At 35.7% G+C, this 448,431-nt stretch overlaps 25 protein-coding genes, 3 long non-coding RNA genes, 3 other non-coding genes and 1 pseudogene across 44 annotated transcripts; 15 read left to right on the top strand and 17 right to left on the bottom strand.

The window, feature by feature from the left end:
- Positions 1-731: 731 nt before the first annotated feature.
- On the bottom strand, positions 732-13,437 carry TER94 (Transitional endoplasmic reticulum 94). Its single transcript, XM_053759190.1, has 15 exons — positions 13,286-13,437; positions 12,881-12,986; positions 11,303-11,556; positions 10,665-10,857; positions 10,070-10,280; positions 9,099-9,311; positions 8,156-8,349; positions 7,317-7,481; positions 6,758-6,965; positions 5,788-5,915; positions 4,872-5,037; positions 3,894-4,063; positions 3,270-3,407; positions 2,571-2,725; positions 732-1,940 (listed from the first exon to the last, which is right to left on the bottom strand). The coding sequence occupies exons 1-15, from the start codon at positions 13,300-13,302 to the stop codon at positions 1,841-1,843; spliced, it is 2,418 nt and encodes an 805-aa protein (XP_053615165.1). The 5' UTR covers positions 13,303-13,437; the 3' UTR covers positions 732-1,840.
- Positions 9,193-11,914, top strand: LOC128677982 (uncharacterized). The gene is made up of 2 exons (XR_008405590.1): positions 9,193-9,319; positions 11,367-11,914. It is a non-coding gene; the product is annotated as an uncharacterized LOC128677982 (long non-coding RNA).
- Positions 13,438-17,996: 4,559 nt separating the features above from the next.
- Positions 17,997-32,637, bottom strand: LOC128677980 (meckelin-like). 3 transcript variants are annotated; one of them, XM_053759187.1, is made up of 20 exons: positions 32,304-32,637; positions 32,048-32,218; positions 29,109-29,350; positions 28,817-28,934; positions 27,411-27,481; positions 26,712-26,836; positions 25,321-25,456; positions 24,709-24,824; positions 23,548-23,698; positions 22,601-22,735; positions 22,139-22,264; positions 21,682-21,772; positions 21,305-21,432; positions 20,775-20,998; positions 20,164-20,241; positions 19,893-19,927; positions 19,743-19,813; positions 19,082-19,230; positions 18,446-18,557; positions 17,997-18,141 (listed from the first exon to the last, which is right to left on the bottom strand). In XM_053759187.1, exons 1-20 carry the CDS (start codon positions 32,467-32,469, stop codon positions 18,061-18,063), a joined length of 2,526 nt encoding a protein of 841 aa, XP_053615162.1. In that variant the 5' UTR covers positions 32,470-32,637; the 3' UTR covers positions 17,997-18,060. The 3 variants fall into 3 exon arrangements, with proteins under 3 accessions (XP_053615162.1, XP_053615163.1, XP_053615164.1); XM_053759188.1 differs by having other exon boundaries at positions 32,310-32,637; XM_053759189.1 differs by having other exon boundaries at positions 32,419-32,637.
- On the top strand, positions 18,047-20,317 carry LOC135309902 (uncharacterized). Its single transcript, XR_010370160.1, has 2 exons — positions 18,047-18,164; positions 18,462-20,317. It is a non-coding gene; the product is annotated as an uncharacterized LOC135309902 (long non-coding RNA).
- A 976-nt stretch (positions 32,638-33,613) lies between the features above and the next one.
- LOC128677885 (uncharacterized) lies at positions 33,614-35,428 on the top strand (annotated as a pseudogene).
- A 178-nt stretch (positions 35,429-35,606) lies between these two features.
- Positions 35,607-82,743, bottom strand: LOC128677826 (uncharacterized protein). Its single transcript, XM_053758948.1, has 22 exons — positions 82,191-82,743; positions 79,930-80,095; positions 71,158-71,241; positions 70,716-70,878; positions 69,589-69,708; positions 64,650-64,759; positions 61,577-61,765; positions 58,766-58,901; positions 58,429-58,520; positions 56,887-57,028; positions 56,019-56,103; positions 54,626-54,752; positions 52,155-52,328; positions 51,190-51,366; positions 49,589-49,745; positions 46,913-47,071; positions 44,648-44,834; positions 43,927-44,073; positions 39,304-39,496; positions 38,517-38,669; positions 37,764-37,884; positions 35,607-37,433 (listed from the first exon to the last, which is right to left on the bottom strand). Exons 1-22 carry the CDS (start codon positions 82,409-82,411, stop codon positions 37,168-37,170), a joined length of 3,369 nt encoding a protein of 1,122 aa, XP_053614923.1. The 5' UTR covers positions 82,412-82,743; the 3' UTR covers positions 35,607-37,167.
- LOC128677995 (small nucleolar RNA U3) lies at positions 36,168-36,360 on the bottom strand. The gene has a single exon (XR_008405597.1). It is a non-coding gene; the product is annotated as a small nucleolar RNA U3 (small nucleolar RNA).
- A 2,659-nt stretch (positions 82,744-85,402) lies between the features above and the next one.
- On the bottom strand, positions 85,403-96,157 carry Ric (Ras-related protein interacting with calmodulin). Its single transcript, XM_053759138.2, has 5 exons — positions 95,663-96,157; positions 94,440-94,513; positions 93,942-94,136; positions 93,241-93,381; positions 85,403-92,825 (listed from the first exon to the last, which is right to left on the bottom strand). The coding sequence occupies exons 1-5, from the start codon at positions 95,802-95,804 to the stop codon at positions 92,715-92,717; spliced, it is 663 nt and encodes a 220-aa protein (XP_053615113.1). The 5' UTR covers positions 95,805-96,157; the 3' UTR covers positions 85,403-92,714.
- Positions 96,158-96,312: 155 nt separating this feature from the next.
- On the top strand, positions 96,313-99,362 carry LOC128677954 (uncharacterized protein). 2 transcript variants are annotated; one of them, XM_053759137.2, is made up of 5 exons: positions 96,330-96,684; positions 96,968-97,117; positions 97,453-97,658; positions 98,345-98,599; positions 98,861-99,362. In XM_053759137.2, the coding sequence occupies exons 1-4, from the start codon at positions 96,441-96,443 to the stop codon at positions 98,573-98,575; spliced, it is 831 nt and encodes a 276-aa protein (XP_053615112.1). In that variant the 5' UTR covers positions 96,330-96,440; the 3' UTR covers positions 98,576-98,599; positions 98,861-99,362. The 2 variants fall into 2 exon arrangements, with proteins under 2 accessions (XP_053615111.1, XP_053615112.1); XM_053759136.2 differs by having other exon boundaries at positions 96,313-96,684; positions 98,345-99,362.
- On the top strand, positions 97,975-98,047 carry TRNAR-ACG (transfer RNA arginine (anticodon ACG)). Its single transcript has one exon. It is a non-coding gene; the product is annotated as a tRNA-Arg (tRNA).
- A 1,903-nt stretch (positions 99,363-101,265) lies between the features above and the next one.
- Positions 101,266-104,218, top strand: LOC128677957 (uncharacterized). Its single transcript, XM_053759139.2, has 3 exons — positions 101,266-101,663; positions 102,655-102,839; positions 103,976-104,218. The coding sequence occupies exons 1-3, from the start codon at positions 101,508-101,510 to the stop codon at positions 104,184-104,186; spliced, it is 552 nt and encodes a 183-aa protein (XP_053615114.1). The 5' UTR covers positions 101,266-101,507; the 3' UTR covers positions 104,187-104,218.
- A 720-nt stretch (positions 104,219-104,938) lies between these two features.
- Mau2 (Mau2 sister chromatid cohesion factor) lies at positions 104,939-118,447 on the bottom strand. The gene is made up of 12 exons (XM_053759135.2): positions 118,204-118,447; positions 117,853-118,032; positions 116,950-117,072; positions 116,342-116,470; positions 115,290-115,398; positions 114,607-114,771; positions 113,989-114,192; positions 113,056-113,165; positions 112,680-112,781; positions 111,925-112,028; positions 111,241-111,443; positions 104,939-110,827 (listed from the first exon to the last, which is right to left on the bottom strand). Exons 1-12 carry the CDS (start codon positions 118,426-118,428, stop codon positions 110,640-110,642), a joined length of 1,842 nt encoding a protein of 613 aa, XP_053615110.1. The 5' UTR covers positions 118,429-118,447; the 3' UTR covers positions 104,939-110,639.
- A 1,087-nt stretch (positions 118,448-119,534) lies between these two features.
- Positions 119,535-121,325, bottom strand: RpL12 (Ribosomal protein L12). The gene is made up of 4 exons (XM_053758931.2): positions 121,153-121,325; positions 120,993-121,066; positions 120,270-120,450; positions 119,535-119,755 (listed from the first exon to the last, which is right to left on the bottom strand). Exons 1-4 carry the CDS (start codon positions 121,187-121,189, stop codon positions 119,553-119,555), a joined length of 495 nt encoding a protein of 164 aa, XP_053614906.1. The 5' UTR covers positions 121,190-121,325; the 3' UTR covers positions 119,535-119,552.
- A 1,540-nt stretch (positions 121,326-122,865) lies between these two features.
- Positions 122,866-125,837, top strand: TSG101 (Tumor susceptibility gene 101). The gene has a single exon (XM_053758732.2). It carries the CDS (start codon positions 123,036-123,038, stop codon positions 124,227-124,229), a length of 1,194 nt encoding a protein of 397 aa, XP_053614707.1. The 5' UTR covers positions 122,866-123,035; the 3' UTR covers positions 124,230-125,837.
- A 501-nt stretch (positions 125,838-126,338) lies between these two features.
- SerRS (Seryl-tRNA synthetase) lies at positions 126,339-133,289 on the bottom strand. The gene is made up of 8 exons (XM_053759134.1): positions 132,680-133,289; positions 132,191-132,407; positions 131,056-131,216; positions 129,959-130,140; positions 129,612-129,702; positions 128,500-128,756; positions 126,921-127,047; positions 126,339-126,556 (listed from the first exon to the last, which is right to left on the bottom strand). The coding sequence occupies exons 1-8, from the start codon at positions 132,998-133,000 to the stop codon at positions 126,428-126,430; spliced, it is 1,485 nt and encodes a 494-aa protein (XP_053615109.1). The 5' UTR covers positions 133,001-133,289; the 3' UTR covers positions 126,339-126,427.
- A 296-nt stretch (positions 133,290-133,585) lies between these two features.
- Rme-8 (Receptor mediated endocytosis 8) lies at positions 133,586-163,725 on the top strand. Of its 2 annotated transcripts, XM_053759128.2 has the most exons (39): positions 133,586-133,805; positions 134,140-134,489; positions 134,763-135,109; positions 135,955-136,090; positions 136,678-136,796; positions 137,346-137,492; positions 138,335-138,434; positions 139,765-139,803; positions 141,245-141,417; positions 141,930-142,137; positions 142,556-142,711; positions 143,201-143,443; positions 143,555-143,731; positions 143,911-144,126; positions 144,378-144,586; positions 144,961-145,120; positions 145,494-145,594; positions 145,825-146,008; positions 146,768-146,970; positions 147,484-147,604; positions 148,028-148,192; positions 148,643-148,813; positions 149,850-150,032; positions 150,527-150,718; positions 152,377-152,512; positions 153,510-153,697; positions 154,121-154,300; positions 154,702-154,881; positions 155,517-155,678; positions 156,324-156,542; positions 156,883-157,015; positions 157,352-157,615; positions 158,106-158,218; positions 159,258-159,430; positions 159,914-160,151; positions 160,695-160,862; positions 162,518-162,664; positions 162,922-163,144; positions 163,277-163,725. In XM_053759128.2, exons 2-39 carry the CDS (start codon positions 134,151-134,153, stop codon positions 163,348-163,350), a joined length of 6,687 nt encoding a protein of 2,228 aa, XP_053615103.1. In that variant the 5' UTR covers positions 133,586-133,805; positions 134,140-134,150; the 3' UTR covers positions 163,351-163,725. The 2 variants fall into 2 exon arrangements, with proteins under 2 accessions (XP_053615103.1, XP_053615104.1); XM_053759129.2 differs by lacking the exon at positions 139,765-139,803 and having other exon boundaries at positions 133,587-133,805.
- A 2,684-nt stretch (positions 163,726-166,409) lies between these two features.
- On the bottom strand, positions 166,410-179,618 carry LOC128677951 (tyrosine-protein kinase receptor torso-like). Of its 3 annotated transcripts, none has more exons than XM_053759132.1 (15): positions 179,088-179,618; positions 175,118-175,163; positions 174,517-174,656; positions 173,281-173,521; positions 172,727-172,794; positions 172,519-172,657; positions 171,923-172,374; positions 171,243-171,354; positions 170,007-170,131; positions 169,417-169,603; positions 168,835-169,009; positions 168,206-168,637; positions 167,779-167,916; positions 167,274-167,450; positions 166,410-166,917 (listed from the first exon to the last, which is right to left on the bottom strand). In XM_053759132.1, exons 1-15 carry the CDS (start codon positions 179,268-179,270, stop codon positions 166,893-166,895), a joined length of 2,640 nt encoding a protein of 879 aa, XP_053615107.1. In that variant the 5' UTR covers positions 179,271-179,618; the 3' UTR covers positions 166,410-166,892. The 3 variants fall into 3 exon arrangements, with proteins under 3 accessions (XP_053615107.1, XP_053615106.1, XP_053615108.1); XM_053759131.1 differs by having other exon boundaries at positions 166,410-166,903; XM_053759133.1 differs by having other exon boundaries at positions 166,410-166,903; positions 179,257-179,618.
- A 10,302-nt stretch (positions 179,619-189,920) lies between these two features.
- Positions 189,921-191,451, bottom strand: ND-15 (NADH dehydrogenase (ubiquinone) 15 kDa subunit). Its single transcript, XM_053758337.1, has 3 exons — positions 191,308-191,451; positions 190,948-191,166; positions 189,921-190,076 (listed from the first exon to the last, which is right to left on the bottom strand). The coding sequence occupies exons 2-3, from the start codon at positions 191,158-191,160 to the stop codon at positions 189,987-189,989; spliced, it is 303 nt and encodes a 100-aa protein (XP_053614312.1). The 5' UTR covers positions 191,161-191,166; positions 191,308-191,451; the 3' UTR covers positions 189,921-189,986.
- Positions 191,452-191,578: 127 nt separating this feature from the next.
- On the top strand, positions 191,579-200,566 carry LOC128677462 (uncharacterized protein). 2 transcript variants are annotated; one of them, XM_053758335.1, is made up of 12 exons: positions 191,579-191,706; positions 192,195-192,319; positions 192,946-193,101; positions 193,327-193,445; positions 193,906-194,039; positions 194,609-194,772; positions 195,230-195,408; positions 195,783-195,943; positions 198,389-198,510; positions 198,874-198,970; positions 199,723-199,820; positions 200,409-200,566. In XM_053758335.1, the coding sequence occupies exons 2-12, from the start codon at positions 192,238-192,240 to the stop codon at positions 200,498-200,500; spliced, it is 1,404 nt and encodes a 467-aa protein (XP_053614310.1). In that variant the 5' UTR covers positions 191,579-191,706; positions 192,195-192,237; the 3' UTR covers positions 200,501-200,566. The 2 variants fall into 2 exon arrangements, with proteins under 2 accessions (XP_053614310.1, XP_053614309.1); XM_053758334.2 differs by lacking the exon at positions 191,579-191,706 and adding an exon at positions 191,762-192,008.
- LOC128677992 (small nucleolar RNA U3) lies at positions 197,078-197,275 on the top strand. Its single transcript, XR_008405594.1, has one exon. It is a non-coding gene; the product is annotated as a small nucleolar RNA U3 (small nucleolar RNA).
- LOC128677461 (mucin-2-like) lies at positions 200,551-227,423 on the bottom strand. Its single transcript, XM_053758333.1, has 4 exons — positions 227,266-227,423; positions 205,491-205,597; positions 204,091-204,799; positions 200,551-203,555 (listed from the first exon to the last, which is right to left on the bottom strand). Exons 1-4 carry the CDS (start codon positions 227,294-227,296, stop codon positions 201,001-201,003), a joined length of 3,402 nt encoding a protein of 1,133 aa, XP_053614308.1. The 5' UTR covers positions 227,297-227,423; the 3' UTR covers positions 200,551-201,000.
- Positions 227,424-228,891: 1,468 nt separating this feature from the next.
- Positions 228,892-238,754, bottom strand: LOC128677769 (uncharacterized). Of its 4 annotated transcripts, none has more exons than XM_053758852.1 (14): positions 238,540-238,754; positions 237,688-237,858; positions 237,014-237,340; positions 236,423-236,573; positions 235,932-236,092; positions 235,373-235,496; positions 234,573-234,694; positions 233,792-233,906; positions 232,848-233,030; positions 231,396-231,645; positions 230,851-231,066; positions 230,365-230,504; positions 229,895-230,125; positions 228,892-229,532 (listed from the first exon to the last, which is right to left on the bottom strand). In XM_053758852.1, exons 1-14 carry the CDS (start codon positions 238,608-238,610, stop codon positions 229,149-229,151), a joined length of 2,646 nt encoding a protein of 881 aa, XP_053614827.1. In that variant the 5' UTR covers positions 238,611-238,754; the 3' UTR covers positions 228,892-229,148. The 4 variants fall into 4 exon arrangements, with proteins under 4 accessions (XP_053614827.1, XP_053614825.1, XP_053614826.1 ...); XM_053758850.1 differs by lacking the exon at positions 238,540-238,754 and adding an exon at positions 238,155-238,521; XM_053758851.1 differs by lacking the exon at positions 238,540-238,754 and adding an exon at positions 238,155-238,521 and having other exon boundaries at positions 228,892-229,385.
- A 21-nt stretch (positions 238,755-238,775) lies between these two features.
- On the top strand, positions 238,776-240,045 carry LOC128677770 (uncharacterized protein). The gene is made up of 4 exons (XM_053758855.2): positions 238,776-238,929; positions 239,048-239,186; positions 239,542-239,603; positions 239,907-240,045. Exons 1-4 carry the CDS (start codon positions 238,927-238,929, stop codon positions 240,006-240,008), a joined length of 306 nt encoding a protein of 101 aa, XP_053614830.1. The 5' UTR covers positions 238,776-238,926; the 3' UTR covers positions 240,009-240,045.
- Positions 240,046-241,657: 1,612 nt separating this feature from the next.
- Positions 241,658-246,026, top strand: LOC128677914 (uncharacterized). 3 transcript variants are annotated; one of them, XR_008405582.2, is made up of 5 exons: positions 241,658-242,094; positions 242,387-242,543; positions 242,781-242,855; positions 242,969-243,118; positions 243,428-246,026. It is a non-coding gene; the product is annotated as an uncharacterized LOC128677914 (long non-coding RNA). The 3 variants fall into 3 exon arrangements; XR_008405581.2 differs by having other exon boundaries at positions 241,658-241,893; positions 242,969-246,026; XR_008405580.2 differs by having other exon boundaries at positions 242,969-246,026.
- A 900-nt stretch (positions 246,027-246,926) lies between these two features.
- Positions 246,927-248,819, bottom strand: Sps1 (Selenophosphate synthetase 1). The gene has a single exon (XM_053759078.1). It carries the CDS (start codon positions 248,559-248,561, stop codon positions 247,353-247,355), a length of 1,209 nt encoding a protein of 402 aa, XP_053615053.1. The 5' UTR covers positions 248,562-248,819; the 3' UTR covers positions 246,927-247,352.
- Positions 248,820-249,072: 253 nt separating this feature from the next.
- On the top strand, positions 249,073-258,379 carry LOC128677913 (dystrophin-like). The gene is made up of 11 exons (XM_053759079.1): positions 249,073-249,297; positions 249,374-249,510; positions 249,689-249,890; positions 250,007-250,238; positions 250,410-250,568; positions 252,943-253,074; positions 253,627-253,880; positions 254,565-254,694; positions 255,101-255,419; positions 255,716-255,910; positions 256,247-258,379. Exons 1-11 carry the CDS (start codon positions 249,239-249,241, stop codon positions 256,363-256,365), a joined length of 1,938 nt encoding a protein of 645 aa, XP_053615054.1. The 5' UTR covers positions 249,073-249,238; the 3' UTR covers positions 256,366-258,379.
- On the bottom strand, positions 258,321-309,450 carry Hil (Hillarin). The gene is made up of 15 exons (XM_053759076.2): positions 309,200-309,450; positions 299,573-299,960; positions 292,445-292,634; positions 287,694-287,884; positions 267,459-267,575; positions 266,883-267,082; positions 265,545-265,767; positions 264,884-265,110; positions 264,374-264,592; positions 263,645-263,853; positions 262,752-262,882; positions 261,942-262,085; positions 260,924-261,037; positions 259,970-260,147; positions 258,321-259,701 (listed from the first exon to the last, which is right to left on the bottom strand). Exons 2-15 carry the CDS (start codon positions 299,720-299,722, stop codon positions 259,565-259,567), a joined length of 2,430 nt encoding a protein of 809 aa, XP_053615051.1. The 5' UTR covers positions 299,723-299,960; positions 309,200-309,450; the 3' UTR covers positions 258,321-259,564.
- Positions 269,851-271,869, top strand: Mccc2 (Methylcrotonoyl-CoA carboxylase 2). The gene has a single exon (XM_053759077.2). The coding sequence runs from the start codon at positions 269,922-269,924 to the stop codon at positions 271,593-271,595; it is 1,674 nt and encodes a 557-aa protein (XP_053615052.1). The 5' UTR covers positions 269,851-269,921; the 3' UTR covers positions 271,596-271,869.
- Positions 309,451-312,217: 2,767 nt separating the features above from the next.
- On the bottom strand, positions 312,218-322,478 carry LOC128677714 (putative phosphatidate phosphatase). Its single transcript, XM_053758745.1, has 6 exons — positions 322,320-322,478; positions 320,203-320,354; positions 318,176-318,367; positions 317,322-317,489; positions 315,974-316,150; positions 312,218-313,805 (listed from the first exon to the last, which is right to left on the bottom strand). Exons 1-6 carry the CDS (start codon positions 322,387-322,389, stop codon positions 313,707-313,709), a joined length of 858 nt encoding a protein of 285 aa, XP_053614720.1. The 5' UTR covers positions 322,390-322,478; the 3' UTR covers positions 312,218-313,706.
- A 10,529-nt stretch (positions 322,479-333,007) lies between these two features.
- On the bottom strand, positions 333,008-339,040 carry LOC128677730 (putative phosphatidate phosphatase). Of its 2 annotated transcripts, none has more exons than XM_053758776.2 (6): positions 338,886-339,040; positions 337,072-337,223; positions 336,260-336,457; positions 335,691-335,849; positions 335,238-335,414; positions 333,008-334,817 (listed from the first exon to the last, which is right to left on the bottom strand). In XM_053758776.2, exons 1-6 carry the CDS (start codon positions 338,941-338,943, stop codon positions 334,725-334,727), a joined length of 837 nt encoding a protein of 278 aa, XP_053614751.1. In that variant the 5' UTR covers positions 338,944-339,040; the 3' UTR covers positions 333,008-334,724. The 2 variants fall into 2 exon arrangements, with proteins under 2 accessions (XP_053614751.1, XP_053614752.1); XM_053758777.2 differs by having other exon boundaries at positions 335,713-335,849.
- Positions 339,041-343,282: 4,242 nt separating this feature from the next.
- LOC128677541 (putative phosphatidate phosphatase) lies at positions 343,283-393,692 on the bottom strand. The gene is made up of 6 exons (XM_053758467.2): positions 393,558-393,692; positions 376,637-376,788; positions 364,058-364,252; positions 345,047-345,208; positions 344,484-344,660; positions 343,283-344,034 (listed from the first exon to the last, which is right to left on the bottom strand). The coding sequence occupies exons 1-6, from the start codon at positions 393,655-393,657 to the stop codon at positions 343,927-343,929; spliced, it is 894 nt and encodes a 297-aa protein (XP_053614442.1). The 5' UTR covers positions 393,658-393,692; the 3' UTR covers positions 343,283-343,926.
- Positions 393,693-393,823: 131 nt separating this feature from the next.
- LOC128677540 (forkhead box protein D3-like) lies at positions 393,824-400,438 on the top strand. Its single transcript, XM_053758466.1, has one exon. The coding sequence runs from the start codon at positions 398,780-398,782 to the stop codon at positions 399,674-399,676; it is 897 nt and encodes a 298-aa protein (XP_053614441.1). The 5' UTR covers positions 393,824-398,779; the 3' UTR covers positions 399,677-400,438.
- Positions 400,439-448,431: the final 47,993 nt, after the last annotated feature.

Here is a 448,431-nt window from a genome sequence, read left to right as displayed (position 1 = left end):
AATTTTTCCGTTCATAGTATTCGTCGCTTAGCTTTGACACGGGCATGTTCATAAAGTTAAAAAAGTAAAATAAATATCTATAAAAAACCATGTAAATCAAAAATACAATATTTAAAAATATCGAAATATCAAAAATTATTTAATGTCAAAATTGATAAATCAAGTGTACATTTTTAATTTAGAGTTTGGCTAGAACAGTTAAGGTGCGATCGATGTTGATCGTAATTATTCGAATGAAAATTGTCTCATTTAAAAAAAATCTCAAGTATCGAAATCATAGGTCAACCAAAAGGAAAAAAGTTCCACCAGTACAGGATCATTTGAACTCATGGAATTATAGATAGGTACTCCGTACAACGAAGTACTTACTAAATCCCCATCGAAATAGTTATCCTTACGGAGGGTAAGGCTATCAGCCAGCACCAAAGTATAGGCACTAAAGTATTAGTGTAGACAAAATGTGGCCTTACATACATGTAAACCGATTTCTGATTGTAATATGTACATTATAATTTATTCACATTTATGTGCGGCCATAAGAGCGGTGGGGTCAGTCCTTATTATACCTATGCTAAACATCAAAGTTCTTTATAGGACAAAGGATTTTATCAGAAAGTACCTATTTATAGGTTCCCATTATACAATGTTGTCACAGTTTACCAAATTGAATTTATGACTTCTCTCAGAAGATAGGGAATTTATAAATATTAGTCAAGAAATAAAACAACTCATTACTCTATAAAAATCTTTTATTAGAAAATCACTGCAATAATGTGTAACGTCGGCTATCCGACCTCGCCTACTCACAGGATTGGGCAATTAACAATAAAATTATCCTATATCATAATGATCTTACCGCCCGCGGGCGTTCCACAAACATTACTCGATTACAACTAAATAAAGCGAATCGGAACAGAAACAAATGCTATCGAATGATTCAATTATAAAATAAATACATTTACATTATATTTGTAGACATAGATCGGTGAAAATTTCGCGCGTTTGACTCGCATGTATAAATTTCGACGCATACGTCTCCGATACACCCTTACTAAACCAATAATCCTTAAGTAGTAATGTCAGTCCGAAGGCTGGACATCGGGCACCGCTGTCACCCACGACAATAGGCCGCCTCAGAACGAACACATATGCAGAACGTATGTAAGCGTGCACGCGTACGTTACGTAGCTGGAGTGACACGTTCAGTTTCATAGAACGGCACTGGTACGTGCACGGTTACGTGCTGTATACGCATTCGTTCTGGCTTGGCCTTGAATCAGATCGGGAATGCTCAAAATGCAGTTGTATGAGAGCCATCGCACACTTGATCGCTTGGTTATTTTAGCTACTCGATTGTGGTTTGTATTTTCCATGCGGCGTCAAAGTTATTAGACGAACCTGCGTCTTAAATAAGTAATATCATCTAGAAAACTCTAAAATTACTAAATAAGCATTCGTAAAGAGATTGTCAAAATTAATGTTTTTCGATTCGTTCACATTAATTTATTCTTATTTTTAGATAAAAATATCGTAATTATTAATAAGACCCGACAATACATAATACAATCGGTCTCGGTTACAATCTTGCACCAATAACCACGATCAAGTGCGTTAGGGTGAAAAGGGGCCGCTTAAACTGTCAAATTATATTACGCAATACAAATGAAAGACAAGGTTACTCGACCAAATTGAAAAGTTGTAATTTTTTTGACAACATAGCAGCCGCGACTCACGGGCCAGATAACCTTTGTGTTCATTGATATAGTGCAAATATAATTGATGGTCTAAGGGCCGCCAATGAGCGGAGTAGTGTGGTGGTGCGGGGTGGACAGAGCCCCGTTTAGCTGTAGAGGTCGTCGTCGCCGGCCTCCTCCTGGAAGGTGGGCTGGTCTCCCCCCGAAGTGCCCGTGCCGCCCGCCGCTCCGCCTGAACTTGGGAACCTGCCCACACAAAGTTTTTTTTACAAAAAATGCCATTTGTGACACATGCTTTTATTGTAGTCTTATTGCATTCAACACAAAAACCGTTATTAACCGTTGAGGAGACATCGTTGGGAGTTGATCTTTGTTGCAATACTAGGTCATCATGCATATCATAATGCATTGTCATGCAAAATGAACGTGTATACAAAATTTCAGCACATTCGGTTGAAGATATCAACTTCAAAATTTAGTTGCAAGAATCCACCCGGACAAACATACATTGAAAGTTAAATATAAGCTTGTAAAAAACATTGTTTCAGGAAACCTATAAGGCTCATCTAATCCTGCGAGAATAGGTCACGGTGTGAAATTTCATTTTCAGATAATTGAATAACGCCAGTCCAGTAAATGCGCCGCAAAAAAAAGTTTACTGAAACAGGTTAGAGATCCACCACACACCACCAATTAGTACAGTATTGACAGAAGTGTGGGGATATGCTAAACAAACTAGAGAAAGAGCCACGGTTCTTTTGCGGCTTCTGCGCGAACATCTTTGTATCTATCGCTTCCTCAAGTAAGACTGTAGTCTTGACAGTGGAGCGAGGATATGCTAAACAAACGAGGAAAAGAGACAGCAGCAATTCCCACCTGAAGTTGGTGCCGAAGCCGCGGCTCTGCTGCAGCGTCTGCGCGAACATCTCGTACTTGCGGATGTCGTTGTCCGAGACGGAGCGCCGCGCGAACTTCATCGCCTCCTCGAAGTGCGCTCGGCTGATCTCCGGCACGGGGTCTTCCTCGTCCATCTGTGATGAAGGCCATATTGTAGATACTTGTTTACATCAAATTCGAAAAGACATTTTAGGGCAATTTGTCGCTGTTTCCGTTGCTACCGTGAGGGATAAAGGACTGTTACTGCTGTTCAGCGACAAGCTGTACCTGTTTGTTCATATCACGATACTAGATAGTTTCTTAATCAATCTAATCAAGTAAAAGCATAAAATACAGTACATAGTGGACATAAAATGTAAAAATCGTAGTATTTTGTAGCTTGGAACGATTGCGATTTTATTATAATATGGGTGTAATATGCTTATAGTATTATATAACGTATGTAAAGATCAATTCTGTATTGCAACATTTACGGAAAATAGATAAGTGTAGCACAGTAAATTTGAGGTGTACAGATTCAAAAGCACTTATATACCTAGAAAAAGTTTTTTGTTATTACTAATAACATGATAGAATCTACTAAGATTCTATCTTGTTGAATAGGATTCTTCGTGAGCTTCTTGAGATTTATGAAGTTTGGCAGAGATCTCTGGTCTGGCGGATGGTAGTTATACTCACGTCCATGACGCCCTGAGCCCCCTGCTGCTGCCGCGCGCGCTCGCGCGTGATCTCAGCCTCGATGGCCTGGCGGATGGCCAGCTTGCACGCGCGCTGCGATATCTCGTTCAGATCGGCGCCGCTGAACCCTTGCGTCACCTGAACACATACAAACATTATTTCTATTCCTATTCAATTTTTTCGTTACAAATAAATTCGTCACTGTCACATAAATATAAGTAAATAAAATACACATTAAAAGTTAGGTTTCTGCCGCAAAGGTCCGTGACGTTGCCATGTTGGATGATAATAATAATATCAATCCTTACACCAATAAAGAAGAGGAGCGAGAAAAGTTAGTAGTCAGAATATATTAAATTTGTAATTTATTACTATGGCCCATCGTTTCCACAGCAAAGGGTGAAAAAATTGTATCCCATGACGGACGAATTTGTCAGCTTCTCTTATATTCTTTAGATAATTTTAATTTTGTAATGGTGTTCTCGGAAGACCAGCGTTGTGGCTCTCACCGCTACATTATGCTGAGAGAAGGCCTTTTTGGTATACACAAATACACCCAGGTTGGTAATTCCTGTTTGTTGATATGACAAACTATAAACAATTTTTCTTTATTTATTATATCACCTTGGCGATGTAGTTGAGGTCCACGTCTTTGGCGATGGGGGACTTGCGCAGGTTGGCCCTGAGGATGGCCTCGCGCGACTTCTCGTCCGGAAGCGGGATGTAGATCAGCTGGTCCAGCCGCCCCGGACGCAGTATGGCCGGGTCTATTATGTCCGGACGGTTTGTTGCACCTGGACAATTTCAATTTTAATCGTGTTAAATCGAGACTTTAGCAAGTGGACACAGTTTGCACCTGGACAATTCAGTTTTAATCATGTTAAATGGAGACTTTAGCAAGCAGACACAGTAAGGTTGCTTTCGGATGTTCCAGTATTTTGGATGTATTTTCGAATGTTTAAATTAGAAATAAATAATTTATTATTATTTTGTCCTTACTATTACTGCATTATATTAAAAAAACTGTTTGTATTGAATAAAATTAAATTGATAAAACTTTTTTATTTTTTTTTTCAAAAACCTTTAGGAGTACTATAGGCTAGTTTATATTGTGGTTTTACCCAAGTAAAGCCGGGACGAACCTCTTTTTTATTATAATAATGTTTGACATAATTCTTCTCTATCTTTGTATGTTCCTGGTTGCGTTTGGGGCTGTGACGCCGAAGCGCGGAGTCAAAGTAAAAAATTTCGAGATTCGAATGTTATTTTAGAACACCCAAAGCCTCCTTCGGAATGTTATTCTTGCCTATCAGCAACTTAAGCTGTGTCTCTTGGTCGCCTCGTACGACATCCACGGTGTTGATTATCTCCTATTCTATGGTGGTTCCTACTACACACCACAAAGGATACATAAGGAACAGAACAAGATTTGGTCCTTCGAACCAGATATTTGTCGCTTCTACTTCTCAAAAATTGCAAATCAAAATGTCAAATGTCCTAAAATAAAAAATAAAAGCCAATAGTTTTCATATGGAAATAAATGAAATGACAAAACCTAACAAGCTGCAACAGTAAAAAAAAAAACAAAACAACATAGCTCACCAATGATGAACACGTTCTTCTTGGCGCCCATGCCGTCCATCTCAGTGAGGATCTGGTTGATGACCCTGTCCGCGGCTCCGCCCGCGTCCGACACGCTGCCGCCGCGCGACTTCGCGATCGAGTCCAGCTCGTCGAAGAACAACACGCACGGGGACGCTGATCGGGCCTATCAATAGCATAAGATCGAGCTAATATAATACATGAGGGACGAGTGTAACCAAAAGAATGCTAGTAGTTTGTAGCTTTGGTAAATATTATAAAACAAAGTCCTCTGCCGCGTCTATCGCGATAAACTCAAAAACTAAATCAATAGAATTTTATGAGTTTTCAAAAATGGATAGTGGTAATGGATAGTGATTTCTGAGGTAGGTTTAAATTCTTTAAATGTATAATGTTTTACCCGAGCGAAACCGGGACCGGCTGCTAGTATTAATTTAGAACATGACGCGAAAATGCCTGTGAAGGTCTGATTTCTAAAATTTGATTTGAGATAGAGGATTTTCATAAAAGTTTCCGACCCAATACGGCAATATCGTACAATGTGGCAGATTGGGCCGAGCACGTGATGAGAGACAAAAGTTGTCAGCGTTCTCTCTCTTGTGACAAACTAAACAAATATAATCAGTTAGAATTATTAAAGTCGTCCATTTCGGCGGAGTGGTACAAAAATGGCCAAATTATTTTGTGCTAACATATAAGCATATAAGTAGTACTAATAATTTATCAATCACTGTTCATTAAATTAAAAAAAAATCAATATTCATCTTAGTATGATATACATCACTTAGTGACATCAAAAATTTACTTAAAACTGAGTGTACCTCCGACATCCAAAGCGCGTCACAAACTTCACCGCAGCCTTTTCTCCAAGGAGGTCAATTAAAATACTTTAATTAGTAGATCTTATATATTTTACCTTGTCGAAGATGTCCCGCACATTGGCCTCAGACTCTCCGAACCACATGGTGAGCAGCTCGGGGCCCTTCACCGAGATGAAGTTGGACTGGCATTCGTTAGCGATCGCCTTGGCCAACATGGTTTTACCTGAACAAGTAGTAATATTTTATTAGTCTGGTCCACCACAGGTTATCACAGTTATATTTGTTTTGACATTTTATATATCGCGCTGATCGATCAAGCTGTGTCACTACTCAACACTTTGGTTGCTCAACTATCTAATGTTGATTTTTTTTATAATAGGTTAAATAGTTTCATTATTGTAGGTGTTACGGTTCTGTCTAGTATGTACGCGTGCATTTGCATGTCTTTGGCAATTGTTAGTGCGGTGTTTAGCGTTTCTATCAAAAATTCTTTCATCATTAGAAAGGTACATCCATGATTGCTATAGGCTATTTTTTATTTCAAAATTCCCACGGGAGCGAAGCCCCGGCAACATCTAATGAATAAATAAATAACCTTACTCAAACCGACATAACACATATGCTATCTCAAAATAATTCTAGATTGTGTCCTCGCGTCTTAGGTTACACCACGCCTCCAATGTCGCGATATACAAACACTTGCTGCCCGCAGTAAAAAGTATCTAGAAAAACTGACATTCATCTTCAAATTTGATCACCCCAAAATTGGTAATAAATATAAAATGTAAGAACTTTAAACATAATCACAATTTTTATTTGCTCAAAAACATGGTACGTACAGGTATAGTAGGGTAAACATGTTACAAGTGTGTGACGTATGTAGAATAAGTCAGCATAGAAATCGCTCACGACTGTAATAACTTGTCGTAGATGTCCCATGATAATGGCGCATTGTTATTGGTTAGCTGCGACTCACTGTAAATCGACTCGATAGTGAGGTGTACATAACAAAGTCGCACTACGCACACAGTTAATATTAGTGAGCAGAGCACACAGAATACTCACCACAACCCGGAGGTCCATAGAACAGCACTCCCCGAGAGGGCTGCATGCCAAACTTGAGGAACTTGTCCGGGTGCTCCACGGGGTACTGCACCAGCTCCTGCAGCTCACGCTTGACGTTCTGCAGCCCTCCGATGTCTGTCCAGGTGACGTTGGGGACCTCAACAACTGTCTCCCGGAGCGCTGATGGAGACGATTTGGTCATCGCGTACTGTATTGGGGTTTAGAATTGGTTAATTGAAATTTATATCAAGTACTTAATATTATAAAAACTAAATATATATAGGAAAAATGCACATTTTTCCTTGCAAATGAAGATAGATTAGATAGATGTTCAGGAGGTACTTAAAATAACTTTTATGTAACGCTGATGAAGTCACGGCAACTACTAAGAAATATGATAATTTTTATTACGACACTAGCGACTGATCGTGGCTTCATTCGATACTTAATTTAATAGATAGCTATGTAGTATAAACAAACTAAAACTTGAAAATTTACAAATCATAATCAGGGCGTGCACGATTTAAATTTTAAATCCTTCCATAAAAAAAATACTCACTCTAAAGTTGTCCATAGTGACGGCGAGCGAGTTGAGCACTTCGGCGTCAATCTGGTCGTCTTCCAGATCGATGAGGTCCATCTTCTCTCGGATCTGCTGCAGCGCCGCTTCGGAGCAGAGAGACGCCAGATCCGCCCCGACGTGGCCGTGAGATTCTGCAGCGATCTGAAATAGGCATTTTAATTATTTCTCTGTGTTGGCTATATACGGGATAGTAAAATTGCGAAGGTTTAAAAAAAAAAATCCTAAAATTTTGATGATCCGACTGTGATTTTATAACCGCCTGCCTGATGTCAATCCTCCTTGGAAATGCTATTGTTGTGTATTACCTGCCAAGGCTCTGTGTCCTTTAGCAGCATCGTTGGACTTCCAGGGGAGGATATGGAGTGGACCCACTTTAGGGCGGAACCACACGCCACTATAACACAGAGTTACTGTTACAGTATCACGTCTTTATATCTCAAGGTAGACAGAGCCGAGAGTTGCGAAATTCAAACTTAATTTAAACTCTGAATCTGAAAATTTAAACTCTGCGCAGGAGAAGAAACAATTTGCACAATGTTTTGACCCATGGACCTACATAGTAAATCATTATCTTATATATCATATTATATGTGGCTTGGATTATGAAATGGAAAAGGTTGGAAAACCTTTTAACAAATAGAGAACTATAAGGATAGTTTATGAGAGTTCTTAAGTCCAAAGATAATAATTTTAGGTGACTATTGCAGTTAGATTATGGCAGTCAAATAATCATGTCATGTGAAGAAAAAGTATAGCGGGGCCCTAGACTCACACCTATATGAGTGTGAGAGAGAGAAAACATCAAAATCACCTACCTGTTCCAGATCAACATCGTCTCCCAGCTTCATGTTCTTGGTGTGAATGCGCAATATCTCCAAACGACCAGTCGCGTCGGGGATTCCGATGTCGATCTCCCTGTCGAAGCGACCGAACCGACGAAGGGCGGGGTCAATCGAGTTCGGCCGGTTGGTGGCGGCCATTACGATCACGTGGGAAGACTTCTTCATGCCTGTATTCGAAATGTTGGGTTAGAATATGCTCACTCTAAGCACCTGTCGCACCGCGATATTTCACCGCGCGGAATTTATTCTCGCGAATCATATTCCGCACTCGTATCGTACTTCCTACGAGAATCGCTTGTAGGATACGGAAGATTCAATGTGTCACAGAATTGCGAAATAAACCGCGCGGTGAAATATAGCAATGCTGATAAGGCCCAAGTATAGATTATATATACCAATTTTTGGTTATATTCATAGTTGAATGGAAAACATGCAAGCGGGCCTTTGACTCAAGGTGGCCATTAAGTGACACACACAACTTCTTGTCATTGGCATGGCACACTAGCTGATAAATCATCAATTAGAATGCAGGTTTCCTCACAATGTTTTCTTACAATATATGATGGTTGATGAAAAAATAATATTTGAATCAGACTAGTATACAAACTCATGTGGCAGGTGTCTTAACCACAAGCCCATCACTACTTCCAAGAAAATGTTAGTAAATTGATATTTTGTGCTAAATGATAGAACAATAAACTTTATTATTCGAATTTTGACCATTATTAATGGCCAGTTCTTATCAAAAACAATTATATTTCTGTACAACAAAAACAAAGTTATTCATATTGCGAAAGGAAACAATCATTCATAATACATAACAATGTAACAACAATGGTATTTTGATGGTTGGCCTTTGAATGTTTTTGAATAATAGTTTTGGATAAAGGATAAACATACAAAGACATAAACTCACCGTCCATAAGGGTCAGCAGCTGAGACACGATACGCCTCTCGACCTCACCATGCGTCTTCTCTCTCTTCGGAGCGATAGCATCCAACTCATCAATGAAGATAATAGCGGGGGAATTCTTGTCGGCCTCTTCGAACGCTTTGCGCAGGTTGGATTCAGACTCTCCGGCCAGTTTGGACATGATCTCGGGCCCGTTGATCAGGAAGAAGAAAGCGCCTGAGGGGGTAAATATTAATTTTCAATCAATCTATGTATATCTTATCTACATAATAGGAACAATAAGCTCCATTAATAGTGTGAAAACATTTATTATTTCATGGTCGGGACACCGATGCAAGGTCAGGCAGATTATTCAATTTCACACAGTTCCCCAAGACCCCTCTTTTGAAGCAACCCATTAAATCAACCTGTACCTTTGTAGAACCTAAGTAACTGTCTTAGTGTCATGTATTCTCTGATTCTGATTCTATTTATCTTTATCTAATCCTCAAATAAAACGTGTGTGCTCATGATCGTTATTCTGGCTGCACCATATGCTACGGACAAAAGAGTAGCTGTGCACTGATCGGTCTCATTAGCTACAGTGTCCACTATACAACTACAGTGATAATTGCTATTTGCAATTTCTATTAAGAACATTTCATCATGTGTTGTGATTAACCAATTTGTCCTAAACCAGCTTTACTTCAGGAACGAAAGCTGTTGATTGTATGAGGAAAAGGCTAAAAATTATTTTTGTCAATTAAGCCTTACTTAAGGAAGCAACAAACTCTGTAAATGCTGTGGGGAAAACAGTAATTGTCCACTCACAGTCTCATTAGTCACGGCGCAGGATGATCAGGGTCTTGTCTCTTGAAACTCCCATCAAGAACATTTTGTCATGGGTTGAGGCGGACTATTTGTTTTCGATGAGCCTTTCTTCAGATACGAATATCTCTGTGCTGTGGGGAAAAAGAGAGTAGTTCTCGACTCACCAGTCTCGTTAGCCACAGCTCGAGCGATGAGAGTTTTGCCAGTGCCGGGCGGGCCGTACATGAGGATGCCGCGCGGAGGCTTCACGCCGATAGCCTTGAACAGCGATGGGTGCCGCAGCGGCAGCTCCACCATCTCCTTGATCTGCGCCAGCTGCTTGCGACAGCCGCCGATGTCGTCGTAGCCGACGGCGTTCAGCGCCTCTTCTTCTTCCTGTTATTTCATTTCATAAATTTGCGTATTTGAAAAAGCTGCAGAACAAGTTGCGCTCTCTGACAAAAAGTAGGATGTAGATGCCAAAACCACTAGGTTGAAATGGGAATAAGCGAGAAAACTAAGACACATGCGACCTGTTTATAACATTAGTATGGAGGGTAGACCGCTTCCCGCCACAATTTGCTACTTTTTCGGTACCTAAAGGACATAGTGATAGAAGCAGCAGACCAAGGAGTAGATGGCGGGATGACTTTATTAACAAATTTAGGAAACCAGAATTTGCCATGGACCAGACAGGTGAAAAAGTAAAGGGAGACCTTTTCAATGGAACACAATTAAAAAACTAAAAAAATTACGAAATTTATAATTTATTCTACTAACCTCACGTTTGATAGGGTCTCCCTCGCAATGTATGACGGTGTCGGGAGCCACAATGCAGTACGGCGAGGGGTCAGTCTCCACCACTTTAAACTCGACCGCGCGCATGCCCCCGCGCACCATGAATGTATCGTCGCGGTGGATCGGTCGGTACGCCTCCATGAAGTACGGCTTTAGGTAAACTTCGAACAGGTTTCTGTGTGACAATGTTTTCCTTATAAATATAAATTTTAAAATTCTGCAAGCTTGGAATCAAGCAAATGTTGTTTGGTTAAAGTAATTGAAAATCTATTTCTTTGATGAGTTGTGAGAAGACTGTTACATTTAGAAATTGTAAAAGTACATATTCTAAACTAACGGCCAGTCCCAGCTTCGCTTGGGTAAAACCATGATAATTATATACCTAATTTTTCCTCAAGAATTAGATTCAAACAGAAAGACGCGACCCTGTCGCGTTTTTATAATACATAAGATTAATAAATTGCTAAGTAGTAAGCTAATGAGGCCCAAAAGTACATAAATGCCTAATACAAGATTCTTGAACTAGGTAAAAATGTATTTACTAGGTATATGATACACTATATAACGCAAATTAAGTTGATACATGTGTCTCAAGCTTAGAGAAGAAAAAAATTACATACCCGGTCAAACCTTCAACAGAGTCATCAATAGGCAGTATATGAACCCGCTTGCCATATTTGACAGACGGGCACGGCGCGATGGAGACCACGTCGGAAAGTCGCACGCGCAGGTTGTTGCGCACCACTCGGTTCATGCGGATCTTCTCGTCCGGACAGTTGTCGTCCGAGAGCACGATACACACGGTCTCCTTGCGCCGCTTGCCCTTGAGCAGCACTGTGTCACCACGGAACAACTGCAGTTGCTCCATTTTGGCCTGTGATTGATTTTTTTATATAAACGCTCTGTTTTCTCATGCATTTTCTCTTTTTTTTTACTTTTAAAGTGATAAGAAACGTTTAGTCTATTACTCATTAAAGATATGTGCTGCCCAGAATACAGCTGTAATCACAGGAGCATTGCCGGCCTATCATGATATCATGAATTTGGCACTCATTTCTTTATGGGAGATTTGTAATTATTTAAATACGGTTTGTAGATGGTACCTTATAAATGACAGTTTGAGATAATTTTATTCAAAATGAGAATTTATTATTGAAATACCTATGTTAATTACCTATTTTAAATTCAATCTATTGTTAAAGAACTGAGAATATAATTTTTCTTAAAATCAACTTTTATTATTATTTATAAGTAAACAATTTTATGGTGTATCAACATGCAAAAAATATTATCTACCTACTAGCTGTAGCCCGTGGCTTCGCCCACGTAAATGATGAAAACTATCTTATGTCCTTCTCCATACTATAAAACATCTATGCAAAATTTCAAGAAGATTGGTTGCGTAGATTGAGTGTGAAAAGGTAACAAACAAACAAACACTTTCACATTTATAATATTAGTTAGGATTACTAGCCTGCCCCAGCTTCGCTTGAGTAAAACCATAATAAATTATACACCAAAGCCTTCCCCGGGAATCACACTATGTATTAAAAACCCCTCCAATCCTATGGATGATATAGGGATGTACATACAGACAGTGTACTTTGCTTGGGCAAATGCATCTTGTAATGTACATTTTTTGGAAATGCACAATGCATTTCCAAAAAATGTACATGGGAAACTAGCTATTTTGAGCATAAGCCATATTTTTAGGAGACATATATGATAAGCTCTTGAGCATGTAATGTTAAATTTATTTATAAGTTAATCAAATAGCAATGTAACTGATTTCATCAAATGAAACCTCAGCATTAAGTAGTTTAAACAATACTTATGCAAACATAGCTTTTGCTGTGTAAGTGTGTACATAAACTTTTAGGTTAGAATGACTTGACACAATAGAAAATTCAAAATTCAAGTTGTTTAATAGCTGATCAACTTATGGGTGATCTATCAAAGGATAATTTTATAGATTAGCCATAACCAAAAATTTGTAGAAGTAACATGGGTACTATCAGCAAATAAGTCATTAAAACCACTATTTTTCATCCAGTGCTTGTAAACTGTGTCTTATCTTGATGACCCAGTTTAATCATAAATTTAAGATTAGATGATTCTGTTCACCGTGCATGAAGAGTAAATTGTTTTTGCTGATGTTACTATGACGCCCAAATCATATGCTGTCAGAGTCCACTGACCTGTGAAAGGGCCACCACGGAGTTGTCATCGCTGACGGCTTCCTCCACAATGAGACGGTTAGGCCTGTCCTTGCGGCGGAGGATCGCGGTCGAGAGATCATCGGGGCTGCACAAAATGATACCAAACCTCCATTATACGATAAAAAAAACTAAACTGGCATAGAACGCTTTTTGTTCCAAGGAGTGATGTTAAAATCTTATTAGGAATTTTCTTTCATATTTGCGCGAATATATGTCTTTATTTACAAAAATATGGAGTAAAAAATATATTTCTGAGATTATTCTTGAATCAGACATGATGACAAGCCAAAATTTGAAGATTCCAGTTTAGCACGGCCCAGTTTTATAACAATGCAATATAACATGAATTAAAATTATAGTTATTATAATGTTATTATAACTCACCTCTTATTATCTGCCATTTTTACTAGAAATTGAAAATATTATTTGTAAATTCAACAATTTTATAAAAAGCCGAATGAACAATCACTTTACCACTTCAGTCAGAGACGTGCGTGACGTTGCCGTATTTCATTTGTTCATCGATGTTTATTAATGTTGCCATTATATTAATGTTGTCTATGGATTATTAGTTTGTTTTCAATGAAAGACTGTAATGTACTTTGATTGTATTTTTGTCTTAATACTTACAAACATAATTGTTTATCACAGTAGATCAAAATTTGTGTGGGCTATTTAATGTTGTCCATTATGTCACAGATATAAGAACATATTCTTATCTGTGTATTAATTACTAAAATTAATTTTATTGAATTCCTACCTAGCTAGAAAATTAAAAACTCTTCATTATGAAAGACCTTATAATTTCTCTATATAGATGACCTTATATTTTTTCTACATTTGATAATAACGTCTTGTGAATGTGGCTATAACAGTTTCAGATGTTTCTACGCAAAGCTCTGCGCAGATGGCGATACTCTGGTACCACTAAGGTACACAAACATTGCCAATGGAGGTAAAAAGCGTCAATATTGTTGCAGATTTATGATCAAAAATACCTACTACGCAATCGTGGTGCGAGTTTAAAGAAAAGGGAAGGGTTTAATGGATTATCCTCAAAATAATAACACTATTTTAGGTTATGTTCTGCATTATTTGGTCAACTGTGGTCATAAATAAAAGCTTGAAGTGTGAAGTTTAAATGTGTGAAGACTCGAAACGATTTTTCCCAATATTGCCGCACCCGAATAGCTACATTGTTATATATTTTTACAAACGAATGCTTACATAATGAAAGGATTAATAAAGTACTCTAAAATAAATAAAAGGCGGCAAAGCTTTTGTGTACCTAACATACAGTGCTGTACTCTGGCAAGATAAATGTGCAATTCAAGCGCGGCCGCAGCGGTCGAAACGCTCTAAAAACCACCCGACAAGCGTTATGATACTATACATATCACACGTAGCTTATGAGATTTTATTACTATGGAAGTATTATTATAATCTGTGACTTTTTAATTATTTAAAATATTAGACATTTCTTAGTTTTTTTTTTAATTCTGTAGGGTACAACAAAGGACAACTACCTATGTTAGAGCAAACGTACTGTGCCATGTTTATTTAGATTGAAAGTATAAAATATGACTTATCTACCAACGTTTCTCACAGCTAAATGGTCTGTGACATATCTACACAAAATTTTATTTACTAAATCATTGGCTCTACATGAGAAGGAGGTAGGTACCTAACTCATCCGATTTATTACTATAATATGTCATTCGTAACTTCATGTAACATGAAAGGGTCAATATTATTAGAGAAAGTTTAGGTACCTCCCTTAACGAGCATCAAGTAGTTTTCTGTGAAGTCAAGTAAGACATTTTCTTTTAAATTTTATTTTTCCCAATTCGTCATCACATACAATCATCATACAATTTAAACAGTGGATTCACACAAGTACATTATTTACAATATGTTCAACAAATAAAATGCAAAAATATTTGAGATAAAAAATACTGTGAAAAATAATATAAGTACAATTTGTATGGGAGAATATTTGACGATCCCCGTGGCCTAATGATTATCATGCCGGACAGCTACACTGAAGGTCCCAGGTTTGAATCCCGGTCAGCAAGATGGAAAATTATCTTTTTCAGATTGACCTGGGTCTTTAATGTTTATCTATATTATGATAGAATATAGTATTGGTAAGTTAGTATCCCATAGGTAACATAAATCTCGAACTTCTTTTGGGGCTAACTCAATCTGTGTGATTTGTCCCTATATATTAATGTAGGTACCTAATAATAATTTTTGCTAACATTCACATTTATTACAATAATTACCTTATGAATTAAAAAAAAAACATCTTCAATTTACATTGTTAAAAGCAATAAATGATTACATATTTTTTGCTATAGGTACATTTCTTCAGTGGTGTTTAAAAAGCCACCCTACCCTAGTACTTATATGACATTAACAATTCTAGTTTAATACCTACGTAGGTAAGTACCTACCTAAATTAGTTTGTATAAATGCCACTGTTTCTCCAAGTGGAGAACGAACATAAAAATAATCAGTCATCATAAAAACGATATCTATGTCGACAAGAATAAATAAAATACCGGGTTAGTTAAATAAAAACAACAAAAATTTATATAGCACTTTGTTGAAGTCTTCTTAGAGTGCCTCACTAGTGGTCGGCGCCTCTTCCAGTGTCATTTTATGTGTTATCCTCCTTTTTATGTTCCCGCCACACGCTCCATAACCACTCCCAATCTACGTTTTCATTTTCGTACTCGTCTATAGCTCTTGTTAATTTCTTTTCCAACTCCTTCCGATCTCTTCTCCCCAATTGGAGCACTCTCTCCTCTACAGCCCACAGCACCTTTGCAGTTTCTGTTGCAATGCCTAACTTGTAACCATTTCCATAATTTAAAAGGTCGTTAATATAATCTTTAAACATTCTATCTTCTCTATAAGTTAATATTTCATTCATGGCATTTATAAAAGCTCTTCTATGTTTCAAAGGCTTATCTAAATCGGTCAAGTACGTAGCAAATTCGGACTTTATCTCCCCTCCGTCCTCTTTAGACAGACTCTTGAAGGTTTTAGCTAATTTTCTTGTGTAATTATAACTCATATTTTCAAAGCTCTTGCTCAATATTTTGCAGTATACCTGCATCTTCTCTTCATCGAAAACAGACAGCATACCGAATAGATCTCTCAAAAACGTGTCAAAAATCCCAGCGAATATGTTATTGTTGATTTCACCGTCAGTAATAACAAATGAAAATATGAGGAACATACTTGTAAAAAATACGGTTTTCGTGTACTTGGTCATCTTGCTCGAGTAATTGAAATTGTATTCCGTCACATAGTTTACCTACTTACCTAGATACTTAAATCTTCAGAAAATTAATCCGATAACAATCTCAGAGGAAATCAATTCGTTCTTTAATGGAAAATTAAACTTGCATTTTTGCATAGTATTACATATCTACTCATATCGCTTCTACTGGATGTGATACAATGAGCGATGCAGTCGTTCATGATTTTTTTCTTTATTTAGTGAGACAATGGAGTAGGTATGTTGCTGATCAAATGATCCGCAAAATAACAAAAAGTACATGTGAAAACCACATCATTGTAAGTGAATCCTTATCGCCAGACAATTCCCAGGTGCTAACATAACCAGCAGGTGTGTGGTTGTAAGTAAAAAAAAAGTCAAGTCTATTGGACGCTACGTGTAATGAACGTGTACTTTTCATGAAGTAATTAGAGTATTGCGTGATGTAGCTAAGTAGGTATGGTATTATACTTACCAATCTCGGTTCATATTGTTTCTTGTTTTTAATGTTTATAATGGCTTCACCTTTCACCTTTTCCTCAAAGTCTTCTCGCATCCAATGTAAGTAGGTAAATACACTTTTCAATCATTATTTTATTGTCGATATTTTCTTTATCTAAGTATATTTTTTTATCATTACGTATCGTATCAAAACACGTCATCAATGTAATTATTGAAAAAAAAGTTAAATTTGTTCATCCTAAGAAGAAAATTCAAATATTTACTATTTAGCCAGCTTTTTGGTTTTGTCTTCTCAACAAACTTTCTAAATAATAATACATTATCTTTCAATAGGTTTCCCAAAAATGTGTCAAATATCACTACTATATTTAATATTCCTGCACGTTTCTTTCATTATGATTATTAATTGCTAAGGAAAGAAATTAATTATATACCCACCTAGTTACCCATTTGGCGCGTGCCAAATGGTACAAATACGAAATAAAATGGTGGATTTTACCGTTTAAATCCGATAAATTGTTAACGTAAAATATCAATTAGCTAGTAACTAGTTTTGTTAATGTATTCGACCAAGGCTTCTGTAAACTTGTTTTTTATGTCTCCTCTTATTTCATCGTTTTGCTTATTGATCCTATAAAAAATAAGGGTTGTAAACAGATGTCTAGTTTTATCGCCGATATGTTTTGATTTCTTCTGTCCAAATTTCGTCATGTTAAAAATGTACTGATCCATTTTAATATCGTCATATGTGGTGTAAATTGCGTTCATTGCCATAAAAAAGCCGTTTAGCTTCGGTTTCCCTGACGTTATAATTCTCAGGAATGCCTTAACTACCGGTCTCAGTTTGCCACCGTTGAAATCTGACAACTTTTTTAATGAAGAAGAAAATTCTTCGATCTTCTTTTTCATAACGACACCTGGGCCTAAACCTCTCAAGCTTTTACCGAGTACGTTAAAAAATGGCGGTATTCTGTCTAATGAAAATTTTTTGATTAAAGTTCTACAGATGTTTACACAAAAATTAAAGAAAGGTCCGTAGGGTAATATCACAGGTTTTATAGTTGTAGGACGTGTTATTTTTCTAGTTGTGGGGATTGTCTCGTCGGACTCACAACTGGTATCTTGAGGTCTATTGTCTGGGCTCCAGCATCTTTTTATATGTTTCGTTGTATGTTCTTTGCTTGTTGGATCAATTTCTCCCACAAGCAGTTCTCTCTTCAAGTTTACCAAACCGTACAAACTACAGAAAGCTAAATAAAATTCCAAGAATGAATATTGATTCCTACGTTGTAATAGCATTGTGGAATTATGGTGATTGGTATTTTTCAATTAAACAAAAGTGGCATTAATATTTCTAGTGCTTTATTTCAATAATAATCTGCAATAAATGGAAGATGTGGATGACGCTTTATTGAAATAAGGGAATATCAACTTTAGTCTTTAGCCGTAAATTTCTATTTCCAAATATAGTCCTTAGATGTTTTAGAATCTGAAAAAAATGCAGAAAATTATGTAAGTAGGTAAGGTAATAATATAATAGAAATATAAGCTATAATTAGCTTGGAAAATAAGAAAGATCATCAAAATCTGACCAACCGAGCTGTGTCACTGTCCTACTCAAAGTCCTTGCTTCATTTCCCTAACGCTGATATTATTATTAGTTGTTTTGTCAGTGTTTCTATGAATTATTGTTATGTTTAGTACTTAGGCACATGCACCTTGACCCACAGAATTTGGACAGCTGATATTATTGTAATATATTTTTATTATAAATAAATAATATGTCAACGTACTTTCCATACTGCTAAGGTTACCACAGCAGCCGTCAAGGTTTCGTCTGCAGCCATGACGATAGCACCAAACAGCATGGCGTCGAACGTTCCCAATGCCCACTCTTCTCCCCACCTGTAAGGATAAATTGTGATCTTCTTCTTTTCGTGTGGTTGGCAAATCAACGCTCCATTGGGTGCTACCTAAATATATTCTTGATAGAATCGAGCCACTTCGATGGCTTCATCATCAAGTCAGCCAGAGTACAGGTATTTGGACACTCGGGACAGGCGAGGAGATGAGCCATCGATTGTGGGGAGAAGCAAAACATGTTGTGTATCACCAGACGTCGTGATATTTCCGTATAAGGAATCCATACTATCCTCTGTATCTCTCGCTCACCTGAGCAAATTATAGCAGCTTCCTAGACGTAAAGATGCACAGTGGTAGACATAAAGATGCCTATGACGTCAACTAGGTTTCGACAACCAAGGAGTTGGCAAACTATTTGAATCCACACTTATAAGTGTTAAAGAATTTCACGTAAAATAGGAGCAATGGATTGAGACTATACATTTTTGTTCTGGAGAGTTAGAGCCAACTTAACTGTACATATTGATGAGGCAGGCAGGCCTTAGAATGAATACTCTACAGCATACCAGGTAACAGCAAAGCAGGACGCAGCATTATCATCTGGGTCGTACAGCAAGCAGCTAGTGCTTCCCGACTCACGCGCATTCATCTCCACGTCCAGTAATCGTTCTAGCACCGACCGCTCGCTAGCCACCCAGTTCAGACCATCAAGGGCCTAAAATATGAGAAGAATCTGAGAAGTCTAAAGGCCTATCACGAAACATACAAACTCGTAACACGTTTCTAACGTCCACATCTTTTTTTACCGCATCGTGTAACATAAGAGAGAAAGTGTTGTGAGTCCAGTAGCTTAGTTTTAAAAAAATCAAATGAATCTTTTAAAAGTTTATTTTTCTTCAAATAAGACACATAGTAAATATATACCTAGAGGAATCGTTACTTATTGTACAAGATACCTAATTAACCTGTATTGTAAGAGAATGGTGTTTGAAATTAAAAAATCTGTAATACAGAACATCACGTATACCTACTACGGGCTAAACGTCTAAAATTACAATTTACACTTCATTGATAAGTTGGCTACAGTTGAGCTATAACATATCTATAAATAAATAGGTTACATACCTAATAATACGGTATTATGTCTCTTTATCTTAGGTATTAGACAGAGCCAAGAGTTTTCGATTTTGGTTGTGGAATTGAGAAACCTATAAAAAGAAGACTTACCCTTTCAAAAAACGCAGCCAAAAATTGTGTTAAAAGAGAATGAGCTGGTTCATTTACGCCAAGCGTTATCGCTGGAAACGAATTTAATTAATTATCAAATTTATTTATTGGTCAAATAAATTAATAATTAATCAACATAAATATACGGACCTGCTTCTGGACCCGATAGTTGCTTGTATACTGCCCTGTAATCAATTAATAAAATGTAATGTTCAATAAATAAGGATGATTGGCATCAAAAGCATTCGCAAAGAAGACTTAATTGAGACTGACTTGAGTAGAGAGGGTTAACATCAGGCAAACGGCCGGTCGGAAAAACAGAGTCGAATCTTACTCTTTAGGATACAATAAGCGTTGATGACAGAGAGTACTTAATTCGGTAAACAAAGAGTAGTTAACTAGGTACAAAGGTACTACCTACCTTAATTGTGGGGCAACAACCACTCGACATGTAGCAAGGGGGCCTGTCATAGCCCTCATTTCTTTGGACTCCTCGTTCCTAAAAATAAACCGATTTCTTTGTAACTAAAATTTAAAAGCTTATGTATTAAAAATAAATTGCCATTAATGTTTTATTTTTATGTTGTATTGTCAGAGGTAGGCTAAATTTTTATTCTATAATCTATACCCAAGATTTCCCTCAGGAACTGACATTAACTTTTCCAGGTAGATGGAAACGGGTTTCTTGCAATCAATATCTGAGAGGAGTACATTGATATGGAAACATATGATTGTGAGTGAGTGCTGATGGGAGAGGCCTATGTCCAGCAGTGAACTACAGGCTGATGATGAGTGCTGATGATGAAAAAATAGATATATAATTGACCAATCGAAATACTCATAATAATCGAATCGAGATATCGAGCTGACCTGAGTCCCCCCCGGCAGCACCCGTTCACGAGTTGACGAGTGTGGTACTAGTAGTGCGAACCTTTCGATCTCGGATGTCTTAACCACTGGACCATCACCGCTTCATAGCATAGTGCTTTGAAATGAAATAGATGATGATAAAACAAAACAGTCAATCCTCACCTTCCATGCACGTAATGAGCATAAAAATCTTCCTGAAATACTATTAGAGATACTCCCAACCCTGAACACACTTTAGGCAGAGTCTTTGCTGGCGATCCAAAGGTCTTGTCTGCCACAAACATAACTAGAAGAACGCTGGTGTAAGAAGTCCACCAGGCTATGGTGGCAAGAGTCCATTGATAACCCTTGCTTTTGGGTAAATAGGTCTGCCAAGGTGACATGAACTGATGACAAAAGAAGGATTTTCAAAATGTTTTTAGAAGAAAAGATTTATTACAATTGTTTGGCTAAAATCCTGGCTGTCAATCTGTCTGTTTAAATAAAAAATATATTATTATTTTTTCTTATCGAGTGTGTTACTCTGTTGTCAGATATTATTCAAGTCGCCTAAAAGGCAGACATGACTTTTACGGCTTCCTACCGCCATCTAGTGACAAGTAGTCTCATATACACAAGAGTGCAGGTTTCCTTACGATGTTTTCCTCCATCGGAAGCAAGTGATCTATGAAAAGTAAAGACTGAAAACTAACGTAAAGGATAGCTAATGCCAGGGTTACAGTGTATCCAGGATGTGCTCTTCTCTTTGTCTGCACGCTGCTCCACTCTCTGGCTAGTGTGCCCACTTTCCATAAATTTGATTGCTCGATTGTAACGCCATCTGGAAGTGAATACCACGCAATGAAAACAACGTTGTGATAAGTTCTATTGTCGTTGCGATTCGTATACAATCGGCGAATACAGACAGATGTTGATGCGAATTAACATCACAAAGCGTAGTGTGAATGTAGAGTTTTTTTATTATCGCAATCAAAAACTAGCAATATACTTCGGACTAAGAATCGAGTATTAGTAAAATGTTTGCAGCTAGACATCGAAATAAAAATAAAATTTTCTGTACAATAATTACCTTTACCAAAAGGCGAGTTGTATTCCGACCAATCTAATAAGAACACGTCACAACGACATTGATTCCAATTCATCCACGTAACCCGTAGAAACTGTAATTAAGAATTTTCAGTATTCAGATGTGTAAATAAAAATAAGTACTTATGTACAATCTTATAGTGTTGCAAAAATCGATAGTTGGTCAACTATCGATATCAAAAACATCTAAACTATCGATAGCTTTGGGTTCTTCGATAGTTAACTATCGATAGTAATCGTAGTATCGAAGAATAGATAATCGAAACTGTTGATAGTTGGAAGGCACCCGAATCCAACCAATATTCTAGAACAATCTACAATAGTCGATATAAAAGCCTATCGATCGGCAACACTGCAATCGAAAAAAAAAACATTACGTCTAGTGCGAATACTTATGACATGGACTTACGAAATGGAGCGGGAATTAAAATTACACGTACCTTAAGAGATACTGCTGAAAATACGAAAGATTTTATAATATGCTCTTCATATCGCGAGAGGGGGAGGGTCATCCCCAAAGTGCCAGTTTCTGCCGCCAGTGCGTGCAGGGAAGAAAACCAGACCGCCTGAAAAACATTACTTTTTATATAACAAGAGTACCTAATCTATAAAAAAAATTTTGCTAAGTAAAAAAAATATGCATTGTAAATTCCATTCTTAGCCGTTGACCGAGCCAGCTGATGATTCTCTCAGATAGGAGAGAGAGAAAATAAGTTGCTCACTGAATATTTGGAATTTATCATTTTTATAATCCATATTTTCACATGTATTTTATTAATGTGAAAGTATATTTGTCATTGTTTTTCTTTTGAGTTAGTTGGAAGGGTGGAGAGGGGCATAGGCTACCTTTTACCGCAGGCGCAGCAGCGGTTAACAGCTAGTTTCAAATCAATTATACTTACAAAATACAAGGCGTCAGCGACTGTCCCTCCCAGTAAAGGGACTAATGAGAATAGGAAGCCGCCCCGGCGCACGTTGCCGCGCCATTGGACCAGGGCGTACAGGGTCGACAGAACACCCAGGATGCCTCCCCAAATCTGGGAAATAATTACTTTATATGTAGTTCTAGTAGTCTAGTTGCGCCCTTTTTTTATTCTAATTATAATTCTAATTACAGGTTTTATTCATGGATTTAGTAAGTACTTACCTACTAATTCCATGGTTAAATTCTATCCGTATACCAAATGTCAAAACAATCCGTCCAGTAGATTTTGCGTGAAAGAAAGCAAACATACATACACACACATATTCACAAACTTTCGGATTTTATAATATTAGTAGGATAAATTTTATCATTAAATAAATCATCACACATATTCTAGCATCTGTATTTTTCCGGTTCCTTCATCAACCAGAGCGTCGAAGCCCTGGGTTCACTTTCCTACTTTTTCTCCTCCATGTCACGGTCTTCGGCATCCTAATTATCAGATATTGGCACGCAGATCATCCTTGTCGGCACTTCTTGTATCTGCTCCATGGAGACCATGCGAAATGGAGAAGAAAAATTACAACACTTAACGGCTAAAGAAGAAACAAAGAAAACGCAGTTCCGACGAACTGTCGTGCTGTATTAAAGAGGTTTTATCCGTACTAATATTATAAAAAGGTAAGCGTTTATGAGTTAATATGTTTGAGGCGGGTAATCTCCAAAGCTACCAGACCGATTTCAATAATTCTTTCACCATTAGAAAGCTACATTATCCGAGAATGCTATAGGCACAGATTACATAATACCCCAGGTAGGCTATATTTTATCTCAAAATTTCCACGGGAGCGAAACCCGGGGCAAAATCTAGTAACTTATATATTAAGGTTTTCTAATAATTATCTGAAAAAATATCTCTCAAACCTCTAGTCCTCTTATAATCCCAGCTGTGGGCAAATCATGTTCGACTCTGAAGACAGTGGTCACAGTATCCGATATAGATTTAGTGGCGTACTGGACCTCGGCTGAAATTTGACCTCGGAGTGAACTGGATAAGCTTTTATCTCTCTGTATCCTAAAATTCAATGTTATTATTTCATCTAAGTAGTCAATCATCTCATTTCATCCCACTGCTGGGCAAATATAAAAAATATTTTTCATACAAATAATGTAAATACATTTAATTACGCAAATTTACCAAATATATAAATAAACGTAAGTAATATTAAAGGATAATAAATAAATACACTTAAAAGTGTTAGAATAATGCTAGAAATTTTACATCGGTAAGTATACTATGGACCGCCTAGCCGAAGCCAAAACTTCAGATGTTTCGTTCATCGAAATTATATTTTATCTATGTACAAAGATGTCTCCTTCCTTTAGTAAAGCAAAGTTATAAAGAAAATTTAATTCATGGCCTCTTTTTTATTAAGTACTTAAATTCTATAGTACTTCGAATTTTAAATCACTGCCAAGAAAATATGCCAAAGGAAACTCATTGTTACTGAATGGACGAGGAGATAAAAGATGAAGTTTTTACAAAATTTGAATAACGAAGTTAGTTTTGTTTTCTTAAAAAAATACCTGCCAGAACCGTTTGTTTTATAGAAATAGAAAATGTTATATTTATTTTATTATTAATTGATGTAGTGAAATGTAACTATTTCACTACATAAATACGTATTATATAAAATAAATTCGCTTCCTGTCTGTCCTTTGGTCCTTATGTATGCTTAGATCTTTAAAACTCCGCAACAGTCTGTCCGCAGATGTCAGTCTATCTATTGTGATTAATTTTGATAATATGTAGTTAAAGAACCCCGTTCAAACATAGGCAACTTTTTTTAAATCAACCCCAAAATGTCTATAATGAGTAAATGGGTTGAATGAGAGAATGGGTTGAAACTTTGTGTGAAAATCACGTCTGATCAGCTTTTGCGATTATAATAAAATATGTTTAGGAGTCACTATACTCGACACGACAAATCTAATGAAATACAGATTTATCTCTATAAGTTTACGACATGTTATAACAAAAAAGTATATATGTTTCAAGATAATCATAGATAAATAGATACTTACATGATTTTTATAATCAGTGTACGTAAATAAACAGTAGTACTGACATTAACTGTCGTGGATAACGACTTATCGAATAGAAAATAACGTCTGAATTTACTTGTGGTCCATGTGTCTCTCTGAAAAAAAAAAACCTTATAAGCATTGCTTTAAAGTTTTTCTTACAGACAACCAATGCATCGATTGTCTAGATAAGTGTATGTAGAAATTTTGCATGGTAACAAAAATGCTACGATTTTCTTCATACGGTTATGTGCTACTATTATGACATAGCTACGAAGCAAACAGCGTAGCTTACAGCAATGTGTACCCACAAAATGTTACAAAATGCTACGATAGCGCTACAAGCTACAAATATTATCAAAATTACTACTATTACTACTATTAAATTACAAGCTACTGTTTTGTGACATTTTCCTTAGATCAACTTACTTCTTTTAATAGTTACGTGAATTTGTCTGAGTACTTATACGTTCTGTTAATGGCTCATTTCAAATGATCACGCTGTGTACACTAACTTTGGGCATTTTACTAGTTCAGTAATGTAAGAGAAGTATAAAAATGCAAAATTGTAATTTGTCTGTATAAATGAATATAAAAAAAATGAAATCTTACTTTTATGTAATATCCATTCGGTTTTCGCACAACAATCGGTATTGGATTAAAATCACCGTTCGAAGATAAAAATAGTCCAAATGTGCTTTCCTTTTCAAAACGAGATAGATTTGAAATATTCATATTACACTCTTTGCTAAAATAAATAAAACGGGTCAATATGAAAAGTACCATTATCCATTTTGGCCCGACCAGGGATTAATGCCGGGAACTCCATTGTAGCATGATGACTATTAGGCTACAGAGGTCATTAAAAACTTTAATGTTGTGTAAGTTGCCCACTGGTGGACTTAACCTACATTCTTAAAATTGTAACTATGATATAAAATAAATATAATGCTTAAATAGTAATAAAAATTTAATATTCAATATTATGTAACGATAATTAAATTGCAACGCCCTTCCAGGGCTCATTTGTGCACTTAAAATGTTACTTACAATAAGACCTAATGTACACCAAATGAAAGCAATAAAGAACTATGAACTAAATAATTATAAATACCTATAAAGTTATTATATTATATATTATATTATATTAGAACAAATCACACAGATTGAGCTAGCCCCAAAGTAAGTTCGAGACTTGTGTTATGGGATACTAACTCAACGATACTATATTTTATAACATATACATATATAGATAAACATCCAAGACCCGGGCCAATCAGAAAAAGATCATTTTCCATCATGACCCGACCGGGGATCGAACCCGGGACCTCTCGATTCAGTGGCAAGAACTTTACCACTGCGCCACCGAGGTCGTCAAATAACACAGATTGAGTTAGCCCCAAGGTAAGTTTTAGGCTTTGTTCTGGGATACTAACTCCATAATTCTATACCACATATAGACCAGTATATAGACATCCAAGGACCAGGTCAAACTCAAAAAAATATTTTCCATGTTGACCTACCGGGGATCGAACTCGAGACCTCCAGTGTCTGAGAGAGGTCTTCAAATTCCCAATGACAGAAATCCGAACCGATTAATTGCACTAGTATTTTTTTCTAAAACATGACTGTAATGCATTAAGATAAAATCAAAAGAATCACCTGGCGATGTAAAACGTTTGACCGAACAAGCAAAGCGAGCGAGATCTACAAATCAACTTGAGCGAAAACAAATTTTTTGTATGCATGTATGTTTGTAACGCGATAACTTTCGAACCGTTAGTCTGATTTGATGAAATTTAAAAGGTATGTAGGCTATGTCAATAGAATTTTTATGTTCGTGAGGCATCAAAATCGGTTAAGTCGTTTTTGAAATATTCACAATTTTGTAAAAACTCATCAAAAATTTAATGTGTTCATGAGGTCTAAGTTCGCGAAAAACTAGTTTTAATTATTTAGCAATACTACTGGAACTATTGTATAATCTGTGGCAATATACTTACTAGAAATCATTTCCAACACGTATCCGACTTGGTGTAAAACACGAAAAAATTTTACCCTCAGTATTATCTTCGAATTGAAAGCCACCCTCAGCTGTGTACGCTGCGATGGCTATCATTATGAATTCCTGTGAAATAATTTAGTAAATTCAAATTTTATTTTTGGGAAAAAAATATGGGACAAAACCATTTTTTTAGAAGTTTTGTCTGTCTGTCTGTTCGCGCGGTTTTTACACTTAAATTCTGGTATAAGTTTCAACGCGATACCTTGTTAAGAATCCGAAATATTCACAAGAATGAGTCATGAGCAAATAAACGCGAGCGATGCCGCGGGCAAAAGCTAGTATTATATAATCTTTATGTAACATCTTGTCTCATCTGACTTTATGCAAATTAATAATTTGTGTTTGAGTTCAATTAGTTGTTAGTCGAAAAATCAACATAGCTTAAGCAATTATTCGACCATTTTACATATAATAATATCATGAATTCGTTATCTAGCTAAACATGGCTTTTGAGTCTCGTAACTCATAGTTCAGTCTACTGAGTAGATAGGGATGAAATGGTACAGACAACAGCACATCAACCTATGCTATTACCGCACCATAGAGGTTCATGCAGGGTAACTTGATGTACTGTTCACTGTACCTTAGATGTGAAACTTAAAATCGCGTCCGTAAGTGAAAAATATACAATACTCACATTTTCTCTTGAAATCTTTATCTCCCCCGAGAATTTGTCTTCAGATGTCTCTATTGTTAGGGGAGGTAATTCTAGAAGGACAAGACACGAATACTTTACGTAACTGAATTTGTGAAAGTAACATATCTAAAAGTAAATATACCTGAACTTAGGTCAGGTTTCATCTAAACTTATGTGATATGTAAGAGAATCCCCGATTCTCCCTATTGTCTGCGACATTCGAGCTTGCAAATGCAAATAAAAATTATTTCGGCCTTTCTATTCGCCATACATTGTGAACTCGTAACTGGGTATCAATTCTCTGCGTCTCACAAGTCGTTCTTTATCGTAATGTTTTAACATCTATTATAAAACTATTTCGAGAATCAACACCTTGGTAACGGAACCTGAGTAAATATCCGTCAACATTATAATTGACATTTACTACAATAGCCAACCTGAGAAGTTTACCTCCATTTATCGTGTCCCTATCGTCTTAATTTCGGCTATCCATCGTGCCAAATATAATCCCTTGATCTTGCTGAACCTCATCAAATTTAAAGCGATAGATGGTGATTATCACATCCCCTCAATTATAAAAGATAGGAGTAGGTACTTAGGGAAGTTTGAACTAATTTGTTCGAAAAACAATAACAATCTATAGGTAATGTTACGTGTCTTATTAATGTTATTTTACGTGAAATTAAATGGATAGCAATGACAATGTACAAATTTTTTATAACTTGAAATATTTAAATAATATTAGACATCGTTAAACAATAAGCTACTAAGCAAACAGTAACTCCGTTTATTTTTTTCAGTCTCTATAAAACACGCTTCGTAATGAACTCAGCTGCGATCAACTTACAACCCTGTTTTAGGTTTTAATGATCCACAATTTTTGAGTAAATCCAGATATTTGATATCTCCGATACACTAGAGCTAATGTGGTTTAAAACGGTGATGACGCCCGCCTGCGTATTGAAATGTCCCAGGTTTGAATACTTCTAAAGCCACATGAGTTTGTATACCAATCCGACTCATGTATAGTTGTTTTCATAGACTACCACCTGTTGGCGTTGAAGGAAAATATCGTAAGGAAACCAGCACACTGGTTGAATATTAACTTGTGTTTGAAATGAAGAAGACACAATAAAATGGCAAACCACTCCATTAATAGTGACAAGAAAGCTGTTTATGTGTTGAAACGCATAATGAACACGACACGCCATGAGGAAATACGACTACGAAGAAAAATATACTAGAGATTCTTCTCGTAGGTGATTTTCAATTCCACGAATAAACCAATTATAAAGCTATAAGTGGCCTTAAAGTTTCACAACTTTTGGTTGTGTCTACGTCGTAAGGGATGAAGACGTGACACTGAAGTATTGATGTAGGTATGGTATTGATGTAGGTATGGTTACCTTTAGGAGTTTGAAGCTTAGGCTGTATCCACAACCGACAAGGCCCAGCCAAATCTGTAGTGTACAAATTCCTAACGCAGTAGCTTGTAAGAGTTCTACAGGACAGTGCGTCATTTTGCTGAAAAAAGGCGAATCAGATGATCATATTTAAATAAAGTCTTAACTAAATTTTGTGGTGATAGGAATAGAATATAGCTATATCTGTCTAATTTATAACATCAGTCAATTTCACGTTTTTCTTTGAAGATTATTTTATTTTGGAAGTTATTATATATACCTTTTTATATCTTACCATGCATAGATATTCATGCTTCATAAACTCCAAAACAGTGGACGGGTGCACCCTAGTCTCCTCATATTTCGGCCTCTCAGCCAAATATTTTTTGGTCACACACACATCTTTGATCACAATGTGGTTTTTTGTACACGTACAGGCTTCGCAACGCACACATACGTTGTTCTGTGCCTTATAACCTCGGGAACACTTCACGCATAACACTTCTTTCATAGGAGATCCATCGTTGTTTTGAGTCACTGAATAGATAGAAAATATAACTTTTCTAGCTCTTTGAAGGAATATATCAATGAAAATATCAACGTATTTGTGTATTGGGCATGGAATTAGTAGGTACCTACTCGTACAACATTAATTCCATAGTATTGGGTAATTATAAATTCGAAAGTTTATGTACTGTATAATCTGTGGTTTGGGTGTGAAGGTGTGAGGATTATTTTTACTCAATTACGCAAAATCTACTGACAGATTTCTATGAAGTCTGGTACAGGGGTAGAACATTTTTTATCACATCATACCTCTATCGTATTGTATCGTATCATCATACCTCTACGTATATCATAGTACGAGAGCGAAGTGCTGGGTGGTATGACCCATTTATTAAGTGTGTAAAAACATCTAACAAACTTAGCTGCGACTTTCCCACAAGAAACTAAAATGTAGTTTACTAGTTTTAAGAAAATCAGTAGTGAAAAATAATTCAGGCTTCGGTTGTTTCCCTCTTCGAGGATACATTACCAAAAAATCTTACTTCGTCTTAAATAAATGACGAAATTCCGAGAATTTTAATGGATTCCCTAACTTCGTCAGCATTTTCGTTTCCCGACATAAACATAGATACAGGATGATTTTAGGAGATTTTACTTAAACTGTCTGAACTACGTGGATTTTAATAAATAAATGAAATAAATTATATACCAAAACCTTCCTTAGGAATCACAGTGTCTATTGATGAAAAACGGATGAAAATCCATGCATACGTTTTTGAGTTTATCGTCAACAGACAGATATACAAACAGCGGCAGAGGACTTGGTTTTATAATATATATGTCTCTATGTATGTTATGAGAGTAGGTCACAAAGACGCGCGCATAAGTAGTTATTCGCCCGCCGTCATTGTGCATGCATTGACATTTTAAATGCAATGTATGAAGTGACTTTTCAAAAGTATGTTAGTATAATAATGATATTATACACAAAGCTACTGCGGATATGAATATTTAAGTATTCATAACCGGCCCGTATATACAGGTACGCAAACAGCTGCAGATTAGAGAAATATCTAAAGTGTTCTTGCTGTGTTGTCTAAAACATTTTGTCTGAGCTAGGCTTAGCCCTGGATTTAGAAGTACTTACAGATCAATTGTTATGTTAACGCAATTCTTGGTTGGTATCTTGGAAATAATCTCAAGCAAAATTCCTTAGAAGATTGTATTGTAACTGGGGCGATCGCTCGATATTTTTTTTAAATTGATGAACCATAAAAAACTGTATTTAGTTTTTCCAATACATGAACATAAAAAATAACGATATAGTTAAGGAAATCGAACCCCAGAATAACCGATATCTTTATAGTCTAACACGTTAACCACTAGACCACCAAGTCGTATCATACGATCTATTGCTATCGTATGCGAAAATAGCATGAGCTTAAAGGTAAGTCCCTACGTGGAAAAAACATTAGTCTTAGTATTATAATTTTGATATAATACACATTCCTAGATAAATCGATATTATTTATGTAAACTTTATATAAGTAAACTTGTAGTAAAATTAATATATATGTTTATTATTGAACCGTTATAAGTTTAAGGCAAGCATTAGACATTTACGTATTGTCGCCAAAATATGTGCATAATAACTAACATTATATCAAAACAAGCACTGTTTATCTTAAAGTGAGTATCAATACAGTGAGAATAAAGTACCGTCTCAATGTACCGTCCCGTCACCTCATTCGATCCCTTGTCTGAGTTACATCCGCTATTTGTATTCCTGTGTATTCATTTGTTTACGGCACAACAAAGAGTTGTATTATTATTATTATACCCCAGTACTACACTTCCTCCATAGTACGAGTATGATGCTTTCCTTCTGCCTTAGTTTATCATATCTACTCTAGTTTATATATCATTCTATACATTTTGCGTGATAATATCATATTTTACTTAGTTACTTATCCACCTTAGTAACTTTTAATATACCCATATTAAAAGTTTTACATTTATAAATGTTCAGTAAAAGTAAATAAAGGCGTCCTAACTAATATTATAAATGCGAAAGTAAATTTATTTATTTGTCACCTCTTTATCAGCTTCATCATTCATTCAATCTTCAATCATTCGTTCATTCATTCTTCAATCATTCGTCTTCATATTTTGCATATAAGTATTGAGTACGCACAAGGACATAAGACACTTTTCATCTCGGAAAAATAAATGTTCCGTGGGAAATTCACGCGGACGAAGCCGTGGGCAAAAGCTAGTACTACATATTGCAATGAACCAACGTACATACTATCGATGGTTAATTTTCCAAAGCCTATAGTAAAAAATATGGATTTATTGCACACAATTGAACACGACGACTGACTACCAACTAAGGACCAACACAGTTCTAATAAGTTTCTTTCAGCATTTCTTCTCAGCATTAGTCGTTCCGAAATGTCAGTAGTTATACTAGTAGCTTTTTGAGAAATGACTATTTGTATAATATAAAATTTGATGTGAAAAAGTGCCTGTGAAGGTCCAATTTATGACTAAATTATTTGAGTTGACGACAAATTTTTATAAGTGTTTATGAAACTTCAAATTTCGTATAATATATTATCTACACATGGTATTTTAACACACCATATGTATAAATGTAGGTATTTTGTAACAGCCAGTAGAATTTCTTAAAATAATTAATATTATTTGGAGCACAGCATCTCTTACCAGTAATATAATCGCTAGGGCATTTTCTGCAAACGAATTTTCCAGAAGTATTCTGGCACCGTCTCGGAACGCAGGCAGATCCGTCGGAGGAGACCAGTTCAGTCGCATTGCAGGACCTGCATTTTGCTGGTCCGTTCGGGACACTATGATCGTCGCAAACGCAAGAGAAGCCTGGAAATTTTGTTTTATTATAAGGAGCCGATATTTTATGTTGAAGTTGTTTTGAGTAATACATAGTTAATTATAAAATAAATACTCTTGCCATTTGCAGCCCGAATCATCGACGTATTAGCAGGACAAGATTGACAACTCATTAAGTTAGGATCATAATACTGAGTTAAGTTACAACTTGGAAGATGAAAGGCACTCACTCCAAATGTAACAATGAAAAACACGCAAACACACTCTTTGATTAATATCATTTCAAAAGACTTTATATCGGTTATTTACTGAGATTCGATTATAATTGAATACTGGCACTAAACAATAAAAATAAAATGTAATTTGAATTTAGAACGTCAAGTTTTAATTTCTGGTTTGTTATGATACTGGCCTCTAAGAAGAAAAAACTAAGCGGCCCTTTTGTTTACAAACTGTTTGCTAGTTGTGTAATACGCGTTGCTTAGCAACAGATAGAGTTGACAAGTGGTACTTCGGAGAAATCGATATGTACCGAAACTTTTTATCATAATGATTTTTTGTGTATGTTTTTTATACTAAACTTCTTTATTGTATTATATCAATGTTTGTTTTGGATATGTAAATTAAAAATACTTATCATAACTGTGTTGAATTTAATATTTCTTCTAATAGTATCATACTGTATGAGCTCTACTAGAAAAAGGGTGATTATTTTTTACTTCAAATGCAGCAATTTACCTACTGGGTAGAGTTAAATTGTTGACAAATTAGAATAATAACTGTTAAACCTCTATCATGAGAATTTTAGGTCAAAACTTCAAATATAAATCTACTGATATGTTATAGTAAACCCATTTTAGAAACATTGCGACTTGGTTCCGGAGCTATAATCGCCGTGGAATGTTCATAATTTCATATAAGTACATTAATAATTTTTTTATAGGGTCGCCAGATCTTTTTTGTACCAAGGCTCATTGTTATATAGCTACGCCACTAGCTAATATTGCTGTTTTCCATCTGCAGACGCATCAATCAACTGACCGACGACGTAATGCATAACGCATTTAGAACGTGTTTCTGAGAACAAAGTCTGATTTATGGCTGTGCATTAGGCTCTGTCAGCCCCGTGACTAATGCAGTTAGACGTGATAACGTTAGTACAGTCTAGAAAACTTATTCTCGTGGCTCGTGGATATGATTTTAATTTACACTTGGCTCATTTTAATGATTCTTTCTTTCTTTTTGAAATTGAGGTAGATAAGTTTTAAATATTAAAAAATCACTATGTTAAATTAGTATGATTATTAAATTCAGATTATTTTTCTAACTGTGTCTATAAATCATCACCAATATTGAACGCTTGTATCATTTGTAAACCAGAATCTTTGAGTTCCAATATATGACGAGTAATACCACTTATCCACAATGAGGTTATCAGTTACATTAGCTGTGATGTTCTTTCCTTATATACTTGCTGGAATAATAATAAAGCCATATAGCAATATCCCCAAAAGACAAGAAGAAATAATCATGTGCGGAATAGAAATTGCGAATCAACGATTCGACTATCGCAAGCATACAGCCGTATACTTCCACGATGTTGATATACAACTGGTGAACATATTTTTGATGTCGTATAAAGGCACCGTTATTATCGAAAGCAAAAAGAATACAGCGCCGCCAAAACAAGTGATTGTAATAGTTCAATCTTTCCATTCATTCATGAAAATATTGTACAGATTGAAACCAGATCTCCGAGGGAAGACATTATTAAGTAGTGGAGCTAAATTTATCATCTTTCTTTTGTCTACTCCGCAGAAAATTGACAAGATTTTCAGCATTTTATGGGGCTACCATGTAACGAATGTTGTGACTATCACAAGCAATGACAAAAGTAATATCTCATTGCACACGTATTTTCCATATCAGAATCATCTTAATTGTCAAAATACAGCACCGAAATTGGTTGGTTTTTGGGATAAAAATAGGATAAATAAAAATGTGTTTCCGAATAAGATGATGCAAGGATGCCCACTGTACATATCGACCGACAAACTGTACCATCCTCAATTGGAGCAAAAGGTTTCTCTGCAGATAATAAAGAAAGTCATTGTGAAGCTATTAAAACACAAGATGAATTTCACGCCAATTACGTCCATAAGAGATTTCGTCAGCCTCGACTTGCACAGAGCTCGGAACTGGTCTGACTCGCTGAATGACGTGGTTTCGGGAAGAGACAATATCTCAACGTGCAGTATTCCTCTAGGAGTGGACAAATCAGGACTTCTAGACTATTCCACGCCATATTTCCGCATTCGCCACGGATGGTTGGCTCCACCGATATCAGCAGGGCCAGTTTTGTGGCGGCTACTTTCACCACTGAACGGATACCTTTGGCTTGTTATTTTAATTGTAGTCATATTTGTGAACTCAATTCCTATAATCTGGAAAATCCAATCGGTAAAAAAATTTGGCATGAAACACTTCAAACATTTCAATAGTTTGCAAGGAATTATTTTCAGAAATTGGGGCGTGATGGTGGGTCAGCCGGTGCGCATGGCGCCGAAACGGTTTCGAGATTTTTACATCATTGGCTTGTGGATACTGTTCACGTTTGTCGTCAGGAGCGCCTATCAAAGTGTGCTCATAGTGGCATTAAAAACTGACACAATTGACGGTTCCTTTAATAGTTTAAATTAAACGATCGAGAGTGGCTACGAATTCGGCGGTCGAGCCACATTCATTACTCACTTCGAATACGACGACGCTATCAGGGACATGTTTATCATTATCCCAGATTCAGAATTTGACAACTTATTTTGGGATGTTGTTGAAGGCAGAAAGAAGTTCGTGTTGGCGATTTCATTGGAGTATGCGTGGGCATTTTGTCTATCTCGGGGAAGGAAAGAAAACGAATGCGGTTTGATCCTTTTAGACTCCATTATGACTGTTCCTTTGGTGATATGGATGAGGCACCAGTCGCCTTTTGTTGGGTTAATATCGTTCTGGCTGCAAAGGTTTATTGAGACTGGGTTGTTGGAGAAGGAGTGGATAAAGGCTCCCACTGTTACCTCTTTGGTAACGTCAGACGCTACTCCCTTGACTTTGAAACAAATTATGAGTTGTATGCTATGTTACTTATTAGGTGTGTCCATCTCGACTATTGTTTTTCTATTAGAATTTGTTCAGTATAAACTTAGCATGCTAATGAAAAAGAGAAGAGTTGCATTCAGTTTATAATTTAGTATATTATACATAAAAGTGTGGACTAAACTTAAAAACTTACTTTTAGTATCAGAAAGTAGAACACCCATAAGTTGTATGTAAAATGTTGAATTGTAAAAAAGTCGAATTCCCATGAGGACTTTGTGTTTAGATGAAATAAAACATCATAATTTGAAATCTATAAATATACATTTTATTCAACAATTGACACTGACATCTATAAATAAGATACTTACAAGTATCTCACATCTAGGAAGCAATGTTCGTATAAAAATAGACACTGATTTTGAAACATTTCTTCGTGGACATATAAAAGTAGGAACAATAGACTTTTCATTCAATGTACTAGATACCTATTATAATAATTTTCAATAATCTAAACATCAATTCTCTACTTAAAGCTATATAAAATATCAAAGATAGCATGATATTTATTTTGTAACTACAACATAAAGAGTAGGTGTACACAATATTAATATTGAATAGGTACATACCTATCAACCTATTTTTAAAACCTAGGTAGGTTTTTAAAACATTGTGAATTATTATAAAAATTGACGTCTTGACCGATTGATTAGTAAAATTCAATATTTCAAGAATTTTCATCCACTTTTCCAAGTTAGTTATAGATTAAGTTACATTTTGGTTATTATAAAAAAACTCATATCTATATACTTACCTAGCCAAGATTATATAATCTACATGGAAATAGGATGTTGTATATTATATATCATCATATACTTATTAAAAAATAACCACTCAGAAAGCGACAGTATCGCATCCCCGAGGGGAGCGAACGATCATCGAGGGCTGATGGCAAGCTGCCACCGCCCGCCTCACGCTCAGGACACCGCGCCACGTCTCCTCGTCATGGTTAGTGAGGCCCCGCATATTGCGATCGTCTATGCGAAGGGCTTCCTATAGAAAGGATCCTAATAACATCCCACGAGAAACTATTTTTAAACGGTTTTATTTATCTCAGCCCGTTTCTTTTATTCTTAATAAGTGAGTTTAGAATGAGCAGGACAAATGTTATTGTTTTTTTCAAATTTCGCTGCTTATTTTCAATATTTCGCAAGTATTTATTATATGTATTAATTTCAGTATGCTTAGTACTGAACAATTTGCACACTTTTAAATTAGGGGTGATCAGCCTCTGAAATCGCTTTTCACAGATGTTTTTACAACTCTATTGCTTATGAGTCGTATAATCCTTTGTCCGTGCTCACGTGTCAGCGCCGGCACGTCATTTGCAAACAAATCCCTTTATGCAGCCCTGTCTTATTAAATGTAAATCCTGTCCGGTCGTTAAGATTAAAAACGGACCATAAAATACGCATAATCTCCGTCTACAATGTTGACGACGTGAAACGTAAATATAGGTTAACTTTTATGGTGATATAGATCGTTGAGTTTGAACTTTTTAACTGTTCGATTCTCATATAAATAAAGTCATTGGTCATTTCTTCTCGGCAGTGGTCGTTCCGAAATGCTAGTAGTTTGCAGCTTTATGAGAAAAACGAAATATTTTTATTACAGTGTAAATTTGACGTCTGTAAAGTGCTAATTTCTGAAAATAGTGCTAGAACTTTAACTACTTAAACAAAATCAAGGATAGTTCACCAATATCCAACTCCGACTAAAAATTACCAAATAATAGGGTTATTTGGATTTTAACATCTTAATCATAATTTTGGCCTTTACGAGATCACAAAGCAACTTCAGCTTTCGTCATCACCGTCGTCATCCTTTGATCATGTAGCCAGCGACGGTGGCTCCACGACTAAATACGGTACCTGCAAAACTGGTTGGGGTAGTGTGGGGAACAGTATAGGGTATTGTGGGGGAGGTTGGGGACTTTGAGAGACGAGCCTCGCTTCAGGTTCGGAGCATTGCAGTAGCCAGTGGGTGAGCATGCGGCCGCGGCCTTTCAGTTCCACCTCGCCTCTTCTCTCGACCTCGAACGTGCCCCATTGCTCGAGTAATACTCGTGTGCTTTCACTCAGGTGAATTCGGAGTGCTTGAAATTGAAATTTTCAATTTCACTTTAATTTACTGTTATCATATTGTGAAACAATTGCAGATCATCTAGGTAAGTTCTTTCACTAACATAAATTATTGTTCATTTACCTATAACGAAGTTCATTAGACCTATTACGAATTCCAAATTATCAATATTTTGAAATCAAATCATGGATAACTTCACTAAGTTCACAACACGCGATCAGCGTCTTTATGTTCTGATTTCATTTCTCCGCATGGGAAATATTTTTCGTTATTTTTAGGCTAATTTATATACGTATATCAAAAAATATACTTTATTAAGTAAGTAATATCTGTAAATTCTCACGTTGCCCGGTAGATTCCATCCTACTAGCTGTGTTGACGGTGTCACCGAACAGGCAATAGTGCGGCATCTTCACTCCCACGACTCCTGCGCACACTGGACCCGAGTGGACCCCTACCCGCACCTACACATTTACAAGTCTAAGGGCCTGTTTCACTACTTTCTGTTAAATATAATATTGTAATGTGACAGATAAAATAAAAGCTAATAAATCTGCATTATATGATTGACTAGTTAGACCATAGATAAATGAAAAGTTAGACCTATCCAACACTTTTGGAGCACAATTATAACGCTATCTGTTTGATGTGTTACTTTAAGGCTAGGCTGTCTTTGACTATACTTTGGTACTTCATCGCATGCTGATTACAGGCTGTTAAACAGGCCCTTACCTAAAAAAACGTTTATTCAAAAATTAGGCTTTCACAGGCACGTTTTTCAAATCTTCAATTATATAATATTTCAAAAAAGCTACAAAGTCATTCATTTCATATCGGAGTTCTCTATATCATCAACATCAACTAAGCTTCTTGACGATTTGACGAACACTAGCTTATTAAACATGTTACTTACATGAACAGTTTTAATCGAAATAAATGGAAAATGGCAAGTGCCTTTATGTTATCACTTCCACATACTGTAAGCCCAAACTTACCAATAGCAAATTTACAAAATATCTCGTAAATATATAAATTAAAAATGTTTTAAAGCATGTCATGTTTAGCATGGAAGAAATAGAAGTAAAACATAATATACCTCAAGTCTGTGTGTAGGCCGATGTCGCACCACGAAGCTCCTCACAGCCTCCACCACAGCCAACGCCATGAGACAAATTTCCCGCGCATGCAGGTCGCCATTGCGCTCTGGCAAGCCCGACACTACCATGTAGGCGTCCCCTATTGTTTCTACCTATACAGCCAATGTTATTGTTTTTTATCAAGTCCTTCCTAACTAGGATAATGGGAAAGTTTGTGAGTATGTTTGTTACTTCTTCACGCTCAAACGGCTACTACTATGGATTAATAAATAGGGTTTTTATCCCGAAAGTATGCGATTCCCGTAGGATTTGGTCAAAAAGTCTAATAGTCAATGGCGCTTTATAAAGTAGATGACGCGGTTCTACTAACTGTGCATAAAAACTAATATAAATATTATGTATTTAAAAAATTATACGGGTGACACCGCGAGCTGCAGCTAAGTACTTATTAATTTATAAATCGGATTTGTGGCAGAAACTTTATTTAAAACAAAATATTTTGGCATAAATTGTGCTCTAAGTAGTAATAATTAAATGCAAAAAAAAAACTTAAACAGGTAAATATGTAACCACGCATTATTAGTTTTATAATTTTTACTTATTTTGTGATTAGCAGCCTTATTAGTCCCGTCGAGAAATTCTCTGTTCTCAGAAATGTGTACCCTCGGAAGTTCCCGGAAATTTTATTAAAAAATTCTCATCAGAAATTTTCTAAATAAATTTCCGAGAACGCTTTTCTATGCATTCTCGAGTTTCGTGAACACAACATATCGCTATTAGACTCGCCTTATAGACGTCGTAAAATCCGATGATCCTGTCGAAGGTGCTGTAGAGATCGTTGAGCAGATCGACCACCTGTATGGGGGTGGATGCGGCGCACAACTCCGTGAAGCCCACGATGTCACTGAAGTACACAGTGACGCATTCGAAGCCTTCTGGTTGCACCATCTCGCCAGCCATCAGCTGTTGAGCTACCGGCCTGTGACGCAATAGAAATATACAGGATTTATTACAACACAAGTGATATACTAGTACAGTACTACATAATTACATGCATATTATATTGATGGTTACCTCACATGTCCGCATTGCTCTAGAACATTTAGGGCCAAAATAGGATATTTCAGCCATTTTAAGGCACATCAACGAAGCCTTACACAACGCCGAAACAGTAGTCACCATAGCCGAAAACCGACCAGAGATATATATATATATACATGATTACATACATACATACATACAAGATTACATAGCTGACGTCATAAACAACGACGTTTGTTCAACGAGTTTTAATAATTACTTTCTTACAAAACTAAATCTTTGTATAATTTTCCGTTCCAATTCTGGGAGGCTCTTGTTTTACTAATAACCCTGTTTAATAATAAGTAATATTAAAATACAGGATAGAAAAGGTAGAATATAAAAATTTTATTAAGGAACATATGCGTGGCAATAATGGTCTAAAGATGCCGAACACCGTGCGAAGTGGACAAGAAATAGTAGGAAAGTGACTTCTGGGCTCCGACGCCCTACAGCTGCGAAAATAACCTAGAAAACGCTCATAACGAGAGATAGAGAAGAAAAAAAACTGTCTAAAGTTTGTAATTCCGTATGTAAATCGCCTTACTGTATAGAACAAATCTGACAAAATGAACCCAAATTACAAGCTAGGAAATGAGTTCTTCACTCGAAATCATGTCCCATTCAAGATTGTTGACATGGCACATCATATTCCTTATAATAAATAACATTCAAAATGAGCATCGCATATAGAAAATCGCCGATAGTGAATCAAGAGTGAAACAATTTACTCAAACATACGTGTTCCACTTTTCATTATTAATTTAATAAATACCTTTTCTTTCTTTCAAACGTAATAATACAGGTAATATAATTACTTCTTAGAATATAGTGAACTTAGTAATGGGATAAAAATGTATGTACTTACAATTGAAGCGGTGGTGGTGTAATAGTAGACGCCCGCCTGTGGATCAAAAGGTCCCAGGTACGAATCCTACTCGTGCCACATGAGTTTGTATACCAATCTGACTCATGTTTTCATCGACCACCACTTGCTTCCGGTGAAGGAAAACATCGTGAGGAAACCTGCACACTGGTTGATTATTAACTTGTGTGTGAAATGTAGAAGGCAATGGCAAACCACTCCATTAATAATGCCAAAATGACCACGACCCTCAGCCATGAGGAATACGACTATGAAGAACTTACAATTATTGAAAAAAAAAAAAACAGACCAAATATTAAAAATAGACCATACGGGGAAGATCGTTCCGGAGGGGGTACCTTTTTAACCCCCGACGCAAAAAGAGGTAAGTTATAAGTTTAACGTTTCTATCTGTCTGTGTCATCGTAGCTCCAAAACGGATGAACCGATTTTCGTTTCGTTTTTTTTTGTGTCATAGATAATTTTATCCCGAGTGTTCTTAGCCATGTTTCATGAAAATCGGTTCATCTGTTCAAAGGTTGTAGCGAAATGAATATTGAAAGTCGGGGTTTTTTTTAATTTGTCTAACAAATAAACTTGTAACTTATTATTTTACGTGAATATAAAATGATGATCAAATGAAAAAATATTTACTTAAATTCTTATTCACCGACTGGCTTGAATATGAATAAATGATCAAAATGTTTTTTTCTTCAATGAAGCGTTATTTTCAGGCATCAAAAGGAAAAAAAGAAAAGGTAAAGGTAACAGCCCGTTATGAAGACATTCGAGGCTTTGCAAATAATCTCTTAAAAAGCGTTTATATGCAAAATATGTGAAGAATTTTCCTTGATGTTCGTATTAGGTACTGTACTTCGCTCGGGTAAAACATAATAAATTATTCTTCAAAAACTATTCTCCGCGTCACTTTCGTGGCGAATTTTATTTTTAAGTAACGTTAGCTTAAATAATAATATTATAAAAATGTTGTAATAACATTACGTAAAATATAAATTATAAATAAATAAGAGCATAAATAACAAATATATTGTATTTTGAAATTTTCATGTCCACGAAAGTTGCGAAAGATATCACGAAAGTGATGTACTAATTTTTCACAAGCAGGATTTGTATCAATCTTTTTTTTTCTAAATTTTTATCTAAATTATATTTATTAAGTAAAAGACTTTTATTAGCAATCATTTTCTATTAAAATCTGCATTTTAATCAGTATATTATTAAATATAACTTGTCTAAACTTTCTCCTCCCATTCCCGGTCTCTGGGATAGAAATTTGATAAGAAAAGTATTATTACCCCGAAATAGTGAAAAAATTACCAGCTATTCCATACAAATTAAATACCAAACGTGAGGAAAATATATGGCTCAGCTTTTATTTTCTCTTTCTCAATTTCGCGGTTTCTCCCATACGAAAAGTTGTTCAGTATCGTGACTGAACTGAGCATGTAGACAAAATATTGCCAATAAATACAATCTTAGGTACCATTTATGTGTATTAGGATTAGAGTTACGATAAACTAGTATAGAAAAGAATATATAACCTTGCCTACTTAACATAATTTTTAATCATATTTTCAGAAGATTATAAACATTTTTTGTGCTTTGCTATAGTCGAGTAGAGTTACTATGGTTTTAAGTAGATCGATTTAATATGGTTTTAAGTAAATATACATATATCATACATATTACATATATGTATTATTTTAAGGGCTAGATAACTTTCGTGGGCAAATCGCCACGAAAACTCTGCCACGAAAGTTATGAAAACAACAAGTTTAAAAAAAATACGAACTAACATATGTGTTGTTTTTCAAATAATAAACTAGATAATAGTCTCGAAGTCCTTCTCTCTCCGTAGTTTAAAGTTAAAAATTATAAACATTTCACCTCCAAAATATGTTCACGAAAGTTACTAGAAAACAGCAAAAAATTTTTTTTCAAAGAGTAACTTCCTCGTATTTTTTTTGTTTTGAAGCAACGAGAGTACGTGTCTTCCCCACCGATATCAGGATAGTAGCGTCTGCGCAGCTATCGTATGTAAGGAAGTTAGATCTTCTTAGAAGCGAGACGAGCGATTTTGTTGCGCGCTCACGAAATAGCAAAATCGTGTAATATTTTTTCATTAAATGGTAAATAATTTATCGTATTTATTGCTAATTTTATATACATATATAAGTGAGGCATCATACGTATTTGGTTCTGAGACCGTAGGTTTAGTAGTTTGGAAATGATGACTGTGTGACCGCGTTTTTTAGGGTCTCGAAGAATTACTCACACCTCAACCAACTCTGAAATAAAACTCATATATTATTTTGTACACTTAATGTAATAATATTTGTACAGCGAAGTAAAATGAGAAAGAATTCCACATACGAGGTCTAGCACCGCCACTGTAAATATGCAGAAACATTGTGATACAAAAAGGGTTATAGTACATGTATACTTCATCATGAACCCTGAAAACATAACCCTAAACAGCAGCATTTACCGACAATAGCTGTTAATCGCCGAATAAACAGGCAGTTGAACATATTCGTCTTCACGAACTGTAAAACGGTTTATAACAGCGACACACGACGCGAATGAATAAAAGATTATTCTCCTATTGGATATATTTTCATATTATTTGATTAGTTACTCGCCCCGGAGTCACTCGGTTGCGAGCTACAATATTATGCATGTTGTATACATATCTTCATCAAAACATCTATTTTTACAAAAACCGGCATCAAAATTCGTTACGTACTTTTAAAGATTTTTAATAGGGATTGACAGACAGCGGGAAGCGACTTTGTTTTATACTATGTAGAGTAGTGATAAGTTGTTTGCTTGAGAAGATTAATGGTTGGCCACTTGATACAACACGATGGCTTATTTGTGAACAGTCTTGAAGGAAGTCCAGCGATACTATGAAATAGTTTAATTTACTAATTTTCGGTTTCATTAAAGTACATTAGAAATTTGCGACTCCAAAATCCTTGACATCATAATAAGTACATTACTGGTATGCAAACTCCATATAAAATTTGTTTTTGACAATAGATATAAGTATATGATTTGTCGTGTTTTGGATAGTTAGCCGATTCAATATACATGCATAGTACACCCTAACCAGACTGGAAACGACGTAACGCTGAAGTCAGCTTACCGTGCCGCCATGAAAGTCACATCTACAACTTCCGGGCCATAAGTCCAATATCCAGACCACTGATCCACAGAATCACTTAATAAACCCTATTTATTCGACATCATAATTTAAGAACTAGGTTTTTGTCGGTGGAGTATTTTCAATTTTACTCTGCTTCCTGTCATCGATAATAATTTAATATTGTGGACTTTTTATTGACTAAGATAATAAATTATACACTTCGTAGTAGTAAACTGATCATAATGTCAAATTTTACGAGCACGAGAAGTGAAATTTTTATTTTTCGTTTCCATACCTTGGCAAAACCTGGTAGAGTAGTTCTTCCGACCTCCTCTTCTCCAGCGATAACTGTTCCGTCTTCTCCTCTACCAGCGACTCGAGGTTGTTGGCGTACTGCTCCATGCGTCGCAGCAGGTCATCCATCAGGTTGTCGCAGTAGCCCCTGCGATAATGCTACATTTTACTATAAGCGTATAATAGGCTGCAGTGACCACTTTCCATCAGACAGACCGTATAGTTGTAGTTTAAAAAAAATTTGGTTGTTAATATTTTAAGGTATTTATTAAAAAAACAGTACATAAAAGATTTACATCGTCTGTCAAATAGTTCATCGGTAGAGGTGGAAGTCTCGCGCAAGCCAAAACCGCTAAAATAAGGCAAAGTATATATAGTTATCGTCACACGTATGAAGTATCCCACCGCTGCCACCAATAAGATGAAGTGATAAAGCTAAGTCAATCGTCGTACCAAGTTCATTATTGTCACCACGACCTGATAATTTTCGCGTATTTAAATTTGACACTTTATATTGTCTTTCGTACACCGAAGAGAAAATTCAGAAATCCTCTGTCATGTTACCACTGGTATCCGCAGAATATCAGCTTCCTGATGAGATACCTCAAGGTAAATGCCGAGCGAAAGCCTTAAGAAATCATTAGAACTAATTTTTTGGTTATAACATAAAGTGGCAAATAAACTATTGTTACATTTTTAAATAAACTCATGGACACACTTACTTGATGTAGATAACATTAATAGTGTCAAAGCTGGGTCTATCATCTGGTATCTCGTTCCAGCACTTGGCCGCCAGCTCGAGCAGCTCTGCCGCTGCTCCCGCACCCCCTCCCCCCGCCGTCACATCACTCGTGCAGACCACCGGCCGGAACGGGGGAGATTCCCGTGCGCACACGCGTGTAACTATTTCTTTGAACAGAATTACAATTGCTTAAACAAAGTATCTATTAAGAAAGCGCATAAGGACTCTTATTCACAAGTGAAATAATCTCTCGACGTTTGACGCTTTTAAAATGCTATCGACTTAAGAGACTATGAAATTGAATGTAAGAAGCTTTGCGCGTTACAGCAGTTAAAGCATAAGGCTTTCTTCTTCACAAGAGATGCGCTGTGCGTAAGCTGTGTTTCGAAAAACGCTTCCAAACCGATATTCATTATGTATATAAAGTACATATTTCCAAACATTAAAAGCAAAATCAAATACCTATCTTATTTAGAGTTTTATTTCTTTGTCAAAGTCAATATTTATCCTTTAAAGAAATTTTAAAGGAGACCCAATATGTGGTCCTCCAAATATAAAGGGTTCAGTGCCCGTATTTTATTTGCGAAGACAGTATTATTCGAATTGCAGTTTTACTTTTGTAGGCTTTTTTTTTTTTGTTTACAAAATGTAGACATCGAATTCATATACGCAGAGTCACGGAATCGAAAGAGCTAAAAGTAACAATATTCGACGAAAATAGCTAGTCTTTAATTCAACTTCTATTAATATCAATTAATTTAAGGAAACAATCAGGGAATACAACCCTAAAAGACTAAAATAAAATAGGAGTGAGCGAAAAAAACTGATGTTAGGATTACACCGAGGTTTAGACAAATGACGTACTTCGCGTCTTTCTGCGCACGTTAAAGTTGACGTCGAAGTTGACATTGCAACCCACCCTTAAAGTATCTGTAATAGTAGAAAAGAGTTGGGAAATAAATAAATAAATAATAATTAGTAAAACGTCAGTTACAAACGTAGGTATAATGTCAGCATAACTTTGTCCCAAAATTCCCACGGGAGTGAAGCCTCGGGGAGCCGCTAGTTCTAAATATACGATGGACAAAACTGAATGGTCCGATGGAAAGGTTATATTTTACCCGTGTATCAAATTTCATAACAATCTGTCCAGTAGATTTTGCGTGAAAGATTCGAGTAACAAACATACACAGACAACCTTACAAACTTTCGCATTTATAATATTAATAGGATGATATTCACACACATTCACACACGACATTCACACTTTTTTTTCACATTTATTTAAATTATATTTCTCATCAAAAAAATCACTTTATTAAATAATGTTGTAAGCAAACAAATAGGTAGGTAACTCCAGTTCCTTATATATTCCTAGTAAGTTTATTACCGTCTAAAAGACTTTAATTAAATGCCTTAGTTCTGTGAGCTACCTGTCGTTAAAACGGTTACACCTACCATTACTTTAGATTAGATAAAGTAGGTAACTACCTTATTTTTACGGTAAAATAATGTATTTTAATTATCTAAATTTAACGACAGCGCAGCATATATGTATTTGTACTTAATTAAGATCACAAATATTTCTCTGTCTGTGTGCCCGTTTCTGTGTTTGTGTCCATCGAATGCGTACGCGTCCGTTCTTAACTTATTATTGTCAATATCTCGGTTCTAAGCAACGTAATGGAATGAAAAGATAATTAAACTTATACCAGATTTTAAGTTAAACCTTCTGCTATACTACTTTGAAAACCGCATCCAATTTCAGTAGTTGTTACGGACAGACAAACAAAAATGTAATAAATTATTTGAGCTTCTATAAGTCCCATAAAGACCTATAATTATTGTTCCTTATTATCTCCTATACAGACATAGCCCACTTACAGTTTTATTATATGTATTGTATAGATTTTAATTTTTCATGTTTCAAAAAACGTAATTTGCAAATATTTTTTATAATGGACATGAAATTTGATATTCGAGGAGCGGCGGCGGCAAATAGGATTAAATTTACAATTTTAATTTTGAATACTGGCTTTTTGCTTTGTTTATTTTGACCAACGTAAGTAATTAATAAATATTTGACTTTACAAACCTAAAATTTAATGAAACTTAGGTAGACTAAAAACAATACGTACATGAACATGCACTTATTTATTGACAACTAGATTTGTGCCCGCGGTTTCGCCTACGTGAATTTCCCAAAATCACTTTTCTCAAAAAAGGTTAGAGGTTAAGTGGTTACCTTTATTGGACATGGTATTGTTGCAGTGATGGAAAGGCCCGGCCCTAAGGACGATCTCCTCGAGAATAATCCCGAAGCTATAGACGTCACCCTTCAGCGAGGCCGCGGCTCCAGGGTACAGGCTCGCTGCCACCAACTCAGGTGCTGTCCACAACAGCTCTGTAGGACACCCCAATCAGTTAAATTTAAAACGTTTAATTCAGACAAAGACTATATCATGCTCTCTTTTCATAGTCGTATTTCCTTAACGATCATGGCTGAGGTTCGTGGTCGTTACGTGGAATGAATCACACACAACTTTCTTGGCACTATTAATGGAGTGTTTTGTCATTGTCTTCTCCATTTCACAAAAATGTGAATGATCAACCAGTGTGCAGGTTTCCTCACGATGTTGTCCTTCACCGGAACCAAGAAGTATTCGATAAAAACTACTATACATAAGTCAGATTTGTAAACAAAATAAATCATGAGGCACGAGCACGATTCGAACTTGGGACCTTTCGATCCACAGGCTGGCATCTTCACACCAACACCGTCATGCTCATCGTGCTAGTAACAATATTTACTTATGCAACTATAATTAGTAAACAAGAGAATTTTCATAATCATCAATTAATAAAATCATCAATTACAATATTTAAGAACCTCCTAAGGAGGAAAAATTTTATCTAGAAGTTTCATTAAACGTTGAAGCACAAAATATACTTTTCCTGGTTTTGTCACTTCAATTAATTTCAATTAACGTATTTTTCCGCCAACAGCGCTTAAAGGGTCTTGTACCTACTTCACCTCTACTATTCGACCTCTTGTTGTTTATAGTACTAAGTTATATAGTACGTTAGTGTAGATCTTTTAAAATGACTCTTTTTACCCACATAAGGCTTAATCTAGAATGTCGAATGAATACTAGGCTAATTTTTAATTAGGTTTTTTTTACAAAATGTCATTGTTAACACAAGCTTTTATTGTGCATTCAACGGGTGACACTATCAGGTCAAATTTATTATAATTCATTGCAATTGAAACTGACTTAATGTGTACATTATATAGATTTCATATTTTGACAAGCGGAAGTATGTATGTTTTATTAAAAGACTACCAATTTTTCGTAAAGATTCAAAATTATTAGAAAAAATTACTGTACAGACAAAGCGTAACGATACTTATACAGAAGATGCTTATCAGACTGAAAAACGTGTGTTAATTCTATATTTCCTATAATAGACAGCGGGACAGGTGAAACTATTACTTTCAAAAGCGGTCTAACGTGGAATCATTATTTGCAAATTTTCTAGGAAGGTCTAACGAGTTTTGTAAATTGAAATGATAATAATTTAAGTGGAATGAAAGCCCAATGTGCACTTTTGTATTTTGGGTCGAATCTCAAAGGTCCAATGGGTATCACATCGTTACCAAAGCCATGTTAACGAATGGTCTGAAAATTCTCTTTATCACAATGATCTTTGTTTGCGTCTGTTGACATTTAGAACAACCTAAATTTGTTGAAGTCCGGATTTTATCACTGTTAATATCATTAATAATACATTGGTCTTTAATTAATTTTAGCAATTCTGCTTCTATCTCTGAAAATAGTCTAATAATACTATTTATTAACGTTAACCTTCTAAAAGACTGTTTAAATCACCCTAAAATGTTGATGATATTACTAATACCATTACTAAATTGTATGGCTTGGTCACACATTACCATCAATATTTAAAAACATTAAATGATATCTATTATTTAATAAATTAATCATATTTTTCCGATTCAAACGAAAAAGATAAAAATATTCGCTATTTAATGAATCGAATAAAAGGGAATTAATTTCCTCAATCTCTACAATTTACTTAAAATTGAACTGCTTAAGTACTTAGATGAATTCATTCGAACGAATTACGAACTCTAAATCGATTGGGTGATAATGTACAAGCTTTTAGATAAATTTGATTTATTTTTCTATTGATCTGAGTTAATTTATGAATGAATGATAAAACTTGAAAAAAAAATTTTCATTTTGTAATAACTAACAGCCCGTCCCGGCTTCGGGTAAAATCACAATAAATTAGACACCTCACCCTTATCAGTAATCACTCTATCTATTGGTGTAAATCATACAAATAAAGCCGACCGAAAACCGTTTTTGAGTTTATCACATTCACACAGACAGATAGACAGACGCGACAGAGGACTTATTTTCATAGTAAGAAAGAAATTGTAGGTTCACATTCAGTTTCTTGTCACCTAAACCAATTTGTAAGAGAAAAGGACGTTGGTTCTATATTATTATTACAGTTCGAAGCGCTGTGCTACGAGCGTAGCACATGCTATAGCACAGTGCTACATAAATTAATATTTTGTCTGATATTCTGATTTCTATTAATCCACATGTTGACTTGATGTCGTATACGAGCAGAATGCAAATAAAAGTACAGTAATAATACCACAAAAATAATATAGGGAGATTTATTATTTCACCCAACATTCTAGGGAACGGAAAGTTCCGAGAATCGGCGTCAAAACAAGAAATATGTAAAATAAACTAATAATATATATGAGTAAATATCTGATCTTTTCATGGTCGATTCTAAAAATGTTATGACTCCGGGCTTCGAGGTGTTACAGCCCCGAAAGCAACTAGAAACACTCAAGGATGAGCGATATATAATAACTCACTGTAGTAGTAGGTGTCATCTTTGATCAAGTCTGTGGGCGTGCAGAGCGTGTTGAGGCCGAAGTCCGAGATCTTGAGCACGAAGCGTCCATCGATGAGGCAGTTGGAGGAGCGCAGCTTGCCGTGCGCGCCCAGCCCGCCATGGAGATAGCACATGCCCTGAGATACGACGGCATTTCAATGATCGTAGTTCATAATATCTTTTCTACGAGTATACACCTTCCGAAAACTCAAGAGGTAAAAGTAGGGCCCAAGGTAATATATTTCGAATAGTAAAAACCTCACTCGCCGAAATCGAGTACGTAGTCATCTTCAACGTACACTCGGTACCGTCCAGCGCCACCAGGACACTTCTCTCAATAGGTCCTCCAGCCATTTTGATCATATGATGCTCTGACCATTTTTGCAGCCCTTTGTGCTGTTACTGTTTTGGCTGCAAGGTCCTGGAGACTGTCGCCATATTTCCTCTGGTTAAGTAGTAAAGATCGATGTAGCAATCAAATGTACTCGTAAGTAGGCTTCGAGAAAGAAAAATAAACGAGTATACTTTTTCTTTCATTTGAGCGTCGCTACAAAGATTGACGTTCAGAAAGTGCCGTATACATAGGTCAACGAAGGGCTCTGCCCAGACACGTGCGGCCATGGATAAACTCAATTACCGGAAAATTACCATCTTCCGATTAAAATTGAATCTAAACTGACAACACGTACTTTATTGTCCATAAATTATTAGAAAATAGCTTCAATGTAGCTTATATTGTAAACAATTTATAAACTTCTTCTGTTTGATCGTAAAGTTTCCGAGTTAATTGTATAGTTCAGAAGGCCGCTCTTTCTATGCAGCCATAAACTTGTGACGTCATAAAGTTGGAGTGCAAATTGTTTACGACAGTGTTGATAGCGTGAAATAATACCAGTATTTACATAAACGGGTGATATAAATGAAAGGATTTCAAATGTTACGACGTATGTTCAATCACAACAATTTTATTGACATTTCTCATGGAAGATCGTAACTTTGGTGCATATTTCTGTGTAGTTAGATGCATTTCAATATTAAAATGAGTTGATGGCTTCGACTCTAGGTAGGTATTTTTAATGGAAAGAGCTATGATCGGGATCTCACTGAGGAATCGTATACGGAATGAGGTCATCCGACAGAGAACGAAAGTCTTCGACATAGCCGAAATTACAAAGTCAAGCTGAATAGACAACAGGCAGGCCATGTGGCCACATTTGAAGAGCAGATAAGTGCCTCAGCACACGTGTTCTCGAGTGGAGATCGCACCCGGGTAAGCGAAGCATGGGACTGGCTAGATGGCGCGATATCTGCGAAAGATTTCAGGTTACAGCTGGATGCTTAAAGCCCAAAACCGGTGGCAGTAGCGTACCTTGGGAGTGGCCAATGTCCAGCAATAGACTGCAATAGGCTATGATAATGATGATCATTAGATGTTATAGTCTACAGGGATCAAAGTCCCTAGAGCAGTTTTACTAAATTAACCAGTAAATCTATTAAAAAGAAAATTTAGCGGCCATAGCGAAAAAGATATAACCGTCGCTATCCTCTGTCGTAAAATAGCCTTCTGTAAGTATACTCCACCTGCACTATATCATGGACCAGTGATGTCCTGAAGTTCCAGTCTAGTTGAAGCTCGTCGTTGGCCAGTACATCTTTCAGGGAACCCTTAGGGCAGTACTCCGTGAGGATGAATACTAAAGGGCAGTCCACGCATGCACCGATGAATCTCACAGTGTTCTCGTGGGATACGTTGCGGGCCTAAGGGAAAATATAAGTAAGTATAATAAGGGAAAATATAAGTATATATAATAGTTGATTGTTTATTAGAAAATATTTTTTACGGTCGGTTCAAGATTCAGTCTAACACTGGGTCACGTACTCTCAGCAGCGAATAGCGCACGCACTATATTCTGATATCTATGGGTGGACGTATTCAGAGAGTCGGAAATTATGTCTATCACATTTTATTTTGATTGGAAAGTAACAAATTTTTACATTATATGTATTATGGGATCAGGGTAGGCTGATTCTCGACATCCGGAAGGGAGTGCACAAATTAGAAACGATAAAGATAAGACAATACGGATTTATATCAATACAATTCTGGAAAACATTATTTTATTTCTTCTCACAATATTTCTATAACACACACTGATATTTTTTTGCTGCCAAATTACATTTATATATCAAGCGCTGTACTTAAACGTTATGGCAGCTTGGTATTTCATTTTCACTTATTTCCATAAATTAAATATTTCCTCGCACCTTTTCCTGGTGATATACATAAATATTTATAACATTTAAATATCTGAGCTCTCTACGTATTTGGATAGATAATTTAGATAGATTTTGGCAGTTGATAATTATATAGACACAAAAATATGTTAGGAAACCTCTAGCATAATTTGCGGTAAGGATGCTCTCACCCGCAAATATTTTTTTGCTATCGGCTATTAGTGATTCTCAGAGCGTTTCGACCTCTGCGGCCGCGCTGTCATGTCATTCATTAATTCAAATACTTTCACTATGTAAAAATATTTATTTACCTGTTTAATCTCCCAAAGCAGCTTCTTGTTCAAGTCCAGCTTCTTTCTGTGAATTTTCTTGACAGCCACTCGGTTGCCCTTGTACAGCCCTATGGTGAAGGATGTCAGCGTGATGGAAGGACTGTTGCCGACAGATGTCGCTGTGCTGCCGCGGGTGCTCCAGCCCAGGGATAACTGGGATAAAACGTATTTTATACCAGCTTTACCTTTTAATGTTTGACATTCCCGAACGAACCTTCTCTTAAATAATCCATAGGTATACCTATGCGAAAGTATTTGCAGAAAATTGAAAGAAAGTTGCTTTCTCATTTTGGCCTGAGCTGGACAGGACCTCTGCTGTGTCCGCATTTTATATTATATTACCTGATGCTGTCTGAGCGATTATACACATGAATATGCAAATATGCTTACTACTTCGAAACTTGCAAACAAAATGGAAAATACTGGAAAATAAACTGAATACATTCACAATATAAATTGACTGTAACACGTCCATTCTTTTTTATTTAATAATATTTTCTGAACAGTCTCACGTCTCTCTTCGTTATCAAATAGAAATAATATTATAAGAATAAGTAAATAATTCATAATAGAGGTATAAAAACAAAATTATATACGAAAATTGGTATTTGTCATAATATAATGTAATGCGAAGTTAAAATTAACTTGTATTCAATAAAATATCAACATTGGAAAGCTTTCAACATTCTAAAGAGGTAGTAGTTCTTTGTGAATAATTTACTATGGATGCGCCGGTTCAATGACGATATATGTAGGACTGTATATTTATGCTTTGCAAGTTGCTAATTAGAAAAATAAAGGACGAACTGCCTGGAGGCTATATGGACAAAAGGAGCAGGCAGCTCGTGGATAAGGAACCACCAACCTTTGCTGAGATGCCTTCACAAATAGGTCGGCCGGCAGCGTGCTATCGGGCTTGGTCCGCTGAAGATCCAATTTGCTCTCCAGGCCGATGCTGGAAGTAAACTACAACGCACAAAGTCCACGGTGGTTGTATGGAAGAGTTTATGCACATTCACAGGGTGGTACAAGTGTAATTTCATTATTAGCGGGACCGCGCGCGCGACAAACCGAATTTTTTTGCACAACAATGAAGCGCATGACTATCGGCGATGATTTGCGAATTGCTTGGTATTGTCTTCTCGCTCACACATGCGTTGGCGCGTTGGTGTGGGAAGGAGACAACTAATAGGAACAGGAAATGTGGGAGCCAATCAGCAACTTACAATTCAAACAAGACCGAGACGTATGGCGCCAAATTCAAAGTACCATATTGGCGCAACCATACTATATGTAATTTGCAAAAATACATTTCAAAAGAGGTGCAGAATTTCAACTTAAGAAAAGGAAAATAAAATAAATATATATATTGTATAAATAATCCGTAGTTACTAATATTATATTGTACATTATATCCTTTTAATAATAATAATGTGGTGAATACTACTTTTATTGTACTAAATTTATAGCTCGGGGGATAAGCTCCGGAGCGCAACTAATAAAACAAACTGATATAATTTTAGATAATGAACCACTTATTCTGTAAAACCATGCACGCTCTAGTGGATTCTGATTAGTATTTTGTATAATTTTATTTATGTTTTTTGTTATCTGCTTTTTATTGCATGCCTCAAGAATAAAATAATATATTTAATGACAATACAAATGAAACCAAATCCCTGACTTCGTCGACGTGCACATAACAGAGTTGCATTCATTAATAGCTCCCCGGCTCTCAGCGTAATTGACAATTGACGTGACTACGAGGCTTTACGTCGCTGCCAATTAGAGAGATTACCGGTTAATTGGTAATTAAATTGATTCTGTTTGTTCTATCACAATTAGTTGTAGAGGAAATAAAATTATCTTTTACTATAGTGAGAGGACAATTTAATAAATTAATAATTTATTATTTTAGAGGTTCCGTACCTCAAAAGGTAAAAATGGAACCCTTATGGAATCTGTAAATTTTACGCTTATTTTATATTTCTTCTATTTGTATTGCCTGTAATCGAATACATAATAATTTCGTTAATTTCGTCTCATGGTTAGCTTTTTCATGTAAGTAGCTATATGTAGCTAAACAAATATAATAAAAAGGTCCATGTTTTTTATCATTCCAATGCTTTTTCATCAATCAAGCCCCAGACAATTTTCACACCGCTTTGCATCGCAATATCTTCAAAGACTCGTTAGCGGAAAATGTTAAACATTTTGCAGTTATTTTCAGATTTCTTATTTTATGTTGGTCTTGATTGGGTTGTCTGGGACAGGTCAACAAGGCTTCGGTGTTGGTGTGAATCAAAAATAAAAAGATAGTCCCTTTGCGGATAAAAAACGAGGCAAACTTGTACAACGTTAAAATGCTTTTTACTATTTTGCAACGATGTCGATGTCTGCCAGTGTCCTCCACGAACACTTCTCCAGGTAGGACTCAATTTGTGACCTACCTTAACAGCCTCATTGATGTTGTGCAGCGCTGGGCTGGCTCCGAGGCCAGTCCCCACCTCCACTAGCACTTCTTCGGGGCGGACCCTCCACGCCATGTTGTTAAGCTCGGCGTCGATTCGCGCTTGCCTAAAACAATAGTTAAATTTAGCTTGCAAGTAGTTTGACCACTTGCAAGCTAAATTTTTAACTGGACTAGACCAGGCGTTCCTAGCCTCGGCCAAGCGCAATCTCTGCATCATCTCATATTTTTAGCTCACATTAGACTATATCTAGACATAAGCCTCAGTTTTTCTATAGTCCTATGCTAGTCAGCGCCAGATTTGGACTTCGGCGGCTCATACTCATACATATTAAGGTTTAATTGATATATTTAAAAATGGTGGCTCCACCGCAGAACACGACATAAACTTAACTTATAACTTGGTTAAATGTTGAAAGTTACTATTAATATCAAATTAAACAAGATAGCAACTGAACACGTTTGCTTTCATAAAACGTATTCAAAATTTATCTAGAGGCACCAAGGTATAAGTAAAGGCGCCATTTATGTGTTCATATTTCGTTCTGCTTCCAACTCTAAGAAAAAAAATTCGTCTATTTTTAACAATAAATCCTACTGAGCCGTTAGGTATTATAAAACATATAACACAACCATTTACAGCAAGGCTTTGGACAGCAAATTTCTGTTTGTATGGAGCTCGATATGACCTATCCATAAATTGATATCTCGTTTATCAATATCTACTCGGGGGCGCAGCCCTGAGATGTTTTTCATCGCACGCCTATTTATATTCAAACTTCGACTTAGAAGTTAACTTCGAAGATAAGTACTCTTTATATGAACAGCGCCTATAAATCAAAGTTATATTTTCATTCAATTGTTATCTTGAGTCATAAAAAACACATTTTAAGGTGATCTACATTGTCACAATGTTCTTTAAAAATTTATTGTTATCTATTCAAAATTATGATTGAAGTTGCAGACATGGAAGTCACTACAACAACAAGAACAATATATGAATTCAAATAAAGTCACATAAAGAAATCTTATTTGTTTCAGAAACCTTACGGCTGATCAAAATGAAAATCTTGTAATTCATCACATTTTAATAAGTTAGTTTTCCTTTTTTTCACTGACTTGGTAAACAGAAATAAAAATCCGTAAAAAATATGGCCACTACGAGTATGTTAAACATGTATTTGTTTATGAATTTTGGTAAACACTATAGCATCATTAATCTTCCTAAATGAATAAAATGAAGAGAAGTCTTAGGAAATTGATGAAAATCCGACACAGGATGGCATTTATCGGCGTCTACCTACGCAAGATTATAGTCGACCGTTTTGTTCCGAACTTCATAAAAAGTTAATAGAATCCCGATAAGTACTTACTTGTAAGCGACGCAGGCGGCCGTTACTGCGAACGTCAGGAATATCGCCAGACCGATAAAACAATAAATTATAACGGTCTGGGCCTCTACGCAGCGTGAAAAGGAACGGATATATATGTATATTTTAATTGTTTTTATAAATACATATACACATTGCATCACTTTTTTAGTTACGCATCTATTTACGAAATAAATTAATAAAGTCTTTCATTTTTTTTTTCTTTATATTTTTAATTATTTTTTTCTTATTCTAAATTTCGCATCACTGATGTTGGGAGTATTTATAAGGCCACATAGATTATTAAATCGATTGATGAATTTGTCAACTTGGAGTCATAAAACGGGTATTTCTTGAAAACTTTACAAAACATTCGAGTAACCAGAAGTAACCCTAAATGAAAATTATCACTTTGCACCACAAGTTTTACGAGCAATCTAAACTTTGTGGACGGAAATTAATGAAAAAGAATTAAGGATTAGATAGTCATTGAATTGGAAAATATAGTGAAGTGCTTCGACCGGTAAAGTTTTGATTAAAAAGTTTCTTACAACTTAAGACTTAGACAGGAGAAACAGAAATCATTGTAATCTAGTTGAAATTGAAAATGAATCAGATAAACTTAATGACAGGTTATGCCTGACAGTTATACGAATTTACGAATATTGTCAACTTGATTACATTACTTGTAAAACATTAGGTATTGCATGCATAATTATTTTGTTCTATTAACAAAGTTATAATATTTTATTTAAAAAAAGTTTTTTGAATAACATACACCTTGAGTTTGTTATATATTTTATCGAAAGATGTTGTTTGTGTAGAAATAAATAAGTAGTTGCATGCAACGGGTTTGTTACCCATACTATACCTCCTTGGCACTTGGGGTCTGTGCCCAGGAACCCGCACCGCGGGGTGTCAGGGGGCGGGCCTCGCTTTCCCCCGGGCCAGTGGATGGCCTTGCCTGGCACTGGCTTGTAGCTGCTGTTCAGGCCGTGGTAGAACGCCACCACCTGCCAAGAATTATGTTTACAGTACTCAACGTTGACTGCTAAAAGACGATTCGATAGTCAACATCATAATGATTTGACATCATTTCGGATATTGTGAGGAATTTAATAAACCAATCTTTGTTACATTGAATCGAAAATTTACACACAGAAAGCTATAAACTCTAGTTGTTCATATATGTATGTTATGTAGATAAGTTTAGGACATCTTTGCTCGCAAAATAATAACATTCTTTGAATGTTTTAGTGACTTTAAGCTAAACTTATTGACAGTATTACAGTATTACGTATTATATGAAATATTTCTCGCGAAAAACTTATTTCTTCGAAGCAAAATTGGCTTTTATTACTTACTTTTCCTCAACATATAACAGTTTCTGAACGGAACAATATTTCAAGCTCGACCTGCGTCCCTTCAATCATTTTTCGGTGGATATTTAATTTAGACATTAGAAAATGTTAACAATATAATTATTTACAAGAACGACTACTTAATTAAAATATTAAATAATAATTATCACCGTGCCTTGCCTTCTTTACATATTTTTAATTTATAAGTATTTATAAGTTATTTTTACATAGTTTTAGTTTAATTTGTTTGTATCGTTAATTCTATTTTGGATAAATAATAATAATTATTATCTCATATTTCTATAGTGCAATAATATTAATAATATTATATCAATAACAATGATCGTAATATAACATACCCAGTAAAAATAAATTTCGGGAATAAACATACTGGATATAAAAAAATAAACTTCGCTTGACCTTAATACTGCTTTTAAAAATCTTAATTATGGTAAGTACATTTAAGTTATTACCAGTCCGCATATTATTTATTCTGTTTAAAACTCATGAAAGGAAAATGGCGAGAAACGTTCACTCAGTTTCAGAGAGTACTTTGAAGAGATATATGCTCCTTTGTTCAAAATTAACTTGTGTTGCTTTCATTGTTTTTCAAACATATTGGACTCGACCCGAGGTATCTAAATATATACCCATTTACGCTTATTGAGACAGTTTTGTTTGGAATAATAATGTCGACCTCGTAATTTCGGCGTGAGAGAGACCATAAAGTCTCATACAAATAATTATAGGACATTTATTTATAGCGGGATACTTATCTGCATTCATAAATTATTAGGTACCTAATTTCTAATTAATTTGAATCACTTCAGAGCTAACTAACCCTTAGATCACTTTCTCATGTCTCATGCATCACCTCTGTATCTATATAAAATTAGGTACAATACAGAAATCTCTGGGTCATTGCCCGTTTTTGTGCTGATCTAATAAACATTGATATCAAATTTCTCACTGTATTTCTACCCCTTAGGCCTTAAATAAACGAAGTTAAGGCGGAAGCACTCGAAGTAGAAACAAACTTTTAATTTACTTGCCTCAAATTTCCCAGTGACAGGGTCCAGGTCCAAGATGGCGTAGTCTGCGTCCCTGTCACCCACGGCGTCGATGCGGACGTGCCCTGTTATGCCTATACACAAATTTAGAAATAACTTAATGTAGGCACCACACTAACGCCGTAAGGTACAGGAATGTACATTTAGTACATACCTACATTTCACAACAGTAACAGTAGTTGAACATTCCAAAACAATATTTTTAAATGTTCAAATTTTCAAGTATATCGTTTGGAGCATTGTAGAATTTTTTTTTTATATCACAATTATTTTTTTGTGTAAATTACCTAATTTGTATGTAAGTTCGTAAGCGAGTTACCATGGAAGTCTCTGCCCCACATTTTGGCGGTGATGTTCCTGCCGTCCCGGATGTCATCGCCCCGGGAGAGCGTCTCGTTCAGAGCCATGCCTAAGAGGTACACGCCATCGTAGAACGCACCGATGAAGAAGTTTACCTGATGGAATGAGTTTTATAAAAAATCCTGAAGACTACGAATTCAAAATTTGAGCACTTGAGTCATACGATACATCATTCACTCGACTTGGGTGGGGATCGTACACACATTTCTGTAATTTTAATTACCAAGGCAGCGGTACTTCCTATAGCATGTGCTATGGAGCATATAAAGAAACTCCATTGCTAACTACAGAACTACGAGAAATAGGTACTTAACTGTTTATAATAAAAGCAACATCTTGTTGATCCCATAGGTTCAACCAATGACGATGCAGTAACGTAAGTACATAACATTTCCTTACCAATGGTACTACCGACATAAAAATGTCTTCCTAAATACATGGAAAGATTTATTTTTAGAGACAAAAGGAAGAGAAATGTCTCCATTCCCGCGGTGTCGCTCAGGTCATTATGTATTCTGTCACATAATGGCGCAAAAGTGCCAGTTCCACCACAAACATTACTTACTTTTTCTTTTCAGCAAAAGTGTATTAGGAAGGTGTCAGACGCATATTTCTTTTTCTTATTCAAGTTTCCCATATTATCTGTTTCGGTCAGAATGCGGAATGTATTTCAGCCCACACGGACTGAGGCATCACATCAATAAATATTGAGTGAGTCATTTTATTTTTACAAAATAAAATTTTTGTTATAAATTTATTTGTAATGCGTATATAATAATGCGTATGCGTGTAATGCGCCAAATGGGCGTAGACCCAGTACCAGGTCTACAAAAGAATACACAAAGAATAAAATTCGTGTTTATATCTAGTCACGTGTAAAATTTCTCAGAAAAACTGAAGCCTGAAGAAGAATAAATTTACGATAGCGATAACGAGCTTGAATAAAACAAACACCTTCTTAGCCTCCAACGCAACTTATAGTGTCGTGAACTAGGGTTCCGTCCGCACAGGTTAAAAACAGAACACTTATAGGAATTACTTGTAGGAGATTTCGCTCTCCGTGTGTTCGTCAGTCTATCTATATATTTTCAATAACAATTTTTTATGAAATGCTACGCCGACGATCTATGATCTCTCCAGCTGTCAAAAAATCAAACTTGTAAGTAAACGCGATAAAAATATATGACTATTTATGTATAATAAGTTTAGTAAAGACACAAGCTTTTATTTTGTCAAAAAGATCTTATTGCATTGAATTTGTTACTGAAACTTGAAATAATCGCGCCCGTCCACTAAATTAGTAGTTATGTTACAGGGGAATCAAAACTTCCCGTTAACCCAACTAGAATCATGAAACTTAACAAGAAGCATTATCTTACACACGCTAACAAATAAATCTTGAAACCGTAGATAAATATGTACATACGAGCAAATAAAAAAGCTATTCTGACGGAACCCTCAGTGCGCATATCAAATTCTGACTTGACATATTTTGTTGCGATATAAAATAAAGATGTCGTCTCAACTGAGTTTATGAACTTGTAAGATCAAACCTCGATGTAATTTACTATAATAGGATGTAGTTTAAAAATAATTTTCTTGCTCGAGAAGAGCAGCTTGAGAGTTAACATTAAGGATTATGTATAAAATAATAAGCCTTTTTAAAAATAATCATATTCAAACAACTTAAAATGTTTGTTTAGAACTATAGATACCTCATAATATACCTAAACGTAGATTTTTACCCCGTAGAAGTATCTACTTGGCAACTTGCTTTGCATTATTTTTTCTAAAAATCTCTGCCGAAATAATTGAATTTTATCTCCATCCAAAATACTCGAAACAGAATACACCTTCGCTAATCCAAAAATGAAGAATTGTTAACAGCATAGGCGTATGCTGTAAAAGGCGACAAAGGAAAAAATAGAATCGTAAATAGAATCTCTTTGCAACTGTAATGAAATACGTATACATCTCCATAGTAATCACTTAAGGGGTAGACAGAGCCCCGTAGTGACACTCGAAGGCCACATCAAGCTGTACATTTAATAAACTGTTTAATTAAAAATCCTTTATTTCAGTTTCGTCAGATCCATCTTAGACTTTGGCTGCTGCATATGGAACCCAAATTACCACAATCACATAAATACAATTGAGAGGGTTCAAAGGAAATTTGTCAATATGCTAAACTACCGGAACGGCATCGCAGACCGACCTTACCTTGACTCTCTTAATTGTTATCAACTTCTTTCACTCCAAAATCGACGGTCTCAATGCGACATAACCTTTCTTTATAAAATTATCAATAATTTTGTTGACTCCCCTTTGCTCCTATCTAAAATTAACTTTTTAACTAAAGTCAGGCTCCCAGTTCGTTCTTCCCGTCGTCTAAATATATTAGTGCCGCCTCCTCTTCACAAGAATTATACCAGAAATATTTTTTTCCATAGATGTTTAGTAAAATACAATTGTGATTTCTCCGACTTAGACCTATTTTCGAATTCTTTAGCAACCACTAAAAACTTTCTCCACAAAAAATTGTTAGCGATACAATAGTTATACTCTTTGATTGTACGTATCTCTCGCCTTTTATTCTTAGTTTCTATAAATTTGGTAATGTTTGTCAACACTGTGTTAACGTAATTATACTATGTATAACTTAAATAAGATTCGGCACTGTTTTTGTCTAGTACTTAAAATTTGTTTTTGTTGAATGTAAATATGTGTATAATGACTGTTATGTGCCAAAATAAATGGAAAAAAAACTTACCTCTTCGCCATCAGAGAAGGTATAATTGTAATGCTGTCTAGCCCTGGCGCGGACGGCGTCTGCGAAGTCGTCAAAGCGGTCTCCAGTGGGCAGCTTCAGGGAGACCCGCAGTAGGGCTTCGTAGGCGGCCCGCGCGGCTGCGTCCCGCTCGTCCCCGGCCGCCCAGCCCGTCTCACCCCAGTAGCCTCCCTGATAAACAGTCACTTCTCATAGAAAATATGTTAACGTGCAACTAAGCTAACAAGATTTTATTTTCTTTTTGTTATTAAAACGTAAGCTTCTACATTTAAAGAAAATCTAAAATCAGTTTGTATTCTTGTCTACTTAACTTTGGGACCAATCACCTAATGGTAATAGGTTTAAGTTAACGTCAAAAAAGTTAACTGGTACAACACACCCTAAGTAGGTATACTTCGATTGCAAGGGCATCAACCCTGAAAGCTTCGAATTTATCAGTTGACTAACAGCCATATCGCTAGGATACTCCAAAACATGTAAATTACATTTACGCACAATCAGATAATATTTTGAGAAATGTCCAATTAAGATTAGAAACAATAGCTCTGTCCAATTTTCGCAAGACTGCTCCAAAAAAAGGTATTTGTAAGATTATTTATTCCACCGTAACTCATATTCGCCTTATCACATTAGATTCCTTACATTACCCTGGTGAAATATGGTGGATTACCTTCATAAATAAATTACAACCTAAAATATTAAAATTTGACCAATATACTCTAATCGTGTAGGCTAAACAGGTGGTCACAAGTATATTTGAAATGAGCACGGCAGTCGTATGATATCTGTCATTGTTATTTTCTTTATTGACCGCCAATTAGGGTTGTCCAAAGCAAATAAATTAAATTTAAACAAGCTAAGTACGAACGACAGTTTTGACGCGAGGCGAGCTCGTGAATTAATAGCCAGGCTTAGCATTCTGCCAGCATCGTTCATAGTTCAATGCCTGCAGCCAACAGCCAACAAGGGCTATGTACTGCGACTATGCAAATGATCAATTTACCTAATCTTAATCCTAACTAATATTATAAATGCGAAAGTAACATTGTTTGTTACCTCTAAATTTTGCATACATATAGTATGAAGTATAGAGAAGGACATAGGATTTCATCCCGGAAAAATAACTGTTCCCGTGGGTATTATACCCGATTCCAAAAGCTAGTCTTAGAATATAAACATCACTAGGGATACGCTTAATCCTACTAATATTATACGAGTATATGCGAAAGTTAGTGAGGATGTATGTGTATAGGTGTATGTAAGTTTGTTAATCTTTCATGCGAAACCTTCAGGACGGATTTTTATGAAATTTGGTATACGGATAGAATATAACCTGCAATAACACATACGCTTTTTATCCCGAAATTCCCACGGGAGCGAAGCCCCGGGGTGCAGCTAGTAATATGTATATCTACCTTGATCTAGATGAGTTGACCTGGCCCCAGCAGGAGGTAATATAATGAACACAATTTTTAGAAGTCCGTATTTATTTTTGCACTTAAAAACAGAAGTTCAGCCATTTACATTTGTTTGTTTACTTGTATTATTAGTAGAATTTTTAAGTCTAAGGGATAAATTTTGAACTTTCAAAACAAATTCATATGGCTTCAGCACCTATGTAGATACTTTCAGCAGACTTTTCAAGAATAAAGTTAAAATAAAATAATATTATCATCCAATCTCTTTTAGAATTTTATTTAAACCCTTTTCGTAATTTAATTTTGTGAACAATCTTATCTAAATTCTGAATATGCTGAGGGTTATTTAGATTGTAATCTTAATCAAACCCGAAATGTATTTTGGGCGAGTTTTCTTAAATTTTTTAGGTAAAATATTTTCAGTAATGATTGAACGTCAATATCTAGTAACTGTACCTTCAATCGAACTTTCAAAAATGATATAGACTAACTGAGAAAAAAGAAAGAATCACCCTTTTATTTAAATTTTGCTCATAAAGTGCTGCTGTTTTGACAATATGGACGTATTTATAAAAAGAGTCGCCCATCGTGTCTGTCAGTGCGCGATATACTCAAAAACTATCGGACGGACATTTGTACGCTTTCACCAAACCTTAGATACCTAGTATTATTCCTGAGGATGGTTTAGTTTTACCCGAGCGAAGCCGGGACGGATCTTTAGTTAGAACTAAATGGGACTCCAAAAGTATTATTTTGTAGATTACCTACATGTAGATGACGTGGCCCACAACACAAGGCTTCCCCCTTTTTCACCCGTCTCCATTAACGGCAAGGCCATTCTTTTGAAAATTAGTCATCTTTTGGGTTCCCGCGGCCGCAGACGTAGAGACAGACACAGATAAAGCGGGACGACCTCAACGAATTTTATTTATAGTTTTTTATTTCCTTGTAAACTAAAACGACCGTAGATTTATTTTAAGTTTCAACTTGAGAATCGCCATTGAGAAAATGGGTATTACCATATATTTTTTGAGGTTGAAAACTATTTTAGAGCTATTTTCGTTATTTTTTTCTATAGAATCAAAATAGTGCTATTATGTTTTGAGAACTGTACTTTACTAGCCCATATATTTTTTTGGATAGTTTTACACATCATAAAACATGTTTAGCTATTGTAGTCGTCTTAACAGACGGATGACGAAATAATCTGTTTTTACCTTCTGAGATACGCAACTCTGAAATGCTGAAATTCTTACGGAAGCAGAAACTGAAGGCGGTAGTTATAACTTTGAAGTTTTCTTTTATGTAACTCTGCAGTATCATTTGGAGGGCCATTCCGCAAAGTGGCAAGGTCGACTGTTTATACCCGCTCTAGTTTTGTCCAGTTTCACTCAAGTTTTACCTTATGTTTAGTATTACGTCTTCTCAAGTGTTTTCATTAGTACACGCAAGTACATTTCGTAAAGCCACGGATTAGCCACTAGGTTGTGTTGTTATCCCGAAAATCCAACGGGAGCGAAGCCCCGGGACACAGCTAGTAGAATATAAGTATCGTCTAATAGGTATATAGGTATTGTCGTGTTCCACAAGTCTCAAACTTACATTAGTTAAATCACTGTATGTGACTTATTTATTACCTGAAATATCTCGACGTCCAGGAAGGCCCAGTCTCCTCTCGTCATGCCTAGGGCATGGGCTGCCAGCAGGAACTCCCTGACTAGGGGCCCACGTACACTCAGGATTACCACTAAACAAACACATAAATTTAGCGAAGCAATATGTTTGTAGTTTCCATAGACCACCAATTGCCAGACTCAAGTAAAAAATTCCAACGCGTTAATTACTCAACTTAAAGCACCTAGCTAAATCACCCCGTTGTCTTAAGTCTACTCTAACCTTTACTTAAAGCACCTGAGGCCTTATTCAAATTATTTTACTTAAAGCACCCACATATTAACGTAGGTAGGTGCATTGAATCCACTGCTCATTTTATTTAGACTGCGTCGTGAATCTTGAGGCGAGAAGTTACCAAAATTACCAGTACCGGTCCAACCCACACAGGTGCTTAAGATTGTAGATCAAAAGGATGATGAAAAATGATGGAAAATGATCCTTTTCTAATTGGCCCGGGTCTTGGATGTTTATCTATATATGTAATTGAATTTGATATAAAATATAGTATCGTTGAGTTAGTATCCAATAACACGATGTGTGATTTGTCCTAATATATTTATTTATCAATTAGATATTTTGATAATATTTATCAATTAGATATTAATGTACTTTAACATCCATAATTTTTGATATTAATAATTTAAAGATAAAACTTGACAAAACCAATATAATGCATTTTAGTCAAAGACCGCTTGATACGGAAAATTATAAAATACAATATCAAGGCCATTTGTTGAAAGAAGTTGATTCAACAAAATTTCTAGGGCTAACTATAGATTCTAAATTAAACTGGAAACCCCATATAGATGGTCTTAGTAAAAGACTTAGTAGTTCGGCGTTTGTATTATTTAAACTCTCAAATGAATTAAACAAAAAAGCGCTTCTTACAGCTTATCATGGTTTAGTGGAATCAATACTTTCATATGGAATAATTTTTTGGGGCAATTCGACGGATAAGGATATAGCTTTTAAAATGCATAAACGCTGTATTCGCGTAATGTTTAGACTCCAAAGCACTGATAGTTGTCAGCCGTTTTTTAATGAACACAAAATTCTTACACTTCCGTCACTTTACATACTTGAGGTAGCAACATTTGTGAAAACCAATGCTCATTTATTCCCTCGTCTAGCTGATGTTGTATTGAGGAATTATCGAGATATCTATCGATTATGCATGCACCCATCAAAAACTGCTTTACTCGGTAATAGCATAGTATGTATGGCACCGAAAATTTACAACAAAATTCCAAATCAATATAAAAGCTTAAATTTAAATCTATTCAAAAAGTACCTCAAGTCTTTATTAACTGATAAATGTTATTATACTCTAAATGATTTCTTTAATGATAGACTCGGATAAAATTTAGGGCTAGTATACATTATAATTCTTTTTTTTGTTTTGGATTTGTAGTGGATAGCATGCTCCTCTTTATTTGTTTATATTTGCATACCTATATTCGGTAAAACATGTAGGTTTAATTCATTTTGACATCAATTAGTCTATTTGTACTCATGTATTTGGCAAATAAATGTTTTCTTTCTTTCTTTATTTGAAAGCTTCAAAAACCTTAGGTAACTTTTTATTAAACAAGTTCAACCTTGCCCTTTGGAGCTAATATCATGCCGAGAGAATAGCATGTAATTATTTAAAACAGAATATTTTTATAGACTAATTTTTTGAGTCTCGCAATCCTTTTCATGCATAAGCATTGCGTATTATCCCCTCTCTAAAATATTTCATACAAAAACCCTTGTACTTATTGCTCCTTTCTAAAATTAAAGAAATCTAATTAAAAAATTATGTTAGCCGCCAAAAAAAGACTGCCCAAAAAAAGAAGTATTATGTTTTCAGGGCTCATGTCTGTGTGTAAATTTCTTTATTCGCCTATCATTTGATTACTACGTGAATGGTACTATTGAATTCCTCATTACATTGCCTCGGGCGATAGGCTTGTAACCTCCTTATTAAATAAATATATAGGAAATAATAAGTCCATAAATTAGAAGCTGAAAAACTAAAATTCTGACCAATATAATTAAGCGGGGTGTCAAAATAAATGAAAATCTTTAAATGGTTATAATAAAAAAATGAGCAACTTATATGTTTAACCATATGTTAAGTAGTTATGTATAGATAACAATTATGGATTTTTTCTACGTTGTGAAAGCGATAGCACAAAAATGACGCACGGCAGACTCGGCTAATTATGCAGAAATCTATGGACAACGCCTTCGTATCATATTACCTTTCTGCTCGTCATTATCCAGCTAGACATTAACCGAAACAGTTGGTGGAAATGTGACGGATTCTATTGCAAGTTCATTGCGGTAAAAGCTCTCATACAAATTACGCAATATTCGTGTATTCGCGTCGGCATCTGTATTAGTTCGACGATAGTGTGTAGCCGGCATCTGATTATATATAGTCATGTCTTGTCTAATTTTATTATTATTTGCCTGACCTTGACTTGGAATTCTATTGGAGTATATTTTAAACTGAATCAAGGTCACCAATGAGCCCTCTATGAAGCTAAATGAGAGATCTGTATTTTTTATTAATTTCAGTGAGTTTGACCTCAATCTAGCTTGATGAATAACAGAGATGAGGACTAGGGTGTTACACACAAACTCAAAAAATTTAAATTTATCTGCATCAATATTAAACGGAGAGCATCCCATTTGAAATTTATTATTTTTTCATGGCTTAATAACCGAAATATGTGATGAAAATAATATTTCTCGTTCAACAAAAAAATATATTTAATTATATAATAGAAGAAATTATAACTAGCGGTGTCGCCAACTCAACTGCCCATTCGTCATGTGTTACCCTAAAAATATTATCTCCATTTGGAATGTGTACTTGAAAGATAAAAGCTTTTTGACGCTTCATTGCACTAATGACAGTATGACAAAAGCTGTTCAAGTACCCATACCAAAAATAGCTTAATATTATTGTACGAAAATATCGATATTATGAAAACACAGACATTGGTTTTGTTGGGATAATAGTATATGGCGATCACCTGTTTGAATGATAAGACATTAAATTGACATGACCAAAGCTGTGATAAACATCGACGAAAGAAGAATATTTAAGTTTTTTTACAAAAATGTCATTTTTGACACAAGCTTATATTGTTATCAGAGAGATCTTATTGTATCCAACGTGTGACAAAAAAAAACATATCCGTGCAGTAAACCGTTGAGGTGGTCCCACGTCCCAACAAGACCACCAAATGTGGAAAATTACACTTATTTAGTCTAATGATGATGATATAGCTTACCTATATGACGCCTGTATGACTGTTTGTATATTACGGTTACATACGTTTTATTACGTTTGAATATTTTAATACTTACTCATTGTTATGCAATATGCAATACGAGCCATTTTTAGTCTAAACTAGTATTTTATGTAAAAATACACACATATCACATGAAAGTTGCTATGTTACGTTTCAAAACATTGTGATAACCGAAACTAACCTCTATTTTTGCACCATTAAAGGCTAAATTGCTTTGAAACAGGGCAGCTGAATATGTTGCCTGTACAAATATTTTCATAATACACGAACTTACACGAGTATAATACATTATGCGAGTCTCTCCTTAATTTTAATCTATGAATCCCAGATTACATTTGGACAAATTCATTTTCATTCTAGGGAGACAAAGGTGAATGAACTTCGTAGAAAATTAAACATTTTTACATAACAAAGTGCTCGAAGCTTTTGTTTTATTTTATCACTTTTAGGGAGTCTGTCTGATGCAATGTAACTATGTCTAACACCTAATATTAACATGCACAATTTAAATATCAACACATAAATACTACAAACACGTAAAACGTATTCTTTTTATTTTGAAACTGTTTTCTAAATGGGTGAATTATCAATCACATTCCATTTCAGCAGCTGATACGTATAATCGTGACCTTCATGTGTTTTATTTAACCTTACATTATCTGTGATGTAACCAACAAAAGAAAACTGGAGAAAATAAGGATTTTTCCCGCCAGTTGAGTGAAGTATAACTGACGTATCGGAAAGCTCGAAGCCACTGCTCAGTGCTCACTGCCGCGGATCAGCGGGTCACCGATTGGTTTGCGAACCACCAATATATTTTCCCAGTTTACTTACTTCCAGTTAAAAGTTAGGGGAAAACCATAGATTACCAAAAAAATGGGCGAAAGCCTATCCATTACTTAGTTATAAGCTGGACTTTTTGGCAATAAATTGTAAAAATATTGAGCGTAAAACATCCCAAGAGGAAATCTCAGTTAAACTATACGAGTACGATCACGATTGGTATATAGTGAAAATGGGTTAAACCACTAATTAACGTGTTCCATATTGTCAATAACGAGTTAACAACCTAATTAGTGATGCTCATATTATACATATGTAATACAATTGACACAATTAGGCACTGCATTACTTACAGAAAAACCTGGATGATATCTGGATGAATAAATTTGCTTTCCTTAGACTTATCCCGTAGACATGCAAGCGTGTCTTAATACAAAATGCGATGAGAATTATAAGAGTAGTGCAAGATTTTTACAAGCTCTTATTTAGCTTCGTATAGCTATGTTTGTCTATAGGTAATCAAATCTTGCAAGATAAATTTCACCCACTTCCACTTGTCCTACGACATTTTTAACGTCAGTTCAGTTTGTATGACACACATTATTAGCATGATCTGATGGTGCACCCAGGCTCGGCTCCGTGTGTGGTAACTTCTCATCGATTTATTGCATGAACACGATTTATTGTGTCGATTGTTGATGATGGTGTGTGATTTATTATGTCACGCGTTCAAAAGCTATATCTCACTAAACATAATAATAGTTTGTGGCAAAAACGTCATTTAAATAAAACTTATTGCAATGATAGTCACCTCTCGCGTACATACTGACATCCTTTAACAGGGCTTCGCAGGACTCCCGCTCGTTTCCGTCCAGCTCCCGGACAGCCTTCAATATACCCTCTTTCCTAAGACCCCACTCTAAACTTTTACCTGTACACAAAAACATAAGTATTATAAATACGATGTGAAAAGCGTAGTTCATTTTTTACGTTGTTTTGGAAGATATGTGAAGAGGTCATTGAATGTTAACCTTAACGTAAAACGTTTATTAATGTTTGGTGTGTAATTTATCCGATGGAAAGCGTCTATATATTGTAAAGTAACTTCGTACATATATAAAAATGTATTTTTTGCATCACATTAGTGTGCCAGGCAATAGTAATGTATACAATATAAATGTTACCTCTACATAGATAGAAAATATATTTTAGTTTTTTATGTAAGTATAAAAACATAGGTAGTTAGGTTTCCAATAATCCAAATTTATTTTTAAATAAATAAATTTTACACGTTTCGAATTTCACGCATTTAAAAATAATTTTCCTAAGAGTAAGTATTCGTGTTGGAATGTTCCAAAGAATGTTCTGCGAACGACATGCGGTCGGGTGCTATTGGAAATGGAAATATTAATTTCTTTTAAATAAATATTCATTCATTCATTCATTCAAATAGCATTTGCACTGCGACAAACAATTTCTGGAAACACCGAACAGTAGACTATAGTAGTTGTAACTACGGACTTAGGGAGCAAAATCTAACAAAGCATATTTGAAATCTTGCCATTGTCGACAATCCTCTCCTTTGAACCGCAAAACAGGTCCATATTTGCGGAATAATTATATGAATTTCACTTTACATTTTTCGGAAAATTTGACGCTTTCAGCACTTTAACAGATTTTATTACTACAGTCACCCGTCTTGTTGCTGCTAGTTTCCAGTGTGATGCAACTATGGCTTGATTTCTTTCATTCTCGCGTTTTCCATGTTGCATTCTGGGTTGTAATACCACGATGTTAACGGGAAAAAATAAGAATGTTGATGATTCGCGGACCTCCTGCTTGATGGCTGCCTTCTTTGGTATTGATATACTAGTAGACACTCAGAAACAAAAAAGCCAGTGGAATTTATTAACCGTAAAAAGGAAATAGAAAACTCACCAACAGTCAGTGAAAACAGATCAGACTTGTCAAGTAGCAGCGCCACGTGCGTCCAGCCGAACCTCTCGAACACGCTGGTGAAGACGTGAGGCAGGCGACACTGACAGTACGACATCCGAGTCAGGGTTGGGTACTTCCCTTTATCGTTGAATAGAGTTTGAGGCTGCACAGAGAACACAAAACAAACAAATAGTACAAATAATCTAATATTGTATTTGATAAAATAAATATGAATAGGAAAACTAGTTGAGGAAAACGAAACGCATATAATATTGCAATATTGTAATGCAGGCACATCAAATACCTACACAACTATATTTAAAACCCAGACTTCCAATGCGAATCAAATATGCAATTTATTTATTTTATGCGATTTTTGCGACGGAAGGAGAGCTTCGTCCAGCAGTGGGTCCTGGACGGCTGCAAATACGGACATAGTTACCTTGATTCCTTTCCTCAGGTTCCTAAGCCTGTGCATCCGACTGACCACGCTGGCTGGAGCGGCCAGCTCTCCTTCTGACGGCGGCTGCAACAACAGTAAAGTACCAGTTCAGTTAAGCAACTTATTAGTTGCACAAGTTAAGTAATATTTGGCTTACGTGGCTTTATATATTTTCAGATATAATATACCTCTTCGCTCTTAGATCATAGACCTAGCTTTAGAGTGTTGCGTGTGGTTCCGCCCTAGAATAGAAATAGACCACTCCATATCCTACCATGGACGTCATATGAGGCAACTGATGGCCAACAATAGCTTTCCCAAAGTGAGGAAATGAGAGAGAGAGAAAGATCATTATTATTTATTTAAATATGTTTTCTTTTCATGTAAGTTTATTTGTGTTATATAAATATGGTTAGGTAAATATGTTTCATAATACTAAATGTTTAAGTAGTCCCTTCTCTTTGTTTGCGTTGTTTGCGCTTCCATCAAAAATCTCTGCATCATCAACTGATTAATTGATAGAAAAAGCCTCAGCCTCAGCCTACATGTTTTTGTAATGAAGTTAAATAAATAAACATCCAAGACCCAGGTCAATCTGAAAATGATCATTTTCTATCTTGACCTGACCGGGGTTCAAACTCGGGACCTCCGATGTAGCAGTCCAGCAACAAACCAAGTTGATTTTATAACTTTCGAATAATTAGGCCCTGTTTGACATTTCGCCCTCTTCATTGTATTAACTTGAAAGGATCACTTCCTACTTCCTTAACAGTAATTAATACTCGTCAGGTGGACGTTGATCAAAACAGCTTCTAATTGTTTTGCTACTTACCAGATGACAGTTTAACAAATTAAACAAAAGTTTCTGTTTAGGAAAATAAGAATAAATAATAAGTTTAACTTTAAAAAACAATAATGTAAATAACAATTTATTTAAAGTTACGGACACAAAATCATAACCATTGATTTAATGAAAAAAAATTACAAGTATTTTTTGTTTTCAAAATAAAAATAATAACTCGCCGTCAAAATTTCGACTTTCTCAACATTTTCAAAAATTCATTTCTGTTATTAGCTCGTATAATACGCTACCCCAACTCCTCCAGCAACTCGAGATTGGTTTTAAATATTAAATAGAGCGCCCATGGGCCAAACTGCACTAGAATAAAACTCATTATTTACTTAGTACCTAACTCTTAATCATATTATCTTATACATATGTACAACTGCTCATGTTTGGAACAATATGACAAAATGTCATATTGAAGCCTTTTGAGGAACTTTTGGGACAATATGACAAAATGTCATATTGAAGACTTGTTAGTAGTAGACAAAATGTCTTAAATACTAAACATTTTATTTAATTATTTTTATGGACGGTGATACTGAAAATAGTACGCTTAAGTTCAGTGTGTAGTGAAGGAAACTTCCTTGGACCTTTTGTCCGCCTATGTTAGTTATAGAGGCGATTTTTGTAATGTTTAGACGAACATTAAAGTACTGGTGGGATTATCATAGGTATGTATTTTAATAAAACAGAAATGGAATACACGGCACCCTCTTTATTACCGGGCTTATAAGCTTATATTAACACTCTGAAAGCTGGAATATCCTCATTATCGTCAACCAAAATAAGGATAATACTCCATCCTGTCCGATACATCACGTAATTACATTAGCTCCGATATGTTTTATAAGGAAAGTGTAGTAGGAATAGTTCTATTATTTTTACGTCTATTTATATGTGACTAGATCCTACACGCAGGAAATTGCTTTTCCATTCGATTACAATCTTATTTATGGATAGTTTTGTTTAATTATATGTACATACTATAGCGACCTGTCTCATCTTCGAAGGTTGGTGTGTATTTTATAATGGTTTTATGGTTTTACTTTAGTAAAGTCGGGAGGGCAGATGACGCTGAACACAACAGGTGGCACATTTACATTAGTTAACATTATAACAGTTAACATTTTTATTGTTAATATTTTAAAAAATAATACAATCATGACATATAAATGATAACAATGTACATATACATACAACGTAACGATACAACGTAAATGATTAACAATGATAATATAGTTCCATTTGTTTTAGATGATCAAAATTGTCGTGAAGGCCCAAAAGTACCGCGGGTGCTCTCCGCATTGAAAATCGCTGCCTAATGTTTAAACTGTACAAATGGAAATGTAATATTTTCCTAAATCTGGCATGGCAACAGAATCTTTTGAACTTAGAGCTCCGAGACTACAATCCAGACATAATCCCACAACCCCGGCCAACCACAGACATTTGACGCGGTATTCGGGGTGATTCGTGTAACGCTTGATCTTCTATTTATTTATTTCAAATTTCCATAAATACAGCAATGACTTTCTTTTTAACTGACTAGCGAGCCATCCCGGCTTCGCTCGGATAAAACTAAAAAAGCCTATCTTACTCGTCTATAAGCCTATCTATCTATCTTTTTCGTCTACCTCTGTGCCAAATTTCATCAAAATCGGTCCAGTCATTTTGGAGTTTATTCATTACAATATAAGTTTTTGAAGTAAAGGTAACAACATAATGTGAAACCAGTAACCAGTGAAATAGTTGCATTATTACTCTCAAAAGTTTCAAACTGTTTCAGTTAAAATTTTATGAGAGAGTTTTGTCACAGTAGTAATTCATTTCATATTATATTCATAGATATTTCATTTTCAATGTTTTTAGTAGTTTTTATAAATAAGACACCTAACTGTTAATTCTAACATGGCAACACCATCCTTTGAATTACAGTAGACAGGCTGTTAATCTCCAATCCCAGTCAACCACAGCTATCAGACACGGTAATCTGGTACGAGTACGGCCATACGACCACAGAATGTTCTAGACAAAATGTAGTGTTTAAAGTATCACATTGAAAGTTCCATTCAATCTGCCTTGCCATAGCATACATTCACTATGTTGTTCAATAGACTTGCATATTATGGTTTCTTCGGGTTAATGAAAACAACATGAAAATACACAATACGCTAGTTCATTTGACGACCTCGGTGGCGAAGTGGTAAAGTGCTTCCCTCTGAACCGAGAAGTCCCGGGTTCGATCCCCGGTCGGGTCATGATGGAAAATTATCTTTTTCTGATTGGCCCGGGTCTTGGATGTTTATCTATATATGTATTTGTTATAAAATAACACAAGTCTCGAACTTACTTTGGGGCTAGCTCAATCTGTGTGATTTATCCTAATATTTTTATTTATTTATTTATTAGTTCTATAGATGGTGACAGCATGGATTTCATAAGTACTTCGAGTATTCCATAGGCGATAGTCTTAACGTCTGAAAATGTGTATGTCGACAAAGGCGTCATATCGATCATATAATCGATAATAATATCGAATTTTATGTATACTTGAACTTTTTTCGATTGCATGAGAATCACGCCCAAGTCCATTAAGTTGTTTGCTCTATTTCTGTTCTGTCGATTTCAGAATCCACAAGTTCCACAATACACAGGAATCATAAAGGTTGGTACAGACAGACGGCTCATCACATTCCGATCCAATCCCATTACCCTTCAATGCCAAGTTCGAGCAATCTGCATTCACATGCTTTCATTCTGATTTGTTTGTACCCTTGACCAGGAGCAAAATAAAAATGTTCAGATGTGACACTTCGTACAGTACAGGTCAAGTTTGTGTTTTATTTGATCAGAGACACTCACACACGTGCAAGTTAAATAGGCAAGTAGCTACATGCAGAACCTACTATGACTTTGCCAGGCAAGCTACTGGTATTACATTTATCGCCAACCTAAAGAAATAATATCATCCTAGTTTTGTAGCAGCACAGTTAATTTTTCTTTTCCATTATTACCATTTTATCAGCCAAATTTTGTTACCAACAATCATCATGATATCGAGTGTGCTATTGCTAACACTGGTGTCAGATTTTATTCAAATCGCTTAAAGGCATCTGACATGACTTTTACGACTTCTTACCTCCATCTAGTGGCAGGTTACCAGCAATTTTAAAATTGTTATTTTCTGAATATATCAGTATATATTATTATATAGTGTATAAATACCAGTGTATTTATGTAATTAGCGTAAGACCTCCTTGATGAAATTGGTAGTGACCGCGTCAATAATTTAGTACTTACTTTAAAAAAAAATTTTAGAACTCACTTGTGTGCTGTAGAAAAATAAAAAGGCACATTTGAGCACAACATGCAAATTCCGTTATAATAAACAGAATTAGGTGTACCTAATACTGATACAAATCATATTTCTGGTCTATTTCAATCTAAGTTACAGTAATTTAAAATGTAGAAGCAATATATAATTCTGTACACTATATATTGTGTGTATTGTTAAACGCTCGAGCGCGCAGGTGACGGAGGGAGATTGTTTGCGGATTTGATTGAAATCGCATATTTTAGGAGCTGGAAATAGCACAAGAATAAACAAGTGTTCAGGCCGATCATTTACACGACAATTAATGGAAGGTAAATACGTCATTTCATTTTTGGTTCAAGAATACCGTAGGTATATTCGATCGATTTCTTGGCACCAGATAGCTTGCGAAATTTCATATTAAAAAGGTGCTTTGAATAAACAAAACAAATATTCTAACTCAGTAAATACAATTGGGTGAAATCTCTCTCTTTCTCCCGCGTAACGGTTGTCCAAAGTAAATAACAAAAGTTTTCGAAAATATTATGGAAATCTAGTCCAACCTTTAGACTTAACCTAAAATCATAAAAAAATAAGTATCATTATATTTCTTTTATCTATGCTAAGTATTTATGAGACTTAAATTACTTAAATTGGGCAGTGGTTAAGGGAATAAAATTAAATATATGTTGTAAGAATTCTCAAAAGATCACTTTTATTATTGGTTGCTAAGCACCGATGCCATAGTCTTTTTAAATTTATTTTTTAATAATCAATAATGAGTTTATCTTCACATGGTTTTCATTCAATATTTTAGCAACTGTTATATGAACATATAATATTTTAATGCAATGGATTCTGAATAAAACACGACTTCATATTTGGATAATTTAACTTACAAACATAATTTATCTACTTCTCATCTAATCCTGCTCACAGCTTCATCCCCAGTTGGGACGCCATGCACCCCAAAATAATCATTCAAATATTCGGCTTTAATTTTATGACCAGCCGCTTACCTAGCGTCAACTCTCTTAGGGAATGCTGTCGTTGCCTATAATCTATCAACGGTTATGCCTTAGTAACCCCGTACGATATCCATAAGATAATATGGTATGAAGTGGTCTGTTATGGAGCGGGAACCACACGCCTTGTCTTGAAATAGAATGAGTACAGATGTTTTAAAACAACAGGCTTTCGCTACCCATTGTTTTCCGCTAAAAATACTCTCTTTAATAAATGGTATCGCCAGGTGCTATTGTGTACAGCGGCTTGTGATCACATTACATTACTAATAAGTAATTTAGGAGAAACCTCTGTGATTACAATAGAATTACACGGTCCCCAGACGAACTATTCCTCCTATTATCTAGCTTAGATTGTCAAATAACTCTCTATACAGTATGTAGGTAGGTAGGTAGTTTATGGCTTAAATCAAAGTGTTTTCTGTTAATAGGAAATAGGATCATGGATTTAGTAAGTACTCGGAGTACCAGCTAATTCCATGGGCAGGATATTTTTAAAAACAAGACATGGATTTCCATTAAAATGTGTAATGAAAAGCACCTACATCGACAATGAAAAGCCCGATCAGCTGATGAAAAAATAACAATTTATCATTTTTGCTCCAGGATTTTTTTGTACTTATACCTACTTATTCCGTCATGAAAGCCAACTGACAAATTTGGGCTGTTTGTATTAATAACAAAAATTAAACTCATAAATTAGCAATAAGATATTAAATATTTATTTATTACGAAAATTAATCGAAGTAAGCATTTTCTCAAACAACATCTCAACTCGAAGTGATAATGGCCTCCAGCCCCTTTTAGGGTGAGTTCCACCAGTCATCTTAGACGTTGACTTTAACCTTCGCGCTGCTGATGTTCAGACCAGGCCTCACCAGGCGTACTTTGCGTTTTACGTTAAAGTTAACGTCAAAATTTTTTGGTGCAACCCACTCTTAAACTTATGGTATATATGGAAAGAGCGTTATTTAGATAAAAGGTAAAGTAAGTATTTTCAATGAACTCACTGAGTATTGTTTTCGGTTGATTAAAAAAATATGAATATTGAAGCTTCAGTGGTCTTCTTAGTTGATTGAGTTGATTTCATTCGTTTAAGTAACACTTTTTAAGAAAATAAAATGATTTATCGAAATATTCTATTTTTGATTTAAGTATATAAGAAATTATAAAAAGGCTAATTGGCCTATCTACTCAAAACAATTGCTTGAATCTCAAAGAGATTCTGTACTTCGAAGTAAACGAATGTTCTTTGGAGAAAAGAGGTTATTTACTTAATGAAAAGTGCTTATTTTACTTCTGTATAATGATGATTACTATAATCATCATTATACCGAAGTAAACTGTGGAGTAACTGAATTGATTGAACTTGTGAAGACCACGCCGCGCGAAAGGTCAATGTATCGAAAGAACAAAAAATGTAAGGGTCTTAGTTTCCGTACACTTAAAAGATGTAGGATGATCGTGATTAATCGTAATGCACTGTTAGACAGACTCGGGTTGCGGAGATGATAAGTAACACGACGTATGGATTTTCCGAGTTCCGAGTTTTTATTAAACTCAAGTAGAACTGTGCAAGAAGGTCCTAAAAGGTAGGTTGCACGTAGTGCGATGTAAGTAAAAAAATATTAACTATGCCAAATAAAAAGAATGCTTTGCCTGACCAAATCACACTTCGATAAAGATGGTTTTTTTTTCAGTATTTAAATACTGATGATCAAGTACTTCGAAAATATTAATTCAGAAATTAGATCTTCACGGCCCTTTTTCTAGTTAAATTTTAATCATATAGTACCTCTCAAAATCTAGAAACTACTACAATTTCGGAACGACCACAGTTAAGAAGAAATTCCGAAAAAGATCATTTAATCAGTGCTGGAGTCTATCATGCCAGAAATGCGTACCTTTATTGGTTTTTATATTTTTTAAATAGCATTTGGTATATGATAAAAAAGCACATGCTCAAAAAGTATACAAAAACCATACTTAAGCCTAATAACTCTTTTCTTTTTTGTTATTATTACTAGAGAGACTAGGTAAATATCTGCCAAAAACTAGGTTAGTCCACACACGTAGTGTATGTATCGCATTAATGAAGCACAAATTCTGTGAGCCAGTTCAGCCAAAGAACATGAGAGTAACTATGTTTAATCCGGTGCCCCGGCTAGACAGGGGCGTGGGTTCAATTCCCGCTCGATTCCAAATTTTTTTTTTCATCTCATGATTATTTTCAAAATTAGTAACAATTTAGTTTATGTATAACATAAATAAGTTGTATTAATTAAAATATATAATGAAAATGAACCATATGTAAATCGTTTATGATGTTCTACGAAATAGCTACGAATATGAGCGAAGTAGTAGCGTAGCATTATCGTAGCGGTGTCGTGGATGTCATTGTATTTTTAATATTAAAAAAAAAAATACATTTCACTTTTTTGTTACATACTTTTATATAGGTAACAGGTAACTGTCCTTTACAATAATCAAATGTATCAAGCTAATTTCACTTACTTTCGCTAGTGTTACGGAGTCGAAATTATCCACGTCGCTTAAATTTTTTTTCAGTGATTGCGAAAGTCAAGTATAAAATGCAAAGTCAGTGCATTTTTATAATAAGCATCATTTGATGGTGCACCCAAGAGCGGCACCCAAGGAGAGAACTCCTCATATAGGTTTACAGCATAGACATGTTATTTTTATCACGACTTCTTAACGATAGATAATACAAGCTTGAGGCAAAAATATATTTTTTAATCTATCTTTGTGAATTTAAAAATATCGCAAAAAAGTTTCGATTTGTTTTAGAAGAATTTCCAACTTGTATTTGTTTAGTTTTAAGAGTCACGCACTTGGTACATAATAAAATTACGCTAGTTAGTGTGCTAGTCACGAATTTGTGAAAATTGCCGTCAAGAATGTTCAGTAGCGAGGATCCAATTTCAGGCTATAGTGGACCTAGGGGACACCAATATTTTTAGAATTACTTTCTTTTTCTTCAAAACAGAATAGGTACCTACTTAAAATTAAGAAACGCCGGTACGTGTAGGTTTAATTTAGAATGTACAATTTTCACTTCAGTTTTCCAGTGGACTCTGCATGCTTGTATCGCAGTATACTTTCCTACTTCAAGCCACGAATACACCAGGAAACATTTGACGCGTAATTTATCATTACTTATCATCATTAATTCCTTTCATAACAATTTACATGAGCGAGATTATTACTCGAATCAATGAAAATATGGTCGGGACATGATGGAAAATGATCTTTTTCTGATTGGCCCGTGTCTTGGATGTTTATCTATACATATATGTATTTGTTGTAAATATAGTATCGTTGAGTTAGTATCCCATAACACAAGTCTCGAACTTACTTTGGGGCTAACTCAATCAGTGTGATTTGTCCTAATATATTTATTTATATATTTTTTTAAAGTGAGAAAGCGCTACTTATATGTTGCGTCAAATACCCTTCATCCACCGTCGAAACTATTTTTCGTAATCAGATGTTTTCTTGCAAATAACTTTAATCAGTTCGTAAAGAGTTATGTTCCCTAGTCGAAACTTCGTCCTCCCCTCACTGACCTGGTCTCCCATGCCGGTGATGATGGGGGTGTTCCAGTAGGCGGCCAGGCGCGCCACGGGCTCCAGGGCGAAGGCGCAAGCCGGACCCACAAAGGCGATGACGTCATCCTTGAAGTGCATGTCAGCTGCCAAGCCTGGTGCTACGGCTCCGGAGCACGATGGGTAGCTGTGGGCGACAATCGAGGAATATGAAATGTGTTTGGTTTATTCTTAACAACATTAATTAATTATTATAAAATACTAAACTTCAAAAATATATAAACAAAGAACAACTAAATTAACCTGAAATTAAAACTAAAGTATAAATATGAAATTAATTTAAATAAAAAATTGATCCTAAATTTGTTGTTTGCGCACGTCCACCCTGCATGCATGGTTCTTTATGCCGCGGTAATGGGGAGGAGTTTTCAATGAATTTGGGTAGGTTGATGTACTATCGACTGTGTATATACGGCGAATGCCTAATAAGATATTACATTACCGTTCTTAAAGTTTTCGTATATATTCAATACAACGTTGTTTTTTTTTATACTACTGGCATGCAAATGCGGTCCACCTGATGAGAAGCGGTCACCGCTATCTATATAGTGTCGGCAATAAGAGTTAATTTATTTAACAAGAAGTCTACAATTCATTTTATAATATTTATTTATCTCCTTATTTGGCGTCTGTGAAGAATCTTTAGGTCATACGGCATAGGCATACGGCATTCGGGACTGTGAAGTCGCGCCGCCGCGAAAGTCACAACGTCAACCCTCCATGAAAATGCTATTGTTGCCTTCGCCAAGACTGCGTATCCCTTAGTCGCCTCGTATGGAATGTACAGGAGGATAAGGACCACTATAATCCTCCCGTGTGTATTCTAGGGCGGAACCACACGCCAAACAATACACGAACCTTTTCCTACATCCGTGTAAAATAGGAATTCTCTCAATTTTCGCCTTTGTTACCGTCTTTACACATTTTCTGCCATTCAACGTAAATACTGAATGAACGGAATCTTAGACCATTGGGAAATGTTCGTGTACCGTAGGTTATTTATATTGTATACTCAGGATACAGTATTAAATTTATATGTAGGAGTACTTACAAGGGAATAGGTATTCGGTAGAGTAGTAAAAGCAATACCCGGTCTGCATATCAACGAGATGGTAGATTTGTGGATAAAAAGGGTGCTAACATCAATTTTATTGTCGTCTTGTTAGGTTTATCATGAGCTGTTGTGTGGGTTTATTTTTTACCCTTTTACAATTCAAATTCAATATATTCAGTTAATCAAATAGACAGAGTCCATATGTTATTAGTAACCATATTACTTAGGAAAAACAAATGTACATTATACGAAATAGTATGACAGAGAAGCAACTGTCGACCTATTGTTGTAACCTAAAACCTATATTATGGACCAAGTGATTAATTGGACGCTATCAAAAATTATATTATTTAAAGCCGATATTTTTATTATTTCGCCTGAAATTAAAGTTATAATTCTATTTCGGATGACGATTGTCAGAAAACGGACCCACAGAAAAGTTATCAACAAAAACACTCCCGACGACAATATGGGTTCTGTCATTGTTTCCCCCTGAATATATAAACGTGGCACATTTGACATGGGTTTGGCCGTCGCATATCATTTACTCCGGATGTTTTAATAGCCATATATAGTGCTACCATCTAAAGCAGAAATGAGGTTCTATAAATATATAAAATGTTATTGTTATAAAACGAATTAATACCTTCTTGTGATTAATTTTCGGGCACAAGATTTAGGTAGGTAATAAAAATGGAAAATATGTATATTTTGATGTTTTTGCGAAATACCTATGATGACGAGGAGCCATGAGATATTTCACTATTAATTTTTCTTTTCTGCTTCTGTGTGTAGTGGTTACACCTGCCCACTGTGACGGTTATGGCCAAATCCGCTCATATTTCGGTAGAAGCTTTTAGTGTTACTTGGGACATTTAGAGGCGGTAAAAAGATTTGAAGTTCTTTACGTGATAAATATGTCTTTGGAGACCGATCTGTTCCGTATAGTGGACTTAACGTGTCCCTGAGGTCACTTAATTATAGAGAACAAGTGAAACAGACGTTATCGTTTTTAAGGATCCGTATTTCCTTATCCGTCACGTAGGTTTCAGAAATCCATTGGCTGCGGTGACCACTTCCTATCAGGCGGGCCGCGTGCATGTTTGCTTGCTCGGTAGTGTATAAAAAAATGCAAACAAAAAAAATATAATATAGATAAAAAACTGACCTGCCCTGCACTTTCTGCAACTCAACTCCATGATGAGCAAGAAACTTCTCGTTGACTTTATCCAGCGCCAGGTCCACTGCTGGGCCACACCGCTCCAGGTCAAAGGGGGAGTCCAGACGAGACGCCATCAGAACCCCCACTTTATACACCTTTTTGGGGGACATCTCGGAAGAGGATAACACAGGTATGGAGAATAGGAATAATACGTTTAACATCAGCATTTTGGCTGATAAAAGTTTAATGGTGTTTTGTGTTTTAGTAAAAAAATTGAATTCTCAAAAAATTGTCAAAATACTTTTATATTTAGATATTAAGAATGCATTCGAACAGTTAATTTGTTATGGTGGATTTATATTTGTTTGTCATTCAATCTGACGGACGTTCACAAATATTTTAAACAAATTTCCAAACCAAGGCTTGAAATGCACATCAATATACATACTATCGAAAATAAATTTCCAATATCAATTTCAGAAAAATGTCTTACGAAAGTCAAAACGCGTGAAAAATGGCGCGAACCCTGCATTCCCGGGCACGTGCGTCCCGTCGCGGCGTTCGGTTGACACTGACCGTTAAATCAGGATCCAGATGAGGAGGCTGGGTGGTGATATTTGGGGGTGGGTGCAACAAGTCGGCAGTCACCCACAAACCCCTTTTAACCCTTGATGAGGCAGCATCGCAAAATTAACAGAGCGACCTTTGAATCTCAACGATATTGATTTTCAAATCCTCGATTGTATCAGTTTTATCAGAATGTTAGATTGTTTAGGATTTGAGACGGTGCTGTTAACTATATACTGACTTCCATACCTAATATTATAAATGCGAAAGTCGACCTGTCAAGCTTTAACGGCTTAACTGCTGGGCCGAAATTTGGAATAGATATGGTAATGATCCATGGTCAAACATAGGCTACCGCGGCGCAGGTAAAGCTGCAATCAAAAGCTAAGAAAAAACATTTTTACCTATGTAGGTACTTGATTTAACTGAACAAAAATAATCCTTTTATCCACATGATAATTAACTTTTCCTTTTCGGCTAAGATCCTGAATATGAGCGTCCAAAAATGTGACTATGCTAATGAACCTAACTTAATTCTATGCTTATTATATTATACTGCCGTTATAGAAGTTTGGTGAATCTTCTATTCTAGCTATTCCACCGCAACACGCCAACATTTTACAAATTTTAACAAAGACACGAATCATAATAACACTTGAATTTATAAAGATACTAGCTTCACCGCGGGGTATTATCCACGAAATCGCATCTTCTGGGATAAAAAGTGTTAATCCAAAGTATCAGATGACATAAAAATTATCTCAGCGGACTCAGCCATTTGGGCGTAAAGAAGTAACATACTCACAAACTTTGGCCTTCGTAATATTAATGGGATGATCGGTGCAATTTCAATTATTATATTTTGAAAGATAATAACGATAAGGAAACAATCGGTAAATTCATCAAGTTACACAACTTCTTTCACATTACGAACCAGATTTCTGTTTAATTTTTATTAATGGCCCTTTAACGAACACGATCGTTCGATTGACAACAAACACCAAACAGCGAATGAATTCCTAATGGTCATAATATAAAGAAAGCCGTTTGTGTAAGAGTTACTGCCGAACACTAAACCCTCGCAAGGGCAAGGTCCGTCAAAAACTAGGGTTTTTTAATCAGCCCTCTTTTTCATTCTCTCGAATTCATTCGCGGCTGTAACGCTATGAAGCCAAATGCTCGGTTAAAAAATAAACCCCCTAAAGAAAATTCACCTGTGATTTTTCTATTGGCCTCCAGCCTGACCTCGCAACCATCTTTATATGAAAGCTGTAGAAACCTTCATAGCTGATAGGCATAACAGCATTTACAAAGAGGTTTGATTTTAGACAGCCGGCCAATCATGAAATCACAAGACAAATCTTTCAAAAATCGTATAATTTTTACGCGGACACTGGGCTCCGAGGCTTAACAAATAAATATATTAGGACAAATCACACAGATTGAGCGAACCCCAAAGTAAGTTCGAGACTTGTATTATGGAAAACTAACTCAACGATACACAGCAGATAACAGCGAATGCGACCACACGCAAGGATGTCGTCGTCACGGAGGAATGTGGAGTGGTCCTATTCCAGGACGGGAACCACACTAAGCACCATTTCAATCTGTCCTACTAAAATATTTGGGCTATAACTGGGCGTTTAAAACAGGCCCTTGCCCCCAACCTTTATTGCTGGCTATTACGACCGCAACAGTGGGTGCCACCGACATTAATGGCCTACACTTAGAAAGACAATATTACATGGTACAGATTTCGGTTGTAATAGATACTTTTATCTTTATATCATCGGCAAGGTAACCTAAAGAAATAATTATTTTCAAGAAATTTCCATTTTGATGTGGAACAGACAGATATTTAGAATTATAGAATGGATAGATTTCTTTTAGTTAGTAAAAACTAGTTTTTCTCTAGTCACGGCGACACGCACAAATGAAATCATTGAGCCTAAACTCTATTTTAGCTTCAGTACCTCTTACCAAATGCCAAAGTTATCTCGGCTGTAGTTAAGTAACCACACGCTCTTATCTAGATCTAATCAAAGGCTAAACTTAGCACTGGGCCTACCAGAGATTTAGCAGTCATATGAACGTTGCTTTTAGGTATGTTATATTCGTCAAAGATCATAAATTCGAACGCATTTTCTGTCTTCTGTAAGTTATTTTGTTCACAAGATTTTTTCTTTAGTAGGTACATAAATTCTGAAGAACTGAGTATTATGCCGGTTACAGATTATCGCCGAACTAAGGACAGATACCGACACGAATGCATGGACATTGCCTAGTTTGTACGAGTGGTTTTATTTACCGCAATGAATAACCAGAAATGTATGCCAAAGTTCGGCAAGTGTGGAGCCGGCATTGACTGTAACGATACTTTCCTTGTCCTTTTCTTATAATAAAACTATTGATTGGCGGAGCAGACAATGGCCTGCTGTTATCAAGTCGTAAACATCATTTTCATTACTTGTGTATGACCATAAAATTATTAATACTTATAACATAACATATAGGAATTTGCAAAAATAACATCCTAGATCACATATTTCACATATTTTTTCAATGAATGTTTTGATGAATGAAATGATGAAACCTTTTTTCTAATTAGAAGATATATAATCGCTTTTTAAAAGTTAATTAAATAAAAGAAATTATTTCGAAACATGACATTTATTCAACAAAACATCTACACACGGCTTACAATTTTCGCATAAAATATAATTATACAAACATGAAAGGTACTATTTGGTGTTATAAATTATTACACATAACAAAATAGGTACATATCTATATATTATATGGACCAATAAACCAAATTACAACAATCAACATACACAATTTTATACATAAAATACGTAATATTTTTTTTACTATTATTGTTCAAATCACCTACATAAGGTAATAATATACTCTCTTAAAAACTCTAATCTATGGAATATATTAATGTATTTAAATACATTTTTGTAAGCGTCAATTTCATAATGACTACGGGTAGGTATAGGTATGTCCGGATAAAAATGTAGACACTACTTTAAGAATAAAAATGTACACACAACTTTAAATAAATTATTAATTGTAAAGTTGTCCTTAGTATTTCGATTCTTTATCACCAATTAATTGGCATTGGTGGGTATACTAGTCGTAGTCGATATTCTTCTTTGGGCTCTAATATCGAATCTTGTGAGACGCAGACGAAACTAACCAATCATTGTGCAGCGTTAACCACATGCGGTGTGGTTGTCGCAATATGATTGGTTGACGGCGTTTCACTGCGAGCGGTCTCATTTCAATAGTGAAATGTAAATTGCGACCCAACACTAACCCCTCGGATGTATGGGTTTATATAACCAACTTGTACTAAATATTATGCGGAAACCAGATAGTGTAAATGTAATTTACTGCGGCTTGTTGATCAAAACGTGCAATAAATGTACCGTATCTCCTTTTGAAAATGCTTTAAGTCATAAAATCGGTTAAAAGTTGAGGCTTTTCGATCACAATGCCGTAGAGAATTCTTTACAACGGGTATTTGAAGTTGTCTACATTTTTATCTATCTATAAAGTCCTATGAAACGAACCGACATTACAATTCTAAAATCAATGTAGATGCAATCCGTGAAGTATTCCGTAAAAAGTCAACATAACTCTACACTAAACATATTTTAAAATATATCTTTAAAAACAATATCAATATTTCAGATCAACAGTCATTTCTGAAAAGAATATTCTCTTTTTCAGGTAACTGGCTTGAACAGTCAGTAAATAAGTGGTATGTGCACAATTTGGCCTACCTTTATAAGGAATAGTATGGATTGCAAATATTAAACATTCATATTACGATAAATCTGAATACCTCGACAATTTATTCGGTTATACCTGGCTGGTATGCGAGTGCGATACCGAATTAAAAAAAAAATTGAAAGAATACACGGAATGGTTACAATTAGTTTGCTATTATAATATTTGTATATAGTTTTACAAATAATAATTATAATGGTTTATCTTTTCGCCAAACAATTTAGATCATTTTTTTGTCTTAATATTACGGTTACTGCTATTGTGTTTAATGTATTTTAAATTAAAATATAACAACAAATACGTTCGCAAACCTTACACTTATCGAAAATTACATTATGAAAAGTATTAAGTAATAAATAAAATTGTTAGATCAATAAAACAAAAAAATAAAATAAGAATTGACATAGCATTGCTAATTGTCAAAAGAAATATCTAGAAAATAAAATCAAAATTTTATCTCAACTACTTTCCCCATCGTGGATCGCACTCTTTAACACACAAATGACATCTAATAACTTAGGCCAAAATGAGGGCACTCGAACTGGTCACTAGAACGACGAGGATTGGTTCCGATAACGCTAATACTACACACAATATTTAAATGAGCCGGTTAACCGAACTGGCTGGAAATGTAGCGACGACAACAACGCCGCAATGCAATTTGTTGGCTGTGTCTTTGACAAGTAAACTTCAAAGTTGGAATCGAAAACTCGCATTAAGATCACACACGAGATGTAAAACCAGCGAAGGTTGAAAGCCCGCTGCGTGACGTGTGCTCGTAGCACGTATACAATCTATCTCAGTCACACACTTTGCGTGCGTAAAAGTTCCACAGACTTTATCATTTGGATTTATTTAGACTTTATAATCCATTGATTATGTAAAATTTATAAACCGAATTCAGTTGACCGGCTCCACATACAAAGTTAGGCCGAAAATCTACATTAACAACTATAACAAATTATAATGACTAGAATTAGAACTTATTGATGATAGAAGGCTAATCTACCACCAGAGGTTTTTGTCAACTTTTATCGATATAAAATGTTAAAATAGAATAATCTTTCAAATGTATATTTTCACCCCAAGTGGTGCCCTCTGGTATCAGAAAACGAACCACTACAGGTAGATTAAAATTATGAAAATTTTACGATATACAAATCTGGCATTATAATGACCCAAAACTAAAGTACAATTTTACCATTCAACTGGTAGTTTTTAGCACAATAAAAAAATAAACCATCAATAAAATACAATACGGATGTTTTGTTATCACTAATCTGTGATAATTCCTGGTTACAATATTGTACTTTACGACCTTAAGTTAAGGTTAGTATTAGATCGCCGCCCCCAGGGCCGTATATCGGCGTCAAACGCCGCACGCGGCAAGCTCAAGTTGCTTAACAATACTTTAAATAATGAATACCCTAGTTTGACACCGTCTTATTCCACTGAATGTTAGTTACGAAACACGATCCATATTATTTCGAAGATTTGCTTTTAAGTTGCCGAAACTATGACATGCGAAACCTTGCACAGTTGACAATCTAATGGCTGAAACCACAACAATATGAATCGTGTTGAACATAACCAACAGTGATATAGATACAAATTATTTCATTACGTCAGGAACGACTATTTAATCTTTCCAGTTACTTTATAATTAACATCTAGTACAACTACCAAAATTCACTACAAAATCTATTTTACATTTACCTTAGTTTTATCCCAATACTGTCATTTGATATTGACTGTCAAACTGGCTACAAAAATGTCACTTTGCATTGGTTAATTATAGCAACACTGACGCGAAACATATCGCCATCTCTATCTAACTTAAATGAATTCATCTTCTCTCATCTCCGTCATGCAAATTGCACAGAGCGAGAAAGGACATGCATGTTAGGTGTCAATTGTTGCCTAATACTAAGCTAGACTATAAATGTATTCGTTAGTAATATTGCTAAAAATATCGTCGTTTTAAGGTAGATCCCAATGCTCGTTTTAAGCCATTTTATTTCATTTATTACCACCATTTTTATAAAATTTTAATACCCGCACAGGATACCCATTCGAGACAAATTTCTATATTTATTCTAAATTTACACAGAGTGGGCAACAATCACGCCAATTTTTTGCTGGAAACGTTGTTGCCACGCGACCTGTACAGAAGGTGTCTATCCTATACGCTCACGATACGCCCTCATGACTAATTACATGGAATGAAAACACACAACGCGTTTTTTGGCAATATTAATGGAGTGGTATGGCATTTCTTTCCCCATTTCACACACAAGTTAATAAATATCAACTAGAGTGCGGGTTTCCTCACGACGTTTTACTTCACCGGATAGACTTAAGATGATCATTTATTGATGAATTGGGATCTAAAGTTTAACATCTGTATAAGAGTGTCTATTGTAATGTAGTATTGCTAAAACATCATTTTTCTTAAAGAGTTATGGTAGGTATGTGTCAATTATTGCTAGTTTGTGCGAGACGCTCAAAAAGATTAAACTTCCGTTCCTGAGACGCAAACACACAAACATACAAACCACTGTATCCACTACACTAAAATTTGTGCGTATCAAACTATGATTACGTTACAACATCCAACCGACACCTCGACGAATAAAATACGTACACATGGATATATTACTATATAAATATTAAATATACTATAGTTATTGCTGTTTTTGTCTCTGTCACACAGACACAAGGTGTTCGCACATCACATCGGCTGAGCACTGTCGTTTATTTACTAACCCGAATTGCTTTTTTGTCATAATTTGGAAATATTATCCAGTTAATTTATAAAACCTAACAAGATATTGCCAAAAATTTTGATCAAATATGTCTTTCATCTCTCTTCAATATTGAAATGAGAAAATACATATTCTAAAATACCTAAAGGCCTATACTATAGCGTTTGTTAGATTTTATGAATTATGTTTTTAAGGTCTATTTCTCACATAATATGGAATACTATGCAAGGTTCTACAGATGGCAGCACCAGCAAAAACCACGCTTTGCCGTGATACATAACAAAGACAAAGAAAAGAAAGACAGTGAGCTAGTGTGGCCAAATGAAATAGAACATTTCTTACAACTTTCCGGACCATCTCTACAAAGGGCCAGATTGGACGTTGTAAAATCGGCCACACGATGACGAACAGAAGATATTAGCGCTCTTCGCTATTCTTGTATAATTCGAATTAGCGACCCGCCCCGTTTTCGCACAGGTACAATATTTTGCACATTATTTACATATCAACCTTCCTCTTGAATCTTAAAAAACGCGTCAAAACCCGTTGCGTAGTTTTAAATATCTATGCATACATAGGGACAGGTAGAAAGATAGATTTGCGTCAAGATTGTTTGTTGCGTCACAACGGCGCACTGTGATTGGTTAGCTGCGTCTCACTGCGAATCGCCTCGGTGAGATGTAACTAGCAAAGTCGCACTACGCACACAGTGCACAAGTGTCATTTGTTATACTTTGGAGGCTGTAATTATAGCTATAGCATAGTGCTGCCCTCTGGCGTCATAACTTACCAATAATATTATATTCTGAGCCGATGTAACATGCGAAACCTTTAAAGAGCTCGTTACACTTACATTACTTAAATTGTACTCGCAAGGTTAATATAACATGGTCGATTAAAACTTCAATCACTCTGGTAACTTAATCAAAAAATATACTTTGGTTATTGGATTTTATGGCCGTTTTTATGGAGCTGGTTCACTTGTCTGATAAAACGTCAAAATTTTGAGCGACGTATGGGACGTATGCGTTGCGAAAAGTAAACTCAATCGAATTTTTAAAACTCACACTACACATATATTTTTTACACTGCAGGCATTAGGCCCATCTGATGGTAAGTAGTCACCACAATGGTGTGGTGACTACTTACCATCAATCAACGCCTTCAACACCAGCGGTATCACACGCGTGTTGCCTTCTTTATGGCATATCACTGCTACTTTGTACTTGCGTATTGCAGATGCGGCACAGATTGTGTAGAATTGTACGCAATGTTGAGGTTAAAGCACTAAGGTGATAACCTCCATAAAGAAATCAAAAATGTAAAAAGAAAATAACATTGGACATTGTCAGTTCTCATGCGAAAATTAAACTCTGCAATACGCAATACACCGACCTCAAGATCTTTACAAGTGAACAAGCGCCATGCGATATACTCTCACAGAATGATGGTTTGCGTAATTTTTATTGCATTATTATTTTATTGTTAAATCTCCAAAAATCAATGATGTATCGTCAATTACTTTAATCAAATTAACCATCATTCTTTTTCGCAGTAATATTTATAGGATTCAAATCCCCTACTCGGTCCTCTATGACATACTATATCTGGTATACAAGCTAACATTTAAACTCTTAAAGAAATCAATGGCTGAACTTAATATACAATAAATATATGGATTCGACACGTAATTACTTCTAATTTATTGCTTCGTCGGATTGGAACCCGACCCCCTAGAGGAGAGGAATATAGAGGTAAAGCTTTATACAATTACGACACTGTACACTCTCAAAAATATGGTTATTGACCGAAATATATTATTTGTTAAATAATTAAAATATCGAAAAATGATTAAGAAAAAAGTATGTTCTTTATTTATCTGAAACTATGATAATTTTATCATTTCAGATACAGAAAGTATACATATACAATACATACACTTTTTGCTCCTGATCGAATGAAATGATGATATAACTTTAAAACATAAGATAAGAATCCATCTTTATGATCGGAATGTATTATATTAATTCGGGTATACATTACTTTTATAATGGTCACAGGTCTTCAGATCCAGATATGTATTTCGAGAGGCGAATAAACCAGCCTACCAGCTTATGATAGAACTCCAATTTCATATTTCATACAAAATTACATGTAGTTCTTCTGTGTTGCACTAGTATGACAAAATGGTGTGACTGCGTATCCGCATGAGAATGTAAAAAGCTACGTCTCTATATTTGTCTACTCTGTAAATATGCTGAGGCCAGAGCTATCCTATGCTTGTTATTACTATAGGGCAGTAAAACATACATAAGATGACTAAACAACATATAAAATACTATATTTTTTTCCAATTTGCACCAACTTATGCACCATTCTAATCTAATTCAGGGGTTTTCTAAGGAACTTTGCAATTTCCCATTATCAGCAAGTTTCATCCTACTGAAGTTTAAAAGAAAATTAAGTTATCTAGTAAAGAAAATTCTTTTTTAATTATATATATTTATATATAATATGAATAGAAGACCATAATTATCAAGTGTCTAGGCCACTTCGACCTTAAACTTTATTCCATTGCAATAGTCTGTTTTAGCGAGTTTTATAGATTTAAAAATAACACGGGCAATGATCGTTGGTGCAATAAGGGCTTGATATTGTGCTGTAACTGATTTAAATCAAAAGAGATCGATTTAAATGGACAGATTAAAATCAAGTTTTCACTAAAATTATTGGAAGGCAAAGATAGGCCTTGCATTTTTATTATAGTTGTCTAAATTATTCTATATCAAAAACAATACTGTTTTTATTAGAACCACAAATACAAGGGATTCTAGAGGACCAATACAACAAAAAGATTGCCATTGAACTAAACTACTAAACAATGATCAATATGGCTATTAATAAAAGTAATATTGCCATTATCAAGATGGCAAAATGGTAGATTTGGTAGAAAGTTTTAAAAAGTTACATCAATGAGGTAGAGGAGGGTAGGACGCACCTGTCTACTTAAATTTAAGGTTGGACCAATTATAAACCATATATAGGCGAAAACTGCAATATATATGCAATTTAAGTAATTCAAATACGACTATGTGGTCCAACCATTGCATAGCGCAGATTTATCTCACTTTTTTTTAATTATATTTAAACATACATATTCCCTTGTGAGCCGATAACTTTAATAACTAGTTATTTTCAATGATTTACACTACAAATGACAGTTTCTAATCTTTAATACTTTATATTCAACCATTTCGTTGGAATATTGCCTTGTTTAGATTAAGACGGACGATTATATTGCGGTTAGTACATAAAGGGCTAATTGCATGAATTTTAAAATAGATATAATAAGGGCTATTGGGGCTTACTGCAAAGATGTGGATGTATTATAGATATACAGTTAGGGCTGATGCCGGCGCCGGCGTCGGAACACTAGCGCAAAGATGCTGCGTAGTCTGCGCCAGCGCCGCCGACCTCCGCCTGACGATATACCCGTGCCCAGCAGTGATGACTGACGAAGAAACAAAAACGTCATTATAATCATATATCCTAGTTTATTCAGAAATTTGACAGGCACTTTTTCACGTGACTTTTCGTATGTTTTCTAACACGATTATAACTATTCATTTCGGAACGACCCAAAGCCTCTGATCGTCTATCTAACTACCCCTAAATCTATACTATTATTATAAAGAGGTAAGCGTTTGTGAGTATGTATGTTTGAGGCGGATAATATCCGAAACTACCAAACCGTTTTCAAAAATTCTTGGAGAATGAAACGTTCCAATGGTGAACCATTCGAAAGTTACATTCTCCAAGAATTTTTAGCTACAGGCTATATTTTATCTCAAAATTCCCACAGGAGCGAGGCCCCGGGCAACATCTAATACCACGAGCTAAATGTTGCTAGATGTATGGCGTGTTACCTGTCTCTGTCGTTCCAATCGTCGTATCTCTCTTACAAGCGCGTGGAAGGCGTCGTCAACGAAATGTCTCAAAGCCGCTGAAGTTTCGAAGAAGGGGCATCCTAATTGTGTCGCCAGGGCTTTGCCTTCCTCTGTGCTCACCTACAAAGATAACATTGTTAAACCAGCTTTACCATGTTTTACAACATATACATTAGTTACATAGGTAATCAGACAGATAAATATAATTTTCTGTCTTGACCTGACCGGGGATCGAACCGGCCCCAGTGGTCGTTAAAACTCTCTCGGTTTATTCCTCAGTAATCGACCATCGGAGCCCAGAGTCCGCTTTCCTACTTTTTCATCTCCACTTCGCACTGTCGGCATCCCCAGTTTTAGACCACTGTCAAGCATATAAGCATCTGTGACGACATCAAGCCAGCATTTCTTAGTTGCCCTTCGCCAGGGGCCGGGCGGGAACGACACAGTCGAACTGTTCCCAACCTTCTTAATTTGCCGGTCTACGTAAGACGTGGCCGTAGCAGCGCAGGCGGCGCTCCTCGAGTCTGTCAGCTATGTCATGAATGCGCGAGTTCAAAACAAAAACAAAGCAACTGGCTTGACTTGAGGTGACGATTGGCGTGAGCTGGCGCGGGACCGGAGACGGTCAACAAAGACTCATTTTGGGTCCCTGAGCCCGAATACTAAGTAAAGCAACTGACTTGTCTACAGCTGGGCGCCAGGTCCAGCTTGTTGCCGACCAGCACGAGCGGCAGCCGCTCGGACGGCCGCGCCTGCGCCAGCAGCCGCCGGTACTCGGCCGCCGCGCGGAACGAGCGCCGGTCCGTCACGGAGTAGCACAGCACGAAGCCCTCCCCGCACCGCATGTACTGCTCACGCATCGCTGTGAACTCCACCTGTTACAAATATTATAATAAGCGTCATACGAAACAAGACGCATCCGAAATTTTATTTCTAACATCTTTTCTAGTTTTATCCCAATCCGAATAGGTGGCGCATAGTTTCGCCTAGTATAGGGATATTCTATGGTGGATATTTTACAAAGCGACTGTTTGTAGGTCACTAGCCTATTGGCTGTAAAGAAACAGAAGTACCTAGACGTCAGACAGGCATATGGTTGTAAAATCCTACCAAAATCTTTTAAGGTTAATTTTTTATGGTAACCCTTCATTGTCTTCACAGTGTAGCAGATAACTCACCTGGCCAGCTGTATCCAATATATCCAAAAGGGCTGGCTCCCCGTCAATCACTGCTTGCTGTTGATATGAGTCTTCTGGAATTTTACAAAATTACTAAACTTGATATGGACAAGATATATTTTCCGATGTATAATGTACCAAGAGAATTTTAATCAATTCCAATAGCCCGTGAAGGGCTCTGTAGCAGCAAGCACAGATTAGGGATATATTGAGAGAAGCAATAACCAATTTTTGCTAGCAAAACATTATATTTCTAAGTGTTAGGGTTGTTTTTTTTTCAATTTGAGTATGGTACCCTTAAATGTAACATAGTATTGAGAATGCTAGTCAGTACAAGGATTAAACTCAAATATAAATAAAACAATCAAGGATTCTCAACAGGCTAAATTTATATTAATACAAAATAGAATTTGGAATAGTAATGAGATAAAGAAGAGAAGAAAAAACAGAGCACTGATATTGTTCATAAGAAACACAATCTTTTTCCATAAATAATGAGTAACAATAATTTTTCTTATAAATGATTCAATTCAATTATTGTTAATCCAATTATAGTTAAAAATAGGCACTTTGTTTTTGCCATTCTCAGATTAAATATTGATTGTAATATGATAAAGTCTTTAAAAAAGTGGAAATTTTAGGGATTATACTAGAATGTATGGAAATAATTGAATACTTGTCAAATATGATAAATCAAAAGTAATGATAAGACCAGGTCCAGGAAAAATTCAGAAACTGAAATATCATTTCAGAATGTGAGTGAATGAAATATTTTCATAACTTGCGAGTTGTGATATAGATAACTTCAGAGAACACAATTTCGGGCACTCCAAACAATGCATAATCATCTAAATACTTATTCAACCTATTTGTTTTTGGCTGGTGGGAAAACAAAGACTATGTACTTAAGAATCATCTCTTTCAATGAACATAGAATGATAAGCAGATAAATGCAGTAAGAATAAAGTATATAAAGTATAAAGTCAGAATCTGTGAAAATGTATTATGTTTGTTTGCGTTTATTGCAAGCAGTTTCTTAGATCTGTGTCAGAATTGTAGGACTCCCCAATTCACGAAATCACTTTGTATGTCCAAATTTTAAAGGTTTTAATTCAACAACACTGGCTTACTTCAGTTTTTATTTCAATTTTTATTTATTTAGTTTATTTTTTGGACTAAGTAATTTCTTGAATTTGACCATTCTAAATGAAAAACGCAAGTACCTATAGTAGGGTCATGGTAGTCCAGGAAACTGTGGCTTACGAACTGCAGCGTGACCGCGGACTTGCCCACCCCGCCGTCGCCGAGCACCACGATCTTGTAGACTCGGAGGCCGCGCGACGTGCCCGCAGCCTCGCCCGCCATACCGCCGCATGCCTGCGTGCCACCTTCAGACCCTTCCGTACCCTCACTTCCACTTCCAGCCCACCATCGCCCAACGCACAAACCGCCTCCCAACGCTAACACCACCGTGCTAGTAATTTTAACCGCACAATAAACGCCACACCTTTCATTTAACAACGCACATTATATTGGCAAATAACAATTCAATAAATTATATCTTCAATAAAAAATCGACAGCTGATTGAAAGCGATTGACATTTTGCATTTCGGAAATCGCTTTCGAAATCTTGGTCAAGCAAGTCAAGGTAAGCTGATGTGATGAATGATGTTGATATAGTAATATAAACAATGTTGCTTTTGATCTTGGCAGATATTAATATTTTATTAACATATTGCAATTATGTTGATTTGCGTATTATAGTCGTTCTTTGATCTAATACAAAACAATAATTTAGTTGGCTGTGTATAGCAATCTTCAGCAACAAGAGTAAAAAAATGTAAATATGTCAAAATCAAAATAAGACAACATGACAGCAGCCGTCAATCGGATAACTCGTTCGATTCTTATCTCTATGCAAAATATAAAGAGTAGGTAAAGGGGGGCAAAATATCTCAAATTTAAGATCCAAGTAAAGGTATCCATTCAAATAAATAATTATGGCTCATATACAATTTGTTGACGAATTAGTGCGTGAATATTTACTGTTCAGAGGGTTCACAGCTGCGGTCAAAGCTTTCGACAGTGATTTAAAAGCAGATAAAGACAAAGGTTTTAGAGTGGATAAAATAATTGATCAAATATCACATTATATTAATGTATCAGACCTTGCTGGCTTCAAAGAGTACTGGTCTCATCTCGATGCATTAGTATTCTCTAAATTAGAGATTCATGTACAACCAGGTAAGCTCAAAATCTGTTTACATTCATTTACAATTTTATTTAGGACTGCAACAGATGTTTACTTACTTTGAATGAAGCAATCAATCCATATACATGTTTGTTGGATTTTAAAACGCAAACGATAGAGCATAATTACTTTATCATATCATAATACAATATAAATAAAAAATAGGAAAAATAATTATGTGCAAGTTTTTGTTTAAAATATGTCAACTAGTTAACTTAGTTCCCATCACGAATACCATTTAAATTTTAATTAATATTGGAAATAATTTGTTTTCAGCTGTCCGAAAATTGGAGTATAGCCTATACAAGTTGTACTTAGTGACTGCCACTCAGAGTGGGGGTGGGGTGCGCAATGAGAAGGTTGCAGAGTTCTTCTCCAAGATGCTGCCGGAACTACAAGGGCAGAGTGAATGGAGGGAGTGGTTCAGTGAGTCAGCATTTTAAATAAGTTGAAACATTGACAATGTCCACAAATAAAAAAAATATATTCTTGAAAACAAGACTACCTTTGATATTGTATGTTATGTAAATACAGGCGTATTTTCAAGATAATATTTTTCTCTAGAATCAGTATATAATAGATAAACAATTGTTTGACCTGTGCATTTGCATCAGTTCGTAAGGTAGATGTTAAACTAAATACTAACATCAAATTAAAAAAATATATGTAAATAAATATGCTTATGATATTAAATATATACCATAAGCATATTTATGACTCATAACATTAAGAGCAGTTCAAAATGCAATTTAACGTTACAGTGTTGCCATACATCCAAAAGCCGGAAGAGAATGTATCCTTCAGCCTGTACTTCACACGAGTGTGGCAGGACAGTGTGTGGGTCTCCCTACATAACCTGCTTGCGACCGTGTTCCAGTGCATGCCACAGCCCACACTCACCAGCTATGAGAGTGACGCTGCTATGGTTAAGAGGCTGCAAGATGAAGTTACCGCTTTCAGGGGCAAGGTTTGTCAATTATTGTATTTGTGAGTTTCTTTAATATCAGATTACAATGTATGAGATATCATTAGCTGATTCTCTGACTCTGATAATAATAATAAATAGCACAATAATCTGAAGTTGATGTGTCAATTCAATGATTTTGTTGAATAAGGTGTTATACAGTTTGTGAGTGACCCCACGACCCAACTGACCCAACCCCAAAGACACCTACATTATTTAATTTTGATAGAAATATGTACCTACATTATTAAATTTTGATAGAAATTCACTGAATTTATACTGTGGAGTGTATTGTCTAATTTCAGATGTAACTATAACAGGCCCTGTGGCGCAACGGATAACGCGTCTGACTACGGATCAGAAGATTCCAGGTTCGAATCCTGGCAGGGTCGCATCGATTTTTTTGCAACTAAGCTTATTTTTATTTAATTTTTTTAATCATCCAAGAATAATTTATTTTTATTTTTGGAAATATGCCGAATAAATTTTATCTTTTTTTTCATTGTGTTAACTCACAAGTTTGTGATTATACATAAACATTAACTTGATACACATTCCTGAGAAAAAGAGTTCTTACCTTTTGTGGCACAGAATCTTAAAAATATCCCATTTCCTGCGAACTAAAAGCTAAGTAATAATAAAAACGTTTATTTTCTATATTTTTTCAAGAGTGTTTTTTTTTTCCATAGACACAACAATCAACTGAGAAAACGTCACCCATCGGCCACCAGTCTCGCCTCTCCCAATACTCAGAAAGACTAAGCGGGCCTATGGCCCTCGTCGACGACTTCTGTGCGGTGCCATCCGAGCAACTGGACAGCGGAGTCCGAGAGGCGAAGGGGCTCCGCGGCCTCTTGCGACAGATGGGCGGCAGTCCTGTCATGGGACGAAAGTCTGGAAGATCTCAAAGTCAAAACTGATTTTAATATGTGATAATATAAATGGTATCTTTTTATATATGGGCATTATTTTGTCTACATGCTCAGTCTAACAATTTTATTATGGGAGCAACCCCGAAATCAGAAAGTAATAAAAAGTCCATCCATACATCCATCATACATATTTGATTTTATATGTTACAGCTGATACTTTTTTCGCAAATCCCACGCGAAAAAATGGTTCAGTGTCATGGACTGAGCATGTAGACCAACTAATGCAAATGTATAAATTTACATTGTATAGATATAGTTAATGAGTGTTTTTAGGGAGAGGCGTGTGTTCCCGCCCTAAAAAGGACCACTCCATATGCTCCTATAGTCGTACGACGCGACTATAAAGGGAGTCTTGGCAGATGACAGGCAACAATAGAATTCCCAAGAAGGTTGACGTCAGGCAAGCGGGAAAATTCCGCTCGAATCTTTTAAATTGTAATTTTTATTTTGTACGCTGACCCCGGGTTTCGCGGCGTCACAGCCCCAAATGCAAGCGGAACATGCGAAGATGAGGTAGAGTATATAAGTTATTACGCGGCTTTAGAGTATATAGCCAATGTTGATCTTAATAGGTAATTTAATTTGTAAATATGTAACATTCCTATGTGTTCGAATCGGTTTGTGATTGAGTGTTATAAATATAAATGTTGATTTTGAATAAATTGTATGATGTGATTTTGGGTTTGTTAATAATTTCCAAAACAAAGTCGTGTTTGGAAGCTCTTGTGATCCTGGATCACAGAAAAATACCCATAAATAGAGGAAATCCATATTACCACCTCGTTTTATTTTCAGTTTTCACAATAAAATTTTAACACGTCTGTTAGTGGGTTCGACAGAGGAGACATCCGACAAAAATATATTATAGTGAAACCACTTTATTATATTTCGGTCGGTTCATTAACTTCATCGTCAAATTACAAATTCCTTCTAAATCTGCGCAGTAGTTATTTCAACGGCGTTGAAACATTTGTATACCTATTTTTATGGATTTCTCCAAAGACACTTCACAAAATATTGCCATAAAAATATTTGTCATTGATTTAAGTCTAAATTATATTCATGATTGAATTATTGTAATCAACAGAGATAGGGTATACGGGCCCTTCTAAATCTATGGTACTTAATCAATCCAATCAATCATGAGTGACATTTAGGTATCCAACAAAAATAATCTCAAATTTGTCTAAATTCTCCGTTACGAAAATCCCGTTTTGTTTAAAATTCGAAAATTTCTTTGAAAAATTCTTGAAATTTTGAAAGTATGAACTAGTTAGCTGGGTGTTAAATGCCAATAGTGTTTACCTGGACTTCTATCGACTTTGCGTCTTGTGTCCGAGTATCTAAGGTCTAATTTAAAAGCCAAGATGTCGCACGGATTCTACGCTGACGCCGAGAACAGGTCCAAGCGCCGTATCAGGCGCTGGTACCAGGAGAACCTGATGAAGGCTTTGTTGGACAATAAAGAGAAACAAGCACGAGAAGTCGACGCTTCCATTGCACTCACTGAGGAGATGTTGGCTGTAAGATATTTTAACACCAAATGACTCCATTTGGTGAAACATAAACACCTTCGTTTTTATTTTACTTATTTCTTTCATTAATTTAACAAAAATAATTTTAAACACTAACACCTAAAACCATGAAATGGTATGTCTATGCGCTGTACATCCATCATACATATTTGATTTTATATGTTAAAGCTGATACTTTTTTCGCAATTCCCACACGAAAAAATGGTTCAGTATCATGGACTGAGCATGTAGACCAACTAATGCAAATGTATAAATTTACATTGTATAGATATAGTTAATGAGTGTTTTTAGGGAGAGGCGTGTGTTCCCGCCCTAAAAAGGACCACTCCATATGCTCCTATAGTCGTACGACGCGACTATAAAGGGAGTCTTGGCAGATGACAGGCAACAATAGAATTCCCAAGAAGGTTGACGTCAGGCAAGCGGGAAAATTCCGCTCGAATCTTTTAAATTGTAATTTTTATTTTGTACGCTGACCCCGGGTTTCGCGGCGTCACAGCCCCAAATGCAAGCGGAACATGCGAAGATGAGATAGAGTATATAAGTTATTACGCGGCTTTAGAGTATATAGCCAATGTTGATCTTAATAGGTAATTTAATTTGTAAATATGTAACATTCCTATGTGTTCGAATCGGTTTGTGATTGAGTGTTATAAATATAAATGTTGATTTTGAATAAATTGTATGATGTGATTTTGGGTTTGTTAATAATTTCCAAAACAAAGTCGTGTTTGGAAGCTCTTGTGATCCTGGATCACAGAAAAATACCCATAAATAGAGGAAATCCATATTACCACCTCGTTTTATTTTCAGTTTTCACAATAAAATTTTAACACGTCTGTTAGTGGGTTCGACAGAGGAGACATCCGACAAAAATATATTATAGTGAAACCACTTTATTATATTTCGGTCGGTTCATTAACTTCATCGTCAAATTACAAATTCCTTCTAAATCTGCGCAGTAGTTATTTCAACGGCGTTGAAACATTTGTATACCTATTTTTATGGATTTCTCCAAAGACACTTCACAAAATATTGCCATAAAAATATTTGTCATTGATTTAAGTCTAAATTATATTCATGATTGAATTATTGTAATCAACAGAGATAGGGTATACGGGCCCTTCTAAATCTATGGTACTTAATCAATCCAATCAATCATGAGTGACATTTAGGTATCCAACAAAAATAATCTCAAATTTGTCTAAATTCTCCGTTACGAAAATCCCGTTTTGTTTAAAATTCGAAAATTTCTTTGAAAAATTCTTGAAATTTTGAAAGTATGAACTAGTTAGCTGGGTGTTAAATGCCAATAGTGTTTACCTGGACTTCTATCGACTTTGCGTCTTGTGTCCGAGTATCTAAGGTCTAATTTAAAAGCCAAGATGTCGCACGGATTCTACGCTGACGCCGAGAACAGGTCCAAGCGCCGTATCAGGCGCTGGTACCAGGAGAACCTGATGAAGGCTTTGTTGGACAATAAAGAGAAACAAGCACGAGAAGTCGACGCTTCCATTGCACTCACTGAGGAGATGTTGGCTGTAAGATATTTTAACACCAAATGACTCCATTTGGTGAAACATAAACACCTTCGTTTTTATTTTACTTATTTCTTTCATTAATTTAACAAAAATAATTTTAAACACTAACACCTAAAACCATGAAATGGTATGTCTATGCGCTGTACATCCATCATACATATTTGATTTTATATGTTAAAGCTGATACTTTTTTCGCAATTCCCACACGAAAAAATGGTTCAGTATCATGGACTGAGCATGTAGACCAACTAATGCAAATGTATAAATTTACATTGTATAGATATAGTTAATGAGTGTTTTTAGGGAGAGGCGTGTGTTCCCGCCCTAAAAAGGACCACTCCATATGCTCCTATAGTCGTACGACGCGACTATAAAGGGAGTCTTGGCATCTGCCAAGACTCCCTTTTGCCTATTGTTGCCTGTCATCTGACAGGCAACAATAGAATTCCCAAGAAGGTTGACGTCAGGCAAGCGGGAAAATTCCGCTCGAATCTTTTAAATTGTATAGTTATTTTATTTATTTCTTTCATTAATTTAACAAAAATAATTTTAAACACTAACACCTAAAACCATGTAATGGTATGTCTATGCGCTGGACATTAATGAAACTTAAGGTAAAAAATAATCATTGTTCAAATCTCATCTGTGTATATTTTCAACTATCCAACTCAACAATGGCCACTTTAAAACAATCTAATTGTCTTTACTAACGTAGTTTATTAGCATTGGCTACTAAAAACAAATGTAAGTCCTGTTACTTGCCAACAAACATTCATTCATTTATTCATTCAACAAACAAAGACACTCAAATACCCGTTATAATAAAGGAATATAAAAACTTTATAATTTCGGAAAAACTGAAGATGATTTTATTTTAAAACTCAGCATATTCTTCATCAAATCATCTATAGGTACATCAATTTAAGGCTACTAAAAGTCGTAAGCTTTCAACACTCGTGACATATCTTTGCAACGGGGATGAAAATTACAGATATTAGATGAAAAAGCAGCGGTTCCGAAAGTGATCCCGTCGCATGACATCGAATCACGAGGTGATGACGACAGTTTGATGACTCCCATAGAGCCTGAGATCCTGGACTTGCTGTACAACAGCACGGAGAAGGGCGCGGCTGAGAAATACCTCAAGGCGAGGAACAAGAAGGCGCCAGATGACAAGTAAGCACAATTAATTTCAACATACAAACTTTCGTACAAAATTAGGACAAATCACACAGATTGAGCTTGCCCCAAAGTAAGTTCGAGACTTGTGTTATGGGATACTAACTCAACGTTACTATATTTTATAACATATACATAGATATATATATATATATATATATAGATAAACATCCAAAGCCCGGACCAATCAGAAAAAGATCATTTTCCATCATGACCCGACCGGGGATCGAACCCGGGACCTCTCGGTTCAGAGGCAAGCACCGAGCTCCATCGAGGTCGTCAAAAGCGGTCGATCCTAGTGTCATAGGTCGTTCCCCAGTCCCTTGGGGAACGCCATAGATTTATGTATTTGAAGTATTTTGATGATAGTACTACATAATGAAAAGGCAGATGAGATCCTTGACTTGACTCAAGTTCTAAATATAAAACTTATTTGACCCCCGGGATAAAAATTTTCTACTGCTGTAGCTTACTAATGGTGAAAGTATTTTTGGAAAGTGGTCAGTAGTTTCGAAGACCTATACATTAATTTACCCTTCATCTTGTATATTTTTTTATTATTTTTTCTAATTGACCGAGCGAGCGAAGCGAGGGTCTCACATTCTACTTGGGGCAAAAATACATTTTTGTATGTATGTTTGTATAACTTTCGAACCGTTGGTCCGATTATGATGAAATTTAAAAGGTATGTAGGATCTGTCAATTGAATTTTTAAGTTCGTGGGGCAACAAAATCGCTAAGCCGTTTTTGAAATATTCACAATTTTGTAAAAAAATATTGTGTTCGCGAGGTCTACGTTCGCGACGAACGACTATTATTTATTATAGTAGACGGGTTAACATGTCGTTATTCAGTAAAACGTAGCCTTCAATTCATGCTCTGTCTACCACACTGTGCAATCAATATCCATACTACTTAATACTTAGTTCTAAACTCTCATTATAAAGAAAAGAGTAAAGATTTGTGTTTTTGTTTATAATGAATAAACTCAAAAATTGCTGGGCCGATTTGGATTAAATTTGCCACATAGATAGACGAAATCGTCAGAACTAACATATACTTTTTTTTTAAGCTAGCGAAGCCGTGACGGCCTTTGTTTATGTGATAAAGAGGTAATGCTGTATAATTTCCAGATTCTACTTCCGTATAGTGACAAGTTGGGACTACGGCTGGCAGCAGAAGCAGTCGCGGCTGCGCGCGCGCGACGTCAACCGCGGCCGCTGCGCCATCTTGCGGGACACGTTCTACAGGAAGAACAACCTGGCGCCCGACCCCAAACACTACTCCGTGCCGTCCGGGGGAGAGTTTTCCGTTTGCAGCGAATATTCTTGCAACTTTAATTAAGTGGAATATCTTATTAAACGAGAAACACACTATGATGTTATCTTACTTATGTACTTAGTTACTGTTTGAAAATTTACAATATCTACTAACTGATATAGCATAATGTGATGTCCGCATAATGAAAGTCTCACAGACGTGGCACAGCTTTAAGTGGTTCGATTCTGACAAGGAGTGGTAGTGTAGCGTTTATCGATTTGTTATCGACTCCCAAAACCGTGATTAGGCCTACTTGAACATACAAGATACCCTCCTTGCTTTGTGCTGTCGGTAAAATTAAAAACTACCTCTTTTTCCTTTCTCCGTGTAGGCTACAAGGCAGGAAGGCAACGTTTTATTCAACGTAATGTTTTTATATCTGTGCGTTTTATGCAAATGATCTTTCGTATTTTATACTGGAACTTTTTTCTGTGTAAATCATGTGTTACACTTGGCATTAAAACTAGCGTCAAAGTCAAAATCCTGTGTGCTTGAATAGGTCCTTTAATTTACTTTATATAAATAATATAAAACCAAGACAGGAGCAGATAAATACGCGATGGAAACCGAAGAAATGGATATTGGTGTAATATGCAACTTGAGGAAGCAAATGATACTGTACTATACTACAGTACATCAAACAGTGTTCGTAAAGATCCCGCTTTTCATTGCAGATATCCTAAGCAATCTCAAGTATTACTTCATGCGATTGGCTGCAACGGAAATAGTGAACGTTTTAAACACTGAAGTACGTTTCTATTTCTAAATAAAAATACTTTGTTAGCAAAAAACATATATTTTATAATTTTTATTATTTACAATAATTCAACTTTTATTTACATATTAACAACAGCAAATGTACCCCTATTAAGGCCACACCTAACTGTTAGTAAGGGAATTATTCAAAATAAAAAATATATATGTAATAAAACCGCCGAATCGCATGCCTGGTGTGTGGTCACATTAAATATAATGAATCGAATGTGTTTAAATCATGAACAGAGGTAGCGATCCTCTCGTATGCTATTTTACAAAAATAATATATGGACATGGCTATATTCGACGACGGTATTGTGACCATTGAAAATTAAATAATGAAACAAAACAGACGAGGCGCGGCAGACACTTGACGCACTTTACATCTTTCGCAAAAAGCCAATCTAAAAAAGTTGATCACTTTGGAATAAATTAATTTTCTCAAATCGCAATTCATAACTTTTTATCATCATTACTATAGAATACGTATTATTTTATATTAGTTAAACATAACGAAATTACTTTTTCGATCCTGTAGCGTTGAGCGCAAAATGTCATTATTTTCCCAAAAGACCAAATGTCTCTTGAGAAAATAAAATTTTGCGACAGTGACCAAAATCCACGATGACATTTTGCGAGGTTCTGCGTCAAGCTCTCATAACATTAGAATTAATTAACTAGTATCGTCAACAACATTCGCTCGCACAAGATGATAACACTACGAAAAATATTAATAATAAATACGAGACGATTTGTTCTTTCTCAAGTTCGTTATTTAACACATTATGTACAATAGTATTATCAGTCCGTCAGAATGTAATTCCTTGAATTCTGAACCTCCGAATTCCGCTTATCGCATCTTCGATTCAACTACTTGCCTTTACAGCATCGTTCTCTTACAATTAAATTATAATCTAGCGGAGGTTTAAAATCCCATGACCATACGAAAATCAGAGTATTTTGACGTGTTATTCTATGAACCGAACAAAATGTTTTTGATTAGCGACGTGCCGCTGAGATATTCTCTGCTCTCGGGAATTTCCCCCCTTGAGAAATCTCGCAGATATTCAAGAAAAATCTCATCGGAAATTTCATTGGAACGATATAAAGAAAATTTAGAATTACCAATAATTAGTTGTGATTATTTTCAAAGACGCTCTCGACGAATTATGCTCTCTATTGCGTACTATTCTTGGCCTTTCAGATACAAGTAGACTCAATAAGCAAAACATCTTGAAGCCGATATCTATTTATAATATTTATGGTCACTTTATTTACTCGCATTTAATTAAATATATTTGTCATTATTATATAATGATATTTCAAATTTTGCAACCTAGTGTCGATACATAATTATATTTTGAGTAAATAAATGTAGTGTGCACACGGCAAAAAAGATAAGTTAAACTGCTAGTATAATATTATTAAGCTTGGCCATAGACCATGAAAATCCAGCAGTATATAAACCCAGTATGACTATATATAAGCTCTAGCCGTATGCACAAAGGCCGTAGTCACGCGAGAGAGTCACTTAATTTTTAATAATGCTACTGCTACATCACTGAAATACACTGTTTCGATAGATGGTATTAATACCGACCAAAAAAATAAGTTAACCATAAATAATCTTCAATTAAAAAGTATACTAAAAATAAGTTAGATAAACTACTTAATTATCGTAATCCAATCAAAATTGTACTATGCCTTATATAATTTAATAACGAAGATATTCAAAATTTCAAAGACCATCTATAGAAACAAATTATTAATGTGATACATAGATCTAGAACCTACTTTTTATGATAAAAAGCATTTTCACATCGTGTTTAAACGGGCTAGACTCGTGGCGCGAACATTCAATTCGCGAAGTTCGAGTATTCATTATATTAATTTATTTGCCAGCTAAGTGTACAACTGAAGATCTTAAAATATTTATAAGTATGTCTGTGGATGGTATCGCGGCTTTCGTAGTTTCTATATCTCTTTCAACACTCAAGCGCTCTCTCCCGATTTCCCGGTTTCTTCCCATGCCTTAGAGCGTTTTTCTACATTTTCTTCTCCAAGGTCCTCGGCACCCTTAGTTGCCATACAATCTACATCGACCTCTCGCTCTGTCGATTCGCGCCATAAGTCTTAATACCTCATTATAAAATGAATGAATGAGATCTGACTAATTTTACGGGACCCACTCAAAATATCTAAAAGCTTACATTTTCAATTCATTGAATCAATATGATTTACAAATAAAGGTATGGTTGATAAGTATGATTGTACAAATACACGCATATGTTCTGAACATTGTATTACACCTGCTATAATAAAACCTTGCAAGTTTGCTTATCTTTCATTCGATAATAAAGTTGAAAATTAAATTTACAAAAAAATTATAACATCAATGGGTGGGTCGAGGATGATTTTATACAATAACACTAAAAAACACAGAAACAACCTATAAATACAGACGAGAGTCTGATATGAATTTATTGTCATAAAGTAAAATGAAAGGGACGATATGACTATTTTGCCTTTCTGATATCACAAAATATTTTAATGTCGTACTTTTCTGGAGGCATGAATTTGCCGCTAGGGGCGCTGGTATAGTTAAAGGTCGATTTTCAAAGAAAATTTGACGTTTGTGTTGCGCACGGGACCTCATAGTGTCAAAACGTTAAACTGATATTACCGACAATATTTTTACGTAAATTTCAGTAAGTGACCATGGTTATATGAATTCGTTATATCTAACACATTGCAACCTTATAAAAATTATAAATAAATAACTATATTTAGAGAGTATGTTAGATTCGACCCAAAACTTATCAATCGGACCAATCGGTATCGATAATTGAAGAACTTGTCCAGGTATGGAGTGTGGAATTTGAAGAGTTTCTCTGAACAAATTCTGAACAGTAAACTGTGTGTGTAGTGCGTCTTTGCTATTGAAATCTCACCATCGAGTCGACTCGCAGTAAGACGCAGTGACGCAACGACAACCACACCGAAATGTGATTGGTTCGCTGCATCTCACTTCGAATCGATTCGATAGTGAGAAGTGAAATGCAAACCCGCACTTCGCCCTCTCGTCAACTTGAAATCGAAAAAATACCAAGCATTACACTTAGAATGTTAAAATAACACCTATTATGTTTCAATTATATTAATGGCTTGTCCCCAGCATTAAACTTAAATACCTAATAAAAAAAGATTGATAAATGTCTACTAAATACTTATTTGTGCAAAAGAAAAATGAAGGACCCTCCTTTTAAGTAGGCTTTGAAAATGGTATTATATGAAAACCCCCTTTTAAAACTGCACATTAAATGCTATTTATATGAGTGTCTAATGGAGAGGGCAATGGCAAACCACTACATTAATAGTTTAGAAAGTTGTTTTGTGTGTTTAATTCCACGTAATGATCACGACCCTCAACCATGCCAAGTCAGGAATATGACTGCGAAGTCGAGTGTCTAAGTTCATAAGAAATCATTTTATATAATAGCAACTATAAGAACAAGAAATATCGGTTTCTTGTTCTTAAAGACTCTAATACCACAGTTTAATAATTCATGTAGTCTCAGCTTGATATTGACTCCACTGACATAATTTCAAAATAGTATGGATCTCGTCCCCGCCCCTCACCTCGCAGACCCCACGTTTGCCCAAAGTACAAGTGTGTGATAAACAACCGTGTAAACCGTGTAGATCTTGACTGTAGCTTTGATTTAATACACTTTTATCATGAAGGACTGGATGGTTCTCCGAGCGTTCCGAACGCTGCGGCCGCGCGTCATTGGCAATTTTCCAAATTTTTTATTCTTTCCAATTCAAATTTTTCAAAGACAAGAATCGGACTTCAAAATCATTCATCTGTACTTTTGTCAATGTCAATTTTATGAATGATTGATTTTGGAAATGATTCCTCAAGAAAACTGAGATCATTTGACGGATCATAATGATGGCGCGGCCGCAGCGGTCGAAACGCTCGGAGATTCACCGACTACTTTGTTATATGGTCCATTTCTGAGCCATCTGAGTAAATGAGCATTCTATCATTTATAGACGTCCAACATACTGACAAAGTACCATGTAAGATGTCAGTATTTTTTCATAGCTCAGAAACGTAGTATATATATAAAACGAAAACAGTTTTGAACATACTGACAATTGTTACTTACATTTACATAGATTTTACTTAACATGTACAAAATCTACAAGCTTGAAAAGGCAATATGCAGATTGAGCAATGATATTTACAACTGGCAAAGTGTACAAGATATTTTACATTAGTTGGGTAAGATGTGCGCCTGTAATTTAATTTATGGAACAAAGCAAGTAGCGGCTGGACAGTCTTCATTGCATGATTAGTACTCAGTTGATACTAAAACAAGAACAAATTGCACCAGTGCAAAATTACCCTCACATAGATATAAAAAAGCTCTTGACTCTTGACATTCGTAACAACTGAAAATCCAAGGCACAGTGCACAAAATAAGACAATAAATATTCGCCATAAAAGTGTTTCTATTTAAATGCATTTTTATACGTTGAAAAAGCGCCTGTGTGAACGAGGCCTTATTGCACGTTATATTCGACTGTCGGCTGATGCCGCTAATCATGCCATTTACCTCAAAACCTCACTTTTAGGGTATTCATAGTTTTGATGGTCTAGGAAAGTAAAATATGTTAATTAAATAGACACTTAAAACAGACTGCTGATTATGTATCAAATTAACTTCTCTAAAATTTTCAGTGCAATTAATCTAATAGTTCTACCACTACATAAACCAATGGAAGGCAACTTACACAAATTTACAACCATTCGGTTATCATACGCACATTTACACAAGTCACTAATCAGATCATGGACACTCATCCACTAAGTTATTAAGTCACTGTGAAATATCACTTATTTTGGTCTGTGTTTTTAGGCCACACTGTCAACTTCCAAAAGTCACTTCCGATGTACTTTGAATTGTCATTTGCACACTTCACACCACTGGTCTTTAAGGCTTTAGATTTATTGAATACACCTATATATATGAATGCTAAAATGTCTTATGGAATATGGAATTGCCAGTGCCAGATAATTCTATTTTTTAATTCTCTTGTTCCAAATGGTCTTGACTGTTCTTGTTCTCTAGATAAATATGTACTTTAGTATCCTTACTTCTTATGTAGACGACCAATAAGACATTTGGAGCAGCTCATACAAAATGGATAATGAAATGACATCTTCTTTTGAATGCAATTTCTTTTAGATAAGGCAGTGTATAGAGCTCGTTTTATAAAAGTATACATCTACTAGTCGAATCTTCAAGCAAAAAATCGATCTAAGATCATCTTTCGTAAGCAATGCCACGTCATTGAGGGAGGTCCACTTTATTCCGTTTTTTATCAATGCCCAATATATTTTGAAATGAAGGATAAAAGTTATCCTACATCTTATCTTGCGAATTCCAACGTCGCGATTCAGACTTATGGCAGAATATGCCATTAGCGCCATCTATGGAATCTCTTGCAGTGTGTCGCGACGGCGTGCCATCACTTGTGGCTAGACAGATGTCGCCATAGTTCTACAGCCGCCATGGTATCGTTCTGTCATTAGGCTTTTGCTCACCCCAAACTCATCACTCTGTATTTGAGTCTCATATGGTTGGGGCTTATACATTCTAAACCCTATGATGTATTTCTTGTATGAATATTTTAACTACATCCATGTTTTTATGTGTTATGCGTGACGTTGGGCGGTGGCGGTAAGGCGGGTGGGGGTCCAGTGGTCCACTGTATGAGCTGGTGCTGTGGCATTTGAGTGGCGGTATAATGGTCCTTTAGTAGCGCTTCGGAGAAGTTGCAGTGCATCTGGTACGCTTCGTTTTCGCGCTCCGAGTCGCCCGCTAGCCGGTACAAGTCTGTAAGGAAACAATAGGATATAAAAACAAGATATTAGATTTTTTTCCAAATTATTTTTATTTGTGGATATCATACGAGACAACTAAGAAATAGCTGATACAGGCAGGGGAGTAGACCAATGAAAAATTCACTCAATGTCCCTGGACTGGATTGTCCTGGCTGCCAACAGTATCCCGTGTGTCGAGCCACGGGTGCAGACGACAGAAGACACCAATAGAGAGGACAATGACCCTGATTCTTATGCTGCCCTACGTTACCCACTGGCATTTCGGAAAGAACATTGCTGAAAAGAAATTCCGAAACACATTTAAACAGTATATCGGCATAATAGGAACCACCTTGAATCATGCTAGACGGGCTTACCATTTCTTTTCCATATTTTTGTCTCTCTCGAACAACAAAGCAAGTGTACCTTTAAGTATAGCAGAAGCCCAAAGCTGCACGTGGACATCTGGTATCTTGCTGGCCAGCTGCATGGCGGGGGTGACCATGTTCATGCTCTCGCGGCTGTTGCTGATGGACAGGAAGATGTGGCCCAGCAGCACCAGCGAACACGACGTCAACCGGTTCAAGTCTTCCGCGTTAGCCATTTTTAACGTTTCTCGGAGGTACCGCCTGGAATTACACATTTTAAATTAACTAACCAAATACATTTTAATTCATTCTTATCCACAAAAAATATAATAATTTTAATATTAACAAGATTAATAATATTGTAGCGTAACTAATATTATAAATGCGAAAATAAGTTTGTTATCTCTTCACACTTTATCTAACAATCTTCCTTAAATTTTGCATACATCTAGTTTGAAATATAGAGAAGGACATGGGGACACATACATATATTTATTACGGAAAAATAAATGTTCCCGTAGTAAAATCTCGCGGGCGAAGCCGCAGGTAAGGCATTAAATATTGAACGACGGGGATGCCTATGCATTCTAAGTTCGTCATGATTGATTCATCATGTTGCAACATGCCAAATATTTTTTTCCCATCTTTCTTTCGTGAGTATACTAGACCTTTTTGGGAATAAACTAGAAAAATATTGGGCCTAAACGTTAAAGGTTTCTTCCAGCATGCTTGTTGCACATACTTGGCCTCGTTGTATCGCGCCTGGAAGAAGGCCTGCAGCCCCAGCACGTAGTACGAGGCCGCACGCAGTCCGTGCGCGTACGCCGGCAGCGACTCCGGACGCACCTGACACAAACATGATATTTTAATTCATATAATTACTTTATTGCATAAGAAAACACAAGAGACAGAATAGGATTTGGCAAAAAAAAATACATCTTTGACACAAGCTTTTAGCTGTTATCAGAGATCTTATGCGTGACAAAAAAAGCACGTCCGTGCATAAACGCGAAAGTTTGTATGTGTGTATGTTTGTTACTCTTTCACGCAAAACCTGCTGGACCGATTGTTATGAAATTTGGTACATGGGTAGAATATAACCTGGAATAACACATAGGGTGCTTTTTATCCCGAAATTCCCAAAGCGAAGCCCTGGAGCGCAGATAGTACTACATAATTAGAATTATAATATAAATGAATAAGTAAACAAATATAATGTCATTTATTTAGACAACTTAGTCTACAAGTGACATTTACTAGTAGTTAAATTGAATCAAAATGACAACGTGAAAATTAATTAAATTAATCACATGGGTAAATTGATTACACAAAGATAATTTACCCAGGAGTAAATAAAGAGACTGAAAAAGTCGACTCAATTCACCTGTGAATTCACGAGTTCGAGGGGAAATAAGTACACCTGGTATTTCACCTCACCCCCCACCTAGGGTGATCACTCAGGTGAACAAAGTGGAATAATACGAATACCCAACATACCTGCTCCATGAGCTGCGTGAGTTCGTTGTCTCTCCTCGCGCGGAGGTACACGATAGCCAAATTCAGTTTCGCGAACATCCACAGGTCACGCTCTTGTGACATCTGAAATGGTTTATTATTTACTAGCTGTTACTTGCAACTTCGCTCGCTGTAGCCTATATTTGACTTCGGGTCATTTAGACTGTATATTCCAACATTAAAATTGGCTCTGTGGTTTAGCCGTGAAAACGCATTAAGCCGAGAACGCGTTTAGACGTGAAGACAGACTTTCGCATTTGTAATATCACTCGCATTATTCATAAAAAAGTTAAAGTTGCGCCGACGACGGAGCGCGACTGAGCAATGGTGTATGGCTCTATTAGTTTATGTTACTCACATTGATAGCTGTGTGGAATTGCGCCTCAGCAGCCTCCATACAGTTCATGGACATCGCATACAGCCCCAGCAGACAATGCAGCTGCGGCGTGTGGGCCGCCGCGCTGCTGGCTGAGGAAACATAATGTTCTATTTATTATATGACTAGATGTTGCCCGGGGCTACACTCCCGTTTGAATTATGAGATAAAATATAACCTATAGCAATCTTGGATAATGTACCTTTTTAATGGTGAAAGAATTTTTGAAATCGGTTCGGTAGTTTCGGAGTTTGAATTTTATATAATTCACCTGTTGTACCACATTTAAATCAATAAAATCATTCATTCAAGGCCAGCTCTCTCTCACTCTAATATTATCTGCATGTTCCCAATTGTAAGTCCCTTTTGTCACCTAGTATGATATCCACGGAAGTATTTAGTTGGTCCTGTTCTAGGGCGAAACCACATCTTCGTCCCAAAAGCCAGCGACCGTCTACACTTCCAACTCTCAATTTTTTAACGTTGAACAGTTATGACCGGCCGTCTGCTTGATATCAACTCCAAATGCTGTTACAACCTGTAAGCTCGAGAAGGAAGGCATAGTTTGCGAAACACTCACGCCGCAAGAAAGAGCGTTCAATCTAAGTTTAAAGTCCACAAAATCTATTATCACCTATTTTCAATCGGAAAACTTGTTAGTGGGATATTGTTTCTAATCTATACTATTATTATAAAAAGGTAAGTGTTTGTGAGTTTGTATGTTTGAGGTGGGTAAACTCTGAAACTACCGAACCGATTTCAAAAATTGTTTCACCATTAGAAAGGTACATTATCCAAGATTGCTACAGGCTATATTTTATCTCCACGGGAGCGAAGCATCGGGCAAGATTTAGTATTCAATATTGAAATATATTTTTTGTATATTAGTTGGGGCCGCCACTGGCGACAACTCACGTTCGGGAGCGACGGCGAGCAGCTGCGCGGCGCGCGCGATCTCGTGCAGCGCCAGCGCCTTCCCGCCCGCCACCAGCCGGCACAGCGCCGCGTGCTCCACCACGGCCATGCGCAGTCGCCACGCCAGCGACGCCGCGCTGCGCGGCCCGCTTGTGGTCGCTGTCTGCGTTGTCTGCGTTGTCTGCGCGCCCTCGCCCTCGCTACCTACGGTACGTCGGCCCGAGTCAAGCGACAGTGGAGAACGCAATTTGGTTTTTTTTGGACGCCAATGAAAAATTGTAATTTTGTAGTGTTCATTTTACATAACATTTTTTCGCTATATGATTTTTAGCACACTTTGAAAATTTTAGTGTTCATTTTACATAACATGTTTTTTGTTTGCTTTTTTAAAGATACTGTGACAAGGGATACCTCGGATGTTGCTGACGTCCTGATGGGCGGCGATTTCCCATGAGATGGACCACAAGCCTACTTGGTAGTATAAAAAAATTGAAAATTTACTTCGATACTGTAACACCTCTGCCGTGTTACTGGCATTAGTCTATGGGCTATGGTTACGATTCACCATTTGGTGTCACGGTGTCACTGATAACCACACTCACTGTCTCACTCACTCACCAGCCAGCTTGTCTATCTGCGCCAGCGCCTTCTCCGTGTACTTGTGCGCCTTGTCCATGTATCCGGCCTGCGCGGAGTGCATCACGGTCACCAGATACACCAGCACGTACAGCTGCTGCCGCGACAGCCACACGAACGACTCCCCCGCCGCGCTGCCGCACACGGCTGGTAAACATATATCGTCTTATTCATCTTTACATATTATAAAACAAAGTCTACTGACGCGTCTGTCTGGCTGTCTGTTCGCGATAAACTCAAAAACTACTGCACGGATTTTCATGTGGTTTTCACAATTAGATAGAGTGCTTCCTGAAGGAGGTTTAGGGGAATATTTAATTAATGTTTTTTCCCGAGCGAAGCCGATGAGCTGCTTGTATGTAACAAGACCCAATAAGACTCAATTGTGGAGTTTTCGCCAGTCAACAGAAACTCTTTAAAAAATATATGTATTAGGATAGGATGTTTCACTGCTTTATGTTAAAGTATAGTTTGTTATGTTACAATATAGTCTACTAGCTGTTGCCTGTATTTTCTCACGCGGTATCATATTGTATAAGTTCTAAATGAAACTCTTCATAAATAAATAAATATTAAATAAAGGAGGAATCGAGGGAGCTTTTGCTCACAGCAGTATACTGGAAGCTGAGAAAAATTGGGATAAATATGAATAAAATTATGGTCACCATCATCATCAGGCCACGTGGGTGCCATGATCGTCTGTATACTCTGCTGTAGTTGCTTCAGACACGGCTTCACACTTTTCACCTGCCCAGCCATAAGGTAGTGACATACCTGTCAAATTATTGTACCTTTTGTAATGTAATGTACCATGTTTAACACAATAAAGATCATTCATTAATTATTCCGGCTGTACACAAAAATCAGTAAACACTTTGGCGGATTCGTCATACAATGCTGGTTTTTGTCTTGTGGTAAATAAAAGCTCTAACAATTTTAATCTCTAACAAAAAAAGAGTTTTTCTGTATATCCATAAATAGGACAAGATTATGCCAATTAAGTTTGTATAACGATTAAACACAATGCAAATAGTAGCAATACAAAATTACTTAATGAGCCTATTGTTTTCATTGGGATCAAGGAGTTCTAAGAAACTTATTTATCAATGAGTTATTGAGCATTGCAAATTCAGCAGATTGTGTATTTTTAGAATATTATGAATATGAACTCCCTGCCATAGTCTTACAATATAGTTCTTTAAATAAATTGTTTTGTTGGTTCTATTCATGATAAAGAATTATATATATGTGGTGAGTGGTTCTGCAATTGAATACAGTTTATCCTAGGGACACAGTGTTGTGAGCTGATATAATGGCATTATCAAGGGGTTTGAGGTCAGCCATGAGGCCAGTAGTAAAATCACAGTTTAAATCTTCGACACTTTAAGGTTTATTTTTTACACAGACCCCGAGCTTCATGGCGTCACAGCTCCGTTTGCAACTGGGAACACATAGATAAGGGTAGAGTATTTGGAGCCCAAGATAATTTTGAGTTGCCTATTATGCCTCTATATAATTTTGGAATTTAAAAAAACCCGCACAGCTCAATGACATGCTAAATGGTGACAATTTTAATGCTTGTGTGTGAGTATATAAATTTAATTCAAAATGATCAAATTATTTGTGTGTTCACAAACTATTTTATTCATTCATGAACTCTCTCAAATATTCAGAGCATTCTGGAATCATATGTTAATCATTACTGTATCGAGCTCACCTGCAACACAAGGAAGAAAACCTTCAAATATTCCTTCTGGTGAGGACTGCCCGTCCATGAGTCAACAAGGTGTCCTGCCTGGTTCAACAATGGTAGAACCTCTTGGATCTTTTTATCTATAAGTAGTAACTGAAAGAAAAAAAAACAATGTTAATTTTTTGAATAAATTCCTACTGCAAGACTAGTATTATCTTTTAAAAGCCTATTAATGTACCGCACTGCTGGGCAAAGGCCTAACCTTTTGTTATCTATTGTCTTAGGCCATGTATGTATGCCAACCATACTGACCTTGAACTTTTCTAAGTTCTCTCACCATCTTGTTTGAGATCCACCCCACACCCTTCTGGTTTTGAGCAGATATCTTGGGTGCAAGTTAATAAACAATGGAAATAACTTTTTCTTATTTTTTGAAGTCAAGCTGAGTTGTTTGATTTCCACTCACATTGGAAAATTTTTACCATTTTCACTTCATGTCACATACATGCAAATTCATTAGGAATAACAAGTCAACAAAAAAATAAGTTTCTGCAAAAAGTTTATATTCTGCTATTGTAACATATTTGCAATGATGATCAGTGTAAGATAATAAAATGTATAGAATGCCTTACCATAACCCTACTAAGTAAAAACAGCACTCTGGTATATGCAGCATTGGAAATTTGTGCATAATCTACACCCACTGCTAGCAGACTGCTAGCCACTTCATATTCTCGCTCTGTGGCATGAATTTGCTGAAAGAAATCTTTACTTAATTACCTAATACTAGTTGTTCACTGTGAATTTAGACCTTGCAAACACAATAATTTTTGATGAGTTTTTTTGTGAATATTTCAAAACTTTACTGATTTTGATGCCCCACAAACTTAAAAATTATATTGACAGTTCCTACATACTTTTTAAATTTCATCAAAATCAGACCAATGATTTGAAAGTTATCAGATTACCAACAAACATACATACAAAAAACTATTTTTGCCTACAAAACAAAACTATATTATATTTATTATGCAAAACTATATTATATAAATATTTTTTAACTTGTAGACTGTAATGAATATATTTTTTTATATTATTGTCACTTTTAGTACTGATCATAACATTGTCTGTGGGAGTAAATTAATATCAGATTGTTCATAAAAAAATTAAATCTCTCTTGTTGGATAGACTATTTTTGTTATGAAATAGAAATAAAACATTTAATAATTGGAGGTATCTAAGAAAATCATAAAATATATATATATATATATATATACTTGAATATACAACCTCCTCTTTTTTTTTGGGAAGTTAGGTTAATATACATATCACTTTTCACAATTTATATGACCCTAGTCTAATGACCTAGACATGATTAAAAATCAATAGACTGAAAGACAGTTTACATCTCGGAGAAACAAGACAAGGTCACTTTTCAACAGCAAATCTCTAAATAAATAATTAAAAACTTTATACAATATTTAATAGACAGGTAAGCATTTCTTTTATTCTTTTTTAAAATATATAATACTTACTGCCAATTGGAATATTAGCCTGCAGTGCCAGTAAACACTGTGTTGAGATAACTCAATAGCTTTCCGTAGAATGGGTTTGGAGTGAGTTGGCTGGCCCTGTTGCTCGAACAGCTCAGCCAACACGCTCGCTGCCTCGAACTTGACATCATCAAACCCATTGATGGTCTGAGAAAGACACCACTGCAACCAAAACACCAAAGTGACCCACTTCACTATTATTGTTTACATTTTAACACAATTCCACTCAACCTTAACACTTCGAACTCTTCAAAAACACAACCACATTAACTAAAATTATTTGACAATGAACCACTTTCTCCATAACACGTAAATAACAACAAAAAAACTTACACTCTGCTCTAAATGCGTCCTCGCCAAGTCGATGTTTTTGGTGTGTGTCAAAAGAATATTTCCGAGTTGTAAATGAGTCCTGGCTTCGACCCTTTGCGGCGGTTTGAAATTAAACACGGCCTGTAGGCACTGGATACAACTTTTTATGTCAGGAGGATTTGATGTACGGAAATGTTCTGCTAAACCAAGTAAAGAAATATACCAAGCGTCCTGCGTTGACGCCATTTTGACATTTCTACTTGGAGGGAACAGTGTTCTCCACTGTTATCAAAAAATATCTACCAAGCTACTAACTGTCAATTATTATTTTTCTACAATATTTTTATATAGTATTCCCATACCTATTAAAAGTCCCTTTAAGGAAATTTACTGTGGTGTGGGGTTTCTATATTTTAAAGGTGACTGAGAGCAAATACAAAGTTTATAATGTCAATTTATTCTTCGACACGTAAGTTACAAAATAATTACATGTGTGTTCTACGGTCATATATAGACTACAAATTACCGCTAAAGAATTTTTAAAATAAATATTAATTAATTAATTCTACTTTATGAGGACATAAATAAGAAAACTATTAATTTACATTGACGTAACGCACGTTTTCGATTGTCATTTTGAACATGTTGTTCGAGCGTTCAAAGCAAAGGTTTTGGATAAGGTTATCCAAAATCTTTGGTTCAGTGTGTAATATCTTTAAAGCTAGAAATTCTACTACTTACTTAAAATATTCTAATGGCAATTCTATTCTTTTTGAAAAGTTGGTAGAATAATCTTTTTATTTTCTTTGAACCTGGCACCCTGTCATTATACAAAAAAGAAGTTTTTAAAATCTAAAATTTATCAGACCTACCATTCTCTCATAGCGTTTTTACAATTTCTACCGCGATTACAGACTTTAAGACCTTGGTCTTTGCTTATAGATGAAGAAAGCTACGATTCTGCGACTGGCCGCCTACCTGACATCAACACTAGTTGGAAATGTTATTGTTGCACATCAGCAACGAAAGGATGTAGTAAACACTATAGTTGTATGTTTTAGGTGTACAAACACATACCTACACAAATATCTATGTATTTTTTAAAGTTTATTTTTACTAAATAATTTTCGAACAAATGAGAATACGGAAAACGTTTACGGAAACATTTTAACTTCGACAGAGTGTAAGGCAACTAACGATAACACTGTCGCCTGAGAAGACACGAGAGGACTTTCCAGCACGGAATCACATTCATCCAATAGTTTGTTTTGTATTTTCAGTATTCATAGGATGTAGGTAGTATGAACAGATAGTAAAAAGTAGGGCAGGAGAAAGTATAATAAATAGCCAAATAATCTTATCACCAATATTTATTCGTCAATAGTAAGAGCACCACTGTTGATATCATCAATGACGTCATGTGGAGCTCTGCCATCGATCGTGCATCCCACAGACTGCGATGTGCCGAGGATCTCCTTGACTGTGCCAGACAGGTCTCGGGCCATCGAACGGGGCCTCATGATTTTGGCAATACCAATGACATCTTCAAGTGTGATGTTGCCATTGTGTTTGACTGAAATTTAAAAATAAGCAAATTAAACTGTGTAATTAGCAAAAAATAATATAAATGTACTTATTTACTGTATAAGTAACACATCAGCTTAATGAGCTGCTAGTGTGTTATAAATATGAATAAATAAATTAAAGAAGTTAAAACTTCTTAAATTTATTTATTTATATTATTTATAAAATATTATTGTCAGTTAGGCAGTCTACATGAGGCAATTATCTTGTACCATTATTTTTACCTGCTTTTTTGATTAATCATTTGGTTCCATATAGTGTAGTCTACTTAATCTGTTGCTGTTAGAGGTCAGCTTTGGAACATTAATAAGTATAATACAAGTCACAAGAGTTGGTACTTGGCACATCTTAGGTTTACCTGTGCAATGGCAAAATGGCCTATACATTGTCTACTGCACAGACACAAACCTGTTCTTAACTTTTATGGTGAGCATATTAGAAACATAAAATTTGCACAGGATGAGTTTTATTCTTGTTTGTCATATATTTTTGAATATACTCACTGTTCTTTTGCTTCTTGCGGTCCCGTGGGGGCTCTTTTAGCGCTCTGATGATAAGGGCAGCAGCAGATGGCACCACTGAGATCTGTGCTTGTCTGTTCTGGACAATCAGCTGCACTGTGATCTTCAATCCCTTCCAGTCACTGGTTGCCTTGGCAATGTCATCACCAACCTTTTTGGGGGACTGCAGTGCAAGTATAAAGTTAGTTCACTTGATACATAAAAAGGGCACATTGTTTAATATGTACTTATGTTTCTAAACAGGTCTTACAAAACTTGCAAAATTATTGTATCATATAACATGAAATAAGTAATAAATATCTTTATACAATTATATACTAGGTACAATAACAACTGAATTAACAATTTACCGTAACTCCTTGAAAGGCATGTTACTCCATTTATTTCCTTATTATTGTGTCCTAGAAAAAATAGCGTGGCAGTCACATAGCCTGGTCCGCGACCCCTTCAACATCGGAGTAGCCGCGACAGGGAACCTGGTGAGGGATCCTGAGTCGCGGGTTCCTTCCATCCGCCAACCGGAAGGACGCGCCTGGTAGGGAGGCACCCCCCAGGATGATAAAATTTAAATAAATATTTACCACTAGACCTTAAGAAGTCCCGTGATAGCATTGTATCAACATTAAGTTGAAATGTTTAGGACTGCCACGCGCGTATAAGAGGTTAGAAAAACCAAAATTGAAGATTCCCGAGTTTTATACTTACGAGACCCAAAGGACCAATTTTAGGAGCCAGAGATGATGTTGCACTGACTTCTCCACCGACGCATCTCAAGTTAACTGTAAAATAAATGAAGAAAACATTTCACTGTATGTAATTTTAGCACTTCTTCACCGAGAGGAACATTACACGACTACTAGCTTACCGATTTTAATTTCGTTAGGATCGAACTTGGGCGGCATTGTGTTAAGTAATTATAGTGAAAACTTCACAAAATAAAACAAATCCAAGCAGATGAACTCGGATTAAAAGGCGAATCGTCCTAAAGACGTTCTCGCAACTTTGCAGTTCGCCAAGAAAAGAATGTAAATTGAACGTCACTTTGATTCTACGTACTTTCGTGACATTGACATTAACTGACAGGCTATTTACACGAGGCGATTTTTCGAGCCATTCCACATAGGCAATCCAATAAGCCAATCCAATGGATAGCTCAAAATTTATGTTGTTCATTTTCACATAAGCTAATCTAAGCTAATTTAGTAAGCCGATTCAGGTTATGCTTATAACCAGAACATAAAAGAAAGAAAAGAAATATATATATATATATATATATATATATATATATATATATATATATATATATATATATATATATATATATATTTGCCATAATTATACGTTGAATTTTAAGTAAAATCACAAATATTGTCGTACACTACACATTATTACTATTAACACATACATTGTTCTTTAGTTCTATACTAAGTCTATCTGTCACTAACCACGAAAACAGCAGTTTATCAGTGCGCGCACGCATCTATCCAAGCTCGCCTTGAATGGTGACTGAAGCTTTCCTGTTTCATCGCGTCGTCGACTACACCGATACTCTGCTAAGCAACACGTATCTTTAGCTATACGTATTACTTGCGTTTTGTAGCGTCCATATGATTATCACTCCGACATATATATATATATATATATATATGTGTGTGTGTGTGTGCCTAGTACCATATACTTGGATTTATTTGGTTTAAGTGGAGGAAATTCAGTTTAGATCATTGGTTCAACCGGTCAAGATCATTGTTTAATTTTGAAACGGCTGAATTATCACTATATGGTTTGCATGATATATATAATTGAAGATCGTCATCATACATATGAAATTTAGCATGTTTGATAGAGTAAGATATGTCTGACATGTAAAGAATGAACAACAAAGGTCCAAGGATGGAGCCTTGCGGGACTCCTCTTTTTACTGGGGATGAAGACGAAACCATGGGAGATCCGTTACTTTTGTAGATTTTGACAAATTGAGAACGGTCACACAGGTAGCTTCGAAATCACTCGAGAGTAGACGCTTCGAAACTATAAGAAGATAGCTTGTGAAGTAAGAGAGGTATATCAATACTATCAAAGGCACGAGAAAAGTCAGAGAACAAGAAAAGTTCCCATTCCATTATCTTGGGCATCTAAGATATTACTCGTAACGTCAAGCAAGGCTGTGGCTGTACTGTGTTTCTTTCTGAATCCTGACTGTGCTTCTGGGAAAAGAACACGTGTATTCAAAACAAAACTAGTGGAATGGCTTACTGTCTTGGACGGGGACACGCGTTTACACGAAGCCAATTCACTGCGCGAGTGGTGGGGGGGAACACTAGGATAAGAAGAATGAAAAGAAACCAGACAGATTGCGAAGCCAGTTAATCTGCTACTTTGTATATGAGTACCTGGCTGAATAAGGGCTGGATGGATTGGGCCGGGAAGTTCTATCCTGAAAACGTCATCAGGAATCCTGGTCCAGAAACTGAAAATATGCGGCCGCGCTGACTTGACCTGATTCAATGTTTTTTTTTACTAGTAACAGTTGCAACAGTGATTTTAATATGTCAAACAAATGTCTGTAAGCTTCTGTCAAGCAGGATGACAAGATCTGTCTGAGATTTTATTGATGAAATAAGTGTTTGTGAGACGTGATATTCTCTCCTGTTTTTCTGTAAAATATTTCAAACGTCTATCTATTGTGTCACAAAGAAGTTATTATATTAATAACATTTCATTTATTCTCTCACATCCAGTGTTTTAACAATGACAAACGACGAATCCGTTTTGAAACAGTATCTATCAAAGTATAAACATCGAGATTACACCATTCGAGAGGTACTCAATGTGATTCAAGTATACAAAAGTTTGGTTTATCGCTTGGAAGCTTTTGTTTTTAACAATGGATCAAGAAAAGACTTACTACACTTGGATGGGACTATACCCGTGAATTACAAAGGCGCATATTACAATATTCCTATTTGTATTTGGCTTATGGACACGCATCCTCTAAATGCGCCTTTGTGTTTCGTAAAACCTACTCCGGACATGTCTATTAAAGTCTCGATATATGTCGATAACAATGGCAAGATCTATTTGCCATATCTTCATGAATGGTCTCAAAATGGATCCACTTTATTACAACTAATCCAAGCTATGATTAGTGCTTTTGGAGAAATCCCACCAGTGTATTCCAAACCGCGGAACGAAGCGAGACCTTATCCAGTTTCCCCATTTATGCCATTACCAGGTAGTGGTTATCCTTATCCTCAGGGAGCCCCACAGCCTGGCTATCCTACAACAACTCCATATCCAACAACTTCAAATTTGCCATACCCAGGTTATGGTTCTCCTTATCCAGGTGCCAATGGCACTCCTTACCCACCAGCAGCATCTGCAACTCCATATCCCCCAGCCACTAACTATACTCCTGGGACTGATGCAGCTGGTGGAACTATCACAGAGGAGCACATTAAAGCTTCACTGTTGTCAGCTGTTGAAGATAAACTAAGAAGAAGGCTCAAGGAACAGTCCCAGCAGTCTCAGGCAGAGTTGGAGACTTTACGCAGAACTGAGCAAGAGCTGCAACAAGGCAAGACTCGACTAGAGGACATACTAGCCCGGTTGCAGAGAGAAAGAGCAGATCTCGACAAAAATGTGACAACTTTACAGGAAAAAGAAAAGGAGTTACAGGCAGCTGTAGAGAGATTGGGAGAACAGGAGGGTATTGATGTTGACGAGGCTGTCGTGACTACTGCTCCTCTATACTCCCAGCTGTTAAATGCCTTTGCAGAGGAGGCTACATTGGAGGATGCCATTTATTACATGGGTGAAGCATTACGGAAAGAGGTTATTGATTTGGATACATTTTTGAAGCAAGTTCGCACACTGGCACGTAAGCAGTTTACTTTAAGAGCTCTGATGCACAAATGCAGACAAAAGGCACAGCTTGCGTGTTAGTGACATTCAAGATCCCGATTTACCTGGAATTATACTGATCTTCTGACAAACGAAATGAAATTATTGTTACAAACATGGATATAATCAGATGACACACTAAAAATGTTATGGTCAAATCAAATCATTTATTCAGAAATTAGACCTTCACAGGAACTTTTTCAGGTCTAATTTTATATTAGAGTATTTATATTTATTTTATAGTAATTTCTTAATTTCTTGGGAACAACCGCTGCTGAAAAGAAATACTACAAATAACTCATTAAACAGTGTTGGTCCCTATCATGGCAGAAGGGTCACTTGCATAGTCTGTCATGTAACAAACTATGTTTGGCAAAATTAACTGAGCATTATAGTAACATATTGTATTATGTTAACATATAAATCATAAAATAAAATTGTCAAAACAAAGTTAAATGTATGTACAATATGAAAGGAGAGATATTTTTTACTGAACATACAGTAAATAATGTAATTTTTAATTGATGTCTATGTTAAAAACATTTGTATTAAATGTTATAATGGTATTTAATGTACAAGTCATGAAAATTTTTCAGCTGAATTGTATTCATTATTTTTGTGATATTTTAAGTAATCAATATCATCATTTGTACGTAAAATTTGTTGTTAGTCATCACTCTGGTGAAATGGTAATCTTATAGTTCTTAAATTATATCACTATTATGTAGTTGTATCACATATGTTACAATTAGATCTGTTAGCCACAATATGCAGTCGTTTTATATGTGGTTGTGAAAGTAATTCATGTGGATGTTATATTTGGTATCACTGATATTGATTGAATACTTTTAAAAATAGTTTGTGGCCACTTTAACATTTTCGTTTATCTCAATCCAAACTGCAATTAATGGGAAAGAAAATATGTACGTCATTGTATCTGATTTCTCCATATAATTTAATTTACTTCCTTCAAACAACTCAAAAAACCCTGGCATATATTATCATTAGTATTATTGGGAAATTAGACAATAAGACGAACATATATTAGTGATTTGACAGAATCTACATGTAAAGAGCCTGTTTAAAGTACTTTTAAGCAAGTGCCATTTAACATGTGTATGTGAATGTAATGCAATGTGATTATAATATTTTTTTTATAAATATTCTTTACTATTAAGTCTGTATTTTATATTATTGCTTCATTGATAAATATTTTAAAGAATTAAAAATATAAAAAAAGTGTTGTATTTAATGGAAGATAAGTCTTTTTTATTTTGCTTGTATTATGCTAGATTACTTGAAGTCCAAAACTGCCCTACATTTTATTAAATGATATCAGCTGTGAATTATGCAAATCCACATCATGCCATTGTGGGGTATTGAGTAGTTATGTTTGTCCCTTTCCTTTGTATGATTTCAATTATGCTAAAATAGAGAGAAACACATTTGTTGGTTTGGTGTGGAAATAGCATTACACTGTATGATGATAAGAATATTACTCTTATTTAAATTAGTGTTATCAATGTTACATTCTGAAAGATAGTTGTTAATCAGTTTTATGTCTTGACGAATGCGAATAGGGTAAGTTTTGCATTGCATGTCTTTGTGGACTGATTAAATTTGTCACAATAAATATGAAATTGTATCAAAGAGCATTGTTTTATTTATACATTTATATCTATTTACCTTTGCATTAGTACTGTCAAGTGTTCTATAATCTTTTAAGTCATAGATCTTAAAAGATTATAGAACACTTGACATAAGTTAAAGTTACATAAGTTCATGGAATTAGTAGGTACTCCGTCGAAGTACTTACTAAATCCATGGTATTCCCTTTAGTCTTCCTCATCAATTTGAATATCGAACGCAGACTTTTTCAATTTACTGTCTGGATACACCGCGCGCGGGGCCCTTCTAAATCTATGCGATATAGTAACCATGGCATTAGTAGGTACTCCGTACAAGTACTTACTAAATCCATTTTATAATCCAAGTTAAATTAGTATAACTTTGGTACATATAGACAAGAAAAATTTGCAAAATACATAAAATAAATATATGAGACACAAACTTTTCTATCCATACAGCTCACAGATATAAGAACATTACATCCAGCTTCCATCATATATTTATTGAAATGAAACAAATTAATTAAAGTCATTCATATAATGAAATATAAAATTTAAGCTTAGCGTGAGAAAATAAATAACAATGCTAGCGGGAATGACGTCATTGAAGCTTCACTTCTTCTCTTGCTTCTTCCCCTTCTTAGCGGCTGCGGCCGCTTCGAGGTCGATCGGCGCTGGCTTCACGAACGGTATGATGTCCTGGTACTCCTCAGGCATCCAGGGCTTCAATACTTCAGGCACCTGACACATAAATATAGTATTCAAAAAACAAATATTGATTAAAACTAACGATATAGAATGGCTGATAAAGTGGAAAGTGCTAGACTGAAACTATGGTGACTTTTTGTGTCTGTTCCCCTGGCAAAATGTATTATATATTAAAACGTGAGGTTACTAGATAGTTCTTAACGTCGTTGATGTTTGGAATTTGTTCCACAATTAATATTGATACGGTTCTGCTAGGATGACGTCCAAAACGTTCTCAGCAAAAACGTTTCTCGGATTCGAATGATGTTGCATGTTGGAAGGCCTTAAAATATATAGGATAAGGAAGAAGAAAAAAAAATAAAGCTAATTTGCTCGTTTAGTGTAAATCAGCCTTTACCTTGATCCCGTCATCGGTCTGGTGCACCTCGAGTATGGCGCAGATGACGCGCGTGGTCGCGCACATGGTCGCGTTCAGCATGTGGACGTATTCCGTCGCTGCATTCATCTTCTTCGTCTGCCCGTATCTGAAGTTTTTTGACAAGATTTTTGACTACATATTGCAGTTGGACAGACATATTTCATTGGCAACAAATGTCTGACTAAGCCGTTCCCGCCTGGCCCTGGCATTAGGTGCAAACCCAATAAGTGCTTGCTTATTGTCGTCAAAGTTGTGTTGATGCGTGCCAATGGTCTGTATAACTATGCATGCCGACGACTGTGCTAATTGGAGGCGAAAATATTGGACAATGGACCCTAGGCTCCAACGCTCACCGGCAGAGGAAATAACAGAAAAAATGCTGAGATAAAAAAAGAGAGCTGTTTAGTATGTGTATATAGGGAAGAAAACTGTTTTTGACGAACTAATGTTTTTTGACGTTGCAATACCAAATGGAATAGTCAAGACTGGTTGATAAACACCCGGTGATGCAAGACAAGCTCAGCGCCCTCATTTACTTTCTTCACTTTGTAGTCAGTTTCGGCATCCTTGTTTGTCAGACCAAAATATATAGTGTACTCCATGTCCGAGTGTACATTAAATGAACCTCTTTAATAGCCCGTTAGATAAAATAATCATTAGTCATATAATTTAATATTTGATACTAATTTCGCGTAATCCTTATCCTTATTCGTCGTATTATAAAATATAGTTCGCTGCCGCGTCTGTCTCTCTGTTCGCGATAAACTCAAAAACTAATGCACGGATTTTCTTGCGGTTTTCACGCATTTTCAACGGATAGTGTGATTCCCGAGGAAGGTTTAGGTGTATGATGATTTTGTTTTTACCGCCGCTAGTAAATTAAAAAAGTGAACAAAGAAAATGAAATACAAAAGTAAATTGAAAATAAAATGTGAAAAAGGGCTACAAACATTACCTCACGCAAGATTAGTATCGCGCCCTTGAACTACACGATTAAATTCGTCGATAGCGTGTTTAGATTTTTCATAATTAGTTTGTACACTCTAATGGTATACTTAACTGTAAAGTAGAAACTACTAAAATACTCAATTGCCAATATACTCGTAACATAACTATACCACGTTTATTTAGGTATAAAAAAAATGAAACAATCTTGATATGTCTATTGATTATAAAAATAATCAAAATCTTGGCACATTTGAAATAATAATGTTATAAATCAGTAATTACATATTTAATTCACAATAGGCCAATAATAAATTGATTTTTAAAGTGTTAAATAAAAAGATATTCTTCCAGAATACTATTCTACCCACTTCCAAACAACATCACAAATCCGCCCATCATACTATAAATTATGCCTAAATGTGAAATGTTCCGTAATCCTCTCACTATGCTATATAAGAGCCGGTATACGCTATATAGTCCACTTTAGTCCGTTTTAAGTGGACTTAAATGTCTTTAAGTATTTAAGTAATTACTAATATGAGTATTGAGTATGGATCTTTGTTATATATTTGTTATCTGAAAATAAAGGATTTTAATTTTTTAATATTACCTGACAAGCAGCCTCCTGGCCTGGTACTCCAGACAGTTGCTACACGACACCAGTTCCCTGAAGGCTCCAGAGCCCGGGAACCAGGCCTCCAAGTCCAGTTTCTTGGCAGCCGCATGGTTCAGGGCTCCGGACACGATGTTGACCACACGGTACGGGACGCCGAGCACTTGGTAGAACTGCTCCGCGTTGGTGATCATCTCGTCCATCATCTTCCATGACGCGTTGTCGTGGGGCGAAGTCAGCACGAACTGTTCTACCTGGTTGTTACGATTTTAAATGAAAACATATATATTATACGTAGTAATGAAAATTAATTAATGTTTACTTTTTATTTCCCGATTTTCCTTTTTTATCCTAATTCTAACTATAATATATATAATATAAATGCGAAAGTAAGTTACCTCTTCACGCTCTATTTACTCAAACAATCTTGAAATTGGAGAAGGAATAAAATATAAATATAAATAAATATATTAAGACAAATCACACAGATTGAGCTAGCCCCAAAGTAAGTTCGAGACTTGTGTTATGGGATACTAACTCAACGATACTATATTTTATAACAAGTACATATATAGATAAACATCCAAGACCCGGGTCAATCAGAAAAAGGTCATTTCCCATCATGACCCGACTGGGGATCGAACCCGGGACCTCTCGGTTCAGTGGCAAGAACTTTACCAATGCGCCACCGAGGTCGTCAATATAGGATATAGGCTACTTTTCGTCCCGGAAAAATATCTGTTCCCGTGGGGAATTAACGCGGTCGAAGCTAGTATTATTTATTATATATATTTTTTCTACTTATTAAAACTAGCATTGCTTCGCAGCTTTGCATCCGTACGGATTTTCCATAGCCTTCCGTCATGAGGCGTCTGGTTCCCGCCACTCTATATATAACCTGCCATAAACTGACGGATGTCGTACGAAACTACAAGGGGATACATAGCCTTGACAGTTAATAGGCTACAACAGCATCAAAAAGAGGGTTGACGTCTAGCAGATGGCCGGTCACAAAATCAGAACCTCATCTTTAAAATTTAAAGGTAATTCGTTTACGCGGATCCCGAGCTTCAAAAGACATAGCTGAGCATGCAACCATTCAATATTACCTTTTCAAATTGATGTACCCTGAAGATGCCACGCGTGTCGCGTCCGTGCGAGCCGACCTCTTGCCGAAAACAAGTGGACAGACCTGCATACCTATATTCATATAATACATAATTAGCTGTCTGTCCCAACTTCGCTCGTGTTAAATTAAACAAATTATACATCTACAGGAATGCTCAGGAAATTACACTGACTATTGGTGAAAACCGTACAAAAATCCGTCTGATCTCTGATGCCCTTAGGCGATTTGAATAAAATCTAACACCACCAATGAACGCACTTGATAAGAAAAGAAGATTTTAGACAAACGGGGCAGATGAAACTAAATAAAATCTTGTAAAAAATATACCTTATAGGTAAAGAAGCTTCCGGCAGCCACTCGTCTCTGTGGTAAGCAGCTATGGGCTGTTCGGACGTGGCGATCAAGTACTTCTCCTCGACAGCACTGTCGCCCTTGTTTTCAGATCCCTTGCCCACTACTTTGTACAATTCCTCGTCGAATTGAGCCAGTTGTGCTACTTCTTGCATCACCTGTGAGGAAATATTGCATGTTTTTCTTTTCGTTGCTCTACGGTTTAAAAAAGATATCTTTTTAATTTTACCCTATTGGCCAGTACATCATTAATTAAGATGCAAACATTTCCTTACTATTCACATTAGTATATATTATACATTTAGAATTTAATTCACAATCATGATTATATGATCTTCAAACATAGTTTCTCGAGTTTCAAATAGCAGAAACCGCAATCGCCGGAATCGAGTACGAGCTAATAGGATATCTTCAGCGTACACTCGGTACCGCCGGGCGGTACAAGGACGCTTCTTTCAATAGGCCATTCAGCCAGTGACCAATGTGCCGCCATTTTCCCCAAAGCCGAGGTTCGGTCCCATTTGGGAGCTTTTGCGCTGTTACTTTTTCGGCTGTACGGTCCTAGAGACGTCGCCATATTTCATCTGGTTAAGCAGTAAACGTCAACATATCGACCAACTGCAAGTAGGCTTCAATAAAAATATGACTCATAGTTTATGAGTCCTTAGATGGTGTAACAGATTGTATGACACACAGATAAAATAACCAAATAAAATCAGCGTTTATCTTTTGGAAACCAAATTATAACAAACAGATAAAAAATATTTTGATGATTCTACTAAAGTTGAGTCATAATAGTGTCTCAATGGCTTTAGTACTTCATATACTTCTGCACGTAAATATTGTAAAACTATTGAGATATTTTTTTTACTTTAGGCCAGCAGGATTCGAGAATCCAGGAGTAACCCAACTTGTGAGTTTTCACACTGATTCTACTTTCCTATGGTAAGCTACTATGAGTAGACCTAGTAGGAACAAATCAGATTGTGTGAACAATCCATGATTTGCCAACATGCCAACTAGGCCCTACTGTTCAGTAGAACTAGTGGGAGCAAACCCAAATCATGACTTACATCTTTCCTCATGAAGAAAGGTGTGTATAGTGGAGTGTAGCCCTTCTTCAGCAGCATCCTTAAGGACAGTTGCACAAGTGCCTGCTCCAGGAACACGGCCGGGCCCTTCAGGTAGTAGCCGCGACCACCGGCCACCGCGGTGCCTCGGTCGCCGTCCATTCCTTTATAATAGAAAAATGATTTTTTTTATCAAGATTTCATTCAATGTCAACATCAATATTTCAGAAAAACTCCAGAACAAATTGAATTATTAAAACGGAATATGCTTTAAAAATAAGATATATTTATGCTTGTATGTACAGTATCACTTCTTTATCCCTTACAGAGCAAAGAGTTGTTAAACTCAAAAATTGTAAATATCTATATTTTATTAACTAAACAAACTAGTTATATAATATTTAACTGAAGTTTGTTGTTAGCTTCATAATAAGTGTTATGGTTGTGAATGAGAATGTGTATTTATTTCTTCATTCAAAAGTAATTTCTAGTACCTTGTATTAATTAAAATAAACCCATTATATATAAATTGAAAAACACAACAACAATTTCAATTTGGCTCATTTAAAATGGTCTAAAATAGGAGCATGTTTTTCAGGCAAAATTTACATCTGGTAATTAGTCTCTATTTACCCAAGTGTCCATTATTATTTTTAAACAATAAGATACTCATATTCTTGCCGTATATTAAATGTTTTTCAAGTTGAAAATATTTAGGCTTCCTTTTGATGTAACTTATTATTACTACTAATGCCTGTTCTAACACTAATTATTTTTATATTACAGATGTTTTTTTTAATACATTCTTATTATTTTAATATTTTAAAAGTAAATTAAAATACATAAAGTATTATTTGACACAAGTATTCAAAGATTTGACTCAAAAATATTTATTAATTTGTCTACCTACACTATTTTAAAAAGCCAAAAAAATAGACTTTTAATGTTTCAGAGTGTTTTACATCTTTTGGCTCCAGAATGGAATGGGTGAAATAATCCAGAATGGAAGGACTAATCTGTCACAGATCAGAATGAAATGTCATTCTGACCTGTCTGGTGCTTGCACTGGCATCCCCAACTAGTAAATAATTTGTAATGGATGAAGATAGTGTGGCTGTGCATCTTAACAATAATTTACCATCAATCATGCAAATAAGGTCCACATGAGAGTATTTATTTCTGAGAGTGCAGTCTCCGTGCGTCCTCTCCACCAAGTTGTGGTCCTCATCATCATCCACCGGCACGGAGGGATGCAAGTGGTTGCCAACTTCTCTCAGTGCTGCTGAACGTGTTTTCTCAGCTGTGAGGAGTGCCTGCTCGTTTTTTGTTATGGCTTCATCTATGAGAACTCTGACCTATAAAATTGGAAAAAAAAACAATATTTGTTTGGTTGGTATTCTATGTTATTTCATACATAATTTACAAGTTAAGCATAATTACTATTTACAATGTAATAACGCACACATATGATGTAATAAATTGTATCATTATTATATACCACCATATGGAAACCTTATTGCACAGTTGATTTCTGAATAAAAACTTATTTGCTTTCAATCTCTTTATTAGTACAAAAGTTTAAAGAAAGTAAATTGAAAAAAATATTATATACATAGATCTCTTTTACCTTTTTGATTTGGTTTACTGTGAGAGGTTTCAACTGGTCGCCCGTCAATGAGGCGAGGTTGCCGGCTACCTCTGAGGGCACTTCCTGGTCTTCTGCTCCGACGGGCTCCTTGCTCTTCATCTTCAGACCAATCTCTTTGCTACACACATTCTTCAGCTTATTCAAGTTGTCCGCATCGTGGCGCAATCTCCTCCAGAGAGTGTCCTGCTCAACAACTGTGTTTACTAACCCCACGTCTTTGTACCTTTTGCGTTGGTTTTCCCGGATTTTGTCTGGGTCACCATCTTTATCAGCACGAAACAAATCTAAATCGAGGACCATTATGCCAAGGAACACACAGAATTTTCAAATAACTTTTAGAAAAACTGAGACAACACTGTTCACGTCAGCTGCATGTGCCACTAGTTGTCAAAAAAGAATGGAAACGTTTAGAAATATCTAGTTTCTATGTTTATATAATGTTATTCAATTTATTTTCACATTTCCATTGAAACTCATAAAAATTATTATAATAGCAACATAAAATTAATACAAACACCTAATTAAAATAAAAAAATATTTTTTATTGTACAAACGCTCTTAACTGTTCATAAAATTTCTAAACGAAAAGATGTCATCTCTTCTTTGACAGATGACAGTGACAGCCAAAATGGCGACCACAAACAGTTGCCATTATAAAAAAATATAAACACGTACCTACCTAGGTATATGTATGTAGTGAGTGGTAGAACTACGTTGTTCGCCGCGAATTTAGGCCTCGCGAACAAAATAAATTTTGTTGTATTTCAAAAACGACTGAACTGATTTTGATGCCGCACGAACTTAAAAATTCTATTAACGAAAATTATCTTGTTACAAATACCTAAAAAAAAATAGGAAAAATCACTCACGCCAATATATTTTTATTTTGCTTTGTATAACAATAGGGAAATGGTCTACTAATAACACAAAAAAAAACTTGATGTGAGTGCGCGGTGAGAGAAAAAAAAAACTGTCAAATGAATAATTGGTCGGCCCATTCTTTCTCCGTCTTCTCTTGCTCAGATTTTCGGATATTTTATAAACTATGTGGCTTTTATCGAAGAACAGTTGAAAATAATAAAGCTTGAACTGTTTCAGATACATTGTGAGTACTGTGTTATAACCTGGTGTTGTATAATTTTCGGAAAAGGGTTCCCTTAGCCCTTGTTTACACGTCCCCATCGCAGGACTTTGTATTTACAAAGGGGAGGTTCGCATAGATAAAACAACTGCAGTTACTCGCATAGGATTCGTGCATTTTTTTGTGTCTACTTAATTTGAAATTCTTATCACTCTTAAACTGCTAGAGCATATGCCAATAATATACGTAATTAATGTTGTTCTGTAACCCAATTGCTCACAGTTCGTGGAAATATTGTTTTCCGGTCACTCAAGCCCTTGCTGAATAGAAATATGTTAACTAAATTGTAATATTGCAGGAAATGTGAAGATGATTCCCCTGAAAGACAATCAGGATGTGGCATCCTTTCTTGTCACAAAACACTCATGGAAGGGCAAGTACAAGAGAGTTTTCTCTATTGGCACCCACGGCATCACCACATATAACCCAGATCGCCTGGAAGTCACAAATAAGTGGTTGTATGCGGATGTCATTACTGTGGCTTCGGCAAAGCACTCCAATTCCACAGCTAATCATGACTTTACACTGGTTATGAAGAAGGAGAAAAAAATTGATTCTATGAAGTTCTCGTCCGAACATAAATGTCTGATATTAACTGAAGCATTCAAGTACAGACACTTGTTTGCTGAGAAACCTAAGGATATATTTGTGAGTAGTTTTATTAATTGATGTTGTAATTATCTTAATTAGTAGGAAAAAAATCAAGGCAATAATTGAATAGACATTTATAGTACTCTTCTCAATAGTCTGTTTCTTATGAAAATGATTTTAGTGCAATCTGAATTTTAATGTAGATCAATATTATATCAATATTAATTTATGTAATATGAAATTATATATTACAGTTGATAGGAAATTAATAGAATTTTTTTTCATATTGTCATTATATATTTAAGAATACATGATTCATTTCTCCCACAGAGATTCCAAGCATACAAACACCATTGGAGTGGTACAAGATTGCCAGTTGTCCTTGAGGTGGGTCCATGTGCCCTGGACCAATTGGACCCGTCTACGCACACATTACTGGCCAGTTACCCCTATTGTGATATCCAGGGGATTCTTCAGGTTCGTGATGTCCCCGGCGGGTTTGTCCTGGCTGTAGGTGGCTACAGCCGCCTCCACTTGTTCTCCAACGCTATGGAGCACCAGATGGTGATCAACAAGATGCTGGAAATGGCCAATCTGATGCTGAGTATCAGCATCAAAGTGTTGTCAACAACAATAACTTTGGACGACTATCATGATCAGAGATTTGGAAAATTTAGGTAAGAGATGGGCAGGATTTAGTTTAGTTTATTTATTTTTTTAATTTTATTTATATTTTAGATAATAAACAATATCATGTGATGGCATGGAATGTTGATTGAAGTTTGATCTTTTAGAAGATTTATTTTCTGTATTTTAAATTTATATCTGACCTAAAGTTTTAATCAAATTAATTTAGTGTCTCTTTGTTCTAATAGTTGGCATGACAAGTACCTCTAATAAAAGTGTTGGTAAATTAATTCACTATGATTCAATAATCATAGTGAATTAATTTACCAATTAATTTACAAAGCCACTAATTTGTAAATTTTCATTCACTGCTATTTCTTTATGTAATTTATGAATTATTTATTTACAACAGTGGGACTTAAATAGCTGAAAAAAAATATTTACAGGAATTTATATAGATTTCATGGAAATGATACTGCCTGTCACGGTAACATATATGTAATGATGACAATTATAATTTCTCTACTAAATTGACCAATTCACTGCAGTGTCAATGCACTCTTATTTGGCTATGTGTTTATACTTTCTGATATTAAATAGTGATTCATGTAACCTTGTATTGAGCTTATCTGCTGTGTCTGTGTGGTCATATGTTAGGATTGTATGAGATAATAATTCAAGTGTTGTTATTGCATTTACAATCATGTTTTTAGGGGTTAGTGGGGGGGGGGGGGGGTAAACTATATCAAATTGATATGATTTATCAAGCATGACATGACAAAGAATGAACCTAAAATTAAAAACGGCTCATAATATAATCCTACGCTTTTGAAAAATAAGTTTTGATTACTTATTGAAATGCTAAAGAAATGAGTACCAACATCCTTTATTTCAGTGGAGATCAGCATCAGACTTCCCTGAGCGAGTTCCTAGTCCACAAAGTGAATCCTGCGCGCCACATGGAGCCGATGCGACGGACGTTATGCCTCTCTGACACCTGCATTTTGGAAAGAGATCCACAAACTTATTCTGTTAGTATCTCAATAGTAAATGCTTATCTTCTTTCCAAGTTGTTATGGCTATTTGTATAATGTGAGCCAAGCAGGCCTATATTCAACTTTTACAGAACGATTCAAATACAGCACAGTACAATTTAGGAACCTGAAATGAATTATTGAGTCAACAAAAAAGTATGTAATTTGAGTGTACATTTGATAGAAATACTGAGAATTTTGTTGAAAAGGAAACATTACATTAAAAAGTTATTATCTTTCGGCCATCTGTATTTTGTAACTGTTTACAAAGAGGGAAATTCTTAATCTTCTTTCATTGCGCTCCTAACAGTTAATGCTTTTGCGTTGATAGGAAATACATTTTCAATTATTACACAAAGTATAAATTGTACATAAATATGGTCATTCAGTTCTGCAACTGTTGGCTTTGTCAAGTAATTAATAAAGACGTGATACTGTGATTGATTTCATTGTTTTTATTTTGATTTGTGACTGTGAATATATAAGTAGGTATGAATTGTAAGAAGCAAAATTCCTAATTTATCACTCATATAAGTTGACTGAAAGAAATGCAATGAATATAATCAGTTAGTGTTATATTTCAGGTGGTGTGTCTTCGGCCATTGAGTGACGTGTTCGCGTTGATCAGGGATCCTGATCACCCGCAGCGGTTCTCCATTGAATATCTCAATGGACAGACCAGAACTTATCTCGCTGGTGAAAGGTAAACGCTAGTCGTTTGTTGTTATAAGAGAAATATTACTAGTATAATTTTAATTTGATGTGAAAACGAAACTGCTAAAGCGTAAATTTTGACATATACAATATATATATGATATTGTTTAACTATTTAAATTTAAAAAATGTCTCGTTGTATGATGACTGTTACAGCATTAAAATTCCCTTTTTATTATTTGTGCAATATATTGGCAATGTATGAACAGCGACGCGTAAATGATTTGTTTTATTTGTCCTATACTATTATTATAAAGAGGTGAGCGTTTGTGTGTTTGTATGTTTGAGGCGGGTATTCTCCAAAGCTAATGAACCAATTTCAAAAATTATTTCACCATAAGAACTGTACATTTTCTAAGATTGTTAAAGTATGATATGTTTGTTTGTTACCTTTTCACGTATTATCTACTGGAGCAATTGTTATGAATATATAATGTTAGGTTAGTTTTATTCCGAAATTCCCGCGGGCGCGGCTAGTGGAGTGGAGTGGAGTGGAGTGGAGTGGGCTATGCAATAATGAGTGCGTGTGGACGAGCAGAGACGCGCTGCTGGCGTCGCTGCTGGACGGCGTGCGGGCGGGCGGGCAGCGCGACGTGCACGTGCGGTGTTGTGTGAGTGTGCGCGGGCTGCGGCTCGGGCCCAGGCTGCTGTCCGTCGGCGAGGACACCGAGGCCAGTCTGCTCAGGTTACGATACGATACAACGATACTATATTTTATAACGAATACATATATAGATGAACATCCGAGACCCGGGACAATCAGAAAAAGATCATTTTTCATCATGATCCGACCGGGGATCGAACCCGGGTTCTCTCAGTTCAGGGTACTCGGTACCAGGTCAAAAATCAAGTAATTATCTAATTTATAGTACTACTATTTACCTTGTCTTATTTTACTTGTTACTATTGATACAATCACAATTTTTTGACAATGAGATATAAATAAATTTTAATGAGAATATATTATGTATCTATACATATAATAACATTGTAGAAACGTACCTTATTGAATATGTTTTACAAAAAAATAAATGATTGATTTGATTGGGTGGTCAGCAGTTCTCATCGCTATCGTGTACCTGAAACGTCCCTAACATTCTCTTTATTTAATAAAATTTCTCAGTTATAAACTAATTAAATGAAGATACACTTTTCTACTTGAAAGTATTTTACTCAAGTATACAATTTTATTCTATGCTAAATTATTAGACATAAATTTTACTAAAACTTGATATCTAATGTTTTATGACCTACATCCAATCATAATGTTAAACTTTACAAGCATAAGAATTTAATAAAAATACCTATAAGACCCACATTTGTTAGTTCACATCTTTGAAGAAAATGGTGCGATGAAATTTGTTGCGCCGCTTCTTGTTTACACTGGAAGTAGACAGTAGACTTCGTTTCAAGTGAATTTTTGATATCAGTTGATGTATATCATCCTAAATTTAATCAAGAATTTAGATTTGTATCCGAAAACACGCTCCAATAAGAGACATATTATAACTTTTGTTGTCTGTGCAGGTTATTCCAAAACCCAGTTGGCATGAGCCGCGCCGAAGTCATCGAGCGATTCAACGCCAATGTCGGCTACAGCGGCCTCATCTACTCCGTCAGCCAAGACGTAAGATTTGCATAAAATTTATCTATTTATAGTCTAAATATAGGGTCCAATCAAATGAGACGTCGGCTTCATATTTAATTATATTGCCTTCCAGTGTTAAACAAAGAAAAAAGATAATTACATTGACAGGTAATATAAGTTACACCGATCATAGACATAAATAATATGTTGTTTTTATTCGGTTTGAGTCGGTGTAGGATATGTTATTCTGCGCCATAGAACATTACTGAGTTGATTTATATAACCATTTATATAAATCAACTCATACTTTCTAGTTAGCATTTCTCATAAATTAAGTCATCGAAGAAAAAAATTAATGTTATTGGACCATATATTCAGTAGTATTATTTCGTTCCGCATTGCTCTGTACATTTGTTAACATTTCCACTCAAATTAACATCATTTTTCGAATGGTAGACTAGGATTTTTATTTTAACATATTTTTATCAACATGTACGCATATTTGAATGCATATGAACATAGAAACACAATCAGCGTTAAAAGTGATATAGAAGTAATTATTTTTATCGTTCGATAAAAGTCATTGTGAGATTGATAAAAGTCGTTCGATAAAAGTTATGTGTATGTACGCTTGATTAAATTGCATTGTTGTGTGCATGTTTTTATAGAGCATGTACTTTAATTATTAGTTTCAATCAGAATATTGAGTTAGAAATATTATTGATTATATGTAAAGTAAAATTAAAAAAACCAGATGAAATTGGTTCATCCGTTTGAGGCCTACTGTTGCGGATAGACATACACATAAACAGGCGTGTCAAAATTAAATTCCTCTGTTTATCAAAACTTATCTAAATAATGACTAATAACACAAATTATTGAATATAATCATGGAATGTAATATTACATCACATCGTATACACCTGTCTCTTAATCGCGTAAATAAATCCTTGAATCAATAAAGATAGTTATATATGATAAATATAGATAAATATGTACTTAGATTACTATTTGTAAGTTTTATATTTACACGTTATGTTGTGTACATAAAGAAATAAACAACTTTTTTTTCTTATAATTTTATTTCTTAATCTTTTTTTAACTATACATTATACATAATATGTGTATATTTAATATAATAATGTTCACAACGTCATGAAAATTCAAATCAATAAAACGTACATTTCAATAGAAGGCATAATAAAATAAAAAACTTGTCAGTAAATATTTTAAAACAATTTTTTTTTAATATTTACCCATTCAAATTTGCGGTATGCATGGTAGGTACACTACTCTTTGTATACTTGCTATGTTGCTACAATGTTTTGTTGCGTCACGTTTGCGTTACGTTTTCGTTTCTGCCTCGTAGGCCCGCCCCCTGTTGTGGCAGTTTCTAACGTGGGATTTCGTAAGTCCCTATTATTATTTAAACGCTAAGGCCCTGACCACACTCGCTGCTTTTATGTGTAAAATAAGTGACGCAGTCGATACGCCTACCGACTACGCCATTTTATTTCTTTCATACCTGGTTAACAACTTTATTTAAATGTATTTGTTATACATGTCACACATGCTTTTAACTTCATTTTGAAAATAATAAAGAGATGAAAAAATCTGAAAACGTGCGGGATTTTTTTAAAATTCTTTAGTAAATTAAAATGTGTTTTTTGGATTACTATATATTTCTTTTTCGAAAAAGGCCAACGAGGGGAACAATAAAGAATGTTTTAGAATTGTAGTTGCTAGGATTAAATTTATTATTCGCCAAATACGGGCGAGTGTGTTCAGAGCCTTGTTTATTTATCTACTACTCATATCATGGTGTGGGCTCATCGCATCATTGTATATTTCATAGCTAGCTTGCTCAATATAAATTGCATATTTCAAGGCTTTTTCTGTGTAATACGATTTGTGTTTAGTTTGATAGGAAAGCGATAGCATGTTTCGAAATTGCATGCAAACATTGTGTCGTGCACTAGTTCTATGCACAACACAAAAGTGAATTTTTCTTTCTACTCCAGCGCCCCTAGCGGCGATTTCACTCGGGAGTTCTAGTGAGGGCGAAGTGCGGGTGCATTTCATTTCTCACTATCGAATCAATTCGAAATGAGACTTAGCGAACCAATCACATTGCCGTGTGGTTGTCGTTACGTCATAATGGCCCACAGCTGGGTCTCACTTCAAATCGACTCGATGGTGATATGTAAATAGCAAAGTGCACTACTCACGGTCTTTGGAATACAGATATTGTTATATCGACCGTTGAAACTTTTCACAATGAAACGCAATCCAATCATAGAATGGCATTGTGTGACCACATCGCAATGTGATTGGTTCTCCTTGTCCACTGCCAAAAATTTCGACATTCGATATCCAATTGCAAACACACTTCCTCCTCCGGTGATAGAAAATGATTCTTGCCAAAGCATTTATTCAGAAATTCGATATTCACAGCATTATATCATGTCAATTTTTAAGTTATAAATTATCAATAAGCTACAAACTACTAGTATTTCGGAACGATCACTGCTGTGAAGATATACCGAAAGAAACTCATTTAAATAGCTGATCCCTATCATACTAGAAGAACTTAAATTTGTTTATTTATTAATTATTTATTTATTTATTTATTTATTTATTTATTTATTTATTTTATTATTTCAGAGTAATATAAATAAAAATAGACTTTTTAGATTACTTTCATGGTTAATAACTGTTTTACTTTAGGTAAATTTTACTTTAGGTACACAAAATTCAATAATAAAGTACAGTGAATGAACTACATGTTAGGACATTTATTTAAAATGGAGTGCATCATTATTGTCTTTTTATTTGTTTCGTCCGTTCAGCGTCTGTTCGCGGAGAACAAAGAGAAGCTGATCACTGGAGCGCTGTCAGCGCTTATCAGCAGCGCCCCGGCGGGCAGCAATCTGTCGCCGCGGGAGCTTGAAGCGCAGTTCCATGCGCTGCGCAGACTATGCGCCAGTAAAGTTGGTTTTGCTGCGTTCACTGCGCTACCGGGGTGAGTGTATTTATTTATTAGGTGTTGCCCGTGACTCCACCCTCGGTCCTCTATGTTTGACTTTGGGTAATTAACTGTATCTTTTCAAAATTTTATCGACATCGGCCCAACGGATTAACCTTGAAAGCGTAACATTTTTGGCATATTTATTATTAGCATGGATTTAATTTTTGTGGTTAAGATGCTTGCATATGCCTTACCGAAAAGCGCGCAAGTTTTAATCATTCTCATGCCGCAGGATTTTGTATAACAATCTGCTACCAATCACTTGTTTTTGGTGAGGTTATGCTCATCTAACCTGAGCAAATCTGAACCAATTAACGAAAATAAGGATTGGGTACGATCAGCTCAGATAAAAGAGATTGAGTATGGGAGTGACTTCAAATCGGGTGACAATAACACCTACCATATAACAAGAACAACCTTATTTTGTTCCTTAGCTTTTTTATTGTGGCATTCGCTGTCTCTTTAAAGAGTGAATTAAAATTGTCTGTCTCTTTCCCAACCCTTAGTTTTCGCGAATGGATCGGCCTGGCCGTAGTATCGGCGCTCCGCCGCGGCTCCCCAGCTTGTTCGCACGCCGCTCTGGATGTGGTTTGTGCCCTCATGCAGCCCATGCACCAGGACCCGGACTTGAGACAGGAACAGCTGAACAAGGCCAGCATGTTATCTTCTGCACCGTTCTTGGAAGGGCTGCTTTCGATGTGGGCTGATCACGTGGTAAGTGCATGTAAAGTATAAAGGATCTTTGTCTCTTTTCCACTCTTGCGACAGGCACACTATGCGACCAGGGGACATTTTGCGACGAAGCGAACGACTGCTTTCCATGTGGGCAGATCACGTAAACATTCATATATCACGTCTTTACCATTACTAAGACAGTGCCAAGAGTTGCGAAACTGTGTAATAAACTGTAAAATCATGTTTACCAGTGAAGTAAATTCTCTATAAAGAGTAGTCAATCATTGGTCAAAATTGGTTGATAGACACCAACTGTTGCCAGCCAAGAGGACACAGCGATCTTATTTATTTTCTGATCTTTATAGATAAACTGTATATCTCTGTCTCTCTTTCTCCTATGTTAACGGTTGCATTCTCGGATGAATCAAACATTAATTGTACTGCTATACTTTCGCAGTCTAGTGGCAGTGGTGCCCTAGTAGTGGCGGCCATGTTGGATTTCCTGACGTTTGCATTATGCGTGCCGTACAGCGAAACGACTGATGGGAAGCAGTTTGATCAGCTGTTGGAAATGGTCTCCAATAAGGGACGTATTCTGTTCAAATTATTTGAGGTAAGATGTAATAAAAAAATGTCTTTCTCGACGTATTCTATATCCAGTTCATTCATATTTTTCGAATTAATAATAATGTTTCTCGCGGCATAGTTTTATGGCGATAGATGATTTTGCATGATCCACCAAGCCTTACATAACAAAGATGTTCTATTATTTCTACAAATAGACAGACACGGGGTAAACCAAGAACCATATGGCGAGATGACTTAGACTGGTACCGCAAAAAGTAGAAAACATTAACACAGGACCAGACCAAATGCATAGAATGGAGGGAGATCTTTGCCAAACACCTATGACTCTAAATAATGATTATAAATTGTGTCCTAAGTAAATACCATGATATATATTGCTATGTATGAAATACTTCGTGTTTCTCTAGTAAAGAAGTTATATGTCTCTTCTACTTATATTTTTCTACTAAAAACTATCTTTGTTCAAAACTGGCCACTTTTAAGTTTCTCCACAAAAAACAAATATTTCCTTCAGCACCCGTCAATGGCGATCAACAAAGGCGCAGGTCTAGTGATGCGAGCGTTAATAGAAGAAGGCAGCAGTACCGTGGGGCCGCGGATGCAGGCGCTGGCGTTGGCCGAAGCAGCCTTGCCTCGCCATCTGCTGTCGGCCTTGTTCGCGCCGGCGAGGCAACACCAGCGGCACCTGGCGAGGCATTTGGTGGCGTTGTGGCTGGTGGAGCATGCCCCGGCTCATGCGCTTTTACGGCGTATTATGGTCCGTATTTTCTCTAAACACTATATTTTATTTGTTCGTTTAGTTACTTTACTTATTTAATATATAAAAGCTGGAAATAAAAGGTTAACAATCGATGTTTGTTTCTTACAGCCGTCAGGCCTTTTAGCATTCCTAGAATCAACCGAAGCCCCCCCAGCGGAAGCGTTAGCGGAACAACGCGAGGAGCAGAGAGACAATTTGCAACTTGTGCAGGCGACGGTGAAGCAACGAGCGCCGCACTGGGAGGCGCTCGAGAGACAAGTCAGATACTACGAAAAACATATTGAGGTATGTTATATATTACGAGAAGTATGAAACAATCGAGAAAACAGCTGAACTAAAACATAAACAGTTATGTAAAAAATGGTTTTGAATTATTTACAAGATTTAATGAGAAACACTAGGTAAATTTCTTGATCCAAGCAATTTAAAGAATTTAATTAATTAATTAACCTTTTATTTTACAGCACTACGCAGCCCTAGCGCTCCAGCACTGGGCCCAGCGGATGGGGCGGAATTCAAACTCGGGCCCCGGGGGCGGGGCTGCGGCGGCGGCCATTCGGGAGCGGCCCGTAGTGTTGAGGAGACGAAGGGAGAGGATCAAATCTACAGCAAATTGGCCACTATTTTATTACCAGTTCCATAGGGATCATGCGTTGCCTAATCTAATATGGAATCATACTGTAAGTATTGTTATTATGACTTTTTTAAAATACATTGATTAATAGTGATAGCAAATTTACGTACCTTATTGTGAGTTTTTCACATGTTTCTCAGCTTTATATAAAGTTATTTAGTATAAACAATTCCACTTATTGTATATTTTATTGCATGTATTGATTTCTCGCTTGTTTTTCGGTTTATATAAATTTGTTTAGTATTTTTCTCAAGAATTTTTCTTTACATATATTTAACTGACAATATTTTCTCTTAGACGCGTGAAGAACTACGAAACGCATTAGAAAATGAACTTCGCGCTTTCACAAGCGACAGAGAAGCGGCGGGAGGGATACTAACGTCTTGGAACCACGCGGAGTTGGAAGTTCAATATCAATGTTTACAGAATGAAGTCAAAATTGGGGATTATTATCTTAGAATACTCTTGGAACAGAAGGACAGTGATGACAGCCCTATTAGAAAGTCGTAAGTATTTTTGCCCGAAATATACGAAACGTTTGTCTGAAGCATGCAACAAGAAATTGTGCTTATGTGTAAAGTGTTTACAAGCAAGCATACTTGTAATTTTACATAAGAATGAACTATTCGAACTGCTCGCTTGTGGCTTTAGTATAGTACTCCATATGCTCTCATGGATTTTGACTAAGGAATAAAAAACCTTGACATCTGATAGCAACAATAGTATTCCCAAAGAAATTTAACGTCAGTCTTGCCACTAGTTGTTAAATCACAACTGAATCTTAAAAACTTAATGATTTATTTGAACGGCTTCCTTGCTTCTCGGCCGCAGATGAAACGTAGAAGAGATGTGCGAGAACTATTAAAACATTTTGTTCCAGTTACGAATTCTTCAACGACCTCTACCACCGCTTCCTGTCGACCCCGAAAGTAGAAATGAAATGTATGTGTCTGCAAGCGATGACCATCGTGTACGGCAGGTATTACGAGGACATTGGACCCTTCGCGGATACCAAATACATCGTGCAGATGTTAGATAGGGTGAGGTATAATTTATATAGTCTTTGGTTGGTCTGAGAGATGTTATTTTTCCATGATTTCATACAAAAATAAATTTTATTTAATCTTTTCCTCAAGATTTGAAATTTTTCATTCAGTGTTCCATTTTTGTGAACTTACATGAATAGAGAGTATAGAAACCAGAAAACACAGACGGTGGCGCTACTGTTGCTAAAACAACAACGTGGCCCATAGATAATTGATAGTACAATAGGCCGCGGGCATTTTTCGCGGGCAGTTGTCAAATTTCTCAAGTTTTAAAATGTCTTCATAAGCTTGTATGGGATTTGTTACGAAGATTTCAAAATCAAGTTGTTCGGTAATTGTTGATATTAAAATAAAAATTTAATTTCAGACATGTGACCGAATGGAGAGAGATAGATTTGTACAGTTCTTAGCGAAGTTAATATTACATAGGAGAAACGTTAGTGAGATATTAGAATGGAATGGTATTAGGTGAGTTTGTTCTTCATTAATTTTTATGAAACCGGTTGAGAAATTAAATAATTGTGTTGCGAGAAACCTTTGAAAAAGTATTCTGCAAACGACAAACAATCTGATTCGACGATTATTTCACAACAACTAAATTAATCATCAATCTATTTTTTTGATAATTCGTGCATTTCTCTTAATCCCATTGGACAGTAAAGGGGTAGAATTTATGTTTAAATTTTCCTTACTTTCAGAATCCTAGTAGAACTAATGACATTAGCGCATCTACATACGTCGAGGGCGACGGTGCCTACACAGAGCAATGTTATAGAAGGTCCGGCTCAGAGTGCGGACTCTAAAGGGGTAGACAGAGAGTGGTACTACAATGTGGAGCAAGGGGACAAGGTGCAGAGGGTGGGCCCTGTTAGTTTCCAGCAGGTTAGTGTTACATCTGATTATGACTTTATTTACACAGAGTAACATTATAGATCTGGCTTAGAAATCAAAATAAAATCATTTATTCAGCAATTAGGCCTTCACAGACACTTTTTCACGTCATATTCTAAATTAAATTATGTTTACCAAAGCTACAAACTACTAGCATTTCGGAACGACTGCTGAAAATAAATGCCGAAAGAAACTCATTCAAACAGTGTTGGTCCCTATTATGCCAGAAGGGCTTACCATTTTTTAAATTTATGTATAATATAATGAATGCCGAGCCTAAAGGGGTACATATAGAGTGATGACGTTAGCGACATTGTCTACACAGAGTAACGTTATAGACGATCTAGCTCAGAATACCGATACTAAAGTGATAAGAGAGTGCTGTTCGTGTGCAACAACTCAGTTTGTAATGAGCCGAGTGTCTACTTTTCTGCTTGGTTTCTTACTTATTCTCATCTAGATAAAGCATTTATATGCTTTATCTAGATAGAATAAGTGATCTAGATGAGAATCTGATTGGTCATTTAGTAATGAATTTGCCAATTTCGACTGTCACTTCCTTTTGGTATACTCGCAACAAAGTCTTAACGGTATATTTACGAAAGCACTGTTTTTACAACTCTTCAAATACATTGAGAATATATTGTATCATTTTTTATTCCAACCGACAAAATAAATAATGTTTTTATCGCCTCATTGAATGCATACAAATATAGTCTCAATTCGCTTATATGATAGTAATCTTTACAGCTAAAAGACCTGTACAAATCGGGCGAAATCAACAACAAAACGAAATGCTGGGCGAACAGTATGGAGGGGTGGCGGGCGGTGGGCAGCGTGCCGCAGCTCAAGTGGACGCTGGCGGCGAGAGGGACCGCTGTCATGGACGAGAGTGCGCTGGCCGCTACTGTGCTGGACCTGTTGATCACCTGCGCTAGATATTACCCCAGCAGGTATATGATTATACTGAGTAAACAACGTAAGAACAAGGGTTTATTCAGAAAATTTTCAGACCGTCAGTCATGCACTTTTTCACGTTAGACTCTATATCAGTGGCGTGGGTTGAAAAAAAAAAGAAAGGTAAAGCCGGACCAAAAAACGGCTAACGCGTATTTTAAACCGATTTATTTCAGACTCTCTCTCCTAAGCGTTTTCTCGGTTTCTCAGCCGTTGAACGTCGGAGCGATTGTTATTGTGAAACCCCTCTCCGACTGTGAATCCTACTAGTATTATATATGCTAAAGATGTATGTATGTATGTTTGTTTGTTACTTTTTCACGCAAAATCTAGTGGACAGTTGTTTGATTGTTATAAAATTACCTGGTATTATTAATTATAGTATTATTAATATAACCTGGTATAACACATAAGGTACTTTTTATGCCTAAATTACCACGGAGGCGAAGCCTCAGGGCTAGTTAAATTATATAAAAGAACTAGCTTTCCTAAAATGGTTGTTGTTGCAGGGACGAAGAAGAAGCAGTGATAAGGCCATTGCCTAAAATAAAGAGGTTGATATCGGAGCCCGCGTGTTTGGCGCATGTCGTTCAGCTGTTGCTTACCTTCGATCCTATACTCGTTGAAAAGGTGAGTTGATGCAAAGAAATGATGATTATCTATGGTACTGGCTTGTGAAACTCTTTTATTTTGTATGGTTAATGGTGTCTTATATCATTTTTCATTTATTTTATCAGCACCCGAGTGTAGGTATGTGAATCTAAAGTATGAACCTATTAGATAATTTGCGGTCGTGAAAGTAAGAAACAAGTTACACATTTTTGCAAGCGTAATAATACATAAAGATGACAATGTAAGTTTGCAAGCGAGAAATCAATCGAATAAATTCTTAACTTTAGAAAATCGGCATTTTCTACTTGTTATAATTTCTTATTTATTATCTGGCAATCGATAAAGTGAGAATTCATTAAATTTATATAACGTGCTACAATGCCTGTCGATTACAATCAACTGAGAAATAAACCGAGAAAAAAAATCTCATTGTTTTTGTAGGTGGCAACATTGTTATACGAGGTGATGCAAGACAACCCGGAGATTTCAAAGTTGTACCTGACAGGCGTGTTCTACTTCATGCTGTTGTACACGGGATCGAATCTGCTACCGATCGCTAGGTTCCTGCGACTGACGCACATGAAGCAGGCTTTCAGAGCCGATCAGGTTTGTATTAATAGGCGTGGTGTTCGGCAAGGTTCGTGCCCCTTATCCTCATGTAACTGTTCATCACAACCACACTTTTGTTCCACCGTATTAACTAACTAGTGATGACTCACTGGATTGAACAAGTGACAGTTACTTAGACGTGCGCGGTAGTTACTTAAACTATGTATGAACTGAACTAGAAATAATTAAATATTATCATAATCTGTCATGTCACCGCTGGGGCATTGGCTATCCTTATAGATGGATAAGGTATGTGTAATGCCCACCACGCGGGTCCAATACGGATTGGTTGGTTTTAACGACTGCAAATGCAGCCAGGACCAAAGGCTTAACGTGCCTTCTGATGCACGGAGAAGTTTGTGTTAATCGAGTTAAAGATTTTAACTGAATTCATTGTTTTTGTAATCAAATTTATTTCGTAATTCCCTACAATTTTCCCATTTTCAGTCGACATCGGACATAATGCAGCGGTCAATCCTCGGCCAGTTGTTGCCAGAAGCCATGGTGTGTTACCTGGAGAACCACGGCGCGGAGAAGTTTGCGCAGATCTTCCTCGGCGAGTGGGACACGCCCGAGGCGATATGGAGCTCCGAAATGAGGAGGTTACTTATGATGAAGGTGACCAAATTCACATTTGTAATGTATTAATTTAATCTTGTCGTGTTTTCCAATCAATAGTAATAAATAACTTATATGCACTTACTTCTATTTTGTTGATGGTATAGAAGTGTAATGACATGCAACATGATTCAAAAGATTGTGTTTATACTCTGGACTAAATATAGAAGTACCCGTGCTGTATAAACTTGTGCACAGCTACAATGAAAGGTGCACACATCTCATAGAATTTAATCGTCATTAAGTACACTAGTGTGTTTAAATATTAATACCTTGACCTAAATAGTTTTTCAATGTAAACACACATTTTCCGTTCAGGTGGTGGTTAACCTCTCGCCTATTCATATATTCTAGTTCCAGTGACACTACCTTAATAGTTTCTTTGTGTCTCTCTCTTCGCTATCTCCGCATGTTCCCGATTGTGTTCGGGGCTGTGACGCCACTAATAATTTTGGGGCCCATGTAAAAAATAACACACATAACAATAGTTATATAATAAAGTTATACAATAGTAGACAGTTGACAAGGTCAGAGAATTGTAAACAGTAAGGATAATCTAGGTAAAATAGATAAATTTAAGATCATTATTATAATTCGTAGACTGTAACAATGCAGCTGGATCATTATACGAAGATTTAAACTTGGTTGGAAAGTCCATTTTCAAATAGGATGAAATTATAAAAGTAAACTTGACTATCATAAAAAACAAAAATTTTGTAACAACTTTTATCACCATAAAAGTAATATTTAATGTAGCTGTCGAACAAACAAATCTCTGTTCGTGAACATTTTAGCACGTTGTGACGTCACTTGTTCATGTCATTTAGTATGGAGCGTTTGGACGAGTCCAAAAATGGATGATTTTATTTTTGTCATATTTGTGAAAGTATTGTCATTATCGCAGGATATTTTTTCACTGGTGTTTCTAATAATATGCCTTTGAATAGTCATCAAAACAAAAATTTGTCAACTAGCCTATTAATGTAGATAATGTATCTAGTAAGTTTCTCAATATAAAGAAAGGATTCCCGGTTAGGTGGCGGCGCACATCGGCGAGTTCACGCCGCGACTGCGTGCACACATCGCAGCGCGGTACCCGTACCTGGCCATCCCGGCCGTGCGCTACCCGCAGCTGCAGCACGAGCTGTTCTGCAACATGTTCTACCTGCGACATCTGTGCGACACGCTGCGCTTCCCGGACTGGCCCATACCGCACCCGGTTTGTATTCAACCTATTGCCAGCTTCATACTGTCCCAAACAGTTCGCCTAACTTTGGTGGATTCGGTATACATTGCTGGTTTTTATTGCGGTAAATAAAAACACTCATACTAACTACGCAATGTTCGCGCATTCGCATCGGCATGTTGTCATGAGTTCGGCGACAGTGTAGAGCCAGCATATCATTAAATTCTAACATTTTTTTTTAATAACCATTTTAATTGTGTTTGAAATTCCTGTAAATAGAGTACGAATTATAAATAAATAATATATATTACTAATCACTGTAATAATAATGATGAATTAGTTAATTAGATGATGAATTTAAAATAATTACTGTATAATTGAAATTCAAAATTCTTTTTGTTACATAGGTGGGTATCAAAATCATTCTTTCAACAACAAATTTAAATGTCACAATTTCAATAAAAGTTCATTTGAAAACAGATTGTGTGAACCATTGGATTTTATTAATGATCAATTATTTTTTCCAGGTGGATCTTCTAAAAGACGTGCTAGAAGCTTGGCGTAAAGAAGTGGAGAAGAAGCCGCCGTCTATGACGGTGAACGAGGCTTACTCCGCATTGGGGCTGGCGGGGAGCGGGCCTCACGATGAGGCGGCCGTGAGGAAGGCATACTACCGCCTCGCCCAGCAGTTCCATCCCGATAAGAACCCTGAGGGAAGAGTGAGTGTTTATTTCGCAAATGTCTTTTTTTAACTTAACTTGTGTTACACATGTTCCACTGGCCGTCGTGGCGCAAAATGTCCTTTTCTCACAATGTCCTTTCTCATGTCCTTTTCTCGAAATGTCCTTGTGTGTTTTTGATGATAATTTAGATAAGCAACTGGTTAAAACAGTTCCATTTATGAAAAGGACATTTTGAGAAAAGGACATTATGAGAAAGGACATTGTAAGAAAAGGACATTTTGCGACAAGACGCCACTGGCGGGCAAAAGCCAGAATTGACAAAATCTTTTTTTAGCTTAATGTAGTCCCACAGGTTCAAATGGCGGGGAAATGCCTTAACTTAAAAAATATATTGACAAATCCTACATACCTTTTAAATTTCAACAAAATCAGACCAACGGCTCGAAAGTTATCGCGTTACAAACATACAAAAAAAAATTCCCCAAGTTGATTTGTAGACTACGCTCGCTTCGCTCGCTTGGTCAATAATGTAGCTGTTTGTTGTTCAAATAAATAAATATAAAAAGTATCTTATTTGACTAGTTGGAAAGTAGTCAATTTATTATAGACGAAATGTTTTTTATTTTTTTATATGGGCAATGTCCCCTTTTCCATTATGCGGTATAAAAGTTAATCTATACTATTATTATAAAGAGGTTTGTGAATTTGTATGTTTGAGGCGGGTAATCTCTTAAACTACCGAACCGATTTCAAAAATGATTTCACCATTAGAAAGGTACATTATCCAAGATTGCTATAGGCTATATTTTATTTCGGGTGTCGGTTGTTCGGTGGATGGCTGTTTTATTAACAACATTAGTTACGCGGATGACATGGTGCTGCTGGGTCCCTCCGTCAGCTCATTGAGAACGCTGTTGAGTATTTGTGAAAAGTATGCCCTGACCCATGGGCTCAGGTACAACGTGAGTAAAAGCGAGGTAGTAGTTTTTAAATCAGGTAGTAAAACGTACCAAATTCCTCCAATCACTCTGAATGGAGCTGTCTTACAGCAAGTCCCTAAATTCAAGTACTTGGGTCACTGGGTCACCGAGAATTTATCTGACGACATGGACATTGATAGGGAACGCAGAGCATTGTCGGTAAGGGGCAATATGCTGTCCCGTAGGTTAGTACGCTGCTCACGAGAAGTCAAGGTTACGCTTTTTAAAAGTTACTGCCAAACATTATACACGTGCAACCTATGGTGCAATTATACCAAAAAATCCTACAATGCTTTGCGGGTCCAGTACAACAACAGCTTCAGGGGTCTGTTGGGGCTGCACTGGCGCTGCAGTGCCTCAGGAATGTTTGCCGAGCACAGCACAGACAGCTTCCAAGCGGTGCTTCGTAAAAGAGTTGCCTCCCTGTGGTCACGGGTAAGGTGCAGTAACAACACGCTCCTGAGGGTGGTGTCAGAGAGGGTAGATAGCCCAATACTCAAGTCCTGGGCATCGTTACATGTCCAAAACGATAACCCCCATTTTAAATTCTACTAACATAGTTGTCTAAGTTTCTTACTAATATAATATGGACTTGTATTGTATAGGTGCATAGTCTGAAATAAAATTTTTCATTTCATTTCATTTATTTCAAAATTCCCACGGGAAGCCCCGGCCAACATCTAGTAGTCTAATATATTGATGATTTGCCCTCAGGATCGCTTCGAAGCAGTGAACCAAGCGTACGAGTTCCTCTGCAGTCGGAATGTATGGACTGGTGACGGACCCAACGCGAACAACATAGTACTCATACTGCGCACACAGACTATCCTGTTCCAGAGGTATTCCGAGGGTAAGAGCTTTACATATTTTTGCTTTGTACGAACCTGATTAACGAAATGATTTGCCTTTTCCTAGAGACTTTTGACAAAAAATACAGATCTGTATACAATGCCAAAATAATATTTCTAATATATAAAGATTTCAATCTTTTTTCCTCCTGTGTTATGGTTTCATCGTTCACCGAAACAGCGACATTATTTTTCATTACTGCCGACGAATACAGTTGGTCTATTAAGTAAGAGTAAAAAACGGATTTTCAACGAACTAGGTAGATATTTGCCATTGCAATACTAAATGGTCAAGAGTAGTTATTAAGTTTCCAGTGTTATAGGAAAGTGTATACGTTGACCTTATTTATTCTTTTTTGCCACACTAAAAGTCGCGAACTGCAGTTTTTTTTTTCTCACAGGCCAGTATGACGGTTAATATTATTTAATTATTTATTTACCACTGAAGAGTTTTATTGATAACTTAATACTTTGTATAAAATATACAATATAGTACAATAGAATATTATAACGTTAATATTAAAAAAACAGTCGCGTTGAGTACGTCAGTCAAAGAACCGCCTCCAATCGTACCTGATGCAAATGTGCCCATGACGCACGCGGCATTTCCCCGCTGTATTGCTAGCGATATAAATAAATATAAATATATTTAGGATAAATCACACAGATTGAGCTAGCCCTAAAGTAAGTTCGAGACTTGTGTTATGGGATACTAACTCAACGATACTATATTTTATAACAAATACACATATATTACACATATAAACATCCAAGACCTGGGCCAATCAGAAAAAGATCATTTTCCATCATGACTCTGCGCGGAGGTCATTACCATTATTTTTAATCGCCTCCCCAGCTCCCTCACAAACCCCTTGGCACACCATACACCGCTTAATTCAACAGTGAATGGGTTTACAACATACATTTATTATTACAGGGCTAATCCAATTCGATAGTGTAGTTTACAGAAAAACCTTTAGCAATATTGTGTGTTGTCAGTGTTGGCGCCGTACAAGTACGCGGGCTACCCGCAGCTGCTGCGCACGGCGCGGCTGGAGGCGGAGGCGGAGGCGCTGTTTGCGGCGCAGTCGGCCGCGCTGCTGCCGCCCGCCGTCGAGCTGGCGCTGGCCACCGTGCGCTGCTCCAAGCTCAATGCTGAGGAGCTGCGGCGGGAGGGGGGGCTGCAGGTAACTGGCTGCAGGAGCTGCTGTAACAAGTGACAGCCCAAATTACAATATATAATGACGTTCCATTAGAAAATGTACCTTATGGAGGGCAGTCGCCTATCACGTGTAATGCGTGTTTAAGCGACTCCTACTTAAGATCTTGCGTCTTAAGACCCTCTTATTGTATCTTTTCTTATGGAGCATCATATTTTACATTCAAACATAGCCTGTTATAAATGTTACAAAGTATAAATATGTAAAATAAAAGTAAAAACACATAGAATGAAATGAAAATGTCGCGCAAAGAAAAGAAATAAATGCAAGGAACTCCACCGATAACCCTCCTAACTCGGAAATTCTGATGAAATATGTATTGATAAAATCTCTTTTAAAAAAGGACGTTTATAGAAATGTAATGATGAGGAACCGATCGAATTCCCTTAGGTGCTACACGAAGCGCTGTCGCGCTGCGTGCCGATGGTGTCGGCGTCGGCGCTGAGCGCGGCCGTGTGCGCGCACGCAGCGCGCTGCTTCGCCGTGGCGGCCGCCTTCCCCGCCTGCCGCGCCGTCTGCGCCCGGCTGCCGCTGCTGGCCGCCGACCTCGTGCCGCTGCTGAGGAAACCGGTCTGTGCTTTGTTATTATTTACAGGGGTGGCAGCTACTCCGCGGTGTTATGGGCCCGGGTAATTAAAAAAAAAATGCGTTTTTATGCACAGTTTCGCCACCCCTCCTCCAATCCTTCGAGATCACGTACTTTCGGAATAAAAAGTACACGTATTTTTCCCTCATCCCGAAAGTACGTGGTATGGCATTAAGAACTATTGGAATGAAGAAACCATAGCTAAGCTTATCTCTGCTAAAACAAAAGCATAACACAAGCTTGCACGGATAAAAAAACTATATGGACTCAGATTTCTAGCCAGATCAAGTCGACCGCGCGAGTGAACAAGTAGCCGCACTGTCATGCTGCGTTCTTCAGTTTTCTGCAGTAGTTGGCATGCTTGTTTCATTAAATATGATTGCAGGATTTGGGCGACACGGCGTGCGCCGGCGCAGAAGCAGTAGCGGCGTTGGCCGCCGACCCCACATGCAGAAGTTCGTTGGCCCGCGCAGGCGCAATACACGCGTTGTTGCCACCCATACTACAGTATGATTATACTCTCACCGAGTCTGGAGTCGACACTGAAAATAAGACCAACAAACAGGTATACATTTTTTACTGCTAAATTACTACTTACTTGATTTCTTGAGAGATCTTATGTAAGGTACAAAAAATGCGTTGGCCGTGACAGAATTCTATTCCAAAAAAAAATAAGCTAGCAACAGATATAATGTTATAATTAGAACGGTCAACTCGACAAAGAAGAAGACTGTTAAATTGGGTATGTCAGTTAAAAACCTCTAATTTAAAATTAGAAAATAAATATATAGATTGTTTTGACAGCTGTCAAAGAAAGAAGAGATGAGTAAGATGACTGCTTTTAAAGAATTTATCACTTTAGAACGAAGACAAAAACTAAACGTTATAGAACGTTTGTATACAACTTTTCGGCCTATCTCATACAGGCGTTGCCAAACCGTGCTTCAGATGAGTGACAATAGATATTAGCGCTCCGTCCCTTGTGTGTTTTTAATACGGTCTTCTCTTTCTTGTATGAGCGAAACCAAAAGTTATGACGATGTTTATAGTTGTCTTTGTTTACACTTTAAAATGTATACGTTTGATATATTTGACATACTAATATGATAGAAGTGCTTTTCATGAGATTTTTTATTTTAAATCAAGTCACAATGTTTCAATCAACACACACAATCCTAAAATGTATAATATTTTTGTCAGGAAGTTGCAAACCAACTAGCGAAGCAGTGTGTCTCAGCTCTAGCGGCGCTATACGGCCCTCACGACTCCCCATCAGCGAACGACGCACACATCACACACGCTCTGCACACACTGCTCACACAGCACTTGTGTGCGACGCTGTGTGACGACGACCACCACGAGGTAAATATATCGACTGTTAATTCACCTATTTATTTTATTTACTACAATAAAAATAAAGAACCAAAATGGCTACAGAGATCGGCTCTAGTGTTGCCCGGGCGAATAATCGCAGATTTTGAGCTTAATACCTTTGAGAAGGTAAAATGCTAAAGCACTGGGGGAATGTTGATTTTTTTCTCTTTCTTTATCATCCCGTGTGTAGTTGATAAAACTGGTGTCAGATTTTAAGTCTGCTAAAGGTATCTAATATGACATTTACGATCTACCGACATCAAATGGCTAGTATTCGCATACACACTATTGAACTAAACTGTCAGCCGGTTTCCTCACGATGTTTTCAATTATGAACTGCAATTGAAACAACATATTCAAATAATTTGTTCTTTAGATTGTGGAGCAACATATTCAATAAATTTGTACCTTTAATTATGGAGTACTATTTATTATTACTATATAACGAGAATTGATGAAAAAACTGTGACGTTTTGGTGTTCAAATTTTGACAGCTTGTGGTGTCCTTGTCGCTAAATTCCATATGCTATTTAACTCTTATGTTTTGTTTGTGAACTAAACCACGACTCTGAACACACACTGATGTACGCCGAAAGAGAAAAAAGAAACTACATCTTTCCTTTTCTTTTTCAGTTGCTAAAAACGATAACATCCAACTGGCGTACACCGTACCTAGTGTGGGACAACAGCACACGAGGGGAGCTACGCGAGTTACTTCGGAACATCAAATTGGATGTGACTGAAGACGGTCCTCTAATACCAGAGTTCCATTACACAGCGCACGAGAATCTAGTTCCTGTCGGCGGCGTGTACATTGATATTTGTAACGATCAGCCCGACTTTCCCATTAAGGTAATCTTAAAATGTTTCTATTTTATTATTTATTAATTGTTAATATATTTCTTTCTTTATTATGATAAAAAATATATAATAAAAAAACTATTTTATTTATTTATATCAAAAATTCAACTATCATAAATAATAAATATATTGTTACATAGTCTAAGGTGTCCCGTATTGGTCGTGATACTCTCTCTCTCTCTCCCGAAACCCGCGGTTAGAATAAAAAATAAACTTGTATTGCGCCTTAAAGATCTGCGGGTGTGTCTCTTAGTCGCCTCGTACGATATTCACGATATGGAATGGCCCTATTCAAAAAATAAAATAAGTAAACGGAAATGTTTTCTTGCAGAATCCTCAACAATTTATCTTGGACCTACTAAAGTACCTCCAAACAGAAACTCAATGTGATATGACGAACGATAGAGTCCATCACCTTACGTTAGCTCTCACCGCTGTGGCTAATGTTATTATTAAGAATCCAGGTAAACAGTTGTCTTAAAATCGATGTGGATCTTTACTCAAGGGGCCGGTCTTAATGCTCCGACGTCCTGCGTTGTTTTGACGTCCGTCGCAGAACAACACAGAAATTCCAATTCCATTGTGGGGTTCCAACGTCAAAAACTATAGCAATTGAGCAGCAACATCTTCCCAAAGACAATAAAGAAAAAATGGTTATCACGCCTGTTATCTAGAGTCCTGGGTTAGATTTTCATTATAAATGTTTGTACTTATCATTGCACATATTTGTATGTGCCAAAACAAATACAGAAAAAAAGCATTTCATCCTTCAGAAGGGGTAACAGAAGTATTATTTTCAGGTGTAGAAATCCAATGCATCGGCCAGTTCGGGTTAATATTCGGTCTATTATCTGCGCGTGCGCACCCTCCCTTACAAGACGCCGCATTACGCACTGTGCTAGCCGTGGCCGGAAGTCGCGAATGCGTTGAGGACATCGCCGCTTCCGGCGTGCTGGGCCATCTGCTGGCCTTGCTGGGCCTCAGGCCGCCCAAAGCTGAGGCTTTGGCTGCGCTGGCAGCTCTGCTGGCTAATACTGCGCTTGTCAAGGAGGCGTTGGCTAAAGGTTTGCTAATATATACATAAATACAAGTCGTAACAAAAGTCTCGAACATAGTTTGGGGCTAAATCAATCTGTGTCATTTAATATGTATGTGTCACAGTAATAAGTCACAGTTGTCAAGACGCGTTCTTCAGTTTTCTGTCGTAAAAAGGTATCGAGGACATCAAAACTTCCCAAAAAGACGTTTCACAAATGATTTTTTACATGTGTGTGGTGTCACAGTTCACATTTATTTTTATGTATGCACGCTATAGTGCCGCAAAACTGGTTGAAAATTTTAAATAGAAAATAATGTCAACGCCCAATTCTTCGGGGTATTTTTCTCTTTTTGTTGATCCATGGATACAGTGTGAAGTAGAGTCGAAAAAGTAAGAAATCCAACCCTGGACGCCGACGATCAATGGCTGGCTGAAACAAATGGGAAACCGCTTATAGATAAGATAGAGAGAGAGAGAATTAATATTTAGGAAAATAATGAGTTGATGATGTGTAGGTGCCGTGATATACCTGCTGGACCTGTTCTGCAACAGCAAGCTGTCTGAGATCCGCGAGGCGGCCGCGGAGCTGATGGCACGCATGATGGCAGACAAGTTACATGGGCCCAAGGTATTTATTCTGCACTTAGTTACTTATTCGGTAAGTGCCCGGTTATAGTTCTAACGTAATGTGACGAAACAATTCGGTTTTGAATTATAATGAGTTATAATGCATTACTAAAGTCTCGGAGCGCGATCAGAGAAGTACAATACAAGTATTCATGGTTAAATTGCCTTGTGTGAATACTAAGTTTGCCCAACGGTTTAGCCCGTTCATTTCTAACTATATATATATAACAAAATAGCGCGTCAAACGGACATCAGAAGTTCGAGTCTTGGAAAATGTAAGCACCTAATCACATCGCTCATAATGAAATAGGATTACATTGATACTGAACAGTTTCTACAGATTCCAGTCTAATTTACTGTCAGATCCAGTGAAGCATCTCCACATGTAATATGACGATAAAGCATTTTCTTTTTTTTTTCCTATCTTTTTATATTAGTAGTATCCTTGACCTTGGAATTGTATAGCATGTAATTACTACTATAAACCTATTGTCGGCTACTGTTAACGTTATATTTATGGTCCATAACATTGGTTACCATAGGACAGGCATGTTGCCTAGTGTGGGACCAATTGTATAAGCAATGTAGCAAAGTGTTATTTATTTAATAAATTTCATTTCAATAATGTCATTTGAATGTGACGTTTGCTGTGGGCGTGCGAGGAAGGGGGTCCGCGTTTGCGGTCTGTAGTCAATGTTCCGCCGAGTTGCCATTAATTAATTTTAAAAGATGACTTTTTTGTTCTCCTAATCAAGATTATTCCTTATCCAGATAAGTATATGATCATTTAATATAAATCAAAATTGGCCTTTGTCTTATTTAAATGAATAGGTACTTTATCACAGATTTATTTATTTTTTAATGAATAGGCGTAGTGACAAACACCTAAAAAACTATATATAGAGGATGGACGAGTGTAACCAAACGAGATAGAAGATTTCCATATAAGTTTTCGGCTCGCTCGTTTTTCTTATGTATTTTTGTGTACCCTGTACCTAGTTTGAATAGTGAGATGTGAATATCGAGCCGGTCGTGTGCAGGTGCAGCTGACGATATCGCGCTACGTGCCGGCGGTGTTCGCGGAGGCGATGCGCGCGGCGGGCGCGGCCGGTGCGCTGCACATGTTCGAGCGCCAGCACGAGCACCCCGAGCTCGTGTGGACCGACGCTGCGCGCGCGGCCTTCGCGCACAGGATCGCCGCTCTGCGTGACAGGTTTCATTCATATATATATTAGGACAAATCACACAGATTGAGCTAGCCCCAAAGTAAGTTCGACACTTGTGGGATACTAACTCAATGATATTATATATTATATAATAATATATAGATAAAAATCCAAGACCCGGACCAATCAGAAAGAGATCATTTTCCATCATGACCCGATCGGGGATCGAACCCGAGGGACCTCTTGGTTCAGAGGCAAGCACTTTACCACGCTTACCTCGATTTACAACTTTATTGATTAAAAAATACCCTTGACCAGACAAAGAAGGATGCCATACTCTAAGAGAGACCTACGCTCAACAAAGAAAACTTGAAGATTAAATTTGGCTGATAATTATGAAAGATCGTGGCGTTGACATAAATCTCATTAGAATCAAGAAACGAAAAATTTCTTTTTCTTCAATAAAGAACAGAAAATCGTCGAGAAAGAAGAAAAGTCTATATTCAAATTTCATTAATCTTAATCCACAGCCACCAATCAAACCAACTCCGCGACGCCAACGCCACGTTCGAAGACAGAGAAGCTCTGGAGCGCGCCGCGAGTGGAGCCAACGAGGAGGCGTGGGCTCCTCCGGGAGAAGTGGTGGTGGCCGGCGTCTACCTCAAGCTGTACCTTCAAACCCCCCACTGGAACTTGAGAAGTCCCAAAAGGTTCTTGCAAGAATTATTGACGGAAACGTTCAATTCATTGAATAAGGATTCTTCAGAGGTGTGTTTGATTTGAATTTTGATATGGCATAATTTATTTAGGGAACTGGAGCTTGAGAAATTCTTATAGGTTACTGAAAATATTGTTCAGAGATATGATTAGGTTTTTTAAGTTTGGAAGACTTGGGTTCTTCCAGGAGAATTAATTTGTTGCTATCTGCTTTAATTTATACTTTAAAATTTGCCTGCAACTTGTGAATTCAGCAAAGATTTTGCAAGAATTGCCGACTGAAACTTTTGTGTCATTAAATAAGGATTCTAAGATTCGAATTAAATAAATTTATATTTTCTATTAATAAATAAGTTTGTTTCGAATTGTGATGTAGTATATTTAATTTAGGAAACCAGATCGAGTAGTCATAGTGCTATTATGTTTATTTAAATAAATATAATAGCACTATGAGTTTAAATCAATATGATTATTAAATAAATATATTTTTATTATACCTTCAAATATCCAATCGGAGCTTGAGAAATCACTACAATCTATATCGAAAATTGTTAAGGTGGTTTGTTAAGTTATAAAATGTGAATATATTTGTAGGGCAGCCGCGGCGACGTGTGCGCGCGCGCCCTGGCCGTGCTGCTGCGCTCCAAGCCGGCGCTGGGCGAGGCGTGCGCGCAGCTGGGCGAGCTGCCGCGGCTGGCGCGCTTGCTCGTCTCCAGTCCGCGACATGCCGTTCCCGTGCTGACGGCACTCGCTGACACACAGGTAATCATTTCCAGGCTTTTCTCGACCATTTTTTCTAATTGCCATAGGGCTTAGTGCGAGTTTGCTTTTCACTTATTACCATCGAATCGATTCGAAGTGAGACGCAGCGAACCAATTGCAGTGTGGTCGTCGTTGCGTCACAATGGCGCCATGTGATTGGTTCGCTGCGTCACACTTCGAATCGACTCGATAGTGAGATGTAAATAGCATCCCATTTTTTCAATAAGCTAAAACTTACATGAGTTTATTTAGGCACTTAAATAAATATACTTGTGTTCGGAGAGTGAGGTGTTGTTGGATGTTGATGTTGAGAGTAAAGGCCGGTGTAAAGCACTTCACTTTATTTACACGAAACAATTATAATAATTAAAGAATTCACCCGCTCCGTGGAGTTGCAAATATACACTAAAAGTAAGTAAAATTGAGTAATAGAGCGTCGACCGATCGGCCGACGTCATAGGTGTTCGGTTACACCGAACATGTTCCCGAGGGGCAAGGATACCGAAGGATGGGGTGCATCCCGTACACAGCAAAAAATAAAGTTAAACAAGTAAGAATTAAGTTAAGTAAATTAAACCGAATCTTCATCGAAAACGATTTTGTTGAACACTGTTGAGGCTCCAGCTCCACGACGGCCGGCGCGGGCGCCTCCGCGAGCGGTATACTCCAACTTCTACCGTCTTCTAATTACTATGAATATAGCTGTTGATGTTATTATTCCCACAATTAAATAAATGAGAATATAGTCGTGTATGTGGTGTATATCTTGCGATGAGAGAGTTGTTTCTTTCATGTTTCTAAATTGCTCTTCTAAATCTTCATGTAATCGTTTACTTTCTAAATCTGTTTCATTGGGGTCGCTGTTTTTCTCTCGATCGATGGCAATATTAATAATGTGGTTGATAGACGCCACTACTGGATTCTCAATGTTATTTACAACGCTCAGCTGACTTTGATGACGTTTGTGTCCATGGATTGTAAAGTCATTCGCCTTGATGACGCAGTCGTCTTCCAGGGAAATAATGTTGGCATTCGCGAGCTCGTGTGCGGTAACTTGAGCCCCGCATATTGTTCGGACTTGACACCTCGTACAGCAAAAATATAAATATAATATGTATTTTTGTTAATCCAATCCACACATTTTTGCATTCTGCTTTGCTCGTCCTGCATTCATTATTTTTATTCATTAAACATAGATCTCTATCTGTCTTCATTTTATAGATTGGATCATGTTGAACGCACATGAATGTGTAACTATCTCGGGATATGCATCTTTCCAGACTTTCTCGTGTAAATGGCACATAACTATCCTTTTGTAAGTTGATAGCTACATACTCGGATAATGGCGTAATAACTACGATGTTATTTTCTTGCATTTTCGGAACTGGTATAATGTTGTATATATGGACAAATCACTATCAAATTAACCAATTTTTGATCTTTTTTTTTACAATTCTCAGTCTAGCAATAAGAAGAAGAAAATTGGTTACAGCGACAAGGCCGTCTATTGCACAATATATTGAATAATGCTTTGTGTGTTTTGTAAATGTCTTAAATGTAATGTAAGTATATTTACTTACATTATATTTAAGTACAAAATGTTAAGTACATAATTATTATTGTGTTGTTAGTTTAAATGTATTTTATATTCGCAGGCGTGCGTGGTGGCGTTGAGTCAGACGGAAGTGATGTCGGGCGTGAAGTGCGCCATCAAGTCGTGTCGCGGGGTGGTGGGCGGCGCCTGCGAGGCGCTCGCCGCCATCTTCAGCAGCGCCGCCAACACCGACCGCCTCGTGCTGCAGGTAGGTGAGAGGAGAGGGGGGGGGGGAGGTTCAAGAAGGTTTGAGTGAAAATTACTGAATATCACAAGTCAGCGTGACGTTTTTGGCCGGGCATTGAAAAATAATTGAGTAAAATTGGCATAATCTCAATAGCTCAGTGGTTAAGAGCTCTGGTTCAATTCCCGATTTTTTCATCTCGTTATTATTTTTTAAGAATCGAGTAAAGCTGTAATCGAATGGTAGCTAGAATTTAATAACAATTGAATATTTTTCCCCAGGCATTAGAATGCGACCTGATAGGCGAACTTCTGTCGTTACTAGAAACAAGACTGGACGGACAGACAGCCGCTCATTTAGTGCGAGCATTGAAAGCGATGTCGAGATCGGTGCCGCACGGGGACAGGGTGAAGGCGGCGTTGGCTAAAAGCGCAATCTGGGATCAATACGCTGCGCAGAAGCACGATTTGTTTATTACCGCTGCGCCGCAACACGCTCTTACTGGTAAGCCTTCATTTTTTGTATATTATACATTGATTTAGCATAAGTAGAAATATATATGACCTCGCCGGGAATCGAAACGGACCACCACGTTACGAAGGTAGTCAGGAATTTATATTTATCTTGGTATCATAGGTGTGCCGCAGTCTGCAGGCTACCTCACAGCGCCGGTGAGCGACATTCCCGCGCAGCCGCCGCCCATCGACTGACCGCCCCACTTCTCGCTCACACGCTGACATGACGTCATCAGACTCAAAACTACCCGCATCTCGATTAAACACAGATCCGCTTCGACAACTTGGGTAATATTTTATCATCACTTGTTCTCGTTATGTTGTTTGCCATCGTGATTATAAGGGCATTCGGCAACCGGTTTGTTTTTTGATTCCCAGAAATCTGTGTGGATTTAGGATCACGTACGCGAATAACATCACTGTTGAAGCTCGTAATATTTTTCGAATGTTTAGTTTTCGATTCCAACTATCTCATTTACTTATTGCAGTGTTGTAACCAACCAATCAGTGTGGCATTGTAATGTGATTATACTACAACGTCGCAGTCTTATTGGATGGCTGCATCTAACTGCGAAAAATTAACGAGCTCGAGTTTGAATTGGAAACTCGCATTACGCATACCGAAATCCGTGAATGAGACTTGAAAATCCAATTGGCGGATTTGAAAAAGGATTTCAAAATTTAACCCTTTATAACATTAACCAGATCTCTTTTGGCGAATAAATAATACAAAGGAATCTCATGCATCAGAGGACTTTGTTCTATTATTTTGTTTAAAATATTAAAACAAACAAAAATATGTCATATATAGAGTCTGTATAAAGTATATTCTTAGTCCTCTATTCTATCTATTCATGTTTTTTTTTCCACATTTTGTTTGATAAAAAGTTTTTTGAAAATATATTCGGAACTTTCGCTTTGACTTGAAACTGATTTCCTTATACAAAAGCATAATCGGTTAATTGTATAAATAATGTTTTTAATCGAAACTTTACCACTTTTTCTTTAAAAACATTTTTGGTGGGTGTAGGAAATGCCCAAATTAAATTAACCTTTTCTCAGTTTGAATACCTAACAACATCCTTTATGCACTGATTTTAATTCAAACTTTATATGTACAATTTATCTGCATTTGAGCAAAAATAGGAAACACATCAAAATCTGCGGACGTATTGGGTCGTATTGTATTTATGTAAAATAATATCCAGTCATTATGTCTTGAAGCGTTATATTGTGCTTTTGTATAAAATTATGTAAGCCCGAGACGATAACTCTTTTCTTCATAAAAAAAAATTCTTGGCAAGTCTTTTTAGTTATGTTTATGGTATTTGAATGTCAAGATAATGAAATTACATATTTACAGAACAGAGTATAACTAAAATAGGCCTTTTTATGAATAATTGTGTCTTTTACTTTGTAAATTATTAGAATCATTGGACGACGCAACTGATCGCATGACACGATAAGTATTATCATCCAAAGCTCGTCATAACACGTGTATTGTATGTAGTTACATGATCTCTCCTAGAATGGGCGGTACGGTCAGCAAAATAAATAGCTTACAGATGACAACTTTTTGTATAGCAAATTAGGTAACGTAACAATATAGAAATAGTGTTAGGACAAATTATAGTCCTTATATGAAATTTAAGATTAAATCTGATGGGAAGCTTGATTATTACTAATATATACCCAATTATATTATTTCTAAGTGTGACATAAAAATCGTCGCCACTTTTAGATATATTTAAATTTGAATTTTACGTCATTATAATTTCATTTGAAAATTGAGAAAATGGTAAAAACATCACTAATAATCCTATCACTGAATGCTATTTGTTCTGTGGGCTGTACAAATGATTTCAATATTCCTATATTGTTAGAATATGTTTTATATCAACGTGAGCATAGAATTCGCACTTTTGTAAGTATATACGATAGAAGATAAGTCGAAAATTAGGGTAAATACTCACAGATTATATTGTATGATCACAATTTTATTTGATTCCGTTTGAAAATCATACTTTTGTATAGAATCTTGCCATTCCTCTACATTGGGTCTGAAATCTGATATACTCGTATAGCATATGTGTTATTGGATTGACAGTTTATGATTCAAAATTTTGTCTATAGTCAATACAGTAGATGAAATCATATTTTTTATGCATGTTTGTATGTTTTATTATTATCTTGTGTTATTAAATTATTTTGCAAAACGAAAATTTTCAAAAGTGAAATTGTCTTTTTTTAAGTGCAACATTATGATTTTTATTTCAAAGAGATAAAGAATTTTAAATAAAATAATATTATATTCAACTAATATATAGAGCAAAATTATTATTATCTAAATTATATTATCGATAAATGTTTCGTTTTAATGAAATTTTTAGAAAACAAGAATATGTTTTGTAAAAACACAGCAATCATACTAGTATTCTTCAATAGATATTTGCTGAACTGTTGATTTTATTCATATCATAATTAAGCCGTATGTATGTATGTATGTATGATACTTTACGAAAAGCTATTGTGTTTGCTCATATGAGTACGTCCTAAGCATCGGGAACGATATGGTTTTTAGATTGTGTGTCCCAGCGTTTGTACAATAAGATTAGGTTTCGGTTCCAAGTGATATGTAGACATTATGTATAAGTATGTATAACTGCTGGAACACACGATCTGAAAAATTGAATAGAATAGTACGGAATCGACCTAGTGAAGGTTTGAATATGGATATTTTTGTATTTAGTACTAAGCGTCGTTGTAAAATATATGAAATTGATATGATTACTAATCTTGTTTTATTTAATCCTTGGAAGTTTTGGAACCGGTTCGTGAAATAAAAAAGGTTTTTTTTTAAAATATAATGAAGGTACTTCAAACGAGCATGTCCTCCTTAAATCTAGGTTTTCTATCACAATTTACAGTAAAACTATAAAAACAGTGTACTTGAAATAACACAGATATAGCAGATCTAGCTTCTTATGAGTACCTACCTAATTTGTATACGTTACACAGCCATTTAGTACAAAATTAGGCAATGGAGTTACTTACAGTAATTCCGTTGTTAAAATTAACTTAAGTACCTACCTACTTAGATGTTTTTTTTTACCTATTGATAATGCCAAAATGTGAAGCTCAAATACAGCATAGAAGGAATTTGCAAGAATATTATCAGAATTATAATACAAAATGTAGTCTTGAGGCCGTGGGACGGAATAAACAACACATAAAAGAAAAGACACAAGACAGAATAAAAATTATTCACATGGCAGCTGTAATTCGCATATTTAAAGGGGGTATATTTCCCTCATCCAATTTGTACAACATTGCTAGGGCAAAGAATTATGGAGTCGCAATTAAAAATTAAAATAAAATTACTTATAGGATGAATTTCTATGTTATACCGCACATTATTTACGAATAAAAATCATTTTTCTTATACATAGTCGTGAAATTCTTTTTCTTAATAATACAACACTTAAACTAGCTATGCGCCGGGCTTCGACTACATGAGAATTTCAAAGATAAAAAACAAGTCAATTTAAACACGATTTATGTTTAAATTGACTTGTTTAAGACAACACACTCAACTCAAATTTCAGTTCAGAACCAATAAGTTGATGTTTGGAGTTGTGTTCAGGCGACGGCAGAGGGCGCGGCGGGCGGCGACGAGTAGTGGTTGTGGACTGGCACCGCCCGGCACGGCTGCGAGTAGCATTCAGTACGGGACCAGCCTAATTTCTCTCTGAAATGGTGACACTATCATTTATGGTAAAAACGTACTTTTTTTATTCAATGGGAATGGCGTACGATTCTAACTATGTTTATCGAGCTGCCTTCGAGGATTGAAGTTACACAACAAAGTTATTTTAAAATTAAATTAACTTAAAATTTTGGAAGACTTTAATCCTCTTTGGGAATGTTATTGCTCCCTATCAGATATTAAGGCGATGTGTCTCTTAGACGTTGTACAACATATGTGGTAGGGTATCATCTCAGAAGTTTACTGCAGGACATGGGGCTGTCCCAATTGAAAGCAGTTTAGACTAGCGGCCACGTACAGGAAAGTGGGAGGATATGGAGTGGTGTTATTCTGTTACGACGTCAATACTCACTTGATCATTCTAACGTATCTGTTGCGGAGCGTGACAGGCCTGTCCTCGATCATCTCCAGAGATAGATAGTCGCTTGCGCACGCGCAGTTGAGCAGCTCGTCCAGTCGCCGGTGGAGGGCGCTGAAGGACGGCCGCGCGCTCGGCTGCACGTGCCAGCACGACAGCATTAGCTCGTATCTGGGTGTATAGTGGTTGTTAGGGCCTGTTTCACCACTTTTTGGAATATGTCAGTTAGACCTATAAAACCATTGTGAAACACAATTTTAACGTTATCTGACAGCTAAGTTACCCGTACATATATGCTATCAGATACTTTATCAGCAAGTGGTGAAACATGCTAAAACATTTTCGAATTTCTTTCCTTCCGCCATGCTTGTGTTTTAATGATTTATCTTTCACGTTATAGTAATGTCAAATAACAAAATAATACTTCTCAATTTGTACTCTGATAAAAGTTAGTCTCATAGTGTAGTCTCGATGAATAATTAAATATATTTAGACTCACAGTTCCCTACTGCAGTTGTTAGGCCTCTGCATGCGGTACCCCTCGCGGAGGAACCTCAGCAGCCTGGCGGGGGGCACGTCGGGGTACGGGGAGCCCCCTACAGTTACGATCTCCCACACTACCACGCCGAACGACCATCTGGTAGAGAAGAACTTACTGTTATAATTACTATTAGACAATCTCCAAGATTCGGTAAGTGCACTTATTTATTTACTTTGTTGTTATCAATGAAATTATTTAAAAAATCATTCAACGGAACATAATCCTATCTCTGATTTTCCTAATTGTTAGCTAGGATTTCTGCTACATGCTTTTAACATTAAATTCAGCATTTGTATAAAAGTAGTTACGTCTTACTTGAACAATAAAATCTAATTTCGGACAGGTATTTCATTACGATATTGATAACCATATTAATCTGACTTACATATCGCTCTTAGTGGTGTATATCTTCCGTTCTAGAGACTCCAACGCCATCCATTTTACAGGTATCTTTCCGTTCCCTTTCTGCTTGTACTGGTTCTCCTCATACACGTCTCTGGAGAGACCGAAATCAGCAATTTTCAGCGTTCTATCCCTTGCTACAAGAATATTCCTTGCAGCCAGATCTCTGTGAACCACTTTGTTTGACGCTAAAAAGTCCATTCCCATAGCTATTTGGCGACAGAAGGAAAGCAAATCTCTTGAAGTCAACTCAGTGTCGCAGATTCCTTGGAGGTCGTACAACTTGTTGATGACCAGTTTGGAGTGTTGCCTTTCGAATTTGCACTTGAATAAGTCGTTCCTGTACTCGCAAGATTCAATGTTGTTGTTGTAATATTTCGCTTTTCGTTTGGACACCATGACGTCCCATATACATCTGTGAAAAGTGTACTAAATATTTAGAAATGAAGAGCACTATAGATTTCCTTACTCAACTTGCATCCATCTGGTTGAGGATCTAAGTAATCACTGGGAGTGCCGTCAATGTAAGGTATGGATCTATTTCTTATATGCGTGAATTTATACGTAAATAGACGCCAAATCGCAATGGTACTTCTAACATTAAGGTCCTACCTGAGGTAGCTGAGCAGATCCCCGCCGCTGCAGTACTCGGTGAGTATGAGCGGGCGGCGGCCCGCGCTGCACTCCACCAGGTTGAGCACGTGCGCGTGTCTGCCCACCGTCTTCATCAGCCGCATCAGGTCTATCTCCGCGTGGAAGGAACGGATCTCGTCCTGCGTTGGAAAATCTGGAGCGATAAATTCGTTTTTTTATCCGAGAGATTTAACTGTGCTACATAATGATTTATACAGAACTGCTAGGTGTAAAAGGCACTCTCAAAATGTATAATTTTTTACACATTTAATTTTGCACAATATTTTTTACAATTTATTTTTCTATTGTGATGTGATGAGATTTCGTATTTCAAGGGTTCATTTTCCGGCAAAAAATGTACTTATAATCAGTTAACTTCTCTGTGGTTATGGGTGTGTAGCGCTCGTTTTTGACTTTGTCCATCGAACTCGAGATACAAGTATGTGTGCTATTGAGTGTTATCCATTTATAGTAGGAAACGCAATGTCAATAAGAAGAGAATTTTGCCATACATAACATAACGCTACTGTCAAAGTGGGAAAATTTGAAACTATCACCAACCTTTGAGCATCTTGACGGCAACTTCCTCGCCAGCCAGCGTGCCGCGCCGGACCACTCCGAAGGCCCCCTCCCCCACCACCTCATGCAGCAACAGCCGTCGGGACCCCACCTCCCAGTACTCCTCTGTTCTGGAAGATTCTACGTCGAATGTCTCCAGAGTGTCCTTTGAAGGCTTCTCGTCTAAATCCTGCAATGAATTTTATTTAAATTCTAGCTATAAGGGGCTCCTATAGGATTTTTGGAAATATATTTATGTGATATTTATATACTCGTATCAGTTATAGAACTCGTGAATTTCTATTGAAACCTGTTTAGTGAAACTTACTTGATTGAGAAACCATAACCAAACATAACCTAAAATTTCACACATCAATTAATAGGATTAGAACTTTCTCAGATTAATTTCAAAGTCTTTGATTGTAGATTGTAGACTAAGTTCTTAAGAATATACAGCATATACTCGTATAGGTAAATACAAATTCCGTCAGCTGTTACCTTTATTTTTCGCTGGACTTAACCGTTGTGATCGTTGTGACTACGGATTACTATCTTTGTTTACTTTTATAAAAGAGCTTTAAAAAGTAACGTACCAGGAAATGTGATCGTTTCTGCTTGTCAGCTCGTCGCTTCCTCAGGAACATGACACATCCCACAAGGAATATAATCGCGGACAGCACAGCCACGCTCGTTATCAAGCCGGTCAAGTTTGATCGCTCTGCAACAATAGAAAATCTCCTAAATGTTAGGTCGAAAGGAAATATTTCGATAATATAATATTGCTGACGACTATGGGATGCAGTGATTGCCTGCCAACTGGCAACCCGCATACTCGTTTGCCCACTATGCTATATATATAAAAATATCCATTTATATTGGTGCGAGTTTTTGTTAAGCTCCTACATAACGCCGAATTCAGATGAAAATGTACAGTACAGTACTCCGTAACGATGAACGTACAATGCAAAGTTTTTACCGTAAAGAAAAACCAGTAATGTTCTTCAAAAAGCCGAAGTTTGGCGAACTGTGCCTAGCAAACATAGTTTAGTGACATACATCTTGTATTATTATTGCTTGTAAAAAAAAACGTAAATCTCGGTGAATTAAATGAATACTTCTGTTACTAAAAGTTGCTATAGGTAGTATTTCGTATTATGATCAGAATATACAAATATACATAGACGATATTTTTTACGGGAAAGGAGGCAAGTTCCCATAAAACGAGACATGGAAATCACTAGACGTTGAATAAATATTCCCTTATTGCATAGAAATACGAATTATTCATTGTGTTTTTATACCTTAGCCTTGTGTGTGAATTATTTTTGAATAAGTATGTAATGTATGTAATGTCTAACATTTATCACGGAAGTAAAAGCACAAGACTTACAGCTTATATATCTCGCAAATAAGTTTTGGTTTATCTATGACGGAGGGTTTTACTCTATGTCTGTGCTAAATCTTTCATCCGAGTGTTTTTCCGGTTACTTCCTATGCGTTTAAGCATCGGGAGCCCAGAATCCGGTTTCCTACAACGTTTTCGGCATTCTTAATTATCAAACCGTTGGCACGTACCTACCTCTATATGTTCCTTGACATTGTCGATATGTTTGTGTCAAATTCAAATAACCTACTAAATGGCTACTGCTTGACTCTGTCTACCCCGTGCAGGATAAAGACGTAATACTCAATATGTGAATTGTCTGTATCTGCGCCAAACACTCACTATTTTTTCGCCAAAGACAGGTCTCTAAAACATGCATCGTCGTAAAATGTTAGGTTTACATTCTTTCCGTTATTTGGAAAACAGAATGAACTGTGGCACTCACCTGGAAAAACGGCGTTCCTGCTCGTGCGACTGCTATTTTTGCCGATTACATCAATTATGACGTAGTAGAAGCCTTCGTCTTCTATGTTTCTTATGATAGCTTCTTTTACATTCTATAAAAAGAAATAAATTTCAAAAAGAAATACTTTTCAGTCAAACACCTATTACCGTTGGTAACATGAAAATATACTTGTTTCCGCTTTAAATAAAATTATTCGAAGTTGGCAGGTAATTTCTAGAAGAAATTCCGAGAATAAAATCTAAATATTATGAAACTCGATAGCAACACAACGACTAAGTACGTCCAAACATTTAGCTACGATGAATAATTTCAGAATGCTTTATTAAATTTGGACTACGTAGGTCAATTTAGACTAAATCTAAATTCCATGGATTTAGCAAGTACTTGTTGTACGGAGTACCTACTAATTCATGGCTATGACTATAATTTACCTATGACAGCTTTATACATGGAGACTAACGTAAGGAGACATAAGTACGTAACTATACCAGTCGGTCGATTCATACTTTTTCTAATCTGTAAGCAACGCTGCGATATACTATTTTTAATTTCTAGATAAATCTTTTACTAGTCTTAAAAAAAAATAAAAGTTTTATCTAATCTTTCTCGCTGTAATATTTCCCAACATATCTACGTAAAAAATCTATATCATAACTCACCCCTGGAACCTTCACACTCTTCCTGACATGACGGCCCACCAACGTCACATTGTATCTATCAGGTATGATCTTTGGGGGCACCCAGCCCACTGTCACGTCCCAACCGTTACCAGACTCTGTGGCCATCAGGGTAACGTTTTGAGGTTCAATATCAAGAATATTTACTTCCCGAGCGATTGTAGCCGTTGCAGTAACTATTCGATAAGCTTCAATCGCTGAATGATGAAAATTTTCTTGACCTGATGCAGTTTGTGCGTTTTCTTGGCCAGTGGCTATTGCAGTACCGGTATGAACACTTTCTTGTTCAGTAGCTATTATAGTATCTGTACGTTCATTTTCTTGAACTATAGCTAATGCAGCACCGATTCGAGCATTTTCTTCTCCAGTCGTCATTAGAGTAACGATTTGAGAATTTGTTTCGTCATTTGCTTTGATTTGCTCTGCAGATTTATCTATAAAGTGGTGTTTATTTTTAAAACACAGTTTAACATTCACCTGATAAGTGGTGGTAATATGAAATTTAACTTTTTAGATATTTCTTAGACTATATATTTCGATAAATTTAAGAAAAATGTTAATCTGAAAATAAATTGTACCTGAGCATGTTGCTTCTTGGCAATCAGTTTTGTACCCGATGATATTGATTCCTCGCCAGTCGGACAAACGAAATTCACACTGTACTTTTACGGGGAGATTTCTCACCACCCAGGAACCTCTCTCGTTCTTTACGTTTGGCTGAAATTAAATTTGGCTGCATTATAAGATTCAAAGAAGAAAATAAAGAGATTCAAGAGTCAATCTTACCCATACGGTCTTGTCAATGATCTCTCGATTTTCACAAGAAAATATTACATTATAACACGCAGTGCTAGCTGGAACAAACAAATAGTTTTATTTATTTCGGTGGTAGGTATTTTCATTGATTGAATTAAGGGTAATTTATAGGCTGATTAATAACTAGATTATAATTCTGATATGTTGTATTTGAATGAAAATAAAATGGATGAAATGTTTTTCACTTAAAACAGTACAAATAGATGTTATGTATAAATAGATTGTGTGATTAATGTTAATACATATGTCTAACACAATTGAATTGAATAGGCGTTAATTTATTTTAAAAAAATATTATACAATTGCAGGAATCTAAATATTAGTTATATTAATTATACACATATTAGCTACATATAATGTTGCTGTGGTTCTGGGTGTATTCTGCAGGTTTTTGTGTTTGGACAAACACGTAGTTGTTGTTGTTCATTATTAATGTACTTATTAAAAGTAATTTCGTGCACTAATTATAGTGAAATGAATATCAATCATATCTATCTGTATCATAATCGCTTCAATCAACTTACCATCATTTCTGTCCCATTGAAACTTAGCTCTGACGGTAGACCTCGAACTATCTTCAAATTGCAACTCCTTGCTTATCGAATACTCATTGGTAGATTTCCAAGGCAAGACCTCAGGACCTCGCAGCCAGGGTGAATGCTCCCCTTGGCTGTTGAGGGTGGTTGTCCAAACGGTATAGCTTCCACCTGGCACGGTAACCATTGAACCATAGGATTCGTCTTTCTCCTTTAGACTGTAGTTAGTCTAGAATTATTAAATTACATTTTATGCGTGTATTTATCTTAAATAGTAATTATACTTATGGCATAAGGTGAAATGTGTATAGTATTAAATATAAATAATTTATTGATAAAATAAAATAAATTGTGTAAAGGACCCAATATAGCACCCCGAGGAACACCCGCAAAAAAAATAAGCATCCAACTGCAAACGAAATCAAACTGCATTCTGTTATGCAGTTATGTATAGTATCTGTTTTGCATATCTTCTTACAATTAATTTCATACTTCTGCGGGTATTTAACGTTATGCGTCATAAGCTATGACGCATATATAATGCAAAAGTAAAAGTTTTGTAAAATGATCGCCGTTATGTATGTAAATGTTTATAACGTCACTTTCGCAAATTGAATATTGTGACACAAAGAATGAGAAGAAATATTATATAATGTGTTCACAAAACCAATATATTTGTATAGAAATATTTTAAATTTATAAATTGATAATAAATATTTTTATGACACTTGAGTTACGTAATAGATAGCAATATTTTACCTAAATTATAGGTACTCTTCATTATTCTGTGCTTGAGTCATCAAAAAAATATTTTATATATCTATACTATTATTATAGAGTTAAGCGTTTGTGAGTTTGTATGTTTGAGGCGGGTAATCTCCGAAACTTCCGAACCGATTTCAAAAATTCTTTCACCATTAGAAAGGTACATAATCCAAGATTGCTATGGGCTATATTTTATCTCAAAATTCCCACGGGAGCGAAGCCCCGGGCAACATCTAGTTTTTTTATAAACAAAATATAGGTTTATCTGTCAAACATAAAGATGTTTGCCATTTGCAAAATCTTGCAAAAATTTCGGGCCTGTTTATTCAAGGACAGAAATAATGAAGTCGTGTCAAATATAACTTGAGATTTTGTAATCAGGTGGGCCGCATGTCTGTTTGCTTGCTCAGTAGGATAAAAATACGGGATATGAAAACCTAATTAAAACGTCATACTTACGATATCAGTGACGTTCTCATTGTTAGGCACTAAGATCACCAAACGCCAGGGGTCCTCAGTCGGTGACAATCTAAACGGTACTACATCTTCCAGTCTACACAGTTGTATGTGTGGTGGGTTTAATGGTAGTACTGCTTCGTCTAAAAAATGGAAGATAAAAATTATGTAAGATTACGATTTCTTGCTAAAACCTATTTATGTGAAAATATTTTTTTATTTTTTACTAGCGGCCCGTCCCGGCTTTGCTCGCGTAAAAACATAATAAATTATACACCTAAACCTTCCTCCGGAATCACACTATCTATTGGTGAATACCTCATGAGAATTCCTGCAGTAGTTTCTGAGTTTATTGCGAACAGACAGACAGACGCCGAAAAGGACTTCAATTCATAATATATAAGGATTACACACTTATGTGTAATAAGGATAAAAATATGTGCCATTGATATTTGCAATCACCGCAGCTTATTTATTTATTTATTTTATTTTATTTATCTTATGCTTAAGCTTTGTGAATGGCAAGGATTACACTTTTTTACGTAATTGTATACCTACCTATATAGAAAAAAAAGCGCAATACTTATGTACCTACTATACTTACTCGAGAAGTTTTCTTTGCATTTGTGTAACCAGACGTCAACATTTTCCTGTAACAATGGAAATATTTCTTAGTACTTGGATATAAAGAAGTTCCTATAGGAATGGAGATTTGCGGTAGCTATGTAAAATTTTTGAAAATGTTTTTAATTGGAACTATTTAAACCTAATATATTCTTACACTACCTACTATATTATTATTTTTTTAAATTTCATTTATTAAAACTTTATATAACACTAGCTGATGCCCGCGACTTCGTTCGCGTAGCCGAACCTTTTTTGGTAACGAGTCAAAATTATTTGAGATATTAAAAAAAAATCTTTATCTATACAAAATAAAACTGTATGAGGGGCCAATAGTGTACATTGAATGTAAATACAAAAAAATACTTCTAGGGGTCTTCATACAAGTAAGATGCCAAAAATATGATTGGCGAAATGACGTGGTCCGTATCACAAAGCACAGAGCAGATGGCCGTCATGTCCAGTTGTCCACCACGGTACGTACCGGTACAGTCAATAGCACATCAATCTACCCAAATTCATTGCAAACTCGCCGCTATTACCGCGCCATAGAGGTTCATGGAGGGTAACTTGATGTGCTGTTGACTGTACCTACGTAGTCGTAGGCATTACATAACAAATATTTTTGTGTTATGGCAAACAGCTATTTGTTAGGTCTAGTCTATAGATTTTAGTTTTGTTCATAGTTATCTAGTCTAAAGATTTAGTTAGATATTTGTTTGGACGTAGCATCTATATGTACATTCTGCTGTGATTCCAAATGCTGAATAATAAGGTATCTGCAGAATTCATTGTGACTTACGTCAATATCGACGGTTTCCGGAGCGTATATAATTATTATATTCGGTATAGGATTTTTACTGCGTGTGCTACAATTTGACCTACGATATTTGTCACATTTCAGTCTCTTTCTCTCATCCTTTTGTGTTCCTGGACCAATAGTAGCCCACTTATGGGCATTTAGATCTTGAAGATTCGTCTCTGATTTTATCATTCCTACCTGACTTCAACTCTCTTTGTGGAAGCTCTTGCTGCTTGTCACCTGTCAAGACATTTCATTCCTTGGTCACCTGAAGCTGAAACCTGACTGAACAAAACCATGTTTCCAGTCGTTTTGGTTAATATATGGTATACAGTGACACCCATCCATAGGAAAAGCTTGTGCCCCAGCAGTGGGACGTTTTAATGGCTGTTGATGATGATGAAAATGCAGTGAGAGCGCGCATTGTGTTTTCGTTGTTTGGCGTGGTTCGTACAACACGCCAGGTATGTTACTACATTGCCCACAGCTTACACATGGGCCATCCTGAAATGCAATCTGCGTATTTAGAGCCGCCAGTCTGTTAGTCAGGCCACGTGATTGAATCATTCCCGCGGGCGGGTGTTTGTCAACAACCAACTGAAATACCTTTGCTTCTCTGTTAATTGATTTTCATTTATATCCATTTGATTCGTTGATGCGTGTAAAATGCTACATTAAATAAGTCATAAGGTTTTTTTTTTTATTTCAAATGGCAGGATTTTGAAAGCAGTTTGAAGTTTTTTGGAAAACACCCCATCTACTTATAATTTTACAATTGTACGTAAAAACTGCATGTGAAGGTCCAATTTTTGATTAACTGCTTTGTCTTTGAAGATAGCTACTGAAATAGCTATTTATTATCCATCATATGCTAACACTGGTGTCAGATTTTATTCAAGTCGTCTAAAGGCAGATAGTCGCATATACACTAGGGAGCTAAACTGTCAACCAGTGTGCAGGTTTCCTCACGATGTTTTATTTACTTCACCGGAAGCAAGTGGTGGTCTATAAAAACTACTATATAGAGTTAGATATACAAACTCATATGTGGCACGAGTAGGACACGAACTTGAACTTTCGATCCACAGGCGGGCGTCTTAACCATTATACCATTACCGCTTCAAATAGCCATTTAGAAATAACGATATTTCTGCATGCCACCTTTTCTAAAGCAAGGAACTCAGTTGGCGAATGGTATCGGAATTATTATTATTCTTTGTGTCTGTTTTCAGTTGCTTGCGTACAAAAAAAGTATTTATTTTTTTCACCCATTTATGTAGTTAGTAGACTCAACCGTAATATTTATTGGTTCCAACTTCTAGCGTTGTTTTTTCACTCTATCCTATTGTGATATCTGGATTCATGACGTGAATACAACGTCACTCTTAAAAACCTAAAGTCCGATAGATATTTGATCACGGGCAATTGTGCTGTTTTTTTTTTAATGTGACGCATTGTTTTTATTTGATAACTCGTCTACGTCAGAAGTAACCCAGTGCACTGCTTTTAAGTGTGTGTTTATCCTATGATTCTAACTTCCATATATGTAAATTATTTATTATACGTTAGCTATACCATCTCGCATAGAGTTGAAAATAGTAACTTTCTTTAGATAAATGTAAAGTTGCGTGCCCTAAAAATTATATAGAAAGATTTATTTATACAGATGATTCATTCAATAATTAAAGTGGGATTGATGCCTAGAACTGAAAAACCATTGAAACTCCACCACGATACACAGTTGGCGCTCTCTCGTTTCGGAAGCCTAGAGCCACTTCCACGTTTGACGTTGAATTTTCATTAGCATTGATGCAATGTACTGTACTGTTGTGCTGTTTACTTGCAATTCTGATCAGCCTGAAAATTATATATTGAATAAAACATTTTATAAAAATCCAAATATCCCGAAATACTGTATCAATTACCTATGTGTGTGTGTGTGTACAGAGAGTAACAAATACCTATAGTCCGGTAAGAACTTGTCGCTGCTTCACTGTTGAAAAAGTTCAAGAAAAAGACTTTTCAAACAAGTTTATAAATGTCGGTCCGTACATCCATACCTTGTCATTATGTATATCTTGGTACCGTATTTAGGTTGATTTTTTACGCGGACCCTGGGCTTCGGGGTTTCATAGTCCCGAATATAATCGTGAACATGGGGGGATGAAAGATAGGTACCGTTTTAGTAGGTATTCACCTTTTCTTTGGTTTTTGTTTTATTTTTATGATTACCTACTTATTCCTATGGCTTTTTTGTCTAAATTAAGCTATTACAATATGCGTGTACGCATTTTACAGTCATGTACCTACTAGGTACCTAATATTATGTAAAACAATATTTCTAACTAGTGATATCTGATAATGATAAGCTTTATGATTTTCAATATGTGTAATCTCACGCCTCCCTAAGTGCATGTGTATTATTGATAAATATTTAGTGTATAAAAATTCTTCATATTTAATAAAAATAATTTATTTATATAAAAATCGTACACTCGATAACATGATACGGTTTTTGTACCACTGAATCCTAATGTTCAATGCAACTACATAGGTACGTTTTTAAAATAAAAGTACACTACAATTTTATGTCCTAGGACTTGATTACTTAAATTAATTCTACTAATATTATAAATGTGAACGTTTGTGAGGATGTATGTGTATATGTATGTTTGTTACTCTCACGCAAAATCCACTGCAGTAGAAAATTTTACATAAAAAAGGAACAAACGTACATCCTCACCTCACAAACTTTCACATGGACCGATGATGAAATTTGGTGTGTACCTGTGTGTGTAATTTCATAATCGGTCCATGTAAAAGTTACAAATACCTGGAATACCTAACACATAGGATACTTTTTATTCAAAAATTCCCACGGGGGCGGAGCCCCGGGCGCAGCTAGTAGTACCTACCTAAATAAAATAATTTCGAATTCTAGTCTTATATGATAGTTGTTCTTTTCCCAAGTATTATCAAACTTAAAATTAAATGTTACTAACTAAATACTTACAAGTACCTAATAGCTACTATCTGTATCTTTATATATATACATATATTTATTTTATCAAAGTAACAATTAAAGGTTTTAATAGCATCTGTATGTAAATAAAGGCAATGGTAAGTAGATTAGACCGCTGAAGCTTACAACAGACTCTTCGTCCAAATAAATCAACAGGTCCCTGCACACGTCTTCCGCGATGATCACCATGTCGTTAGATATTACAGAAGTGGCTGCAACCATAATGTCAGATGGCTCCATTTCAGCCATCACAGAAATGTTTATTTCACATAAAATATTCACTAAAATTACGTACTTAAAGGGCGTCATAATTGCACTTTTCGGTTTTTAAAAGCTTTGTTACTTTTAAACGTTAGTAAGGTCACATATTTTATAAATAGTCACTTTAACTAATTATGTAAACACAACTAGGTACTTATGAAAAAAGTTACGATTTTTATATTTCACTTTAGTTGAACAAAATTGAAATATGTATTTAAAAAATACAAAATTAAAATAAAAGAAAAATAATGTGTCGATGTTGCAAAACGAAAATAAAATATTCGAATTCGGAACAGTTTTTCCAGTGCTGGAAAACGCGCGCGTCGCGGAAGCGTGCGTTGAACTTTGGCGCGAAGTCGAGCGCGCGGCTCTCGCTTCTGGGGGCTACTGGGGCGTATTTATGCAACCTCCACCTGAGTATGAGCATTTGAGCTTTGCGTTTCAGGGGCGGGCGGCAACAACCCTACACAAGCTTGCAAAGTTGGACCAAATGTGTAATTGCACCAAATTAGTCTCGCACATGTCTCGCACCTCTACTTGGTGTTTTGCTTTGTGGTACCAACTTCCAAGTCGTTCTATCCGATGCTAAATCAGCGCTTCTTTGGCCTGCAATTGAATTCCACAGCATAATAAAATACGTAGTTTTATTTGGCTTGTTTTTGTAGTCGAGTATGCACTGAACGTGCCATAAACAAAATATTTACTAAGAAACAGTATACAACCATTCTACTTCTTTAGTTAATTTGGATTGTGATGGCATATATTAATAAAAATTGTGTCATTCACAAAAGTTTACGTCGTTATTACGCAAATTACCTAACAATTTCACAGGTTACGCCGTGATTCACCGACTAACAACTCATATAGTGCGTCAATTAATGCGTGCGATCGAATGATCGGCGAGCGACGAATATTGATATGTAAGTAGGTAGGTACTTTCGTCTCTTCTCCGCTTCTACAACGATGTACGACATTAAATCTTTTGATAATAAAAATAAATAGGCCGCGTATAATATACCATATCAAAGCAACTGTCCGGGTTTTGGTGATAGAAATTATGAGATCTCAATTCTGATGAATAAAGAGCGAAGATCTTGGCGCAAGCTGATGTGGGGTTAAGAATAAAGTACTATGTACCTACTTAAAGCGATAAGTACCTAATCTTTATAGCTCCTACACACAAGCCGCATCATATCGGCGATTGCGGCGAACTCAAGACAGATGCCGACCGCGAATGTACGTTACATTGCCTAGTAGTTTGTATGTTAGCTTTTTTAACACAATGAAAATATAGTAATAAACCGTTACCTATTTATGACAAATATGGCAAGCATTAGATACTGTAAGTAATTTTGTCATACTTACCTACTTTTTTAAAGTATGTTATTTTGAAGATAGTTTTAGCAGTTATTTGTTTTTGTGTTTGCTAGATTTTTTGTCTATTTTTTAAAATTATTTATTCATCAAAAAATACCGCATCCATCTCTGACTAACGAAAATTATTCGTACATCCATCGGTGAAGGGTTCGTAATCCGTGGCAGTGAACTCTATCGACTACCGAGGTCAGAATATATTTGCACATGTCAAGTGACGATGATACGCCTATCAAATGTGTAGGACCCAGGGGGGTGAAGCCACGAAGGGCGAATTGAGAACGTGTTACTATATGCTTTACTTCCGGTAAGCGATGTAAATCGAACCATTAAATGTTGTTCTTAATAAAACTAATAAGGTATATTTATAGGGCTCAATTCTGGTTAGTTGTTTCTACCACAACAAAACTCCCACCCTTTATATAGTAAGCAGTTGAATTTCAGCCGCGAACTGAAGTCCTATTGAAAATAGAGTTACTAGGTCGAAATAGTAGTCAAAGTTTATTCAGAAATTAGATCTTTACAGGAACTGTTGCTGCTGTCACACTTGAACAGGTTAAATTTTAAATTATATAGGTACTTAATATTTTTTGAAAAGCTATAAACTACTGGAATTTCGGAACGAGCATTGCCGAGAAGAAATGCCAAAAGAAACTCTGAGTTTCTTTTGTAACAGTGTTGGTCATCTTATAGTGCTGGGTTAGTTAGTCAAACAGAAATGGGAACCAAAGAAAGTGGAGTGTCGTCCCAGACGGCCGAAGGTGACCGGCTACCAGGTGTGAAGGGGACTGCCTGCGACCTCCGTCACACTCGGACTAGGGTTGCCACACTGGCGATGAAAAAAGGTTGCACCACTTTTATTTTACTACTTTGTTAAGTCACTAGTATATGATATGCCAGCTCGTTGAAAAGATTGCCAAACTTTGGCGGATTCGGTATACATTGGTGATTTTTCATTGCAGTAAATAAAAGCACTCATACTAATTACTCAATGTTCACGAATTCGCATCGGCATATGTCTGAGTTAGGCGACATAGTGTGAAGCTAGCAATAGCTATATGTACTAGAATCTAATGTGACTAGAGAACAAAACATCTTTCATCCAATATTGATTGATAGATTCTTATCTCACTTTATATGGGGGTAACTAAATATTGAGAATCAAAACATGTGCTAAACGTGGCCCTCAAGTTTCACAACTCCTGAGTCTATCTATCCCGTGGGAGGTAAAGACGTGATACTGTATCTGTTCTGATAAATCATCTGCTGCTGATGAAGTTGAGATGACTGAAATTTCATTTCGTTACAAAATATTTTTTTCAGTCGCTTATTTGTTTTAAAGTAAAAATATGAACTATTTTCAATGGCTTTTTTTGCTTTTTATGGGTAGTTACCTAGTACACTAACATAGTTATGTCCGGTCAAAACGCGATTTTCTTAAATTTTCTATAAACGTGCCTCAATTTGCTTCAGAGTGTGTGTGTGTACGCTAGGTCCGATGTGTTTTGTTGGAACTGGCAGTTGCCAGTATCTGGTTAAGGTTGCCAGTTGGCAACCCTATTCGGAGGCGGCTCGTTTACAACTCATTATAGTATCGATTGTTATCTCAGATTCCGCGATACTTGACCTTATGCATGTGATGCTTGAATGAGACCGTATTCTCATTTTATTCGTTTTTGGAAGAGTTAAGGTCAATGTTTATTAATCTGTAAGCCAAGTGTAAATCCGGTGGATGGATTGGAAATGGATTTCTGCGCAGGAAAAACCAAGATGTAAAAATTCTACATAATAAGTACTTATAAAAATAATATGGAACACATCCTTACTATAAAGATTTACATTAAGTATCTAAGTAGGTAATGCTGTAATTTTTTTTTAAGGTAGGTGTTGCGGGAATAATTTATTGATAGTTAAATATTTTTAACTACTACTTAATAATGTATTCTAAACCCACACGAGCCTTCATTAATATTTTTTATTTTCAATGGTATTTTTTGTTCCAGAACTTAATTTTATCAATACGATATTGATGCATCCAATAATAGAAAACCTTGATGTGCGTAGGTTTTTTCAAAGTGATATGAATATGCCATCAATGACATACTGTGTAGATATACCCACTTATCCCGTCTGCCTATCTATATTTACTCGTAAAATGGCTAGATATAGTCCAACTATCCCAATCCCAACTAATATCATAAATATACGAAAGTAACAGTATTTGTTTTTTACCTCTTCACGCTTTATCTGCGTAACGAATCTTCTTGATATTTTGCACACATGTAGTTTTCAGTACGGTGAAGGAAAATCAGTCGAAGGCGCGTGCTAAAGTTAGTGCTCTTTTTTCATGGCTTGTTATGGCTGGTCCGGCTCTCGCATAATTTGCAATATATACTTTAAAAAAACATTATCAAACAATAAAATGGACTGTTTCTGTGATGGATTATAACCTACTGACTGTGGTCAGTGGTTGTGATGGTAAACCGCTACGGGTAAATTTAATGAGGAATATTAATTGATATGACGTGGCGCGTGGTTCCAGCTCAAGAATACGACCACTCCAGGATGTTTTACCAAAGGGACATAAACAAGGGGTGAAAAGATAGGCAACAGCATTCCCAAAGAGGGTTCATGTCACGCCGGTCGTATTAATCTTTTAAAATTTTAAGGTGTATTTTTAAAGCGAATCCCCGATCTTGGCAACTTCGTAGGTAATCAAAAGGAGTGCAATTGAAGATTAATAAAAGTGAAGTATAAACTATAATAATAATAATAATAGGTAATAAATATCGTAGTTATAACTTCATTTAACTTTGTGTTTCCTCTCAACATGGTCAGTCGGAGATCGTATTTTATGTATGTACATATTTTATAGGCGCCGCCGCCGGCGCACGCTTACAAAAACACTAGATTTTGAAATTATAATGCTAGGGTAGACGTCCTGAACAATGGCTCCTTATTTATATACTTATCATTGAAATAATTACTGGCTCTACTACTATACTACATAGTTTAGAGTCAGTCTGAATAAAATAATGGAGGGTTTGGGCAACATGGAGGGCGGGACAAGGAAGGCTATACCTACCATCCTTACATATTATAAAACAAAGTCTAAGATTTTCATGCGGTCTTTACCAATAGATAGAGTGATTTCTGAGGAAGATTTAGGGGTATAAATTATTATGTTTTTAAGCGAGCGAAGCCGGGACGGGCCTCTAGTGTTCTGATAAAATATAAATTTTGACTACGATGTCCTAAAATGCCGTTGACCCGGACGTTGACCTCAGTCGACGTTATAAGTATTACGTATAATTACTTATGTAATGAGAAAGTTTTGACGACCACAAATTAAAACCTGAATTAGCAAGGATATTGCCGTTTTCTCCCAAAAAACGAACGTAGCTAGACGGAAAATAAAAATGCAACTCATTAAATCTATTACACCAGCTGAGTGGGAAAATCAATATATCTAAGTTTATGTACGAATAATAAAGCACCTGTCGGTAATATTATATTGCAATATATTCTATAGTCATAAGTTATAGGAATCACACGAAATAAACATTTTCAATTTTATTAAATGTTAACTACCGTTCCGCCTCGGTTTCGCACGGGTGCAATATTATGTAAGTATGTTATATGCATAAACCTTCCTCTTTAGGTAGGTTATTTAAAAAAATCCGCATTTAAATCCACTGCGTAGTCAAAGATCTAAGTTTACATAACGACATACATAAAAAAAAAATAACGCTGACTATATATGGAACACTTACCCTAAGTCTTACGTCCGTAATGTCCGCCCGCGGTCGACTGATGAAAAAATGACTTCGATATGTCTTTGCGAATATTTAATACATATCTACCACACGTTTACACTTCCCTGCCTTCCGAGAGGCAGAGAGGCAGTTAGGCACCTATTTCCAAGCCTATGAATGCCAAATAGGCACACACAAATACAGTGGCCTATTTCTCAACAGGCCTATGAAATTGATTAATTTTAAAGTTAAATCGATTGGTGTTTGGACATGGCGGCGGTTACACAAAAAAGCTTTCAGTGTTTTTTTTTTGTATGATTCCCCACTAGAATGGGACCACTCCACCACTCCATATCATTTATTCACATACCTAATATTAGATTCTCAAAATAACATTATTAATATAGCCAAAGAACATTTTATGATGAAACTTTAAAATTGTAATCCTAAATAAAGTATTAACTATAAAGGATATTTACATATTTGATACCTTCAACTAACTCTCTACATATTTAATCTTCTAGAAATTAAAGTATAGTTACCTATTTGAATTCATTTATTTGAATAAGTAGTTATACTTAGTTCGTGGTAATTGGAAAATTCACGCGGCGGGTAAACAAACAGGAGATCGGCATTGAAATAATAAAACGCAGAAAATTTGTCGTGTTGTTCAGGCGTGCGCGCATGCATGATTAATCTTTTCATCCTTGATCGCTGAAGGTCCGCGCAGCTCACTGTCAATATATGTAGTTTATTTTAAACTTTTCTTGAAGTGTTCTCTGCGCAGTTTTATAAGTACTCTTGCTACTGATAGGTGACATGAAAAGGCGAGGAAATTGTTGTGACCGAGTCGCAAAATAACTTGAGAGCTGACAACTCCTTATTTATACTTAAGTTACGAAAGGAACGTAGTAGACGTTACTTATGTAACTTTTCCCCTTTCCGTTTTGTAATTTTTTTTAAAATAAAATTATTCATTCATTCACCTCTCAACGAATTAACTATTTGGATAATATTTATTATAGTGACTTGAACAAAGTTGTTTAATTTCAGATCGTTTCGTCGTAGTCGAACACCATCTATCTAAGTAACTTTTTGCACGCGTTTCCAAACTCCGCGCCCCGGCGCATCGTTAATTATGTACTGGGAAGTTATTTAATTATGACATGTCTCATGTATCTGTATGTCTGTTTGTGTCATCATGGCTCTCGAATGAACAGATTTTGGATATGGACTAGCGGAAAACCTCGTTTTCTTTTGTTTAAAATAAGCAACAAAAATTGTTGCTTATGTATAGTTGGTATATAATTATGGTTGGCTAAAGTTATTGTCCTTGTCAGTTGGTAGTGGTGTCCTGTGGTAGACACCATCTAAAGGCCATCGAACCTCTATAAATTTGAACAAATTTATTATAAGTAGGTCTGCGCCTTGATGACTCAACCTAAATATTTAAATCAATTAGGTACTTTGTGTATTTTTATTACCTGATTAATTTTAAATCTGTTCAAATTCCACAGAGTTCGTGGCGCGAGGTTGTCGCACGCTAAATATTCTAACCCTTTGGGTTTTGACCTGCCTTCAGTCTACCCTGGGTAAAAAATGGTCCATGATCCGATCATTGACCAGGAGTAACCAGAATATTTGTTGTAGACTCAATGATTCCGATCACTGCCCTTTGCAGGGAACCTTTATCAACTACAAAACAGCTGGCCCAATTCCGGGCGGGTCATTTATTTCCCTTCACACTATAGCACTACCAAGACTTCGACTGATTGTAGTACTTATGGACCAATAGTTTAAACATGCCTGGTCAGGCAGTTGGGATGTCAATAATTGAACATAGTCTAGGAACGGATTATGTACCTAAGAAACTGACCAGCGTGAAACCAGATACTTTAGGATAATGGCCTAATTAAAATTAAAATCAACCGACCTTTATATAAATACGTACCTATAGCTACTTCGAATTTCAGGTCGCCGACCTTCATCAGTTCCGTAAGACAATAAAAATTGTTTTATTTTTTTCTAATGCTGAGGCAAAGATATCGTTACCTTGGTGTGATCGAACAACCTTCGGACATATTTCATACCCACGGTCGATGAACTTTAATTCCTTGTCGGCTCATAGAAATGTCGTTTGTATTTGATTAATTTATTTTAAAACTTGATTGAACCAGATATTATTCCATTGCTTGTGTTTTTTGGTAGATTTTATTTATGACATACCTTTTAACGTAGTAGTAATATGTACCTAATGAACATTGAAAAATTAAAAAGATCGACCGTTAGTTTTAGTCTATAAATGAACGCAGGCCTAACGCCTATTTAATAAAACCGACCTGTCCCAAACCTTAGCCTTAGATTACTGAATTCTGTCAACTGTCAACCATACCATTTCATTCCTGTGAATCTTGAGATTCCGTTACATACCCGCCTATCCTGGCCCCTCATAAATAAACCAATTTCAAGAATACGAAATAGACGCCCAAATCGATCATCTTAAATATCAACAAGTCACGTAACGAGTCACCTGCGCAGATAAGTATAATTATACACTTATTAATATCGACATGAGCACAATAAAATGATTGATTGTAATATACTTTGGCGCCAAAATTCCGTGCAAAAAACATGGGCGACCGGCCGTGACTCCGGTGAGAAAAACTAAAGTCATGAATAGATGATGGGCAAAGTAATACCATAAAGCGGATATTAAAAATGAGATAAGTAAGAGGTAACTATCACAAGTGTAATCAAGTGTAATTATAAGTACTTACCTATTAGAACGGTTAAAAGCCATGATATTAAAATTATCAATTTTGGATGCTTCGACGTGTGCCAGACAAGGCCAGCGATTCTTCACTCTATACGGACGAGTAAAGGATAAGTATAATTAGACTTTAAAATCTCTTTCTATAAGGCTTGCGTAGAGAAAATTGTTAGAATTTATTTATTGAATGTGTATACAATGCATGCAATGGTATGTAAAAAAATTGTTAGTTTTTCACACTGCCTGCCTTAACCATAATTATTGTGTCGTGTGCTCTAGCCTTTATAACTGCCATTGCGACGGACAAACTCAGTATCCTTAACTAAGTGCTCGTTTTTTGTACTCAAATATAAAACTTACTTATTTTGAAGCAATCTGACGTAAGAATGTGTGTTTGGATATCAGCTAATTCCTCGTAAGTACATGTTCTCTAAGTAGACATGGTAAGTTTCTAGAAATTTGTACTTAGTACTTGAATTTTTCTAAAGCATAGGTAAGATAGATGTATAGAGTACCTACCGCTCCAATGTTAGTGAGTTTGGAAATGGCGGCAAGTAGTCGGAAGTCAAGATCATATCACATGAGCATTTGTGTTGGCAATAATACATTCGATTAGAAAGAAGACTATTGAAGAAAAGTTCTAGTCCTAATTCCATTTGGTACGGGATCGATTTTTTTAAATTATCTAACATATGAACCATAAAAGAAATATCAGGTTCCACAGACCTGGGTAGTCCACCTACATCGCTATTAATGGAATTTATATTGAAGATTTGATTGACATTCAGCCAATGTTAAAACATTAACCTTTCGTCTTCTATTAGTCCACTAGCGAATCTATCAAATTACCTTTATCAAATTGGGCCCAGAAGGTGACCGTTTTGAAGGTGGAAAGTATAAATAAGTTTTTTTAATTATACATACAGATACTTAAATCTTGTTAAGTTTATGGAACGATACCTAACAAAATTGTATTTGTAGAATGCCTAGGTATAAGTAGGTACCTTTGTAGGGAGCTGGTGTTATGGATTGACCATCGATTCAATCGGTGCTAAAAAAATAATTGCTGTCTGGCACGGGCTGTCCTCCATGTTGGTATAGGAACGAAAGAAAAACAAAAATTATGCCCGCTGCTTTTCCACCCGCGCAGATTGTAAAAGTCAATCAAGGGAAAGGACTATAGGAAATTTAATAGTTAGCAACCTATCCTATTCTGGGCGGAAACCAAACACTAGTAAGTTAGTAGTAATAGCCAAACCCGGAACATGCGCACTGACCCGCAAGGAATACTTATCATAGTTAATATTCTAGGACATTTTCATATTAACAGAGCGGGAACCACACGCTAGCAAAGTTAATGTCAGTAGGCAAACCCGGAACATGCGCACTGACCGCTGCACACTGAAGGTCAATAGAGTTGTTGAACTTTGTTGTTATTACGTAACGATTATAGTTTTTTATTACTATATCTACATAAAGACGATAGATACCTAATATCTATAGTAGCTTAATGGAAACGTTTTTGTCTAATCTTAAAAAAACGTTCCTAACTAGATCTACATTTTGATAAATAAAACCTAGGTAAATAACTAAAAGGAAACAAATATATTTATTTCACCATTGTAATGTCTTGTAATGTTTAATGTGACTAATAACTGTCGATCCTCGGGCTGCAATACTTATCTTCGCCGCACAATCTCCCGCAAGCGATCTGGCGGTCACGCTCCTTACGCATAGCCTGGAGGACAAATCAACTTATGGTTACCACTTACGCATAGCCTGGAGGACAAATCAACTTATGGTTACCATATACGCATAGTCTGTAACTAGCTCCCATGCCATGGCTTTCCCTATAGGCTAAATAAAGTCGTTCAAAAATGGTGTAAAGGATTATTTTAGGGTCAGCAACGCGCGCGTAACAGACTTACCAAGAATCTCTTATATGATTTGCAATGAGTCTGGCACTCGTGAAAGTCCTCCACCAAATGTTTGCACTTCTGCAAGCCTCGGTCAAGACCATAGGCCTCCAAGCAGTCCATTACGGCCATTTCCTGCAGAGCACACCGATCTAGCAGCTGATGCGATATCATCCCGCCCGTGATATCAGTGAATGGCGAACGGAAGAAAGGAGAAAGGGTTTGCGCCATTTTTCCTGGTAATAACACGTAATCATACGTAATGTCAGTTTGATTAGTCATTATCTAACATTTTTTTGAATTTGGAAAAGTTTGTAATGTTGCAAAGGGATGATCTAATTTTATAGTAACTGGTATTTAAATTAACAAAAAAATACTTGTTATTATTTATAATCTATTACATAGGCTAGTCTGCACATAGATGGGGTTATTTTTGGGACTAAACAATTTTTTGAGAATTTTTGTTTGTCAGTCTGTATGTTTGTTCGCTGATCACGTAAAAGTACTAGATGGAATTTGATGAAAACCGTTTCATGGTTATATAGCGGATGATCTAACTTAAAATCTGGTATTGGTTTCATCGCGATGCATTGCCGAGGTATAGACAATATTCATAGGACTACAAGAAAACGAAATAAACGCGGGTGGAACCGCGGGCCAAAAGTTAGTAGTTACTAAATATCAAAGTTCATCAGGTAAAGATTTAAAAATTAGAGTCAAATAAATTCCACCTATCATATAAGTTTACCATTGATTTTTAATAAAATTATTATCTTTTATTGACTTACACAGACCATTTTCAAATTGTACTGTCATACAATATTTTATCTACTCAGTTAAAAATAAATTGATGTTAACATCTGTAGAGAAATTAAAAGCAGAGTTATTAATAACCGATTTACTTAAAACAACTATGTATCATTTCATTTATGTGTATAGCTACAGCAATTTAGTAACTGTCCACTCTGGGTGAGACATATTTCTGGTCTCCCTTCAGCTTGCCCTCAGCTATCTGTTTGTCTCTCTCACTTCGCATGGCCTGGAACAATGAGGTAAAATAAATAAAAATTTAGGCATTCTTACAATTTTAGGATTTGTTGCAAAAAATACTTGTGTTACAATATGTCACCCTTTATTTTTATTTATTAAGGTTTCCCAATATTTGTTTACACCTGTACTTACAATAACAATTTCATTATCAAATTAAAATTTGAATCTTTGTCAGCATTGTGCACAGCAGTGACCAGTGGAAATCTCTAATCTGTGCCTAGCCCAATGGGAAATAGGTGTGATAATATGTATGTAAATTTGGATCAAACTCAGTGACTTTATAGTATGAATCTATCTCCTAATTTTTATCTAATTGTGTTATACCAAAAAATATGTCAGATGATCTAGTTTCCTATAATATTATAACAACTTGAGCATTTTCCTAGTTTCTTACTCAGTCATTGAAAATCGCAGCACAGTTTCTGCTTTTCTACTTTGCTTGGCATGGTTTTATTTACCAACTATGTCTGACAGTACAGCAAAAATATCACACACAAAGACTCAAACCTGTATATTGGGTTAGCCCAATATATAGGTTTGGCTAGCCTGAGATTAGTGCCACTTGTCCCAGTCACTGGAATGAATCATCTCAGATGTGTTTGAAGAGGTGGTGGTCAAGTGGTCACTGCTATCCTTATTTATGTGATAACTTAATGAGACTAGTGGGATAGATGGCAATATTAAGCCTGTATCTTTTTGCAGCACTTCCATACATAATAACCATTTCGTTGGTAAGTGACAAAGTTAAAAGCGGTCTGATTACTATTGAAATGAAAAATTAATACTGACTAAAACAGAATACATCGATAACTGTGTAGGTAGTTTAGTTACAAAACATAAAATTATATTAGACTAATTACCAAAAATCTCTTGTATTGTTTTGTCAAAGTCTGACATTCATGGTAATCACTGTATAGATGTTGGCACTTCTTAATGCCTCGGTCTAAACCATAGGCTTCCAAGCATTCAAAGTAACGACCTTCCTGCACCATGCAACGATCAAGCAATTGATGGGAGACCAATCCACCTGTAAGGTCGGTGAAAGGACTACGCAAAAACGGAGAAATGGACATTGTGATCTGTAATACAAATGTTTTCGTGTTATTATTACGATTGTAAATAGTTTTTAGGTTATATAATTACGTAAACAAAACAATCACTGAAAATTATTATTGAATGAGGGGTAATTGCTAAGATTATTTCTAATTATCTTTACGTACATATATCTTTTAATATATTTATCAATGACAACAATTAGTTAGATTAATATAAATTAGGACTCGATTTCCTTTACTTATTTTGTTCTACACTGACACTCATGACAGAAGTTATTGACAGCCCAAAAAATCAACAAGATGACAATTGAACGAAGCCGTTGACGTTGATTTGACACAAACAAAACAACTAGTATTCTTGTTGTCCAAGTCCTATGGACTTGGACATTGAACACCTTAGTTGAAACACAACCCATAAGGGTTCCGTCCGTTTTTAATTATATAGGATGCTTTAATCATACCACTTACACCTTTGGGGCTAGAAAAAAATAAAAATACAAGCGGTGAGAAGAGAGTTCACAAAAGTACAGTCGGTCGGTACCGTGGTCATATCATAAGTAACAGGTATTTTTGTTCGTGATTTTTCAAACTCTTGAACGTGCCTGCTCCCTACTGACTGAACTTACCCTGACAGACAGACAGCTGATTGTCTTGTCTTGTCAAATCCTTGATCCTATTCCCACCACAGAGTATATATTTTTTACTTATTTGTATTGCTATGATAATACTACAATTATCACAAATTGTGAAATCTGTTTGAAACTACTGAATAAACTTCTGTATAAAGACCTGAAAACAATGGACGAGTGGTTAACTGAGGGTTTATCCAAAATATTTGATTTTCAAGTTCCTGAAGACTTGATTGGGTAAGTTGTGTTAACTTTATAACTTCCTAATGTTCCTTCTCGGCATATGTTACTTAAACTTCTGTAAAATATACCTTATAACCATTTATGTAGGCGCTGTATTTGAAAAAAATATTTAAATGTACTAAACACGAAATTACGAAGATAAATTTACTTTTATTCATATTATTTTTGTTGTTATTTTAGATACATTCTGTCCATAGAAAATGAGAATGATTTGGAAGAATACATGAAAACTTTGCTGGACTTTGATAATCCTCATCACAAAACTTTCTTTCTGGAGTTGACTAAGAGGAAATTTCCTGGACGAGGTATGATTTTACACAGTTTTAAAATACATTTATAAGTAATGCTCAGCCTAAGTTTTACATCATAGTAAATAGTTAAATACTAATAACTCTAAACTGTTATTGCAAGGCTTGAAACTTGATGTTTTTTTCCAACTGGTTAAATAATGGGCTGATTTGTGATTTCTACATTCTCAAGAGGAACTTTTTATGAGTATTGATTCTGCTGGAAATTACTTGGTTGAATCAAACAAATGCAAGACAATGATGGCACTACTTTTTTTCTTTCTTACCCTTTGTCAAGATATGTTCAGTTTAGTTGGTGGGAGGAACAACCTAAATCATTTAAACAGCAACCTCAACCTACATCATTCGACCTAAACCACAAAATATGGGTTCTCTAAGTTGAATTGTAATGAAAGTGCACATCAAAAAATATACAGAGATTACCACAAACCTATTTCAAAAATTAACCACCATAATTATTATTTCAAGTGTCCCATCATACTTTGAGTTTTCATATAAGAATCTTATTAGATTGTATTAAAACTAATTTTATAGGCATTATACAATTTAAAACTAAGCATCTCTGTTTATTGTTTATATTTACAAAAAAGTTAAGTATTTTATTTTATGTTTTGCTATTCCAGTCAGCACAAAACAGCAGAAGAAGAAGAAAGGCAAACAGCCAGAGGCAGTGGAAGTGGCGGCACCTATTGAAGCTGAGAGCAAAACTAAAAAGAAGACCAAGTTTGTGAACCTGTACTCGCAGGAAGGCAAGAATGCTCAGGTTATCTTGCTGAAAGGTATGATATGGATTTTGTCTTATTTATTCTATAAATATCTTCTTTTTTTTCCATACCTCAAAAGTTAATAGAATTAACAATTAGTAGGTAAGTAGGTATAGAAGTTCTTTATTTATCAATTTATGTATGCAAGAGACTTATAGTAGGTATATGTTATAAAGACTGTTCTTAATGATATATTTTACCTTTGTAAGGTTGAATTTTTTATTGTCGGCATGCTTGCAGGCCGACACCGCTGTGACTGCCAGGCGGCCAAGCACGAGTTGGTCAACAACTGCCTCAACTGCGGCCGCGTCGTCTGCAAGCAGGAGGGCTCGGGCCCCTGCCTCTTCTGCGGACATTTGGTTAGTATTTACAAGCTTCCTTAGTTAACTTCTATCTCTGTTAGTTCTTCTGTTTCATAGTTAGCTTGAATGCTGATTGTGAAAATACATACTTTAGCTTATAGTGTACTTTTAACTTTTTTATTAGTAACAGGGTGTATTTCGTAATTGTTCTACCTGCATTAGATTTTTTTTCTAACTACCTTTTGCCCGCTGCTTCGCCTGCTTGATTTCCCACGGGAACAGTTATTTTTCCGGGATGAAAGGCACCCTATGTATTTAAAGAAGATTGTTTGAGTAGATAGAGCGTGAAGATACAAACAAACTTTCGCATTTATAATATTAGTCAGGATTAGGATGTTGTATTTGCTCTGATAAGTAAGGAGGCTTCAAGGGGTTAGTAATTTAACTGTAGGAAACAAGTAGGTCGCTCGAGGCCTAAGCCAAGGAGAAGTTTAGAAGAGACAGGTCTTCCTTGCAGGTGTGCACCCCGCAGCAGCAGAAGGAGCTGAACGGCAAGACGGCGGCCAGCGCCAAGCTGCTGCAGTCGCTGCTGGCGGGCGGCGAGGCGGCGCGGCGGCACCGCGACAAGCTGCTGGAGTACGACCGCACCAGGTGAGTACCGGACTTTTCTTTTAAACTTTCGTATTCTGCAGATGGCGCCAGGTGACACAAAGACTTAACACGGCAACCTAAAGTCAAACTTTTGCATTTCATTAATATACATTTTCAGATTGCTGGAGTCCTCAATCTTAGATGAAAAATGTTGTATGAGGGACGCGTTGAATGAAGCAAGATTTCTCTGATTATAATATAATAAAAACTTATGCCAAAAATGTAAATTAGGTAAAAATGTATATTACAATATACATCATTTTTCTATGTCCAGTGTAATCTCTCTTATCTTCACCTGTTCTCAGAGCTGTGACGTCGTGAAGTTCAGAGTCGGCATAAAAATAACCTAAACATTTTGAGGATTCGGTTTCGATTTTACAATTTCAACCGGCCGCCTGTCTGACGTCAATCTTCCTTAGGAATGATTTTGTTGCCTATCAGCTGCCTAGGCTATGTGCATTTGACTATGTTGTCCCTAAGTCGCCTTGTACGACATTCTCACGCCTGTGTGGACACAGGGTTGGTCCTATTCCACCTGTATTCGTATAATATCAATCAATGTTCCCCAGCGAGCGCCGCACGCGGGTCACAGATGACGATAGCGACTACTTCAACACCAACAGCGTGTGGCTCAACTCCACGGAGCGGCAGGACCTGCAGCGATACCAGCAGGACCTGCATGACAAGAAACATGCCTCCAGGCTGAGCAAGAAGATGACCTTCGATTTTGCTGGTAGGTTCCTAAAACGTATTGCAAGTTGCCAGTAGTTTGTAGCTTTTTGAGAAAGTAGAAAGTACTATATAATATACTATATATATACAATATACAATACAATATTTGACGTGAAGAAGTACCTGTGAAGCTATAATTTCTGAAGAAATGATTTGAATTTGCAATCCGGACCGCGCCCCGCCGGAATTTTATCAGAGATCCGGTGATTATTTTTCTTTTCATGAACAAATTATTTTTGTAAATATTTTTTATGTGTCTATTCATTGCTAATGTTGGCTGGCAGCCATTAAATTTAGTTTTATCCAACGCTATTGTTAATGCAAATGTGTGTTACGCTTTCAAGGTTAAACTGTTGGGCTGATTTTGATGAAAGATATTAAGATATAATAGATAAGTTTGTCACCTGAGGCCAAACAGGCTACCAAGAGCAGAGATTATATATTTTACCGGCATACAGGTCGTCAAATAATAGAAGACACTAGTATCGAGCACGAAGTGGACCAGGAAGAGATCCGTCGTATGACTAGCAGTGGGCAAACATCCCATGATTTCGCCTCCGAGTTCACTGCAGTTGGTGGCTTCAGCGGAGACCACGACAGGGATGTGGCGCCAGGGGTCAATGCCCCATTGTTACAGGTATGAATTTTTTAATTAATTTTGGTCTAAAAGTTCATAGATAAGTCATTTATTGGGTGAATAAATCTTTAAAACTAGTTGTTTGTTAGCCAAGGTTTGAATTGAATCAATTCCCATCTCGGGTATATCCGAATTGGAATTAACGATTTTCAACCACGGCAAACACACAATTTTTCAATAATATGGAAAAATAGATAATAAAAGATATATATAATCACATACATATTATATAATCGTAGCATTTATAATTAAATCGTATTAGTAGGATTATAGATCTGACTTTTTTTATACCTCCAAATTCATATTTTCTCAGTAGAAACTTAAATGGTAAATGATAATTATTAAAAAAGTAATGTTACAAAACTGTATCCCAGTTCGCGCCATCCATCCAGCCGCGGTCGTACGCGTCCAGCACGCGCGCGGCAGGCCCTGCCCCGCGCGTGCAGGACGTGGAGCTGCAGGAGATGAGCGACGCGGGCCGCTGTCTGTCCATGCACCAGCCCTGGGCCTCTCTGCTCGTCGACGGCATCAAGATGTAAGTCTTTCTCTTCTGCTCGATAGATGCTGAGGCTCGTGGACGTGGTCATTGTGTGGAATGAAACATACACGACGTGTTAACCATTTTATCAAAAGGTACCGCAAAATCGGAAGTGTTTTTACGACTTTATAAAAGCAAATTTTGTATTCACACACTAATATGGGAATTTCGAGTCTGAAACAGTTCTCTGACAATTGCTTCGTCTACGAACGTTTCGTCGACTGAATGTTTCGACATCGGGCGTTTGATCGACAGAACCCTTTATCTACGAACGATTCGCCGACAGAATGGGACCCTCTAATCTGACGATAAAAGAAAATATAATTACTTACAAAAAAATATTTTTAATTGTCCCACAGTTGTGCCTAGGGTTAGAAAATAATAAATCTCGCAGCTTTATTATCATTTATTGGTGTACACCAGTTTTTCTAAATAAATATGAAACTTATATATCAAAAGGGCCAGTGTCCTTTTGTTTATTTTTCTTGAAATTCCATGTAACACAAAACTTTTTAAATGTAGTAATGCCTATTTTCTGTACATATGATTTAGATTTATTTTTATGTCATAAACGTATTTATAAAATTTCATTTTATATGTCATAGAACATTTAACTGATATCGATTTACCAAATTCATTCATCTTATCTATAAAAGTTAACATTAAATAAAAATAGTACAGTTTTTATTACGATCATATTGCTATAGGACTATCATATTGCTATAGGACTATCATTTTTCCAAAAAGGCCCTTCTAAATTGCCCTAATTACCTGGATTTTTTGTGAGTATTGTTATTTGAATTATTCTTCAACCTTCAAGATATAAAATTGCTTGCTGAATGAACTTATAGATTTGTTTTTGTAAAACTGCTTAGCAATTACAAACAATATAGATACCTGATATTTGGCTTGACGGGCCAGAGATGATGGGCAAAGTACAACTTTTGTAACAGGTATTACGCCACGTGATAGTTACACGTGGTGTCAAGGTTGCTTAACCCCATCATGACCTCATCGTTGTACGATTTCTTTCTCTCACTAGATGGCGCTGTTTTGTTTACGCGGAATCTGAATCGCGCGGTAGAGATTTTTTCGCTCAGAAAGACCTCTCCGGCGAGGTTAGACAACGGCAAGACCTTACTTCATAGGATCATTTCTATAGTAAGCTCTTCGCATAGACGCTCGCAATATGCGGGGCCTCACTAACCATGATGAGGAGACGTGGCGCGGTGTCCTGAGCGTGAGGCGGGCGGTGGCAGCTTGCCATCAGCCCTCGATGATCGTTCTCTCCCTTCGGGGAGGGTGGGATACTGTCGCTTTCTGAGTGGTTATTTTTGAAACTTTTTAAACCTTGTAAATAGAAATAAACATAGAAGTGCTACTATTTAGCATCACATAATTAAAATGAGTACCTATGATGCAAAAAGTAAGGGAGAAAGGACTCATTTTGGAGACATTATGCACAAATATTGTTCATTATTGTCAGCTTAAAATGTAGATAGTGTAGACAGTTGAGCCAAGTCATTATGGTAAAATAGCTGATCAAAATTAAACTGGGTAAATTTAAATTATAACTAATGTTACTTTTTTTTTCAATTAAAATCATATTGCATTTTTTTAAATAGTTTAAGTGACATTGATTGTATTATTTAAACCGAAAATATGTAGATCAAACAAAATTAAGATAGATAACTCAGAGTGGAAACATTTGGTTTTGGCCTCCTGATTTTTTTAATAGCAAAACTGCAACAAGTACACAATAATTTTAAGTCACCACATCAGGCGCTAATTTACCAATGTGGGAAGGAAAATGAATAAATATTAAAATATTTTTTGATAAAGGTCCAAATATGCCTCGAAATTGGTACATTGCTCTGGCAGGCTATAATATAACTTTGATTTATGTGTCTTGGGTATTGCTTACGATACGAATGAAGTATTTAATTAGGTACTCTGTTTATTTTTACGCACAAATCACTAAGTATATAATTAATCACTAAGTATTTAATTAAAGTAAAATACATGTAATTTTGAATACGATCCACAAAAATGATTATTTAGTCTAAATGCTAGGTACATAGTTAGGCGTTGGAACTCAGTGTCCGCTTTCCTCTCCATTTCGTACGTACATTATCTCTCGTCTGAACGTTTTCCCGGCTTCTTCCTCAGCCATTAAACGGGGTTTGACATCCTACTTTTTGTCCTCCACTTATTTTATTCATGCTAGTTAGCATAATAGTGCAATTATCTTATTTATTTAATCATTTTATCAATCTTTTGAAACCTAGGTGTTTTTTTATTCTTACATAAACAACACACGAGGAATTAAAAAAACTGATGTACCTAGCCACGGCACAACGAATCCTGTACGAATCCTGTAACGAATACTGTGCTTGTAACAATATATATATTCCAGTACGATATAAATATTTGTTATACCAGACATGAAGGGCGCACATGGTACACAAGTCACCGCGGCCGGCTGTGGATCGCGTCCACCGCCAAACCGCCCGACCATGACGTCATCAGAGCCATAGAGAATCAGTACAGGGTGCTGAATCCAGGTAACCTGTATTAGATATTATCTATTACATTTTTGTCTTTGATATGATATGTAAAAAATGCTACAGCACTGGTAGCATTTTTTGTGGATTAAATAGGTAAAAGCTCCTTAAAAATTATTTGAAATAGATATGCAAACTTGTTCGTATTTAATTAGATGAGTGTATAGTGAGTCAGATTTTATTAGTTGCCTAAATCGTTGCCTATCAGCTGTCTAGGCTCTGTGTCCCTTTGTTGCCTCTTACGACATCCACGGGATATGGAATGGTTTCAAATTCCAACGATTGTCCTGTGTGAAGGCGTTCGTTATTCGACTGCAGGAATCAAGTAGGTCGTTTGTGATTCGTTTCGTCGTTTTTTTACAGACATGCAACTGGAATTCCCCACATTCTACCCCACCGGCTGCCTGCTGGGCTGTGTCAACGTCGATGATTGTTTGAATCAGGAGGAGTACCAGAAAAAGTATGAAAGTTATATTTTAATAATAGTTCTATATGTTTTGTACGATTCTCGCGCTGTACACCCTAAGGTCACGTACGCACTCATCTCTGTGTTTAAAAAAAATAATTTCACATTGTGATGTTATAGTAAACTGTCTTAAACTCTTTCTTTATCGCGTATTTCCTGCAAACTGGGCTGTGAAGCCCTGGGTTAGCATAATTATACCAATTTTTTTTTGATTTGGTGATTCGGTCTGTGATTTTACAGCTGGCCGCATGCCTGACGTCAACCCCCTTTGTGAATGCTATTGTCGCCTATCAACAACAACTATCAAGGCTGTATGTCTTATTGTGGCCTTGTATGACATTTACTGGGGGATATCGAGTGGTTCTATTCTAGGGCGGGACCACACGCCACATAAACTGTGATAAACTTTTATAAGAATACTAGCTTTTGCCCAAAACTTCGTATGTGAGTAAAAATCAGTTTCCCGTGGGAATTTCAGGAAATCCCTTCTTAGTGCTCCCCTACACTGACCTAGGAACCTACACACCAAATTTCAGCTTTCTACATCCAGTAGTTTCGTCTGTGCGTTGTCTGTCAGTAGTCAGTCACTCAGTAATGCAAGAGTTTTATATATATTGATTTGCAAGAAACTAGACAATCATAATACTTGAGCTGAAACCTCAATTCGTGTTTGTTTATCTTCTGATGTTTAAATGTTATATTTTTCTCCATAATTTGTTATTTTAATATATTTTTTAATCATAAAGGTATCCGGAGGGGGAAAGTGACAGCCCCTACGTGTTCATATGCTCGAACCCCATCAGTTTGAGGCTGCGTTTCCCGATACAAGGGCAACACAAGATTTGTAAGTACCTACTTATTTAGTAGCTCAATATTTTTGGTGTTGTGTTAGTGCCAACGTTGGGCAGCGCGTGGGGCTAAACTGTGTAATGGTCACACGGACCCATCTGTGTGTGAGACCATTTTAAAAATAAGTTTATAATTTAAATATGTATAACGCAATATCCCAATATTAAGAAAAACATTGGGTGTAAACACATCTATCACACAGCTTTTAAGGATTGGTGTTCCTTAAAAGCTGTGTGGGTAATGGGACTTCGTACCTAATAAACTTGTGTAATATATATATATATATATGTACAATTTTATTCAATCTTAATTTAGTGTACTAATACATAGGATAATACAAGTCGCCCTACGTTTCTGTCTGTTTCTAAGTTTTCTCCTCTTAAACCACGCAAGGGAGTTTGACGCAATTTTCACTGTTATTTAGACTATTTATTCGACTATTTATCCCGTTTCTACATCAAAAATTTCTTACGGGAGCAAAACCACGTGACGCAGCTAGTAACACTAATCTGTGGTGAATCTTGTCCCAAACTGGAAAACTTCAAGATGCGATATACGACTGACTTTATGTCCTTGTGTGCAGATACTTTGGACAAAACCATTCACCAAGCAGCCACCAAATGTATCCAGAAAATGTCTAAGGTCATATCTAATGAAGAGGTCAGCGCGGGGTAATACTAATTGAAAGAATGTATAAAGTTTAATAAATTCGGTTAAAAATACAATTGTGTTTTGTTAAGAAATTGTTTATTTACAAATCTATCAACTAATTTAAATATAAATATCTCTCCATCCCACTGACACACAAAGCTAAGCAGCACACACACAAACACACAACAATATATAATGTTAAACAACGTGTACGCCACAAACATATTTCTCCTGACATTTACATTATTTCACAGGAAAATTTGGTATATTTTATGTCTTAGAAATATACATAGCGCAATGAGATTAGTTAGTGAAATATTTTGTATCAATAAATAAAATATTAGGTCTGATTCATCACATTCATTATTTGGTATGTAAATGCAAAATAATTTCAAATTTGAGAAAATAAAAAGTGACGAATCCAGACCGTTTTAGATTTGTGCAGTCGTAAAGTACAAACTTAAGATGAAGTACTTTGGCAGTCCGAAAGAATTTGGTTTGGAAACTTAATTAATATGGGAATGTTACGTGTCCTTCTTCTGGTTCAACTGTGGGAAGAACGCCTCGATTGGAAGGATTGGGTCGTCTGTAGCTATCGTGAAGTAGTTTGGTATCCGCCTGCTGCTGGAAGACACAGTTTTAAACATGCCAGGCGTGTTGTAGTCCTTACTCGCCGCTAACGTCAGGTCGGACACCCGCTTAGAATGCTCAAATACGTGCTCCAAATGATGATCTTGGTGCTTTTTATCAGCTATTTTCATTATAGCGCTCTCAGACCTTGTCCTTTCTGACGTGTATGCGTTCTTGTCGTAATGTACTGTGGTTTCTGTGACAGGTATATCTTGTGTTTCTTCAGCGCTGGAGTCCTTTATCTTCTTCCTCAGAGGCCGCTTGCTGTGGACAGTGGTAGGGCTCGTTTCTGTATACTCTTCGGTAGGTTTAGGACGACGCTGGCCGTTTCTTATACGCGCTGATATTTTTTGTGTAGATGCCTCGGTAGCTTCCACTGGTGGCCTAGTTCTCTGTGGCCTGATCGAGTGTATCTCTTTCTCCGTTTGTTCATTGTTATCAGAATTATTACCGGATTTGTGTCGCGGATCTTTTGGCATGAATTTCTTTCTCTCTGTAGTTACCTCAACGTCAGTGTTGAAATAGTTATCAGTGCCGGGCACCCTTCGTTGCGGGAATCTTACTTTTGACTCTGTTTTCTCAGTTGTACTTGTGGTAGAATTCAGACGATTTCTGTAATCTTTGACACTAAATTTTGGTCGGTTGAATTTATTCTTGAGTCTAGGTCTTTGTACTCTTCCTGGTGTTTCTCCGAGGCTGGCAGTGGTCGCTTCGCTTGGAGCTTCGGTACCTTTAGCTGATTCTGTTGTGGTTTCTAACTTAGCTTCAATAGGTTTGACATCTTTGTGGAAGGCAAACGCAGGCGCTTGGTCCGCTTCATGTCGGATTGTCGTCTCGCTCAGGTTTACTGCGATATCGCTTGTTGGCGTATCCTTCTCGTCTTGCTTGTGAGAGTAATCTGGTGTTTCGCTTGATCTGTACTCGTATGATTGCGATAGCTTAGAATACGAGGGACGATTGGCTATTTTCATTATTTGTGAATCATTGCTGGTTTCAGAATCTCTGTATACTTGAGTTGTAGTTTCGAGTCTTTCTGTAGTAGTGGTGAAAGGGCGACGAACGAGTTTCTTTTTGATTAGTGTGGGTATCGTCGGTGAGATCGTCGGCAAGGCGCTGGTCGTCAGGTCGGTCGTGATGCTTGGTGTTGTCAGGTTGGGTTGACCTTTTAGTTTGAAAGGCCTGACTCGGGGTTTGATTGTGTGAATTTCTACGGGCTCAGTGGTTTGTAGCAGCGAGGTTTCTGTGGTCGTTTGGTAATATTTCCGCGTTGTAGAACTAGTATTGTTGCTGATATTGGCTAGCGGAGGACGACGCCTTCTATTCTTGTTCCTCTTCCGAATCTTGTCTTTATCCAGCGGATCTTGAGGGCTAGGTCGTTTGAAATGTCTATTCGGGGGCAGCGTGGGCAGTGCTTCCGTTGGCTTTTCATTGTTTCTATCGTTGGTAATGTCGAAGTGTGTTGTAGTTACTTCAATGTCTGGTGCGTCGGTGGGGTTTTTCGTTCGTCTTGTTGTTATGTCATCTGTGTCGTATGACGTTGTGGACACCTTATAGTAGTAATCTTTCAGCTTGTGCTTACCGATGGGTTCGAAACCATTACTCAGAGGTAGGCTGCTTTGAGATTCGACGTGGCCGTCGTAGGTCAAAGAGTTCTGATAGCCTTTCTCTCCCTCGGTCACGATGGCATACTCGTCGGGGAGGTCGGGCGCTGAGGTCGGATTGCCATAGATGCTGTCCAAATATTGCTTGGTCACCGACGGCTCTGTCGACTTTGGATTGTCATAAGATTGATAGGTCCAGGCTGGTGGTGAAGAGTGAGTTATAATGTCGTGTCCAGAGTCTGTGGTTTCAATGACTTCGTATGTTGGTCTGCTGCTGACAGAGTTGATGTCTAGTTTGGGGGGGCTGGTGTAGTGCTGCGGGACCTGGCTGACCACCTGGTTGCCGCCAGCGGTGAAGCTGTCGTGGATCTTCTGTTTCTTCGTGTCGTAGTTATTGAAGTTTTGGGTTTGAATGGGTGTATGTTGCGAGGGGAAACCGAAGTCGAAGAAGTTACTAGATAACGTGGTGGTCTGAATCGGGTTGTATGTTGTAACGACAACTTTGTTGTAATCTTTGATCAGGTGTTTGTTGATGAATGGATCTTGAGGGCTGGGCTTGAAAGATACCTTTGTCTGAGCGTTGGGGTCGATTTTCACTGGAACTGATACTTTGGTTTGTTGAGTCGGTGTTTTGTAGTCGTTGAAACCAAAGTTGAGCTGGTTGAGAGTTGTCTGTAGCTTGGGAGTGGTGGAGCTGAAGACGGCGGGGGTCTTGTAGGAGGGGGAGAAACTGAAGGAGTTGAAGATGGTCTGCTTAGTAGGCTGCGGGGGCAGATACGTGGTCTTGGCGGGGGGGAACACCGGGTCTCTCGCTTTCACTGATTGGACGCCAAACGAGCCAAATGTTCCTGAAATGATAAAATAATCGATGAGGGAAGATGATTTCGTACTGTAGGTAAGCCTTTCCATTCAATTAATATTTATAAGTGTTTTTATAATTATTGTGCACATTTTTTACATCGTAAATACTCTGCAAATAAAATATGGCATTAACTTTAATGCTGTGCTTTAATGTTAATTTTATTACTTTCGTTCAAATGAAAATTAATTTTATGTTCTCAAATTATATTGTAATAATACGAAATAGGTATGTAGTAAACTATTTAATATAAACTAAAAAGGGACTTTCGCTGTCGTAAGACAATTAAATTTGGACTTTCCACTTGTAAAATGACGAGTATCTACCATGAGTACTATATGATCGTGTCGTGAAACGGAGACGAACTGCAGATAAATATCTGTGAAAGCAAATATTTGCCCGCACTGGGGGATCCAACCTTATGTGTTATTAAATGAAACTATATATATCTTGTTATAACTGTACTCCTTTGTAAATGGTGCAATAAAGAGTTTATCTATCTATCTATCTATCTATATTCTTACCTAAAATGCTCGGTGGAAAAGCATCTTGGTACGTATAGTGTGAGTAGGCCGGTGTCTTCGGGGTCGCCGTGAATGTCTGCTGGGCTGTCTTCACTTGCTGGCTTATAGATTGAGAGGCTGTGTCGCTGTCAGACAGTTTGTAGACCTCAGGCTTGAAAACCTCCGTACCATGCGACTGCTTGCTCCCCTCCGGCCGCGCGTAACCCTCCACCGGTTTCGCGAACTCTAAAGGCTTATTCCCAGGATACGGCCCAAAATGGATCGGTTGTATATTCGTTAGTTGCTGCAACATGGTGTTGTGGTACGATGGCTTGATCTTTGGAGGATATTTGAAGACTGGTCGAGCGGCGAACGGATGTTGAGGGTTTCGAATCAGGACGCTGTCTAAAGGAATGTTTTGGATGTACTTATAGGTGTATCCGTTGGGTACGGCAAATGGGTTGTGGTAGGAATTAATTGGTTGGTTCGCGGGGGGAGCGGGGGGCGCGGCGGAAACTGTCCTCAGTGTGGTAGGTCTATAGCTTTGGGCTATGGATGTCAGTTTAGTCGCGTCTCTAGCGACTAGCGGGCGCGAGGATGAAGGATATAAATCTAGGACAGGAACTGGTATTTTGTATGCGGGGCTCTGATGCGCGCCCGCGAAAGTTCCGTACAAAACGCCCCCTGAACTGAGCACGGGTCTCCAGCCGCTTTTGGATACTGGCATTGTCTGAAATCGAAATGTTTAATGTTAGTTTTGTTACGTAACAGCTGCCTATTGTTGTTTAAGTTACATCATCTATGAAAATCATCGTACACTTTTGAACAATAGGATATTATAAGAATAAAACGATTTACATAAATGTTTATAGTTTTATAATGCAATGTTTACAAAAAAACGTGATACTTCCCTAATTTCAATTCTTTCTTAATGAGTGTATTATTACTAATACTATTCAAATTGTTTAAGTAAATGTAGTAAAAGTAATGTTGCTTGACTTTAGGACTACATTTAAAATGTCAGTTTAAATTTAAATAAAAATTTGTTTCAATCTAAAACCTAACGTCACCAATCATCCATATGTTTTGTTGGCAACTATAGGTTAAAAATTGTGGATCTACCCCATTGTTTGTTACTTGTGCTCCTTTGTGACGACGCAGCACATTGTGGCTCCGTTGTTTTCTTTAGGTTTTGACATTCAAGTGTGATGACGTACGTCGAAACTTTATACAATATCTACGTTGTTATCTACGACGTCAACCTGACGAAACTCAACAGAGCAATGGAGCATGACTCGTAAAGTGTAGATTTTGGGGTTGACGTCATGCAGCGAATCGCAGACGAAACACAATTTTAAGATTCGTCTTTTACGGGCTTCGTGGCATCAGATCCGCGAATGTAACAGGATAGGATAACTGACCGCCTGTGTTGGCATGGACCGACGGTGATGGTGGTGTTTACCGCTTCTTCCGCTGCTGGCCGTCAGCAGCAGGCTCTGCAGCACCAGCGCGAGCCACCAACGCGAACCTGGCAATAAAAACTACGATTAACATTCACTTTACGTGCTGCTACTATGTATTAGCGTAGCGTGTGGTTCTCGCCCTAAAATAGGATCGAGGTCATGAAGTGATATTAACGATAGTTATATAATATAGGTACTTATCATATAACATATACCGTATAAGTTCTAATAAAATAAAGGTGCTTCAATTATATGAAGCTCTGTCGTAAAAAAAAGTTTGAACGAAAACGAAGAACTTAAAATTTAAGGATGTGAAAATTACCCTCTCATTTCATTCAATGTGGGGTATTGCCAAACGAATGAGTGACACTTTCCCAGAAAGCCGTAATCTTTTCCGACAATGGCCCCAAATTACTGTCTATTACAGCCTTATTTTAGATTAATAATGCTTATTTTGGCCACGCGGCACACTTTACTTGATGTGTCACTTTCTATGTTTTACTGCTGGCCATATGTGGTTATCTAATACAATGGAAAAATTCGGACATAGTCGAATATGATTTCAGTTGTGGAAATTTGATTACACGTAGGTATTTTACATTGCACCAGAATCAGTCATAAACAAACTTTGGTTAATTATTTATTTCAGACTGAAAGTCCATACGTGTGTATCATTGTGCATTATCCTTGATAATTCATTTTATTTGTACTCAGAATATTTATCCATCCGTAAAAAGGGTAATATGGTAACCCTAATAATACTATAACTATTGATCGACATGAGTCAGCTATTTGCCGTGAGAAAATTTACTTTTTGTTTTCAGAAAATGAAATTAATGGAACTAAAAGAAAATATCTCATTGGTTACTCGATTTGATTCTAGAATAAGGAATCTATTCATACTTCTTATAGAACTAGCTTTTGCACGCGGCTTCGCCCGCGCTAATTTCGTACGTCCGCTAATGACTTCCTAATTATTGTCAATATGTTGGGTCCTAAGCAACGCAAATTTTAATGCAATCTGCTAATTTCAACTAATTTCTGAATTGAGACCTGGATGGCCATGAAACATAAAACACGTACCACGTCATTGCATCCATATCTGTGATCCACATGTTCTCACTTTTTTTTACACGATGCGTACACGATGTGACAAAAAGGGACATCATGTGGACGTGTTTGTATGTTTCGTGGTAGGCCTTCTGAATGCTACTAGCTTTTAGTACGTGTTGTAGTTTTTAGAAAATATTATTAGGCGTGTTTTATAATCACAGTGCCGTGGGAACAGCTATCTCGACCGCAGTTCTGCTCTATAAGGCTCCTAACTTTTACCGTAAAATTTTTCGCATTTTCTACACTACTTGTTTACTACTTTTAATAAACGTGTGAAAGATTCTCAAACTTTGCGGACTTACACCCATATAATGTTAATCTAAATTTGTTGTTCTGTTTTATCCTTTACTCAGTCTATGTGTTTGATTACCTATTTACTTTTTAACTATCGTCCCGGCCCAGTTTCGGTCAGGTAAAAACATAAATTATACAACTAAACCTTCCTCAGGATTCACAATGTCTATTGGTGGAAACTGCATGAAATTCTGTGCAGCAGTTTTTGAGTTTATCGCGAACAGATAGATACAATTATTATTTTAGGTCACTTTTTAACCGTGGGTGGATTCGCGGGCAATCGCTAGTTTACTATACCTAACCGCCGCGCTTTCCTTCTGGCAATCTTATAATCATCACAAGCGACAAATGTCTACCAACCCAAGGAACCGGCCGACATAGGAACTGTTCAGTCTAACGCCATATCATTTTACATAATGAGCGACTGTAATTACACGGGGAAGTAAACTTTCTTTCCCGTCAAAGACTGTGACGATGTATTGCCATCGTGATTCAACCTGGTTATTATTTTACCCTATTATTAGAACCAAACAAATGATCGTACGAAATGTTCATCTTATGCCCAATGCAGATACATGCCGACGCGAATGCGTGAACATTGCGTGGTTAGTATGAGTTCTTTCATTTACCGCAATGAAAAACCAGCAATTGAATCCGCCATACTTTGGCAAACTGTTCGATGACGGTGTGGATGTTGATGAAATGACGACCTCGGTGACGCAGTGGTAAAGTGCTTGCCTCTGAACCGAGAGGTCCGGGTTCGATCCCGGGTCGGGTCATGATGGAAAATGTTTTTTTTCTAATTGGCCCGGGTCTTGGATGTTTATCTATATATGTATTTGTTATAAAATATAGTATCTTTGAGTTAGTATCCTATGGGATACTAACTCACACAACACACACTACTAACTAACACAAGTTTCGAACTTATTTTGGGGCTAGCTTAATCTGTGTGATTTGTCCTAATATATTTATTTTATTTATTTATCTATTGCAATGCGCACACACAGTAAGTTTTATTTATGTTTGTGTGTGTACTCATAACGCGTTGGCTAACTAAAGATGTTTATGAAGACTAGGTCTATTCCAGTCTATTCTGTAAATTTGGTACACGAGTAAAATATAACCAAGAACTTAGGGTGTACTTTAACTCAAAATTTCTACTGGGGCGAAGCTGTGACGCAGTTAGTGTTCACACACTGTGGTTTACACAGAAAATAGGAATATAGTTAAAAAGCAAGAGATCGCCAACGGCCGCAATTAGATGATTACATAGCTTTACATTATGTAGTATTACGTGAAACGCGTCTGTTTGTGCAATTGTTTGAGTTTACCCACGATGGAAACTCTTTTATCTCGCAATACATAGTTACAGGTACATATACCTCTGTGGGCAATTTGTTGCAACATTTACAATAGTGGAAATGATACACGTGTTTGTATACATTCGATTTGAATACATACGATCCCAGAGTAAATTTGTAATACTTACTAGCCAGCCTGCCCCGGCTTCGCTTGTGTAAAAACATAATAAATTATACTATACGTCTAAACCGTCCTCAGGAATTACATTATGTATTGGTGAAGACCGCGTGATCCGTGCATTAGTTTTTGAGTTCATCGCAAACAGACAGACGCGCCAGTGGACTTTGTATTATAATGCAAGGAAAGATTATATAATTGGTTCGGGTGACTCCACACATTTTGAAAAAAATATATTTCTCCCGCACAACAGCTTTTTTGTGTGGGCGAGATATATGGTACCCAAACTTTCATTCCAAGAGAACGGAAAAGAGAAAATTACACACAGGGGTAATTTTTTAACCAATAAAATCACGGCTGGTTTGGATGACAAAAAAATAGAGCAGACATCAAAAAAAATCTATAGCAAAAATGCTACTGTTTATGAGTTCTCTATACTACCACACTAAAATTATAAGGAGTAAAGATCTGTAAAGTTCTGTATTTTTACCTTTTTGTATAACTCAAACTGCAGGAGAGATTTTGATGAAATTTAGCACAGTTATAGCCTTAACCTTCAACATTAGTTTAAACCATCTTTGTACTCGAAAAATCGCGGACGAAGTTTTGGACAGCCACTTTTATATTCCGATTACGTTCCGCCCTTGGCCACCGTATGAAAAGCACGTGCCATACGCAACGCACACACTATAGAAAGTGATCGCTCATTTTGTTTGTGGCTGTGGCCTTTCTACGAGTTTTCCATGCGATTTGAATTTCAAAGTATAATATCTCTGTTATGATTTATATAGACAATTGTTTTTACTGGTTGTTGGGTAATCGTGTTATGTCTTTGTGACTTGCGACGTTTAATAGCGTTATTTATATTGTAGTAGCTGCGCCCCGAGGCTTGGCTCTCGTGGGAATTTCCGTATAAAAAGTTTGTGCTATTCCAGGTTATATCATTGTACTAAACAATTGTTTATCAAAAGTTTGGTTTTACCCGAGCGAAGCCGGGGTGAGACGCTAGTAGTCTCGTAGCTAAAATTATGCGTTGCGCTATTACATGCGTTTAATTAAATTCTCTGTCGCTCCGTAGCGCCGCCTGCTTTTAATGTTTCTGCTTGCATTTATCTCTATTTTTAGTTAAATTATCTATGCTCGCGATCTGTTTTCACTATTAAAGTGTAGTTTTGGTTGTTTGTTTGTTTTTTTTTTAGGAAAGAGTTGTCATTTACTGTTTTTATTAGAGAGATTATGAGATTAAATTTATTTTCTTGTCTTATTCGAGTTTTTAATAAAAGTGACAATTTAACAACAATTTCACTTTGGCCTGCGTGAAAAAACGCAAAGTACGCCATTTGAACTAATCCATCCATCAGGCATATAAACGACGGCGGCGCGCAGGTTAAAGTTAACATCTAAGTTGACTGGTGCAATCAACTCTTAAGTTTGTAAGAATGGATATTTAACATCATTCGTCAAACATCTACGCAAAATAGATTTTACTAATCATATTGTGTTAATATTTGTTGCCCCGTACCGTTTTTCAACCTACCAATTAAGGTTATTAAAAATAACATATAGAGAACATTTTCCTTTTATTATCCCCGTATATATAGTCTGGGGCGCTCTGAGCCGAGGGTCACACAACAGTGCACAAAACATATGTAATTTCTATAAAGACTCGTTGATGTATTTTGTATGGAACGTATTTTAGCAAAACGCCCTCAACTGATGTTATCAGTCAAACATTTTTTAATGTTTTCAAATTATATATTATATGTATTCTTTATATATATATGAAGTTTAAAATAATGAAGTCATTTTTGAACAAATGTCTATACTACTGGCATCACGGCCGAATATTCAAAATTTTAAATGTTTTGTTTTTTTCGTTGACACCGGGCTTCGCGGGTTCACAGCCCCTAACGCAACCAGGAACACGCACAGATGTGACAGAGAAGTAAACAGTTCTATTTTACTTCAATTGTTTATAATTTGGTTCAATTAAATGCTGCTTAAAGATATATTTTTTAAATTGTTTCTCATTAAAAGGTAAAACTTGACGTAACGTCATAATGCGACACTAAATTATGTATAGTGAAAGTCTTTCTGGGTTTGTTACGTATAAAAAACATATTATAAAACAAAGTCCTCTGCCGCGTCTGTCTGTCTGTCTGTTCGCGATAAACTAATAAACTACTGCACGGATTTTCATGCGGTTTTCATCAATATTGTGGTTCCTTAATAAGGTTGGGTGCATATAATTTTTTTACCCCAGCGAAGCCAGGACGGGCTGTTAATTAAAAATAATTATAATCATAATATTTTTTAATATAATAAAGGCGAATCATTTTTTTCTTTTTTGTTGATGCGTTTTTAGGTATGAAAAATTATTATTACCATAATCATTTTAATATGAAAAGACGTAAAGCTATTTTAAGTGAAATTAAACGCAGATTTCAATGACTCCTCGGAAAGTATCTGAAACAAATATTGCAGTTGCCATCAACTCAAATCAGGTTTCATCCAGTTCAATCTAAAAATATCATATTCCATCTTGACTTGATTGGGGATCGAACCCGGACCTCCGGAGTAGTATGACGACCATTAAGCCTCTTATGGCCGACTGAATACAAATATCAGTAAATCGATATTTTGCATCCTTTACGCACTTTAACCTACAAAATCAATCAGTAACAATTGAGATGCATCTTCTGTTGAATAGAATGATGCAGGATATGCAAGCATTGTGTGGCTGGTGCCAGCGCTTGCGCATGCGCAGTGGACACGTAGGAAAATAAGTAATGAACTAACCTACAATAGGGGTGGGCAAAATGTTATCGTGATTAATGCGTGATCAGCCGAAAATTAATTAATCAACTTTTAATGCAGGTTTGGGCTAGACGTAATCATGATTAATGTTTATATATTGTTGTTATAATTTCTCGGTCTTATCTTACGTGTTTCTGGTTTCATTGTCGGCTGTGACGCATAAAAATTAGACCTTTAATTTTTAAGATTAGACTGTGATTGCGTTTATCTTTAGTTATTTCTTCACTCGATTTATTAGATTACAGTTTTTTAGGTGACGGTACTATTCATAGACGTATATAAAGTCTGTGGTATTTATTACTATTTTATTAATATGTCACACACACTTGACTAAACGTAAAATTTACGATATTATTTATATCGAATAAATTAATCATCGCATAACATTATCATAACTTAAACATGATTTATATGTTACCAATTTTGTTATTGATTATGTATGATGTGAATTACACTTTTTTAGTTTGTGAATATAGCGCACACCTCGCTCGGCCATGGCCACAAGAAATAAATCACTAAAACGGCGTAAAACGTTATGGGCGTATCTAGAGTTATTTTGGGGGCCTAAAGCCGGAGCTTTTCGAATGAATTCACTTTTTCCAAGTTTTTTTCACGATTTCAAAAATTATTTCAATATCAGAAAGGTATATTATTCAAGATTGTTATATGCTATATTTTATCTCAAAGTTCCTACGGAAGCGAAGCCCCGGGCAAGATCTAGTCTTTTATAAAACTTTTGATTTTTCTTAGTGTGGTAATCAAATTCTCAAATCAAGACAGTTTTTTTTATTTGTGCCAACGAACTTAAGCAAATGGATACATCTCCAAACAGCCTGCGATGTGTTGGTAACGTTCGTGTGTCGTGCGTGCTCACGTAGCGTTAACGTTTCACTCCAGCTATTCGCCGAGAAAACACCACATTTTTATACTTATCTCGCTTCAGAGAACACATACACTATGTCGTGAGACTACACGCGACTATCGACTTTAGTTGTTTGAAAAGAAAAGTGAATTTTCTTTGGCCATTTCCCCCCCAGAACCAAAAGCAAAGCGGACTAATCATGACTTGACGTGTTAATTGAATTTCAATGTTTTCCGTGGTCTGTGAAGCTACAATATTTTAGGAATTATAACGAATATATTGTTTACTCCTACACTCAATTTATCATACTAGGGGGCGACCTGGTGATCTGGTTTTCAGGTTTTATGACACCTGGTGCAGACCTCCACTACTATAATCACTGTCCCAAGGTATTAATAATAATAATAATAACACAACATCATAACTCTCCAACGTGTTGGCACCATATCCCCACGCAAGCCTCTCAAAGGGCCGGACTATGTGCCGTGAATTTTTAAAAGGAGATACATAATAATAATAAATGAACTTTATTGCCCATAAACACATTAGGTACACAAAGAATAGAGTTTAGGTACATATGGAGCAAAGGCGGACTTATTGCTCAGCAATCTCTTCCAGCCAACCTTTGGGTAGAGGAACGAATTAGCAGGGGGTGGGCACAGCAACCAGCAAGTACAATAAACATGATGAGAAATATACATACATTTACTTACATAAATATATACATAAACAAATAAATACAATATAAATAAACATACATAAACACTTATACAAACAGAAATATGAAGATTTGAACAAATGAACAAGACAATAATACTTAATGATAAATTTAATGTACCTGCTACCGAAGCTGAGTGGCACTCGGCTTGTGCCGCAAGGAGGAGCCAGGACACTAATTTTCAGTTCAAATATTAATTATTTAAATGTAAATCGCACTTTTACACATATCAACACTTTGCCAAGGGGTTTATATCGTAATGAAATTTCAGCGAATTATCGCACACGAATACAGCGGTACATTGTTAAATAATTAATGAATATTGGCGCTGTCAACCTATTTGAATTAGAGTCCGGCTGTTGCTCTGTAATTGTCTTAATATCGTGTTTACACGCGTATGCTATGTCTCTGGTGGCGTGCTACGCAAATCTGCTGTTATTAAAATTCATAGACTAGTATCTAAACACGATCCATTCGATACAACTTTCCAACTAATGTATCTGAAGTATGGTAAGTATAGACTATTTTTGTTTGATATTAGGGCTTAACTCGCCTAAAAGAATAGAATAATATAGTGTTTCATTTTTACTTATTCATAAAAAAAGATAAACATATTGTTTACAACTAGCTTTCAAGTAAGTAGTATAGTTTGAAGTTACTCTTTGTTTGATCGTTCTGTTGTCTCGTCTATTTACTTCACAAATGTACATAAATCAATATTTAATTTTTGAATAAAGATTATTCATCTAAATCCATTGTAAAAGTGTCGGACATGCTCTACATATCGCTTTAAATGTCAAACGATAAAAGAAAATACTCGAAGAATACAAAGTAGTAAAGTATTTAATAAAAATGCTTTTAGTTAATATGAACTATGCTATGTTACTATGAAATGAAATGTTAAGTATGTACCTATCTCATGTGTTTAATTGCTTTTTGGCTCTATGAGCAAGAAAAAGTGTAAAAGAGAAACTTTAAATATAAAATTTAAATAATATTCATTCCTAACCTCGGAGTGTGTGTGTGTGTGTACATAATTTGCACTAGTTTCGATAATGTTATTATAATATGAAGGAATTACGACAAAAATAGTTTGGCAATATGTAAATTGCTTGCTATGTTAATTAATAATAATAAGATCCTTAAAATTTATCTGTTTGTAAAATCTGTCTGATGTTGAGACCTGAGAATGAGAGACACGCGAATGAGAGAGAGAGAGAGAGAGGTGTTAAATACAGCTATGATGCCTTCTTTATTTGTTAGTTTTTAAATCAATACTAGTTAAAGAAAGGAAATAAATTATCGTAACGGTTCTAGTCCAGTCGATCCGGCAGCAGTTTAACCTACTAAGGTTGTGAAAAGAAATCGAGTAGATACCTATACCCTAGGTACTGTCAACAATTTCACTTTCAATTACGCATTGTAACAGTGAGTAGTGTTTGTTTGGCAAATGTTTAGAAATCGGAAGCCACAGTTTATATTTATGGGAAGTTTTGATCGACAGTATATCAATCAGTTCCGGAAGACTGTGACACTCGGTTTCTTCGCTTTATTACACGGTCTCTTGGAGCTGATGTCTTTGAAATGAAGCCTATTTATTTTCAGACTAGGTAAATGAAAAGTAGTCAAAATTGTGTATACATTTTTCTTCTGCCTCTATCAACGTACCTTCTTAGTCAACATTTAAAATAAATATAAAAAATAAATATATTAGGACAAATCACACAGGTTGAGCGATACAATTTAAAATTTTGGAATCTTGTTCCGTTTGGAATCTTGGATCGCGTTTAGCTGAACTGTAAACCTTTTTGTGCAATGTGCCACAGAAATGCATGCTCAGTTTTTTTCAAGTTCAAGTTAAATTTGTTTTTTTTTTTTTGTACTGTCATACCTATGTTTATCACATCATCATCAAAAAACCTAGATTGTAAACCTAGATAATGTATTTATAAAAAGAATTTCGCACACCCACCACCACATTTCGCAAGCTACCAGAAGTTGCGTAACATCTCCTGCCCGGTTAGGCTGCACAATGGTTCATTTTCCCAGAACCAAACACAGAAATCGCTATTTTTCTTCCCACAAGAGCATCCACTCGCGCCACAAACTTTTTGTCGTTTTAATGAAAGTGCGCGGATTGATGAACAATCGATCTCATTGAGTGGCTGCAAACCGGCGCGGCGTGGGAATTATGCGGGTCAACGACCCGGCTTGTTAAATAAATAATTAAATATAAATGTATTAGGACAAATAACACAGACTGAGCAGGTCCTAAAGTAAGTTCGAGACTTGTGTTATGGGATACTAACTCAACGATATTATATTTTATAACAAATACATATGTAGGAAAACATCTAAGACCCGGGCCAATCAGAATATTATCATGACCCGACCAGGGATCGAATCCGGGACCTCTCGGTTCAGAGACAAACACTTTACCATTGCGCCACCGAGGTCGTCAAATTGTTGTTATTTGCTTGGCTTTATTATTAAGATTTACCGTCTTATCTATTAAAACTAATCACACTATTACGCCTTCTTGCAACTAACAATCAATGATTGATTAGGATTAATAGTAGTTTTCTTAAAATAAGTAGGTATTCTACTGCCCTTGCTGAGTGAACTGTGGATATGACTTTTATGGTCTTTGTGAGACATAATTTCTTATGAGACATTGTCCACATTATCCATAACATGCGCGCACTAGAGAACGATTACTTTGAAGAAAAAAAAAGAACTATTAACTTTCGTTAAAATATAAGTACTTACAGAAATGACCATATTCCAAAAATGCGTTTAAAAAAATCTAAAACAAAATAAATAAATAAATAAATAATAAATAAATAAACCATTTATTTTTCTCTCAACTTATTAGTACTGGGTATACATAGTTTAGCTTATGGCAATATCTAAATTAAGTGGAGAGAACTGGTGCCTGAGATAGGTGGGTCTGACCCTCCTGTGTTACAGGTCACCAGGCTCAACTCCTTCCTTATGCTAGATAGTATAATAGACGCCGCTAAGGTTGGATGAGGAAAAAGTAAAAATACACATATAGGAATAAGCGTGGTACGCTATCAATAAAGAGACAAGACTAATCTAAGACATGAAGTAGGGACCGAAGATGGAAGAATGGAAGTTTCCTATGTCTCTGACTAAGTAATACAAAAAGAAAATATGAATTATACTCAGTAGAACTGCCGACGCAAGTAGGGCGTGAAGCTCCAGTCATGGCGATCATACAGCCGCGGAAAGTAAAATATGACTATAGGTAATATACTTACTCCAAAACGGTGACCTTGATCTTTATATTTTCAAGAGTAGTAATGAATATTACTGCTCATGCGCTCATTGATAAATTAAGCTAAATAAAATTGTAGGTTATATATCCAACGCGTAAAAATACAAAACTTTTTTTCCGGGAAATTCTTTTATTTATCACTAACTAGCGGGCCGTCCCTGCTTCGCTCGGGTAAAAACATATTAAATTATTCACCCAAACCTTCCTCAGCAGTCCACTATCTATTGATGAAAACCGTATGAAATACCGTGCAGTAGTTTTTGAGTTTGTCGCGAACAGACAGACGCGGCAGAGGGCTTTGTTTTATGATATGTAAGGACATATCATCAAACAAACAATAACAAATGCTGAGGAATAATGTTGTATTATGTTTATAGTAAATAATATGTTTATAGTAACATACGTTCTTACGTATGTTACTACATGTATATATTCATGCAAGCTTGCACAGGTAATAAAACTACAAGGAATCAGATTCCTAGCAAGATCAAGTCGACCGCGTGAGCGAATGAGTAACGGCTATCATGCCGCGGTCGGTCAGTTTTCTGCCGTAAAAAGGAATCAGACCCATCAAATTTCCAAAAAGACAATCTGTTGGATGCAAAATCCAAAATCAGTCAAACATTAATGTTTTTTTATGAAAACTATCGAGGTTATATAAGGAAAAAGCTATATTTATGACATCTCTGTTAAGATTTATCAATGATTTGTATTTTTTTACAAGTGTACATTGTTACAGATTTATTATTTTTTTGTGTGCACATGCGTGTAAACCTTCTTCCGTAAAAATTGCTTGAAAGATTTTAGCCATGAGGAAATATGACTATTTCCATATCAAATGTTTGGAACCAATGAAGCTTGTTATCAATTTTAGCAAGTCACGTGAAATCCATCAGTCATAATCATGACTTAACCGTTATTGTAGTTTATCTTTTCTATGCTTCTACCAGTTAACTATTGCTTACAATTAAGTCGCGAAGCACAGCCCAATTCATTCCTTATCATTATTTCAGTTCGTAAACTTCATTGTCATTCACCGCCCGTGACCTTCGTGACGTCACCACTTTCCTCCCAGCCGGAATTACGAGCATCACTTTCGATAGACGATACCGACATTTGATATGCTAAGGTTGATCTAACACTTGTTTGGTTACCTGTCAGCTGTAAGGGTGAGTTGCACCGTTAAAATTGACGTTGATTTTAACCGCGCCGTTGACGTTTGGATAAAATGGCGTACTTTGCGTTTTACTGCGCACGTTAAAGTCAACTTTAAAGATGACGGTGCAACCCACCCTTAGTTTGTACGGTCAACGGACAAATTCTTAGCGAGATCACTAAATATGACAGTTGTTTCCACAACGTGATCTTATCGTTACATCTTGATATAATAAGTATAGTATACGGGAATCGCTTACTAAATACAAAACAAAAAAAAATATATAAAAATCTTTTCATGTTCCGCCTTACATTAGATTTATTTATTTATTTATTTATTTATTTATTTAGTTCACCAACAATCGAAACAACATATTATACAAAGATGATACATGTATAAAAGAATTAGTTCTAATTGATCGACCAATTAAAGGTAAACCCAGCATGCAATGGGTAACAATCCATATTTTTAATGTGTGTGTAGGTAGTATTACAAGATATGAGAAATGAAGAAGAAAATAATAAAATTTTTTTTTTTTAAAAACAACATAACTAGGTACTTTTACTTACGTTAATTAGGTACTCAAGCAACTCAAAATTGAAGTGCGGAATTTTTTTAAAGATAAATTGTGAATATCTGCCAATCCACTGATCCCGTTGTATAATCTGCAAATTCTGGTTATAGTTGAGTTTCTTCCTAACTTTGTTCTGCGGAAGGGGGGTACAAAAGATTGGATTGGTCTACGAGGTGGTCGTCGTGGTACTCTAAAATTAAATTTACTTAATATTTGGGGGCATTTTATATAATTATTAATAACTTTATAAAGAAACAACAGATCAAGGATATCTCTGCGCTTATCAAGGGTAGTAAGATTAAATATTGCCAAACGATTGTCGTATGGATCCTCTTTTGTTGCATTGCTAGATATGAACGCCAGATGACGTGTAAACCTTCTTTGTACCCGTTCAATCCGCAATGCATGAGTCGCGAAATGGGGGCGCCAAACTACACTGCCGTAATCTAAAATTGGGCGTACTAAGGATTTGTAGAGAGTACATTTAGTTGCCGGTTTGCGAAAAACTTTGCCATTTCTAATTACGAAGCCCAGCATTTGGGAAGCTCGTTTTATCACAGAATTAATATGGGGAACGTAAGTAAGTTTTTTGTCTAGTAATATTCCCAAGTCTCTGACAACTTCGACTTCCTGTATTTTATTTCCGTTGATATGATATTCCGTCTTATGGATGTTCTGTTTACGTGTAAACTTAATCAAACAGCATTTACTGGCATTCAAGTGCATTCCATTTTTAGAACACCATTGACATAGGGCGTCTATGTCTTTTTGAAAGAGTGAGCTGTCGTCGACGGAGTTTATCTCTTTGGCAAGTTTTAGGTCATCAGCAAACATAAACGATGAACAATTTAGAAACTGGGATGGAAGATCGTTAACGAATATTGTGAAGATAATGGGACCTAAAATAGACCCTTGAGGAACACCTGAAGAAGAGATGTACTGTGATGAGACAAATCCGTTTACTACAACATAAAATGACCTGTTAGACAGATACGCTTCAAAAAATTTGAGTACATTTCCGCTGAATCCATACATGCTTAACTTTTCTAGTACGACGTTATGTGGGACTTTGTCGAAGGCTTTGCTAAAATCTGTATAGACTACATCTGTTTCCTTTTGATTATCAATAGATTTAGTTAGCTCATCAGTAAATTCAACAAGATTAGTACAGGTAGATCTGCCCTTAACAAAGCCGTGCTGTCTCTCGGTTAAGTACTTGTCAAAGTGCCGTTGAATGTGCGGACGTACTAAGTGTTCCAGAATTTTTGCCAAGCAAGATAGTATTGCAATAGGTCGGTAATTATTGACAAGATGTTTTTCGTCAGCTTTATGAATAGGAACGACTTTAGCCAATTTCCATACCTCTGGAAATACTCCCTGGGTGAGACATTTATTAAAGATAAATTGAACTGGATCAGCTAGGCTGGTTGCACAACGTCTAAGAAAAATTGGAGGAATTGCGTCTGCTCCAGCGCCTTTTGAGCAATCTAAATTTTTTAACTGACTCAAAATTTCCTGTCTCGTGATTGTTATAGATGACAGGTTATCACCATGGGCCTCGAAGGAGCCGAGCGAGTTGTCACTTTGGCATTATTAGACGTACTCGTACTCTGCCCTTCGTTATATACTGATGAAAAATATGAGGCGAAGAGATCGCAAATTTCTGTGCCGTCTGAAGTTGTTATAGTACCATTAGACATAGTTCCTGGGTAAGACCCTGCACCACCGCGCTTACGCTTTACAAAACTCCAAAAAGATTTTGGATTTTTGGCAATATCTTCTTCTAGTCGTGTTATGTATGATTTATAGCATTCATTCGCGAGAGTCTTGCAACGTTTTGACAGTAATTTAAAAGAAAATAAATCGCGGGGGTTTTTGTATTTAGCGTAGTTTTGTCTATATTTATTTTTTTCCCGCAGCCTATTGATCAATTCTCGACTAAACCAGGGTGGGAATTTGTTGTTACGCTTTTTAGTTTTTGGAACGAACTTTTGTATAGCATCTTGTAGTTGCTGATAGAAAATATCGACAATTTGATTTATATCCGAGATATTTGAAAAAAGTTTCACCCAATCGACAGACGCTAGGTGTTGATTAATTGCATTATAGTTAGCTTTATAGAAGTTTGGCCTGCTATTGCCATTGTAATTTAAGGTATTTTCAACGGAGGTTGGAATCTTGATTAGAAGAGGAGGATGCAGTGGACTAACGTTACACAAAGAATCAGCAGATTCACTAACATCACAAGAACACATGTCAGTTACAACAAGATCCAGAATTCTTCCCATTGAGTTTTTCACCGAATTATACTGAGACAAATTATTGATGTTCATAAAATCTAAAAATGTTTGATACAAAACTGGTGGTTGATAGTTGTCATTGTCACTTTCCACTAGAGACCAATTTAATTTACTAAAGTTAAAGTCACCAATATAGAAAGTGTGCAAATTATTGACCTCATTAATGCGATTACAGTTATTGATAAAGTGTTCGAGCGTAGATAACGCAGTTGCAGGTGGAAGGTAGACCGCGCAAAAAGCCAGTTGGGTGAAGGATTTTGATCGTGGAATGTCGACTAATACCCATAAGTCCTCACATTCACTCTCCCACTCTGCTACTCGTCGAGACGGGAGCTTATTAGAAACGGCAATAATAACACCGCCACCATCCACCTTGTTTTGGTGATTTTTTAAAATATTTCTGTCCCTCCTGTGTACAGTGTACCTTCCACCAAACAACTCCGAATCAAACACACTGTCGTTTGCCCAACTCTCAGTTATGATTATAATATCGTAATTAGTGCAAGCTACATTATTAGAAAAAATATGTGTTTTACTCCGTAGGCCACCAACATTTTGGTAATATATTGATAGTGAGGAATCGAATTTTAAAAATGTACATACCAGACAAAAGAAAATCAAGAACTAAGAAGGATCCGTCACTTGAGATTATCAATAGAGTCCATATCCTTTACCAGTATATAGTCCGAGTTGTCCGTTTTCCTCAAATATATTCTCCCGTTGCGCACCCAGACATGTTTGTAGCCTTTCTTTTTCGCCGCCAGTCTCGCAGCAGCATGCAAAGCCTTGTTGGCTGGGGAAAGATGCTCCATCACGAATATTGGTAGTTTCTGGTCATTCAGTCCAACAACAGTGGAATTCAACTTGTCATGAATTGGTTTAGATTTGTTGTAATTTACGACGGCAGCCAAGAAATCGTCGCGCTTTTTAGGACTGCAGAACTGAACGACTATAGACCGAGGTCGAGGAGAGTTCCGATTAATTTTTGCTATTCTGGTGCATTGGACTATACTTTCCGGTGGAGTGTTACACTTTATTATGCTTCCTAGTTTCGTCACTATTGTGATAAGATTTTCATCCTTCTTTTCCGGGACACACTGAATTTCTATGTTACAGGAACGCGCATTTTGCTCTTGATTGTTCAAACGGGTTGACAAGTCTCTTATTTTGGATTTCATACCATCGCACTCGGACTGCAAATCAGTGATGATCTCGAGATTTCTTTTATTTTGCTTAATTATTTCATCATATTGCCCACTCATGAAAGTGACTGATTCTTTCACATCCGTCAGCTGGTCGCGTAATGGTTTCATTTGGGTCTCGAGCATAGTGGAAAAAAGCGCCCGGAATTGCGACACAAGACCCTCCATTTGCTGTTGTGAAACTTCCTCAATAATCGCACGTACATCTTCTTTAGTTATTGCCGCTTCCTCTGTGGAGGAATTTGGGGGCGATTGAAGCGCTTGTCGCTTGGTAGGACGTACAGTTACATTCGGGTTGAAGCGGACAGGTGTGCTGTCATTATTGTGGTTTGTTACACAAGTCATTTTGCAGATGGGACAGATCCACTTCTCGTTTTCTTGAGGTATGTAGTCAGACGTCATACCAAGACATTCTGCATGATATTGTTTTACACATATGTCGCATACTATGTAACTTTCTTCATTTGCTTTAGCCGAACAGCAACCCCAAGATGCATGAATATTAGCCATGTTATTTACTCGTACTGACACGACACTGACGTACACTTCAGCTGTCACCGTCACCTTCAGCTGTCACCTGACACTGACAGATATAATTTGTTGTGATGCTGATGTTGTTGTCACTGACGTTTCGCCGCTATCTTCACTTCGATCTGTGATTTTGCACTTTTGAGGTTATGTCTCGAACTGATATTGTTGTAAAATTTCCTTTTGAAACGACGATTCGCACTTTACTTTGTTCTTGAAAGTGTTTGTTTAACGCTTATTTCGTTATTTGAGCAACAAAAACTATTCGATGACAACTTTTTGCACTGAATATTCGTATTTTTACACGGAGCTAATTCACACACGTCTTACCAGTTTGACAGTTTTCAATATTTCCAATATTTAATGAAAGTCTTAATATACATCTATTATATTACATATGTATGTTCTCACTGGCACATATTTTAGTGATGCCACAACAATGCACGATGACTATAGAAATTGGATACCATTTCATATATCCCGTAACAAGTGAAATTGATACTACCAGTACAATCTCCTCCTGTACAGAGAAATCTGTTTGATTGACATTGACGATGCGTATTGTAGTTGTAAAATTACTTTAATATTTATATGTCCTATTTAGTTATATTTCTTTAGATGCATGTTAATTAATTGTATGCATGATTGGGACCAATATTGTTAAAATTAGTTTTTTTCGGCGTTTCTTCTCAGCAGTGGTCTTTCCGAAATGCTAGTAGTTTGTAGCTTGAGATAAATTTCTATCACTAGTTTTGTGTCGGCAATTTTTATTTATCTCATTTTTTCTTTAACTTGTCTTCTGTAGTTGTACTACATACATATTACGCATAATATTTTGATTTATTAGTAAAGAATTAAAAGAAGGAAAATATAACTATTTCTAAAATCTGGTTTAGGTTCCATCAAGAGTGAAGAGTATGTAAAGTACTTGTCGTGAATAGCTCAGATGGGCACCCGAGCTTCATCTTTAACTATAATATTAAACAATTATTTAATAAGAGACTTCCCGTTAATAACTTGAAAGATGACAGCTCTCCAGTGAAAAACGTGAAACTATCGTCGCTTCTGTTCCGTGGAAGATCACGCCGTCATTTGAAACCGCAATATCGGTCATTGCTCTCCGCCTAATTAATTTTATGAAGTATATACTCGTACTTAGCACTTCGCTATTTATGGATTGCATTTAAATTCTAGGTACTCGGGTTCTTTTGAGATTTTCTCTAGATATAAAAACACCAATGAATAGTTCTCAATGTTGGCTAAAATTTGAAGATGATATTTGTACAAAACAAAATCATACATGAACAGAATTTCCAATATAGGTACAAAACGTTCCATAGACATCCTTTTGGATGTTTTGTTATTAGTTAACACCAAACTAGTTTACGATAGGCGTGATAATGTTTATGAGTAACTCATAATCAACATAATAAAACAAAATTACGAAACACCCGTAACATCTTCCTGTATGTGACGAAACCCGTCCAATTTTAGCCCTAGAGAAAGTTGATTAGTGACCGACAAAGGAGCGCACTACATTTAGCAGGTGATTATCATCAACAAAGTGAGATTGTAAGATACCACGTGTTGTACCGTGAAATGAGCTTCTGTTCTTGTAAAGTCAACGTCACATCAACCTATATAAATTCCTTGGAAATTCGTCTTAATTACCCCTGCAATGACGTCTATAAAGGGCGACTTGATTGACGTACATTCGACTGTACTCTACGTGATTAGTTTGCATTGAGTATCCAAAGAGAGGAAATAAGAGAAGCATTTCCTACGGACGTAGGTTGGACATTTCGAAATTTTATTAAATATAATTATAAATAAGTATAAATATATTAATTACTGGCGGCCCTGCTTCGCTCGGGTATAAACATAAAAAATTATAACCCTAAACCTTCCTCAGGAATCACTCAATTGGTGAAACCGCATGAAAATCCATGCAGTAGTTTTTGAGTTTATCGCGAACAGACAGACGCGATAGAGGACTTTGTTTTTTAATATGTAAGGATAACTAACTTATTTCGCTATATATTATTTCTTTGGATATTTTTGCACTGAATGCAAGTAAACATTTTTGTGAAAATTTGTTTAGTGATTAATTGTAAGTTTTGTATGCCTTATGGCGGGACATAGAGAAAACCGCTCTTGTATACCATCTACTGTACTACCTATGTTCACGAAATAATGAATTTGAATTTGTATACAGTGATACAACGTTACTATCTCACGTTTTACTTCAAAATCGCGTGATACACATAAAGCTAATGTACTCACATGATGCAGTGCACATAATATTACTTTGAAAATTGCTTCTGACAATTTCTGTAAAAGTTATAATGCCATTTTGCCAACTTTCCTTTTATGGACGTGCGCGTAATATTTCACATGTAACATTACTAATGTAATGTAGAATGTAACCCATTTCTGTGCGTAAGCGGTTTACATGGATATTACCTATAAGTATGTATATAACATGCCCATTTTAAACGACTGCCCTAAATAGAAGTGTTATGCTTTTAGGAATCATGTCTGTAGTGAATTTCATTATGCCTTGCCCTGTTAGATGTGTGAGTTGTTCTAATATTTTTTTACAAATGATGGTCCGCGGAACCTTGAAGGTATGGCTACTATGTATTTGGAGTTTCGTCGGTTTGGTTTTGTATTTATTAAAAACAGATCTCATAAATTATTTAATTTTCGTGAACTAATTTTTGAAAGTACTAAATTTGTCAAATGTATTTTCGCAGTTTGTTAAGGGATGCTTGAAATTGTGCCTTTTCTAGGGGTTCGTTGGCTAAAAATGGATATGAGTCGCTGGTGTATGTTTAAACTTGTGTTGTCTAGGTCTGCCATGTTCTTTATTTTGTTAAACTTACAATGATTATTGTTGGGCCCAAACTCCTTATCCATATCCGTAAGGAAGGCCAGTGCCCCAGCAGTGGTTGATAATGATGATGATTATTCTTCTAAACCTTTCTACCTGACTGACGTTTACCAGCTCATCTACCTATCACGTATATTTATTGCAATTTCGACGCTATCACCACCTCACAAGTGTCATCGGATCATGTGGAACTTGCAGCTAATTGTTCTCACAGAACAAGGACTGGTTGTAAGTATGTTGGTTATATTGAAGTAGGTGAACTTGTCAGGTGGACCACTGACCGGTAGGTACGAGTATTTACTGAGTCGTAAAGTCGGAGCCTGATTTGTACAGAATCATTTATAAAATTAATAAATAAATATATTAGGACAAATCACACAGATTGAGCTAGCCCAAAAGTAAGTTCAAGACTTGTGTTATGGGATACTAACTCAACGATACTATATTTTATAACAAATACATATATAGATAAACATCCAAAACCCGGGCCAATCAGAAAAAGATCATTTTCCATCATGACCCGACCGGGGATCGAACCCGGTACCTCTCGGTTCAGTGGCGAGAACCTTACCACTGCGCCACTGAAGTCGTCAAGTCGATTATACATGAAGGTACATATAATTTTATAAGATACGAAACATACAGTACCTAATACTTAAACCGCATGTCAGGTTAGAGTGCAGAGAACTCTATGCAACGATTATTTGGGTAGGTTGATGTGATGTCGACTGTACTTAGGTAAAGCGGCTGTGATATTACTTTTTCAGTAACAGCTACGTTACTTAAAAGTATGTCATCATCGCATCTTTCTCTCACGTAAGTTAAGTGTATTGTCCGAAATCGTAGGTTTCGAGAACCAGTGACGCGGAGGCGAAATTCAAAACCGCAACACGAAAGAGGTCAGTCGAGAGATACGATGAATTGGAATACCTACCATACAAAGATATAAGGAAACCCTGACTAGTGTCATTCGAAACGGTATTTTCGAGCTCGCCTTTTTCGCCATGCCTCTGCTTGTTGTGTCTTTATTGTGGTCAAATTAGTAAACATTACCAGCAATGGGTAACTAACTAGTAACAGAGTAACGTTGCTCCAGCAGAGCGAAGAGATCGCATCTAATTTGTGAGGTTAGGAACAATAAAAGTGAAACTGGGTAATCGATCACGCTTTACTTTCCATTTTTCTTTGCAAATATTGTAAACTGAATCATAGAAATGGATACTACAAAAAACAAAACATGCTTCCGGATTTTATTAATTTCATTATTTTCAGCAATGCTACATAGACCTATCAGGAAAGGACACGATTTAACAACTTATCTGCTATACTATTGTTAGATAATTTAATATTTTAAAAAATATCACATATCACAAATCAACTCCTCCTCAACGCAGAATACGATGTCACGACATTGAAATTGCAGTCGCGTTATCTAGCGCGCATAGTTCTTAGCTAAAAACTAAATTTAATTAATAACGCCAATATTGAGAATAGCACGGTATAGTAAAATACGGTGTAGATATACAGATATATGAACATTACATTGAAATATTCATATATCTGTGAGTAAAAAGGACGTAACTAAAATATTGTCAATACTGTAACACGATTGTCATCTTATGCAGGACGTTCAGTGTGTACTAACTTAATATTGTTATTTCTCATGTAGCTTACATATTTTTAACCCACTACGCAAACAATTTTGATTTGTACATACAAATCAAAATTGTTTGCGTAGTGGGTTACCGTAGCTCCCAAACTGTGCATATCGTAGCTCCCAAATGTAGCAACTTTTTTTGTTGGAAAGATGAATTAATCAAGATAAGTCATAAATTGAGTATGGAACTGACTAAGTTGAAGAAGAATTCGCAACCATACAAATATTAAAAATAAGTAGACCTATAAAATTGAAAATCTCTATTTTACGGCCCTGTTAATGTCATGAAACAAAAAAAATATGATCACTTCCCGAGGATTCACCGAACAGTTATAAAATAAAGACTATAAGAAATCAATAACGGAACCTATTATGAATTTAATTTATTGACAGACAGATCTAGACCGGTCCTAGCGTTGCAAGATGAATGGATGCAGCGCTCTGATGCACATCTAACGGTGCATCGGTTGCAGGTGCATTGTATTCCGCTCCATCGAGCAATGTATCTGATCCCGTAGGACTTACAAACACGAATAATTTTATTCGTCGATGTAATGACTGAATCCTATGTAGCTGGAGACAATTTGGGACTAACAGAGCCAACCATAACTTTTAAGAAACTGAAGTATTCCAAAATATATAATATAATATCACTTTGTTTCTCAACATTACTCTTTACTTCGGTTTCATACAATTTACAAGAAAAATGTAACAATAACAATCTCTATGTTTTTACGTATTTTTTCTGTCCATCCCTTAACCGCAGGTACTTAATTGCTCCACAAAATTATTTCATTAAAATTAATTATAATCAAATTAAAAAATCTATCACTTACCGTTCATCTTAACACCCATAACAGTCCGCATAAAGTTTATCACAAATTATAGACAAGCACACATCACGGACACAACACTTCACTTCGAGGCGGCGCGCGAGTAGCAATGGAAAGTGTGACTGCACTGCGCCTGCGCTGCGCCTGGGCAGATCAACTGGTGGCAGGGAGAAGTGGTGGTGTCATCACAGGGTGTCATCCTAACATCGCCAAAATATGCTATACTATGCTTTCACACATTCGTTATTTCATTTCGTAATGCCGTAAGGGCATATTACTATTCAGCGTACTCTCAACAAACGTATTGATCTAAAATTCATTTTAAAGTTTTTAATGGTAAGATTTAAATTAAAACATTATATATGTTAGAGATTCAGAATGAGATTATGATTGTTTTTTATATAATACATTATCCTTTTCATATTCCTATCATTATCCTTTTTTTATCCCTAAATTCGTTCTAATAGATCTTTGATGCCTGAATATTTATTCAATTTTCTTTACATTATTTCAACACAGAATTCAGACAGACAGGAAAGAATCGGTGGTCATTGGTTTTATAATTAGTAACAAAAACTAATTAGTATTGGCATCTAATTCACTGCATTAGCCTCTAATACTAGATAAAGAATATCTTCCAACTTATTATAAGATCTGTATTATTAATAAATACTAGTATTCCATTCCATTAATGGTATCTAACTATGATCTTAGTTTTACAGATTTTCAGCACGCATCGCATAACATGAACATTCTTTTAATAAGTGCTTCAGTCTCGCGTGACGGCATAACCCGTCCTGTTTATAATTTCCAAGTAAGATGATGCGTATCATCATCACATTACTGAGCAAATACAATTTCTACATATTTTTTTTATAAATGGCTTCATGACCAACGAATGACATTTTAACCAACAGCCAAATTTTCACAATTTCGTTCAGAATACGTAACGTCTATAATACAGCTATATAGTGAAAAACCAACATATTTTTTTTAATTAATAGAACAGCTGATCAGCCAATTTATATAGGAGAGGTAAACAATTGCCCTTTTGTTGCTATGGATTTCTTTGGGCACCTGTTCTAGGCAGTCATCTATATAAATAAATCTGCTATAAAAACTGCTATTGGCTGGTGTTTAAAAAGAAACCCTTGTCCCATGTTTCCAATTGTTTACAAAACATTGGTACTATAAAAGACTTAAATTTCCATAGATATGGAGAAATTGCGTCGCAGTATTCGCCAAGACCTAACTTCTATATAAGCAGACCAATTTAGTATCTATACTGGATTTAGTAAGTACTTCGTCGTAGTACTTACTAATTCCATGGCAATGTTGTCACGACTTTTCAGAATTCTGTCAACTAGCCAAATCGCTGAGAAAGCACCTAAAAACATCAAATTCAGATATGCCATGAAATGCCCTTCGTAAGGACCGCGCATATCAATGACGCAAACTACATCGTGCATCGATAAATAAATTAATATCTATTGTTGCTTTCATCCTGATTTACATTCTGCGCGCGCAGGAGCGTGCCTATGGACCTCTGCGATTAATTTCTCTGGTCCTTTGGAAAGCGTCGAAAGTGTATGCGGAATATTTTGGGCAATCGATAAAATAGAAAGTCAATTAAAACTTTTATAGGGAATGTATTGCGAAGGAGACATTTTGTAATCAATTTGTACCAGTTGCAATGTTGTTATTACTATTTATTTACATAAATAATTATTTCCGAAAATGTTAAGATAATTATCGAAAATAAATTAAGCAAATGATTGGATAATGTCGAGGCAATCTTGAAGGAACTTCCAAATGCTTTAATTAAAGTAAAGATGATTACGAAAATACGAAATTCTCAAAATGAAGTTGTTGTTATTGTAATGAGTTCAATTAAATCTCACGCCATTTTCTTCTAATATTTCCTTAACAATGGCTGTAACTTTTTGCTTAGATTCCATCATTTCCCCTTCTACAGGGACACTTTTCCTTACCAATTGCATAGTCTTCACCACCAAGCTATGTTTACTCATGAACCTTTTAGAATTTTCTTGACTTTTCCTTATAGTGATCTTCAGTAATGTTAACCAGTTCTGCATAAATGTAAGGAACTCCTCGAAAATGTTCTGTGTCAATTGAAATTGTATGAGAATGTGTGTCCATGGCTGGGAGGTGAGTGTGGCCACCAGTTTTGGGTCGTTTTTGAAAACTATCGCATGTTTGAATAGGGAGCTGAGGGTTTTCCAACCGGCCGACGATTGGGTTTCACATTCCTGACGATCGATGACAAAAAAAATTGTGACTCTTAAAATTACGAAATAGTATTCTGTTTCAGTTATATTTATAAACTGTCATGTAATAAAGCTCCAAAACCTCTTCATGCTTCAGATTTCCGAATCTGAACAAGGCACGTTAGCCGTTGGTCCCAGCTGTTTTTGCGGTGGTTAAAACCCACCAATCCACACTGGGGTGACACTGGGCCAGTGTGGCCATCCATCAATAAGGAGAGCCAGTGTCCCAGTAGTGATGACGGTTAAATGGCTGATGTCGATAATATTTTATGAAGTATGTGAGGAATATTATACATTCTAACTTGACGAAAGACAAAGAAAAAGTATATCTTATTTCCACTCACCCTACAACACAGAATCATCTGTATCCTAAACATGAGAGCTCTCAGTGCGTTACATTGCTGCGCCGAAGAGGTTTGCAGCTCTACGTTACAAGTCAGAACCATCGGTGTATTTGCACCAGAGCTCAGCACCATATACACCAGCTGAAGCAGCGACGCTCCGCGCTCGTTCGAACTGTCTCTTCTAAGAGCCTTTATTATCAGATGCGTTTGAATCTCCAGGACCGATTTTGGCTGAAAATTTCACTTTGTTTTTATGAACAAAAATTAAAGAAATTTTCGGGAAGCACAGAATCTTAATATGAAACTTACGTACGTGGTTGCTCTTACGAATGTAGAAATGACAAGGATATATTGCTCTTTCAATCTATTAGCTCATTACATAATTTATTGGAATGTAAAGACTCTACAAGAAATAAATACCTATAAAATTATAACAAAAATTAATATGAAAAATAATGTATATGTCAAACCTGATAGTTGTTCTTAGCGTAATAATGGACGACATAGGATAGCAGCTGGAGAGCAGCACATGAAACCTTGTCATCGGAGCTGTTGGTGGCTGCCAGCACGCTGGGCAGGTATCCGGCCCGGTTGATGTAAGTTAGGAGAACTTCAATAAAGGCAATGTGAATTCATCAAGTGAGATTCTTGTCCTTTTTCAGAGGAATATTTACGCAAATGCATCATAATTTGTGGGAGATCGTTGGTGAAGCTTTCTAGACTACAATACCTTCAAAGATTTACTTTAACATAAATGACAGGGATTAGAGTCAGAGAAGGAGATACTGAGTGAGAAAAATATCAAAAAGAAGAATTGCACAAAATATGACACCACCAATTTTATTTAACTAAGTCTTTTTTTTTATTCTAAAAATAATTTTTCTTTACCTGAAGAAAAAAAATAAAAAGTAGCAGTATTATATCACAAGCAAATTAATAGGTAATTGTCCACCAACCTCTATTATCGTTCTGGTTATAGGACAGCCCCAGCAGGTACAAACTGAGTTTCAAGCAGACGTACTCGTGCCGTATCCTGGCTTCCTCACCAACCTCCGGCGAACTCTTGGAGAATATTATAGTGATGAGGATTGCTATCTTCAGGCATATAATTTGATCTAACTCAGGAGGGACTAAGGAGGTAGCTAGCTCTAGCAAGTAGTAGATGTTTATTTCTGAAATGAATTGTTACATATCCTAACTAAATGCGAAAGTAAATTTTCCACGCTCTATCTACTCAACCAATCATAAAATACGTAAGTCATAAAGTAAATACAGAAAAGAAGTATGAAATAACTAGCACCTTGGTAAAAAGAGTTTTATTATGTTTTAATGGAATAATATTCCCCAAATTGCCTAAATGCCAACAATACAACTTTATCTACTCAATAAATCTGTTTGCTGGCGTTACTTTTGGCAAATATTCATATTCACAGAAAGATTTAATTTTTAAATTTATACAATTTCATTACAATTCAATTTGGTGACCATTGAATCAACTAACCGAAAGCTGATTCTTCATAAATGATGGCTTTAGACAGGACCTCAGGCAGCATGGCCCATACGGAACAAGCAAACTCCTGCCTGCCCACATCATCACCGTCTTCCAGACAGACGAACAACGCCTTCAAGCAGTTCGCTACTATAGTGCTGTCCTTGCATTGTATTAGGACGTTTAACAGTAGTTCCCAGACTACAGGCTCGCTTGACAGCTCTGTAGGCAGGCAATCTTCCAGTTTTAGCCACTGGGATAGCTAAAAACAGGAATTATGGATATACTTAGGTACTTATCCTACTAATACTTACCATATTTGCGATAGTTGCATCTGTGGATATGAAAGATACTATATTACCCTATTGTACGGACTTTGATGTCATTTGATATTAGTTGCGTAGATGAATAGTCTGCACATGCGTTACATCCATATAATACAACTACATCTATTTAATAAGACTCATACGCAATATGCATTAGATTTACACCAGTGCACCAGCCCTCAAGCTCGCCTTACCGTCAAGTCGTAAAAGTTCGTTGGAAAAACTCAAAGAACAGAAAAATCACAGCTGAGGTTTTTCTGGTCGGCATTCTGCTATAACGTTAAGTCAATATCGTGTCTCAATAGTCGTTCACATTACCTGTGAATGAGAACTAGTATGAGACCACGTGATATTGACTCAACCATAGCAGTAACTTCACCCTTGTAGTTAAATGGTCACCTATAGGCGGTCGTTCCCCCCTCATCGCCCCGGTTCCTGGTTCGACGGGATGTCTGGACAGGACTAAACTGGACTTCGCAATTTGTTCCAACGCAAAAAGACATGCAAGCAGTTAAGTGACATTTTATAAAATCCTAAGCTGGTACACACCTTTAAAATAGTATATATAACTTCAATTAGTTATCAGTAATATTTGTTTCAATAGTTGACAAGAGTTCAGTTTATCAATAAATTATGTTTTGCCTCTATGTACGTACATACATATTGCGTCACTAAAAAATATGTATTCTTCAATACATGTAAGTATATATAAATTAGGCACCCACTTATTTAATTTTGTCTATCACTTTAAATACAATAATATAAGTAATGTGCTGATAACGTGAGTTATAAATTAATAATCACGACATTTATTTTACATCCATTCTGAGTGGAGTGACTCCACTGAGTTAGGTGTTATCTGTAAATGTCTAGCGCCACCGTCACATTTTTATTAATTTCTTTTATTCATAGCGAAAAATAAAACATTAAGTAGGTATCTTGACAGAACATCATTATATACTACATAAAAAATATTAGAAAGTACCATAGTTTTTTTTATTATATGAAGATACGGCTATGATTTTACAACCTATTTTACGCCTTGACTGGCGTCTGGTCTGGAGGGAAACACTAGAGGATATGGAGTGGCCGTATTTTAGGGCGGAACCACGCGACATAGAATGATATGCTATCTTACCACTTGAAGTCTAACGTAGTTCGGGATCCTTTGAGAAGAGAACGCCCACAACAGTATGGCTGGGTTGTGAGTGTAGAACATTGAAGGGTCTGGATACAACATATTTACTAAGCGATGGGTTGCTTTCTCCAGGTATACACCCTGGTCTAGGGAGTTGATGGAGCCATTGGATATTGCTGACATCTGTGACGATATTAAAATAACTAAATATCAACAGGGGGCTTATCATCATCTCTTAAGGCGATCCAGTTCAGGATCTAAACTGATCTGCATCGTAAATTCGTACCGTCGAGCTACTTTTTAATACTAATGCAATTTAGTTTAATTCTGCATTAGAAACGTAAAAGTTGATGGTAGGCCTGCAGGACCTGTTTCACACGTTGCTAATTGATGTCTATAGTGCACAGGGGGGGTTTTAAACACCAACCAAATTATCGCAGCAGGTTTGGATGACGATATAGAGAAAATAAATCTTTAGCAAAGTATGATCATTATTTTTACTTACCGAATTGTACTAATTGATCGATCAACAGCTGATCCAAATTAGTATGAGTTGAATTTTTTTTTAATTCTAAATTTTTTTTTTGGTAGTTATAGGAAGTGCACATTTGTTTATGTTTATAAAGCCACCCCACGATAAAAATAATGTCTTTGTAGGAGAAGCCATAACATATTTTATTATATAAAACTAGCGGCCCGTCCCTGCTTCGCTCGAGTAAAAATATAATAAATTATACTCCTAAACCTTCCGTAGGAATCATTCTATCTATTGTTGAAAACCGCATTAAAATCCGCGCAGTAGTTTGTTTAGTTTATCGCGAACAGACAGACAGAAGCAGTAGAGGACTTTGTTTTATAATATGTATAAGGAAAATTTGTATTGTGTAATTGATCAGACAATCGACTGCCAGTGAAAGGACGTGTATAAGAAAGTATAACATTACAGCAAATACAAGCCACAAAGCTTTTACGATATAAGCGGGGGGCGTCACAGACAGCGGAGTGCGCAGTATGTGCTCCACTAAGTATGGCAAGAGCGGGGCCGTTGCTTCTTCTGGACTGAAACATAAAATTAATATTTTACAATATAATGTCATTATTATTTTCAAAAATAAATTAAAAAGCTTGTGTGACAAACCATTTAAATAACAATAACAATTTATTCAGATAACTTCCATCCTAAAAGTTAGTAACAATTTCACTTAAAATTGTGTCAGTAATTTTAATAGTAGTTAGTAAATTTACATTGAAGTATTTTGTACATTTTTTTATTTATTTCAAATAGAAACACACGAGAAGAAACGGGACGGAACGCTTAATATATTATTATTCTGTACTTCACCGCCGGCTTTTACCCTTGTAAAAGTCTTGTCCAGCCTAAATGAATAGTTTTATTTGTGTCCTATGTTTCCTACTATGTTTTGGAAGACGTGTGAATGTACACGTATGTATTTTTGTTACTCTTTCACGCAAAATCTACTGGAGGATTATTATGAAATTTGGTACACGTGTAGAATATGGTACCTGGAATGCTACATAGGGTACTTTTTATCCCGAAATTCCCACGGGAGCGAAGCCCCGGGGCGCAGCTAGTATCTCATATGGCTTCGTCCACTTCTTGTCTACAGTTTCTAGGTCTACGAGTTCGTAGACAACTAAGTAAATAAGTATAGTTAGTGTAGGTGTGTATGGAATTATATTATTTAGTGTAAGAAGAACTGGTACTTCTCCGATGACTGGCAGTAGAAGTAGATGTAAATGAGCAGGCTGTAGGGCTGCGACTTCTGCAGCTGGCAGCCGATGGCTTGCGGGTGTTCCATGCCGTTCTGCAGCTCCGCCAACCCTGTCTGTCCACGAGGAATAACATTTCCTTTTTGGTTTATTTCCAACACATCTACTATGTCAATAACTAGTGTTTTTTTAATAGTAGGTGTAGTGTATTAGCCTACTTAAGTATCTACCTCGTTGTTTCTATTTATATTATCTTGACAAATAATTTTAATATAAAAGCCATGCACGATCGACGGGTATTGGATGAATACAAAACCGCGTTCTCATTGAGCGCAAAATTGGTTCGTGGCTTGTTGTTTCTTTATTTAAAAAAAACAAGGTAAAAAATGCTTTATGCGAATAATGTTTGGTTCACTATTCGATCAACATGAAGCCGCAAACAAAGCTCGTATGTAAATCACCGGTTTAAAAGATAAGCTAACCTCGCTTAAGCTTACGTTAACGGCTTAAGTTAGCTTAAAAGCTATAGCATGTTTTGTCACTGTCGCACTTTATAATATGTGACTATTTATACTTTAGCTTCTATAGAAGCTAAAGTATGGTTCTTCTATCTGTCAATGTTGAATAATGCTTCAACTTTTTTATGAATAATAAAGTATTTTTTTAACAACTTGCGACTTCTGCAATGCCAACTGCATCCGCAATGACTTTTTGCTACCTTTCGCCATCTAGTGGCAATTAGTCGCACACACAACACACTAGTGAACTGAACTGTCCACCAATGATAGACTTACATGAATAACTCTATCATGGCTCCCATTGTGATCCACATCATCGACACTGAGGTACTTGTTAGCCAGTAGTTTCAACATCTCTCCTAATATCAGAGTGCTCACTTTGCGCACTATCATGTCACGCCTGAAAGAACTTAGAAGCTGAAAATTTAGCCCTAGTTTTACAATATTCTTCCTCTTCATCATTGAAGTGTCATTTGATATTTTGCCATCGAGTAGGTACCTACTTCGAATTTATAAATTTCCGAACTTGTGATATCTGGGGGCACGGCAGCGCCCCCGCAAGTCGAGCAAAAAAAAAAAGGCACGGCCGCACCATTCTTTTCTCGAAGCAATTAATTTGTTGTTCTCGTGTCAAAATGTCCTTATGTGAAAAGAATCAAGGATTTTAATTATATTTTTAAACTCAGTCTTGGCACTTTCACGGATTTTGATAATATTGTAGGAAATGTTAGAACAATACAAGATTCCGCTTTTTGCTATCCAAATCCGACGAAGTCATGATATCGCATCCGGTTACGAAAGATAGTTTCGACGGCGGCTGAAGGAAAATGTTTACCTCACTATCTGAACCTGTGGCAGCATGGTCAGGTAACCTTTGGCATACATCATGTCGCAGAAATTAGTCAGCTGTTCGCCTTTGGTGCTATCATAGAAATACGTTAGAAGGAATTTGAGGAACACTATGTATTCTACAGTGGAGATCTGATTTTGATTTTCCTGCGAAGAAAAGAAATATTTTGGCACTAACCCTAGAAAATGAGCGTAAAAAGCAATATTATGTAAACAAATAATTAAGTTAAAGGTATTTTATATACTTGCGCTCGCGTATTCGTCTGTGTTTTTTCGCGACTTGATTATCTACTCTGTCTCTGTGCTAAACGTTTCACAAAAATCGATCACGTAGTTTTTAATTTATTAATTATAAACAAAAATACAAAATCTTTCCTCTATAATATTATTTAGTTGGTAGATAGATTAATAGACTAAACTATAAAAGCCTGTATGAAGTCGCTTTTCAAACAGCAATGATTAGGTAAATCTAGGTACCTTTGTAAAAGTGACGAGCTCAGATATGAGAGCTTGTATGGAGTTTTTCATTCTCTGAGCGCATTGATCCAGAACAGCTGCTTCCCTGTCGTCGGCTAAGATGGTTTGTATGAAGTCGCCTTTGTTCTCGATACGGAGGAATTTAGTCAGCCTACAGTACAAATTGTTTTCAACTAATATCTACTAAATGTAACTACCAATACAATTATGTCGGTCTACATCAAAGAATTCATGATTGAAAATGTGTGTAGGTATGTCGTGTAAATTTCTCATTAATTGACCGAGCAAGCGAAGCGAGGGAGGTCTACATATTCTACTTGGGGCAAAAATACATTTTTGGTATGTATGTAATGTATGTTTGTAGCACGATAACTTTCGAACCGTAGGTCAGATTTTGATGAAATCTAAAAGGTATGTAGGGATCTGTCAAAAGAATGTTTAAGTTCATGGGGCATCATAATCGGTTCAGTCGTTTTTGAAATATTCACAATTTTATAAAAAACTAATCAAAATTTATTGTGTTCGCGAGGTATAAATTCGTGGCGAACAACTAGTAAAGTTAATATTAGTAGAATATGTATTCAATCTTACCTAAACACATCCATCCCCAGCTGACAGGTCACCACGAAGAACATCCCAAAGCCTTCGCTCCCAACCAACATAGCATGATTCAAGGCTTCCATCATCAACGGGATCCATTTATCTAAGACCTCTACCAAGCAACTCGCTGTGCTAGCCCGGAGAGCTAAGTTATCTGGTTGATAAGAAACTAACGCGTGCAGTACTAAAGCGCTTGATAGAATGCCGTTCGGGTTGCTGTTGATTCGAGAAGCGAGGCTGTCCAAGCAAGCCAGGAGTTGTTCAGCGCTGTAAGCGCTTTGGCTGGAAAGGGCGGGTGTTGTTTTGTGGGCGTTGATCCTGTAATTGTTTTCACTTTTGAAGTTGTTTTTTCATGAATATATTTAAATTTTAAACTTACACCAGCTGGCCTGTCTATGGAATTTTACTTAAATTTCGATCACATTCTTTTTGAGAAATTGGTATTGCAGATATTTTCTAAAGTGCTTAAAATATTGTTCACTATTAGGTTCTCTTGCATATGCAAGAAACTAGCCGCGGCCTGGGGCTTTGCTCCTTTAGGAATTTCCGAATGCTATTCCAAATATTCTACTCGTGTACCTAATTACATCGTGATCCGTCCAGTAAATATGACTAGCTGGATTGAGAAACAAACATCTTCACATTTACATTTTGTTCTAACTTACCCATTAAGCAAGTCACAGAGGAAATGCAGACAGGCATCGACGGCAGTGTTAGAATTGGTGGCAACGTAGTGCGCCAGGGCTCTCAGCACGGCCGCGCCGGCGTGGCTCGCGTGCTCCTCCGCGAAGAAGCGCCGCTTGCGCCACAGCAAGCGGAAACATAACAAGATTGACCTACAAACAGTTTGTTTTCATAACAGCCCGGCTTATTACACAGTCTCGAAAATTTTAATCTGGCACTTGGAAAAAGCTTATACCAAGATTTCACGAAATATAGATCACGATCCTGGTGGATCGGGATCGAATTTTATAAGTGGTGTATATGGTTTTATAAGTGTCCAGTATAATGATTCCATAATCATTGGAAGATTCCATAATCTTCCAGACAACTATGGAAACCAATGCTATAAGCAGTGGTTTACAATTATTTTACAGTGGTAAAATAAAATAATAAAAGCCGCGGTACTTACCGAAAAAGTGAAAAATCTAGGTTGGCTGTGGCTTCGCAAAGAAATACTGTGATGTCATTATCTAGCAAATACTCTATCATACAAACTTTTTCAATAGAATTTCGACTAATTACTTCTATTAGATAGCCACAGGCTTTATTTTGAGCAACCGTGTCTCGAGAGGTCAGCAATCGTTTTATATCTGAAAGCGCATTTTGTCGTCCACTGGGGTTATACGTCTTGCTGAATCGAGTATTTACTAAACTGAACATTGTAATAATTTATTTTCCACTAAATTTTCATTATTTGTGTGGGTAGTAGGTACTGGTTATTCTTAAAAACCCGCCATAATTTTATATGCCGGAAGCAGAAAACTTAGATATTTTTAAATTCCGAAATACTTTACTCCTTGCTTCTTAGGTTTTTACCAACATTATTAATAATAAATAGATTAGATAGATATTCCTGCCATCCCATCAAAAGTGACCCATAGCCAGAGTGTGTGAAATCGCACCACAACACATCACGTCACACAAATACCTTAATTTAAATCATATTTCTATTTTAAATAACAAAATAGATTGTAAGAAGACTGTTTCATTACCTGTCTGCATGCTGTGTTGTCAAGGTTGTCAACGTGACACTTGTCTATGGCAAATGTCATTCTCATCTGGCTTGCAGTGTTGAAGCTGTATTTTCAAGATTATTTTAGATTTATTCTTCTTGGTTGTTTAATTTGAAACTATCTAGGACCTATTACGGTCTGTCTCAAATATATTAAAATACATAAACAATGGTAAGTAGTATAATAACGAGTAGATATTTCAATAAATACTGGTGAATTGCGCACCATGTTTGGTCCTTGATTACTACCTTCTGTTTTACATACAAATAATCCTTGCTTTCTTTTACAGTCCGTTATAGAATTTTTGAAAGATCTTCCGTCTTACGACGAACACAACTTTACACTTTTCAATACCGACCACGGCATCAGAAATTGTTCTAAAAGACCGTCTATATACCTGCCTACTAAGGACATACCTTCCGAACAAAGTTGAGTATACGCTTTCATATAATAATCGCCACATACAATGTGTAATATGTAAATACACATATAGTAGAGACATAGAATTATAATGTACAAAAATGCCAAGACCATACAAATGGGAATATGAATCCCTAATATTTTGATTTTCTTATTGGGAAATAAGAAAATCATAATATTATGAATTCTTTAGCCAATGAAACTTACTAGAATCTTATCAACACTATTTTATGCTTATAAATTAATATTGTTTGATCATATATAGGAATTAAGTTTGTTAAAGAAATAATTAAAAAACAATTGCCCAGTATTCATTGAAAGTATAATTAAGTCGTCTATAAAATTTATTGTTTTCTTTTCCAGTTATTGTAACAGAAAAAACAAATATTTTGTTAAGATATCTACATCAGCAATGGGAGAAAAAGGTAAACTGTTTTATATGATGACTATCATCCACCTAAATTATCAGTTTTTTTAAGTTTGTTTTAAAAACCTAACCTAACCACCAGTTTAGTGTGCAAAGCAAAAAAGATATAGGATTACTAAAACATGAGAGACCTCCCTCAGCCCTCCCTCCTTAAACCATATTTTAGCTTGGCAGAAGAAGTAAAGCTTCTGCATTTTCAAAGTAAATTCAAAAAAACATGCTACTGTGTTAAATGTTTCAAACATCTAAAGTTTCTATTTGCGATGTTACAAAATGTTTAATTAATTATTAATCTTTACAGAACAACAACTCACCGAAAAAACGTGACCAGAGCCATATTGAACAAAACGGAGATGATAGCAGACCACGCAAAAGGCCGTGTCTCAACTCCCCTCTCAACTGAAACCAATCCACTTCATCAGTTAGTTTGTGCTTCAGTTCTCATAGACTCTTCAGAGTGTACGGCATTTTTATATCAACATTTGTATTCCGAGTAATTAGGTCAAATTACACACTGATTCTCGAAACACACTGGTTTCATGTATTTTGGGAAATCTCTTCAATTTTCTGAAGTGCCATTTCTTCAAGCTAAGTAACTTACAAGTTATGTTTCAGGGTGTTGAAATAAAAGTATGAATCATATTCATTCCATTTACCTAAATATTAAGATTTATTTTGTAAATCTCTTTGGAGGTATAATTTCAGATCTTCAGTCACAAGCACCTGATAGTATAAAGTAAGTTATCAAACTACGTTTTGCATACTTTTAAATTTATAGTAAGGATGTGTTCAATAATTTAAGTGCTTTTTGTGCAACACTTCAGAGCCAGAGCACACAGGTTTTTTTTTTTCATGCAGATGTTATAGACATTTGTCTTGGGATAATGTACTTTTATCCCATAATAATGTACAAATACTTATATTAAACATATTGTACTCGATTTGTACAACTGCATAGTTGAAAATAATTTTTGTTGTGATAAATACCTAATTTTTAAAATTATTCTTGAAATTTGGAAAACATACCACAGTGGTATTTTCATGGGATATTTTTTTTTTAATAGAAATTAGTGATCAATAAAAGCAATTTTATTACATGTAAGCATGACAAAAGTGATAAGTGCTATTAAAGGTAACCTGATACTAAAAATCTGTACCAGTCCTAACTTGCTATGGTGATGATTATCTTGTGTTGTCAATGCATCATTGATTTGTTTTAATGAATAAATTGTAAATTGTATTAAGTTGTTTTCTTAATTTGATTTTGGTGTATTCATGTATTATGTATTCATGTATTTGACGACCTCGGTGGCGCAGTGGTAAAGTGCTCGCCACTGAACCGAGAGCTCCCGGGTTCGATCCTCGGTCGGGTCATGATGGAAATTGATCTTTTTCTGATTCCGGGTCTTGGATGTTTATCTATATATTATAAAATGTAGTATCGTTGAGCTAGTATCCCATGACACAAGTCTCGAACTTACTTTGTCCTAAAATATTTATTTATGTGGTGCATGTGGGTGCATACATGTATACATTGGAATGGGACATAATAAATATACTTTCAATTTCTACAATGTCCAATTTTTCGTGCCCAAAAAATTGTATAGTCTAAACACAGCTTTACTTTTACTAATGCCGGCTACATACATATTCTCTCGAAACAGCTGAAAAATGGATTTGAGATACAGTGCTGGTTATACATTGCAGTAAATAAAAGCTCTCTGACCACCTCTACCACGCAATGTTCTTGCATTCGGCATCTGTCTGAGGTCGGCCATAGTGTGTAGCCAACATAATATAAATATACTAGTGGTTTGTCCCGGCTAAAAACATACGCTCGGGTAAAACCAATAAATTATACACTAAACGATGGACGTATAAAAAAGGATCTTTTTTTATACGTCCATGACCATGACCTAAATCTTCCTCTGGGGAATCAAAAACACATCTGTAAACCGCGCCATCTATTTACTACCGGAAGGCAAGACTACCCTATACAAACAATATTAATCTATGGGCAAGACCAAGAACTCCTGCGGAAGTGCAACATTTTGACATTTGATTGATGTCAGTTTCCGGTTTCACATCAGCATCACAAGTGCCTGTTTATTTAATATTTAGATAAATTATATTATTCTTGCCAAAGAAAGAGTATAAAATTCACTATGTTGTAATTATTTCATTGAATGAAAACCAATAAACGAGTGCGTGCGTGTATTGGCGCATGTGCAATTCGCATGCAAGTGCATTGTGTAGCACCGCACAGCCGGAAAATTGTGCAGTACGAGGTGATCGATCAATAATGCTATTAGTTAGCTTGGTAGTATTATTTTTATTTGGTAAAAATTGAAAATGCAAGATCTTGCAGAGTTGATTGATTTTGTGAAACATCAAGAAAGATACAAGATGAAATCCGTTCCCCCCGGAACTTGTATAATGGTTTTAATGATATTACGATTCTATACGACTAAGCTACCGGCAGTGTTCAGGTGAGATTGTACATCAAATAAAGGGATCATTAAGCGGGGCGTGTGGTTCCCGCCCTAGATTAGCATCACTCTATAACCTTTCACCTTTTTATGTGGACCCTGAGCTTAAACATGCAAGAAAAGGAAGGAAAAGTAGGAATTCATATCACGGTCTCTAAAGCGCCCAATGGAGGAAGCAATTAGCAAAAGCACTTAAAATGAGAAAATAAATAAATGAATGAAACTAATAAATTAATTTTTTTTTACATATTGTGTAGTGTAGCAATGCACAGACTTGTCCTTTCTTTTCCAGGTTCTCATCAAACAATGGCATACGTAGATTGCCCTAAAATTTGTAATCTGGATACAAATGTAATTTATGTGCAGGCTAGCACCTAAATGTGACCTCACAATGTGAAGGAGCAGGTCTTGTTCTGTATCTACCATCTTTAAGATAATATGAAAGGCTGGTATGTTGCAACACTGCTTTTCAATATGTAATGCCAACTACATACTATCACCAAACTCAGACAGATCATGACATAAAATAATGAACATTGCATAGTTGGTTGAGTAATGGAACCACAATGGATAGCAATATATGCCAAATCTGCCAAAGTTTGGTGAACTGTTAAGTGATAGTGTGTAGCTGGCATAAATGAGATATGTTTTATGCAAATTGTAGGGTACATTATATTTTCTTTCAGAAAAAAAATACAGATCAGGATCACATGTTGAAGCCGGGGAACAGTTTCAACTAGAATATCACATAATATGTTGAAGTAAGTATATATAAATTTAATATTTATATTAAAACCAAGAAATGTTATTTTTTTAGCCTTGAAATTACAAATTTGTTGAATATGTAGCTAAAAAAAAATATTTTATGTTTCAGACAAAATTTTAAAGAAAATAGCACATTTCCTAATTGTGATTGACTGCATCAGCTATACACATGTAAAATTTAAAAATCCTGGTGGTGATTAGTCCGAGCAATACAAGAGCCCAATGGGAGGGCACTTTTTCAATGTTCAAGCAGTCACAGGTCCTACATCTTAGATACTTTTTGTGAAAATTCAGAAATCATAGTACACTGATTTAATTTTTAATACCAAGTACACAACTGTTAATAGGTTGTATAGAATGGTGGTAAAACAGATTAAAAAACGGAAACCCATAAAAATATGGAATGGAAAGAAGGCTAAAAAGGAAGGGGTGACAGAACAACATAAACATGCACTCTTTCTCAATTGGGATTCCCTAATTCCAATTAAAGTTATTTTATGAACAAAATTTTAAAAAATCATTATTTGATTTTTTAAATTTTGTTTTAGTTTTGATTTTATTAACACAGCTAGAGTCCGGGCCGCGAAAATACCGCCGACGCGGCGCAGCAGTCGATGACGATAGTGTAAGTAATATATAATATATACTATTACGACGACAACAACGTGCCCGATAGATTGACAGTTTACATTTTGCCGCGGGCTTTCTTTCGTGGCGCGGACTTGACATAAAAAAATTTAAATGTGCTTTGTTTGTTCTTTTTTTATACATTTGTATCAAATGCGTCTACATCATGTTGTGGAAATTATCCAAATGTTATATGTTCGGAACGTCCGCTGTACAGTTGACATCAGATCTATTTCAGGAAAGTTTTCTGGTAAAACTACTATTTTGTTGAGCGTGGTTAAATTATGCATCGCGTCTACGCGATCTTCTTATTAGTCTCATAAATTCTCCAATGAGAGAGCCATATGAAGTTGTCTAAAAGCGCATATGAACGGCAAATCATGCGAGCTTGTCGATCGACCATGAGATTCGTGAGTTGGCCCCTTTATATCGAGGATGGCTTCCGAATAAAGATCGACAATAATAATAAATCTTTATGGGCGTACCTAAATTGTACTACTTGGGAAAGTATAACAAAATGCTCCATGTCACGTTGTGGAAATTATCCCTATGTATATGTACATTTAATTGTAAAATGACAGGCTGAGGGCAGCCTTTCAACGCAAACAAAAATGTAAGTTTGATCGTAATAATCAAGCGCCCTTTTTTGTCCGACGCCCTGGGCAGTCACTAAACTGGCCCCTAACTAACGCCGGAACCCTACTGAGAATGCAAACAATGGATTCTCCGCTGATTTTGATCATGGGAGTCATTACTGGTAAATTCAGGAGTCATCATTAGTAAAGTCATTACATCAGCGCTCAGTGCAAGAAAGGAGTTTTCCCGTGTGATGTATCGAATCCTGGGAACCGATTGGTGGACGTGGACGGTCTAGTCGGTAATGCAGATAATCAGATCTTTCCACAACGAAATGTCAACAAAAAAAAAATAAACCGCTCTTAGAGTCCACTCAAAACAAAAGGATGTTTTCAGCGCCACAAAACCAATTTCACCTCACACCTCTACTAGCCTAGCCAGTACCTAGTCCCTAGTCTAGCCCTTACTACCATCTCTAATAACATAGCAGCATGCCTTTATCAACAAACCAGGTGCTTTGGTTTGGTTTGCAATGAAAGCCATGTGCAATTCAGCCGCAAATAAATATTTATCTATTGCTATCTAAATTTATTCCTATGTTATATGGGAGAATATGATTCACGCCTTTTTGAAAAAAAAAGCCTAAGTATAGCTCTGTACACTGTAATGAGTTTGGACTTTGAAGATGACTTGTTTCCAGTGCAGGTTTTTAACATTCATTTCCTAATTCTCTCATACCTATTGAGAGCCTTGTGTTTCAAATGTAGATATTAATAGCAAAACAGGGGAGTTTATTGATATCGATCGAATAATCGAATGGTTTTGGTGATAAATAGGTAATACAAATTTGAAATCCTAAGGTACTTGTCGACGTTGGAAATTGTACTTTGGTGTATTAAAATGTTCCACGTCACGATATGAATATTATCCCTATGTAACTAATGTGGCAGAGGGTATAGAAAGTTGAAGTCTGCCGTTGCCATTTATACCGAAGCGTATATAGCGTATACGTGCGAGCGTATGTTGAAGGGTTTTATCGTTAATAAATAAGAAGGGTAACACCCAAATCTTGTTTTGCGTTTCCTTTAGTACTTACCTGTCTTGGGTGACAAGAGATCGGATATGCTTGCGGCGCCCCTTTGCATCTGAAACCCTGGGGGTTCGCCCAATTCGATGCGGATTTGTTTGCAAGTCAGGCAGTCATTTATCAAACAAATCCAAGTACCTATACCTTGCTGTAGAAATTATCCCTATGTGATATGGTAAAAAATTACCGCACGCAACCCTCACGAGATTTGTTTGACTGAATACAACAGTTTTGTCTGTCAATTGCGTTTTTAGCAAGTTAAAAGGTGTACGAGACTCGTTTCCCGTCGAAAAATGTATTAGTTACATGTCGCTTTGTGGAAATTGTTCCTATATGATGTTCTAGAGGGCACACATGATACAAGCTGAAATTAACAAGCTGCCTTTGTGTTAATATACATATAGGTATCTAATCTACATAAGTAGGCGCGTACGGTCCCGACTGAGTTACGTTCCCAAAGAAAATTTGTACCTACAACAAAATGCTCCATGTCACGTTGTGGAAATTATCCATATGTACTTAAATACGCTGCACTTATGTATCCGATACAGCAGAACTGTCACACTATGTCTAATGTTGATTAGAGCATTATCTTGCCAAAGTCGACAATCGTTGAGCAGAATTTTGATTCTGAATAAGAGACACAAACGCACCTAGTTTGTGTCTCTTGAATAACCACGCTCAACAAACTTATACACTGTAGGTAGATTCGCTCATTCGGTACCTAAGTAAGTACATAAATCTTGTCCGGCCACTATGCCAATTTCTTTTGTCTATGCAAAATATGCAATGGAATACAGCGGACGGCCTGAAGAGGTTTAACGGACTTTGTAACATTATTTATAAGACTATAATTAGAATAAAACAAAATATATCACTTACTTATTTTATTTACTGGCGACCCGCCTGTATAAACCTTCGTCTGGAATCATCTATCTATTAAAAAAACCCACAACAAAATCCGTTGCGTAGGTAGTTTTAACGATCTAAGCATACAGCAGGGACTTTGTTTTATACTATGTAGTGATACATCTTACAAAAGTAAAACTGGTATTACTTTACACTGCCCAGAAACAAAATAAAGGCAAAGGCGCGGTCCCACTCAAATTACAATCCGATGAGTTTGTTTCTGAATTTACACGTGTTTTACACCAATATTTTGAGAGTATTGATTTTTAAAGTTTTAACTTTAGAAATCAGACACATTCAAAATATTGAGTTTCAATTTTGTAATAGAAGAGTAGAATTCATACCAACTTCTTGTACCAAATCTACTCATCTTCTTGAAATTTCGCATATATAATTGTAGAGTAAGGAGGACATAGGGTAGGTAAATACCTTTCAACCCGGAAAAAACTATTGTTTTTGTGGGATCTGCGAAAATCCTGTATTCTGTTATAGGTAGGTAATATTGCAATAAAAACACTGGATGACACTGTGTATTTTAAATGCGCTATGGAAGTTTACAACTATCCCATTCCTATTTTAATATGAAAAAACAAAATTAAAAATCCTGAAATAACGCTATATAAAGCATTCTCTAAATATCCTATTTCAGGAATTTTTGTCCAATTATCCCTTTCCCTTACACAAGTTTGTTCCAGAAACTACCTAACGTAATTTTTGATTTGGCTTTTTTGGACAAAAATCTAATTCACAAAATTTTCCCAAAATAATTAACTAAACATAATATGTACCTATATTAATTTTTAAAATACTTTTGATTTAAATATTGGTTAGGTACCTATTAATTTTAACTATAAATAAAAACACATCGGACTGAAAAATAAATTTATTCTAATAGTTATATGTACCTTATCTCACAATTTGCAGAAACGGGTCCACAAGCTGCAAACAAATGTTAAATTATTCATTTTATGTTGGGACTGTACCTAATGGAATTGTTCTTAATTTTAATATGATATCTTAACTATTTTATTGTAAACACCAATAGATACCTACTAGATCAAGTTTTCTAAAAGCTTCCTTACAACTAGTCCACAATAAAATCCTTTAGCTGTTGTCACAATAACAGCATGTACAAGAAATAGAAACAACTTATGTCAAATATTGAGAAACAACATTCAAATTACACAAATTGTATAAGATTTTTAAATAAAAAAATCAAGATTTTAAGGTCCATAGAAATTAAAATAAAAAATTGCAATATTTTCAACTCTGAAATGTCTCAAACTGATGCAGTTTAATCTTTAGCGGGCACTTCGATCACTCGGGGCTTGTCAATGATGCGGGCGGTGCGGTTGCCCTTCTCCACAATGCCTATGATCCAAGCCTGGTATCCCTCCTGCTTTTCAATGTCTTTGCAGTATGCAGCAGCCTGCTCTCGGGGCAGGCAGATCAACAGCCCTCCGGAGGTCTCAGGGGCATGCCCCTGGAGCAACTGGAACATATTTCCACATGCTTTTGCCACTGCTGCCATCTTAGCAATGACTGGTAGATTGTGGATTACAAATGATACTTCATTCTTCTGGTGTGATGCTAAGTTTTGTGCGTGACCAAGCAATCCAAATCCTGTGACATCAGTAGAGCCATGAGCATTATATTTATGCATCAGCCGAGCAGCAATGCGATTTAGTCGGCTCATTGAGTCCATTGCACGATGGTATGCTTTGCGAACATCTTCTTCGGACACCACCAGCTTGATACGGTTCCAGCGCTCGGGCTGGTCCAACCACTGGTGGGCATTTACAGCTACTTGGGTACCTAGAGGTTTGGTAAGGACCAACACATCTCCCATTACAGCATTATCTGGGACAATATACTCATTGGGCTGGCAGATTGTTGTAGCAACCCCCCCAATAGTGCACCATGGGTTGATTACAGTCTGACCTCCAGTCACAGATGTTCCTGCTTCTAGAGCAGAGTCTTTGAAACCTCGCATGATAAGGGGAATAACTACATCTCGTTCCTTCTCAGTCATCTTTGTTGATACCCCAAGCAACATCAACATGTTGTCACATTCAGTCACTCCCATTGCATACAAGTCGCTCAAAACGTTCGCACATGCGATTTTACCCATCATGTATGGGTCGTCAACTAGAGGATAGAAAAAGTCAGTAGTTTGAACCAAACAGAGCCCACCGTGTCGTAGCGGCGTCACCGAGCAATCCAAACCGATGCCGATGCGCGGTATTGCCACATGCATGAACTGATCCTGCTCTTGTTGTGAATAGTCCTGTTGCAAGGACTCCACCAATTTTCCCAATACATCTTGAGGTACTTTACAACTTCTTCCTTTGAGATCAGCAAATCGTGTCAGGCGAAAACTCGCTTCCAAGTCGTGCGCTACGGGGTCGAATGGCCGACGCAAAGCCAGGGCATTGGGGTTACCGGCCATCTCTAATTGAGCCGCAGCTAATGTATCCTGGGCTACGCTGGACTGGTAAGACATATTACACGAAAACAAAACAATAACACTGTTTTCTTGGAGGTATTTCTGGTTAAAATGCCCAAACGCGACACGCCGCCAAGTGACGCTTGCAAAATGGCGTCTTCTTTACGCGAGTAAAATCTACAAAAACTTGAAGTAATTTTATGTCAACGGGATTGGCTAATATAATTTGTAAACAACACAAACTCAATTCTGATTGGCTGCTATGTAGCTCGTTTACAACTTCACACAACGTGTAAAGTAGAAAACATACTTGCTAACCCGCAGAACCCGCAAAACCATTCCTATTGACGTTAGCAGAATGTGTTATGTGTTGACAAAAATATTAAATCAAATAAATTGTAACTGAATTAATATTACTAAATATACATATTCGAATATTGTTTCAAGTGTGCAAAAACCATACAAATACAAATTATATTATCTGTTGCATGTTACATATTACATTTAAATTTTGTCAAACATTATATGAAATGAAATGCATTGGTTTCCATATTGAAATTGACTGAAGTTGACACTGACATCGAATTTTGCTTCTTGAATTTGGGCCAATTTTTTAGTTCAAAATTTTTTTGAATAATCGTGGCGGTTGAATGAAATATTTTTACAAATGAAAATAAAATTAAAAACTTACATGATTAAACAATGACCTCTAAAACCTGCTAATAAGAAAAGCAATGGCTCTAAATAACTGGAAAAAGCTTGAAAACGAGGCCGGGTATCCATATTATGTAGAGTGAGTAAACTTTCACTAATCAACTTTTCCTTTGTTTGTGTTTTATTTTATATGTATTTGCATTTATCTTTTTTAGTGAAACAACTGGTAAGCAGCAATATGATCATCCACAATTCGAGAAGATTATGGAATCTCTGACGGAATATGATGATATTAAGTACAGTGCTTACAGGATTGCTTTCAAGATTTATGCTTTGCAAACACAACTAGAAGGTGAGCCAAATATTTAAAAAACAACATTAATATACTTTTGACTAATATACTTTTGACTAATATACTTTTGACTCACCTTAGTAAATATATAAACATAGGGTGAAACCTTGGTTCCACTACAATATTTAATTATTTGTCTTATGTGTTAAAATTATCAAATTTTCGAAATATTTTGTAGTGCCACCACTACGAATCAGCTCCGGAGTGTTTGCTCGCCATCAGCTCAGCTTATCTGAAAGCAGTCTGTCCTTGGACACCACGGAACTGGAAGCAGTTCTTGCCGACATCTATTTTGCTGCTGAGAAAGAAGGAGTGTTCACTGGGGATGTGGATTTAGCTGTGGATTTGTTGATCAATTTGTTGCTCAATGTATATGATAAGTGAGTCTGGTTTTTATGTAAGTTTTAAAAAGATTCCATTTGAAATAAAAATTTCAAAATCAATAAAAACATATGTATAAATGCAACTAGCTAGCAATTTCTTATATTTATCACAGGGAAAGAAAAGAGCCAGTGAGAGTTCTCTCTGTGAAGACGCTGCTGATAATTCTCAGCAAAGAGTCCACTGCTGACAAGTGGTCAGCTTTAGCTAACTCCTGTGCTGACCACAATGGTTGTGTGTCTCCAAGGAGGCTGTCAGTTCTCATGTCGCAAGTGTCAGCCCTGCCACAGTATCTAGGAGTGCCTTGTGATGTAACTCAGCTAGATATTGATTCATGTTTTGACAAGGTAATCCCACTTTGTATTTTGTTATGTTTATTTGCTCAATTCTTTTTTAAGGTCATTCTCATTCTATTAGAAAATTTTAAAATTAATTAGAATAATAAATAGTGAATGGAAGTGGTAGTAGAGAAAAATAATGACGATGATGATGTCTCTAATTGTGAAAAATGTGCGCAGAGCGCGGGCATGCTAGGCGTGTCGTCCGCCGCTTGCGCGGAGTGGGGTCTGTCGGCGCGCGCGCCGCGCTGGCCGGCGCTGCTGCAGCGCGTGCTGGCCAGCAGGAACTGCGCGCACATCACGCAGCACTGCTCTCTCTGTCTGCAGCCGCTCATACAGGTATCATGCTGGGCGTGCCATCAGCTGCTGCGCGCCGCTGGCCGGCGCTGCTGCAGCGCGTGCTGGCCAGCAGGAACTGCGCGCACATCACGCAGCACTGCTCTCTCTGTCTGCAGCCGCTCATACAGGTATCATGCTGGGCGTGCCATCAGCTGCTGCGCGCCGCTGGCCGGCGCTGCTGCAGCGCGTGCTGGCCAGCAGGAACTGCGCGCACATCACGCAGCACTGCTCTCTCTGTCTGCAGCCGCTCATACAGGTATCATGCTGGGCGTGCCATCAGCTGCTGCGCGCCGCTGGCCGGCGCTGCTGCAGCGCGTGCTGGCCAGCAGGAACTGCGCGCACATCACGCAGCACTGCTCTCTCTGTCTGCAGCCGCTCATACAGGTATCATGCTGGGCGTGCCATCAGCTGCTGCGCGCCGCTGGCCGGCGCTGCTGCAGCGCGTGCTGGCCAGCACGCGCTGCTGCAGCGCGTGCTGGCCAGCAGGAACTGCGCGCACATCACGCAGCACTGCTCTCTCTGTCTGCAGCCGCTCATACAGGTATCATGCTGGGCGTGCCATCAGCTGCTGCGCGCCGCTGGCCGGCGCTGCTGCAGCGCGTGCTGGCCAGCAGGAACTGCGCGCACATCACGCAGCACTGCTCTCTCTGTCTGCAGCCGCTCATACAGGTATCATGCTGGGCGTGCCATCAGCTGCTGCGCGCCGCTGGCCGGCGCTGCTGCAGCGCGTGCTGGCCAGCAGGAACTGCGCGCACATCACGCAGCACTGCTCTCTCTGTCTGCAGCCGCTCATACAGGTATCATGCTGGGCGTGCCATCAGCTGCTGCGCGCCGCTGGCCGGCGCTGCTGCAGCGCGTGCTGGCCAGCAGGAACTGCGCGCACATCACGCAGCACTGCTCTCTCTGTCTGCAGCCGCTCATACAGGTATCATGCTGGGCGTGCCATCAGCTGCTGCGCGCCGCTGGCCGCCGCTGCTGCAGCGCGTGCTGGCCAGCAGGAACTGCGCGCACATCACGCAGCACTGCTCTCTCTGTCTGCAGCCGCTCATACAGGTATCATGCTGGGCGTGCCATCAGCTGCTGCGCGCCGCTGGCCGGCGCTGCTGCAGCGCGTGCTGGCCAGCAGGAACTGCGCGCACATCACGCAGCACTGCTCTCTCTGTCTGCAGCCGCTCATACAGGTATCATGCTGGGCGTGCCATCAGCTGCTGCGCGCCGCTGGCCGGCGCTGCTGCAGCGCGTGCTGGCCAGCAGGAACTGCGCGCACATCACGCAGCACTGCTCTCTCTGTCTGCAGCCGCTCATACAGGTATCATGCTGGGCGTGCCATCAGCTGCTGCGCGCCGCTGGCCGGCGCTGCTGCAGCGCGTGCTGGCCAGCAGGAACTGCGCGCACATCACGCAGCACTGCTCTCTCTGTCTGCAGCCGCTCATACAGGTATCATGCTGGGCGTGCCATCAGCTGCTGCGCGCCGCTGGCCGGCGCTGCTGCAGCGCGTGCTGGCCAGCAGGAACTGCGCGCACATCACGCAGCACTGCTCTCTCTGTCTGCAGCCGCTCATACAGGTATCATGCTGGGCGTGCCATCAGCTGCTGCGCGCCGCTGGCCGGCGCTGCTGCAGCGCGTGCTGGCCAGCAGGAACTGCGCGCACATCACGCAGCACTGCTCTCTCTGTCTGCAGCCGCTCATACAGGTATCATGCTGGGCGTGCCATCAGCTGCTGCGCGCCGCTGGCCGGCGCTGCTGCAGCGCGTGCTGGCCAGCAGGAACTGCGCGCACATCACGCAGCACTGCTCTCTCTGTCTGCAGCCGCTCATACAGGTATCATGCTAGGCGTGCCATCAGCTGCTGCGCGCCGCTGGCCGGCGCTGCTGCAGCGCGTGCTGGCCAGCAGGAACTGCGCGCACATCACGCAGCACTGCTCTCTCTGTCTGCAGCCGCTCATACAGGTATCATGCTAGGCGTGCCATCAGCTGCTGCGCGCCGCTGGCCGGCGCTGCAGAACCAAAAATAGCTCGTCAAAATCGGAGCAATGTTAAGATAATGTTGAATATTGTGTTTGGTTGTGAAGGTGTTGTGTACTCGTACCACGAATATGCACCAACAGGTCAGACTATCTATGTAGAAAGTTTAAATATTGAACCTTTGCGAGAAGCAGTGAGAAGAATCCATCATGATAACGCGACAGCGCAGTCTGTTATTTCTTTTGTGTCTGTGGCAAATCAAATAAACGAATTATCTATCTATCTATAAAGTCATGTCACGTCACAATAGAATTCGAACCTGGAATGTTTCGATCGTCGGCGGATTAACCACTGGTCCTCCACAGTTTCATGCTATACTTTACTGACTTCTGTTGTGTTGACATTTTCAGGTACTCAAGTTTAAATGCTCGAAATGCAACGAGGTGTACTTTTGTGAGAAATGCTATTTGTACAACAAGGACTTGTCTCCAGTCAGCGGACATAAGAAGTCTCATGTGGTACATGAGATTGTTGACGGAGAGGTGAGATATTTTTATTATTATCTAAATACTAGCTGGGCACCGGGGCTTCGCTCCCGTGGGAATTTCGTGGTAAAAAGTACCCTGTGTTATTCCAGGTTATTTTTTACCCGTGTACCAAATATCATAACAATCGGTCTGGTAGATAATGGGTAAAGAGACAACAAACAAACTTACTTTCGCATTTATAATATTAGTCGGGTTATACACCAGCTGTTAAAAACTATCATGTGTCACTATACAGATCTCTGACTAACTCCACATCAAAAATCACATCATCATTCAATCCTAGAATAGCCAGTCGATATCTTCATGTTGATGTCGTACGGGGCAACTAAAAGGCGTCGACAGGCAGGCGGGCGGTCATGAAATCGGAGCCAAATGTTCAAATTGTTTATTTTTCAAGGAATTCGGGCTTTGGGTGCCACAGCCGTTAATTTAACCGCGATGATGACAGACTTGATATATACAGTTTAGTTAAGTATTTAACATAGGATTTTCGTAACTATTTCGTAAGTTATTGGAAGTTGGAAATAAATAAATTATTGATTTCAGATAAAACCGCCGGAATGTCTAAGTTTCATCCGCGGTATGAAGCGATTCTTCTTCTGCACGCGGACGAAAAAGAAGAAGCTGTCGAAAAAGAGCTCTAAGAAGAGTGTGGATAAGGTTGAGAATCCCGTGAAGCGGCGGCGGGACGGCCGGCCTGCCATGGTGACCTCCACAGTGGGCAAGGCATCAGGAAATAATGCCAGTAACCCCACGTCTATGCTACAGGATATTATAACGCAATTGGAAGTTCAGAACAAGTAAGTTTTTGAAAAAAAATCTTAACAAGTTCGTAGACAGCTAGAATGGAATATATTCTGTAACTGTAAACGGTAGAATGATTTCAAAACAATTATGGTTAATCAATTAACAGATACTGTCATACTACAAGTTCAACTCTGCGAAATCGTTGAACATCACCGTCATGGCACGTGTGTTACCTTTTCTAGCGTAGAAACAATAACAAAAAAGAAAAAAAAAATGTAGCATACTCAATATATAGAACATGTTAGGATGGATTATGTTAGGATATAGAACATGTTGTCCATTACCTGTAAAGCCTGGTCCGCAGCGCCAATTTTCTAACAAAACATGGTATCAAAATATGTTATAAAAACAAGTTAGGAAAATCGCCCGTCTGCTGCGCCTATGGTTGTTATGTTTGTTTACTCCATATTTCTCTCAGGCTCCTGCCCTACGTCTTTCTTTAGTGAGCGCTAACACAAAATGAGTGAAAACATGTTTTTGTTATTTTTCTAACTGTTAGGCTACGCCCCTAATCTGTTAGTAAACAATGTTTTTGTGTTAGCTAGCACGAAACGGCAGTGCGGACCCGGCTTAATAAGTCCTTATTTCATGCTACGAATAAATATATTTCTAAATTAGGTATATTGAGGTTTCACCATGGTTCTACTTCCATTACGTCTGGATTTTGTTATTTTCAGAGCTTTGGAGGAGCTGTCAACTCAGCTACAGAGTATAAAGAAAGAGTCGGTGGATGATGAGCTCAAGATGAAGGTGGAAGCGCACTGGCACCAGATATCCATGCAGATCAACAGGCTCAAGATATTGAAAGTAAATAAATTATTATAGTCATATTCCTGGGTTTCCAATGCTCTACGGCTAAGGACGAAACCGGGAAATGTTCAGATGAAAGAGTCATATTCTTCATGGCTGAGGGTCATTATGTGGAATGTATGTAACACGCAATGTCATTTTGGGCAAAACTAATAGAGTAGGTTGCAATTGCTTTCTCCATATTAATATATGTACCTGTGTAAGATTGGTATACAAAAGCATGTGGTACAAATAGTTAAACCTGTGACCATTCGTTTGACAGCGACTTCTTGACCACTGGCCTATAATCACTTCAAATTGATAACAAATAAAATAAAGTGTTGTATTTTGATATGAACATTCACATATTTTTTGGGTTTGAATATATGTAGTGACGAGTTGAATAGTCTGTTACATTTTTCAGGAAAACTTGTCAACCAGTCCACAAAACCAGCCGTCAGAAACTCAAAAATCAGAAAAGAATGATCGTCCCCAAGCCTTTGATCTCTTCAGTCCGATCCCAGTTCTAGACGACAAGCAGTCCAAAGTATCAGATACAATGAAGAACCAACCAAGGGTACTCAGCATGGATTCTGGAAACTTTTCAGTTGTATCCAAACATACGGACAGCCAGAATTTGATGACCATGTCCGGAGATGCCTTGAAACCCGTTGTGGTACATGCAACGTCTGATAGCATATCCACCGTGTCTATGAATGATATTAGCAATTGGTATAATAATGGTAAGATATATGTATTATTGTTTATACTCCTAGTATACTGAGTGCTAACGACATCTAATGTGTGAAATGTCCATGCAACACACAACAAAAACTTATGGATATGCTTGTCATCAATGCTGATTGTTGTACCCAGGATCGGCTCCCAACGATGGAACACCTCAGAGGTTTACTGCAAGATTGACACGACAAGATTTTTTATTACGCCGAATGCAACAAGATCTCTGTGACGACAAAAGCATGTGGCAAAAATGTTTTTTTTTTTTACTTGTTAATTTGAATTTTTATGATTGTTACAGAAACAGAATCTACGGCTATCGACAAAAGTCGTTGTAAAGTGAGGAACCAATCGATATCGGCCACGGAGCGCAAGTACGCGGCCGACATCAGGAGCGTGGAGACCAGCAACGACAAGATGAAGGAGCTCAACGCCGACCTGGACACCGTCCTCGACCGCCTGCAGCAGATATTGACCAGTAACTTTACTATGGATGGTAAGTTGTTTCACGTTTTGGTTAGTATCGGACGTTTTCGACGAAATGTGTGAAATGTTGGATGGAAATTTATAAAAAAATAAAAACGCCAATAAAAGATAATATTATGAAGTAAACTCCAGTAAAAAAATTAGTGAAAGTGAATAAGCAGAGTGATGTGCTGTGCATTCGGGAACGTATGAGTGGCTTGCGCAGGTTGCAGACTGACAGGGTGGCCGTACTTTGTCCAATGTTTTTTTTTTTATACCATGGCAAAAACGAATGCCAAAATGTTAATTCGTATTTGGAAACCAAAAATTTGTAATTTGTATTTGCAAAATTTAAAATGTATTTCAGACTCGTGTTTCGACAACACGCAACTGCGCGAGACCGCAAACGAAATGGAGGGTCTGCTGGGGTCCCTCATCCGCGGCGTGGAGCAGCGCGCCACGCTGGGCGCACACGGGCTGGTGTAGCTTTACGTTACTACTTAAAGCCTCGCGCACACGGCCGTTTTTTCAACGCGCGTTTAAAAACGTTGATGTCGTCGTCAGTCTGGAATGGAATATTGTCAATTCAAGGTCTATAAAGAGTAGATAACGGATGTTTAACGATTACATTTTGTAGGTCGAGATTAGTTGATCACAATGTTGTTAGGCAAGAAGTCATATATTCTCTACTTTATAGACGAGCGAATATATAAGCGAATATTGTCGCATTTTAAGCGTTGTGCATTGGACTGGACGATAGGTTTATGTTCGAAATGCGCCTATCTCGGTAGCTTGTGTACGCCCGTGCGAATGTGGTGTTAGTTTTACAACGATCATAATAAAAAAAAAGATGAGGTTGCCAACCTATTGAGCTTAGGTGTTTAGTATTGTTATTCTATTGTGGCGAAGTTAGTACATTTTTTTACCGCGCTCAATTATACTGAAGAGTTCACACGACTTCAGTTGATAGTGAAATAAATAAAAATATTAAATTTTAAAATAGAAAGGTCCGAAGATATTGCTCGAATCTATGAACAAAATTTTACTCAAGAAAAATCATAACCACTGTTTTTTTTTATCGTCTTTAAATTGTAATTTTAGTTATATATTTCTGATAGGATATTGAATATACCTACGTCTATTTAAAAAGCCATTACAGAATCTAAATATGGTACTTAAATATGTGTAAAAAAATAATTTGAACATAAGTATTTTCAGATTGTTTAGTATATTTATGACTACACTTATACCACCGAAAAAAGGGATATTATCCATATAGAACAAAACCAACATGAAAATAATCGAAATGGTTGTGAATACATATGGTTAGTGACATTGTCTTTATGTACTTTTGTTTACAGGGGATCCTGATGAACAGAGGAGTTCACGAGGATCCCCCGGGGGATCGAGTTAGGGGGACTGACGAAATGTGTAAAAATGTGTTTTCCTTGAACTTATTAGAGAATAAACTATTTTAGTCTATATTTTAAACGGTTTTTAACTAACTTTGAAAATAATAATAATTATTTTCATCTCATTTTTATTTTCAAAACTTTGAAATGAACCGTTCCGTCCTTGTAGAAGTAAGTAGTGTAGTAAACTGGTTCTATAATGAGACATGTAGGGCTATCTTGAATGTTTGCGCGAGAATGTAGTATCGACGATGTCAAAATTTATAGGGAAAAATAGATTCCTTTTACGCACAATATAATAAGCACAAAAATAAACTCGGTTTTTTCTTACAAGTCTTATTATTTAAACTTTAAACAATCTTACCATGTCTGTTTTTTATTTTACTAACAAAATAAATTTAGGAAATTACTTTCGTGGTTGTTACATTTTACTTTAGAATGTACTAGCGGCCCGTCCCGGCTTCGCTCGTGTAAAAACATAATAAATTATACACCTAAACCTTTCTCTGGAAACACACTATCTCTTGGTGAAAACAGCATGAAAACCCATGCATCAGTTTTTGAGGTTATTGCGGACAGACAGACAGACGCGGCAGTGGACTTTGTTTTATAATATGTAAGGATACGTTTGACCTAATACTTGACTTGTTTTCAACATAATAATTAGTGTGAAGATTGTTTACATGTTAGGACACGTAAGAAAAAATCGGACTGTAGTTGCGCTGTTAATTTTTTTCCATATACATTTTGTCAATGTCGATATACACGTGCTGGCTTCACTGAATATGATACATAGGTTAAGACAAGTTATAAAGTTTTGTTAACGTTATACTGTTATCCAGATACTAAATTTTTATATTACTTATAGAGATTGTAAGATCTGAATATAGATTTAAGGAAAGTGTTCGTATTGCACCGAAAAATTCGGTGCTTTATTTAGAAAATAAGTATGATGCTTCAATCGTGAGTCTAACCATAATACGTATGGGATCAGGAACCTTAATAGATCTGACGCAAAAAAAAAACATATTTAGAAAAATAACATGCCATATATTTTATAAAATTTACAATATATCGCCGTGCTTAAACATAAAAGTACGTTTTAATTAGATATAAACTGTCCCTATAATACTATGCTATCCGAAAAAATTGCTATATTTCATAAAACGTTACTTAAAATAGAGCAATTTATTTTGCATTGGGTTATTGTGCCTGTTATGATACCATAAAGTAACTTGTCTATAACCTTATATATTGTAATATTTATACATTAAAATTCTGCAATTTGATTGCATATGCACAACCTATTAGAGTGAATAACTTTTTTTACTTTAAATATCATAATTTACAGTTGACATAGAATTGTATAAAATATAATATAACCTACAATAAAATGTTTTTATATTAATGGACGGATTTTATTTTACTTAATCGTAATATTATATCTACATTTGGGTACATTCGTCGTATTAAAATTATTAATATAATATACTAGCATTTACTTGACAAAATAATAAAATTTTCTATTCTATTGTTGCTTTGACAATTGCAAATTCCTTACTCCATATGTACTCAATATTATTATTCTTGGTATATTAGAACAGCACGAAATATGATTAGTATATGAATATAATTTTCAATCTTATTTCAATATCTTCAGAGTTCATTTTATTCAACAATAAACACAACTAATTCATCTATTATTGTAAATATGAATATATTATTATAAATGAGAGGATTCGTGCCATAGTTTAAGCTCGTATTTGACTCCATATAGCATTTTTTAACAAATCGGTAAAGCTTAAAATTACATTTTACTGGAAAATTTTGAGGTTATTAAGGTTTTGCAGAGTATTTTCCACACAACATTGTCGATTTAGTGAACATATTCAAGATGAACTATCTATACTATTTAGAAGGGTTGATCTCAATCTAGGTAATAAGCAACGTCTTTAACACGACAGTGATGGTGAGCGAATAGGATCGACCAATTCAGGGTCATCGTCCGGTTTTCCGCGTAGCTCAAAAACTTAGTAAAGCATTTTCCTTATTAGCATTTTTAACACCTTGAGCGGTATTGTTTGTGTATCATAACTATATATCTCAAAATGGCGCTAAAGGTGTTAAAGATAAAAAACAGGGTCAACGTCCGATTTCCCCCCTAACACAGAAACGGACTATAGTAAAAACATATTCAGGAGTCATTGTCCGATTTTCCTTTTAACACAGAAATGGACTATAGTGAAAACAATTTCCTTATCAGCTATTAAGGATCAATTCCTCTTGCTGCTGTTGATGAGGTACTTGCAGCAGTGCGTGAGGAGATGCTTTTCCTTCTCCGCGGAGCCGTTCTGGTGGATCGCGGTCGGGCCGTTGCGCTCGCGCGTGTAGATGTCTAGGCCGTATTGACCTGAAAAAATGCATGTTTAATTAATGGAAAAATCAGCTCGGTAAGCCTAAAATCCAATGTAAAAAATCTGTTTCACCGTTTCATTAAGGTATCTGATAGCCTATATGTAACTTATCAAACATATTGTGTTAAAATTGTGTGTTACAAGTGTTGGCTGGCAGATAGGCAAATTTATTATCCTAGTCTACAAAAGGGTACTTTAGAGGTATATTCATGATGATTAAGTATAATATGTGTAAGAGACTGTAGCTTAAATTATCACAGTTACCTTCCTCAGGGAATGTGATGTAGAATGTAACGATGTCCGTTGCAACGCTCTGTTGAACATATTTGGAGAGCCGCTTCTCGTCCACGCCGTTTTTGTGCAGGGTCGCCATGAAGTCCGCTAGAGGGCGTGACATGCGGAACTGGATCTCGAGCTCGCGGCCCGCGAACACTAGCGCCTCCTGGAATGATTGGTTAGTGTTTGTAACTACACTAGGTATGGTGAATGCTAAGTTTTTACAACTTTGCAGTAACTTTCCTGATAGACGTTAAATTTTTATTTAAATAAAAACTCCACGAATGAATGAACAAACTAAACAACTTCCTTAAAGACTATTATTTACAGTCTGTAATGATTTTATTACTATTTATTCACATCACTGTGACACAGAATAAGGTAGAAGGTTGTGGTTCCGCCCTAAAATAGTACCACTCAATATGCATGAATGTCGTACGAGGCGACTAAGGTACTTATAGCATAGCCATATGATGGACTGCATTCCCAAAGAGTGTTGACGTTAGGCAGGCGATTCGGTCGCATAATCATAGCCGAGTCGTAAAAATTTTGAAGGTTGTTTTTTATGTTGCCCCCATAATTGCGCATTATTCAAATTGCGCGGTCATTTTTGAGAGTGTCCAATCAATCACTTGGTCCATAATATATGTTGTAGGTATTTTAGGTTGAATTTCACGACCGTTTTGTACTCCGCCGCGGGCTATCATTAGTGTTTATAAATAAGTAAAGTACTGGTACAATGTTAATTTTATAAATGTTAAATAAAAAAAAAAAGATTCTTTATTCAAAAAATATCGGACACTAATGAAACTCCACTCGTTGCGTTCAAGCGCTTGTAAAATTCACCCTTTATTTGTACTGGCGTATTTTATGGCCAATCTAATTAATAACGTGGAAATTTTGTATTGTGTTGAGCGGGGTGGGGTGAGGTGGGGGGGGCACCTGGTGAGTGATGGGCACGAGCCCGAACAGCCGGGTGGCCTTGGTGGGGCCCCACTCGCCGCTCGCGCAGTCCGGCAGCGGGACCATCACGGTCTGCAGCTCCGCGCAGCAGATCTGGGTATACAACATATCATGTTTCAGGAGATAGCCTTTTGTGGGATGCGACATGTTGACACATATTATTGAATGCCTGTAAGGGTAAACTGTTGAAGCTGTTGTACCTATTGTATGTGCCATCTATACTTTGTACTACACAGTTACCGCAATAAATATTTTCGAATTTGAGTGAGTTTGTCTGTCGGTACGCGTCTTGTCTCACTAATACTGTAGGTACATTCACCTGGAATGGCTGCGAGGGCTGCGGTATTTGTTAGACAAATTAAAAAAGGATTTTGAATGGCTGAACCGATTTTGATCAAACATATGTTTGATTTTTTTCTTTAATTTTTATGCTGTAGTTCTTAGATAACTAAGCTATCAAATAAATAATATAAAAAAAACAGAGTCGAAATCGGTTCACCCGTTGATGAGCTACGATACCACGTACACAGACAAACACACTTAGTGGTAAAACACCGAGGGGTGTTGTTCTTGCGTCTAGGAGTTAAAAAGTAAAAATTTTTACATTTTGTCCAATAATTATGTTTGTACCGATTGCCATAGAAACAGCTGCTGGGCTAGTGAGGTATGTCGTTGTTCGAGAGACTGAGCTTTTGACTACCGCTCTGGGAGGTAGCTGGTTGGTTCAAAGAATGTCCATTGCAAAATGCAGCGAGCGTTAATGGGCACATGTCCTCCGAACGCAATGGTACAGTCAACAGCACATAAAGTTACCCTGCATGAACTCTATGGCGCTGTAATAGCGGCGAGTTTGTAATGAATTTGGGTAGGTTGATGTGTTGTTGACTGTAAATTCGGAATGGCATTTTGTAGTATTAAATTTATTTATTTTCTAGGATAGTAATTTGTGACTGTGGGTGTGTGGTTTTTTTTATTGGTAAAACCCTACACAGCTGACCTTGAATTTGCAAACGCTCTTGAACTTCATGGGCTCCCCGGTGAGGTACTCGCGCGGCGTCACGGCGTTCGCGAAGATGTCCAGCAGGAAGGCGCCGCTGCAGGGCGCGTGCACGCGCAGCGACACCACGTTGCCCACCACCGACTGGCAAACGGTTACGTTCACAATACACGGGTTGGCAATGAGGCGATGAGATCACAGAACAACATACTGATATTCCATCGAATATTTAGAAAATAAGTATTTAAGTACCTATTGGCATAATGAGCTCACAAAACTGTATCATAGCGGAGGCTGAATGAGATCCATATAGTACCTTATTAGTTGTTCGACGGCCTTGCTAAAGTCGAAACAGCCACCAGTGGACAATGCAGTCAGGATTATCACAAAATATGAAAGACATTGAAATTGTATCTGTATTAATTTTTTCTTGCCCTTGATTTAGCTCCCAACAAGACAGGCATCTTTGTTGTAAGAAGAGTAATGGATTTTAAATAGAATAGGAAAAGACGTAGGAGAGAGAGCGAGGAAGAGATGGATGGAGTGCATTAGGCTGAATATGTTATAGGCCAATAGTTTGTAACTTGTAAGAAATTACTATTTAATATTAAATTTGACGTGAAAAAGTCATGTGAAGGTCTAATTTCTGAATAAATGATTTGATTTGATATGGCGGTAAACATCAGACAAGGAGAAAAGGAGGAGACTGACATGCTATACCGATCCCACTTAAAATGGGATAAGGGTAGTCTGAGACGGTCATCTTCGAACTGTGCAGTTCCCTTTCAACTCATCAATGTAATTAGGTACCTGCATGACGAATCTCTTGAGGCTGACGCCGTCGAAGCCGTCGCCCTCGGTGTCGTAGAACTTGAGGTTGTAGTGGAAGATGAGCGAGCTCTGCATGTGTGCCGGCATGGCTATACGCATAGTCGCCGCACCTGCAATCGAATACATATTTCCTATATGTGAAAGTTCTATAATATTCACTATCACTACATAGTATAAAACAAAGTCGCTTTCTCTGTCCCTACATCCCATGTATGCTTAAATCTTTTAAACTACGCAACGGATTTTGATGCACGGTTTTATTTATATATAGTTTGATTCCTAAGGAAGTTTTAGTTGTATAATTTATTATGTTTTACCCGAGCGAAGTCGGGACGGGCGGCTAGTTATATATAAAACAAAGTCCTCTGCCGCGTCTGTCTGTTGACGATAAACTTAAAACTACTCCACGGATTTTAATACAGTGTTCTGTTCAGCAATAGATTGTATGATTCCTGAGGAAGATTTGAGTGTATAATTGTGGTGCGTCCAAATCAAAAGGGACCTTATGGTGGCCAGGGGCTTACCATCATCTCTTAACGCGATCCACTTTACAACCTAAACTGACCTGCATCGTAAATTCGTACCATCGACTTATTTTTATGGTAGGCCTGCTGCACTTAAATCTTCATTACAGTTGTTTTGTATTGGAACAACGGACGACACAATTTATTATGTTTTTACCCGAGCGAAGCAGACGGGCTGATAGTAATATTATGAATGTGAAAGCATTTTTGTTTTTCTTTCACGTCAAAACGGAGCATTGGATTATTGGAGAGCTGCAGAGTGAAATTTCTTATATTTCTATAATTTTCATAATAAAGAAAAAGTGTCTGTAAGTGTCTAATTTCTTCTTAAATGGTATTGACTCTCACCTGTGGAGTCTGTATACATAACAGCCTTAGTATTGGGATCGCTGAAGTACAGCCCGTATCTGAAGAACAGTGAACGCACGAAGGGCAGCTCCTCGAAGTCGTGGAGTGTGATGGGAGTTTTGAGGAGCTGCCAGTCGGGCTGCAGCGGGAAGAACTCGTAGATGAACTCCCGAGGGTCCGTCAGGAAGTAGTGGTCGTCGTATTCGTATCTGAAATTCGATTTTGGCAATATTTAGGTAGGTATTATATTTTGGGTTCTGTAGTCTTACAGACAAAAAACCTTTTGTTAAGCTATGTCAGTTTGTCAGTCCGTCCGTCCGCGGTCGAGCTAAAAATAATTAGTACTAGAGTGATGTAATTTGGTATGTATACATTAATCACGCCGACAAAGTGGTCAAATAAAATCTTGAAAATACCAAATTTTTAGGGACAACCGGTCAAGTGCTAGCCCGATACGCACTTGGCTAGTTATTTTAGTTTCTCTGACATGAAGTTGGGCTATTTCAAATTGAACACATCACAATTTAGTCCCATCTTCCACAGTCCACATGCTCCCGTTGATGTCATACGAGACGCCTAAGGGACATATTCTTTGGCAGGCGGCGGCGGCCCGTTGTAAATCACAGCCAAAGATTTGTTTTTTACTTTGCGTCACAGCCCTGAATGCAACCGAGCACACTAGAAGATAAATGCGACTCCTAACTTTAAGATACAAAGAAGCCAACAAACCTCAGACTGTCGCTCTTCCCCCTGTTACCAGGCTTGGGGGCGTCCTTAGCGTTGACCAGATGCCGCGCCCCCCAGTTGCACTGCACGAAGCGCCAGGCCCCCGCTACGTATACCGCGTTCCAGGAGTTCCTGAACCGGTTGTCTTCGAACCTCACGCCCGGCTGGTAGCCCGCTGACTTGCTGTAGCCTTTAATCACCACGCAGTGGAGGCCAGCGTAGCTGTAACGATAAAGTCAAAGGCTAAAATGGAACTGACGCTGACGAAGCAAGAATGGAGCTCTTGATTCAATTCCAACCTGATGACCTAAAAATTAAACAAGTTAAGCTGCTTATTGAATTCAGAATCAGATGAGAAAAACACGGCTTTTTTCTCGTTTTTAGTGAACAGGTTGATCGTTCCCACTCCTAATTAATCATCAGTCCGATTTGAACTAGATTCAATTGAGTTTTCAGAACGATAAGCTAAATCAGAATGTTGGTTAAACCATGGTTGTTTAAACCCATCCTCACCTGCACAATCTCTTAAACAATACATGGTAACTTTCCGTGCCGTGCTTGATGCCCCTCAACAGTCCCAAGGGAGAGTCCCCCCTCAGGTTGTCATCAAACTGTATGTTATTCAGGTTCTTTACAGTGATCCAGCGGAATATCGTGCGCGCCTTCTCCACGTCTGTCGCGCACCGCCCCACTAGCTGGCGGACCAGGTCTGTGAACGTTTTTTGGTCTTCTTGTGCCACCTAGAATGTAAATAATGAAATAACAATTGAACTAAAGTTTGCTTTCTTCGGGATGTCGAGTGAAATATCCTATCCTATCAATATTACTTGTACAGTTTATAGTATATTAAGCTGCGCTAAGTCATTTCAAATTATCCCCATACAAGATCCACACAGCGTAACTTCAAATGAAGTATACAATGAAGGACCATATAAGAGTGGTATAACTTGCATACCAACTGCTCATAACGAAACAAAGGATCTTGTCCAGGGCCATAGCTCTTACACCATCTGCATTACACTTACATTATCATTATGCCCTGCGTGCCCAACCTCCTGTATACTGAAGGACCTGAATAGAGTCACAGGTAATGCTATGTGAGTGGCATCGTTTTGGTAAGTTGTCTCACAAACTTAGTCCAGTGCACACCCTAAGAAGAAGAGTGTTATCATACCGAAATAGCAATTTTGTCGACATCAGCGAACTCCACCGGATCTGTGTAAATGTGGAATTTGGAGACGAGGGGCGGTTGAGGGGGCGGCGCGCGCGCTGGATAAGGGGGTGCCTCTTCCCCATCGAGGTATAGAGATGACGCCGCCATGTACTCCGATCGTCGCTCCTGGATCAACTCCATCATTTCGTGACTCTGTTTCTCTACTAGTGCCGCCGTGGCTGCCCTGAAAATTTTAATGATTTTACGTCTAAACATTGAGTCATAAATTAACCTTACCAAATTTTACGGCATGGCTGAAATATTGCAATCGCCTCGAGGCTTCGCCCGTGTAAGTTTCCCACGGGCACAGTTACATATAATTTATTCCGGAACGAAAGGTACCCTAAGTCCTTCCCCGTACTTCAAACTACGTGTAAAAGTTCCAGAAGATTGGTTGAGTAGATAAAGCGTGAAGAGGGTAACAAACAAACTTACTTTCGCATTTATAATATTAGTTTAAAAAAATATTCTAGAGCTATGTTCGATCGAACATATCAACAGTGGTGTGCCTCCCGTGGATCTGTGAGTCCCAGCTCCAATAGAATCTAGTCCAGATTTTGAGTCTCGTGAGAACCTAGCCTCATCTAAACAGAGTTTATTGTAAAAATATTTCCATCTCGTGAAGAAAGATAAAGCCGAAACCGTAAGTTGCTCCAAATTCATAAAACCAATATAATTTTATTCATATGATATATCATGTATAAAACAAATGATGCAATAATGTTGTATTGTATTCTATTGTATTGAAAGATTGGTTAGTACTCGCTTCTACCGTTATCGGACTTAATTGTGCTACGGCAGGGCAATGTCTTATTAAACGTCAATAAGTGATGTAAATATGTCATTGTCGAATAAGAATTTAAATAGTCTAATCAAATCAAATCAAATCATTCGAAACATGCCTCGTTGATAACATGGCTATTCTTATTAAATTTTTTGTTTGTCTGTATGTTGTTTTCGCATCACGTAAAAACTACTGGATAGAATTGATCTGGTACAGTTTTCATCGCGAACCGTTATTTAGAACTCGAGATATTGACTATTTAAAGAAAAACTGATAATTAATTAAGTTTAGTTTATTAGTGATAATAGAACCAGCACATTACAGACAGAGCAGCGCGGGAAGAGAGACGCAGAAGGCGGGAAAAAAATACACGACTTGACGTTTATCTATTGTCAGAATAGGGTGCGTTCTATATTTCAACACTATTAATAGTAAGTTATCAGGGCACATACGAAAAAAACGCGCGACGAAACGAGAAAACAAAACTAGCATAATGATTAATATAATAAGTTTACCTTTCATGCTCCAACATTTTCCTTGTAAGACTCTCTTTTTTCTTGTCTCTTCTCAACGTCATATTCTTCTCTAAGTCCGCCCGTTCCTGTTGATGTCTCAAGGTCAACGCCCCGATCTCCGCATCCGGCCTTCTCTTTTTGACCTGCATCTCTTGCTGGAACCTACTGGTAAGTCTCTCCAGTTCTCTTTCCCACTCATCCTGCAAATATCTCTCGCTAATAAGTCTACTTTCTAGAAATCTGTGCATCGCAACACGTATGAATGGCACAGATAATAAAAGGAAATGTGAGCGAACCTACACTGCGGAATACATTAAAATTATCATAGCCAATAATAAATTGAATCAATCAATATTTTATTTGCATAAATGTAGGCTGAGTTTAGTAGTCATATTACTTGTTCCAAACTGGATATAGGTATTTTTCATCACATAGCCCAGTTTACATCAATGTTAAAGCAGAGTAATTTCTTAACCGGCTTTCATACCATCATCATTTTTTCAAAATTTTACCCGTGTCATAATTCTGAAGAATGTTAAAGAACTTCACACTTATCAATGTTGTCTTGTCAGTTACCTGAATTTCATCTCGTATTCTTCTATTTTCTTCTTCTCGATGTTTCGAGAACTTTCTGTATAAATCGTCCTCTTCTTGCCGGTGTTTCATTTCTAGCTTGGTTTGTTCATCTCGGTCCTGTAACAAAATTTATAAATAATTTGGTATTATATAAACGTGACTTGCGGTTTCACTCCCGTGGGAAATTATATAGCCTTAACGTTGCAGCATTGCTTACTAATGAAGCTATCATTATAATACCGAAATTATTTGTTGTCATGTACAAATTTTAAGAAATACTTGAAATAGCACTGATTAGAATAAAATACAGGCATTTTAACAACTTGAATGGTACTCGCATTTAACACAAATCAAAATGCGAATCGGGCCAAAGAGTATGTAATTCACTACGTTTTATTCAAATCAGACTAGTAAGGGCGGTATTTCCAGAGATTGCGTGCTCAAACAAGCTCGCTGTTATTACATTAGGAATAACCAGATGTGTTCTTCTCTGGTGAATGGTGATCTAAATGGACCTAAATCTCGAGTTCCTGTTTCATTATTTTTAAACTTTTTTTTAAATAGAAAGAAAGAAAATATGTTTATTCGACAAAAAATATATTTTACCTAATAAGGTACTAAAAATACTAATAAGATAAGGTAATTTCTCGTTGAAAAGGCGACCACATCAGCATGTTGCTGTAGCAGTAGCCACAAAGCTTTTCAGAAGGCACCACTACATAGGAACTTCAGTAGATCTCAGCTATATTGAAGTAAGGTTTACATTTTTAACGTCAAATAAAAAAAATGATATTCGAAAAATAAATCATGACAGACTGTATACGACAATATACAGTGAGAGTCGTTATCTACAATCTTAGTTTTCTATCGGCTATATCAGGTTTTAACGGCTTCGTCATCAGTAAACATACCAGTTTTAATTTGATCATTGTCATAAACTTTGAAACCGGTACATTTTTGTACAGTATGGTATGGTTTTTCTGTACAGTACAACTAGCTGCGCCATTATTATTCCCATAGGAATTTCTGGAAGTATTGTAGGTATGTGCTTTTCTAGATCATACTTAAACTTTGTACACAATTTGATACAAAAGATTTTAATTATTAGAATGAAAAAAGACAGTTGAAGGAATTAATGTGCCTAATGTCATACAAAATAATATTATTAGAGTGTGAAAACTTGCAATGAAATTAAAACTAATTGAGATTAAATAATTTCAACTTGTAACGTAATTTTTGAGGGAAGTATTACAGTAATTTGGTCAATTATTAATATTCGCACTGCTTAAATCTATGCAGGCTAATGAGGTTTAGGTACAGTAGACATTCGTTATCAGCTTGATGTTTTAATTATTGGAAGTGTACTAGGTCCTCCATAAAAATCGAACAATTTATATTCGTTGTCAATAAAGCAAAGGCAAGTCATGGCACCTGTCGGTTTGTTACACAGGAAAGTGTCGCCATCTGGTGGCAAATCTTCTTCGAAAGTGAAACGGTGTCGTTCACCCATCTCCGGCCGGCGCGGGGCCTCTTAGATTTGATACCTATACCTAGTGGTACAGTAGACCGTATGTCCAGTTAGCCTGCATAGACCGCGGTAATAGGGGAGAATTTGCAATGAATTTAGGTAGGTTTATATGTTTGTCTATTGTACTCGGCCCAGTTAGCTAGCTCCATCTCAGCGACGACGACGTGTTGGTTTTCCCTTGTAATAAATTATTCGCAAATTAATCGTATCTACATAATAAAGTCGTACGAAGGCCTTACTAGATCAATGGAACCGGAATGATCTAGAGGACATCACCTATTTGTATCTAATTAATTTTAATGTAATGAACGAATCATAAAATTTAAATGGGTGCCTTGACTTATCTAATATTAAATTAAATGAAATAAGCGAGGTTTAAGTGATAAGGTAATCATTTTGGCCTCTATTTACTTTTTTGCCTTTCGATTATTTCTGCGCTTCTTTACCTTTGGATTCAACTGCTTATTTGATGTAAACTTTTTTGATATTTATATGTCTTTCTGTGGATACATCTATTCAAGTCCATTCGTTTCACACTATTCATAACATAACTACATAAGTTTGAACTTACGTTGGCGACTTAACTGGGTCATGTCACAATCATTGAATATCCATTCACGTGGATGGCAAAGTAAGAAATCGTGTTGTGAATATTGCCAGATTGTCATTTATTATAGTGGGTTGAATGGGAGCATGTCGCAGTGTACCTTTAGCTACGTAACTGTGTCAATATTGCATAAACTAATAGCCGGCAATCGTCACAATGGGTCGACATTATTATGTAAATAATGATAAATAAATGCGTGGCTTTATCAGGCCTGCGCGAAGAATTTGTTTTTGTGCGGCTTAATTGTATAGATAACGGTACATTATCGTCAGTGCCGCGGGAGCGACTCGCCGACCGGTCGTGTTCCAACGTTATTTACAATATAAAAATGCTCAAACTGGTCAGCGGGATACGGCGGCTCAGCGCGCAATGCCGGCACCACAGCCAAGTGGCCGTAATCGGTACAGAGCCGAATCGAAGCGATCCTTATTACCAAGACAATAAGATCAAAATGGACGAACTCGTCGATGAACTGCGCCTGAAAACAGGCGAAGCCATCAAAGGTGGCCCAGAAGATGCTGTTAAGAGACACATTTCTAGAGGGAAATTACTCGTAAGAGACAGGATTAACCGGTTGGTGGATGAGGGCAGCGACGTTTTGGAATTGAGCACATTAGCCGCCACAGACTTGTATAAAGGCCAAGTGCCGAGCGCAGGCATAGTCACCGCCATCGGGAAAGTTCACGGTCGCGATTGCATGATAGTAGCAAATGACGCAACTGTTAAAGGAGGAACATACTTTCCTGTCACCGTGAAGAAACACTTACGCGCACAAGCAATTGCCCAAGAATGTCGGCTTCCGTGCATTTATCTCGTAGACTCCGGCGGTGCCCACTTACCCGATCAAGCTGATGTGTTCCCGGACAGAGAACACTTCGGAAGGATATTCTATAATCAAGCTAATATGTCTGCGGAAGGAATTCCGCAGATATCAGTTGTAATGGGATCATGTACTGCAGGTGGCGCTTATATTCCTAGTATGTCAGATGAGAGTATTATTATTAAAAATCAGGGTACTATATTCTTAGCTGGCCCACCTCTAGTCAAAGCTGCTACGGGAGAATCCGTCTCTGCGGAAGATTTAGGCGGCGCAGATTTACATTGCCGTCAATCTGGTGTCACCGATCATTATGCTCAGGATGACGAGCATGCGCTCCACTTAGCTAGGAATGTAGTTGCCAATTTGAATTGGAATAATGAACAGAAGTCTAGGATTTATACTGCAAAAGTTGATGAACCTGTTCATGATATAAACGATTTACATGGCATTGTCGGAGCTAACATACAAAGGCCTTTTGATATACGAGAAGTCATTTCCAGAGTTGTCGACGGAAGCAGATTCCACGAATTCAAAGAATTGTACGGTGATACTTTGGTATGCGGATTTGCAACGCTTTACGGCCACGCTGTGGGAATTATCGGAAATAATGGTGTATTGCAATCGGAAGCAGCATTGAAGGGATCACATTTTATTCAGCTTTGTGCAACTCGGAAAATACCTTTAGTGTTTTTACAGAATATTACTGGATTCATGGTAGGAAGAGAAGCTGAAGCTGGTGGTATTGCAAAGAATGGAGCTAAAATGGTGACAGCAGTCAGTTGTTTCAAAGGTCCCAAAATAACAGTCGTAGTTGGTGGTAGCTTTGGAGCTGGAAACTATGGTATGTGCGGCCGTGCCTATTCTCCGAGTTTTATGTATATGTGGCCAAATGCGAGGATATCTGTTATGGGTGGCCCTCAGGCCGCAACGGTGTTATCTCTAGTTGCTAAGGAAAAAGCTTTGAGAGATGGTAAACAGTGGACTGACGAACATGAAAAGAAAGTAAGAGCTCCTTTAGAAGCACAGTTTGAGAGAGAAGGAATACCTTACTACAGTACTGCTAGATTATGGGACGATGGCATCATTGCTCCTAAAGACACTAGAAAAGTAATTGGACTGAGTTTATCAGCTGCCTTGAATGCTCCGTTTAGAGACAGTAAGTTCGGTGTTTTCAGAATGTGATATATTTTGTTATCATTGCGTAGGTGTGTTCTGTGAGTGATAATGACATTTGCTTATCGTGGCATATTATGTATTCTGAATGTTGCTTGGCTGCCGATCGTTACTTGATGTGTTGTTGTTATCTATTTCAGATAGATTTGTGGATTTATTTTATAAGATCTTTGATTTTTATTTACTTTTATATTGAGGATGAAGAAGCACAAATAAATCGCATTTCATACTCGTGACATATTGACAATTAGCTCAATTTATTGTCAGTATATTGATAATGACATATTGTTTTTCATTTCTTATCTACTCACTATGAGTCGTATTAAGTAAGTATAAGAATTGTCGCTATGTGCTAAATATTTGTTATTCATATCATCATCGTTTGTTATTTAGTTTTATACAAATTTAGAAAAATATTTTTAATAATTGAATATTAAGTATTTTTTATGAAGAAATATATATCTATTATTATATCCACTTATTTCCTTCGTTTTTATGATTTCCGAAATAAAACACCATTTTGGTTCCACATTTCACGGGGATACCAAGTAGATACCTAGTTATCTTAAAAGGTTAATTTTATTTTCCAACGAACGTGTCTGCACTTGTGAGAGGTTTAATAATGAGTTGGAAGCCTCAGTTAGAATTTAATTACACAATAAAACAATAGCGTGAACCGTTGTGTGAGATGTCATGCAAATTAGATACAATGACCCGCGCATTACAAGAGTTCAAGTTTAACCAATGAATTTAACAGTAAGGATAGCACTGGTAAATAAATGGCAAAACGAGAAATTAGTTGACTTTTTAAAAATTTAATAATAATAATAACATGAATGCGTTTGATATTAATTAAACCTGATGCAAGCAAAGATGTTGTCTACGGCACACACGCAAGCTCACGGGAGAGAATTACAAATCTATATAAGCAGTTTGCAGTAGGAATGAGGATTCAAATGGAGATGTACGATGAGGTGGAATGTCAATCACATAAGGGATTTGACCATGGCGCATTTAAAATAGCTAAAATACAGAAATATATTTCGCTTTCTGTGGTTCAGGCTCAGTGTGAAGGTAAAGTCATAGGTTAAAAACCGCTAGTAAATTGCGTCTCAAAGAAATAGTGCGATGAATTTTATGTACTATATTATGTCAAATAAGTCGTTTGATATGTTCGGCTACCAGCTATTAGTGCTATCATAGTATTGTTTTTTTTTTTACATATTTTTCGTGGTCTTAAGCCGGTTTATTCCTCTCCTATGGGAGAGTCTGGACATGTTCGATTGGTAGCATCATGAATATGGTTATCAATCGAGCATCATATTATATAGGTATGTAGGTGAAACTATGTAAATTTTAAATATTAGTGATTAAACGAAGAGTAAAAATAAGTTTGAGTAACGACACAAGTTTACAGTCATAAACGTTACCAAACCTCAAATTACACGTTCATTACCAAGAACAACATATTGCATAAAGTACCTACATTTCGTGTTTTGCGTGTTACCTATTTATTAAATATTTCTACATATTTGTTAATACTAAAGTAGGCAATAAGACATTTAGGACTGGAACTTTTGCAAAACAGTCTTTTGTTGGAGTACAAAATCATAAGTTCCATTAGGTATATACCTATAAATAGTAATAGCAACACAACAAAGCACACTTTTTTAAAAATAAAATTTCAAATCACGGGTTCTCTTTTCTTTTTTTTAAATTTTATATCTGAAGTGCCATAAAGAAGCAGAAAAAGAAGTAAACTCAATGCACTAAACTAAATAAATTCTTCATTTTTTAGAATAAAAATACCTAATTGGTCTTTTTGATTTTTGAATAATCGTTGACAAAATGGTTCACCCTATTCGCCATTTTTAGGTATATTGTAATTTCCAGTTTTGTCGACGAATATTATTTCTGCATTTTGACACATTTTACGATGCTCTTGTAAACCAATAAAATTGCTAACGAATTAGAATATTTTCCTTCATCACACGTCTTTTGATCAATATGATATGACTCAATCTCACATGTTCACAGTAAAGATACCGTTTCGTTTTACGCTTTCCACCCGCCACGGTGGCCGCGTGCTACTGTTTTTCTAACTGGAATTCTTCACAAGAAAATATGAGCACCGTCTATTAAGATAGTTAATTGCCGATTTCTGTGTCCATTGCTCGCGATGACCTGCTTTTGTTATTAGCTGTGTATTATAATATGTTTTGTCTAGCGGGAGACGGATGCTAGGCAAGTAGGTTTTATATTCATTTAAGCAGATTATATTCATTTAGTCAAATTTCAAACACATATCTTCATTTACGTACTCAAGTACCGAAACTTAGTAAAATAGGCCAAAAATTGAATAAATCTAAATAAATAAATAATAAATATATTAGGACGAATCACACAGATTGAGCTAGTCCCAAAGTAAGTTCGAGACTTGTGTCATGGGATACTAACTCAACGATACTATATTTTATAACAAATACATATATAGATAAACAGCCAAGACCCGGGCCAATCAGAAAAAGATCATTTTCCATCGTGACCCGACCGGGAATCGAACCCGGGTCGTATTATTCTCAGACATTTCAAAAGTAGTTATGATTTGCAAAAGTACAGTTCCTTCCCTCAACCCAATTAAATCAAAGATAACATTTTTGCGTTGCACAAATGCGTTGCATATTTGATCTGGTTTGAAAGTAACAATTTCAATTACTTATTCAAGGCTGTTTTATTTTTTAACCTTAATATTTATTATGTATATTCGAAGCAATCACCGTTCAATGAAATTTAATTCTGCTTTCTGTTTTGCCATCTTTATGTGATAGTGGTACACAGAGGACAAAAATGGACAGAGGATCATCAACTATAAATATGTATAAATTAAGATAATTCGTGTTTATATAATGTGTAGCACAGAAGTATTCTAGATACATATTCTTGTAAGTATGTAAGTGATATGTAACAATTAGAGTATCAATTGCGGAAATAAAAATTGCAAAGGAGTTAGATTTAAAATGACAAGTTTTGTTGTATATTTATTGCACTCGACAATTGCATAATTGGATATCCTTCAGATTATATTCTGCACCATCAGAATTAATTACATTCAGTAATCCAGGAGGTACTTAGGTAGGTAGGTACTAATCAATTAAAATATTTCCATTTTGGTTTAATTCTCGCTGCGTGGTCTTATCAATAAATCAGTGAATGAGCCCACACAAGTACCGTGTGACGACCGACTTCTTCATTGTTAATTAATTCAAATATACTTTAATACTTAATCTGTAGTTTGAATAGGCGCTAAAAGAGAATGTCACCGAGCGAAAATTACGTAAACACCGTACAGTCGTACTATCCGATTACGTTTGACAATTATTTAATTTCCAGTCGTATCGAAATCCATTGTTTACGGAGCATCAAATCGCGCCTTTTCTCTTAACGTTTCCAGTGATGCGTACTTCTTACGTCAGCAAGGCAAAGGTATTTCCCTGTGCAGCCAAATGGTCTATCTGTTGCGTTCCATTACACAATCGAGCGCCAATCACCCGTCTTAATTATCAACTTTCTCTCAAGTCAACGAACGGCGCGGTAGGCCGCGTGCCTCAGCATCAATACTCTCGCGATTAAAAAAATAATAATTAAAAAGTTGATTGCGCGGTCGTACGTGCCCGCGGCGGGATTCGGCTATTGTTATTTTTCATATTGTTTTCAATGTGCGGTTTTGTTGTAAAGTAGATCGAGATCTATTTGAAATTACATTGGATGTGAAACAAAAAAACTTGTTAAAATACTGTTACACAAGTATTTGAAAAATTTCCGTACCTATATCAGAGTTGATTAATGCAAAGTTAAAGTTTTTGAATAAAAATTGTAAAAAACCATAGTATTAGAAGGTACTCCGTATAACATAGTACCTACTAATTCCATGAAAAAAACACCTTTCAAGTCAGTTGCCATTTTGTGCCTAATTCTATAATTTAGAAAAACAAGTGATCTTAAAACTAACTAATAATAGGGCAAGTTAAATACAGGACACAACACTACGGTCAATCAGCTCTTTTTGTTTTGAACAACTGTGCAATGTTAACAGAAAAAAAAACTAATCATCATGGTATTTCCGTGGTTAAATAACTCGCTTTTATACAGCTAAAGAGCTTGCTGATTCAATACAAGGCATACATTGACGACCTCGGTGGCGCAGTGGTAAATTGCTTGCCTATGAACCGAGAGGTCCCGGGTTCGATCCCCGGTCGGGTCATGATGGAAAAAGATCTTTTTCTGATTGGCCCGGGTCTTGATGTTTACCTATATATGTATTTGTTATAAAAATATTGTACCGTTGAGTTAGTATCCCATAACACAAGTCTCGAACTCACTTTGGGGTTAGCTCAATCTGTGTGATTTGTCCTAATATATTTATATTTAAATATATTTATATATATATATATGTATATTATTACCAAATTCAACACGTCTACTCCCAAATATGTCGTGCGTGATTAGGGTTGTCACAATTTCTAACTTTTAGAATAATAAGTTTTGGACTTCTGAAGAAAGAGTTAAGAATTTCTTTTATTATTTTATAATAAACTTATGGTTTAGACATATTGTTTACCTCCTCCGTCAATAATATGTCGATGTAACAACATTGATGGTAACAGTATTACGAACTATAGTAAAGCACACTTAAAACCGAGTCACTATAGGAAACCGCACCTTAACCGACTTACCACAAGTGAAGTGCCGACTTCATAACTGGACTTTTACTTTCCTGGCTCATTATGTTTGTAGTCAGTGACGATTTTCCGTTCAGAGACTTCATACATTAAATATTTTTATTAAGTTATAAAAAAGCTAGCGACTCGGAACGCACGGGTGAAAGGTAAAATAAAATTTATATTCTCGAGACTATGAAGATCTATGGGTGAAAACAGCCTCAAAATCCGTTGCATGGTTTTTTAATACTCTTTTGTCTGCCATAATTTTCTATCTACGGATTTTTTTCTGCAAATCACGTTGATTTTTTTCTAGATCATGCCGCCATATTTTGCCAGGTCTGCCTTGAAGCCCGCGCCCTTAGGGAACCAAAGTTATTTTCAAAGTAAAAAACTAAACTTTTTGCTTTTTAAATTGTAAAATAAAAGATGCTGAATCGTAGTGCGAGAGTTATGAGTTTGTGATTCTATTACGTTTCAATCACTAGACTAATTTTGATAAAATCATAATAAAATCTTACTACTACGCGTTCGCCACTGGTGATAGTCAAATTTTTATTAAAGTCACCTAAAGGCATATGTTTTTGCTTTTATGTGAACGTCATCTATGCCTTGTCTATGTACAATAAGTTAGTAAACTGAGGTGACGCGAGTAGAATTCAAACCTAGGACCACTCGATCACAGTTAAACTTAACCACTGGAACATCGCTTCCTAGTATAACTAGATAACTCTCTAATTTGATCTTACGTAGTTCATTGTAAAATCCCGGAAAAACTTAGAAAACCAGAGATTAGCTAATACACCAAAGCCATTCTAATCTTTCTCTTTCACTCTTACGCCAGTCAACAAAGATGGCTGTTAATAATATGTTCTCTAAGGAAGAGTAGAACAATGACGTATTGTATAACTAGTACTTCGATCATCTCGCTCGATGAGACAATTGCTGTTTTAATGACGTGGTTTGATCATTTAGTTACGGTCATAGACGTTATCTGTCTGGCTATGATGTGATGTGACTGTCTATAACGGGTCACTGGTATTGGTATAAAAACGGTTGATGTCAGGCAGGCGACTGTTCATCTAATCAGAACCTAATCTTCAAAATTTAAAGGTTGTTTTACGGCTCTGGGAGTCACCGAGCGGACCCTGGGCTCCAACGCTCAACAGCTACGGAAGAAACCGGGAATGCGCTCATACGTTGTATGGCTTCGGGAGTCATAGAATGAACCCGCCACCCGTGTGTGAAGTGAACTGGAGGTGTGTGCGAGAGAGAGCTTTTAAACTCGCGATTTTTTTTTTAAATTGACAACACTCAACGACACAAACATAGAACGGACACAACACACCCAGAACCGCAGACAAATATTTGTGATAACAGGTACAAATATTTGAGCGCGCTGGGAATCGAACCCAGGACCTCCAGTCCAGTTAGCGGGCGGGCGTGGTGACCACGACACCACGGAGGTCGTATTTAAACCAAGTTAGCACTGAAATAATTTGAAGACACAATTTAATATTAAGTTTCCGTTTTAATGGCCCAAACAAGACGACCTGCTGACCCCGCTCACACGTACCATTCTAATACCGCAATGTTATTTAACAATACGCTTTTAGGTTTTGGCCAAACGACCGGTCCAGCTGGGAACATTTTAATTTCGGCGTAACTGTGTGCAGATAAAGTTTGAAGAAATCAAACGAATAACTCCATTGTTTACGTTTACTTGCAAAGTTGAAGTTGAGGTCGAAACTGGCTGAACACAATAACATGTTTAACATTAATTATAATTAGAGGATAACCTAGTAAGTCTCTAAAACTGTAAAACTGATTTAAATGGGAGATAATAATATGAACACTCGACCTGAATTCGATGAAAGCTACTTTTCTAACCTTTTGGTTTATGAGCTTCGATGGCATAGAACACAGTCAGATACGATTGTTTGTAATTTTTTTATTGTACAAAGAATACACCTTAAAAGTACATATACATGACAAAAAGGTAAGTAAAAATATGCAATGGCGGACTTATCCCATGCAGGGATCTATCTACTATAGCTGGTCGACCAGTCGACCAGCGATAGTTTGAGAGGATATATTTACTCAATATTAAGTCGTATGTCAAACTAAGGTATAACCCCTTCGTTTACACCGGGGCGGTTCTTCTACAAAAATCTTAAAAATTTGAATGTAGAATATTACAGCCTACTACAGCTTACGAACAGCTAGCAATATTTACGATGGGCGAGCGGTATAGGAAGTTCAAAGGCTAGAATAAATCATTGGGCCCTATCAACAATGGCTGCTCCAGTGTGAATGCACTTGACTGCACAGCCGTGGGAATAACGGGTTGCTGAGTGCATGAGTGAATACTTAAGAGGACGTTATCATAGGCCTGGGATAAAAGTAAAATCCTCGTTTCGACAGAAGGAGCAAACCCAAACTCTGGGCTTCAACCATCCGTGGCTGAAGAAGAAACCGGGAAAGAACTCTGATAAAAAAAGAGATCCAAAAATAATTCATATGCTTTGACTTTGTTTCAGTGTAGAAAAATAATTCTGATCTTTGGTCTTTCTAAAGCTGACAAGTTGACTTGACGCATTCGCCAAAAAAGTTTCAGTATCAAAAGGTTAAAATTAATCTAAAGAACTAGGCTCTATTTTCCTCTCTTTCTTCTTTTTCTTAGATTTCAAAAGTACCTAGACATACAAATAGAAATATACACGTGCTTGCGTAGATATTTGTCAACGGTTTTGATTGTCCAATGTTTGCTTATTTGTATTCGTGGTCATTGAACCCACCAAAGAACTGTGCTGTATTTTTTTTACTATTTTCCAACGATTTTTTATTGACAGGTGCTGTCAAAATGTGACAGATTTCACTTGACGATTGGAGCGATTTCTTTTCAGCTTTAATTCAGAGTTGTTCGTATTTATTCATGCCTGCCTGCTCAGGTCTAGGCATAAATCATGTATTTGTGCAACGGTTAGATTGTTTTATGCGGTTATATTATGCGATGCATCTGCGAGTTTATGCATTTTATGAAACTAAACGACATTGAGACGTAATTACTATTGAGTGGAGTAAAGAGCATTGCTTTTGAATTATCAAAATTTATAAATATATTAACTAACACTACAATACTACAAATTATTAAAATAATTTGGTGCACAAAATAAATAGCTAACATTTAAATATTCACATGTCGCCAGTTACGATTACATTGTACATTTAAAAAAAGAATGTCAAGCTTAGAACGAGTTTAAAAAAATAGACCTAGTATAGTTGTTTAACACTATCTTCATATCTTCGTTAGCAATTTAACACCTCTTCCATTTGATCGTAAATCAGCAGTAATGTTAGGCCGTCCTACGTGTAGCCCACACGTGAAGTTTAACATAAACGTTAAAACACCGTATAAGAAACAGAAAACCTTTCGTTAATTCTCATCTACATAGATGTGGGCTTGTTTACTTTATTGCTTTAGAATAAAATAAACATAATGAAAACGATTCTTGTAAGAATATCGTTATATAAGTATATTTTATTGCAGCCACATCAATCTTACTATTAAATAAGATAAAAAATCTCTCACTGTTGGTACATATAAATAAATAAATAGCTAAAAAAGAGGAAATAAGGCGGGTTAGATAGGAGCTGGATTTGACCAAGAGTAAGAACGATGTAAATTTTATGTTTCCAAGAGTTGATAATCAATAAAGATAAAAATTGAATAAACAATGAAACTTTCGAGCAACATGGGCTTGCTCCTATGTGATAAAATAATGATTAATTAACTATCAATTATTGCATCATTGATTAACTCAGCTCTAGCATAATATGATAGTTCGCGTAGTGGTCCAAAGGCGTTAAAATTAAGATAGCCTCTCTGTCCGCAAACTGATACCATTCCAAAATAAATTTGTATGAAATATTGGGAATTCGGGATTGACCCTACCGCTCCTCATCTTTCTGACCCCCTCGGTGCCTGGTATAGAGACTGTATGAAAGGAACCTAGTTGGTCGGCTGTGGCTCCAGTAACAACGGGACGTAACTCGCTTTACTTCACGCCAGAATGATGCATTGGATTGAGGTGACTTTTGTGTGGTGATAGTTGGAGAACTGGATGGGATATTTTTTGCCATCGGCGGAGCAACGGGCAATAGTTAGTTAGTATATTATAATAGATTTTTCCATATCATAAATTAATTTTATAACTAGTTTCTTGGTGGAGTATAATTTCAATTTTACTCTGTTTCTTTTTTTTCGTTCCATCGTTTTTACTTTCATTTCATATCTCAGCTTCGATTTTTGTGGCTGGCAACATATAACACTAATATGGTAACAACCTATAACGTACAATATGTGAAATCGCACGCGCAGTTAATGACAGTGGTGCAAGCGTGTCAGTGAACAGTAACGGCGAACGATGCGCTTCGGTGCAGCTCATACTGCGCCAGCAATGCAGCGGGAATACAGAAAATATAATAAAATATTATAAGTCTGCATTAGCAAACTGCATCAGACACATTTTTTGCACTGCAAAGGAAACACAGCATATCACATTAACGGTATAAAAAACGACAGAGTAGAGAAAATATCAGAAAATCCGTTTTAATAAAACTGCATTCATGTCTCTGAAGTTAGGCCTGTGTATAGAATAATTGTTTATGTTAATTATATAATCCCAACATCTTCAGAACTAGTTCCACCAGTATCATTTGGCTGCGTAGGCGCAAGGTCGCAGCCTACTAATTCACAAGCGGAATGCACTTGGTGCAGTCGACGTGACATGGTTCTGTTTAGTCTGTGACGGGTCCATTGTTTCTATGTAGCTTGGATTACAGGTACTTTAGGGCTTTGTGAATCATATGTCACAGTTGGTACTTTAATGTTGGTACTTATACGGTTAGTGGTACTTGAGCTGAACGAAAATTATATTGGGAATGTTTATCTATATTATTCTATTTTTCTCTTTTTGTAACTTTGTAATAGTACAATTTAGTAGACTTTGGTTCTCAGGTTATTTTTGACCGAGCGAGCGAAGTGAACGAGGTCTACAATCAATTTGGGGCAAAAATATTTTTTTTGTATGTATGTTTGTAACGCGATAACTTTCGAACTATTGGTCCGATTTTGATGAAATTTAAAAAGTGTTTAGGATCTGCCAATAGAATTTTTTAGTTCATGGGGCAACAAAATCAGTTAAGCTGTTTTTGAAATATTAACAATTTTGTAAAAATGTATTGTATTCGTGAGGTCTAAGTTCGCGGCGAAAAACTATCTAGTTTTTCGCCGCGATTTTTTTAGCATTATCTCATCATAATAAAATAAGACTGTTTTAACGAATTTATGGACACTAATCTTGGCGGAATCTCAACTAGTTGAATAGTCCATATTTCTACGTCTGCCCAGAGCTATACATAAATATTTTCTTGTATGCCACTTTTCTCCGTTGGTAGGTAATATACAGTCGACAGCACTATGAAACTGTCGGGTAGTTTCATGGTTCGTATTCGGGTAGTATCGCCGTTTACAGATCTAGGCAGGGTGACTGGATATGCGGTTGACTATACTCCATTTCAACCTCAATAATATCATGTAACTCCAGAGCAGACGTTGGTGGAATGTAATCACAATCTGCGAACATTCCTAATGGAAGCCATTCCGGATTTCACCAATATGTGTCGGCCTCAACCCAGTCTGCGCATACACCACATGTATAATTCAGCACGTATTGTCCACATGTCGACCGATCAAGCCATAGTCTGTAATGATAATCCGTCCATACTAATATTATAATGTGAAAGTGTGCTTGGTAGTCCTTTCTCGCCAGAATTGGAAGCCAGAGGATTGGAATGGAGTGTTTTAGTGTGGTTAGATAGTTTAAGAAATGGCAAGTGATTGCCTACTTTTTAGCTTCTATATAGCAAATTGTTCCAACTTCCAACTTTTTGTCCACATATTTGACACAATTGGCATATCGCCAAGAGACCAGGAAACTCTTTAGAACTTTATCTATCGAATTTGGGACCACTTCGTGTAAATACAAAACCATGGCAGCAAGAAAACACGCTGTTTTAAGTCCTTTTTAAAACTTTGCCACTTATCTCTAAACGTATAACTAAGTACAAACTTACTCTCTAATGTCATATAGTTGTTCTATAAGTACACAAACATGTAGTTTGCACTGTTATATAGTACTACCTCCATTCTCAGCTGAGTCACTTATCGCGATCTGACAAAAACAGGTCGCTTTTACTTGCATACTTTGATGATGCGGCGGAAATGTGATAAATACTTCACATCTTTGAACATTCTGTTACTTTATAGTTGGTGATATGTATAATATATATTTTATATTATGTGTTATTAAGTATGCTGTAACGTGCACGTAATTATTAATTTTATTTCGATAAGTGAATTATTCTTATTAACTCTTAAAATTTTTGTAAGTATTCAATGGAACAAGTCGTGTGTATAAAAAAATTTTCTTTGTATTTCCCGTATGTACTATTCTGAAAAAATAACCGATTAGGCTTAGAATGTAATTCTATATACCAGCTTTATATACGCCGCCACCGTAGTAAATTCATATATATGTTCTAGGCCTTTTAATTTTCCACATATTATTAAAACCACCAAAACAGATTATTATTTTTACGAGTTGTATCCCATTGCTGGACAAATGTCTCCATTCTTTCTATTTAGTCCGGTCTTGTATTAAGTCTTACCACTTATCTAAATCGCCTCAATGTCAATTTTTTTGTTTTCCAGGTTAAATAACCTGTTTGTTTAACCGTTTGTTAACTCAGATAAATAAATATTTATCTGAGTGAACAAACGGTTAATCAAATATCTTAAAACTAGTAAGAAAGAGTATATAAACTTAAGTATAACCATCAACGTTATCCAATAAACGCGTGTGTCTATATCTGTATATCGATTGAAGTTAAAGAAATTAGAAATTTTTAGTTATGTCTTCAATGGTTTATTAAACGCTGCTTACGAAAAATAATTTAAAAGCGAAGGGACGGGACCGGTTACCAAAACATAGAGACATATATAAAAACAACTGTAGGAACTGTAATATTATGTCAGGAATTTGGTTCTTATATAACTTCTGATACGATATCTTCACCACTGCCAATCTAAGGACATAGAAGCCATACCAGGAAGATATTACCGAATGACACAAAAAGCACTGGACTGACCATATTCATCTGAAGTATTTCCTTGGCTAGGGCGGTTAGGTAACACCTATTTACCATAATAGTAAAGCCTTCCTGCTTGACGCAATAGTTGCATAACGAAAGGGATTATTTTTATTTGGAATTCTACTTTTGGAATGTGGTGGAACTGGGCTGGACGTGTTTATTGCTTGTCACGAAATAGTTAATCAAATTTTCTTATGGGAGCGAAAGAAAATATATAATGTATCAGCGACACTGAGGATGAGAGGAGGAAATGGGAACACGCGAGAATGAGAGAGAGAGATGCTTTTGCCGGGCACAATTAATCTTGTGTATACTTTTTACGTAATTAATTGTTTCATTTTATTTGTTTTATTAATTTAGTTATGTCATTTTATAAATTGTAATTTTGTATGCCAAATGAAACTGCATAGTTTTTAATCTACATTTTCTGATAAGTACATAATTTACTACAAATGTCTGACGAGATAAATAATTAATTGACAGGGAGAAGAAATGACGAACTGAATGATTTATTCCAATCTGCTGGAATCCAATATTAAGGGCCTGCTCCAATGTTCACTGATAAAGAATCTGATATGTAACATGTCGAACAGTTATAGAGTTGAATTAGAAAGTAGAATTTTTAGTACGAATGCGATTCAGTTTAGGTTCCTAGATTGAACTTAGTTGCATTGGAATCGTTCCGTAAAAGATGATGATAGGTCTGCTGGCCAGTCACTACCGGCAGCGAGCAGTTTGTTTATCTGTTAGATTACATTATTATATTTTACAGATGTGGTGAAACAAGCCCTAAACCTTATTAAAATCCTCATAGCTTAGCCCATGAATTCTGATAATACATTTTACAGTAAAGGTTTTCGAGAAACGACCCTCACTCTGCCACAAATGGACGGACAGCTCAATCCGTCCGTCGCCATATTAGTCCTGGATGAAAGCTGCTCTAGAATAAGCTCGCGCCGTATTAGGGCTTTACATAGAGTCTGTTGAGATACACCTACGAGATAAAAGCTTTTAAGGAAATATGACTGATCTGATGATTGTGTGCTATATTAAGAATTTGTTGTAGTCATCATACTTCACAAGTTTATAACCACATTATAAGAAAGAACCTGATATTATAAGAAAGTTCAAATTCAAATTAAAACAATTTATTCAGAAATTAGACCTTCACAGGCACTTTTCACGTCAATTTTTACATTAAATAGTTATTTCTCACAAGCTACAAACTACTGACATTTAAGAACGACCACTGCTGAGAAGAAATGCCGTTCCGAAAACATTTGAACAGTGTTTGTCCCTGTCATGCCAGAAGGGCTTAACATTATTGTACTCTTACATTTTTTTTCTAATAATATATAAAAGTACATCATGTACATAGTCATAAAGTATATCAAGTTTGTAAAGACGGATGTATCATAGATCCTACCTAATATTATAAATATTATATATATGCGGAACTATGTTTGTTATAAAAATATCGACAAATAATGATGTTGTGTCTTTGTGGCTTGCAACATGAAAATATTTGATTTTATTAATCCATAGAAATAGTAGTCTATAGTAATTATATATATTTATATATAATTACTTATATATATAAATATATATAATTACTACAGACAACAGAGTTTATAAAAGGCAGCGTTGTTTTAACGAGTCACGAAAGATTTCGCGGGATTTATCAAGATTCTCGATAATTTTATCGTTTGGTCCAAGTTTAGGTTTTAGTCTAAACGTTGACAGGTTCTGCTTGTTTTCCTAAAAATAATTTTAGATTAATGAAAAATATATTTCGCTATCTAGTTATCTCGCTCGAGTGAAACCTACAGTTAGTATTTCTTTTAACGGGCTATAAAACTTCAGTTTCCACACAATATTCTCTGTCAATCACGAATGTGATCCATAAATTTCACGCATGAGACAGTTTTATGATATGAAATTGTTGTAGACATGTAACTACGTTGTTGGAATAAATTAATATTTAAGTGTTTTGTCTTCTTGTTTGTACTTGCATGCTTCATGGTTTATTAGATTATGTTTTAATCCTAAGAAAACACATATTTTGTATGTGTTTTCTTAGAATTTAAAAATGTGTAACTCACTTTTTCTCCACAGTCTTCTCACCCATGAATAAATTAATAAATTGGCAATAAGCAAAATAAGAAAATATACTTTTAATTTGCTACAGAAATTCGATACCAAAAGGGTCTGTTATCCCAAACCGCTCACATCGCATACCACCGTTAAAAGCTCATACGTGATAATTTCCAGCCAAAAGTACAGTTGAATACCAAGATAAGATGTTGTCAGAATATTCGCAACCCTCCTCCGCTTGTGATTCGCGCCGCCGTTGTAGAAGCTCACCACACGCGATCAGTTCCACCAGAGGGCACAGGAATGCGAGTTAGATGTAAAGATTATTGCACTCCATCGCTTTGATAAATAAGCCAGATATTCCACCGCTGTGGTTCGCTACTACATTTTTTTTAGTAAACTATATTGTAAATCATCGTACTTTCAAGTACAGGGTTGTAAACAACTTTTACTTCGACTTGACCTGATTAAATTTTCTCTTGAGGCTAAGTAGGTAAGATAATTGTCATAGTTATTGTTTATGGATGACATTTCATAAATTTCTAAGATATTCGATTTTATTATGCTCGTAGATATTATATGATAAGTTAAAGATTTTGTTTGAACATACCTTTGGCACGTCGGATTTGAAATTATTTCTGCATATGATTATGAGGAAGGTCAAATGTCCGACCTTCCATGGGATGCTGGGGCGAAACCGCACGACTTAGCCAGAATTAACATAATATGACCAACACTGTTCAGAAAATTGAGCTGTATAAGTGTTTCATTCGAAATTTCATTCCATATATGACATCGATCAGTGAAGTTTGTTGCGCCGCTTCTTCACCTGTGCTTTCGGAAGTCGGCAGTAGACTTGTAATTTTTTGACGTCAATAAGTGATGTATATCATCCTAAATTGAATAAAGAATTTTGAATTTGAATATAACTCGTAAAAAGGATAATACCTAAGCTACTATAACATAAATATATAAACAGGTTATCTAAGTCGGCGGTCGTCAGGTTTGGTATGGTCCTGATATTTCACCGCGCTGCTTATTTCTCGTAATTCTGTGACACATTGAATCATACTAGAGTATTTTTGAAAATCATAATGAGATGAAAAATTCTGGAAACGAGCGGGAATTGAACCCACGCCCCTGTCTATCCGAGACAGTGCTCTTGACCACTGAGCTATCGAGACCATGCCAGTTCGGCCGAATTGTTCATCTTTTTTCGTCTTACGTCGACTCGCACGTCTTACTAGAGTAACGCACGGGCGGTAAAAATTTCGCGGAGAATGAAGGCGCGAGCGAGTGATTGTGATTTAAATTCAATTCGTTTATTTGCTCAAATGTGGGTAAACAGATATTACATGTTACAGAGTTCCGTCACATTACCTTATAAAGGGGCGTGCAAATATTTTAAAGTTAAATACAATATTTTTCGCATGCAATCTACGTTACATTCATATTTTTTTGCGGTAACGATATCCTTAGTGTCAATTTGATAACCAATAGGAAACAACCAATAATTCCGCAATAGGAAATTGCGGAAGAATATTGCAATGAACAATTTTCTTTTCAAATAGGTATAATAAAATAACGAGATGTTGTTTTTTCAAGCGTGTTTGATCGTAAAATTAATTCTAATTTCTGTATTTACTTCTTCGTAATTCTGAAACATATTTTCCAAACCATCCTTGATTCTATGTGATTTATATTTAAAAACTTTAACAGAGTAGAGTGGAAGAACAATTAGAAAGAGAAACCTGGCACTTCTTGCAGATGAAAATATAATGCTGGTATTCCATCCGTACAGTAAATTCAGCTAAAGTTTATGGACAGAGTTTCAACAGGGCTTAAAACTCTGCCAAAAGGGAAATACTTTTTAAAATTACTTTGACTAGGCAAACATATGGCTCACTAGATGGTGATCAGCGCCTATGAGCACCAGGGTTGTCATGTCACACGCGCGTTATCAACTTGCCAACCAGAACGAAAAAATTTTAGGTATGTCCAGAGTCACGTGGGTGTTTCCATGGCCGCAATCCGCATGCCTTTTGCCTACTTATTAAAAATAATGGACTACGAAACTTACCAGATAACAGTCGATAGGCTTCTCCCTCGGTCTGTGGTAGGCTTTCTGTAGCTCCGTCTGCTTTAGCGCATGCGCGATGTGCAGCGCGCTCGCGTCAAACCGCCCGTATTGGTAGTCCGGCGTGTCGCGCGACAACTCCCGCGCAGGCGATGCGTGCACGCTGTTGCCATTTGTCGCACGCGTCGGGGACACTGCGACAAATTCATATTTTTTTTAGTCGAGTGGTTAAAGTTTCTCGAGTCAAAAAGATTCGAATACTTGTGCTACATAATTTGTACCTACTAGCATGGCCTACTAGTACCTAATTTGGGTTTTATAGACCATTTTGCTACCGGTGAAAGAAAATATCGTAAAGAACCTGCGCACTGGTTGATATTTCCATATCCATATAACATAAGCGATCCATTACATCCACACAAGCGATTACTTGCCACTATAGGTACGACGGTAGTCATGAAAGTTTATCGAGAAGATGCCTTTCTACTACATCGTGTAAAACATAGTCGCTACCCGATGTATGTCTGTCCCTATGTATACTTAGATCTTTTAAACTACGCAACGGATTTTGATGCGGGTTTTTTAATAGATAGAGTGAATCAAGAGAAAGATTTAGGTGTATAATTAGTTTTACCCGACCGAATCTGGGACTGGCTCCTAGTTAAATATAAAGCGGTTTTTTGGCTGGCTGAGGATAAAATCGTTGAAACGCTCAAATGATAGAGAGAAATTAATATACTTTCAATCAAATTGCTACTCCTAATAGTTAAATTAAGTATGAACCACATTGTGATACAAGGCTGACTTGCACATTCTACTGCATGGGACAATAGTAAAGCAATGCATAATTAGTGGCCATTTATATGCGTACAGGCGCTGCGCGGGCGCCGGCTTTATTGCGATTTTAAGCCCACAATCAATGTGAAGATGAGCATGAGTAGTTGTTATATTAGATACTAGCGGTTCGGCCCGGCTTCGCTCGAAAATTCGTAATATATTATACACTTAAACCTTCCTCAGGAATCACACTATCTTTTGGTGAAAACCACATGAAAAGTAGTTTTTTAATTTATCACGAACAGAAAGACAGAAAGGCGCGGTAGAATAATATATTATTTAATAGGTATTTAATAATATATAAGGATAAGGAAGAGAGAGAGGTTGAGGAAAAAAATAATAATTATTTGCTCTTTATTGCACCAAAGAAATACATAAAATAATAGTTATATCCCACAATACAAGTGCAAGGTATAAAGGCGGATTTATCGCTAAAGCGAGCAGCAGCAATTTTGTGTACCACTTTTTAATTTAAGTTTATTTTGACTACTACTTTTGAATTTAATTCTTTTTTGGATTTTATTCAAGTCACATTTCGACAAATCGTAACTCCTCAAAAACGTAGCATTCCAGCTAGCTCGCTGGTCGTTCGGTGCTTAATTATTACTTAATTAACATATTACTTCAAGGCAAGCGGCTGATCCTGCATTGAGAATTACCTAACTGGCTTGTTGCCGGTTGTTATGATGTATTTTATGCGATAAAAGGTCGTATATACTCCTTGACTGTTAAGCTCTTGGGTCTTGAGGCTTTGGAGTTTAATTTATTAAAAAATTATGTTAAATATGTTAATTTTTTTATTAAAAAATTATGAATGCTAAATTAAATTTACTAACCCATCTGTCACCTTCTTAAAACATTACAGTAAATAATATGAATTATGTCCAAAATATGGAAGTCGAATATGTTACGAAATTCCAATATTTTATCCTAAAAATATATCAGAATATTCCCTTTTATAATATTTAGTTTAACATGAAAATAATAGTAATGAATTAGTTATATTCAAGAATTGAAACGTTGCAGGACGTTTAAAATCTAGTAAATTAAGTGTATGGATACCAGTTAATTTGAATGGACTATAAATTCGGAAGGTGCTTAAGCGTACAGTGCAATCTATACTAAACCTAATCCCTAAGGTTTTATAGCTGGAATTTCCTTAACTCCAATGTGTAAAGGAATGGTGCCAATGACCAACGTATCGTATCCACAAGTTACCGAGTGTACACCCAGTGAAGTAGGCGATATTTTTTGTGGCAAAACAGCTGTGTTGCAACGTGCTAGTAAATAGAGAAATAATGTTTACAATGTGACGAAATTGTGTTGAGAACCTTGGGATTGTTCGAGCGTATATAAATAAATGCGTGTGCGAAATTTTATTTAATTAATTTTTTCGTCAAGAATTACAAATGTTACATTTTAAATTCAAAACTAACAGAACAAGTCGTAAAAAGTAACGTCTCGTCTGAAATAGGTAGGAAATATTGCAACGGCTTGCTGCAGTGCGGGTGCTTGCCATAAACGGGTGCAAATAAAAATGTTGTCGAACATTACCCAAGCGTTACACTTAGCCAAATATGGCGGGTGTCGTAATTTTACTTGATAGACTTTACTTGGTACCATGTACATACACTACATCAACTAAACGTAAAAAATATTTTTGTTTTTAAATAAAAGTAAAACTGAGACAGCATTATCCTTAAAAGATAATTAATATAGAAAACTCTGTCCATTAATGTTTTATTGACAAGGTAATAGAAAAAAATAATTAGAAAAAGTTATGTATTTCAAGGATAAAAAGATGAATGAACTGTGCGAAAGAGAACTAGAATGGTGTGAAAGAAATAGTGATGAATGATAATTACACTATTACGTGTTGATGAGAAGAAACAATAAGAATAAAGTATGAATCGACCTCGCAATATCACTAGTAGTAAGCCGTAATAATAGAATAGATAGACAACATGGAATTACCAGGTACTCGTATGAAGTACTTACTAAATCCATGATAGACAATGAAAACGAATGGATGACAACTGGTATGCCAAAAATACCTTCAGGTAAGAGCATATCGTGAGAAGAAATATGAAAAAGAAATGAATATAGATCCTAGAAGTAACAAGCAAGATATCAGGCATTTTTGAAGTAGTTATACTCCCATAATCAAGTTGAATAGAAAGACAACTTTTACCAAATTGAAACGACAAAATTTTTTTTTCCATCAACATTAAAAAGTAATAAGCAACAACACATCGCACAGTTCCCGTGTTGCGTAAGCAGATACAAACACACATACGATTCCACTTTTGATAAACCGTGCGACTTTTTTATTCATGTTGTGTAACTGATAATCGTGATTTGACTCAATCTATGTAACAAAACCCTATTAGAAATTGCTTGAAGTTTGTAACGAACCATTGTGGTGAGTTCACAGATTTTCGATTTGCAAAATAAATATTGTTCCAAGTCATGTTTTCAATAGATTTTTCTCCAAATACCTGGATATTTGATGAACCTCATTTCAAGCCTCTCAAAAACCCTTTTAATGCTCAACTTTATTTAGATTTCCATGTTATCCAATCAATGTAAGAAACACTACCTCTAGTATCATAATTAATAGTGTATACTTGTCCTAAATCAGTATACCACACTAAGTACCACACATTCCATCGACATCCAAACCGCCGTAGCCAGCCCATGTACCATGCTTTAGGTCACTGGGCTGGTCCGTGGAATGCTGCCGGCTATTTTGCAACAAGTTCTTCCATCTCACTCTAAATCCACCGCTCTCGCTTCCCGAATCATGCCGAAGGTCCAAGAGCCTTCTTCGGAAGTCAACCGGATTCTCGCTATAGACGCTTCGTCTAAAAATATTGTTGGACATTACTGCTTTGAATCACGGGAATATAAATTGTGCACGTTTTTCGAAGTTTATAGTCATGAATAAAACCTTTATAACTCATTGGACGCAATTCAAGCGGGTCCGGTCCCAGTTTGAATGGCGTCAAATGAATTTGACGGCTTGTCTAAAAAACGTAATGGTATAGCGCGGGTTAAAAGCTAAAATATCATTGCTTTATCATCGATTCTTGATTAACAGTTTAAAAGAGAGTGTATAAAGAATTTCACTCGAACGTATGAAGCAGGAGTTTTAGGTTAAATTTCTATTTATTAGTACGTTTCATGTCTTTAAATAAACGGGATATAATTGAAGTACCTATATCTAGGTACATTCTTTCAAAATCACGAGTCTGGCACGATTGCAACTGATGACATTGAACTTAATCATGGCTATTTTTGTCATTGTGTTTACTGACCTTGGAGCCGACTAGACTTCTGATAACCTATATAGGAAATAGACTAGTTGTAGCAAGGCAAGCTAGTAGATTAGTTACTTTGTTTGAGTCACAATGCAAAATACTTCAGATTACTTATTGGTAGACACAACAGCATGAGAGAAGCAGACCTTTAAATATTGAGAAATCATAATGGTTACAATTTTCTATTAATAATTTTTTGCTTTTGTGTTTTTTACCACTCTCGTCCATCTATATGGCAAAAATCTGCTTCACCATCTTCCAAACCATTCTGTGTGACCAAACCTAACCATTTCTTCATATTTTTGTAACAAATCTAAGTTACATTAATCAGCTTTGCATCAAATTACTTCTACAACTCGCAGAATTTTAGAATCAGCTATGAATGCGCAGCCCACTGCTATTTACAATATCACTGTTTCAGCATCGACTTTAGTCAAAATGAATTTGTTTTCCGGAATGGAAGATACTCCATGTACCAATTTATGTAACCCAGCCTGACATGAAGCCTGAAATTCTTCAGTGGTGTGAAGAATCAAAAAATGTTACAACCATCGTTTGGGACGAGGGAGTCATAAAATAAAACAGTGAAAAACTTACGTTCATTTTCATGACTGTTCCTAGCGTGTCCCCTAATCTGCTCATTGACATAGTTGTTGCTCTTGGGGACGTTGAGGGCGCTGCGGATGCCCACGGACGAGTTGTCCAGATGCCCTGGACCAATCTTGGGCACGTGGCTCGAGCAGTATACCTCCTTGTCCTCTGTCCAGTGCTGGTTGTTGTAGTATGTCTGCGGAAGACAATGTTTTAAAGTAAAAATGTGAAATGCGTTTTTGTAGAGCTCTTTCTCTCATCTGAGCGTTTCATGGTTATTTCTTTAGCTGTTGAGCGTCGCGATTCGCTTTCCTATATTTTCGTCTCTACTTCGCCCGGTCGTCGGCATCCCTAGTTGTCAGAAATCATATTTTGTTGTATTCATTATCGATTAAGCTTTTGTGCAAGCAATCTAAACTGATTGCTGGAACAAATAAATATAGATACTTTGTTAAATAGGATAATTATGGGCAGAAGTAATGAAGATGGACGTAGTCATTCATTCAGTCATATCACGGTGAAGCTTATTATAAGGATAAATAGAAATTTATAAATACCACTAGAAATATAGATGACTGATGCATGAACTAAAACACTTCAAATGTCTTTAGTCATTTTCTAGACTCACTAAATAATTCCAAAACAAGTCAACAATTATGCAATCTCAGTAAATTGCGAATTTGATGAGTGCTTCCTTTTTTTTATTTTATTCAATTTTGTTGCAACAATAGATGGACCTAATGCCATTTTTTGTGAACTATTCGCCGAAAATTCCCACACAATAACAACTAATAGTTCTTTATTAGGTAACATAGACAATGCTAGCTAATTAACGATGCAATTGTTTTACGCTAACAAGATTTTGTGATGTCTCATTTTGCAGTTACAGAAATGATCTCGTGTCACCACAGACGGAACTCATTCAACTTAATCATTCTTGTACGCACGCAGGTGTCTATCAGACAACCATGATACTGATTCCAACGCTCAACGGCTGGGGAAGAAACCGGGAAAACGCTCAGATGAGAGAGAGAGAGAGAAAGAAAGAGAGAACAGGTGTCTATCAGAAATAACAAAGTGAATATAAAGAAATGTCTATATTTTATGACACAAATCAATCAAACTACAAGTATCACGAGCAGAGTTTTTGTCAACAAAATTTGTTCAGCTATTTATCGTAATACGCCGCTCAATTACCGCGCATTGATAACATTATAGTTTGTAACGTCAGCCATTCAGAGTTTTGATGTAATACAATAACCAATTTGTGTTGAACTACGTCGCAGCAGAGAGAGATCATCTGAGCTCATTCCAGACAACAAAAACTGATCAGAATATTGTTTTTAATTCCACGCCGATTATTACTGCATATATTGGTGGATTCATTTAAACAAGCAAAAATTTAAAAAAAACAATCAACCCGCGTGCCTGAGAATCCTTACGTTGAGCTCTTTAATTTGATACCCGTACACCGTACGAAAAAAAAATAAAAAATTCGAAAATTCGAAACCCATATTCGAAAAAAAAAATTACGAATGTAATGTTACCTTAATTAGGTATGTAAATCCCTTTCTTGAGCGGTTTTTGGATTTGCAATAAAAATTAATGATTGGCAATAAAGAATATTACATACATAACAAGATACGAGCGAAAAATACCTACCTACCTTTGCATTCGGGTATAAAAAAAGGTACAGGTTTTTTTACAGATTGAAAAAAAAGGAGGAATTTCTCAATTCATACTGACATTTTATTACGGAAAGGGACATTTTAGAGGAATAGAGACTATGGGAAAGGGATATTTTTGGGCGCCGACTCTCAGTCACAAAATTTTGTCACATCAATATAATGTTTTTCTTCACATTTACACTGTTATATTATGGCGGCAAACAAACGTTTTATTGAGATTTTTTATTTATATAACATTATTATTTTATTAACCTACTAATTGTGTTCACAGGTCTAACTACCTTTTCTGTTACACGTTTTTTCGTCTACTACGTAATTTCTACACAAATAATCACAAATTCACTACTTCGGCGAAAGAAGGACAAACATAGCATACTTTCTCATTTTTACAGTGGTGATATGATACTTGATTTTACCAGCGTATCAAAGGTCAAGTTAGCTTGGTTTTGTTTCAATAAAAATTGAATGGTCAGTTGAATAGCGACAATGCATCAAAGGTAATGAATTCTGTATGGTTATGCTCGATATTGTGTGATGGGAGCGGTTTTGTCATACACAAGCTCTGAATGTGTTTATTGTAATGTTTACAGAGCATAATTAAGTTTAATGATTCTATTTTGTGGACCATCCATGATGCGTTCTACATTAACACTGTGAAGGAAGAGATAAGGCTGCTTTCAGGACTATGCAAAAGTCAGCTCTTAAACCATTGTAATGAGCTTGGACAAGATAACAACTTTAACTACAAGAAACGGCAAAGCGACACGACATTCAGAATTTGGATTCCAGATATAGCGACAACTGGGGAGCGGCTCCGACAGCTAAAAGTCGCCCAAGACTGATTGCTGATGTCATAAAAAAATTTACATTACATAGTACAAAACAATATATATATATATATATATATATATATATATATATATATATATATATATATATATATATATATATATATATATATATACGATTTTTTAAAAGATCAAGAGGATGGTTTATATCACATATTATAATATTGCACCGGCGCGAAGCTGGGGCGTGTCGCTAGTAGACTATAAAAACTATAAATATGAAAAATAACTAACGAAACGGTTGAAAATCGTCAGTTCCGTCTCAGATATAGCTGTATAAGTTAATACTAAGTCTAAAGAAGCAGCTTGCATGGGAATATATTCCTTTCGATTCTTTTCTAAAAATATATATCATATGTCTTTTAGGCATAACGTAATCAATAATGTTTTTGCCCAAGGTTGTAAACTTACCTTAGTAAGTCAGCTGCACAAATAATATCAAAACTTAACATACTGATATGTTATTACAAAGCCACCTGTATCAGACACCAGGAGGCCTCACAAAAACTGATCAATACAATCTGGGCCGACATTGTATGCAAATTGGTATGAAACTCGTATTAATTTCACTTTTAGGTATCGGTAGGACACATTGCCATGAATATGGCCCGTACGGTTTGTAATTATGCAATTTTTTTTTCAAAGACATTATGTGGACAGTATGTTGTTATGTTTTTAGAATTATTTGACGACCTCGGTGGCGCAGTGGTAAGATTCTTGCCACTGAACCGAGAGGTCCCGGGTTCGATCCCCGGTCGGGTCATGATGGAAAAATGATCTTTTTCTGATTGGCCCGGGTCTTGGATGTTTATCTATATATGTATTTGTTATAAAATATAGTATCGTTGAGTTAGTATCCCATAACACAAGTCTCGAACTTACTTTGGGGCTAGCTCAATCTGTGTGATTTGTCCTAATATATATAATATATATATATAATATATATATATATATATTACATTGACATATACTTATGTAAAATTATTAAATGTATGTAAAACTAGCTGCGCCTCGAGGCTTCGCTGCCTTGGGAACTTCGGGATAAAAGTACCCTATGTGTTATTCCAGGTTATATTCTACCCGTATACCAAATTTCATAACAATCAGTCCAGTAGATTTTGCGTGAAAGAGTAACAAACATATACGCATTACATCCTAAAAAACTTTCGCATAACATTAGTAGGATATTGTAAATATCAAAAGTAAGTTTTTTTTATGAAAGATAAATATCATGTAAAACAAATGCGACGAATTTGGAACCTCCTCCATTTTGTCGCTTAAAAATAAGTAACAGACCGATTCAACGTTGAATAATTATGGTGCAATGCTCAACGGCTTATGAGGAAGAATAACAATTATACAGTTAACAGTCTTTGTACTTTATAAGGTAGACAAAGCCAATTTCCGAAGCTCAACGGCCACGTAGCTATATCGTGGGCTTATTGATGGAATTGAAGAGATTAAATAGCAACAGGATGCTAGGTCATAGTGTATGTGAAGAACCTAAAGTTTATAGCCCTTTGCATTGACTTTTAAAAGCAGCAAGAAAAGAAAAAGAAAGCAGCTGGCGTTCTGTTTTTATTTCGCTCGTGGACCAGCATGAGGGGAAAGAATAAAATGTATAACAAATGTAAATACTCTGCAGAAACAGTACCTATTGTTTTTATATCATGCAGTGCGTGAATGGTAGCTTATCTCCATAATAGGACACATAAGGGTGAGTTGCACCGTCAAATGTCGTTGATTTTATCCGGCGCGCCGCCGACGTTTAGACAAAATACTTTGCGTTTTTCTGCGCACATTAAAGTTAGCGTTAAAGTTGACGATGCAACCCACCCTAAATAAACTGTGTATTGTTTTAACGTGTATGTGAGTGCTGTCGAAACGTCTGCCTTTGACACATAGTGACGACATCGCCTGTTGTCTAGTGAAAGTGCATTGTTTGGTTGTTGTGGTAGCAAGTACCAAAAATCCATACTAATACATGCAAAAATCTGTCTGTCTGTTGCGCTTTCACGGCTAAATCGCTACTGGACCGATTTTGATGAAATTTGATATACATGTAATTAAAGACCCCGTTTTTTTTTCAATAATCCCAAATTAAAAATTAAGTACTAAATTTTTTGATGTTCTGTGATATCTATATTGCATTTAATGTTGAAATTAGGATTTTGTTTTTTTATTATTTTGATTATATGATGTGCTATTTGTACATACAAGTTACTTATCAGTCAGACATTATACACCAAATTTATTTCATAATAAATTAATTCCATTTTTATTAAGAGGATCGCCCATGTAATTTACTATGTGAATCATTCTCTCAATATTTCTTTATGAATATTGTGATAAAGAAACTATGTGTATTGAAATTTTGTATTTACGAATCCAATGTAAATATAGTGACTCATTTACGATCAAATGTAGCGTAGTGAGTCATACCTAAATATATTATTAATACCTGATTTAATATATTTTCTTATCTAACAATTTTTTACGAGAAATTAACAAATTTTATAGTATTTATTTTACATCTTATAAATTAGTGGTACTTACTATTATAGTATTTTAATAGTGTACATACTTTACAAACAGATTTAAAACGATCTAAAAACAATGTTAATTTAGTGTCTGGTCTGTTGTGTGTTATGCGGATAAATCGTGTGTGGCTCAATCGAATCAGAGTGAATCGATTCGCCCGCGCATATCGTAATTACCGACGTGGTATTGTGCAGTGACACTAACTGTATTTTTAATTACCGCTCTAATTAGAGCTTTGTGCTACTTAGATTAGCCGCTATATGTCATATGTAATTGTAGAAATATATTTCTTGTTTGTTTATTTATTTATTTGGTCAATTTTATTTACCAAGATTGTAGTTCTTGTCCAGACGATAATCGAAAAATAGTTTATAAAGTGTATCTCGTGTAATTATGTGTTTAAGCGTGAGCGCTTAAATGTGTAAATATTGACAGTTGTTACATTTTAGCGTCATTTTTTTATTCTTGTTGTAAATTGAGAGCGATAAACCACAGATCAATATTTTTATGAGTTCAATATTGGTTTGATAAAATTAACGTTTCGTTAGTTATGATTCTTTAATAGTTATATGATATAAATAGCAACAACATGTATTAGCTGTGCATTAATATAAGAACAAATTATAGTGCAATTTTATATGTATTGTTCTGCGGTTTGCATATCTTCCTACAAATTTTCCCATTACAAGCATTCAACTGAATATTCTAATAGTGTCTTACTGCTGGACATATATTTCATGGAATTCCAACGCCTGCTTTTGTTATCTTAAAATGATAAATGCTTACACACACATTATGAATGGTTCAAAGCAGAGAAAACATATCAGAATTAATTTATAACAACATCCTTAAAGAGGGTTGACCTCAGGAAGGTGGCAGCGGAAAGAGTCGCTGCCAAATTTTCAAAATTTAAAGGTCTACTTTTTATGCCTGGGTTGCAGAGCGTGACAGCTGTCACAATCTATACAATCTATACTATTATTATAAAGAGGTAAGCGTTTGTGAGTTTGTATGTTTGAGGTGGATAATCTCCGAAATTACCCAACCGATTTCCAAAATTCTTTTACCATTAGAAAGGTTCATTATCTAAGACTGTTATAGGCTGTATTTTATCTCAAAATTCCCACGGGAGCGAAGCCCCGGGCAACATCCAGTGTCCAGCCACCAGGTCTGTCCAGCACTTAAAAAAACTAAATTGTTTTAGCTACATTAGCTCATAAAAAGTTATATTCTGTGACAACTCGTAAATTAAAAATTTAATTACGCCGACCGTTTTGGTTCATCTGTGACCTTGGCAACATATCAAATAAAAAACTTGCTAAAAGCTTTTCAAGCCGGCGGATCCTGCTAATCGCTGCATACTTAAGAGAATTCTTATACGACATCATGTATATTTAATTACATAAATTATACTTTTAGATTAGAAAGATGTTAATTGGTAGCAAATAGTAGCATTTTATTTAGATACCGTATCACGTCTTTATCCGTTACAAGAATTTTCTGATGAGATTCTTAGAAGCTTTAGAAAATTCTTCGTCACAACATTTAATCTAAAAAAAAAGTTTAAAAATATACTTATTTACTTTTCATATAATGCTATTAGTTAAGACTAGCGGCCCGTCCCTGCTTTGCATAATACATTTATACAACCAAAACTTTTATTAGGAATAACAGTGTGTATTGGCGACCCATCCGGTAGTTTTTGACTTTCATATCTGTTTATATGAACTGTCCGTATGCTCATATAAACGTTTACCGTGTAAAGTAAAGACGAAAAGTAGCGAAGGGGACTGGGCTCCTACGCTCAACGGCTGAGGAAACAACCTGGAAAACGCTCAGATGAGAGAACGAACGAGACGAAGACATTTTGCGAAGCGAGCGAGGTCTTCAAATCAACTTGGGGCAAAAATATTTTTTTTGTATGTACAAATGTTTGTAACGCGATAACTTTCGAACCGTTGGTCTGATTTTGATCTGTCAATAGAATTCTTAAAATTTATTGTGTTCGCGAGGTCTAAGTTCGTGGCGAACAATTAGTAATTCTTAGCAATTCTCACCTTCAACGTCAGCTTGGTACCACACACTGCGCACTTGAAGCACCCGCTGTGGAAGAAGGTGAAGTCCTTCAAAGGGCCGACCCTGTCCACCTGGTACACTATCTCGTTGCACCGAAAGCAGGTGCTCTCGTAGAAATTGGGACGATACATGGCTGACGCTACGTCATAGTTCACTTCACTTTCAGTCACTTCACTTGCCGCTACAGTCAACACTTTGGTTCATTCGTGAACAGTTACCACTTCACTTCGAGTCACTTCACTTCACTCGCCGCTACAGTCAGTCACTCGCATACATTTGGTTACTTCAGTTTTATTCACTTCACTTGTAATCGGCTACTTTACTGTGAGCTACAGTCACAATTTTAGGGTTATTAACTGTGATTTTTATCTGTAACAAAAAAAAGAACATTACTTAACAAGCAGTCGACTGGAAGATATCTTTTCATAGGATAAGTCAACCTTGGATTATATATTGGTAAGTGTACAACAAAAAAATATATACAGGGTTACTGGTATCTAATGCATAAACCTTCCATCTTTTGTTCTACGACTTTTGTCTAAACGTAATAATTATAATAATTTTCTTTTTTTTTTAGTTTTAATGTCGTTTCTATAATACTCTATGTTAGATTCCGCTACATAGTGCTACTGTACTGTCTCGTGTTGCATGGCTATTACATTACATAAGAGTTAAGATGTGTAGAATTGCAAATAAGATTGTATTTTTTTATATCAAAAAAAACTAGTATTCACGAAAAGTCGTAGAATAAAAGTTGCTTGTTTTGATGTACCCAAGTAGTCTTAAGCAGGTTTTGCGTTTGATACCAGTAACCCTGTATATAAGTCACTATACCTATATTTAAGTAACGTATAGCCAATTAATCTAAATATTTTATTTATTTTATTCATAAGGCACACAAACATGTTACAGACAACAAAGAACACAATTAAAATTTTAAATATAAGAACAAAACTGTATTCCACTGGAGCATGCGCAGTTGTACAGGGTATGAAGTACTCTATCAAAATGTTATTAACCTAGAAATTATATATACGTAGGTATATAAAAATAAGATACGATAATATATCGATAATAAGATGAATTGATGATATAAAGATGAAGAATTCACTACATGTAAATATATGTCTAAAAAAATAGCGATCTACATAACAGTAATGTAAACGCGACCCTTTTGAATATTCACCCCTCTAAACTCTCGACTTCCCTCGGACACACAGCGGTAGTTGGATCAATAAACTTGCTTGACCATTCCTTATGTCTTTGATATTTGTACGAATTTCTAAAGAATTTGAAACAGTTCAATAACCTATTCATAAACAAACATGATTTTCACTGTCATCCTTCAGACATGACTTTACAAATGTCCTTCGCACGTGTTAGGTATGTGCTTTCATTTCTTAGGCTAAAAAAAAAAACAAAACAAAACGACAACAACTTAAAATGATTCTAATTCTCCACCGTCAACTAAAATATCATTATCAACCTGTGGGCTTAAATAGCCTTTTATAAGCTTTCCCGTCTGACTGTCCTGTAATCAAATCTTGCATTTAACCCACTTTTTCTCGTCTCTTCCTACAGAGTAGAAACTTCCACGTCGCTTCAGTTTCTGTGACAATACATTATTATAATAAGCATGACCTGATGTTACACCCACTAAGCCGATCCTGGGAGCAAGGGAACTCCTCAACGGTTTTCAGAACGGACATTTTTCTTTTCTTTTACACGTTGAATCTGTCTGGCGACAATAAAAGCTTGTGTCATAATGACATTTTTGTAAAACAATATTTCATAAATGGAATTAGTAGGTACTCCGTACAACGAAGTACTTACTAAATCCATGATTTCATAATTATATGATAGGTATTGTACAGTCAACCGCACCTCTAGCTACCTGCAGAGAATTATATTCAATGGCAATAGTGGTGAATTTGCAGTAATATTGGATAGCTTGATGTGCTGTAGACCGTACAGGCTATACAGGTTGGCATCTTCATCTGGGTCAAAAAGGCGTCGCTTTGAAATACAATTTAGACAACGAAACATCAAAACAACTATTAGAAGTACATATCTAATTTAGATCGACGGTCATTTTTCATCTTCGTCGGTCAGTCATCTTGTATTCTTCTAGTCGTATTCCTCATGGCTGAGGGTCGTGGTCATTACGTGGAATGAAACACACACAACAACTTTCTTGGCATTATTAATGGAGTGGTATGCCATTGCCTTCTCCATTTCACACACAAGTTAATAACAATCAACCAGTGTGCAGGTTTCCTCACGATGTTTTTCTTCACTGGATTCCTTCTCTTGTATTATGCAACCTATTTACGTTGTTATACTAAAAACTGATGGGTTCAGAATCCAGTTCAACTTCGTGACTTGTAAAGATTTTTCCTATAGTGGTGCAATTTCATAATACCTAGGTGTTGCGGTTTTGCTCCATCCATGGTTATGTTTTAAATTATATAATAATCTTATACTATTATTAACATAGTACTTAAGTTGATCCTAAGGCTCGTGTTTCACATATATAATGTTCCATATAGTATAATTTTAGCTATCTGTAATATTATTAAACACGCAATACAGATCTCCGCAATGGGGCAACATCACATTGAGTGGCTTAATTTAAAGGAATTCGATTAGTACGAATAGATCTGGATACAAGAAATACAAATTTTAAATTTCAGGCAGTTTTTGACGTCATATTCTAGATGAAATAATATTTATCAAAGCTACATGCACCGGGACGCTGAGCAGTTAGTTTTGGTTCTATTTAATATGCATTGGGCCCGCGTCACGGCCCATCCTATCCTTATTCATTCACAAAGAAGGCTAGTGCCCCAGAAGGCGGACATTAAATGGCAATGATGGTGATGATAATTTTAAGTGATGTTAGTATTGTTCGATACTTGGATAGACGACCTCGGTGGCGCAGTGGTAAAGTGCTTGCCTCTGAACCGAGAGGTCCCAGGTTCGATCCCCGGTCGGGTCATGATGGAAAATGATCTTTTTCTGATTGGCCCGGGTCTTGGATGTTTATCTATATATGCATTTTTTATAAGATATATTATCGTTGAGTTAGTATCCCATAACACAAGTCTCGAACTTACTTTGGGGCTAGCTCAATCTGTGTGATTTGTCCTAATATATTTATTTATTTATTTATTATTTGTATGTATTGTACTGAGCAAGCAAACAGGCATACGACCACCTGATGGGAAGTGGTCCATGTGAAAGTCGTGTGTACTAGTAAAGATATCCTTACAATAAACAAGTTTATTCGCTAAACGAATTTAAAACCCCCGACTTTAAATAAAAAAAAATCGCATCGATATCGGTTCACCCCGGTTGATAAGCTAGGGTCCCACGTACACAGACAGACAGACAGATACAATTAGCGGTGAAACTTATAACACCCCTCTTTTTGCGTCGGGGGATAAAAAGAAGTTCCCCCTGTCGCATCTGTCTGTCTGTACGCGTTAAACTCAAAAAACTACCAGACGGATTTTTATTCAATTTCCACCGATAGATAGAAGATTTAAATGTAATTTATTATGGTTTTCGAGGACGGGTCGCTAGCAATTTATAATGAGCAGCAATCTATGAGTTCACAAGTGTTACAATGATGGACATTGCACGACCAAAAAGCAATAAAATTTGCCATTAGGCTTACACTAAATGTCTTAATATTACGATACGTCTGTATTATATACATTACATTTCATTTATAATTATTTCACAGCTTCGCTTCGAGCTATATAGTTATGAAAAATATGTGCGTTCATTAACGCGTCTAGTTTCTTGTGTAACACTGACCAAGATTTCAAGAACTTTTATTCCAATTTAAATTAATTTGAGTTGTAAATTTACTAAAAATCTTGAAAATATTGGCTAATTGACCATGACACAGAGTAGACGATTTAATTAAAATATGGAAAACTATTTAAGTACTATATAAAATATTAAGAGGCAAGTGTATGTGCGTGTGCAAAATTACAGATACATACAATGAAGCCCCCCGCTGCTCAAATAGTATAGATATACTATCTACTTATTAATTTGTTCACTATAATAATAGTGAGTGATAGTTTTCTCAATTAAAATCAGTTTTTTTTTAAACATTATAATCATTCTACTGCCGTTTCGCTCACAGTTTAAAAGTCATGTCAGATGCCTTTAGGCGACTTGAATAAAATCTGACACCAGTATTAGCAATAACTATTCGGAAAGAAGAAGACTTATTCTTTAATTTTACTTATGTATCTTAAGATTAATTTAAACATGCTCTCATTTACTTCCAAGATACTTACATACTTCCAAGATACATTTTTTAAAATAAGTGTGCAGTGCCAATAACAATAAGTTATCCTAATTCTGGTTGTTTGCTTGTATCGAAAAACAAAATATAACATTTAAAACTTTAAAAAATATTATGACGTCATTCACAGACAGGTATAATAATCCCAAAACAGTAATAGAATGCGGACGTTAATAAAAACGGTTTGCGTTGTGATCTCAACAATGTAAAGACGAGAATGGTCAATACTAATTTGATAAGCTTAAAAATGGCATTTTATTATATGATTATATTCAATTTGAGACATGTGAGTGTGACTAATATTGTAGGGGAATTATAACGTGGTTTTATATGTGTTGATTGTCGTCATCCGTCTCCATATCACACTCATGTTTATTCCTTTCGATTAGGTAAATATAGACTTATGTAGTAAAACTATATTCCCTTCAAGAATGTGTATAAATATATATATATAGAAATAGGAGTGTAAGTGCACATGTTTAATTTAATTATAATCTTTTTGGTACATAATTATTTCGATTTATCTGTTACTAGCCGCTCGCCCCTGCTTCGCGCGGTTAAAATCTTAATAAAAAGTAGGCTATTTCTTTTATCTATGGTTTCGCTTATGTCTGTGCCAAATTTTATTCCAGATCCAATTATCGGCCCAGTAGTTTTTGAGTTTATTCATTACAAACAAAAAAAATACAAATAGTTTCTCTTTATAATATTTAGTATGGATATTTCTCAATTATCAATAAATCATGCCTTTTCCAATAAATGAACATAATGTCATTTCCTATTCTTAAATTGAGACCAGTTTCGCCAAAAGTAACTGTTACTATTGTAGGTGATCGTTTTGGCCACTGGTCAATGGGCGTATAATTTATGCCCAGGCGTGGGCTAAGCGTGGGCTTACAGGGCTGCTCTCGAATACTGCTTTTACTTATTGCTCAATGTATAGTCTTGCTAGGAATTTTATTGAGAGCCTGTAGCAGGTAGGTTATTATAGGATAGTTGACAAGGTCAGAGAATTGTAAAAAAATATGTATAATCTAGGTAAAATAGATATATTTAGGATCATTATGATAATTCATAGACTAATAATGTATGTATGTATGTATGAGAGAAGGAGAAGGACAACGATGGTCCCATAACGAAAAAAAATCTCTTTATTCGCCCAGAGACTTTCTCGTAATATCCTATCACTCACCCTGCGTAATTAAGTTGCCGCAAGGTTTCATTTAGTTAAAACTAATTAATTTTGAAATTGGTGATGGATCATATAATTACGATTATTTATATAAAGTCGTGATGTTACAAATATTTTACTCGATTGATTTTGCATAATTCTGATACTTAATATATTTGAAAATTCAGAAAGATTCAGTGAACATTATTCATATTGAAAACTTTTATATAACGTACATACTGTGTGTAAGAATGCCAATAATTGTTACCAAAATCAAAAAGAATTACGTTACATACTCAAACATTTTTTTTGTATTTATAGCAAGTCATTTTATATGTATGTCACCAACATCACTGTTATTTACCACACAACCCAGTAATCTAATGACGTAATGACACCTCTGATTCTGGTCACTCTATCATTTGCACCTCTATATTACAGTAATCTCGTTTTGAGGCACACTCCTAGGCGGCCATAAATTCAGGGTCAGATTTTCAAAATTTTAATTTATTTTTCCGGGGGTTTCGGGCGTCACGTGCGATTTTGAGATAAATTACATTGATTTTATTCCCGCTACTTTTCGCGAGTCGGGTTGCATCGGCATGTCGTTAGCCCACATCACCATTTAAAGGCTAAGGTCGACAAGGCGCGTGTACGCAAATTTAACTGTAGGTACCAGATCTCACAGAGTTCAGAGAACCTTCGACCTTATAAGTGATAAAATTTCGAGCGACTTTTGTGGATGGGCCGAAACGCATTCGAGTAAACGATTACAAAAAAAATGTTTTATTCCCTCTACCTCCGCCTATATTATAGAATATCGAAGCCAGCATTGATTGTCGTGAAATCTAACACAATGATGTTATAAACATTTAAATGTTGAGGCGCTCCTCAGCCCTGACATTTGTGTAAATAGATTTATTCGGATCAGTCTAAATAACGACTTAGGTATAACCAAACCTAAAGCATAGTTGGGAGCGGCAGTTAGTTTAAATTTTGTGTATATTACATTGACTTCGATTGGTGTTTTGATGAGTAAAGAAGGAAGCCAATTCCCGCTCCCGGTGGGTTCTTCAGAATGCTCACGTGTGAAAGAGAGAGCTAGAGAGATAATTTAGAAGGTATTTCTAACTACGTAGAATAAAGTATATAAAGCAAAACAGTTACATGCTTGAAAATTAAATTGTAGGCGCAATAGGCAATTTCGCTTCAGTAATATCTTACCAGGCAACCTTTTTAAGAATTACATGAAAAGAATAAGAGTCAAGATAAATTATATATTTTTAAATATATAATTTTAAACGAGTCCTATGACAGCTGTCAAATAGTATGAAAATAATACATCTGTCTCTGTCGCTCTCATTTCGAATGTATCCGTTCATGATGCTGTCATAGGACTCAAGTTTACAAACTATAATGTTCTTTATAGCACGGTTAATATAAACGTTTAATTTTTATTATAAAATGGACAATGGAACATCAGTTTTACCGCGACTAAACTGCTCACATCATAAAACCTACAATTCTACATACAATCACAGCAATTGAAAAAACACCAGTTGAGCAGCATGCGGCACTCAAATTTCCAATCAGTTAGCTACGGTTGTTATTTGGTTTTCCGAACCTTTCATAGCTGATTGGGTATTGTCAACTCAACATACTTTGGAGAGCGATTTAAAAAGAAACATAGAAATTGATTTAAAAACGTATACGATTCTATTGATGTACATAATTAAATTGAAAGGGTAACGAAAAGTGGGGTTATAATTAATTAGGTTTTGCAAACTGAATACTTGCTACTTTTAAATATCGTAGCAGAAAGAATGGAGAATTAAAAAGTATTTCATTTTTTTTTTAATCAAGTGATATGTGAGTGATATGCATTTAGAAAATGTCTTCTATATATGGACAAGTATTTTATTGGGATGTTGTCATTGTTTTTCATATTTGTTATATTTATTTACTTATATTAAGTAAGATTTTATCTAAAAAAAGAAAGAAAAAACGTTAATTTAATACAAAATACAATTAAATGTGGTCACACTTTTCTTTCCACTGGAGATGCGAATTTTGGAAATTTGTTTTATCAAGAGATTAGAATCAGCATTATAATGTAAAATTCTTTCGACGCTGATTTACTGATATATAAAGCTGAGAACACTTCCCCTACTCTCGTCTCTAGTAGGTAGGTACCTACTAGAGACCCGTCTCGGATTCGCTCAGGTAAAACCATAATAAATTAAACTTTACTTTTAAATCACTCTATCTATTTCAAAAACTGCATCAAAGTCCGTTAAGCTTAAGATCTAAACATACATAGTAACAGATGGACAAGAGGTGGCTTTGTTTTATATTATGCAGTGATAGTGATTATAAGAAAAAAATTATATAGCAATTAGCTATAGGAGTGTACACAAAAATTTCTCAATTTCCCATTTCAGATTGGAGTCACTCGTCGGTGCGTAGTATATTTGTATTTCGCAGAATTGCCACCATTATAGGAGCCCAGTCAATGGTAGCACGAACTACATCAACTTCAATGCAAATGTGGTACAATGCGAGTCGTGACGACTCCTCGCTGGGTGATTACCCGATTTTGAGGTTGTTTTTGTTGGACGTGATAGGTGGCAGCCTTTCGCCGCGCACAATTTGCTCTGGTTTTTTTTTAAATCAGCAATTCGGGTGACGACCTTTTTAAGGAAAAACTTATACCTTGACGTTACAGAATCGACAAATCGTGTTGCGGATACACTTCTGTAAACTTTTGTTTAGTGAATCAACCAGTTTCTATTAATAAATAAATGGACTAATTTCTTTTTTATCTACAATATATTAATTTTATTGTTTAAAAAAAAAATAGACGGCTTAAAATGTACTAAGACTGGTGTCAGTTCGTCCTTTCAAATTTGTTGAAGGATTTACTGAACTATTGCTTAGACCGCCTGCAATTAGTGATCTATTGTGTCGTTTGTAACATGAAGATTCTCATAATGTAGGTCTAGGGTAAGCTTAGGTGGAAGGAAAAGCAAATAATGAAAGATATTGGAGCAGATTAAGCAAAATAGTTCTAGTTTCTATTGGACCCTAAAAATCTGGTTGGCGGTTTAAAAACTGAAGCCATCGATAGAAGTTAGTTTGAAATGTTATTGCCATTGTAATGTCGCCACTACCTCATTATGGATATACATGCATTATACATTTATTCCTGATCGTTTATTTTATCCAGATACATAGGTATTTATGTTAAATTGTTAGGTATATGGTGAGAACATTTCTAGGTCCTATTATTTTTAGTTTTCAATGTCTTATCTATCAAAATTATTAATTGTTTTGTCTGATTATCACTTTTTAAAAAGTTGCAGTTATTATGTTATTTCTGTTTCTAACGCTGACCACAGCTTCTTTATTCTATTATATTAATCTTTTATCTATGATTCTATTTAAAAGTTTGTCGATTTAGAGTATCTTGGCAATGTTTTGACTTCGATTCATCTTCGATTCAATCTAAGCAAATAAACTTTTTAAAAAATTTTAGCATTTCCAGCCAGTGAAGCTGGTTTTAGCAACATTTGGCATGCCATGCGGGTGTTAACGCGAATTCTTATCTTTATTCTAAGGGAAGACATTTGAATGTTATCTACAACAAACATGGCTGAAAAGTAATGTTTTGTAGCTTTTTAAATAACAACGTAAAAAAAGTAGAGCAGCAAGAGTTAATTTTTGCAAATCAATGGAAGAGATATAGGTTAAGTTTGCTCACCACAATTTGAAGGATGATCTTGGTAAGAACTCAATATTAATTAACTTTGATGATGAACTTTGTTTCTACTTAGTAAACAAACATTGTCAAGAGTTTTCACACCGAGGAAGACCTAATATATCATGGAATACTCGTAAAAATAATATCGGTAAATCTTTAGTTTTTGCAGAAGTTCCTAACTAACTAAGCGCAGACTCATTGAACGAGAACCACAATTCCACATTTGCATATTACGTTCTCAAGTAAAAAAACTACAAGTAGCAGAGCCACAATAACCGTAATTTACAGTTGACTGTACATAAGTTCTTCAAACAGCTCTTGGGCCATCGAAAACATATATGAAAGCAACTTACACTTGCGAGCAAGCACCTTGCAATATAATCTGTGGTGTATAACATCAGCTATCCATGGATAACACTGGCCACTAGTAAAAAATATATATTCACACAACGGTACACTTTTGAAACTTCGAAAATGGAGCGTGTTTTGACGTTTGTTTTTTTTTTTTAATTTGCTTTAGGGCTGTGGACACCTGTCGGCGCGGTCATGTCGACGCGGCTAGCGTCTGCCGTTCGCGGGGGCCGGGCAAAGACTGCTTGATTGTTTACGCTCGGCCTCACGCCAGCGTGGCATAGAGCCTTCGTGGTAAGTTTATAGAATGCTCATGGGTTTTGGTGGAAAGCCTCTGTGAGGCTGTGAAGAGCAATGTTACTACGGCTAAAAGGAGGAATGTAAGTTTCTTTGATATTTCGGTATTCGATTTATAATAATGCGACCCTTCGCATTATTATAAATCGACCCTTCTTTGGATTCGTTGCTCTATCGAAGAAATAAAAATGCAAGATATTCCATGAGAAGCTGACCAGGAAATACGTGAGGAGGTGAAAGAGTAAGACAGAGTACAGGTTGGAAAACGTATCTAGCACAAGAAAGTTATACTACATTAAATACTAATATCATATATATAATACCATACTACATAAAAATTGTTGATAGTTTTCCATTATTTACCCACTTAAACATTAGTACGAAGGCTTAGTGGCTTAATGTTATGGTGTGTAGGTAATGTATTGGCCAGGCGAAGCATCCTTGTCATTCAGTACCTATTCTCCACTCTACATGTTTATAGTCTATGACCCGCGGCGCGGCGGTAGACGAGGCAGCGCGGGCACTCCGCACATCGGGCATTCCGACCAGAGTCCGCCAGAGAAAGTAAACTGTTCCTTACACCACCTCAGTAGATGCTGTCTTAATGATGATAGAAGTAAGGAGATATAGTCACGCGAATAGCAAAAGGCATTCTATCAATAATGGTCAATAGTGAAAAATTTCGTGGCGTGCACAAGTTTTGTTTCACAATCGCAATGTGTATATTTTCGATGAAAATTGTTATTATCCTCCAAATTCTTTCCGAAACATTAATTATCCATTGACTTCGACTAATTATAATCATGGTCAATGGTCATGGCCACCTTTGTTATTAAATATTTCTGTAACATTTTCCAATAACAAATTTCGTTCAGATTCAATAAATAGTGTAAAGCAAAAAACTTTGTAGATAGGAGGATGATTACACATCCGATTGCCATATCTACTTATTTCCCAGATCCCCAGATTTCCCAGAATTGTCCGAACGTACTGGACGAAAGACGTCTTCGGTCATAAGCTGTAGTGATTAATATTTTTGTATGATTTCTGAAGATAAATATCTTTGCGTCTGAAAGGACAAAGAGCCATGCCCCACACTTAGTCGATAGTTTTCGATAGGTTTTGTCACTGACGTGCGTTGACGTACGACGATACTTAATGTAATTTCTGTGTATTCCATGGATTTAGGCACTCCGTACCTACTAATTCCATGGTGTATTCCTAGAAGCATATAGGTAAGAGTGTTTTCTGGCGACGGACGTTTAAACGACGAAGCAAAAGATACCTCATTGTTTCTTATAAAATCATGTCAAGGACTGTCACGATTATTAATATTATCATTTATAGCCTCATAATCCACTCTGTCTTCCTAAGTCAACATAAGTGAGATCTCACGTCACCAAGTCAACACGCACAGTTGTCTTCGAGCGCTGATAACGGGACGATGATTTATAAAAAGCCTACATGATGTCATGGGGATACTCAGGCCGTAAATATGAGATTATTTCCACAGGTCATTACTCATATAATGTTAATTTTTAGGATTTGCGGGAAAAATAAATTTAACGCTTTATTTAAAACTAGCTTTTGACCGCGGCTTCGCGCGCGTGATTTTCCACGGGAGCACTAATTTTTCCGGGATAAAAGGTACCCTATGTCCTTCTCCGTACTTCAAACTACATGTTTGTAAAATTTCAAGAAGATTGGTTGAGTAGATAAAGCGTGAAGAGGTAACAAACATACAAATTTTCTTTCGCATTTATAATATTAGTTAGGATTAGTATATTTAAGAGCTAGTTTTTATAAGCAAGCACAAATGCATGCGGACCACCTGACGGGAAATGGTCATCGCAGCCTGTGGACACCAGCAACAGGGAGGCCAAATCATAATTTAAATAGGTTAAATTTATGCAAATTTCATGTGATTTATCCATAAATAAAAATATATTCGTTCTGCGACGAAAAGACATCAACGGGTAATGATAAGTATGTTACTTTGTCGTCGAAGTTTCATTACTTATCCTGAAATTCCGAAGCCCCAGGGCGCGGCTAGTATGGATATAAATATTAATTTAATACCTTATTTTAGTCTAGCTTCCTTAATTGCAGTAAATGCTCTCATGCAATACAAACTACTGTTCGTGCATTCGTGTCGGTATCAAGTTAATGTTATGTTTACAGCACTTTTTTGTCTATCTAACATGTTATTTTTATTGTAAAATGTTTCCTATAATGACTGTATGTGCCAAAATGAATTTTAAAATAATTCGGCGATAGTGTGGAGCCGGCATAATAAATTAAAATAACATTATATGTACATAGATAGCAACCAGCAAATTACGTAGGAAACAATTGTCTGTTTATACCGCTGTTGCCAGGCCCTGGAAGAATACCCAAGAAGATATTATCAAGGATGATATACGTGCCAATGGTCTAAAAAAATCTTATTTTTTCTGCTATTTCTATCCAAATCTGCTGTTCTCAGTGGAGAGAAAGAGTAGCAAAGCGGATCCTGGATTTCGACGTGTTCTGGCGACGGTGGCAACCCGGAAGAGGGAGAGAGAGGATAAAAGTAACACTATCAAATTTATTAAAATTGGAAAATTATTAGCAACTCTTCATTTGAGTTTTAGTGATCTGTATAATGATTTATCCTATTCTTTGCTCGAACAAAATCTTGAATATATTAGGATAAGGTTGTCATGAAAATTTCTGCATATGTAAGGATTTAGTATTTTTGATTTAAATCATTTATTTATGAACAGTAAAAATTAATTCCACTTTTTCAGTTGCAATTATTTTATAACAAAATTACTAAATTAGTTTTTGCTCGCATAATTTCAACAGGGGTTATAGTTAACTCCTGTCATCCTGTCATGACATAGTTATACATATTTTAATCATAAGTTGTACAATATAGCTTTGGTAAATAGTTAACATATGTCTTAATCATCTTATTTATAAAAAAGTTAAATCATACTTTAATTTTAAGTATGTTTTGTCAACGCACTTTACAATATCTTGAATATATTGAAGATATTAGGATTTATTTAGGATATATTAGGATTTTTAATCTTGAATATATTTGGATAAGGTTGTCATGAAAATTTCTGCATATGTAAAAATTTAGTATTTTTGATTTAAATCATTTATTTATGAACAGTAAAAATTAATTCCATTTTTTCAGTTGCAATTCATAACAAAATTACTGAATTAGTTTTTGCTCGCGTAATTTCAACAGGGGTTATAGTTAACTCCTGTCATCCTGTCATGATATACATATTTTAATCATAAATTATACAATACAGCTTTGGCAAATAGTTAACATATGTCTTAATCATCTTATTCATAAAAAAGTTAAATCATACTTTAATTTTAAGTATGTTTTGTCAACGCACTTTAAAATATTTGACATTGACAAAACGAGACAATTGGTATATATATGCTTCAACTTTGTTTTATGAATACGAAAGTATTACTCTAAATTTTAATATAACATGTTGATACAACATGTATGTTGCGACTAGCATATATCTAAATAACCTAATACTAGTATATCCTAGATAGTATACTAGTATATACTATCTAGTATATACTAATACTAGTATATACTAGATAGTATATACTAGTATACTATTTGAATGATTGTTAGGTAGTTTTTTACCATTGGAATAAAAAAAAACATAACTGACTCAGGGTCATATATCTTATTATATATACATAATTCTTCAGGCTACATATTTCTTATTAAAACTAAATAGTGTATGTACAATCCTCTATTTTCATATAATTTGTAAGTAGCGTTACGTGCGTTTTTATAAAAAATGTTTCGTCTAGGTACCTACCTGAAAATCAGCATTGTGGCATGATTGTTGTAGTCGTGATCTGTGATCAATTTTTTCACGATTTCACTAGTCAAAACTGCATAATAATGTTTATTTTCGCCGGATAAAGTTGATCTTTCCTAAAATGCTATTTAATTTTATTGTATTTCATTAAAAAAAATATATAACATGGAAAACGATAAATGCAGTAATCGCTTTTCGTTATCGATTTAAATATTTTTGATCAAGGCCATGCGTATCTAATTACTAATTACTTACTTAATTAGAATAAAATCTTAATCTATTTGAGCCACTAACGGTTTTTCAAAGTAAATATAAGACTTATTGATATTCTATATACTAGGTATTACTAAATAGTTAATAAATATTAATGCAACGTCTCTGGGTGTATCGTGAGGGCCACATCGTTTTGCGGTAGTGGAGTGTGATTCTTCTTCTTTTGTATCAAGTCGGTGCCCCAGAACCACTGAAACAAATGACAGAAACACATCAGAAAAATGTATTTATATTCAGAGTTATTTTTAGATATAAACAAGGTATCATAATACCTAATTAATTATTTTAAATGGGCACTCAATATGCTTGATGCGTTTCTTCTTTGAATAACTGTGGACAGCCTTTGAATCAGGTACAATTATTCTTATATGTACGATAATGTGCTGATAACTAAACATATCTTAATTACAAGTGACAAGAAGATATACATAAATGGAATTATCCAAGAATCAATGAACTATTTTTAATTTAATAATAAATTAAGTAAGTAATAAACTTGATTATTATGATCACGCATCAGTGGTCAAATATCACGAGTTTGTATACGATAACAGTTATTTTATCACATAACTGTACCCATTATAATATGATCCAATGGATTTTTTTAGGTATATTTTGCTTTCACTCCAATAAAATGAATCAAACACTCACAGAGTAGGACAAAAGTACAGAATAACCTGGAATTTAAGAACGCGAGACGCCGACCCCAAATAAGGACTAATAAATAGACAACACTCAACGGCCCACACTAAGCACTTAGCTTGTATCACGTGTGCGACATTAACGTAGAAACGACTACAATACGGGGACAAATAAATATCTGTAATTACGCAAAGGTACATTTTTTCCCGGAATGTGCAATCGAATCCAGATAGCCAATAAATCTAAATACTGATGATGGAAGGAAGAACAAAAAAGTTTTGCGTTCAGTATGATACAAATAAGAAAATGTTAACAGTAACATCAGTCCGGGAAAAGTTTAATAAATTGCCATTTTGTATCACAGATCACACTGACTGGAATAAATGTAGAATTATTTTATTTTGAAACCAAACATGCTTAAATTTCTAAACATGTAGGTATTACATAACATTTCAAAAAATCAAATTTAAATTCAGCCCGAGTGCCCGCTGAGGAATGACATCCGCATGTTCGTATCAGGCCAGGATGCTGGCTGGTGCAGTACAGTACTCGTGGGTGTGGTAATCCAGGCTAAGAATGGCAATTCTGGCGAGCTGTAGTCTACATTATATTTTGTGAACATAAAATAACGAAAACAGATTGGCATGTTTGTTTGTTAACAACATTACAGTCTTCGCGTGTTTCTGGTCACATTCGGAGCTTAGCCAGCGTCGCGTAGACCAGGGTAAGCGTAAACATTGAAAATTAAAAAAGCTAAAGCTGTGTTAGACGAGATCTTATATAACTTTATGTGCGACGTGCGTACATACAGACATACAGAAGCGCATTCATATTTATATTATTAGCTCGGATCTACGTAACAATGAGACTGGTCGTTGCCCTGTGAATCACACAGGCGGACAGGTAGATGAATTATCATATAGTCATTAATTAAATGAATGATCGGGGTCATAGCAATATGTGTTGTTGTTAATCGAGTTGTTGACATTTTTTTAATGCAACAAAAAACTTTTTGTAACAAACTGATTACTGATTTTAATACCTATCTGGTAGAGAACTTTTGTTGTCAAGTATGGATGTCGTAAAGAGCAACTAAGCGACATAGTTGGGCACTTGATCTATTTTATGGTAAGGATCAGGATCAGGATCTACTGCTATGTACGTCACTGCGTCAGTGTTTAAGCTAACTAATCACAACTAGGGTTATAGTATTTTTTAATCTATCTGTCATCTCGTCACACTCAAATTATATCCTAATCGACTGATTTCCACGAAGGGATATCAACAGTTGGTAATCCTATACAATATTGTGAACCACTATGTATAAATATATAAAAATAAGGACCCTAAGGTTGAGTGTTAGACAAATAAATATTAAATCCGCCTGATTGTACGTTTATAATTGTACTAGCTGCGCTCCCGTGGGGATTTTGGCATAAAAAGTACTCTATGTGTTATTCCTAGTTATATTCTAACCGTGTACTATTTAGTACATTTTGTGTGAAAAAGTAACAAACATACACACACACACACGCACACACACATCACATACTTTCGCATGGATAAAATTAGTAGGATTATGTGTAAAGTTTATATTATAACCTTCAGAAATCCGAGTTAGGTACTTACCTAATAGTAATTATTAGTGCTGGGGCCGCGAAACTCGAATCTTGAATCTTGAATCTTGAAAATTGATGATGATACAAAAATACTTACAACGAGAACAGCAAAAGCCAGGCCGATGCCGTAGCCGGCGAGGACGTCGCTCCAGTGGTGCTTGTAGTCGGAGACCCTGGACAAAGCCGTGAACCAGCTCAGCATGACGGCGCCGAACGACAGCGTGTGCCGGAGTACGCGGCTGCCTCGCCAAACCATACGGTTCTCTAGGTAAAGCTGTAATTTACAAATTCTTGGTTAATATCTCTCATCTTTGAATGCTGCGTTCTGGGCTAAGACGCCGCGAAGTCCGGTGTAAAATATAGACTTAGAATTATGAAGACTCGGCTTTGATTTTAGAACTATTTATCTATTGTTGCCTAGGCTGTGTCGTTCCTAATGACATTCACGGATATGGTGAGAATGTTTGTGATTAGTCTGGCGTCACTAGTGATCGAAAGTCATCACGTTTGCCTTGAGAATTCATAAAAAAGTAACTTGCCTATTATTTGTATATGTATGTATGTTATTGATATATTTTTTTCTTTGATTAGCTTGATAAAAAGTATGCCGGACATTTGGTGAGCAATCGAGTTTAGATAACACCAATTGAATTATGAGTTAGGTATAAAGAATATATAAATAGGAAAAAAAATCAGTCATTTAACTATAAAAGAATGGAAAGTATATCGATTCATAGGTGCTCCTAGCTTTTGCCCGCGGCTTCGCCCGCGTCAATTTCTCTACGAAAGCGAAACAAACACGACTTCATACAAACTTTCATCACTCAATTATAATCATTTCACTAACATTGTAATGAATTTTGATAAGGGTTTTTTAATAGATAGGATTCCTGATCGAAGCGGTGGTGGGTTAATGCTTAAGACTTATAAGTTAATGTAATATCACTATTCTTCACTTGTTCGAACCTTGACTAATCTTAACAGACCTTCATTATGTATACTATACTTTATAATTTTGTTACGATTTTACGTCTACCACACAATATCATTATTTCAGACCTAATTTATTTTGTTAGTAGCGAATATAGGACGATTTAGTATTAGTTTTGCGTATTATAGTTTATAAGGTTGCAACTGGCCGTGCGTTGCTTACCTAGCACGGGGTAAACAACATATGCTGAGCTGGGTCCTTTTCAAATTGCGAGCACAATGTAAAGTTTTTTATTTTATTTTCATTACCTAGTTTTATTTTTTATATATGTTTTGTGTTTGTTTTTTCAATAAATTAATTTTAATTTGAATAATGAAGAAAGATTCCTATAAAGATGGGTGTATAATTAAGTATACGGTTTTATCCGAGGAAAGCCAAGTAGGGGCTACAGTAAAATATAAAGAAAACGCACAAATGGGAGGTCTTAATGCTGTATTACTGTATGTGTACTCACAGCCAAGTAGACCATAGTGTAGGCAGCCCAGGCCGAGTGCCCGCTGAGGAATGACATCCGCATGTTCTTCGTCAGGCCAGGGTGCTGGCTGGTGCAGTGGTACTCGTGCGCCTGGATGTAACGGTGCTGCCATTCTGGCGAGCTGCAGTCCACAGACGGCTTGCATAGCTGGAAGAAAAACGGTCGAGATTATAAAAATCGTCAAACCTATACTGTTATTATAAAGAGGTAGGCGTTTGTGACTTTGGGAGTTTGAGGCGGGTAATCTCGGAAACAACCGAACCGATTTCAAAAAATCTTTCACTATTAGAAAGGTACATTATCCAAGATTGCCATAGGATATAATTTATTTCATATTCTCACGGGAGCAAAGCAACGGGTAACATCTAGTAGATTAATAAATATGAAGGTTAGTTTTGACATTTTATATAATGAGCATAACATAGTAAAGCTTGTATCTGCCTGAATAGGTTTGTTTATTTGACAGTTTATGTACACAGGCCTAAAAGTAAGAAGTATATTAAATATGAAAGTAAGCACAAAAGTGCTGCTTACTTCAAATGAAATTTCTTCAACACAAGACACTCATGAGGGGAGAGATGAAATGGTACACTAGCTTGTTACAGAAATATATAAAAAGAAACGGAAGATAATTAAGTAGTTTAATAAGGTAGACTACTACAAAGACTTGTGTATAAAGTATGGTAATAAAACTGACTAGTACAAATTGTATCTTGTTTTTGGTGCAATAAAGCTTTTACTTACTCAATGAACGGCAAAATTTCCATTAATACATAACAATGAGAAACTAATGAATTTTCGTGATGATTTTTTTCAAAATTCAGACCACTTACATCAAAGAAGTGAGGCCGCGGTCTCCCAATGGTATTCTTAGCGACATTCGCTGTCAGCTCGATGAAGCAGACGCCGAGGCCGAAGGACACCAGCGTGCAGTACGCGCCTCTGAGCCAGGCGGGTACACGGATACCGAAGCAATGTTGGTCGTCTTGCTCTTTACGGAGATATACCCATTCGCAGATGATGATCTGGGAAAAAAATATATTAAAAACATAGTTCTTTGACGATTACAGTGACCTTAAACTACTATTATTTCATAACAAATTTTTACATTACTGTGAGCAATGAGAGAAGGCAAGAGTGAAGATTTGGCCGTCTTGTGGATTGATAGCCTTGGCAATTGATAGACAACTACAGCATTCCTAAGGATTCGGGCTAAAGACGTGTGCTAAATGAACTACTTAATTATATTTCTATTACAAGATTTTGTCAATCAACAAATCAAATCTTGCCACTTAAACTTGACCTACTTTCATATAATGAAATTGAATTTTTTCATGTACACATTCAATCTATAAAGTAGGGTACAATACGATAATAATCAATTTACGAGTAGGTATGTTCTAGAGGAAAATCTTGACTAGACAGCCTACCATGCTTTGTAACCATGACCATGTAAGATATTTATGTATTAGTAATTAGTTTTAGTAGTTTATCTGTTTTTATGAAAGTATTTTTGAAATTAAGCAAGTATTTAGAGTTTAATCATTATATAGTATAGTGTAACAATATTCTTTAATTTCCCCACAAAAATATGACAACATCATTGTGGTCTACACATACATCTAACATAATTTTCATCTATGCAGCTAGACTTTCATCCCAATTCCACATATAATGATTAGCTAGATCTTCTTTGCAATTATCAACACCGAAATAAATCTATATGAAGATTTATTTTGGTACCATTAAGTATTTCATTATTATCGAGTGTGTTATTGCTAACACTGATGTCTTATTTTATAAGCATCTGACATGATATTTAATTGCCTAGAGAGCATTGTTTTAATGAATCTGAATTTTGTGAATCAAATGAAATATTAAAATACCGTCCGTTGAAAACTGCAGTTGTCAGTTTCATGCAGGGATTGTAAAGAGAGAGACGGATAATCTTAGACGAGGATGAGAGAGTCAGCCTCACTTACGAGGTCCTTACTTGACCTAAATGATCTAAAAATAACTTCGAGAAGCACATCATGTGTAGCTAACACATCAAGCTATCATAAAACATTGCAAATTCATCGCTATTGCCGTCGCATAGAGATCTATGCAGGATATTGTGGTGCAGTTTACTGTACGTAGTATAGTAGCCGGTGAATGTCAATGAAAATGGATTTCATTAAATGTTATTGTCACGCTGCTGGTCGCTTCCATTCAACGTATATTGAGTTGATTAGATGTCTTTGTTACTTCATTCGGAAATGCAGTGGTGCATCACATCGGGACAGAACAATCTTATGTGTTATTTTCCTGACATAAGTTTTTTATACTTTTTCGGCAAAAATTGGATGTAGACTGATTTCAAAGAATTATGTAAAAATCCATGGGATAGTCTACCTGTGTGGTACATTTCATACAAAAGCACGCGTCACGAGATTTTCGGTTGTGGTTTATGATTATATGCCGTACTGACCATATCATGATAAGAAGGTGGAATAGTCTGAAGGTGGAAACCCAAACAGAGATGGTTTAACGTCTTCAAACAAGATATATGCGTGCCAATAGTCTGAACAAAAACTGTTAAGTATATCGACCGTACGACATAAGATAAAGTAGGAAAGCGGAGCATGGGCTCCGGCGATTAACGACTGAGGGAAGAAATTGAGAAAACGCTTAGAAGGGTTAGTGTTTCATTTCTCACTATGGCGTCGATTCGAAGTGAGACGCAGCGAAGCAAACACATTGCAGTGCGGTTGTCGTTGAGTCACAATGGGAATGTGATTGGCTCGCTGTGTCTCACTTCGAATCGATTCGATGGTGAGATGTGAAATGCAATGTGAGAGGTGAGATGAGAGATACTTACACACATGATAGGGAGTCCAAGCCCCACCAACCTCAGCATGAAGCTGGTTACGGTGTCTTCCTTGAAGGGGAACATCAACGTCTCGTCTCCGCAGAAAAACCCTCGCTTGAACGGCATCCAGAGGAAATCCGTGATGAAGATGCATGTTGCCACTGAAAGTAAATGGGACTTGTGTCTATGATGTTTTTTACAATCCAACTAACATTATAAACTAGCGATCCGTCCTGGCTTCGGTCGGGTAAAACCATAATAAATTATGCACCTAAACCTTCGTCAGCAATCACGCGTTTAATTATTGATTGCGCTTTTGAAGCGAAGACATTCAAACCTATTTATCTTATACTAGCTGCGCCCCGTTCTTGTACGGATAGCGAATTAAAATACACTATGTGATATTTAAGGTTTATGCAATACCAATATTTTCAGTAGGTATATTGAGTACCTACCTCACTCACAAAGATGCAAACTTTCGAAAATCTATCATTACATCACTATCATCGCTCATAGTATAAAACAAAACCTATTCCCATTGTTTGTCCCTATGTACTCGTATGCTTAGATCTTTAAAACTACGCAACGGATTTTGATGAGAGTTTTTCTAATAGCTGGACTGATTCAATAGAGGTTTTTTGATATTGCAGCCGTGTGAAGAGGGGCGGGTCGCTAGTTTATAATAATTGATGAACGTTTCAGCAAATTCCATCGATTTCATTTTCGAAATACATAAGTTAGATTTGTAGTTCACACAAAATCACAAATAATGTATGTATATGATAAATAAATAATGATTAATTATTGTAATAACATCGATTAGTTAACCGATTCATTGCGATGCCTAATTTTGCAAACTTTTACTAATGGCGTTCAACAAAAACTATGTGACACGGCTGCCGGGTCAAGCGCCATACGATTACATGACACGCCTCCTGTGTCTTCAGCCATGTGGAAAAGAATACAGTATTTCAACCAGTTTTTACATGTTTTAGGCTTACATACTTTTAGTTGACATTCGAAATCTAACGCGAACATACAGAAACGTTGTTTCAAGTGATTATAAGTGGCATAACAAGTGTATTTTTGAAAATGGAAGGTAAGTGACATTTACTACTAGCTGCTCGCCCCGGCTTCGCCCGAGGTACATACATTTTCTCGCCGTAAAAACCATCCTTGAGCTACGAAGAATATTAAAAAAAAAGAATTGGCCAAATTGGTCCAGGCGTTCTTGAGTTATGCGCTTACCAACACATTTAGCGATTTATTTTTATATTAAAGATTATTTGAAGTTAGTTGGGCAAGTCCATTTTAAAACTATAGAAAAAGCAAAAAATTGTATTATCATAAGGTAACTTATTAAAATCAAAGCAACTTTTATTATGAGGCCTATACCATAAACACAATATTTTACATAGTTATCATATAAAGTTCACGCACGTGTCCTACGAAATACATATTATTTAGAAGTGACGTCACACCTAGGTAGCCTTCTCTATGGAACGTTTTGGACTCGCCAAAAAAGTGTGACTTTATGTCAAAGAGTTCTTCAGTAATCATGGTATTTCTTTTACTAGTGGGCTTATTTTTAGAGGTGTTTCCATATTTAAACAAAACAAAATTGAGTCATGTAGCCTAGGTATTATTAAATTGCAATTTTAAGCATCTGAAAAGGTTGGTTACACCTGCTTTTAATAAAATCATACAATTACCAGAAACGAAGGCTACGACCTTGATTTAGATGAAAAATAGCGACAATTTTGTTCTGGGTAGATCTCCCTAAAACCTAATTTGAAGGAGTTATCATCGATTTAAAAATGACACGGCTCCCGCGCCCTACGCCACACGTAAAAGAAAGTAATGGCACGGCAGGCGTGCCATCCGCAATGAATCGGTTAATCTTATCTACCCATAAACACATGTAAAAAATTTAGGCAAAATTGATTTCCTGACTGGTATTATTACCTAAATTCTGGTAGCGGGAGTGATTTATTTTTATACTGTTTTTAATTTTATAATTCACTCTAAATAAATCCTATATACAATCATACAACGTTTAATTAAAGTTAGTATTTATATAATTAAATTCACTTATCCTTTTAATTAATAACGTATTATTCACTTACATCCCGCCAAAAGAAATGTATCCACGACCACTTTCCTCAGCACATGTATTGACGCGTCGCTCTTCGACATCGTATGTGTATGTGTGTCTGTTTGTATGTATGACTGTCTATGGCCACAATCACTGTCACTCTGACGCGAGAGTCGCGGCTCGCGCACTTTATGTAGGTACAAGGGGCTATCAGTACCATTGGACATCGATGCGATAAATTTATTGGATATGCTAATAAGAAAAACATTGCTTAATATAATTTGATACTTTAATGATTTTGGTAGATTTGGAAATCAATATTTTTTTTTATTGAAAGGAATGCGATAATGATATCATTAGATGTGAGGTTTGGGAGCAAATAAAAAGTAGTTGCTGATCTTATATTTTGCACTAAATATGTAGATAAGATGCTGCTGTTGACAAATATTGTGTAATTTGGAACATTACTGACCTGAGAATGGAATTTAATTATTCTATCATTTGTATGGAAAATTGCAATTGTGTTATCGTAGTTATATCGTTATGTGACTTTTACGAGTACAGTTTTTAAACGACGATTATTTTAACACGTTTTTATAAACGTTTTTCAGCACACTTGATGTTGTTCTTTGATGAAAATTGAGTGTACCTATGCAAACAGGTCTCTCGCAGAGTATATGACGAAATATGGCTAACTATTGTGCCGGCTCCACACTATCGCTGAATGCCGAGGCGAATGCATGAACATTGCGTAGTTTATACGAGTGATTTTATTAACCGCAATGAAAAACCAGTAATATATGCTGAATCAGTCAAAGTTCGGCGAACTATTCCGCGATAGTTTGGAGCCGGCCATACAATGGATGCCTCAGTAAAACGATACGTTGCATCTACACACGTCATAACTTATATGTAATATGTATTTCACACCAAGCGACCACAGGAGTAAGGAATCGGAACAGAAGCTAAACTTCATACAATTAAGTATTCGTACTACAAGCATAGCGCATTGTCGCGTACGCGCCTCTACTGGATAAAACAGGTTTACGCCCGCTCGGCCAGTAGACAAGCTGAGGACCGCGCAACGTTCGGAGGTGTTAATGTAATAAATGTTTTGTTTTCCTTCTCCTTTGCCAACCCTTGTAAAATAAGTAACAGTTTCACACTATCGTAAGTATAGGAGTTTACCGTCTGTTCCGATTCTTAACTCCTGTTGAGCGATAGCGCCACAGACGCTTTTGCGTTGCGAATGTCATCATGGAGTAGTTCTATTATAGGGCGGGAACCATCTACCGTGATGACTATATTTATCATGTTTTTGTATGACAATTATTGGTATTGTAACTCGGATCTAAATATAAAATGAACTATGTGACCTTCACGGGCTGTTGGGCAGTAATGATCTATATCCAAGCTAAATTTATTTTATTTGTATGGGAAATATTAACTACGTTATTTGTCGTGACATCTCTATCATATCCATACGTATAAAACCAAGTTGCACTCCGCTGTTCCTTTCTAAGCTTTCATCTTTTAAACCACGCATCGGAATTTGATGCAGTTTTCACTAAAAAGTAGTAAGTTATTTAGACAATTTATTCCCGAAGGTATATAATAACCCCGTGTGTGCCCGTGTGAAGTCGGGCCAGGTCAATAATGGCACAGATGGATTCTCGTTATTAACTTCTTCACGTGAATACATGTTAGTGACATATTTTTGATTTACAATAAATAGATTCTACATTTTGAACCGAGAAGCCGAATAAAGTTCTTTCTTTTGATTTGATTTTTCATTTGCCAATTCATTTACGACTCCTTATCCCACCTACTAATATATGTATGTTTGTTCCTCTTTCACGCAAAATATACTGAATTTCAGTACACAGGTAGAAGATAACCGGGAATAAAATATGTTTTATTCCCGATTATATTCTACCCGTGATGTTAAGATATCGAATGAACAATAGAAGAGATGTGATATCGAATTAACAAGAGGTGGATAAGTAGATTGCATAAAAGAAAGTACTAGCTGCGCCCCGGGGGTTTGCTCCCGTGGGAATTTGGAGACAAGACTACCCCATAGGGTACTCTTGTCCAAGTCTTTTGGCTTTCCTTTATTTCTTCGATTTTCATTTTTTGCATAATGTTTTTCTTCCCGTCTCTTCCCGTCAGTCCTCTAACCACTGCGCCATTGATCCTACTTATATGCGCGACATCAAATAAAATATACCTTATCCGATATCGAGTTAACAAAATAACTACGAGTATTAATAGGTATTTCTCTAGCGTTGTTCCAATCGATTGTAAAAGCAGGTTTACGATTATTTACCATCGATATCTAATCGAGTGCTATCACATGTGGAGCTCGTGTGGTTAGCGTGTTCTCTGGTGTGCACCCAGCAACGCAGGTGCAGGCGCGGCGAATGGCAACGAGCTTTGACATTTATAGCACAGTCACAGCGACCAACCTTTGAATCAAAGATAATCTAATATTATAAATGCGAAAGTAAGTTAGTTTGTTTTTTATGTTTGTCTTCACAGTTTATCTGCCCAACCAATCGTCTTGAAAGTTTTCATACATGTAGTTTGAAGTACTGAGAAGGATCTAGGGTAGGTACTCTTCATCACTTTCTGCCCCAACTTTCATTCGCGCTATTATCCACACTTTAATGAGCTAATATACTAATTAAGTAATTAAAATTAATTAATAATAAAAATTTCTAATTCTGAGATGACCAAGAAGAGGAGTTTTTACGCATAAATGCTTGGATTATGATAGGAATGTAACTGTAACCAAGCCACAAAGTAAGCAAGAGTAGCTAAAAATTTTAGCAACAAGTTTCATAAGATAGTAGCTGTCTGCGTCACCAAAAAATAGCCAAGTAACATTTATCTCAAAATAAGTTTGGTACACTTGGGATGCTAACTGCTTCAGTGTTAAATATTACAACAGGTAAACTTAGAATTCTAAGAGATATACCAAATAGTTTAATCCAAATCTTTTACTCATTTAAGCTTTATCCTGATTAATTCCACCGCCTTAGAGCGTTGGAACCCGGCCGTTCTCCTACTTTTTCTCCTTCACTTTGCATGGTCTTCATCATCCTCAGTTGCCAATCTATTAGCACGTATCAATCAGTCTTGACGACATTTTCGGGTGGGCCCCTTCTGTCTTTAACTTTGACCAGGCGGACGGGACTAATTTGGACTCTAAGGGCTTAAGTCTGTCTGCTCAGTAAAAATCCTTGGCTTCAGCCTTCAGATATAGGTATTACAAGAGATAAATTTAGATTTCTAAGCGAAAACAAAACCAATCTAATCAATATATTACCCTTCCGGCTTTTTATTATAGAAACTATACTATGCTGTTTATATCAATGAAGATTATTTATTAAACGCGCTCTGATAGGATTCTACTAATATTATAAATGCGAAAAATTGTGAGGAAGTACATTTGTTTACCCGGGTAGAATATAACCTGGAATAACACATAGAGTAAGTACTTTTTATACCGAAACTCCCATGGGAGCGAAGCTCCGGAGCGCAGCTAATATTTTATGTGTTTAATCGAAGTGACAAAAATTGAGTTGGTACCTGTAGTGGTTAGTACTACTAGTACAGGTACCAACTCAATTGTTGGCCAATGACTTGAATATGACTTGCATAATTCGTTATTCTGACTATGATTTATTTTTAAAACAGCCAGTGTTAATTTACACATCACTGTTACACCCAGTGATCAAGATTACTGGCTTATTGCTACATCTATATCTATACAGGATAGCTACATATAGTGGATTACGATAACAGCCGCCTGGTGTCGTCAAGACGCCTAGGAAATGAACGCAAGGGGGGCGTGGCTCTGACCTCATTATAATGCTAATTTTAAACTGCCGCCGAAATTGAGGAGTTTATAAATAACAAGTTATATCTTATTGTCAACATCTATATGCAATATTGAATCATCAATTCTAGTACCTAGTTTACGTCTCAAAAAATATTCAAGGGTGATTTCCGAACACTATTTGATCGTCACGGGGTTTGCCTCCTGGACTATTGTTAGAGTTGGCACGAGGTGTTAGAAATCGATTGAAAATGATTCATTGGCTACTAGTTTTTTTAAGCACCTCCAACTTATGTGTCGTGTCATTTCTGTACTTACTTGATCTTTGCTTTGGATTATAGAAAGAGTAGGTTCTATACGAGGTTCTAGTCCTTGGAGTATTTTCCACTCTACTCTGTTTCCTGCCATAGATTGTACCTCCCTATATCGACCATGTCTTAAAACTTCTCTTTTTCAAATTTATTGAATTGATGTTCTAGATACACAAGTATAAGGAAAATATCAATTTTGAAAACGAATCCTAACTAATACTATAACAAACAAACTTACTTTCGCATTTATAAATGTTTGTTACTTTTTTAAGCTCTCAACCAATCTTCTTGAAATTTTGCATACATGTAGTTTGAAGTATGGAGAAGGACATAGGGTAACTTTCTTCTCGGAAAATTAATGCGGGCGTAGCTCCGGGCAAAAGCTAGTGAAAAATATAAATACCAATATTACAAATACTAGTTATTTTGGTCACTGCTATCATGTAGAAGAAAAATTTCCTCACATTCTTTCCTATTTTTGTTATTGATTAGATAACCACTGGCCACGAAATAGCACGAAACGCATTATCAGCAGTATAGTCATTCGCATTAACGTACAGTCAGCAGCCCATTAACCTACACAAAGTCATTAGCCCCTATTACAATGACATAGCTATTCAATACATAAGAGAACTTGGACATGCAATAGATAAAATTGGTTTTTTTAGTTCCATTGGGCCCGGGACCCATTCCTTAGCCTCCGCCTGTCTAGGCTTAATAAATTTAGTCTAGGTCATTCTGTTTAACCTGAGTGTGTTTATTTCTATCAGGATAAACTAGTTTGACCTAAGATAAACTATTTTTTTCTATATGCGATAGGACGAACTAGTATAGCCTAGGCTAAACCAGTTTATCCTATCGCATGTAGGAAGAATTAGTTTGGCCTAGACAAAACTAGTTTATCCTGGAATCGGGTTTGGCCGGTAACATATATACGGAAAACATAGCGTGTCCAACTCTCACTTGGACGGTTTTTTTTATGAATGATGTTTTTAATTAAAAATATTTTGTCATGTTTCGTTATACAGATATGAAATGTAATGTTTCGCACTATGTATGGAATAATGTTGTTTACGTGTATATAAAACAAGTGATGTCTTTCGGGGGTCAGTTTGTAAGGCTTACGTCAACGGGTAGGATATGAATGCAAAACATTGCGTATTTTGAAACAAAACTATTGTATTTCTAATAAACATACGTACTAGTGATCAGGAAATCATAGGGTGTAACAAAATATCTATAAACATACGAAGTGATAAGATACGGTGCATTGGGTACATCCTTTATGCGAAGATTCAACTCTTCTAAAAAGAATGCTCGTAAGGTTTCCAAATTAGTTACGGTGGATGCGAATGACGACTGTTTGAAGAGAGTTTGAGAAGATTGTTTAAAATTCTAATTCTTACTAGTTGTTCGCCGCGAACTTAGACCTCGTGAACACAATACATTTTGATGAGTTTTAACAAATTTATGAATATTTCAAAAACGACTTGAAAATTCTATTGACATATCCTACATACCTTTTAAATTTCACCAAAATCAGAATAACGGTTCGAAAGTTAACGCGTTACAAACATACATATATACAAAAAAAATATTTTTACCCCAAGTAGAATGTTAGACCTCGCTCGCTTCGCTCGCTTGGTCAATAATATAAAAGCGAACGTAAATTTGTTTGTTATGTATAAGGATAGGTATATCCCGAAATCCAGACGAGGACGGACAAAACCGCATATTTCCGCGCACGCGTACCAATTCGCAAGCAGAAGAAGTCTAGTATAGCTAAAATTTATTACGTTATATGTAATAGTTTTTAGAATAATGTATCCTCACTTAAGTAAAAATAAATAAATAAAAATGTTGACCACATATGGATATGCAAACATATAAATAAATTGCATTTAACTTGATCATAAAAAATATCAAAACGTAGAGAAAAACAATTAATTGGGTTATTGTAACAATGTGTTTGCCGTTTATCTGTCAACAGTTATTCGCCTTTGATGACACGATATTAAAAAAATAACTGGAATCTCGTAAACAATGAATGTCGTGTCAAAAATGAGATACCTATTATTTAGTTCATTCACTCCGAGTGGACGTGGAGATGAGGGTAGCTTTGGGTGAGGCGAGAAAAAAGATTTTGATAGCTACCTGGGTTTCATTTTTTTCTGTAATCAAAGTGGGTAAGTAAGGTACTACATGTAGCTGAAAATATGTAAGTTAGATGATTTGTATGATATATAGAAACCATACAATGATAAAGTAACGCTTAGGTAAATTATACATAGGTAATAAACACAGTAACGATTTACAGTACTTAATTTTCGATTTGGTCATTAATAAAAAAGTAATTAATACTCCTTTTTGACAAATGAAATTATATTGAATTAAAAAGTATTAAAATGTAAATAAATGTAAGTAAAAGTTATTAGAAGAAATAAAGAAAGAAAATATGTTTTAACGACGATTATTACTAAGACTACGATTACGGCTTAGCAGAGTATCCTTAAATACTTTAACCTCTTATTCTTAAAAAAATAAAGCATGCTTTAAGCTAAAGTATGTTTTATGCCGGCCCCACACTGTCGTGGAACAGTTTGCTAAACTTTGGCGGTTTCAGTATACATTGCTGGTTTCTAATTGCGGTTGATAAAAGCTCTCATACAAAATACGCAATGCGTCATGTGTCTGAGTTCGGCGACAGTTTAGCAGGGCTATGCTATTGTGTATCTTCTTAACCTTTTCCCCGCTCATATGGGGTGGGCATAGTATGTCAATTCGTTTCATTTGCCGTTCAACTCTGTCAGTTGCCGTTTCACTCAATCCTCTTCTTATTCATACTTTCTTAGATACAATCCATCCACCTCTTCGATTTTCCTCTATTTCTGATACCGATACCTACCATGTTTAGCGACCTTTTAGTAATATTAGTATTGTATACTTAAGTAAGTAATTTTATAGCATAATTTTATTTTTACTTATTGATTACTAGGGCACAGATTATACAATCTGCTAGGGTCAGGCTGGTGTAGGTACTGAGATACAGGATCTTCTTAGTTCAGACCAGTCTCTCACAATATTTGTTTTATTGAAACCCACCAATGTACAATGTAACATATCTGGATTATACCATGTTAAGATTGTTGAGAAAATAAAGAATTTTTGATTTGGTTTGGTCTATGCATAGATAAAAGAAAAAGAATGGGTCTATGTTACATCAACAACGTTATGACAACAATAGACAACAATACTAATACCGAACTAAAACAACAATAATTAGACATGCAATAATGCATGTCTATTGCACTGTTTTGTCCCGGGGTCAACACATATCACGTTTTGTTTGCTTGTGATTACGATCCGTCGAGCAGAAAGTCCGTAGTACATGATGATGTATGCACGTGTAATATCTAATAATCAAAGTACAAATTCCATATATTTGTGTACGGAAGAAGGTATAAGTTATGTTATTAGTAAAAAAACTAGTAAAACCATAGTAAAAAGTAGCCTATTTTACTCCTGAAGATTTCGTCTGTTGACCCATGCGTCAACTGGTGAATGGGTGCTGCCAGAGGTAACTGGTTAATGGTTAATCGTATTTTACATAATTTATTTTATTTATAACAAGTTTTTGTATACTTTTTGACTATGTGAGTACCTACTTTATACATGTACTTTGTTTTACTATAATATACCAAATATGGGATAGGATAGGATAGGTTAACATATCATATAGGATAGGAACCAACTGTTCCAATGATTTTATTTCGGGATTTCTTCTCAGCAGTGGTCGTTCCGAAATGCCAGGAGTTTGTAGCTTTAGAAAAGTTACCATATAATATATATTTTTACGTGAAAAAGTGCCCGTCTAATCTAATTTCTCAATAAATGATTTGATTCTGTCTCTGTGCCAAATTTTATCAAAATCGGTTCAGTAGTTTTTGGGTCATCATTATTCATTACAAACAAAAAACAATAATATTTTTTTTGGAGTATGGATATTAATACCTTACATTACATTCTTAAAAAACCTACTAAAACAGCAAAAATAAATAAAATTCAAACAGAAGTTTATGATGTCGGAATGATAAGATAAAATGTATGTGGAACTGGAACATAGAGAAATGAGCTAAAACAATTTTAATAACCAAAATAAAACTTAAACTATCAAACAATAAAAAAATAGTAGAGCCAAACAATGTAGCTGAAGAATGTAATAACTGTTTTTTATCTTTTGGAAAATCACAATCTAGCCCTTCTTGCTTCTTTAAATCAAAAAGCTAGTTGATCACAAAGAAGTAAATAGTATATGAAAAAACCTTAAAAATAAATCTTCGTTCGGATTTGATGAAATCCTTTTATTATTGTTAAAAAATGTGCTGACGTGCTGACAATACCTTACACAATACTTATTAATCAATCCTTTGCTGAAGGCGTGTTTCCGGAACTGCAAAAAATATCTTTTATTAAGCACATCCATAAAAAGGGTTCAGGTTTCACAGATATAAATAATTATCGACCGATCGATATATCTCATTTACCGTTATCAGCAAGAGTGTTTGAAACAGCCATGGTTAAACGCCGAAGTGAATTCCACGAAAAATATAGCGTATTTAATGAAAACCAAAATGCTTTCAGAAAAAAATACTCCACAATTTTGGCAATATATAAATTTACATAAAAAATATACGAAAAGATAGATAATAAAAAATACGCAATATATGCGTTTCTACGCATTGTACTAACTTATAAGTTCTATCTTTCCTAATTAAAAATTTGTTTGTACTTCTTATTTATATAAGAAGTACAATTTTTTAATTAGGAAAGATAGAACTTATTAGGTCAAATAAAACCGTCTCTGCCGGCTACCCCGCCTATCCCACAGGGTAGTGTTTTGGGATGTATTCTGTTTCTTATCTCCATTAATGATCTCCCTGACGAGAGGATTGTATTCTTTTCGCAGATGATGATCGGTTTTATTATCTTGTTCTGATACAATTGAGCCAGAATAGAAATTGAATACTCTAGATAAAATAACAAATTGGTTAGATAGTCAAAATCTAGAACTTAAATTAAATAAAACAAAATTATTGCAATTTAAACCATCACAAAAAAGAACATTACAAATATCTTATAACTTTAAAAATAAAAATTTTAAAGCAGTTGATACAGCAACCTTTCTAGGTATAGAATTGGACACTAATATGTCGTGGAATGTGAGGTACATTGAAAAATTAAAAAATAAGATATTTTCTTTTACATATGCCTTTTATTAATTAAAAAAAGTAACTGACCTAAAAACATGCCTTGTAGCGTATTATGCATATGCTCATTCTAGATTGTCATATGGGATAGTTATGTGGGGAAACTCTTGTAAAATAAATGATATATTTGCACAACAGAAAAAAAATCATCAGAATACTAGCAATGTTTGCTAGTATTCTGATGATTTTTTTTCTGTGACCAAATGACATCATGTAAATATTATTTTATCAAACATCAAATCCTGACTGTTACGTCCTTGTACATCCTAGAATCATGCAAATTTGTCAGGAAACATGAGGCTTAATAAAAGAAATAATAGAAACCTAAACGTACTAGAAAGACCAATGACTAACATGAAACTAGTTTCGAGCAGCCCCCATCATATAACCATGTCCCTAATCATTTCAAAAATGTATAGAAAAATATCCAATATTTGTAAAAAATCTAAAAATGTTCCTTATTAATAAAAGTTATTACGAGATTTCTGAGTTATTCGATGATAAATTTTGATATAGATTCACTTTGATTTCTCTACTGTACAAATCACATTAGAAATAAGACGAATTTATTTTGTAAGTAATTTGGCAACTAATTGCCCTCATGTTTGCTGTGCCCTTGCAGGGCGTCACTTGTACTTACAACTATATTTATGTAATAACTTCAAACTTGTGGCTTGCAATAAATCTGAATCTGAATCTAATATCAACCAATTTAAGAACAACTTGCGGTTTCACGTTAGAAAAATACATATATTTGAAAAATTTTGAATTAGGTACTTATAAGTATGTCAACGATCATGACAGATAGCTTCTTTTATTTTCAATTATATTTTCGCCTTTTTCGTTTTCGAAATTGTCAAGATTACAAAGAAAAATAGCAATGATAAACATAGTTTAATGACAGCTATTACCACGCAAATAGCTCAGAGATAAGGTAATTACGGAACTTGTCGTGCGTGGGGCAAGCGCGGGCGCAGGTCACAGCGTAGGAAACGCTCAATGGAAACATTGCACATTGCTATTTATATACATAAGTGATAAGTGTGTATGTCGTGTGGCTCACTTCACCTCTCGTTTTGAAGAAAACAAAAAAGGGTTCTTCTGGAACTGTACGTGTTTGAAATGTTGCGTGTGGTTCCGCCATAGAATAGGACCACTCTATATCCTCCCGTCGAGGCCATTAAGGGACACACATCCAACAGGTAGGTAACAATAGCATTCCCAAGGAGGGTTAACGTCAGGCGGCAGGTTGTAAAATCACAGCCGTATCGGATACAAATTAGAAGAAGACAGTTGCTAATGATATTATTTTTATTTGTACCTACGATTAAGTTAAGTATAAATAAAGTAATGGAAATATAATTATGTTACTAAATTCTATTATAACTATTGACAACAATGTACATAGTATTTACTTATTTTACGACATATTAAAGTATTTTCATTCTTAAGACACGCAGAAAATTTCAACAATTCTTAAAATATTCACAACACAATAAAATACAACAATCAGGACCCGCTTCAAATTTTTCTTGATAATCATATTGTAATCTGACGGTTAAAGTAACAGCAAGATAAATCAGCCTAAAGTTATTTGCCAGTTATCGTTATCCAATACTTGTAAACACAATTTCTGACACCGTTCGGTAGGTTACAAATATGCTATCGGATATTCTATCAGCAAGCAGTTAAGTGGCCATTAAATACAAAAATTACACTGTCAAACTCGTTGTCTGTCAGACATTATAAAATATTAATATAATGTCGACAAATGTGAGTGTTTCGATTTGGTCCATAGATAAATGCATAATAAAATAATTATGAATTAATATGGTCTTTATAAACACAACTCGTACGATATATATCACAAAATGGTTAATACATACTTTTGGCTCGTCCCGGCTTCGCTCGGGTAAAACCATTATGACTTATACACTTAAACCTTCCTCAGGAATCACACTGTCTATTAAAAAGACTCGCATCAAAATCTGTTGAGTAGTTATAAAAAAAAATATGCATACATACAGACAGCGATAAGCGGCTTTATACTATGTTGTCCGCGACTATTCCCGAGGAAAAAGTAGCCTGTCACCGTTTTCTTTCTGTCTTCTACCGTTTCCACACAAAAATCACATTAATTCGTTTCTCCGTTATGACGAGTAAGCAAGACAAACAAACATTTTCACAATTATTACAAATTTAATATTTTTGTTATTTTAGTGTCATTGCTAACACTGATGTCAGATGTTCAAGTCGCCTATATGCATCGGATATGACAATCTAAGGCATAATGTCACCAACCATCCTCTGTTTCAACCATTATTATGTTGGCTATACTCTGTCGCCGAATTCAGACAGACGCCGACGCGAATTAACGTACATTACGTATTTTGTATGAGAGTGTCGAAACCGCTGAATTTGGCGAATCTTATTCTTTATAGTGTAAAATCGACATTATGGAAGGGTCATACACACAGCTGTATGCTATATATATTACATTGATATAGCTGTATGTATGTAATATATTTGATTTGATTTTATGCGCTTGTATGCAATCGTAACTTGATGGTCTAAACATAATGTTCGCATTACAACATTTTAAATGATGATGAATGATGAACAGGCGTTATAATATACATACATATATGACGATGATAACCTCTGCAGCTTAATGATCATCATGCCGGACTAGAGCTGCTACACTGAAGGTCCCGGGTTCTATGCCCGGTCAGGTCAAGATTGAAAATGATATTTTTCAGATTGACCCCAGGTCAATCTGAAAAAATCTCTTGGAGGTTTATCTACTTACGTGTTGTAAAATGTGAGTTACTATCCGATATCAGTCTCGAACTAACTTTGGGACTGACTCAATCTGTGTGATGTGTCCATATTTATTTCAAAGTCTGGATAGAAATGCTAAATTACAAATATAAAATATAAAATCAGGTCATAGTCCCGTAGTGTTGTTCGTTAGCTCCGTCCATCAAGCGTCCTAGCTCGACGTCGCCATGCAGTCACCGCGCCAGCACCGGCCGGGGCAGCGCGGCCTGCTCCGACTGCCAGGAGTCGCGAGAACTGTGTGTCTTCGGCTTCAGGATGTACACGAACTGTTAGGGGAAATAAAACTTCAGAAAACTTGTGCAAAATTTTCCAATTTTGGCAGTAAAGGAACGTAACTTTTTTGTCCACCTGCAGCAGCATAAACTTTATACTTTACCAGCTTTTGTTCGCGGCTTCGCCCGCATTTATTTTGTGCGTCCGCTTAATAATATTATTGTCAATATCTCGGGTTCTAAGCAACGTATCGCGATGAAATCTATACCAAATTTTAATTTAGACCATCTGCTATATCGCATCAAATTCCATCTTTTTTGCGTTTTTGCGTGATGCGCGAATAAACGTACAGACAAGTAAAAATTAAAAAAAAACAACTATTTTGTGTATCAGTCATCAGTCCCGGAAATACCCCCCATAATTTATCTTCTATGTACAGATGTAACCCATTTACAGTTTTATATAAAACTTACAGTAAAGAGGGCAATAACCGCGCCAATGAAGAAGCCACCAGCGACGTCGCTCCAGTGGTGGTGGTACTCCTGGACCCGCGTGAGGCCGACGTACCACGCCGCGATGAAGACCAGGTATTGCGCAAAATGGCGTAGGAGCTTTGACCCTCGCCATTTGCATCTGTATTGGAAGTAGCACTGGAAGCAAATCGACAGTAATTAAATTAATGAAGTGAGTTTAGAAGACTTCACTGAGTGTAAAATCTCAGTGCTAATGAAAAGCCCCCCCCCCAATTTCCGTCTACGCATCTATCGTCAAACAAAATTATATTGCAATTATGTTTGCAGCAGATCGTGATGAAATGAATCGCATATATTTAAGAACATTGTTATAGAAAGACTGTACAATTCAATTCAAATTCTAAATTATTTATGATTATAAATAATTTAGAATTTTAATGGAATTGTACATACGATCAAGAAGACAGTAGTATACATGGCATAGCAAGAGTGACCGGAAGGAAAGGACAGCCGAGCATTCATGATCCGGGCTTCATCGGTGCCTGCGCAGTTGTAGTTGACGATGTAGCCCAGGTGATTGAGAGCTGAGTCGGCGGGGACTGGCTGGCAAACCTGGAACGTACACAGAAATATTTAAAAATAGTCACTATGTTACAATACCCACGTCATTGAAGAAAGGCGGTGGTGAAACTCTTTATCCATGCTTCGTCTTTTCACTTACCTCATGAAATTGTGACTGACTGGTTTCAGAATTCTACTTGTGCCACATGAGTTTGTATACTAATTGCCTCATGTATTTGTCATATGCCACCACTTGCTTCCAATGAAAAAACACATAGTGAAGAGACCTGCATATTGGCACTAGAAGCGTACAATACTTAATCTGTGACAACTGGCAACTGTTCAGTTCATTGGTATCTTTGTGACTACAGCTAGATGGCGGTATTCGTAAAGGTCTTTAAGGGACTTGAATAGAACCTGACACCATTGCTGGATAAAACAGTCGATGAGAAAAGTCTTACCTCATAGAAATGCGGTCGAAGCCGACCCAGCGTATACTTCCCGATGGTGACGGTGAGCTGTTGGCACGCTGCCCCAAAACTGTATACGCCTATAGTCCGGTAGCTGTCCCACACCCACCCGGCTATGGGCTTCCCTGCCAAGAATTTCTTCCCTGACCCAGGTCCGGGGTTCTTCTGACATATTTCTGTTACTAACACCTGAAAATAGTTACCACGTCGAATAAATCACTGGCCTTCAGGTTTAGTATTGTGTGTAGTTAGTTTAGTAAGTAGTAGTGTATTGTATAATTTTCATCGAAACATTTTTTCGGCGAAACGTGATTTCGGTGAAGTGTGTTTCTATGAACTGTAGACACCCCACTACAATCAACTCTGATCGCTAACGACCAAGTAACACAAAGAAAACTTGAGTTCAATAGTATTTATCTAACTTTGTATGTTGCAACCAGGTTGGTCGACGTTAAAAATAAGAAGTAATTATAAAGTATCATTAACCCTCATGAACATCCTAACACCATGGTTGACGACCTCGGTGGCGCAGTGGTAAAGTGCTTGCCTCTGAACCGAGAGGTCCTGGGTCCCGGTCGGGTCATGATGGGAAAATATATTTTTCTGATTGGCCCGGGTCATGGATGTTTATCTATATATGTTATAAAGTATAGTATAATTGAGTTAGTATCCCATAACACAAGTCTAGAACTTACTTTGGGGCTAGCTCAATCTGTGTGATTTGTGCTTATATATCTATTTATTTATTATTCATCATTGGCCATATACCTATAGCTAAGTCACAAAGTAGACTTGATACTCACAATTATAATAACGATGATGAACCCGAAGATCCCCAGCACAGTTTCAGATATGGACTGTTCCCAATACCGGTATCGGATGCTCTCATCAGACTCGAAGTATCCTCGACGGTACGGCTTAGCGTAGATTTGTAGCAGTAGCAATGGTATGCACACTGGAAAACACGAGGAATTTGGTCTATGTCAAAGCATTCAGAAATTAGTAGCCCGTCCCGGCTTCGCTCGGGTTAACCTAACTAAACTATGATTCAACCTAAAACTATAATGAAACCTACCCTAAACGTTCCTCAGGAATCACACTATCTATTGGTGAAAACCGTACAAAAATCTGGTAGGTAGTTTTTGAGTTCATCGCGTTCATACAGACAGACACCATAGTAAACCTATAGAAAATAACAGAGCTACAACGTGTTGCGACGTCGCAACGAAGCATGACTGAGCATTGGGGCATGACTCTTATAAATTTTTTGAAGTGGTCGTAGCAAAGGACTGAAGGAATCTAGCCCTATGAAGGTAGAATGAGATTGTGTGCGATTGTACCTATAAAAATAGACTCGTTAGTCATTGATAAGATTTATATGAACACATGTGATATTCCGTGCGAGTGATTCATGTCTTAGCTATAAGTACACTAAGTGTAGTAAAGGTGGTAGATAAACACGCATTTTATCACAACGGTGCTATTTCTTCTTTGGTAATTTTGATTACAATATAACGCTGAAAACAAAAATTTGTAAATAAATAAATGACTGACCACGTTTCTTTTCAGGAATAACGTTTTTTATGTTATCTTTGTTGAGGTTAAGAAAACAATTGGAATTATAACGAAACTGGGTAGCTCATGCGGTCTGTAAGACAGTAAAAAAACGGCCAAGATTAAGTTGGACTCGCTCACGAAGGGTTCCGTAGCAACAAGAAACTCGTTTTGCATGTATTATATGCGTGCCCGTACAGGTTTGTGGTTACGAAATTTATGCTAATTATATTAATAGGTAGGCATATCATATATTGGTCTTAATGTAAAAGGTTGAAGTTTAATTCAATATTTGAAACGCTTTGTACAGATTCCTAAAATTAGTATACGTACCTACCATATAAAGAAATGATACCATTAAGTATTTCGTAAACTGCTTGATCGATTTTGTTCAAACCAATTATAGGAACCATTCTATTATATTTATTATTCTATTATAACATAAGTAGGTACGTTCTTCATTAAACTCAGACGACAAACAAATTTCATCGGCATCTCAAGTACGAGTAGCGAACCGGAAAATTAATCGGCAAAAAATATTGCAATTGTTGTAGTAAACAGAATAGTGGGTTTAGAAAACTTCTTACATAACGATTGTGGCTCATCAACATTTTCAGCATATAGGTATCAACTCACTGTTGCGTAAACGGTATACCTACGTACTCTGGCTTCCCTTTTTTCGCACCATTTCCTAAGGATTACTACTTGACTCACGGATTTAAATTTTATTCAAGTCGCATAAAGGTATCTGACAAACTTTGAATACAAAATGAAAAAAAAAATCGAAGCACTACGGCGACTGTCCACCACGGAATGGTCTGCAAACGAATGAAACAGAAATCAACGTGTCAAATATTATACCTAGACTCGATAGAACTACATTTTATAATTAGTTTAAACACTAGAATCATTACATAAATTTCTTAAATGGACAATACTAATAATAGTGAATTTGTTTAGAATATATTACAATATACCTTAAAATGTGTTTATATCTTCAAATACAACACTATATTTTATTACAGACAGACTACTTTGTATAAATAACAAACAATACACTTACCACAAGCCAGAACTAGAACATCCAGGAAAACATTACAAAATATCCTATCACAAGCCATGATACACTTTTTTAATTTTATCCACACCAAAAAATGCGTTCGTTTGATACCGAGTGATAAGTCTCACTGATATAAAATCTGTGGGTAGATCGTCGGCGCTCACTTATCTATGTTAATAACAAAAAAAATGTATGTCGATGAGTCAACATACAAATAATTTCGTAATAAAAAAGAATTGTAACGTAGAAATATGGAAAATTAATTAAATCTAATAAACTTTTAAAATTTAACTTATTACTTTACGCGTTCATTTAGTTTTAACATGTACCTATCTCTCGCAGGCGCAAAATGTCAACGATTATGAAAACAAATCGTATTGCATACAAATTCTAACTTTATTCCACTATAATATCAATATATTATATTTGGTATTACTGTTATGTTATTAAGTACGTTGCTTTATCCGCTATTGTTTCTGTTTTCAGATTTTTGTTTAGGCACAGATTAAATAATACCCCAGGTTTAGGGTAATTTATACCAAAATACTCAAGGCTTATCCTATTCCCTAGTCTCGCTGTCCAGTGTCTGGCGCGGCCTATGTCCATCCATTGGTTGGACATCTTCCACGTTAAGGTAGGAGTAAAGATAGAATAAATATTCGCTTGATTTTGGTGTTAATGCACCTTTAAAATAAGTGAAATCTGATTGTCGGTGAATCATAAATCTTCAAAACTACCATTTTCTTATTTACCTACTATTTCTCTAAATACCAAATCAAGTTATTCCTTTTAATTTAACAAAAACTAGCTGCAATTATAAAAATCTTTTAAAAACTGTTATTTTATTTTTATTCCTCAAGAAAACTTTCAGCTATTGAACAAGTTCGTAAGCACTAAACATAAATAATTATAAAGCCATTTATATATTAATATATCAAGCTGAATATTATTCTTGTAATAAAAATGTCATGAAACATAAAATAAAAACATATTTTATCAGAACAATATTTATTTATTATGCTTTAAATGTTTAAACATTATATAAATAAAATATAAATAAAGCTGCCACAAGCCTAACCTACTAAAACGGGCAGTGCAGAGACTTTTCGACTCAAATAATTTAGTATACCTACATTTCAATTAGCTAACAAATCCAAAATAATATACATACAATATCTTAAAATATACATTCGAAAAGATTTCTTAATTGTATGCTGGATACTGTTATGTTTTATGACATTTAGAGCCTCATTGCTACGTTGCGCTCCGTTATGTTGCCGTCCGTCGACGGATCAAAGCAGAAATTGTATTGGGTTTCGACATGAATCGACGCAAGTCAATGTCGAAACCTGTATTATCGTCTACTTTCACATGTGATCCGTATATGTTTACTTTCAGATACAAAAAATATTAAAATATTCAATTCCCTTAGGCACTTTTTCCATTTAGAGACATAGATTCAATATAAAGCTAAATATATTCGTACTTAAACAGCAGTAGGGCCTTTAAAATGGCTGATGATGGATGATAATTACAGAAAGTTTAACGAAGTCATTGCTTCGATATGTTTTCTTCGACATTTCTTCCAGCATTGGTACGTTCCGAAATGCTAGTAGTTTGTAGCTTCGGTAATATTATTTAATTTAGAATATGACATGAAAAAGTGACTGTGAAGGCCTAATTTCTGAATAAATGATTTGATTTTGATTCTGTAATTGCCTGTAAATTACAGAATCAAAATCAAATCATGATCTGAGCAGAGCTAAATTTATGTATAAATATTTAAAATGTAATTTTTAAAACAAGGCCAAACTGCGTGAAGACACAAATTTTAACTAATTTAAACATTACTGAATCATTATAACATTTATGTTCTAACAAAAGAAACTATTATTATACATTTTTAACAAAAGTTGCAAATGAAGCACCTTTTTTAACCCCCAACTACAAAAGATACTGAACTGAACCGATTTTGATCTAGTTTTTTTTTATTTGAAATATAATTTATCGAAAGTGTCCTTTGATATGTTTGGAAAATATCTGTTCAGCCAAACAAGATGTTATGTTGTTTGTTGATGAGACGGCGCCAGCAACTTAGGAGTCGAGGGTTTCTTAAATTTGTTTGTTTGTAATATCTTTATTGTACAAAGAACACATGTTAAAAGTACATATATACACCATACATTTTTAATTATGCCAAAAAAATAAAAATATTAAAGACCCTATTAATACATGTAAGTAATCAAAATTTAATACTATCGTTTATCGCCAAAATTATTGAGGTTTGATCCCAAAATATCAATGAATTTATGGACGTAGTTTGAAACTCCAATCATTCCAATTCATAGTTTATCATGTTCTCTCGCTCTCGCGTGCGATGACCCTGGCATAGGAAAATAATTAAATAAAAAAGAATTGCCAGAATGTATCAATAAAATTAGACTTGTATGAACCGCTGCACTGAACCTACCTTTACTATGAAGCGTAGTAGTCCGGTGGCACACTCTTAAGTAAACCAATTATTATGGATTTTTTTGGATAAATTTTGGAATTCGATTTTTTATGTTTTGACTATGCACATGTTATCAGTAATAGGTACTGATAGCCCCATTTTATTTATTGGCATAATTAAAAATTTATGGTGTATAAGACGGTAAATATACAATGACGGACTTTTCCCATAAAAGGACCTCTTCCAGTCAACCAGCGATAGTTGAGAGGATATATTTACTCAATATACATTTTTAATTTAATTTATCAACATTTCAAACTAATATTTATTAATAAAATCTTCAACGACGCTTATAATCAAAAAATATGATATGTTAAAAAATATTATGTTTTTACGTTTACAATTGCATTAGTTAAGTGAGGCACATTCATATAGATATATTGCATTTGTGAAATTTAAAAAATGCTGATGACAGCGTCATGTGCGGGATTTTCTATCTCTTTTGCACTTTTTTTGATGCTTTAATGTACTTCTGTGCGATTTATCCACACATGCTCGTCCACACTTATCCTGCTATCATCCGAATATAGTTTAAGAAAATATCTAAAAATAGTTACCAAAGTCCTTCTATTTTAAGGTTAATTACTTAACTAAAGACATAATAATTCACGCCCACCGTTATACGCGCAATTAAAGGAACTAAATCTACATTTTTGTTTGCAAGTAGTATATAATTTTGTCGTACATAAAATATTGCGTGAATGAAACTAATTTTATTATGATCATCTGCTGCAACTATACGTGGTTCACTACAAAATAGACTAGTTAAATTTTTAAAATAAAATAAAATTTACATCTAAAATATATCGATACTAGCACCTAATCTTAAATCTAAAAACATATTTAACATTCAATAAAACACAAATAATTATATACTAAGACACTATATCACAGTATAAAAATACAGGTCTGCAGGTCTTGTAGACCCAGAAACCGATTTCCTATGACTAAATTGTATAAAATGTAATGCAATACATTACAATTACGTTTCGTGTCGTTACAACATTTGAAAATTCCTTTGTAAATTATAAAAAAAAAAACGAAAAATGTACACCTTGTCAAATAAATCGCCAATTTTATAGTTAAACAGGCAACTACTCACACATCTTGTGAAAAAGTGAGTGAATATAATTCACATTTTGATTCATTATAACATGTATGTTCTAACAAATGAAACTATTATTATTTTTATGAAGATGTACATTTTAAGGATTCAGAAATGCATTGGCTAATATTTTTAATATAACACACACCCTTTTTGCATACGTTTACCCTTTGGGCTTAGATTCAGACAAGCGTTTAAAAAAACGTTCGCTTTATTGTACTTGAGAAAAAAAGCAATATAAATAATTATAATACAAAGAGATTGTAAGTAGTAAAGCTTTGACTGAAATAAAGAATAGCAATGGATAAAATAGAATATTTACAATGATTATCCACTGTGAAAGATAAAAATAAAAAGTTACAATTAATATTGCAATGACTTTTTAAATGTTTTTAAATGTTTGACAGTTCTAAAATATTAGAGTACAGATTGTCTAAGTTACATTGACGGTTGAATCATAATGACTTCAATTGCATCATATGTAAGCATCTATATATATAATAAAACTGTAAGTGGGCAATGTTTGTACATAGGAGATAGTAATGAACAAAATTATGGGGGGTCTTTATATTTTTGTCTGTCTATATGTTTGTTCGCCCATCACGTGAAGACTACTAGATATAATTGGATATAGTTTTCACAGTTGTATAGCGGATGGTCTAACTCAAAATCTGGTAAAGTTTTCATCGCGATACGTTGCTTAGAACCCGAGATATTGACAATAATAAGCTATGAGCTACTTAAAATATGCTTTTGCACGTAAATGGTTTCAGATTATATTAAAATTTTGTAACACAATATATCTAATAAAGTATGGAACATTTCTTAACCAAATATTGATGTTCAAATGAATATTGCGGAATTCATTTTACAATGACTCATGTGAATGTGTCATAGGTGATCCAGGATTCAAATAATAATAAATGCTAGAATCATTTTTGTTGATAGATCAGATAAAATAATCGATCTCTGCTGGAGCTATGTTAGTTTTATTTGTCAACGAATTTAGAAACAATTAATTCCTCAAGAAATTTCGTGAATGGTAATGGCGGTCGAAACGCTCGTCGGAATCAACGCAAGACTTGTATTAGTGACATAGTTATCCAGTAATATTATGAAAAACATTATTCACGCTTTTTATCTTCAATTGCACATTGTAGAATTAATTTAATGTTTCATTTTCAAGTATACACAATTCAAATTCGCTTCACACGCACACTGGTACCCGTGGGTTGTATTAGTGTACTTGTATTGGTGCACATGTCACTTTAGTACTTACAATAGTGAAAATGTCACTTTCGTGCTTGTTTTAGTGAACTTGTCACTTAAAAGTCACTTCACTCACACTCATACTCGTGGGAGATCCACGAGATGGGCGGCTCGGATCAGGGGTCGTGGTCAGCGAGGCTCTGTCCGGCCGCCGGCTGTCAGACGTGCACCATGGTGTGGTTGCTGTTGCCGTTGGTGTGCAACTCTGCGTTGCGCTGGTTGGGGCGCATGCGCACTGATTTGCGCAGGTCTGACACGAAACAGAACTAGAAGGTGGAAATTTATAAAATTATTATAAGTTCACATTATATCATGTTAATATGAATGAGATTTTTAACCACCCATGCTTCCAAAAGAAGTGGAAACGTGATTATGAAACATTATTATATTTTGAAAACAAATAATTACTAAATGGCTTGTACGATATTATGATGACCGCAAAGGACGCGATGTTTCATATAGCGAGTTGTTGTTGAAGACAACTTCTAGATGAGCCTACGGAAGGGCAAGACAAACTTACCTGCTTCTCACGTGTCATCGCATTTTTTAATCAGCGCTATTTGATTTATATGTCGATTAGTGAACTTACTAATCTAAAGAAAGGATATAACTATACTGTGCCATCTATCACCACTAACAGGAACTAATCCTGTTTTTGTAAACAGGATTAGTTCGTGCTTGTACTCTGAATCTAATTGGATGAGAAATTGCTTACAATAATGATAGCGTAGAGCAACCCGATGCTGAAGCCGGCGAGGACGTCGCTCCAGTGGTGCTTGTAGTCGGAGACCCTGGTCATGACGGTGTACCAGGCCATCATCAGTAGGACGAACTGGATACCATGTCTGAGGAGCTTGGAGCCGTGCCATGTGAAGCGCTTGTGAAGGTACATCTGGAATGCACCAGACATTATGATTGAAATATATTTTTATGTCTTGAAGTGGTGGTGGTGTAATGGCTAAAACCGCTTGTGGATCGAATAGGTCCCAGGTTCGATCCTACTCGTGCCACAACGGTTTGTATACTAATCTGACTCATGTATTTATTGGTATTAATAGTAATTCGTTCAATAGTTTAGTTTTTTAACAATCACTATAAATTTAAGGCCGATGTCCACAGGCTTTTAACCCTTGGTCATGCATCATCTTTTAGTAGCACTTTATCATGGACACCTACATCTACCCTGTCTTTTACACATTTTATTTCAGAAATAAAAATATATCATTCTAGACTACGAGAAGCTAAGAATACACCCTCAAAGTAGAATAGACTACTTACAGAGAAGTATAGCATAGTATAAGCTGAGAACGAAGAATGACCACTGGGGAAGGACAGCCGCATCTCTTTCATGAGCTTCACATCGGCTCCGTTGCATTTGAAGTCTTCGATGTACCGCCACTTGTTCGCGGGCAAATCGCAGTCGATGTCTGGCTTGCAAACCTGAAAATTATTGTTGAAGCATATACATTCTGTATTCTATTTGCTACAGAAATATTTTCGAATCAAATCATCTTGAGTAATAATGATATACGTCCCTTATTAAGTGGACCGATCGAAAAGAGAACGACTGAACTTGGTCAGACAAAGAGAGCAAACCGAAAAAAATATAAGATTAATGATATATTTGGAAAACTCGGACTAAGTCAAAAGAATTAGGAGTCATTATATTTACGAAGGCATGAAAGAGTAGCAAAAAGCGTTTCCAACTATAATACCTCCAAACGGATAAAAAGTGGCGGGAGCACCACTTATGTTATTGCAAAATTAAATCTCATATAATAACAAGCAAAACCATACTACGTCCAATTACTTGCACCAGATCACACCAGTTATCAGGTAATTCATATTATATTTTAAAAATAAGTGCGTCGGCGCCGCAGGCTTCTGTTCTGACATTTACAACGGCCTGAGTGACATGTTTTATATGCATCGCCATTTATGCTTTCAATTACGGTAAAAAGGTTGGTTGAGAAACATTTTCTTGGTATTACTGTCCATGGATGTCGTTGATCATTATCTTTATTTTTGCCACAAGCTTTTGAATCAACTTCTTGCGGGGAAGTGGTTATGTTAGCGTGACATTTTATTTGATGGCATTTATTAATTTAGAAGGTTTATGTAATTATAATGAAGTCATAAGACGATTATGGTCTGACCGCTTTACTGAGTCTTCGAACGTGCTAAACGTGGGCTAATTTCTGAATAAATACTTTGGTGCGGGAGAATGGTAGCAAAAAGCAGATAGAGATGTTGCCTTCTGCTCTGTGCAGTTAACCGCGTCTCAAGTTACCCTGCCTCAAGTTGCCGCAAGATTAACACTCAAGCAAGTGAGGCATATATGAGGAGTATATTTGATTGAAAGCTTGCAATGACTTTATGGACTTGCCTAAAGAAGGGCAAACAGAAAAAGGTATCATCATCGAGATGTTGAAATGTAATAAGTACACTTATAGGGCAGACTATCATTTCAACTTGCAGCTTTTAAACCGGTATCGAGGATTTATTAGAGGCTTGTAATTTTGTTTACAGTCTCGATAACATGTAATTACAGGTTGCATTCCGGATTCTTTTTCGCTTTATATTGCCACGTCAATCATCCAATCATGCAGTGGCGCCCCTTCGTCGGGACACATTTTTGCTGAGGGTTGACAGTAGTTAAACAATCATCTAAATAATGTACATTTGTATAAAAAATTTGATAAGGTAAGTCGAAATAAATAGAAAAGAGTCTAAATAAGATAGAGAGTCTAAATAATTTAATTGGTCAATTTGTAGAATCTCTTTCCCATCTACGCGTGTTTCCTGATACGATTGGGTGACTATATTGTCCACTTGTTGGATTATTGGTGAACCAATAAAGTTAATAACACCATAATCGCATCGCAACATCATCATTAATCTTCTCAAACTTCCAAGGTTTAGCTATCTAAACTATCTTAGTAGTAGATTTCCTTATTTTTCAAATGCGCGGCGTCTGCAGGACTTCTTTCGTGGACAGTATTCAACAGCGATAAATTGTTGCAAACCAGCAAGATATTGTACATTTTTACAGTGATTAGTTTTAAATTGACTGTTTGAAAGTCATTAGGTAGACAACCCTGTTTCTTCAAAAACGATGTTGGGTAAAATTGGTTAAAATCTCCATAAAGATCACTTGCGTGAACGGTTAAGTTTGATTTGCAAGTTTCGTAAAGGCTTGATAATTTAGTGATTAAAGGAACGAGAGTAGAGGCGGTGGCGATCGCCAAAGGGCGGAACCCAAGTCGAAGCACGCTAAATGGATACCTTGTAGCAACGGAAAATTTTTAGTAACTGAACTTTGTAAAATACTAATCCATACGAAAACCAATGAAAAATATCTTTGGGTGAATGTAAAACATGAACTCAACTTATTTTAAGATATACACAATAATTTTAAACACAGAATATATTTTATTGAAGAAGAAAATTTTAAGGTGCAGCAAACAAATAACGGGAATGCAAATTAAATAACATATTATTGATTAATGAATAAGTGAACAAAGAATCATTAAATTTTGCATACAAATTGTCAGATGCCTAGAAAAGGAAATGAGGTACCTGACTACAGGTGACCTGTGCCTGACTGACCAACAGATACATCAGCGACACCTACATTCATTCTTACGATAAGATGGGTGGAAGTCTTAACCATTACTTTATTTCTTTTATGTATCCTTATTTATGTGGTGTACTATACAAAAAACGAGTTCCTTACGTTTAACCTCCACTTCTACAGCTAGTCTTTCACAAATTCCCTTGTTCACCCGGGGCTACTATTCAAAAGCCGAGCGAACTGTCCACTACCACAATCTCCCTAACTTATTGATCATAAACTATGTGATAACATGTTAATATGCAACATTATGCAGTTTGCAACTTGGCAGCTTTCGCTTTCAAAATTACGCTGACAATTTTATCATTATCTGCTTCGGAACTTGCTTGAATTAAATTGTTAGTTGTGAAGATTTATGATGGTGTTTACAATCAAATTTGCATTCGGGTCTTATGGCTCTGTTATTTCTGATTTTTGATTGTGTAATTCTATGATTAAGTTTGTAGTTATAATATTAAGTTTATAATTATAATAGATATAAGTGTTCAATTGTGAGTGAAAGGAAATTTTTTCTTTATTTTTTTTACTAATCATTGCGGACATAATCAACATACAATTTTGAGGATTTTTCATTTACTAAATTCGGATACTATCACGAGGAGTGTTTACTGCTTCATCACTTCAACGCGATTATTTATTCAAATCAAAATTTTTATACATAAAGAACATCTTCTCTGATGCTAAAAATGTATCGGAATTTATATCGTGCCTGTACAATGAAAGAATATTGAAAAAATATATAACAAGTACTTATTCCACATCACGTTCTTAAAAAGAGAAATAAGTATTTAAATATTCTTTACGTTCGTGACCAGCCAGTCCAGTCATCCGTTACAACGCGTCAATAAGTTGGTGGCAGGATTGCAAACTAATTTTTAAAGCCACAAAAATTTCTCTTTGACAGTGTAGGTGGCGCCCCCACTGAAAACATATACTTGACAGTATCCTCGATTTATTGGAAATTGGTGGAATGTGGCTTAGCCTCACCTTAACATACGTTACACGAAACTTTATGGACCATCGCTCACGGACTTGCCGCATTGAATGGACGTGGAACATGTTCGATAAATTATACAGACAGACAGGAAGGTTTCTTCATTAACAATGGAAGGTATTAACTTTACTGCTTTCTTATCTATCCATCATTGTACAACGAAATGCGTAATATACGCCCCGAGGTCTATTTAGATCGAGAATCGAGACGAAATCGGTAAATGAATAGATGTAATAGAAATATTTTTAAAATATGCGTCGTTAAATTATGTCACCAAATACCTATAAATAAATAAAGAAGGAAAATCGAGCAATATACTTAGATGCGTCGCTATCACAGCCAATCCTAGTAATATTATAATGGCGAAAGTTTGTGAGGATGTGTGTGTATATTTGTTCTCTTACACGCAAAATCTTCTGGACGGATTGTTATGGATATACGGGTAGAACATAACCTGGAATAACACATAGGGTAGTTTTATCCCAAAAATCTCACGGGAGTGAAGCCCCAGAACAAGTGTACCTATCATATTTAGTAAATCAGTTTTCATTCCATTGTGCTTGAATGAAACTTGACACCAGGAGAAATATTTATAGCTTTCCTGTGTTTCATAAGATTTCTGAATAAGAGAACGCTGAAGCATATTTCCGTAGAAATAGTTTGTATAACAAGCACTGTTCATTGGAATTCGTATTATTTCTATGAATTATAATACATAGTATGTTGAATCGATGCCAAATACGCGCTTGTTGTTATTTAATCAATTTATTTTTAAATTCCTAACCGCAATCCAAGTGTTGCCTTATCGTTTCCTTTCAAATATAAATCAGATTAAAACACAATCAAAGACTTACAAATACAACGCAAATTGATTTACAAAAGCGCAAACCGTGTAACCTGATGCGGTGTGGCATTTATTACAGATACCATCGCACGTAGACGGTGAAACGATCTGTCTTAACTCGACTTAACACACTTGAAATTATTGCTAAAATGTATTTTTAACACACTTAGTAAAATTAAATTGTGATTTAATTGACGTTTTGTATATAATGACCGACGTAACATCACTACATAGTATAAAAAAAGTTAACTTCCCTCTGTGTGTCCCTATATAACTCAGATTTTTAGAACTACGCAACGGATTTCGATGCGGGATTTTTAATATTATAGTGTGATTCCTAAGGTAGGTTTAGGTATATAATTGATTATGGTTTTACCCGAGCGTAGCCGGGACGGGTTGCTAGTGTTGCATAACTGACTGGCTGGGGCTATCATAGCATTAATCGGTTCAATGTTAAAAATATAAAATAATATGACGCAACATACTAAGTATATTTACATATGTTTATGACCATTGAGATTTTATAATTACATCATCAATTACGATAATGGATTCAGTAATAGACACTTCAACGTGGATGGACAGATTGTATCCTTACATATTATAAAACAAACACCTGTGCCGCGTCTGTCTGTCTGTTCGCGATAAACACTAAAACTATTGCAAGGATTTTCATTCGGTTTATACCAATAGATAGTGCGATTCCTAAAGATTAGGTGTATAATTTATTATGTTTTACTCGAGCAAAGCCGGGACGGGCCGCTAGTATAATAAGCTAAATAGAAACCCAATAAGCGAAGGCAAATCTATATGCAACTTAGATTATATCAGATTTATAAACCTTTAAGTCCGGTCCTGTGCACTCAGGGCATTATCTAGGAATGCTAAATTAGATCTCGGTAATAGATACTCACTTGGCTGGAGATTACGAGAGTTCAACTGCTATTTCGAATGATGATGAGGGTATTGTATTGGTTGCAAATTTTGTTGTTAAGTTAGTTCTTAGCTGAGTGTTCATTTCAATACCACTGAGACATGACCTCGACAGCTAGTTTAGACTTAGAGAGGAACACATATCTTCTTCAACGTAATTATAAATATTCGATTTCATTCAAAAATATTGACTACCAATGCTAATAATATATGCTATGCTGCTTCAACATAGTCCTAATAGAACTGTCAGACGCATGTCAAGAAGGATATGCTAGCTCATTAGCTTGAATGAGACCATTATTAAAACCGTGTTTATCACGACGAGGAATGGTAGCAAATGTCTCTGTCATTTATCTATGCGCATTCCCCCGGCCGGTTTCTTCTTCAGCCAGAAAGCGTCGGAGCCCAGAGTCCGCTTTTCTACTTTTTCTTCTCTATTTTACACGCATCATCCTTAGGTGTTAGAGCATTCTCTAAGACATTTGCTACCATTCCTCGTCGTGATATACACGATTTCAATAAAGGTCTCAATTCTCCATCAAATAGCACTCATTTTATACAATTGCATACAACCCAGCCTCGAGCAACAGGCTGTGATATGAAATTGCAAGTTTATAATGCAAGATGGTTGTCAGATTATAAAGCAAAAAGTGATAAAAGATCGCAAGATATCAACCTGGCAGCGCGGTGGTAATATTGTGGCGGATATAATATACCGCGTAAGGTGATACGCCGACGTGTGGACTGTGGTTAAAATATAAATAAATCAATTGGTCGAAGATGAAACGCAGAAAAAGCAATAAGGACACATTTTTTTATGCTCTAGGTGCCTAGGCCGTAAATATGAACTCAAACACGTAGGTAATAAAACTCAAAATGGCAAAAAATAGCTATCCGAAGGAATACTGAGTAATCTAAAACCAACTGGTAGCGTTAACGTTAATAAATGAGCTTTCATAAATGACGAGGAAGAAGAAGACAGAAGTTTAAAGAAGCAGATGATATGAGTAGAGCAAGCAATGTTTAAGACGTTAAAAATGTCACAATTAATAGCGAAAACAAAATTAAAGTTTTACAGTTTAATGTTGCCTCTTACGTTAACCCTAGAACGATGTATATTCATGGAATAACCAATTTCTAGTGAACTTTGTTTACCGACACGCGTGACTTGGACGCCAAGTGAGAATCACACACCATTATCAACAGTGTGTGTACCACACTTAACCTCCCACGACGATGTAGGTTAAGGAATAGATGAATTCAATAATGATAATGTTGTCAACAAGGTAAAAGAAAATTCTGGACTTTCTATATATAGTTTCTTTTTTGTTTTCAGATTTCTGTGGTACAGAGAAGAGAAAAGAGAGTTACTAATAATAATGAAGAATTAAAATAGAATCATACAAATTCAATGAAAATTCTAACAGTTCACCTAACTTTGTCTTCATTAATTAATTTTTTTAAAATGTATTTTAGCAATCAGCTTTTTGTACCCTTTACTACAATTGAAATAAATTTCTCTACTTTTCATTCTGACTCTTTGATTATTTAGTTTTGATAAAATTCATAAGTTATTTGAATATAGTTTTCATTTTTTATTTGTTTTGCACTTTCACTTAATAAACCTCTAACGTGTAACTCCAATGTAACTACAGGTTTTATGATATTTCTATGTATTTTGATTAAATTGGTAAAATATAAAATAACTTCCAATTTACATGCTTTCTCTACAAGTGCACGAGAATATAAAAGGGTGAAACTCATGCACTATTCACACACTCATTTGGGTGAAACTTTAAGGATAGAAACAGAAATAGGAGTTGATTGCTGTGATAAAGAGCCCATAGCCTTAGAAGAATATAATGCTGAATAAAATCCTTACAATAGCAAATAAAGAGCCTTTAGCTTCCTCTGACGCAAGTAGAACAATGGGATAGGATTACGATGAATTACTATTGATGTAGAAAGTTATTGACGCTGATTTGGTAATAATAGCGGATGTAGGAGTTGGCACTGATTATTTTATTGTGTGCTCAGATGCACTTCTGTTTGAATGAGGTTTAGATAAGAAATAAGACGATTTTTTAGTGTTAAAGATTTGTGTACATTTTTTCTCATCAAGATATCGAATAAAATAAAACTAAAATCATTATTGTACCTAAGAAACGAAATGTTGCATGTTAGTTAAATGTTAAAGTTATCAGGGACGGAGTACCTAAGATAAATTTTATAGAGCTAAGTTCACTGAATAAAATAAGCATAAACAAAAATCATAATAAGCAAATTTGAAGAATGTTCTAATATAAATAACATATTATAATATGAAGTAATTAGGTGCTTAGGTAAATGTTGCTCCAGAAAGAGTGACTTCATTAGTGTAATATATATCTGAAATTCACTAGAATGAAATTTAGGCACGTGCGCGGTAATTCGAAACTTCTTCTGTACGTGTTGATTAGCAAAACATTTGACATAGCTTACCAAAACAATGCCACAGTCGACATTGTATTTACAAAACAATTTTTTGGACAATCACGGCGAGACGCCACCTACGTGACGTTGATGTCATTATCTTGCCCAAAATATGCGATCCGCATAACAATATGTGCCTCTGACTGCGCTACGTACCTAAATGAAAAGCTATACAATAAATACTTTTGGGTATTACATCAACGAATTATGGGTTTATAGGAAGGGTCACATACAATTTCGCGAATTTACATATTGTTCATTTCAGGATTTTTCTACGCGATACGTCTTGTATCGTCTTTAATGGTACCATAAAAAATTGTTGTCTGATAATTTCAATATGACTTTGGCGTTAAATTTGTTTCTCAAAGATTTATGAAAAGCCAAAGAGAAATGAGGATAATCAGAAAAGATTCTCTATTTTAAGCCACACAAAGAAATGAGATCCGCACAACACACGCACACACTGACCTAAGGATGACTTGAATACTAAGAATGACTAGGTGTTTTATCCAGTTATCCTAGAATTACCAACTTCACGGACAATTGCCACGGCTAACGAGTCTAAATAAACCCTTTAGAGTTTCCGGCTAAGTGTCGCTTGACGTTCGTCTGTTAACAGCCTGTGAAGCGAGCCCCAGTGTGGCGATATGTTTGCAGAGTAATTATAATTATTCTCTATTTATTTAACTTTTTGCTTTGAATCTGTGTTTTATTGAAGTCATAGATTTCTTGATAAAAGTTATTTAAAGAATTTTTTATTTTATTTTATATCTCCAATCTGTAATAGCGACAATACAACATTTTCTATGATAATGACGCAATATAAACGGAAATTCAAGTGTAATACTGAGATTGGAGTATGATCATTATTATATTCATTGAAACTATACGTTTAATATTCTATTATCTTCATAGATTTACGATTAAACACGATCAGTCGCATCCTATATTACAGCCCAAAATTAAGAACTAATGTGCGAAAATCTGGTAACTTTCTGTCAACTAGTATGAGAAACTTCACTTCAATGAAGTATAAATCATTTTAATTACTTTCCTCTTCAAAAATATCAAATCAATCAAGTTCAATTGAAACATCAAGCGTTAACCAATCGCTTTGTAATCACGACCAATTGTAGTCATTAAAATCCACAGTTAACTCAGCTGCAGGCATTGTTTTAGCTCAATCGGGGATTGAGTTACGAGCTTTCGAAATTTCAACTATTAAGTTACGGCTGCTAAAGGGTCTTTGAACTGGTTTGCTACTTATTCATACCATCATTATTCGACCTTATATATGCGACAGGACTTGTTCAAATTTACAAAAAAAAATAACTTGGATCTACTGGATCAAATGTACCTGCTTCGGGTCTAATTTTGATGGCTCTGTGAATATCAAACATATTTCAAACAAGAGGTGCTACGGGCGTATTGAACATAAACATTTTAGGTCTAATGAAGCATGAAAATGAAGTCCACCATTTGTAGTCTTTGATTTGGGTCGAATCTTAAAAGTCCCATAGGTACCAAACCTCTGAACTCAAATCTAGACATACATTTTCATTGAAACCAAATACACTAATTCTTGTCTTCATAGTCGAGATTTATTACTATCTATTAGTTGTCTGTTGAATAGTCAATGAGATTATATACTGCGTCACGCTGATTATTTTACGGTTTGTGTGACATTTTAATTTGTGATTTACAAGACGTTGATTGAAGTCTATATCTTAAACTTCAAACGAGAATGAAATAGGAATTTTAAAGGTTACATCGGTACCTAAATCTATATCATTATCTATATCATTGAATTGAAATTCTTACATGGAATGTAAAAAAATAAATCTAAATTGGGACGAAGGTAGAACATTAAGATGGATAGACCATATAATCTCTTGATTACGAGAATCGTCTGAGAATTTAAAAAAATCTGGGATTGCGTCATTCATGGCGAAGTAAAAAATATCAGAAGATACACAGGTAAGCTTAAAGATGCGACAAACAAAATGACAATGCTGCATCGATGTACAGCAAAAAATTTACAATTTCACCTTGAGCCCGCTAATCCTCCGCGTCCGTGACACTTCACTACAATGGGAGAGAGAGAGATAGATACAGGCTCAGAATTCATTCATATGGATAGCATTGTTGTCATCAAGCCACCAAGATAATATGAGCCCTACATGATTTTAAACATTGCATGGACTCAAAGTTGTTACAGATCATCTTAATTTGGACGTGTTGGATAAGGGTGCGCGTAAATCGAAGAATTATTGCATATTTCTGGGGTCGGCCGTGATGGGTCATAAGTTTTAATTAAACGGGAAGCCATCTAAATTGGTAGGAGTGAAAGAGACGCCTTTGAAATGATATTGGCGTGTAATTGATTGTGACGAAAAGGACGGGGATAGTGGACCGTAAATTATACTGGATGATAATGAAAATGTTGTCACGCATTAAGTTCTGGTCAGGAAGCAACTGTCATGAGTCTATTGTGTATAGTAGGTGTTAGAATTCGGGGATAATCGAAATAATATATATTTAGTTAGGGGAGATATTTTCAACAATGAAAATCATCATTACCCAGAAATTGAAGCGGTTGTGGCCCAGTGGTTAAGATCTACCGCCTATGATCGAAAGTTCCCAGGTCCGAATCCTACTTTAGATAGAAACATCCGCAGAGTTGAATATGTATTTTGTAAGAAATTAATTACTTACAAATAGATGATTTTACACCTTCAAACCAGAAACAGATTTGAATAAAATGCAATTACCAAAGCACTGTTTATCTAGCACGGCATGTTAAAGCCTTGGGGAAAGTACATATTTACGATAATATTGAGTACATATCGGTACAACTAATGACTGAAGTGCTAATATTTTATGGTTTGTTTCAAAGTAGTTCAAGCCAATAAAATTGGGTACGCAACGGAATTGTTTTACACAAAAACTGCCATTAGATGCGTTCAGAATTATGTCACTCACAATTCTTAGAGTCACCGTTTGCTGATAAAGTATCTGATAGCATATATATGTAACATATCGAACAGATAGCGCTAGAAAATGTGTTTCACACGTGATGATTAGAGCTAAGTGGCTAATCACATCAGTCAGGCAGATTTATCTAGCGGCTAGGTTATCTGTCAGATTACAATTTGACAGTTTGTCAGAAAGTGGTAAAAGGCCCATAGTATTTTATTTATTTCCACTACTTAATCAAAATTAATAGAATTTGAGTGCCATTTCGATAATTAATCAATCAACTTTGTTATTTTTTGTTCTTTTTTGCTAAAATGTATTTAGTACCTACTCGAGTTGATATGATTATGAAAACAAACCATATCTAAGAAAAATTCAAAAGAAGCGAATCAAACACTAACACAACCATAATATATATATAATTTAAATAAACAAGATAAATTAAAGTATTCAATTTTTCCTATCTGCATTTTCAATAAGCAATGTCAATTTAAAACACATAACGCTGACACTAAAAAGCAATAAAAGCAGGAAGCCACTTCGGCCATTAAAAAGAATTGCTTAAACGACAATAAACATTTTTATCGTTGACTGTACAATATTCGGTCATTGGCACTAATGGAGCTAGTCGTTAATGAACAACACTTTACAATATAACTATCAGAAATGCTTAAAAGAAAACACAGTCCAATGTCACACACTTTATTGGCTGTTAGTAATAAATTTTTGAGCATCCAGTTTAGACTGAAGAACGATAAACGTCACTAAGCTAACTATTAAGCTTGGCGAGTAATAGAACAACTTATCGGGTAACTTAAAGGTGTTACCTAAGCTCTGAGTAAAACTTGAGGCGTCATGTACAGTCAACAGCATATCGACCTATCCAAATTCATTGCAAACTCGCCGCTCTTACTACGACACAGAGGTGCATGCGGAATAACTTGATGTGCTGTTGACTGTACTACATATACTGTACTACTGACTGTACACAATTCATACTATTTTATTTACTTGTGTTACAAAACAAACCCAATTAAACTGGTCTCAAGTGCAAGTTAGAAGCGGACAATCGTAGAAGTAATAATATTAATCAGAAGTTGCCTATGATAGATGTTGGCACATTTCATAAATCCTTGTGAAATGTCCTTGAGTTCAGTTTTACATAAAACTGTGACAGTCGATCTTCGTTTTCTGCGGGCAGTGCCACGTTTTCGTTTAGTAGATAAATGATTTCATGGACGAAGTCATCCATATTTATATATATGCTTATGTATATATGCTTTGCTATTTATATTTTCATTTTATATATGTAGTTATTTGTATTTTAGTATGTGGTAGAATTTGTGTTTAAGTTACTTTTTTGCGCCGCACAACTTTTCTCTGTTTGACCTAATGGTTAGCCGGGAGAGAATGCTTATAGCATTAAGTTCGCCATTTGTTTATAAGTATATTTTTACTAGGAATAATAAAGTTTTATAAATAAATAAATAAATATTTAGGTGGGTATAAAATACAAATTACAAAAAAAATTAGATTCATGTGGATTCAACAAAATCATGGGTTTCAACTATCAATAAAGCAGATAACCAGATAAGTGTACAAATTATGACGAATAAATATGAATATGAATAAAAAAAATAAAAAAAATGTTCAGGGTTACACCAATAACACCACTGTTATTGTTGATACATAAAAAAATTACTTCCGCTTATATTTATGATTTGGACCACACGTGGCAGTGGATGGCGTTTCAATCGTCACCAAGAGATAGCGCTAATTGGTCGTTTGAACGCGCCGCTGTTGATGTGAGCAGGCTTTAAATCCGATGGATCAATGACCCGACATTGGTTCAGGATCTCGTTAAATTTATAATTAACATTTTTATAAAATAAGGCACAGAAAATTCGTTGAAGCTGACATGTGCATTTGTGCTTTCGCATATCGGCTTCGCTCGGATAAATTATACCTAAATCTTCCTCAGGTACCACACTATCTCTTGATGAAAACCGCATAGAAATTGTGCGATAGATTTTGAATTTATCACGTTTATACAGACAGACGTGACAGGGGGACTTCTTTTTATGATATGTACGAATTTTAAATTTTACGTGAGAAAATGTCTGTCAAGGTCTAATTTCTGAATAAATGATATGACTATTAACAAAAATACTTAAACGTACTTCGCTTAAAATTAACTAAAAGAAATAAACAAATGGTGTTTATATTTAATGCAACATTAGTGGCAATAGAATTACGAAACTACTGGTTTTAATGTTAAAAACCAGTTACTCCGATGACTGGTTAAGTAATTATGGGAATAAAATAAACAAGATTATCTGAAGAAGTATAAATCTTTCTCCCTAATCTGGACTATAAACTATCCGTCCATCGTAGGTATATGGTTACTTTCTAATAGTTTACAACGCGTTTCCTTTCATCATTCCAGCCAGGGGAAATAATGTATTATATTTTAAAAATAATTATATATAATATAATTATATATTTTAAAGCAGTGGATACAAAAGGGGCTGAAATGTTGTTGATGATATTATTATTTTAAAAATATATATTCTGAATTTAACAATACATGTTTGTATTATAAAATCAAAAATGCAAATATACTGCAAAATTTTCAGCGCACAGGTGGCATTTAACACGTTTATTGTAGAAATGAGATGAAATTTTCATTTTTCTTTTCATTCTTTTCATTTCAACATTAGCACTACATCACTTATTGCTGTCAAAAAATATTAAGAACACAGATAATAATATAATACTCATAGATATGTTTATTGCCAAATTCCAAAGCACAGGTAAAGAATTGCGATAAAAACTTCACGGCAGCTTCACCGCCTTTTCTACAAAATTAGTTTAGTTTAATAGATAATTTAGCACAGATTTTTGTATGCACGCAAGTGGTTGCAAATAAATGCGTAACTCAATTTTAAGGCATTATTCAATTATACATCATTAATACACAATCTGCTTGAATTTAGTAAGAACTAATCTTCGATATTGTGGGAATTTCGCGATAAAAAGTCCCCTATGCATGTATTGCTATAGGTTACCTATATTCTACCCGTGTACCAAATTTCAAAACAATCTATCCAGTAGATTTTGCCTGAAAGAGTAATAAACATACACACATACATCCTCACAAACTTTCGCATTCATGATATTCGTAAGATTTGAATTCATACATTTTATGTCCAAGTTATTTTGGTTATTGAAGTAGTTTTAAATTCACTCTCGGGCAATAACTATAATAAACGTTTCGTTTAACGAAAAATTAATTGTTTTCTAAACACATTTTAATGATAATTACAAAAGTATTTTAATGAGAATGAAAACATGATTTCATAATATGAATTACTGTGTTAAAGCATACTTGATTAGTATACTTATTTGGTAATGTTTTCAAATAATTGGCATAATAAATCAGAATTTGATGTTTACTTAGATAAATAATTAATATAACAAGCGAGCACTTAAACTACTTTACGAGTGTAAACACAAACTATTTTTCTTTCCAACTAAAATTAGTATATTTAAAAGCAATAGACTATTTTCATTTTATGTAAACAATAAACTTAAATAAGCTACCGATCGTAAACTAAAAACAGTCATAAATCTCCAATGTCTAAAGATTTGTAAGGCAGGCTCCTTAGCCTGTACAGGAATAAAATAAAAATAAAAGTTACAAACCGTTAATATGTATAAATAAAAAAGGTAATTTTAAAGCTGAATAAGCTGATATACGACACGATAAAGATGGCAAAGGTGGACAAATTGCCAAAAAAGTTAATGAAGAATGACAAGATTTGTATCCGACGGTCTGGTTAATTGAAGAATGATGACATTCTCAAATTGTACTCTACAACTTTGAAAATAACACACATGCAGAAGCTCATTGCTTGGATAAGAGGTCTTATAGACTTAAAGTAGATGTTATGAGTCAAATTGTTATCATGAAAAATATACTTACTGAAAAAAAAATTGAGAATTACGTAATAAAAATTATATCACTAGTTACTGACCATTTGGTCAGTAACTAGTAAATATTTATTTATTTCCTAACTAACAAAACCGAACGAGAACGAAATAGATTTTTGCAAATCACTGTCTTTTCATATTATCAATAGGATGATGACAAACATATTTTGATTTAAACATTTGATATCACGTAACCGCTTATATTTTTTATTACTATCAAAACACGCACCACTGATCTCTTTCAACGGAGTGTTAGTAAAATAGCTTTCCAATAAAATAATATAAAGCTCCTAAATAAAATACACCCGAAGTCCAAACATACGCTTCAAAATTCTGATCTTTATTACAAGTAAGTATAATAGTGGGTTTTGTGTAGTGGTTGAACAATGCAGTCCCCAGGCTACTAGTTTACGCATGGAATGATTTAGGGGAACAAAAGATAGTACGTGACATGATATAAATTTAATATCTGATGAGTTTAACAATAAAGATTTGTTTTCGGGACACGTTGTCAATTTTAATGCACGGGACACGTTGGTCCATTGTTTGATGGAAATAATGTCATAATTGAATACTTACAGAATTAAAATAACGGCAAAAATGCAACTGTCCCAGTTGGTGAAATTATTAATCAATTAAATCATGAATCAGGTATATAACAGTCTTAAAATAAACGTTATTTTTAATTTTAAGAATGAGAAATAAAAGGAACGTACACACCAAAAATCAAAACATTAGTGACAAATTAATGAACAGGGAACACATTTTAGCTTCTTTGTCAAAACATAAACGATGATAGACAGCATCGGTGTCAGTTCTGAAAGTTTCCAAATGGATCGCAGACAGACGTGTCAAATAAAACATGTCTTAGCAAAAATATCAAAGCGACCTTTGAGACCGTCTGACGAGCGTCTCGCCTCGTCGATCAAGCGTGCTGCTCTGTATACACCTTTTGTGTTACCCCTTTTATACTTCACTGACGGTATGAATTCCTGGTACTGGAGAATTGATGTTGAATTGGACATATAGGACGCAGTAATAAGGATTTGATTGAGACTCAGCGTATTGTTAACGTCAATTTAAAATCTGATTCGTTCGCCTCGATTATTTGAATGGCATTGTACAAAATTGCTAGCAAATTTTTATTTTAATTTAAATGCTAATGCTGCAACTATGTCAATAAATATTCTTTCAACCTTTAAATCTATATCGTTTTGTTTCGTACAACAAGTAAGATCAAACCGTTCTATAACAATCACAAAAACAGAAGAACCAAAATAAATAAAAATGTATAAATTAATTTATACACAAAAGGATGATATTAAGGAGCAGAGATAAAAATCACAAAGCGCAATAACGGCCAGTACAAACGGTTGTGAAGTACCGGAACTGAATGCATATGATGACGGCGGCGCCGCGCACGCAACACGTCAAAAACACAAGACGGTAAGCAACGGTGCGGCGCGTGTTGATGTGCCAGCTGTGTCTACTTAAATACGAGCACGATCTCAAAACATTATTTAGAAAGAAAAACATAGAAATTAAAATAACATTTACTTCGTTAATTCCTCAAATTCTTAAATACCATAATTCTCTCCTCATGCGGTCTCTAAAGACGTCAAAATCTAGGACATGGGATACATCGATTGATGCATGCAAGGCGTATAGCAATCCATCAACAATGTCGCTGCCAAGAAAAACATTCCTCCTTAATTAAACTAGCACTCTGGAAACTTCGCTTAGTTGGTGGAAGAGTTAATTGATTTTGTTGTATTTAAAGTAATGGACGAGACGTACCACCCAGACTGCAAAACGTGAGACTAATTTAGAAAGGATATGCGCATCTGCAAAGGAGAATGATTCGCAGATTGTCTCCGGTAAAGATATGCGGGATGAGACTAATTTATTTTTAATATATATACGAGTACTTACAAACCGAGAATTTTCTATGAGTGCACACTCATTTAAAGTTTTGTTATAAATGTTGAGGGTTTTCTCGGAAGTATTGATTAACTTATAAAAAGGCGTATAAAACGTGGTAAAATCATCTAAGAAATTAAAAATAAACAATATCATCGAGACAACCAAACTGGGACAAGATAATTGCAAATCAAATTAGGAGATCATATTGGATGCGCTCAAACGAAACGAGCTGAGGTTAATCAGGCAATATAAAGACAATACGAGAGAGACAAACAATTTATGCATGACAATATTAAGTAATATTAACATGTGAGAAGCATAAAAATAATAGACACCACTTAACTCGGACCACTAAGCTTGTATCGCGGGACTGATGGAAACAAACACAGATTCTGGCAGATCACAACCAATAATATAATACAGTCATGTTCAATAAATTGTCTTCCTAGGTTTTGTTATATCTCATTCTTCCACGCGGTATCGTTAAATGTCTTAAACATTTGCAGCATTCTGATTTTATTGGTTATACGAAATGTATCAGTAAGTATAAAGATTACTTTTTCTCTACGATACATTAGGTGATTTTACAAGAAATTATGACTTAAAATTAAAATATGGCGCCACCTGTGTCATAATATCCTCTGCCCGTGTCAAGCTAAAAGTAACTTAATAAATTTGTTGTTGGAGTCAGTTATCTACACTTATACTCATGCGAGTACATGATTAGACTACCGATGATTGTAATCCTTATAAGTTTCTCTCTCTAAGATCCTATTTAAGAAAATTTGAAATATAATCGAGTCGATTTCTAACTTGCTTATAAATTCATTCATGTTAATCGAAATCTTCTAATTCAGAGAAATGAATCTATCGTAGGTATACCACACCTATGCAATTTTCAATCGAAAGCACAATGCAATACAAGACAATACAATCTCAGAAACATAATAAAGAAGTCTGGAGCCCTAGTTGTTTCGGTGTCGTCGCCGCAGCTATTAAATTGTTATCGTTTCCTAACGCACGTTTTATGGCCACATAAATGCTTTACGGAACAGATAATTTTCATTAACTGAACAATAACCTGGACCACAGAGAGACAACGCCGGCGGCGGCGTGCGTAGAATATTGTTCGAAAATTAGTAAATTAAAAAAAACAACACAGAGTTGCAGATGATTTCTGATGAAGATTCAGTAATCAATAACGAAAACACTCCATTAAAAACTATGGATATATATATCCTATGTACTAATACGAAGTATGATAGTAAAATATAAATATAAAAGAAAATATAGCTTCAATTCTGCGAGCGAGGCATTTATGATTATCAGATTTCTGGAGATGCACCGATACAACTAATTGACAAGACAATGAAGATACCTAAGACGTTGTTTTCATTAACGATGAAAACATTCTAAGAGTACAGCTACTTTATTATTTTCTATATATTCCCAGGAAATAATTTTCCATGTTTGCAAACATACCTAATTTTAGTGCTGATCGATATTGTAACTGTGCAGGCGATAAAGTTGTTACTATGTTGCTTTTATGGGGTCAAGTCGATATTTTGCAATACATATGTACGTGTTTGGGTATAATAGAATTTTTGAATTTTATTCATTGGTAATACGAAATGTCCGCTTGCGTTTTAGCGGATGTATTAATTATCAATATAAGATATACACTCACAAATTATACTAATATGCAACAAAAAATATGTCAGGAAACTTCAGTATGACAGTAATTATGAAAAATTGGTTCATCTACTTCGTATTCTAATTACATCATTCGAAGTTGATGTAGTCTTTGATCATAGGCCTAGCTAGCATCATTCACACGTGAATATAATTGTCGTGAAGATATAGACGTAGAAGTGACATCTCATAGTAAAGCGACTAAGAATAAACGAACACAGCTACGTGAAAGGCGACACGTAGTTACACTTACACGTGTTGAAGAAAAACAATATATTTCCCACGTTCGTAAGCAAATCAGAGACTTTACGACAATAATTGCTGATGATAACGCATAAGCGGTTTCATTATTGTCGTGTTGGAAAGTTGTGATAATAATAGAGACGTTTCCGTATGAATCTATGTCACATGAATGAAAGAACTAATTCTATTGTAAACAGATGTAAGTGGGAGAGATGTTATAAATAAACCTGTGCAAATATTGCTGTCATGAGATTTAGAAGATTTGCTTGCACATGACGCAATGCGTCAAAGACATTGTGTACAGTCACGACTATACTTAAAAAAGAGTCAATTGTTTAAAATTTCTTTACTTATCCATAATATTTATATCACGACTTGTATTCCCTTATACAATCAATTGAATCTAAAGTTACTCAGCATGGAACATTATGCTGATTTTAGTTAAGTCTACCTGCTTTCAACAGAATAAAGTGTAATTTTTTCTGTTTAGCGTATCGATTCGATTAGTTTTCTTAAGACCAGTACGCCGCGGATACAGCATTATATGTGGCATAATACAGGTCAAAATACACTAAGACTACTCACATCAAAGAAGTGCGGTCTGAGTCGTCCAATGGTGTACTTCGCTATATCCGTGGTGAGCTGCTGGCAGGCGCATCCGAAGAGGAACACCCCCACCACCTTGTACGCCTCCCAGACCCACGGCGGGATGTCCTTGCCGAAGACTGGCCGAGACCTGCCCATGTAGTCCCGGAGTCTGATCCATTCGGTTAGACACATCTGGGGACAAATGATGATACATTCTGATACATCTGCTAGTTTAATATCGTCAAGAAGCATAAGTCAATTTCCCACCTACGTTCTGACAATTTAGAATGGGAAATTGATCAGATGAGAGAGCGAAATTATGATTATTCGAGCAAGAAAATAATGTAACAACAATCATTTTAGTACAGGCCTCATTTTGAAGAACATTTATAGTGTCATGACTTTATTTTTTTATCTCAGTCTAGCATTATTTAATTACTATAGATGATTTTTATGTCTACCCGTTAGTGATTATATTGGTGTTGATTTTAAAAAGCACCAAAAGGTACCTATATGGAAAACCTATCACTAATATTTTTTGTGTGGATAAGATGACAATATAACTCTTCTTCTTTCTGTATATGATTTTGTATTGACGTGGCTATTAAGATTTCAAATATGTAGTTTTTATGCTTATTACTAATCGTGTCATCAAGGTTTAAGATGGCATTACGGCCAAGCCTTCTTGACGTCTAAGGTTATTATCTACATAATGGATCAAGACTAACTTGACACTGTATTTGGACATTTGTGAATTATTCAAAGCAGAAGCCAATAAAGGAAACAGAAATTCCAAGGTGGCTTGTGCTACAATGTTGGGTAAAAAATATATGCACAGTCCTGTTCCAACTTTTTATAAAAAATAATTTATATCAGTAGATTTATTATTGCCCGATCTGTATGGTATGTATGAGTGATTTATATTAGAAAGTCTACGTGTCACGTTTTTATTCGCCAATCAGAAAGCATCGTACGTGAGTTTCTCTCTTTTCCAGTTGTTTTGCAATCAAAGTCTCCAGTTTTTACCACATAATTTGGACTACACAAGTGCCATGTACCTAGTATATAAAATTGGCTGACTAACTGGTACCTATATCAATACAGATACGAAACCTAAACTTAAGGTAGAGAAACTTTATTTTGTAGAGGTTTTTTACTCAACGTGAGCAAAAGGAAAAATCGGAAATTCCATCCCTAAGGAGGTAAAATGGAGGGTTGAAGTTTGTATTAAAATATACAGGAAAGTTTTGGCAACGGACAAAGCCAGGCAACAGGAAGTAAACAATACAATATTACAAAATGTAAATCAGACAGATAAGTGTTACAACAAACTTTGTTAATTAGATTTAATGGAAACTGAATATTTTATCCAATATTCCTGTGATAACTACACTTGTACCATAGTGTATAAATCTCACTATCAGTGTTGCAGTATCACATGTTGCAATTTGCGGCCTTCGGAGGCGTAATGTTATACGCTGGGACGCATGTAGAATAAATACAGCTGTTTATCTGGCTTTTGTAGGCTATGCTAATAATGATCACATTTTTTAAACAGTTCAAAAATCTGTTACAGAATAATGATCAATATTAGCATTTATAATTAACTAGCTGTTGCCCGCGGCCTCGCCCGCCGTAAAGTTTCCACGGGAACAGTTATTTCTCCGGAATGAAAGTATGTCCTATGTCCTTCTCCAATGCAAAATTTCAAGAGGAATGGCTGAGTGGATACAGTGTGAAAAGGTAACATAAACAAATAAACAAACTTACTTTCGCATTTATAATATGAGTTAGGATGAATATTCACATATAAAAATACCCTTTCACTATTTCTTTTAAAATGTTCCTATTATTAAGAGCATTGTAATAAGATAAAACAATAAAATAGCATTCCGTTAAATAGTCAAGAACAATTGTGTGTTTACTACTAAGTATTACGTGACCGCCCGGTTAGTTACCGTAAACGGGTGTTAAGTGGTGATAACCGGTGATAACGATGTTTCCTACATGATATGAAACAGGTAGCCGAGGATGCGTGTCCGGGCAAATACGGAAATTGTGGCCCCCTTCCCTTGGCTCTTAAGATAGTAGAATAAAAAGATTAATTAATTTATATGTGTTTTACATCATATCGATGGCGTAACTTACATAACCTTTCGACCTACATGATATTATACATATTTATCAATGATATAATAGTAATACATTTTATTTACTAAACAACAATTAAAAAATAAAATAATTCGGAAAAACCTATTACAACGTAACTGGTATCGTACAAAGAGAAATTATGTTTTATTCGTAACTACGTAACCAAGTATCGTATTGGTAAAAACCTATTCCTACGTAACTGGTATCGTACAAAGATAATTTATGTTCTGTTCGTAACTGGTTACGAACCGTCAGTTACCTATGCGGCCGAAGGGCATCAGAGATACGTACACGTGTTTATTAAACAGTCAGATTTACAGACATAAAATGAAGCCTCGCTCGGGTAACAAAAAGATTAAATGTATCTAAAGGTAAATGGCAATAGAATAAGTAGCAATTATTTTCTGCAGATGTTTAAATACAATTTTCCTGATAATTTCTCAACTTATAATCTTTTCGCGAAATTAATGATTCACTTTTCCTTCTAATCTATTTTATATCAACTATGTAAAAGACATTAAATAGACATTTTATTTTTCACACTCGAAAATGAACTTTACTTTTGCTCTAGTTTACTAAATACGAACATTTTATAAACATTATATAGTTCCTATAGTCAACACTATTAATATTGACCTCCACTGGCCTTCCATAGTGTGGGTGTGATATTTATGAATCCAGTCGAGTGTCGAGTGAGCAATGCCTTAAATTCTCCACCCACTCTACTGATACCAAGCCATTTCTTATCACAATTGTTAAGTGTAACCTCACCTTTATATGGGGTCAATTCGGATAATGTCAAGTCAAAATAATATTTCAAAAGTAGTGCTTCACTTACAGATTATGGATATTGTTGTATAAAACCGGGCAACATCTATAGTGGGTATGCTATGTTCGTAAATAGGAGATTTTAAAGAAAAATAATTATAGGGGTATTATGGGGTCTAATATAAGTCAAAACAATTTTTCTTTTTAATTTTTGACTGTCTGTATTTGGCTATTTTCACAGTTGTATACTGGATGGTCTATATTCTTAAAATTAGATTTAATAGCATTGTGTAGCGTTTTCGGGATCAGCATCGAACGAAACAAGCAAATAAGAAACTAGTTCCATTTTTTTTTCTCGATTTATTAGAAACGGTGCAAAGGAAACATACACATGAAGACATAAACAGTCAAGTTTCTAAAAAATTACACTCTCCACATTATAATTTCATAGTTATCACATCGATAACTCATTTAACTGACGTATAATTAATTTGTGCAAAACATACGACGAGCATGTCAAATTAGCTTTCATACAAATTACCATAAACATGTCATGTAAATCAGGCTTTATCTATCTCGTCAAAGTTGTCAACGTCGACTACAACTACTGAGGTCTTAGCTAGTTTGCAATTCGCTTTTAATTATCCAATCTTTTCGCTAGCCAATGTCATTGCGCTACAGTTGTTGGTGCGGCACAATGTCACACAGTGATTGGCCGATTGCGTCTCACTGCGGAAAGATTCGAAAGTGAATTGCAACTTTGCACTGCGACCCTTGATGAGATGTGGCGCTGTCTCGTCATTGTAACAATCTGATTTACGATTGTATACTTCTATTTAAATCATGATTATTGTTATAGTACCTAGTTCTGTGCGCGCAACATGGACTTCACAAATAGAAACAGTGATTTTTTATTTTTTAACCCTCGACGCAAAAAGTGGGGTGTTAAAAGTGTTTGTCTCTCTGTCTATCTGTGTACGTGGCACCGTAGCTCATCGATGATTTCGATGCGTTGTTTTTTTAATTGATAGCTAATTTTTATGCGGTGGTTCTGAAATATGTTTGATCAAAATCGGTTCAGCCGTTCAAAAGTTGTATCGAAATAAATATTGAAAATTGGGGGTTTTTTAATTTGTTTAACAGATAAACTTGTTTCTTCTTTAATATTTTCGTATTAGGTAACCAATGGATTCTTTTTTGTGAGACATATTGAGTCTTATTTTAATAAATAAAATTAGTTTCCATAGATTGTGCCTCACTGGACAGCAACAAAACACTACTGTACATTTTCCTGATTTCTTCCAGCGAGGCCTTTGGGACAACGGGAATTGACGGAGAGACGTACATATTCCCCTTTGGGCTCCCAAAAATGGCATCAGGTATTCCACAGACAGCACCTATAATTTTTAATGTATAATATTTTTGTATTAATATTTTTTATAGGTGCTGATTAAGGAATAGTTTAGGCGCCATTTTTCGGTGCCCAAAGTGGAATGCCTCGGCGAGGGAGAAGCTTACTCTATTCAACATTTCAGTATTAGATATATGTAAATTAGATATATATAAATTATGACTCAATAAAGGTCAAGAAATAACAATATGATAGATGACATACAAATCCTAATGAGCCAGAAGTAAAAAAAATCTCGTTGCGTAAATAAATCCGTAAATTAAAAAAAGATACGATAACTCATATCGCAAAGAAAGCGTGTCTTGTTATGTATGTAGTCCGCGATCGGCATTTACGACAAAAACTAGGGTCGGTGTATCGCTGAGAGGTTTATGCAACTCTCTGATGTATTTGCATGTCGAGCACGAACGCGGTATAAAACGGTTACTTTGTAATATACTAGCTTTGTGAACTAGCGTATGTAAGTAAGAATCCGTTTCCCGTGAGAATTTCAGCTTTCTACGCCCAGTAGTTTCGGCTGTGTCAGGCAGTCACTCAGTAACGTAAGAGTTTTATATATATATAGAATAAATAAATAAATAATTTCATCCTATTATAACAAAATCTGCCTAACAAAATTGTTATATCGCATAGATGCATTCTAATTTAAAAATGTTTGGGCCTACTATTTCTTACTACTTATGCGTCAAGTGTAACAGGTGTATGGAATAACGTGTTGCATTGTGTAATACAAGAATAAAATAAACAATTATATTGGTAACAATAGCAAAATCCTTTTATTATGATTGTAACGACACGGTTATTAAAATAAACATCGACATTTTGAAAAACAATTGCTACTGTTTGTAGTGGCAGGTAGGCATATTGTTTATGTAGTTTCAAAAAGGTACCTACCAATTCCACAAAAAATATTTTTTCTTTTTACAAAAAGAAAAATTGATCAGTGCTCTGAATTGTGAATAATGTATTATTTTGCGAACAACAACATCTATAGAATATAGAAAGTATTTCTGTAGATTTCGCATTGTTCTTCTTCATAGTCGTATTCCTCATGGCTTAGGGTCGTGGCCATTACGTGGAATGAAACACACACACACAACGACTTTCTTGGCACTATTAATGGAGTGGTTTCATGATGTTTTCCTTCACCGGAAGCAAGTATACCTATATGATTGGTAAACAAACTTATGTGGCACGAGTAGGATTCGGACCTGGGACCTTTCGATCCACAAGCGAGCGTCTTAACCTTTACACCACCACCGCTATATATTTCAGATTTGACATTAGATGTCTTTGAAACAAGGCGAAATGATTATTATCAATGGATACAAGAAAATATGATTAAATTATTTTAAGACGAATAGTAAAATAAATTGTATTTTTTTTTCTAGATCAATGCAGATTTGCTATTAATAAGGGTAAACTTAAGATGACCTACGCAATGTTCACGCATTTATTTATTTATAAAAAAACATACAGATTTACAGACTATTGGGAGCTAACTCGAAATCTAATAGTTAGCTTAGAGAGGTGGTCGAGCGGCTAACAGGATTAGGTACGTACCGCATATTCCCTACCTGTTGTATTATTTAATTGGAACACTGACATGAGAGTAACCTATTTGAAAAATCTATACTATTATTATAAAGAGTATGCGTATATTTGAGACGGGTAATCTCCGAAACTACCGAACCGAAATTTTAAAAATTCTTTCATCATTAGAAAGGCACATTATCACGCTATTGCTATGGCTATTTTATCTATTTATCCAAGATTGCTATGGCTATTTTATCTATTTATCCAAGATTGCTATGGCTATTTTATCTATTTATCCAAGATTGCTATGGCTATTTTAGCTATTTCATCTCAAAATTCCCACGGGAGCGAAGCCCCGGGCAACATCTAGCTAAGTATATTTTGCTTTTAATTAATTTAAAATCTGCCATAGGTTTCATCAAGATATAGACAATAATAAGAACACGAAATTAACGCGGGCGAAGCTAGTTTAAACTAAATTTAAATAATGTGACGTCAAAATTAATGACCCCCGGGATTCGAACCCACGCCCCTTAACTGGGACCTGGGACACTTAACCACTGAGTTATGGAGTACCCATGGCCGAATAATTTCATCCAAAATTGTTTTTGTAATGTAAAAACGTCTTTGTGTCAAGAACCCCTTAAGTCCTAGCTTCTGAATAGCATACCGAACCAGAATAGAAGGGCTTATAAGACACCACTGACATAACTCGGGATTAACACCGCTGCCCAGGGGATTTGTCTAGGGGATTGGGGATTGACAGACAAACCAACAGTCGTTAAACTTATTTACATAATACTATTGCATTGTACTATTTACTATAAATGAAGTTTGTTGCGCCGCCTCTTCTTCACCTGCGCTTTGTATGTCGGCACTAGACGTACATTTTCGACGCCAACAAGACTAAGTGATGTATATCATCCTTAGTTTTAAAAAAAGGAATTTGAATACATATATATGTAAGTATGTCAAATTTAGCTCTGCTTAGTTGAAAATATTGTTAGCACACCTTTTAAATTGTCTTTATGAGATCATCAAATGATAACCGGTTATATTCTTTTAAAACATTCTGATTTTCATTTCATCAAAAATTCGTCGTTAGGCCGTTGTGTGAGTCATAGTTTCCCTAAAATAATTTAACCTAATTAGCTCGGTAACGATTGTAATAATATGGCTATAGTCAGACTAATATATACTGCAGTATTTTGCATAATTGCAACATTAGCTATTTAGCGGAAAGAGATAAGCGTATAATTTCCGCACGGGTCGCATTCCTATACACATTTTGGTTCGTTTTATTACACTTTATTTTAACTATTAGTCACCCAAGTCCTAATTGAACCATATAAAAATTAGACCAGTGGATCGACGCCCAAAAATAGACTCACTCGGGCCCGCATGCTAGCTATATATAGGACAATGCCGTGACAGCGTGGCGCTTCTCACTTCCGAATAATGACTAAAGCACACAGGGTCAGGCAAGATTTTAAGGCTAACTGTACACTAATATATATATTTTATTTTATTTAAGTACGCAAAAAGTTACAGTTAAAACAGTATAGAAAGGAATTAAGACCTGGCATAGATTAGATTACATTCTCACGCAATTCAACTTGATTTCATTTTTTTTTTTTTACCAATTTGTTTCTTTCTGAGAGAACTTTCGTTCGATTCACTTGTTTTATTGAATTTATTCGATTGTGATTTTGTGTGAATAGAAACAGTTAAACCTTCAAAAAAATATTGAAGATTACACGAACATACTATATTTGCTTAAATTTACAAGGTGTTGGTTATAACATTCAGTCCCTTACATTTCATTTTACCCTAGTATGTTGTAAATGATCATGTTTTTTTAAAGTACATATACGTATAAAGTAGATATTTTTTAAACTATGTGTGTGCAACCGAATTTGAACTAGTCTATAAATAAATTAGATTCGATTGTAACAGATAAGTTCAAGGCTTGAGGAAATTTCTGTATGGGTTTAAATTTCTAGCGTGGTCTATTCTATAAACTCAGAAAACCATTTTGGAAATCGAATTACTCAAGTTTAATGTTTAAAACACAGTTTGAATTATCAAACTGTAAACACTTATTAACTGCAAACACATTTACGAAACAGAAGCAAGCAGTGATAAGATAATTTTAGCATAGCAAGTGATACTTTTTTAAGATGAATTAAAAAAATTATCGAAACAAAAATGAATGATAAAAAGGTCAAACGAATAGTGCAATGCAACAGCAAATGCAATTCGCAGAATGATTTACATACAAACAATACTTGTGCCTACGATAACGATTCTCATAAGGAGGTAATTTAGATAACTGATAAATTCAACGACAAATAGGTAAATTTTGATACTTAAAAATGTATCTGGAATAAGTATAGCGCGTATTTTTTAAGTAGGTAGCAAATTAAATGTAAATACTTGGACTGGGATAATAGTCAATAATTCACATCATTATTATTCTTCTCGTTGCATATTATAAAACAAAATCCTCTGCCGCTTCTGACTGTCTATTCGCAATGAACTCAAAAACTACTGCACTGATTTTCATGCGGTTACACCAATAGATAGTGTGGTTCCTGAGAAAGGTTTAGCTGTATAATTTATTATGTTATTATCCGAGCGAAGCCGGAATTTAAAACGATCATTGTAATATAATAAGAGAGCTATATTTAGGTTCAAAGCACACGCGTAAATGTTAAATTATTTCAAATTTTGTGCCAAATAGTAAATAAAAGTTGTTAAGTTTAATCATATTACAGAGCTTAATATAATAATCGAAGAAGTCATAAAAGAATGTGTGAAAGTGAAACATCAGAGAGGTACATAAAAACTACGTTAAAATAGCAAAATATGTATCAAAAGAAAACAAAAACGCTTGTTGCTTTTGGACGATGGTAAATATTGACTGGCACGATGCCAGGTGCCATTTCTGTCGGTCAAGGTTAATTTCATTTGCGAAGGGAACTTCTTTTGTATACTTAACGTAACGACGGTTTCGACCATGATTAAAATGAAACTTTATTCGAAACACGTTAACTATGTCAGACAATGCAAACTTCTGAGACAACTTTTTTATAACTTTAAAACATTACCATTTTTGTTGAGTAATCCGTACTAAGTATAAGCATAAAAGTATATACAAATATAAAAAATAGATACACAAACTTGACGAGGAGGATTCAGCAGTAGTTCCATGTAATTGTAGATGCAATGCCAGTGAAAAAAATCAAAATTATTTAGTTCTATTGTTTTTAAAATGGCAGGCAGTGATTAAAATACATGGACGACCTCCTTGAACAACCCAAGGGCTTAAGCAGGCCACTAGCCACATGGCTAAAAAACATGCAATAAATCCAGAAGTCAGACTCAATTCCCAGACAACTCGGAGTAGACACCTCTAGCGAAAATGTACAAAGAGACTCGACACCAAAATAAAATGGGAGAATGAGTGGATGAAGATGAAGAGGAATATGAATGAATATTCTGAATGATCATGGAACTGTTGATAGCACCATTGACAACGAAGGAAACTCCCACGCGAGCGAACACCCGGAGCACAGCAATAGATTTTAATAATAGTTGTATAAAAACTGGGATAAAATTGTTAGAGTACGCGAAACCATCGTTTACGGTGACGGTCGGTCACGCTTTCATAGTAGCACTTAGTGCGAGCTGGGTGTGTTCACATAGATTGACGTCATTAGGGTAAACGTTGCTTTGATCAACCCATTGTAGATTGAACTTTCTGTTTTCTATTTAATTAACAGGTAATTAGAAGAAAGAAACATTACATGTGATGTCTACTAAATCTGATGTCATCAAATTCATAATTTATCTTGTTTTATGAATTATTTATTTTACGATATTTAGCTTTCAATATTCATAAAAACAACAAACAATTATTTACTAATTAAGAATATGTACGAAAATAATATACTTGCGACAAATTTATATCTTTTGAAATTAACCCCGAATTCCTGACAGAAGCCAAGTTTACAAAGTACGTTATCCTTTACCTAATCAAAGATTATATTACAGCCTTACTCTAAGCACGAGAAACAAATCAATGAGACGGAGGCATTAACCTGTGTCCTATATATTCAGTGAGCTATAAAATTGACTTAACTACAAAAATATCACGTTACAGTAGCCTCCCCGGTCGCGCGACAGATATAACTTGATATAAGGTCAGACAAAACAAAATGTGGTCAATTTACATGATAAAATAATGGGTTATCAATTTGTTTCTAAATAATGTTATAAAAACATTTAATTACGTGACTTGGTAGCAAAATTATCACTGAAACATCTTATAATAACAAATAAAGCACACCCTGACCTGTCATTTGTTCGATAAGATCAAACAGAATTCACGAAACATAAATCTTCAAGTTTAATTGGGAAAAAATCTGTGGCCACGACAGTGGCAGAGATCTGTGTATCAACTTGCTAAGTGACTGTTGACAAATGCGATTGAGATCTTAAGTGCGAGATAGCGTCACTCGCTCCCTTACTAATATTCTTTTACTTGTATAATAAAGCTGAGTTGCACCACTTCAAAGAGGGTTTCGGTGCGTCCGATGCCAGACGCAGTCTTTAAAATTACACATGATATTTTTACCTTTACCATTCGAATATGATTATGCGTTAACAAGGAGTTGATAACTGAGATTTTTTAAAGGGATTTATAGAAAAACTATCAAATCAAAATATTGTTGTAGAACCTACCTAAAATAAGGCTCATATATATATAGATTTATTCGACCGAGAAACACCTGTGGATCCAATCCGATCTGACATCAAGAGATGTGAAAAAAAAGGATTCATTCATTACAATCCGAATGGCTTCTTGTCAATAGACCCGATAAAGGGTTCCGTGGGAATGATCCCCATGTGTTTGATATCAGCTAAATTGGACGCACGAATGACACCGATGGCTGACATTGATAAAGATTGAATTAAAAATCCTGTTTCGTTCATTGATCGAGTTTTAAACTCACTCATAGACAACGATAAAAAAATGTGTAACATAAAGACCACCTGATTGAATACCACCAACACATCTTCCTCACACTTTTCGTATAGTAAGTTAAAAAATCAAATTAAATACAAAAATACATAACGAAAGCTTAAAAATATAACATTGTATGTAATACTAGCGGCCCGTCCCGGCTCCGTTCGGGTAAAAACATGATAAATTATACCGCTAAACCTTCCTCAGGAACCTCTCTATCTATTGGTGAAAACCGCATGAAAATCCGTGCAGTGGATTTTGAGTTTATCGCTAACAGAATGACAGACGCGGTAAAGGACTTTGTTTTATAATATGTAAGGATGTAGTTAAATGTAAACTTCAATAATAAATAAAGCAAGCAACTTTTGGTCCAGTTTTGTTTCCATTTCAGTCCATTTCCTGTATGTTGAAATTGTACTAAAAGGGAGGTTTCTGAAAATATTTACATAATAGTTAAATAACACTTATCTTATCAAAAGTAACGAATACACGAAACTCAAGGTGGAGCCCCAGAACCAACAAGTTAGTGATAAGACACAATACCTTACGGCCATAATCGATGTCACCACATGTCAAATATTGACAATCGATGATTTAGAACCCGTGAGCTTAGATCCAAGTGTTTGTGTTGTAGTTGAAGATATAGATATATGTCAACATATGTTCGAGTTTGCAGTAAAGGTTACGTTGATAGAAATTTAATTTTTTAAAAAAAGAACACAAATCACTACAGTAAGTATTCTATTAGTGTTTAATTACAGACGGGTTGACGCCACAACATAACGGCCGTCTTAAGAATGCAGTAATCGATTCACGCGTCATCTAAGATGATGTAAATTTATTATGAAAAGAGAAAATGAGATCATTTCACACAAATCTTTGAGTTTGCATCCAATTTTATTTTTGGATTTTTTTTTTCTAAAACTTATACAGTAATTTTATACACGTAATTGAACACCCGAAATTAACAAATTATACCTTATTTTCAATACATTTCTTACATGTCGTCGAACAATTACAACATGAAGATCGTGATTAAAAAAGGAACATGCCAATCTTTTGTGATGTTAGAACAAAATTCGATGCAAACTTCATTTTGGTACTAGCTTCTTAGTCGGCACTTTATGTAATAATTCACACTAGAGTTAGAGATGCCACGGTCGTTGGCGTCGACTGGATCATGACCGTACCTCGGACGAACATCATGTCCTATTTGTACGATGACATGACAAAAATTATTGTATAGGAAATAAATATATGTTGATGTGTGTTTGTTTGTTTGTGTTCAATTTCAAGTTCGAACAGAGCTCAAACTTTTAAGTACGTTTCCTGTTTCATCTGACAATTTCCCCAATTGAATACCCAGATACAGAGCGTCGGAGTCCAGTGTCCACTTTCCTACCTTTTTTCTTATCTCCGACGTCCTTAGTTGTCATAAGACCCACGAACATCAAATCACAATTTCTTAGGTTTACCCCTTCTACAAGAACCAGACATCACAAATACAGTATCGCATATATATTTCAGAGATTACAAAATTACCGTCATCTCACAAAACGATTCCACGTGTTTCAACATTTGTTATTATTAAGTTGTTGTGCAAAAAGTCTGAATAGTTAGAGTTCATAATGAAATGTTAGAAATTTAAATGCAAAATGAATACATGAATAAAACTCACAGTTAACACTGGTAACCCCAAGCCAACGATGTAGAGCATGACATTAGTGACTGTGGAGTCTTTGAAAGGGTGCTTCAGGGACTCGTCGTCGCAGAAGAAGCCCCGTTTGTATGGGGTTCCCCACAGATAGAACGCCAAGATCAGGAAACCAACTGGAACAAGAAAAAAACATTTAACTATAGCTCAGTGGTTAAGATCATTGTCATGGATAGACAGGGCGTGAATTTAATTCCAACGTCCAATTCCAGAACTTTTTCATCTTGTTATTATTTTAAAAAATATTGATAAACAAATGTGACATAATTTTAATTTTATTCAAAGGAAAAGACGCTTGGCGTCATAAAATATATTTTTTAAATATAAATATTTTAGATACAGTTGTAATTCTAAGGTGAAATGCGAGAAAGCGCAGCGAATATGGCTTATATCCAATCCACTATATCTCGGGTAACTTAAAAGCTTAACCCATTAAAATAAACAAAGATGGTATCACAAAAATGTGTTAAAAATAACCAAAACGAATTATAAAGTAACGCTATTGAAAAAACAAAAACTCGTTTCACTATAAATCACACTCATAATTAACGTTACTGAGAGCAAAAAGTGTACCGATTAAAATCATGGCCCGTCAAAGATGGAATTTAAATTGGGAACAACCCTATTTGGGTAACTGCACTATTGTTTCACGGATTGTTTCTTGTCCAAACACATCAAGGGATGGACAAAAAACAGCAGGTACAGAATGGAGAACACATCGATATTGGAATTGTTGGAAACGACAAGCGACGATTAGTTTAATAGACTAATAGAATATAGAGTACAATAAGACAGATAATATTTTAATCTACATATTAACAAATTGTTCATGAAGTGAGGAAAATGATACATTATATGTTTTACATTACGATATCATCTAAAAATAGTGCAAAAATATTTATTGCTGAAACACAATCAATTTGTGATTCAAATCAAATCATTTGTTGTCTTACACGCGAGATAAGTAATTCATTATAGATTTCACTCGCGAGACATTTGATTTATAAATACTGACGTCATTGGCTCCCGCATTTACGAGTGCATCTCAAATTTAAACTATGTAAATTTGGATATGAAGCGATTTCGATTCAAAGATTGTTGCCGCTGGAGACATAATGAGCCTTTTGAATTACGGAATCACATTATCTATTGGTGAAAACCGTACAAAAATCTGGCCGTTCATACAGACAGAGAGACACGACATAGGGGACTTATTTTTATAAAATTTAAGGTTGCTTCTAGCCACTTTATATCTGTCGTGGAGTCATTGTTACTGATCTCTGTAAAAATAAACAGTTTTATGCCCCATGCCATTATCGAGTTACGGTTTTGAGTGGATTGGGCAATATACTCTACTAGTCGTAGGAAATAATTATATCGTAAGCTATTTTGAGACGCTATTTTTATGAGCTTTCGTTTAGTACTACCAAAAATTGATAGGAAGAGTGGACAATTTTAGAATTAGCTGTTTTAGATATTTATTATAGTCATTAAATGGAGAATTACCACTAATAAGTTTTAAAAATTGTATATACTAAGAATTTGTTTAATTATCATATGAGTTAATATTTTTAGAAAATTACTATCATTATGCAAAGGATTTTTAATATGGGTATTTTATACAACTATTTTATATGTTGGCTTTAATAGGATGCCAGTACCGGCTGACCTGTTAATTACTGTCGCTAATTACTAATCTTTTAAGTAAATTCCATTACACATTTAAATAATACCATGTGTTTTCCTTACATACACTGTTGCATACCTGAATTCTTAGAGCACGCAATTAAAGAACTTGATTTTAATTTTTATAGTCCACTTTGATGATGGCGACTGTCTTACGAGCTGACTGTACTTGAAAGTAATTGCTTTAACCTTATTGCAATATTTGCAGGTAGCTGAGGCTGTAAAAGTACTGTTACATTTTTTTTATAATTCATTAAAATAATTATATTTGCAAAAAGCTAAACAATAATAAACTTATTACGATAATAAAAGATTGATCACGCAAATATAAAGTATGATGATTCTGTAATGATGCTTTGTATATCGTTTAAAATTATCAATATACACACAGAACTAGAACTCATTATTCGACTGTCACTAAAACTAGGAAAGATGATTGATTTATAAATTGTACAACATGATAATGCCATCAACATCATAATTGAAGAGTTTATAGGACAAACCAAAAGAGACACAATAAAGTAATATGGAAGATTCTTCACACGCAAGAACGAATAATCGTTACGATGACAATCATCGGAAATCATCCGTCAAATTAAGTATCAATGTCAAATACGCTAAACTAAAGCACAGATTACTTAATACTTTTAGTAATAAAAGAAAATAACGTACGTTCAATTACAGAAATGTGTTTAAAATTCGGGTACCTTTTTTTACATCACAAATTTTAATGAGTGTAAATAGACGAGCGATAAAATGTATGAGTCACTCGTGGATGTGGTCTAAGAATTAGGTCAATGAACCGTCAGTTGCATAATAAGGCCTAGATTCTGTAATCTGAGATTAGTGTGTGTATGAGCTGCGCAGGTTGTGGTTGTAAACCGTGAGGTGTGCGGTTTCGAATGGAAAAATTTAGATGAAATCTTTATTATTGCTTCATCTAGTTATGAATTTGCTACAAATGTTATTACTTTTCACGCTCAACGTCAAACTTTAAAAAATCCAAACATGAATATCTTTACAATTTAAAGAAAATCGTGGATATCAACATCGAAAAACTATGATACCTAACAATCAAATATTTTAAATCTGCGAAAACTGTTAATCAGCATCGTCAATATACAAATGCTGATTTGATTAAATACTTATAATAACCATTGTATTTATTGTTATTTGGCTAAAAGATCATATCGTTGATGTAATTAATTTTTACTAAAAATACACATAAATACGGCTGTAGTTATGTAAGTCATAAAGTCACAGTACAATAAATTGTATTTATCGATGAGAAATTCGTCGTAAGCGCACGTAAGTAATTGAATATTAAAGACACATGAATGAGTAATATAATGAACGTTTAGTTATCAGTAATTATGAATTAAATTAAAATCATTTTTACTTTATAGTCTTCGGATTTACTACGCGGTCTCTTTGAAGATAGGAATCAATGAGCAAGAGCCATGTACGTTAACACAGATATCCCGTGGATCAGAAAATAGTTTTACAAAAACTTACTTTCTAAGCAACGTAGTACATAATGTTTTCTTAAATAATCCTAACTTTGTTTGTTATAGGAAAACTTTAATTCCAATTTTGCGTAAATAGTATAATCGACGAAAAAACGTAAACATGTATTTTCATATACCATAACAGCTAAGTTGTCGACTTAACATCTGTTATCCTAAAAATAACGCACAATCTCGTATAACCAGATGCTATGAAAAACAAATGAGTGTAGCTAATCTAACAAATAGATTTAGCAGGTGTTGCCAAAACGTCGGTCATTGAACTTATGATGCTGCTAAATGAAAGAGTCAAACGGCCCATTGAGATCCAGTTTGTGGCGACCGGTCCAAAGGATGTCCCTGGACCGGAACGGATATAAAGGGTAATTTTATCTCATTTGGTAATAAATAAAAAAGTGCATGGCTGTCTGATCTCAATTGCTATAATGAAACTACATATAACGATTTTAGCAGTTGAAATCAGGAATTAGGTTGCAATTTTCCGAAAGCAATATATGAATTCTAGAGGTATTCAAAATTCGGCACATTATTCAACGGGTCACACTGTGATTCTGATTATAATTTCATATTAAAAAAAAAGGTTACAGAATCCCTTTGTTCTTTGCTCTTATTCCATCTATCGAGTCTACATTGCGATTCTAAAAAATAGAACTTTGATGAATTAATAGGGGAATAACAAAAGAGGACAACGACAAAACCACTATTACTATCATAACATGTTTAAAATCTGAAATCATTGTATCGTTGGATTCAATAACGGTCTTGGTTTATGTAAACATTCTTCCGATATCTAGCCCGTTAGTTTTAGCATCAATCATTTTACAATTTTCTACATCTACGACACGAGTCATTACACCTTAGTGGGCGTCCGTCCATACAGAACCTTCACATTCAGCTGTCAAGATGAATCTAACTCTGTCGGAACCTTTCATAGTAAATTGCAATTCTCAAGACTTATGATTGCACACACACGAACCAATCTGTTCCAAGTTCAGAGTACGGACAACGGCAATTGATCTGAATGAAATTCAACGCAAAGTCTCCTTTATTATCGTAGCATAGCTTTTACAGGTGACATGTGGTTGGTATGTACAATAATACAAGTGACGTAGATTGTGTTTTCACCTAAGATGATTTATTATTTTAATGTGATTCTTTAAGATTCAACCATTCGTTCCATGGTATTAGAAGAAATTATATGTTTATATGAGCGGAAAGTAGGGAGTAATGAATTCTTGAGATGGTACGATTAATTTATCATCTGGAAAATTCTTGGCCTCAAACCTAACATTCTAGACTGCCAGTCAGTCATCAGCCGTCTTCGCATGAATCGATAGACCATGTATGTTTAAAAAATGCTCATCTTGATCAATTGCCACTGAACATGATACTTTGTAATTTCTTATCATTTACATTAATCATCATAAGTGCAGTTCCGTTAAAAGATTCACATTGCTCGAGTTACTGCAAATAAAATTATACGAATTGTAAGATCGTGTAAAGTTGAAAAAAAAAAACAAAAACTTTTAATCAGACATTTGGACAGACGCCAAACGGAAAGGTGCTAAGTAATGATGCCAAGCAGCAAAGTTTAATAATACTAACATTTATAATAGATACAAAACTTATAATATCATTTAATCACAAGAAAAATTATGAAGAACTGATGGAACTAGTTTCCATCACTTCTGCATGATCTTTACACGAAAAAATGTACTTATATAATTTGCAACAGACAATTTTATTACAATCGATATAACAGTATGACCGACAGCATAGTCATTATTGTTTGCCATGGCTGCTTGCTCAATCGCTGTCTACTCACGATCGCTTGCCCAATGTAAAAGAGTATCAGAGAGATTGATCTTGTTATAACTGTCAGTAATACTTGCACTTATTGGAACATCAGAATCTGTGTGGCATTAACCGCCAACCACGAACATGTTGCGTATCTTCTCAAACCCGTTCTTTAAACACAAGTTAATATTGCCCACATCCTTCTAGATAACGCGATGTATATTACAATCACTTATATACCGTTTTAGAAAGAAATTGTTAAAAATGTTTCTGAGACGATAGTATATATAGTCATATAGGGTCACTAAAAGTACTTAATCATTAATTGTATTGTTAATTCAAAAGGTGCAATGGTTGTTTCATCCCATGAAGAGATCTCTCCCAGTCAATCAGCGATACATTGTAATGTAATAATTATTATGTTATTTATATACAAATTAAATAGGACATAAAATAACATATAATAGCAGCCACAACACGACCTAGAACGCAATAAGAACGAAGGAAATCTCCACGAGATGCAAATTACTGACAGTATAGGATAATGTCATGTAAAGTATTCACGCACTACACATGAGAGCGTATGTCCATCAGCTAATTATCCTATACAAATTTATTGGAAAACCGCTGCTATTACCACTATATAAAGGTGCATGAAGGGAACTTGAAGAGCAGCTGATGTAGTAAGTGTTTACTAGTCATTCGCACGAGAACACCCGGTCAGGAGTGTGTTCAAACGCCTAGTAGTAAATGCTAATAACATTAAGAATTATACTAAGTGATGTTGTAATATAAAATCTGTCAAGTGCGATCTAAATATCTTCAAGTTTAAGACCTTAAATTACTTAAGTATATTTTGCGGTAAGTGGTTATATTACTGTAGTTAAAAGATTTAAAAACAAATATATATATAAATGTTCACAGATTAATATTTTTTACGATAACTATGCTTATACACATGCAGGTTCACATTTTAGAATAAATAAGCACAGAGAATAAAATAAGCATTGATGCAAGAGATTTACTTGATTCTGAAGGAGGCCAAAAAAGGCTATAAATATTAGATGGTAATGTAGGTCAACAAATTATAAATGTTTATGTTAAATAAACTTCATACATTTATGGGAAATCCCATATTATATTCCTTGCAAATGCAAGGAATAATCGTAAAAAGAATAAATATTTGTGGTAACAGTAAATGTTTACAAACAACTCATCATCATTCATAGGCTACCAAGTGAAGTGTAGATTAAAATAATTATTTGAGAAAACGTGGTGTTAATCATGTATAATTACGTAAAGTATTGATGGCTCAACGACCCAAAGATCTCGGTCAAATAACAAGGACTTAAAAGAACTATGATTACGTACATTATTTGCAAATACTTTTGGAAGTATTTGAGTAGCGGTTCCAATTAACGCCTGCAAAAAATATTAATGATATAAAGTGTGCACAGATGTGTGTACTACGGACGGTAATGTCTTAAGAAACTCTTCAGTGGCCACGGTATCTCGTATGGTGTTTTCAAAGGAAATAATTATAAAGTACGCAGTTAGATGGAAGTATAGCAATCTCTGCAAAAAATTGGGAAGTGTAGGTCGTGTAAAGATTCACCTTTGTTACATACAATTCATGCACCTCGGTAAAAGAATATAATTTATACGCATATAAAAAAATTAACGTAAGCAAGGAAAGTAAAACAATAACAGAGTATATAGCGACACTATAAATGATAATATCAAAGGTAGCTCGTAACAGATGTTTATTTAACTTTTATGTGCTATAATATCCATAACATCTGAAATTGCATTGTAAAACAATATTGTTATGGTTCTGCCGTTTACAATTTTAAACACATTTCAGGCCTCCTATAGCATAAAGTTTACAGTCGGTATATGGGCAACGCCAGCGCCTGTGGATGTTTAAAAAACAACCATTACTGAATCAATGGAGACCTTGTTTCCAACTTAGGAGGAATTGATAAGTATCGACATGGCAATTATGTTTTCATGTTTGGCTGTTTTGATGTTACATTACAAGTTTTTGTATTTAATATAACATTTAATACACATGAGTTTGTAACAAAAGAAACGAAAAAAAAAATGTATGTAATAAAAATAGTCTAAATATTAGAAGTATCCGAAAAGATATTACTCTAAACTATGATGAATTGAATGCATCAATAAGTTTAATTGCTTATAATGCACAGGCAGGACATTCCGATCGTCATGATGACACGTAATAAGGACTAACCACTATGCGTTGGACATTAAATAGAGTCGATCGCACAATGACCTCAAGTCAGGAAGATGGCCGTTGAGTTTGTTTTGGGTTATAATTGCCTAATAGCCGCATCGAAGGGGCCATTTGAGTCATAAACGTTTATTTGTGTGACATAACGGACCGAGACGAACTCGAAAAATCAATAAAGGAAAAAAATAAGAAACAAGCGTGGGTGTACGATAACAAATTTATTAAGGAAAAGAAAAATTTTAGCTTTAAGGAGAATAAACTTAAGGATAAATCAGTAGATGTTGCACAAAATGCTATAAAAGGCAAATGAAGACCATAAAACAAAGAGAAGACCCTAAGGAGTTCGATTCCCCATAAGATGCTTAAAATAGTTTCCGACGTATGGAAACAACACTTGTGGCTACTGCACACAAACAGTGCAGTGTAGGCACCCATGCAATTGCAAATGAGACTTCAAAACTCGTCGGCCATGTGAGCGGTTTTACATAAATTATAATAACAATGCTGTTCCACGCGACATGGCACTTTTCTATGAATATAAACGGTTGGATGTTAACTCTCAGCATGCGGAGTCACACCTTTCTTCAGAGTTAAATGCTTTCTTCATCGCGGCTTTCTCGTTTATCTCAAAATTTATTAATTTTACACATTTTAAGACTAATTCGTATTTGGCATTTCTTAAGCAAATTGTCGTTTAATCACATTTATTTTACTTCGTTTTCAAGTTTTTGTATGCCGTCGCCCATGCCAAGATTTTAATTTTTAAACGTGACAACCCTGGATGTACCCTGATCATAAACGGGATACTGGCCTGGTAGATTTAATTCAACATTTCCATTCACACCATAATAAAAGCATCGTAAATCTTCTTTCTCTTTATATTCCCCTTACGGATAGTTGTTAAAAGACACCATCAAATAGAGTGGTCTTGTCCGAATGTATTGATAGAAAAGCTTTAGATTTTTTTAGTGAGCTAAATCATAGAAATTATTTTTCTTAGTCTGTTTGATTGCAGATATTATCAAGTTAATATTAGTCGGTAGAGGTATGATGTATTTGATGATAGATTTTTGTTTTTGCAAACTTATCACGTTTTTCTTACTACTTACTTTGTTAATACTTTGGCGTTATATATGGAACGAAACGGCTACCTGTGGTAAGATATGCCATTCCAATCCACATACACACCACCTACCACTACCAGTTCATGGTTTAACTCAGTCACGACTTTTTTCTTCAAAGATTTCCCTTTCCATCAATAAAATCCTAACTTGTCAGGTGATATATTGCCTTAAGGGACATTAATTAATGGTTTTAAGTCAAGATTATTTTTTGCGATAGTATCAATACAACTTTCCATGCAAGTTTTATTATGGAAATACAATAAATAGTTACACAAGACTTGCCTATTTTTTCAAAACTCGTATCTTTATCTCTAGCAACGAGAGCAGAATTTCTCTCAATTTAAGTTTTCTTCTAAGTAATCTGTCTAGTAGTAATCTACAATACGGTGACTTACTACTAAAACATGAAAAATTAACAGTAATTTAATAAATACACGGTTATCTTAGGCATATCGGTGACTGTAAACGATGATTCATTAGCACGCTTGATTGAGCAATGTCAATATCGGACTAATTAATTCGATAGAAAATTTGTTGGCTTGATAAAACTATTACTTATCTGTAACAGGTGTCGACAATCGTTCGATGTTGAAAGAATTCAGACAAAAAGACATGTATGCAAAAATTGATAAAACGCAATCATTAGAAATGATCTTAATCATTAAAAATATTTGAATGGAGGGTTCAAATATTCATATGTGAATATCCATCCATATCTTGATATGCACATTGATGCGCAAGCCGTAAACCACATTTCAGTTTCATTATCTAGCAAGTTAAGCAATTTAAATGACTACACCTTTCGACAATATACATTATTCACTTTTATCATTCAAGTCTACTTATGCTGCTTTATTTTAGTTTACAAGCTGCGGAGGCGGCGAAGGCGTGCCCGCGCTTGTCCTGGACCATTCGAACAAATTAAGAAATTACAGAAAGACGGATTATATGGAAATCAAGTTATCCAGAAATATCTATGTCGAAAACCTTAAACAGTAGAAAGTATGTCCAGTGAAATAGAAAGAGAAAGGACGAGATGAGAAGAACTATAATAATGAGTCGTGCAGAACTCAAAAGTGGGAGAAGAAACACAACAGTAAACCCGGCATAGTATTATGAAGTTTTTGGCAAGCGAAACATTTCATATGAAATATTCCATAATCACGAATGTATTCTAAATTTGTACATTTTTCTTAATTTGGTCAACTTCTATACCGGTCTAACAGGTAAAGTAACAATCACATAACTACGCAATATCATACCAGTTAAATTACAAACTGATTACATTGGTTTGATGTTAGCCGTAAACAAATGTGCTGCGTGTAATGTAATGCTTTGAAAACGAAGCGGCCCTTCTGATCTGTATTTGTTTTGTGGTATTAATTTATTAACTGTTCATTATCTGTGATCACGTATTTGAATTGAATTTCATGTTTGTATTGTGGCTGTTATAGGGATATTTATTTAGGAACTACAAACGGAGTTATTGGTGTGGTACTGAAAATTATGGAAGAGAGAAAGTTGTATAGGAAACTTTATGAAATTGACCTCCAATTTAACAGAGGTTAAACAAATTAAACAGATACTGTTCTACTTAGAAAGATCATCAACCAATTTTGTGATAACTTTGATACATTAAATTTTACAAACACAAACGATCACTCACATGTATAAATAACATTCGAAACAGAAACACCAAAATTAATTTCGTTCATTACAATCGAGATCCGCGGGCAAGACCAAATGAATGCACATGCATTTATATTGCAGAATGGAAACCATATCTCATTGCAAGAGGCTGGTTGGAACTGGTCTTGTAACTTTTATTGCACAGTATTAAAGCTCAATAAAATCCATTTGTTTTAGGGACTCATGATAAAAGCCAAAACCGATGATACTACAAAGACGAACAAAGACGAGACTAAAAAGAGTAGGTTCGAAGTTTATGAGTGAGAACTGTAGTATGTTTCTACGAATATTGATATATTTCTCGTAACAATAAGTGAGTTAAAATTGTATACGTACAATTTTCTTCAAAATGCATATTTTTTATTCGCTATCAGGAACAACTGCAAGACCTTGGCCTTTCAAGAAGTCGTAGACTTATTCTTTAAAGCTTAGATATTGTAAAGAACCCCTGTTTCTGATCTCTATTCGTACTTAACCAATTGTTCACAGCTATCCTTTATTTTACCTGTCCTTTGCGCCCCACGTGGGTGTACCATTAAGAAACGATGCATCTTCAAAGGTATTAATTATTCTCCGTCTCAGGATACATTTTATTTCATTATACATTGAGATAACGCTCGAAGTTGATTTATAGATCTTTATTAACCCTCCAGTCATTACAATTAGTGGCGACGCCTCCTATTTTGGTCCTGTTTGATATTAAATACCCCGAGGGAATCCTGTGTGGTATTAATAACTGGGACATCATTCACAGTAATGTTTGTTGGGATAATTTTAGCAGATGTATTTCTAATATAATTTTTGTTTGGTTTTGGTTCAATTTAGCAGATGTCCCGGTATTCCAAAATAGTTAGATATATATCACTTTCTTGAAACGGACGGCAGTGCAATATAGTTTATGTTTAAGGTGTATTCACGTGTATTGGTGAGATACAGTCAGTATTCTCGTGAATAAAAATCATGCATTGAGTGCAGCATAACCACGATTAAACTTTATTAAGTCGTGCCGTTCCCACATGGATTTATAAGAACTTTTAGCTGCGCCCCATGGTTAGTCTACGGCAGTTTGGAATAAAATGTAACCTGCATGTGTGATATTCTAGAATATTTGAGCCACTCTTGTACCAAATTAAATCCGCCCAGCAGATTTTGCGTGAATTAACAAACCTGCTACCTTAGAGACATCAAATCTTTCGCATTTATATTATTAGTGGAATTAGCGGGATAATAATATTCTTTTGTAGATTCCAGAATGAATTTGAGATGCTTTCATTCGAAGAAGATAAAAGAGCTTTCCAATTTTAGAGCTCTCTTCAAATCTGAATTTATTTACTGAGGGTAGGTAAATTGAGAAGCGGACATTCATTGCATTGGTGACTAACTAAGGTTTAAATTCTATGTTCGTCTGCGTCATATACAGTATAACCAAATATATAAATCATAGCAATATCTTCATCAAAAGAAGTATCATAAAGAAAGCCATACCGTGTCTAGACACAGAGACCATAAAGCTATGTTCACTGCAATTTTCACACCAATTAGAATCTGATTTCAAAGAGTTCCTCGCACAAAATACCCAATTACTGCAAAGAGGATGCAATAATTTCAGCCCTTCCTGCTGATAGGGTTGACAGTTATTAGTTATTTAAGTCAATTAATGGGAAACTATTTTTGCTCGATGTTGCTCGCTCAATTAAGATAATGTCATCGAAGTAACTTTTCTATAGGAAAAGACTTTTGGAATTAATAATTTTAAAGTATTATTTCTTTTTCGAATTGAAAAAAAAAGCAGTTATCATATAATGTTTTTTTAATATAAACAAACACATCATGGTAGCAAATTAATCTAATCAAATAAAGAAAAGTCGAAAAAATGCAAATGAAATATTTTTTTATCTACATATTATGCTTGCCAACCCTATTATTCCCGAGCATTAAATAGGGCCATATTAAGAACAATTTGCTGCGAATAGCAGCGAAAACTACCCAAGAATAGCTTGCAGCGTGTAATAGTAATAGCTGATTTCGATAACACGACTTGGTAGCTGAGGGTTAAATAGGGGTATTACGACCTACGTGCTTTTCAATAACAAGAAAATGTGGACAAAACAAAAGATAAATTTAATAATAATACATGATAAGGAATATTTTTACAACTAAGCTATAAAATGGAGTATAACAACAGAATGTCGAAGAAGGGCGTTGTAAGATTTTTGACCTAGTAACTCAACATGACGCTATTACTGATATGAAATGAGATCAACATAATCTAACTGTTAAGGAAATACGCAGTGTAAATGCATAAATACTCGTATAGTAGGAAATTATAATTGAAGAAATAATTGTATTAGTAGGTGGTACTCTTCTCTATGCATATTAATTGAAATTATTCTGAAACCGATATCATCTGCACTTTTCACGTAGGATGTAGATTTCCTTTCAATAGATGAAGGAAGTCTGTAAATTCACAAATATGCAGGATATAATCATTTAGGGCCCGGTGAGGGCAATTGGGGCCAATAAGTGACTGCACAAAATTGACGCCCACTTTCTATGCGAAGCAGTTGTTGTAATTAATTGCATTGCAATTGGATGAATGACTGCACGCTATGAAGGCAACATAAGTAGAAGAACATGTTAATATGAAAAATATCAGGTAAACTGATACGACACGATGTCAACAAAATAATTATAACCTATAGAAAAGTAAAAATAGAAGGGGCACAAGTAGACAAAGAGACAGTTACAATGAAGCAAATAAAGAAAACAGGGAAAGCGATCCAACGTTAAGACAATACCAGGAAATGGAAAAGAAATAAAAAGATAAATATAGAGGGAGATCCTGCATCTTGAATCTTATGATTTGGATACGGAATGATGCGATAGACAGTAAGATGAGATCGGTAGTACAGCGGCAATGATTTTGGGTAGTGTATGAATTCAAAATAACAAGCCTCTACAAGGCTACAAGGCTTTATCAACGAGTGTGCTATAAAATGTGCTGATACCTATGTATCAGCAAGTAAAAGTATCTATATACTTTTAGCACCAACAGTGAAAATATCTGAACAGGAAAATGTTAGTGACAGAATAAGGTCATACATATTAGGTATATCAGAGAAAACATCTGAACAGGAAAAAGTATGTACGCACATGAATAATCGAAATTTGGTAACCAAAATAAACGTATGACATGATAGACCGACAGATTGCTGCAATAGATTTTTTCTTGGAAACTTTGTGGGTCTTCTTTATAGTGCGTTATACACTCACTAGTGTCAGGTTTTATTTATTTAAGACATCAGTAATAGTTGTATTAGTACACACTAGTCAACAGGCAGCCAGTGTACAGGTATTCTCATAATGCTTTCTTATACCAGAAGCGGTCTATAAATACATTTTAATTATAAAACAAAAGTATGTGACACAATTAAGATTCAAACCTGGGACCTTTCCATCATAGGGTCTTACTCATTGGACCACCAACTATTGGACCACCAACTGTGGGTTCTCAGTACTATTTGGTTAGATGTCGAAACTCAAGAATGCAGTTCACATACACGAAACGCACCTGCGATATCAAACGGATATAGTGCCTGATAATCTTGTCCAAATATTAGCGTGGTGTTGGGAAGTCAAAGGTTCCGACTAAGTACAGTATTCGGGGGATTTCTACAAGGATGGGAAGTTGGGAAGTCGTGAGATCGAAAGAATAAATTAAATAAGAAGGACATTCGTGCACTTAATTTTTCTGCTGTAATAAAGTGTATGTCAAGTTGCCAATTTTATTATTTTAAGCTCAAGGTTATGCTATAAACACAAATAGATTATAACTAAATTTTACAAAATGTATGTTAGAATTAAAAGTTACATTTATTTTGTTCTATGTTATTTGTTTGCTACTGGCTGGTATCACGTTTGACTGCGGTTAGGTTAAGGTAGTTATTAAGCAGATTTATAGCTAAAGTATCGATTTTATGTGCAAGTGGATTTTATGTAGTCCGGTAGGCATATTGATTATTTACGGGCGATGAATTTCAGTCATTTAAATGGTTTATGCATATCATGATTATGTCCAGTAACTTTCTTTACTGCCTAGGCACTCATAGTTAAATTGATACATTCTAGAACTCCCCATAGTTTTTCATCCAAAGGGGCCCACACATGTATGTAACCTTTTCATTCGCGTTGCGGGTTTAAGAAAGCATTCCTTAGCGTTAATAGTACGCAATATGTTCATATCTTAAGATAAGATGAAGTGCTCATTACGTTTTGCCCACTTGTGTCACAGCTTGCGTGTACTCCAGCTTTAAGTGTGTTTAAATGACAACTGAGCTTGGGAATGGGAAGATAAAATTAAAAAAATCGCTAGCTGTTTGATAAGATCATTTTGCTGACCACATATACTTGCACAAGCCTAAAATATGACGATAAGATCATGGTTATTAATAGAAGAAGCATCGTGGGGTTTCGTGATAACACTTTAGGAACCTACTTATTTCTATTTACGAGCCTTTAAGTGTTCACTCTTATAGAATCAGTTACAGACGTCAAAGTCATGGTCACGTCGAAAAGGATTCGCATTGACTTGACTGCGAAAATGATCAGATGTAGTAAAAATTCTTTGTCTTGTTCAATCTTCAGATTGATGATGGCTAATATTGAGGTGTCTTTGAGTCTTGATCTTTGATGAGCTCTATCTAGTATAGGATTAATATGTCCGACAGCAGAGATTCGTAGGTATAGCGACCACAGTTGTCATTTCAGTTTCAGTAAGAATGTCATACCGAGTTACATTTAACAGTAATACCTCTGTACCTCACTTGACATTCTCTGTTAAATTTGAAACCAATGTCAAAACTCGTTTCAGTGTCTGACATTGATACACTAAATTCCTTACAGAACCACCTTCGAAATTCCTCCTGTCACAACGTCACGCAACGGATATAGTTAATCGGACAGGCGCGTCGGATGTTTTGACATGAACTCAATTGGCTGCCACTTGTTTGGGTGCACCGCACGTTCACATCCTGGCCTGGGGACTCTGGGACCTGCGGCTGGAACCGGTGCGGTGTGAATGCCTGATAACGACTTTTTGACAGAACATACGCGCGACGAAATATACCTAATGGCCTATAAATCTTCTACGGCAGGCAAACTATTAACACAGGAGTAGGTAATCGGAACATGGATCCAGCACCCTAGGCGGTCGTCCAGCCTTAACGCCGCCAACCACTGAGGTTAGGTCAGATCAAAATGGAAAATGAATTAACTACATTTTTTATCTACTTTTGATATAATTAAAATCCTGTGCACAATGTACTTATGTATACATGTGTGAGTCTTTTTTACATACAAAATGTCACCGTGTACGTGCACACACTTCGGTGTGCACCAGCCTTTAGTTAGCAATAACAAACTCAAGCGCAAGTTGAATTTGTGATGTCTTTAGGCGACAGTACTTGGTGCTGTATCAAGTAACTTTACTGTGTGAAATTAATTTACATTTAAACACTGTCAGTCACTGTCAGTGTGTCCACCACGGGTGATCTTAGTTTAGAAAATTGCAATGGACATCAAATGGATATAATCATCAAATGGATCATATTGGAATATCCTCAATGCTACCTCAATTTCAAAGTTATAGAACATTATAATCAACCATATTATGCATAACATTATTTGTTATAACATATAGTAAAAAAAAATTGATAGTATTAAATTCAATATTTTTTTATATAAATATACTAGTTTACTAACTTATATCTCTTAATTTTTAAATATTATCAAAGGAAAATAGTAATAATTTAGATTAGCCGAGATCATAGTCAATGTTTGGAAATAATACTAAGCTGCCCATAATACATACAAAATTGATCGCCAGTCTTCTGTCTACCCCCATGGTATACAAACATGAGCATGACAATATGATGACATACCTATGTTCTGTCCATATTATTTTTAGTATTTGTTTCTTCATATAACAAGAAAGAATGAGTACTGGACAAGGGCAGCAATGAATGGACACTTGAGAGTGCATGAATGCACCCACTGTGTGCATGGGAACTTGCAACATATGTAGTGTTAATGTGCCAGTAAGTTTGTGCTGCAATTGTAGATTTCTTGTAGACTTGTATCCAAAAAAGGAATTGTTTTCAGGAATTGTTTGTGTGTGTGAATTCCATTATATCCTATATATTCTTAAACACCATATGTATAATGTTTGAGATATGATTAAATTTACATTACTCCAATTGCAGTATGTCATTATAAAATAAACAGCCTATATGCATTGAAATTAAATATATATAAAACTCTGTTACATGTGGTTAAAATGTGCATACATTTGTATGTAAAATCTTTAAATTAAACAAAACTGTGCACCAGCTTCTTATCCATAAATGAGAGTGTTCCAGAACGGTGCATGTTTTCATGGCTGATGATGATAGACGACAGCAGTCATGTATAATATAATTTTTGTATGGTTTTTTGTTTATTGATAATGCAAATTAATATATTTTTTAATAAAATTATATAACACAGAACAACCTATGTATGTATATTTTTGATAGCGTTTTTATTTTACAAAATTGAACAAAAAATGAAATGACATGTCCACAATACGTACCTATGTTAGTTGAGTTGAGAATTATGCATGTATGTTGACATTTTGATGGAGAAAAAACAATGAAAATACAATTAGGTAGCAAGTATTTAGTACTTTTAGTCAACCAGGAAAAGTTAAAAGACAAAAATCAACGAATATTAAAACTATTATTAGTATCCTAGTAACAAAATTTTAAACTTACCGCAAAATAGTATGAAGAAATCCATTGCAATTTTACGTAAAATCTTGCCCGAATTTCGATCAGTAAGAGAATTGTTACGCGAATTAGCATTTCTATCCATTTTTAAGTATTTATTTGTTATTGTTTTTATACCACTTACACAAATAATATCACGTACTCATGAAATTACGTCAAAATCGTTCGTACAAGTCAAACAAAAACCTGACATAAGCCACACGTCAACCACAAAACGCATGCGCGCGCCGACTGACTGACGATTGAGCGTGTTTACGAAGTTCACTTGGTTTGGTTCAATTCAAAAGGCATCTGCCCATTGAATACCTACCTATAATTACTATTGTCGTTGAAAAATACTATAAATTATGGTGAATTAAAACTGTGGATTAAAATAATTGATTAATTAAGTATTCAACTACTTATACCTACCTAGTATTTTTCAGAAAATACAAATTTTGAAAAAATATACCTACTACCTAATTATCAAGATAGGTAGATGTTTTAGGATGAAGTAAAAAATGCCATTGCAAATTCGCACCATTCATATCTGCCTATTTTTACCGATTCTTTTCATTTCATACATAAGTCACTGATTGAAATGCTAGTAGTTTGTACCTAGCTTTTATAAATACTATTAATCAGAATACGAAAAAGTGTGTGTGAAGTGAAGGTTTCATGTATTTCTGAATTAGGTAATGCCATGGTAATGCTATATCATAGACAAACACAGTTTCAAAGATTTACTGCATGACATGAAATGAAACCATCTTGAAACTGAAACTTTCAAGCTTTCATTTTGTTTTATAAGGAATCTATTATATGCCTGGTGTGCTATTTCTTCCTTGGAATTTTAACTGTCAAAAATAGTTTTAATTACTTTGCATGTAGGTTAGGTAAAATTCGTAACACCAGCTGATAGTATACATTTTAATTAGTACAGCTCTCATACTCCATGATATTTACTATTGAAAAACGCCATCTATAAATTCATCTAATAATTAAAAACAAAAATCATCCTGACATCTGTTCTGAATTAAGGGAACTAATCAGTAACAACTGTAGTCGCTAATTTGTGAAAGAAACTGCAGATGGCGCTATTAAAATGTGTTTAGTACTTCAACCAACCACCAGATGTCACTGAGATGAGAACACAAGGAAACGAAGGCATTTTTTGATTTCGGTCCATTCCATTCCAGTTCCAACCCAGATAGGTATTTCATGTTTTTTTTTATATGATCTATGTTTACTATGGATACAATAAAGTTATTGAATTCAATATTTTTTTCGCATTTTGCCGGCTACACACTCTCGCCGAACTCAAACAGATGCCGACGCGAATGTAGCTAATATGAACATTGCGTTTTGTTTGAGATTTTACCGCAATGAAAACTCAGAAATTTATGCCGAATCCGCCGAAAGTCGGCAAATTGTTTCGCAATTGCACTGATTGTGGTTAATGGCTTCGACCAATTTGCTTTTTGCAGCCTAGTTTGGTTTGGTAGGTTATCAAAAAATCACTCGTGTAATGAAATTGTTGTCGTTATTCATGAATTAATATACCTAATACTTTGTTGAAGAAACTACTTTAGGAATATGAATTTTCACAATTTGTTTGTTGCAGGATTTGACTATAAGTATACCTACCTATTGCAAAGTACTTAGCAGTAGTACCTAGGTACTTCTTCTACTAAACTATAAATTAAAATTTGATGGGAAATAATCATTTTAAATTTACTTGGGTCTTGGATGTTAATCTATACATTGTATATGTCATAAAATATAGTATCGTTGAGTTAGTATCCCGTAACCCCGCAAGACTCGAACATACTTTGGAGCAACTCAATCTGTACGATTTGTCTATATGTATATACATTTAATTTAAAAAACATATGCATATACCTTCCTAAAATTTGTCCAGTCTTGTTGTCATAGTGCTCATAGCACATCGAACTTGTACTTAGATGAGTAGAGCTCCTGACCTCGTACCCATAGCTACGCAATCCGTAACTAACTTTGCAGCACTCCAGTAGCGTTATACCTATTTAAGTTTATGTGCAAAAGACTTTGTATTTGTGTTCATTTACTGTCATATAGATTTGTATTCGCCCAATGTTTGTATGTACTATATTATTGATAGTACCTAATTGTCAGGCCGTCGTTATATTTCAAACTATGTTTTAAAAAAAATGATCTTCTGTTATGATAAGCTATTACATTAAAAAGTGGTTATGGTGTGATGGTTAAGACGCCCGCCTGGGAACCAAAAGGCCCCAGATTCGAATGCTACTCGTGCCACATGAGTTTGTATACCAATCTGACTCATGTGTTAATAGTTTTCATCGACCATCACTTGCTACCGGTGAAGGAAAACATCGTGAGGAAACCTGCGGTTGATTATCAACTTGTGTATGAAATGGAGAAGGCAACGGTTAACCATTCCATTAATAAAGCCAAGAAAGTCGTTATGTGTGTTTCATTCCACGTATGATCTCAGCCATGAGGAATACGACTATGAAGAGATATTAAGATAGACATAATTGTGAAAATACCCTTTTATTTCCTGGATATTTCACATTTTAACTTGTATTGTTGTTGTACCTACTATTGACCGAGCGAGCGAAGGGTCTACAAATCAACTTGGTGCAAAAATATATTTTTTGTATATGTAAGTACGTTTGTAACGCGATAACTTTCGAACCGTTGGTCTGATTTTGATAGAATTTAAAAGGTATGTAGAATCTGTTAATAGAGTTTTTAAGTATGTTCAGTCGTTTCAGTCGTTTTTGAAATACTCACAATTATGTAAAAATTTATTGCAAAAAAAATTATGCAAACAACTAGTATTCCTAAAATAAAAATAAAATCTTTGATAACTTAAGATCTTAAATATTAGTTCTTAAATACTTCTTAAATATTTTTTTAAATTTTTCTTTTGTTACTTCTGTTGATAATATCTTGAGCTTCGAAGATGACACTGAAGGGCAAATTACGGAAACCCCTGTTCAGTTTTCTTAATTGAATGCACAAATATTCCATTAATCGAATTGGCTTCTGTTAGTTCCATATGACCCCTCGTAATTATTTTTCTTTACATAGCTCACTTACAGTTTTATTATACGTATTGATAATAGATATATATTGATTAAGTTTTCTTTTTAACACCATATCCTATAATTATATAATGTATATGCGAAAGGAAGTTGTTTGTTACCTCTTCACGCTTTATCTCTTTAGTCAATCTTCTTGAAATTTTGCATACATATAATTTGAAGTACGGAGAAGAACATAGGGTTTTCGTCCTGGAAAATAATGTTAAATAGGTATGGCGAAGTTGCGGACAACAGCTACTTGTAAACATTTTAAACTCTTGTTTTTGTAGTTTATAAAAAGGCGATGAAATAGGTGTATATATAAGTACAGGGTATTTTTTTTACATTGCACATATTTTGTGAGCTGAATAAATACAAAAATCGACGTAAATTGGGTGATCAACTGAGCGTAGATATTTTATGGAAAGTCGAAATTTTGTGTCCATAATTCACTGATTATTTCTATTGGAAGGTGTTGTATTCAATTTAATTACTGAGTTTATTACAAAATATTGTGTTGTGTATAAAAAAATATGTAAAGTAACTAATTACCTAAGTAGGTAGTAGTAACTTCAGCTAATGACTGTCTGTTTGCAATAAACTCAAAAATTACTGCATGCGGATTATATTATACCAATATATAAAATCAAAATCAAATCATTTATTTAGAATTTAGACCTTCATAAATACTACTTAGGTTTTAGATTATTAGACAAAGGTAGAAAAAAAGGTGGTGACGACAGCATTCGCAAAGAGGGTTGACGCCAGACTTGACGAAAATGTGAAAGTTTTTACGGGTTTCGGGTACACAGCCGATAATGAAACTGGGAACATGCGATGATGTGACAGAGAGACAGAAAAATGTAGACAAAATAAAACTCACTTTAAATAACTTTCCCGAAACCGCGCCTACAACAAACACAAAACAAAAAAAGACAACTCGATACAATTAAAACAAACAAACTCATCGCAAAAGCGAACGGATCCGACACAATCGGGAAATTTTCAGAGCGAAATTCCTTCATTACTGTACAATACCTACAGACATACAAATAACTGCGTCCAATTTAAATAACAGCCTTGCAAAGCTGAAAAACAAGCGCGTAACCAAAGTTGGGAATAAATTAGCAACCCCCCCATCACCCCCTTACCCAATGTGTACACTGAGCAGAATATTATTTGCCTTGCCAGACAATAATAGGATCTAGTGCCCCGCCCTGACATGTTAGCTTTAGCAAGCCACGCCCAAACCAAGTCCGCTCGTCATTGGCCCAAACTGTTACCCCTCTCGCTCACCCGTATCTTCCGTCTCGCTCTCGCGTATAGCTTTTCCCCGACGCCCGAGGGGTAAATGTTTTGGTAGGAAACATATACGGGGTTTTCTCCGCATTGTCAAGGTTTAAATATTTTTTACGTTATCCGAAGAATACCTGAATGAATGGAGTACTAGAATTCGCTTTATGAGATTTTTTCAATAAGAATCCTTTACGGGATTAAAGGATCACGACTCGCACATATTTCTTTAAACAGTTGCCTTAGAGATATTTTATTACTTTTCCGTTTGATGTTGCTGTGAGAGGACTGTTGTATATCTTATATTACGGGTGGTATCATAAATTATGGGACTCGATAATGTTGCTTAGTAAGTCAGTAGGTATAGGAGTAATAATATGGAGTTTGTTTCATGAGGGCTTACCTATTAATTTCTTAACTGACCAAAGTTTCGCATCGTTGTGGTAATCTAGGATATGTTGTAAATACTTAAAAAAATATATTTAAAAAAATGCGTCCTATGGCTACCTAGTCACGATTTAAACTTCAGACAAAACTTAGTTTTCAACATAAAAAACGTTGTTCTCCGAATTTCCAATAAAAATCTGTCACAACAGAAAAAATACGAATACACAAAGTCGAATTGATGGGCACGAATCAGACTAATAATTATCAGTCGGCGGCCTGAAATTCATGCACAAAGCGCCGACCCGCAGTAATAATAACGACAATTGTTGTGTTTACTGGAACGTAAACGCTGGTGGGGCGCCCGGGGGCGGAGCCTGGGGCAGAGGCCCGTCGCCGGGGCCTCGCGCTCAGTCCGCGCCGCGCCACGCGCCCCAACGCACCTCTGACATGTAAAGCATGGAAGATAGTGATCTCGATCAATACCGCGATATGATTATCGAAGGCGACCTGCCTCTGGACTTGCGACCGCCGCCGAGACTCTACCTGCCGCACTACCTTCGCGACGACACCTCCGAGTATCCTCAGGACGACACCTACGTCTCCGTCGACGAGGACGCCCCTGAAGTGCCGCCCCCGTCCAGCGATTCCGACAGATACGACGCCTCCAGCCCCATCGACCACAAATCTGCATCGCCAAAGAAACCCAAGTCGAAGTCTTCTTCGCAACTCATCAAACCGCCTTACTCCTACATCGCCCTCATCACCATGGCGATACTTCAGTCTCCACACAAGAAGTTAACGTTAAGTGGAATTTGTGAATTCATTATGACCAGGTTTCCTTATTACAGAGAAAAATTCCCAGCGTGGCAGAATTCTATCAGACATAATCTGAGTTTGAACGATTGCTTTATAAAAATCCCTAGAGAACCTGGGAATCCGGGGAAAGGGAACTATTGGACGTTAGATCCTCTGGCGGAGGATATGTTCGACAATGGGAGCTTCCTCAGGCGTCGGAAGAGGTACAAGCGGCCGGCGCCGTCGCTGCAGCACGCGCACGCGGTGGTGGCCATGTTGGCGCGGGAGGCGTACGCTCCTCTCCTGCCGCTGCCGTGCTACCTGCCTCCAGCTCCCTTGCTGACGCTGCCGCGACCTCCGCCGGCTGCCTTGAGACCCGTCCCGTTACCACCAAGAGTAGCAGAAACTACAGAGCCGCGGGAGAAACGATCGAGAAACGGGTTTTCGATCGAGTCCATTATCGGTTCTCAAGACTCTTCTGTGAATTCAGAGCCGCGGCGGAGTGCGTTTTCTCCATTGCACCAGGGCAATGGCCCGCCTGACGACTGGGCCAGGTGAATGTACCTAAACGGGTGCGTTTCGAGTCCATCCCCTTACTGAAGCGTCCCGACGGGCGGAGACGACGCCTCGCCTATAGACTGACCTGTGAACCAGTGAACTGTAATATAATGCATAATAAAACTGTATCGAGTATTCTTGCTTTAATCAAAATTGATCATAGTGATAGACTAAAATGACCAAGCCAAATATAGTTACCAGATTTTTTGTTGCCGAAGAGTAAGTACCAAATATTTGTTTTAATTACGAGCGCATGTTTCAAAGATTGTGTTCAGACGTGGAGTGTTGTATAGAAGCTGAATAATTCCATATGAATAATTACGTCCGTAAATTAAGGTGTAAATTAATGCGACCACGTGCCAAAACTTTAATGTTGCTACTTTTTAGTTAAAATAACCTTAAACTTATATCAGCTTTTCCTAGGTGCGTCTGTGTTAAATTTATTTTTACTGAATTAATTAAAAAGTAGCTGCATTTTAATAAAAATCTAGTCATTTATGTACAAAGTAGTGTCAAATGTGAGTTTTTTGTAAATATTTTCTTAGGTATTTTTATTGTAAGTAGATAAGCAATAATTTTAGAACTAAAGGCGCGTGTACACAGAGTCCTGTAAGTTGAAATAATTTCAATTAAATTATGATTATCCTGAACTACCTACGCGAGTTTTTATACTGTTTTAAAACATTAAAATTGTATTTAAATGTTACAATGTAGTATATTTTTGTGTAATATCTTATTTTTAAGGATAAACATAAAATATTACGAAACATGACTATATATTTTATTTGAATACATACCAAAATATTCCTTAACCTCATTCACTTTGGTTAAATTCATTTGTTTAATAACAATTTAGAATTTATATTATTCTAGCTTTTACCCGCGGCTTTGCCCGCGTGAATTTCCCACGGAAACAGTATTTTTTCCGGGATGAAAGGTATCCTTCTCCATACCTTAAAGTACATGTATGCGAAATTTCAAGAATATTGGTTGAGTAGATAGAGCGTGAAGAGGTAATAAACAAACAAACTTACTTTCGAATTTACAATTATTAGTTAGGATTCATAAATATTAAACCAAAGTAGAAACTACATTTTTATTCTTTATTTTTCATTTACTAATTTTATTTATAACATTTAAAATTATAATACTTTATTTGTACGGTCAATAATATATTTATTTTTGAAAACATATATATATATATTATTATCTTAACCAAGAAAAAAAAATTAAATGTAAGGGTTACTTGAAGAGTGAGAAAACTATTAGTTTACGAATAATTAACTGTTCTGCTGGATAGAATTTTAATAATTATGGATACTTTCCATGAGATCTCGACTAATATTGCTACAGAATTTATTTATGTACACAACATAACAGTGTTAATATAAAACTTACAAATAGGAAACTAACTATTTCTATACAAATTTCTTGCAGTTCTAGTTCTTGTTAACTATACTTTGAAGAATCACTACATAGTATAAAACAAAGTCGCTTCCCTCTGTCTGTCCGTATGTATGCTTAACAACGGTTACGATAGACTAATTTAAGTTGAAGGTACTTATAATACCTATATTAAGTTTTGACCCGATCGAAGACCGGACACATAAAACTTACATGACGGAGATAGTATCACAAATTCATTACATTCGCTTCAATGGTTTTATTATACATGTGATGTGATACATGGCTTTTTAAATGATCTAGAAAATAATAATCACATGAAATAATTGTAGAATCGAGTGGGAATTCAAGGCACGCCTGTCTATCCAGAACATTCGCTATACAACTATGAAAATCCCATTCAAAACATCCAGTAGTTTGTGCGTGATGCGCGAACAAACATACAGACAGACAAATATTAAAAAAATATATATATAGCCAATAAATAATTCTCTTTAATATCTTTTATGTATAGATAACACATAAAAATAGCCTACTTACGGTTTCATTATATGTAAAGATAAAAAAAAATGCAAAAACGTACTGAAATTGGTACAGTCAACAGCACATCAGTCTACTAAAACTCATTGCAAATTCGCCGCTATTACCGCGGCATAGAGGTGCACTGTACCTAATAACTTATTTATCTCACGAAAGTATTTCTTCCAGTCAACCGATAAACGAAATAAAATAGAAAATTCAAATTCAGAAATAAGACTTTCACAGGCACTTTTTTACGTGAAATTTTATATTATATAGTAATTTCTCACAAGTTACAAACTACTGGCATTTCGGAACAACCACTACTGATAAGAAATTCCGAAAGAAACTCATTCGAACAGTGTTGGTCCCTATCATGCCGGAATGCCATCTTTATACACTACAATCTTTATACAGTAAAACCACAATAAAAAAGTAACCTATGTTACTCCTGAAGGTTTCGCCTGTCTCTGTGCCAAATTTCCTCAAAATCGGCCCAAAAATTTATGAGTTTATCTATTACAAATTAAAATACTAATCTTTTCTCTTTATAATATTAGTGTGGATCACATGAGATCTTAACATAAACAAGTAGGGAACCTTAAGTTGACTTTTAAGTTGTACTTGAGTTTATAGATTTCAGTTACTGCTTCGTGGGCGGTAAGCTCGTTGTGCAAACTGTGGGATGGACGGCGAAAGCTCCCGGATTACTATCGTTATCAGTGTTATCATATCACTGATAACAAGTGACGTCACGTTTTCACCGTAGAATCTCGGGTGGTCTATCGCTAAGTAATTTATAATGTTCGAAAAAAATAATTTATTTTTGGTAATTAAGTAAATATTAAAAAAAATTATTTTTGGTAATTAAGTAATTAAATATAATTAAGTAATATTCATAACCTAGTCGTGCTTACCATAATAATAAATAAGTCATCCAAACTAAACGTGTGTATAAAATTTCAGCTTAACCGGTTCAAGATATTATCTGCTTCAAAATTGAGTTGCAAGATTCCACTCGAGACATTGGGACATACATAGTTACATTGTAAAGCTTGTAAAAATCTGTATGTTTAGTGAAACGCTGAGGTACTTAACTCTTTGACAAATTTTTCTCTTCTTCATAGTCGTATTCCTCATGGCCGAGGGTCGTGGTTATTACGCGGAATGAAACACACACAACAACTTTCTTGGCATTATTAATGGAGTGGTTTGCCATTGCCTTCTCCATTTCACACACAAGTTAATAAGAATCAACCAGTGTGCAGGTTTCCTCAAGATGTTTTCCTTCACCGGAAAAGCCTAAAAATTTTTACATATTCTTAGTCATAAAAATAATGCTATTCTTCTATCTTATTTTCATAACCGTAAGGCTTAAAATACCAAAGTAAGGATTCGTGTCGAGTGATTAAGAAAGCGCGTGGCTTGGTACGCGTGCTCGTGTATGATGCCAGCTCCACATTGTCGCCGAACTCTGACACACGCTGACACGAATGCGTGAACATTGCGTTGTTAGTATGAGTGCTTTTATTTACCACAAGGAAAAAACCAGCAATGTATACCGAATCCGCCAAAGTTTGGCAAACTGTTCGACGACAGTGTGGAACCGGCATTTGAGTTAAAGACTCATTTTTGGTACTAGAAGTATTGCACAATCTGTGCATTGGGTCACTGAGTACGGATAATAAGTAAAATAATATTTTCACACCACTTCATGTGTCCTATTTAGGCATAAAAATAATAATAATTAATTACAGAATGTTATGTAAATAACTACTTATTTAAGCTAATATTTGTGCTTGCTATACCATAGTGATAGTCACCTATACTTAGAAACATTCTGCGACAATATTTGTAGATATTATTTGTAATATCAACGTGACTGAACATCCAATAGGTATGTAGTTAAAAATATATTTGTTTAACACGTGGCTTGTTTATTTCTTTTTACTATTTTTCTTGATGTGACTATCTTTCTCTTATTTCACATAAAAATATAAAATATTTTAATAATTAATATTTTGTTTCATTTAACATAATTACAAGTAAATCTTAAATGTAGTAAAGGTAGTGCGCTACGTTGTCGTGGACATTTCTTGATAAAATTGTGAGAACCCAAGTTTTATTTTATTTTATTACAGGTTCTAGGTCGTGAATGAAATAAACCTGTTAAGTGGGTACACTTTCTCATTGAGCCTTTACGCCAGTGAATAAGTTTCCCAGCCTTCACTAGCCATTTGCCAAATTTCATCGAAATTTACGATAAAAAAACTACAGGTCGGTTTACAAAATTAAAATTTAAATAATTTATTCAGAAATTAGACCTTCACAGGCACTTTTTCACGTCAATTTTTATATTAAATAGTTATTCCTCACAAGCTACAAACTTCTGGCATTTCGGAACGACCACTGCTGAGAAGAAATGCCGAAAGAGAGTTTCTTTCGGCATTTCTTGAACAGTGTTGGTGCTTAGTTAGTGCTTACCATTATTGTTTCTTACAATTTTTTTAGCACTTTTACTTTACAGTTAGTAAAACTTTATATTTTGATTTTTGTTTCACTTGAGGTTGAGATAAGTTTTCTATTTTTCGTAAATTTATTATACTTATACTGACGTTTAATGTAATAATAAACCTATGCTATTTTAATGTTTAGCGCCGAAATTAATCAAGACGAGAGGAAAGGTCTCTGAAAAGAGATCCTGTTTGACAAAAAACACAAATAAACAATAAATTTCCCAGATGTCACAAACAATATCTGAGCAAATATTATTGCCCAATGAAATGTAAACAAGAAAGGTGAACAAAGTCGCGTGTAAACATTGTTTCGTAAATGATAAACACTCCAAATGGAACAAAAACTAAGAAAATAAATGTTTGGAAAAGCAAACTCGCTTAGAATGGGACTGATAGAGTGCCTTTATGAGTACAGGTGTGTACGAAATTGTTAGGCCTATAATTACATTTTCCTGTAAACAGATTCAAGTTCTGATTAAGTAAATATTATTATAATATACCCCAAGTTTGGGAAGTGGGCTCTAATTATAACTATTAGGAATGATTATATTTATTAGGAATTCGAATTACTAAGTAGTTTGCGCGATCGCAAATTTATTTACTACACACAAGAATTAGAAAAAGTTAGAAAATGTAAAAAACAAAACACATCTAGTGTTGTAATTATAAATTATGTGAAATTGATCAATTTTTCTATACGACTGTCCACCCACAATGAGAGTAATTTATGTTAAGCAAACACCTTGTTCGTTTGAAACCACTGTGTCACGTTCATTTTGATAATCATGTTTCGTGTAATGATGCAACTGAGACATGTTGGAAAAAATGGCCAAGCGTGAGTAAAGCTCTTACACGAAAGTAACTCGTTGATTAAGTAGATCCAATATTAGTTCAAATATTTTTTTTTATGTTTGCTTTTGAAATAGCTAAAATAATACATTTTCCGTTAAAGTTTCTCTATGGTTCCTGAGATAATAAAAACGTCACGAGATTATAGTATTATTAGAGCCCGGCTCTATAGCTCCGTCGTTTTACGTTGCGTCGACGCAGCGCGTTGCCAACGCTCCGTTGCGTCATCTCTTTTTACATAAATTTTACATTGACGTTCGTCTCCGTATATCAAAACTCGATACAATTTATCTATGTTGTTCCGTTTGCGGACGTCAACGCAACGGTGGACGACGGAGCAATGGGGCTAGTCCCTCAAGCAATGTATGGTGAATGCAAAAATATACTTTTGGAGTTCATTGATTTATTTAGACAAATAATACATGCCCATTCTCAGAACCGAGGGAACATATTCCGTGCGAAGCCCTAAAAACACACTATATTCAACAAATAATATCATTTCATCACATTGTGAAATTGTTTTAATTGATGTTTATCTGTTTAAGTTATTTTTTGTTACAAAAAAAATCTACTTATATAATTTCCATTTATTTACGTTAGGCACATATGTTACCTACATAAGCATAAATATTTTTTACGTATTTAAAAGAATAACATTATGGCTCACAAGGGCCTCAGTTCAGAACCATAGATAAAATAATAATTTCAAAACTATAGGTATACAACCGCAAAATTGGAATGAACTATAAAGAATAACAAGTATCTGATTGAGCTGTGTCTTTTATGTTTATTTCCATTTTATTTTCCCTTCCTAGGATTTACAACACATTCTAACAAGCTCTCACATCGTTTCATCCTAATCCTAACCAATATTATAAATGCGAAAGTAAGTTGTAATGTTTGTTTGCTTGTTTGTTTGTTATCTCTTCACTCAATCAATCTACTCAATCATCTACCTCCTCAAACCTCTACCTTCTCAATCAATCTTCTTGAAATTTCGCATACATGTAGTTTGAATTATGGAGAAGGACATAGGGTATCTTTCCGGAAAAATAACTGTTCCCATAGGAAATGTTCGCGGGCGAAGCCGCGGGCATAAAGTTAGTATGAAATAAATTCAATTAGGCAATTCATTCGATCGTGGACAATTCATGGTAAATATATACATGATATGTTGTGTACATTTGAAGCGGTGGTGGTATAAGGGTTAAGACGCCCACAAGTGGATGGAAATGTCCCAGGTTCGGTTCGTAATCGAAATAATTAAAATTAATTTAAAGATTAATATAATAAGAATTATAGTCATATATTTCCAAAACCAATTGTCAGTACCAATAGTCCAATGTTTAAATAAAATAAATACTCGTAAATTAAAAAGTTAAAAATGAATGGTGATGTGTCTCATTGTTGACATAACGCTAGATTTTTTATTACAGGTGTTGTCAGTTAATGAATAGATAACAGGTTGTTCCACTTCGTTTTGTGGTCTCAACCTCCAAAAGATACGACATAGGTGAACTAGTTTTTGGGTCTTCTATAACTGATACAGCCTATGAACATTCCTATCATTATTTATTTATTCTATTAACATATATTATATTATTAAACTAACTTCAAACCATCGTACAAGCTCCGTAAATATATTATAATAAGATTCCCTTTTGTTAATGTTTTCTTTAAGTAATTGTACTTTTGTTTTACTCTAAGCTACTCCCCGTAGGTACTTTGAGACACTGGCTCTGCTTAGTTCAGATCAGTCACTCACAAACTTGTTTTATTGAAACTTACCAATGTACAATGTAACATATCTAGATTATACCATGTTAAAATTGTTGAGAAAATAAAGAATTTTTGATTTGATTTGGTGAGCGTTATGTGTGGCAATTATGTCTAGACATATACAGAGGGTTAAGTGTTGGCATTTCACTTCTAGCTATCGAATCGATTCGAAGTGAGACGTAGCGAACCAATGACATTGCAGTGTGGTTGTCGTTGCGTCACAATGGCGCAATGTGATTGGTTTGCTGCGTCTTCTTAGCATAGATTCCATAGTGAGAAGTGAAACGCAAACCCGCACTAACCCCCCAGTACTACCGTTTCTCACTCAACCTTGTGTATACCGGGTTGCAGCGGGGCTTTCCCACAGCCGGAACTCGGAAAATTCGGCTGTGATCCTACAACAGGTCGCCCTGCCTGACGTCAACCCTCATATTGTAGCCTAACAACTAAGGATCTCTCTCTCATTTGAGTGTTTTCCTGGATTCTTCCTAAGTCATTGAGCATCGGTCCTACTTTACCTACGTCTAACACACCTTGTGTCACAAAATTATTATCAGCGGCCCTCCACATGAGCAACTATGCTGTCTGTGAAGCCCCACCTCACTAAAATGATCCACCTGAGTACTAAACAATGATGATGGACTACCACAAGTTCACAACAGCAAATACTTCAGTAAACCTGCGACAATGGCGACTGCAAAGACGTTGAAGCGTCAGCTACATGAAATAAAAAAAGGTTAGGACAATCAATAGCATATTAACCACTACTTCCCATATTATTGCAAACTCGCCGTTATTACCGCCCCATAGAGGCTCATGCGGGGTAGCTTGATGTGCAGTTGAATATACTTTGTCCCGTTAATACACATGTTAAGTTAAATAATGGTTAAAGTCTTAATATTTACGATTTTATTAATTCTAAGGCGGACTGAAGACATAAAACCCAAGGTATCATACGATTTGTTTAAATTTAGTTACAGAGTATGTTCCTAAATATCTTACTAAATTAATAAAAAATCCGCCAACATTGGTCTTGCGCATGGATACTCTATTGCGTAGTCGTGTGTAACCAAGTAAAAAACATCAAATTTTCTCATATTACAAGATAGTATATAACTTCTGTAACTAATTATGAGGCACATAGGTACATTTACGAGAACGCTTAAAATAGCAATAATTATCGTAATATATAATAATAAAGATAAAATCAATAAACATACCGCAAAGCCAACACAGTTATCATAAGATTTGCATATGTGATCCCAAATTATTTGCAACATTGTTATTTTATGCTGTTATCTTAGGAATATATGTATATGTAATTGTATGAGAGGCAAAAACAAATATTATGCAAGCAAACCTTGGAGAAATTATGTGTATAAAGATTGTCTACTGATTATTCTTATTGTTTTATTAAATAACTTTTACGTTAGTGCGAGTATTTTTATGGAGCGCGCTTATAGACATAAATAAATATATTAGGACAAATCACACAGATTGAGCTAGCCCCAAAGTAAGTTCGAGACTTGTGTTATGGGATACTAACTCAACGATACTATATTTTATAACAAATACATATATATAGATAAACATTCAAGACCCGGGTCAATCAGAAAAAGATCATTTTCCATCACGACCCGACCGGGGATCGAACCCGGGACCTCTCAGTTCATGGGCAAGAACTTTATTTACCACTGCGCCACCGAGGTCGTCAAAGTAAACATGTAAAGTATTTTTTTCTCATAAGTCTTAATTTATTGACAATCTTATCTTTTTATAATTTTACACAAATATCAAATCAAATAGACGTTTTAGGAAATTACTTTCGTGGTTAATACATGTTTTACTTAGGAATGTATAGGTTTGTATTAATATTCGATTTATTTTCAACAAAATACGACAATAAGTACCGTGAATATTGTTTAGGTGTTAGAACTCATAGCAAAATATGGAGCTTACGGTCAACCGCTTGTTAAGTTCCCCCATTAGACTTCTATAACGTTGTAATAACTGCGAATTTTCTCTTAATTTGAGCAGTTTGAGTTTGACTTTTCTTAACAGATCATTGCGATTAACAAATGTCACTCTATTTTTAACCACCAAAAAGAGGCTTGTTATAAGTTTGACCGCTAAGTGTTTTTGTCTGTCAGTGTACGTGGCACCGTAACTCATCAACGAGTGAACCGATTTGGATGCGTTTTTTTTATTTGATCTTTCAAGTAAAGATTAAAAACTTTATTAGATGAAGCTTTTGTATAGGGTCGCGCTCTGTTCTAATATACATATATTATCATGTAAATAGATATATAGATGAACTCGTTTTTGCACCATTTCCAAAGGTCAAAAGTCATAACGTTAAGGTCAAAAAGGTAGGTATTCAAAAATATATGTAATTATCAAAAATATATACTGTATATTCGGGTAATTTTATTATTTTTTGTTGAACCATGATTACTGTACATAGTTACATGTAACGTTACCTTTGACATTTAAATTAGTAACTCCCGCTCTAAGAAAAGTAAATAAATGGCATAAAGTTGTACTTCTATATGTTCTGTAATTCTATATGTTCTGTAGTTCTGTAATTACTGTACATAGTTACATGTAACCTTTGACATTTAAATTAGTAACTCCTACTCTAAGAAAAGTAAATAAATGGCATAAAGTTGTACTTCTATATGTTCTATAATTAATTCTGTTTTATTGTAAAATATTTAATACTGTTTAATAATAATTCTGTTTTATTGTAAAATATTTATAAGGAAATTTTCACAGTTACCTTAGCGTGTACGACGTCGTTAAATTGAAAATAAACAAGTTTACTTTTACGCTATAAGTACATGTTAATTACTTTAAATTTGATATCTGAATGAAAGGTATTTAGATATCTGAATGAAAGCTGGGCAAAAGTGGCTACCTTCTGGATACCAGACGGCCGCAGAAGAATAACTAGAGAAGAAGATGGCGGGAGATTATCGACAAATTCCTACCGATATGATGGAGTGGAAGATAAAAAGGGGCTTTTGCCCAGCAGTGGGACAAACATTAACAGGTGTGACAAAAAATGTGATTGGATGAATAAAAAATGTGAATGAATTTAATGAATAAACGAATTTATTTGTTAACACACATAATTATATATGCTTTATAGTGGGGTATAAGAAGCTCTGATAGATAGAGAACTTAGGATACACAATGAAATAAAAAATGAAGAAAAATAATATTTTTGATACTCTCTATATTTTTATAAAAAAAAAAACGTACAAGTACTTACATTTCAAAACGAATTTTTGTTCTGACCACACACTATTTTAATTCATACAGATGACAGTAAGTTCAGTCAATCGATAAATTGTATTCTATACCCATACACGAGCACTTATGAAGCATGAATACTTGAATGTATACTTGAAGTATACAGTTCATTCAATAAAACCTATTCGACCATATACCCGCTTCTGCTTTTACGCTTCCGATATATTGAGATGTGTATCTATTTCAATATGTGATATTTTTATAATAAGGAACTGTATATGAAAAATTTAAGCTCAATCGGCTGAAGATATCTCTCGCGACACGATTTGTCCTAAAATATAAAAAAAAACGTGGTCCAACAGCAATGTCCAACTGGTAGTAGACGCCACGAGCTAGTAATTATTAAAGTAGTAATTATATTAAAATTTAAAGTAGATATAGCTGAACAGAACCCCTTCATTTTTTGGAGTTGGTTTGAAACAAAAAAGTTTCTTAAATTTACCCGTCACGATCTCGATAAGGTAAATCTTAAATTGTGTTATTATAGATTTATTTTTGGTAGTTTCATCTTAAAATCCCTAATTAAGTTTAAAAAACTGAATGAACACTCATTGCATAATACTGTAGTAAAAAACTACATTAGTGTATTTATTTAAACACTCGATAAAGAATTACACGCGCAATTGGTCTGTCCACAATGCCTTTGTTCATATCGTGTGGTGTAGATGATCAACAACTAGACAGACGAGACACTCCGCTTATATATCTACCACATTACATATTCGGAAATATTGACTCGGTTATTAATTTCTTTCCAAGTAAATTATTTTGTAGTGATTAACTCTAAACTACATTGTGTCTGTAATAAATAAAAAATAAAATTATATTTTGTAGAGTTTTTACATTAATTTTACTAAATAAAATTATACTTATATGACTTTTTTAAAATTAAATTTTAAAGTTATCGAAACAGATTTTATAAGAATATGTAAGAATAACTTAAATTATTAATATTAAAAAAAAATATTATTATTATTTTATAAAACAGATAACATAATATTTACTTAAACATATAATGAAAATGTTCTTTATGTTAAAAACTGCTTATTTTACATTCATAATATTCGCAAATGACAAACTATTTAAAACGCGAAAATATCAAGAAAAAAACCGTTTAGATTTCAGAGACAGTCATACAATTACAATCGTACCAAACAGACCTTCTACATTATTTATCTATACAAAAACCTCAAACAAACGCCTGCCGAGAGCCCCCATGATTTTACCATATCAATTATGCAACTGCAATGCAACATATCTTAGGTGGAGTGCACTCAAGCGCACTTGTACACATGGGGCCGATTTGAATCTTATTGAGTTTGTTGAAGATGTTTGCCGGGTGCTGTGCGATTTGATAATTGTATGAATTTGTATGGGGTAAAAATTGTGCCATTTTTATGTCTATGCTTTGCCCGCGGCTTCGCCCGCGTAAATTTCCCACGCGTACAATTATTTTTCCGGGGTGAAAGACCCTATATTTTTCTCCATACTTAATTTCAATAATGTCTCTGTCTGTGTATATAAATATAAACATCCAAGACCCGGGCCAATCAGAAAAAGATCATTTTCAATCATGACTTTAAAACTAACTAAATCTGTGTGATTTTGTTAGTTGGACATATCCCAACATTCCAATACCTAGCTATAAGGAAGATAAATAAAGACACGACATAACAGAATAGAATCAGGCCTTGATCAAATTGTTTTCCGAATTCGAAGGGATGTTTATTAGATTCTGAGGGCCGAGGGTCCGTCCTTTACATTATGTGCGTCTGTTTGGGACGAAAGGGAATAATTTGGCAGATTTTTACCAATGTTTTCGGGTACACGACTCGAGTGTTTCGGAAAAATACAGGAAAAAATATTTTGGAATTTTTTAGGCGAAAAAAATACAGAAAATGTAGATTTTGTAGGCGAACTTATGAACGATTTTAAAGTTTTTATGCTTATTCATTTTCACAAAATCCCTTTTATTGTCTGGAGTCCGGTCTCATAGCTCCGTTGCGTTGCCGAGCGAATCAACAACACAGAATTGTATGGTGCGTCGACGTGTCAATACCAAACCTAATTTTTATATAGTTTTTTACTTTCATTCTTTCATTAATTTCAGCCTCTTTGTGCCCACTGCTGAACATAGCCCTCTCTTCGCGTCCGCCATTCTCCTCTGCCCTGTCCCTCTCTCTCTCATCCAAGTACAACCTGCGACTATCGTCCGCCCATCTCATCGCAGAAATAATAAATTGTTTTAGTATGGTACATCATGTTATAATATGATACGTATAATAATAATAATATGTTATAATATGATAACATCAAATATGATACGTCTCCACAAAAAAAAAATTTTGAAATATATCACACAGTCAAACTCAAGCTAAGTCAAAACAAATTAATTTTACCCGCGTACAAATATGCAATTGATTATACAAAACATTCCTAAGACACTTCACAATAGAAATTAAGAGTCCAAGTGACAATCCGGACGAATTAAACGCGTCTCACTTACCCTTTGTTAGAGTTTGAGTGGCTGACAAAAACACCACTATTCTCATAGCAATAAGGTTCAAATTACTTAGCAATATCTTCACAATGCAAGCACGTTTGATCGCGGTATTATCTCGTATGCACATTGAAGCTTCGTTGACAATGTTGCGGTATTCGATTTTATACGTTTTTGTATGGTGTTTAGGTTGATTTTGGGATTTTGTTTTAGAATAATGTCGCCATAGGGGTCGAAAAAATCCAGCCCCCGGTTGAGACGCCCCGTGAAGTAAGCTGTGATGTTTCCTACTGTCTGTTGCTGGGGATAATTTTAAATCCGTCATTTTATATTTTGCCTAGTTTATTTCCCTACGACGTCGTCGCAGCAATATTCGTGCACATATATTTGTGTTACTATTGCGATTACTCCAAATAGGTAACAAGATGCTACATGGTAAGTACATCCTATTATGGTATATCTACTTGTCTTGGTTACAATAAAAATTAGCCTACAAAGTGATAATTATAAAACCAGATTTATATTATACAACCTACTAGATTGTTCTTTTAAGTTGTGTGAAAAATTAACTTTTAGAAAATCAATAAATTTACCGAAAATTGTAATGAAAAATAATCATAGTCGAATCAAAGCAATACAAATTTACGAGTTGCACCGCAACACAGATTAGTGCCTATGAATAGGAGTAATGAAATAAATATTTTGCCGGTGGGGCAAATTCGATAACGCCCGGTTGCCCAAACCCCCAATTTGGCCATTTCATAAAACACCCGATTGTTTGCGGTTAAGCACCGTTAAAATTGTCTGCCGTGAGATTGGTCGGAATAAAACTACCATTTGGACTACCGTTTTTTGTTGTTTGGAAATGATTCTGTTTGAATGCGGTGTCATTCACGGCTATTTCATATTTTTTTAAATGTATTCCGCGATGGTATATTCATTCGATTGTAGTGAAATCGAAAGCGTTGCTACACCTTTTTTGTTGCGCTCCCAATTGAAATAGTTACTTTCTATTTTTTAATTACACTTGAGGCCACTACTGGATATAAAATACTAGCCATTTTCCGCAGCTTCGCCTGCGGACGCCTATATTCTAACTTATAAGTTCGGGTCTTTAACTGTATCTATTTCAAATCTAATCGAAAACAGCCCAGCGATTTAAGCCAAGCGTGACCAACAGACTATTTAATTAGCTGTTTTAATAGCCTATATTGTTATGTCACTCTCCAGCTCTGCAATTATCTATACTTATGACAAACAAACACACTTACACAACAATAACATTAGTATAGATATTGTTAAGTTAAAGTAGGTAGTAGCTACTTCTTTTATAATCAAATTGTATTTTTTATTTCCAGAAAGAAATAGCAAAAGATTTTTAAATTGAGAAAACTATTGACTTCGCAAACTGAAAGTGCAAATAAGATTTAACTAAAAACAGGGTTCGTTGATTGTCGTTTAAGGGCTGAATTTAATATTGGGGGTGATTAAAGGGTGCACAATACGCGTATAATGTGAGCCATTAGACTACCCTCCAGGATTAGTGGTGCGGTGTAGTTGTGAGGAAAGAGGTCCGATTCCGAATGAAATATCGTTATTTCAATGAATGTTAGGTATATGTTAACTAACCTATCCTACTCGTGTCATGTGAGTTTGTATACCAAACTGACACATCTATAGTAGTTGCCAGGGAAGGTAAAATCAGATAATGATCACCGAAAAGTTAAGTCAAAGATTAGTTTTATTGTCATGTAAATTTTCGTATTGACTAAAAATGGTTGCCTATCATAAAAAATAAATATTCTTACGTATTTGTAGCATATCGTAGCATCGTAGGCTGTCTACGAGCTACGACATAGGTGTGATGTGAAGTAAATCTATACTATTATTATAAACAGGTTAAGCGTTTACTTTTGAGTTTGTATATTTGAGACCTACCGAACCATTTCAAAAATTCTTTCACCATTAGAAAGGTACATTATCCAAGATTGCTATAGGCTATATTTTATCTCAAAAATCCCACGGGAGCGAAGCCCCGTGCAACATGTAGTAAAATATAAAGTTACATTACATAAATGTGAACTTATAATAATACATGTATAAATAAATATAAAATTATAATAATACTAGCTTTTGCTCGCGGCTTGGCCCGCGTAAATTTCCCACGGGAACAGTTATTATTTTTTTAATGAATGTCCTTCTCCATACTTCAGTTACTCACTTTCGCATTTATAATATTAGTCAAGATAAATATTCATATGAATATTATGTCTATACGATTTCACGGCTAAACCGCTGCGCCAATTTTGATGAAATGTGGCTTATATATAGTTAATGCCCAGAGGTAAAACATAGCGCTTACTGCGGGCAACAGCTAGGGCAAAAATGAAATAAGACCTCGATGACCTTTGGTCAAAAATCAAAAGCATTTATTTCAGAATCTCTCTTTTCTTCACATGTTCTTGATTGCTTTCGGAGTTGCGACGCCTTGAAGCCCGGTGTAATCTATATATATAAAACTCTTGCGTTACTGAGTGACTGACAGACAACGCACAGCCGAAACTACTGGGCGTAGAAAGCTGAAATTTGGTATGTTCCTAGGACAGTATTCCTGGGATTTCCTGAAACTCCCACGGGAAATGGATTTTTCGCTCGCACAAGAAGTTGTGGGCAAAACTTAGTATAAGTATAAAAGGCCACTAAACAAGAAATCCTGCACAAGTGTCGTTGTTTGCCTGTGAGCGGCCAACTGGCGTAAGCCGTACTCCACACAGGGGCGCGCACCCCCGCCTGCGCTGAATCTTTTATAGCCTAAAAGCGCATTGCAGCTTTCAGATAAATCGGTAAACAGTTCGTAGCTGTATATTGTGTGGTTACGTTCTAGAATAGTTCTATATCCTGCTTGGATGTCATGCGAAGGGACTAGCTTTGTCAGCTGATATAGGTTTTATTTTTATTATCACTTGTGAATGCCAGTGTACGTTCAAACATGGTTCAAACCATGGATTTAGTAAGTACTTCGTGTGTACCTACTAATTCCATGGTTCAAACCATAGATAAAATAAGTATAGGTTCAAAACTATACATAAGGTTTCTATTACACTGCTAGCAGATACATTTATGTTAAGTAAAATTTTAAGTTAAATAAATAAATTTAAAAAGACAATTACTAGAAAGTACGTATACATAAAATGCATTACGATAACACCACGGAGGTTTGTAAGTATGTCTGTTACTTCTTCACGCTCAAATGGCTGGACCAATTTTTATGAACTGTTTAAAGTAGATGAGGCGCTACTGTGCTTAAAACAAGTTTTTTTTTAATTACGTGGATGTAACACCGTGGTGTGTAGCTATTATTGTAATAATTCAAATTGCTACATATAAAACGAACTACATAAATACATATACTAAATAAACATACATATACAACATATCTAATAAATTGTCATACGGATTCACAATCTAGATTCAAGTTTATCTTCGAGTTTCACCAAAGACTTACCTAAAACGGTAGGTATATCAAGTTTGTCAAGTGACAGAGACTGCGACTCGGTGACATGATCCTCTGGAGTATTGTGTCCACACAATATACGCGCAAATAAACCGGATATCCGGATACAAAGGACCGTGTAGCGCGAGTAACATACTTGATACTTCAAGTGTAAGTGTATATAATCTTTTTATCGAGTCGTCGTTTTGACTATTTATATTATACTGCTATAAGCTAAGCTGCGCCCCGAGACTTCGCTGGGAATATTGGGAAAAAGTACGTGATATTCCAGGTTGTATTCTATCCGTGTACCAAATTTTATAACAATCCGTCAATCAAAAAATCTGTAGTTTTTGCGTGAAAGAGTAACAAATATACACATATTATTAGATATTAAAAATACATATCATTTTAATTTTATTGCATAATAACGAAAGTCTAACGAAGTCTAACATAAATCAACAAAAAAGTAAAAATACGTCAAGTTCTTTACTGTATTTTTACATTAAATTTGCACTAGGTATATAAAAGAACCCCTATTTTTAAAATCTATTTAAATTATCAACTTATTTTATTTTTTTCGTTTACGGTTACCGTTGTTTTATATTTATGTGCATGGTTGCCTTATTCATAAAAAAAACTACAGGTTAAACTGAATCCCAAAATTTTTACAAGAACGATGCAATGTGAAGAGTGAGAAGCAATGTGACACCCCTGGTGTTGCAGACGTTCATACGCTGCGGTGACCACTTCCCATCAGGTGGGCTGCATAGTTCTTTACTTGCTCAGTAGTAACTATAAAATAATAATTATAGCTTCGTTTGATATGTTTTGTTTTGCTGTGGTTTAACGGTTTTATTTTTAAATTTAAATAACAATAAATTAGGTACATTATATAAAATTGTTGGTTAACCCGAACAAATCAATACTACTATTAATCCTCTGGTGATCACAAAGCGGATCGTGGCTTCCGAAACGAAAATTAATAAAAAAAAATTCATCCATTTTGCCAAACGATCAAGACATAACGGTCCAGCCACAATGTATGAAAATAGTGCCTTTGAGTCTGATGACACATATCCAACGTCACGAGTGTGTGGCTCGAGTGAGATAAGCCACAGCTCACGTGTGAATAGAGCCTTATTTTACGTTAATTTTTATGGAAATTTTCATGGTGACGTGTTTGGACACAAGCATTAGAGATAGTAATATAGTGCAGTCTGCACTTCAATTAGATACTATACGATATGATATTGTATACACATTGACTCTTATTCAAATGTGATAAAGTCTAAAATTGAACGCAGTCGCACATAACATGACAATTTTCATCTCTAATCTAAATATTCGTAATAATTCGCGACTAATAGACACGTTTACGAGATATTAATGCAGGTGTACTTCAGTTTCTATGTACAGTCAACAGCACATCAAGCTACCCATTCGTTGCAAACTCACCTCTATGACCGCGGCATAACGATCCGTACAGGGTTACTTCATATGCGGTCGACTGTGCATAGAAACTGAAGTACACCTGCATGTTCAGAAAAACAAGTCTCTCGTAAACGTGTCTACAAGTCGCGTACTTGTGAATATTATGATTAGAGATGAAAATAGCCAAGAAATTTTTCTAAGGATAGTTTTTTGAAAACTGCCGGATTTGGAAGTTAGCAAATAACATTTTTGATGCTTACATCACAAAGCTATTCAATTTTATGTTTGTAGGAAAGGCCAGTGCCCCAGCAGTGGGACGTTTAAATGGCTATTGATGATAAATAAATAATAAATATATTAGGACAAATCACACAGATAGAGCTAGCCACAAAGTAAGTTCGAGACTTGTGTTATGGGATACTAACTCAACGATACTATATTCTATAACAAATATATATATATAAGATCATTTTCCATCATGACCCGACCGGGATCGAACCCGGGCCCTCTCGGTTCAGTGGCAAGAACCTTACCACTGCGCCACCGAGGTCGTCGCGATGATATTTAAATTATCTGTAGATTTTAATTTTACTAAAATAAATCTATTATATGTTTTTATCTTATAGGTTGTTTCGCGGCTCCATACGCGTTTATCTCGTGCGTCCGCACTCATAACATATCTCTGGTACTAAGCAACGTATCGCGATTAACCCTAGACCAGATTTTAAAATAGACTAAGTGCTATATAATTATGAAAACCGCATCCAATTCCATCCAGTAGTTTTCGCGTGATGCGTGAACAAACATACAGACAAAGAGAAAGTCAGACAAGTATTCTAAAAAAATTGTTTTGGCCTCCATTAGTCCCAAAAAGACCCCCTATGTACGTACAGACAGCACTTACAGTGAACTGATATATATTATATATATATATATATATATATATATATATATATACATATTTTTATCTTATACTGGCTTTTGCACGGCTTCGTACGTGGTCATAACTTATTATTGTAGAAAATCAGGTGTAACTTATCTATGTTCTATTTAATCACAAAATACACATATATAAATCGTCTATATCTATATACCTACCTAATGTTCTTAAAATCACAATGAGAAATATATATTGGCACAGATAAACATCTAAAACGTTTGAGACTAATAAAAAGGCGTGAATTGATTAGTTCGGCACGTGTCGACGACATCAAAAGTGTGTCTGTTTTGTTAATTCCGGAATGTAATATTGATGTTGTGAGGGTGTCAAGTCGAGTACGATGTTGGGATGTGATTAGTTTGTAAACGCTGGCTCTTCGCACATCGTCTCGTAAGCAGAACTTAATTAGTGGTGAAAATTATTGAAATTTTACATGACTATAGTAGTTTTTACCTTAAGAAGAAGAAACGTGGTGTAATTGTTAAAACGTCACGTGGATCGCTACTCGTTCCACATCAGTTTATATACCAATCTGACTCATGTGTTAGTAGTTTTCATCGACCACCACTTGCTTCCGCTGAAGGAAAACATCGTAAGGAAACCTGCTCACTGGTTGACTATTAACTTGTGTGTGAAATGGTAAAGGCAATGGCGAACAACTCCACTAATAGTGCCAAGAAAGTTGTGTATGTTTCATTCCACGTCATTACGTGGTCATTACCACCGACCCAAAGACTTGAGCAAATACGACTATGAAGAGAGAGAGAGAGAGAGATTTAAGAAAGAAAACTTATTGACAAAAAGTGGTGGCGCTATTATGCGGATCGATGAAATCTTGTTTAATAATTACCCATAATCGGTATAACATGTAGGCTTAGAGCTTCGCCAATTTGTATTACTCATGTTTTGGCATTTATTCATTCTTTCTTTCTTAAAAGATAATACTTAAATACTTTGTTTAACAGCTTATATTTTGATCCAAGCAATAAGACACGATATCAAACACAAATCAATGACATACCGCCGCCGCCGCCAGGCTGTTAGTAGTTCGCAGTGTCGCCACGTGTCAGTGTGTCCCCACCCTTATGGACATTATGGATATTGCCCGATGTCACATGTTTGAATGATATTGTAATTGCTGACTGAATGGCACAAAGACAGTAGGACTCGCACAATATAGATGTAAGTAGTATTCATATCCTGATCCCAATTAATATTATAAATGCGAAAGTAAGTTTGTTACGTCTTCACGCTTTATCCACTCAACAAAGACAAAGATTTATTAAAAACATGAGTTTAATTTTTATTGCAATGTGGTGTTAAAAGAAAATCCTAACTCTACATGTGTCACCGTCCACGGGTATTCAAATTTAAATTGAGAGCATGCTATCATCCCACAAAACAAAATCGAATAAATAAAAGTACTTACCTAACTAAATTTTTATCTTAGTCAATCATTAAAAAAATCGTTCCAATTATAATAACATTTATCAATCAGTAAGGACCCGAGGTGCTTTTTAAATAAAGTAAGTATTAAATTCTGATATTTATAATTGTTGTAGAATTGTGCATAATGTTTATGCTGAAATGTAAATTTTAGGTGCCATACATACAAACTTGTACTGAGTAATGCCGTTTTAGAAGAGTGTAAACATATATTGAAGTACGGAGAAGGACACAGTGTACCTTTCATTCCAGAAAAATAATTGTTCCCGTGGTAAAATCGTGTGTAAAATCTCTAGTATCAAATATTTAGTCGAAACATAAACTCCACCCGAAGACACGAAAATAATTCGTTTCACAATAAAATGTTTATGTTAAAATGTAAAACGCGCTAAATGAAGCGCCATCTTCTCGCCGCCATAATAAAGAGCTACGTTACTCATCTATAATGGACATACAGGATGTTATAAATTTGACACTGAGTCAGTTTATAGCACACAGGAGTACAAAGTAATTTTGAAAAAATGATTTTTTTTTAATTTCTGCTAGTTATTATAAACAGCGACAGAAAAATCTTTACTTACCTACTACACTTAAATTGGTTTCAAAATACATACATATAATAAAACTGTAAGTGGGCTAAAGTGTATGTATATAGGAGATATTAACGAAAAAAAAATTATGGGACTAATAGTAGCCAAAACATTTTTTTTTAGAATTTTTGTCTGTCTGTCTGTCTATGTCTTTGTTTGCGCATCATGCGAAAATTACTAGATGAAATTGAATGCCAATCTCACATTAAATATTAATTTGTATGGACCAATTGTGTAATTTGTCCATACAAATTAATATTGATAGAGTTGGTCCCATAGTAAGTTCGAGACTTGTGTTATGGGTAACTCGACGAAACTATATTTTATAACATATATTATATATAGATTAATATCCAAGACCTAGGCCAATCTGATTAAAAATAGCTTCAATTTTTACCTATGAGGTAATCTCATTGTTTCTAATGTTCTGGTTTGAGCATTTTTTAGATAAATAAATATATAGAAAAAAAACCCAAACAGATTGAGTTAGCGCCAATGTAAGTTCGAGACTTGTGTTATAAAATCTAACTCTCTAAGATACTACATTCTATAACATCTACACACAAACATCCAAGACCAGGTCAATCTAAAAATGACCATTTTCCATCTTGACCTGACCGGGGTTCGAACCCGGGACCCCCAGTGTAACAGTTTGGCGTGATGACCATTAGGCCACTGAGGTCGTCAACATACATCATAACAAATAAGTACTTACGAAGAAAATTTTCTTTCCCCTCAATGTGAAAATAGCGAACGGTTTTTAATTGAAATATTTATAATTGCGATGTCCGGAACGCGTCGAGATGGAATGAAACGCTAAAGTAATTATTGTTTTTACGTCTTTTTTTCCTGTAATGGAGAATTTTGGATTGCGTATACATTGTTGGAGATTGCTTCGTAGCTTTGTAACCGACTTTCAAAATGTACAACCGATTTAACTGCGAGCATACATTCTTTTAAATAAACATCTGGCCAATGGGACTATATCATTTTTTTTACGTCAGGAATATTCTGCGAAGAATATGATCGGTTTTTTCTTAATTTGACATTGACCTAATATACGTAGCACCATGGAATATTAAATAAATAAATATATTAGGACAAATCACACAGATTGAGCTAGCCCCAAAGTAAGTTCGAGACTTGTGTTATGGGATAATAACACAACGGTACTATATTTTATAACAAATACATATATAGATAAACATCCAAGACCCGGGCCAATCAGAAAAAGATCATTTTCCATTATGACCCGACCGGGGATCGAACCCGGGACCTCTCGGTTCAGTGGCAAGAACCTTACCACTGCGCCACCGAGGTCGTCAAAAAAAAATCGTCAATAATATTACTAGGTAGGAAGTACTTACAAATCCATGGATAGCACTTACTAATTCCATGCTTATATCAGTTGGGCAAAAACTATTTTCTCGATGCTCAAATATTTTTAAAATCCTCGACGCTAAAAGAGGGGTGTTATAAGTTTGACCGCTAAGTCTATGTATGTCTGCCTGTCTGTCTGTCTGTGTACGTGGTATCGTAATCGTAGCTCATCAACGGGTGAACCGATTTGGATGCGTATTTTTTCTTTGATAGCTGATTTTTATGCGGTGGTTCTTAGATATGTTTGATCAAAGTCGGTTTAGCCGTTCAAAAGTTGTAGCGAAAATAATGCTGCTTATTTGAAATCATCATCATCATATCGAGTGTGTTATTGCTAACACTGGTGTCAGATTTTATTCATGTTCTAAAGACATCTGACACGATTTTTATGTACTTATATTTACCGTCATCCAGTGCAGAATAATTATGTAGTATACACCAGCAAAATCAGAGGCCACAAGTTGGCAACGCCCAAGTTACACCCCGGTAAGGCTGCGGTAACCACTTACCACCAGATGGGCCATATGCTTTTTGCCTGCTTGGTAATATAAAAAAAGTAATGAAATACTGATTCCTACTCATTACAAGTGTTCCAAACCAAAAGCCCTCAAAACACGATGAAATTGAGCGCCAATTATCACGACACCATCGCATATCCGAACGGCACGTGGCGCCCAGAACTATATTGCTTTTTTATTTGCCCAAACGCCCCTTCAAAAGTTGTCAACATGTTTGAACGAGGCATTACGAACTTATTTTCATATTTAAAACTAAAATCTGCACGCGATTTTGTTCTCTATACTTATTGTTATAAGATGTAGCGTGTCAGTTTTTTAGCTGTAAAGTAATGTTTGCCTTTCTCTTTATTCGTCGTTTGCTCATAGGATATTAGTCTCAAAGTGGAGTATTTGACTAAATTCTTTAGAAGCTGATCGTTCCCATGGAAATGGATTAGAATAAAGATTTTGTTGTTTTTTAATTTCACACTTGACGTACTCTCACGGTGTGTAAAGGGGTTATAAAATGATGTTTAAATTTTAAGATGGCCGGAGCAGACAAACTAACAACAAAACTACTAACTAACAAATGAGTCGGTCACAATATAATGTACAATATTGCCATAATTCAAAAACTGAATTTTATTTTTATTCTTAGGTTTTTTTATCTGTTTTACAAATTAAACAAACACACACATACAATGTTGAGAAAATTCAATTCATTTTATCCAACCGACGCGACGACGCTTTTTTCAACAAAAAAGGCAGTCTATGAAATGGTATTTCATTAAGTCCAGCGTTGGTTTGAAAGAATAGGCCAACATTCTTGGCCCTCTAATGAAGAAGGTCCATGAGTCGCCAGCCTTTTGTTTTGCGCTTTTCTTCTTAGTCAATAAAAGGCACTGTGAAATATTTTAAAAGAGCGCGTCGACTTTTCTAGAAAATATTTCAACCGACTGCCGTAAAATGGTTGCGGATTTTTGTCATTTTATTTACTTATTTTAGTTTCTTTTTCGAGTGTCCTCAGAATAGTAGTGGTATTGTGGTTAATCATGTGACTGAGAACCGAAAGGTATCACGTTCGTATCCTACTCACATGAGTTTGTAGATTCCAATTCAAATTCAAAATTCTTTATTCAATTTAGGATGATATACATCACTTATTGACGTCAAAAAAAATTTACTTAAACTAAGGCTTCCAATGCGCAGTTGAAGAAGAAGCTTAAAATTTGAATGAATAAATAAAATAAAAGTTGTAATTCCAATAAAATTATTGAAAATTGTCATACAATAAATACATAATTATATAAATAAAAAGCTAAATGTACAAAACGTACGTAATAATGTCATAAATCAATTACATATGTTATGAGGATACTGCACCATGCTTGGGCCAAACATTATTGTCGTTCACATAATCACCAGACTTGTAATATGCCTTTTTACAAAGTACTTCTTTTATATAATTTCTAAATTTTTTGTCCGGCAAATCAAGAATCCATTTAGGCAATTTGTTATAAAACTGATACAGTTCCCAACAAAAGACGTTCTAACTTTGGCCAACCGATGCCCGGGGACAGACAATTTATCTTTATTACGTAAGGCTCTATCAGTGTAATCACCAACTTTTTAAAATAAGTTTAAATTTTTTTTCGGACATGCATAATTTTGTCAAATATGTATTGAGAGGGTAAAGTTAAAATATTAATATCTTTAAAAAATCTCTAAGGGAATCCCTTCTCCTCAAACCATATATAGCACGGATTGCTCTTTTTTGTAAAATGAAATTAGTGTTAATGGTGCTAGCACTGGGGAGTGTTAGCACCAAAGTAGTATCCCATAAGACATTAAGCTATGAAAATAAATAAAGTAAACCAATCTAGCAGTCGCCACGTCCGTCAGTTGTCTGATTCTCCAAACTGCGAATGCCACGGAACTAAGCTTTTTAGATAGGCCATTAATATGAGCGTCCCATTGCAATTTGGAATCAAGGGTAATTCGAATAAAGATATCAATATGACTCGTGTCTACATGTGGTAGTTTTTAATGAACATCACTTGCTTCCGGTGAAGGAAAATGTGAGGCAACGAGCACCCTAATTTATGAATTTTCTTAAGATGAATAATGTTTTTACAGTGATGGAGCTAAGAAAAGGATATGGACCCTTTTGAACTATTCCATTAACATTTTCAAAAAAGTCATAGTGTCAATTGGTCAAGAGTCATAATGGCCACTGATTTCAGCCATGAGGGAAATGTCATGTAAAAATATAACAGAGTCCTAAGATTTATTATTGTTTTTAATTTAATTGGGTATATTTTGTGATTTTAGATATAAATATAGTATTAATACCTGCTTAATTTTTTTCTTCCCATATTAGAATAAATAAGACCACCGTCTAGTTTAAACATAGGTATTTGGTTATAATATTTATTATCAATGTAGGCTTCCTCGATACAGGCTTGCCCAGTGAGGAAGTCACCACGTATTTCTAGATTGTAAGGTCTCTCTCTATATGGCATCTATATGGCACTATATGTATTAAGTACAGATTGTGTAAAAATGTTCTTACCATATGTTGCAGCAAATAAACCATTTTTCAATTTTCATTATCCTTACATATTATAAAACAAAGTCCTCTGCCGCGTCTGTCTGTCTGTTCGCGATAAACTCAAAAACTACTGCACGGATTTTCATGTGGTTTTCACCAATAGATAGTGTGGTTCCTGAGGAAGGTTTAGGTATATAATTTATTATCTTTTTATCCGAGCGAAGCCGGTACGGGCCGCTAGTTGTACATAAAGTATATCGAGCCTGGATGAAATAAAACAATCATTCATTTCCGGCATGTAGGGTAGGTTACGCATACTTATATATTTATTTATATATTTCTTATACACAAGATGTTGAATATGTTTATGGGCTAGGTTTTACTGTTGGAATACAGCATACAAACACATTGTTTCTCATCCTGCTTCTTGCTAAAGATGACCATTATTTTACAGTACCTATGTGATGTCGCCACCACATCCGAAACATGTGAACCCGGCAACATGCATATTTGATTCTCTGGACAGTGGCCGAATGGGTCAATAATTTATTCTGCACACGACATGGCACATGGTTGGAAACCTTATTTTGCCAATTCCAGTACGCAGGGCAGTTTATCATCGTCACAATTTAATATTAATTTTATTTTACTTAAACTGAAATATTGCACTTAAAAGTTAATAATTAATGTTGTCAAGCCCTATGATTATACATTTTGAAAATTTCCAGATGTATTTTGAAAATGTTTTTGAAATAAATGGTAAATATTGTATGAAGTACAACAATGGCTGAATCTAGGACTAAAGAATTGGTATAACGTCTTACCTTACAGAGAGTAGACAGAATCACCACATGTTTAGCTTTAAGGCAAATTAAATAATGGTGAGATTGCGATTAACCTAATAAGTTTATTATATTTCAATATAGTGTTATGTTGCGTAAACCTAATCGGCAATAATCCAATGGTTAACCATTGGATTTGCGGGCCTTTTGATCTTAAGATCAAAAATCAAATCAAAATTTATTTGTCAGAATACAGAATTACAATCAGGTGTTCATGATATAGATAGAACATGCATTCTGCCATATAGGCGTACAAATATTTAACTGTCAATTTATAAAATTGTCAATAATACAAAAAAAATAATAATATAATAACTATGTCAGTAATACCTCAAATTAAATAAAATAAAATCAATTTAAAATTAAAGTGTCAATAATAACGATGTCAATAATAATAATATCTCAAAACAAATAAAATCAAATTAAAATGTACCTATATAATACCCATTGAGATTTGATTATACCAAAAACTTTATAGAGACCTTACTGTTGCCTCCAGTGCGGATACTCATCGACAGAACAGAAACATTTTTCTTTGAGCCACAACTGCAGTGTTTTCACGAACTTTTTTATCGGAAGTGTTTTAATATTATTCGGAAGCGCATTGAATAATTTACCACACATGGCGTAGCAGCTTTTGTGCTATGAGGTAGTTCTTGGTACTATCGGTAACACTATTTTATCCGGGTTTCTTGTATTTCTAGGCTAAATGTCTTTAGCACAAACAAGTCCCAGTTTGTTTTAACAAATTTACAGATTAAAAAAAAAGGATCCTGCCTGTGGATCAAACGCTTCAAGGGTTCGAGGTTTCAAATCCTACTTGTGCCACGTTAGCTTGTATACCAATGGAACTCAGGTACAGTACTTTTGATCGATCACCACGTGCTTTAGCTGAAAGATATCGTGAAGAAACCTGGACTCTCATTGATAATTTATCATCTTGCGTGTGAAATGGAGTGGGCAATGGCAAACCACTCCATAAATATTGCCAAGAAATTCGTTCGATATGTGAGTTTCATTCCACTTAATGACCCTTAATGATCCCTGGCCTATGTCTATGAGAAGAATTTCCAGTTTGTATATTCCTTTACAGGATCAAATGGTTTTATTTTTAAAAGGGTAGATTAGGAGTGACCTTAGGCTACTGAAACTATAAAATCTATCTTAGATAATTACATAGGTACATAGATACACAGTCAGCACAAAATAAAAGAGAACAGGAAATCATAGACAAATATATATGTATAGAAGAGAGTGCAGGCAGTATCGCTAAGTGATTTGTCCGTTTATCTGCATAATTAATGTGCAGCCGGCCGCCCCAATCCACTCTAAACTCGAATCGACAGCTACTATGTATGTATACTTCTATATTGTTGGTATATAGATACTTCTTTATTGATGATCTATTTATATGATTAGCCGAGAAAAAATCTCCTTTTTCTCCTGAAATGACGTGAATAGTGACGTGAAAAAGTGCCTGTGAGGTCTAATGTCTGAATTAATTTATTTGATGTTGATTTTCGATTATCTATCTATAATTCTCTGAGTGAATTTACAATATATCCTATGTTATACTTGCACAAGTAATGATGTAAAATGGTAACCTGCCTTGCTTGCCATAGTTATTGTTCTAGAAAGCTATGACGATAAGTTAAGTTTGGCTAAATTAATACTTAAATATCAATGACGTAAATGACTGACTTGACTGACTGAATGAATGTGACGACTTCGGTGGCGAAGTTTTTGTCACTGAACCGAGAGAATCGAACCCGGGACAGGTTCAATTCCCGGTCGGGTCATGATGGGTTCTTTTTCTGATTGGCCCGGGTCTTGGATGTTTATCTATATATGTATTTGTTATAAAATATAGTATCGTTGAGTTAGTATCCCATAACACAAGTCTCGAACTTACTTTGGGGCTAGCTCAATCTGTGTAATTTGTCCTAATATATGTATTTATTTATATATTTACTGCATCGATAGATATTAAGCTGAAGAAATTTAAGACCTCTTTAGAATAATTTTCCAAAAGCAAAATTTGTGCGTCGGCGCTGAAAATGCGAGGGACAAATATACATCATCCCCTAATTCCGGTAACAGACCTTTAAAAATAAGTAAGCTAATGTTTTGGCTTTAACTATGGGTTGGCCATATATACCAAATACCGATTTTGATATTTTATCAAAATGGGTGTTCGGTATTTATGTCCAAGATAGATTTTGATAAAATATCAAAATAAGTCAACGTTTTAGCTGTGAAAATGTGACAAGCAGACATAAAAATGTTAGTTGGAATTACAAAAGAATGTTTACTTAGCGGCCCGTGTAAGAACATAACAATTATAGGTATACCTTCCTCGGAAAAACTGTGAAAAGTGCATGAAAATCCGTGCAGTAGTTTTTGAGTTTAATCGCGAACAGACAGACGCGGCAGATTACTTTATTATGTAATATGTAAGGATAACGTTTATTAAGTTTGGAAAATAATTTATGCAGTTTTATGAAGTCGCGATGACAAACCGCGAGGGCGCAGTCTGCAAGCTAATGCATAATGCAAAGCGCAGACATTTGCAATACAAATTCCGCACTAATAAAGTGCATTCAGCAAATTAAAATATCCACGGCCGTGGTCGCAATTTTAATTACTTCTCCACTTATTGCCGCTTTTCATTAACATCAATTTCACTGTATATAGTGTATGTATAAAAGTTAAATTGAAAATGTAAAATCCTAATAATCAAGAAATAATATTTAATAGACCTTTATGTTACACGAATTCCTAAGTATGTAGGATTATTTTGATACGTAAATGTTGTCGCGTCGCTGGATTATTAAACGTTTATTATTAATACTAATATTATATAGAGAAATAATTTATATTTTTGTTTGTAATGAATAAACTCAAGAGCTACTGGACCGATTTTGGCGAAATTTTCCACGGAGACAGATTAAACTTTCAGGAGCAACATATTTACAACAGCTTTTTATTATATTTTTTATTATTATGGTTTTACTCGAGCGAAGCGGGGGCTGGCCGCTAGTTTTAGATAACCATGATCAATTTAGTATTAGTATTACAAAAGACTTATTAGTATTAGTAAATAAAATAAGGTATTATATTGCAGTAGATATGTATATTAGATAATTCGCGCATAATTATTGCGAATTTTAGATGATTCGGTGGTAAGGGCGTTATCTGTAGGACGCAATAAAATCGTCTAGATAAATATGCGACCACATTTTGGACGATCGATCGACACCTCCTCTAGAGCCACATTTCCTCAGTTAAACTGTGCAACTCCGCAATCCGGTTTGAATTTTGTCATTGACCATTAGCCTTATAGACCACGCAAAAAGTAATTCCACTCACTACGCTACTTTAGCTCTAAATATAGATATCTACGTAGCAAAACTAGTGGGCGAAGTGCGGATTCGCATTTCACTTCTCACTATAGAAACGATTCCAAGTGAGACGTAGCGAACCAATCACATTGCGCCGTGGTGACGCAACGACAACCGCACTGCAATATGATTGGTTCGCTGCGTCTCCCTTCGAATCGATTCGATGGTGAGAAGTGAAATGCAAACCCGCAGGCCTTTTCATTATTTACTCTGCGGTATGTAAGCAAAAAACAGAAGAGTTTCTTATTTCAAAAAAATAACCGTTTCTTTATAAAATGTTTTGTTGAAATAAATAAAGATTTTTATTTTTATTATAATTCTTAATAAAAATAAAAATAGTAATATTTTGATTTTAGAATGTAACAATTCAGTTCTCTCTAATCTCTGTCTCTAAACATAAAGCTTGTCCCCTTTGAATTTTCACCTATGACGCCCTGAAACCCCTATTGAAGATTCGGCTGAGGTTTTACGATACTGCCGTCTGTTTGATATTAACCCTCTTTGGGAATGCTATATTTATTTAAATATATTATACAAAAACATATAAAAGAAATTAAGGCTTTTATTAATTAGATTAGATAACTAATTTGTTGTTGCAAACAGATTTCATTTCTTTGTCGTACGACATCCAAGAGCATGTAGAGTGGTCCTATTTTAGGACGGGAAACATCCGTCATTAGTTCAGTAATTTACGCTCTATTTTATGTGTGGGTCATTGGTCTGGCATATTGGGGCAACGAGGGACGAGAGGAAACTGCGAAGGGGCGATTGTCGATGCCATAGGTACTGATGGTTAAACCGTGTTCGAGTGTACCTGTAGTGTGCGGCGTGATGTGCCCAAATGTTTTCCAGAGTTTTGCAGGTAGGTTTAAAAATAGCCTCTACTATACCATGATCTACTAGCTCAAAAGCAGCTAAGTTTTGATTTGTTGCCTCTTTGATGATCCTTACAATAAGATTAAATAAAATAAAAAAATTCACATTGCTTTCCAAGATAAAATAAAAAACTATTTACATTATAGGCGCCTTTTTAGACTTAGCAAAACAACCCATACTAACTGTACCTCCCTATGATGTCACTGGCAATAAAATAGACTTTCCTTAAATTGACAAAAGGTTATACACTCAAGCTGTTGATATCATATGATACGAGGCTCACCTCGGCTAACTACTACGAACTAAGAGGCAACAACAGCATTCCCAAAGAGTGTTGACGTCAGGCTGTCAAGGCTTTATATCTTTAAGTCGCCTCGTACGACATACACCACACGAGGTCATGGCGCGTTTCAAAATCAATTTCAAATCAGAAATTAGGCCTTCACAGGCATTTTTTCACGTCATATACTAAATTAAATGACATTTACCAAAGCTACAAACTACTAGCATTTCGGAAAGACCACTGCTGAGAAGAAATGCCGAAAGAAACTCATTCAAACAGTGTTGGTCCCTATCATGCTAGCAGGACTTACTATTTTTTAAAGATAAATTTATGTTTATTTCAACATTAAAGATCAACACGCCAAAAAGATAAGAAATATATATACAATAGTGCTTACAAAACTGAGAATAGTAAGTTTTCTGCTACGTACGCGAAGTTGGCCCCGGTTCGACACGGCAACCGCAGAATGTCACAGTAGCACCGACATAGCACGACTTAGCGAACTTCGCAATTCGCAATTAACTTCGCATCGGTTCGCGCGGAAACTGCCAGGTCAACTTGGCGGGAAAAACTATGTTACTAAACTGCAGTTTAGTATTTCAGTTTCTGTTGTGCGTTTTAAGAAGTTGTATAATGTCGTGGTTAATCTACGCTTGTATTAATTAAATAATTAGGATTGTTTTTGGTCAAAATTAATTTTATATTTACCTACTTGGAGATAAAAACCTAATGATTTTCGAAGGATTTTCAAAAATATACGAATAAATCAATATGATTTGAAAATTAGCACCTTGTATATTTTTTCTTCAAATACAAAAGACATAATTTGTCTACCACTATTAAATTCTATTATAGTTAGTATGAGTTTGGTACAGGACTAATTTTTACATAGAATGTTCAATATTTTATGTTTCATTTATTAATTATTTTCGCCCATTTGAAAGTACCTAAATAGACAGTAGAACCGATAGTTGTAAACCAGCAATTCCTCCCAGTTACTTAAAATACCATCTTTAATTTACCCCTAAAAAGAAACACAATATTTCGATTACTACAATAAAAAGAAAATTCTTTTCGCAAAGGTATGCCTGCCAGCACAGATTCGAAAATTAAATTTCCGTGCCATATTATTTTCTTCGCAAAATTCATTATCCATTTACGGTAGCAGGCAATTGTTTTAATCCGATATCGTCGGCGGCCCAATGTGGAATGAAATAATTTAATAGCCCCCCGTCGCCCCCACCAGATTCAAGATGGCGGCGGGGCGGGGCAGCGGGTGGGGCGAGCCGCCTCATTTGAAATTCGAACACGGGCTTTTCGAACGTGTTCACGGCTGTTTCGGCCAATTAGTTTCGGCATAATTTGGTTTTGGATCTCAGTCTGTACGGAGCTTTATAATTTAATTGACGGTGAAGGATGATGCGTTGTTTAATTTGGTGAAAACTTTTGCTACTATTTAATTGTACACTATTTGAGTAAAATTTTATTTTTAGACATGCAGATTACTTTTACGTATGCGAAGACATGGTGATGTAACTTAAGTTTAGTAAGAAAAAAGACAAAAAAAAGCAAACAGAAACTTTTTGAACAAACAATCTTGCCTTCACTATTTTAGATTAGTTACAATAAGTAACAAGGAAAAAAAACTTTATTTTATTATAAATATATTATCAATATTTATCAATGTTATTCTAAGAATTGTGTGCCTCCATGTCAGGCCAGTCAAGTCTCTCACAGATTATTATAATACTTAGCTTTAACCATTGCCGCAAGATAAAATGAAACCAAAAAACAAACTGGAAACTCGGCAAGCGATCCTCAACACACATTTAACCGGAACCAACAACGAACTTCATTACTCGAAAACTAATTCGACACCTCAAAGTTGCGAACAAGTCGCTATTTTTCCGACAAAAAGCCTCATAATACCTCCCAGCAAACACTGTATTGTCAGAACTTTCACAATATTATGTAGAGTGGTGTAATGCCGACACAAAGGCCCACCCTCTCGGTAAATAAGGCTTTGTTCTACGAAGCCAAATTTTGACAATCACTAGCTTACTCCCTATAGCTACGGCTCGCGGCCAATGATTATGTGGTTCAAAGTATAGAGAGCATATTTTCCGGTTTCAATTTGAATAACTTATCGCCAATGGTAATTTTTTTTATTTTATTTTATTTTATTTCACATATAAAGAACAAATATATATAGTACATAATATAAGAACACTGACAAAAACCACAGAGGTTTGTCCACAGTGAGCATCAAATGTATTGTTGTATAACACTAGGTATTTCCATTTCGACAAAGCGGATTTTCGAAACTTTATTCTGGACAATATAAGAATAATGTCGAAAGTTGTAGAAATATTTTCAAATCAAATCATTTATTCAGAAATTAGCCCTTCCCAGGTACTTTTTGAGGTCATATTCTAAATTAAATAATATTGACCAAATCTACAAATTAATAATAGCAATTTGGTTTATATTAACGACCTCCCATGCCTTGCCATTTATGCGAAGTAGTTATATTTGCGGACGATACATCGTTATTATTTAAAGTCGATAGAAAAAGTGAAAACTATAACTTTATAAGTAATAGCATGTCGGTAGTGTTTAACTGGTTTACAATCAACAACTTAGCTCTAAATACAGAGAAGGCAAAATGTATTAAATTCTCTCTCTTAAATAACTCGCACAATGTTATACCTTTAACAGTAAATGGTAAGAATGGGTACATAGTACTAAATTCCTGGGCATCACTGTGGACGACAAATTAAAGTGGGATAAACATATTGAAATCACGGCCAAAAAACTTAGTACTGCAGCTTTTGCAGTGAGAAGGATCAGACAATGTACGAACATAGATACAGCTAGACGTGTGTATTTCAGCTACTTTCATAGCATTATGTCCTACGGACTATTAGTTTGGGGTAATGCAGCTGACATAGGAAAAATTTTTCTATTACAGAAAAGAGCTATTCGTTTTATTTATGGATTAAAACCTCGAGATTCTCTTCAAGAAGTCTTCAAATCAATTAACATCCTCACTGTTGTATGTCAGTATATCTTTGATGTGCTTATTTTTGTCAAATCAAATTTACATTTATATAAAAAATTAAACGAAGTAAATAGTGTAAACACTCGAAATAAGCACAAACTTTGTATGAACAGATCAGGCTTAAAAAGGTTCGGCGGTCTTTCGTGGGTCAAAGTATAAAATTATTCAGAGGCTATTAAGTTAAGTTAGGCTATTATCTGCCAATGAAAACATTTAAAACTTATGTTAAGAAAAATTTAATGGATAAAGCGTATTACACAATTAACGCCTATTTGACTGATAAAAACATCATGGTCACTCAAATGGTCAATCTGGAAGTGGCGTCGAGGGCCGGGTCGTGAGGTTCCCTCTATTATGGTTGAGCTACGTGATGGCTGTCCCATGCGTCAACTCGTGAACGGATGCTGCCAGAGGGAACTAGTCATCTCGTTTCTCATATATTTTCATGTAAGTTAATTGTGTTTCACATCGATATATATATATATATATATATATATATATATATATATATATATATATATATATATATATATATATAATCAGCACTCGGATCACAATCATAACCTGTTTTGATGTACCTTTTGACTATGTACATTATGTACTTTTATATATTATTAGAAAAAAAAAACATTGTAAGAAACAATAATGGTAAGCCGATCTGGCATGATAAGGACCAACACTGTTCAAATGAGTTTCTTTCGGCATTTCTTCTCAGCAGTGGTCGTTCCGAAATGCCAGAAGTTTGTAGCTTGTGAGAAATAACTATAAATATAAAAATTTACGAGAAAAATTGCCTGTGAAGGTCTAATTTCTGAATAAATGATTTGAATTTGAATTTGAGATTTCATTGAATTAAGTTTATTTCTTACTTCATTTGACGATATTAATTTGCATGATTCTCACGCCGCGAAGCATGGCTTAGCGTACTAATATCCTCTCAGCTGCCAAGGCTATAATGTCCCTTAATCGCCCTGTACAACATTCATGCTAGGATATCTTATCGAAGGAAGGTAGAGCAACTTATTCTAGGGCGGAACCTTATGATAATTATTAATTTAACCTTGTGTATTGTATATTGAGAACTAAAATTATTATTAATATCATCTCAATCATAAGTACTTATATAAATGGTATCAAGCGGTCTGCGCGTGTGTGTCTCAACTCGTTATTAATATAAAATGTTAAAGCATACTTCAAGCTTAAATATGTTTTGTTACTGTCGCACTTTTTGATATTGACAAAAAGAGACAGAACATACTTTAGCTTAAAGTGTATTTTAACTTATTTTATGGATAACAGGGTAAGACGCAGAGGTAAACGCATACAATTCTTTAACCCTTCTACATCTTAATCTTTGCAAAATTTCCCTGTGTGCGTCGGGGGCACACCCTAGGGGGAAGAAGTAGGGCTGTCCCCACCAGTCCAATGTTGACAATTGATGGATATCTCTTGTCTTCAAAAGGCAGGATTAATGCGCTGTCTGGATGCTCACGACAATGGTGACGATTCCTGAGGATTACTTCAAAAGAATGGAGCGACGGACAATGCCAGATAAATGTACGGATATTTTTTAAGGCAACCTCTTTTTAACGTTTTCATTTGAAGTGTTTGAGTGAATTTTGTGGTTGTTCGTTTCTGAACTCAAAAAGGCAGACCAGAGATTTTTGTATAAATTTTAATCATTGTTTTAGCAGATTCACAAATATTTATAGGTTTTTAAATGACTAAATACGAGATTAGTGTTTGTGTTTTTTTTAATTCATAGATAACGTCAAAATGTTTTAATAAATTAAATTGCCATAACATATTTATTTGCCTATTTATTTTACAAGTTCAATGTGTTCAAATGTATACACTAGACAAATAGAAAGTTTAGCAGCCTATGGTTTGCACTAAACCAATTATTAAAAAGAAAACGCGATAAAAGAATGACTGAGATTTTACTTCATTGCTTTTAAGAAATGATATTCACGCGGGCGAAGCCGCGGGCAAAATTTACTTAAGAATAAATAAATTTAATTTCACTTCAAGTCCTATGATCAGTCCTACGATGATGAAGCTCTGACCTATCCTAAATCTATTTTGGAAAGTATTATTTTTCTTCCGTTGCGTTTCGTCGGATAAAAAAGTATTCGCAGCCGCCAGCAGCCGTCGGCCACGCTCCGTCTTTTCCCGTCGGCAAGCTTTCGATCGATAAGGTACTCTTTGAAAACAAAGGAACTCTGAAATCTACTTACTGGATAGAGGGAATAAAACAAAAAATGCACCTCATCTAGTATAACTTTACAGAAGGTTAACGGTTAACGATTGTAGCCTGGGCTCATGGTGTGGATGATTAAAACAAATTGTGTAACTGTACGGCACTTGTACTTAGGCATAGTAATGATTGTATAATTATCCCAACTATTCTATCCCCCTATTACAAAAAAAATCGTGAAAGTAAGTTTATTTGCTTTTTCTTATTTTTGATTACTTTTTACTCAATAATCTTCTTGAAACGCCAAATATTCACTTTGTTAGGAATCTGAACGTGAATTTCATCCTGGAAAAGTATTTTAACCACGGGAAATTTACGCGAATTCAAAAGGAATAAGAATACCTTACCTATAAAAATACATACCTATAAAAATACCTACACATAAAAATATCATTAATTATATAAACAAATCAATTAATATCTACGTCATTAATATATAGGTACTTTTGGCAAATTTTCGATCCAACCAAAGATCATTAACCTTACTACTTACTACAGTCCATTCCATAGATAGTAGATATTGTCCGGACCCATTACACGGTCCAATTCATTAGCGGAATGACCGGTGGAGATTGCTTTCGGGAAAAAATGTTTCTCCTTCTCGACATTGGTTGATGTATTTATATATTTTATATTAGATTTTGTCCAAAACTTCGTATGTCAATAAAAATCCGTTTCCTGTGGCAATTTCAGGAAATCCCTTCTTAGTGCTCCACAGAGTCCTAGGAACCTATACACCAAATTTCAGCTTTCTATGTTTTATCTCTCTCGCGTTAATGGTAAAGTATTAGAATGGGTACACAGTGCCAAGTTCTTGGGCATTACTGTGGATAGTAAGTTTAAGTGGGATAAACATATTGAAATCACGGCCAAAAAACTTAGTTCGGCAGCTTTTGCAGTGAGAAGGATCAGACAGTGTACAAACATCGAAACAGCTAGGCTCGTGTATTACAGCTACTTTCATAGCATAATGTCCTACGGATTATTGTTATGGGGTAATGCAGTTGACATAGGAAAAATTTTTGTTTTACAGAAACGAGCAATTCGTTTTATTTATGGGCTTAAGCCACGGGATTCCTTGCGAGAATTATTCAAATCGATAAATATTATGACTGTTGCATCTCAGTACATCTTCGACGTACTTATTTTTGTTAAATCTAACTTACACCTGTATAAAACATTGAGCGATGTTAACAGTGTAGTCACTCGTAATAGGCATAAACTTTGTATGAACAGATTCCGACTTAAAAAGGTTAGGCGGTCTTTCGTGGGTCAAAGTGTAAAATTGTTCAATAAACTCCCTGTAGAGGCTATTAACTTGCCAATGCCAAAATTTAAATCATATATTAAAAATGCTTTAATGGCTAATGCTTATTACACGATTAGCGACTATTTAAATGATAAAAAACCTTGGACCCTTCCTAAAACTTCCACCTCTCACACTTGATTTTAATTTTTTTATTATTATTTATATATTTTCTTGACATGTTTATTACATATATTTTGACATTTACTTGTAAAACATATACGTGATTTGTGATCTTCAAGTGTCTGAAAGTAACATAGGTATCTATTATGTTAGATTATGGAGATCGAGTATGTCATGCACATTCAAATGGTCAAACCGGTAGCGGCGTCGTGGATCGGGTCGGGAGGTTCCCTCTATTGTGGTTGAGCTTCGCGATGGCTGACTCACGCGTCAACTCGTGAACGGGTGCTGCCGGGGGGACTGGTCAGCTCGATCTTTTATTAAAAGTTTTTTTTTTGTTTGGTTAATTATACATATATATATAAGTATATATATTTTCCTTTCATCAGCACTTGATCACAATCATAATATGTTTCAGTATACCTTTTGACCATGTACTTTATTATGTACTTACATGTTATATTACTGATAAAAAATTATATATAAATTTATATTTAAAAAATGGTAAGCCCTTCTGGCATAATAGGGACCAACACTGTTTGAATGAGTTTCTTTCGGCATTTCTTCTCAGAAGTGGTCGTTCCGAAATGCTAGTAGTTTGTAGCTTTGGTAAACATCATTTAATTTAGATTATGACGGGAAAAAGTGCCTGTGAAGGCCTAATTTCTGAATAAATGATTTGATTTTGATTTTGATTTCTCTCTCTCAAGTTATTTAAGTTGTTTACGATTTATATTATTACTAGCAGCCCGTGCCGGCTTCGCTCGGGTAAAATCTTAATAAATTATACACCTAAATCCGCGTCAAAAGCCCTTCTTAAAGATCTAAGCATACATAGGGTCAAACAGTGGAAAGCGTCTTTTATACTATGTATAGTGATTTTGTTTCTCCTTTTTGTATTCACGGCACACAGTCCGGTCCTTTGGGGCTTGGGGATCCAATTAATAACTAATGATATTATGCTTATGATGATATTTTCAATTCTCTATCAAACGTAAATAAATGGGTTTTCATCATCTAACTATTCAGTTTCACATCACAACAATAATCTTTGACTTTCAATAATTAAGACTAGACATTTAATAATAACCAATTTCGATATGTAATGGTGTTATGCAGAATAAGCAACTTCGTAGCGCCTCTACGAAGGCTACGGAGATGCTACGAATACGTAGCAATAAAAGAATACCTAAAGTTTTATTTTTATTTTCACTTTTAACATAATGATTTTGAAAATACTACTTAAAACTGGCATGTCATTGTCAAGGCCGAAGCGATGAAAAGCTAGTTCGATAAAACAATAAGCAATATTTATTGTCATGTACTGAATTCCGTTAGTCAGATTTCCTCAACCAGTGGTTCTCAGAACAAATGACAATAATACAAATATAAGGATATACCATGGATAGGATATTATATTTTTTCTTTGTTTAGAAAAGAGATCAAGCTACAAGTAGAGCAAAATCAAATATATCATATATTAAAAAAAAATCTTTAACTACCTAGTATTTGATCAAGTGTTGGTTAAGTATATTTTAGAGATACGTTATTTTTTATGGATTCATGTGTCAATAATGCCATTATTTGGGTTTAATAATTAAAATCATTCATCATTATCTTAGTTTTTATTATTTCTTACGTTTATCTTTCTCTCGCATTTACGTATCAGTTCTTTTCCTGAATAAGATTTTAGTTAATGCCCCAATACCAGTTTAATATAAATATATAATCACACAGTTTGAGTTAGGGTTTGTGTGTTTTGTGCTAGACTTTTTGTGAATAAGTTTGGAATAAATACATTGGGTGAAAATGAACAGAGGTAAACCACCTTGGTACAAAGGTCTTCCGCATGGGTGTCAATCTCACTCTCCCTTATTCCTGCCGCCAAATAGCAGTACTTTAGGGCTTGAAGGATGAGAGAGGTATTAGTATTTACAGTGTACTGTGAAAAAAAAACCTAAGCTACAAAGTCAGCTATACGCATGTATTCCCCTGGTTACCACTGCCCATTAAGATGGTATGCATGCCTGTTTGTCTGTTTGTCAAACTAAAACAACTTGTCTATATTCCAGCCAGTCTGAAAAATGTTGAGAACTCCTAACGATCGCGAAGCAATCCGCGACGTGTAGTCCAGCAATATGGCGATCGCCAGCGGCTCATTTAATCACGCGAAGGAATGCGCGCGATAAGGCCAGACCCAAGGTTAAGTTAGAATGGAAAGCACTTTTGCTTGGTAGAGAAGTTGTATGCTTTTTGCACTTGACGTTTTATACAATCTAGATCGAATATACTTGTATATCTTGTGTAAAATGATCCGTGGTATGCATGGAACAACAGTGATGTTGAAAGTAAGTATTTATGTCGTATGTCGTGGTCATAAGATGCAACAAATGCGCTTTGTTTGATCATGACTGGATTTTTTATTTGTATTTACATCTTAGGCTCGTTCACTCTCTTCTTTGGCAACTAGTTTTCAAATCACTTTTAATATGACATTAACCAAATACTTTCGAACCGAAGAAACAAAAGGAAAATATGGTGTGGATGTGATAGGTATCTATTTGTATTAGCAATAATTGTCAGATTAAGAATAAATAGAATAAATAGGTTCATTTAAAGCTTGTCAGCTTTAAATGAACCTATTTATTCTTTAAAAACTTTTCTTACATAAAATTAAGCAAGATAAGATTGTCAAAAACAGTACTAAATATTGTAAAAGCCGACTCCATACTCTCATAGCGAGACGCTGACAAAGGCGCTTGGCCATCGCGCGCTTATTGGACGAGTCAATAATGTTCAGCTGTTAGTGGTAGATTCCTCGACTCGCCATATAGTGCGGCAATAAATGTTGTGTTGTGTTCGGACGACCCGACAACGGAACTCAGATCTACCTTATTAAGATGACTGGTAGAAGTAAGGAATTTTATCAAGATCGTTTACTTAAGTTGTCCGATGAAATATCACATTATTATTTTTACTATCAAATAAATAATTACAATCGAAACACACAAGTAGTAGTAGTGTAGTTTCCTACGACAGTTATTTTTGGAATGTTTACCGAATACTAACAATTAAATATTATAAGATATTAGCGGCCTTTCTGACTTCGCTCGAGTAAAACCAAAATAAAAAAGTAGCCTATGGTAATACTGAACGATCTGTCTCTGTGCTTAATTTCATCAAAATCGGTACAATAGATTTTATGTTTATACATTATAATAAAAAAATAGTAATGTTTTCTCTTTATAATAATAATATGTAAGTATCTATAAGATATAGAACTTTTGTGAATTGGACACTCACACCACACAATCTTCGTGAAAAATTTTAATGATATCTGAAAATGATAAATTCTTTATAACCTTACTCAGTATCTCACTTAATCTGCTATTGCAATCCAAGAATAATCCAATTTAACACTATCTAAAGATCGTGCTCGTCGTGGGCGGGACTAGAAAGACTTTTCGTCGTGGTTTAACTTTATCTAACTGGAATTAATACAGTAATCTGTGCGCTGATCCCATCAATCATATCAATGTACTTAATCTTGGTTAAAAATTGTTGTTAGGTAAACAAATTGTTTACAAAACTTTTGAGAAGAATAAGATTGACGTCAATGTAAGTTTAAGAGAATAAGATTGACGTCAATGTTAAAAGTAAGTTTGTAGGATTAATGTCCGTTTGGGGAATTAGAATGAACCGGTGTATCGCTATTTAGGGACCACTTTTTATCGCATAAACTATTTTGTCCTATTGTTCTTTGGCGTACAATATATAAAATAAATAAATATATACGGACAAATCACACAGATTGAACTAGCCCCAAAGTAAGTTCGAGACTTGTGTTATGGGATACTAACTCAACGATACTATATTTTATAACAAATACATATATATAGATAAACATCCAAGACCAGGGCCAAACAGAAAAATATAATTTTCCATCATAATCCGACCGGGGATCGAACCCTGGACCTCTCGGTTCAGAGGCAAGCACTTTACCACTGCGCCACCGCATTATAGGCCTAAGGCATAATTGATTTTTGCCATACGGGTAAATGTGGCATAATTAATTTTTAGGTTGGGTCAGGTTAGTTATAGTTCAAATTGTTATGCGTAAACCATTAAGCGTAAGAACGTTATGCTTAAAAATCATTATGCCATACTACAGTATGCTGTGTTACATTATGGCTTAAATTTTTATGCTCATAGATAGAGACCCCGCTATATTATACAATGTTACTGGTATCTAGCGTATAACCTTATAAAATTATAAAATACAATATCAAGGCCATGTGTTGAAAGAAGTTGATTCAACAAAATTTCTAGGGCTAACTATAGATTCTAAATTAAACTGGAAACCCCATATAGATGGTCTTACTAAAAGACTTAGTAGTTCGGCGTTTGTACTATTTAAACTCTCAAATGAATTAAACATAAAAGCGCTTCTTACAGCTTATCATGGTTTAGTGGAAACAATACTTAGATATGGAATAATTTTTTGGGGCAATTCGACGGATAAGGATATAGCTTTTAAAATGCAAAAACGCTGTATTCGCGCAATGTTTAGACTCCAAAGCACTGATAGTTGTCAGCCGTTTTTTAAAGAACACAAAATTCTTACACTTCCGTCACTTTACATACTTGAGGTAGCAATATTTGTGAAAACCAATGCTCATTTATTCCCTCGTCTAGCTGATGTTGTATTGAGGAATCATCGAGATATCTATCGATTATGCATGCACCCATCAAATACTGCTTTACTCGGTAATAGCATAGTATGTATGGCACCGAAAATTTACAACAAAATTCCAAATCAATATAAAAGCTTAAATTTAAATATATTTAAAAAGCACCTCAAGTCTTTATTAACTGATAAATGTTATTATACTTTTAATGATTTCTTTAATGACAGACTCGGATAGAATTTAGGGCTAGTATAAGTACATTATAATTCATTTTTTGTTTTGGATTTGTAGTGGATAGCATGCTCCTCTTTATTTGTTTATATTTGCATACCTATATTCGGTAAAACATGTAGGTTAATTAATTTTGACATTAATTTGTATATTTGTACTCATGTTTTTGGCAAATAAATGTTTTCTTTCTTTCTTTCAAACCTCCCAAAGGCGCATAAGGTACATAGAGACTAACATCTTTTGTTTTGCGACTTTTGTCTAAACATAATAAAAAAAAAATATTTTTTAGATTTAATGTCGTTTCTATAAAACGTTAACTCTATATTTGATTCCGCTACATAACGCTACTGTACTGTCTCGTGTTGCTTGGCTATTACATAGAGTTAAGATGTGTAGAATCGCAAATTAGATTGTATATTTTTTCACTCTGTTGGAATAACCTGCATCAAAATTTGTTACGTAGTTTTAAAGATCGAAGCAAACATAGGAACAGACATCACATCAGTGTGCGTAGTATTTTACACTATGTAGTGAGAGTGATATCTACTCATAGGGTTACTCTGAAATGTATGAATGTATTTCTGTATAAATGGGATAATAGAAAATAGAAATCCGATTCCTGGAGATGAAAGCTAGTGTTAAACCAAACAAAAACGGAGAAATCGCAAAGAAAATATTATTTTACCCAAAAAATATATCTAGAGAGTATATGATATAAGTACTTAGATATACCCGACAAATATTCATAGAATACAATGTATTTATATGGGAGCAAACATTTGAGACGATAAAATATCACCGCCAAGGGCTAAGGGAACATTTTTCAGAGTAACAAAGCGAATATTGGAGAGCCGCCACAAAGGCGCCCGTTCGTTGGGCAGTGAGGGCGCGGTATCGATAGAACAATTAACATATCAATATTAGTATTATAAAGAGAGAAGATTTGTATCTTTGTTTTCTTGTTTGTAACGGATAAACTCAAAAACTACTGGACCGATTTTGATGAGATTTGGCACAGAGATAGACGAAACCTTCTGTAGTGACATAGGCAAATTTATTATTATGTTATTACCCGAGCGAAGCCGGGACAGACCTCTAGTTTTTAATATTGCGAATACCTACATCGACTGGTCACTGATGCTACTATTAACATTATTGGATGTATATCAAAACACAGGCCTCCACATCAATAGGCGCAATTATGAAGTCGCATATTTACGCCAGCCGGACCAGAGGGCGAAGTGCGGGTTTGCATTTCACTACTCACTGTCGAATTGATTCGAAGTGAGACGCAGCGAACCTATCATATTGCGGTGTGGTTGTCGTCGCGTCATAATGGCGCACTCTGATTGGTTAGCTGCGTCTCACTGCGAATCGACTCGACCGTGAGATGTAAATAGCAAAGTCGCACTACGCACACAGCTCTACAGGGCGTCGCTCCTGCGTGGATGCAGCCACGGTATCCACGCAAGTCGCAACCCACTCAAGCGATTCCTCCACAGAATGAGCGTCATGTCGTCAGGCTTCTTAGCATCGTCTCTTGAAATGGCAGCAGGCTTTAGGACTGCTGGCACGCCGGCACTAGCAAGGGCGCGACGGATGACGTCATTCAGTGCAGCGTGGAATGAGATACGGCTTTTAGGTTTTAAGGTACATTTACAACATACGCAACAATCCTGAATGAACATTATTTTAATGTGGAGGCTCGTAGTGCTCTGATGTGTCGCATTTAAAAAAAAATTGAAATTTTTTTCATGAGCCGTTAAGAAAGGGTTGTAGAAATATTTATCGATAATATATGACTTTACACCCATCCCTAGTAACTGACTCAGCTTCCTAGCAAGTGCCTCATAGTTACATACGTAGGTGTAATTGTTTGAAAGTACATTTTTCTTTGAGGTTATACTCCGTATTATACGCCAAAGTTAAATAGGTCGGAATGGGTTCAGCCACAAAGGTGTATGACATCAAAGGTGAGGTTAATTGTTCCTCAAATTATTATGAATTTGTTACTCGAGTCAAAGCGAGTGGGTAATACGGTTGGTCGGAGTCGAGTGGGCTGGCAACTTTAATGATATGTGACAAATATTGGTCTTTATTCATTGTAAATATACGTTTGCAAATAAGGATTTTAGCAGCATTTTGTGTTCTAAGAAATTTAATCATTGTGTACATTAATACATGTCTTCATTATCAATAATTTACCGTTTAATTTTTTGGCACAATTTTGCATTTAATGGAATTGAAACAATCAAACTAACAGTTAAAGTAATTTGGCGTGATTGTTTTTTGAATCGACACTTCGTATAATGATCTCATTAAACGAATACACATCTCAATCTCTGTTATCCAGTTTACTCTATTTATAATCTGAAACCGCAAAAATGTAATGTTTAAAAACAGTTTATCCCTCGAACATGAAACTTCTCACAGTAAAACTCACGTAATCCTCGTAAGACGCTACACACGGACACGGTGAGATGTAAATGTTTACTAACGACATGTGTGGACTCAGGATTAGATGCTTCTTGCTTTATGACCTGGGAAAATGTGTTTTAACTAGCCTTTGCTCACGGCTTGACCCGCATAGGTACCTGAATGGTTATATACTGGCAAATTGAGCTTTTCATATAATATTATTCACGATATAACGATGTCAACTATTTATTTATAAATTATTCTTTTAGAAGCCTGCTGATGTAATTCTGATGGCCAGTATTACATCTGCTTGACGGAATATGTCACTAACTTATGCGATACAAATAATTTCCTTATTTCCCTCTATTAAACTGTTTCTATAAAGTGTCTTTCTTATGTATATAAGAAACATTAATTTACGAATTATATCAAAAGAAAATCTTACTAGGTTCATTTTAACACTGATATCATGCGATTGACCGCGAATTATGTCAAAACAAAATCTTACTTACTTGATAACAAATCTCATCTCTCAGGAAGAATTATAAAAAATCAGTCATAAACCCAAACAGTATATTTGATAAATAAACAAAATCTCCTTAATCGAGTTGGAAGCACAGCTTACCCAGCTGTTCACAGAGTTATAAAATCACTCACGTTTGACCCGGAGTCGAGTCCGTATTTACAAACAACTCATAATGCCTCATAAAAGAAGATTCGTTTCATAATCATAACGGACTGGCATGGAGAGTATTATCCTTCAAAACCCCATCTGTCGGTACTCCGAACACCCAGTCAGTCCCCAATGTATTGATGCAGCTTTATACTAATCTACAAGCGATTTTCAACCATAATGTTTTGTTATTAGAAATGTAGGGGAGAAAAGGCAATGATTTTAATATTTTTGTATGAGTTTTAGGAGTCAAACGTTGTGGATGCAGACTGAAATCGCGGGTGGTCATTACTTGGCATTATGATGCTATCGGGGTAGTAAAATGTTGCTTTTACTAGTAATAAGTAGCTTGATTTAAACTGTTGCAGTCAGGTTTGCTCGTAACTTCGAATTCGAGGGATTTGTGCAACTAGGTTACCGAACCTAGTTGCACAAATCCCTCGATTTCGAAGTGACGAGCAATCCTGTATGTATTAGTAAAAATATTTGTATTTTTGTTTCTTTGTTTGTAATGAATATCTTTGTGCCAATGATGTGCCTTTGATGAAATTTGGCACAGAGATGGACTAAACCGTCCCGAGTGAAGCCGGGGCGGACCGCTGGTATTAGGTATGTAAATATGTGATCAGACTTTGGCACCTGACTAGCAAATATACATTTGTATGCTCTATGTAGAATTGCAGATGTCTTTGTATTTCTCTTATGTATTAGGTAACTCCTAGAACGGAACAGATGGAATTTATGATTTATTTGGTTGAATAGTTTTCTGCAAGCTACACTATCGAATTGGCCGATTAGCCTATAATGATTGGTGTAAGTTGTAAATAAAATAAATAAAACATAGCTTTACATAATTATTTTTCTCGTATGTATATAAATATATAAAGATACTAATTAGTACTTACGATACATATGATATAAATAAATAGATATGATTAAGTTTCGAGCGACATTTTAGCGCCCCGTAGTGACACCACGAATCGAATTAGACATAAACCGATTCATTAAACACTTGGGCATAGCAAGTGTGTAATAGGATTACTGTTTTATTGATAATACCATTCCTATTTGCGCTATTGTTTTAACGATCTCCCTCTGTGGCGTAGGTAGTTATCGATAGTCACCCTAAAGCCCTAGGTTTGAGTCCTAGTATGGGCAATTTATTTGCAGGAATTAATGTCTGAACTGTGACTTTTGGAACCTATTCTGTCATTATATTGGCTTAGAGATGTATGTACGAAATGAGATAAATAATTTTTAAAACTAGTTTTAAATATAGACTCTGAGCGACTTGAAACAATGGCAAAAAAAACACTACTTATGTACCTAGTTACTTAGGTAGTAAGTAAGTATTTTTTTAAAGTGATTTCTTTTAAAATTTGATCTATTGGTAAAAATAAAATTTAATCTACTACTTATTCTATCTCAAATGTTTAAGCATAAAGCATATACCACTTTCATTTCTATTGATTGAGTAATGATTAGTATTTTTTTTTATTTGTAGGTAACTACCTCTCTGTCTGTTCGCCCTGTGGTGCCGCTATCTAATAGGCATGTACCTACTACTGGAAGTACTATATAGTATTATATAATCTGTGCTTAATACGTAAAAATAATCCAATATTTAATCTGTGCAATAATCTGATATTTACCTATGCTTATGTACAGAAAGTAGAAGCGTTGTAGAAACAGAAACTCACCGAAACAATAATGTATTGTAAGTAGGTACTTTAAAAATACCCCTTACAGGACAAATATCTCGTTTCATTAGAAAAGTATTAATTTACACAAATCATGAAAACACGCTAATCCAATACAATTTTGTACCATCACGCCGTTTGCGCCCCTCTGTTGGTGGGGTTGACTAAACGCTCGCATATAAGTGTCAAATAAACCATAAATCAAGGAATTAAGAGATTCCCGCCATTATTGCAATTTGTCTATGATCATTAAGTTTGTGGACATGTGGTCGACCGATTGATTTTATTTGGTATGCGTTAATCTAATTTTATTTTGTGGTTGGCTAACTCTTGAGCTATCCATAAAAACAGCTCTCTCTACACTACAGCATAATCTTATTTATTTAAATCTGAAGAGAGCTGAAATTAAGTAGTTTAAAAACTAGGTAAGTAAGTAATGATAATACTATTATATATATGAAAGTGTTAATTTGAAATTTGTTTTTAATTTTAATTTAGAGCTTCTATAGTGTGGAGTCACAGTGTAATTTATTTATTTATTTCGATGTGTGAACTACACAATTATTATATCGATATTGCTGGCATAATTTTTTTTGCGTGTTCATTTGGAACGATCCAATATCTTGCTTGTACTTAAAAGCAAACCACGTAATATTCGAACTTTTCAAATAAAATTCATCAACTGAGAATCAACTGAGAAGGAATCCCCCAGATTCAAATCAACTTTATCACAAATAAGAGGCATATCTACATGAAACTTGTTGTCAATTATTTTTACAGACTGATCAAAAATTTCTTGTTCCTTTTTAATTTCTATTGGGAGTGATTTGACGGGCTGTTCAGGCATCTTGTCAGCTAGCCAAAATTTTTCCATGACATTCTCCAACTTTTTGTGATCACTGATCACAAGATTTGAGACCAAACCTGAGGAGACATTGCAAGATAAACCTTTTAAACAAGCTTTTCCCGCAACAACATATCCAAATGTTGTATTTTGCAAAACAGGACCATCCAATAGTCTTAGACAACCATTGAGCAAAGAGTCAAAATAAATATCAGCTCCCAATAAAATTGGGATGTCCTCAGGAATATTACATTCATCATCGGACAACTGAATAGCCTTAGGAATATCCAATTTTGAAATATCAAAAAAAAGTTGTTGCGGCAAAGGCGTTGTTATTGAATCAACGACTAAACAATCAACATTGTATTTTACATTCTCATGTATAGATGAGCAAATATTTAGCTTAATAATGTGATTTATTTTTGTAAGCTTATTGCCTATTCCAATAATATTGGAAGAATGCACAAAGGGTGCTAAATTCAATTTTGACACCAAGGAATTTGTCACAAAAGAGGCCTGACTGCCACTATCAAGCAATGCTCGAACAAAAATATCACGACCAAATTTGTCAGTGACCTTTACCTTTACTGTAAGTAACAAAATATTAAAGTTGTTAGCGTTGCTATTGGAACACATTGAAACAGGAATTTCCTTTTCAGTATCAGAATGTAACAGTGTATTGTGAGACTTTTTACAAACCTTGCATTTAAATTTGTACTTACAGACACTGCCTTTATGATCTCTTAAGCAAATGGAACACAATTTGTGATCATTGACAAAGGTTAAACGAGTCCTCTATATGGACCGTTGTAAATTTGGGACAATTAAAAATTGCATGT

The sequence above is a fragment of the Plodia interpunctella genome, chromosome 18, assembly GCF_027563975.2.
Source record: "Plodia interpunctella isolate USDA-ARS_2022_Savannah chromosome 18, ilPloInte3.2, whole genome shotgun sequence".
NCBI classification, from domain to species: domain Eukaryota; kingdom Metazoa; phylum Arthropoda; class Insecta; order Lepidoptera; family Pyralidae; genus Plodia; species Plodia interpunctella.
The sequence above is the reverse complement of the archived record's forward strand: the minus strand, read 5'-3'. Positions and strand labels throughout refer to the sequence as shown.

Coding starts and splice junctions, on each gene's coding strand:
- LOC128677957 (XM_053759139.2), top strand. CDS start 101,508: ATGTCGCACGGATTCTACGCTGACGCCGAGAACAGGTCCAAGCGCCGT. Junction 101,664..102,654: donor TCACTGAGGAGATGTTGGCT/GTAAGATATTTT, acceptor TGAAAATTACAG/ATATTAGATGAAAAAGCAGC. Junction 102,840..103,975: donor AAGAAGGCGCCAGATGACAA/GTAAGCACAATT, acceptor TATAATTTCCAG/ATTCTACTTCCGTATAGTGA.
- Mccc2 (XM_053759077.2), top strand. CDS start 269,922: ATGCTCAAACTGGTCAGCGGGATACGGCGGCTCAGCGCGCAATGCCGG.
- LOC128677913 (XM_053759079.1), top strand. CDS start 249,239: ATGGCTCTAAATAACTGGAAAAAGCTTGAAAACGAGGCCGGGTATCCA. Junction 253,075..253,626: donor ATGAGATTGTTGACGGAGAG/GTGAGATATTTT, acceptor TATTGATTTCAG/ATAAAACCGCCGGAATGTCT. Junction 255,420..255,715: donor TAGCAATTGGTATAATAATG/GTAAGATATATG, acceptor TGATTGTTACAG/AAACAGAATCTACGGCTATC.
- LOC128677951 (XM_053759131.1), bottom strand. CDS start 179,270: ATGACGCCCTTTAAGTACGTAATTTTAGTGAATATTTTATGTGAAATA. Junction 175,164..179,087: donor ATTTGGACGAAGAGTCTGTT/GTAAGCTTCAGC, acceptor CCATTGTTACAG/GAAAATGTTGACGTCTGGTT. Junction 168,638..168,834: donor GATCTGCTCAGCTACCTCAG/GTAGGACCTTAA, acceptor CACTTTTCACAG/ATGTATATGGGACGTCATGG.
- Sps1 (XM_053759078.1), bottom strand. CDS start 248,561: ATGTCTTACCAGTCCAGCGTAGCCCAGGATACATTAGCTGCGGCTCAA.
- LOC128677826 (XM_053758948.1), bottom strand. CDS start 82,411: ATGCTGATGTTAAACGTATTATTCCTATTCTCCATACCTGTGTTATCC. Junction 57,029..58,428: donor CTGTCACTGGGAAATTTGAG/GCAAGTAAATTA, acceptor AATTCTTGGCAG/GTGGTGGCGTTCTACCACGG. Junction 44,835..46,912: donor CAATACCATGTCCAATAAAG/GTAACCACTTAA, acceptor TTCTGTTCAAAG/AAATAGTTACACGCGTGTGC.
- LOC128677462 (XM_053758334.2), top strand. CDS start 191,941: ATGGACGAGTGGTTAACTGAGGGTTTATCCAAAATATTTGATTTTCAA. Junction 193,446..193,905: donor GCCTCTTCTGCGGACATTTG/GTTAGTATTTAC, acceptor TCTTCCTTGCAG/GTGTGCACCCCGCAGCAGCA. Junction 195,409..195,782: donor TCAATGCCCCATTGTTACAG/GTATGAATTTTT, acceptor ACTGTATCCCAG/TTCGCGCCATCCATCCAGCC.
- TER94 (XM_053759190.1), bottom strand. Junction 7,482..8,155: donor ACGATGTTGATCTGGAACAG/GTAGGTGATTTT, acceptor TGCCTATTTCAG/ATCGCTGCAGAATCTCACGG. Junction 5,916..6,757: donor CTATGGACCTCCGGGTTGTG/GTGAGTATTCTG, acceptor CTACTTGTTCAG/GTAAAACCATGTTGGCCAAG.
- ND-15 (XM_053758337.1), bottom strand. CDS start 191,160: ATGTCCATTTCTCCGTTTTTGCGTAGTCCTTTCACCGACCTTACAGGT. Junction 190,077..190,947: donor AACAATACAAGAGATTTTTG/GTAATTAGTCTA, acceptor TCATTGTTCCAG/GCCATGCGAAGTGAGAGAGA.
- LOC128677980 (XM_053759187.1), bottom strand. CDS start 32,469: ATGATATTAATCAAAGAGTGTGTTTGCGTGTTTTTCATTGTTACATTT. Junction 18,558..19,081: donor TCCTGCTTTGCTGTTACCTG/GTATGCTGTAGA, acceptor TTATCCTTACAG/GTGGGGAGAAGAGTGGGCAT. Junction 18,142..18,445: donor TAACCTTAGCAGTATGGAAA/GTACGTTGACAT, acceptor CATTTTTTTCAG/ATTCTAAAACATCTAAGGAC.
- LOC128677770 (XM_053758855.2), top strand. Junction 239,187..239,541: donor GGACATACCTTCCGAACAAA/GTTGAGTATACG, acceptor TTTCTTTTCCAG/TTATTGTAACAGAAAAAACA. Junction 239,604..239,906: donor ATCAGCAATGGGAGAAAAAG/GTAAACTGTTTT, acceptor TAATCTTTACAG/AACAACAACTCACCGAAAAA.
- LOC128677954 (XM_053759136.2), top strand. CDS start 96,441: ATGGCTCATATACAATTTGTTGACGAATTAGTGCGTGAATATTTACTG. Junction 97,118..97,452: donor TGAATGGAGGGAGTGGTTCA/GTGAGTCAGCAT, acceptor TTAACGTTACAG/TGTTGCCATACATCCAAAAG. Junction 97,659..98,344: donor TTACCGCTTTCAGGGGCAAG/GTTTGTCAATTA, acceptor TTTTTTCCATAG/ACACAACAATCAACTGAGAA.
- SerRS (XM_053759134.1), bottom strand. CDS start 133,000: ATGGTCCTCGATTTAGATTTGTTTCGTGCTGATAAAGATGGTGACCCA. Junction 131,217..132,190: donor CCTTATTTGCATGATTGATG/GTAAATTATTGT, acceptor TCTATTATAAAG/GAATGGACGGCGACCGAGGC. Junction 130,141..131,055: donor CTTTCTTCATGAGGAAAGAT/GTAAGTCATGAT, acceptor ATTTCCTCACAG/GTGATGCAAGAAGTAGCACA.
- Rme-8 (XM_053759128.2), top strand. CDS start 134,151: ATGATTCCCCTGAAAGACAATCAGGATGTGGCATCCTTTCTTGTCACA. Junction 148,193..148,642: donor AGGCTTTCAGAGCCGATCAG/GTTTGTATTAAT, acceptor TCCCATTTTCAG/TCGACATCGGACATAATGCA. Junction 160,863..162,517: donor CGGCACTCGCTGACACACAG/GTAATCATTTCC, acceptor TTATATTCGCAG/GCGTGCGTGGTGGCGTTGAG.
- Mau2 (XM_053759135.2), bottom strand. CDS start 118,428: ATGGCGTCAACGCAGGACGCTTGGTATATTTCTTTACTTGGTTTAGCA. Junction 116,471..116,949: donor TTTTACTTAGTAGGGTTATG/GTAAGGCATTCT, acceptor TTTTTCTTTCAG/TTACTACTTATAGATAAAAA. Junction 114,193..114,606: donor GCAGATAGACAAGCTGGCTG/GTGAGTGAGTGA, acceptor GACGTACCGTAG/GTAGCGAGGGCGAGGGCGCG.
- RpL12 (XM_053758931.2), bottom strand. CDS start 121,189: ATGCCGCCCAAGTTCGATCCTAACGAAATTAAAATCG. Junction 121,067..121,152: donor TCCTAACGAAATTAAAATCG/GTAAGCTAGTAG, acceptor TTTATTTTACAG/TTAACTTGAGATGCGTCGGT. Junction 120,451..120,992: donor AAATTGGTCCTTTGGGTCTC/GTAAGTATAAAA, acceptor CTTGCACTGCAG/TCCCCCAAAAAGGTTGGTGA.
- LOC128677541 (XM_053758467.2), bottom strand. CDS start 393,657: ATGGATAGAAATGCTAATTCGCGTAACAATTCTCTTACTGATCGAAAT. Junction 376,789..393,557: donor TTTCTTCATACTATTTTGCG/GTAAGTTTAAAA, acceptor TTCTTGTTCCAG/TTGGTTTCCTGATCTTGGCG. Junction 364,253..376,636: donor TGGGGTTACCAGTGTTAACT/GTGAGTTTTATT, acceptor ATTTGTCCCCAG/ATGTGTCTAACCGAATGGAT.
- Hil (XM_053759076.2), bottom strand. CDS start 299,722: ATGTATCGTCCCAATTTCTACGAGAGCACCTGCTTTCGGTGCAACGAG. Junction 265,768..266,882: donor AAAATGTTGGAGCATGAAAG/GTAAACTTATTA, acceptor TAAAATTTTCAG/GGCAGCCACGGCGGCACTAG. Junction 265,111..265,544: donor TCGACAAAATTGCTATTTCG/GTATGATAACAC, acceptor TTTACATTCTAG/GTGGCACAAGAAGACCAAAA.
- LOC128677714 (XM_053758745.1), bottom strand. CDS start 322,389: ATGTCGAAGAGCGACGCGTCAATACATGTGCTGAGGAAAGTGGTCGTG. Junction 318,368..320,202: donor TTGGACTCCCTATCATGTGT/GTAAGTATCTCT, acceptor TTTTTTTCCCAG/ATCATCATCTGCGAATGGGT. Junction 317,490..318,175: donor CGCGGCCTCACTTCTTTGAT/GTAAGTGGTCTG, acceptor TTTTTCTTCCAG/CTATGCAAGCCGTCTGTGGA.
- TSG101 (XM_053758732.2), top strand. CDS start 123,036: ATGACAAACGACGAATCCGTTTTGAAACAGTATCTATCAAAGTATAAA.
- LOC128677540 (XM_053758466.1), top strand. CDS start 398,780: ATGGAAGATAGTGATCTCGATCAATACCGCGATATGATTATCGAAGGC.
- LOC128677730 (XM_053758776.2), bottom strand. CDS start 338,943: ATGGCTTGTGATAGGATATTTTGTAATGTTTTCCTGGATGTTCTAGTT. Junction 337,224..338,885: donor TGTTCTAGTTCTGGCTTGTG/GTAAGTGTATTG, acceptor CGTGTTTTCCAG/TGTGCATACCATTGCTACTG. Junction 336,458..337,071: donor TCATCATCGTTATTATAATT/GTGAGTATCAAG, acceptor AACTATTTTCAG/GTGTTAGTAACAGAAATATG.
- LOC128677769 (XM_053758850.1), bottom strand. CDS start 238,405: ATGTTCAGTTTAGTAAATACTCGATTCAGCAAGACGTATAACCCCAGT. Junction 237,859..238,154: donor CTAGATTTTTCACTTTTTCG/GTAAGTACCGCG, acceptor AACTGTTTGTAG/GTCAATCTTGTTATGTTTCC. Junction 231,646..232,847: donor ACTACGTTAGACTTCAAGTG/GTAAGATAGCAT, acceptor TCCTGTTTTTAG/CTATCCCAGTGGCTAAAACT.
- Ric (XM_053759138.2), bottom strand. CDS start 95,804: ATGGCGGGCGAGGCTGCGGGCACGTCGCGCGGCCTCCGAGTCTACAAG. Junction 94,137..94,439: donor TATTGGATACAGCTGGCCAG/GTGAGTTATCTG, acceptor TATTTGTAACAG/GTGGAGTTCACAGCGATGCG. Junction 93,382..93,941: donor TGGCGCCCAGCTGTAGACAA/GTCAGTTGCTTT, acceptor TTATCTTTGTAG/GTGAGCACAGAGGAAGGCAA.
- LOC128677461 (XM_053758333.1), bottom strand. CDS start 227,296: ATGCGGACTGTTATGGGTGTTAAGATGAACG. Junction 204,800..205,490: donor GGTCCATGCCAACACAGGCG/GTCAGTTATCCT, acceptor TTTCGATTTCAG/ACAATGCCAGTATCCAAAAG. Junction 203,556..204,090: donor TTTTCCACCGAGCATTTTAG/GTAAGAATATAG, acceptor TTATCATTTCAG/GAACATTTGGCTCGTTTGGC.